General features: G+C 48.3%; 11 protein-coding genes and 4 long non-coding RNA genes across 60 annotated transcripts in view; 7 read left to right on the top strand and 8 right to left on the bottom strand.

Annotated features, from left to right (window-relative positions):
* Positions 1-3,320, top strand: part of tapbp.1 (TAP binding protein (tapasin), tandem duplicate 1) — a 10,819-nt gene extending 7,499 nt beyond the window's left edge. Inside the window, exons 6-9 of one of the 3 annotated variants that reach the window (XM_088631956.1) lie at positions 1,281-1,382; positions 1,748-1,776; positions 1,968-2,007; positions 3,211-3,320. In XM_088631956.1, coding sequence (XP_088488082.1) covers positions 1,281-1,382; positions 1,748-1,776; positions 1,968-1,979 — 143 coding nt within the window. In that variant the 3' untranslated portion in view covers positions 1,980-2,007; positions 3,211-3,320. Of the gene's footprint in view, positions 1-1,280; positions 1,383-1,747; positions 1,777-1,967; positions 2,008-2,478 lie in introns of all 3 variants that reach the window. The other 2 variants (XM_088631955.1, XM_088631953.1) reach the window with 2 other exon arrangements.
* LOC148662296 (uncharacterized) lies at positions 2,065-2,479 on the bottom strand. The gene is made up of 2 exons (XR_015936745.1): positions 2,339-2,479; positions 2,065-2,275 (listed from the first exon to the last, which is right to left on the bottom strand). It is a non-coding gene; the product is annotated as an uncharacterized LOC148662296 (long non-coding RNA).
* Positions 3,321-4,023: 703 nt separating the features above from the next.
* Positions 4,024-16,862, top strand: daxx (death-domain associated protein). The gene is made up of 11 exons (XM_088631849.1): positions 4,024-4,048; positions 5,716-5,937; positions 6,396-6,743; positions 7,019-7,150; positions 8,838-8,954; positions 9,587-9,818; positions 11,690-11,871; positions 13,545-13,737; positions 13,825-14,518; positions 14,917-15,046; positions 16,479-16,862. Exons 2-11 carry the CDS (start codon positions 5,743-5,745, stop codon positions 16,536-16,538), a joined length of 2,283 nt encoding a protein of 760 aa, XP_088487975.1. The 5' UTR covers positions 4,024-4,048; positions 5,716-5,742; the 3' UTR covers positions 16,539-16,862.
* Positions 16,863-18,933: 2,071 nt separating this feature from the next.
* pbx2 (pre-B-cell leukemia homeobox 2) lies at positions 18,934-26,715 on the bottom strand. Of its 3 annotated transcripts, none has more exons than XR_015936734.1 (10): positions 26,269-26,715; positions 24,695-24,768; positions 22,745-22,992; positions 22,465-22,655; positions 21,359-21,494; positions 20,759-20,897; positions 20,500-20,597; positions 20,226-20,291; positions 19,747-20,115; positions 18,934-19,593 (listed from the first exon to the last, which is right to left on the bottom strand). XR_015936734.1 is itself a non-coding variant. In XM_088631969.1 (9 exons), exons 1-9 carry the CDS (start codon positions 26,493-26,495, stop codon positions 20,035-20,037), a joined length of 1,260 nt encoding a protein of 419 aa, XP_088488095.1. In that variant the 5' UTR covers positions 26,496-26,715; the 3' UTR covers positions 18,934-20,034. The 3 variants fall into 3 exon arrangements, 1 of the variants encoding a protein (XP_088488095.1); XR_015936735.1 differs by having other exon boundaries at positions 18,934-19,475; XM_088631969.1 differs by having other exon boundaries at positions 18,934-20,115.
* A 1,168-nt stretch (positions 26,716-27,883) lies between these two features.
* Positions 27,884-35,612, top strand: gpsm3 (G protein signaling modulator 3). 5 transcript variants are annotated; one of them, XM_088631909.1, is made up of 6 exons: positions 27,884-28,010; positions 29,052-29,538; positions 30,826-31,810; positions 32,659-32,809; positions 32,908-33,158; positions 35,072-35,612. In XM_088631909.1, the coding sequence occupies exons 3-6, from the start codon at positions 30,863-30,865 to the stop codon at positions 35,207-35,209; spliced, it is 1,488 nt and encodes a 495-aa protein (XP_088488035.1). In that variant the 5' UTR covers positions 27,884-28,010; positions 29,052-29,538; positions 30,826-30,862; the 3' UTR covers positions 35,210-35,612. The 5 variants fall into 5 exon arrangements, with proteins under 5 accessions (XP_088488035.1, XP_088488036.1, XP_088488037.1 ...); XM_088631910.1 differs by lacking the exon at positions 27,884-28,010 and having other exon boundaries at positions 28,968-29,538; positions 30,826-30,997; positions 31,037-31,810; XM_088631911.1 differs by lacking the exon at positions 27,884-28,010 and having other exon boundaries at positions 28,968-29,538; positions 30,826-31,025; positions 31,065-31,810.
* Positions 35,613-37,464: 1,852 nt separating this feature from the next.
* dnase2 (deoxyribonuclease II, lysosomal) lies at positions 37,465-48,895 on the top strand. 6 transcript variants are annotated; one of them, XM_088631972.1, is made up of 9 exons: positions 37,465-37,597; positions 39,992-40,230; positions 43,112-43,218; positions 43,312-43,480; positions 44,295-44,382; positions 46,187-46,351; positions 47,602-47,808; positions 47,913-48,418; positions 48,469-48,895. In XM_088631972.1, exons 3-8 carry the CDS (start codon positions 43,112-43,114, stop codon positions 48,260-48,262), a joined length of 1,086 nt encoding a protein of 361 aa, XP_088488098.1. In that variant the 5' UTR covers positions 37,465-37,597; positions 39,992-40,230; the 3' UTR covers positions 48,263-48,418; positions 48,469-48,895. The 6 variants fall into 6 exon arrangements, with proteins under 6 accessions (XP_088488098.1, XP_088488097.1, XP_088488096.1 ...); XM_088631971.1 differs by having other exon boundaries at positions 44,292-44,382; positions 47,913-48,408; XM_088631970.1 differs by having other exon boundaries at positions 44,292-44,382.
* Positions 48,896-54,444: 5,549 nt separating this feature from the next.
* LOC148662290 (uncharacterized) lies at positions 54,445-56,010 on the bottom strand. Its single transcript, XR_015936298.1, has 2 exons — positions 55,065-56,010; positions 54,445-54,634 (listed from the first exon to the last, which is right to left on the bottom strand). It is a non-coding gene; the product is annotated as an uncharacterized LOC148662290 (long non-coding RNA).
* Positions 56,011-56,447: 437 nt separating this feature from the next.
* On the bottom strand, positions 56,448-66,396 carry kifc1 (kinesin family member C1). Of its 2 annotated transcripts, none has more exons than XM_088631088.1 (17): positions 66,254-66,396; positions 64,974-65,015; positions 64,054-64,176; positions 63,852-63,960; positions 63,701-63,757; positions 63,329-63,367; positions 62,462-62,669; positions 61,207-61,372; positions 60,957-61,124; positions 59,856-59,972; positions 59,485-59,769; positions 57,885-58,052; positions 57,652-57,790; positions 57,150-57,289; positions 56,992-57,065; positions 56,760-56,835; positions 56,448-56,656 (listed from the first exon to the last, which is right to left on the bottom strand). In XM_088631088.1, exons 2-17 carry the CDS (start codon positions 65,004-65,006, stop codon positions 56,609-56,611), a joined length of 1,950 nt encoding a protein of 649 aa, XP_088487214.1. In that variant the 5' UTR covers positions 65,007-65,015; positions 66,254-66,396; the 3' UTR covers positions 56,448-56,608. The 2 variants fall into 2 exon arrangements, with proteins under 2 accessions (XP_088487214.1, XP_088487215.1); XM_088631089.1 differs by having other exon boundaries at positions 64,995-65,015; positions 66,254-66,394.
* Positions 66,397-66,690: 294 nt separating this feature from the next.
* zbtb22b (zinc finger and BTB domain containing 22b) lies at positions 66,691-78,744 on the top strand. Of its 3 annotated transcripts, XR_015936297.1 has the most exons (5): positions 66,691-67,992; positions 72,815-73,030; positions 74,777-75,655; positions 76,509-77,585; positions 77,639-78,744. XR_015936297.1 is itself a non-coding variant. In XM_088631090.1 (4 exons), exons 2-4 carry the CDS (start codon positions 72,818-72,820, stop codon positions 77,277-77,279), a joined length of 1,863 nt encoding a protein of 620 aa, XP_088487216.1. In that variant the 5' UTR covers positions 66,691-67,992; positions 72,815-72,817; the 3' UTR covers positions 77,280-78,744. The 3 variants fall into 3 exon arrangements, 2 of the variants coding, with proteins under 2 accessions (XP_088487216.1, XP_088487217.1); XM_088631090.1 differs by having other exon boundaries at positions 76,509-78,744; XM_088631091.1 differs by lacking the exon at positions 66,691-67,992 and adding an exon at positions 71,529-71,894 and having other exon boundaries at positions 76,509-78,744.
* Positions 78,745-88,226: 9,482 nt separating this feature from the next.
* rgl2 (ral guanine nucleotide dissociation stimulator-like 2) lies at positions 88,227-100,189 on the bottom strand. Of its 2 annotated transcripts, XM_088631083.1 has the most exons (20): positions 100,050-100,189; positions 99,660-99,820; positions 98,374-98,433; positions 97,934-98,020; positions 97,185-97,351; positions 96,683-96,745; positions 96,111-96,298; positions 95,902-96,017; positions 94,482-94,697; positions 93,814-93,917; positions 93,152-93,236; positions 92,985-93,044; positions 92,014-92,100; positions 91,880-91,912; positions 91,170-91,291; positions 90,990-91,082; positions 90,804-90,897; positions 90,403-90,630; positions 89,223-89,337; positions 88,227-88,951 (listed from the first exon to the last, which is right to left on the bottom strand). In XM_088631083.1, the coding sequence occupies exons 2-20, from the start codon at positions 99,807-99,809 to the stop codon at positions 88,764-88,766; spliced, it is 2,256 nt and encodes a 751-aa protein (XP_088487209.1). In that variant the 5' UTR covers positions 99,810-99,820; positions 100,050-100,189; the 3' UTR covers positions 88,227-88,763. The 2 variants fall into 2 exon arrangements, with proteins under 2 accessions (XP_088487209.1, XP_088487210.1); XM_088631084.1 differs by lacking the exons at positions 97,934-98,020; positions 100,050-100,189 and having other exon boundaries at positions 99,660-99,809.
* A 7,045-nt stretch (positions 100,190-107,234) lies between these two features.
* Positions 107,235-123,351, top strand: phf1 (PHD finger protein 1). 3 transcript variants are annotated; one of them, XR_015936296.1, is made up of 16 exons: positions 107,235-107,525; positions 107,859-107,938; positions 108,710-108,791; positions 111,545-111,631; positions 111,718-111,812; positions 112,342-112,490; positions 113,246-113,341; positions 115,287-115,355; positions 115,716-115,839; positions 116,416-116,483; positions 118,051-118,203; positions 119,121-119,199; positions 120,712-120,827; positions 121,101-121,184; positions 122,500-122,943; positions 122,995-123,351. XR_015936296.1 is itself a non-coding variant. In XM_088631085.1 (15 exons), the coding sequence occupies exons 1-15, from the start codon at positions 107,477-107,479 to the stop codon at positions 122,756-122,758; spliced, it is 1,590 nt and encodes a 529-aa protein (XP_088487211.1). In that variant the 5' UTR covers positions 107,235-107,476; the 3' UTR covers positions 122,759-123,351. The 3 variants fall into 3 exon arrangements, 2 of the variants coding, with proteins under 2 accessions (XP_088487211.1, XP_088487213.1); XM_088631085.1 differs by having other exon boundaries at positions 122,500-123,351; XM_088631087.1 differs by lacking the exon at positions 111,545-111,631 and having other exon boundaries at positions 122,500-123,351.
* Positions 123,352-123,607: 256 nt separating this feature from the next.
* syngap1b (synaptic Ras GTPase activating protein 1b) lies at positions 123,608-213,979 on the bottom strand. Of its 23 annotated transcripts, XR_015936292.1 has the most exons (23): positions 213,567-213,978; positions 199,701-199,834; positions 195,882-195,987; positions 175,587-175,681; positions 174,828-174,949; positions 172,743-172,896; positions 172,524-172,622; positions 170,262-170,501; positions 165,353-165,688; positions 161,823-161,967; positions 161,553-161,697; positions 160,242-160,478; positions 154,656-154,857; positions 151,822-152,024; positions 150,434-150,647; positions 147,604-148,215; positions 144,685-145,182; positions 144,416-144,589; positions 140,452-140,663; positions 138,945-139,017; positions 131,111-132,167; positions 130,997-131,080; positions 123,608-130,939 (listed from the first exon to the last, which is right to left on the bottom strand). XR_015936292.1 is itself a non-coding variant. In XM_088631068.1 (22 exons), exons 1-22 carry the CDS (start codon positions 213,586-213,588, stop codon positions 128,093-128,095), a joined length of 4,203 nt encoding a protein of 1,400 aa, XP_088487194.1. In that variant the 5' UTR covers positions 213,589-213,976; the 3' UTR covers positions 123,608-128,092. The 23 variants fall into 23 exon arrangements, 17 of the variants coding, with proteins under 17 accessions (XP_088487194.1, XP_088487191.1, XP_088487192.1 ...); XR_015936290.1 differs by having other exon boundaries at positions 130,997-132,167; XR_015936291.1 differs by having other exon boundaries at positions 123,608-131,080.
* Positions 213,980-215,836: 1,857 nt separating this feature from the next.
* Positions 215,837-231,867, bottom strand: zbtb22a (zinc finger and BTB domain containing 22a). 2 transcript variants are annotated; one of them, XR_015936289.1, is made up of 5 exons: positions 231,265-231,867; positions 229,129-229,344; positions 227,937-228,618; positions 217,534-218,683; positions 215,837-217,501 (listed from the first exon to the last, which is right to left on the bottom strand). XR_015936289.1 is itself a non-coding variant. In XM_088631063.1 (4 exons), the coding sequence occupies exons 2-4, from the start codon at positions 229,339-229,341 to the stop codon at positions 217,602-217,604; spliced, it is 1,977 nt and encodes a 658-aa protein (XP_088487189.1). In that variant the 5' UTR covers positions 229,342-229,344; positions 231,265-231,867; the 3' UTR covers positions 215,837-217,601. The 2 variants fall into 2 exon arrangements, 1 of the variants encoding a protein (XP_088487189.1); XM_088631063.1 differs by having other exon boundaries at positions 215,837-218,683.
* Positions 231,868-233,660: 1,793 nt separating this feature from the next.
* On the top strand, positions 233,661-445,075 carry LOC148662282 (uncharacterized). Of its 3 annotated transcripts, XR_015936285.1 has the most exons (15): positions 233,661-233,814; positions 236,089-236,274; positions 238,529-238,632; positions 412,367-413,087; positions 425,117-425,235; positions 426,834-426,965; positions 427,080-427,499; positions 429,251-429,391; positions 429,558-429,725; positions 431,963-437,384; positions 437,492-437,594; positions 437,690-437,821; positions 442,601-442,775; positions 443,100-443,141; positions 443,426-445,075. It is a non-coding gene; the product is annotated as an uncharacterized LOC148662282 (long non-coding RNA). The 3 variants fall into 3 exon arrangements; XR_015936284.1 differs by lacking the exons at positions 233,661-233,814; positions 236,089-236,274; positions 238,529-238,632; positions 429,251-429,391; positions 429,558-429,725 and adding an exon at positions 407,596-408,416; XR_015936286.1 differs by lacking the exons at positions 233,661-233,814; positions 236,089-236,274; positions 238,529-238,632; positions 412,367-413,087; positions 425,117-425,235 and adding an exon at positions 426,493-426,591.
* LOC148662283 (uncharacterized) lies at positions 422,063-425,562 on the bottom strand. 2 transcript variants are annotated; one of them, XR_015936287.1, is made up of 5 exons: positions 425,517-425,562; positions 424,149-424,307; positions 423,833-423,959; positions 423,174-423,234; positions 422,063-422,308 (listed from the first exon to the last, which is right to left on the bottom strand). It is a non-coding gene; the product is annotated as an uncharacterized LOC148662283 (long non-coding RNA). The 2 variants fall into 2 exon arrangements; XR_015936288.1 differs by having other exon boundaries at positions 422,064-422,292.
* Positions 445,076-462,500: the final 17,425 nt, after the last annotated feature.

The raw sequence follows: 462,500 nt of genomic DNA, 5'->3' as shown, positions 1-462,500 counted from the left end.
GGTGCGAGGGGCCCTCACAGCGCCCCCTGCCTGTCGGTGTGAGTCAGTGAGTCAGTGTTGGGGTGCGAGGGGCCCTCACAGCGCCCCCTGCCTGTCGGTGTGAGTCAGTGAGTGAGTGTTGGGGTGCGAGGGGCCCTCACAGCGCCCCCTGCCTGTCGGTGTGAGTCAGTGAGTGAGTGTTGGGGTGCGAGGGGCCCTCACAGCGCCCCCTGCCTGTCGGTGTGAGTCAGTGAGTGAGTGTTGGGGTGCGAGGGGCCCTCACAGCGCCCCCTGCCTGTCGGTGTGAGTCAGTGAGTGAGTGTTGGGGTGCGAGGGGCCCTCACAGCGCCCCCTGCCTGTCGGTGTGAGTCAGTGAGTGAGTGTTGGGGTGCGAGGGGCCCTCACAGCGCCCCCTGCCTGTCGGTGTGAGTCAGTGAGTGAGTGTTGGGGTGCGAGGGGCCCTCACAGCGCCCCCTGCCTGTCGGTGTGAGTCAGTGAGTGAGTGTTGGGGTGCGAGGGGCCCTCACAGCGCCCCCTGCCTGTCGGTGTGAGTCAGTGAGTGAGTGTTGGGGTGCGAGGGCCCCTCACAGCGCCCCCTGCCTGTCGGTGTGAGTCAGTGAGTGAGTGTTGGGGTGCGAGGGGCCCTCACAGCGCCCCCTGCCTGTCGGTGTGAGTCAGTGAGTGAGTGTTGGGGTGCGAGGGGCCCTCACAGCGCCCCCTGCCTGTCGGTGTGAGTCAGTGAGTGAGTGTTGGGGTGCGAGAGGCCCTCACAGCGCCCCCTGCCTGTCAGTGTGAGTCAGTGAGTGAGTGTTGGGGTGCGAGAGGCCCTCACAGCGCCCCCTGCCTGTCAGTGTGAGTCAGTGTGAGTCAGTGAGTGAGTGTTGGGGTGCGAGGGGCCCTCACAGCGCCCCCTGCCTGTCAGTGTGAGTCAGTGAGTGAGTGTTGGGGTGCGAGAGGCCCTCACAGCGCCCCCTGCCTGTCAGTGTGAGTCAGTGAGTGAGTGTTGGGGTGCGAGAGGCCCTCACAGCGCCCCCTGCCTGTCAGTGTGAGTCAGTGAGTGAGTGTTGGGGTGCGAGGGGCCCTCACAGCGCCCCCTGCCTGTCAGTGTGAGTCAGTGAGTCAGTGTTGGGGTGCGAGAGGCCCTCACAGCGCCCCCTGCCTGTCAGTGTGAGTCAGTGAGTCAGTGTTGGGGTGCGAGAGGCCCTCACAGCGCCCCCTGCCTGTCAGTGTGAGTCAGTGAGTCAGTGAGTCAGTGTTGGGGTGCGAGAGGCCCTCACAGCGCCCCCTGCCTGTCTCCGCAGGTGTCGGCGGCCCCACAGTGGAGGACTCCATGGCCATGGTGGCTGTGGCCCTGCTGCTGTACGGCCTCATCAAGATCGTCAGCTGGACCCTGAAGACCACAGGTCTTTATCGGCTCGTTATCCATCGCCTTGTCATTCCCAGTGTGTGTGTGACCTCATTCACACTGTCCCAGTGTGTGTGTGTGACCTCATTCACACCGTCCCAGTGTGTGTGTGTGACCTCATTCACAACGTCCCAGTGTGTGTGTGTGACCTCATTCACACCGTCCCAGTGTGTGTGTGTGACCTCATTCACACTGTCCCAGTGTGTGTGACATCATTCACACTGTCCCAGTATGAGTGTGTGTGACATCATTAATACTGTCCCAGTGTGTGTGTGATGTCAGAGGTGTCTGGGCAGTGGTGAGCCTCAGGGCAGCCCTGTGTCTCTGCTGGTGCTGACTGTGTGTCTGTCTGTCTGTCCACAGACTCCAGTGTCCCAGAGGAGCCGGAGAAGGTAAGACTGACCCTCACACGCTCGCTCACTCCCTCTCTCACTCTCCTCTCACCCCTCTGTCTCACCCCTCTCTCCTCTCACCCCTCTGTCTCACCCCTCTCTCTCACTCCCTCTCTCCTCTCACCTCTCTGTCTCACCCTCTCACTCCTGTCCAGCCTCAGTCTCCTCACCTCTGTCTCACTCTCTCTCAGAAGCAGGAGTGATCGCAGGCGGACAGACTCCTCTCTCCAGGTGAGTGAGTCACACACACACTCACACTGCCTTACAACACACACACTCCTCACACACACACTCACACTGCCTTACAACACACACTCCTCACACTGCCTTAAAACACACACTCCTCACACATACACACTGCTTTAAAACACACACACTCCTCACACACACACTGCTTTAAAACACACACACACACACACACTCACACTGCTTTAAAACACACACACTCCTCACACATACACACTGCTTTAAAACACACACACTCCTCACACACACACTGCTTTAAAACACACACACACACACACTCACACTGCTTTAAAACACACACACTCCTCACACATACACACTGCTTTAAAACACACACACTCCTCACACACCTCCTGATCACACGAGCAGAGCCGTCGTCACCATCGTCATCGTCACCCCACAGCTGGCCCGGTGTCCTCTCACCTGCCCCGCCTCTCTCGGTCTCTCTCCTCCCAGACCTTCCAGAGGAGAACGCCAGGCTGGTCTCACTCTCCGGGGAGAGTGTGTCTCACACTGACTGGAGTGCGTCTACAGAGTGTGAGAGAGTGAGAGAGTGTCTACAGAGTGTGAGAGAGTGAGAGTGTATAGTGTGAGAGAGTGAGAGTGTGTCTACAGAGTGTGAGAGAGTGAGAGTGTATAGTGTGAGAGAGTGAGAGAGTGTCTACAGAGTGTGAGAGAGTGAGAGAGTGTCTACAGAGTGTGAGAGAGTGAGAGAGTGAATCGTTTTGTTTCGGTATGACAGTATATGCAGAACGGACTCTTCCATTTCTTGTGTGCGCGGGGGGAGGGAGCTGTACTGTGACAGCAGGCAGGGATGTTCCTGAAAACAATCGCTGTATCTCTCTAGCCTCTCAACATGCGCTCTAGACAGTCAAGGCAAGAGCACGGTTTCACGCTGAGAAACGCCCCTCACCCATACCGCTCCGGTGTTGCACTAGACTGTGAACATCCCTCCTGCTCTGGCGGTCGTGGGCAGGTCCGCCAGCGCGCCTCAGCTCAGCTCAGCTCAGCTCAGCCCAGCTCCGGCCTGTGTCGGTGGTGATCTCCGGCCTACAGCTGTTCCCTCCGATCGAGACCGTGCATCACCAGGGGGGAACTGCTTTCAAGGGGAACTGTAATTCCCGGCGGCCGGTTGTCGGGGGGACAGGGCTGAGGTGACGCACGCTCTCTCTCTCTCTCTCTCATCAGAGGCCCAGTGTAATTAACCCTTCCTGCTGTGTCCTTGGCTTCGCAATGTCACGGGATTTTTTTTGTTTTGCTTGCCGAGCGAGTGGTCTAATAAAGGTTTTATTCTTTGATCCGAGTCCCGCGCCCTCTGTCTGTGCAGTTTGGAGTCCCCTTCACAGTGGCTGTTGCTGCTGTACTGGCGCCGGCCGAGCCCAGATCAATTACACGGGCCTGAAGGACCGACAGGCGTCAAGCGGCCTGCCTGGTTTGGGCCGCCAGGCTCGATTCTGGAACGGGAGACCTTCCCTGTGGAGTCTGCGCGTTCCCCTCGGAGGGTGCCTGACTCACTGGACACGCTGAGTGGGTAAACCTGGTGTCTCCGAACTCGTGCCTGGAATTCAGGAAGATTGAAAAACGGGAACAGATTTAAAAATAAAAAAAATAATTTTAAGATCCACCACGGACCTGAAATCAGACAACTCCTTAAGCTGTACGGCAAAGGGAGCCGCCATGTCCGGTTACGGCACGACGTGACCTCTGACCCGCTCCGGCGACGTTGCTCCTGCGCCGTCATCCTTTGTGCCTCCAGCCTCCGCCTCCCCCCCTCCTGCCCACCAATCAGCGGCGGCGTTACTGCGGCGCGGCCAATGGCATCGCGCCGTGCTGCGGGGCGGCGGAGTTCAGAGGCCGGAGACGAAGCGGGTAAGTAGTTTTCCTGGGAGTCCGGCTGGCTCTGTTTTTATTTTTTATTCTTTATTCTGCCGCGCCCCCCGCCTCCTGCCCCCCCTCCCCCCCCGGGTCTCGCCGCGGCTCGGTTCGGAGAGGAGACGGGAGACGGCGCAGGGGGCGGCCGCTCTGGGTCTCTGCTTTTATAAAATAATAAAACTGAAACTGAGACCCGTGAGCGAGCGAGCGAGAGAGAGGTGTGTTGGGGAAGCGAAGCTCGGGCGTCGGTCTGGTGACCCCGGGTGGGACAGTCCCAGCCCGGTTCTGGCCCGGGGGTCCCCGCCAGGCGCCGATCCATCCCCCGGTCCCGGCCCGGTCCTGCCCGCTCGCCTGTCTCGGGAGTCGCTGGGCCCTCTGCCGGTCCCGGTTCTGCTCCACTGCGCTCCAGGCTGGGGGAGGGAGGGAGGGTGGTGGGTGCGGATGACAGGCGGAACCGGGCCGCTGCCGGAACAGGACTGAGTCCTGGGGTGTCTCTGGGGTCCCCTGTGTGTGTTCTCCCTGTTGGGGGTACACTGTCAGGACCGGACTGCTGCTCCTGGTCCAGGAGAGAGGAGGGCAGATCGGAGGGTGTGATTCTGGGGTGTCTCTGGGGTCCCCTGTGTGTGTTCTCAGTGTCGGGGGGAGAGAGGAGTGTGTGATTCTGGGGTGTCTCTGGGGTCCCCTGTGTGTGTTCTCAGTGTCGGGGGGAGAGAGGAGTGTGTGATTCTGGGGTGTTTCTGGGGTCCCCTGTGTGTGTTCTCAGTGTCAGGGGGGAGAGAGAGGAGGGTGTGATTCTGGGGTGTCTCTGGGGTCCCCTGTGTGTGTTCTCAGTGTTGGGGGGAGAGAGGAGGGTGTGATTCTGGGGTGTCTCTGGGGTCCCCTGTGTGTGTTCTCAGTGTCAGGGGGGAAGAGAGGAGGGTGTGATTCTGGGGTGTCTCTGGGGTCCCCTGTGTGTGTTCTCAGTGTCAGAGGGGAGACAGGAGGGTGTGATTCTGGGGTGTCTCTGGGGTCCCCTGTGTGTGTTCTCAGTGTTGGGGGGAGAGAGGAGGGTGTGATTCTGGGGTGTCTCTGGGGTCCCCTGTGTGTGTTCTCAGTGTTGGGGGGAGAGAGGAGGGTGTGATTCTGGGGTGTTTCTGGGGTCCCCTGTGTGTGTTCTCAGTGTTGGGGGGAGAGAGGAGGGTGTGATTCTGGGGTGTCTCTGGGGTCCCCTGTGTGTGTTCTCAGTGTCAGGGGGGAAGAGAGGAGGGTGTGATTCTGGGGTGTCTCTGGGGTCCCCTGTGTGTGTTCTCAGTGTCAGAGGGGAGACAGGAGGGTGTGATTCTGGGGTGTCTCTGGGGTCCCCTGTGTGTGTTCTCAGTGTTGGGGGGAGAGAGGAGGGTGTGATTCTGGGGTGTCTCTGGGGTCCCCTGTGTGTGTTCTCAGTGTTGGGGGGAGAGAGGAGGGTGTGATTCTGGGGTGTCTCTGGGGTCCCCTGTGTGTGTTCTCAGTGTTGGGGGGAGAGAGGAGGGTGTGATTCTGGGGTGTCTCTGGGGTCCCATGTGTGTGTTCTCAGTGTCAGGGGGGAGACAGGAGGGTGTGATTCTGGGGTGTCTCTGGGGTCCCCTGTGTGTGTTCTCAGTGTCGGGGGGTGAGAGGAGGGTGTGATTCCGGGGTGTCTCTGGGGTCCCATGTGTGTGTTCTCAGTGTTGGGGAGCGGGGGGCTCAGTTAGTGCCCCCAGTCCGGCGCCGGGCTGTACCAGGAGGGCCGGTTCTGATCTCAGCAGTTACTCAGCTCTCCCAGGCGGGGCTCTGACCCGGGACCTGTCTCCTCCCTCTCTCCAGCCCCCGTCCGGACCGGTCCAGATCGCCATGGCGACGGTGGACAGCATCGTGATCCTGGATGACGACGATGAGGAAGAGGAGGAAGAGCAGGAGCGGCCTCAGCGCCCCGCCCCCTCGCCGCCCCTCGAACCCGGGCCCTCCCACATCACACACTCGCCCTTCGACGCCCGAGAGAGAGGAAGCAACACCACACGGCTGGAGAACAACCAGCTCTTCTCTGAGGTCAGAGACTGTCCACCCCCCCTCCCTCTCTCAGTGCAGAGTGTCCAGTCAGTGTGTCTGTATGAACCCCTCTCTCTCTCAGTGCAGTGTTCATGTACTGGAGTGTCCAGTCAGTGTGTGTGTATGAACCCCTCTCTCTCAGTGCAGTGTTCATGTACTGGAGTGTCCAGTCAGTGTGTGTGTATGAACCCCTCTCTCTCTCAGTGCAGTGTTCATGTACTGGAGTGTCCAGTCAGTGTGTCTGTATGAACCCCTCTCTCTCTCAGTGCAGTGTTCATGTACTGGAGTGTCCAGTCAGTGTGTGTGTGTGTGAACCCCTCTCTCTCTCAGTGCAGTGTTCATGTACTGGAGTGTCCAGTCAGTGTGTGTGTATGAACCCCTCTCTCTCTCAGTGCAGTGTTCATGTACTGGAGTGTCCAGTCAGTGTGTGTGTATGAACCCCTCTCTCTCTCTCTCAGTTTGTAGAGTACTGCTCCAGTCTGACCCGAGACAACCCGGAAGTGATCCCCTACCTGTTGTCCAAGCACTCCAAGGCCAGCCCGGACTTCCTGGGCTCGGTCGAGTTCCGGAACCGGCTGGGCCGCTGCCTGACCCGGGTCCAGAGCAAGCGGGCCAAGACCTACGTGTACATCAACGAGCTGTGCACCGTCCTGAAGCAGCACAGCGCCTCCCGCAGGCGCCCGGCCCTGCTGCGGCCCGCGCAGACGCCCGCCGCGCCGGGCGCCGAGGAGCGCGCAGAGGGAGCGCCGCTGGAGCAGCAGGAGCCCCCTGGGCAGCCGGCTCGGCCCAGGGCTTCCAGGAGACAGGTGAGCGCAGAGAGAGGGAGACAGGTGAGCTCAGAGAGGGGGAGACAGGTGAGCTCTGAGAGAGAGACAGGTGAGCGCAGGGAGAGAGGGGGACAGGTGAGCGCAGGGAGAGAGGGAGACAGTTGAGCGCAGAGAGGGGAGAGGGAGACAGGTGAGCTCCGAGAGAGAGAGAGAGGGGAGAGGGAGTCAGGTGAGCCCCGAGAGAGGGAGACAGGTGAGCTCAGAGAGAGAGACGGGTATCTAGAGAACCTGCTCAAGGTGTGACTGTGTTACAGATCAGGTATCTGGAGAACCTGTTGAAGGTGTATGACGAGGAGATCCGACGACTGCAGGAGAAAGACCTGAGTCTGGAGGAGCTGGAGGATGAGGATTCGAGCTACATCCAGGAGCATCGTCTGAAACGCAAGGTGAGAGAGAGGGGTTCATACACACACACTGACTGGACACTCCAGTACATGAACACTGCACTGAGAGAGAGAGGGGTTCATACAGACACACTGACTGGACACTCCAGTACATGAACACTGCACTGAGAGAGAGAGGGGTTCATACACACACACTGACTGGACACTCCAGTACATGAACACTGCACTGAGAGAGAGGGGTTCACACAGACACACTGACTGGACACTCCAGTACATGAACACTGCACTGAGAGAGAGAGGGGTTCATACAGACACACTGACTGGACACTCCAGTACATGAACACTGCACTGAGAGAGAGAGGGGTTCATACACACACACTGACTGGACACTCCAGTACATGAACACTGCACTGAGAGAGAGGGGTTCATACACACACACTGACTGGACACTCCAGTACATGAACACTGCACTGAGAGAGAGAGGGGTTCATACAGACACACTGACTGGACACTCCAGTACATGAACACTGCACTGAGAGAGAGAGGGGTTCATACACACACACTGACTGGACACTCCAGTACATGAACACTGCACTGAGAGAGAGGGGTTCACACAGACACACTGACTGGACACTCCAGTACATGAACACTGCACTGAGAGAGAGAGGGGTTCATACAGACACACTGACTGGACACTCCAGTACATGAACACTGCACTGAGAGAGAGAGGGGTTCATACACACACACTGACTGGACACTCCAGTACATGAACACTGCACTGAGAGAGAGGGGTTCATACACACACACTGACTGGACACTCCAGTACATGAACACTGCACTGAGAGAGAGAGGGGTTCAGACACACACACTGACTGGACACTCCAGTACATGAACACTGCACTGAGAGAGAGAGGGGTTCATACACACACACTGACTGGACACTCCAGTACATGAACACTGCACTGAGAGAGAGAGGGGTTCATACACACACACTGACTGGACACTCCAGTACATGAACACTGCACTGAGAGAGAGGGGTTCATACACACACACTGACTGGACACTCCAGTACATGAACACTGCACTGAGAGAGAGAGGGGTTCATACAGACACACTGACTGGACACTCCAGTACATGAACACTGCACTGAGAGAGAGAGGGGTTCATACAGACACACTGACTGGACACTCCAGTACGTGAACACTGCACTGAGAGAGAGAGGGGTTCATACAGACACACTGACTGGACACTCCAGTACATGAACACTGCACTGAGAGAGAGAGGGGTTCATACAGACACACTGACTGGACACTCCAGTACGTGAACACTGCACTGAGAGAGAGAGGGGTTCATACACACACACTGACTGGACACTCCAGTACATGAACACTGCACTGAGAGAGAGAGGGGTTCATACAGACACACTGACTGGACACTCCAGTACATGAACACTGCACTGAGAGAGAGAGGGGTTCATACAGACACACTGACTGGACACTCCAGTACATGAACACTGCACTGAGAGAGAGAGGGGTTCATACACACACACTGACTGGACACTCCAGTACATTAACACTGCACTGAGAGAGAGGTTGGTTTTATGGCAGTAACTTATTTTTAAGTAGCAGTCTTGATGGCGAGTTGGGTTGTCGTTACTGTGCTTTTTCGGCTCTCCACTGCAGTGTTGTTGTTGAGGGGATGAAGAGGAGAGTGGTCTTGTCTGTTTCAGATGATGAAGATCTACGATAAGCTCTGTGACATTAAGGGCTGCAGCAACCTGACGGGCAGAGTGATTGAGCAGAGGATCCCCTACAACGGCACGCGCTACCCCGAGATCAACCGCAAGGTGACGCCCCAGAATAACTGTTCTATCACCTTAATAAGAAGTACCACTGTACTAGCGCATCACAGCTGCGCCATGGCAACTGACTGTACTACTGTATCACACCGGCACCATGGTAACAGACTATACTACCGCATCACACCAGCGCCATGGTAACAGACTGTACTACCGCATCACACCAGCGCCATGGTAACAGACTGTACTACCGCATCACACCAGCGCCATGGTAACAGACTGTACTACGACATCACACCAGTGCTGTGGTAACAGACTGTACTACCGCATCACACCAGCGCCACGGTAACAGACTGTACTACCGCATCACAACAGCGCCATGGTAGAAGACTGTATTACTGTATCACACCGGCGCCATGGTAACCAACTATACTACCGCATCACACCAGCGCCATGGTAACCGACTGTACTACTGTATCACACTGGTGCCATGTTAAACGACTGTACTGCCTCATCACATGGGCGCCATGGTAACCGACTGTACTACCACATCACATGGGCGTCATGGTAACTGGCTGTACTGCCTCATCACATGGGCGCCATGGTAACCGACGGTACTACCGCATCAAACCGATGCCATGGTAACAGACTCCTCTCTCTCCCCTCTCCCTCCCGCTCAGATCGACAAGTTCATTAACTCCCAGGAGTCCCGGCTGTGCCCCCCGGACTACAGCGACATCCTGCGGGTGGTGAGGCGGGCCGACGAGCGCCACGGCCTGGGCCTGAGCCGGCGCCAGCTGACCCAGATCGCGCAGGACGCCTTCCGCGACACCGGCAACAGCCTGCAGGAGCGCCGCCACCTGGACATGGTCTACAACTTCGGCTCGCACCTGACCGACGGATACCAGCCCGGTGAGGGGCCCCGCCGCGGCCCGGCGGGGGGGGGGGGCGATGTGCGCCCCCTGTGTGCGGGGTCGAGCTGCCGGCACCTGCGCCTCCTCAACCCGGGGACAGGCGCTCGGTTGGCCACCGCTCTGCCCCCAGGGCCTGCTGGGAAGTGTAGTTCAGGAGGCCCTGGGGGCAGGACAGTCCGCAGGCCCGAGGAGGAAGGCGGTACCCCCCCCTCCCTGCGACCCGTACAGCCATCCTGTGTTCCTCCACACGCCTCGGCACACCCTGGAACACCACTGAATACGAGCTGGAGTGGCTCAGCGCTCTAGAACTGGCTTCACCCCGCGGCTCCCAGCTGGCAGACCACTGGAGCCCAGCAGGTGTGGGCCTGGCCAGTGCCTGGAGGGGAGACTCCTGGGAGAGGTGTGAGTGGGGCCAGCAGGGGGCGCTCTCACCCAGCTCACAGCCCACTGGAGCCCAGCAGGAGTTAACCATGGCCAGTGCCTGGAGGGGAGACTCCTGGGAGAGGGGTTAGTGGGCCCAGCAGGGGGCGCTCTCACCCAGCTCACAGCCCACTGGAGCCCAGCAGGGGGAGCCTGGCCAGTACTTGGAGGGGAGACTCCTGGGAGAGGGGTGAGTGGGGCCAGCAGGGGGCGCTCTCACCCAGCTCACAGCCCCACTGGAGCCCAGCAGGGGGAGCTCTCACCCAGCTCACAGCCCACTGGAGCCCAGCAGGGGGAGCCTGGCCAGTACCTGGTGGGGAGACTCCTGGGAGAGGTGTGAGTGGGGCCAGCAGGGGGCGCTCTCACCCAGCTCACAGCCCCCTGGAGCCCAGCAGGGGGAGCCTGGCCAGTGCCTGGAGGGGAGACTCCTGGGAGAGACAGCCCCCTGGAGCCCAGCAGGGGGAGCCTGGCCAGTGCCTGGAGGGGAGACTCCTGGGAGAGGTGTTAGTGGGGCCAGCAGGGGGCGCTCTCACCCAGCTCACAGCCCCCTGGAGCCCAGCAGGGGGAGCCTGGCCAGTACCTGGAGGGGAGACTCCTGGGAGAGGTGTGAGTGGGCCCAGCAGGGGGCGCTCTCACCCAGCTCACAGCCCTACTGGAGCCCAGCAGGGGGAGCCTGGCCAGTACCTGGAGGGGAGACTCCTGGGAGAGGTGTTAGTGGGGCCAGCAGGGGGCGCTCTCACCCAGCTCACAGCCCCACTGGAGCCCAGCAGGGGGCGCTCACCCAGCTCACAGCCCACTGGAGCCCAGCAGGGGGCGCTCTCACCCAGCTCACAGCCCCACTGGAGCCCAGCAGGGGGCGCTCACCCAGCTCACAGCCCACTGGAGCCCAGCAGGGGGCGCTCTCACCCAGCTCACAGCCCCACTGGAGCCCAGCAGCCTGGCCAGTGCCTGGAGGGGAGACTCCTGGGAGAGGTGTGAGTGGGGCCAGCAGGGGGCGCTCTCACCCAGCTCACAGCCCCACTGGAGCCCCGCAGGGGGCGCTCTCACCCAGCTCACAGCCCACTGGAGCCCAGCAGGGGGAGCCCGGCCAGTACCTGGAGGGGAGACTCCTGGGAGAGGGGTGAGTGGGGCCAGCAGGGGGCGCTCTCACCCAGCTCACAGCCCCACTGGAGCCCAGCAGGGGTAGCCTGGCCAGTGCCTGGAGGGGAGACTCCTGGGAGAGGTGTGAGTGGGGCCAGCAGGGGGCGCTCTCACCCAGCTCACAGCCCACTGGAGCCCAGCAGGTGTGGGCCTGGCCAGTACCTGGAGGGGAGACTCCTGGGAGAGGTGTTAGTGGGGCCAGCAGGGGGCGCTCACCCTGCGGTCAGTGTGGGGCCTGATGCCCCAGTATAGCAACGGGGACACTAGACTGTAGGTTTTAAATTTCACCTCTCTCCTCCCCTCGTCCAGCCACCGACCCCGCCCTCGCTGACCCCACCCTGGACCGCCGGCTCCGCACCAACCGGACAGTCGCCCTGATCAGCCTGGACGACGTCATCTCCAAGTACTCCCAGCTGCAGGACGAGGCGGAGGAGGAGGAGCGCAGGAGGCGCCAGGAGAAGGACAAGCAGGCAGAGGAGTCGGGAGCAGAGGTCTGTTCTCACACCGACCCTCACACAGACCCCAGAGGCACCCCTCACACAGAGAGAGGAGTCCAGACCCTCACACAGACCCCAGAGACACTCCTCACACAGAGAGAGGAGTCCAGACCCTCACACAGACCCCAGAGACACTCCTCACACAGAGAGAGGAGTCCAGACCCTCACACTGACCCCAGAGGCACCCCTCACACAGAGAGAGGAGTCCAGACCCTCACACAGACCCCAGAGACACTCCTCATACAGAGAGAGGAGTCCAGACCCTCACACAGACCCCAGAGACGCTCCTCACACAGAGAGAGGAGTCCAGACCCTCACACAGACCCCAGAGGCACTCCTCACACAGAGAGAGGAGTCCAGACCCTCACACAGACCCCAGAGACACTCCTCACACAGAGAGAGGAGTCCAGACCCTCACACAGACCCCAGAGACGCTCCTCACACAGAGAGAGGAGTCCAGACCCTCACACAGACCCCAGAGACACTCCTCACACAGAGAGAGGAGCCCAGACCCTCACACAGACCCCAGAGACACTCCTCACACAGAGAGAGGAGTCCAGACCCTCACACAGACCCCAGAGACACTCCTCACACAGAGAGAGGAGTCCAGACCCTCACACAGACCCCAGAGACACTCCTCACACAGAGAGAGGAGTCCAGACCCTCACACAGACCCCAGAGACACCCCTCACACAGAGAGACGAGTCCAGACCCTCACACAGACCCCAGAGACACTCCTCACACAGAGAGAGGAGTCCAGACCCTCACACAGACCCCAGAGACACCCCTCACACAGAGAGACGAGTCCAGACCCTCACACAGACCCCAGAGCCACTCCTCACACAGAGAGAGGAGTCCAGCCCCTCACACAGAACCCATAGACACTCCTCACACAGAGAGAGGAGTCCAGCCCCTCACACAGACCCCAGAGACACTCCTCACACAGAGAGAGGAGTCCAGACCCTCACACAGACCCCAGAGACACTCCTCACGCAGAGAGAGGAGTCCAGACCCTCACACAGACCCCAGAGACACTCCTCACACAGAGAGAGGAGTCCAGACCCTCACACAGACCCCAGATACACTCCTCACACAGAGAGAGGAGTCCAGCCCCTCACACAGACCCCAGAGACACTCCTCACGCAGAGAGAGGAGTCCAGACCCTCACACAGACCCCAGAGACACTCCTCACGCAGAGAGAGGAGCCCGGACCCTCACACAGACCCCAGAGACACTCCTCACGCAGAGAGAGGAGTCCAGACCCTCACACAGACCCCAGAGACACTCCTCACACAGAGAGAGGAGTCCAGACCCTCACACAGACCCCAGAGACACTCCTCACACAGAGAGAGGAGTCCAGACCCTCACACAGACCCCAGAGGCACTCCTCACACAGAGAGAGGAGTCCAGACCCTCACACAGACCCCAGAGACACTCCTCACACAGAGAGAGGAGTCCAGACCCTCACACAGACCCCAGAGACACTCCTCACACAGAGAGAGGAGTCCAGACCCTCACACAGACCCCAGAGACACTCCTCACGCAGAGAGAGGAGTCCAGACCCTCACACAGACCCCAGAGACACTCCTCACTCAGAGAGAGGAGTCCAGACCCTCACACAGACCCCAGAGACACTCCTCACACTCCTCTCCCTCTCCGTTTTCCAGAATCCGTCTCAGGCAGCGGAAGACTCGGGCCAAGGAAAGGCCAAGGACAGGATTGAGGGAGAGGCCGAGCTGGAGGAGGAGGAGGAGGAGGAAGAAGAGGAGGAGGAGGAGGAGGAGGAGGAAGAAGAAGAGGAGCTATCCTCTGACCCCGACATCGAGGAGGAGCTGCAGGCGAGCGAGCAGCAGGGGGCAGGTGAGAGAGGGAGAGACGGGGGGGGACAGGACAGACACCCTCGCAGGCCTGGCGCCTCCTGGTTAATCCAGCTCTTCTCTGCCCCAGACGACGACGAGGACGAGGAAGACGGCGGTGAGGGGGGCGCGCCTGTGGCCGGGGGCGGGACTTCCTGCTCGGAGCAGGAAGAGGAAGAGGACGGCCAATCGGTGAGCAGCCGGCAGGAAGAGGCCTCGGCGGAGAGCCCGCCCTCCCGGCCCAGGGGGCGGAGCTCCGGCGGCCCCGCCCCCGCCCCCAGCCCGGGCCAATCGGGCCCCGCCGTGCCCTCGGAAGGGGGCGGGTCCCCAGGGAGCGACGGCGCTGAGGTGCCGCCAGCCTCCCCCAGTCGGGGCTCTGCCCCGCCCAGCCCCGCGGCCCTCCGCGGCCGGGCCCGACCGGACCGGCAGCCCACTCCTCCTCGCCCTCCTCGGTCCCCTTCCAGCCCGACCGCAGCCGAGGGCCTCCCGACACTCGTCTGCCCTCAGCCCGACTGCCAGAGCCCGCCCCCATCGCCCCCCTCGGCCAATCGCCCGTCCCCCGAGGGCCCGCCCCCCTCGGCCAATCGCCCGTCCCCCGAGGGCCCGCCCCCGCCGTCCCCCCCGGCCAATCGCCCGTCCCTGGAGAGCCCGCCCCCTTCCCCGCCGGCCAATCGGACGTCCCCGAGCCGCCGGAAGAGGAAGAGGAGGGCCAGCAGCGTCTCCGGGCGGGCGGGGCCGGAGCTGAACGGCGCCGTGAAGGAGGAGGAGGAGGAGGAAGACAGGAGGTCAGTCCGGGCGAAGGGGGGAGTATCGATCCTGTACTGATGGGTACCGCGCGGGTGTTGATCTGATATTCATCTTGTATTGATGGGGTATTTGCCGGATATTAATGGGATAATGGGATATTGCCTGGGTATTGACGGGGTATTGACAGGGTATTGATGAGGTATTGCCCAGGTATTGACGGGGTATTCACAGTGTATTGACAGGGCATGGGCATGGTATTAATGGGGTATTGGCCAGGTATTGATGGAGTATTGATGGGGTATTGCTCTGGTATTGATGAGGTGTTCACAGGGTATCGGGCAGGTATTGACGGGGTATCAGGCAGGTATTGACGGGGTATGGGGCAGGTATTGATGGGGTATCGGTGTGGTATTGACGGGTGCCTGTCGTGTCTCAGCAGTGACATCTCCCTGGACATGGGTGTGTGCAGCAGCAGCCCCCTGCAGGCCGACTCCACCCGAGTCGAGTCCCCCTCCCTGGAGCTGGTGTCCAGCTCCCAGCCCAGCCCCCCGCACAAGCGGAGCAAGGTAGGAGCGTGTCTGTGCGCTGGCTCCCTGTCTGCTTACTCTCTCTGTGTGCTGGCTCCCTGTCTGCTTACTCTCTCTGTGCGCTGGCTCCCTGTCTTCTTACTCTCTCTGTGCGCTGGCTCCCTGTCTTCTTACTCTCTCTGTGCGCTGGCTCCCTGTCTTCTTACTCTCTCTGTGTGCTGGTTCCCTGTCTTCTTACTCAACTCTGTGCGCTGGCTCCCTGTCTCCTTACTCTCTCTGTGCGCTGGCTCCCTGTCTCCTTACTCAACTGTGCGCTGGCTCCCTGTCTGCTTACTCTCTCTGTGCGCTGGCTCCCTGTCTCCTTACTCAACTGTGCGCTGGCTCCCTGTCTGCTTACTCTCTCTGTGTGCTGGCTCCCTGTCTCCTTACTCTCCCTGTGCGCTGGCTCCCTGTCTTCTTACTCTCTCTGTGTGCTGGCTCCCTGTCTTCTTACTCAACTGTGCGCTGGCTCCCTGTCTGCTTACTCTCTCTGTGTGCTGGCTCCCTGTCTCCTTACTCTCCCTGTGCGCTGGCTCCCTGTCTTCTTACTCTCTCTGTGTGCTGGCTCCCTGTCTTCTTACTCAACTCTGTGCGCTGGCTCCCTGTCTCCTTACTCTCTCTGTGTGCTGGCTCCCTGTCTTCTTACTCTCTCTGTGCGCTGGCTCCCTGTCTCCTTACTCTCTCTGTGCGCTGGCTCCCTGTCTCCTTACTCTCTCTGTGCGCTGACTCCCTGTCTCCTTACTCTCTCTGTGTGCTGGCTCCCTGTCTTCTTACTCTCTCTGTGCGCTGACTCCCTGTCTCCTTACTCAACTCTGTGCGCTGGCTCCCTGTCTCCTTACTCTCTCTGTGTGCTGGCTCCCTGTCTCCTTACTCAACTCTGTGTGCTGGCTCCCTGTCTCCTTACTCAACTCTGTGCGCTGGCTCCCTGTCTCCTTACTCTCTCTGTGTGCTGGCTCCCTGTCTCCTTACTCAACTCTGTGTGCTGGCTCCCTGTCTCCTTACTCAACTCTGTGCGCTGGCTCCCTGTCTCCTTACTCTCTCTGTGCGCTGACTCCCTGTCTCCTTACTCAACTCTGTGTGCTGGCTCCCTGTCTCCTTACTCAACTCTGTGCGCTGGCTCCCTGTCTCCTTACTCTCTCTGTGCGCTGGCTCCCTGTCTCCTTACTCTCTCTGTGCGCTGGCTCCCTGTCTCCTTACTCAACTCTGTGTGCTGGCTCCCTGTCTCCTTACTCTCTCTGTGTGCTGGCTCCCTGTCTCCTTACTCAACTCTGTGTGCTGGCTCCCTGTCTCCTTACTCTCTCTGTGTGCTGGCTCCCTGTCTCCTTACTCTCTCTGTGTGCTGGCTCCCTGTCTCCTTACTCTCTCTGTGTGCTGGCTCCCTGTCTGCTTACTCTCCCTCTCATTATGCTCTCGCTGTGCTCTCCCCTCTCAGATCAGCGTGGCGACGCAGTGTGACCCAGAAGAAGTGATCGTCCTCTCAGACTCCGACTGACCTTTGACCCTTTTTGGCGGACGTCAAGCTCGGGGATCCCTGTCCTTCTGCCCCTCCCTCTGGTCCCGTGAAGGGGATCCCGGTATCTCTGCGGCGGCCGGGCAGATATTTCTCTCGTTTCTGCGCTCGTTTGCTTGAGACTTTTCTCGGGGGGGAGATGGGGGGATTTATTTTCAGGTTTCGTTTGCTTTCTGAGTTTTTGGAGTTTAAAAAAAATTTTTTGTATGAATGTTGATGATGTTGAAATGTCTATATTCTGTATTATCAGCTGTGTACAGGCATTTTATAAAAATAATGTTGACTGGAAGTTTTCAAAGCCCAAAATGTGCTTCACATCTTCTTATTTTGATTAGATTAGATTAATTAAAAACAAACAAAAATAAAAGGCAATAAAATCCATCTGTGAGGGAGTCTGACAGCACTGTCACACCTGGAGCAGATCAGACTGCTGCGCACTGGGAGTCTGACTGACTGCACTGTCACACCTGGAGCGGATCAGACTGCTGCACACTGGGAGTCTGACAGCACTGTCACACCTGGAGCGGATCAGACTGCTGCGCACTGGGAGTCTGACTGACAGCACTGTCACACCTGGAGCGGATCAGACTGCTGCGCACTGGGAGTCTGACTGACAGCACTGTCACACCTGGAGCGGATCAGACTGCTGCGCACTGGGAGTCTGACTGACAGCACTGTCACACCTGGAGCGGATCAGACTGCTGCGCACTGGGAGTCTGACTGACTGCACTGTCACACCTGGAGCGGATCAGACTGCTGCGCACTGGGAGTCTGACTGACTGCACTGTCACACCTGGAGCGGATCAGACTGCTGCGCACTGGGAGTCTGACTGACAGCACTGTCACACCTGGAGCGGATCAGAGTGCTGCACACTGGGAGTCTGACAGCACTGTCACACCTGGAGCGGATCAGACTGCTGCGCACTGGGAGTCTGACTGACAGCACTGTCACACCTGGAGCGGATCAGACTGCTGCACACTGGGAGTCTGACAGCACTGTCACACCTGGAGCGGATCAGACTGCTGCGCACTGGGAGTCTGACTGACAGCACTGTCACACCTGGAGCGGATCAGACTGCTGCGCACTGGGAGTCTGACTGACAGCACTGTCACACCTGGAGCGGATCAGACTGCTGCGCACTGGGAGTCTGACTGACAGCACTGTCACACCTGGAGCGGATCAGACTGCTGCGCACTGGGAGTCTGACTGCACTGTCACACCTGGAGTGGATCAGACTGCTGCACACTGGGAGTCTGACTGACAGCACTGTCACACCTGGAGCGGATCAGACTGCTGCGCACTGGGAGTCTGACTGACAGCACTGTCACACCTGGAGCGGATCAGACTGCTGCGCACTGGGAGTCTGACTGACAGCACTGTCACACCTGGAGCGGATCAGACTTCTGCGCACTGGGAGTCTGACTGACAGCACTGTCACACCTGGAGCGGATCAGACTGCTGCACACTGGGAGTCTGTCTGACAGCACTGTCACACCTGGAGCAGATCAGACTGACAGCACTGTCACACCTGGAGCGGATCAGACTGCTGCACACTGGGAGTCTGACTGACAGCACTGTCACACCTGGAGCGGATCAGACTGCTGCGCACTGGGAGTCTGACTGACAGCACTGTCACACCTGGAGCGGATCAGACTGCTGCGCACTGGGAGTCTGACTGACAGCACTGTCACACCTGGAGCGGATCAGACTGCTGCGCACTGGGAGTCTGACTGACAGCACTGTCACACCTGGAGCGGATCAGACTGCTGCGCACTGGGAGTCTGACTGACAGCACTGTCACACCTGGAGCAGATCAGACTGCTGCGCACTGGGAGTCTGACAGCACTGTCACACCTGGAGTGGATCAGACTGCTGCGCACTGGGAGTCTGACTGACAGCACTGTCACACCTGGAGCGGATCAGACTGCTGCGCACTGGGAGTCTGACTGACAGCACTGTCACACCTGGAGCGGATCAGACTGCTGCACTGTCACACCTGGAGCGGATCAGACTTCTGCGCACTGGGACGCTTTGTAACGAGAGGCAGTATAACTCTGATTTTCAAGTGGAAGGTATATAACTTGTATATATTTTACTTGAATTGCAGTTTGGGCGCTCGAGCTGTTTGGTTTGTTTTGGGCCAGAAGGGATTCTGCTGGGAGAATCCAGGAGGATTGTTCCTCGATTTGCCTGGACTGAACAAGGGGACTTCAGATCCACTGGAAAACCGGGTCAGTGATAGTGGGTGTGTGGTGGAGACCTCTCTCTCTCTCTCTGTCCCTCTGTCCCTCTCACAGTCAGAGCTGATGGCGATAGAGAAGTTCGTGTTGATCCCCTGTTCCTGTCTTCTGAGAGAACGGAGGACGGACAAGCAGGTCTTGTACAGACAGACTTTATTGTAAAAGAGGTAGCGATAGAGGTTATTGTACTGTACAGAAACACAGTAGTGTGATCAAACACGCACTCGCTCGCAGGCACGCCCTACCAGAGCCCCTCTCCTGTCTCCTGCAGTAGTCTCACACGTACACAGACAGACTCAGTAGAAAAGTCAATACTTTTTTTTTAACAACAACAACAGAAAAATTCTTTGGATTTTATCAAACGCTTTGCCTCCGTTTCTCTCTCTCTCTCTCTCTGTCGCCATGTCCTCTCTGTCATCTCCTCAACCAAAAATCAGTTAAAAAGAAAAGAGTAATGATCCTATTAGTAAGAGTAATGAGAGAAATTATGACATAAGCAGTAATAGTGTCTATTCCTCTCTGGGGCTCAGAGAGGAAACAGCAGTAACACAGTTAGTCTCCTCCTTCAACAACAGTAACACACCTGTAGCCTCAACACACACAGACACAGGCACACTCACACACTGAGACACACACACTGCTCCTCAGAGAGGAAACAGCAGTAACGCAGTTAGTCTCCTCCTTCAACAACAGTAACACACCTGTAGCCTCAACACACACAGACACAGGCACACTCACACACTGAGACACACACACTGCTCCTCAGAGAGGGAACAGCAGTAACGCAGTTAGTCTCCTCCTTCAACAACAGTAACACACCTGTAGCCTCAACACACACACACAGACACAGGCACACTCACACACTGAGACACACACACTGCTCCTCAGAGAGGAAACAGCAGTAACGCAGTTAAGTCTCCTCCCGTAACAACACGCACACACTCTTCACACAGACCGAGACGGACACTGGAGACGCACGCCCACACTCACGCGCAGGCCCAGCCCGAGCCTGGCAACAGGCACCCCGAAAAACTCCAACCCCCGAAAAATAACACCAGAAGAGAAACAGAAAACACACCTCGCATGACCCTGTCTCACTCAGCCCCTCCCTCCCCCACCCGCCCCAGCCTCCTCTCTGGCTCCGCCTCCACTCCGCTGCAACCTGTCAGCTCTCTCGACGTCACCGCCCCCTCACCCCCCTCTCCAGCCAATCACAGCGCAGGAGAGGGCGGGGCCATCAGTTGGAGTTCTCCGAGTGGTCGCTGCCCGGTGATGTCACCGAGGGGGGCGTGCCTCCCTCTGGCCAGCTGCCGTTTGTCTGAGAGGGAGAGGGAGGGAGAGGGCGGCGGTCAGGGGCGGATAACGACCCAAACCGTGGTTAATTAATCAATCAATTAACTAACGAGCGAACACACGAGCGTGCCTCACCCTGCCTTCTCTGGGGCTGTAGAGCTGGGAGGAGCTGAGTCTCTCCGAGAAGCGTCCCTGAGACTCCTGGGACACAGAGAGAGAGAGAGAGATTCCCCGGATCAGAGCCCCAGTTTGAACCCGAACCCCACATCCCAGACCCGCTCCCTTGCGTGTGTCTGTGCCAGCTCGGTCCCGGTCCAGGCGCACCAGGTGGGGTCTCCACGCGCCCAGGAAGGCGGAGCTTGAGCCCCTCGTTGGCTCACTGAACTCGGGTCAGTCCGGGCCCTCGTACCTGAGTCCCAGGGTGATACGGCTGCTGGTCTCCGTTCAGCGTAGGAGGGACCCCCATGAAGAGATCAGCTGACCCAGAGAGTGAGAACGACCCCGAACCTGAGAGAGAGAGAGAGAGAGAGAGAGAGAGAGAGAGAGAGAGAGAGAGAGAGAGAGAGAGAGAGAGAGAGAGAGAGAGAGGGGTTCATACAGACACACTGACTGGACACTCCAGTACGTGAACACTGCACCGAGAGAGGTGGAGGTTGGGGTCGAGGTACCTGTGGAGGTGGGTGTGTGAGGCGACTCTCCCCCTGTGGCTCCAATGGCTGTCTTCATGGCGTAGAGGTTTGCCTCCTCCTGGAACTTCCCGATATTCTTCTTGTAGCGGATCCGCTTGTTTCCGAACCAGTTGGACACCTGGAAAACCCACAGCGGGACCGTTACTGAACCGGAGTCGGATCCAGAGTGCTCACACTGTCTCTTCCCAATCCAGAGTGACTCCAGTATGGGGACAGCAGGAGAGAGAGTCTGTTACTAAACCGGAGTCAGACCCAGAGTGATCATACTGTTCCCAATCCAGAGTGACTCCAGTATGGGGACAGCAGGAGAGAGAGTCTGTTACTGAACCGGAGTCGGACCCAGAGTGTTCATACTGTTCCCAATCCAGAGTGACTCCAGTATGGGGACAGCAGGAGAGAGAGTCTGTTACTGAACCGGAGTCAGACCCAGAGTGTTCATACTGTTCCCAATCCAGAGTGACTCCAGTATGGCGACAGCAGGAGAGTCTCTTGCTGAGTCGGACCCAGACTGTTCACAGACAGAGGCAGAGAGACAGGCGGCTGGGACAGAGAGACAGGCAGACCGGGGACGTCGGGCACCTGAGAGACGGTGATGCCGCACTGCTTGGCCAGCTCCTCCTTGGCCTCCTCGCTGGGGTACGGGTTCGACAGGTGGGAGTAGAAGTACTCGTTCAAGACCTCCGTCGCCTGCTTGCTGAAGTTCCGGCGTTTTCTCCTGGGAGACGGGGGCGACAGCGGCACGGTCACGACTCCGGCCTCGACAGCGAATCGCCCTGCCCCTCTGGCCCAGCCCCAGCCCCAGATCTGCCCCGCCCCCCCACGATGTACCCCTCCTCCTGCCCTGCCACACACCCATCCCACCTGACCTGACCTGCCCTTCACCCTCCTTGCCCCGACCCCAGCCCTGCCCCCTGACCTGCCCTGCCCAAGTCCTGCCCCCCCAGCGCAGTCCTCTGACTGCCCTGCACAGCCCCGTCCCCTGATCTACCCCTCCTCCTGCTTTGCCATGCCCCATTTCCCACCCACTGACATTCCCCACCCTGTCCCACCCCAACTCCACCCCTGGCTGCCCAACTCCGCCCCCCCCCCAGTCCCGCCCTCTGACTGTTCAACTCCGCCCCCCCCAGTCCCGCCCTCTGACTGTTCAACCCCACCCCCAGTCCTGCCCTCTGACTGCCCAACTCCGCCCCCCCAGTCCCACCCTCTGACTGTTCAACCCCGCCCCCAGTCCCACCCTCTGACTGCCCAACTCCGCCACCCCCCAGCCCCACCCTCTGACTGCCCAACTCCGCCCCCCCCCCCAGTCCCACCCTCTGACTGCCCAACTCCGCCACCCCCCAGCCCCACCCTCTGACTGCCCAACTCCGCCACCCCCCAGCCCCACCCTCTGACTGCCCAACTCCGCCCCCCCCCCAGTCCCACCCTCTGACTGCCCAACTCCGCCCCCCCCCCAGTCCCGCCCTCTGACTGTTCAACCCCGCCCCCAGTCCCACTCTCTGACTACCCAACTCCGCCCCCCTCCCCCCCAGTCCTGCCCTCTGACTGCCCAACCCCGCCCCCCAGTCCTGCCCTCTGACTGTTCAACCCCGCCCCCAGTCCCACCCTCTGACTGTTCAACCCTGCCCCCAGTCCCACTCTCTGACTGCCCAGCCCCGCCCGCCCCGCCCCCTACTCCGCCCCCTGACCTGGCGTCCAGGAAGCGGGAGCGCAGGATCATCACGGCCTCGCAGGTGCTCTGCTTCAGCTGCGTCTGGATGGCGCTGAACTTGCGGTGGATGATGCCCACCATGCGCTCGATCTCCCGGGGCGACACGGGCCGCGTGCGCGACTGCTCCCGCAGCAGGTTCATCACGTGGGTGGTGAACTCGCTGCAGGCCTGGGGGAGACGGGGGGGCGGGGTCAGTACAGGGTCATCGCGTGGGGAGGGGCGGGGGCGGCTCCGCACGGTCCGGACCGGGCCCGTACCTGCTCGTACTTCTCCAGCTCGGTGTGGTAGATGTTTCGGATCTGGCCCAGCTTGCTCTTGTAGTCCGAGTGCTCCAGCGAGCTGTCCGGCGACACCGCGCCCCCCGAGCTGGTCGCCGCGGAGACGGCCGCGGCGGCCCCGCCTCCTTTCTCCGGCCCGGCCACGCCCTCCGCCAGCAGCATGTTGTCCAATCGGACGAGCTGGGGGTCGGGGGGCTCCTCCTCCTGGTTGCTGCGCATGGACAGCCCTGGGAACCCAGAACTGTCAGTCAAGCGGAGCGACGGGGAGAGTAGCCAATCACAGCCAGGATAAGACACCCTGCGGTCACGCCCACCCCTGGACCGGGACTGGACAGCCCTGCTGCAGACACACTGACCCCTCCAGGACTGGACAGCCCTGCTGCAGACACACTGACTGACCCCTCCAGGGCCAGGACTGGACAGCCCTGCTGCAGACACACTGACTGACCCCTCCAGGACCGGACAGCCCTGCTGCAGACACACTGACTGACCCCTCCAGGGCCAGGACTGGACAGCCCTGCTGCAGACACACTGACTGACCCCTCCAGGACCAGGACTGGACAGTCCTGCTGAAGACACACTGACTGACCCCTCCAGGGCCAGGACTGGACAGCCCTGCTGCAGACACACTGACTGACCCCTCCAGGGCCATGACTGGACAGCCCTGCTGCAGACACACTGACTGACCCCTCCAGGACTGGACAGCCCTGCTGCAGACACACTGACTGGCCCCTCCAGGACCAGGACTGGACAGTCCTGCTGAAGACACACTGACTGACCCCTCCAGGACTGGACAGCACTACTGCAGACACACTGACTGACCCCTCCAGGACCAGGACTGGACAGCCTTGCTGCAGACACACACTGACCCCTCCAGGACTGGACAGTCCTGCTGCAGACACACTGACTGACCCCTCCAGGACTGGACAGCCCTGCTCCAGACACACTGACTGACCCCTCCAGGACCAGAAATGGCCAATATCAGCTCTATCAGACCAGTACAACACTTGTCTAAGGTCTTCATAAAATACTTTTAATAATTCCCCAGATACCTCAATTATCTACGATTGCCATGTTGTATATACGGTAAATCACCCTGTGTATTGCATATTGGGACGTAATAACAGCAACAAGGGCATTTAATCTCCGTTTTATTGGGTTGTTTTAATTATTAGTAACTTCAGTCGAAGAAATATTGTTACTATAAGCCTGAATTCCCTCATGTATATATCCGTACAAAGATTTTAAATTTAAAACACGCAAGACTTTTCAATGTACAACTGGAGTCTAATTATCACGTAAAACAGACTGATCAATTACTAAACGACTTTAACGGCACACAACAAAACAGAGGCAGCTGGTAACCGCCTGCTTCAAAGTGAAACGCCCCCGGGAGACATTAATTGAACTTTAAATTAATTAGTCTTTAACTGGGAGGTTTTACAAGACTTCTGTCTCTCGGTCGTCCGAGATACAGAAGGAAAATGGCGGCCGGCCCGGGCCCTTGTAATTTACAAACAAAAACAGCGTCGGTTTTATAACATCAGCGTTTCAGAACCGACCCGATACCGGGGTTCGGACAGTTTCGATAACGTGCTTTTGCGTTTTCTGTGGAAAAGTGGATAAAATGGGCACACTTCAAAACTTACTGTTCTTAAAACAAAAAAGATCTCCGTTGTCAGGAAACTGACACCATTTTGGCTCTGATCCCAAGCGACCGTTTCGGCAGGAAAATCCTATAAGAAATTACCGGGGGCCCTTGAGCCAAGATGGCGACCTACTGGCTCCAGTTTCATGTACACAAAAACCGAAGCCATAGGAGAAGGGGGTGGGGGGGACGTAGTTTGTAGAAATTATATTTTTAATAAAGTTTAAATGATTAAGAAGTGGAGTGTGTGAGTGAATAACTGATAAGAAAGGAAAACTCACCGGTTTTCTCTTTGATTTCGCACAAGACGCTGAAAAGGGCCGGTTTCATGGGGTGGCAGTTCAGGGCGTGTTTTCTGTCGGGCCACAGGCGGTTAAAAAAAAGACAAAATAAATAAAATAACATAAGCGAAAGGGACAACAGTGATCGAAAATAATCAAATTAAAAACCGACAAGTCGTTTAGTAACGTCAGTAGAGTTCCAGTCTCACGACGTTGATGCCCCAACTACAGATTAACAGCGTCTAAATAGGCCTGGGTATATTATTATAACTATTTTTAAAGTTTTATTATGGGATCCCGCCAATTTTAGGGGTTCATTTATTCTGAAAAACGTTTACAGCGAACACTATAGTCTGGGTATATTAAGAACTCCAAAACGATCAACAAAACACATCGACATCTTGTGAATTTCGGGAGAAATATTTTTCAAACGCACCGGAATCCTGTACATTTCGCGAAATTTGTCACCACGCATACCCGTGTTACACTCGCTCGGCGATTAATGTAAAATCTCTTAAATGATATCTCGATCGCAGTTTATTCTTAAGTCTCGGCCCAAGCCCTCAAGCGTCCTCAGAAAAGTGAAATGATCAATTATTTCATAACGACAGAGGTCATTCGTGTCTCTGCCCCTGTTCAAGTTGAACTTCTCCGCGCTTTTAACTCTTTTTAAAGTTTGGCAAAACAGCTCGGGTCGGAAAATAGGGAGTCTAAAACGCCTACAAAGCAACAAAAATATTAAATGCACAAATGTGTTGTAAAAATCTGCAACAATGTGTTGATTTGCATAAAGCCGTCGTGTGGCCTTATTTACAAGATATTCATCTGTTTCTGAGACGATTTACTCGAGTGGGTCTGAACTTTTGAAGAAGTCTCTCAAGATTTCTTTTTAAATCGTCAGGAGACGCGAGCGGATGGGGGTTAACATCCACATCCACAACAACAACAACAACAACAACAACAACAACAACAAAACTTTCGTAACTTTTCCGCCGTCATCGTTACTCAGCCAGTTCAGTTGGGAATTGCACAAAAGATGATCAGATATGAGTGACACACAAACACAAGAAGAAAAGCTCGGCTTGTAGCCTCTGCTCCTTATCGCCATGATTACAACAACCGTGCAGCGCCTTTCATGTCAACAACTTTAAAAACACACGCCTGCAACATAACTACAGTATTACCACCGAGCTACTGCCCTCCCGGTCCGGTTCTGCCATTAATAACAGCCTATTAATATCCTCCTAATTGATCAATTGGCTTCCCAACACGCCAATAAAAGCGCGGACGCCGGTCATGAGGCTCAACTCGCTTCGCCTCCGTCCTCAACAAACTTCGGCCGAAACTTGCCGTGTTCGGATAGAAACATGTCCTTAAATAAAGACGTATATTACAAACCAAGATCTCACGGCTCTAAAAGGCTGCGAACCATAATCTACAGCAGAGCTTCTCCCCGTCCCTTCCTCCCTGAGCCCCACTCTCGCGTGTGTGCATATATATACAAAAAAAAGACATTTTTCTGGCTTTTATTTCTCCACGTCCTTCGCCTTCTCCGTCCCCCTCCTCTCACGCACTTGGCCTGCGCCTCGTCCAGGCTCTGGTCGGTGATGGTCATGATCTGCTGCAGGATGTCTCCGATGTCCCGGCGGCTCTCCGGCCCGCCGCCGTCCTCCCCTGCGCCGCCGGGGCCCCGGTGGCCCGGGTGTCCCGGGTTGCGCGGGTGCAGCGCCGGGTGGGCGCTCAAATTGAGGCCCCGGCCTGCGGGCCCGCTGCCGGTCTGCGGCGGCTGCTGTTGCAACATCCCTGCTACGCGGCGCCCAGAGAGACACAGCAGATGTGGCGGCCGGCCGGCCCACTCTCACTCTCCTCTCTCACACACACACACACTCCCCCACGGCACGGCACGGCACACACACACACACTCAAGCACAGCCGGGGAGGGAGATGGGCGACCACACACACGGTCCCCCTAGCGACTCGGGAGCACGACGAAGGAGGGAAAAGGGGGTTCGTGAGGGTCCCCCGAGTGGGAGCGTGGGTGAGAGAGTGAGACACGCAGCGCTCCTGCAGGACACGGGGCAGGGAGGGTGGTTCCTAGACACCCTCCCCAGGGGAGGGAGAGAGACTGAAGGGGGCAGAATCTCTTCGGTCTGGGGCAGAGAGGACAGAGGGGGGGGCGCAGGATTCAGGGGGGTTCTGAGCCCCCGAAGGCACTGAGGAAAATCAGTGGGCAGAGCGGTGGCTCTGTGGCTCAGGATCTGCGCCTGTGGCTGGAAGGTTGCCGGTTCAAATCTCACAGCAGGCAGAGGAATCCTACTGTGTTGGGCCCCTGAGCGAGGCCCTTACCCCCAGCTGCTCCAGGGGCGCTGTACAATGGCTGACCCTGCGCTCTGACCCCCAGCTTCTCTCTCCCTGTCTGTGTGTCTCACGGAGAGCAAGCTGGGGTCTGTGAAAATATTAATTCCTAATGCAAGAAATCGTGCAGTATATGGCCAATAAAGTGATCTTATCTCTTCTCTTTTAAATCAATCCCAGAGGACACAGAGGGGGGTTGGGAACCAGCTGCCCAGCCCTGTGGTTGAAGCCGATACCCTGGCTTCTCTCCAGACACAGCTGGGTGAGCTCCTCCAGTCAGGACAGGAGGCTCTTCTGTACACAGAGGGGGGTGGGGGTGGGGAACAAGCTGTCCAGCCCTGTGGTTGAAGCCGATACCCTGGCTTCTCTCCAGACACAGCTGGGTGAGCTCCTCCAGTCAGGACAGGAGGCTCTACTGTACACAGAGGGGGGTGGGGGTGGGGAACAGGCTGCCCAGCCCTGTGGTTGAAGCCGATACCCTGGCTTCTCTCCAGACACAGCTGGGTGAGCTCCTCCAGTCAGGACAGGAGGCTCTGCTGTACACAGAGGGGGGTGGGGGTGGGGAACAAGCTGCCCAGCCCTGTGGTTGAAGCCGATACCCTGGCTTCTCTCCAGACACAGCTGGGTGAGCTCCTCCAGTCAGGACAGGAGGCTCTGCTGTACACAGAGGAGGTTGGAACCAACTGGAGTGTATCAGGCTGGCACACTGGGAGTCTGACTGAGCCCTGTTAGATCAGAATGCCATTGGATTGTATTTGTTTTGTGTGGCTCTGACAGGTCTGTTACTACGTCTCAGTAAACTCCTGTATCTCTCCTCCCCTCTCTCCTCACTTCTCTTTCAGCTGAACAACAACAGGAAGTCGGTGAAACCGCAGGCCCTGGTCTCAGCTGTGCGGCAGTGCAGACTGTTAGTCTCGAACCCTGGCCCTGCAGCTGCTCCCGGTCACCATTAAACACCCAGGTCAACGGTGCTTGTGATCATTCCAACGTGACCCGTTAAACTAAATTACACTGTTAAGTACATACTAGCTCTACGGTGTCTATACTGTCTGGTGTGTAGATCCTGTTTCTACAGTGCACACAGTCTATGTAGTGTCTATACTGTCTACAGTGTCTATACTGTCTACAGTGTCTATACTGTGTGTGAAGTGTCTACAGTGTATATACTGTCTCTACAGTGTGTGAAGTGTCTACAGTGTACATGTATATAATGTCTCTACAGTGTCTATACTGTGTGTAAAGTGTCTACAGTGTCTATACTGTGTGTGAAGTGTTTACAATAGTATATACTGTCTATACTGTCTCTACAGTGTCTATACTGTCTACAGTGTCTATACTGTGTGTGAAGTGTCTACAGTGTATATACTGTCTCTACAGTGTGTGAAGTGTCTACAGTGTACATGTATATAATGTCTCTACAGTGTCTATACTGTGTGTAAAGTGTCTATACTGTGTGTGAAGTGTCTACAGTAGTATATACTGTCTATACTGTCTCTACAGTGTCTCTACAGTGTCTATACTGTCTACAGTCTACAGTGTCTATACTGTGTGTGAAGTGTCTACAGTAGTACATACTGTCTATACTGTCTCTACAGTGTGTGAAGTGTCTACAGTGTACATGTATATAATGTCTCTACAGTGTCTATACTGTGTGTAAAGTGTCTATACTGTGTGTGAAGTGTCTACAGTAGTATATACTGTCTATACTGTCTCTACAGTGTCTATACTGTCTACAGTGTCTATACTGTGTGTGAAGTGTCTACAGTAGTATATACTGTCTATACTGTCTCTACAGTGTCTATACTGTGTGTGAAGTGTCTACAGTAGTACATACTGTCTATACTGTCTCTACAGTGTATATACTGTCTATACTGTCTCTAGAGTGTCTATACTGAATACAGTGTATATACTGTGTATAAAATGTTTATAGTGTGTATACTGTCTCTACAATGTCTATACTACCTACAGTGTACAGTATATACAGTGTCCACACTGCCTACAGGGGTGAGATCAGAGAGACAGACTGGGGTCAAAGGGACACACCGGGGTGAGAGACGCTCGTGTCAGAGGGACACACTGGGGTGAGAGACGCTCGTGTCAGAGGGACACACTGGGGTGAGAGACGCTCGTGTCAGAGAGACACACTGGGGTGAGAGACGCTCGTGTCAGAGACACACCGGGTGAGAGACGCTCGTGTCAGAGACACACACCGGGTGAGAGACGTAGACGCTGTGTAAGAGAGACAGAGAGAGAGGCGAGCTGGGCGAGACAGGAACAGAGGAACAGGAAGTCGACGGGGGAGAGAGAGGGCGTTGTTGCTGTGGATTCTAGATCGCTCATCGCCCCGTCTCTTGGTATTTGTGATTATTTCATCGATTGTTTTAGTATTGATTACCGATTACCTGTGGAGTTGTTAGCAATGGCTGCAGGAACGAATTCACAGAGATGATGATTGACACAGAGGAGGAGAAACACCGAGGAAACAAGAGGTGAGAGACTAAGAGACATCTCTGTCTGAGCAGGAAATGACACTGAGACCTTGAGAGAAGAGTCACTAAGACACTGACTGGACACTCCAGTACATGAACACTGCACTGAGAGAGAGAGGGGTTCATACAGACACACTGACTGGACACTCCAGTACATGAACACTGCACTGAGAGAGAGAGGGGTTCATACAGACACACTGACTGGACACTCCAGTACATGAACACTGCACTGAGAGAGAGAGGGGTTCATACAGACACCCTGACTGGACACTCCAGTACATGAACACTGCACTGAGAGAGAGCCGAATATTTGACCAAGATAAGAAACAGCAAAAAGAAACAGACCCTGACGAAGTACAGGCTCAGTGACCACAGCCTGGCCATAGAAACTGGGCGACACAGGCAGACCTGGCTGCCCAGAGAGGACAGGCTCAGTGACCACAGCCTGGACACAGACACTGGACACAGGCAGACCTGGCTGTCCAGAGAGGACAGGCTCAGTGAGCACAGCCTGGACACAGACACTGGACACAGGCAGACCTGGCTGTCCAGAGAGGACAGGCTCAGTGACCACAGCCTGGCCATAGAAACTGGGCGACACAGGCAGACCTGGCTGCCCAGAGAGGACAGGCTGTGCTCCCACTGCCAGCGGGGAGAAACAGAGACAGAGGTGCACTTCCTACTACACTGTGACAGATACTCTGGGATTAGAGAAACATTCTTCCCGAAATTCAGAAATCTAGTCCCAGAGTTCCCACACCTGCCAAAACCACAACAGGTCCCAATCCTACTGGGAGAGGGAGGAGGGAACTCAGTTGAACTGGCAGCCCAGTATGTGATCTCCTGTCACAGCCTGAAGAACAGTGAGTCTGTCTCCCAGTAACGCTCAATATGTTTACAGTATATGTAAATATTTTATGAGATGTCTTTGTTGTAAATGTCTGTAATACGTCTGTAGATTTGATTTGACTTCTATTTTTTGTTTTGTGTTAATTTTATTATTTTTATTTGCTTTGGCAACACTGATTGTACCCATCGGTCATGCTAATAAAGCACCTTGAGTTGAAATTGAAAATTGAGAGAGGTTGGGGAGCTGTATCTGTTGAGTCTTGGGCAGGACCACAGACGATTCCAGGGGGAGTTTCACAGACCCGCCTTCAATCCGGAGTGTGTCAGTTTTCAGGACTGGGAACTGGGCGTGTTTCTGTACACAGAGGGGGGCGGGAGTGTGGAACAGGCGGCCCAGCCTCGTCTCGCTTCTCAAGCGCTGCTGTTTATCCCCGACAGGTCCGTGTGACCACCTGCCACGCCACTGCCCAGGCCAATGGAGGTCAAGGTGGAAAGTTCAGAGGTCACACGGTTCGACCTCTTCATCCATTCAGCCGGTGTAGCAGAGGAAGGACGTTGGGGGGCAGTGAGTCGGGGTGAGGCAGAGGGAGAGAGGAGTCGAGGCAGAGAGGCAGGGAGTCAGGGGGAGGGAGAGAGGAGTCAGGGAGAGGCAGGGAGTCAGGGGGAGGCAGAGGGAGAGAGGAGTCGGGGGGAGGCAGAGGGAGAGAGGAGTCGAGGCAGAGAGGCAGGGAGTCAGGGGGAGGCAGAGGGAGAGAGGAGTCAGGTTGAGGCAGAGGGAGAGAGGAGTCGAGGCAGAGAGGCAGGGAGTCAGGGGGAGGCAGAGGGAGAGAGGAGTCGAGACAGAGAGGCAGGGAGTCAGGGGGAGGCAGAGGGAGAGAGGAGTCGAGACAGAGAGGGAGAAACTCTAAACGCTAATAGGAGCAGTGAGGGAGTGGAAGAGGGGAACTCTGCTGCTGTCGGCACTCAGACACAGGAGCAGGAGGGATGGGGAGAGAGACAGGGAGAGACAGGGACAGGGCAGGACAGACAGGGAGAGAGACAGGAGGGAGAGACAGGGACAGGGCAGGACAGACAGGGAGAGAGACAGGAGGGAGAGACAGGGACACAGCAGGACAGACAGGGAGAGAGACAGGAGGGAGAGACAGGGACACAGCAGGACAGACAGGGAGAGAGACAGGAGGGAGAGACAGGGACACGGCAGCACAGACAGGGAGAGAGACAGGAGGGGGAGACGGGGACACAGCAGGACAGACAGGGAGAGAGACAGGAGGGGGAGACGGGGACACAGCAGGACAGACAGGGGGAGAGAGACAGAGGTTCCACAGACGCACGGAAAGAGCACACAGAGTCAGAAGTAAAACTGCGACCCCCGGCGACCTCAAGCACCAAAGACAGCCTGCAGCCTCAGGATAAGCAGAAACGGGTACCTGATATCTGTCTGACTCTACCTGTCTGTCTGTCTGACTCTACCCGATATCTGTCTGTCTGTCTGACTCTACCTGTCTGTCTCTGTACCTGTCTGTCGCTGTACCTGTCTGTTTCTGCAGCGTGCTGGACTGTACCTGTCTGTCTCTGCACCTGTCTGTCTGCAGGACTGTACCTGTCTGTCTCTGCGCCTGTCTGTCTCTGCACCTGTCTGTCTGCCGGACTGCACCTGTCTGTCTCTGCGCCTGTCTGTCTCTGCACCTGTCTGTCTGCAGGACTGTACCTGTCTGTCTCTGCACCTGTCTGTCTCTGCGCCTGCCTGTCTCTGCACCTGTCTGTCTGCCGGACTGCACCTGTCTGTCTCTGCGCCTGTCTGTCTCTGCGCCTGCCTGTCTGCAGGACTGTGCCTGTCTGTCTCTGCACCTGTCTGTCTCTGCACCTGTCTGTCTCTGCGCCTGTCTGTCTGTCTCTGTACCTGTCTGTCTCTGCGCCTGTCTGTCTCTGCGCCTGTCTGTCTGCAGGACTGCACCTGTCTGTCTCTGTACCTGTCTGTCTCTGCACCTGTCTGTCTCTGCGCCTGCCTGTCTGTCTCTGCACCTGTCTGTCTCTGCGCCTGCCTGTCTGTCTCTGTACCTGTCTGTCTCTGCGCCTGTCTGTCTCTGCACCTGTCTGTCTGCTGGACTGCGCCTGTCTGTCTGTCTCTGCGCCTGTCTGTCTCTGCGCCTGTCTGTCTGCTGGACTGCGCCTGTCTGTCTGTCTCTGCACCTGTCTGTCTCTGCGCCTGTCTGTCTCTGTGCCTGTCTGTCTGCAGGACTGCGCTCACCCCCTCTCTCTCTGTGTGTCCAGGGCCGCAGGCTGACCCCAGACTTCCCAGACTCCCTCTACGAGCTGCTGTGCTCCCTGCAGGAGGGCAGGAGGCTGAACGACCAGCGGTACTCCTTCCACAGGGACAGGGGCTGCCACTCGGAGCCCAGCACGCCCCTGCCCCGGCGCCGCGGTGAGCCGGACCGCCACCCCTGGCGCGCCCGGGCCCGAGCCCGCCCGCCCGCCCGCGCGCCGCGCTCACCACGCCCTCCCTCTCTCCCTGTCGCCCAGTGCTCTTCGCCTCCATGACGTCGCTGCAGCGGGAGGAGTTCTTCGACCTGCTGGCCTGCTCCCAGGCCCGGCGCCTCGACGACCAGCGGGCGGAGCTGCAGGACGCCCCGCCCCCGGCCGGCCCGGAGGGGGCGGGGCCGGCCGGCGCTGCGGGGACGGGGGCGGGGCCGGCCGTCGCCGGGGAGACGGGGGCGGGGCCCGTCAGGCCGGCCCCCAAGGAGGAGCTGTACAGCATGATCCTGCACAGACAGGTGAGGCCGCCGCGGGGGGGGCAGGGCAGGTCAGAGGTCAGGGAAGGGGCCCGGAGACCGCGTGCGCGGGGGTTCTGGGTGATAACCTCTCCCAGCTCCCCTGCGGGGGGGCGGAGACGGAGGTTTTCGGTGCTCCGGTCTCCGGACGCCAGTGCTCTCCAGTGGAGACGCTGGGGAATCCCTCTAGCCCGGAGCAGGGGGGGTCCAGACAGGCGACAGGTCGCGGCTGAGGTCAGCCCCCGCAGGGGGACCCCGAGAGGCCCGGCCGGGGGGGGCCGTCACCTCTGAGAGGGGGAGCAGGAGGTGTGTCCTTGCACAGAGAGCGGTGGGTGACTGGAACAGGAGCGGATTCCCAGTGTCCCCGGGATGATCGGGACCTCAGGACGGGGGAGGAGCTGGCCGATCCAGCGGGAGGAGGCTGCACTACTTCTGTCCTGTTTGTGGTCCTGATCCCAGCCACAGTCACACCTCCGCATAGCCGACGAGACAGTCTCACCCCTCTGCTTCCTGAGAGACTCCAGGATATAAACTTCAGCAACGTGAATACTGGTGTCAGGTCTCTGTTCAGGACTAGAGAGATTCAGTTCCTTCAGACAGGAAAGCCTTCAACCCCTCTCTCTCTCAGTGCAGTGTTCATGTACTGGAGTGTCCAGTCAGTGTGTCTGTATGAACCCCTCTCTCTCTCAGTGCAGTGTTCATGTACTGGAGTGTCCAGTCAGTGTGTGTGTATGAACCCCTCTCTCTCTCAGTGCAGTGTTCATGTACTGGAGTGTCCAGTCAGTGTGTCTGTATGAACCCCTCTCTCTCTCAGTGCAGTGTTCATGTACTGGAGTGTCCAGTCAGTGTGTCTGTGTGAACCCCTCTCTCTCTCAGTGCAGTGTTCATGTACTGGAGTGTCCAGTCAGTGTGTCTGTGTGAACCCCTCTCTCTCTCAGTGCAGTGTTCATGTACTGGAGTGTCCAGTCAGTGTGTGTGTATGAACCCCTCTCTCTCTCAGTGCAGTGTTCATGTACTGGAGTGTCCAGTCAGTGTGTCTGTGTGAACCCCTCTCTCTCAGTGCAGTGTTCATGTACTGGAGTGTCCAGTCAGTGTGTGTGTATGAACCCCTCTCTCTCTCTCTCAGTGCAGTGTTCATGTACTGGAGTGTCCAGTAAGTGTGTGTGTATGAACCCCTCTCTCTCTCAGTGCAGTGTTCATGTACTGGAGTGTCCAGTCAGTGTGTGTGTATGAACCCCTCTCTCTCTCAGTGCAGTGTTCATGTACTGGAGTGTCCAGTCAGTGTGTGTGTATGAACCCCTCTCTCTCTCAGTGCAGTGTTCATGTACTGGAGTGTCCAGTCAGTGTGTCTGTGTGAACCCCTCTCTCTCAGTGCAGTGTTCATGTACTGGAGTGTCCAGTCAGTGTGTCTGTATGAACCCCTCTCTCTCAGTGCAGTGTTCATGTACTGGAGTGTCCAGTCAGTGTGTCTGTATGAACCCCTCTCTCTCTCAGTGCAGTGTTCATGTACTGGAGTGTCCAGTCAGGGTGTCTGTATGAACCCCTCTCTCTCTCAGTGCAGTGTTCATGTACTGGAGTGTCCAGTCAGTGTGTCTGTATGAACCCCTCTCTCTCTCAGTGCAGTGTTCATGTACTGGAGTGTCCAGTCAGTGTGTCTGTATGAACCCCTCTCTCTCTCAGTGCAGTGTTCATGTACTGGAGTGTCCAGTCAGTGTGTCTGTATGAACCCCTCTCTCTCTCAGGTCAGTGTTCATGTACTGGAGTGTCCAGTCAGTGTGTGTGTATGAACCCCTCTCTCTCTCAGTGCAGTGTTCATGTACTGGAGTGTCCAGTCAGTGTGTCTGTATGAACCCCTCTCTCTCTCAGGTCAGTGTTAGTGTACTGGAGTGTATGAACCCCTCTCTCTCTCTGGCCAGGCTCAGGGGCGGCTGGAAGACCAGCGCTGTGCTCCTCCGGGCCCGGTGGACGATGAAGACTTCTTCTCCCTGCTGCTGCGGGTGCAGGGGGGCCGCATGGAGGAGCAGAGGACCGAGCTGCCCCCCTCTCTGCGGTAGGGGGGGCCGGGTCACCCCTCAGTCCACAGGGACGAAGGATGTGTGTCTGTCCAGTCGCGACCTTCGACCGGCCTGTTGCCGGACCACCGCGATCCGGCTCATCGTAGGGACTCGTCCGGTCCTTTCCTGAAAGGAGGCAGGGGGCGGAGACTGGGCAGCTTGTTCCACGCTCCCGCCACTCTGTGTGTAAAGTACAGCGTCCCTGAACCCCTGGATCACGAGGCGGGGACACATTAGCCCCCCAGAGACTCGATTCTGTCCCCGCCCTCCTGTTTGACTCCTGCGTGCCCTGCGTCTGCCTCTTGTCCGGAGCGCGGCGTCCCGGTCAGTGTGTGTGTTTGTCCTACCAGTCACTGTGTCACGCGTGCTGTTGACAAGGGCGAATAAAACCACTGTGAAAGCACAGCCAGCGTGGGGTCAGTGTGAGAGTGTGTGTGTGTGTGAGAGAGTGTGTGAGTGTGTGTGTGTGTATGAGAGTTTGTGTGAGAGTGTGTTTGGTCTGAGTGTGAGAGTGTGTGTGTGTGAGAGTGTGTCTGAGTGTGAGAGTGTGTGAGAGTGTGTGAGAGTGAATCAGTGTGTGTGAGTGTGTGTGAGTGAATCAGTGTGTGTGTGAGTGAATTAAAACTGCTGAATTGTCCTCTGACTCTGGGAGAAGAGGAACACTGTAAATAACTCAAGACTGGAGGAACTGGTCATCCAGGATGGAATAATCTGTTCATCGTCTTTCAAAAATATCTGTACCAAAGGCTCCCAGACACAAATAGATCCGACCAAACCATCGGATTTATGGGAAAAACTTAATCGACAACGTCTCCATAGCGGAATAGTGGGTAAGTGTACAATGTGATTAAGTCAATGTACTCGGAGAGCAAACGTGCAGTGAAAATTGGAAACCCAAAGGGACAGAATTTTTCACCCGGGGTCGTGGAGGGGAGACAGGGCTGCAGCCTGAGCCCAACACTGATCAATATCTCTGTCAGCGAGTCCGCAGGAGTGTGGGAACAGTCTGCAGCCCCTGGTCAGAGATCAACTTCCTGCTCTACTGCTCTGATGACCTGGTCCTGCTGTCGCCCACAGAACAGGGGCTGCAGCAGAGCCTGGCACTGCTGGGGCAGGACTGTCAGACCTGGGCACTGCTGGGGCAGGACTGTCACACCTGGGCACCGCCAGCCCATCTGGACCCAGAACAGCAGAGCCTGGCACTGCTGGGGCAGGACTGTCAGACCTGGGCACTGCTGGAGCAGGACTGTCAGACCTGGGCACTGCTGGAGCAGGACTGTCAGACCTGGGCACTGCTGGGGCAGGACTGTCAGACCTGGACACTGCTGGGGCAGGACTGTCAGACCTGGGCACTGCTGGGGCAGGACTGTCACACCTGGGCACTGCTGGAGCAGGACTGTCAGACCTGGGCACTGCTGGAGCAGGACTGTCAGACCTGGGCACTGCTGGGGCAGGACTGTCAGACCTGGACACTGCTGGGGCAGGACTGTCACACCTGGGCACTGCTGGGGCAGGACTGTCACACCTGGGCACTGCTGGAGCAGGACTGTCACACCTGGGCACTGCTGGGGCAGGACTGTCACACCTGGGCACTGCTGGGGCAGGACTGTCAGACCTGGGCACTGCTGGGGCAGGACTGTCACACCTGGGCACTGCTGGGGCAGGACTGTCACACCTGGGCACTGCCAGCCCATCTGGACCCAGAACAGCAGAGCCTGGCACTGCTGGGGCAGGACTGTCACACCTGGGCACTGCCAGCCCATCTGGACCCAGAACAGCAGAGCCTGGCACTGCTGGGGCAGGACTGTCACACCTGGGCACTGCCAGCCCATCTGGACCCAGAAGAGCAGAGCCTGGCACTGCTGGGGCAGGACTGTCAGACTTGGGCACCGCCAGCCCATCTGGACCCAGAACAGCAGAGCCTGGCACTGCTGGGGCAGGACTGTCAGACCTGGGCACTGCTGGGGCAGGACTGTCACACCTGGGCACTGCCAGCCCATCTGGACCCAGAAGAGCAGAGCCTGGCACTGCTGGGGCAGGACTGTCACACCTGGGCACTGCCAGCCCATCTGGACCCAGAACAGCAGAGCCTGGCACTGCTGGGGCAGGACTGTCAGACCTGGGCACTGCCAGCCCATCTGGACCCAGAACAGGGGCTGACGACACCGGGAGCAGGGGAGGGGCGGTGCCTGTCGGGATCGGGAGTCTGATTGGCTCCGCGAGCAGCCAATCGGGCTGCAGGGTCTCAGGCGCACGTCATAGCAAGGGGACGGAGCGGCAGGCGGTGAGCGTGTGTGTTTTAGACTCCGGGTTCTGCATCTTGGTTGGGTTTTTATTTTTATTTCTGCACCCTTTTCCTGAAGGGGAGCCGCAGTCGCGTTTCGGCAGGTGGGTCCTGACGTCTCGCTAATCCAGAGAGACGCACTGTTGTCGTACCTGAAACCGAGCGATTGGGGTTCGCGGTTTGGCCGGTCCCGGTGGGCGGGGGCCGGGGGCCGGGGGCCGGGGGGCGCTCTTTCCCGCCCGCCCGCTGGCGAGACGGGGATGTGCAGGTGGTGCAGGAGCCGGTTCACCGCAGACGTGGTCCGGCGTGGTCTGTTTGTCGGCGACCCCGGCCGGCCGCGGAGAGCCGTGCGCTGTGCGGCGCTGAGCAGACCCGGAGATCTCCGGCTTGCGATGGGAGGGGCAGGTTTTACGAGTTACTGTGGACGTTGTCTTTCACTGTGCATTGAAATGCTCCCCTCAGTGCTGGTTCTTTCTGTGTACAAATGCAGCTCCCCTTGAGTTTATTGACTTTTTCGCTCTCTTCTGGCGAAACTTGAACTCCCCCCGCCTCTGTTTCGAATAAAATAACTTAAAAAAAAAAGCTAGCCTTACATTAAAGTGGAACTGTACTGTAGTGTCCAGTCAGCGTGTCTGTGTTAACCCTTCTTTCTGCCTGTTCTAGATATACAGAAGGCCCAGGAACTGTCCCACTATAAATGTAAAGGATTGTGAAAATTACTTTAATTAAAACCTTTTTCTTATGTGGTATAGTAATATTCTCCTAATGTTTCATTTTGCAACATTAAAAAAAAAAAACTGTCCATAAGTGTTCTTTGTCCTTTTTGCTTTATACTATAAGTGCAAAACTCTCTTTTGCACAGACTGCCAGCGTGGGAAGGGTTTCAATGTGACTGCTGGGGTTAAGGTCCTGCCAGCTGAGAGGACTCACTCACTGAGAGCTGTGTGCTTCAGGGAGACCTGTGTTCAGTGTTCAGTGAGAGCTCTGTGCTTCAGAGAGACCTGTGTTCAGTGTTCAGTGAGAGCTGTGTGCTTCAGAGAGACCTGGGTTAAGTGTTTGCTGAGAGCTCTGTGCTTCAGGGAGACCTGGGTTCAGTGTTCACTGAGAGCTGTGTTCAGTGTTCGCTGAGAGTTGTGTGCTTCAGAGAGACCTGTGTTCAGTGAGAGCTGTGTGCTTCAGAGAGACCTGTGTGCAGTGTTCACTGAGAGCTGTGTGCTTCAGGGAGACCTGTGTTCAGTGTTCTCTGAGAGCTGTGTGCTTCAGGGAGACCTGTGTTCAGTGTTCACTGAGAGCTCTGTGCTTCAGAGAGACCTGTGTTCAGTGTTCACTGAGAGTTGTGTGCTTCAGAGAGACCTGTGTTCAGTGTTCAGTGAGAGCTGTGTGCTTCAGAGAGACCTGTGTTCAGTGTTCACTGAGAGCTGTGTGCTTCAGGGAGACCTGTGTTCAGTGTTCACTGAGAGTTGTGTGCTTCAGAGAGACCTGTGTTCAGTGTTCAGTGAGAGCTTTGTGCTTCAGAGAGACCTGTGTTCAGTGTTCTCTGAGAGCTGTGTGCTTCAGGGAGACCTGTGTTCAGTGTTCTCTGAGAGTTGTGTGCTTCAGGGAGACCTGTGTTCAGTGTTCACTGAGAGCTCTGTGCTTCAGAGAGACCTGTGTTCAGTGTTCAGTGAGAGCTGTGTGCTTCAGAGAGACCTGGGTTAAGTGTTCACTGAGAGCTCTGTGCTTCAGGGAGACCTGTGTTCAGTGTTCACTGAGAGCTCTGTGCTTCAGGGAGACCTGGGTTCAGTGTTCACTGAGAGCTCTGTGCTTCAGGGAGACCTGGGTTCAGTGTTCAGTGAGAGCTGTGTTCAGTGTTCGCTGAGAGTTGTGTGCTTCAGAGAGACCTGTGTTCAGTGTTCCCTGAGAGCTGTGTGCTTCAGAGAGACCTGTGTTCAGTGTTCCCTGAGAGCTGTGTGCTTCAGAGAGACCTGGGTGTTGTGAGTATTGTGTAGGAATGAAGAGCACGTTCAGCAATAGACTGATTCACCCACGGTGCGACAGGGAGTGCTACAGGAGGTCATTCTTGCCGTCTGCCATAAGACTGTACAACGCATCCACCTTGCGTCTGGGCAGAGGCAACATTGACAGTGACCTGTTTCTGGACTAAACGCATACACACATCTACTGCTACATCTGTTCTCTTTCTTTTTCTTCTTCCCGTCTACAACCACTTTTGTGCAATATATGCCAGGGACCTGTGCAATACATTTACATCTATATTTATATCTATATCTATATTACATCTATATTTATATTCATATGTGTGATACGTTTTTCTGTGTACTGTTCTGTTCTAGTCTGTTCTTTGTGTGTCCGGACTGTGAGTAACTCTTGTATTGTATTGTATGTATTGTACTATTATTATATAATTCGTTACACTGTGGCTGTGTTGTGTGTGTGTGTTAAGCTGCTGTTGCACTGCAATTTCCCTCACGGGATCAATAAAGTATCTATCTATCTAGGAGGGTGTTGAGGGCGCCTGCTGTGCTCCGCTCCGCCGCGCCCCCTGGCGGCCGCTGGGGGGAGAGACCCGGGCGTGTTTCGGGGGCGGGGTCAGCTGACTCAGCCGGGTCACCTGACCGGAGCGGGGCCGTGCGGGAGAGGAGAGGAGAGGAGAGGAGGTGCTCATGCCCGATCCCCACCCAGAACCCGCCGGCCCGGCTCCACAGCAGCTCCGAGACCCAGCGCCTTCCAGTCAGCGGTGAGTCCCGCTCTCCCGCGGCTCGTCTGTCCACGGGTCACGCGTGTTTCTCTCCGCGTCCCGCCCCCCCGTGGAGCTCGTAGTGAGAGGACAGATTCAGTCGAGTTGAACTCGCGCGTTACGAGCAGGGGACGGACAGTTTGGTCCTGTGTTGGCGATAGTCGATGCCAACTGATCGGATTGATTGATCGGCGCTCAGGAGGACAGCGGCAATGCTGAGCTCTCGGACCCGTCCGGACTCCAGCTCTGTCCCCCGGGCTCCAGAGAGGATCGTACTAACGGGTCCCTGGGCATCAACACTGAGCTCTCTCGTCTCTCCTCTAGTTCAGCGCGATTCACACACTATTATTATTATTGAGAGACAGGCTCACTGTCTGTTCCTCAGGCTGGGACAGGAGATCACACACTGTATTATTATTATTGAGAGACAGGCTCACTGTCTGTTCCTCAGGCTGGGACAGGAGATCACACACTGTATTATTATTATTGAGAGACAGGCTCACTGTTCCTCAGGCTGGGACAGGGGATCACACACTGTATTATTATTATTGAGAGACAGGCTCACTGTCTGTTCCTCAGGCTGGGACAGGAGATCACACACTGTATTATTATTATTGAGAGACAGGCTCACTGTTCCTCAGGCTGGGACAGGAGATCACACACTGTATTATTATTATTGAGAGACAGGCTCACTGTCTGTTCCTCAGGCTGGGACAGGAGATCACACACTGTATTATTATTATTGAGAGACAGGCTCACTGTCTGTTCCTCAGGCTGGGACAGGAGATCACACACTGTATTATTATTATTGAGAGACGGGTTCACTGTCTGTTCCTCAGGCTGGGACAGGAGATCACACACTGTATTATTATTATTGAGAGACAGGCTCACTGTCTGTTCCTCAGGCTGGGACAGGAGATCACACACTGTATTAGTATTATTGAGAGACAGGCTCACTGTCTGTTCCTCAGGCTGGGACAGGAGATCACACACTGTATTATTATTATTGAGAGACAGGCTCACTGTCTGTTCCTCAGGCTGGGACAGGAGATCACACACTGTATTATTATTATTGAGAGACAGGCTCACTGTCTGTTCCTCAGGCTGGGACAGGAGATCACACACTGTATTAGTATTATTGAGAGACAGGCTCACTGTCTGTTCCTCAGGCTGGGACAGGAGATCACACACTGTATTATTATTATTGAGAGACAGGCTCACTGTCTGTTCCTCAGGCTGGGACAGGAGATCACACACTGTATTATTATTATTCTTGAGAGACAGGCTCACTGTCTGTTCCTCAGGCTGGGACAGGAGATCACACACTGTATTATTATTATTGAGAGACAGGCTCACTGTCTGTTCCTCAGGCTGGGACAGGAGATCACACACTGTATTATTATTATTCTTGAGAGACAGGCTCACTGTTCCTCAGGCTGGGACAGGAGATCACACACTGTATTATTATTATTGAGAGACAGGCTCACTGTTCCTCAGGCTGGGACAGGAGATCACACACTGTATTATTATTATTGAGAGACAGGCTCACTGTTCCTCAGGCTGGGACAGGAGATCACACACTGTATTATTATTATTATTGAGAGACAGGCTCACTGTCTGTTCCTCAGGCTGGGACAGGAGATCACACACTGTATTATTATTATTCTTGAGAGACAGGCTCACTGTTCCTCGGGCTGGGACAGGAGATCACACACTGTATTATTATTATTGAGAGAGGGGCTCACTGTCTGTTCCTCAGGCTGGGACAGGAGATCACACACTGTATTATTATTATTGAGAGACAGGCTCACTGTCTGTTCCTCAGGCTGGGACTGGAGATCACACACTGTATTATTATTATTGAGAGACAGGCTCACTGTCTGTTCCTCAGGCTGGGACAGGAGGTCACACACTGTATTATTATTATTGAGAGACAGGCTCACTGTCTGTTCCTCAGGCTGGGACAGGAGGTCACACACTGTATTATTATTATTGAGAGACAGGCTCACTGTCTGTCCCTCAGGCTGGGACAGGAGATCACACACTGTATTATTATTATTATAGAGAGACAGGCTCACTGTTCCTCGGGCTGGGACAGGAGATCACACACTGTATTATTATTATTGAGAGACAGGCTCACTGTCTGTTCCTCAGGCTGGGACAGGAGATCACACACTGTATTATTATTATTGAGAGACAGAGGCTCACTGTCTGTTCCTCAGGCTGGGACAGGAGATCACACCTGTATTATTATTATTGAGAGACAGGCTCACTGTCTGTTCCTCAGGCTGGGACAGGAGATCACACACTGTATTATTATTATTGAGAGACAGGCTCACTGTCTGGTCCTCAGGCTGGGACAGGAGATCACACACTGTATTATTATTATTGAGAGACAGGCTCACTGTCTGTTCCTCAGGCTGGGACAGGAGATCACACACTGTATTATTATTATTGAGAGACGGGCTCACTGTCTGTTCCTCAGGCTGGGACAGGAGATCACACACTGTATTATTATTATTGAGAGACAGGCTCACTGTTCCCCAGGCTGGGACAGGAGATCACACACTGTATTATTATTATTCTTGAGAGACAGGCTCACTGTCTGTTCCTCAGGCTGGGACAGGAGATCACACACTGTATTATTATTATTCTTGAGAGACAGGCTCACTGTTCCTCGGGCTGTATTATTATTCCCCTGGAGCTGCAGTTTCGGTGTGCTGGCTCAGCGCCTCATGTGACTGACCGCGTCTGCCCGGGCCCTGCTGACTCCGCGAGAAGCAGCGGGCAGCGGGGAGTCCCGGGGTCACGCAGAGAGCGCCCCGCGCCGGTCGCCCCCGGCAGCGGTGCCCAGTGTTGATTCGTGATTGCTCATTGATAGATGCGGAGCGCCGTGCTGTTCAGCCTGGTGCAGTTCCTCTGCCTGTCAGCAGGGGGAGCCCTGGCCGCAGTGTCCTGCTACAATGACCAGGGGAGTCCTGTGGACTGGTGAGTGCTGGGATCTGGGCAGCTGACACCGTGTCTGTAACAGGTCTCATGTGCTGTAGTGTCTGTATTTACCCCTCTCTCTCTCTCTCTCAGGTTCTATCTGTACAAGCTGCCCCAGCTGTCCCATCATGCCCCTGGCTCGGGGCTGCTCTATCTGCTCCTTCAGCAGGGGAATGACTCGTGGGTGAAGGGGGCGTCGCTGGTGAACAAGAGTGACGGCGCGCTGGGCAGGACCGTGGGGCAGCTGTACAAACTGAGACAGGTCTGTCCCCCTGCCCCCCCTGTCTCCCCTGTCTCCCCCGTCTCCCTGCCCCTCCTGTCTCCCCTGTCTCCCTGCCCCTCCTGCCCTCCTGCCCTTCCTGCCCTCCTGCCCCTCCAGCCCCCCCGTCTCCTCTGTCTCCCCTGTCCTCCTGCCCCCCTGTCTCCCCTGTCTCCCTGCCCCTCCAGCCCCCCCTGTCCTCCCTTGTCTCCCCTGCCCTCCTGCCCTTCCTGCCCTCCTGCCCCTCCAGCCCCCCCGTCTCCTCTGTCTCCCCTGTCCTCCTGCCCCCCTGTCTCCCCTGTCTCCCTGCCCCTCCAGCCCCCCCTGTCCTCCCTTGTCTCCCCTGCCCTCCTGCCCTTCCTGCCCTCCTGCCCCTCCAGCCCCCCCTGTCTCCCTTGTCTCCCCTGCCCTCCTGCCCCTCCAGCCCCCCCTGTCTCCCTTGTCTCCCCTGCCCTTCCTGCCCTCCTGCCCCTCCAGCCCCCCCGTCTCCTCTGTCTCCCCTGTCCTCCTGCCCCCCTGTCTCCCCTGTCTCCCTGCCCCTCCAGCCCCCCCTGTCCTCCCTTGTCTCCCCTGCCCTCCTGCCCTTCCTGCCCTCCTGCCCCTCCAGCCCCCCTGTCTCCTCTGTCTCCCCTGTCCTCCTGCCCCCCTGTCTCCCTTGTCTCCCCTGCCCTCCTGCCCTTCCTGCCCTCCTGCCCCTCCAGCCCCCCCGTCTCCTCTGTCTCCCCTGTCCTCCTGCCCCCCTGTCTCCCTTGTCTCCCTGCCCCCAGTGTCTCTGGACGAGCTGTGTGTCAGAAGCTGGTGTCTCTCTCTGCAGCAGGAGGACCTGGGCTACATCCTCTACAACGACCAGAAGCCCCCTGAGCGAGGAGGAGGAGGGGTTTCGAGTGAGTGTGGACACACCAAGGGTGAGCAGGACGGTTCGCTGCCATCGGGAAGACAGACACCCACTGTACAAACTCACAAACAGGACAGCCATTTCCTTACAACAGACAGCGCACTGAGATCAGAGATCAGAACTGAGGTCACACACTGTATTATTATTATTGAGAGACAGGCTCACTGTCTGTTCCTCAGGCTGGGACAGGAGATCACACACTGTATTATTATTATTGAGAGATGGGCTCACTGTCTGTTCCTCAGGCTGGGACAGGAGATCACACACTGTATTATTATTATTGAGAGACTGGCTCACTGTCTGTTCCTCAGGCTGGGACAGGAGATCACACACTGTAATATTATTATTGAGAGACAGGCTCACTGTCTGTTCCTCAGGCTGGGACAGGGGATCACACACTGTATTATTATTATTGAGAGACAGAGGCTCACTGTCTGTTCCTCAGGCTGGGACAGGGGATCACACACTGTATTATTATTATTGAGAGACAGAGGCTCACTGTCTGTTCCTCAGGCTGGGACAGGGGATCACACACTGTATTATTATTATTGAGAGACAGGCTCACTGTCTGTTCCTCAGGCTGGGACAGGAGATCACACACTGTATTATTATTATTGAGAGACAGGCTCACTGTCTGTTCCTCAGGCTGGGACAGGAGGTCACACACTGTATTATTATTATTGAGAGACAGGCTCACTGTCTGTTCCTCAGGCTGGGACAGGAGATCACACACTGTATTATTATTATTGAGAGACGGGCTCACTGTCTGTTCCTCAGGCTGGGACAGGAGATCACACACTGTATTATTATTATTGAGAGACAGGCTCACTGTCTGTTCCTCAGGCTGGGACAGGAGATCACACACTGTATTATTATTATTGAGAGACAGGCTCACTGTCTGTTCCTCAGGCTGGGACAGGAGATCACACACTGTATTATTATTATTGAGAGACAGGCTCACTGTCTGTTCCTCAGGCTGGGACAGGAGATCACACACTGTCTTATTATTATTGAGAGACAGGCTCACTGTCTGTTCCTCAGGCTGGGACAGGGGATCACACACTGTATTATTATTATTGAGAGACAGAAGCTCACTGTCTGTTCCTCAGGCTGGGACAGGGGATCACACACTGTATTATTATTATTGAGAGACAGAGGCTCACTGTCTGTTCCTCAGGCTGGGACAGGGGATCACACACTGTATTATTATTATTGAGAGACAGGCTCACTGTCTGTTCCTCAGGCTGGGACAGGAGATCACACACTGTATTATTATTATTGAGAGACAGGCTCACTGTCTGTTCCTCAGGCTGGGACAGGAGGTCACACACTGTATTATTATTATTGAGAGACAGGCTCACTGTCTGTTCCTCAGGCTGGGACAGGGGATCACACACTGTATTATTATTATTGAGAGACAGGCTCACTGTCTGTTCCTCAGGCTGGGACAGGAGATCACACACTGTATTATTATTATTGAGAGACAGGCTCACTGTCTGTTCCTCAGGCTGGGACAGGAGGTCACACACTGTATTATTATTATTATAATTGAGAGACAGACTGTTAATCTTTTCTGTTTCTTACCTTGGTCAAAGATTTGACTACTTTGTATTGTCTATTTAGGGTTCTGCAGCATTGCAGGTTATGTTGTGTTTGTGTGTGTGTGTCCCAGTGTGTGAGATATTGCTGTGTGATCTGTGCTGTGATGGGGTTGAGTCTGAGTTGTGGTGCTCTTCCTCTTCTCTGTGTGGGTTGTGTCAGCTGTCTGCCCCTCCCTCTCTGTCCAGACAGTGATCGCTCTCCTCTTCCTCCAGGTGTTGTCCTATTGGATAAGACTCAGGGCTTCTGGCTGGTCCACAGTACGCCTCACTTCCCCCCTAGACAGGAAGTGGGGGAGTTCTCGTACCCGAGCACAGGCGTGGAGAATGGGCAGAACTTCTTGTGCATGACCTTTCCTCTGGAGAGATTCGAGGCCATCGGTGAGACCGTCTCCGCTTTCCGTCTGTGGCCGGAATTCACTTTTTAATCACCAGTCTTCAGTGTTAAGCCGGGTGTGCGTGTCAGACTCCATCAGTGTGGACTGTGTATACTGACGGCTTGTGTGGATTAGTGTGGATGGATTGTGCGGATCAGTGTGCACTGTCTCGATTTGTGTCGATTAGCTCGGACTGGCTGTGTCGATCTGTCTCGATTAGCGCGGACTGGCTGTGTTGATTAGCGCGGACTGGCTGTCTCGATCTGTGTCAATTAGCGCTGACTGGCTGTGTCGATGTGTCTCGATTAGCTCGGACTGGCTGTGTCGATGTGTCTCGATTAGCGTGGACTGGCTGTGTCGATGTGTCTCGATTAGCGCGGACTGGCTGTGTCAATCTGTGTTGATTAGCGCGGACTGGCTGTGTTGATTAGCGCGGACTGGCTGTGTTGATTACTGCGGACTGGCTGTGTTGATCTGTCTCGATTAGTGCAGACTAGCTGTGTTGATTAGCGTGGACTGGCTGTGTTGATCTGTGTCAATTAGCGCGGACTAGCTGTGTTGATCTGTGTCGATTAGCGCGTACTGGCTGTGTCGATCTGTCTCGATTAGCGCGGACTGGCTGTGTTGATCTGTCTCGATTAGTGCAGACTAGCTGTGTCGATTAGCGCGGACTGGCTGTGTTGATCTGTCTCGATTAGTGCAGACTAGCTGTGTCGATTAGCGCGGACTGGCTGTGTCGATCTGTCTCGATTAGTGCAGACTAGCTGTGTCGATTAGCGTGGACTGGCTGTGTTGATCTGTCTCGATTAGCACGGACTAGCTGTGTTGATCTGTGTTGATTAGTGCGGACTGGCTGTGTCGATCTGTGTCGATTAGCGCGGACTGGCTGTGTTGATCTGTCTCGATAAGTGCAGACTAGCTGTGTCGATTAGCGCGGACTGGCTGTGTCGATCTGTCTCGATTAGCGCGGACTGGCTGTGTTGATCTGTCTCGATTAGCGCGGACTGGCTGTGTTGATCTGTCTCGATTAGCGCGGACTGGCTGTGTCGATCTGTCTCGATTAGCGCGGACTGGCTGTGTTGATCTGTCTCGATTAGCGCGGACCGGCTGTGTGGATTAGCGCGGACCGGCAGTGCTGATCTGTCTCGATTAGTGCGGACTGGCTGTGTCGATCTGTCTCGATTAGCGCGGACTGGCTGTGTGGATTAGCGCGGACCGGCTGTGCTGATCTGTCTGGGCCCGTGTGTGATTCAGGTGAGCAGCTGCAGTACAACCAGCCCCTGGTGTTCGACTGCTCGGTGCCCGACGCCCTGGCCTCCCAGGCGCCCTCCCTGCACCAGCTCTGCAGGAGGCCCTACGGAGCCCCTCCGGCCCCCCGCCCTGCGAACCGCAGCGTCTCCCTGCCCTCCCTTGGCGGGACGACCTTCCTCAGTTTCGCCAAGAGCCGCGCCTTCGATGACGGTGAGCCGGCCGGCCGCGCCTCGCCGGGGTCACGGGGTCGCGGGGTCACGGGGTCGCGGGGCCACGGCGCTGACCCCCCACCTCGCTCTCTCCCCCTCCCACAGACCTGTACGTGGCCTGGGTGGCCCCTTCCCTGGGGGCCGACCTGCTGGTGCAGTTCTGGCAGCGCTCCGCGGGGGTCCGGCCCTCCAACTGCTCGCTGGGGTACCGGGTCCTGAACGTGGAGGGGCTGGACCCCGGCGGCGCCGGCCCCTTCCGCTCCACCCTGGACCACTCCAAGTGGGCCGCCAGCGCCGGCGCCGGGCCCGGGGACGAGGAAGGCTGGGTGTGCGTGGGCGACATCAACCGCGACGAGGCGGAGGAGAGGAGGGGCGGCGGCACCGTGTGCCAGCGGGACGGGCGCGTGTGGAGGGCGTACCGCGCGGCGGTCACCGGTGTCCAGGACTGCCCCTAGCCGCGGGCGGCGCTCTGGCCTGCGCGCGGGGGGGGTGTGTGTGTGTGTGCGCGCGCTGGGAGGAACTGGGGAATAAAGGCGTCTCTCCACAGCCGGCTGCCCTGGTCCGCTCTGTCCTGCCCGCAGGTGTGTGTGTGTGTGTGTGTGTGTGTGTGTGTGTGTGTGTGTGTGTGTGTGTGTGTGTGTGTGTGTGTGTGTGCTGGGAGGAACTGGGAAATAAAGGCGTCTCTCCACAGCCGGCTGCCCTGGTCCGCTCTGTCCTGCCCGCAGGTGTGTGTGTGTGTGTGTGTGTGTGTGTGTGCTGGGAGGAACTGGGGAATAAAGGCGTCTCTCCACAGCCGGCTGCCCTGGTCCGCTCTGTCCTGCCCGCAGGTGTGTGTGTGTGTGTGTGTGTGTGTGTGTGTGCTGGGAGGAACTGGGGAATAAAGGCGTCTCTCCACAGCCGGCTGCCCTGGTCCGCTCTGTCCTGCCCGCAGGTGTGTGTGTGTGTGTGTGCTGGGAGGAACTGGGGAATAAAGGCGTCTCTCCACAGCCAGCTGCCCTGGTCCGCTCTGTCCTGCCCGCAGGTGTGTGTGTGTGTGTGTGTGTGTGTGTGTGCTGGGAGGAACTGGGAAATAAAGGCGTCTCTCCACAGCCGGCTGCCCTGGTCCTCTCTGTGCCCCAGGAGCCCTGCCTGCGTGGTGACGCAGTGCCCTGTGCCTGAACGCCGGGTTCGAACCCGCCGCCGCCGCGTGCTGGCAGGGAGAGGGCGATGTCCTCGCTGAATGAGAACTTGTTCAGGTATCCGTCTCGTTCTTCCGACCCCGAGATCCCAGACCTCTTTCCCAAGCAGACAAGGAGACACTTTATTTCCCAGCTGTCTGGGATGGGAGGGGAGCGGCGCTGGGCGCGAGGCGGCGGGAGGCACGGCGCTGGGACGGAGGTGGACGGAGAGAGACGGGAGACCTCGCTGGACTCGCTGCTGCCAGCAGAACCTCCTGCCCGCTGTGGTTTTAACGATCTGCGGTTTGTGCCGTTTGTCCCCGTGATCAGAGTCGCGGTTTCAGTGTGAAACTTCTCGGGAAGGAGAGTCTGCCTGAGGGAGGGAGGAGAGCTGCAGTAACAGCACTTCTCCACCGGAGGGCAGCGTGTGCATCTGTGAGCAGAGGCCTCCTGCACAGATCCTCCCCTCCAGCTTCTCCACCCTGACGACCCCCATTAAATCTGGTTGCAGGGTTGAGTAGTTGAACCCCTCCAGCTTGTGTTCATTTACATGAGATGGTGCGATAAAACAGGGTGACAGTGAGTCAACTGGTCTTGGGGAAAGTTACAGTCTCCAGCCTCAGCCTTTTTCTCACTGGGACTGGCCTGGTGCAGGCCCTCCTGAACTACATTTCCCAGAAGGCCATGGGGGAGAAGGGTGGCCAACTGACTGCCTCCCCTGGGTTGATGAGGGACAGGTGCTGTCAGTTCAAGCCTGCTACCAGAGTGGAGAAGGAGGGGGTGGGGTGTCAGAGCTCAGGGACTGTCAGAGTTCCTCCCTCGGTCCTGCTCTGTGGGTTTGTGTTGGGAGAAGAAACTGAGATTAATACCCCATCTGCACTGTTTTCAATAAGACAGGAGCTGTCCTGAGGGCTCAGGACCTGGTTTTTAAAATAATTTAAAACCTCCGTTAATATACCGCCGTCAGAAGACCTTCGGTTTCTCCTTGAACTTGTACCTTGTCTGCGGTGGATCTCTGCGCCACTTCCTGTCAGGACAGCGCAGGCACAGAGAGAGAGAGAGAGCAGGTGGAGCAGAAGGACCGGTTCAAACCCACAACCTTTCCGTGTCCTCCAGCTCCTCCAGGACACAGTCTTCATGCTCCTCGTGAAGGACAGCAGGAGCAGGAGCACTGTGCGTGTCCTCCGACTGCTCTCGTCTCGCAGTTCACCGCAGGGGGAGGTACCTGCTGCTGCTCTGTCACTCCACACTCCTGCCAGGGGGAGAGGAGTCAGTCAGGAGGATCAGCTGTTCTGAGCCCCAGGCAGCAGAGTCACTAGCTGACCAGAAGCTGAACCCAGCAGTGTTTCAGCTCAGAGAGGACAGCAGGCCTGTCCTGTCCCCGTGTCCAGCAGATCTGGGCCTAGTTGACAACCCCAGCCCTCCTCTGCAGCTCTCAGGACAGACTCACTCACAGCCACAAGGTAAGGAAACACAGGGCTCTTTATTCACAGTGCAGCACACAAGACTCCAGAAACCACAAGACAAACCCCTAGCTCGTACCTGAGCTCTAGCTGGACGTGCAGCCAGCTTCACCAGACCTCCTCCCCCTGACACAGCTCAGCTCTGCAGCTCTTCCCTCCTGCTCTGCTCAGCACAACTGCTCTCTGTCCCCAGCAGCACCAGACTGAAGGCCTCCCCTCCTGCCTTTTAACTGTCTCCCCACCAATCGTCTTCCAGCAGTGAGGCAGGTGATTGTGGGGGCAGACTGTTCCGCTCGGCCTTCTGGGGAATGTAGTTCAGACAAGAGCTGCTGTCTCGCCTGGACCTGCGGCCCTCTTACAGTGTGGACAGGGAGTGGTGCAGGAGAGCTGTGAGACCAGATTGTTGAGCTGTTTTGTGGTCTTTCTGACTTGAGATGAAAAGCAGAGGGGTAATGGATTTATCTTCCTGGATGGCAAGACAAATCAATGTACTTATTGATGAGTGAAGGGATTGGGGCTGTCTGGTCCTGTAGTTCAGAGGTTCTGGCCACAGGCTTGTATGTCTGTGGTTGTGGGTTCAAATCTGAATAAATCAGTAGTTTTGTTTTTGAAGACAGTGTTAGTATCAGTGATAGATTGATCAGTGAAGAACTGGGAGCTGGTTACTGTGTGTCCTGTAGTGTGAAGGTTAATGCTGTGGACTCTGAGCTGTGTGGCTGTGGGTTCAGTTCCTGATGAGAGTGAGACTTTTATTGGACTTCAATGGCAGAGAGAGAGGAGAGATGCATTTGACTTCACTCATCCACAGTAACAGGCTGATAAGTGCAGAGGTGGGATCGGTGTTTGTGTGGCTCTGTAGTGAAGAGGTCAGGGCTGTGGGCTCAGAGCTGTGTGATTGTGGGTTCAAGTCCTGTTGAGACCTACAGCTTGTTTTGGGTTTAATTCTTCCCCACAGTAAGAGGTTGATAAGTACAGAGAGTGGGGCTGTGTCTGTGTGGGTCTATAGAGCAGAGGGCTAAGTCTCTAGACTCATAGGCACCTGGCTGTGGGTTCAAGTCTGAGAGAGACATGTTGCTTATTTAAGTTTAATTCTTCCCCACAGAAACAGGTTGATAAGTACAGAGACTGGGGCTGTGAGGTGTGTGTCCCTGTGGTCTGGAGGCTAAAGCTGAGGGCTCACAGCTCTCTGGTTGTGGGTTCAAATCCCAGTAAGACCTCAGGTTTGTTTTCAGTCTCTTACCCACAGAAACAGGTTGATAAGTGAAGAGATTGAGGCTGCAGTGTGTGTGGCTCTGTGGAGTGGAGCTTAAGGCTGTGGACTCACAGCTGCAGGGCTGCAGGTTCAAGTCCTGCTGAGACTGGCCTGCTTTGTCTTTAATTCTTCTCGACAGAAACGTGTTGATAAGCTGGGGGAGTTGTAAGGGTGGGTGGGAGGCCCAATAGAGGAGAGGGTAAGACACTGGCCTCCTGACTGCAAGGTCCTGGGTTCAAGCCCAGGCAGGAAGGATGCAGGGGGTCAGTGGCAGGGACAAGTAACTAGATGAAGAGAGAGAGGGGGTCTGGGATTTACCTTTTACTGAAAAATCCCAACAGTGTCAAATGTTTCAGTAAAAGGTAAATCCCAGACCCCTCTCTCTCTTCATCTAGTTACTTGTCCCTGCCACTGACCCCCTGCATCTCTCTCTCTCTCTCACACACACCTTCCTGCCTGGGCTTGAACCCAGGACCTTGCAGTCAGGAGGCCAGTGTCTTGCCCTCTCCTCTATTGGGCCTCCCACCCACCCTTACAACTCCCCCAGCTTATCAACACGTTTCTGTCGAGAAGAATTAAAGACAAAGCAGGCCAGTCTCAGCAGGACTTGAACCTGCAACCCTGCAGCTGTGAGTCCACAGCCTTAAGCTCCACTCCACAGAGCCACACACACTGCAGCCTCAATCTCTTCACTTATCAACCTGTTTCTGTGGGTAAGAGACTGAAAACAAACCTGAGGTCTTACTGGGATTTGAACCCACAACCAAAGAGCTGTGAGTCCTCAGCTTTATCCTCCAGACCACAGGGACACACACCTCACAGCCCCAGTCTCTGTACTTATCAACCTCTTACTGTGGGGAAGAATTAAACTTAAATAAGCAACAGGTCTCTCTCAGACTTGAACCCACAGCCAGGTGTCTATGAGTCTAGAGCCTTAGCCCTCTGCTCTATAGACCCACACAAACACAGCCCCAGTCTCTGTACTTATCAACCTCTTACTGTGGGGAAGAATTAAACCCAAAACAAGCTGTAGGTCTCAGCAGGACTTGAACCCACAACCACTCAGCTCTGAGCCCACAGCCCTGACCTCTGCACTACAGAGCCACACAAACACAGACCCCACCTCTGCACTTATCAGCCTGTTACTGTGGATGAGTGAAGTCAAATGCATCTCTCTCTCTCTCTCTCTCTCTCTCTCTCTCTCTCTCTCTCTCTCTCTCTCTCTCTCTCTCTCTCTCTCTCTCTCTCTCTCTGCCATTGAAGTACAATAAAAGTCTCACTCTCATTGGGAACTGAACCCACAGCCACACAGCTCAGAGTCCACAGCATTAACCTTCACACTACAGGACACACAGCAACCAGCTCACAGTTCTTCACTGATCAATCTATCACTGATACTAACACTGTCTTCAAAAACAAAACTACTGATTCATTCAGATTTGAACCCACAACCACAGACAGACAAGCCTGTAGCCAGATCCTCTGAACTTCAGGACCACACAGCCCCAATCCCTTCACTCATCAATAAGTACATTGATTTGTCTTGCCATCCAGGAAGATTAATCCATTACCCCTCTGCTTTTCATCTCAAGTCAGAAAGACCACAAAACAGCTCAACAATCTGGTATCACAGCTCTCCTGCACCACTCCCTGTCCACACTGTAAGAGGGCCGCAGGTCCAGGCGAGACAGCGGCTCTTGTCTGAACTACATTCCCCAGAAGGCCGAGCGGAGCAGTCTGCCACCACAATTCCCTGCCTCACTGCTGGAAGACGATTGGTGGGGAGACAGTTAAAAGGCAGGAGGGGAGGCCTTCAGTCTGGTGCTGCTGGGGACAGAGAGCAGTTGTGCTGAGCAGAGCAGGAGGGAAGAGCTGCAGAGCTGAGCTGTGTCAGGGGGAGGAGGTCTGGTGAAGCTGGCTGCACGTCCAGCTAGAGCTCAGGTACGAACTAGGGGTTTGTCTTGTGGTTTCTGGAGTCTTGTGTGCTGCACTGTGAATAAAGAGCCCTGTGTTTCCTTACCTTGTGGCTGTGAGTGAGTCTGTCCTGAGAGCTGCAGAGGGGGGCTGGGGTTGTCAACTAGGCCCAGATCTGCTGGACACGGGGACAGGACAGGCCTGCTGTCCTCTCTGAGCTGAAACACTGCTGGGTTCAGCTTCTGGTCAGCCAGCGACTCTGCTGCCTGGGGCTCAGAACAGCTGATCCTCCTGACTGACTCCTCTCCCCCTGGCAGGAGTGTGGAGTGACAGAGCAGCAGCAGGTACCTCCCACTGCGGTGAACTGCGAGACGAGAGCAGTCGGAGGACACGCACAGTGTTCCTGCTCCTGCTGTCCTTCATGAGGGGCATGAAGACTGTGTCCTGGAGGACACGGAAAGGTTGTGGGTTTGAACCGGTCCTTCTGCTCCCCCTGCTCTCTCTCTCTGCCTGCGCTGTCCTGACAGGAAGTGGCCTCAGGGGAGCCCAGACTCCGGGCTGGGGGGGGTTCAGCTCTGTCCAGGGTCTGGGCCGAGCGTGGCAGCCGGAGGGTTAATATTCCCTCTCCCGAGGGCTGCCCGACGTCCTGCGGCCCGGTGTCCCGCCGCGCTCCGTGTGGGAGCGAGGCGCTCCTGCGCCGAGACGAGAGAAGGAAGAGACCCCCCCCATCCAGCCGGGGGACGCGGTTTCGACGGAACACCGAGAGTGGGCTTGTAATCTCCCCCCAGGCGGGCTGCGGGGGTCTGCGGGCCGAGAGGCACCGCGCAGGAAGAATAATAACAACGCGTCCGTTCTATAATAATACTTTTATTTCTACAGCACCGTTTTAAAATTAACATCTCAAAGCACTTGACCGTAAAAACAACAAAAAAAGGAGAAGAGGACTGAGGGGCGGAGCCTTACAGGCGAGCAGCTGGAAGCCAGGGCAGGGACACCAGGACAGGAGTGAGGTGATCTCTCGCACGAGACCTGGTCCGGATTCTGATATATAAATAATGAAATTATGGCAGCGACACCGTATGGCTCTATTTTTAGATCTAAATCTAATGTGGAAATCACGACACTGTACAAGTAATTATTACTCATGTTTATAAAGGTTTTTTTCAAGGTTATTTGCAATGTTTCAAAGCGGTCTCAGGAATGTATTCAGTACAGACCACCGCCACTACTCAATCTGCAATAACTATAGGGAAATTACTGTGGTAGCTGCGGTCTCACACCGCAGAGGAGAGACAGCACCTGCAGGTCTCACACAGCAGAGGAGGAGAGATACAGCACCTGCAGGTCTCGCACAGCACAAGAGAGACAGCACCTGCAGGTCTCACACAGCAGCGGAGAGGCGAGATGCAGTCCCTGCAGGTCTCACACAAACGTTTCCATAAGAAGAATGAAAACATGGCGTTGGACTCACCTGCAGCAGTTTCTTTCAGCACGGGAATAAACCTTCACCCGTTCTTGAGGAAAATGTTGCGGATAGCACCTTACCGTTAAAGATATCCGGAAACGAGTGCACAAGTCCAAATAAGTAAAAAATCAAAAACGTTTATCGAATAAAACTCCTACAAACTCCACCGCCGCCTTGCGTGATCACAAGCGCACCTGAGACCCTGCAGCCCAATTGGCTGCCGCCGCGGCCCCGGAACTGCCTATCAACCAATCGGAGTCCCGATCCCGATAGGTCCCTCCCCTTCTACCCGTGTCTCCCAGGTTCAAACTCACAGAACTTTATTGACAAGAGCGGTGTGGAACAGCGACAGAGACACTCATAGATATACCGTACCATCTGGAACAACAAATATAAAGGTTTAGAAATAAAACATTTTAAAAATAAAAAAATGGGTCAAAAGTGGTATAATCAGGATTAAACAATTAATCAATGTTGATGGTGAAATATACAATTACACCGGCTTTGTGAACAGATAATATTTCACTGCAATCGATGCGATCCGTAGGGCCGTATTGACTCTCTTAAGGAATTGTATCAGTAGTCCCTTCGAAACTACAGATGAATGTAAAGTTTGTATCAGACTCCAAGGAAAGGATATTTTGAGTTATGGCTGTAATAAATAAATGAAGATATATTTTGTAATCGCCTTGTTACGCTCGCACATTACTCTGGGAAGAGTCCCGTGTTTGGACAGTTGAAAACCGACGTGAAGATGTGTTTGCAGACTCTTCGGAAATGTAAGAACACGAGAGCTGTGCGGACTTCGTCTTGATCTACTGGTTACGCGTCTCTCAGGAAGTGCAGGAAGTGTTGTAGCGCGCTCCCCCGCCCACGTTATCGATACGGGAACTGTACTCGCGCTCATCTGCTGTCCTTTGGTCGTTCAAAAACAAAATTAGAAAATAAATGTTCCCAGGAGGACCCTGGCTCCCTTGTCTGTTCGAGCGTTTCTCGTCTTCTCCAGGGGGCGTGTGGTTCGGCACCTCGCCGCCTCAGCGTGACCAGCGTGTGCCTTCACCCGGAGACTCTGGCGCTGCTGCAGTCTGGGCGAAACCCTCCCGTTCTGCTCCGTTCTTGGAACAAGAGCTCAAAATGAAGTCTAGCCTCTCACCTGTGTGGCAGACAGTTGTGTGCATGATGGGGTGTCTCGGGGGTCCGCTGCAGGCTGGGGATACAAGCTCCGTGCCTGGCCGTGGTCTGACGCGGTCACCTCAGCCGAGCAGGAGCCCGAGCCCAGCCTGCTCGCTTGGAAAGGGCTGGAGGAGCTTCCGAAGGACACAGGACAGGACAGGACAGGCGGCACCTCCCCCCTCTCTCCCGAGCCCAGAGGAAGAAAACACGGCCGCGTGCGGAAGAGCTTTATTTCACCGGCTCCGGCAGCGACGATTACAAGAAGAGTCGGAAATAAATAGTCCCGTATTCACAGAGGAGGCCGGCGCAGCGCCGGCGCCCCGGTTTAAAAACAGTCTCATCTACAGTATGTACAGCTGTCTCGGCGCGGGCGGGGGTCAGATCTTCTTGTTGGCCGACGCCGTGCCGATCACGCAGTCGTTCACCTGCAGCAGAGAGAGGAAGAGGAAGAGGGGGGCGTTAACGCAGGCCGATGGCAGGGCGGGGCGGAGCTCCGGCCCGGCAGCGCAGCCTCGTGACCCGGCTCACCTTGCTGGCGAACCGCAGGGAGTTCAGGGACTCGCCGAAGCTGTCCAGCTCCGGGGACACGTTGACGAACATCAGCCTGGACCAGCGGGGAGAGAGAGAGACGGGTTAGCGCGGGAGGCGAGGGACGGAGGAGGACTACAGTTCCCAGCAGGCCGCGGGCGCGGGGGCTCCTGGGAGCTGTAGTCTCTGGCGGGGCCCTGGGGGTTGGCGGTCTGGCGGAGGACGGACTCACGTCTTGCTGTTGCCGCCCAGGCTGTTCTGCAGCAGGTAGGTCAGCTTGGAGTTGCGGTAGGGGACGTAGGCGTCCTGCGGGGGGAGGCAGCGCGTGAGAGAGGGCGGGCGGGCGGGCGGGCGGGCGAGAGGGGCGGCCAGCGGGGGGCGCTCCAGTACCTTGTTGGCCAGGGCCGAGATGACGATGCCCAGGTTGGACAGGGAGCTGTTAATGGCCGTCATCTCCTTGAAGCGGTCTCCCTGGGACTGGCTCTTCTGCACCCGCTCGCTGCCCGCGAGGTCCACCAGGCTCAGGGAGGCTGCGGGAGAGACAGAGGGCAGGGTCAGTGCTGGGAGGGACAGGGGGCAAGGTCAGTGCCTGGAGGGACGGGGGGCGGGGTCAGCGCTGGGAGAGAGAGACAGAGGACAAGGTCAGCGCCTGGAGGGACAGGGGGCGGGGGTCAGCTCCTGGAGGGACGGGGGGCGGGGTCAGCGCTGGGAGAGAGAGACAGAGGGCAGGGTCAGCGCCTGGAGGGACAGGTGGCAGGGTCAGCTCCTGGAGGGACAGGGGGCGGGGTCAGCGCTGGGAGGGACAGGGGGCAGGGTCAGCTCCTGGAGGGACAGGTGGCGGGGGTCAGCTCCTGGAGGGACGGGGGGCGGGGGTCGCTGACCCCAGACTCACACTTGCACTTGATCCCCCGGCCCGCGTTCTCCCCCTCGATCTGGAGCTGGAAGACCGAGTGGCTGCGGGAGGAGACGTCGTTCATGTTGGTCCGGGCCGTGGAGCGGTTCTGGCTGGCCACGCCGATCAGCCGGAGCACCTGGGGGAGACACCCGGACACGGGTTCGAACGGGCACCGGGGCTGGGCGGAGCGGAGGCCGGCAGGGACGCTCGAGCCCAGGGGGACAGCCTACCTCGTGCTCAGAGCTCACGGGCTCGTAGGACAGGTTGGTCACCGTCACCTCCCCTGTCGAGGAGGATTTCTTGATCTCATACTCGGGCCTCTTCGTCGATTTCCCTTTGTAGAGCAGGTCTCTCAGTGTCTCATTGTAGATCTCCACAAAGCTCGCTACAAACGTGTACTGAGAGAAAGAGAAAGACGAGCATTAGTACAGAGAGACCAATACGGACTAATACACTCCTCACACTGAGAGAGGAGTCCAGACCCTCACACAGACCCCAGAGACACTCCTCACACAGAGAGAGGAGTCCAGACCCTCACACAGACCCCAGAGGCACTCCTCACACAGAGAGAGGAGTCCAGACCCTCACACAGACCCCAGAGGCACTCCTCACACAGAGAGAGGAGTCCAGACCCTCACACAGACCCCAGAGACACTCCTCACACAGAGAGAGGAGTCCAGACCCTCACACAGACCCCAGAGACACTCCTCACACAGAGAGAGGAGTCCAGACCCTCACACAGACCCCAGAGACACCCCTCACACAGAGAGAGGAGTCCAGACCCTCACACAGACCCCAGAGACACTCCTCACACAGAGAGAGGAGTCCAGACCCTCACACAGACCCCAGAGACACCCCTCACACAGAGAGAGGAGTCCAGACCCTCACACAGACCCCAGAGACACTCCTCACACAGAGAGAGGAGTCCAGACCCTCACACAGACCCCAGAGGCACTCCTCACACAGAGAGAGGAGTCCAGACCCTCACACAGACCCCAGAGGCACTCCTCACACAGAGAGAGGAGTCCAGACCCTCACACAGACCCCAGAGACACTCCTCACACAGAGAGAGGAGTCCAGACCCTCACACAGACCCCAGAGACACTCCTCACACAGAGAGAAGAGTCCAGACCCTCACACAGACCCCAGAGACACTCCTCACACAGAGAGAGGAGTCCAGACCCTCACACAGACCCCAGAGACACTCCTCATACAGAGAGAGGAGTCCAGACCCTCACTCAGACCCCAGAGGCACTCCTCACACAGAGAGAGGAGTCCAGACCCTCACACAGACCCCAGAGACACTCCTCACACAGAGAGAGGAGTCCAGACCCTCACACAGACCCCAGAGACACTCCTCACACAGAGAGAGGAGTCCAGACCCTCACACAGACCCCAGAGACACTCCTCACACAGAGAGAGGAGTCCAGACCCTCACACAGACCCCAGAGGCACTCCTCACACAGAGAGAGGAGTCCAGACCCTCACACAGACCCCAGAGACACCCCTCACACAGAGAGAGGAGTCCAGACCCTCACACAGACCCCAGAGACACTCCTCACACAGAGAGAGGAGTCCAGACCCTCACACAGACCCCAGAGACACTCCTCACACAGAGAGAGGAGTCCAGACCCTCACACAGACCCCAGAGACACTCCTCACACAGAGAGAGGAGTCCAGACCCTCACACAGACCCCAGAGACACTCCTCACACAGAGAGAGGAGTCCAGACCCTCACACAGACCCCAGAGACACTCCTCACACAGAGAGAGGAGTCCAGACCCTCACACAGACCCCAGGGGCACTCCTCACACAGACAGGCTTCAGTACCTCCCAGCCCTCGTCTCTCAGGCCCTCAGCTGTGAGGAAGATCTGCTGGACGGCTCTTGGAATGACCCCCCAGCTGGTCTCCTCCTGCCCCCCCTCCATGGTGTAGGTCTTCCCGGAGCCGGTCTGCCCGTAGGCGAAGCAGCAGACGTTGTAGCCGTCCAGCGCCGACTGGACCAGCAGGGAAATCTCCTCAAACACCTCCTGCTGGGCCGCCGCCGGACCGAACACCCGGTCGAAGCTGAACTTGTAGCGGGTCAGCTGGTCCGCGCCCCGGCCTGTGTGAGACTGGGAGACACAGGGGGCGACAGTCAGCTCACCCAGACACACGCAGGGCAGCAGGGGCAGAGAGGGCCCTGGGAGAGGGGGCGCACCTCTGCGGTCTTGGCCAGAGCCACGGTCTTGGGGTCGTCTGCTGGCAGCTCAATGTGCTCCATGCTGCCGTCTCCAGCCAGCAGGGGGCGCACTCGGCAGAACACCCTGATGTTGCCCTGGAGAGGGAACAGGAAACGCAGGGGGTTACAGATACAGGCTGCTCTCCTCTCACACAACTAGCACAACACACCGCACAGCAGCTGTGAGGTCAGAATCTTAACACCACACTGGACAGCTGGGGTCCCAGGGTGTGGGGTCAAGTATGGGGTCAGTGTGTGTGTGTGTGGGGTCAGTGTGTGTGTGTGGGGTCAGTGGGCAGGGCTGGACTGTACCTTCAGCTCCTGGATGGTGTTGTGCAGTTTCCTGCGCTCCATCTCTCCGCAGTGCGGTCAGTGTGTGTGTGTGGGGTCAGTGTGTGTGTGTGTGTGTGTGGGGTCAGTGTGTGTGTGTGGGGTCAGTGGGCAGGGCTGGACTGTACCTTCAGCTCCTGGATGGTGTTGTGCAGTTTCCTGCGCTCCATCTCTCCGCAGTGCGGTCAGTGTGTGTGTGTGGGGTCAGTGTGTGTGTGTGGGGTCAGTGGGCAGGGCTGGACTGTACCTTCAGCTCCTGGATGGTGTTGTGCAGTTTCCTGCGCTCCATCTCTCCGCAGTGCGGTCAGTGTGTGTGTGTGTGGGGTCAGTGTGTGTGTGTGGGGTCAGTGGGCAGGGCTGGACTGTACCTTCAGCTCCTGGATGGTGTTGTGCAGTTTCCTGCGCTCCATTTCTCCGCAGTGCGGTCAGTGTGTGTGTGTGGGGTCAGTGTGTGTGTGTGGGGTCAGTGGGCAGGGCTGGACTGTACCTTCAGCTCCTGGATGGTGTTGTGCAGTTTCCTGCGCTCCATCTCTCCGCAGTGCGGTCAGTGTGTGTGTGTGTGGGGTCAGTGTGTGTGTGTGGGGTCAGTGGGCAGGGCTGGACTGTACCTTCAGCTCCTGGATGGTGTTGTGCAGTTTCCTGCGCTCCATCTCTCCGCAGTGCGGTCAGTGTGTGTGTGTGGGGTCAGTGTGTGTCAGTGTGGGGTCAGTGTGTGTCAGTGTGGGGTCAGTGGGCAGGGCTGGACTGTACCTTCAGCTCCTGGATGGTGTTGTGCAGTTTCCTGCGCTCCATCTCTCCGCAGTGCAGGCGGTCCGAGAGCTCGGCGACCCGCAGCTCCAGGGAGGAGATGAGCTGGCGACAGTCGGCCAGCTGGGTCTGGGACTGGGCCAGCGCGGAGCTCTGCAGGGCCAGCTGGGCCTGGCCGGGGGAGAGGGCGAGTGAGAGGGGAGAGGGCAGGGGGGCGGGGGGCGCGGCGGCGGCAGGGGGGGGGCGCTCGTACCTGGGCGGTGCTCAGCTCGCCCTGCAGGCTCGTCCTCAGCTCCTGCAGGCAGCGGATCTCCTCCGCCTGCCTGTCTGTCTGCTGCTGCAGCCGGTCCCGGTCCTGAGCGGCACAGCGCAGCTCCTCTCGCACAGAGGACAGCTGGGACAGCTCGGCCCGACACCGCCTGAACACAGGGCACAGAGTGAGACACAGCTCGGCCCGACACTACCTGAACACAGCGCACAGAGTGAGACAGAGCTCGGCCCGACACTGCCTGAACACAGGGCACAGAGTGAGACACAGCTCGGCCCGACACTGCCTGAACACAGGGCACAGAGTGAGACACAGCTCGGCCCGACACTGCCTGAACACAGCGCACAGAGTGAGACACGGCTCGGCCCGACACTGCCTGAACACAGTGACAGCCCGTGAGACAGAGCTCGGCCCAACACTGCCTGAACACAGGGCACAGAGTGTGAGACAGAGCTCGGCCTGACACCGCCTGAACACAGGGCACAGAGTGTGAGACAGAGCTCGGCCCGACACCGCCTGAACACAGGGCACAGAGTGTGAGACAGAGCTCGGCCCGACACTGCCTGAACACAGGGCACAGAGTGTGAGACAGAGCTCGGCCCAACACTGCCTGAACACAGGGCACAGAGTGTGAGACAGAGCTCGGCCCGACACCGCCTGAACACAGGGCACAGAGTGTGAGACAGAGCTCGGCCCGACACTGCCTGAACACACACACTCCTCAGTACCTGAGCTGCTCCTGCAGCCCCTGGCTCTCCTCCTCCAGCTGCCTCTCCCTCTCCTGGCTGAGTCCCAGCTGTATACACACACACACACACTCCTCAGTACCTGAGCTGCTCCTGCAGCCCCTGGCTCTCCTCCTCCAGCTGCCTCTCCCTCTCCTGGCTGAGTCCCAGCTGTATACACACACACACACACACACACTCCTCAGTACCTGAGCTGCTCCTGCAGCCCCTGGCTCTCCTCCTCCAGCTGCCTCTCCCTCTCCTGGCTGAGTCCCAGCTGTATACACACACACACACACTCCTCAGTACCTGAGCTGCTCCTGCAGCCCCTGGCTCTCCTCCTCCAGCTGCCTCTCCCTCTCCTGGCTGAGTCCCAGCTGTATACACACACACACACACACACACTCCTCAGTACCTGAGCTGCTCCTGCAGCCCCTGGCTCTCCTCCTCCAGCTGCCTCTCCCTCTCCTGGCTGAGTCCCAGCTGTATACACACACACACACACTCCTCAGTACCTGAGCTGCTCCTGCAGCCCCTGGCTCTCCTCCTCCAGCTGCCTCTCCCTCTCCTGGCTGTGGCCCAGCTGCTCCCGCAGCTCCTGGCTCTCCTGGGCGGCCGAGCGGACCCGGCTCTGGTACTGGGACACCTTGGTCTGCATGTCGCTCACCTTGCCCTTCAGGTCCCAGGCAGGGCGCCGCGCTGCGCCGGGCCCACCGGGGGGCGCTGCAGAGACAAGCCCAGAGCCCGTGAGCTCAGGGGCGGGACTGCGGGCCGCTGCCAGCGGGGGGCGCTGCAGAGACAAGCCCAGAGCCCGTGAGCTCAGGGGCAGGACTGTGGGCTGCTGCCAGCGGGGGGCGCCGCAGAGACGAGCCCAGAGCCCATGAGCTCAGGGGCGGGACTGCGGGCCGCTGCCAGCGGGGGGCGCTGCAGAGACAAGCCCAGAGCCCGTGAGCTCAGGGGCAGGACTGTGGGCTGCTGCCAGCGGGGGGCGCTGCAGAGACGAGCCCAGAGCCCGTGAGCTCAGGGGCGGGACTGCGGGCTGCTGCCAGCGGGGGGCGCTGCAGAGCCAAGCCCAGAGCCCGTGAGCTCAGGGGCGGGACTGCGGGCCGCTGCCAGCGGGGGGCGCTGCAGAGACGAGCCCAGAGCCCGTGAGCTCAGGGGCGGGACTGCGGGCCGCTGCCAGCGGGGGGCGCCGCAGAGACGAGCCCAGAGCCCGTGAGCTCAGGGGCGGGACTGCGGGCCGCTGCCAGCGGGGGGCGCTGCAGAGCCGAGCCCAGAGCCCGTGAACTCAGGGGCGGGACTGTGGGCTCTGCAGTCCTGGCGGGAGAGCCGAGCTGGGGGATCGGATCGACCAGCCTCAGACAGGACGAGTGGGTACAGACCTGGTTTCGAAACGGAGGCCACTGGTCTCTTCTGAATGGCTGAAAAACACGACAGCGAGTCAGTGGTACCACAGCGAGGGCATGAAACACATCAGACACTGTGAGTGCTGTCAACATGAGCACGTCCTCCAGACACAACAGGCCAGTCCAGCCTGGAGAGTCTCAGACTGCTCTGTCAGTGTCAGTGGAGTCTGATTACAATCCTGTGAAGAACTAATCCAGCTCCCAGTCCAGCCTGGAGAGTCTCAGACAGCTCTGTCAGTGTCAGTGGAGTCTGATTACAATCCCAGTGAAGAACTAATCCAGCTCCCAGTCCAGCCAGTCAGTGGAGTCTGATTATAATCCCAGTGGGCTGATATGAGCTCTGCTCACCTTTCGAGGGTCCGACAGCCACAGTTGCTGCTCCTGCTATCGGCCGGCCTGCTCTGACTGTGGGGGAGAGAGAAGGGAGTTTATCACCAGTAAGTGCCGTCCACAGCGGGCGAGACCCCCCGAGACCGACTGCCCGCTGACCCCCCCTCACCTCCTGCCCTGTGGCTGGACACCAGCGGGCGCGGCCGTGCGGTCACCACGCTGGCTGCCTCCTGCGTCTTGCGGGTCGCTGGGGGCGGCTCGGCGGTGCGCGGCCTCTTCTGTCGGGACACACAAGCACAGCACACGGGGCTCAGGGATGAGCAGCAGGCCGACAGCAGCGCGGGGGCGCCCCGAGAAGGACGACACAGTACCTGGGCAGGCTGGGGGTGTCCTGGGCCGCTGTCCACCCCCGAGGCTGAGATCTGCCTCTTCACTGAGGGCAGAGGCAAACGAGAGGCGGACTTCATCCCATTGACCACCTGCAGGGGAGACCTCTGGAGATACAGAGAGAGAGAGAGGGGTTCATACACAACACTGACCACCTGGACACTCCAGTACATGAACACTGCACTGAGAGAGAGAGGGGTTCATACAGACACACTGACTGGACACTCCAGTACATGAACACTGCACTGAGAGAGAGGGGTTCATACAGACACACTGACTGGACACTCCAGTACATGAACACTGCACTGAGAGAGAGAGGGGTTCATACAGACACACTGACTGGACACTCCAGTACATGAACACTGCACTGAGAGAGAGAGGGGTTCATACACACACACTGACTGGACACTCCAGTACATGAACACTGCACTGAGAGAGAGAGGGGTTCATACACACACACTGACTGGACACTCCAGTACATGAACACTGCACTGAGAGAGAGAGGGGTTCATACACACACTGACTGGACACTCCAGTACATGAACACTGCACTGAGAGAGAGAGGGGTTCATACACACACACTGACTGGACACTCCAGTACATGAACACTGCACTGAGAGAGAGAGGGGTTCATACAGACACACTGACTGGACACTCCAGTACATGAACACTGCACTGAGAGAGAGAGGGGTTCATACACACACACTGACTGGACACTCCAGTACATGAACACTGCACTGAGAGAGAGGGGTTCATACACACACACTGACTGGACACTCCAGTACATGAACACTGCACTGAGAGAGAGAGGGGTTCATACACACACACTGACTGGACACTCCAGTACATGAACACTGCACTGAGAGAGAGAGGGGTTCATACACACACACACTGAGAGACTCACAGGGTCAATACAGAGACTCACGTCTTTCTCCATTTGATTTGTCTGAAAAACAAAATGAAAATAAACGCATTAAAAACAAGCATTTTAAAGTGGAACAACAAGAGCAGAGGATTCGCTTTCACACCAGCAGCCCCAGCCTGGGGAGAAGCAGATTACGGCCCCTTCGTCACCGAGAAACTGCTCACTAAAAGCCCCAGGGCGTCTCTCTTCCTCGAGAAGAGGAGGGGTGTCACCCCACCTCTCTGAACTGGCTTCATCCCTCGGGTCTCCTCCCACTGAGAGCTGGTGCCTCACTCATGTGGGGGTACACCCTGGAGGGGGTACAGCGCTGTGCGGGGAGAGTCCAGACAAGCGCTATATAACGGTAAGGAATTATTATTATTATTATTATTACTAATACACCTCATCCCCATCAGCAGGCAGCGGTCCAGACACAGGCTGCTGGTGCAGCTCCTGGTCTCCGCTCCTAAACGCCTTTCAGGGCGCAGGAGGGCCAGAGAAGCCAGATTATACCACTCAGGGGTGCAGCCCAGGTCTTGGTGTCTGTGGATACACTAGAGACACTGACGGCTGTCACCCTGCCTGCGCCCCCAGAGGCGAACACGGGCCGGGGGGAAGGAGACTACAGCAATTTCCCCTTTTTAATGCTCAGAGCCTCCCCTTCTCGCCCTCGGTCTGTCGATCACACTGCAGCTGCAGCATCAGGGACTCAGACCCCTTCAGACACAACGGGAGGAACTGACGAAACCCCCCCCGGACTGTTACCGATCATATGACTATGATTATTATTGATATTTCTGTTCACCAACATCCGGACCCGGGTATCGAAAGGCTGAGGAGGACAGTTTTAACGTCGACGATTGCCGATTCGCAGGGTTTCCGACTGAACGATGAAGTTTCATGCAGATTATTATCGGATACCCGGGTGTGCGATTGACTAATCGATTTTTACAATTGATTAAGACAGATCAATCGTGTTTTTTTTAGGACAGTACCCAGGTTACGATCGAATAAACCGTCTTTATTATTTAATTATCACAGTTAGGGTTGAATAAACCAGTCTAACCGCGGTTGTTACTGAATAATGTAGGCTAGGATGGAATAAACCGGTCTATTTGCGGTTGTTATTAAATACATGATCTTAATTAAGGCGCTAATATTATTTTCCACGACAGTCAGTACAGCGGAGCGCTTTCGCTCCGAGCCGAACGGGTTGGAAAGTAAAAAGGACGGCGGGTTAGTCAGTAAATTAAATGCTTGATTAATGACCCTCATCCTACCGTTATTGATCACCGGCGTCGATATCGGTTCCGTTATCGGCAATAACTGTCTCGAGACGATCTCCTCAGCTGCTACTGCGGCTCTCGCGCTCCGGCCGTTTGGACCCCTGATTCGAATTGAGGAAAACGGCAACCCGATTGGTTGCTGCCTTCACTTCCTGCCTCCCCGGAAATGCCCTTATGAACCAATCAAGACCGCGATCCGGCCTGGCCCCTCCCTCCCGTCCACTCGGTCTACCAATCCCGCGCAAGAAAAACAGCTCCCCGCTGAGAGGGACCCGCCTTATTTGGGTTTGAAACTACCCAATGGAAAAGGAGGATACCTTTCGGAGATGGTGATTGGCCGTCAGCCCCAGGAAGGCGGGGACATTGGGATCAATCAATCAATGCAATGTTTATGCGGAAGGCGTGGAGTTTTTTTTTTAAAGGCTTTATTTATTGTGTTAACAAAAAACCCATACATCAATAAATAACATCGAACGAAATAATGTGTAAGTCCCAGGGTTGGTCTAGCTCTCCTTAGTTTAATGTTTTGAATGATTTGAACGTGCAAATCCATTTCTGGCCCGAAGCACATTCATATTCGGAGAATAATTCCCCCCAATGTCTCAGTGTGTGTGTGTGATAATAACCCCCCCCCCCTCCATGTCTCAGCACACTGTCGGTTCTCTTCAGCGAGGGGGTGCCGGTAGGGCTCTGGGGACTGGACGAGCCGGGACAGAAACACGGACCGTAGCCAGGAGCTGGACTTGTCCAGCACACGATCACCATCGGCCAGACCCCTCTGTCCGAGATCCAGGAGAGGCTGCGTGGCTTGGATAACAGAGGGCAGCCGCTGGGAGAAGACGTACATCATTGTGAAACAAAGTTTATTGTGTTAGAACAATAAAAAAAACATTGATCCATTCCAGACTGGGGCAAATCGACCCGAGGCGCAGTTCCTTTTTCCCAGCGTGGCGTGGCGTGGCGTGATGTGTCTGCGCCCGTGTTTGTATTTTGTATTGCGACAACAAAAGAACAGACAGTACAATACAACCAAGAGTACGTGTAACCTATCATCACCACCGCCAGGGGCTCACACGGTAATACAGTTACACTTTTCAACAGGGTGAATGCAGAGGAGGTCCGCACACGCTGCCCTGTTCTCCCAGGTAGGGCCAGCCTGCAGATACGCCCTCCCGTCTGTTTCATAAACTGATCAGACGCGGGTCCCCCGCAATACTCCTGCACTGCTCCGGTGCAACCATGAAATTCTTCCTCCCTACCGCGCTGGCCACCATCTTGGCTCCGAGCGGGCTCCCTTCCCTCCCATGCAACGCAATGGGGGCTCAGAGCCAAGATGGCGGGCGCGGCGGGCCCGCAGTTTCCTGCCTGCGTGCGCGCTCGGAGGGGGAGGAGTCGCGCCTGCCCGCGCCGTGTCCGTCCCCTGCGACCGCTGGAGCCGTGTGTGTGTGTTTTTATTTTTAATTTTCCGTCTTCGGTCGGCGAAAACCCACTGCCTTGCCCGCGGCGGGCTGGAAGCGACGCCGGGCGGCCTGCTCCTGTGACAGCGGTACCCGCAATGGCGGCCGGGGGTCGGATCGCCTCTCGCCGCGGCCGCCGCCGCCTACAGTAGCCCGGCCTCCGCCGTGGAGGGGTCGAGGGTCAAGGCAGCGCCCCGCTCCGGCCCCCAACTCCCTCGCCTCACCCCCATCCCCCCCCCTCGCTGAGGACACGTCCGCCGTTGCGTGGGAGAAGCGGTGAGCTCCGCGCCGCTCGTGTCGTCGCCGTGGGTGGGCTGAGGCCACCCGGGTCCGAGCGTGTCTGACGGCGAGCCGGGGTGGCCGCTGATATAGCGCCCTGCGCACGGTCAGCACGCGTGTGTAGTCGTGGGTTGTGGGGTCACGCAGGGACAGCTCGCCGGTTTCGCAGTCTGTGGGCTCAGAGCCCTGTGCTGTAGCTGTGGGGTCAGTCTGTGGGCTCAGAGCCCTGTGCTGTAGCTGTAGCTGTGGGGGTCAGAGCCCTGTGCTGTAGATGTGGGGTCAGAGCCCTGTGCTGGAGCTGTGGGGTCAGTCTGTGGGCTCAGAGCCCTGTGCTGTAGCTGTGGGGTCAGTCTGTTGGCTCAGAGCCCTGTGCTGTAGCTGTAGCTGTGGGGGTCAGAGCCCTGTGCTGGAGCTGTGGGGTCAGTCTGTGGTCTCAGAGCCCTGTGCTGGAGCTGTGGGGTCAGTCTGTGGTCTCAGAGCCCTGTGCTGGAGCTGTGGGGTCAGTCTGTGGGCTCAGAGCCCTGTGCTGTAGCTGTAGCTGTGGGGGTCAGAGCCCTGTGCTGTAGATGTGGGGTCAGAGCCCTGTGCTGGAGCTGTGGGGTCAGTCTGTGGGCTCAGAGCCCTGTGCTGTAGCTGTGGGGTCAGTCTGTTGGCTCAGAGCCCTGTGCTGTAGCTGTAGCTGTGGGGGTCAGAGCCCTGTGCTGGAGCTGTGGGGTCAGTCTGTGGTCTCAGAGCCCTGTGCTGGAGCTGTGGGGTCAGTCTGTGGTCTCAGAGCCCTGTGCTGGAGCTGTGGGGTCAGTCTGTGGGCTCAGAGCCCTGTGCTGGAGCTGTGGGGTCAGAGCCCTGTGCTGGAGCTGTGGGGTCAGTCTGTGGTCTCAGAGCCCTGTGCTGTAGCTGTGGGCTCAGAGCCCTGTGCTGGAGCTGTGGGGTCAGTCTGTGGTCTCAGAGCCCTGTGCTGTAGCTGGAGCTGTTGGCTCAGAGCCCTGTGCTGTAGCTGTGGGGTCAGTCTGTTTTCTCAGAGCCCTGTGCTGTAGCTGTGAGGGTCAGTCTGTGGGCTCAGAGCCCTGTGCTGTAGCTGTAGCTGTGGGGGTCAGAGCCCTGTACTGTGGCTGTGGGGGTCAGTCTGTGGGCTCAGAGCCCTGTGCTGTAGCTGTAGCTGTGGGGGTCAGAGCCCTGTACTGTGGCTGTTGGGGTCAGTCTGTTGGCTCAGAGCCCTGTGCTGTAGCTGTAGCTGTGGGGTCAGAGCCCTGTGATGGAGCTGTGGGGTCAGTCTGTGGTCTCAGAGCCCTGTGCTGTAGCTGTTGGGGTCAGTCTGTGGTCTCAGAGCCCTGTGCTGTAGCTGTTGGGGTCAGTCTGTGGGCTCAGAGCCCTGTGCTGTAGGTGTGGGGTCAGTCTGTGGGCTCAGAGCCCTGTGCTGGAGCTGTGGGGTCAGTCTGTGGGGTCAGAGCCCTGTGCTGGAGCTGTGGGGTCAGTCTGTGGGCTCAGAGCCCTGTGCTGTAGCTGTGGGGTCAGAGCCCTGTGCTGGAGCTGTGGGCTCAGAGCTCTGTGCTGGAGCTGTGGGGTCAGTCTGTGGGCTCAGAGCCCTGTGCTGTAGCTGTGGGCTCAGAGCCCTGTGCTGGAGCTGTGGGGTCAGTCTGTGGGCTCAGAGCCCTGTGCTGGAGCTGTGGGGTCAGTCTGTGGGCTCAGAGCCCTGTGCTGTAGCTGTGGGGTCAGAGCCCTGTGCTGTAGCTGTGGGGTCAGTCTGTTGGCTCAGAGCCCTGTGCTGCAGCTGGAGCTGTGGGCTCAGAGCCCTGTGCTGTAGCTGTTGGGGTCAATCTGTGGGGTCAGAGCCCTGTGCTGGAGCTGTGGGGTCAGAGCCCTGTGCTGGAGCTGTGGGGTCAGTCTGTGGGCTCAGAGCCCTGTGCTGTAGCTGTGGGGGTCAGTCTGTGGGCTCAGAGCCCTGTGCTGTAGCTGTGGGGTCAGAGCCCTGTGCTGGAGCTGTGGGCTCAGAGCTCTGTGCTGGAGCTGTGGGGTCAGTCTGTGGGCTCAGAGCCCTGTGCTGTAGCTGTGGGGTCAGTCTGTGGGCTCAGAGCCCTGTGCTGTAGCTGTGGGGGTCAGTCTGTGGGCTCAGAGCCCTGTGCTGTAGCTGTGGGGTCAGAGCCCTGTGCTGTAGCTGTGGGGTCAGAGCCCTGTGCTGGAGCTGTGGGCTCAGAGCTCTGTGCTGGAGCTGTGGGGTCAGTCTGTGGGCTCAGAGCCCTGTGCTGTAGCTGGAGCTGTGGGCTCAGAGCCCTGTGCTGGAGCTGTGGGGTCAGTCTGTGGGGTCAGAGCCCTGTGATGGAGCTGTGGGGTCAGTCAGTGGTCTCAGAGCCCTGTGCTGTAGCTGTGAGGGTCAGTCTGTGGGCTCAGAGCCCTGTGCTGTAGCTGTTGGCTCAGAGCCCTGTGCTGTAGCTGTGGGCTCAGAGCCCTGTGCTGTAGCTGTGAGGGTCAGTCTGTGGGCTCAGAGCCCTGTGCTGTAGCTGTGGGGTCAGAGCCCTGTGCTGGAGCTGTGGGGTCAGTCTGTGGGCTCAGAGCCCTGTGCTGTAGCTGGAGCTGTGGGCTCAGAGCCCTGTGCTGTAGCTGTTGGGGTCAGTCTGTGGGCTCAGAGCCCTGTGCTGTAGATGTGGGGTCAGAGCCCTGTGCTGGAGCTGTGGGGTCAGTCTGTGGGCTCAGAGCCCTGTGCTGTAGGTGTGGGGTCAGTCTGTGGTCTCAGAGCCCTGTGCTGTAGCTGTGGGGTCAGTCTGTGGGCTCACAACCCTGTGATGGAGCTGTGGGCTCAGAGCCCTGTGCTGTAGCTGTTGGGGTCAGTCTGTGGGCTCAGAGCCCTGTGCTGTAGCTGTGGGGTCAGTCTGTGGTCTCAGAGCCCTGTGATGGAGCTGGAGCTATGGGGTCAGAGCCCTGTGCTGTAGCTGTGGGGTCAGTCTGTGGGCTCAGAGCCCTGTGCTGTAGCTGTGGGGTCAGAGCCCTGTGCTGTAGCTGTTGGGGTCAGTCTGTGGGCTCAGAGCCCTGTGCTGTAGCTGGAGCTGTGGGCTCAGAGCCCTGTGCTGTAGCTGTTGGGGTCAGTCTGTGGGCTCAGAGCCCTGTGCTGTAGATGTGGGGTCAGAGCCCTGTGCTGGAGCTGTGGGGTCAGTCTGTGGGCTCAGAGCCCTGTGCTGTAGGTGTGGGGTCAGTCTGTGGTCTCAGAGCCCTGTGCTGTAGCTGTGGGGTCAGTCTGTGGGCTCACAACCCTGTGATGGAGCTGTGGGCTCAGAGCCCTGTGCTGTAGCTGTTGGGGTCAGTCTGTGGGCTCAGAGCCCTGTGCTGTAGCTGTGGGGTCAGTCTGTGGTCTCAGAGCCCTGTGATGGAGCTGGAGCTATGGGGTCAGAGCCCTGTGCTGTAGCTGTGGGGTCAGTCTGTGGGCTCAGAGCCCTGTGCTGTAGCTGTGGGGTCAGTCTGTGGGCTCAGAGCCCTGCGCTGGAGCTGTGGGGTCAGTCTGTGGGCTCAGAGCCCTGTGCTGGAGCTGTGGCGGGGGGTGTTTATTTTGCCCTTGTTCCCAGACTAGGGTGACCCCGGGCCCGGCGAGGGGGGGTGTTTACTTGCTCTGGCGCTTCGGGGTTGGAATGCCGTCGGTCTGAACGGAGATGCTCCGCGGCTCGGACCCGTGTTCAGGCCGGACAGGGGGAGATGCCGGGGGGGCTGTCGTTCCGTGTCCGGTATTTTCGGGTAATTGGGTTCATGTTGCGGTCCGCTCGGCGGCTGCAGCCCCGCTGAAAGTAAAGCGCAGACCGCCCGTCGCCGCGAGCGGCAGCGGCTAGGCCCATCGCGATCCCCGGGCTCGAGTAGCGCGGCGACGCCGGGCAGCGGAGCTCCGGCGGTGCCCGGGCCGACTGTCAACACACCGCCGGGTAAGGAGGCGAGACACAGACGAGAGATTGTGTTACAACCCCCCAGCTGCAGTTGTGCGTGGGGAGTAGACGCGCATTTAAAATAAATAAATACATAAATAAATAAATCGTATACGAGCAGGTCAATAGAAATAAAAACGATGATGATGATGATGATGTGACGGTCTGTGATACAGGAGTCGTGTTTATGCTTCTAATACTTGGAGAGGAAGAGGCACAGTGGTGAGCCTGGCGCACTGGGTTCGATTCCCATGGCTCTGTCTGTGTGGAGTTTGCGTGTTCTCCCTGTGTTCCTGTGGGCTTCCTCCCACAGCCTGCAGGCCTGCTGGTGCTTTGACTGGAAATCTTAACAGGCAAGCGTTTGACCAGTGTACCCACTGAGCATCGCTGGGGTGCTAACTGGCTTCTGGGAAAGCCGGCTCAGGTGTGTGTGTGGTGTGCACTGTGATGGACTGGTGACCTGTCCACCAGCGCATACTGGGCTGGACTCTAGCTCTCCTGCTGCCCAGTAGTGATAACCCCTCTCTCTCTCAGTGCAGTGTTCATGTACTGGAGTGTCCAGTCAGTGTGTCTGTGTGAACCCCTCTCTCTCTCAGTGCAGTGTTCATGTACTGGAGTGTCCAGTCAGTGTGTCTGTATGAACCCCTCTCTCTCTCAGTGCAGTGTTCATGTATTGGAGTGTCCAGTCAGTGTGTCTGTATGAACCCCTCTCTCTCTCAGTGCAGTGTTCATGTACTGGAGTGTCCAGTCAGTGTGTCTGTATGAACCCCTCTCTCTCTCAGTGCAGTGTTCATGTACTGGAGTGTCCAGTCAGTGTGTGTGTATGAACCCCTCTCTCTCTCAGTGCAGTGTTACTGTCCTGGAGTGTCCAGGTGGTCAGTGTTGTGTGTTAACCCCTCTCTCTCTCTCTTCTCTCTCAGCTCATGGAGTCAGGCTGTAGCAGCAGTGCCTCTAGCGCCCCCGGTGGCGGAGTGGTGCAGGTGTGTTTCCCCTCAGTCCAGGGGGCTCTGCTGGCCAGTCTGAACCGCCAGCGTCTGGAGGGGCAGCTGTGTGATCTGGCCATCGAGGTGCAGGGCCGCGTCTTCAGGGCTCATCGGTGTGTGTTGGCAGCCTCTTCACCCTACTTCCACGATCAGGTCTGTCTCAGAGCAGAGTTACCACACTGGAGTGTCCAGTCAGTGTGTGTGTATGAACCCATCTCTCTCTCAGTGCAGTGTTCATGTACTGGAGTGTCCAGTTAGGGTGTCTGTATGAACCCCTCTCTCTCTCAGTGCAGTGTTCATGTTCTGGAGTGTCCAGTCAGTGTGTCTGTATGAACCCCTCTCTCTCTCAGTGCAGTGTTCATGTACTGGAGTGTCCAGTCAGTGTGTGTGTATGAACCCCTCTCTCTCTCAGTGCAGTGTTCATGTACTGGAGTGTCCAGTCAGGGTGTGTGTGTGAACCCCTCTCTCTCTCAGTGCAGTGTTCATGTACTGGAGTGTCCAGTCAGTGTGTGTGTATGAACCCCTCTCTCTCTCAGTGCAGTGTTCATGTACTGGAGTGTCCAGTCAGTGTGTGTGTATGAACCCCTCTCTCTCTCAGTGCAGTGTTCATGTACTGGAGTGTCCAGTCAGGGTGTCTGTATGAACCCCTCTCTCTCTCAGTGCAGTGTTCATGTACTGGAGTGTCCAGTCAGTGTGTGTGTATGAACCCCTCTCTCTCTCAGTGCAGTGTTCATGTACTGGAGTGTCCAGTCAGTGTGTCTGTATGAACCCCTCTCTCTCTCAGTGCAGTGTTCATGTACTGGAGTGTCCAGTCAGTGTGTGTGTATGAACCCCTCTCTCTCTCAGTGCAGTGTTCATGTACTGGAGTGTCCAGTCAGTGTGTGTGTATGAACCCCTCTCTCTCTCAGTGCAGTGTTCATGTACTGGAGTGTCCAGTCAGGGTGTCTGTATGAACCCCTCTCTCTCTCAGTGCAGTGTTCATGTACTGGAGTGTCCAGTCAGTGTGTGTGTATGAACCCCTCTCTCTCTCAGTGCAGTGTTCATGTACTGGAGTGTCCAGTCAGTGTGTCTGTATGAACCCCTCTCTCTCTCAGTGCAGTGTTCATGTACTGGAGTGTCCAGTCAGTGTGTGTGTATGAACCCCTCTCTCTCTCAGTGCAGTGTTCATGTACTGGAGTGTCCAGTCAGTGTGTGTGTATTAACCCCTCTCTCTCTCAGTGCAGTGTTCATGTACTGGAGTGTCCAGTCAGTGTGTGTGTGTGAACCCCTCTCTCTCTCAGTGCAGTGTTCATGTACTGGAGTGTCCAGTCAGGGTGTCTGTGTGAACCCCTCTCTCTCTCAGTGCAGTGTTCATGTACTGGAGTGTCCAGTCAGTGTGTCTGTATGAACCCCTCTCTCTCAGTGCAGTGTTCATGTACTGGAGTGTCCAGTCAGTGTGTGTGTATGAACCCCTCTCTCTCTCAGTGCAGTGTTCATGTACTGGAGTGTCCAGTCAGTGTGTGTGTATTAACCCCTCTCTCTCTCAGTGCAGTGTTCATGTACTGGAGTGTCCAGTCAGTGTGTGTGTGTGAACCCCTCTCTCTCTCAGTGCAGTGTTCATGTACTGGAGTGTCCAGTCAGGGTGTCTGTGTGAACCCCTCTCTCTCTCAGTGCAGTGTTCATGTACTGGAGTGTCCAGTCAGTGTGTCTGTATGAACCCCTCTCTCTCAGTGCAGTGTTCATGTACTGGAGTGTCCAGTCAGTGTGTCTGTATGAACCCCTCTCTCTCTCAGTGCAGTGTTCATGTACTGGAGTGTCCAGTCAGGGTGTGTGTGTGAACCCCTCTCTCTCTCAGTGCAGTGTTCATGTACTGGAGTGTCCAGTCAGGGTGTGTGTGTGAACCCCTCTCCCTGTGTCCAGGTGCTGTTGAAGAACGTGTCCTCGGTCTCCCTGCCCGCGGTCCTGGACCCGCTGGCGTTCGAGAGTGTGCTGGGCTGCGCCTACACGGGCCGCCTGCGCATGCTGAGCGAGGAGATCGTCAACTACCTGACGGTGGGCAGCGTGCTGCAGATGTGGCACATCGTGGACAAGTGCACGGAGCTGCTGAAGGAGGGGCGCGGGCCGGCGGCGGGGCGGCCGGGGGCGCGGGCGGGCGCGGGGGACCCCCCCGCCGCCCCGGGCCGCCGCCCCTCGCTGGGCTCCAGCCGGGCCAGCGAGAGCCAGTCCCCCAGCAGCACCAACTACTTCAGCCCCCGCGAGGCCGGGGGCGCGGGGTTCGGGGGCGCCCCCACCTCCGGCGCGGCCGCCGGCGAGGACGGGGGCGCGGCCGGCGGCGCCGGCACCTTCCTCATCGAGGAGGAGGGGGACGAGGAGGGGGAGGAGGAGGAGGAAGAGGAGGAGGAGGAGGAGGAGGAGGTGTACCCCCGCAGGAGGGGCACGGACAGGGGGGCCGCCCCCAAGCGCCTCAGGCTGGGGCGCCCCGAGCCGGAGGACCGCGTCAGCGACTGCTTCGGGGTGTCCTCCTACCAGGACGGGGACCCCCCGCCGCCCCCCGCGCCCCCCAGCCTCCTGCCCCGCCGGCACTGGGTGGTGGTGAAGACGGAGCGCCCCCCGCAGGCCGAGGACGAGGAGGAGCTGCTGGTGGTGTCGGGGGGCGCGGGCGAGGACGAGGACGAGCTCGGGGCGCTGGCGCTGGCCGGGGGGCGCCCCCGAGAGCACCCCCTCAGCATCTCGGACGTCAGGACGCTGTCCGGAGCCGCGGAGCTGCCGGGCCGAGGAGCAGGACCACCGGAGGCGCAGGTGTGTGTCCCCCACTCTCTTTAACTCTCTCACTCTCTGCCTCACTCCCCCTCCCGCTCACTCTCACTCTCACTCTCACTCTCTACCTCACTCCCCCTCCCGCTCACTCTCACTCTCACTCTCTACCTCACTCCCCCTCCCCCTCACTCTCCCTCTCACTCTCTACCTCACTCCCCCTCCCCCTCACTCTCACTCTCACTCTCTGCCTCACTCCCTCACACTCTCACTCACACTCACTCTCCCTCTCACTCTCTACCTCACTCACCCTCCCCCTCACTCTCCCTCACTCTCCCTCACTCTCCCTCACACTCTCACTCACACTCACTCTCACTCTCACTCTCCCTCTCACTCTCACTCCCCCTCCCCCTCACTCTCACTCTCACTCTCTACCTCACTCTCTCACCCTCTACCTCACTCTCCCTCACACTCGCTCCCTCACCCTCTCACTCACACTCACTCTCACTCTCTACCTCACTCCCTCACACTCTCACTCCCTCTCCCTCACCCTCTCACTCTCTCTCACTCACTCCCTCACACTCTCACTCCCTCTCACTCACCCTCACTCTCTCGCTCCCTCACACTCACTCTCACTCCCTCACACTCACGCTCTCTCACTCCTTTGCACTCACTCTCTCACTCCCTCACACTCTCCTGCACTGTCTCACCCTCTCTCTCACACTCACTCTCTCACTCCTTCACACTCACTCTCTCTCAATTTTATTAATTTTCAATTCAAGGTGCTTCATTAGCATGACCGATGGGCACAATCAGTGTTGCCAAAGCAAATAGAAATAATAAAATTAACATGGAACAAGAAACAGAAGTAAATGAAAGTGTCCTCTCTCTCTCTCAGGTGGACTTCTGCGAGTCCTCGGGCGACTATGTCCACTTCGACGCCGTCCAGCCCCCCGCGCTGGAGCCCCTCCCCCACCGCGGCGACCGGCCCGCCCTGCCGGCCCCGCGGGCCCTGCTGGGCCCGGTCCCGCCCGGCGCCGGCCCGCCCCGGGCCCAGCTCTTCCCCCTGGACATGCAGGGCAACCCGGTGCTGCTGTACAGCCCGGCCCCGCCCCCGGCCCCGGTCGCCGCGGGCGCCGAGCCGGGGGCGGAGCACGGGCCGGTGGCCCCGGGCGGCGGGGGCGGGGCCGGGGCCGGGGGCGGGGCCGGGGGCGGGGCCAAGGTCTTCATGTGCCACTGCGGCAAGACCTTCACCCACAAGAGCATGCGCGACCGGCACGTCAACATGCACCTGAACCTGCGGCCCTTCGACTGCCCCGTCTGCGCCAAGAAGTTCAAGATGAAGCACCACCTGACGGAGCACATGAAGACGCACACGGGCCTCAAGCCCTACGACTGCCGGGCCTGCGGGAAGAAGTTCATGTGGCGGGACAGCTTCATGCGGCACCGCGCCCACTGCGAGCGCCGCGCGGGCCCCGCCCACCCGCAGGGGGCCGCCGCCGCCGCCGCCGCCGCCGCCGCGCTGGGCCTGGGCGGACCCGGGGCCCTGCTGGCGCCGCCCCCCCGCCCCGGGGGCTTCGGGCCCGCCGGGGCCGAGGAGGAGGAGGAGGAGGAGGAGGAGGAGGAGGAGGTGTGCGAGGTGAGTGTGAGCGAGGGGGACGTCACGTGACCTGGGGGTGAGAGAGGGAGTGTCACTGAGTGTGAGAGAGGGAGTGTCACTGAGTGTCAGAGAGTGAGAGTCACTGAGTGTGAGAGAGTGAGAGTCACTGAGTGTGAGAGAGTGATTGAGTGTGTCAGTGAGTGTGAGAGAGTGTGTCACTGAGTGTGAGAGAGTGTGTCACTGAGTGTGAGAGAGTGAGAGTCAGTGTGTGTGAGTGTTGAGTGGGAGAGAGTGAGTGTGTCAATGAGTGAGAGAAAGTGATTGAGTGTGTCAGTGAGTGTGAGAGAGTGTGTCAGTGAGTGTGAGTGTTGGGGTGTGAGTGAGAGAAAGTGATTGAGTGTATCAGTGAGTGTGAGAGTGTCAGTGAGTGTGAGGGAGTGATTGAGTGTGTCAGTGAGTGTGAGAGAGTGAGTCAGTGTGTGTGAGTGTTGAGTGTGAGAGGGTGTCGGTGAGTGTGTTGTGTAGTTCACTTTTGTGTATTTATGTGTAGAAATAAAGAAATCTGGAGGAGAATGAGCATAGTGTTCAGTACAGTGAGAGGGGACAGCGTTCAGTACAGTGGGGGAGAGGAAAGTCTTCAATACAGAGAGGGGACGGTGTTCAGTACAAGGTGAGAGAGAGGGGACATTGTTCAGTGAGAGGGCACAGTGTTCAGTACAAGGTGAGAGAGATGGGACAGTGTTCAGTACAGTGGGGGAGTGGGGACAGTGTTCAGTACAGTGGGACAGGACAGACTTGGGATGGATGATGATGGTGCTGAGTTGGGCGAGCAGGAGGCAGTGACTGCGGACAGCATTTCCTTCAATTGGCTGAAAGGTTCAGCTGCCTTTCTCATGGACATCCTGCACTGAAAAACTACGCCTCCCACAAGCCACAGCGGGGAGCTCCCTCAGCCCATGTAGAGGAGAAACAAAAACTACGCCTCCCACAAGCCACTGCGGGGAGCTCCCTCAGCCTATGTAGAGGAGAAACAAAAACTACGCCTCCCACAAGCCACTGTGGGGAGCTACCTCACCCCATGTATGGAGGGAAAAATAAAAACTACATCTCCCACAATCCACTGCAGGGCGCTTCCTCAGCCCATGTAGGGGAGAAACAAAAACTACATCTTCCATGAGCCTCTGCTGGAAACGTCCTAAGTCCATGTATAGAGGGAAAAACAAAAACTACATCTCCCACAAGACACTGCAGGGAGCTTCTTCAGCTCATGTAGAGGAGAAACAAAAACTACATCTCCCACAAGGACTTGTGGCACGCAAAACAATTATTTGCGTGCTTGCTGCGTGGGAAATGAATGATGGGTATTGTAGTTCCTTTGCGTGTTAACCACCGCGAGAGAGGTTTTGACTGTGAGTCTTTGTTCTTGAAAGCCGGTTAAATCTGTTGTAAAGTCTGTTGTTCTCCTTCACTTGAATTCTTTTAATTTTTAGGGTTAGTACAGGGAGAAAAATAAAAACTGTAAATATGCTCCAAACTCCTCCCTTTTCTCATTCTCATGTTATCCCCCCACCTCTTCAGCCTGACCACTGACTGACCCCTCCAGGACCAGGACTGGACACACACACTGACCGATCCCTCCTGGACCAGGACTGGACACACTGACTGACCCCTCCAGGACCAGGACTGGACACACTGACTGATCGACCCCTCCAGGACCAGGACTGGACACACTGACTGACCGATCCCTCCAGGACCAGGACTGGACAGCCCTGCTGCAGACACACTGACTGACCGATCCCTCCAGGACCAGGACTGGAAACACACTGACTGACCCCTCCAGGACCAGGACTGGACACACACACTGACTGACCCCTCCAGGACCAGGACTGGACACACACACTGACTGACCCCTCCAGGACCAGGACTGAACACACACACTGACCCCTCCAGGGCCAGCACTGGACACACTGACTGACCCCTCCTGGACCACGACTGGACACACACACTGACTGACCCCTCCAGGACAAGGACTGGATACACACACTGACCCCTCCAGGAGCAGGACTGGACACACACACTGACCCCTCCAGGACCAGGACTGGACACACTGACTGACTGATCCCTCCAGGACCAGGACTGGACAGCCCTGCTGCAGACACACTGACTGACCCCTCCAGGACCAGAACTGGACACACACACTGACCCCTCCAGGACCAGGACTGGACACACACTGACTGACCCCTCCAGGACCAGGACTGGACACACTGACTGACCGATCCCTCCTGGACCAGGACTGGACACACACTGACTGACCCCTCCAGGGCCAGGACTGGACACACTGACTGACCGATCCCTCCTGGACCAGGACTGGACACACACTGACTGACCCCTCCAGGACCAGGACTGGACACACTGACTGACCGATCCCTCCAGGACCAGGACTGGACACACTGACTGACCCCTCCAGGGCCAGGACTGGACACACTGACTGACCGATCCCTCCAGGACCAGGACTGGACACACACACTGACTGATCCCTCCAGGACCAGGACTGGACACACTGACTGACCGATCCCTCCTGGACCAGGACTTGACACACTGACTGACCCCTCCAGAGCCAGGACTGGACACACTGACTGACCAATCCCTCCAGGACCAGGACTGGACACACACTGACTGACCAATCCCTCCAGGACCAGGACTGGACAGCCCTGCTGCAGACACACTGACTGACCCCTCCAGGGCCAGGACTGGACACACTGACTGACCAATCCCTCCAGGACCAGGACTGGACACACACTGACTGACCAATCCCTCCAGGACCAGGACTGGACCCACACACTGACTGACCCCTCCAGGACCAGGACTGGACACACACTGACTGACCCCTCCAGGACCAGGACTGGACACACACACTGACTGACCCCTCCAGGGCCAGGACTGGACACACACACTGACTGACCCCTCCAGGACCAGGACTGGACACACACACTGACTGACCCCTCCAGGGCCAGGACTGGACACACACACTGACTGACCCCTCCAGGGCCAGAACTGGACACACACTGACTGACCCCTCCAGGGCCAGGACTGGACACACACACTGACTGACCCCTCCAGGGCCAGGACTGGACACACACACTGACTGACCCCTCCAGGGCCAGGACTGGACACACTGACTGACCCCTCCAGGGCCAGGACTGGACACACACACTGACTGACCCCTCCAGGGCCAGGACTGGACACACACACTGACTGACCCCTCCAGGGCCAGGACTGGACACACTGACTGACCCCTCCAGGGCCAGGACTGGACAGCCCTGCTGCAGAGACACACAGTGACTGACCCCTCCAGGACCAGGACTGGACACACACACTGACTGACCCCTCCAGGGCCAGAACTGGACACACACTGACTGACCCCTCCAGGGCCAGGACTGGACACACACACTGACTGACCCCTCCAGGGCCAGGACTGGACAGCCCTGCTGCAGAGACACACAGTGACTGACCCCTCCAGGACCAGGACTGGACAGACACACTGACTGACCCCTCCAGGACCAGGACTGGACACACACTGACTGACCCCTCCAGGACCAGGACTGGACAGCCCTGCTGCAGACACACTGACTGACCCCTCCAGGACCAGGACTGGACACACACACTGACTGACCCTTCCAGGACCAGGACTGGACAGCCCTGCTGCAGACACACAGTGACTGACCCCTCCAGGACCAGGACTGGACAGACACACTGACTGACCCCTCCAGGACCAGGACTGGACAGCCCTGCTGCAGACACACTGACTGACCCCTCCAGGACCAGGACTGGACACACACTGACCCCTCCAGGACCCAACAGTGGGTTTCATATCTGCAGCCGAAGGTCATGGAATCAGCCCCCAGCAGCAGCCCCAGTGACTCCTGTGGGGGTGAAGTTCACCCATTCACAGATTATTTCCCCATCAGTCTCCTGTGAGTGGATCAGGACCCCGGAGGGAGCAGTCGACACTGACAGTCTGTCTGTACTGCAGCAGGGTGTCCTGCTGGTCGCCTGCAGTACCCAGGTGTCGCCACAAGAGGGCGCCTCCCCACACACATCTGTTAAACTGGAGTCCCCTGCTGTGTGTTTGTTCCCCGGTGCCTGATGGAGGGAGTCTTCTAATTCGCCTGTTGAGGGAAGCTGGTGTCGGAAGGAGATCAGCAGAGCCCGAGGTTTCGGTCTTCCAGTCTGTCTGTACTGCAGCGGAGTGTCCCACTGGTTGCCTGCAGTACCCAGGAGTCGCCACAAGAGGGCGCCTGGACGAATCGGGGAGGGTCGGTGTTTCCTGTAGTGAAAGTGTCACCAGTAGAGAGGAGGGATTTTGATTCTTTTAGACTTTTTTTAGTTTTGCATTAAGCCACAGGACCTGAAAATGAAGATGGTTTGGGAGTTTTAGGTGAGTAAGACCTGTTTATACCACCTTCATCTATAGAAACCAGAAACGCAGATCGGCAAGGACTCAGCTTGAAGAGACCGCTGACAAAAAACAGACGAGAAGTGGGTTGGTGCATCGTTTATATCTTCAGACACAGGCAGGCAGTTACATCCGGGGGCTGAAGGGAGTGAGGAACTGAGTCTTTTCAGTCTGGAGGGAGAGTCCCACACTGACAGACTGGGGGAACTGAGTCTCTTCAGTCTGAAGGGAGCGTCCCACACTGACAGGCTGAGGGAACTGAGTCTCTTCAGTCTGAAGGGAGTGTCCCACACTGACAGGCTGGAGGAACTGAGTCTCTTCAGTCTGAAGGGAGCGTCCCACACTGACAGGCTGAGGGAACTGAGTCTCTTCAGTCTGAAGGGAGCGTCCCACACTGACAGGCTGAGGGAACTGAGTCTCTTCAGTCTGGAGGGAGTGTCCCACACTGACAGGCTGAGGGAACTGAGTCTCTTCAGTCTGAAGGGAGTGTCCCACACTGACAGGCTGGAGGAACTGAGTCTCTTCAGTCTGAAGGGAATGTCCCACACTGACAGGCTGAGGGAACTGAGTCTCTTCAGTCTGTAGGGAGTGTCCCGCACTGACAGGCTGAGGGAACTGAGTCTCTTCAGTCTGTAGGGAGTGTCCCGCACTGACAGGCTGAGGGAACTGAGTCTCTTCAGTCTGAAGGGAGAGTCCCACACTGACAGATTGCTAGTTAAAGATACTGGGCCAGTGGGTGTGTGTCCCTGCCGAGGGTTAAGAGGCTGTACTTGTGGCCAGGAGGTTGCAGGTTCAGATCCTGGCTGAGACCTGCTGGAGCTGGGAGAGCCAGTGGAAGAAGGAGCAGATGGAGAAGAAAGGTTGTGGGTTTGAATTGGTTTCAAAGTAAAGCCCACCACTCTCCTGCACACAAGGCAAGACCAGCATTTCATCTCCCTCAGAATTGAGCCCAGTTCAGCAGGAGCTGTTTGTTTAGCTTTAGGCATCATTTCAACAGTCTGGAGTAGTTTGTTTGCACTCTAGTTCTTATCCCTAGTGAAACAGAGTGGGAAGAATCTGCTGCTGCTCTGTCACTCCACACTCCTGCCAGGGGGAGAGGAGTCAGTCAGGAGGATCAGCTGTTCTGAGCCCCAGGCAGCAGAGTCGCTGGCTGACCAGAAGCTGAACCCAGCAGTGTTTCAGCTCAGAGAGGACAGCAGGCCTGTCCTGTCCCCGTGTCCAGCAGATCTGGGCCTAGTTGACAACCCCAGCCCCCCTCTGCAGCTCTCAGGACAGACTCACTCACAGCCACAAGGTAAGGAAACACAGGGCTCTTTATTCACAGTGCAGCACACAAGACTCCAGAAACCACAAGACAAACCCCTAGTTCGTACCTGAGCTCTAGCTGGACGTGCAGCCAGCTTCACCAGACCTCCTCCCCCGACACAGCTCAGCTCTGTAGCTCTTCCCTCCTGCTCTGCTCAGCACAACTGCTCTCTGTCCCCAGCAGCACCAGACTGAAGGCCTCCCCTCCTGCCTTTTAACTGTCTCCCCACCAATCGTCTTCCAGCAGTGAGGCAGGTGATTGTGGGGGCAGACTGCGCCGCTCGGCCTTCTGGGGAATGTAGTTCAGACAAGAGCCGCTGTCTCGCCTGGACCTGCGGCCCTCTTACAGTGTGGACAGGGAGTGGTGCAGGAGAGCTGTGAGACCAGATTGTTGAGCTGTTTTGTGGTCTTTCTGACTTGAGATGAAAAGCAGAGGGGTAATGGATTAATCTTCCTGGATGGCAAGACAAATCAATGTACTTATTGATGAGTGAAGGGATTGGGGCTGTGTGGTCCTGTAGTTCAGAGGATCTGGCTACAGGCTTGTCTGTCTGTGGTTGTGGGTTCAAATCTGAATGAATCAGGAGTTTTCTTTTTTTTAAGACAGTGTCACTATCAGTGATAGATTGATCAGTGAAGAACTGGGAGCTGTTTACTGTGTGTCCTGTAGTGTGAAGGTTAATGCTGTGGACTCTGAGCTGTGTGGCTGTGGGTTCAGTTCCCACTGAGAGTGAGACTTTTATTGTACTTCAATGGCAGAGAGAGAGAGAGAGAGAGAGAGAGAGAGAGAGAGAGAGAGAGAGAGAGAGAGAGAGAGAGAGAGAGAGAGAGAGATGCATTTGGCTTCACTCATCCACAGTAACAGGGTGATAAGTGAAGAGGTGGGGTCTGTGTTTGTGTGGCTCTGTAGTGAAGAGGTCAGGGCTGTGGGCTCAGAGCGGTGTGGTTGTGGGTTCAAGTCCTGCTGAGACCTACAGTTTGTTTTGGGTTTAATTCTTCCCCACAGTAAGAGGTTGATAAGTACAGAGACTGAGGCTCTGTCTGTGAAGAATCTCTAGAGCAGAGGGCTAAGTCTCTAGACTCATAGACACCTGGCTGTGGGTTCAAGTCTGAGAGAGACCTGTTGCTTATTTAAGTTTAATTCTTCCCCACAGTAAGAGGTTGATAAGTACAGAGACTGGGGCTGTGAGGTGTGTGTCCCTGTGGGCTGGAGGACAAAGCTGAGGTCTCACAGCTCTCTGGTTGTGGGTTCAAATCCCAGTAAGACCTCAGGTTTGTTTTCAGTCTCTTACCCACAGAAACAGGTTGATAAGTGAAGAGATTGATCCTGCAGTGTGTGTGGCTCTGTGGAGTGGAGCTTAAGGCTGTGGGCTCACAGCTGCAGGGTTGCAGGTTCAAATCCTCCTGAGCCCTACAGCTTGTTTTGGGTTTAAGTCTTCCCCACAGTAAGAGGTTGATAAGTACAGAGACTGGGGCTGTGAGGTGTGTGTCCCTGTGGTCTGGAGGATAGAGCTGAAGACTCACAGCTCTATGGTTGTGGGTTCAAATCCCAGTAAGACCTCAGGTTTGTTTTCAGTCTCTTACCCACAGTAAGAGGTTGATAAGTGAAGAGATTGTGCTTGCAGTGTGTGTGGCTCTGTGGAGTGGAGCTTAAGGCTGTGGACTCACAGCTGCAGGGTTGCAGGTTCAAGTCCTGCTGAGACTGGCCTGCTTTGTCTTTAAGTCTTCTCGACAGAAACGTGTTGATAAGCTGGGGGAGTTGTAAGGGTGGGTGGGAGGCCCAATAGAGGAGAGGGTAAGACACTGGCCTCCCGACTGCAAGGTCCTGGGTTCAAGCCCAGGCAGGAAGGATGCAGGGGGTCAGTGGCAGGGACAAGTAACTAGATGAAGAGAGGGGTCTGGGACTTACCTTTTACTGAAACGTTCGACACTGTTGGAATTTTTCAGTAAAAGGTAAATCCCAGACCCCTCTCTCTTCATCTAGTTACTTGTCCCTGCCACTGACCCCCTGCATCCTTCCTGCCTGGGCTTGAACCCAGGACCTTGCAGTCGGGAGGCCAGTCTTACCCTCTCCTCTATTGGGCCTCCCACCCACCCTTACAACTCCCCCAGCTTATCAACACGTTTCTGTCACAAAGAATTAAAGACAAAGCAGGCCACTCTCAGCAGGACTTGAACCTGCAACCCTGCAGCTGTGAGTCCACAGCCTTAAGCTCCACTCCACAGAGCCACACGCACTGCAGGATCAATCTCTTCACTTATCAACCTGTTTCTGTGGGTAAGAGACTGAAAACAAACCTAAGATCTTACTGGGATTTGAACCCACAACCAGAGAGCTGTGAGTCCTTAGCTTTATCCTCCAGCCCACAGGGACACACACCTCACAGCCCCAGTCTCTGTGCTTATCAACCTGTTTCTGTGGGGAAGAATTAAACCCAAAACAAGCTGTAGGTCTCAGGAGGACTTGAACCTGCAACCCTGTAGCTGTGAGCCCACAGCCTTAAGCTCCACTCCACAGAGCCACACGCACTGCAGGATCAATCTCTTCACTTATCAACCTGTTTTTGTGGGTAAGAGACTGAAAACAAACCTGAGGTCTTACTGGGATTTGAACCCACAACCAGAGAGTTGTGAGTTCTCAGCTTTATCCTACAGCCCACAGGGACACACACCTCACAGCCCCAGTCTCTGTACTTATCACCCTCTTACTGTGGGGAAGAATTAAACTTAAATAAGCAACAGGTCTCTCTCAGACTTGAACCCACAACCAGGTGTCTATGAGTCTAGAGACTTAGCCCTCTGCTCTATAGATCCACACAGACACAACCCCAGTCTCTGTACTTATCAACCTGGAACTGTGGGTAAGAATTGAACCCAAACCAAGCTGTAGGTCTCAAACCCACAACCACTCAGCTCTGAGCCCACAGCCCTGACCTCTTCACTACAGAGCCACACAGACACAAACCCCACCTCTTCACTTATCACCCTGTTACTGTGGATGAGTGAAGCCAAATGCATCTCTCTCTCTCTCTCTCTCTCTCTCTCTCTCTCTCTCTCTCTCTCTCTCTCTCTCTCTCTCTCTCTCTCTCTGCCATTGAAGTACAATAAAAGTCTCACTCTCAGTGGGAACTGAACCCACAGCCACACAGCTCAGAGTCCACAGCATTAACCTTCACACTACAGGACACACAGTAAACAGCTCCCAGTTCTTCACTGATCAATCTATCACTGATACTAACACTGTCTTCAAAAACAAAACTACTGATTCATTCAGATTTGAACCCACAACCACAGACAGACAAGCCTGTAGCCAGATCCTCTGAACTACAGGACCACACAGCCCCAATCCCTTCACTCATCAATAAGTACATTGATTTGTCTTGCCATCCAGGAAGATTAATCCATTACCCCTCTGCTTTTCATCTCAAGTCAGAAAGACCACAAAACAGCTCAACAATCTGGTCTCACAGCTCTCCTGCACCACTCCCTGTCCACACTGTAAGAGGGCCGCAGGTCCAGGCGAGACAGCGGCTCTTGTCTGAACTACATTCCCCAGAAGGCCGAGCGGAGCAGTCTGCCCCCACAATCACCTGCCTCACTGCTGGAAGACGATTGGTGGGGAGACAGTTAAAAGGCAGGAGGGGAGGCCTTCAGTCTGGTGCTGCTGGGGACAGAGAGCAGTTGTGCTGAGCAGAGCAGGAGGGAAGAGCTACAGAGCTGAGCTGTGTCGGGGGAGGAGGTCTGGTGAAGCTGGCTGCACGTCCAGCTAGAGCTCAGGTACGAACTAGGGGTTTGTCTTGTGGTTTCTGGAGTCTTGTGTGCTGCACTGTGAATAAAGAGCCCTGTGTTTCCTTACCTTGTGGCTGTGAGTGAGTCTGTCCTGAGAGCTGCAGAGGGGGGCTGGGGTTGTCAACTAGGCCCAGATCTGCTGGACATGGGGACAGGACAGGCCTGCTGTCCTCTCTGAGCTGAAACACTGCTGGGTTCAGCTTCTGGTCAGCCAGCGACTCTGCTGCCTGGGGCTCAGAACAGCTGATCCTCCTGACTGACTCCTCTCCCCCTGGCAGGAGTGTGGAGTGACAGAGCAGCAGCAGGTACCTCCCACTCTGTTTCACTAGGGATAAGAACTAGAGTGCAAACAAACTACTCCAGACTGTTGAAATGCTGCCTAAAGCTAAACAAACAGCTCCTGCTGAACTGGGCTCAATTCTGAGGGAGATGAAATGCTGGTTTTGCCTTGTGTGCAGGAGAGTGGTGGGCTTTGCTGTGAAACCAGTTCAGACCCACAACCTTTCTTCTCCATCTGCTCCTTCTTCCACTGGCTCTCCCAGCTCCAGCAAGTCTCTGCTCCGTCTGCAGCAACACTGGGAGACTCCACTTCCTGCTTTTTAAATCCCCGCCGACCAATCGCCTTTCTCCACCTGGTCAGCTGCCTGGAGGCAGTGGTCAGTGCCTTCTGGGTAATGTAGTTCTGGCGAACTGCTGTGGAGACGCATCACAGGTACAGAGAGCAAGAGCTGCTGCCTCAAGAGGAATCTGCACCGAGAGCAGCTGCAGAAGGTGAAAAGATACCAGGCCCTGAGACGACAGGCATCCTTCTTAATAAAAACGCAGGATGGCACCTTATTTTCCCCCATTAACAATAACGATCCTTACTATAATTATATACCTTCGTCTCAGCTTCTGGCAGTGCACTGTGAGAATGAATTTTCTTCTCCCAAACAAAGACTGAGCTCTGACACCACCCCCCCTCCTTCTCCACTCTGGTAGCAGGCTTGAACTGACAGCACCTGTCCCTCATCAACCCAGGGGAGCCAGTCCGTTGGCCACCCTTCTCCCCCATGGCCTGCTGGGAAATGTAGTTCAGGAGGGCCTGCACCAGGCCAGTCCCAGCGAGAAAAAGGCTGAGGCTGGAGACTGTAACTTTCCCCAAGACCAGTTGACTCGCTGTCACCCTGTTTTATCGCACCATCTCATGTAAATGAACACAAGCTGGAGGGGTTCACCTACTCAACCCTGCAACCAGATTTAATGGGGGTCGTCAGGGTGGAGAAGCTGGAGGGGAGGATCTGTGCAGGAGGCCTCTGCTCACAGACGCACACGCTGCCCTCCGGCGGAGAAGTGCTGTTACTGCAGCTCCTCTCCCTCCCTCACTCAGACTCTCCTTCCCGAGAAGTTTCACACTGAAACGGCGACTCTGATCACGGGGACAAACGGCACAAACCGCAGATCGTTAAAACCACAGGCGGCAGGAGTTCTCACAGTGAACCTTTAATAAAAATCACTTTTTCAGGAAGGAAATCGGCCGGTTTCTCCTGCCTGCAGCAGCGCAGGCCGGCTGGGGATCCGAGCTCCGCTGCTCCGGGCACGCCGGCGCTCGGCCTCTGCCGTCCGGAGCGCGAAGACTTCGTCCCGTTTCGGGGACAGACACCGGGGGGCGTCGTCGGCGTTTTGGTCGAGCTGCTTGAGGTGGTCGGAGTTTCCCTGCCCAGTAAAATGAAAGTGTTCCTTCAGCCTCACAGCTGCCTGGTCATCGGCCTGGGCCCACCGATTTCCAGCGATCCCGCTGCGGCACGTTCACAGTAGTTAATTGTCCTGAGGAGCTCACCCTGCTCGTTCCCCACCCCCGCCCCCCTCTGTGTACAGTAGTGTGTCCTTTCCTGACTGGAGGAGCTCATCCAGCTGTGTCTGGAGAGAAGCCAGGGTATCGGCTTCAACCACAGGGCTGGCCAGCTTGTTCCCCACCCCCGCCCCCCTCTGTGTACAGAAGCCGGGATGCGCTCGGCGGTCCGTCAGAAGAGGGCGCGCACGAGCTTGCGGCCCTGGGCCCGGATCCGGGGGAAGGTCCCGCCGCCGCCGCCCTCGCTGGCCCCTGGCCGGACCCCCTGGGCCGGCGCCGCGCCGCGTCTCCGCAGCAGGAAGTCGGAGCTGGACGGCGTCATGGCGTAGAAGACATTCCCTGAGGCCGGCATGGTCAGCTCTAGGGACAGAACAGCACGGGTCAGACGGTACTGACCGCTGCGCTGGACACTGCACCAGACAGACTCACTGACACTGACCACACTGGACACTGGACAGGCTCAATGACCACACTGCACCAGACACACTCACTGCCACTGACCACACCAGACACACTCACTGACCACACTGCACTGCACACTGGACAGACTCACAGGGCTGAGTGGTCACTGGACTCCCTACAGAGTCCGAGACCCTGCGAGAGATGTGCTGGGCCCAGTGCCCTCTCTCACCTTTCCCCTCGGCCAGCAGCTGGACCAGCTCGTAGCTGGACGCCTGGCAGGGGTCCTGACCGTGCTTCTCCAGGGCCGTGCTGACAACTGAGGGGGTCTTGTCGTTACTCGTCACCTGAGCCAACAGAGAACCAGCACAGAGCTCATACACAGCACAGTCTGAACCAGATTTGTGCTCCTCTCTCTGTGTGAGGAGTGTCTCTGGGGTCTGTGTGAGGGTCTGGACTCCTCTCTCTGTGTGAGGAGTGCCTCTGGGGTCTGTGTGAGGGTCTGGACTCCTCTCTCTGTGTGAGGAGTGCCTCTGGGGTCTGTGTGAGGGTCTGGACTCCTCTCTCTGTGTGAGGAGTGTCTCTGGGGTCTGTGTGAGGGTCTGGACTCCTCTCTCTGTGTGAGGAGTGTCTCTGGGGTCTGTGTGAGGGTCTGGACTCCTCTCTCTGTGTGAGGAGTGTCTCTGGGGTCTGTGTGAGGGTCTGGACTCCTCTCTCTGTGGGAGGAGTGTCTCTGGGGTCTTTGTGAGGGTTCTGGACTCCTCTCTCTGTGTGAGGAGTGTCTCTGTGGTCTGTGTGAGGGTCTGGACTCGTCTCTCTGTGTGAGGAGTGTCTCTGGGGTCTGTGTGAGGGTCTGGACTCCTCTCTCGGTGTGAGGAGTGTCTCTGGGGTCTGTGTGAGGGTCTGTGCTCCTCTCTCTGTGTGAGGAGTGTCTCTGGGGTCTGTGTGAGGGTCTGGGCTCCTCTCTCTGTGTGAGGAGTGTCTCTGGGGTCTGTGTGAGGGTCTGGACTCCTCTCTCTGTGTGAGGAGTGTCTCTGGGGTCTGTGTGAGGGTCTGGACTCCTCTCTCTGTGTGAGGAGTGTCTCTGGGGTCTGTGTGAGGGTCTGGACTCCTCTCTCTGTGGGAGGAGTGTCTCTGGGGTCTTTGTGAGGGTTCTGGACTCCTCTCTCTGTGTGAGGAGTGTCTCTGGGGTCTGTGTGAGGGTCTGGACTCCTCTCTCTGTGTGAGGAGTGTCTCTGGGGTCTGTGTGAGGGTCTGGGCTCCTCTCTCTGTGGGAGGAGTGTCTCTGGGGTCTGTGTGAGGGTCTGGGCTCCTCTCTCTGTGTGAGGAGTGTCTCTGGGGCCTGTGTGAGGGTCTGGACTCCTCTCTCGGTGTGAGGAGTGTCTCTGGGGTCTGTATTAGTTGCTCTGTACCAGTATACTGCGATACATGTTGCCATCTTGGAGGTCCATTCCGATCCTGATGATCCTTATATCTGGCCCCGCCCCCTTGTCCGTTGTGGGCGGGGTTGTGCCGCAGGAGGCGGAACGTCGGTGCGACTTGATGTTGGCGGGGGGCGGGGTCAACATGGCGGAGGCGGGGCCGACGGGGGGAGGGGAGGAGTCAACATCCAGACAGGACACCGAGGGCGACTTCATGTGCTGCAACACGGAGGACAAGGCCAGCAGGTTACTGAGAAGTCAGGGAGCCGTCTGAACACAAAGCACAGTTCAGACACCCCTGCAGCCTCACGAACTCCAATCGGTCACTCGATCCGTCAATAAATCGGTCAGTCGGTTCGATCAGTCCGGTCAGTCGGTCAACAGGAGGTCACCTTGGCCAGTCGTGTCAGGAGGTGGTTAACAGGAGAACCGAAGTCGAAGGAGCCTTCAGACTCGAACCCAGGACTGGCCACTGAGGAGAGAAGGCTGAGAGAGAGAGAGAGAGAGAGTCCCTGAACACAGTTCCTGAACACTGCAGCGGAGTAGGAGACGCCAGGGAGACAGCGGTCTGTACTCACTCAGCGCAGTGCGTGATCACCAGGGTGGGTTTGAGGACTCGACTTGGGACAGCAGGGTCACTGGAGGACTCAATCTGACAGGACAGCTGGTAGCTGAAAGACAGAGGCTCACGGTCAGGGGTCAGGGGTCAGGGGTCAGGGGTCAGGGGGAGGGTGACCAGGGGTCAGGACACACTGTACCTCCGGTCCTCGGTCAGCTGGGGCACACAGGTGTACCACTGCAGGAAGGGAGGGCTGGGAGTGAAAGAGCAGTTCTTACACGAGGACTGAAGCAGCCGAATCTGAGCCAAAACCTCAAACTCCTGAGAGAGAGAGACAGAGGGGTTAATATACAACACTGCCCACCTGGACACTCCAGTACATGAACACTGCACTGAGAGAGAGAGGGGTTCATACACACACACTGACTGGACACTCCAGTACATGAACACTGCACTGAGAGAGAGAGGGGTTCATACACACACACTGACTGGACACTCCAGGACATGAACACTGCACTGAGAGAGAGAGGGGTTCACACAGACACACTGACTGGACACTCCAGTACATGAACACTGCACTGAGAGAGAGAGGGGTTCACACACACACACTGACTGGACACTCCAGTACATGAACACTGCACTGAGAGAGAGGGGTTCATACACACACACTGACTGGACACTCCAGTACATGAACACTGCACTGAGAGAGAGAGGGGTTCATACAGACACACTGACTGGACACTCCAGTACATGAACACTGCACTGAGAGAGAGGGGTTCATACAGACACACTGACTGGACACTCCAGTACATTAACACTGCACTGAGAGAGAGAGGGGTTCATACAGACACACTGACTGGACACTCCAGGACATGAACACTGCACTGAGAGAGAGATTCTCAGACTCACCCGGCGCCTCTTGTCGAAGTTGATGTATCCATTCTGAAAGAGAAGAGAGCAGAGGGCAGAGCTCGGAGACAGGTAACAGCCATTGGCCACTTTCTGTGTGCTTCTCCACTGGTCTGTCTCGCGGCCTGACTCACCTCCAGCCGGTCCTTGACAGCGGTGTCCAGCATGGTGAGGTCAGTGAGGAAGGTGCCCAGGTAGGGGACAGTCCCCCGAGGTGCTGTCTGAGGGAGAGAGAGACAGGGATTCAGGGAGAGAGAGAGACAGGGAGACAGGCACACAGGGAATCGGGGAGAGACAGACAGGGAGTCGGAGACAGGCACACACACCAGCACTAAGACATACTTGTATATGTCTGTTCAGGGTCCTGTAACATTGCAGTGTGTATTTGTATGTGTGTCCCAGTGTGTGAGATATTGCTGTGTGTATTGTGCTGTGATGTGGTTGAGTCTGGGTTGTGGTGCTCTAGCAGTGCTGTCCTGAGGCTGGTTGTGAGTTGTGTGTATTGTGCTGTGATGTGGTTGAGTCTGGGTTGTGGTGCTCTAGCAGTGCTGTCCTGAGGCTGGTTGTGAGTTGTGTGTATTGTGCTATGATGTGGTTGAGTCTGGGTTGTGGTGCTCTAGCAGTGCTGTCCTGAGGCTGGTTGTGTGTTGTGTGTATTGTGCTGTGATGGGCTTGAGTCTGGGTTGTGGTGCTCTAGCAGTGCTGTCCTGAGGCTGGTTGTGTGTTGTGTGTATTGTGCTGAGATGGGCTTGAGTCTGGGTTGTGGTACTCTAGCAGTGCTGTCCTGAGGCTGGTTAGTGTCGGTGTGGCTCAGGTCAGTGAGCCTCAGGACCAGCTGGCTCAGGGGGCTCTGTTTTGGGCTCAGCTCTGGGCTCAGCAGGGCCTGGTTGTGGTAGGAATTTTGGTTGCTGTTTTTTAGGTGTAGCCAATACTTTAATATTCTTTTCTGTATGTTTATCAATAGTGGGTACTGGCCTAATTCGGCCCTGCACCCGTTGTTAGGAGTTTTTCTCTGCACACGGAGGATGATTCTACAGATCTCCATGTGCAGAGTTTCTGTGGGGTGTGCCCCAGGGGGACCCCACACTGTCCTCCTCTCTCTCACCCCTGTCCGTCTCCTCTGGTGCTTCCTGGTGTCCAGGTTTGCGAACTTCGAAGTTCCTTCCTGAAAGACGCAGCGGAAAGGTGTTTAGGTCATCCTCAGTGCGCTGTGTGCAGCTGTGCTTGAACACGCAGTGGCCCCTCTGACTGCTCAAAGCCAGACGCCCTCACCTCCTTCAGTAATTCCCGACTCTGGGAATAGTTGTCTTTTTCCGAGAAGATGTTGGAGAGCTCCTCATAGCTGCGCACAGCCTCCCTGCACAGAGGAATCGTATCTGTCAGTTTCTTCATTATTATACCTCACAGACCTGTCTGTCTCTCGGCGTGTGCTCTGCCCACAGACCTGTCTGTCTCTCTGCGTGCGCCCTGCTAACAGCCCTGTCTGTCTCTCGGCGTGTGCTCTGCTCACAGCCCTGTCTGTCTCTCGGCGTGTGCTCTGCTCACAGCCCTGTCTGTCTCTCGGCGTGTGCTCTGCTCACAGCCCTGTCTGTCTCTCTGTGTGTGCCCTGCCCACAGCCCTGTCTGTCTCTCGGCGTGTGCTCTGCTCACAGCCCTGTCTGTCTCTCGGCGTGTGCCCTGCCCACAGCCCTGTCTGTCTCTCTGCGTGTGCCCCGCTCACAGCCCTGTCTGTCTCTCGGCGTGTGCTCTGCTCACAGCCCTGTCTGTCTCTCGGCGTGTGCTCTGCTCACAGCCCTGTCTGTCTCTCGGCGTGTGCTCTGCCCACAGCCCTGTCTGTCTCTCTGCGTGTGCCCTGCTCACAGCCCTGTCTGTCTCTCGGCGTGTGCCCCGCTCACAGCCCTGTCTGTCTCTCGGCGTGTGCTCTGCTCACAGACCTGTCTGTCTCTGCCCAGGTCCTCCTCAGGCGGTGAATAGGGCTGCTCTGCAGTGCTGAGATGACGGCGTACAGAGAGGAGAAGTTCTTCCTCGCTCGACACTCCTGCACACGAGACAGTTCAGAACAGTAACAAGAACAGAGCGATCAGTCACACACACACACACACACACACACACACACACACAGAGCGATCAGTCACACACACACACAGAGCGATCAGTCACACACACACAGAGCGATCAGTCACACACACACACACACAGAGCGATCAGTCACACACACACACACACAGAGCGATCAGTCACACACACACACAGAGCGATCAGTCACACACACACACACAGAGCGATCAGTCACACACACAGAGCGATCAGTCACACACACAGAGCGATCAGTCACACACACACACAGAGCGATCAGTCACACACACACACAGAGCGATCAGTCACACACACACACACACACAGAGCGATCAGTCACACACACACAGAGCGATCAGTCACACAACCACACACAGAGCGATCAGTAACACACACACACACACAGAGCGATCAGTAACACACACACACACACAGAGCGATCAGTCACACACACACACAGAGCGATCAGTCACACACACACAGAGCGATCAGTCACACACACACACACACACACACACACAGAGACCTCGGCCACACTGATCCACTTCTCCAGCAGCCTGGCTCTCTGCTGCCCCCGCAGGCTGGTGTTGAGAAGGCAGGAGGCCGTGACGGCGTTGGCCAGCCGGTTGAACTGGCGGACTGTGGCCCGGACTGACGGACACGCCCCCTCCTGGCCCTTCTTATCGCGCTGAGACCACAGCGAGCCCAGGCAGTGATGGGGCACCACCTTGACAAACAGCCCCTGAGAGACAGGAGACACAGCGCTGAGACCACAGCGAGCCCAGGCAGTGATGGGGCACCACCTTGACAAACAGCCCCTGAGAGACAGGAGACACAGCGCTGAGACCACAGCGAGCCCAGGCAGTGATGGGGCACCACCTTGACAAACAGCCCCTGAGAGACAGGAGACACAGCGCTGAGACCACAGCGAGCCCAGGCAGTGATGGGGCACCACCTTGACAAACAGCCCCTGAGAGACAGGAGACACAGCGCTGAGACCACAGCGAGCCCAGGCAGTGATGGGGCACCACCTTGACAAACAGCCCCTGAGAGACAGGAGACACAGCGCTGAGACCACAGCGAGCCCAGGCAGTGATGGGGCACCACCTTGACAAACAGCCCCTGAGAGACAGGAGACACAGCGCTGAGACCACAGCGAGCCCAGGCAGTGATGGGGCACCACCTTGACAAACAGCCCCTGAGAGACAGGAGACACAGCGCTGAGACCACAGCGAGCCCAGGCAGTGATGGGGCACCACCTTGACAAACAGCCCCTGAGAGACAGGAGACACAGCGCTGAGACCACAGCGAGCCCAGGCAGTGATGGGGCACCACCTTGACAAACAGCCCCTGAGAGACAGGAGACACAGCGCTGAGACCACAGCGAGCCCAGGCAGTGATGGGGCACCACCTTGACAAACAGCCCCTGAGAGACAGGAGACAGAGGAGACACAGGAGACACAGCGCTGAGACCACAGCGAGCCCAGGCAGTGATGGGGCACCACCTTGACAAACAGCCCCTGAGAGACAGGAGACAGAGGAGACACAGGAGACACAGCGCTGAGACCACAGCGAGCCCAGGCAGTAATGGGGCACCACCTTGACAAACAGCCCCTGAGAGACAGGAGACAGAGGAGACAAAGGAGACCCAGGAGACACAGGAGACACAGGAGACACAGGAGACACAGCGCTGAGACCACAGCGAGCCCAGGCAGTGATGGGGCACCACCCTGACAAACAGCCCCTGAGAGACAGGAGACAGAGGAGACACAGGAGACCCAGGAGACAGAGGAGACACAGGAGACACAGCGCTGAGACCACAGCGAGCCCATGCAGTGATGGGGCACCACCTTGACAAACAGCCCCTGAGAGACAGGAGACACAGGAGAGACAGGAGACCCAGGAGACACAGGAGAGACAGGAGACACAGGAGAGAGCTCACTCACAGTCTCAATCATGGTCAGCTGCTCAGCGATCAGCTCGGCTGGGAAGCCCAGCACTGTGGTCACGTCGAAGTCGGGGGGCAGGGGGTCAGAGGTCACCGGGAGGGCGCCCTCGCTGCCTGAGGAGGGGAGGACAGAGCCGTGTGAGCGAGGCAGCGAGCCAGGCGGGGCCACTGACCGGCGGGGTGTCAACGAGACGAGGCTGCGCTCACCGGCAGGCGGGGCCCCCCCTCTCCTCCTCAGCTCCTCCGCCAGGTTCACAATGCGACCTTTGACCTCGCATCCCGCGGAGTCGCGGGGCATTAGAAAGGCAAGACGGTCCAGGGGTGAGGGGTCACGCAGGGACAGGAAGTCTTCTGGGTAACCACTGAGCCAGGCACTGAACACTGAGCACACTGCCCTGAGAGAGAGAGGGGTTCATACACACACACTGACTGGACACTCCAGTACATGAACACTGCACTGAGAGAGAGACGGGTTCATACACACACACACTGACTGGACACTCCAGTACATGAACACTGCACTGAGAGAGAGAGGGGTTCATACAGACACACTGACTGGACACTCCAGTACATGAACACTGCACTGAGAGAGAGAGGGGTTCATACAGACACACTGACTGGACACTCCAGGACATGAACACTGCACTGAGAGAGAGAGAGGGGTTCATACAGACACACTGACTGGACACTCCAGTACATGAACACTGCACTGAGAGAGAGAGGGGTTCATACAGACACCCTGACAGAGGGCACATTAACACTGCACTAGAAAGACTCACGTATTAAAATCAAGCTGCTCCTGTCTGCTGGTCTCATGTCTCTCCACAAGGTGGCACTGTAACCTGCAACACAAACAGGAGGTTTGAAACAGGAAATTCGGAACCGCTGATCCCACAATCCCTCAGGCTGGGCATGAGGCCTGCAGCCCTGGCCAGCAGGGGGCGACGAGGCTGCAGATCCCTCGCCTGGCACTGCTAGATTTTATTTTACTTCTATTTTTTGTTTTTTTAATGTAAATATCATTACTTTCATTTGCTTTGGCAAAGCTGATTGTACCCATCGGCCATGCTAATAAAGCACCTTGAATTGAATTGAACTGACTCAGGACAGGAGGCTCTTCTGTACACAGAGGGGGGTGGGGGTGGGGAACAGGCTGCCCAGCCCTGTGGTTGAAGCCAATACCCTGGCTTCTCTCCACACACAGCTGGGTGAGCTCCCCCAGTCAGGACAGGAGGCTCTGCTGTACACAGAGGGGGGTGGGGGTGGGGAACGAGGGGTCACCTCTGCTCCAGGACCTGCAGGACCCTCTGCGCCGTGGTGAAGGTGCGATAGGTGGACAGGAAGATGGGGACGTAGGAGGGGTCTCCCAGGGCGAAGGAGCGCAGGAGGTGCAGGATGAGCTTCTCCTCGGTGCCACCTTTCACACACTGGGAGCGCGAGACTGCGGGCTGGAGAGAGAGAGGGGGGTTAATACACACACACAGAGAGAGAGGGGGGTTAATACACACACACACTGAGAGAGAGAGAGAGGGGGGTTAATACACACACACACTGAGAGAGAGAGAGAGGGGTCAACACACACACACTGAGAGAGAGAGAGGGGTCAACACACACACACACTGAGAGAGAGAGAGGGGTCAACACACCCGCACACTGAGAGAGAGAGAGGGGTCAACACACCCGCACACTGAGAGAGAGAGGGGGGTTAATAAACACACACAGAGAGAGAGGGGTAATACACACACACACTAAGAGAGAGGGGGGTTAATACACACACACACACAGAGGGGTAATACACACACTGAGAGAGAGAGGGGTTAATACACACACACAGAGAGAGAGGGGTATACACAGCGCACACTGAGAGATGCAGTTCTCACATATTTTAATGATCTCTCTGAAGATACTGACGTGTAGGCAGGGCCTGTGTCTCAGATTGTACACAGTCTTACAATGTGGACAGCGCCCTCTGTCCCTGACTATGGGTAACTGCAGATCACTTCACAACAGAAGAGTCATATAAGTCTCACCCCTGTCCCACTGGAGGTACTGGGCTGCTGTTTCACCACCACAGTGTAGATAAGACCTTCCTCCTCTACTTCCGACACAGCTGAGGACTGAGAGAGAGAGGGGTTCATACACACACACTGACTGGACACTCCAGTACATGAACACTGCACTGAGAGAGAGAGGGGTTCATACAGACACACTGACTGGACACTCCAGTACATGAACACTGCACTGAGAGAGAGGGGTTCATACAGACACACTGACTGGACACTCCAGTACATTAACACTGCACTGAGAGAGAGAGGGGTTCATACAGACACACTGACTGGACACTCCAGGACATGAACACTGCACTGAGAGAGAGAGGGGTTCATACAGACACACTGACTGGACACTCCAGTACATGAACACTGCACTGAGAGACAGAGAGAGAGACAGAGACAGAGACAGAGACTCTTACCGGCTCCAGTGGACAGTACCAGGTGGTCTTCATGTGCCCAGGGTCCGGTTTGTGTCCAGTCTGAGAACAGAAGGGAAGATCATGCCTGTGTGTCGGTGCTCTGCTCATATCCAGGAAGAGCGCAGCCCCAGTGACGTCAGCGCGACAGGGCTACCTCGGACAAGACCAGACCTGCACTTCCTGAGCAGCCTGAACCTCAGAACAGCCTGCAGGAATCAGACTGCTCTGCAGGGCCTGGGAGACCCCCTGAGTCTCTGTCTGAACCCCTGAGACTCTGTCTGAACCCCTGAGTCTCTCTGTCTGACCCCTGGGTCTCTCTGTCTGACCCCTGAGTCTCATTGTCTGACCCCTGAGTCTCTCTGTCTGACCCCTGAGTCTCTCTGTCTGAACCCCTGAGTCTCTCTGTCTGAACCCCTGAGTCTCTCTGTCTGAACCCCTGAGTCTCTCTGTCTGAACCCCCGAGTCTCTCTGTCTGAACCCCTGAGTCTCTCTGTCTGACCCCTGAGTCTCTGTCTGAACCCCTGAGACTCTCTGTCTGACCCCTGAGTCTCTGTCTGAACCCCTGAGTCTCTCTGTCTGAACCCCTGAGTCTCTCTGTCTGACCCCTGAGTCTCATTGTCTGACCCCTGAGTCTCTCTGTCTGACCCCTGAGTCTCTCTGTCTGAACCCCTGAGTCTCTCTGTCTGAACCCCTGAGTCTCTGCCTTAACCCCCGAGTCTCTGTCTGAACCCCTGAGTCTCTCTGTCTGAACCCCTGAGTCTCTCTGTCTGACCCCTGAGTGTCTGAACCCCTGAGTCTCTCTGTCTGACCCCTGAGTGTCTGAACCCCTGAGTCTCTATCTGACCCCTGAGACTCTGTCTGACCCCTGAGACTCTGTCTGACCCCTGAGACTCTGTCTGACCCCTGAGACTCTGTCTGACCCCTGAGTCTCTCTGTCTGAACCCCTGAGTCTCTCTGTCTGAACCCCTGAGTCTCTCTGTCTGAACCCCTGAGACTCTCTTTTGGTTCAGAGGGCACTGGGCTGGGATGGAGAGCACTGGACTGGGTTATAAGGTACGGGACTGGGCTGTTTTATACAGGAAGTCTCCCTGCCCGTCTCTCAGTGCTCTGGGTTCAGGAAGTGCCATTGTCAGTGTGGACAATTGCAGGAACTAGCCGTGACCTCACGTCCACCCTCTGACCCCTCCCTCCTCTTCCTCAATCCCTCTCCCTACTTCGGGCTGTGTGTCGTGGGGTAGATCCGGGGAGCTCGGGTCTGACCCCTGGCTGTGAGACGGGGAACTCACCGGGGGCGTGTCCGTCTGCGTCCAGCCACCTGGCTCCGCCCACCTCCCTTCACCCGGCGTCTCCAGGGGGCGGTACCCACTGAGGGTCACGCCCTGAGGCTCCTCCCCTCCCGGGAGGTCCGTACCACCACTCCACAGGCGGGGGAGCATGGCTCATACCACTGTCGGACACAGGGGGAGAGGACAAAGGGAGTTAGCGGACAGACATGACAACACTGACACACTGACACAATCGCACACTCACACACTGACTGACTGACACACTCACACAGACACAATGACTGACTGACACACTAACATACTGATACACTCACACTGACAAACTCACACACTGATTAATGCACTGACTGACACACTGAAACACTGATTAACACACTATCTGAGACTCACACACTGATTGACGCACTGATTGACGCACTGATTGACACTGAGGAATGTTTGTCAGATCCCAGAGTGCTTCTCACAGTGCAGCAGAAAGTCTCTATTTCTCCCCGCTGGCAGTGGGAGCACAGCCTGTCCTCTCTGGACAGCCAGGTCTGCCTGTGTCCAGTGTCTGTGTCCAGGCTGTGGTCACTGAGCCTGTCCTCTCTGGACAGCCAGGTCTGCCTGCGTCCAGTGTCTGTGTCCAGGCTGTGGTCACTGAGCCTGTCCTCTCTGGACAGCCAGGTCTGCCTGTGTTCTGTGTCTGTGTCCAGGCTGTGGTCACTGAGCCTGTCCTCTCTGGGCAGCCAGGTCTGCCTGTGTCCAGTGTCTGTGTCCAGGCTGTGGTCACTGAGCCTGTCCTCTCTGGACAGCCAGGTCTGCCTGTGTCCAGTGTCTGTGGACACTGAGCCTGTCCTCTCTGTGTAGTCAGGTCTGTCTGTGTCCAGGCTGTGGACACTGAGCCTGTCCTCTCTGGACAGCCAGGTCTGTCTGTGTCCAGTGTCTGTGTCCAGGCTGTGGTCACTGAGCCTGTCCTCTCTGTGTAGTGAGGTCTGCCTGTGTCCAGTGTCTATCAGACTATGGTCACTGAGCTTGTCCTCTCTGTGTAGTCAGGTCTGCCTGTGTCCAGTGTCTGTCCAGGCTGTGGTCACTGAGCCTGTCCTTCATCAGGGTCTGTTTCTCCTTGCTCTCTCTCTGCTGAGACACTCAGCCAGTGTGTGTTTATATGTATATTTAGTAGGAGAAACACAAAGAAAACACTCCCTGTCTCTCTCTCTACTTTGCATTAAACCGGTTGACTCTCTCTCTCTCTGCAGTTTCGGCCAACATGCAAATACTAAACAAACACACCTCCAGCTCTTGGAGAAGGAAGAGAAATACACCTTTCTTTGTAACTGATTACAATTCTGATTACAATCCCAGTGAATAACTAATCCAGCTCCCAGTCCAGTCAGTCCAGTCAGTCCAGTCCAGCCTGGAGAGTGTCAGACTGCTCTGTCAGTGTCAGTGGAGTCTGATTACAATCCCAGTGAAGAACTAATCCAGCTCCCAGTCCAGCCAGTCCAGTCCAGCCTGGAGAGTGTCAGACTGCTCTGTCAGTGTCAGTGGAGTCTGATTACAATCCCAGTGAAGAACTAATCCAGCTCCCAGTCCAGTCCAGCCTGGAGAGTGTCAGACTGCTCTGTCAGTGTCAGTGGAGTCTGATTATAATCCCAGTGAAGAACAGTCAGTCAGTCCAGCCTGATGAACATTAATAAAGACATTAGACGAACACACAGACAGGTCTCTCTCTCTCACTCACACACAGACAGGTCTCTCACAATGACAGGTCTGTCTCACACACACTCACACAGACGGGTTTCTCACGGCGGGGCTGCTCTGTCCTCTCAGCCCAGGTCAGTCTCGGCCGCTGCGGGAACAGCTGTTCGCCCGTCAGCCCGCGGAGCCCCGGCGCCGGCCCGCCCTGCGCTCATGCCCCGCTGTCGGTGTGCCAGTCCTGCGTCTCCCCGTCTCTCCGTCTCCACACGGGGCCACTTCCGCCCCGCTGGCCCGCTGGCCGTGCGTGCGTACGTGTGTGTGTGTGTCTCTCTCTCCCCGCCTGCTGGAGCCGGCTCTCTCGCAGGGCTGCGCGGTGTGTGTGGGTGTGGGTGTGGGTGGGGGTGTGTGGCAAAACTCTCTCTCCAAGTCACTGTTCCTGAGCGCGCAGCGTGTGCGTGCGTGTGAGGCTGCGTGCGGGTGCGTGTGAGGCAGCGTGCGGGTGCCCCCCGCTGTCCGACGACCGCAGACGAAGTGTCGGCGGTGCTCCCTGCAACTCTCTCTGCAACTGTAACGGTGTCACTTCCTGAACACCAGACCGGGAAGACCTTTCTTCTTCCGCGAGGAGCTCCATCTGTGTCGCTGGGGTACATAAAAAAACAAAACAAAACAAAACACAGCACAGCAGGCTTCAAACGCGCATACAAACACGCCGCCAGGAACACAGCGTCCCCCATACACGCCCCTCCCCGAGTTTACTGGAGGCGAACCCGGAGAGTCCTCGCAGGCGGGCGGGCGGTGTGTCGCCCCCGGGACCGGGATCCCCGCGGTCCAGAAGAGCAGGCTGCCCAGGCTGACGGTTTTCATCACTAAGAAAGAACAGCGGGGCGTGATGAACACCTGCGTGCTCTCTCGCCCTCTGCTGCACCGCTGGGAGCTGTCCGTCCACAACAATAATCAAACTTCTGCAGCTCTTCTCTGGGCTCTCCCCTCGGAGCTCTGGACAGTAACGGGGATCTCCTCCTGCTCCACCAGTGTGTACCCCACCTGCATGAGGCTCCAGTCCTCTCACACACAGCAGCTCTCAGGGGGAGGAGAGCAGAGGGGTGAGGCCAGTTCAGAGAGGGGGGTGATCAGGAGGCCATGATGGGTCAAGGCCAGGGGGGTTTCAACGTATTGACGCGCAGGTCCTGGAGGTGATCTCTTCTCGGTCAGCAGGGTGACCCCAGTTCAGTACAGTGTGAGGTTCAGTAGTTTCATGTGGTTCAGTACAGTGTGAGTGAGTATAATGTGGTTCAGTACAGTGTGAGGTTCAGTAGTTTAATGTGGTTCAGTACAGTGTGAGGTTCAGTAGTTTAATGTGGTTCAGTACAGTGTGAGTGAGTATAATGTGGTCAGTACAGTGTGAGGTGCAGTAGTTTAATGTGGTTCAGTACAGTGTGAGGTACAGTAGTTTAATGTGGTTCAGTACAGTGTGAGTGAGTATAATGTGGTTCAGTACAGTGTGAGGTACAGTAGTTTAATGTGGTTCAGTACAGAGTGAGGTGCAGTAGTTTAATGTGGTTCAGTACAGTGTGAGTGAGTATAATGTGGTTCAGTACAGTGTGAGGTTCAGTAGTTTAATGTGGTTCAGTACAGAGTGAGGTGCAGTAGTTTAATGTGGTTCAGTACAGTGTGAGGTTCAGTAGTTTAATGTGGTTCAGTACAGTGTGAGTGAGTATAATGTGGTTCAGTACAGTGTGAGGTACAATAGTTTAATGTGGTTCAGTACAGTGTGAGGTTCAGTAGTTTAATGTGGTTCAGTACAGTGTGAGTGAGTATAATGTGGTTCAGTACAGTGTGAGGTTCAGTAGTTTAATGTGGCTCAGTACAGTGTGAGGTGCAGTAGTTTAATGTGGTTCAGTACAGTGTGAGTGAGTATACTGTGGTTCAGTACAGTGTGAGGTTCAGTAGTTTAATGTGGTTCAGTACAGTGTGAGTGAGTATAATGTGGTCAGTACAGTGTGAGGTTCAGTAGTTTAATGTGGTTCAGTACAGTGTGAGGTGCAGTAGTTTAATGTGGTTCAGTACAGTGTGAGGTACAGTAGTTTAATGTGGTTCAGTACAGTGTGAGTGAGTATAATGTGGTTCAGTACAGTGTGAGGTACAGTAGTTTAATGTGGTTCAGTACAGAGTGAGGTGCAGTAGTTTAATGTGGTTCAGTACAGTGTGAGTGAGTATAATGTGGTTCAGTACAGTGTGAGGTTCAGTAGTTTAATGTGGTTCAGTACAGAGTGAGGTGCAGTAGTTTAATGTGGTTCAGTACAGTGTGAGGTTCAGTAGTTTAATGTGGTTCAGTACAGTGTGAGTGAGTATAATGTGGTTCAGTACAGTGTGAGGTACAATAGTTTAATGTGGTTCAGTACAGTGTGAGGTTCAGTAGTTTAATGTGGTTCAGTACAGTGTGAGTGAGTATAATGTGGTTCAGTACAGTGTGAGGTTCAGTAGTTTAATGTGGCTCAGTACAGTGTGAGGTGCAGTAGTTTAATGTGGCTCAGTACAGTGTGAGTGAGTATACTGTGGTTCAGTACAGAGTGAGGTTCAGTAGTTTAATGTGGTTCAGTACAGTGTGAGTGAGTATAATGTGGTTCAGTACAGAGTGAGGTGCAGTAGTTTAATGTGGTTCAGTACAGTGTGAGGTTCAGTAGTTTAATGTGGTTCAGTACAGTGTGAGGTTCAGTAGTTTAATGTGGTTCAGTACAGTGTGAGTGAGTATACTGTGGTTCAGTACAGAGTGAGGTTCAGTAGTTTAATGTGGTTCAGTACAGTGTGAGTGTGGTTTGCTACAGCACACTTCAATCACTGTGCACTGTTCTCTGAGAGCTCGGCCTTTGTTTCTATTTCCAGCTGTGTTTGTATAGAGGGAAGTTGGAGAGGAAGTGACTCAGTGTTGTTCACTGCACACACACACACTTCCTGTGTGAACCTGCTTCAGTCTGTCAGCGTTCATGGCCGTAGTGAGTCTCTCAGTGTCTCAGCCTCTCTCCGTCTGTGTGGTGCTGTCTGCCTGTCTCTCCTCTGCGACCTCTGATGAATTACCTTAACATTAGCGGAATACGTGCCAATAAGTCTTTCCCGATATTAATGACAATTATTAAGCGTTCACTATCACTAAGCGTGGAATAGCTAGAGTCATTATTACTGTTGTTAACTGCAGAACAAGAGTAACTGCTGCCTTTCTCTGAGGACGGAGCTCTCTGTTATCCCTGATGACGAGCCTGTATTCCCTGCAGGGCCTGACGCAGACGAGTGTATCCCCCGCAGGGCCTGACGCAGACGAGCCTGTATGCCCCACAGGGCCTGACGCAGACGAGTCTGTATCCCCGCAGGGCCTGACGCAGACGAGTCTGTATCCTCAGGGGAGCACGGCTGTGCCAGTCCCCGCAGGGCCTGATGCAGACGAGTCTGTATCCTGGCAGGGCCTGACACAGACGAGTCTGTATCCTCAGGGGAGCATGGCTGTGCCAGTCCCCGCAGGGCCTGATGCAGACGAGTCTGTATCCCTGCAGGGCCTGATGCAGACGAGTCTGTATCCCCGCAGGGCCTGACGCAGACGAGTCTGTATCCCGGCAGGGCCTGACGCAGACGAGTCTGTATCCCCGCAGGGCCTGACGCAGACGAGTCTGTATCCCGGCAGGGCCTGACACAGACGAGTCTGTATCCCCGCAGGGCCTGACGCAGACGAGTCTGTATCCTCAGGGGAGCGCGGCTGTGCCAGTCCCCGCAGGGCCTGATGCAGACGAGTCTGTATCCCCGCAGGGCCTGACGCAGACGAGTCTGTATCCCCCGCAGGGCCTGACGCAGACGAGTCTGTATCCTCAGGGGAGCGCGGCTGTGCCAGTCCCCGCAGGGCCTGATGCAGACGAGTCTGTATCCCCGCAGGGCCTGATGCAGACGAGTCTGTATCCCCTCATAGATGGACTGTACTACAGATCTACAGTACTACAGTACATATACTGCAGCATATACCACAGTTTACCACAGTGTGTTGTGGTATACTACAGTATATACCACAGTTTACCACAGTGTGTTACAGTATACTACAGTGTATACCACAGTGTGTTACAGTATATACCACAGTTTACCACAGTGTGTTGTGGTATACCACAGTATATACCACAGTTTACCACAGCGTGTTACAGTATATACCACAGTTTACCACAGTGTGTTGTGGTATACAACAGTTTACCACAGTGTGTTACAGTATATACCACAGTTTACCACAGTGTGTTACAGTATACTACAGTATATACCACAGTGTGTTGTGGTATACTACAGTGTATACCACAGTGTGTTGTGGCATACTACAGTATATACTGCAGTTTACCACAGTGTGTTACAGTATACTACAGTATATACCACAGTGTGTTGTGGTATACTACAGTATATACCACAGTGTGTTACGGTATACTACAGTATATACCACAGTTTACCACAGTGTGTTGTGGTATACTACAGTATATACCACAGTGTGTTACGGTATACTACAGTATATACCACAGTTTACCACAGTGTGTTACAGTATACTACAGTATATACCACAGTTTACCACAGTGTGTTGTGGTATACTACAGTATATACCACAGTGTGTTACGCTATACTACAGTATATACCACAGTTTACCACAGTGTGTTACAGTATACTACGGTATATACCACAGTTTACCACAGTGTGTTGTGGTATACTACAGTATATACCACAGTGTGTTACGGTATACTACAGTATATACCACAGTTTACCACAGTGTGTTACAGTATACTACAGTATATACCACAGTGTGTTACGGTATACTACAGTATATACCACAGTTTACCACAGTGTGTTGTGGTATACTACAGTATATACCACAGTGTGTTACGCTATACTACAGTATATACCACAGTTTACCACAGTGTGTTACAGTATACTACGGTATATACCACAGTTTACCACAGTGTGTTGTGGTATACTACAGTATATACCACAGTGTGTTACGGCATACTACAGTATATACCACAGTTTACCACAGTGTGTTACAGTATACTACAGTGTATACCACAGTTTACCACAGTGTGTTACAGTATACTACAGTATATACCACAGTTTACCACAGTGTGTTGTGGTATACTACAGTATATACCACAGTGTGTTACGGTATACTACAGTATATACCACAGTTTACCACAGTGTGTTGTGGTATACTATAGTATATACCACAGTTTACCACAGTGTGTTACAGTATATACCACAGTTTACCACAGTGTGTTACAGTATACTACAGTTTATACCAGTGTGTTGTGGTATACTACAGTATATACCACAGTGTGTTACGGTATACTACAGTATATACCACAGTTTACCACAGTGTGTTACAGTATACTACAGTGTATACCACAGTGTGTTGTGGTATACTACAGTAAATGCCGTCTCTACAGGGACACAAGGTACAGTATAAGGAGAGCCCGCGGAGTCTCTCTCCGTCTCTCCCCCCCTCTCTCTCTTCATCCCGGTCCCTCTCTCCCTCTCTCTGTTTCTATCCCGATCCCTCTCCCGGTCTCCCTGTTTTTCTCCCTGCGTCACACGCAGCCCAGACAGCGACATGGCGGCTCCGCGCGCTCCCTGATCACCGGCGGAGCCCCATCGTCACTCGCGGATACGGAGCGGCGGCGGCCGGGACGGGCCGGGCCGGGCCGGGGCGGGGCCGAACCGAGCCGAGCCGAGCCGAGCCGAGCCGGGCCGGGCCGGGCCGGGGGAAGAGCCGAGCCCAGCCGAACGGAACCGAGCCGACCCGAGCCGAGCCGAGCCGGAGCATGACGACACGGGCCGGCGGACCGACCGACTGACCGACCGAGACGGAGCGACAGGCGGAGAGGCGAGGAGGGGGTGGGTGGGTGACATTGCTGAGTGACAGACGGACAGAGACACAGAGACGGACAGAAACACGGCGGTACGGAGACGCAGAAACACGGAAACACAGACAGGCTGACGGACAGCGGACGCTGGAGTGAAGTCAGAGACCGAGACCGAGAGCTGGAGGCGAGAGAGAAGAGAGGAGAAGAGGAGAGAGGGAGAGAGAGAGAGAGAAATCACTGTGACGAGAGGTTTCATGTCGAGGTTTTGAAATGAGTGACAGACCCAGACGGACAGACCCGCCAGCTCGCCAGATAGCAGGTAGGCACGGGGTCTGTCCGTCTGGAAATGTCTCTGTCTCTCTGTCTCTAGGCGGACGTGTTTATATTTGTATTCCTCCTGCGTGGGAGCTACGTTGCCCTTATTCTCATCGCCTTTGCGGTCGTTGCGTATTTGTGTTGTTTTTTGTTGTTGTTGTTGTTGTTGCCGTTGTTTTTCGTGCGAGTTTGTGGTCGCCGTGGCCCGAGACGGCAGCTCAGCCCGTGTTTTCGGAGGCGCGTGCGGCTGGGGCGGCGGCGTGGCCGGCGCTGCCCACGCCACGCGTGTGTCCGGCGGGGGTCACTGACCCACTGACCTGTCCCCTCTGTCGCTCAGGAATGTCGAGTCTCGGTGAGGGAGACGACGTGCTGGCGCGCTGGAGCGACGGACTGCTGTACCTGGGCAACGTCAAAAGAGTCAGTGTGTGTGTGTGTGTCAGTCTGACTGTGTGTGTGTCAGTCTGACCGTGTGTGTGTGTCAGTCTAACGGTCTGACTGTGTGTGTGTCAGTCTGACTGTCTGACTGTGTGTCTGTGTGTCAGTCTGACCGTGTGTGTGTGTCAGTTTAACGGTCTGACTGTGTGTGTGTCAGTCTGACTGTCTGACCGTGTGTCTGTGTGTCAGTCTGACTGTCTGACTGTGTGTCTGTGTGTCAGTCTGACTGTGTGTGTGTGTCAGTCTGACGGTCTGACTGTGTGTGTGTGTCACTCTGACTGTGTGTGTGTGTCAGTCTGACGGTCTGACTGTGTGTGTGTGTGTCACTCTGACTGTGTGTGTGTCAGTCTGATTGTCTGACTGTGTGTCTGTGTGTCACTCTCACTGTGTGTGTATGTCTGTGTGTCTTTGTGTCACTCTGACTGTGTGTGTGTCAGTCTGACGGTCTGACTGTGTGTCTGACTGTCTGTGTGTCTGTGTGTCACTCTGTGTGTGGGTGTCTGACTGTCTGACTGTGTGTGTGTCTGACTGACTGCATCTAATTGTGTGTCAGTCTGTATCTGGCTGTGTGTCAGTCTGTGCGTCTGTGTCTAACTGAATCTGTATGTGTCTGTTCCTGATTGTGTTTCTGTGTCTGACAGCATCTGATAGCGTGTCTGTGCTGTGTGTCAGTGGGTGTCAGTTTGTCCGTGCTGGGTGTCAGTGTGTCAGTGCTGGGTGTCAGTGGGTGTCAGTGTCCACTCTCTCTCGCAGGTCGATGAGGTCAGACAGTGCTGTCTTGTGCGATTTGAAGACAACTCCGAGTTCTGGGTCCTGAGGAAAGATATCCACTCCTGTAAGACACAGAGATCTGTTCCATTATTTATTAATAAGAATATTGGAAAATGAGAAAGATGTCCCCTGCTCTCTGGGTCTCTCTCAGTGCAGTGTTCATGTACTGGAGTGTCCAGTCAGTGTGTGTGTATGAACCCCTCTCTCTCTCAGTGCAGTGTTCATGTACTGGAGTGTCCAGTCAGTGTGTGTGTATGAACCCCTCTCTCTCTCAGTGCAGTGTTCATGTACTGGAGTGTCCAGTCAGTGTGTCTGTATGAACCCCTCTCTCTCTCAGTGCAGTGTTCATGTACTGGAGTGTCCAGTCAGTGTGTCTGTATGAACCCCTCTCTCTCTCAGTGCAGTGTTCATGTACTGGAGTGTCCAGTCAGTGTGTGTGTATGAACCCCTCTCTCTCAGTGCAGTGTTCATGTACTGGAGTGTCCAGTCAGTGTGTCTGTATGAACCCCTCTCTCTCTCAGTGCAGTGTTCATGTACTGGAGTGTCCAGTCAGTGTGTCTGTATGAACCCCTCTCTCTCTCAGTGCAGTGTTCATGTACTGGAGTGTCCAGTCAGTGTGTCTGTGTGAACCCCTCTCTCTCTCAGTGCAGTGTTCATGTACTGGAGTGTCCAGTCAGTGTGTCTGTATGAACCCCTCTCTCTCTGTCTCAGTCTCAGCTGCTCTGGAGAGTGTGTGCTGTGTGTGTATTAACCCCTCTCTCTCTCTCTGTGTCTCAGTCTCAGCTGCTCTGGAGGGTGTGTGCTGTGTGTGTATTAACCCCTCTCTCTCTGTGTCTCAGTCTCAGCTGCTCTGGAGGGTATGTGCTGTGTGTGTATTAACCCCTCTCTCTCTCTCTGTGTCTCAGTCTCAGCTGCTCTGGAGGGTGTGTGCTGTGTGTGTATTAACCCCTCTCTCTCTCTCTGTGTCTCAGTCTCAGCTGCTCTGGAGGGTGTGTGCTGTGTGTGTATTAACCCCTCTCTCTCTCTCTGTGTCTCAGTCTCAGCTGCTCTGGAGGGTGTGTGCTGTGTGTGTATTAACCCCTCTCTCTCTCTGTGTCTCAGTCTCAGCTGCTCTGGAGGGTGTGTGCTGTGTGTGTATTAACCCCTCTCTCTCTCTGTGTCTCAGTCTCAGCTGCTCTGGAGGGTGTGTGCTGTGTGTGTATTAACCCCTCTCTCTCTCTCTGTGTCTCAGTCTCAGCTGCTCTGGAGGGTGTGTGCTGTGTGTGTATTAACCCCCCTCTCTCTCTCTCTGTGTCTCAGTCTCAGCTGCTCTGGAGGGTGTGTGCTGTGTGTGTATTAACCCCCCTCTCTCTCTCTCTGTGTCTCAGTCTCAGCTGCTCTGGAGGGTGTGTGCTGTGTGTGTATTAACCCCTCTCTCTCTGTGTCTCAGTCTCAGCTGCTCTGGAGGGTGTGTGCTGTGTGTGTATTAACCCCTCTCTCTCTGTGTCTCAGTCTCAGCTGCTCTGGAGGGTGTGTGCTGTGTGTGTATTAACCCCTCTCTCTCTCTGTGTCTCAGTCTCAGCTGCTCTGGAGGGTGTGTGCTGTGTGTGTATTAACCCCTCTCTCTCTCTCTCTGTGTCTCAGTCTCAGCTGCTCTGGAGGGTGTGTGCTGTGTGTGTATTAACCCCTCTCTCTCTCTCTCTGTGTCTCAGTCTCAGCTGCTCTGGAGGGTGTGTGCTGTGTGTGTATTAACCCCTCTCTCTCTCTCTGTGTCTCAGTCTCAGCTGCTCTGGAGGGTGTGTGCTGTGTGTGTATTAACCCCTCTCTCTCTCTCTGTGTCTCAGTCTCAGCTGCTCTGGAGGGTGTGTGCTGTGTGTGTATTAACCCCCCTCTCTCTCTCTCTGTGTCTCAGTCTCAGCTGCTCTGGAGGGTGTGTGCTGTGTGTGTATTAACCCCTCTCTCTCTGTGTCTCAGTCTCAGCTGCTCTGGAGGGTGTGTGCTGTGTGTGTATTAACCCCTCTCTCTCTCTCTCTCTGTGTCTCAGTCTCAGCTGCTCTGGAGGGTGTGTGCTGTGTGTGTATTAACCCCCCTCTCTCTCTCTCTGTGTCTCAGTCTCAGCTGCTCTGGAGGGTGTGTGCTGTGTGTGTATTAACCCCTCTCTCTCTCTCTATGTCTCAGTCTCAGCTGCTCTGGAGGGTGTGTGCTGTGTGTGTATTAACCCCCCTCTCTCTCTCTCTGTGTCTCAGTCTCAGCTGCTCTGGAGGGTGTGTGCTGTGTGTGTATTAACCCCTCTCTCTCTCTGTGTCTCAGTCTCAGCTGCTCTGGAGGGTGTGTGCTGTGTGTGTATTAACCCCTCTCTCTCTCTCTCTCTGTGTCTCAGTCTCAGCTGCTCTGGAGGGTGTGTGCTGTGTGTGTATTAACCCCCCTCTCTCTCTCTCTGTGTCTCAGTCTCAGCTGCTCTGGAGGGTGTGTGCTGTGTGTGTATTAACCCCTCTCTCTCTCTGTGTGTCTCAGTCTCAGCTGCTCTGGAGGGTGTGTGCTGTGTGTGTATTAACCCCTCTCTCTCTCTCTGTGTCTCAGTCTCAGCTGCTCTGGAGGGTGTGTGCTGTGTGTGTATTAACCTCTCTCTCTCTGTGTCTCAGTCTCAGCTGCTCTGGAGGGTGTGTGCTGTGTGTGTATTAACCCCTCTCTCTCTCTCTCTCTGTGTCTCAGTCTCAGCTGCTCTGGAGGGTGTGTGCTGTGTGTGTATTAACCCCTCTCTCTCTCTGTGTCTCAGTCTCAGCTGCTCTGGAGGGTGTGTGCTGTGTGTGTATTAACCTCTCTCTCTCTGTGTCTCAGTCTCAGCTGCTCTGGAGGGTGTGTGCTGTGTGTGTGAAGCTCCGCCCCACAAAGACCCACTCTTCAACTGCCGCAAGTGTCGCCACGGTAACGTGCCCCCCCGCCGGACAGCCCGTCGCCGTCCTGCCCCCCGGCGAGCAGGGGTAACCAGCCGCTGGCCTCCTGTCTTCCAGGGTACCACCCGCAGTGCCACACCCCCGCCATCGAGCCCGAGGCCGACAGCAGCACCTGGGTGTGCCGACAGTGTGTGTTTGCAGTGGCGACCAAGGTGATTAACTTCCTGCTAATTAACCACTGTTGCACCCTGGGTAGCAACACACAATCACCATCAGACACTCTGACACTCTGACACTGACACTGACACTTTGACACACAAACTGACACATGCACTGACACACAAACACTGACATACTGACATACTGACACTCTGACACTCTGACTCACACTGACACTGACACTGACACTTTGACACACAAACTGACACATGAACTGACACACAAACACTGACATACTGACATACTGACACTCCGACACTCTGACTCACACACACACTGACACTTTGACACACAAGCTGACACACGCACTGACACAAACTGACACACAGACACTGACATGCTGACATACTGACACACAGACACGCACTGACACAAACTGACACACAAACACTGACACAAACTGACACACAGACACTGACATACTGACACACAGACACTGACATGCTGACACACAGACACGCACTGACACACACACGGACACACACACACACACACACTGACTGCTGTTAATCCTCCACACAGAGAGGGGGCGCCATGAAGAGAGGGCGCTTCGCCCGCCTCATGCAGGCCATGAAGGTTCGCCTGCCCTATCAGCTGTCGGCACTGGACTGGGATCCCCAGCACCTGACCAATCAGCAGCAGTGCTACTGCTACTGCGCCGGGCCTGGAGAGTGAGTGACAGCTGCACTGGCCCAATGGCGTGCCTTTTACAATCATTTAACGATGACATCATTTCAAGAGCTGAAGAAGGGTCTGGTTGCTGTAGTCTGTTTTGATTCCTAGTGTCTAACTGGTCTGAGGAGCTCATCCAGCTGTGTCCTGAGAGTATTACCCATCCATTAACCCGGGTATCGGCTTCAACAATATGGCTGGGCAGCTTGTTCCCCACCCCCACCCCCCTCTGTGTACAGAAGAGCCTCCTTTCCTGACTGGAGGAGCTCATCCAGCTTGTTCCCCACCCCCACCCCCCTCTATGTACAGAAGAGCCTCCTGTCCTGTCCCCCCCCGCCCCCGGTTAAGTCCCGTCTCCTATTCTCTGCCTCAGATTTTCTGTCCTGCCTCTACAGGTTGGTCTTTAAATATTGCTGCTGCGTTTTTACAATGATGTCACACTGTTACAGTGCTGCATTGCGTTGTCACTGCACTGTCACACTTACTGCTGCGGCGATGTCACAGTGCTGTTACAGTGATGTTACAGCGAGGTGATGTCGCAGTGCTCAGTTACGGTGTGGTGATGTCACAGGGCTGGGTTACGGTGTGGTGATGTCACAGGGCTGTGTTACGGCGAGGTGATGTCACAGTGCTCAGTAACAGTGATGTGATGTTACAGTGAGGTGATGTCACAGTGCTCAGTTACAGCGAGGTGATGTCACAGTGCTCAGTTACAGTGAGGTGATGTCACAGGCCCATGTCTGTGTTCTTACAGGTGGAATCTCAAGATGCTTCAGTGTCGCAGCTGTGGCCAGTGGTTCCATGAGGCCTGTACTCAGTGTCTGAGCAAACCCCTGCTGTACGGAGACAGGTGAGAGAGAGTGTAGTGTTATACTGTACTGTCCCAGTGGAGAGACGGTGTAGTGTTATACTGTACTGTACTGGAGAGACTGTGTAGTGTTATACTGTACTGTCCCAGTGGAGAGAGAAGGTGTAGTGTTATACTGTACTGTACTGGAGAGACGGTGTAGTGTTACACTGTACTGTACTGGAGAGAGGGTGTAGTGTTACACTGTACTGTCCCAGTGGAGAGAGAGGGTGTAGTGTTATACTGTACTGTACTGGAGAGAAGGTGTAGTGTTATACTGTACTGTACTGGAGAGACTGTGTAGTGTTATACTGTACTGTCCCAGTGGAGAGAGAAGGTGTAGTGTTATACTGTACTGTCCCAGTGGAGAGAGGGTGTAGTGTTATACTGTACTGTACTGGAGAGACTGTGTAGTGTTATACTGTACTGTCCCAGTGGAGAGAGGGTGTAGTGTTATACTGTACTGTCCCAGTGGAGAGAGGGTGTAGTGTTATACTGTACTGTCCCAGTGGGGAGACTGTGTAGTGTTATACTGTACTGTCCCAGTGGAGAGAAGGTGTAGTGTTATACTGTACTGTACTGGAGAGATGGTGTAGTGTTATACTGTACTGTCCCAGTGGAGAGAGAAGGTGTAGTGTTATACTGTACTGTACTGGAGAGAGGGTGTAGTGGTATACTGTACTGTCCCAGTGGAGAGACGGTGTAGTGTTATACTGTACTGTACTGGAGAGACTGTGTAGTGTTATACTGTACTGTCCCAGTGGAGAGAGGGTGTAGTGTTATACTGTACTGTCCCAGTGGGGAGACTGTGTAGTGTTATACTGTACTGTCCCAGTGGAGAGAAGGTGAAGTGTTATACTGTACTGTACTGGAGAGACTGTGTAGTGTTATACTGTACTGTCCCAGTGGAGAGAGGGTGTAGTGTTATACTGTACTGTACTGGAGAGAAGGTGTAGTGTTATACTGTACTGTCCCAGTGGAGAGACGGTGTAGTGTTATACTGTACTGTACTGGAGAGATGGTGTAGTGTTATACTGTACTGTCCCAGTGGAGAGAAGGTGTAGTGTTATACTGTACTGTACTGGAGAGACTGTGTAGTGTTATACTGTACTGTCCCAGTGGAGAGAGGGTGTAGTGTTATACTGTACTGTCCCAGTGGGGAGACTGTGTAGTGTTATACTGTACTGTCCCAGTGGAGAGAAGGTGAAGTGTTATACTGTACTGTACTGGAGAGACTGTGTAGTGTTATACTGTACTGTAGTGGAGAGACGGTGTAGTGTTATACTGTACTGTACTGGAGAGATGGTGTAGTGTTATACTGTACTGTCCCAGTGGAGAGACGGTGTAGTGTTATACTGTACTGTACTGGAGAGACTGTGTAGTGTTATACTGTACTGTACTGGAGAGACTGTGTAGTGTTACACTGTACTGTCCCAGTGGAGAGACGGTGTAGTATTATACTGTACTGTAGTGGAGAGATGGTGTAGTGTTATACTGTACTGTCCCAGTGGAGAGAGAGGGTGTAGTGTTATACTGTACTGTACTGGAGAGAAGGTGTAGTGTTATACTGTACTGTACTGGAGAGACTGTGTAGTGTTACACTGTACTGTCCCAGTGGAGAGACGGTGTAGTGTTACACTGTACTGTCCCAGTGGAGAGACGGTGTAGTGTTATACTGTACTGTACTGGAGAGAAGGTGTAGTGTTATACTGTACTGTCCCAATGGAGAGAAGGTGTAGTGTTATACTGTACTGTACTGGAGAGAAGGTGTAGTGTTATACTGTACTGTCCCAGTGGAGAGACGGGGTTGTGTTATACTGTACTGTACTGGAGAGAGGGTGTAGTGGTATACTGTACTGTCCCAGTGGAGGGGTGCGTTTTGTGCTGGATCCTGCTGTTCTGTGCTGGGCTGGGCTGTACTGGTGCTGTGGCTTCTCTCTCTGTGCAGGTTCTACCACTTCGACTGCTCTGTCTGCACCACGGGGCCAGAGGCTGTGAGCAGACTCCCCATGAGCTGGTGAGAACTCCCTTTTGTGTCTCTGTGTCTCTGTCCCCAGGGGGCAGTCTGGTCTCTGTGTCTCTGTGTCTCTGTCCCCAGGGGGCAGTCTGGTCTGTGTCTCTGTGTCTCTGTCCCCAGAGGGGCAGTCTGGTCTCTGTGTCTCTGTGTCTCTGTCCCCAGGGGGCAGTCTGGTCTCTGTGTCTCTGTGTTTCTGTGTCTCTGTGTCCCTGTGTCCTGTCCCCAGGGGGCAGTCTGGTCTGTGTCTCTGTGTCTCTGTCCCCAGAGGGGGAGTCTGGTCTCTGTGTCCCTGTACCCTGCCCCCAGGGGGCGCTGTTGCTCTTGGGTGCTGACCGCTGCTGCCTATCTGCTGGACCTCAGGGTGGACCTGGCCCACCTGGTGCTGTATCACTTGTCCCTGTGCTGCCGGAGGAAGTACTTCGACTTCGAGAGGGAGATCCTGTCCTTCGCCAACGAGAACTGGGACTCCCTACTGCTGGGGCCGGTAGGACTCGTCACGCTGCCCTCATGAGCCGCCGACCCACCTCGTTAACCAATTACCCTGCCCTAATGACCCGCCGACCCACCTCGTTAACCAATTACCCTGCCCTCAAGACCCGCCGACCCACCTCGTTAACCAATTACCCTGCCCTCACGACCCGCCTCGTTAACCAATTACCCTGCCCTCAAGACCTGCCGACCCGCCTCGTTAACCAATTACCTTGTGGAGTCTTGATCTGAAAGAGCTCGGGGGGGGGGAGACTCTGATATCCTGGGGGGTACAGCTCCAGAGCTCTGGGGCACAGCAGGAGCAGCCCTGTCACCCCCAGAATGCTCCCGAGCTCGGGGGACACAGAGCAGACAAGTCCTCCTGCGGACTGAGCTGTGCTGGCGAGTGCGAACGCCCTGGGCCTGGTTTCTCTCAAGCTCTGGCTGGCTGTGAACTGGTGGTGTCGCCCTCCGGTGGCCACGGGCGGGACTGCGGCACTGGTGCTGGAGTTCACTACCCGAGCCCTGAGTTTCTCTCTGCCTGCCTAACTCTTTCTCTCTCCTCTCCCCTGTCTCCTGTCTCCTCTCTCAGCTCTCAGACACGCCCAAACAGGATCGCTCTCACAACCTTCTGAACGCTCTGACCTCCCATAAAGACAGGTGAGAGACTGGAGACACTGGACTGGACTCGACTGCACTGGACAGACTGCACCGGACTGGACTGCACTACAGTGCCCTGACTGTGTGATTGCTGGACTGGACTGGACTGCACTGCAGTGTCCTGACTGTGTGATTGCTGGACTGGACTGGACTGGACTGCACTGCACTACAGTGTCCTGACTCTGTGATTGCTGGACTGGACTGGACTGCACTACAGTGTCCTGACTGTGTGATTGCTGGACTGGACTGGACTGGACTGGACTACAGTGTCCTGACTGTGTGATTGCTGGACTGGACTACAGTGTCCTGACTGTGTGATTGCTGGACTGGACTACAGTGTCCTGACTGTGTGATTGCTGGACTGGACTGCACTACAGTGTCCTGACTGTGTGATTGCTGGACTGGACTACAGTGTCCTGACTGTGTGATTGCTGGACTGGACTGGACTGCACTACAGTGTCCTGACTGTGTGATTGCTGGACTGGACTGGACTGCACTACAATATCCTGACTGTGTGATTGCTGGACTGGACTGCACTACAGTGTCCTGACTGTGTGATTGCTGGACTGGACTGGACTGCACTACAGTGTCCTGACTGTGTGATTGCTGGACTGGACTGGACTGCACTACAGTGTCCTGACTGTGTGATTGCTGGACTGGACTACAGTGTCCTGACTGTGTGATTGCTGGACTGGACTGGACTGCACTACAGTGTCCTGACTGTGTGATTGCTGGACTGGACTGGACTGGACTACAGTGTCCTGACTGTGTGATTGCTGGACTGGACTGCACTACAGTGTCCTGACTGTGTGATTGCTGGACTGGACTACAGTGTCCTGACTGTGTGATTGCTGGACTGGACTGGACTGCACTACAGTGTCCTGACTGTGTGATTGCTGGACTGGACTGGACTGGACTGGACTACAGTGTCCTGACTGTGTGATTGCTGAACTGGACTGGACTGGACTGCACTACAGTGTCCTGACTGTGTGATTGCTGGACTGGACTGGACTGGACTGGACTACAGTGTCCTGACTGTGTGATTGCTGGACTGGACTGGACTGGACTACAGTGTCCTGACTGTGTGATTGCTGGACTGGACTGGACTACAGTGTCCTGACTGTGTGATTGCTGGACTGGACTGGACTACAGTGTCCTGACTGTGTGATTGCTGGACTGGACTGGACTGGACTGGACTACAGTGTCCTGACTGTGTGATTGCTGGACTGGACTAGACTACAGTGTCCTGACTGTGTGATTGCTGGACTGGACTGGACTACAGTGTCCTGACTGTGTGATTGCTGGACTGGACTAGACTGGACTGGACTACAGTGTCCTGACTGTGTGATTGCTGGACTGGACTAGACTACAGTGTCCTGACTGTGTGATTGCTGGACTGGACTAGACTGGACTGGACTACAGTGTCCTGACTGTGTGATTGCTGGACTGGACTGGACTGGACTACTGCTTTTTTTTAACCCGCGTGTCACTGCTGCTGTGTTACACAGTCGCCGTGATCATGAACACTAAAACTGTCGTTCTTGCTGCTGTTCTGCTTGTATTGGAGGTTTGTTTCTGGGAAGGAGATTAAGAAGAAGAAATGTCTGTTTGGGCTCCAGGTCCGAGCCCCGCCTCCCCTGACCTCCGACCCTTCACCTCTCACCCCCGATCCACCTGCCATCATCTCACACAAGGGTCTAACAACACAGACTCGGAGGAGGTGAGAGAAATGGACACCGACACTGGACACAGGCAGACCTGGCTGTCCAGAGAGGACAGGCTCAGTGACCACAGCCTGGACAGAGACACTGGACACAGGCAGACCTGGCGCTGTCCAGAGAGGACAGGCTCAGTGACCACAGCCTGGACACACACACTGGACACAGGCAGACCTGACTACACAGAGAGGACAGGCTCAGTGTCCACAGCCTGGACACAGACACTGGATACAGGCTGACCTGGCTGTCCAGAGAGGACAGGCTCAGTGTCCACAGCCTGGACACAGACACTGGACACAGGCAGACTTGACTACACAGAGAGGACAGGCTCAGTGTCCACAGCCTGGACACAGACACTGGACACAGGCAGACCTTGCTGTCCAGAGAGGAGAGGCTCAGTGTCCACAGCCTGGACACAGACAGACCTGACTACACAGAGAGGACAGGCTCAGTGTCCACAGCCTGGACACACACACTGGACACAGGCAGACCTGGCTGTCCAGAGAGGACAGGCTCAGTGTCCACAGCCTGGACACAGACAGACCTGACTACACAGAGAGGACAGGCTCAGTGTCCACAGCCTGGACACAGACACTGGATACAGGCTGACCTGGCTGTCCAGACAGGACAAGCTCAGTGTCCACAGCCTGGGCACAGACAGACCTGACTACACAGAGAGGACAGGCTCAGTGTCCACAGCCTGGACACAGACAGACCTGACTACACAGAGAGGACAGGCTCAGTGTCCACAGCCTGGACACAGACACTGGACACAGGCAGACCTGACAACACAGAGAGGACAGGCTCAGTGTCCACAGCCTGGACACACACACTGGACACAGGCGGACCTGTAGTGTCAGTTGTCTAGCTGTCGTCTCTGTGATTCTGCCGTGTGTCTTTAACACCCTCCTGTCTCCAGTCCCCTCTCGGTGCTGAGCCAGAGGAAGAGCGCCGATCCCGACAGTCGGAAATCCAGACGGCGCCTCCAGGACTCCCAGGTGCGACACGTGTCTCCTTTCCTGCTGTGATTCTCTGTGATCTCCTCTCTCTCACTGTGTCTCCTGTCCTGCTGTGTGTGTTTATGACTGAGGGACTCCCTGTGATCTCCTCTCTCTCACTGTGTCTCCTGTCCTGCTGTGTGTGTTTATGACTGAGGGACTCCCTGTGCTCTCCTCTCTCTCTCTCACTGTGTCTCCTGTCCTGCTGTGTGTGTTTATGACTGAGGTACTCTCTGTGATCTCCTCTCTCTCACTGTGTCTCCTGTCCTGCTGTGTGTGTTTATGACTGAGGGGCTCTCTATGATCTCCTCTCTCTCACTGTGTCTCCTGTCCTGCTGTGTGTGTTTATGACTGAGGGACTCCCTGTGCTCTCCTCTCTCTCTCTCACTGTGTCTCCTGTCCTGCTGTGTGTGTTTATGACTGAGGTACTCTCTGTGATCTCCTCTCTCTCACTGTGTCTCCTGTCCTGCTGTGTGTGTTTATGACTAAGGTACTCTCTGTGCTCTCCTCTCTCTCACTGTGTCTCCTGTCCTGCTGTGTGTGTTTATGACTGAGGGGCTCTCTATGATCTCCTCTCTCTCACCGTGTCTCCTGTCCTGCTGTGTGTGTTTATGACTGAGGGACTCCCTGTGCTCTCCTCTCTCTCACTGTGTCTCCTGTCCTGCTGTGTGTGTTTATGACTGAGGTACTCTCTGTGATCTCCTCTCTCTCACTGTGTCTCCTGTCCTGCTGTGTGTGTTTATGACTGAGGTACTCTCTGTGATCTCCTCTCTCTCACCGTGTCTCCTGTCCTGCTGTGTGTGTTTATGACTGAGGGGCTCTCTATGATCTCCTCTCTCTCACCGTGTCTCCTGTCCTGCTGTGTGTGTTTATGACTGAGGGACTCCCTGTGCTCTCCTCTCTCTCACTGTGTCTCCTGTCCTGCTGTGTGTGTTTATGACTGAGGTACTCTCTGTGATCTCCTCTCTCTCACTGTGTCTCCTGTCCTGCTGTGTGTGTTTATGACTGAGGTACTCTCTGTGATCTCCTCTCTCTCACTGTGTCTCCTGTCCTGCTGTGTGTGTTTATGACTGAGGTACTCTCTGTGATCTCCTCTCTCTCACTGTGTCTCCTGTCCTGCTGTGTGTGTTTATGACTGAGGGACTCCCTGTGCTCTCCTCTCTCTCTCTCACTGTGTCTCCTGTCCTGCTGTGTGTGTTTATGACTGAGGTACTCTCTGTGATCTCCTCTCTCTCACTGTCTCCTGTCCTGCTTTTTGTGTTTATGACTGAGGTACTCTCTGTGATCTCCTCTCTCTCACTGTGTCTCCTGTCCTGCTGTGTGTGTTTATGACTGAGGGGCTCCCTGTGATCTCCTCTCTCTCACTGTGTCTCCTGTCCTGTCCTGTTCTGTGTGTTGATTATCAAGGGCTTCTCTGATCTCCTCTCCCTCTCTGTGTCTCCTGTCCTTATGACAGTTTGTCTGTGCTCTGATTGGTCCACGACAACTGTGTCTCTGATTTGCTCCCTAAAGCCACGCCCCCAGGATGTGATGTCCCACCCGGCGCCCCTGAGTCAGTGTTACCAGGGTTACGTGGGCGGGGCCAGCGTCTACAGCTTCAGGAGGCCTGCAGAGCCACTGAGCGCCTGGTCAGTAGGTTTCCATGGCAACGGGTGGCCCAGGACGAATTGGGTCAGACAGTAGGACAGTCAATCGGACAGTCAAACTATCAGACAAACACTCAGACAGTGAGTAAGACAGTCAGTCAGTCAGACAGTCGGTCAGTGAGACAGTCAGAAAGTCAGTCAGACAGTTAGTTTGTCAGACAGTCAGACAGAAACTCAGACAGTCTGAGTTAGACACAGTCAGTTAGACAGTCAGACAGACAGTCAGTCAGTCTCACTGCCTGTCTCTCTTTCCAGTTCTCCTCCGAAGAGGATGTTTGCCTCATGTCACCCCTCGTCCTGCAGAGGACCCCCTGACACAGGTTCTCTGCACCACTACAGGTGAGTGTGTCCACCATCTCACACCCTGTATATCACTGAACACCATCTCACACCCTGTATATCACTGTACACAGTCTGTAACACAGTCTGACACACTGTATTTCACTGTACACCCTGTATATCACTGTATACAGTCTGTAACACAGTCTGACACACTGTATATCACTGTACACAGCCTGTAACACAGTCTGACACACTGTATATCACTGTACACCCTGTATATCACTGTACACAGTCTGTAACACAGTCTGACACACTGTATATCACTGTACACCCTGTATATCACTGTACACAGTCTGTAACAGTCTGACACACTGTATATCACTGTACACCCTGTATATCACTGTACACAGTCTGTAACACAGTCTGACACACTGTATATCACTGTACACCCTGAATATCACTGTACACAGCCTGTAACACAGTCTGACACCCTGTATATCACTGTACACAGTCTGTAACACAGTCTGACACACTGTATATCACTGTACACCCTGTATATCACTGTACACAGTCTGTTACTCAGTCTGACACACTGTATTTCACTGTACACCCTGTATATCACTGTACACAGTCTGTAACACAGTCTGACACACTGTATATCACTGTGCACCCTGTATATCACTGTACACAGTCTGTAACACAGTCTGACACACTGTATATCACTGTACACCCTGTATATCACTGTACACAGCCTGTAACACAGTCTGACACACTGTATATCACTGAACACCCTGTATATCACTGTACACAGTCTGTAACACAGTCTGACACCCTGTATATCACTGTACACAGTCTGTAACACAGTCTGACACACTGTATATCACTGTACACCCTGTATATCACTGTACACAGTCTGTAACACAGTCTGACACACTGTATTTCACTGTACACCCTGTATATCACTGTACACAGCCTGTAACACAGTCTGACACACTGTATATCACTGTACACCCTGTATATCACTGTACACAGCCTGTAACACAGTCTGACACCCTGTATATCACTGTACACCCTGTATATCACTGTACACAGTCTGTAACACAGTCTGACACCCTGTATATCACTGTACACCCTGTATATCACTGTACACAGTCTGTAACACAGTCTGACACACTGTATATCACTGTACACCCTGTATATCACTGTACACAGTCTGTAACACAGTCTGACACACTGTATATCACTGTACACCCTGTATATCACTGTACACAGTCTGTAACACAGTCTGACACACTGTATATCACTGTACACCCTGTATATCACTGTACACAGTCCAGTGTACTGATGCTCCACTCTCCTCTCTCTCCCTCAGTGACGAGGACCCCTGCCAGTTCCAGCAGGAAGTCTTGCCCCTCTCACGGGTGCCTTCTCAGCTGCCTGATCAGAAACAGAAGCAGGAGTCCTGCCCTCCCCTCCTCCTCCTGCCCCCTCCCTGCCCCCGCGGCCCCGGAGCTGCCCTGGGTGATGGCTGTGGGGTGCGGGGAGAGGCGGTGAGGATCCTGGCCCGCAGGGTGATCCCAGACGGCACCGTGCAGTACCTGGTGGAGTGGGGTAACGTGAGAGTGTGCTGAGGCGGCGCTGGGCTTCTGTCGTGTCCCCACGTCTCCCCACAGGGCGGCTTTGCAGTAGCAATAAACAGTGATGTACTATAGAGGCAGTATCGTGCTATAGTCATACTGTGAGACACACAGGCGGCCAATCACAGCAGGGGCCTGGCTCAGCCAATCACAGCAGGGGCCTGGCTCAGCCAATCACAGTTGAGCCTGGCTCGGCCAATCACAGTTGAGCCTGGCTCGGCCAATCCCAGTAGGAGCCTGGCTCAACCAATACCAACAGGAGCCTGGCTCAGCCAATCATTGCAGATCTCTGGCTCGGCCAATCATTGCAGATCTCTGGCTCGGCCAATCCCAGCAGGAGCCTGGCTCAGCCAATCACTGCAGGTCTCTGGCTCGGCCAATCACAGCAGGAGCCTGGCTCGGCCAATCCCAGTGGATGTTGGCTTTTGCAGCCTGTGTCCAGGAGGGCAGTGGGAAGCCAGCCCCTCCCTGTCCCAGGGTGCCTCAAACTCTGAACATTCAGCTTTCGTTTCCCTTCTGATTGTTTCATCCCTGGTTCTTTCTGCGGAGTGACGGAGCGAGACACAAATAAACCATGTCCGAAATGAGACAGCTGAGTGTGTTTTATCTCTCGCTGGTACGTTGCTGAGCGAGACACTGCCCTGCGATACAACCTGGGAGATAGACACCCTGGATCACCTGACACACACCTGGGGTCTGTGTTCACAGACACCCTGGATCACTTTAGATTTCCCTGTGATCTGTGTTCAGAGAGAAAGACACACTGGAATATCAGCCTGTAAAAAGTTCAATACCACAGTACACCAGATTCCCTTATAAATGCATGTACAGTTTTAAGAGATAGCGAAAAAATGTCATTTATTAATTAATTTATTTATGTATTTATATCTTGTAGATTCTCCCACCCCCCCACCCACCCCAAAAATAGAAACTCCCGTTTATTAATCTCACAAAAATAAACAAACAAACAATCAAAAAGGTAAATAAAGAATTCATCAATGACCGGATCAAAGAAGTCGATCAATTAAAATCAGAGAGAACAATGATAATAAACAGAATCGCAATAATAATAATTATAATAATTGTCTTCATCATCGTCATAGTAATGTCAACATTCATAACAAACCCATGTACAGCAGGAATTACACACTTCAATACTCTTCCTGGTAATATTTACAGCCACTCCCACAACTGTACACTGAAAACACAGGTTCCACGAAAGGAGGAAAGGGGCGGGGCTATGGCTCATCGGGGGCGTGGCCAGAAAGCAGCTCTGTACAAATAGAAAGGCATGATGGAGAGCAGGGGCGGGGCTACGTGTACCGAAGCAGGGGCGAGCCAAAGAGGGGCGGGGTTGGAGGGAGCTCTGTACAAATAGAAAGAAGGGTAGGGCGGGGCTAAGGTTGCCAAGGAAGGGGCGGGGTTAAAGGAGATCTGTACAATGTACAGGGCTGGCGGGCGGGGCCAATGGAGCGCCGGGGGGAGGGGTTACAGCAGAGGAGGCGGAGCTTTAGAGCACTTTAGAAAAGTTCATGTAAAAAAGAAAATTTCAGCCCCTGGTAGGAGAATTGTGATACAGCGGAGACCCGAAATGAAATAAACCAGAATAAATATATACATACACACCTTACAGTCATCATGATAGCTCAGTAATAATCATAACAGCAAGAAGAAGAAGAAGAAGAATGAAAATAATCCTAATAATAATCATAAGTGAGGATGACCTTAACCAGCGGAGAAGCTTATATACAGAGTGCTGTCCCTCAGCAGGGGCCGGAGAGAGAGCTGGGAGAGAGGGGAGTGAGTGCAGACCCGCCACAGGGCGGCGCTGGGGTCACTATTGTATATGGCTTCAAGGGTCCAGGGTGTCGGTTCTGTCGGGCTTCTGTCCCCCTGTGTGCAGCTCCAGCGGAGCAGAGGAGCCAGGGGGCATTGTGTGTGTGTGTGTGTGTGTGTGTGTGTGTGTGTGTGTGTGTGTGTGTGTGTGTGTGTGTGTGTGTGTGTGTGTGTGTGTGTGTGTGGGGGGGGGGCTGTGTGTGTGTTAGTGTTTGTGTGTGTGTGTGTGTGTGGGGCTGTGTATGTGTTTGTGGGGGTGGGCTGTGTGTGTGTGGGGCTGTGTGTGTGTGTGTAAATGTGTGTGTGGGGGGGGCTGTGTGTGTGTTAGTGTTTGTGTGTGTGGGGGCTGTGTGTGTATTAGTGTGTGTGTGGGTGTGTGGGGGCTGTGTGTGTGTGGGGCTGTGTATGTGTTTGTGGGGGTGGGCTGTGTGTGTGTGGGGCTGTGTGTGTGTGTGTGTGTAAATGTGTGTGTGGGGGGGGCTGTGTGTGTGTTAGTGTTTGTGTGTGTGGGGGCTGTGTGTGTATTAGTGTGTGTGTGGGTGTGTGGGGGCTGTGTGTGTGTGGGGCTGTGTATGTGTTTGTGGGGGTGGGCTGTGTGTGTGTGTGTGGGGCTGTGTATGTGTTTGTGGGGGTGGGCTGTGTGTGTGTGGGGCTGTGTGTGTGTGTGTGTGTAAATGTGTGTGTGGGGGGGGCTGTGTGTGTGTTTGTGTTTGTGTGTGTGTGGGTGTGTGGGGGATGTGTGTGTGTGTGTGTAAATGTGTGTGTGGGGGGGGCTGTGTGTGTGTTAGTGTTTGTGTGTGTGGGGGCTGTGTGTGTATTAGTGTGTGTGTGGGTGTGTGGGGGCTGTGTGTGTGTGGGGCTGTGTATGTGTTTGTGGGGGTGGGCTGTGTGTGTGGGTGTGTGTGTGTGTGTGTGTGTGTAAATGTGTGTGTGGGGGGGGCTGTGTGTGTGTTAGTGTTTGTGTGTGTGGGGGCTGTGTGTGTATTAGTGTGTGTGTGGGTGTGTGGGGGCTGTGTGTGTGTGGGGCTGTGTATGTGTTTGTGGGGGTGGGCTGTGTGTGTGTGGGGCTGTGTGTGTGTGTGTGTGTGGGGTGTGCGGGGTATGTGTGTGGGGGGGGCTGTGTGTGTGTGTGTGTGTGGGTCTTGCTGTGTCTGTGTTGCGGGTTTGTGTCTGTATCTGTGTGTGTACTCTCTCTCAGTACCCCTGTCTCATTCTGATAGTTTATTTTACCCTGTTGTTCATAAGAAGAGAGAGGGAGGAACGGCAGCACACACTGCACACGCAATACACACGCAATACACACCCACACACAACACACACGCGGCACACACGCACACACATCCTCCCACTGACCAAGGCGAGCTGCGCCCGGTCACTGCGGCGGCACGCGGCCCCCCGCCCCCGGAGCAGGAGGGGGCCAAGGGGTGTCCGAGCGCTGGGGTGGCCGCAGAAATCAATCAATCAATCAATCAATCAAGAGAAGGAGATCGCAGAAGCCCTTTGTGAACAGCGAGCCTCTGTCACACCGATCAGCGGGCCCGAGCAAACGATCGCCGATCAACCAACCAGCAGAGTAATCGATCACCGAGCAATCGATCACCGATCAACCGACTGGCTGAGCAATCGATCACCGAGCGATCGATCGCTGATCAACCGACCGGCTGAGCAATCGATCACCGAGCAATCGATCGCTGATCAACCAACCGGCCGAACAATCGATCGCTGATCAACCGACCGGCCGAGCAATCGATCACCGAGCAATCGATCGCTGATCAACCGACCGGCCGAACAATCGATCGCTGATCAACCGACCGGCCGAGCAATCGATCACCGAGCAATTGATTGCTGATCAACCGACCGGCCGAGCAATCGATCACTGAACAATCGATCGCCGACCAATCACTGTCTGACTGACTGATCGCTGCTCAACCAACCGTTCGACAGGGCGACCGGTCGACCGCTGCCTGACCGACTGACTGACCAGCCGGCCGCCGACTCAACACAGAGGACGGAGCCAAAGGCGTGAGCGCAGGAGGAGGAGGAGGAGGAGGAGGAGGAGGCCGGAAGGCAGGTTTCCGGGCGAAACCGTCCGAGTTCCCAGGAAGGGTCCGGGAGACGGCCGGGCCGGGCCGAGCCGAGCGGCCCGGCGTCTCCGAGCGTCCGCGGGGGGGCGGGGAGCTCCGCGGCGATTGTCGTGAGAAAGCAATCCGAGCCCGAATCCGGCCGCGAGGTCCGGGACGGGAGAGGGCGGCCGGCAGCCAGGCGCAGTGTCCGCCGTTCCCAGGAGGAGCAGGACGTTGGGCCTCTGGTCCGAGCTTGTTTTGTTTGTACGGGAATAAAGCGAAGAAACGGGTCCCAGGCTGTGGTGCTGCTGTCTGGTCGGCTCTCCGGCAGGAAAGCGATTGTCGCACCGCGCCCAGCAGCGCGCTTGTCCAGCGTGTCCACGAGGAGGAGGGACAGAGAAGCTGACCCTCGCTGTCCCGAAGGACAGAGCCCGCAGGCCCAGAGCTCGGGGGGGACACTGCGGTCCCCCCCCTCCGCCGGCCACACGGCCAGGCCTGACCGAGTGACCGGACACAGAGAGAATCCTGGAGGGAGAGAGGAGAGCGAGAGAGGGGAGAGAGAAAGAGGAGAGAGAGGAGAGAGAGGAGAGAGGGGAGAGAGGGGAGAGAGAAAGAGGAGAAAGAGGAGAGAGAGGAGAGAGAAAGAGGAGAGAGGGGAGAGAGAGGAGAGAGGGGAAAGAGAAAGAGGAGAAAGAGGGGAGAGAGAAAGAGGAGAAAGAGGAGAGAGAGGAGAGAGAAAGAGGAGAGAGAGAAAGAGGAGAAAGAGGGGAGAGGGGAGAGAGGGGAGATGGAGAGAGAGAGAGGAGTGAGAGGGGGAGAGAAATAGGAGAGAGAGGAGAGAGACAGGAGAGCAAGAGGAGAAAGAGAGGAGAGAGAGGAGAGAAAGAGGAGAGGGAAGGGAGAGAAATAGGAAAAAGAGAGGAGAGAGAAGTAAGAAAAAGATGGGAGAAAGGAGAGACTGACAAAGGATGGGAGAGGAGGGAAAGGAGGAGAAGTGAGAGAAGAAGATTGAGGAAAAAACTGAAAAACTGAAAAAAAGGCCCCCAAGAATTCTCTGTTTTACTCTTCCCTGGTGTCGTCGTTCCTGTTCTCAGTCCAAACCAGGGAGCGAAGCAGAGACTGGGCTCAACGAGCTGGCTCACTAACAAAGCAGGGAGTCACTTATCGTATCAAGTCCAGTCATGGCTCTTCCAGTGTGATCCAGAAATCAACGCAAAAGGAAAAAAGGAGGTTCTTAGGGCAGCCAATCAGAAAGAACGAGAGAGAGAGAGAGGGAGGGAGGGACTGCCCCTTCTGTGCAAATCCTCCAATAGCAGGAGCCCCTGTGATGTCTTCAGCCAATCGGCGTGCAGGGCGCGGGACGAGGCGGTGACGGGGCCAGCCAATCGGCGACGAGCTTCCTCTTTCCCTTCTCCTTTCTTTCCCTCTGTCAGCCAATCGGATCTCGGGGGAGGGCTCCGGCGTCGAGGCCTGGCCAATCAGAGGGCTGCCTGCCTCGCATGAGCCAATCAGGTTCCAGGCCGGGCTCCATGATGCTGTGTGAGTGGCTGGAGCGAGAGAGACAGACAGGGGAGGAGCTGGGTGAACGCGTGGGGCTGCTGTCACGGCTGGCCTGTCCGCGTCCACGTCAGTCTGTCTGTGACCTGTGACCCCGGGTGTGACCTGTGACCTGTGACCCGGGTGGCTAGAGCCCCAAACATGGGAGCTAGCGGATTCTGGCACCCCGAGATTTTCACTCACTCGCTCACACACACACCCCCCCCCCCACTGAGGGCACAGGCCTGACCCCTGACCTCTGTCTGACCTGCCTGGGAGCACATCTGGGACAAAGGGGAGCCCCACTACAATGGCCATGATCACCAGACTCATCAGCTCACCCCTCCCCCTGCTTCCTCCCGGTGGACACACACACACACACTGACACACACACACGCAGTGAGACACACTGACACACACTGTCACACACACTGACATACCCTGAGACACTGAGACACTGAAAAACTGCCACACACACATTGCCACACACAGATACCCAGGATCACTTAGACACAATTAAATCCTATTGCAGCCTGAGAGAGATTAAATAAGCAAGACAGAGTAACAGAGGGGTAATTTCACAGCCTGAGACACAGGGCTGAGTAACAGAGGGGTAATTTCACAGCCTGAGACACAGGACAGAGTAACAGAGGGGTAATTTCACAGCCTGAGACACAGGACAGAGTAACAGAGGGGTAATTTCACAGCCTGAGACACAGGACAGAGTAACAGAGGGGTAATTTCACAGCCTGAGACACAGGACAGAGTAACAGAGGGGTAATTTCACAGCCTGAGATACAGGACAGAGTAACAGAGGGGTATTTTCACAGCCTGAGACACAGGGCAGAGTAACAGAGGGGTAATTTCACAGCCTGAGACACAGGGCTGAGTAACAGAGGGGTAATTTCACAGCCTGAGACACAGGACAGAGTAACAGAGGGGTAATTTCACAGCCTGAGACACAGGGTAGAGTAACAGAGGGGTAATTTCACAGCCTGAGACACAGGGCAGAGTAACAGAGGGGTAATTTCACAGCCTGAGACACAGGACAGAGTAACAGAGGGGTAATTTCACAGCCTGAGACACAGGACAGAGTAACAGAGGGGTAATTTCACAGCCTGAGATACAGGACAGAGTAACAGAGGGGTATTTTCACAGCCTGAGACACAGGGCAGAGTAACAGAGGGGTAATTTCACAGCCTGAGACACAGGGTAGAGTAAAAGAGGGGTAATTTCACAGCCTGAGACACAGGACAGAGTAACAGGGGGGTAATTTCACAGCCCGAGACACGGGACAGAGTAATAGGGGTAATTTCACAGCCTGAGACACAGGGCTGAGTAACGGGGGTAATTTCACAGCCTGAGACACGGGACAGAGTAACAGGGGTAATTTCACAGCCAGAGACACAGGGCTGAGTAACAGAGGGGTAATTTCACAGCCTGAGACACAGGGCTGAGTAACAGAGGGGTAATTTTACAGCCTGAGACACAGGACAGAGTAACAGAGGGGTAATTTCACAGTCTGAGACACAGGACAGAGTAACAGAGGGGTAATTTCACAGCCTGAGACACAGGGTAGAGTAACAGAGGGGTAATTTCACAGCCTGAGACACAGGGTTGAGTAACAGAGGGGTAATTTCACAGCCCGAGACACAGGACAGAGTAACAGGGGGGTAATTTCACAGCCTGAGACACGGGACAGAGTAACAGAGGGGTAATTTCACAGCCTGAGACACAGGGCAGAGTAACAGGGGGGTAATTTCACAGCCTGAGACACGGGACAGAGTAACAGAGGGGTAATTTCACAGCCTGAGACACAGGGCAGAGTAACAGGGGGGTAATTTCACCGCCTGAGACACGGGACAGAGTAACAGAGGGGTAATTTCACAGCCTGAGATGCAGAACAGAGTAACAGAGGGGTAATTTCACAGCCCGAGACACAGGACAGAGTAACAAAGGGGAAATTTCACAGCCGAAGACACAGGGCTGAGTAACAGAGGGGTAATTTCACAGCCTGAGACACAGGACAGAGTAACAGAGGGGTAATTTCACAGCCTGAGACACAGGGCAGAGTAACAGAGGGGTAATTTCACAGCCTGAGACACAGGGTAGAGTAACATGGGGGTAATTTCACAGCCTGAGACACGGGACAGAGTAACAGAGGGGTAATTTCACAGCCTGAGACACAGGGCAGAGTAACAGAGGGGTAATTTCTAACAGAGAGAGTGAAAGGCTGATTCACAGGGAGGATATGACAGAGAGTGAGAGGGACAGAAGCAGACAGGTTTATTCACATAATATTTTAATGCTGCAGCAGACCTAGTACTGCTTCGTAAGAACATCAGATCAAGGTTCTGAGTGAGGAAAGAACAGTCCATTGGGTCAGGTCGGCCCGGTCCAGTCAAGTCCAGTCCAGTGCAGTTGCATTTTGCTCATAGTTCTGGTCCCATTCCACCAGCGCGAGCAATTTCATGATTGGTAGAAGAATGCCAGAGCCCCCATCAGCCCCCAGCAGCCCCCCCACTGTGGTCACCGTTACCCTGGGGGCATTCGGCAGCCCACTGGATCCTGACTGGCCCAGAGGTCTGAACTCGATGGCACTGCGTCAAACATCACCAGAGCCAACGTTTCTCCTGCTGCAGCACACTGTCAGCTCTGTCACACCACTGTCAGTGCTGTCACACTGTCAGCTCTGTGTCTGTGACCAGGGCTCTGTGTCACTGTCAGCTCTGTCACACCACTGTCACACCACTGTCACACTGTCAGCTCTGTGTCTGTGACCAGGGCTCTGTGTCACTGTCAGCTCTGTGTCACACCACTATCAGTGCTGTCACACTGTCAGCTCTGTGTCTGTGACCAGGGCTCTGTGTCACTGTCAGCTCTGTGTCAAACTGTCAGCTCTGTGTCACACCACTGTCAGTGTTGTCACACTGTCAGCTCTGTGTCTGTGACCAGGGCTCTGTGTCACACTGTCAACACTGTCACACTGTCACCTCTGTGTCTGTGATCAGGGCTCTGTGTCACACTGTCAACACTGTCACACTGTCACCTCTGTGTCTGTGATCAGGGCTCTGTGTCACACTGTCAGCTCTGTCACACTGTCACCTCTGTGTCTGTGATCAGGGCTCTGTGTCACACTGTCACCTCTGTGTCTGTGATCAGGGCTCTGTGTCACACTGTCAACACTGTCACACTGTCACCTCTGTGTCTGTGATCAGGGCTCTGTGTCACACTGTCAGCTCTGTGTCTGTGATCAGGGCTCTGTGTCACACTGTCAACAGTGTCACACTGTCACCTCTGTGTCTGTGATCAGGGCTCTGTCACACTGTCAGCTCTGTGTCTGTGATCAGGGCTCTGTGTCACACTCTCTCTCTCTCTCTTGCTCTGTGCCACGAGTTTGCTGCTCTGGGAAAGAGGAAGCTTAAGAAGACGCAGGAGATATAGAGGGAGAGGACAGACGGAGGAGAAGGTCTTGCTCTTGCACGTCTCCGTTTCTTTGTTTTTTGGTCTTCCCTTCCTCAGAAGAAGGCAGTTCTCTCTCTCTCTCTCTGTCTCTCTCCTTTCATCTGGTCATCCAGGGGTTCTGTGATTGAGTTTGTTTTGTCTCTCTGTCCCAGCTGCTATTGTCCTGCTCCTCCTCCTGCTCCACCCATCAGTCCCGGTCCTGATGCGGTTGCCGTGGCGCCGGCCGCAGTCGCCGCGTTGGAGGGGTTGCCGGGTGGGGCCGCCAAGGCGATGCCGCGGAGCTCTCCGTTGTGCAGACGCGGCGGGGGCAGCGGGGGGGGCGGCAGTGGCGGGGGCGCGGGCCCCGGGACGCCGTTCCAGGGGCCGCTAGAGGACGAGATTCCAGAAATTCCCGAAGAGATGCCGGAGGAGGACAGCCCTAGGCTCCCGGTTCCTCCTCCTCCTCCTCCGGAGAGAGCGCTCACACAGGGGTCTGCAGAACCCAGGGAGGAAAGCTGCTCCTCCTAACACAGAGAGAGAGAGAGGGGAGAGGGGGGGGCGGGGGCAGGGGGAAGGAGGCAGCAGGGGTGCAGGGTAAATAACAGAGAGGGGGCAGAGGAGGGTGGGGGGACAGTGAGAGGACGAGGAGGAAGAGAAAGAGAGAGAGAGAGCGGGAAGGGAGACAGAGAGAAAGGGATGGGGAGGGATTATAAATCTGGGGTTGACACAAACACGCTGGCTGGAGATGCCAGAGAGTCACCTGTCAGCATGAACTGCACAACAAAGTCAAAGCCGTCCTGTCCTGGAGAGTCTCGGGCTGCTCTGTCAGTGTCAGTGGAGTCTGATTATAATCCCAGTGAAGAACTAATCCAGCTCCCAGTCCAGTCAGTCCAGTCCAGCCTGGAGAGTCTCGGGCTGCCCTGTCAGTGTCAGTGGAGTCTGATTATAATCCCAGTGAAGAACTAATCCAGTTCCCAGTCCAGTCAGTCCAGTCCAGCCTGGAGAGTCTCAGACTGCTCTGTCAGTGTCAGAGGAGTCTGATTATAATCCCAGTGAAGAACTAATCCAGTTCCCAGTCCAGTCAGTCCAGTCCAGCCTGGAGATTCTCGGGCTGCTCTGTCAGCGTCAGTGGAGTCTGATTATAATCCCAGTGAAGAACTAATCCAGTTCCCAGTCCAGTCAGTCCAGTCAGTCCAGTCCAGCCTGGAGAGTCTCGGGCTGCTCTGTCAGTGTCAGTGGAGTCTGATTATAATCCCAGTGAAGAACTAATCCAGTTTCCAGTCCAGTCAGTCCAGTCCAGCCTGGAGATTCTTGGGCTGCTCTGTCAGCGTCAGTGGAGTCTGATTATAATCCCAGTGAAGAACTAATCCAGTTCCCAGTCCAGTCAGTCCAGTCCAGCCTGGAGAGTCTCAGACTGCTCTGTCAGTGTCAGTGGTCTGATTATAATCCCATTGAAGAATTAATCCAGCTCCCAGTCCAGCCAGTCCAGTCCAGCCTGGAGAGTCTCAGACTGCTCTGTCAGTGTCAGTGGAGTCTGATTATAATCCCAGTTAGTAAATAATCCAGCTCACAGTAATGTAAGTCCAGTCCATTCCACACCATTCCGGTTCAGTCCAGTTTAGTCCATTCCAGTCCAGTAAAGTCTTGTACATTCTGGAGAGACTCTCTCAGTTCTGTCAATGAAAAACAAAAGTTTAGTTTCACCCAGTTGTACGAATGTAAGTTTGCACCATCAGGAGAGAAAGAGAGAGAGTGAGACAGAGAGTCACAGATAGTACAACCCTCAGTTTGTGCTTTTTTTGCAATCCGTGTTCAGTGGAGATATAGGTCAGTAAATAACAATCCATGTTCTGCAGAGACCTGTGTCAGGAAATGGCAATCCGTATTCAGTAGAGATATATGTCAAGTCAGTAAGTCACAATCCATGTTCAGAAGAGATATAGTCAGTAATTCACAATCCGTGTTCAGTAGAGATATAGGTCAGTAATTCACAATCCAGGGTCAGAAGAGATATAGGTCAGTAATTCACAATCCGTGTTGGTTAGAGATACAGGACAGTAATTCACAATCCAAGTTGGTTAGAGATGTAGGTCATCAATTCACAATCCGTGTTGGTTACAGATATGGGGCGACAGCGTCACCAGCACAGTGTCACAGGTCAGTCAGGACAGTATTTACCCACTCAGAACCTTCCTTTCCCTTCTGATGTTCTTATGCCGACAGTAACAGCCCAGCAATCCAGTTGTCTGCTGTTCCTCTCCTATCAGAACTCTGCTGCCCATCGGAACGGGGCGTAAAGGGAACAGAGGTCACCTCGAACTAATAAACAAGCAATGGCCAACCAACCTGAGCGGTTCAGCGCGGGTCAGAGCCGTCCGGCCGGGTCGGGTCAGAAGACAGAGAGAGAGGAGCACAGGAGACAGACAGAGAGACGGCGTGACGTAGCGGAGAGCAGAGAGGGGTGAGAGACACCAAAGACAGACGGACGAACACGCAGACACACAGACCTCCACCCATCTCTTTCTGTCTCTCCTTCATCTGGTTTTTCTTCCAGATTCAGTTTCCAGCAAAAGCTCCGACCGGGATGATTTCAGGGAATTCGGGACACACAGACTCACACACGCGCTCCAGTCTACCAGTCCGGCCGACACACCGGTCAACACACGCTGACGCACTGACACACTGACACAGAGGTGCCCCCCCAGCCCTGGTGGGAGTGGGACAGATACGGAGATTTCCCAAAATCTAGCTGTGGGGGGGTGGTGGGGAGTTAGCAAGTGAGGTCACTCTTCTGAAAGCGTCTGACTGTTTCAGTGACATCACAGTGTGACCACCTATCGCGTTGTTATCATGGTGTCTGCCTCTCTCGCTGACGTTGTGCTGTGCCACTACACCGATTTTTGATAGTCTTGAAAACTAAATGATATTATAACGTGTGACATTTTTATTGGCACTGTAATGTCTCGCTGATTGATGGATTTTATAGATCTGAAACCCTCCTTGATGGTTTGGTCTGTCCGGCAGAGCTAATCCAATCCAGGACCCAGACAGTAATTTGACTTGGCTTCACTAATCAGCGTGACTGATCACCAGGAGTTCACAGCCAATCCAGTCTGCCAATGTGCTGCTCCTGCACTTGGGAACTGGGCCTCAGTTACTGTGCTTCCCGCGTGCGTGTGCGTGTGCGTGTGCGTGTGCGTGTGCGTGTGCGTGTGCGCGTGTGCGTGTGTGCGTGTGTGCGTGTGTCCTAACGCCCGATGCGCTGGAGATCCCTGCAGAAGGCGTCTGCGGGCTTGGGGTGGCGTGTCCGCAGTGTGGCGAGCGGGCGAGGGGGCGCTGTGTGGTGGTCAGTCTCCGGGGGGTGGGGTTGGGGGTATCAGTCGGCGGGCGCAGTGCTGTCTGGGGGCAGTCCGTCCTGCTGTCCCTGCGTCGTGTCCGGGTGCGGGGGGGGTGCGCGTGTCTGTGTGGCCGGAACGAGGCGTCCGAGCGAACGCACGGGATCGGGACCCGGGGGGACTGGCTGACCGACACACTGGCGACTGACGCACTGGCGGACACACTGACAGACTGGGGGACTGCCTGACACACTGGCTGTGGGCACGCTGTGCTGAACAAGGACACCCCACTGCTTAGCCACGGCAGACGATAATGGGAGATCTCCGTATCTGGCTGTCTGTGTCTGTCTGTGTGTGTGCGTGCGTGTCCGTGTGCCACGGTCAGTGTGCGTCTCTCTATTTCGCCTCTGTGTCTCAGCGCGGGCACAGCGTCAGTGCGTCAGGACAGCGTCAGTGCGTCAGTGTGTGCGAGTGTGTCAGTCCGTCAGTCCGGGGGTCGGCGGGAGGGGTGAGGTGAGAGGTCAGTCGGCGCTGCAGCACCGCGTGGTGTCCAGTCAGTCCGAGGGAGGGACAGTCACTAAGTCTGTGGGTGAGGTGTCCAGTCAGTGGGTGGCCCGTCAGTCCGTGCCTGCACCAGCCAGTAAGTCTGGTAGTCGGTCTGGGGTGTGGTCACCAGTCAGGGTGTGGTCACCAGTCAAGATGTGGTCACCCGTCGGGGGTGTGGTCACCAGTCAAGGTGTGGTCACCCATCGGGGGTGTGGTCACCAGTCAAGGTGTGGTCACCAGTCTGGGGTGTGGTCAGCAGTCGGGGGTGTGGTCACCAGTCAGGGTGTGGTCACCAGTCAGGGGCGTGGTCAGCAATTGGGGTGCGGTCACCAGTTGGGGGCATGGCAGACAGTCGGGGGAGTGGTCACCGGGCAGGGGCGTGGTCACCCATCGGGGGAGTGGTCACCGGTTGGGGGCGTGGTCACCAGTTGGGGGTGTGGCCACCAGTCAGAGACGTGACATTCAGTCGAGGGCGTGGTCACCCGTCGGGGGCGTGGTCACCCGTCGGGGGCGTGGCAGTCCGTGTGTCATATGGCTCAGCGGGTGCCGGAGGAGGTGCTCGGTGTCCGAGTGTCAGGATTATTACCTGTGGACTCGGGGCGGCGCGGGCGCGAAGCGAGGCTGGATTAGGATTGATTGTCGCCTCCCCTGCGGAAATCACCGTATCTCATCAACACAGACAGAGAGGGGGGAGAGAGAGGAGGGGGGGAGAGAGAGGACCCACGCCCACACCCACGCACAGACACGACACGCGGGGCCGCGCCGCCGCACGCATGCACACACGCCACGGGCCCGCGGCCAGCATGCTCCAGTCACCAGCGCCCACGGGGGGGGGCGGGGGCGCCACTGCCAGGCAGGGGGGGAAGCGGGGGGGGGGGCCGAGAGACACGCAAAGCAGCGGCGCGCCGCGGAGGGCGCGCGAACAGCACGCGCACACACACGCGTGCGCGCACACATGCGCTCGGAAGCAGCCTGCCCTGCAGCGGGAGGAGGCCCTGGAGTCCGACGGGCCACGCCACGCCACGCCACGCGCCCAGGAACATGCCAACACGCCACAGAGCCACCACAGCGGCGTGTCTGTCCCCGCACACACACACACCACACGCGTGCAAGCCGCGGAGACGCACGCACACTCGCACACCACACGCGCCACGCGGGGCAAACGGCGGCAGGCGAGCTCACGCTGACGCACGGGAGGACATGCAGAAAACATGCGGCAGGAGACACGCCGAAGACACGAGACACGGAGACGACGGACTGAGACGGACAGGAAACACGCCACCGGACACACACACAGACGCAGACGAGTGTACGCCACACGCTACACACAACACGCAACACGCCACAGGTCAACTCCACACAGGGCTGATAGAGACTACAGCGATGGCACTGAGATTATAGCACAGGGCTGATAGAGACTACGGCGATGGCGCTGAGATTATAGCACAGGGCTGATAGAGATCACAGCGATGGCTCTGAGATGATAGCACAGGGCTGATAGAGATCACAGTGATGGTGCTGAGATTATAGCACAGGGCTGATAGAGACTACGGCGATGGCGCTGAGATAATAGCACAGGGCTGACAGAGATCACAGTGATGGTGCTGAGATTATAGCACAGGGCTGATAGAGACTACGGCGATGGCGCTGAGATAATAGCACAGGGCTGACAGAGATCACAGCGATGGCTCTGAGATGATAGCACAGGGCTGATAGAGATCACAGTGATGGTGCTGAGATTATAGCACAGGGCTGATAGAGACTACGTCGATGGCGCTGAGATTATAGCACAGGGCTGATAGAGATCACAGCGATGGCTCTGAGATGATAGCACAGGGCTGATAGAGATCACAGTGATGGTGCTGAAATTATAGCACAGGGCTGATAGAGACTACGGCGATGGCGCTGAGATTATAGCACAGGGCTGATAGAGATCACAGTGATGGTGCTGAGATTATAGCACAGGGCTGATAGAGATCACAGTGATGGTGGTGAGATTATAGCAGAGGGCTGATAGAGACTACGGCGATGGCGCTGAGATTATAGCACAGGGCTGATAGAGATCACAGTGATGGTGCTGAGATGATAGCACAGGGTTGATACAGCTCACAGCGATGGCACTGAGATGATAGCACAGGGTTGATAGAGACTACAGCCATGAGACACCAAAGGAATCAAAGCTTTTTTCCTCTTGGGGACCTAGAGAGTCAGGAGATCTGACTGCAGGTTTTCAGGGGTTCTGTGCAGCTGTATATATGAGAGACTGAGAGAGAGGGATGGCCTGACTAGGAAAGACCAGACTCACACTGCAATGGTAGGAGACACACAGAGTGCACACAGAGTGTACACACACACACACACACACACACACAGACTGTACACAGAGTCACAGAGTGCACACACAGACTGTACACAGAGTCACAGAGTGCACACACACAGACTGTACACGGAGTCAGAGTTTACACACAGACTGTACACAGAGTGCACACACAGACACACGCAGACTACACAAAGTCACAAAGTGCACACACAGACTGTACACAGAGTCACAGAGTTTACACACAGACACACACACAGACTGTACGCAGAGTGCACACACACACAGACTGTACACAGAGTCACAGAGTTTACACACAGACTGCACACAAAGTGCACACACAGTGCACACACAGTGCACACACACAGAAAGACTGAAGACAGTCACAGAGTTTATACACAAACTTTACACAGACACACACACAGACTACACAGACACACAGAGTGCACACACAGACTGTACACAGAGTGAACACACAGAAACACACACATACACTACACAGAGTGCACACACAGACTGTACACAGAGTGCACACACAGACTGTACACAGAGTTCAGACACAGACACACACATAGACTGTACACAGACACACAGACACATACACACAGACTGTACACTGAGTCACAGCACAGATTGTACATAGTGTACACACAGACACACAACGTGTACACACATACATACAAGGTAACAGGGACTGTACACAGTGTACACACACACTGTACACAGAGTGTACACACAGACACATACACAGACTGTATGCAGAGTGTACACACAGACTGTCCACAGAGTGTACACACAGACACACATCCAGACTGTACACAAAGAGTACACAGAGTGTACACACAGACACACACACAGACTGTACACAGAGTGTACACACAGACTGTACACAGAGTGAATACACATACTGTACACAGAGTGCACACAGACACACACACAGACTGTACACAAAGTGTACACAGAGTGTACACACAGACACACACACAGACTGTACACAGAGTGTACACAAAGACTGTACACAGAGTGCACACACAGACACACACAAACTGTACACAGAGTGTACACACAGACACACACAGACAGTAACAATCTATCTTTTCCACCTGAGCTTCTAGCATTCGTGGCTTCAGATCAGGAACATGATCCCTCCTCAACTCATCTTCCACTGCCATGAGTCTGAGGGAGAGGGAGAGAGAGACGGATCACACACACACACTCCTGCTCCTGTCTCCCTCTCCTGTCTCCTCTCTCCCTCTCCTGTCTCCTGTCTCCCTCTCCTCTCCTCATCTTCCACTGCCATGAGTCTGAGGGAGAGGGAGAGAGAGACGGATCACACACACACACACACACACACACACACACTACTGCTCCTGTCTCCCTCTCCTGTCTCCTCTCTCTCTCTCTCCTGTCTCCCTCTCCTGTCTCATGTCTCCCTCTCCTCTCCTCATCTTCCACTGCCATGAGTCTGAGGGAGAGGGAGAGAGAGACGGATCACACACACACACACTCCTGCTCCTGTCTCCCTCTCCTGTCTCCTCTCTCCCTCTCCTGTCTCCTGTCTCCCTCGCCTCTCCTCATCTTCCACTGCCATGAGTCTGAGGGAGAGGGAGAGAGACGGATCACACACACACACACACACACACACACACACACACACACACACTCCGGACCCTATCTCCCTCTCCCTCTCCTGTCTCCTGTCTTCCTCTCCTGTCCCCTGTCTCCTCTCTCCCTCTCCTCTCCTCAACTCATCTTCCACTGCCATGAGTCTGAGGGAGAGGGAGGGAGAGACGGATCACACTCACACACACTCCTGCTCCTCTCTCCCTCTCCTGTCTCCTCTCTCCCTCTCCTGTCTCCTGTCTCCCTCTCCTCTCCTCATCTTCCACTGCCATGAGTCTGAGGGAGAGGGAGGGAGAGACGGATCACACACACACACTACTGCTCCTGTCTCCCTCTCCTGTCTCCTCTCTCCCTCACCTGTCTCCCTCTCCTGTCTCCTGTCTCCCTCTCCTCTCCTCATCTTCCACTGCCATGAGTCTGAGGGAGAGGGAGGGAGAGACGGATCACACACACACACACACTACTGCTCCTGTCTCCCTCTCCTGTCTCCTCTCTCTCTCTCCTGTCTCCCTCTCCTGTCTCATGTCTCCCTCTCCTCTCCTCAACTCATCTTCCACTCCCATGAGTCTGAGGGAGAGGGAGGGAGAGACGGATCACACACACACACTCCTGCTCCTCTCTCCCTCTCCTGTCTCCTCTCTCCCTCTCCTGTCTCCTGTCTCCCTCTCCTGTCTCCTGTCTCCTGTCTCCTGTCTCCCTCTCCTCTCCTCAACTCATCTTCCACTCCCATGAGTCTGAGGGAGAGGGAGAGAGAGATGGATCACACACACACACTCCTGCTCCTGTCTCCCTCTCCTGTCTCCTCTCTCCCTCACCTGTCTCCCTCTCCTGTCTCCTGTCTCCCTCTCCTCTCCTCATCTTCCACTGCCATGAGTCTGAGGGAGAGGGAGAGAGACGGATCACACACACACACTCCTGCTCCTGCCTCCTGTCTCCTGTCTGCTGTCCCTGCTCCTCTCCCTGCCTCTCCTCTCTCTCCCTCTGTACCTGTTGATGATACCCTTGATCTGTGTGTCCTTCTCCATCTGCTGCTGCCTGAGCCTCCTCTCGCTCTCCTCCAGCCGGCTCTGGTACTGCAGCAGGATCTTGCTGGTCTGCTGCTCCTGGGAGAGGAGTCGGCGCTCGTACTCCTCCAGCTTCCTGTGGGACATCACCAGGCGCTCCTTCAGGGAGTGGATCTCCTCCTCGTACTCCCTCACCTGGCGGAGAGAGGTACTGCAGCTCATTAACACTGCCCTGAGAGAGAGAGGGGTTCATACACACACACTGACTGGACACTCCAGTACATGAACACTGCCCTGAGAGAGAGAGGGGTTCATACACACACACTGACTGGACACTCCAGTACATGAACACTGCACTGAGAGAGAGAGGGGTTCATACACACACACTGACTGGACACTCCAGTACACTGACACTGACCTGAGAGAGAGAGGGGTTCATACAGACACACTGACTGGACACTCCAGTACATGAACACTGCACTGAGAGAGAGAGGGGTTCATACAGACACACTGACTGGACACTCCAGTACATGAACACTGCACTGAGAGAGAGAGGGGTTCATACAGACACACTGACTGGACACTCCAGTACATGAACACTGCACTGAGAGAGAGAGGGGTTCATACAGACACCCTGACTGGACACTCCAGTACATGAACACTGCACTGAGAGAGAGAGGGGTTCATACACACACACTGACTGGACACTCCAGTACATGAACACTGCACTGAGAGAGAGAGGGGTTCATACACACACACTGACTGGACACTCCAGTACATGAACACTGCACTGAGAGAGAGGGGTTCATACACACACACTGACTGGACACTCCAGTACATGAACACTGCACTGAGAGAGAGAGAGGGGTTCATACAGACACACTGACTGGACACTCCAGTACATGAACACTGCACTGAGAGAGAGAGGGGTTCATACACACACCCTGACTGGACACTCCAGTACATGAACACTGCACTGAGAGAGAGAGGGGTTCACACAGACACACTGACTGGACACTCCAGTACATGAACGCTGCACTGAGAGAGAGAGGGGTTAATTTCTTGTTTTTCTTAATGTGTCCACTCAGCAGACAAACATATGAAAAGAAAAAAAAAATAACAGGTGGAAATGTTGTTTTGGTCTTCAGAGGTCAGATTTTTCAATTCCAGGCCTGTCAGGTAGCTGGGAAATGTTTTGAAAACCTTGCTGTAGGTGTCTTCTAGCTTGGATAAAAATCTGGGACAAAGTGATCAATTTGAAAATGAATTCTACATAATGTTCTGTGAAGACTGGACCTGGAATGAAATATTCCCGCATATAATAAATAAATCATAAAAAATATTGAAAGCAATAACGATATAAAACCATTGCAATTGCTATAAAAACCTTTAGACACTGCTAGAGAGCCTTTACCTACTGTTAGGCATTGAACAAAAACCTCAGAGTTGCCTTCTGGTGTGAAAGAAAGGAGCACTGATAAGAAACTGATAAGAAACTGATTGATTACCCCTTCTGAGTCAATGACTGACAGCTAGAAGGCGGGCGGAATGCACCTGAGGCTTCCAGAGGAAGTCTCACCCCCTCAGGGCTCTGAATGGCTGAAAATACAACGAATGATGGCCCTTTTGACCAATCAGATCTCCTTATTTCGGTTGGCCCTGTTCAAATAACTATTACAAAGTCAATAACGTTCAGTGTCCTCCAGGTTTGGTAGTGGGTTAATCTAGCGTTTTGTGGATATATATCATGCTTCAGAATAAGGTAAAAACATGGAATATATATATATATAATTTTTGCTTTTGCGGTCTTGTTTTGCCGGTTTATTGATTGCCTTATCGATGCATTTTGGAAGTTTGAAAGTGCATCATCAGATAAAAAGTGACTTTGTGATCGAATGTCATGTTTAAAAAAAACAACGTTTTTTTAAGCGACGGTTGTCCTTTTTCGATTGATAACATGTTTTTGTGGTTTTGTTGGTAAAGAACGATTAAATATGATGCAGGAATCAAAAATAAATATTGATTTACAGCGTGGACGCTTGCGACTACGCCAAGCACAGGACACGTTTGATTACACGAACGTTTTTTTTTATTTTCGGTTCGGAAAACGGTTTTGTGAAGCTCTAGTTGAACCTTTTTCGACTGATAAAAGGTTTTCTGTAAAGGTTTTGTGGTTTTGGTGTTGTAAAACGATTAAGTGAGATGCTCCTTTTAAGTCAAGTTTCTTAGATAGTAGCCGCATGCTGCCACGTTTAATAAAGGTTTAATAAACACACTGACTGGACACTCCTGTACATGAACACTGCACTGAGAGAGAGAGGGGTTCACACAGACACACTGACTGGACACTCCTGTACATGAACACTGCACTGAGAGAGAGAGGGGTTCACACAGACACACTGACTGGACACTCCAGTACATGAACACTGCACTGAGAGAGAGAGGGGTTCACACACACACACACTGACTGGACACTCCAGTACATTAACACTGCACTGAGAGAGAGAGGGGTTCATACAGACACACTGACTGGACACTCCAGTACATGAACACTGCACTGAGAGAGAGAGGGGTTCATACACACACACTGACTGGACACTCCAGTACATGAACACTGCACTGAGAGAGAGAGGGGTTCATACAGACACCCTGACTGGACACTCCAGGACATGAACACTGCACTGAGAGAGAGAGGGGTTCATACACACACACTGACTGGACACTCCAGTACATGAACACTGCACTGAGAGAGAGAGGGGTTCATACAGACACACTGACTGGACACTCCTGTACATGAACACTGCACTGAGAGAGAGGGGTTCATACAGACACACTGACTGGACACTCCTGTACATGAACACTGCACTGAGAGAGAGAGGGGTTCATACACACACACTGACTGGACACTCCTGTACATGAACACTGCACTGAGAGAGAGAGGGGTTCATACACACACACTGACTGGACACTCCTGTACATGAACACTGCACTGAGAGAGAGGGGTTCACACACACACACTGACTGGACACTCCAGTACATGAACACTGCACTGAGAGAGAGGGGTTCATACAGACACACTGACTGGACACTCCAGTACATGAACACTGCACTGAGAGAGAGAGGGGTTCATACACACACACTGACTGGACACTCCAGTACATGAACACTGCACTGAGAGAGAGGGGTTCATACAGACACACTGACTGGACACTCCAGTACATGAACACTGCACTGAGAGAGAGAGGGGTTCATACAGACACCCTGACTGGACACTCCAGTACATGAACACTGCACTGAGAGAGAGAGGGGTTCATACACACACACTGACTGGACACTCCAGTCCATGAACACTGCACTGAGAGAGAGAGGGGTTCATACACACACACTGACTGGACACTCCAGTCCATGAACACTGCACTGAGAGAGAGAGGGGTTCATACACACACACTGACTGGACACTCCAGTACATGAACACTGCACTGAGAGAGAGAGGGGTTCATACAGACACACTGACTGGACACTCCAGTACATGAACACTGCACTGAGAGAGAGGGGTTCATACAGACACACTGACTGGACACTCCAGTCCATGAACACTGCACTGAGAGAGAGAGGGGTTCATACAGACACACTGACTGGACACTCCAGTACATGAACACTGCACTGAGAGAGAGAGGGGTTCATACAGACACACTGACTGGACACTCCAGGACATGAACACTGCACTGAGAGAGAGAGGGGTTCACACACACACTGACTGGACACTCCAGTACATGAACACTGCACTGAGAGAGAGAGGGGTTCATACAGACACACTGACTGGACACTCCAGTACATGAACACTGCACTGAGAGAGAGAGGGGTTCACACACACACACTGACTGGACACTCCAGTCCATGAACACTGCCCTGAGAGAGAGAGAGGGGTCACACAGTCCAGTACTGACCCTGTCCAGTCGCGACTCGTCCATGCTCTTGCTGTACTCCTTGAGCTTGAAGTCCTCGCGGTCGATGTGCGAGCTCTCGATGTCGGCGGACAGGTGGGGCATGTTGGAGACCCAGGCCACGGTGCGCTCGGACGCCGGGGTGGGGGGGTTCAGGGTGGAGGGGGACTGCGAGCCCTGCGGGGGCGGAGGGGGAGACGTGGTATTGGGGGGGGGGTGGCGGCGCCAGGCTGGGCCCGGCCCGAGCCGCGCCGGCCCCCCGCCCTGCTCACCTGCTTGCTGATCGCCGGCTTCAGCAGGTGCTGCTGCTGCTGCTGCTGCTGCTGCTGCTGCTGCTGCTTCTGCGGCGGCGCCGGCGGGGGGGCCGACTGCCCCTGCCCGGCGCCCGCCCGCTCCGCCGCCTGCCCCGGCGCCCCCTCCCCGCCCCCCGCCTCCCGCCCCGAGCTCTGCTGGTGGGGCAGCCCGGGGGCGGGGCTGTCCTTGACGGACAGCTGCTGGCGGGGGCCGCGGCCCCCGAAGCTCGACTCCGGCGACTGCAGCAGGTTCCCGCTGGGGGGGCGGGCCTTGGGCGGGGCCGGGGGCGGGGCCGCCGCCGCGGCCGCCGCGCTGACGGACAGCTGGTGCGAGGTCTGCGATTTGACGCGCTGCGGGGGGGGAGGGGCGATGGAGCTCTGCCTGACGTGCTGCACGGTGGACGGGGGCGTGGCCAGCGAGGAGGGGGAGGGGCCGGTGGGAGGGGCTACACCCATCATCATCTGCTGCTGCTGCTGCTGTAGTGTGTAGAGAGAGAGGAGGGAGGGAGAGGGGAGAGAGAGAGCAGGGAGGGGAGAGGGGAGAGAGAGCAGGGAGGGGAGAGGGGAGAGAGAGGAGGGAGGGGAGAGGGGAGAGAGGAGGGAGGGGAGAGAGAGGAGGGAGGGGAGAGAGAGCAGGGAGGAGGGAGGAGGGGAGAGAGAGGAGGGAGGAGGGGAGAGAGAGCAGGGAAGGGAGAGAGAGCAGGGAGGAGGGAGGAGGGGAGAGAGAGGAGGGAGGAGGGGAGAGAGAGGGGAGAGAGAGGGGAGAGAGAGCAGGGAGGGGAGAGGGGAGAGAGAGCAGGGAAGGGAGAGGGGAGAGAGAGCAGGGAGGGGAGAGGGGAGAGAGAGCAGGGAGGGGAGAGGGGAGAGAGAGGAGGGAGGGGAGAGGGGAGAGAGGAGGGAGGGGAGAGAGAGCAGAGAGGGGAGAGAGAGGAGGGAGGGGAGGGAGAGGGGAGAGAGAGGAGGGAGGAGAGAGAGGAGGGAGGGGAGAGGGAGCAGGGAGGACAGAGGGGAGAGAGGAGGGAGGGAGAGGAGAGAGAGCAGGGAGGGGAGAGGGGAGAGAGAGCAGGGAAGGGAGAGGGGAGAGAGAGCAGGGAGGGGAGGGAGAGGAGAGAGGAGGGAGGGAGAGGAGAGAGAGCAGGGAGGGGAGAGGGGAGAGAGAGCAGGGAAGGGAGAGGGGAGAGAGAGCAGGGAGGGGAGAGGGGAGAGAGAGCAGGGAAGGGAGAGGGGAGAGAGAGCAGGGAGGGGAGAGGGGAGAGAGAGCAGGGAGGGGAGAGGGGAGAGAGAGGAGGGAGGGGAGAGGGGAGAGAGGAGGGAGGGGAGAGAGAGCAGGGAGGGGAGAGGGGAGAGAGGGGAGAGAGAGGAGGGAGGGGAGGGAGAGGGGAGAGAGAGGAGGGAGAGAGAGAGGAGGGAGGGGAGAGAGAGGAGGGAGGGGAGGGAGAGGGGAGAGAGAGGAGGGAGGAGAGAGAGGAGGGAGGGGAGAGGGAGCAGGGAGGACAGAGGGGAGAGAGGAGGGAGGGAGAGGAGAGAGAGCAGGGAGGGGAGAGGGGAGAGGGAGGAGAGAGCAGAGAGGGGAGAGAGAGCAGAGAGGGGAGAGAGGAGGGGTGAGAGAGGGGAGGGAAGAGAGGAGGGAGGGAGAGGGGAGAGAGAGCAGGGAGGGGAGAGCAGGGAGGGGAGAGAGAGGAGAGAGGAGGGGAGAGAGAGGGGAGGGAAGAGAGGAGGGAGGGAGAGGGGAGAGAGAGCAGGGAGGGGAGAGCAGGGAGGGGAGAGAGAGGAGAGAGGAGGGGAGAGAGAGGGGAGGGAAGAGAGGAGGGAGGGAGAGGGGAGAGAGAGCAGGGAGGAGGGAGGGGAGAGGGGAGGGAGGGGAGAGGGGAGGGAGGGGAGAGAGCAGAGCGGGGAGAGAGAGCAGGGAAGGGAGAGAGAGCAGGGAGGGGAGAGAGAGCAGGGAGAGAGAGGAGGGAGGGGAGAGAGAGCAGGGAGGGGAGAGGGGAGAGGAGAGAGGACATGGGAGAGAGCAGGGAGGGGAGAGGGGAGAGAGAGGAGGGAGGATGGAGGGGAGAGAGAGCAGGGAGGGGAGAGGGGAGAGAGAGCAGGGAGGGGAGAGGGGAGAGAGAGCAGGGAGGGGAGAGGGGAGAGAGAGCAGGGAGGGGAGAGGGGAGAGAGAGCAGGGAGGGGAGAGGGGAGAGAGAGCAGGGAGGGGAGGGAGAGGAGAGAGGAGGGAGGGGAGAGGGGAGAGAGAGCAGAGCGGGGAGGGGAGAGAGGAGAGAGAGCAGGGAGGGGTGAGGGGTGAGGAGAGAGAGGAGAGAGGGGAGGGAGAGGGGAGAGAAGAGGGAGGGAGAGGAGAGGGGAGAGAGAGCAGGGAAGGGAGAGAGAGCAGGGAGGGGAGAGAGAGGAGAGAGGAGGGGAGAGAGAGGGGAGGGAAGAGAGGAGGGAGGGAGAGGGGAGAGAGAGCAGGGAGGAGGGAGGGGAGAGGGGAGGGAGGGGAGAGAGCAGAGCGGGGAGAGAGAGCAGGGAAGGGAGAGAGAGCAGGGAGGGGAGAGAGAGCAGGGAGAGAGAGGAGGGAGGGGAGAGAGAGCAGGGAGGGGAGAGGGGAGAGGAGAGAGGACATGGGAGAGAGCAGGGAGGGGAGAGGGGAGAGAGAGGAGGGAGGAGGGAGGGGAGAGAGAGCAGGGAGGGGAGGGGAGAGAGAGCAGGGGGAGGGGAGAGGACAGAGGGGAGGGGAGAGAGCAGGGAGGGGAGAGAGGGGAGGGGAGAGAGGAGGGAGGGGAGAGGAGAGAGGACACGGGAGAGAAAGGGGTGGGGGAGGAGTACAGAGGGTGAGAAGATGGCGAGAAGCCGGCGCAGCGGGGAGCGGCGGCGTGGGGGACAGTGCCCCCCGCGGGCGGAGCGCGGACACAGTACCTGCACCTGCAGCGAGAGCTGCCGGCGGCCGTAGTCGGCCTGGTTCTGGCGGGTGTAGTCGTCGCTGTAGCTGTGCGAGTGCATGATGGCGGCCTGGGCCGGGCCGCCGGGCCGCAGGGAGGACAGGTCCTCGCTGCGCGAGAAGCCGCCGTGGCCGAACACCGGCAGGTAGGCGGGGTGGGGCGGCTCGCCCGGCGGCTCGGGCGCCAGCAGCAGCGGCGGGGGCGCCCCCCCGCGGCCGGGCGGCGGGTGCAGCTGGGGCCCGTCCGCGGCCAGGTGGAAGAGGGGGTTCTGGAAGGACAGGGGGTACCGCAGGGCGGCCGCCTGCTGCTGCTGCTGCTGGGACAGCGAGTCCGTCGTCGCCCCCATCTGGCTCAGCCGCAGGCCCCCCGACACGCTGGAGCCCCCCGAGCCCGCCGACAGGCGCCCCCCGGCCCGCAGGGGGCCCCCCAGGCCCCCGCCCAGCCCCCCCAGGCCGCCCAGGCCCCCCAGCCCCGCGATCGAGGCCTGCGAGCTGTTGAGCATGTCGCCCACCGACTGCAGGTTCGAGATGCTGTTCATCCGAGAGTCCTGGAGATCCATCATGGACACACTCTTGTTGACACTGAGCACCTGGGAGAGACAAAGAGACGAGTCCAGACCCTCACACAGACCCCAGAGACACTCCTCACACAGAGAGAGGAGTCCAGACCCTCACACAGACCCCAGAGACACTCCTCACACAGAGAGAGGAGTCCAGACCCTCACACAGACCCCAGAGACACTCCTCACACAGAGAGAGGAGTCCAGAAACCCTCACACAGACCCCAGAGACACTCCTCACACAGAGAGAGGAGTCCAGACCCTCACACAGACCCCAGAGACACTCCTCACACAGAGAGAGGAGTCCAGACCCTCACACAGACCCCAGAGACACTCCTCACACAGAGAGAGGAGTCCAGACCCTCACACAGACCCCAGAGACACTCCTCACACAGAGAGAGGAGTCCAGACCCTCACACAGACCCCAGAGACACTCCTCACACAGAGAGAGGAGTCCAGACCCTCACACAGACCCCAGAGACACTCCTCACACAGAGAGAGGAGTCCAGACCCTCACACAGACCCCAGAGACACTCCTCACACAGAGAGAGGAGTCCAGACCCTCCCACAGACCCCAGAGACACTCCTCACACAGAGAGAGGAGTCCAGACCCTCACACAGACCCCAGAGACACTCCTCACACAGAGAGAGGAGTCCAGACCCTCACACAGACCCCAGGGGTACTCCTCACACAGAGAGAGGAGTCCAGACCCTCACACAGACCCCAGAGACACTCCTCACACAGAGAGACGAGTCCGGACCCTCACACAGACCCCAGAGACACTCCTCACACAGAGAGAGGAGTCCAGACCCTCACACAGACCCCAGAGACACTCCTCACACAGAGAGAGGAGTCCAGACCCTCACACAGACCCCAGAGACACTCCTCACACAGAGAGAGGAGTCCAGACCCTCACACAGACCACAGAGACACTCCTCACACAGAGAGAGGAGTCCAGACCCTCACACAGACCCCAGAGACACTCCTCACACAGAGAGAGGAGTCCAGACCCTCACACAGACCCCAGAGGCACTCCTCACACAGAGAGAGGAGTCCAGACCTTCACACTGACCCCAGAGACGCTCCTCACACAGAGAGAGGAGTCCAGACCCTCACACAGACCCCAGGGGTACTCCTCACGCAGAGAGAGGAGTCCAGACCCTCACACAGACCCCAGAGACACTCCTCACACAGAGAGAGGAGTCCAGACCCTCACACAGACCCCAGAGACACTCCTCACACAGAGAGAGGAGTCCAGACCCTCACACAGACCCCAGAGACACTCCTCACACAGAGAGAGGAGTCCAGACCCTCACACAGACCCCAGAGACACTCCTCACACAGAGAGAGGAGTCCAGACCCTCACACAGACCCCAGAGACGCTCCTCACACAGAGAGAGGAGTCCAGACCCTCACACAGACCCCAGAGACGCTCCTCACACAGAGAGAGGAGTCCAGACCCTCACACAGACCCCAGAGACGCTCCTCACACAGAGAGAGGAGTCCAGACCCTCACACAGACCCCAGAGACGCTCCTCACACAGAGAGAGGAGTCCAGACCCTCACACAGACCCCAGAGACACTCCTCACACAGAGAGAGGAGTCCAGACCCTCACACAGACCCCAGAGACACTCCTCACACAGAGAGAGGAGTCCAGACCCTCACACAGACCCCAGAGACACTCCTCACACAGAGAGAGGAGTCCAGACCCTCACACAGACCCCAGAGACACTCCTCACACAGAGAGAGGAGTCCAGACCCTCACACAGACCCCAGAGACACTCCTCACACAGAGAGAGGAGTCCAGACCCTCACACAGACCCCAGAGACACTCCTCACACAGAGAGAGGAGTCCAGACCCTCACACAGACCCCAGAGGCACTCCTCACACAGAGAGAGGAGTCCAGACCCTCACACAGACCCCAGAGACACTCCTCACACAGAGAGAGGAGTCCAGACCCTCACACAGACCCCAGAGGCACTCCTCACACAGAGAGAGGAGTCCAGACCCCCACACAGACCCCAGAGACACTCCTCACACAGAGAGAGGAGTCCAGACCCTCACACAGACCCCAGAGGCACTCCTCACACAGAGAGAGGAGTCCAGACCCTCACACAGACCCCAGAGAAATTCCTCACAGAGAGAGAGGAGTCCAGACCCTCACACAGACCCCAGAGGCACTCCTCACACAGAGAGAGGAGTCCAGACCCTCACACAGACCCCAGAGACTAGAGCCTTTTGGTACCTTCGGGTCCGGCTCGGTGATATCGGAGCTACTGGTGCAGTACGCTGGACTGGATCGGGCCAGGGGCGGCCGGGTGACATAGAAAACGTCCTTGGAGGCCCGGTGCTGGTGGTCCCGGTCCGAAAAGCCCGCCATGCCCACTCGCGAGGAGAGCACGCCGCCCCCTGATGACAGGCCCGAGGTGGGAGAGGGCAGGCGGGTGATGTCGATGGAGCTGTGGGTAGAGAGAGAGACAGGGGAAGATGTCAGCAGCGCTCTCGGGGGTCAGCGGCAGGGGCAGGGTCTGAGGTAGGATTAAAGGGCAGGGGTGGAGTGGGCCGGGAGGGGCGGAGTTAGGGGCAGGATGGGCTGGGGAGGGGTGGAGTTGGGGCGGGATGGGTCGGGGAGGGTGGGGTCTGAGGCGGAGTGGGCCAGGGAAAGACGGAGCAACGGGCGAGGGCAGGGGCAGGATGGGCTGGGGAGGGGCGGAGTTTGGGGTGGGTTTGGGCCAGGAGGGGCGGGGTCTGGGACCGAATGGGCGGAGTCAGGGGGCTGGTGTTGGGCGGAGTCAGGGGCAGGGTGGGTCGGGAGGGGCGGGATCTGGGACAGAATGGGCGGAGTCGGGGGGGCTGGTGTTGGACGGGGAGGGGCGGAGTCATGGGCAGAGTGTGTCAGGGAGGGGTGGGGTCTGGGGCAGGATGGGCGGAGCCGGGGGGCTGGTGTTGGACGGGGAGGGGCGGAGTCATGGGCAGAGTGTGTCAGGGAGGGTGGAGTCTTGGGCAGGGTGGGCGGAGTCGGGGGGCTGGTGTTGGACGGGGAGGGGCGGAGTCATGGGCAGAGTGTGTCAGGGAGGGGTGGGGTCTGGGGCAGGATGGGCGGAGCCGGGGGGCTGGTGTTGGACGGGGAGGGGCGGAGTCATGGGCAGAGTGCGTCAGGGTGGGCGGAGTCGGGGGGCTGGTGTTGGACGGGGAGGGGCGGAGTCATGGGCAGAGTGCGTCAGGGAGGGGTGGGGTCTGGGGCAGGATGGGCGGAGTCGGGGGGCTGGTGTTGGATGGGGAGGGGCGGAGTCATGGGCAGAGTGTGTCAGGGAGGGTGGAGTCTTGGGCAGGGTGGGCGGAGTCGGGGGGCTGGTGTTGGACGGGGAGGGGCGGAGTCATGGGCAGAGTACGTCAGGGAGGGGTGGGGTCTGGGATTGAATGGGCGGAGTCAGGGGCTGGTGTTGGACGGGGAGGGGCGGAGTCATGGGCAGAGTGCGTCAGGGTGGGCGGAGTCGGGGGGCTGGTGTTGGACGGGGAGGGGCGGAGTCATGGGCGGAGTGCGTCAGGGAGGGGTGGAGTCTGGGGCAGGGTGGGCTGGGGTTGGGTGGAGTCGTGGGCGGGGCTGGGCGGAGAGGGCGGGGCCGGGGGCACCTGTTCAGGTCCCTCATCATCAGGCTCTGGAAGTCGGAGGACACGCCGCGGCTGAAGCTGGGCCGCGAGTGCAGCCGGTCCGTGGGCCGGTCCGGAGGGCGGTCCGTCTGGTGGCTGGGCTGGCGCTGGATGTGCGGGTTCCTCAGCGCCACGCTGATGTCGTTCAGTAACCGCGGCAACGGCCCCAGCTTCATGATGGCGTCCTGCCGGGTGAGGGAACACACTGATTACACAGACTCTACAGTGTGTATAGAGACTCTACAGTGTGTATACAGGCTACAGTGTGCACAGTGTGTATAGAGACTACAGTGTGCACAGTGTGTATAGAGACTCTACAGTGTGCACAGTGTGTATACGGACACTACAGTGTGTATAGAGACTCTACAGTGTGTATACAGACTACAGTGTGTACAGTGTGTATAGAGACTCTACAGACTCTACAGTGTGTATACGGACACTACAGTGTGTATAGAGACTCTACAGTGTGTACAGTGTGTATACAGACTACAGTGTCTACAGTGTGTATACGGACACTACAGTGTGTATACAGACTCTACAGTGTGCACAGTGTGTATAGAGACTCTACAGTGTCTACAGTGTGTATACAGACTCTACAGTGTGTACAGTGTGTATACGGACACTACAGTGTGTATACGGACACTACAGTGTGTATAGAGACTCTACAGTGTGTACAGTGTGTATAGAGACTCTACAGTGTGTACAGTGTGCATACAGGCTACAGTGTGCACAGTGTGTATACGGACACTACAGTGTGTATACAGACTCTACAGTGTGCACAGTGTGTATAGAGACTCTACAGTGTCTACAGTGTGTATACAGACTCTACAGTGTGTACAGTGTGTATACGGACACTACAGTGTGTATACGGACACTACAGTGTGTATAGAGACTCTACAGTGTGTACAGTGTGTATAGAGACTCTACAGTGTGTACAGTGTGCATACAGGCTACAGTGTGCACAGTGTGTATACGGACACTACAGTGTGTATAGAGACTCTACAGTGTGTACAGTGTGTATACAGGCTACAGTGTGCACAGTGTGTATACGGACACTACAGTGTGTATAGAGACTCTACAGTGTGTACAGTGTGTATACAGACTCTACAGTGTGTACAGTGTGTATAGAGACTCTACAGTGTGCACAGTGTGTATACAGACTCTACAGTGTGTACAGTGTGTATACGGACACTACAGTGTGTATACGGACACTACAGTGTGTATAGAGACTCTACAGTGTGTACAGTGTGTATAGAGACTCTACAGTGTGTACAGTGTGCATACAGGCTACAGTGTGCACAGTGTGTATACGGACACTACAGTGTGTATAGAGACTCTACAGTGTGTACAGTGTGCATACAGGCTACAGTGTGCACAGTGTGTATACGGACACTACAGTGTGTATAGAGACTCTACAGTGTGTACAGTGTGTATACAGGCTACAGTGTGCACAGTGTGTATACGGACACTACAGTGTGCACAGCGTGTATAGAGACTCTACAGACTTTACAGTGTGTATACGGACACTACAGTGTGCACAGCGTGTATAGAGACTCTACAGTGTGTACAGTGTGTATACAGGCTACAGTGTGCACAGTGTGTATACGGACACTACAGTGTGTATAGAGACTCTACAGTGTGCACAGTGTGTATAGAGACTCTACAGTGTCTACAGTGTGTATACAGACTCTACAGTGTGTACAGTGTGTATACAGACTACAGTGTCTACAGTGTGTATACGGACACTACAGTGTGTATAGAGACTCTACAGTGTGCACAGTGTGTATAGAGACTCTACAGTGTCTACAGTGTGTATACAGACTCTACAGTGTGTACAGTGTGTATAGAGACTCTACAGTGTGTACAGTGTGTATACAGGCTACAGTGTGTACAGTGTGTATACAGGCTACAGTGTGTACAGTGTGTATACGGACACTACAGTGTGCACAGTGTGTATACGGACACTACAGTGTGTATAGAGACTCTACAGTGTGTATACAGACTACAGTGTGTATAGAGACTCTACAGTGTGCACAGTGTGTATAGAGACTCTACAGACTCTACAGTGTGTATACGGACACTACAGTGTGTACAGTGTGTATAGAGACTCTACAGTGTGTACAGTGTGTATACAGGCTACAGTGTGTACAGTGTGTATACAGGCTACAGTGTGTACAGTGTGTATACGGACACTACAGTGTGTATAGAGACTCTACAGACTCTACAGTGTGTATACGGACACTACAGTGTGTACAGTGTGTATAGAGACTCTACAGTGTGTACAGTGTGTATACAGGCTACAGTGTGTACAGTGTGTATACAGGCTACAGTGTGCACAGTGTGTATACGGACACTACAGTGTGTACAGTGTGTATACGGACACTACAGTGTGTATAGAGACTCTACAGACTCTACAGTGTGTATACGGACACTACAGTGTGTACAGTGTGTATAGAGACTCTACAGTGTGTACAGTGTGTATACAGGCTACAGTGTGTACAGTGTGTATACAGGCTACAGTGTGTACAGTGTGTATACGGACACTATAGTGTGTATAGAGACTCTACAGTGTGTACAGTGTGTATACGGACTCTACAGTATGTACAGTGTGTATAGAGACTCTACAGTGTGTACAGTGTGTATACAGACTCTACAGTGTGTATAGAGACTCTACAGACTCTACAGTGTGTATACGGACACTACAGTGTGTATAGAGACTCTACAGTGTGTATACAGGCTACAGTGTGCACAGTGTGTATAGAGACTCTACAGACTCTACAGTGTGTATGCAGACTCTACAGTGTGCACAGTGTCACCTTGCTCAGCTGAGCCATGACCTCCCACAGCAGGCTGTGCAGGGTGGACAGCTCCCTGCCCAGGTCGATGTAGCCCTCGAAGCCGCCCGCGTTGGTCATGCTGTCCAGGTTCGAGATCTCGTAGAGGAACTGCTGCATGGAGCCCCACTCCATCTCCAGGAACTCGTTCATGAAGCACATGTAGTCCTCCTTGCTGCCGAACCTGGACAGCGGACAGCGTGAGCAGTAGGGTGGACAGCGTGGGCAGCAGGGTGGACAGTATGGGCAGTATGGTGGCCACTGTGGGCAGCAGGGTGGACAGTGTGGGCAGCAGGGTGGACAGTATGGGCAGTAGGGTGGACAGCGTGGGCAGCAGGGTGGACAGTATGGGCAGTAGGGTGGACAGCGTGGGCAGCAGGGTGGACAGTGTGAGCAGAAGGATGGACAGTATGGGCAGCAGGGTGGACAGTATGGGCAGTAGGGCGGACAGTGTGAGCAGAAGGATGGACAGTATGGGCAGCAGGGTGGACAGCGTGAGCAGTATGGTGGACAGTATGGGCAGTAGGGTGGACAGCGTGGGCAGCAGGGTGGACAGCGTGGGCAGCAGGGTGGACAGCGTGAGCAGTAGGGTGGACAGTATGGGCAGTAGGGTGGACAGCGTGAGCAGTAGGGTGGACAGTGTGGGCAGAAGGATGGACAGTATGGGCAGCAGGGTGGACAGTATGGGCAGTAGGGCGGACAGTGTGAGCAGAAGGATGGACAGTATGGGCAGCAGGGTGGACAGCGTGAGCAGTTTGGTGGCCACTGTGGGCAGTAGGGTGGACAGTGTGGGCAGCAGGGTGGACAGTGTGAGCAGTAGGATGGTCAGCGTGGGCAGTAGGGTGGACAGTGTGAGCAGAAGGATGGACAGTATGGGCAGTAGGGTGGACAGTGTGAGCAGTATGGTGGCCACTGTGGGCAGCAGGGTGGACAGTGTGAGCAGTAGGGTGGACAGTGTGGGCAGCAGGGTGGACAGTATGGGCAGTAGGGTGGACAGTGTGAGCAGCAGGGTGGACAGCGTGGGCAGTAGGATGGACAGCGTGAGCAGCAGGGTGGACAGTGTGAGCAGTAGGGTGGACAGTATGGGCAGTAGGGTGGACAGTATGAGCAGTAGGGTGGACAGTATGGGCAGCAGGGTGGACAGCGTGAGCAGCAGGGTGGACAGCGTGAGCAGTATGGTGGCCACTGTGGGCAGTAGGGTGGCCAGCGTGGGCAGTAGGGTGGACAGCGTGGGCAGTATGGTGGCCACTGTGGGCAGCAGGGTGGACAGTGTGAGCAGTAGGGTGGACAGTATGGGCAGTAGGATGGACAGCGTGAGCAGTAGGGTGGCCACTGTGGGCAGCAGGGTGGACAGTATGGGCAGTATGGTGGACAGTATGGGCAGTAGGATGGACAGCGTGAGCAGTAGGGTGGCCACTGTGGGCAGCAGGGTGGACAGTATGGGCAGTAGGGTGGACAGCGTGGGCAGTAGGATGGACAGCGTGAGCAGTATGGTGGCCACTGTGGGCAGCAGGGTGGACAGTGTGAGCAGTAGGGTGGACAGTATGGGCAGTAGGGTGGACAGTATGGGCAGTAGGGTGGACAGCGTGGGCAGTAGGGTGGACAGCATGGGCAGTAGGGTGGACAGTATGGGCAGTAGGGTGGACAGCGTGAGCAGCAGGGTGGACAGTATGGGCAGCAGGGTGGACAGCGTGAGCAGTAGGGTGGACAGCATGGGCAGTAGGGTGGACAGTGTGGGCAGCAGGGTGGACAGCGTGAGCAGTAGGGTGGACAGTGTGAGCAGTATGGTGGCCACTGTGGGCAGTATGGTGGACAGTATGGGCAGTAGGGTGGACAGCGTGAGCAGTAGGGTGGACAGTGTGGGCAGCAGGGTGGACAGTATGGGCAGTAGGATGGACAGTGTGAGCAGTAGGGTGGACAGCATGGGCAGTAGGATGGACAGTGTGAGCAGTAGGGTGGACAGCGTGAGCAGTATGGTGGCCACTGTGGGCAGCAGGGTGGACAGTGTGAGCAGTAGGGTGGACAGCGTGAGCAGTATGGTGGCCACTGTGGGCAGCAGGGTGGACAGTGTGAGCAGTAGGGTGGACAGCGTGAGCAGTATGGTGGCCACTGTGGGCAGCAGGGTGGACAGTGTGAGCAGTAGGGTGGACAGCGTGAGCAGTATGGTGGCCACTGTGGGCAGTATGGTGGACAGTGTGGGCAGTAGGATGGACAGTATGGGCAGCAGGGTGGACAGCGTGGGCAGTAGGATGGACAGCGTGAGCAGTATGGTGGCCACTGTGGGCAGCAGGGTGGACAGCGTGAGCAGTATGGTGGACAGTATGGGCAGTAGGGTGGACAGCGTGAGCAGTAGGGTGGACAGTGTGGGCAGAAGGATGGACAGTATGGGCAGCAGGGTGGACAGTATGGGCAGTAGGGCGGACAGTGTGAGCAGAAGGATGGACAGTATGGGCAGCAGGGTGGACAGCGTGAGCAGTTTGGTGGCTACTGTGGGCAGTAGGGTGGACAGTGTGGGCAGCAGGGTGGACAGTGTGAGCAGTAGGATGGTCAGCGTGGGCAGTAGGGTGGACAGTGTGAGCAGAAGGATGGACAGTATGGGCAGTAGGGTGGACAGTGTGAGCAGTATGGTGGCCACTGTGGGCAGCAGGGTGGACAGTGTGAGCAGTAGGGTGGACAGTGTGGGCAGCAGGGTGGACAGTATGGGCAGTAGGGTGGACAGTGTGAGCAGCAGGGTGGACAGCGTGGGCAGTAGGATGGACAGCGTGAGCAGCAGGGTGGACAGTGTGAGCAGTAGGGTGGACAGTATGGGCAGTAGGGTGGACAGTATGAGCAGTAGGGTGGACAGTATGGGCAGCAGGGTGGACAGCGTGAGCAGCAGGGTGGACAGCGTGAGCAGTATGGTGGCCACTGTGGGCAGTAGGGTGGCCAGCGTGGGCAGTAGGGTGGACAGCGTGGGCAGTATGGTGGCCACTGTGGGCAGCAGGGTGGACAGTGTGAGCAGTAGGGTGGACAGTATGGGCAGTAGGATGGACAGCGTGAGCAGTAGGGTGGCCACTGTGGGCAGCAGGGTGGACAGTATGGGCAGTATGGTGGACAGTATGGGCAGTAGGATGGACAGCGTGAGCAGTAGGGTGGCCACTGTGGGCAGCAGGGTGGACAGTATGGGCAGTAGGGTGGACAGCGTGGGCAGTAGGATGGACAGCGTGAGCAGTATGGTGGCCACTGTGGGCAGCAGGGTGGACAGTGTGAGCAGTAGGGTGGACAGTATGGGCAGTAGGGTGGACAGCGTGGGCAGTAGGGTGGACAGCATGGGCAGTAGGGTGGACAGTATGGGCAGTAGGGTGGACAGCGTGAGCAGCAGGATGGACAGTATGGGCAGCAGGGTGGACAGTATGAGCAGTAGGGTGGACAGCGTGAGCAGTAGGGTGGACAGCATGGGCAGTAGGGTGGACAGTGTGGGCAGCAGGGTGGACAGCGTGAGCAGTAGGGTGGACAGTGTGAGCAGTATGGTGGCCACTGTGGGCAGTATGGTGGACAGTATGGGCAGTAGGGTGGACAGCGTGAGCAGTAGGGTGGACAGTGTGGGCAGCAGGGTGGACAGTATGGGCAGTAGGATGGACAGTGTGAGCAGTAGGGTGGACAGCATGGGCAGTAGGATGGACAGTGTGAGCAGTAGGGTGGACAGCGTGAGCAGTATGGTGGCCACTGTGGGCAGCAGGGTGGACAGTGTGAGCAGTAGGGTGGACAGCATGGGCAGTAGGATGGACAGTGTGAGCAGTAGGGTGGACAGTGTGAGCAGTATGGTGGCCACTGTGGGCAGCAGGGTGGACAGTGTGGGCAGTAGGATGGACAGCGTGAGCAGTATGGTGGCCACTGTGGGCAGCAGGGTGGACAGTGTGAGCAGTAGGGTGGACAGCGTGAGCAGTATGGTGGCCACTGTGGGCAGCAGGGTGGACAGTGTGAGCAGTAGGGTGGACAGCGTGAGCAGTATGGTGGCCACTGTGGGCAGCAGGGTGGACAGTGTGAGCAGTAGGGTGGACAGCGTGAGCAGTATGGTGGCCACTGTGGGCAGTATGGTGGACAGTGTGGGCAGTAGGATGGACAGTATGGGCAGCAGGGTGGACAGCGTGGGCAGTAGGATGGACAGTGTGAGCAGTAGGGTGGACAGCATGGGCAGTAGGATGGACAGTGTGAGCAGTAGGGTGGACAGCGTGAGCAGTATGGTGGCCACTGTGGGCAGCAGGGTGGACAGTGTGAGCAGTAGGGTGGACAGCGTGAGCAGTATGGTGGCCACTGTGGGCAGTATGGTGGACAGTGTGGGCAGTAGGATGGACAGTATGGGCAGCAGGGTGGACAGCGTGGGCAGTAGGGTGGACAGCGTGAGCAGTAGGGTGGACAGTATGGGCAGTAGGGTGGCCACTGTGGGCAGTAGGGTGGCCACTGTGGGCAGTAGGGTGGACAGCGAGGGCAGCAGGGTGGACAGCGAGGGCAGCAGGGTGGACAGCGTGGGCAGTAGGGTGGACAGCGTGAGCAGTAGGGTGGACAGCGTGAGCAGTAGGGTGGACAGTATGGGCAGTAGGGTGGCCACTGTGGGCAGTAGGGTGGACAGCGAGGGCAGCAGGGTGGACAGCGAGGGCAGCAGGGTGGACAGCGTGGGCAGTAGGGTGGACAGCGTGAGCAGTAGGGTGGACAGCGTGGGCAGTAGGGTGGACAGTATGGGCAGTAGGGTGGCCACTGTGGGCAGCAGGGTGGACAGTGTGGGCAGCAGGGTGGACAGTGTGGGCAGTAGGATGGACAGTGTGGGCAGCAGGGTGGACAGCGTGAGCAGTATGGTGGCCACTGTGGGCAGCAGGGTGGACAGCGAGGGCAGCAGGGTGGACAGCGTGGGCAGCAGGGTGGACAGCGTGAGCAGTAGGGTGGACAGCGTGGGCAGTAGGGTGGACAGTATGGGCAGTAGGGTGGCCACTGTGGGCAGCAGGGTGGACAGTGTGGGCAGCAGGGTGGACAGTGTGGGCAGTAGGATGGACAGTGTGGGCAGCAGGGTGGACAGCGTGAGCAGTATGGTGGCCACTGTGGGCAGCAGGGTGGACAGCGAGGGCAGCAGGGTGGACAGCGTGGGCAGCAGGGTGGACAGCGTGAGCAGTAGGGTGGCCACTGTGGGCAGCAGGGTGGCCACTGTGGGCAGTAGGGTGGCCACTGTGGGCAGTAGGGTGGCCAGCGTGAGCAGCAGGGTGGCCAGTGTGGGCAGCAGGGTGGCCAGTGTGGGCAGCAGGGTGGACAGCGAGGGCAGCAGGTGGACAGCGAGGGCAGCAGGGTGGCCAGCGTGGGCAGCAGGGTGGACAGTGTGAGCAGTAGGATGGACAGTATGGGCAGCAGGGTGGCCACTGTGGGCAGCAGGGTGGACAGCGTGAGCAGCAGGTGGACAGCGAGGGCAGCAGGGTGGCCACTGTGGGCAGCAGGGTGGCCACTGTGGGCAGTAGGGTGGACAGCGAGGGCAGCAGGGTGGACAGCGAGGGCAGCAGGGTGGACAGCGAGGGCAGGAAGGCGTGCAGCATGCAGGACACTCACTTGGAGAAGTTGGCCAGGTTCTGGATGACCTTGGCGATGAGGGTCAGGGTGCGGGAGGTCTGCTCGTCGGGATACTCCTGCGTCAGGTTGAACAGGCTGGGCGACATGACGGCGGGACACAGGAAGCGCAGGAAGAGCGAGGCGCTGATGAGGCGGTCGGCGATGTCCTCCCGGCCCCGCTCCGCGCAGCGGACGCGCCAGGACGCGAACACCTCCTTCAGCTCCCGGGGGAACACGCTGAGACAGGGGCGGGGGGGAGACACGCACAGCGGGGTGACCATCACCGACCGGGCAGACCTGGCCTCTGAGGGGACGAGCTCAGCCGGCGGCAGCCAATGGGAGCAAGACGTGAGCAGGGGAGGGTCAGCTCTGACCAATGGGAGAGGAGAGGGGGAGGGCTGGGGCTGAGCACTGACCAATGGGTGAGACAGGGGGAGGGCTGGGGCTGAGCACTGACCAATGGGAGAGACGGGGGGGGGTAAGGGCTGGAAACTGACCAATGGGTGAGACGGGGAGGGCTGGGGCTGAGCACTGACCAATGGGAGAGAGAGGGGGAGGGTTAGGGCTGGAAACTGACCAATGGGTGAGACGGGGGAGGGCTGGGGCTGAGCACTGACCAATGGGAGAGACAGGAGGAGGGTTTGCGCTGGAAACTGACCAATGGGAGAGAGAGGGGGAGGGCTGGAGCGGAGCACTGACCAATGGGAGAGACAGGGGGAGGGCTGGGGCTGAGCACTGACCAATGGGAGAGGCAGGGGGAGGATTAGGGCTGGAAACTGACCAATGGGTGAGACAGGGGGAGGGCTGGGGCTGAGCACTGACCAATGGGAGAGACGGGGGGAGGATTAGGGCTGGAAACTGACCAATGGGTGAGACAGGGGGAGGGCTGGGGCTGAGCACTGACCAATGGGAGAGACGGGGGGGTTTACTTAGGAAACTGACCAATGGGAGAGACAGGAGGAGGGTTTGCGCTGTAAACTGACCAATGGGAGAGACAGGAGGAGGGTTAACTCTGGAAACTGACCAATGGGAGAGACAGGAGGAGGGTTTGTGCTGGAAACTGACAAATGGGAGAGACAGGAGGAGGGTTTGCGCTGGAAACTGACCAATGGGAGAGACAGGAGGAGGGTTAACTCTGGAAACTGACCAATGGGAGAGACAGGAGGAGGGTTTGTGCTGGAAACTGACAAATGGGAGAGACAGGAGGAGGGTTTGCGCTGGAAACTGACCAATGGGAGAGACAGGAGGAGGGTTAACTCTGGAAACTGACCAATGGAAGAGACAGGAGGAGGGTTTGCGCTGGAAACTGACCAATGGGAGTTGACAATCTTGCAGAGTGCCAGCTCACAGCACATGCGCAGGTTGGCCTGGTGGTCAGCCAGGACCGAGGGTGGAGTTTTCATGGGGTCGACCTCGCAGTTCTCCTCCGACTCGTAGAGCGCGCGGATGAACTCCCCTGCCACAAGGGGACAAGGCACAGGGTTAAGGAAAGGCTACCAGTCGCGCTGATTCTATCACCATGCAACGCAAGGGTGCCGTAAGCCCCGCCTCCCTTCCCGAGTGACAGGCAGGGTGGCCTACCGATGGCATCCTTGAGATATTTGTGTCCAATCAGCTTGAGGTATTCCTCGATGGCCTTGGTGGCCAGCGTGTTCTCCCGGAAAATGAGGTGTTCCCTGTCCATGAACCTGTCGACTTCACACATGGCCATGTCTGACAGGAAGTCCTAAGAAAGAGAGGGAGGGGTTCATACACACACACTGACTGGACACTCCAGTACATGAACACTGCACTGAGAGAGAGAGGGGTTCATACACACACACTGACTGGACACTCCAGTACATGAACACTGCACTGAGAGAGAGAGGGGTTCATACACACACACTGACTGGACACTCCAGTACATGAACACTGCACTGAGAGAGAGAGGGGTTCATACAGACACACTGACTGGACACTCCAGTACATGAACACTGCACTGAGAGAGAGAGGGGTTCATACAGACACACTGACTGGACACTCCAGTACATGAACACTGCACTGAGAGAGAGGGGTTCATACAGACACACTGACTGGACACTCCAGTACATGAACACTGCACTGAGAGAGAGAGGGGTTCACACAGACACACTGACTGGACACTCCAGTACATGAACACTGCACTGAGAGAGAGAGGGGTTAATACAGACACACTGACTGGACACTCCAGTACATGAACACTGCACTGAGAGAGAGAGGGGTTCATACAGACACACTGACTGGACACTCCAGTACATGAACACTGCACTGAGAGAGAGAGGGGTTCATACAGACACACTGACTGGACACTCCAGTACATGAACACTGCCCTGAGAGAGAGAGGGGTTCATACACACACACTGACTGGACACTCCAGTACATGAACACTGCACTGAGAGAGAGAGGGGTTCACACACACACTGACTGGACACTCCAGTACATGAACACTGCACTGAGAGAGAGAGGGGTTCATACACACACACTGACTGGACACTCCAGTACATGAACACTGCACTGAGAGAGAGAGGGGTTCATACAGACACACTGACTGGACACTCCAGTACATGAACACTGCCCTGAGAGAGAGAGGGGTTCACACAGACACCCTGACTGGACACTCCAGTACATGAACACTGCACTGAGAGAGAGAGGGGTTCACACAGACACACTGACTGGACACTCCAGTACATGAACACTGCACTGAGAGAGAGAGGGGTTCATACAGACACACTGACTGGACACTCCAGTACATGAACACTGCACTGAGAGAGAGAGGGGTTCATACACACACACTGACTGGACACTCCAGTACATGAACACTGCACTGAGAGAGAGAGGGGTTCATACAGACACACTGACTGGACACTCCAGTACATGAACACTGCACTGAGAGAGAGAGGGGTTCATACACACACACTGACTGGACACTCCAGTACATGAACACTGCCCTGAGAGAGAGAGGGGTTCACACAGACACCCTGACTGGACACTCCAGTACATGAACACTGCACTGAGAGAGAGAGGGGTTCACACAGACACACTGACTGGACACTCCAGGACATGAACACTGCACTGAGAGAGAGAGGGGTTCATACACACACACTGACTGGACACTCCAGTACATGAACACTGCACTGAGAGAGAGAGGGGTTCATACAGACACACTGACTGGACACTCCAGTACATGAACACTGCACTGAGAGAGAGAGGGGTTCACACAGACACACTGACTGGACACTCCAGTACATGAACACTGCACTGAGAGAGAGAGGGGTTCATACAGACACACTGACTGGACACTCCAGTACATGAACACTGCACTGAGAGAGAGAGGGGTTCATACAGACACACTGACTGGACACTCCAGTCCATGAACACTGCACTGAGAGAGAGAGGGGTTCATACACACACTGACTGGACACTCCAGTACATGAACACTGCACTGAGAGAGAGAGGGGTTCACACAGACACACTGACTGGACACTCCAGTACATGAACACTGCACTGAGAGAGAGAGGGGTTCATACAGACACACTGACTGGACACTCCAGTACATGAACACTGCACTGAGAGAGAGAGGGGTTCACACACACACACTGACTGGACACTCCAGTACATGAACACTGCACTGAGAGAGAGAGGGGTTCACACAGACACACTGACTGGACACTCCAGTACATGAACACTGCACTGAGAGAGAGAGAGGGGTTCATACACACACCCCGACTGGACACTCCAGTACATGAACACTGCACTGAGAGAGAGAGAGGGGTTCATACACACACCCCGACTGGACACTCCAGTACATGAACACTGCACTGAGAGAGAGAGGGGTTCATACAGACACTGACTGGACACTCCAGTACATGAACACTGCACTGAGAGAGAGAGGGGTTCATACAGACACACTGACTGGACACTCCAGTACATGAACACTGCACTGAGAGAGAGAGGGGTTCACACACACACACTGACTGGACACTCCAGTACATGAACACTGCACTGAGAGAGAGAGGGGTTCATACACACACACTGACTGGACACTCCAGTACATGAACACTGCACTGAGAGAGAGGGGGGTTCACACACACACACTGACTGGACACTCCAGTACATGAACACTGCACTGAGAGAGAGAGGGGTTCATACAGACACACTGACTGGACACTCCAGTACATGAACACTGCACTGAGAGAGAGAGGGGTTCATACACACACACTGACTGGACACTCCAGTACATGAACACTGCACTGAGAGAGAGAGGGGTTCATACAGACACACTGACTGGACACTCCAGTACATGAACACTGCACTGAGAGAGAGAGGGGTTCATACAGACACACTGACTGGACACTCCAGTACATGAACACTGCACTGAGAGAGAGAGGGGTTCATACAGACACACTGACTGGACACTCCAGTACATGAACACTGCACTGAGAGAGAGAGGGGTTCATACACACACACTGACTGGACACTCCAGTACATGAACACTGCACTGAGAGAGAGAGGGGTTCATACAGACACACTGACTGGACACTCCAGTACATGAACACTGCACTGAGAGAGAGAGGGGTTCATACACACACACTGACTGGACACTCCAGTACATGAACACTGCACTGAGAGAGAGAGGGGTTAATACAGACACACTGACTGGACACTCCAGTACATGAACACTGCACTGAGAGAGAGGGGTTCATACAGACACACTGACTGGACACTCCAGTACATGAACACTGCACTGAGAGAGAGAGGGGTTCATACACACACCCTGACTGGACACTCCAGTACATGAACACTGCACTGAGAGAGAGAGGGGTTCACACACACACACTGACTGGACACTCCAGTACATGAACACTGCACTGAGAGAGAGAGGGGTTCATACAGACACACTGACTGGACACTCCAGTACATGAACACTGCACTGAGAGAGAGAGGGGTTCATACAGACACACTGACTGGACACTCCAGTACATGAACACTGCACTGAGAGAGAGAGGGGTTCACACACACACACTGACTGGACACTCCAGTACATGAACACTGCACTGAGAGAGAGAGGGGTTAATACAGTCAGGCAGTATGACCTTGGCCTTGCCGGTGCTCTGCAGGATGTGTACCAGCGCGCAGGCCACCTCCTCCTTGCTCTTCACGCTGAGCACGGGCTCCAGCACGCCACACAGTGTGCGGTAGTTGTTGGTGACGAACTCGGCGAACTCCTTGTATAGCTCCATGGGCAGGATGCTCATGGTCTGGTAGCGAGACTTGAGGCGCAGGGAGGCGTTGAGGGTCTTGCCCCCCCCGACTCCCCCACTCTTGGACAGCACGCTGGGCTGGATGACGGGGTACCACTGCTCCACAAACTGCCGTCCTGTGATGCTGGAGATCGGGATACTGACCAGCCCCAGGTACGTGCTCTTTTCCTGGAGACAGAGAAAGGATTTCTCAGTGTCCAGACACAAGTACGACTATGTAACTGCTGTCTGGTGACAGAGCTGTGAAAGTATTATCACTGCGTGCCTGCAGTGTTACGACACAATTATTACCGTGTTATTACAGTCAGAGCTCTGGTAGTATTCTCACTGTGCCCCTGCAGTGTTACAAAACGATTATTACTATGTTATTCCAGTCGGAGCTGTGTCCATCCTGTGTTAAGACATGATTATTACTGTTTTATTCCAGTCTGTTATTACAGCCAGAACTGTGTCCCTGCAGTTTTATGAGACAATTATTACTGTGTTATTACAGACTGTTATTACAGCCAGAGCTGTGTCCCTGCAGTGTTATGACACGATTATTACAGTGTTATTCCAATCTGTTATTACATTTGGAGCCGTGTCCCTGCAGTGTTATGACATGATTATTACCGTGTTATTCCAGTCTGTTATTCCAGTCAGGGCTGTGTCCATGCTGTGTTATGACATGATTATTACTGTGTTATTACAGTCTGTTATTCCAGTAAGAGCTGTGGCAGTATTATCATGGTTACAACCAATTATTACCATGTTATTCTAGTCAGAGCAGTGTTCCTTCAGTTTTACGATTATTATCGTGTTATTCCAGTCTGTTATTCTAGTCAGAGCTGTGGCATTATTAGCACTGTGTCCCTGCAGTGTTACGACATGATTATTATTGTGTTACTACTGTCTGTTATTCCAGTTAGAGCTGTGGCAGTATAATCACAGTGTCCCTGAAGTGTTACGACATGATTAATACCATGTTATTCCAGTCTTTTATTACAGTCAGAGCTGTGGCAGTATTATCACTATGTCCCTACAGTGTTACGACACGATTATTATGATGTTATTACAGTGAGAGCTGTTTCCCTGCAGTGTGACAACATGATTATTACCTTGTTATTCCAGTAAGAGCTTTGGCAGTATAATCACTCTGTCCCTTAAGTGTTATGACACGATTATTACAGTTTTATTCCATTTTGTAATTACAGGTAGAGCTGTGGCAATATTATCACTGTGTCCCTGCAGTGTTAAGACACGATTATTATTGTGTTATTCCAGTCTGTTATTCCTGTCAGAGCTGTGTCCTTGCAGTGTTACGACACGAATATTATCATGTTATTCCAGTCAGAGCTGTGGCAGTATAATCACAGTGTCCCTGAAGTGTTACGACATGATTAATACCATGTTATTCCAGTCTTTTATTACAGTCAGAGCTGTGGCAGTATTATCACTGTGTCCCTGCAGTTTTACGACACTAATATTATCGTGTTATTCCATTCTGTAATTCTAGTCAGAGCTGTGGTAATATTATCACTATGTCCCTACAGTGTTAAGACACTATTATTACCATGTTTTCCAGTCTCTTATTACAGCTGGAGCTGTGTCCCTGCAGGGTAATGAAACGATTATTACCTTGTTATTCCAGTCTGTTATTCCAGTCAGAGCTGTGTCCCTGCAGTGTTATGACACAATTATTACTGTGTTATTCCAGTCTGTTATTATAGCCAGAGCTCTGTCCCTGCAGTGTTATAACATGATTAATACTGTGTTATTACAGTCTGTTATTACACCCAGAGCTGTGGCAGTATTATCATTGTGTCCCTGCAGTTGTATAATACGATTATTCCAGTCTGTTAGTCCAGTCAGAGCTGTGTTCCTGCAGTGTTACGACACAATTATTACCATGTTATTACAGTCAGAGCTGTGGCAGTATTATCACTGTGTCCCTGCGTCCCTGCAGTGTTACGACATGATTATTATGATGTTATTACAGTGAGAGCTGTTTCCCTGCAGTGTGACAACATTCCAGTAAGAGCTTTGGCAGTATAATCACTGTGTCCCTTAAGTGTTATGACACGATTATTACAGTTTTATTCCATTCTGTAATTACAGGTAGAGCTGTGGCAATTTTATCACTGTGTCCCTGCAGTGTTAAGACACGATTATTATCGTGTTATTCCAGTCTGTTATTCCTGTCAGAGCTGTGTCCTTGCAGTGTTACGACACGAATATTATCATGTTATTCCAGTCAGAGCTGTGGCAGTATTATCACTGCGTCCCTGCATTGTTACGACACGATTATTACCATGTTTTTCCAGTTTGTTATAACAGTTGGAGCTGTGTCCCTGCAGTATTATGAAACAATCATTACCATGTATTTACAGTCTGTTATTCCAGTCAGAGTTGTGATAGTGTTATCACTGTGTCTCTGCTGTTTTACAACATGACTATTAGGGTGTTATTACAGTCTGTTATTCCAATCAGAGCTGTATCCATACTGTGTACGACAAGATTATTACCGTGTTATTACAGTCTGTTCTTACAGCCAGATATGTGGCAGTATTATCACTGTGTCTCTGCAGTGTTAGGACACAATAGTTACTGTGTAATTACAGTCAGAGCTGTGGCAGTATTATCACTGTGTCTCTGAAGTGTCGCAACACGATTATTACTGTGTTTTTCTAATCTGTTATTACAGTTGGAGTTGTGTCCATGCAGTGTTATTAAAATGATCATTACCATGTAATTAGTCTGTTATTCCAGTTAGAGTTGTGGCAGTATTATTATTGTGTCTCTGGGGTGTTATGACACAATTATTACAGTGTTATTACAGTCAGAGCTGTGGCAGTATTATCACTGTGTCTCTGAAGTGTTGCAACACGATTATTACCGTGTTATTCCATTGTGTTATTACAAGCAGAGATTTGGCGGTATTATCATTGTGTCCCTGCACTGTTACGACACGATTATTACGGTGTTATTACAGCCTGTTAGAACAGCCATAGCTGTGTCCCTGCAGTGTTACGACATGATTATTACCGTGTTTTTCCAGTAAGAGTTGTAGCAGTATTATCACCGTGTCCCTACAGTGTTACAACACGATTATTACTGTGTTATTACAGTCTGGTGAAAGAGCTGTGACAGTAAAATCACTGTGTCCATGCAGTGTTATGACACAATTATTACTGTGTTATTACAGTCGGGTGACAGAGCTGTGACAGTAATATCACTGTGTCCCTGCAGTGTTACAACAAGATTATTACTGTGTTATCCCATCCTGTTATTACAGCCGGAGCTGTGGCAGAATTATCACTGTGTCCCTGCAGTGTTACGACACGATTATTACTGTGTTATCCCAGTCTGTTATTACAGTCAGAGCTGTGTCCCTGCAGTGTTAAGACACGATTATTACTGTGTTATTCCAGTCTGTGATTCCAGTCAGAGCTGTGTCCATGATGCATTATGACAAGATTATTACTGTGTTATTCCAGTCTATTATTACAGCCGGAGCTGTGGCAGTATTATCACTGTGTCCATGCGGTGTTATGACACGATTATTACCATGATATTACCGTCTGTTATTACAACCAGAGTTGTGACAGTGTTATCACTGTGTCTCGGCAGTGTTACGACATGATTATTACCGTGTTATTTCATTCTGTTATTACAGCCAGAGCTATGGCAGTATGATCACTGTGTCCCTGCAGTGTTATAACAATTATTACAGTGTTATTACAGTCTGTTATTACAGCCAGTGCTGTGTTATGACACGATTACTATCGTTTTATTCCAGTTTGTTATTACAGCCAGAGGTGTGGCAGTATTATCACTGTCTCCCTGCAGTGTAAAGACACAATTATTACCATGTTGTTCCTGTAAAGTTGTGATAAGATTATTACCATGTTATTACAGTCTGTTATTACAGTCAGTTGAACAGTGTTCTCACTGTGTCCCTGCAGTGATATGGCATGATTATTACAGTGTTCTTACAGTCTGACACAATTGTTATCATGTTGTTGCAGTCTGTTTTTAAAGTCAGAGTTGTGACAGGGTTATCACTGTGTCTCTGCAGTGTTATGACATGATTATTACCGTGTTATTTCATTCTTTTATTACAGCCATAGGTGTGGCAGTATTATCACTGTCTCCTTGCAGTGTTACAACACACTTATTCCCGTTATTCCTGTCTTTTATTCCAGTCAGAGCTTTGTCCCTGAAGTGTTACAACATGATCATTATTATGGTGTTATTACAGCCAGAGCTGTGTTACAGCTATCGTTTTATTACAGCCAGAGGTGGGGCAGTATTATCACTGTGTCCCTAAAGTGTTATGACATGATTATTACCTTGTTATTTCAATCTGTGATTCCTGTGAGAGCTGCGTCCATGATGTATACAACAAGATTATTACTGTGTTATCCCATTCTGTTATTACAGCCAGAGCTGTGGCAGTATTATCACTGTCTCCCTGCAGTGTTACAACACCTCTATTACCATTTTATTTTAGTCAGCGCTGTGACAGTATTATCACTGTTCCTTGCAGTGTTATGACACAATTATTACTGTGTTATTCCAGTCTGTTATTCCAGTCAGAGCTGTGTCCCTGGAGTGTTACGACACGATTATTACAGTGCTATTCCAGTCAGAGCTGTGTCCCTGGAGTGTAACGACACGATTATTACCGTGCTATTCCAGTCAGAGCTGTGTCCGAGCCAGAATGGCAGTATTCCTCTCAGGGCGCCGCCCCCCGCCTCACCTTGCGCCTCTTCTTGTCCGTCTCCTTGTAGAGGTGCAGCCGCAGGTTGCGGACGGCGGGCAGGTTGTTGAACTCGAAGTGCTCGCCCCAGAACACGGTGTCGGTGCGCGGCTTGCTGGTGGTGCGCGCGTACAGCATGTCGTCCAGGCACAGCTCGCAGTAGTAGCGCTTCTTCGGCGGCAGGTCCCGGGCCTCGATGATCCACAGCTTCAGCACGTTGTCCACACGCCGGCTGTTGTCCTGTCGCACGCAGGGGGGCAGGGGGGCAAAGAGAGGGGCAGAGAGGGGGGCAGGGGGGCAAACAGAGGGGCAGAGAGAGAGAGACGGGCAGGGGAGCAGACAGGCAATCAGAGGGTCAGAGGGTCAGACAGGCAAACAGAGGGGCAGAGAGGCAGGCAGGGGGGCGAAGGGGCAGACAGGCAATCAGAGGGGCAGGCAGAGGGGCAGACAGGCAATCAGAGGGTCAGAGAGGCAGATGGGGCAGAGGGGCAGGGAGGCAAACAGAGGGACAGGCAGAGAGGCAGGGGAGCAGACAGGCAATCAGAGGGTCAGAGAGGCAGATGGGGCAGAGGGGCAGGGAGGCAAACAGAGGGACAGGCAGAGAGGCAGGGGGGCAGGCAGGCAATCAGAGGGTCAGAGAGGCAGATGGGGCAGAGGGGCAGGGAGGCAAACAGAGGGACAGGCAGAGAGGCAGGGGGGCAGGCAGGCAATCAGAGGGTCAGAGAGGCAGATGGGGCAGAGGGGCAGGGAGGCAAACAGAGGGACAGGCAGAGAGGCAGGGGGGCAGACAGGCAATCAGAGGGTCAGGGGGGCAAAGAGAGGGGCAGAGAGGCAGGCAGGGGGGCGAAGGGGCAGGGGGGCAAACAGAGGGACAGGCAGAGGGGCAGACAGGCAATCAGAGGGTCAGAGAGGCAGATGGGGCAGAGGGGCAGGGAGGCAAACAGAGGGACAGGCAGAGGGGCAGAGAGAGAGAGACGGGCAGGGGAGCAGACAGGCAATCAGAGGGTCAGAGAGGCAGACGGGGCAGAGGGGCAGACGGGCAGACAGGCAAACAGAGGGGCAGAGAGGCAGGCAGGGGGGCAGAGGGGCAGACAGGCAATCAGAGGGGCAGAGAGGCAGGCAGGGGGGCAGAGGGGCAGACAGGCAATCAGAGGGGCAGGGGGGCAAAGAGAGGGGCAGAGAGGCAGGCAGGGGGACAGAGGGGCAGACAGGCAATCAGAGGGGCAGGCAGAGGGGCAGACAGGCAATCAGAGGGTCAGAGAGGCAGATGGGGCAGAGGGGCAGGGAGGCAAACAGAGGGACAGGCAGAGAGGCAGGGGAGCAGACAGGCAATCAGAGGGTCAGAGGGTCAGACAGGCAAACAGAGGGGCAGAGAGGCAGGCAGGGGGGCGAAGGGGCAGACAGGCAATCAGAGGGGCAGGCAGAGGGGCAGACAGGCAATCAGAGGGTCAGAGAGGCAGATGGGGCAGAGGGGCAGGGAGGCAAACAGAGGGACAGGCAGAGGGGCAGAGAGAGAGAGACGGGCAGGGGAGCAGACAGGCAATCAGAGGGTCAGAGAGGCAGACGGGGCAGAGGGGCAGACGGGCAGACAGGCAAACAGAGGGGCAGAGAGGCAGGCAGGGGGGCAGAGGGGCAGACAGGCAATCAGAGGGGCAGAGAGGCAGGCAGGGGGGCAGAGGGGCAGACAGGCAATCAGAGGGGCAGGGGGGCAAAGAGAGGGGCAGAGAGGCAGGCAGGGGGACAGAGGGGCAGACAGGCAATCAGAGGGGCAGGCAGAGGGGCAGACAGGCAATCAGAGGGTCAGAGAGGCAGATGGGGCAGAGGGGCAGGGAGGCAAACAGAGGGACAGGCAGAGAGGCAGGGGGGCAGGCAGGCAATCAGAGGGTCAGAGAGGCAGATGGGGCAGAGGGGCAGGGAGGCAAACAGAGGGACAGGCAGAGAGGCAGGGGGGCAGACAGGCAATCAGAGGGTCAGGGGGGCAAAGAGAGGGGCAGAGAGGCAGGCAGGGGGGCGAAGGGGCAGGGGGGCAAACAGAGGGACAGGCAGAGGGGCAGACAGGCAATCAGAGGGTCAGAGAGGCAGATGGGGCAGAGGGGCAGGGAGGCAAACAGAGGGACAGGCAGAGAGGCAGGGGGGCAGGCAGGCAATCAGAGGGGCAGAGAGGCAGTGAGACAGCGGGAGACCAGGAGAGAAAGGGGAGGTTAGAAAGCAGTGGGCGCACAGAGCCCGACAGCCAGTCGCCCGCACCCTGCGCTCTCTCACCTTGTTCGGCTTCACGGCCCTCTGCAGGTTCTCGATCCACTTGTCCCTCTCCGCGGCCGAGCGGCAGGCGAAGCACTTCGTCCCAGAGGCCGTGGTCACCTGCGCACAGGAGCGACAGTGAGGACTGCATTCGCAGGGCAACAGCGCCCAACGCAGAGTGTAGGCACTCTCGGCCTCAGGACGGGCTGCCCACAGCTGTCAGAACCAGGGCATACGGACCTCAAAGCAGTACTCCTGGCCCAGAATGCTGGAGTGGACGGGCTTGATGATGGCATCCTCGTCCAGCGTCAGGTCCAGAGCTTCTGCAGCACTGCTCGGAGAGAGCAGAGACTCATGGGAGTGAGACTCCTTAAAGCTCTGCATCAGACGGGTCCTGAAAGAAAGACAAGTTTAAATACTGACTGACTGGACACTCCAGTACATGAACACTGCACTGAGAGAGAGGGGTTCATACAGACACACTGACTGGACACTCCAGTACATGAACACTGCACTGAGAGAGAGAGGGGTTCATACACACACACTGACTGGACACTCCAGTACATGAACACTGCACTGAGAGAGAGAGGGGTTCATACAGACACACTGACTGGACACTCCAGTACATGAACACTGCACTGAGAGAGAGAGGGGTTCATACAGACACACTGACTGGACACTCCAGTACATGAACACTGCACTGAGAGAGAGGGGTTCATACACACACTGACTGGACAGTCCAGTACATGAACACTGCACTGAGAGAGAGAGGGGTTCACACAGACACACTGACTGGACACTCCAGTACATGAACACTGCACTGAGAGAGAGAGGGGTTCACACAGACACACTGACTGGACACTCCAGTACATGAACACTGCACTGAGAGAGAGAGGGGTTCATACAGACACACTGACTGGACACTCCAGTACATGAACACTGCACTGAGAGAGAGAGGGGTTCACACAGACACACTGACTGGACACTCCAGTACATGAACACTGCACTGAGAGAGAGAGGGGTTCACACAGACACACTGACTGGACACTCCAGTACATGAACACTGCACTGAGAGAGAGAGGGGTTCACACACACACACTGACTGGACACTCCAGTACATGAACACTGCACTGAGAGAGAGAGGGGTTCACACAGACACACTGACTGGACACTCCAGTACATGAACACTGCACTGAGAGAGAGAGGGGTTCACACAGACACACTGACTGGACACTCCAGTACATGAACACTGCACTGAGAGAGAGAGGGGTTCACACACACACACTGACTGGACACTCCAGTACATGAACACTGCACTGAGAGAGAGAGGGGTTCACACAGACACACTGACTGGACACTCCAGTACATGAACACTGCACTGAGAGAGAGAGGGGTTCATACAGACACACTGACTGGACACTCCAGTACATGAACACTGCACTGAGAGAGAGAGGGGTTCACACAGACACACTGACTGGACACTCCAGTACATGAACACTGCACTGAGAGAGAGAGGGGTTCATACAGACACACTGACTGGACACTCCAGTACATGAACACTGCACTGAGAGAGAGAGGGGTTAATATCAGGTGAGAGAGAGGAATGATAAGACATGGCCGTGTCTGACCCCTGACCTGTAGGACACACAGCCCCAGGCCTGAGCCGAGACGTGAGCCTGCAGCTCTACTGGGGACAGCGCAACGCAGGAGAGGCGACAGAAGGAGGAGAGATAAAAATAGCAGAGAGGGAATGAGTGAGTCAGAAAGAGGGAGAGAGGGGGGAGGAGGAGGAGGGGGGACAGACCCCCTCTTCAACACAGCGGTTATATCATCTGGGAGCATCACCGTGCACAGGCCTGGCGTGTGAACTCAACACACAGTCCGGACTGCGGGCCTGGCGTGTGAACTCAACACACAGTCCAGACTGCGGGCCTGGCGTGTGAACTCAACACACAGTCCGGACTGCGGGCCTGGCGTGTGAACTCAACACACAGTCCGGACTGCGGGCCTGGCGTGTGAACTCAACACACAGTCCGGACTGCGGGCCTGGCGTGTGAACTCAACACACGGTCCGGACTGCGGGTCTGGCGTGTGAACTCAACACACGGTCCGGACTGCGGGCCTGGCGTGTGAACTCAACACACAGTCCGGACTGCGGGCCTGGCGTGTGAACTCAACACACAGTCCGGACCACGGGTCTGGCGTGTGAACTCAACACACGGTCCGGACTACAGGCTCCAGATGTTACTCAGCTGTTACTCCTCACCTGTCCTGGTCAGCACTGTTCAGATGTTACTCAACAGTTACTCAGCTGTTACTCCTCACCTGTCCTGGTCGGCGCTGCGGAACCGGGGCAGGATCATGTGTCGGAAGCTGCTGGTTCGGTCCAGTTTGGGCTGACTCTTCGCTCTCTTGATCGAGCCTTTCAGGCGCCTACTGAGGAAGCTCTGTGGCGGAGGGAGAGGAGCAGAGCAGAGGGCCGAGTGAGCGAATAAGCCAGGGAAGAGGTGAAGACTCGGAGCAAGAAGGAGAAGGAGACAGCAATGGGAGAGACGAGGAGCAGGAACAGAGAAAAGTACATTTTGCAGAGGCGAAGTGGGTATGCAGCTCCCACATTTGACCACACGAGGGCAGTATTGTAAAACGGATAGAGAAAGTCCTCGGTGAGCAGAATTCACTGCATGGCGCACAACTGACACACTGACTGCGTGACACAATGAGGACACACTCACCGAATGACACACTGTCTGAGCGACACAGTCCTTGACCGACACACTGTCGTGTCTGAGGACACACTGTCTGAGCGAAACACTCAGTACGTGACACGCTCGCTGCGCGACACACCGCGCAATACACTCAGTGTGTGACACACTGTCTGAGGACACACTGTGGTGCCCTGACTGACTTGGGTTCAGGTGTTCTAGATCTCCAATGGGGCTCAGAGACGTTTGTGCAACAGTAATATCGGTCCCCCGGCAAACAGGAAGTGAAGAGAGAGGTCAGGAGAGCAGTGCTGGCAGGAAGGGAGGAGAGAGGGGCGACAGCAGGCCGGAGGGAAGAGTAGGGGAGAAGAGGGGTACTCACGGACTGTCTGAAGGGCTGGGGAGGGGCTGTGGGAGGGGTCTCCATGCTTGGCTGCTTCCCTGTGGCTATACTCTTTCTCCGCGAACGAGCGTACTCTGAGAGAGAGGAGAGAGAGGGAGGGGAGAGGGGAGAGAGACAGATGAAGACAGCGGAGGGTTAATACAGGTGTGCAGTGATATGCTCATTCAGACGGGTAATTGAATTTGCATATTCAAAGAAGGGGAGGGAGGAGAGAGAGGAGGTGGCGCTGTGAAAGAAGCAGACCAGGCAGATTAAGAGTCTCGAGCGCCTGTTAAACAATCTCCTAATTGAGAAACCTGGAGATTCTACTGGGCTCATTAGTCTGTCAGTCAGTGTGTTGATCAGCGTGTCGATCAGTCAGCGTGTTGATCAGCGTGTCGATCACTGTGTCAATCAGTCAGCGTGTCGGTCAGAGTGTCGATCAGTCAGAGTGTCGATCAGTCAGAGTGTCGATCAGCGTGTTGATCAGCGTGTCGATCACCGTGTCAATCAGTCAGCGTGTCGATCAGTCAGCGTGTCGATCAGTCAGCGTGTCGATCAGTCAGCGTGTCGATCAGTCAGCGTGTCGATCAGCGTGTCGATCAGCGTGTCGATCAGCGTGTCGATCAGTCAGCGTGTTGATCAGTGTGTCGATCAGTCAGCGTGTCGATCAGTGTGTCAATCAGTCAGCGTGTCAATCAGTCAGCGTGTCGATCAGTGTGTAGATCAGTCAGATTGTCGATCAGTCAGTGTGTCGATCAGTGTGTAGATCAGTCAGTGTGTCAATCAGCGTGTCGATCAGTCAGCGTGTCGATCAGTCAGCGTGTCGATCAGTCAAGAGTGTCGATCAGTCAGTGTGTCGATCAGAGTATCGATCAGTCAGTTGATCAGTCAGCATGTTGATCGGTCAGTGTGTCAGTATGTTATTGCATCTGGGTGTAAGTCAGGGTCAATATTGATCACTGTCCAGGTGTGTCATTGATATTTTATTAATTGATCACTCATGCTGTATCAATGATAGTGCATTGATTGATCACAGTCCAGCTATATCAATGACACTGTATTGATTGATCGTTGTCCAGCTGTGATTGACATTGTATTCATTGATCACTGTCCAGCTGTGTCATTGAAATCATATTGATTGATCACTGTCCGGCTGTGTCACTGACACTGTATTGCCTGGGGTGAGTCAGGCTGTGACTGATACCCTACCGATTGCTTCTTGACTGCAGAGCAGTAGAGAGTCCTGCTTGCTCACACGAGAAGCAGGATCAATGAAGTGCATGAAGCCCAAAATAAGTTTCACGTCAGCACTGGAGCGTGACGATGCAGAGGAAGAGTCTCTGATGCGCTGGGACACAGCTCCCAGCACTGCACAGAGCAACGCTACATTTCAGGCTCACTGGCGGCAAGTATCATCGGATTCTTTTGTTGATTTCACCTTGCTGTGTATCTGTCTGCCAGTATCTATCTATCAGTCTCTCTCTATCTGGATTTCATCTCTCCCAGTAGAAAATACCACCTGCTTTATTTTCTCCTGCTCTATAAATACTCTCCTCTCCCACGTAACTCGTTTACATAATTCCATTGGTACACTCATTCCTCTGCTGCAGCACAGTGTACTGGAGTGTCCAGTCAGTGTGTGTGTATGAACCCCTCTCTCTCTCAGTGCAGTGTTCATGTACTGGAGTGTCCAGTCAGTGTGTGTGTATGAACCCCTCTCTCTCTCAGGGCAGTGTTCCTGTACTGGAGTGTCCAGTCAGTGTGTGTGTATGAACCCCTCTCTCTCTCAGTGCAGTGTTCATGTACTGGAGTGTCCAGTCAGTGTGTCTGTATGAACCCCTCTCTCTCTCAGTGCAGTGTTCATGTACTGGAGTGTCCAGTCAGTGTGTGTGTATGAACCCCTCTCTCTCTCAGGGCAGTGTTCCTGTACTGGAGTGTCCAGTCAGTGTGTGTGTATGAACCCCTCTCTCTCTCAGTGCAGTGTTCATGTACTGGAGTGTCCAGTCAGTGTGTCTGTATGAACCCCTCTCTCTCTCAGTGCAGTGTTCATGTCCTGGAGTGTCCAGTCAGTGTGTCTGTATGAACCCCTCTCTCTCTCAGTGCAGTGTTCATGTACTGGAGTGTCCAGTCAGTGTGTGTGTATGAACCCCTCTCTCTCTCAGTGCAGTGTTCATGTACTGGAGTGTCCAGTCAGTGTGTCTGTATGAACCCCTCTCTCTCTCTCAGTGCAGTGTTCATGTACTGGAGTGTCCAGTCAGTGTGTCTGTATGAACCCCTCTCTCTCTCAGTGCAGTGTTCATGTACTGGAGTGTCCAGTCAGTGTGTGTGTATGAACCCCTCTCTCTCTCAGTGCAGTGTTCATGTACTGGAGTGTCCAGTCAGTGTGTGTGTATGAACCCCTCTCTCTCTCAGTGCAGTGTTCATGAACTGGAGTGTCCAGTCAGTGTGTGTATGAACCCCTCTCTCTCTCAGTGCAGTGTTCATGTACTGGAGTGTCCAGTCAGTGTGTGTGTATGAACCCCTCTCTCTCTCAGTGCAGTGTTCATGTACTGGAGTGTCCAGTCAGTGTGTCTGTGTGAACCCCTCTCTCTCTCAGTGCAGTGTTCATGTACTGGAGTGTCCAGTCAGTGTGTCTGTATGAACCCCTCTCTCTCTCAGTGCAGTGTTCATGTACTGGAGTGTCCAGTCAGTGTGTCTGTATGAACCCCTCTCTCTCTCAGTGCAGTGTTCATGTACTGGAGTGTCCAGTCAGTGTGTGTGTATGAACCCCTCTCTCTCTCAGTGCAGTGTTCATGTACTGGAGTGTCCAGTCAGTGTGTGTGTATGAACCCCTCTCTCTCTCAGTGCAGTGTTCATGTACTGGAGTGTCCAGTCAGTGTGTCTGTGTGTATGAACCCCTCTCTCTCTCTCAGTGCAGTGTTCATGTACTGGAGTGTCCAGTCAGTGTGTGTATGAACCCCTCTCTCTCTCAGTGCAGTGTTCATGTACTGGAGTGTCCAGTCAGTGTGTGTGTATGAACCCCTCTCTCTCTCAGTGCAGTGTTCATGTACTGGAGTGTCCAGTCAGTGTGTCTGTATGAAAAACCCCTCTCTCTCTCAGTGCAGTGTTCATGTACTGGAGTGTCCAGTCAGTGTGTCTGTATGAACCCCTCTCTCTCTCAGTGCAGTGTTCATGTACTGGAGTGTCCAGTCAGTGTGTCTGTATGAACCCCTCTCTCTCTCAGTGCAGTGTTCATGTACTGGAGTGTCCAGTCAGTGTGTCTGTATGAACCCCTCTCTCTCTCAGTGCAGTGTTCATGTACTGGAGTGTCCAGTCAGTGTGTGTGTATGAACCCCTCTCTCTCAGTGCAGTGTTCATGTACTGGAGTGTCCAGTCAGTGTGTGTGTATGAACCCCTCTCTCTCTCAGTGCAGTGTTCATGTACTGGAGTGTCCAGTCAGTGTGTGTATGAACCCCTCTCTCTCTCAGTGCAGTGTTCATGTACTGGAGTGTCCAGTCAGTGTGTGTGTATGAACCCCTCTCTCTCTCAGTGCAGTGTTCATGTACTGGAGTGTCCAGTCAGTGTGTCTGTGTGAACCCCTCTCTCTCTCAGTGCAGTGTTCATGTACTGGAGTGTCCAGTCAGTGTGTCTGTATGAACCCCTCTCTCTCTCAGTGCAGTGTTCATGTACTGGAGTGTCCAGTCAGTGTGTCTGTATGAACCCCTCTCTCTCTCAGTGCAGTGTTCATGTACTGGAGTGTCCAGTCAGTGTGTGTGTATGAACCCCTCTCTCTCTCAGTGCAGTGTTCATGTACTGGAGTGTCCAGTCAGTGTGTCTGTGTGAACCCCTCTCTCTCTCAGTGCAGTGTTCATGTACTGGAGTGTCCAGTCAGTGTGTGTGTATGAACCCCTCTCTCTCTCAGTGCAGTGTTCATGTACTGGAGTGTCCAGTCAGTGTGTCTGTGTGTATGAACCCCTCTCTCTCTCTCAGTGCAGTGTTCATGTACTGGAGTGTCCAGTCAGTGTGTGTATGAACCCCTCTCTCTCTCAGTGCAGTGTTCATGTACTGGAGTGTCCAGTCAGTGTGTGTGTATGAACCCCTCTCTCTCTCAGTGCAGTGTTCATGTACTGGAGTGTCCAGTCAGTGTGTCTGTATGAAAAACCCCTCCTCTCTCAGTGCAGTGTTCATGTACTGGAGTGTCCAGTCAGTGTGTCTGTATGAACCCCTCTCTCTCTCAGTGCAGTGTTCATGTACTGTAGTGTCCAGTCAGTGTGTCTGTATGAACCCCTCTCTCTCTCAGTGCAGTGTTCATGTACTGGAGTGTCCAGTCAGTGTGTCTGTATGAACCCCTCTCTCTCTCAGTGCAGTGTTCATGTACTGGAGTGTCCAGTCAGTGTGTCTGTATGAACCCCTCTCTCTCAGTGCAGTGTTCATGTACTGGAGTGTCCAGTCAGTGTGTCTGTATGAACCCCTCTCTCTCTCAGTGCAGTGTTCATGTACTGGAGTGTCCAGTCAGTGTGTCTGTATGAACCCCTCTCTCTCTCAGTGCAGTGTTCATGTACTGGAGTGTCCAGTCAGTGTGTGTGTATGAACCCCTCTCTCTCTCAGTGCAGTGTTCATGTACTGGAGTGTCCAGTCAGTGTGTGTATGAACCCCTCTCTCTCTCAGTGCAGTGTTCATGTACTGGAGTGTCCAGTCAGTGTGTGTGTATGAACCCCTCTCTCTCTCAGTGCAGTGTTCATGTACTGGAGTGTCCAGTCAGTGTGTCTGTGTGAACCCCTCTCTCTCTCAGTGCAGTGTTCATGTACTGGAGTGTCCAGTCAGTGTGTCTGTATGAACCCCTCTCTCTCTCAGTGCAGTGTTCATGTACTGGAGTGTCCAGTCAGTGTGTCTGTATGAACCCCTCTCTCTCTCAGTGCAGTGTTCATGTACTGGAGTGTCCAGTCAGTGTGTGTGTATGAACCCCTCTCTCTCTCAGTGCAGTGTTCATGTACTGGAGTGTCCAGTCAGTGTGTCTGTGTGAACCCCTCTCTCTCTCAGTGCAGTGTTCATGTACTGGAGTGTCCAGTCAGTGTGTGTGTATGAACCCCTCTCTCTCTCAGTGCAGTGTTCATGTACTGGAGTGTCCAGTCAGTGTGTCTGTGTGTATGAACCCCTCTCTCTCTCTCAGTGCAGTGTTCATGTACTGGAGTGTCCAGTCAGTGTGTGTATGAACCCCTCTCTCTCTCAGTGCAGTGTTCATGTACTGGAGTGTCCAGTCAGTGTGTGTGTATGAACCCCTCTCTCTCTCAGTGCAGTGTTCATGTACTGGAGTGTCCAGTCAGTGTGTCTGTATGAAAAACCCCTCCTCTCTCAGTGCAGTGTTCATGTACTGGAGTGTCCAGTCAGTGTGTCTGTATGAACCCCTCTCTCTCTCAGTGCAGTGTTCATGTACTGTAGTGTCCAGTCAGTGTGTCTGTATGAACCCCTCTCTCTCTCAGTGCAGTGTTCATGTACTGGAGTGTCCAGTCAGTGTGTCTGTATGAACCCCTCTCTCTCTCAGTGCAGTGTTCATGTACTGGAGTGTCCAGTCAGTGTGTCTGTATGAACCCCTCTCTCTCAGTGCAGTGTTCATGTACTGGAGTGTCCAGTCAGTGTGTCTGTATGAACCCCTCTCTCTCTCAGTGCAGTGTTCATGTACTGGAGTGTCCAGTCAGTGTGTCTGTATGAACCCCTCTCTCTCTCAGTGCAGTGTTCATGTACTGGAGTGTCCAGTCAGTGTGTGTATGAATCCCTCTCTCTCTCAGTGCAGTGTTCATGTACTGCAGTGTCCAGTCAGTGTGTCTGTATGAACCCCTCTCTCTCAGTGCAGTGTTCATGTACTGGAGTGTCCAGTCAGTGTGTGTATGAACCCCTCTCTCTCTCAGTGCAGTGTTCATGTACTGGAGTGTCCAGTCAGTGTGTCTGTATGAACCCCTCTCTCTCTCAGTGCAGTGTTCATGTCCTGGAGTGTCCAGTCAGTGTGTGTGTATGAACCCCTCTCTCTCTCAGTGCAGTGTTCATGTCCTGGAGTGTCCAGTCAGTGTGTCTGTGTGAACCCCTCTCTCTCTCAGTGCAGTGTTCATGTACTGGAGTGTCCAGTCAGTGTGTCTGTATGAACCCCTCTCTCTCTCAGTGCAGTGTTCATGTACTGGAGTGTCCAGTCAGTGTGTGTGTATGAACCCCTCTCTCTCTCAGTGCAGTGTTGATGTACTGGAGTGTCCAGTCAGTGTGTGTGTGTGAACCCCTCTCTCTCTCAGTGCAGTGTTCATGTACTGGAGTGTCCAGTCAGTGTGTGTGTATGAACCCCTCTCTCTCTCAGTGCAGTGTTCATGTACTGGAGTGTCCAGTCAGGGTGTGTGTATGAACCCCTCTCTCAATACAGTGTTACTGTAATGGGGAATGTTCTCGATTGTTAAATTCTCACTTGGTAAAAACAGAGCTCTGATACTCTTGGAAGGTACAAGTGCTGTGTCTCTACTGAAGTAGTTAGCTGGCCTGCAGTGTCAGTTCTGACTCTGTCCTTGATCTCTGCGCCCTGCCTTCCTGTGCCCCACTCCTCCTCACGATCTCTCTTCCTCAGTCTCCTCTCTCTCCTCTCATGGAAACTCTCTTTGTTTGGTTTCCATAGCAACAATTCAGAGAGCTTTCCATTGAGAGCAGCAAACCGGCAGAGACAGTAACACACGAGACACACAATAACACACTGACACTGAAATCAAACACAGTAACACGCCGAGACACAATAACACACTGACACTGAAATCAAACACAGTAACATGTCGAGACACAATAAAACACTGACACTGAAATCAAACACAGTAACACGCAGAGACACACAATAACACACTGACACTGAAATCAAACAGTAACACACGCCGAGACACACAATAACACACTGACACTGAAATCAAACACAGTAACACACGCCGAGACACACAATAACACACTGACACTGAAATCAAACACAGTAACACATGCCGAGACACACAATAACACACTGACACTGAAATCAAACACAGTAACACACGCCGAGACACACAATAACACACTGACACTGAAATCAAACACAGTAACACACGCCGAGACACACAATAACACACTGACACTGAAATCCAACCCAGTAACTCTCTAGAGCTCACAGCAGCACAAGGCCAAGCTATTTACCACAGAGACATGTCTCTGATCCCAGGCACTGGACTGACCTGTTTACTGACTGACACTCCTCATGAGTCCAGATTCACAGTGACCTTTAACCCCTGTCTGAAGACCCCCAGAGCCCCTGAAGGACTGGGGTCTCAGAGACTGAACTGAGCCAGTTACTGTCTTCATGAGTCCAGAGTCACAATGATCATCATGACAAACAACCGCATTAAAATTACTCAGTGAAATCGGCCTGCAAACACAGTGTGTTAATAGTGTGTGTGTGTCTACACTGTGTGATGAGAGTCTGTGTGTGTGTCTACGTGTGTGATGAGAGTGGTGTGTGTGTGTCTACACTGTGTGATGAGAGTGTGGTGTGTGTGTGTCTGTCCTGTGTGATGAGAGTGTGGTGTGTGTGTGTGTCTACGCTGTGTGATGAGAGTCTGTGTGTGTGTCTACGTGTGTGATGAGAGTGGTGTGTGTGTGTCTACACTGTGTGATGAGAGTGTGGTGTGTGTGTGTCTACACTGTGTGATGAGAGTGTGGTGTGTGTGTGTGTCTACACTGTGTGATGAGAGTGTGGTGTGTGTGTGTGTCTACACTGTGTGATGAGAGTGTGGTGTGTGTGTGTGTCTACACTGTGTGATGAGAGTGTGGTGTGTGTCTACACTGTGTGATGAGAGTGTGGTGTGTGTGTCTACGCTGTGTGATGAGAGTGTGGTGTGTGTGTGTGTCTACACTGTGTGATGAGAGTGTGGTGTGTGTGTGTGTCTACACTGTGTGATGAGAGTGTGGTGTGTGTGTGTGTCTACACTGTGTGATGAGAGTGTGGTGTGTGTGTGTCTACGCTGTGTGATGAGAGTGTGGTGTGTGTGTGTCTGTCCTGTGTGATGAGACTGTGGTGTGTGTGTGTGTCTACGCTGTGTGATGAGAGTCTGTGTGTGTGTCTACACTGTGTGATGAGAGTGTGGTGTGTGTGTGTCTACACTGTGTGATGAGAGTGTGGTGTGTGTGTCTACGCTGTGTGATGAGAGTGTGGTGTGTGTGTGTCTACGCTGTGTGATGAGAGTGTGGTGTGTGTGTGTCTACACTGTGTGATGAGAGTGTGGTGTGTGTGTGTCTACGCTGTGTGATGAGAGTGTGGTGTGTGTGTGTCTGTCCTGTGTGATGAGACTGTGGTGTGTGTGTGTGTCTACGCTGTGTGATGAGAGTGTGGTGTGTGTGTGTCTACGCTGTGTGATGAGAGTGTGGTGTGTGTGTGTCTGTCCTGTGTGATGAGAGTCTGTGTGTGTGTCTACGTGTGTGATGAGAGTGGTGTGTGTGTGTCTACACTGTGTGATGAGAGTGTGGTGTGTGTGTGTCTGTCCTGTGTGATGAGAGTGTGGTGTGTGTGTGTCTATCCTGTGTGATGAGAGTCTGTGTGTGTGTCTACGTGTGTGATGAGAGTGGTGTGTGTGTGTCTACACTGTGTGATGAGAGTGTGGTGTGTGTGTGTCTACGCTGTGTGATGAGAGTGTGGTGTGTGTGTGTCTGTCCTGTGTGATGAGAGTCTGTGTGTGTGTCTGTCCTGTGTGATGAGAGTCTGTGTGTGTGTCTACGTGTGTGATGAGAGTGGTGTGTGTGTGTCTGTCCTGTGTGATGAGAGTCTGTGTGTGTGTCTACGTGTGTGATGAGAGTGTGTGTGTGTGTGTGTGTCTGTCCTGTGTGATGAGAGTGTGGTGTGTGTGTCCGTCCTGTGTGATGAGAGTGTGGTGTGTGTGTGTCCGTCCTGTGTGATGAGAGTGTGGTGTGTGTGTGTCCGTCCTGTGTGATGAGAGTGTGTGTGTGTGTGTGTGTGTGTGTCTGTCCTGTGTGATGAGAGTGTGGTGTGTGTGTGTCCGTCCTGTGTGATGAGAGTGTGGTGTGTGTGTGTGTGTCCGTCCTGTGTGATGAGAGTGTGGTGTGTGTGTGTGTGTCCGTCCTGTGTGATGAGAGTGTGGTGTGTGTGTGTCTGTCCTGTGTGATGAGAGTGTGGTGTGTGTGTGTGTGTCTACCCTGTGTGATGAGAGTGTGGTGTGTGTGTGTGTGTCTACCCTGTGTGATGAGAGTGTGGTGTGTGTGTGTGTGTCTACCCTGTGTGATGAGAGTGTGGTGTGTGTGTGTGTGTGTCTACCCTGTGTGATGAGAGTGTGGTGTGTGTGTGTGTGTGTCTACCCTGTGTGATGAGAGTGTGGTGTGTGTGTGTGTGTCTACCCTGTGTGATGAGAGTGTGGTGTGTGTGTGTGTGTGTCTACCCTGTGTGATGAGAGTGTGGTGTGTGTGTGTCTGTCCTGTGTGATGAGAGTGTGGTGTGTGTCTACGCTGTGTTGTGAGAGTGTGGTGTGTGTGTGTCTCCAGTGCTCTTGGTGTGTGTGTCTCTGTACAGTCAGTGACTGTAAATTCCTGTGTGATGTCAGAGGAATGTGTGGGAGTTCGGAGCCTTAAGATAACTCCTCAGGAGACACAGAGAGAGGAGAGAGTGTGTGGGTGTCCAGAGAGGAGCACAGGAGCTCAGGGCTGTGTGTGTCCCACCTGTCGAGCACTTTCATTCAGAGGCTCAAGACCTGGCAATACTGCTCAACTGACTGACACGCTGCCAGACTGACACACTGACTGACTGACACGCTGACACGCTGCCAGACTGACACACTGACTGACACGCTGACTGACTGACACGCTGACTGACACACTGCCAGACTGACACACTGACACACTGACTGACACGCTGCCAGACTGACACACTGACTGACTGACACACTGACACACTGACTGACACGCTGCCAGACCGACACACTGACTGACACGCTGCCAGACTGACACACTGACGCACTGACTGACACGCTGCCAGACTGACACGCTGCCAGACTGACACACTGACTGACACACTGCCAGACTGACACACTGCCAGACTGACACGCTGCCAGACTGACACGCTGACTGACACGCTGCCAGACTGACGCACTGACCGACACGCTGCCAGACTGACACACTGACACACTGACTGACACGCTGCCAGACTGACGCACTGACCGACACGCTGCCAGACTGACACACTGACACGCTGACTGACACGCTGCCAGACTGACGCACTGACCGACACGCTGCCAGACTGACACACTGACCGACACACTGCCAGACTGACACACTGCCAGACTGACACACTCACTGACTGACACACTGACTGACTGACACACTGACTGACACGCTGCCAGACTGACACACTGACTGACACGCTGCCAGACCGACACGCTGCCAGACCGACACACTGACTGACTGACACACTGACTGACACACTGACTGACACGCTGCCAGACTGACACGCTGCCAGACTGACACACTGACTGACACACTGCCAGACTGACACACTGACTGACACGCTGCCAGACTGACACACTGACTGACTGACACACTGACTGACACGCTGCCAGACTGACACACTGACACACTGCCAGACTGACACACTGACTGACACACTGCCAGACCGACACACTGACACACTGACTGACACGCTGCCAGACCGACACACTGACTGACACGCTGCCAGACCGACACACTGACTGACACGCTGCCAGACTGACACACTGACCGACACGCTGCCAGACTGACACACTGACACACTGACTGACACGCTGCCAGACCGACACACTGACTGACACGCTGCCAGACCGACACACTGACTGACACGCTGCCAGACCGACACGCTGCCAGACTGACACACTGACACACTGACTGACACGCTGCCAGACTGACACACTGACTGACACGCTGCCAGACTGACACGCTGACTGACACACTGCCAGACCGACACACTGACTGACACGCTGCCAGACCGACGCACTGACTGACACGCTGCCAGACCGACGCACTGACTGACACGCTGACTGACTGACACGCTGCCAGACTGACGCACTGACTGACACACTGCCAGACTGACACACTGCCAGACTGACGCACTGACACACTGCCAGACTGACACGCTGCCAGACTGACACAGACTGACACGCTGCCAGACTGACACGCTGCCAGACTGACACACTGACACTGACTGACACACTGCCAGACTGACACACTGACACAGACTGACACGCTGCCAGATTGACACACTGACTGACGCAGACAGACTGACACACTGCCAGATTGACACACTGACACACTGACTGACGCAGACTGACTGACACACTGCCAGACTGACACAATGGCTGACACTGCCAGACTGACACACTTCCAGACTGACTGACACACTGCCTGACTGACACACTGACTGACTGACACACTGCCAGACGCAGACTGACACACTTCCAGACTGACTGACACACTGCCAGGCTGACTGACACACTGCCAGGCTGACACACTGAGTGACTGACACACTGCCAGATGCAGACTGACACACTTCCAGACTGACTGACACACTGCCAGACTGACACACTGACTGACTGACACACTGCCAGGCTGACTGACACACTGCCAGACTGACACACTGAGTGACTGACACACTGCCAGGCTGACTGACACACTTCCAGACTGACACGCTGCCAGACGCAGACTGACACACTGCCAGACTGACACACTGCCAGACTGACACAATGACTGACACACTTCCAGACTGACACACTGAGTGACTGACACACTGCCAGACGCAGACTGACACACTGCCAGACGCAGACTGACACACTGCCAGAGTGACACACTGAGTGACTGACACACTGAGTGACTGACACACTGCCAGGCTGACTGACACACTTCCAGAGTGACACACTGAGTGACTGACACACTGCCAGACTGACACACTGAGTGACTGACACAATGACTGACACACTGAGTGACTGACACACTGCCAGGCCGTTACCACAGTGTTGGCAGTACAGCAGTACCAGCTATGATGACCACACCCACACAGCCCAGGGCAGCCTGGGTAACTCTGGAGGCGCTTCCAGAGGGAGTGTGGGAGAGGAGTCCGGACGCCCTGACCCCTGACCCCTGACCACGGCACCGCGGCCCGCAGGTCTCCTACCTACGTCCGCACGAGTCTCCAGTGCAGCTCTGGACACCCGGACCCGAGAGAGCTCTCTACCGCTCCCTGTCCACTCCTGTGGCCGGCCCGGCCCGGGCGAGCTCTCTCCAGACACGAGCAGGGGTGCTGATCCGCGGATCCGAGGCGGCAGGGCTCAGGTCCGTGAGGAGGAAGAGTCTGTGTCCGGGAGAGCCTGTGTGTGTGTGTGTGTGTGTGTGTGTGTGTGTGTGTGTGTGTGTGTGTGTGTGTGTGTGTGTGTGTGTGTGTGTGAGGGAGAGTCTATTCCAGGAGAGCCTGTGTGTGTGTGTGTGTGTGTGTGTGAGGGAGAGTCTATTCCAGGGGAGCCCGTGTGTGTGTGTGTGTGTGTGAGTGAGAGTCTATTCCAGGAGAGCCTGTGTGTGTCGGTGTGTCAGCTCATGGAGGTCTGTCATCGAGGGCCGGTACGGAGTGTGACCGGTACGAAGAGGCGAGACGGTGTCTGACCCGGCGGGCTCAGGGCAGAGCACACAGGAGCGTCCACACGCACGAGGACCAGCTGTCCCCAGGCCGGGCTCTGAGGTACGATCTGGGCCTCCCCGGGGGACCCCAGAAACGAGTCCCTCAACCGTCCGAGAGCGCGGGGCGTCGGGCAGGGGGCTCGGCTCGGGCGAGGTCCGTGCTGGGAGGCTTCGCGTCCAGCCAGGCCCCTCCCGGAGCGCCAGGGGTGCCTCTGACTCACCAGGCAGAGGCTGGGGGCGCCGTCAGGGGGTGTGCGTGACCTCGGGCCCGCGGGTCCCTCTCTCAGTGCCGGCGACACCCCGGCGCCGAAGGACAGGCATGGGGGAGGGGGGGGGGGTGGGGGGATCGGTTCTCCGTCTCTGAGCGGAAACTGGCGCGGTTTTCCTCCAGACCCCGGAGCGGAGCTCCCAGGGCGACACTACTGCTACAGTGCTCCTGCGCTCGGAAACCAGGGCGGGCTGCAGGACTGAGACGGAGATGAATAAATACAGTTCGGAAAATGTCTAAACCTGTACAAGAGCATGAAGAGGCGAAGTCTCCCCGACGGGCTGGCCCGCCGTTACAAGCTGGGGGCCGAACCCCGCCGAGGCGCCGAGGCCCGCGCGTCCCGCCGGCTGAACCCCGAGGCCGAGTGCGGGCCGCCCCGCCTGCCCTGCGCGCCCCTGCCGGCCGCCCGCGCCGCCGCCGCCCCGCTGGTCGCCCGCGTCTCTGGCTGCTGGCTGCCGCCGGGCCGGGGCCACGGTGCCCCCGGGGAAACGCGTCGCGCTGTCGCTGAGCCGCTGGCCTGACCTGGGTTACCTGCACAGCCCGCTGCGAGGCCGAATTCTCTCATGTTTTGCGTGGTATTATTATTATAATTATTATTATTATTATTATAATTATTATTACTTTGGCTATCTGTGCGCTAACAGGACGATGATTTACTGTTCGAAAGTCTGACAGCGGATTCCAGTAATTAATTTAGCTACAACAGTTTTTCTGCAACAACACTACCAATTCGCGTCTATTGCCGCCCGACAGCTCTTACTTAACCCAGCATCCGAGATGTTGTTCGTGCCTGTCCGTGTGCTGTTTAAACTCGTGTAGCGCTGTCCTGCGTGTCCGTGCGCTCTTTAAACTCGTGTAGCGCTGTCCTGCGTGTCCGTGCGCTGTGTACAACCGTGTAGCGCTGTCCTGCGTGTTCGTGCGCTGTGTACACCCGAGAAGCGCTGTCCTGCGTGTTCGTGCGCTGTGTACACCCGTGAAGCGCTGTCCTGCGTGTCCGTGCGCTGTGTACACCCGAGAAGCGCTGTCCTGCGTGTCCGTGCGCTGTGTACACCCGTGAAGCGCTGCCGTGCGTGTCCGTGCGCTGTGTAACCCGAAAGCGCTGTCCTGCGTGTCCGTGCGCTGTGTACACTCGTGAAGCGCTGTCCTGCGTGTCCGTGCGCTGTGTACACTCGTGAAGCGCTGTCCTGCGTGTCCGTGCGCTGTGTAACCCGAGAAGCGCTGTCGTGCGTGTGTCGGGGCGAGGTGACCGGCTCTCCTCTCCGAGCGCCTCGCTCCTCAAGCGGCTCTGGCGACCCTCCTCTCCGTCAGTCCTCCGCTGAGCGCCGCGGGACAGGACTCATCGCGTGTGGAAATGCACGGGGCAGTCCCCTCCTGCACCTGTTCCCCCGCCGCGTCCTTCCGCGGTTCTTAGGGGTTATTGCGGCGGCGAGACGCGACACATCCACATCGCTGTGAGCTGCTGTACTCGCCCAGCGCGGCTGACAGAGCTGTCTCTCTCTCCTCTCTCTCTCTCCCCTCTCCTCTCTCTCCTCTCTCCCCTCTCCTCACTCTCTTTTCCCTCTCTCTCCTCTCTCCCCTCTCCCTCTCTCTCCTCTCCTCACTCTCTTCTCCCTCTCTCTCCTCTCCCCTCTCCCTCTCTCTCCTCTCTCTTCTCTCCCTCTCTCTCCTCTCTCCTCTTCCCTCTCTCCTCTCCCTCTCTCCCCTCCCATCTCCCTCTCCTCTCCTCTCTCTCCTGGGGAGTCAGTGGTAACGACACGCGACAGGCATCGGCGGAGGGGGGGCACGAGGCTGAGAACCGGGGGTCCCCGAGACGTCGGGGGCTGCTGGCGGTTCACACACTCCGACACGGACTGGAATCCCTCGGGAAGCGCCTTCAGCTTCCAGAGAGACATGAGTCACTATTGGAACCGACCCCGATACTCACACTGACACTGGCAGACTGGACTGGCTGGACTGGGAGCTGGATTAGTTCAGATTATAATCAGACTCCACTGACACTGACAGAGCAGTCTGACACACTGCAGGCTGGACTGGACTGGCTGGACTGGGAGCTTGATTAGTTCTTCACTGGGATTATAATCAGACTCCACTGACACTGACAGAGCAGTCTGAGACTCTCCAGGCTGGACTGGACTGACTGGACTGGGAGCCTGATTAGTTCTTCACTGGGATTATAATCAGACTCCACTGACAGACTGGACTGACTGGACTGGGAGCTGGATTAGTTCTTCACTGGGATTATAATCAGACTCCACTGACACTGACAGAGCAGTCTGAGACTCTCCAGGCTGGACTGGGAGCTGGATTAGTTCTTCACTGGGATTGTAATCAGACTCCACTGACCCTGACAGAGCAGTCTGAGACTCTCCAGGCTGGACTGGACTGGCTGGACTGGGAGCTGGATTAGTTCTTCACTGGGATTATAATCAGACTCCACTGACAGACTGGACTGACTGGACTGGGAGCTGGATTAGTTCTTCACTGGGATTATAATCAGACTCCACTGACACTGACAGAGCAGTCTGAGTCTCTCCAGGCTGGACTGGGAGCTGGATTAGTTCTTCACTGGGATTATATTTAGACTCCACTGACCCTGACAGAGCAGTCTGAGACTCTCCAGGCTGGACTGGACTGGCTGGACTGGGAGCTGGATTAGTTCTTCACTGGGATTGTAATCAGACTCCACTGACCCTGACAGAGCAGTCTGAGACTCTCCAGGCTGGACTGGACTGGCTGGACTGGGAACTGGATTAGTTCTGAACTGGGATTATAATCAGACTCACTGACACTGACAGAGCAGTCTGAGACTCTCCAGGCTGGACTGGGAGCTGGATTAGTTCTTCACTGGGATTATAATCAGACTCCACTGACCCTGACAGAGCAGTCTGAGACTCTCCAGGCTGGACTGGGAGCTGGATTAGTTCTTCACTGGGATTATAATCAGACTCCACTGACCTTGACAGAGCAGTCTGAGACTCTCCAGGCTGGACTGGGAGCTGGATTAGTTCTTCACTGGGATTATAATCAGACTCCACTGACACCGACAGAGCAATCTGAGTCTCTCCAGGCTGGACTGGGAGCTGGATTAGTTCTTCACTGGGATTATAATCAGACTCCACTGACACTGACAGAGCAATCTGAGTCTCTCCAGGCTGGACTGGGAGCTGGATTAGTTCTTCACTGGGATTATAATCAGACTCCACTGACACTGACAGAGCAGTCTGAGACTCTCCAGGCTGGACTGGACTGACTGGACTGGGAGCTGGATTAGTTCTTCACTGGGATTATAATCAGACTCTGTATCTCGGACCCTGACTGGGTTGTGCATCACATCACTCCTGTGCTGGAGTCCCTGCACTGGCTCAGGGTGTCTCTTTCCCCTTCTGCTCCTCCTGCGTTGAGTCAGACTGTTCTCAGTGATGGGGCCTCATGCAGCTGCGCCCCAGAGCCCCAGAACAGCACCCCGAAAGAAGTTGGCCTCTCTGGGGGCGCGGAAAAGCGAAGCCTGAAATACTTGTGCAGAACATAACTTTTTTTTTCCTGGGCTCGTCTCCGAGATCTCCCGGGTTTCCCGGCGCGTGGTCACTTTACCGCAATCGGTCGCTGAGAGAGGACGGACTCATTAGCCGTGGTTTCGTTCCAAAGGGAGTGAAATCCCAGCCCCCCCCCACCCCCCCACGCAGATGGTCTGGCCTGGCTGGGCTCATGCCAAGGAGGCCTGTTGGATCCAACCAATCACGGCCCACCCACCGCTGGAGGGGGGAGAGGCAGACAAGAGAGACACACTCACTCATGCGGCTCTCTGGTTTCCACGGCAACAACAAGCCCACGGATTGGACCTTTTAACCCCTGAGAGAGAGGAGAGAGGAGAGGAGGGAGAGAGAGGAGAGAGGAGAGGAGGAAGAGAGAGAGAGAAGAGAGGAGGAAGAGAGAGAGAGGAGAGGAGAGGAGGGAGAGGAGAGAGGGGAAAGGAGAGGGGAGAGAGGGGAAAGGAGAGAGGAGAGGAAGGAGAGAGGAGAGGGAAGAGGAGGGGGGAGGGAGAGGAGAGGGGAGAGGAGAGAGGAGAGAGAGGGAAGAGGAGAGGAAGGAGAGAGAGAGAGAGAGAGAGAGAGGGAAGAGGAGAGGAAGGAGAGAGAGAGAGAGAGGGCACTCCGGGATTTCTACGCAACAAGAAGGAGGCTCTTCAACATCAACCCACCAACAGGAATCTGTCTCTGAATATTTGAAAGTGTAATCCAACCCATCACCCTATACAGCAGTGATGTGTGGGTCCCCTCACAGGCCAGGATTACACTCAATGGGACACACACCCCACAGAAACACCTAACAACACTACAGGGCCGAATTAGGCCAGTACCCACTATTGATAAACATACAGAAAAGAGTATTAAAGTATTGGCTACACCTAAAAAAACAGCGACCAAAACTCCAACCACAACCAGGCCCTGCTGAGCCCAAAACAGAGCCCCCTGAGCCAGCAGGTCCTGAGGCTCACTGACCTGAGCCACACCGACACTAACCAGCCTCAGGACAGCACTGATAGAGCACCACAACCCAGACTCAACCACAATACACACAACACACAACCAGCCTCAGGACAGCACTGCTAGAGCACCACAACCCAGACTCAACCACATCACAGCACAATACACACAACTCACAACCAGCCTCAGGACAGCACTGCTAGAGCACCACAGCTCAGACTCAAGCACATCACACAGCAGTATCTCAAACACTGGGGGACACACACAAACACACTGAACAACACTGCCTCACCCACTGGGACACACACATAAACACAACATAAACTGCAATGATGCAGAACCCTAAATAGACAATACAAACTAGTTGAATCTTTGGCCAAGATAAGAAACAGAAAAGATTAACTGTCTGTCTCTCAATTATAATAATAATAATAATAATAATAATAATAATAATAATAATAATAATATTAATACAGTGTGTGATCTCCTGTCCCAGCCTGAGGAACAGACAGTGAGCCAGTCTCTCAATAATAATAATACAGTGTGTGATCTCCTGTCCCAGCCTGAGGAGCTCATTTGTGAGCCTGTCTGTCACTAATGTTGTATGTGTAGTATGTTGTATGATGTGTTTGTGTTGTAAATGTCTGGAGATGTTGTGTTTATTGTATATGCTTTGGCAGCACTGTAATTCATCAGTGTCTACCTCTCCTGTCCCTCTGTGTCCATCTCCGTCTCTAACCCCACTCCCTCTCGATGCACCACCCCCCCACTCCCTCTCTGCCTCTTTCTATAGGGGCTAAAATCACATCACTGATGGTAACCATGGTGATAATTACACAGCATAGACAGAGTCACTGACAGAGAGGGAGGGAAATGGAGAGGGAGAGAGACAGAGGGGAGAGCAGGGTAAAAACACAGTACAGCCCAGTGAGATCAGGGTTAAAACACAGTACAGTACAGTAGAGCCCCGTGAGATCAGGGTAAAAACACAGTACAGCACAGTACAGCCCAGTGAGATCAGGGTAAAAACACAGTATAGCGCAGTACAGCTCAGTGAGATCAGGGTAAAAACACAGTACAGTACAGTAGAGCCCAGTGAGATCAGGGTAGAAACACAGTACAACGCAGTACAGCCCAGTGAGATCAGAGTAAAAACACAGTACAGCGCAGTACAGCCCAGTGAGATCAGGGTAAAAACACAGTACACCCCAGTGAGATCAAGGTAGAAACACAGTACACCCCAGTGAGATCAAGGTAGAAACACAGTACAGCGCAGTACAGCGCAGTTAGATCAGGGTGAAAACACGGTACAGCCCAGTGAGATCAAGGTAGAAACACAGTCCAGTGCAGTAGAGCCCAGTGAGATCAGGGTAAAAACACAGTATAGCGCAGTAGAGCCCAGTGAGATCAGGGTAAAAACACAGTCCAGTGCAGTAGAGCCCAGTGAGATCAGGGTAAAAACACAGTCCAGCGCAGTAGAGCCCAGTGAGACTGTGGTAAAAACACAGTCCAGCGCAGTAGAGCCCAGGCACTGGGGGATATTGAGGGCATGGGGACAGGAGAGTCGATCACCCTCACTGGGAGGGGTACTCACAGCTCTGTCTCTGACCAGTGTCTGACCCAGTGGGCTCTGCTGTGTTTGAGACACCTCCCTTCCATGCAGGGTGCTGTATCTCAGGCAGGCAGAGGGCGGCAGGGAGCATTTCTCTAAAAACGCTGCTTTCTGGTGCTGTAGTGTAGAGAAACTGAGGGAGAGGAACCGGGTCACACAGAGGGGTGTGTCGCAGCTAAACAATCAGAGCTCTGGCTACAGTCGTCATGTTGGTCATTTAGGTCGAAGCAGTACAACATTTCTGAATGTAAACATGAGGTGGAGAGAGGAGAGGAGAGAGGGGTGACAGGACAGAGGAGAGAGGACAGAGGAGAGGGGAGAGGAGAGAGGAGAGGAGAAAGAGGGGAGAGGGGTGACAGGACAGAGGAGAGAGGAGAGAGGGGAGAGGAGAGAGGGGTGACAGGAGAGAGGAGAGAGGGGAGAGGAGAGAGGGGAGAGGAGAGAGGGGTGACAGGACAGAGGAGAGAGGGGAGAGGAGAGAGGAGAGAGGGGTGACAGGACAGAGGAGAGAGGAGAGAGTGGTGACAGGACAGAGGAGAGAGGAGAGAGGGGTGACAGGACAGAGGAGAGAGGGGAGAGGAGAGAGGAGAGAGGGGTGACAGGACAGAGGAGAGAGGAGAGAGGGGAGAGGGGAGAGGAGAGAGGAGAGGAGAAAGGGGGGAGAGGGGTGACAGGACAGAGGGAGGTTACAGACAAGCTCCAGTCGGGCACACTGCCTGCAGCGGGGGTATCGACTCTCAAGGTCTATATCGACTCTCAGTGTGTATATTGACTGTCAATGTGTATATCGGCTTCCAGGGTAAATATTGACTCTCGGTGTGCATATCAACTCGACTCTCGGTGTGTATACTGACTCCCGGTGTGAATACTGACTCCCGGTGTGAATATTGACTCCCGGTGTGAATATTGACTCCCGGTGTGAATATTGACTCCCGGTGTGTATATTGACTCTGAGGGTGAATATTGACTCTCAGGGTGATTATTGACTCCTGGTGTGTATATCGACTCTCAGGGTGAATATCGACTCTCAGGGTGAATATTGACTCCTGGTGTGTATATCGACTCTCAGGGTGAATATCGACTCTCAGGGTGAATATTGACTCCCGGTGTGTATATCGACTCTCAGGGTGAATATTGACTGTCGGTGTGTATATTGACTCTGAGGGTGAATATTGACTCTCGTTGTGTATATTGACTCCGAGGGTGAATATTGACTCCCGGTGTTTATATCGACTCTCAAGGTCACACACAATGACTCTCACCGATCTCGGGGTGGTGTCTCCCCTCCACAGGCACGCTGACAGTGCGGCGCAGGAGCTTGTTCCGATGAGACTCCGAGCGCCTCTCTCTCATCAACAAAGGGTGAACCTGCAGGTCAGGAGACAGGAGCTGATGTAGAGGCACACACACAGGCGCAGTAACAGGGCAGGACCTGCAGGGGGTGATGTAGAGGCACACACACAGGCGCAGTAACAGGGCAGGACCTGCAGGGGTTGATGTAGAGACAGAGACAGACACACAGGCGCAGTAACAGCGCAGAACCTGCAGGGGGTGATGTAGAGACAGAGACAGACACACAGGCGCAGTAACAGGGCAGGACCTGCAGGGGGTGATGTAGAGACAGAGACAGACACACAGGCGCAGTAACAGGGCAGGACCTGCAGGGGGTGATGTAGAGACAGAGACAGACACACAGGCGCAGTAACAGGGCAGGACCTGCAGGGGGTGATGTAGAGACAGAGACAGACACACAGGCGCAGTAACAGCGCAGGACCTGCAGGGGGTGATGTAGAGACAGAGACAGACACACAGGCGCAGTAACAGGGCAGGACCTGCAGGGGGTGATGTAGAGACAGAGACAGACACACAGGCGCAGTAACAGGGCAGGACCTGCAGGGGGTGATGTAGAGACAGAGACAGACACACAGGCGCAGTAACAGCGCAGGACCTGCAGGGGGTGATGTAGAGACAGACACACAGGCGCAGTAACAGGGCAGGACCTGCAGGGGGTGATGCAGAGACAGAGACAGACACACAGGCGCAGTATCAGGGCAGGACCTGCAGGGGGTGATGTAGAGACAGAGACAGACACACAGGCGCAGTAACCGCGCAGGACCTGCAGGGGGTGATGTAGAGACAGACACACAGGCGCAGTAACAGTGCAGGACCTGCAGGGGGTGATGTAGAGACAGAGACAGACACACAGGCGCAGTAACAGGGCAGGACCTGCAGGGGGTGATGTAGAGACAGAGACAGACACACAGGCGCAGTAACAGGGCAGGACCTGCAGGGGGTGATGTAGAGACAGACACACAGGCGCAGTAACAGTGCAGGACCTGCAGGGGGTGATGTAGAGACAGAGACAGACACACAGGCGCAGTAACAGCGCAGGACCTGCAGGGGGTGATGTAGAGACAGAGACAGACACGCAGGCGCAGTAACAGGGCAGGACCTGCAGGGGGTGATGTAGAGACAGAGACAGACACACAGGCGCAGTAACAGGGCAGGACCTGCAGGGGGTGATGTAGAGACAGAGACAGACACGCAGGCGCAGTAACAGGGCAGGACCTGCAGGGGGTGATGTAGAGACAGAGACAGACACGCAGGCGCAGTATCAGGGCAGGACCTGCAGGGGGTGATGTAGAGACAGAGACAGACACACAGGCGCAGTAACAGCGCAGGACCTGCAGGGGGTGATGTAGAGGCAGACACACAGGCGCAGTAACAGTGCAGGACCTGCAGGGGGTGATGTAGAGACAGACACACAGGCGCAGTAACAGGGCAGGACCTGCAGGGGGTGATGTAGAGACAGAGACAGACACACAGGCGCAGTAACAGGGCAGGACCTGCAGGGGGTGATGTAGAGACAGAGACAGACACACAGGCGCAGTAACAGGGCAGGACCTGCAGGGGGTGATGTAGAGACAGAGACAGACACACAGGCGCAGTAACAGGGCAGGACCTGCAGGGGGTGATGTAGAGACAGAGACAGACACACAGGCGCAGTAACAGGGCAGGACCTGCAGGGGGTGATGTAGAGACAGAGACAGACACACAGGCGCAGTAACAGGGCAGGACCTGCAGGGGGTGATGTAGAGACAGACACACAGGCGCAGTAACAGTGCAGGACCTGCAGGGGGTGATGTAGAGACAGAGACAGACACACAGGCGCAGTAACAGCGCAGGACCTGCAGGGGGTGATGTAGAGACAGAGACAGACACACAGGCGCAGTAACAGGGCAGGACCTGCAGGGGGTGATGTAGAGACAGAGACAGACACACAGGCGCAGTAACAGCGCAGGACCTGCAGGGGGTGATGTAGAGACAGACACACAGGCGCAGTAACAGGGCAGGACCTGCAGGGGGTGATGCAGAGACAAAGACAGACACACAGGCGCAGTAACAGGGCAGGACCTGCAGGGGGTGATGTAGAGACAGAGACAGACACACAGGCGCAGTAACAGTGCAGGACCTGCAGGGGGTGATGTAGAGACAGAGACAGACACACAGGCGCAGTAACAGGGCAGGACCTGCAGGGGGTGATGTAGAGACAGAGACAGACACACAGGCGCAGTAACAGCGCAGGACCTGCAGGGGGTGATGTAGAGACAGAGACAGACACACAGGCGCAGTAACAGGGCAGGACCTGCAGGGGGTGATGTAGAGACAGAGACAGACACACAGGCGCAGTAACAGGGCAGGACCTGCAGGGGGTGATGTAGAGACAGAGACAGACACACAGGCGCAGTAACAGCGCAGGACCTGCAGGGGGTGATGTAGAGACAGAGACAGACACACAGGCGCAGTAACAGGGCAGGACCTGCAGGGGGTGATGTAGAGACAGAGACAGACACACAGGCGCAGTAACAGGGCAGGACCTGCAGGGGGTGATGTAGAGACAGAGACAGACACACAGGCGCAGTAACAGGGCAGGACCTGCAGGGGGTGATGTAGAGACAGACACACAGGCGCAGTAACAGCGCAGGACCTGCAGGGGGTGATGTAGAGACAGAGACAGACACACAGGCGCAGTAACAGGGCAGGACCTGCAGGGGGTGATGTAGAGACAGACACACAGGCACAGTATCAGGGCAGGACCTGCAGGGGGTGATGTAGAGACAGAGACAGACACACAGGCGCAGTAACAGGGCAGGACCTGCAGGGGGTGATGTAGAGACAGAGACAGACACACAGGCGCAGTAACAGGGCAGGACCTGCAGGGGGTGATGTAGAGACAGAGACAGACACACAGGCGCAGTAACAGGGCAGGACCTGCAGGGGGTGATGTAGAGACAGAGACAGACACACAGGCGCAGTATCAGGGCAGGACCTGCAGGGGGTGATGTAGAGACAGACACACAGGCGCAGTAACAGGGCAGGACCTGCAGGGGGTGATGTAGAGACAGAGACAGACACACAGGCGCAGTAACAGGGCAGGACCTGCAGGGGGTGATGTAGAGACAGACACACAGGCGCAGTAACAGGGCAGGACCTGCAGGGGGTGATGTAGAGACAGACACACAGGCGCAGTAACAGCGCAGGACCTGCAGGGGGTGATATAGAGACAGAGACAGACACACAGGCGCAGTAACAGTGCAGGACCTGCAGGGGGTGATGTAGAGACAGAGACAGACACACAGGCGCAGTAACAGGGCAGGACCTGCAGGGGGTGATGTAGAGACAGAGACAGACACACAGGCGCAGTAACGGCGCAGGACCTGCAGGGGGTGATGTAGAGACAGAGACAGACACACAGGCGCAGTAACAGCGCAGGACCTGCAGGGGGTGATATAGAGACAGAGACAGACACACAGGCGCAGTAACAGTGCAGGACCTGCAGGGGGTGATGTAGAGACAGACACACAGGCGCAGTAACAGGGCAGGACCTGCAGGGGGTGATGTAGAGACAGACACACAGGTGCAGTAACAGTGCAGGACCTGCAGGGGGTGATGTAGAGACAGAGACAGACACACAGGCGCAGTAACAGGGCAGGACCTGCAGGGGGTGATGTAGAGACAGAGACAGACACACAGGCGCAGTAACGGCGCGGGACACTGATGTCTGAGGAAGGACGCAGTACCTCCTCCTGGTCTAACATAAAGAGCTGGTTTCCGGAGATCACGCAGAGACGGGGGTTCCAACCGGGCCGGTCGTACGGAGCGAGAGAGGAGGGGGGGCGATAGGCACTTGACAGGGGGGCCGCAAACCTCGCATCTGAGACACAGAGAGAGAGAGAGAGGGGTTAATACACACACAGCACACACCCTCCAGAGCAGCTGAGACTGAGACACAGAGAGAGAGAGAGGGGTTAATACACACACAGCACACACCCTCCAGAGCAGCTGAGACTGAGACACACAGAGAGAGAGAGGGGTTAATACACACACAGCACACACCCTCCAGAGCAGCTGAGACTGAGACACAGAGAGAGGGGTTAATACACACACAGCACACACCCTCCAGAGCAGCTGAGACTGAGACATAGAGAGAGAGAGAGGGGTTAATACACACACAGCACACACCCTCCAGAGCAGCTGAGACTGAGACACAGAGAGAGAGAGAGAGGGGTTAATACACACACAGCACACACCCTCCAGAGCAGCTGAGACTGAGACACAGAGAGAGGGGTTAATACACACACAGCACACACCCTCCAGAGCAGCTGAGACTGAGACATAGAGAGAGAGAGAGGGGTTAATACACACACAGCACACACCCTCCAGAGCAGCTGAGACTGAGACACAGAGAGAGAGAGAGGGGTTAATACACACACAGCACACACCCTCCAGAGCAGCTGAGACTGAGACACAGAGAGAGAGAGAGGGGTTAATACACACACAGCACACACCCTCCAGAGCAGCTGAGACTGAGACACAGAGAGAGAGAGAGGGGTTAATACACACACAGCACACACCCTCCAGAGCAGCTGAGACACAGAGAGAGAGAGGGGGGTTAATACACACACAGCACACACCCTCCAGAGCAGCTGAGACTGAGACACAGAGAGAGAGAGAGGGGTTAATACACACACAGCACACACCCTCCAGAGCAGCTGAGACTGAGACACAGAGAGAGAGGGGTTAATACACACACAGCACACACCCTCCAGAGCAGCTGAGACTGAGACACAGAGAGAGAGAGAGGGGGGTTAATACACACACAGCACACACCCTCCAGAGCAGCTGAGACTGAGACACAGAGAGAGAGAGGGGTTAATACACACACAGCACACACCCTCCAGAGCAGCTGAGACTGAGACACACAGAGAGAGAGAGGGGTTAATACACACACAGCACACACCCTCCAGAGCAGCTGAGACTGAGACACAGAGAAAGAGAGGGGTTAATACACACACCCTCCAGAGCAGCTGAGACTGAGACACAGAGAGAGAGACGGGTTAATACACACACAGCACACACCCTCCAGAGCAGCTTAGACTGAGACACAGAGAGAGAAGGGTTCATACAGACACACTGACTGGACACTCCAGTACATGAACACTGCACTGAGAGAGAGAGGGGTTCACACAGACACACTGACTGGACACTCCAGTACATGAACACTGCACTGAGAGAGAGAGGGGTTCACACAGACACACTGACTGGACACTCCAGTACATGAACACTGCACTGAGAGAGAGAGGGGTTCATACAGACACACTGACTGGACACTCCAGTACATGAACACTGCACTGAGAGAGAGAGGGGTTCATACAGACACACTGACTGGACACTCCAGTACATGAACACTGCACTGAGAGAGAGGGGTTCATACACACACACTGACTGGACACTCCAGTACATGAACACTGCACTGAGAGAGAGAGGGGTTCATACACACACTGACTGGACACTCCAGTACATGAACACTGCACTGAGAGAGAGAGGGGTTCATACAGACACACTGACTGGACACTCCAGTACATTAACACTGCACTGAGACAGAGGGGTTCATACAGACACACTGACTGGACACTCCAATACATGAACACTGCACTGAGAGAGAGGGGTTCATACAGACACACTGACTGGACACTCCAGTACATGAACACTGCACTGAGAGAGAGAGGGGTTCATACAGACACACTGACTGGACACTCCAGTACATGAACACTGCACTGAGAGAGAGAGGGGTTCATACAGACACACTGACTGGACACTCCAGTACATGAACACTGCACTGAGAGAGGGGGGTTCATACAGACACACTGACTGGACACTCCGGTACATGAACACTGCACTGAGAGAGAGAGGGGTTCATACAGACACACTGGATACTCCAGTACATTATCACTGCACTGAGAGAGAGAGGGGTTAATACACACACACACTGACTGGACACTCCAGTACATTAACACTGCACTGAGAGAGAGAGAGAGAGAGAGGGGTTAATACAGACACAATTTTCTTCCAGCTTCAAGGTTGATGATTGTAAGCAATATACTTCCCATCATCCCTTGGAAGATGAAAGAATTGGCACAGATTGTGGGAAATGTAGTTTCTATTTGTGATTTTTCCCCTGGCAAGAAATCAGATGACACCCAGTGCAGTCTAAGCAAAGACTACATTTCCCAGCAACATCTACAGTTGAAAATCTGCTGTCGGCTTCCTTTTGGTGATAGAGGTGTCTTCATGCATCAAAAGGAGTTTTTTTTAATGTTTTGTGCTAAATCTTCAGATTTATTTTAGTATTAGCACAGTGGGTATACAATACTTACATATTTATATTACATATAAAACATAGTGTTTTAAACAATTTAAATAACATAATTACACCACTGTGATATATCAAGGCCTGTTGTTCAAAATCTGTACTATTTACAGCAGGATTATAGGCAGATCTATAGGCAGGATAGAGCAGGACTATAGACAGATCTATAGGCAGGATAGAGCAGGACCATAGGCAGGTAACAGCAGATCTATAGGCAGATCTATAGGCAGGTAACAGCAGGACTATAGACAGATCTATAGGCAGGATAGAGCAGGACTATAGACAGATCTATAGGCAGGATAGAGCAGGACCATAGGCAGGATATAGCAGGGCTATAGGCAGATCTATAGGCAGGTTATAACAGGACTATAGGCATGTAACAGCAAAGCTATAGGCAGGATATAGCAGGGCTATAGGCAGATCTATAGGCAGGTTATAACAGGACTATAGGCAGGTAACAGCAAAGCTATAGGCAGGATATAGCAGGGCTATAGGCAGATCTATAAACATGTATCAGCAGGGCTATAAACAGATCTATAGGCAGGTAACAGCAGGGCTATAGGCAGATCTATAGGCAGGTAACAGCAGGACTATAGGCAGATCTATAGACAGGTAACAGCAGGACTATAGGCAGATCTATAGGCAGGATCTAGCAGGGCTATAAACAGATCTATAGGCAGGATCTAGCAGGGCTATAGACAGATCTATAAACAGGTAACAGCAGGGCTATAAACAGATCTAAAGGCAGGTTATAGCAGGACTACAGGCAGAATTATAGGCAGGTAACAGCAGGACTATAGGCAGATCTATAGGCAGGACAGAGCAGGACTACAGAGAGATCTATAGGCAGGTTATAGCAGGGCTATAGGCATATCTATAGGCAGGATAGAGCAGGACCATAGGCAGGTAACAGCAGGGCTATAGGCAGATCTATAGGCAGGTTATAGCAGGACTATAGGCAGATCTATAGGCAGGATATAGCAGGGCTATAGGCAGATCTATAGGCAGGTTATAGCAGGGATATAGGCAGATCTACAGTATAGGCAGGTAACAGCAGGACTATAGGCAGATCTACAGTATAGCCAGGTAACAGCAGGACTATAGGCAGATCTATAGGCAGGTTATAGCAGGACTATAGGCAGATCTACAGTATAGCCAGGTAACAGCAAGACTATAGGCAGATCTATAGGCAGGTAACAGCAGGACTATAGGCAGAATTATAGACAGGTAACAGCAGGACTATAGACAGATCTACAGTATAGGCAGGTAACAGCAGTACTATAGGCAGATCTATAGGCAGGATCTAGCAGGGCTATAAACAGATCTATAGGCAGGATCTAGCAGGGCTATAGACAGATCTATAGGCAGGTAACAGCAGGGCTATAGACAGATCTATAGGCAGGTAACAGCAGGGCTATAGACAGATCTATAGGCAGGTAACAGCAGGACTATAGGCAGATCTATAGCCAGGTAACAGCAGGACTATAGGCAGATCTATAGGCAGAATCTAGCAGGGCTATAGACAGATCTATAGGCAGGTAACAGCAGGGCTATAGGCAGATCTATTGGCAGGATATAGCAGGACTATGGGCAGGTTATAAAAGGGCTATAGGTCCAGTATTTAAGATCCAGGCTTGTTAGACCACTGAACCAGAACACCACGAGACCCACCGACCGTAATACCCAGGCGGATGTAAGGAGCGTTTAATTCGCTGATACAACGGGTCTCAGTAAGTCCACCTCTCGCCTTCCTCGCTTTCTTTCTCAATCAAACTGAACAGACTCCTTGTCCTAAATAATAAACCGCATGCAGTACTGCCGCTGCCCACAAGAGGGCAGCCGTATCCCACCGCTGGCGGCCCCCTCGCCCGTGCAGCAGGAAATGGGTTCACAGCCCAAGAGATGTCATTTCCGAACCGCCCACTCACTCTCTCTCCCTCTCACGCCCCCATCCCGTCTCCACGGCAACGGCTCGGAGACTAGAGGAGAGTGTGTTAAAGAGAGGGAGAGAGGGACGCAGAGGGAGAGAAAGAGTGATACGCAGGGAGAGAGTGAAACAGAGGGAAAATGACAGTCAAGCCGCTGATACTGAGCGTGAGCTCTGGGAAACTGATGGAGACGGAGAGAGAGAGGAGTGAGAGGAGAGAGGAGGTGAGGGGAGAGAGGAAGGGAGCAGTGAGAGACACTGAGAGACATCATCTTCTGGAGATGGAGCCCAGATCCTGTTCCCATAGTAACACAGCTACACGTGCAGAGCACTGCTGCCTCTCTCCTCCTCTCCCTCCATCTGGTACCCCAGCTCTCTCTCTGTCCCTCCCCCGGTCCCCCCATCTGTCCCTCAATCACCCCCCCCGTGAGAGCTGGGACAGGGTGAACCCCAGGGGTACCCCAGTGCAGAGCTCTGTCAGTGTCAGTGGAGTCTGATTATAATCCCAGTGAAGAACTAATCCAGCTCCCAGTCCAGCCAGTCCCGTCCAGCCTGGAGAGTCTCAGACTGCTCTGTCAGTGTCAGTGGAGTCTGATTACAATCCCAGTGATGAACTAATCCAGCTCCCAGTCCAGCCAGTCCAGTCCAGCCTGGAGAGTCTCAGACTGCTCTGTCAGTGTCAGTGTGAGTCTGATTATAATCAGAGTGAAGAACTAATCCAGTTCCCAGTCCAGCCAGTCCAGTCCAGCCTGGAGAGTCTCAGACTGCTCTGTCAGGGTCAGTGGAGTCTGATTATAATCCCAGTGAAGAACTAATCCAGCTCCCAGTCCAGCCAGTCCAGTCCAGCCTGGAGAGTCTCAGACTGCTCTGTCAGTGTCAGTGGAGTCTGATTATAATCCCAGTGAAGAACCAGTCCAGCCAGTCCAGTCCAGCCTGGAGAGTCTCAGACTGCTCTGTCAGGGTCAGTGGAGTCTGATTACAATCCCAGTGAAGAACTAATCCAGTCAGTCCAGTCCAGCCTGGAGAGTGTCAGACTGCTCTGTCAGTGTCAGTGGAGTCTGATTATAATCCCAGTGAAGAACTAATCCAGTCAGTCCAGTCCAGCCTGGAGAGTGTCAGACTGCTCTGTCAGTGTCAGTGGTCTGATTATAATCCCAGTGAAGAACTAATCCAGCTCCCAGTCCAGCCAGTCCAGTCCAGCCTGGAGAGTCTCAGACTGCTCTGTCAGTGTCAGTGGAGTCTGATTATAATCCCAGTGAAGAACCAGTCCAACTCCCAGTCCAGTCAATCCAGTCCAGCCTGGAGAGTCTCAGACTGCTCTGTCAGTGTCAGTGGAGTCTGATTATAATCCCAGTGAAGAACTAATCCAGCCAGTCCAGTCCAGCCTGGAGAGACTCAGACTGCTCTGTCAGGGTCAGTGTGTGTCTGCATCACCTATACAAAGCCTGTACAGTATAGTCTCAGTTCTAGAGTGCACAGTGTGTGACAGAGTGTTTCAGGCTGAGAGTGGTGTATCTATGGGGGAAGGAGTGTTCTTGAAATGAGAGCAGTGTCCTGGGAGACAGAGTTATAATGGGCAGGTGTCCTGAATCTACAGATACATGGAGAACTAAGACACTGATGAACTGTGCAGACACACTCACACTGCTGTACACTCCTACACACACAGTAAAACACTACTGTACACTCCTACACACACAGTACAGACACTGCTGTACACACTCCTACACACACAGTACAGACACTACTGTACACTCCTACACACACAGTACAGACACTACTGTACACTCCTACACACAGTACAGACACTACTGTACACACTCCTACACACACAGTACAGACACTACTGTACACTCCTACACACAGTACAGACACTACTGTACACACTCCTACACACACAGTAAAACACTACTGTACACCCCTACACACACAGTAAAACACTACTGTACACACTCCTACACACACAGTACAGACACTACTGTACACACTCCTACACACACAGTACAGACACTACTGTACACTCATACACACACAGTAAAACACTACTGTACACTCCTACACACAGTAAAACACTACTGTACACACTCCTACACACACAGTAAAGACACTACTGTACACTCCTACACACAGTAAAGACACTACTGTACACACTCCTACACACACAGTACAGACACAACTGTACACTCATACACACACAGTAAAACACTACTGTACACTCATACACACACAGTACAGACACTACTGTACACTCCTACACACAGTAAAGACACTACTGTACACACTCCTACACACACAGTACAGACACAACTGTACACTCATACACACACAGTAAAACACTACTGTACATACTCCTACACACACAGTACAGACACTACTGTACACTCCTACACACACAGTACAGACACAACTGTACATTCATACACACACAGTAAAGACACTACTGTACACTCCTACACACACAGTAAAACACTACTGTACACTCATACACACACAGTACAGACACTACTGTACACTCCTACACACAGTAAAGACACTACTGTACACTCCTACACACACAGTAAAACACTACTGTACACACTCCTACACACACAGTACAGACACTACTGTACACTCCTACACACACAGTAAAACACTACTGTACACACTCCTACACACACAGTACAGACACTACTGTACACACTCCTACACACACAGTAAAGACACTACTGTACATACTCCTACACACACAGTACGGACACTATTGTACACTCCTACACACAGTACAGACACTACTGTACACACACACCTGGAGTACAGACACTGTATACACGCACACACACACACCTGGAGAAATGATACTGTATCTACACACACACCTGGAGTACAGACACTGTATACACACACACACACCTGGAGAAATGATACTGTATCTATACACACACCTGGAGTACAGACACTGTATACACACAAACACACCTGGAGAAATGATACTGTATCTACACACACACCTGGAGTACAGACACTGTATACACACACACACCTGGAGAAATGATACTGTATCTATACACACACCTGGAGTACAGACACTGTATACACATACACACACCTGGAGAAATGATACTGTATCTACACACACACCTGGAGTACAGACACTGTATACACACACACACACACACACACACACACCTGGAGTACAGACACTGTATCCACACACACACACCTGGAGAAATGATACTGTATCTACACACACACCTGGAGTACAGACACTGTATACACACACACACACCTGGAGAAATGATACTGTATCTACACACACACCTGGAGTACAGACACTGTATACACACACACACACCTGGAGTACAGACTCTGTATATACACACACACCTGGAGTACAGACACTGTATACACAAACCAAACCCCAGCTACCACCCCAACCCCAAGCTGTGCCACACCGAAGTCAAAAACACATGTAGTTCCTACAACCGTTGTGCCAACTGCTGTCCTGGGAAAGTCAGTACTGAACTCACGCATTCAGCACCAGGGAGGGGACGGGAGTGAGAGAGAGGAGTTCCATCACCACATGGTATACAACAAGAACAAAACTACACTTCCCAGGGTGCTGTGTAACCCTGCCTGTCACTGTGGCTGTCAGCATTGTGTGTGGGAGTTGTAGTCCACAGATTGAGTGCCGCTAATGCAGGTCTCCGTGTGTCCTGGTTTCCATCCCAGCATTCCCTCTGTGTGTGTGGGAGCACTGCTCTCTTGACTGCGAGTCACCTCTGACCCTAAGGGGTCCCAGCCTGGCCTCTGACCTTTGACCCCAGTCCAGTGAAGATCAGAGCTTGAACAGTAACCTCTGTGAGCTCTGCACTGCTCAGGCAGACTGCTTTAGTGTACTCACACACTACACACACACTGCTCAGGCAGACTGCTTTAGTGTACTCACACACTACACACACACTGCTCTGGCAGACTGCTTTAGTGTACTCACACACTACACACACACTGCTCAGGCAGACTGCTTTAGTGTACTCACACACTACACACACACTGCTCAGGCAGACTGCTTTAGTGTACTCACACACTACACACACACTACACAAACACTGCACACACTGCTCAGGCAGACTGCTTTAGTGTACTCACACCCTACAAACAATATACACACTGTACACACACTACACACACCACACACACTACACATATTACACATCATACACCCACACTGCACACACCATATCCACTACACACATTGTACACCATACACAAACACTACACACACTGCTCAGGCAGACTTCTTTAGTGTGCTCACACACCATACACTGTACACACTACACACACTATACACACTACACATGCTACACACATTACACATCGTACACACACTAGACAGACTGTGGACACTGCACACACCATACACACCATACCTACTACACAAACTGCACACCATGCACACTACACACACATCATACACACTGCACACACATGGGAGTGCACACATACCATGCACACACTCCACACACACACTCCACACACACTGGACCGACCAGGTGACTGACAGTACAGCTCAGCCCAACGACAGAGGGTCGGGCTCCAGCGAGCTCTATAAATACCATCTCTGCAGGCTGGCGGGGTGTCTGGGGGATCTGACACTGGATTAGGGGTCTTTCTGATCTGCTGGCGCCTCTCATAGCCATCTGTGAGCCGGCTGTGGAGGAGGACTGACTACTAGCACAGTCGGAGTGCGTTTGTTCCTGCCTGTCCCACTCCAGAGTCGGGGTGCGTTTGTTCCTGCCTGTCCCGGTCCAGAGTCGGGGTGCGTTTGTTCCTGCCTCTCCCGGTCCAGAGTCGGGGTGCGTTTGTTCCTGCCTGTCCCGGTCCAGAGTCGGGGTGCGTTTGTTCCTGCCTGTCCCACTCCAGAGTCGGGGTGCGTTTGTTCCTGCCTGTCCCGGTCCAGAGTCGGGGTGTGTTTGTTCCTGCCTGTCCCGGTCCAGAGTCGGGGTGCGTTTGTTCCTGCCTGTCCCACTCCAGAGTCGGGGTGCGTTTGTTCCTGCCTGTCCCGGTCCAGAGTCGGGGTGCGTTTGTTCCTGCCTGTCCCGGTCCAGAGTCGGGGTGCGTTTGTTCCTGCCTGTCCCACTCCAGAGTCGGGGTGCGTTTGTTCCTGCCTGTCCCGGTCCAGAGTCGGGGTGCGTTTGTTCCTGCCTGTCCCGGTCCAGAGTCGGGGTGTGTTTGTTCCTGCCTGTCCCGGTCCAGAGTCGGGGTGCGTTTGTTCCTGCCTGTCCCACTCCAGAGTCGTGGTGCGTTTGTTCCTGCCTGTCCCGGTCCAGAGTCGGGGTGCGTTTGTTCCTGCCTGTCCCGGTCCAGAGTCGGGGTGCGTTTGTTCCTGCCTGTCCCGGTCCAGAGTCGGAGGGGTACAACGTGACCAGTCTGTTCACAAACTTGGAGTCGTAGGGGACAGAAGTCAAGAATGACCTGTGGGTCTGTGTGAATGAAAAGGTAACATTTTCCTAAAACGATGCTGGGGTCTGTGCTGTAATACGGCAGCCAACCGAACCGGCCCAGGGCTCGCGGGCCTCGTTCACAGCATCGGCGAAATCCAGGCCACCTCGTCACCAGAAGGACACGGCTGCCCCAGAATCAGGGCAGGAGAGAACAGCAGAGAGAACAGGTCCAGGCTGGACAAGAGACCTCTCTCACACACACACAAACACACAAACACACACATGCACACAAACATACAGGCACACACACGCACACAAACGCACACACACGCGCACACAAACGCACACAAGCACACAAACACAAGTGTGTCACGCCCCCACGCAAACGCCGTTACATTCCCAAACCCACTGCTTCACAATCTCACTCCTAATTGAACCCATCACATTCCCACATGCACCAGATTCCACAGATTCTCACTCCCGGACCAATTATCCAACCACGGCCCTGTCCCTTCAGTATTTAAAGTTCCCTCCCCACACCAACCCATGCTCACTTTTGAGAAGCCTCCCAGAGTCTTCTCTTGTGTTACTAGGCTTTGTGATTGACCTCCTGCCTCCTGATCTTTGCTCCTGCCTTTTCGATCACGCTCTTTGGGTTTCATTTTTCGGATTGTCTTTCTTGGATTTCCCTGGTTACCGGACTCATTGCTCCTCCGATTGACCAAGCCCCTGGATTACGTGTTTGGGATTGTCCCTGTGCTACGCCCCATTCTGCAGGATTCGAGGTTACGCATGAGGATCCTCCTGCTCTACCGATTGGACACTGTGTAAAGGAACTGAACCTCTTTAGTCTCCGGTAGGAAGAACACAAACTTGCAAAGTCCGGAAGGGTTTTGGACCGAAGCGGTTCTTTTGACTGTAATTTGGGATCGACAGGGAATCGATCACTCAGGATGGAGATCATGAAGAGACAAAACTGGGCCCTTAATGACTCATTAGTCACATTAACGGCATCATTGATCCGCGACCCACTGGTTTGACTTTATTTACCTAAAAGATTACTTAGTTGATTCCCACAGTGGAGAGTCTGGCTCCCAGTGGCTTAATTAGCTCTTGCTGGCTTGACGGTCTATCTGAACTGGTTGCTGTTGCGTCTTTAAGGCCCTGTGTCAGAGGCTGTCAGTGAGACTGAAACAGCGAGACTCCTGTATCCCTCAGGAACACCTGAACGGGAGAGAGGTGAGAAAGGAGAGGAGGCTGTTCTGTCAGGATCCTGCTCAGCAGGTGACTGATCTCGGAATCTCATCCAGTGAATCCCCCCCACCCACCCTTAGAGTAAAGTCATCCTGAAATCACAGCTGACCCTCCTGACACTCGGGGAGATTCAGGAGTTGGGACAAAGGCTGGAGAACTTGTCCCTGGCTTCTAGCTCCTGTTGTCCACGGCAAGGACTCACCTCAGCTGAGCACCTGAGTGCCTGAATCCCTGAGCTCCTGAACAGCTGAGGGCCCAAGTGACTGAGCACCTGAGTGTCTGAAACACCTGAGCTTCTGAACACTGGGCACCTGAGCACCAGGCATAGCTCTCGATCTTTGGGTTTTGTATTTTCTTGTGGACTCAGTCCTCGAGAGTAGCTGAGGTGCCTCCTCGGACTTGAGTTGGGATCAATGTGTCCCTGTCCTGGCCTGAGTGACCCAATCTTGCATGACCCGCTATGACCCAGTTCTGTCTGACCCGGTTCAGTATGACCTGGTATGACCCAGTCCAGACCCATCTGATCTATTTCAATATGATCCATTATGACCCAGTCCAGACCCATTTGATCTAGTTCAATGTGATCCATTATGACCCAGTCCAGTCCTGTCTGACCTGGTTCAGTATGACCCAATCCAGACCCATCTGACCCAGTTCAGTGCTGTCTGACCTGGTTCAGTATGACTCACTATGACCTGGTCTAGTCCTGTCTGACTCAGTTCAGTTTGACCCACTGTGACCCAGTCCAGACCTGTTTGACCCAGTTCAGTGTGACCCACTATGATCCAGTTTAGTAATACCCACTGTGACCCAGTCCAGTCCTGTTTGACCCGATTCAGTATGACCCACTATGACCCAGTTCTGTCTGACCTGGTTCAGTATGACCCACTATGACCCAGTTATGTCTGACTCAGTTCAGTGTGACCCACTATGACCCCATTCAGTATGACCTGCTATGACCCCATCTAGTCCAGTATGACCCACTATGACCCACTTCAGCATGAACCAGTTCAGTATGACCTGCGATGACCCAGTTCTGTATGACCCGTTATGATCTGGACCCGTATGAACCCTAATGACTTGTGGATTGAAATCAGTTATGAATAAATTCTCCCTTTCCAGCGACAAGATGGAGACCCCCTGAAGCAGCAGAACACTGACTCAATCAAGGGTCAGGACCTCAGAACATCAGAACCTCAGGACATCAGGACGTCAGGAGCTCCAAACCTCAGGACCTCAGAACATCAAGGCCTCAGGAGTTCAGGACCTCAGAACCATAAAACCTCAGAACTTCAGGAGTTCAGGACCTCAGTGAGGCCCCAGCTAGGCTTGAACCCACAGTCCCTGACATCCTGCCCCAGACAATTCTGCCGCCACTGGGCCCGGCCCGGCCCGGTCTCTCTCGGCCTGAGCGCAGTCCAGTCCAGACAGGGGCCGGCTGCGCAGACACACTCAGGCTGAAGGACAGGACTCTGATATCCTGCCTTGCCTCTAATGAGGGAGTGTAATAACCGTGTGAATTATTAATACTGAGAACCAACATTCCCACAATGTGAGTCCATCAGTGTCCTGGAGCCCTGAGTAACTCCTGCGGCGCCTGTGTCCAGCAGACTCCCTGGAGCAGTAGGGGCTCTCTTCCACCTGGACACCAGGGGGCGCCAGGCGGCCGAACTGCTGTGTGAGGCTGTCTCCCTCGACACAGCTGCTGGGATCTGGGGCTGTTCACTGCTCTGGGCTGAGATTTCACCTCACAGCTGACTGGATAAGGCAAGTAACTTCGGTAACACCCTTACCGTGCAGTATCTACACACACTGACACACACACTGCTGTAGTGTAACTAAACACACTGACAGTGTATCTACACACACTGACACACACACTGCTGTAGTGTGTCTACACACACTGCTGTAGTGTGTCTACACACACTGCTATAGTGGAGCTACTCACACTAACGCACACACTGCCATAGTGTAACTAAACACACTGACAGTGTATCTACACACACTGACACACACACTGCTGTAGTGTGTCTACACACACTGCTATAGTGTAGCTACTCACACTGACACACACACTACTATAGTGTATCTACACACACTGACACACACACTGCTGTAGTGTATCTACACACACTGCTGTAGTGTAGCTACTCACACTAACACACACACTACTATAGTGTATCTACACACACTGCCATAGTGTAGCTACTCACACTAACACACACACTGCCATAGTGTATCTACACACACTGACACACACTGCCATAGTGTATCTACACACACTGCTATAGTGTATCTACATACACTGACACACACTGCTATAGTGTATCTATACACACTGACACACACACACACACAATCTTACAGTGCAGCTAGACACACTGACACACACACTGCCACAGTCTACACAGACACACACACTGCTACAGTAACACACAGTTTTACACACACACACACACACACACACACACACACACACACAGTGCTGCACGGTGTCGGTATCACACGCCCTGCGGGCAGCAGGAGAGACTGGACCGCCACTCTGCCCGTCTCTCCCGCGCTAGGAGCAGGAGCAGGAGCAGGGAGAGGGAGAGAGAGGGAGGGAGGGAGAGGGAGAGTTAAATGTCTTTCTTACCTTGGAAGGGAGCATATGACATATTCCAACGGCATTGAACGTGGTCTCGTCTTCCCGACAGCCTCCCAGGTGGAAAATGGTCACCGGGCGTACGGTAGTACCGGGGTCGGTCACAGCAGATGAGGAGAGACGGAGAGACCAGAGGCGGACCCAGGAGCGACCATCGCGGTGCTGCTTGTGCTGTTCCGCGCTCCGCTACGGGGGGGGGGGGGGAGATGTGACACGGAGAGGGAGGAGGGGTGGATCTCAGATCTGCGATTCGGGGCTCTCCGGACAATCGCGATATCGGGAGGAAAACGGGAAAAAAAAATTCCCGTCCGCCGCTTTTAAATTTAAAAAAAAAAATGTTTTATTTATTTTTTAAATTCCCCCCCCCTCCCACTCCCCCCGGTTTGAATCCAGCGGCGGAGAGGCTCGCTGTGTAAGTCTCTCACACACACGAGAGCGAGGGAGAGAGGGAGAGAGAGGAGAGAGAGAGCCTGTGATTTTCGCTATATATATAACCCAGAATCGTGTTTCCTCATGTTCCGACACACACCCCTGTACAGAGAGGAGAGAGAGAGAGAGGGGCAGATGGAGGGAGAGAGAGAGAGGGGCAGATAGAGGGGAGGGGGCAGATGGAGGGAGAGAGAGGAGAGGGGGCAGATAGAGGGGAGAGAGAGGGGGCAGATAGAGGGGGCAGATGGAGGGAGAGAGAGGGGGCAGATGGAGGGAGAGAGAGGGGGCAGATGGAGGGGAGGGAGAGGGGGTAGATGGAGGGGAGAGAGAGGAGAGGGGGCAGATGGAGGGGAGAGAGAGGAGAGGGGGCAGATAGAGGGGAGAGAGAGGGGGCAGATAGAGGGGGCAGATGGAGGGAGAGAGAGGGGGCAGATGGAGGGGAGAGAGAGGGGAGGGAGAGGGGGCAGATGGAGGGAGAGAGAGGGGGCAAAGAGAGGGAGCAGAGAGGGGAGAGAGAGGGGGCAGATAGAGGGGGCAGATGGAGGGAGAGAGAGGGGGCAGATGGAGGGGAGAGAGAGGGGAGGGAGAGGGGGCAGATGGAGGGAGAGAGAGGGGGCAAAGAGAGGGAGCAGAGAGGGGAGAGAGGAGAGAGGGGCAGATAGGGGACTGGGGTGAAATCCCGTCACGCTGCCCCCTGCCGCAGCGCCGGGAGCGGCTGGCTGTCGCCTCATTCCCACGGTCACCCTGAACACGCGTGATCTGGAACTGAGACTGAATGAGAGGTCTGACTCCAGTTATTACCAGGACTCGCTCTGAAATCACGCTCCCCCTCGAGCTTTCGCTTCCATCATCCGTGACCAGACGCGCGTGGAAGCGCAGGAGCCTGCTGTCACATCCGCTGTCTCTCTCGGCCCCGTCCCGCACCGACCCCCAGCCGCAGAGCCGGCAAGCGTGAAACTGACGCCACGTTGGCTCCAACGCGCAGGCGGGGCGCCGTAGTGAAACCACGAGACTGTTGAGCCAAGATGGCGGCGAACGGACCGCAGTTTCTCCATTGGCTCCCACGCCGAGCCGGGTGTGGGAATTGTAGGTCACTGCCGCCGCCTGGCGGACACAGGGCGCCGGTGTCCCCGATGTCTGGACTGCCGGCGGGGATACCCAGCGATAGATCTGCGGGCATCCGCCGGGTGAGAAACCCGCGCCTCTGAGCTCCCTGCTCTCCCAGGCGGCGGTGTACACGTGGTCTGACCTGCCATCTCGCAGGGGTGACGCTCCGATCTACCTCTGTAGTAACCCTGGCACGGAAGCAGCTGTCTCTGCACCGTGCAATCGCACCTCTGACATGCACACCGCCCTGGAAGACTCATCGACTCCACTCCAGCTGCGACAAGACTGGCCCATTGACCCTGGGGGCGATATCCTCCCCCTCCGCTGGTCTGACTCTGCTCTCCTGTCTGTCCCCCCCAGCCCCTCTACACTCTGGGGGTGACGGGGCTTCTCCTGCTGCGCCCCAGAGCTCTGGAGCTGCAGCCCCCAGGATCTCAGAGTCTCCCCTCTTTCAGATCCAGACTCTCACACCTTCTTCTCCAGGGCCTGCCAGCTCAGAGATCACGACCCGGACTGTCTGGAGTTCGTATCTGACCTCAGATGCGTCTCCTGGATGTTTCTGCCGCCAGCCCGGAGCCCGGTCCGAGGGCGCCGCGGTGGAGCCCCCTCTGGCGGACACGGCGCGGAACTGCAGGCGAGCGCCGCGCCGCCTTTCCCAGCATTTCAAGACCGAAATACCCCCGACGCGTCCCTCGGAACTACGGCAAGCAATGTAAGCAAGCAGCTCATTTTTTATTGTTTTTATTTTTACAGGAACCCCGAGGACCGCAGCGCTGATTCAGATCATCAGTGAAATAATTACAGCCGCCGGTCGGAAGCCCCGGGGCAGACTGCTCCGGGACACACGGCGCAGGGCAGTCAGGAGCTGGGGGCGACCGGAGATCCGTCAGTCCTGCGCTCCGGCCGCGGTACGGAGCCCAGCGTCGCCTGTCCCTGTCCCGCAGCATCGTGTGGCCGACAGTCACAGCCTCCACACTGTCCGCACTATGTACAGCGACAGACACTACACACTGTACCAGACACTAGATATTTACACTGGACAGCACTTATACAGCACATCACGTATTGTAATATACATATATACGCTGATAGACACAGTACACAGCATATACGGACAGTAAGATACAATACACACTGTAGATACTGTACACAGTATACGCACACTGTACACAGCATTGACATTGTAATAGACCCTGTACATAGTATATACACACACTGAATATACACACTGTAATAGACCCTGTAGACGGTATATACACACTGTAATAGGCACTGTACACGGTATATACACACTGTAATAGGCACTGTACATAGTATATACACACACTAAATATATACACACTGTAATAGGCACTGTACACAGTATATACACAAACTGCACACAGTATATACACACACTAAATATATACACACTGTAACAGGCACTGTACACAGTATATACACAAACTGCACACAGTATATACACACAGTAATAGGCACTGTACACGGTATATACACACTGTAATAGGCACTGTACAGAGTATATACACACACTGTACACAGTATATACACAAACTGCACAGTATATACACACTGTAATAAGCACTGTACACAGTATATACACACTGTAATAGGCACTGTACACAGTATATACACACACAGTATTTACACACAGTGCACACAGTATATACACAGTGTAATAGGCACTGTACACAGTATATACACACAGTGCACACAGTATATACACACAGTGCACACAGTAGTTCCAAGTAGCTGTGTCAGCACGCGTAGGCTGCAAATGAAATGTTTCCTTTCTTCTCTTTTCACCTGGAATAAATCTTTACTTGTTCCTTTACTGAACGCAGTACTGTACACACTGCACACAGCACGTACACACTGGAACACACTGTAATAACACCCTCCCACCTTAAAATGTGAACTAATTTGTATGCAACTACTTTTTATATATCAGAATTTCTATATTCAATATTTTTATTTAAGTTCCATGTAAATGTAAATGGAGCACTGCACACTGAATATAACACTATATGTAGCATACACACTGGAAAGGGTACTGTAAACCATACACTGCACATAGCATATACACACTGTAAATGACACTATACCAAAGTATATACACACTGTACAAAGTATATACACAGTGTACACAGTACACACTGTAATGGACACTGTGCACAGCACACACACTGCACACAGTCTATACACATTGGAAAAGATACTGGAAACAATACACTGTATATGAATACACCCATCGCATTTAGACACTGCCACACAGTAAATACACATACTGTGACCCCGTCCACAGCACAGACGCACTGTAACACAGCACACACACTGTAACACAGCACACACACTGTAACAGCACACACACACTGTAGACAGCACACACACTGTAACAGCACACACACACTGTAGACAGCACACAACACACACACTGAGCTCTCCAGTCGCCACACTCGCAGGCTCGAGGCCCGTCAGACACGCCCCCTCTCAGCTGTAAGCCCCGCCCTCCCCGAACCCGCCCCCTCCCGCCTCCTCCTTTAGCCCGTAGAGCCCCCCCCCGGGGGGCCCCAGCCCTTCCTCGCCCTCCTCCCCCTCCTCCTCGCCCTCCGCGTAACGGCCCAGCCCCGCGCGCTCCACCTTGACCCCGTCGCCGGGCGGGGGCGGCGGGGCGGGGCCGCGGCGGGCCAGGCCGGCGGCCGCCAGCCGCGCGCAGTGCGCCTGGTGCCGCAGGAAGCTGTCGCGCCACACGACCTTTTTCCCGCAGAGGCCGCACTCGTAGGGGCGCAGGGCGCCGTGCGTCTTGAGGTGCTTGGTCAGGTGGTGCTTCATCTTGAAGGTCTTGGCGCAGACGGGGCAGGCGAAGGGCCGCAGGTTCAGGTGCTGCATCTTGACGTGCCGGTCGCGCATGCTCTTCAGCGTGTAGGCCTTGCCGCAGTGGCAGTAGTGCACCTTGCCCGTGTAGGGGGCGCCGGCGAGCGCGGGCGGGGCCGGGAGGGAGGGCGAGGGGGACGGGGGCGAGCCCACGGCGATGGCGGCGGGCGGCGGCGGTGGCGGCGGCGGCAGCGGGGGGGGCGCCTCGCCGGCCAGGAAGAAGTCGCTGTGCTCGAGGGCGGAGGGCAGCAGGGGCCTCTGGGATACCTGCCCCGTGCCGTCCTCGATCTCGTCGTACGTGTCGCCCCCGAACGCCGCCGCCGCCGCCACGGCCGCGTAGCGCCCCGCCTCCCCGAACTCCTCGGCCTCCGCGTCCTCCTCCTCATCCTCCTCCTCCTCCCCGCCGTACTCCTCCTCGGCGCCCCCCTCCTCCTCCTCCTCCTCCTCCTCCTCCCCCGGCCTGCCGCCCGGCTGCAGCCAGGAGCTCACCTGCCACGGCGCCCCGCTGGGCAGGGGCGAGGAGGGGCAGGAGGAGCTGGGCCGCCCCCCGGCCTCGGCCTCTGCCCCCCCCACCAGCTCCATGTCCGCTGCCCCCCCACTGTCCCGCGCCCCGCTGCCTGCCACCGCCAGCTCTTCATCCTCCTCCTCCTCGCCGTACTCCTGCTCCCCCTCCTGGTCACTCGCGCTGGGGTACCGGCCTGGAGGAGACAGGGGCACGTGTGACCACAGAGCCCACAGACACACTCCACACCCACACAGAGCCCACAGACACGCCACACCCACACAGAGCCCACAGGCACACTCCACACCCACACAGAGCCCACAGACACACTCCACACCCACACAGAGCCCACAGACACACTCCACACCCACACAGAGCCCACACACACTCCACACCCACACAGAGCCCACAGACACACTCCACACCCACACTGAGCCCACAGACACACTCCACACCCACACTGAGCCCACACACACACTCCACACCCACACAGAGCCCACACACACACTCCACACCCACACAGAGCCCACACACACTCCACACCCACACAGAGCCCACAGACACTCCACACCCACACAGAGCCCACAGACACACTCCACACCCACACAGAGCCCACAGACACACTCCACACCCACACAGAGCCCACAGACACTCCACACCCACACAGAGACCACAGACACACTCCACACCCACACAGAGCCCACAGACACACTCCACACCCACACAGAGCCCACAGACACTCCACACCCACACAGAGCCCACACACACTCCACACCCACACAGAGACCACGGACACACTCCACACCCACACAGAGCCCACAGACACACTCCACACCCACACAGAGCCCACACACACTCCACACCCACACAGAGCCCACAGACACACTCCACACCCACACTGAGCCCACAGACACACTCCACACCCACACTGAGCCCACAGACACACTCCACACCCACACATAGCCCACAGACACACTCCACACCCACACAGAGCTCACACCCACACATAGCCCACAGACACACTCCACACCCACACAGAGCCCACAGACACACTCCACACCCACACAGAGCCCACGGACACTCCACACCCACACAGAGCCCACAGACACACTCCACACCCACACAGAGCCCACAGACACTCCACACCCACACAGAGCCCACAGACACACTCCACACCCACACAGAGCCCACAGACACTCCACACCCACACAGAGCCCACAGACACACTCCACACCCACACAGAGCTCACACCCACACATAGCCCACAGACACACTCCACACCCACACAGAGCTCACACCCACACAGAGCCCACAGACACACTCCACACCCACACAGAGCCCACACACACTCCACACCCACACAGAGCCCACAGACACGCCACACCCACACAGAGACCACACACACTCCACACCCACACAGAGCCCACAGACACACTCCACACCCACACAGAGCCCACAGACACACTCCACACCCACACAGAGCCCACACACACTCCACACCCACACAGAGCCCACAGACACACTCCACACCCACACAGAGCCCACAGACACTCCACACCCACACAGAGCCCACAGACACACTCCACACCCACACAGAGCCCACAGACACACTCCACACCCACACAGAGCCCACACACACTCCACACCCACAGAGAGCCCACAGACACGCCACACCCACACAGAGCCCACAGACACACTCCACACCCACACAGAGCCCACACACACTCCACACCCACACAGAGCCCACAGACACACTCCACACCCACACAGAGCCCACAGACACTCCACACCCACACAGAGCCCACAGACACTCCACACCCACACAGAGCCCACAGACACACTCCACACCCACACAGAGCCCACAGACACACTCCACACCCACACAGAGACCACAGACACACTCCACACCCACACAGAGCCCACAGACACTCCACACCCACACAGAGCCCACAGACACTCCACACCCACACAGAGCCCACAGACACACTCCACACCCACACAGAGCCCACAGACACACTCCGCACCCACACAGAGCCCACAGACACACTCCGCACCCACACAGAGCCCACAGACACTCCACACCCACACAGAGCCCACAGACACACTCCGCACCCACACAGAGCCCACAGACACACTCCACACCCACACAGAGCCCACACACACTCCACACCCACACAGAGCCCACAGACACACTCCACACCCACACAGAGCCCACAGACACTCCACACCCACACAGAGCTCACACCCACACAGAGCCCACAGACACACTCCACACCCACACAGAGCCCACAGACACACTCCACACCCACACAGAGCCCACACACACTCCACACCCACACTGAGCCCACAGACACACTCCACACCCCCACAGAGCCCACAGACACACTCCACACCCACACAGAGCCCACAGACACACTCCACACCCACACAGAGCCCACACACACTCCACACCCACACAGAGCCCACAGACACACTCCACACCCACACAGAGCCCACAGACACACTCCACACCCACACAGAGACCACACACACTCCACACCCACACAGAGCTCACACCCACACAGAGCCCACGGACACTCCACACCCACACAGAGCCCACACCCACACATAGCCCACAGACACACTCCACACCCACACAGAGCCCACACACACTCCACACCCACACAGAGCCCACAGACTCCACACCCACACAGAGCCCACACACACTCCACACCCACACAGAGCCCACAGACACACTCCACACCCACACAGAGCCCACAGACACACTCCACACCCACACAGAGACCACGGACACTCCACACCCACACAGAGACCACGGACACACTCCACACCCACACAGAGCCCACAGACACACTCCACACCCACACAGAGCCCACACACACTCCACACCCACACAGAGCCCACAGACACACTCCACACCCACACAGAGACCACGGACACACTCCACACCCACGCAGAGACCACGGACACACTCCACACCCACACAGAGCCCACAGACACTCCACACCCACACAGAGCCCACAGACACACTCCACACCCACACAGAGCCCACAGACACTCCACACCCACACAGAGCCCACAGACACACTCCACACCCACACAGAGACCACGGACACACTCCACACCCACACAGAGCCCACAGACACACTCCACACCCACACAGAGCCCACACACACTCCACACCCACACAGAGCCCACAGACACACTCCACACCCCCACAGAGCCCACAGACACACTCCACACCCACACAGAGCCCACAGACACACTCCACACCCACACAGAGACCACGGACACTCCACACCCACACAGAGCCCACAGACACACTCCACACCCACACAGAGCCCACAGACACACTCCACACCCACACAGAGCCCACAGACACTCCACACCCACACAGAGCCCACAGACACACTCCACACCCACACAGAGCCCACAGACACACTCCACACCCACACAGAGCTCACACCCACACATAGCCCACAGACACACTCCACACCCACACAGAACTCACACCCACACAGAGCCCACAGACACACTCCACACCCACACAGAGCTCACACCCACACAGAGCCCACAGACACACTCCACACCCACACAGAGCCCACACACACTCCACACCCACACAGAGCCCACAGACACACTCCACACCCACACAGAGCCCACAGACACTCCACACCCACACAGAGCCCACAGACACACTCCACACCCACACAGAGCCCACAGACACACTCCACACCCACACAGAGCCCACAGACACACTCCACACCCACACAGAGCCCACAGACACACTCCACACCCACACAGAGCCCACAGACACTCCACACCCACACAGAGCCCACAGACACACTCCACACCCACACAGAGCTCACACACACTCCACACCCACACAGAGCCCACAGACACACTCCACACCCACACAGAGCCCACAGACACACTCCACACCCACACAGAGCCCACAGACACACTCCACACCCACACAGAGCCCACACACACTCCACACCCACACAGAGCCCACAGACACACTCCACACCCACACTGAGCCCACAGACACACTCCACACCCACACATAGCCCACAGACACACTCCACACCCACACAGAGCTCACACCCACACATAGCCCACAGACACACTCCACACCCACACAGAGCCCACAGACACACTCCACACCCACACAGAGCCCACGGACACTCCACACCCACACAGAGCCCACAGACACACTCCACACCCACACAGAGCCCACAGACACTCCACACCCACACAGAGCCCACAGACACACTCCACACCCACACAGAGCCCACAGACACTCCACACCCACACAGAGCCCACAGACACACTCCACACCCACACAGAGCTCACACCCACACATAGCCCACAGACACACTCCACACCCACACAGAACTCACACCCACACAGAGCCCACAGACACACTCCACACCCACACAGAGCCCACACACACTCCACACCCACACAGAGCCCACAGACACGCCACACCCACACAGAGACCACACACACTCCACACCCACACAGAGCCCACAGACACACTCCACACCCACACAGAGCCCACAGACACACTCCACACCCACACAGAGCCCACACACACTCCACACCCACACAGAGCCCACAGACACACTCCACACCCACACAGAGCCCACAGACACTCCACACCCACACAGAGCCCACAGACACACTCCACACCCACACAGAGCCCACAGACACACTCCACACCCACACAGAGCCCACACACACTCCACACCCACAGAGAGCCCACAGACACGCCACACCCACACAGAGCCCACAGACACACTCCACACCCACACAGAGCCCACACACACTCCACACCCACAGAGCCCACAGACACACTCCACACCCACACAGAGCCCACAGACACTCCACACCCACACAGAGCCCACAGACACTCCACACCCACACAGAGCCCACAGACACACTCCACACCCACACAGAGCCCACAGACACACTCCACACCCACACAGAGACCACAGACACACTCCACACCCACACAGAGCCCACAGACACTCCACACCCACACAGAGCCCACAGACACTCCACACCCACACAGAGCCCACAGACACACTCCACACCCACACAGAGCCCACAGACACTCCACACCCACACAGAGCCCACAGACACACTCCGCACCCACACAGAGCCCACAGACACACTCCACACCCACACAGAGCCCACACACACTCCACACCCACACAGAGCCCACAGACACACTCCACACCCACACAGAGCCCACAGACACTCCACACCCACACAGAGCCCACAGACACACTCCACACCCACACAGAGCCCACAGACACACTCCACACCCACACAGAGCCCACACACACTCCACACCCACACAGAGCTCACACCCACACAGAGCCCACGGACACTCCACACCCACACAGAGCCCACACCCACACATAGCCCACAGACACACTCCACACCCACACAGAGCCCACACACACTCCACACCCACACAGAGCCCACAGACTCCACACCCACACAGAGCCCACACACACTCCACACCCACACAGAGCCCACAGACACACTCCACACCCACACAGAGCCCACAGACACACTCCACACCCACACAGAGCCCACAGACACTCCACACCCACACAGAGACCACGGACACACTCCACACCCACACAGAGACCACGGACACACTCCACACCCACACAGAGCCCACAGACACTCCACACCCACACAGAGCCCACAGACACACTCCACACCCACACAGAGCCCACAGACACTCCACACCCACACAGAGCCCACAGACACACTCCACACCCACACAGAGACCACGGACACACTCCACACCCACACAGAGCCCACAGACACACTCCACACCCACACAGAGCCCACACACACTCCACACCCACACAGAGCCCACAGACACACTCCACACCCCCACAGAGCCCACAGACACACTCCACACCCACACAGAGCCCACAGACACACTCCACACCCACACAGAGCCCACAGACACTCCACACCCACACAGAGCCCACAGACACACTCCACACCCACACAGAGCTCACACACACTCCACACCCACACAGAGCCCACAGACACACTCCACACCCACACAGAGCCCACAGACACACTCCACACCCACACAGAGCCCACAGACACACTCCACACCCACACAGAGCCCACACACACTCCACACCCACACAGAGCCCACAGACACACTCCACACCCACACTGAGCCCACAGACACACTCCACACCCACACTGAGCCCACAGACACACTCCACACCCACACAGAGCCCACAGACACACTCCACACCCACACAGAGCTCACACCCACACATAGCCCACAGACACACTCCACACCCACACAGAGCCCACAGACACACTCCACACCCACACAGAGCCCACGGACACTCCACACCCACACAGAGCCCACAGACACACTCCACACCCACACAGAGCCCACAGACACTCCACACCCACACAGAGCCCACAGACACACTCCACACCCACACAGAGCCCACAGACACTCCACACCCACACAGAGCCCACAGACACACTCCACACCCACACAGAGCTCACACCCACACATAGCCCACAGACACACTCCACACCCACACAGAGCTCACACCCACACAGAGCCCACAGACACACTCCACACCCACACAGAGCCCACACACACTCCACACCCACACAGAGCCCACAGACACACTCCACACCCACACAGAGCCCACACACACTCCACACCCACACAGAGCCCACAGACACGCCACACCCACACAGAGACCACACACACTCCACACCCACACAGAGCCCACAGACACACTCCACACCCACACAGAGCCCACAGACACACTCCACACCCACACAGAGCCCACACACACTCCACACCCACACAGAGCCCACAGACACACTCCACACCCACACAGAGCCCACAGACACTCCACACCCACACAGAGCCCACAGACACACTCCACACCCACACAGAGCCCACAGACACACTCCACACCCACACAGAGCCCACACACACTCCACACCCACAGAGAGCCCACAGACACGCCACACCCACACAGAGCCCACAGACACACTCCACACCCACACAGAGCCCACACACACTCCACACCCACACAGAGCCCACAGACACACTCCACACCCACACAGAGCCCACAGACACTCCACACCCACACAGAGCCCACAGACACACTCCACACCCACACAGAGCCCACAGACACACTCCACACCCACACAGAGCCCACAGACACACTCCACACCCACACAGAGACCACAGACACACTCCACACCCACACAGAGCCCACAGACACTCCACACCCACACAGAGCCCACAGACACTCCACACCCACACAGAGCCCACAGACACACTCCGCACCCACACAGAGCCCACAGACAATCCACACCCACACAGAGCCCACAGACACACTCCGCACCCACAGAGAGCCCACAGACACACTCCACACCCACACAGAGCCCACACACACTCCACACCCACACAGAGCCCACAGACACACTCCACACCCACACAGAGCCCACAGACACTCCACACCCACACAGAGCTCACACCCACACAGAGCCCACAGACACACTCCACACCCACACAGAGCCCACAGACACACTCCACACCCACACAGAGCCCACACACACTCCACACCCACACTGAGCCCACAGACACACTCCACACCCCCACAGAGCCCACAGACACACTCCACACCCACACAGAGCCCACAGACACACTCCACACCCACACAGAGCCCACACACACTCCACACCCACACAGAGCCCACAGACACACTCCACACCCACACAGAGCCCACAGACACACTCCACACCCACACAGAGACCACACACACTCCACACCCACACAGAGCTCACACCCACACAGAGCCCACGGACACTCCACACCCACACAGAGCCCACACCCACACATAGCCCACAGACACACTCCACACCCACACAGAGCCCACAGACACACTCCACACCCACACAGAGCCCACAGACACACTCCACACCCACACAGAGCCCACACACACTCCACACCCACACAGAGCCCACAGACTCCACACCCACACAGAGCCCACACACACTCCACACCCACACAGAGCCCACAGACACACTCCACACCCACACAGAGCCCACAGACACACTCCACACCCACACAGAGCCCACAGACACTCCACACCCACACAGAGACCACGGACACACTCCACACCCACACAGAGCTCACAGACACACTCCACACCCACACAGAGCCCAGACACACTCCACACCCACACAGAGACCACGGACACACTCCACACCCACACAGAGCCCACAGACACACTCCACACCCACACAGAGACCACGGACACACTCCACACCCACACAGAGCCCACAGACACTCCACACCCACACAGAGCCCACAGACACACTCCACACCCACACAGAGCCCACAGACACTCCACACCCACACAGAGCCCACAGACACACTCCACACCCACACAGAGACCACGGACACACTCCACACCCACACAGAGCCCACAGACACACTCCACACCCACACAGAGCCCACACACACTCCACACCCACACAGAGCCCACAGACACACTCCACACCCCCACAGAGCCCACAGACACACTCCACACCCACACAGAGCCCACAGACACACTCCACACCCACACAGAGACCACGGACACTCCACACCCACACAGAGCCCACAGACACACTCCACACCCACACAGAGCCCACAGACACACTCCACACCCACACAGAGCCCACAGACACTCCACACCCACACAGAGCCCACAGACACACTCCACACCCACACAGAGCCCACAGACACACTCCACACCCACACAGAGACCACGGACACACTCCACACCCACACAGAGACCACGGACACTCCACACCCACACAGAGCCCACAGACACACTCCACACCCACACAGAGCCCACAGACACACTCCACACCCACACAGAGCCCACAGACACTCCACACCCACACAGAGCCCACAGACACACTCCACACCCACACAGAGCCCACAGACACACTCCACACCCACACAGAGCCCACAGACACACTCCACACCCACACAGAGCCCACAGACACTCCACACCCACACAGAGCCCACAGACACACTCCACACCCACACAGAGCCCACAGACACACTCCACACCCACACAGAGCCCACAGACACACTCCACACCCACACAGAGCCCACGGACACACTCCACACCCACACAGAGACCACGGACACTCCACACCCACACAGAGCCCACAGACACACTCCACACCCACACAGAGCCCACAGACACACTCCACACCCACACAGAGCCCACAGACACTCCACACCCACACAGAGCCCACAGACACACTCCACACCCACACAGAGCCCACAGACACACTCCACACCCACACAGAGCCCACAGACACACTCCACACCCACACAGAGCCCACAGACACTCCACACCCACCTGGGCAGACAGAGACTCCCGCCTCTCCTCCAGGCCCGGCTCCTCCTCCCTCCTCGTCCTCCTCCCTCTGGCCTGCGCCCCCACACGCCTGCCCGGCGGCGCCCCCTGCTGCCCGGGTGGAGGAAGCGCGCCTGTGCCGCGGCGGCGCGGGGCCCAGGGCCGGCCGTGCCCTGGGGGCGCCCCCCTTCTCGGCGGCTCTCTGGGGCGCCCCCCAGCCGGGGGCGCTGGTGCTGGAGAGCCAGGCCTCCTCGCAGCTGGAGTAGTCGCCCTCCCCGCTGGGGCGCGAGAGCGCGGAGGAGGAGGAGGAGGGGGGTGTGGCCCGGGGGCGGGGGCGGAGCAGGGCCGGGCGGGGGGGGCAGGGCCGCGCGGGGGGGCCGCCGGGCTCCGCCTCCCCCCCGCCGCCGGCCGGCCCGTACAGGAAGTCCGTGCTGCTGGGGGACTGCTGGCGCGAGGGCGTGGCGGGGGCGGGGGCGGGGGCGGGGCGCCGGCCCCCCCGCAGGAGCTCGGTGATCTTGTCCACGATGTGCCACATCTGCAGGAAGCTGGCCACCGTCACGTAGCTGACCATCTCCGCACGCAGCACCGACAGGCGGCCCGTGTAGGCGCAGCCCAGCACACTGTCGAACGCCAGCGGGTCCAGGACCGCGGGCAGGGAGACCGACGACACGTTCTTCAACAGTACCTGGGCACAGGGAGAGGGGTTCACACACACACCCTGACTGGACACTCCAGTACATGAACACTGCACTGAGAGAGAGAGGGGTTCATACACACACACTGACTGGACACTCCAGTACATTAACACTGCACTGAGAGAGAGAGGGGTTCATACAGACACACTGACTGGACACTCCAGTACATGAACACTGCACTGAGAGAGAGAGGGGTTCATACAGACACACTGACTGGACACTCCAGTACATGAACACTGCACTGAGAGAGAGAGGGGTTCATACAGACACACTGACTGGACACTCCAGTACATGAACACTGCACTGAGAGAGAGAGGGGTTCATACAGACACACTGACTGGACACTCCAGTACATGAACACTGCACTGAGAGAGAGAGGGGTTCATACACACACACTGACTGGACACTCCAGTACATGAACACTGCACTGAGAGAGAGAGGGGTTCATACACACACACTGACTGGACACTCCAGTGTGGTAACTCTGCTCTGAGACAGACCTGATCGTGGAAGTAGGGTGAAGAGGCTGCCAACACACACCGATGAGCCCTGAAGACGCGGCCCTGCACCTCGATGGCCAGATCACACAGCTGCCCCTCCAGACGCTGACGGTTCAGACTGGCCAGCAGAGCCCCCTGGACTGAGGGGAAACACACCTGCACCACTCCGCCACCGGGGGCGCTAGAGGCACTGCTGCTACAGCCTGACTCCATGAGCTGAGAGAGAAGAGAGAGAGAGGGGTTAAAACACAACACTGACCACCTGGACACTCCAGGACAGTAACACTGCACTGAGAGAGAGAGGGGTTCATACAGACACACTGACTGGACACTCCAGTACATGAACACTGCACTGAGAGAGAGAGAGGGGTTCACACAGACACACTGACTGGACACTCCAGTACATGAACACTGCACTGAGAGAGAGAGGGGTTCATACAGACACACTGACTGGACACTCCAGTACATGAACACTGCACTGAGAGAGAGAGGGGTTCATACACACACTGACTGGACACTCCAGTACATGAACACTGCACTGAGAGAGAGAGGGGTTCATACACACACTGACTGGACACTCCAGGACATGAACACTGTACTGAGAGAGAGAGGGGTTCACACAGACACACTGAGAGAGAGAAGGGTTCATACAGACACACTGACTGGACACTCCAGTACATGAACACTGCACTGAGAGAGAGAGGGGTTCATACAGACACACTGACTCGACACTCCAGTACATGAACACTGCACTGAGAGATAGAGGGGTTCATACACACACACTGACTGGACACTCCAGTACATGAACACTGCACTGAGAGAGAGAGGGGTTCATACAGACACACTGACTGGACACTCCAGTACATGAACACTGCACTGAGAGAGAGAGGGGTTCACACACACACACTGACTGGACACTCCAGTACATGAACACTGCACTGAGAGAGAGAGGGGTTCATACACACACACTGACTGGACACTCCAGTACATGAACACTGCACTGAGAGAGAGAGGGGTTCACACAGACACACTGACTGGACACTCCAGTACATGAACACTGCACTGAGAGAGAGAGGGGTTCATACAGACACACTGACTGGACACTCCAGTACATGAACACTGCACTGAGAGAGAGAGGGGTTCATACACACACACTGACTGGACACTCCAGTACATGAACACTGCACTGAGAGAGAGGGGTTCATACACACACACTGACTGGACACTCCAGTACATGAACACTGCACTGAGAGAGAGAGGGGTTCATACACACACACTGACTGGACACTCCAGTACATGAACACTGCACTGAGAGAGAGAGGGGTTCATACAGACACACTGACTGGACACTCCAGTACATGAACACTGCACTGAGAGAGAGAGGGGTTCATACAGACACACTGACTGGACACTCCAGTACATGGACACTGCACTGAGAGAGAGAGGGGTTCATACACACACACTGACTGGACACTCCAGTACATGAACACTGCACTGAGAGAGAGAGGGTAAGAGGTAAGTATTGGTAATAAAGTTTTCTTGACTGGATTCGGGTTCCAGCTCACTCCCAGTGCAGTGTTATCAATAACGGCCTTACATGATGCGCTTCTGTGCAGAGAGTTGGATACGTCTGGTTTTTGGAAGTGTCGGTGGGTTTAATAAGACGACTGCGTTGATGTGTTTTTTTTACAACGGAGAGTCACAATGTCTGGGCTGTGTGTAGCTCAGTTACTCAGAGCAGCACCGTCACGGCGGTGTTAAGCGCGATAAGTGGCCGCACACCGCCGCCGGTCCTCCGGCAGTATGAAAAATCGAGGCCGGGGATCCGGGCCGGCGGCGGCGGAGCGGCTGTGCAAGACAGTCCCATTACAGCAATGAAGCAATGAGGCGGGCATCATGTCCGATCACTAATTACATCCAGAATGAAATTAATTAGTTAATTCAATTCAGCTTGTAATACACACGTCCATATTGCCCAGGTGAAGCTTGTGTTAATTAGAACAGTCCGGGTTTAAGAGGCAGGATCAGAGCAAGAGGGGCAGGACTTGAACTATTTAAAAAGAAAGACAGATCCCATCGCGCCGGCGAGCAGCTTTTTAAAATACCCCCCCCAAACTGAACTTTGAAAGAACATACCTGGTGTAAAACCGACAAAACCTGGTTTTCTGCGTCTCGGTGGTGGTGTTTTTTTTTCTTCTCGCTCCGCGCCCCGGCGTGCCCGTGTTATTTCCACGGCGAGATTCAGGGTTTATTTTTCTTTCAATGAGGATGTGGAAGAGGAGACGCGCAGGGGTGGGCGCACAGCCGGAGCCGCTCTCGCACGGTTTGACCCGCCGCCTCTGCCGTAGTCTGCTCGTTTCTAGATCATGATAATGATGGAGAATAAGTTAGGAAGCGCAAGTGAACTGCAGATTCACAGAGCGCAGATATCTCCCCGAATACAGAGGTTTCTGCCTCTAGGTGTCCTTTCGGCGCCGCCGTGTTGGTGGGGTGACACCTCCTGTGTCTCCTCTGGAGTGAGAGCTGATACTCATATCCTACAATGGCTGGAGCATCTTCTTTTTCGTAAAGGTGTAAAACCGAGGTCCTGGTCATTCAAGTCCCCAGGGCGTTTCTCACTCTGAGTAGGGGTGTTACCCCCGTGTCCTGGTCCAATTTCCCCCTGGTCTTTACCAGTCATGGTCTCCTAATCACCCACATCTCTGAACTGGCTTCATCACTCTCCTCTCCTCCCCACTGAGAGCTGGTGTGTGGGGAGAGTACTGGTGGAGGAGAAGGAGGAGGGGGATCCCCATTATTGTAAAGAGCTGTGAGTGGAGTCTAAAGATTTTAAATGGTTGAATACTTTTATCTAACTCTGAGGGTTTATCTAGGTTGGTTTGTCTCACTTATCTTGTTTGTACCACCTTTCATCATTGGGGGGGAAACTGACTCTGACTCTGAACCTTATTAAATTTATTCAGAGGAATAAACTCCATGACCTTAAAATAGAACTAATATTAACTATTATTTGTGGAACACGGACACAAGAGGGGATTTAGAACATCTAACACTATTATAAAGATGAAATAGATACAGAAGTATTTACAAAATTAAGCAAACTATGTGGGGTATATTTCTTCCATAATGTAATCTTTCAGGAAGCAGAGGGTATAGGGTTTTTACTTTAATGTAATTTGGATGCTGGGAAACCCCTCAGCTTCCATGAAGAAGAGAAATAATTTTGAGAAATAAAACCCTGTTCTGTGAAAACTGGGATAAAAATAGTACGTCCTGGGTAAAAAAAATAACTGATGTTGATGACGAAATGTAAAATTAAGCAGATTTCATTAATAGATATAATGTTTGTGCTAAGTCTGATAATACATTGTAACCAGTACTACCCCTAGAGAGGTATTGATGCTTTTAAGAAACTGTAACAGTAGTCCATCAGAAACTATGGAAGAATTTACAACCTTTATAAGACTACAAGTAAACATATATTGAGTTATACTTGCACTAATAAATATTGAAGATCCCTCTTGCAATCTCACAATATGTAGTCAGACTATTTTGGAGCTGACCCGATAAAGACACATTGTCTGCACAGATTTAAAAGGGATATAGATGATAGCTCTTTTTCAAAAGCAGCCCAGAAACGTAACATTTGTTTCGGTTATGTCCTGTTGATAAATTTATCTGCAAAATTGTGTAAAGAAGGTTTCTAATACTGACATTTCTTTTAGAGAAATAGATGTTATGTTACTTCTTAATACTGCTGAAACAAATATAAAAATATAATTTATCACTGACTTAATCATTATACCTGCTTGTTATTATATGCATAAATAACAAATATAATAAATAATATATTATATATTATAATATATAAATAATATATCTCCTAATTACGAGATTGTACTTCTCGCCCAATTTATGGGGTCGAGCAATACCATAATCGCCATACAATACGTCCGTTACCATGATCTGACTTTCAGGTTAGGCAGTGGAATCGATTCCAGGGCAAACTCGTTCTTGTTAGAGGATCCGTATAAATGCCGTCGCATCATCCAGGTGGATGCTGCACATTGGTGGTGGTGGAGGGGAGTCCCCATTACCTGTAAAGCGCTTTGAGTGGAGTGTCCAGAAAAGCGCTATATAAGTGTAAGCAATTATTATTATTATTATTAAATCATCGCACAATATAACGGACAGCTCATACACTGAAATGACCGTTGATATCTCCTCATCACGATATAATTTTCGAAGATTTTTTTTCCTTGGTAGAAGTAATGCGCTTCCTAAATGTTACAACATGAAAGCTGTGCGTACCTTATCTTTATTTGCCTGTATAATGTACCCCGGGGATCTGTAATGTACGCTTGTGTTTATTAAATTGCATTTTAATTATTGAAATATAAATGTTAAAGAAGACAAAACACAATAAAGTCGAATTTATCAGCAACGTAAGCTGACCGCCAGTAAACAAACACCCCGGCGACGTCTGGAGTTCACTAATAACTCTCTGCCCTGAAATACGGTTTTCCAGGAGCCCGCAGTGATTGACAAGCAGAGAGCGGAACCACAGCATCCCGGACCGCTGCACCACACGGACTTCAGCGACGGACCGGCAGTGCGCCGCCGCGCTCATTATGCGTCAAATCTGGATCCGTCGCAGTTGTTACGCATAACCGCCGTTGGCTGGAGGTAGGCGTGACTTCCTTTTACATCGGAGAGTGACACGGCTTCTGGCCAATCACCGTGGAGTTCCCGCTACTTTTTACATTTTTTGTTTCGCTTCCTTTTTTTTAAAAAAATTGTATTTATGCTTAAAAAAAGAACAAACATTACAATACAAACAAGAGAACATATAACAATTCAAAACAAAAATATCGTCAGGTTTTGTTTTGCTTCCTGCTATAGCCACGGAGTTAACGCCCTAACGTGAGTGACACGGCTCTTTGCCAATCACTGCGGACGTCCGTGTTCTTCCACGGAAATACCGCCCTCATCTTGAGTGACTTGGCTCTGAACCAATCATCGCGGATTTCCGTGTACCGCAGCGAAGTTACCGCCCTCACCGTGAGTGAAGCGGCACTAGGCCAATCACCACGGATTTACTGGTCATCGAGCTGAGCGTCGATGGCTTTGTCCAATCAGCGTCGAGATTTCATCCGAAGGCGGGAGGTATACGGCTCTCGTCCAATCACAATTTAAATTCCGGGACTTTACTGAATTCGGTGACACTTCCGAGAAATGTCCACTGGGCGGCGACAGAGATACACGAGTCTATGGCGGTGTGTCTTAAAGCGCTCTTGTGCAGAGATTGGAAATCAATACAGATGATTTCTGAAAGCAGCCCGGAGACTTAACATGTATTTTGGTTATTTTGTGCTATAAAAACATTCTGGACTGATTTGAGGCTAAAATTAACCGTACTTTAATGAAACAGATGGTATGTTAATTTTTAATCCCATTGAAATTAACATGAAAATATCTTTTTAATCGACTTCATTATCATACGTGCACGTTATTATATATGAAGTGAAATGATCTGGGAAGAGTCCTGTTAGAACATTTTAAATAGATGTAAAAGTGTATTTACAGACTATATCAACCCTTATCTTTATTAATCTGGTTTAATCTTTTTTTCAGAAGTGTAACTATATTATGCTATATTCCCTGGTGATATTATTGATTTGCTATCATTAAATTCCCTTTGGGATCAATAATGTCTTATCTATCTATACTCTTGTTGTATCAATTGTATTGCTACAATAAAAAAAAGTTTAAAAAGAATTGCACTTCCGAGAAAAGTCCACTGGGTGGCGAGAGAGATACACGAGTCTATGGCGGCGAGTCTTGCAGCGCCTCCGTACAGATCCTCGTTGTGCAGATTGAAAATCAATACAGATGATAACTGTGACTTTGTGTCGCCAACTCTGAAAGATAATGTAAAGAAGGAAACTAATAATGACATTACTTTTAAAGAAGTAAAATAATGCTACTTTTAAACCAATTGAAAGTAATATGAAAATATCGTTTGTATTTTTACAATATGATACTTGCACGATATGATAATTAACGAAATGGTGTGGGAGGAGACCCATGTTTAAACACTTTAAAACGGATGTAAATAGGTCTGTACAGACAATTTGAAACATGTACGGACCTTATCTGCTTTTGTTTACTATTTAACAAGATTACTTGTTTAATCTTTTTGCATAAAATGTACATTTATTATTGTATGTACCCCTGACTATACTCTTTGTTATATGTATTCTTGTTTGTATGGCATGTATTGTTGTTATAATTTAAAATAAAAAAGACGCGAATCGATTAGGTCAAAAGGAAGTGGCCCACGGGGCTTATGGGAAATGTAGTCTCTAGTACTCTGGACTGCGCTCCACACGTGTTGCGCAGATTTGATTGAACGTCAGAAATAATTATACAATTTCAGCGTATGTATCGTGTCGCGGATTTCTATGTCTCTCTTACAAGACGGACTCGGCAGGAGCTGTTTCTTGCCTTGGGAAGAAACGAGCAAAGTCTTCAGACTCTTTCTAATTCAGACAACATAACGGCTGTGCCAACCTGCTCTTCATTGACCCGTTGAACCTGTTTGTGTAAAGAGCAGTATTGTGTTCTCTAGCGTGTCTTCAGCGCTCGTCCTGCCCAGCAAAGAAACAAAACCCACTGCCGTCGTGTCCGTGGGTTTCTTCGCTCCCCTGCCTGGTTTGCAAACTTTTCTCCTGTGTTTATTTTACTTTGTTAAATAAAACGTGGTTGCCGGAGCAACCGTACTACAGAAATTGTTGCCGGAGCGGGTCTGACCTCCAGCAGGTCAACAGCCGGCTTTTTTAATCTAATCGGCGAGGAAAACAGGAGCTGTAGCTCAAAACTCGTTGTCAGGAGCATCTTTGCTGATATTACACGAGTGAGGAAGAACCGTTGAGAAGTGGAGCCTATCGTGTGTCGCAGGCTGTGGGACAGGACTGTCGGGGAAACACGCAGCTGGTGGAGAAATATCAGCGCTGGACACCAGCCTCACACCGCTGGGCTCACTGCACCATGAGCGAGTCCGTCGGCGCCTCCTCCTGCTGGGGTGTGTTACTGCAGGAGTGAGGAGTCTCCGGTCTCCGGTCGCGTCATGATCTGCAAGTGGAGGTGAGAGACAGCGGCGCCGTGGGTGGCAGCGCTGGGAGCCTGGATTTAGTTCTTGGGGTGCTGTCTGTGTGGAGTCTGCATGCTCTGCCTGTGTTCTCATGGGTCCTGTTCCTGGGGTGCTGTCTGTGTGGAGTCTGCATGCTCTGCCCCGGTTCTCATGGGTTCAGTTTCCTGGGGTGCTGTCTGTGTGGAGTCTGCATGCTCTGCCCCTGTTCTCATGGGTCTGGTGTCCTGGGGTGCTGTCTGTCTGGAGTCTGCATGCTCTGCCCCTATTCTCATGGGCCCTGTTCCTGGGGTGCTGTCTGTGTGGAGTCTGCATGCTCTGCCCCTGTTCTCATGGGTCCGGTGTCCTGGGGTGCTGTCTGTGTGGAGTCTGCATGCTCTGCCCCTGTTCTCATGGGTCCTGTTCCTGGGGTGCTGTCTGTGTGGAGTCTGCATGCTCTGCCCCTGTTCTCATGGGTCCTGTTCCTGGGGTGCTGTCTGTGTGGAGTCTGCATGCTCTGCCCCTGTTCTCATGGGTCTGGTGTCCTGGGGTGCTGTCTGTGTGGAGTTTGCATGCTCTGCCTGTGTTCTCATGGGTCCTGTTCCTGGGGTGCTGTCTGTGTGGAGTCTGCATGCTCTGCCCCGGTTCTCATGGGTTCAGTTTCCTGGGGTGCTGTCTGTGTGGAGTCTGCATGCTCTGCCCCTGTTCTCATGGGTTCAGTTTCCTGGGGTGCTGTCTGTGTGGAGTCTGCATGCTCTGCCCCTGTTCTCATGGGTCTGGTGTCCTGGGGTGCTGTCTGTCTGGAGTCTGCATGCTCTGCCCCTATTCTCATGGGCCCTGTTCCTGGGGTGCTGTCTGTGTGGAGTCTGCATGCTCTGCCCCTGTTCTCATGGGTCCTGTTCCTGGGGTGCTGTCTGTGTGGAGTCTGCATGCTCTGCCCCTGTTCTCATGGGTCCGGTGTCCTGGGGTGCTGTCTGTGTGGAGTCTGCATGCTCTGCCCCTGTTCTCATGGGTCCTGTTCCTGGGGTGCTGTCTGTGTGGAGTCTGCATGCTCTGCCCCTGTTCTCATGGGTCCGGTGTCCTGGGGTGCTGTCTGTGTGGAGTCTGCATGCTCTGCCCCTGTTCTCATGGGTCTGGTGTCCTGGGGTGCTGTCTGTGTGGAGTCTGCATGCTCTGCCCCTGTTCTCATGGGCCCTGTTCCTGGGGTGCTGTCTGTGTGGAGTCTGCATGCTCTGCCCCGGTTCTCATGGGTTCAGTTTCCTGGGGTGCTGTCTGTGTGGAGTCTGCATGCTCTGCCCCTGTTCTCATGGGTCTGGTGTCCTGCGGTGCTGTCTGTGTGGAGTCTGCATGCTCTGCCCCTGTTCTCATGGGCCCTGTTCCTGGGGTGCTGTCTGTGTGGAGTTTGCATGCTCTGCCTGTGTTCTCATGGGTCTGGTGTCCTGGGTTGCTGTCTGTGTGGAGTCTACATGCTCTGCCCCCTGTTCTCATGGGTCTGGGTTCCTGGGGTGCTGTCTGTGTGGAGTCTGCATGCTCTGCCCCTGTTCTCATGGGTCTGGTGTCCTGGGGTGCTGTCTGTGTGGAGTCTGCATGCTCTGCCCCTGTTCTCATGGGTCTGGTGTCCTGGGGTGCTGTCTGTGTGGAGTCTGCATGCTCTGCCCCTGTTCTCATGGGTCTGGTGTCCTGGGGTGCTGTCTGTGTGGAGTCTGCATGCTCTGCCCCTGTTCTCATGGGTCTGGTGTCCTGGGGTGCTGTCTGTGTGGAGTCTGCATGCTCTGCCCCTGTTCTCATGGGTCTGGTGTCCTGGGGTGCTGTCTGTGTGGAGTCTGCATGCTCTGCCCCTGTTCTCATGGGTTCAGTTTCCTGGGGTGCTGTCTGTGTGGAGTCTGCATGCTCTGCCCCTGTTCTCATGGGTTCAGTTTCCTGGGGTGCTGTCTGTGTGGAGTCTGCATGCTCTGCCCCTGTTCTCATGGGTCTGGTGTCCTGGGGTGCTGTCTGTGTGGAGTCTGCATGCTCTGCCCCTGTTCTCATGGGTTCAGTTTCCTGGGGTGCTGTCTGTGTGGAGTCTGCATGCTCTGCCCCTGTTCTCATGGGTCTGGTGTCCTGGGGTGCTGTCTGTGTGGAGTCTGCATGCTCTGCCCCTGTTCTCATGGGTTCAGTTTCCTGGGGTGCTGTCTGTGTGGAGTCTGCATGCAGGGCTGCAACGCCAACCAGTCCGTCACTCCAGGTGTGCCGACACACGAGTAAAAACCTTTCCTGTTCATCACCTGTCAGGTTTCAAGTCAGAAGGATGGGCGTCTCCAGGCCGGTCTCTGCAGCTGAGGCTCTGAGGAGCTCCCGACAGACACGAGTGGAGCTTCGCTTTCAACACCACTGTGGTCAGTAAAGGTTTAATATTCTTAACCACCGAGAGCTGGAGTTTCTCTGAACGTTATCTGCATCACAGCAGCCATGTTTCATTCACACCAGAACTCACAACACACACAAACAGTGCAAGTTAACGTGACCTTGAATATACGCATCGTATTACATAATATATTTGTAAAGCAACCCGAAGGCGCTGATTTTACACGTGTTTCCCTGATGTGCTGTAGAGTGGGACTGCTGGACGATGGATGGACGAGTCGCCCCTTCCTGCAGATGCATTTGTAGAAAAGTCATTTTCAGATGCGTTGTGTTTTCTTGAGATTCAAAGCTGTCTGGAAGAGGCATTGCACAACCCTTTGGATTTCTGACTATGCATTAACTGGCGATGCTGTTCAGGACAGCTGTATTGTCTGAGAATGTGAAAATGAAGATGCTTTGACTACTGCTTGTACAATCATTTGTATAAAGTGTGAACAGCACTGGAGAGCTCACACAGCCCTGAGGCTATGATCTATGATCTATGAGGGGCACCTGTGCTCATAGATCGTGACGCGAAAAGAGTTTTGTTGAGCCTGACATACTGTGTACGATTTGTTACAAATGAATGGTACCATCGCATAATGTTATGGTTAACAGAGTTAGTGTGTGTTGCGTGTATTGTCTGTTTAGGATTCTGTAGCATTCCAGTTGGGAGGATGTTTTTACAGAACTCTGTGCGTGGAGTATCTACAGGCTGTTGGTCCCATTTAGTGTAATCTTGCTCAGTGAAGGGATCCTACACTTCCCTGCTGCATAGGGCAAAGGGTTTGATTGCACTTTTAATATTCAGAGCCAATTGTATTGGGGGATTGATGTTGTAGAGCCTCCTTTTACTGGCATGGAAAGCCCTGTGTGCCTTCTCCTAAAGTGACTTCACTGCAAGGAAAACTCTCAGATGAACTGATTGTCAGTCAGAGGTATGTGTAGTTGGTTGTGTTCCAAATTGTTGTTGTTCAGTGTGTAGTTGTTACTGTTTTCCTGAGATCTAGATCTCTTCTGGAAAACCAAGACCCTGGAGTCTCCGGTCACGTCATTATCTACAGGTCTGACAGTCCTGCTCCAAAAGTGCCAGCCTCTGCTGTTCTGGGTCCAGATGGGCTGGCAGTGCCCAGGTCTGACAGTCCTGCTCCAGCAGTGCCCAGGTGTGACAGTCCTGCCCCAGCAGTGCCAGGCTCTGCTGTTCTGGGTTCAGGTGGGCTGGCAGTGCCCAGGTCTGACAGTACTGCTCCAGCAGTGCCAGGCTCTGCTGTTCTGGGTCCAGATGGGCTGGCAGTGCCCAGGTGTGACAGTCCTGCTCCAACAGTGCCAGGCTCTGCTGTTCTGGGTCCAGATGGGCTGGCAGTGCCCAGGTCTGACAGTCCTGCTCCAGCAGTGCCCAGGTGTGACAGTCCTGCCCCAGCAGTGCCAGGCTCTGCTGTTCTGGGTTCAGGTGGGCTGGCAGTGCCCAGGTCTGACAGTACTGCTCCAGCAGTGCCAGGCTCTGCTGTTCTGGGTCCAGATGGGCTGGCAGTGCCCAGGTGTGACAGTCCTGCTCCAACAGTGCCAGGCTCTGCTGCTCTGGGCCGAGATGGGCTGTCAGAGCCCAGGTGTAAATGTGATGGAATGTGTGGCGGTGTGGTAGGAAGCCAGTCTGACTCTTATTCAGGACATTGTGCTCAGTAAGGAGGGCTCTTGTAGTCTGAGAGTTATGTTTGTGTATGTATTTTGTAACCGTCGTCAATTACACTGAAGTTTAGCTCAACGTATCATTTTGTCTGGTTTAAAACGTAAAACAGTTCAAAAAGAGATGGTTTAGCATGTTGAAAGTGTGTTTTGAAAATTGAGATTTTTGACCACTTTTCGACAGGCGCGCGGCTTATGAAAAAAAGCAAAATTGGGCCAAATTTAGTTTGCGAGGAAACGGGCACAGAACACTCTTCCTGCATTTCACATGCATCCTGGAGCACAGCAAATGTATCACAAATTGTCTGGGTGTTGTTAAAACCCCAACCCTAACCCTAGCTTGAGCCCTTCGGAACATTTCGAAAACGGCACGTTCAAAAAGTTGCCTCGTGAGATGCACAAATGACTTCCAGATTCCTAAGACACACTGAAAGTAGTTGCACTACAATATTTTAAGTGTATTTAGTGTCAAGCTCATTGTCCTTGCTCAGTATTTCTTATTTTGTAACCTTCTGCTGAAATTGCCCCTGAAAGGCCCTTGATTTGTGCCGTGAGCACTCTAGGATTGTAAATTACACTGAAGTTAAGCTCAACGTATCATTTTGTCTGGTTTAAAACGTAAAACAGTTCAAAAAGAGATTGTTTAGCATGTTGAAAGTGTGTTTTGAAAATTGAGATTTTTGACCACTTTTCGACAGGCGCGCGGCTTATGAAAAAAAGGAAAATTGGGCCAAATTTAGTTTGCGAGGAAACGGGCACAGAACACTCTTCCTGCATTTCACATGCATCCTGGAGCACAGCAAATGTATCACAAATTGTCTGGGTGTTGTTAAAACCCCAACCCTAACCCTAGCTTGAGCCCTTCGGAACATTTCGAAAACGGCACGTTCAAAAAGTTGCCCCGTGAGATGCACAAATGACTTCCAGATTCCTAAGACACACTGAAAGTAGTTGCACTACAATATTTTAAGTGTATTTAGTGTCAAGCTCATTGTCCTTGCTCAGTATTTCTTATTTTGTAACCTTCTGGTGAAATTGCCCCTGAAAGGCCCTTGATTTGTGCCGTGAGCACTCTAGGATTGTAAATTACACTGAAGTTAAGCTCAACGTATCATTTTGTCTGGTTTAAAACGTTAAAACAGTTCAAAAAGAGATGGTTTAGCATGTTGAAAGTGTGTTTTGAAAATTGAGATTTTTGACCACTTTTCGACAGGCGCGCGGCTTATGAAAAAAAGCAAAATTGGGCCAAATTTCGTTTGCGAGGAAACGGGCACAGAACACTTTTCCTGCATTTCACATGCATCCTGGAGCACAGCAAAGGTATCACAAATTGTCTAGGTGTTGTTAAAACCCCAACCCTAACCCTAGCTTGAGCCCTTCGGAACATTTCGAAAACGGCACTTTCAAAAAGTTGCCCTGTGAGATGCGCAAATGACTTCCAGATTCCTAAGACACACTGAAAGTAGTTGCACTACAATATTTTAAGTGTATTTAGTGTCAAGCTCATTGTCCTTGCTCAGTATTTCTTATTTTGTAACCTTCTGCTGAAATGGCCTCTGAAAGGCCTTTGATTTGTGCCGTGAGTACTCTAGGATTATGAATTACACTGAAGTTAAGCTCAACGTATCATTTTGTCTGGTTTAAAACGTTAAAACAGTTCAAAAAGAGATGGTTTAGCATGTTGAAAGTGTGTTTTGAAAATTGAGATTTTTGACCACTTTTCGACAGGCGCGCGGCTTATGAAAAAAAGCAAAATTGGGCCAAATTTCGTTTGCGAGGAAACGGGCACAGAACACTTTTCCTGCATTTCACATGCATCCTGGAGCACAGCAAAGGTATCACAAATTGTCTAGGTGTTGTTAAAACCCCAACCCTAACCCTAGCTTGAGCCCTTCGGAACATTTCGAAAACGGCACTTTCAAAAAGTTGCCCTGTGAGATGCGCAAATGACTTCCAGATTCCTAAGACACACTGAAAGTAGTTGCACTACAATATTTTAAGTGTATTTAGTGTCAAGCTCATTGTCCTTGCTCAGTATTTCTTATTTTGTAACCTTCTGCTGAAATGGCCTCTGAAAGGCCTTTGATTTGTGCCGTGAGTACTCTAGGATTATGAATTACACTGAAGTTAAGCTCAACGTATCATTTTGTCTGGTTTAAAACGTTAAAACAGTTCAAAAAGAGATGGTTTAGCATGTTGAAAGTGTGTTTTGAAAATTGAGATTTTTGACCACTTTTCGACAGGCGCGCGGCTTATGAAAAAAAGCAAAATTGGGCCAAATTTAGTTTGCGAGGAAACGGGCACAGAACACTTTTCCTGCATTTCACATGCATCCTGGAGCACAGCAAATGTATCACAAATTGTCTGGGTGTTGTTAAAACCCTAACCCTAGCTTGAGCCCTTCGGAACATTTCGAAAACGGCACGTTCAAAAAGTTGCCCCGTGAGATGCACAAATGACTTCCAGATTCCTAAGACACACTGAAAGTAGTTGCACTACAATATTTTAAGTGTATTTAGTGTCAAGCTCATTGTCCTTGCTCAGTATTTCTTATTTTGTAACCTTCTGCTGAAATTGCCCCTGAAAGGCCCTTGATTTGTGCCGTGAGCACTCTAGGATTGTAAATTACACTGAAGTTAAGCTCAACGTATCATTTTGTCTGGTTTAAAACGTAAAACAGTTCAAAAAGAGATGGTTTAGCATGTTGAAAGTGTGTTTTGAAAATTGAGATTTTTGACCACTTTTCGACAGGCGCGCGGCTTATGAAAAAAAGCAAAATTGGGCCAAATCTCGTTTGCGAGGAAACGGGCACAGAACACTTTTCCTGCATTTCACATGCATCCTGGAGCACAGCAAATGTATCACAAATTGTCTAGGTGTTGTTAAAACCCCAACCCTAACCCTAGCTTGAGCCCTTCGGAACATTTCGAAAACGGCACGTTCAAAAAGTTGCCCCGTGAGATGCACAAATGACTTCCAGATTCCTAAGACACACTGAAAGTAGTTGCACTACAATATTTTAAGTGTATTTAGTGTCAAGCTCATTGTCCTTGCTCAGTATTTCTTATTTTGTAACCTTCTGCTGAAATTGCCCCTGAAAGGCCCTTGATTTGTGCCGTGAGCACTCTAGGATTGTAAATTACACTGAAGTTAAGCTCAACGTATCATTTTGTCTGGTTTAAAACGTAAAACAGTTCAAAAAGAGATGGTTTAGCATGTTGAAAGTGTGTTTTGAAAATTGAGATTTTTGACCACTTTTCGACAGGCGCGCGGCTTATGAAAAAAAGCAAAATTGGGCCAAATCTCGTTTGCGAGGAAACGGGCACAGAACACTTTTCCTGCATTTCACATGCATCCTGGAGCACAGCAAATGTATCACAAATTGTCTAGGTGTTGTTAAAACCCCAACCCTAACCCTAGCTTGAGCCCTTCGGAACATTTCGAAAACGGCACGTTCAAAAAGTTGCCCCGTGAGATGCACAAATGACTTCCAGATTCCTAAGACACACTGAAAGTAGTTGCACTACAATATTTTAAGTGTATTTAGTGTCAAGCTCATTGTCCTTGCTCAGTATTTCTTATTTTGTAACCTTCTGGTGAAATTGCCCCTGAAAGGCCCTTGATTTGTGCCGTGAGCACTCTAGGATTGTAAATTACACTGAAGTTAAGGTCAACGTATCATCTTGTCTGGTTTAAAACGTAAAACAGTTCAAAAAGAGATGGTTTAGCATGTTGAAAGTGTGTTTTGAAAATTGAGATTTTTGACCACTTTTCGACAGGCGCGCGGCTTATGAAAAAAAGCAAAATTGGGCCAAATTTCGTTTGCGAGGAAACGGGCACAGAACACTCTTCCTGCATTTCACATGCATCCTGGAGCACAGCAAATGTATCACAAATTGTCTAGGTGTTGTTAAAACCCCAACCCTAACCCTAGCTTGAGCCCTTCGGAACATTTCGAAAACGGCACGTTCAAAAAGTTGCCTCGTGAGATGCACAAATGACTTCCAGATTCCTAAGACACACTGAAAGTAGTTGCACTACAATATTTTAAGTGTATTTAGTGTCAAGCTCATTGTCCTTGCTCAGTATTTCTTATTTTGTAACCTTCTGCTGAAATTACCCCTGAAAGGCCCTTGATTTGTGCCGTGAGCACTCTAGGATTGTAAATTACACTGAAGTTAAGCTCAACGTATCATTTTGTCTGGTTTAAAACGTAAAACAGTTCAAAAAGAGATGGTTTAGCATGTTGAAAGTGTGTTTTGAAAATTGAGATTTTTGACCACTTTTCGACAGGCGCGCGGCTTATGAAAAAAAGCAAAATTGGGTCAAATTTCGTTTGCGAGGAAACGGGCACAGAACACTTTTCCTGCGTTTCACATGCATCCTGGAGCACAGCAAATGTATCACAAATTGTCTAGGTGTTGTTAAAACCCCAACCCTAACCCTAGCTTGAGCCCTTCGGAACATTTCGAAAACGGCACGTTCAAAAAGTTGCCCCGTGAGATGCACAAATGACTTCCAGATTCCTAAGACACACTGAAAGTAGTTGCACTACAATATTTTAAGTGTATTTAGTGTCAAGCTCATTGTCCTTGCTCAGTATTTCTTATTTTGTAACCTTCTGGTGAAATTGCCCCTGAAAGGCCCTTGATTTGTGCCGTGAGCACTCTAGGATTGTAAATTACACTGAAGTTAAGCTCAACGTATCATTTTGTCTGGTTTAAAACGTTAAAACAGTTCAAAAAGAGATGGTTTAGCATGTTGAAAGTGTGTTTTGAAAATTGAGATTTTTGACCACTTTTCGACAGGCGCGCGGCTTATGAAAAAAAGCAAAATTGGGCCAAATTTCGTTTGCGAGGAAACGGGCACAGAACACTTTTCCTGCATTTCACATGCATCCTGGAGCACAGCAAAGATATCACAAATTGTCTAGGTGTTGTTAAAACCCCAACCCTAACCCTAGCTTGAGCCCTTCGGAACATTTCGAAAACGGCACGTTCAAAAAGTTGCCCTGTGAGATGCGCAAATGACTTCCAGATTCCTAAGACACACTGAAAGTAGTTGCACTACAATATTTTAAGTGTATTTAGTGTCAAGCTCATTGTCCTTGCTCAGTATTTCTTATTTTGTAACCTTCTGCTGAAATTGCCCCTGAAAGGCCCTTGATTTGTGCCGTGAGCACTCTAGGATTGTAAATTACACTGAAGTTAAGCTCAACGTATCATTTTGACTGGTTTAAAACGTAAAACAGTTCAAAAAGAGATGGTTTAGCATGTTGAAAGTGTGTTTTGAAAATTGAGATTTTTGACCACTTTTCGACAGGCGCGCGGCTTATGAAAAAAAGCAAAATTGGGCCAAATTTAGTTTGCGAGGAAACGGGCACAGAACACTTTTCCTGCATTTCACATGCATCCTGGAGCACAGCAAATGTATCACAAATTGTCTAGGTGTTGTTAAAACCCCAACCCTAACCCTAGCTTGAGCCCTTCGGAACATTTCGAAAACGGCACGTTCAAAAAGTTGCCCCGTGAGATGCACAAATGACTTCCAGATTCCTAAGACACACTGAAAGTAGTTGCACTACAATATTTTGAGTGTATTTAGTGTCAAGCTCATTGTCCTTGCTCAGTATTTCTTATTTTGTAACCTTCTGGTGAAATTGCCTCTGAAAGGCCCTTGATTTGTGCCGTGAGCACTCTAGGATTGTAAATTACACTGAAGTTAAGCTCAATGTATCATCTTGTCTGGTTTAAAACGTAAAACAGTTCAAAAAGAGATGGTTTAGCATGTTGAAAGTGTGTTTTGAAAATTGAGATTTTTGACCACTTTTCGACAGGCGCGCGGCTTATGAAAAAAAGGAAAATTGGGCCAAATTTAGTTTGCGAGGAAACGGGCACAGAACACTCTTCCTGAATTTCACATGCATCCTGGAGCACAGCAAATGTATCACAAATTGTCTGGGTGTTGTTAAAACCCCAACCCTAGCTTGAGCCCTTCGGAACATTTCGAAAACGGCACGTTCAAAAAGTTGCCCCGTGAGATGCACAAATGACTTCCAGATTCCTAAGACACACTGAAAGTAGTTGCACTACAATATTTTAAGTGTATTTAGTGTCAAGCTCATTGTCCTTGCTCAGTATTTCTTATTTTGTAACCTTCTGCTGAAATTGCCCCTGAAAGGCCCTTGATTTGTGCCGTGAGCACTCTAGGATTGTAAATTACACTGAAGTTAAGCTCAACGTATCATTTTGTCTGGTTTAAAACGTAAAACAGTTCAAAAAGAGATGGTTTAGCATGTTGAAAGTGTGTTTTGAAAATTGAGATTTTTGACCACTTTTCGACAGGCGCGCGGCTTATGAAAAAAAGCAAAATTGGGCCAAATCTCGTTTGCGAGGAAACGGGCACAGAACACTTTTCCTGCATTTCACATGCATCCTGGAGCACAGCAAATGTATCACAAATTGTCTAGGTGTTGTTAAAACCACAACCCTAACCCTAGCTTGAGCCCTTCTGAACATTTCGAAAACGGCACGTTCAAAAAGTTGCCCCGTGAGATGCACAAATGACTTCCAGATTCCTAAGACACACTGAAAGTAGTTGCACTACAATATTTTAAGTGTATTTAGTGTCAAGCTCATTGTCCTTGCTCAGTATTTCTTATTTTGTAACCTTCTGCTGAAATTGCCCCTGAAAGGCCCTTGATTTGTGCCGTGAGCACTCTAGGATTGTAAATTACACTGAAGTTAAGCTCAACGTATCATTTTGTCTGGTTTAAAACGTAAAACAGTTCAAAAAGAGATGGTTTAGCATGTTGAAAGTGTGTTTTGAAAATTGAGATTTTTGACCACTTTTCGACAGGCGCGCGGCTTATGAAAAAAAGGAAAATTGGGCCAAATTTAGTTTGCGAGGAAACGGGCACAGAACACTCTTCCTGCATTTCACATGCATCCTGGAGCACAGCAAATGTATCACAAATTGTCTGGGTGTTGTTAAAACCCCAACCCTAGCTTGAGCCCTTCGGAACATTTCGAAAACGGCACGTTCAAAAAGTTGCCCCGTGAGATGCACAAATGACTTCCAGATTCCTAAGACACACTGAAAGTAGTTGCACTACAATATTTTAAGTGTATTTAGTGTCAAGCTCATTGTCCTTGCTCAGTATTTCTTATTTTGTAACCTTCTGCTGAAATTGCCCCTGAAAGGCCCTTGATTTGTGCCGTGAGCACTCTAGGATTGTAAATTACACTGAAGTTAAGCTCAACGTATCATTTTGTCTGGTTTAAAACGTAAAACAGTTCAAAAAGAGATGGTTTAGCATGTTGAAAGTGTGTTTTGAAAATTGAGATTTTTGACCACTTTTCGACAGGCGCGCGGCTTATGAAAAAAAGGAAAATTGGGCCAAATTTAGTTTGCGAGGAAACGGGCACAGAACACTCTTCCTGCATTTCACATGCATCCTGGAGCACAGCAAATGTATCACAAATTGTCTGGGTGTTGTTAAACCCTAACCCTAGCTTGAGCCCTTCGGAACATTTCGAAAACGGCACGTTCAAAAAGTTGCCCCGTGAGATGCACAAATGACTTCCAGATTCCTAAGACACACTGAAAGTAGTTGCACTACAATATTTTAAGTGTATTTAGTGTCAAGCTCATTGTCCTTGCTCAGTATTTCTTATTTTGTAACCTTCTGGTGAAATTGCCCCTGAAAGGCCCTTGATTTGTGCCGTGAGCACTCTAGGATTGTAAATTACACTGAAGTTAAGCTCAACGTATCATCTTGTCTGGTTTAAAACGTAAAACAGTTCAAAAAGAGATGGTTTAGCATGTTGAAAGTGTGTTTTGAAAATTGAGATTTTTGACCACTTTTCGACAGGCGCGCGGCTTATGAAAAAAAGCAAAATTGGGCCAAATTTCGTTTGCGAGGAAACGGGCACAGAACACTCTTCCTGCATTTCACATGCATCCTGGAGCACAGCAAATGTATCACAAATTGTCTAGGTGTTGTTAAAACCCCAACCCTAACCCTAGCTTGAGCCCTTCGGAACATTTCGAAAACGGCACGTTCAAAAAGTTGCCCCGTGAGATGCACAAATGACTTCCAGATTCCTAAGACACACTGAAAGTAGTTGCACTACAATATTTTAAGTGTATTTAGTGTCAAGCTCATTGTCCTTGCTCAGTATTTCTTATTTTGTAACCTTCTGCTGAAATTGCCCCTGAAAGGCCCTTGATTTGTGCCGTGAGCACTCTAGGATTGTAAATTACACTGAAGTTAAGCTCAACGTATCATTTTGTCTGGTTTAAAACGTAAAACAGTTCAAAAAGAGATGGTTTAGCATGTTGAAAGTGTGTTTTGAAAATTGAGATTTTTGACCACTTTTCGACAGGCGCGCGGCTTATGAAAAAAAGCAAAATTGGGCCAAATTTCGTTTGCGAGGAAACGGGCACAGAACACTTTTCCTGCATTTCACATGCATCCTGGAGCACAGCAAATGTATCACAAATTGTCTAGGTGTTGTTAAAACCCCAACCCTAACCCTAGCTTGAGCCCTTCGGAACATTTCGAAAACGGCACGTTCAAAAAGTTGCCCCGTGAGATGCACAAATGACTTCCAGATTCCTAAGACACACTGAAAGTAGTTGCACTACAATATTTTAAGTGTATTTAGTGTCAAGCTCATTGTCCTTGCTCAGTATTTCTTATTTTGTAACCTTCTGCTGAAATGGCCCCTGAAAGGCCCTTGATTTGTGCCGTGAGCACTCTAGGATTGTAAATTACACTGAAGTTAAGCTCAACGTATCATTTTGTCTGGTTTAAAACGTAAAACAGTTCAAAAAGAGATGGTTTAGCATGTTGAAAGTGTGTTTTGAAAATTGAGATTTTTGACCACTTTTCGACAGGCGCGCGGCTTATGAAAAAAAGCAAAATTGGGCCAAATTTAGTTTGCGAGGAAACGGGCACAGAACACTCTTCCTGCATTTCACATGCATCCTGGAGCACAGCAAATGTATCACAAATTGTCTGGGTGTTGTTAAAACCCCAACCCTAACCCTAGCTTGAGCCCTTCGGAACATTTCGAAAACGGCACGTTCAAAAAGTTGCCCCGTGAGATGCACAAATGACTTCCAGATTCCTAAGACACACTGAAAGTAGTTGCACTACAATATTTTAAGTGTATTTAGTGTCAAGCTCATTGTCCTTGCTCAGTATTTCTTATTTTGTAACCTTCTGGTGAAATTGCCTCTGAAAGGCCCTTGATTTGTGCCGTGAGCACTCTAGGATTGTAAATTACACTGAAGTTAAGCTCAATGTATCATCTTGTCTGGTTTAAAACGTAAAACAGTTCAAAAAGAGATGGTTTAGCATGTTGAAAGTGTGTTTTGAAAATTGAGATTTTTGACCACTTTTCGACAGGCGCGCGGCTTATGAAAAAAAGGAAAATTGGGCCAAATTTAGTTTGCGAGGAAACGGGCACAGAACACTCTTCCTGAATTTCACATGCATCCTGGAGCACAGCAAATGTATCACAAATTGTCTGGGTGTTGTTAAAACCCCAACCCTAGCTTGAGCCCTTCGGAACATTTCGAAAACGGCACGTTCAAAAAGTTGCCCCGTGAGATGCACAAATGACTTCCAGATTCCTAAGACACACTGAAAGTAGTTGCACTACAATATTTTAAGTGTATTTAGTGTCAAGCTCATTGTCCTTGCTCAGTATTTCTTATTTTGTAACCTTCTGCTGAAATTGCCCCTGAAAGGCCCTTGATTTGTGCCGTGAGCACTCTAGGATTGTAAATTACACTGAAGTTAAGCTCAACGTATCATTTTGTCTGGTTTAAAACGTAAAACAGTTCAAAAAGAGATGGTTTAGCATGTTGAAAGTGTGTTTTGAAAATTGAGATTTTTGACCACTTTTCGACAGGCGCGCGGCTTATGAAAAAAAGCAAAATTGGGCCAAATCTCGTTTGCGAGGAAACGGGCACAGAACACTTTTCCTGCATTTCACATGCATCCTGGAGCACAGCAAATGTATCACAAATTGTCTAGGTGTTGTTAAAACCACAACCCTAACCCTAGCTTGAGCCCTTCTGAACATTTCGAAAACGGCACGTTCAAAAAGTTGCCCCGTGAGATGCACAAATGACTTCCAGATTCCTAAGACACACTGAAAGTAGTTGCACTACAATATTTTAAGTGTATTTAGTGTCAAGCTCATTGTCCTTGCTCAGTATTTCTTATTTTGTAACCTTCTGCTGAAATTGCCCCTGAAAGGCCCTTGATTTGTGCCGTGAGCACTCTAGGATTGTAAATTACACTGAAGTTAAGCTCAACGTATCATTTTGTCTGGTTTAAAACGTAAAACAGTTCAAAAAGAGATGGTTTAGCATGTTGAAAGTGTGTTTTGAAAATTGAGATTTTTGACCACTTTTCGACAGGCGCGCGGCTTATGAAAAAAAGGAAAATTGGGCCAAATTTAGTTTGCGAGGAAACGGGCACAGAACACTCTTCCTGCATTTCACATGCATCCTGGAGCACAGCAAATGTATCACAAATTGTCTGGGTGTTGTTAAAACCCCAACCCTAGCTTGAGCCCTTCGGAACATTTCGAAAACGGCACGTTCAAAAAGTTGCCCCGTGAGATGCACAAATGACTTCCAGATTCCTAAGACACACTGAAAGTAGTTGCACTACAATATTTTAAGTGTATTTAGTGTCAAGCTCATTGTCCTTGCTCAGTATTTCTTATTTTGTAACCTTCTGCTGAAATTGCCCCTGAAAGGCCCTTGATTTGTGCCGTGAGCACTCTAGGATTGTAAATTACACTGAAGTTAAGCTCAACGTATCATTTTGTCTGGTTTAAAACGTAAAACAGTTCAAAAAGAGATGGTTTAGCATGTTGAAAGTGTGTTTTGAAAATTGAGATTTTTGACCACTTTTCGACAGGCGCGCGGCTTATGAAAAAAAGGAAAATTGGGCCAAATTTAGTTTGCGAGGAAACGGGCACAGAACACTCTTCCTGCATTTCACATGCATCCTGGAGCACAGCAAATGTATCACAAATTGTCTGGGTGTTGTTAAACCCTAACCCTAGCTTGAGCCCTTCGGAACATTTCGAAAACGGCACGTTCAAAAAGTTGCCCCGTGAGATGCACAAATGACTTCCAGATTCCTAAGACACACTGAAAGTAGTTGCACTACAATATTTTAAGTGTATTTAGTGTCAAGCTCATTGTCCTTGCTCAGTATTTCTTATTTTGTAACCTTCTGGTGAAATTGCCCCTGAAAGGCCCTTGATTTGTGCCGTGAGCACTCTAGGATTGTAAATTACACTGAAGTTAAGCTCAACGTATCATCTTGTCTGGTTTAAAACGTAAAACAGTTCAAAAAGAGATGGTTTAGCATGTTGAAAGTGTGTTTTGAAAATTGAGATTTTTGACCACTTTTCGACAGGCGCGCGGCTTATGAAAAAAAGCAAAATTGGGCCAAATTTAGTTTGCGAGGAAACGGGCACAGAACACTCTTCCTGCATTTCACATGCATCCTGGAGCACAGCAAATGTATCACAAATTGTCTAGGTGTTGTTAAAACCCCAACCCTAACCCTAGCTTGAGCCCTTCGGAACATTTCGAAAACGGCACGTTCAAAAAGTTGCCCCGTGAGATGCACAAATGACTTCCAGATTCCTAAGACACACTGAAAGTAGTTGCACTACAATATTTTAAGTGTATTTAGTGTCAAGCTCATTGTCCTTGCTCAGTATTTCTTATTTTGTAACCTTCTGCTGAAATTGCCCCTGAAAGGCCCTTGATTTGTGCCGTGAGCACTCTAGGATTGTAAATTACACTGAAGTTAAGCTCAACGTATCATTTTGTCTGGTTTAAAACGTAAAACAGTTCAAAAAGAGATGGTTTAGCATGTTGAAAGTGTGTTTTGAAAATTGAGATTTTTGACCACTTTTCGACAGGCGCGCGGCTTATGAAAAAAAGCAAAATTGGGCCAAATTTCGTTTGCGAGGAAACGGGCACAGAACACTTTTCCTGCATTTCACATGCATCCTGGAGCACAGCAAATGTATCACAAATTGTCTAGGTGTTGTTAAAACCCCAACCCTAACCCTAGCTTGAGCCCTTCGGAACATTTCGAAAACGGCACGTTCAAAAAGTTGCCCCGTGAGATGCACAAATGACTTCCAGATTCCTAAGACACACTGAAAGTAGTTGCACTACAATATTTTAAGTGTATTTAGTGTCAAGCTCATTGTCCTTGCTCAGTATTTCTTATTTTGTAACCTTCTGCTGAAATGGCCCCTGAAAGGCCCTTGATTTGTGCCGTGAGCACTCTAGGATTGTAAATTACACTGAAGTTAAGCTCAACGTATCATTTTGTCTGGTTTAAAACGTAAAACAGTTCAAAAAGAGATGGTTTAGCATGTTGAAAGTGTGTTTTGAAAATTGAGATTTTTGACCACTTTTCGACAGGCGCGCGGCTTATGAAAAAAAGCAAAATTGGGCCAAATTTAGTTTGCGAGGAAACGGGCACAGAACACTCTTCCTGCATTTCACATGCATCCTGGAGCACAGCAAATGTATCACAAATTGTCTGGGTGTTGTTAAAACCCCAACCCTAACCCTAGCTTGAGCCCTTCGGAACATTTCGAAAACGGCAGGTTCAAAAAGTTGCCCCGTGAGATGCACAAATGACTTCCAGATTCCTAAGACACACTGAAAGTAGTTGCACTACAATATTTTAAGTGTATTTAGTGTCAAGCTCATTGTCCTTGCTCAGTATTTCTTATTTTGTAACCTTCTGCTGAAATGGCCCCTGAAAGGCCCTTGATTTGTGCCGTGAGCACTCTAGGATTGTAAATTACACTGAAGTTAAGCTCAACGTATCATTTTGTCTGGTTTAAAACGTAAAACAGTTCAAAAAGAGATGGTTTAGCATGTTGAAAGTGTGTTTTGAAAATTGAGATTTTTGACCACTTTTCGACAGGCGCGCGGCTTATGAAAAAAAGCAAAATTGGGCCAAATTTAGTTTGCGAGGAAACGGGCACAGAACACTCTTCCTGCATTTCACATGCATCCTGGAGCACAGCAAATGTATCACAAATTGTCTGGGTGTTGTTAAAACCCCAACCCTAACCCTAGCTTGAGCCCTTCGGAACATTTCGAAAACGGCACGTTCAAAAAGTTGCCCCGTGAGATGCACAAATGACTTCCAGATTCCTAAGACACACTGAAAGTAGTTGCACTACAATATTTTAAGTGTATTTAGTGTCAAGCTCATTGTCCTTGCTCAGTATTTCTTATTTTGTAACCTTCTGCTGAAATTGCCCCTGAAAGGCCCTTGATTTGTGCCGTGAGCACTCTAGGATTGTAAATTACACTGAAGTTAAGCTCAACGTATCATTTTGTCTGGTTTAAAACGTAAAACAGTTCAAAAAGAGATGGTTTAGCATGTTGAAAGTGTGTTTTGAAAATTGAGATTTTTGACCACTTTTCGACAGGCGCGCGGCTTATGAAAAAAAGCAAAATTGGGCCAAATTTCATTAGCGAGGAAACGGGCACAGAACACTTTTCCTGCATTTCACATGCATCCTGGAGCACAGCAAATGTATCACAAATTGTCTGGGTGTTGTTAAAACCCCAACCCTAACCCTAGCTTGAGCCCTTCGGAACATTTCGAAAACGGCACGTTCAAAAAGTTGCCCCGTGAGATGCACAAATGACTTCCAGATTACTAAGACACACTGAAAGTAGTTGCACTACAATATTTTGAGTGTATTTAGTGTCAAGCTCATTGTCCTTGCTCAGTATTTCTTATTTTGTAACCATCTGCTGAAATTGCCCCTGAAAGGCCCTTGATTTGTGCCGTGAGCACTCTAGGATTGTAAATTACACTGAAGTTAAGCTCAACGTATCATTTTGTCTGGTTTAAAACGTTAAAACAGTTCAAAAAGAGATGGTTTAGCATGTTGAAAGTGTGTTTTGAAAATTGAGATTTTTGACCACTTTTCGACAGGCGCGCGGCTTATGAAAAAAAGCAAAATTGGGCCAAATTTCGTTAGCGAGGAAACGGGCACAGAACACTTTTCCTGCATTTCACATGCATCCTGGAGCACAGCAAATGTATCACAAATTGTCTAGGTGTTGTTAAAACCCCAACCCTAACCCTAGCTTGAGCCCTTCGGAACATTTCGAAAACGGCACGTTCAAAAAGTTGCCCCGTGAGATGCACAAATGACTTCCAGATTCCTAAGACACACTGAAAGTAGTTGCACTACAATATTTTAAGTGTATTTAGTGTCAAGCTCATTGTCCTTGCTCAGTATTTCTTATTTTGTAACCTTCTGGTGAAATTGCCCCTGAAAGGCCCTTGATTTGTGCCGTGAGCACTCTAGGATTGTAAATTACACTGAAGTTAAGCTCAACGTATCATTTTGTCTGGTTTAAAACGTTAAAACAGTTCAAAAAGAGATGGTTTAGCATGTTGAAAGTGTGTTTTGAAAATTGAGATTTTTGACCACTTTTCGACAGGCGCGCGGCTTATGAAAAAAAGCAAAATTGGGCCAAATTTAGTTTGCGAGGAAACGGGCACAGAACACTTTTCCTGCATTTCACATGCATCCTGGAGCTCAGCAAATGTATCACAAATTGTCTAGGTGTTGTTAAAACCACAACCCTAACCCTAGCTTGAGCCCTTCTGAACATTTCGAAAACGGCACGTTCAAAAAGTTGCCCCGTGAGATGCACAAATGACTTCCAGATTCCTAAGACACACTGAAAGTAGTTGCACTACAATATTTTAAGTGTATTTAGTGTCAAGCTCATTGTCCTTGCTCAGTATTTCTTATTTTGTAACCTTCTGCTGAAATTGCCCCTGAAAGGCCCTTGATTTGTGCCGTGAGCACTCTAGGATTGTAAATTACACTGAAGTTAAGCTCAACGTATCATTTTGTCTGGTTTAAAACGTAAAAGAGTTCAAAAAGAGATGGTTTAGCATGTTGAAAGTGTGTTTTGAAAATTGAGATTTTTGACCACTTTTCGACAGGCGCGCGGCTTATGAAAAAAAGCAAAATTGGGCCAAATTTCGTTTGCGAGGAAACGGGCACAGAACACTTTTCCTGCATTTCACATGCATCCTGGAGCACAGCAAATGTATCACAAATTGTCTGGGTGTTGTTAAAACCCTAACCCTAGCTTGAGCCCTTCGGAACATTTCGAAAACGGCACGTTCAAAAAGTTGCCCCGTGAGATGCACAAATGACTTCCAGATTCCTAAGACACACTGAAAGTAGTTGCACTACAATATTTTAAGTGTATTTAGTGTCAAGCTCATTGTCCTTGCTCAGTATTTCTTATTTTGTAACCTTCTGCTGAAATTGCCCCTGAAAGGCCCTTGATTTGTGCCGTGAGCACTCTAGGATTGTAAATTACACTGAAGTTAAGCTCAACGTATCATTTTGTCTGGTTTAAAACGTAAAACAGTTCAAAAAGAGATGGTTTAGCATGTTGAAAGTGTGTTTTGAAAATTGAGATTTTTGACCACTTTTCGACAGGCGCGCGGCTTATGAAAAAAAGCAAAATTGGGCCAAATTTCGTTTGCGAGGAAACGGGCACAGAACACTTTTCCTGCATTTCACATGCATCCTGGAGCACAGCAAATGTATCACAAATTGTCTGGGTGTTGTTAAAACCCTAACCCTAGCTTGAGCCCTTCGGAACATTTCGAAAACGGCACGTTCAAAAAGTTGCCCCGTGAGATGCGCAAATGACTTCCAGATTCCTAAGACACACTGAAAGTAGTTGCACTACAATATTTTAAGTGTATTTAGTGTCAAGCTCATTGTCCTTGCTCAGTATTTCTTATTTTGTAACCTTCTGCTGAAATTGCCCCTGAAAGGCCCTTGATTTGTGCCGTGAGCACTCTAGGATTGTAAATTACACTGAAGTTAAGCTCAACGTATCATTTTGTCTGGTTTAAAACGTAAAACAGTTCAAAAAGAGATGGTTTAGCATGTTGAAAGTGTGTTTTGAAAATTGAGATTTTTGACCACTTTTCGACAGGCGCGCGGCTTATGAAAAAAAGCAAAATTGGGCCAAATTTCGTTTGCGTGGAAACGGGCTTAGAACACTTTTCCTGCATTTCACATGCATCCTGGAGCGCAGCAAATGTATCACAAATTGTCTAGGTGTTGTTAAAACCCCAACCCTAACCCTAGCTTGAGCCCTTCGGAACATTTCGAAAACGGCACGTTCAAAAAGTTGCCCCGTGAGATGCACAAATGACTTCCAGATTCCTAAGACACACTGAAAGTAGTTGCACTACAATATGTTGAGTGTATTTAGTGTCAAGCTCATTGTCCTTGCTCAGTATTTCTTATTTTGTAACCTTCTGGTGAAATTGCCCCTGAAAGGCCCTTGATTTGTGCCGTGAGCACTCTAGGATTGTAAATTACACTGAAGTTAAGCTCAACGTATCATTTTGTCTGGTTTAAAACGTAAAACAGTTCAAAAAGAGATGGTTTAGCATGTTGAAAGTGTGTTTTGAAAATTGAGATTTTTGACCACTTTTCGACAGGCGCGTGGCTTATGAAAAAAAGCAAAATTGGGCCAAATTTCGTTAGCGAGGAAACGGGCACAGAACACTTTTCCTGCATTTCACATGCATCCTGGAGCACAGCAAATGTATCACAAATTGTCTGGGTGTTGTTAAAACCCCAACTCTAACCCTAGCTTGAGCCCTTCGGAACATTTCGAAAACGGCACGTTCAAAAAGTTGCCCCGTGAGATGCACAAATGACTTCCAGATTCCTAAGACACACTGAAAGTAGTTGCACTACAATATTTTAAGTGTATTTAGTGTCAAGCTCATTGTCCTTGCTCAGTATTTCTTATTTTGTAACCTTCTGCTGAAATTGCCCCTGAAAGGCCCTTGATTTGTGCCGTGAGCACTCTAGGATTATAAATTACACTGAAGTTAAGCTCAACATATCATTTTGTCTGGTTTAAAACGTAAAACAGTTCAAAAAGAGATGGTTTAGCATGTTGAAAGTGTGTTTTGAAAATTGAGATTTTTGACCACTTTTCGACAGGCGCGCGGCTTATGAAAAAAAGCAAAATTGGGCCAAATTTAGTTTGCGAGGAAACGGGCACAGAACACTTTTCCTGCATTTCACATGCATCCTGGAGCACAGCAAATGTATCACAAATTGTCTGGGTGTTGTTAAAACCCTAACCCTAGCTTGAGCCCTTCGGAACATTTCGAAAACGGCACGTTCAAAAAGTTGCCCCGTGAGATGCGCAAATGACTTCCAGATTCCTAAGACACACTGAAAGTAGTTGCACTACAATATTTTAAGTGTATTTAGTGTCAAGCTCATTGTCCTTGCTCAGTATTTCTTATTTTGTAACCTTCTGCTGAAATTGCCCCTGAAAGGCCCTTGATATGTGCCGTGAGCACTCTAGGATTGTAAATTACACTGAAGTTAAGCTCAACGTATCATTTTGTCTGGTTTAAAACGTAAAACAGTTCAAAAAGAGATGGTTTAGCATGTTGAAAGTGTGTTTTGAAAATTGAGATTTTTGACCACTTTTCGACAGGCGCGCGGCTTATGAAAAAAAGCAAAATTGGGCCAAATTTCGTTTGCGAGGAAACGGGCACAGAACACTTTTCCTGCATTTCACATGCATCCTGGAGCACAGCAAATGTATCACAAATTGTCTAGGTGTTGTTAAAACCCCAACCCTAACCCTAGCTTGAGCCCTTCGGAACATTTCGAAAACGGCACGTTCAAAAAGTTGCCCCGTGAGATGCACAAATGACTTCCAGATTCCTAAGACACACTGAAAGTAGTTGCACTACAATATTTTAAGTGTATTTAGTGTCAAGCTCATTGTCCTTGCTCAGTATTTCTTATTTTGTAACCTTCTGGTGAAATTGCCCCTGAAAGGCCCTTGATTTGTGCCGTGAGCACTCTAGGATTGTAAATTACACTGAAGTTAAGCTCAACGTATCATTTTGTCTGGTTTAAAACGTTAAAACAGTTCAAAAAGAGATGGTTTAGCATGTTGAAAGTGTGTTTTGAAAATTGAGATTTTTGACCACTTTTCGACAGGCGCGCGGCTTATGAAAAAAAGGAAAATTGGGCCAAATTTAGTTTGCGAGGAAACGGGCACAGAACACTTTTCCTGCATTTCACATGCATCCTGGAGCACAGCAAATGTATCACAAATTGTCTAGGTGTTGTTAAAACCACAACCCTAACCCTAGCTTGAGCCCTTCGGAACATTTCGAAAACGGCACGTTCAAAAAGTTGCCCCGTGAGATGCACAAATGACTTCCAGATTCCTAAGACACACTGAAAGTAGTTGCACTACAATATTTTAAGTGTATTTAGTGTCAAGCTCATTGTCCTTGCTCAGTATTTCTTATTTTGTAACCTTCTGCTGAAATTGCCCCTGAAAGGCCCTTGATTTGTGCCGTGAGCACTCTAGGATTGTAAATTACACTGAAGTTAAGCTCAACATATCATTTTGTCTGGTTTAAAACGTAAAACAGTTCAAAAAGAGATGGTTTAGCATGTTGAAAGTGTGTTTTGAAAATTGAGATTTTTGACCACTTTTCGACAGGCGCGCGGCTTATGAAAAAAAGCAAAATTGGGCCAAATTTCGTTTGAAAGGAAACGGGCACAGAACACTTTTCCTGCATTTCACATGCATCCTGGAGCACAGCAAATGTATCACAAATTGTCTAGGTGTTGTTAAAACCCCAACCCTAACCCTAGCTTGAGCCCTTCGGAACATTTCGAAAACGGCACGTTCAAAAAGTTGCCCCGTGAGATGCGCAAATGACTTCCAGATTCCTAAGACACACTGAAAGTAGTTGCACTACAATATTTTAAGTGTATTTAGTGTCAAGCTCATTGTCCTTGCTCAGTATTTCTTATTTTGTAACCTTCTGGTGAAATTGCCCCTGAAAGGCCCTTGATTTGTGCCGTGAGCACTCTAGGATTGTAAATTACACTGAAGTTAAGCTCAACGTATCATTTTGTCTGGTTTAAAACGTTAAAACAGTTCAAAAAGAGATGGTTTAGCATGTTGAAAGTGTGTTTTGAAAATTGAGATTTTTGACCACTTTTCGACAGGCGCGCGGCTTATGAAAAAAAGGAAAATTGGGCCAAATTTAGTTTGCGAGGAAACGGGCACAGAACACTCTTCCTGCATTTCACATGCATCCTGGAGCACAGCAAATGTATCACAAATTGTCTGGGTGTTGTTAAAACCCTAACCCTAGCTTGAGCCCTTCGGAACATTTCGAAAACGGCACATTCAAAAAGTTGCCCCGTGAGATGCGCAAATGACTTCCAGATTCCTAAGACACACTGAAAGTAGTTGCACTACAATATTTTAAGTGTATTTAGTGTCAAGCTCATTGTCCTTGCTCAGTATTTCTTATTTTGTAACCTTCTGGTGAAATTGCCCCTGAAAGGCCCTTGATTTGTGCCGTGAGCACTCTAGGATTGTAAATTACACTGAAGTTAAGCTCAACGTATCATTTTGTCTGGTTTAAAACGTAAAACAGTTCAAAAAGAGATGGTTTAGCATGTTGAAAGTGTGTTTTGAAAATTGAGATTTTTGACCACTTTTCGACAGGCACGCGGCTTATGAAAAAAAGGAAAATTGGGCCAAATTTCGTTTGCGAGGAAACGGGCACAGAACACTTTTCCTGCATTTCACATGCATCCTGGAGCACAGCAAATGTATCACAAATTGTCTAGGTGTTGTTAAAACCACAACCCTAACTCTAGCTTGAGCCCTTCGGAACATTTCGAAAACGGCACGTTCAAAATGTTGCCCCGTGAGATGCGCAAATGACTTCCAGATTCTTAAGACACACTGAAAGTAGTTGCACTACAATATTTTAAGTGTATTTAGTGTCAAGCTCATTGTCCTTGCTCAGTATTTCTTATTTTGTAACCTTCTGCTGAAATTGCCCCTGAAAGGCCCTTGATTTGTGCCGTGAGCACTCTAGGATTGTAAATTACACTGAAGTTAAGCTCAACGTATCATTTTGTCTGGTTTAAAACGTAAAACAGTTCAAAAAGAGATGGTTTAGCATGTTGAAAGTGTGTTTTGAAAATTGAGATTTTTGACCACTTTTCGACAGGCGCGCGGCTTATGAAAAAAAGCAAAATTGGGCCAAATTTCGTTTGCGTGGAAACGGGCTTAGAACACTTTTCCTGCATTTCACATGCATCCTGGAGCGCAGCAAATGTATCACAAATTGTCTAGGTGTTGTTAAAACCCCAACCCTAACCCTAGCTTGAGCCCTTCGGAACATTTCGAAAACGGCACGTTCAAAAAGTTGCCCCGTGAGATGCACAAATGACTTCCAGATTCCTAAGACACACTGAAAGTAGTTGCACTACAATATGTTGAGTGTATTTAGTGTCAAGCTCATTGTCCTTGCTCAGTATTTCTTATTTTGTAACCTTCTGGTGAAATTGCCCCTGAAAGGCCCTTGATTTGTGCCGTGAGCACTCTAGGATTGTAAATTACACTGAAGTTAAGCTCAACGTATCATTTTGTCTGGTTTAAAACGTAAAACAGTTCAAAAAGAGATGGTTTAGCATGTTGAAAGTGTGTTTTGAAAATTGAGATTTTTGACCACTTTTCGACAGGCGCGCGGCTTATGAAAAAAAGCAAAATTGGGCCAAATTTCGTTAGCGAGGAAACGGGCACAGAACACGTTTCCTGCATTTCACATGCATCCTGGAGCACAGCAAATGTATCACAAATTGTCTGGGTGTTGTTAAAACCCCAACTCTAACCCTAGCTTGAGCCCTTCGGAACATTTCGAAAACGGCACGTTCAAAAAGTTGCCCCGTGAGATGCACAAATGACTTCCAGATTCCTAAGACACACTGAAAGTAGTTGCACTACAATATTTTAAGTGTATTTAGTGTCAAGCTCATTGTCCTTGCTCAGTATTTCTTATTTTGTAACCTTCTGCTGAAATTGCCCCTGAAAGGCCCTTGATTTGTGCCGTGAGCACTCTAGGATTATAAATTACACTGAAGTTAAGCTCAACATATCATTTTGTCTGGTTTAAAACGTAAAACAGTTCAAAAAGAGATGGTTTAGCATGTTGAAAGTGTGTTTTGAAAATTGAGATTTTTGACCACTTTTCGACAGGCGCGCGCGGCTTATGAAAAAAAGCAAAATTGGACCAAATTTCGTTTGCGTGGAAACGGGCACAGAACACTATTCCTGCATTTCACATGCATCCTGGAGCACAGCAAATGTATCACAAATTGTCTAGGTGTTGTTAAAACCCCAACCCTAACCCTAGCTTGAGCCCTTCGGAACATTTCGAAAACGGCACGTTCAAAAAGTTGCCCCGTGAGATGCGCAAATGACTTCCAGATTCCTAAGACACACTGAAAGTAGTTGCACTACAATATTTTAAGTGTATTTAGTGTCAAGCTCATTGTCCTTGCTCAGTATTTCTTATTTTGTAACCTTCTGGTGAAATTGCCCCTGAAAGGCCCTTGATTTGTGCCGTGAGCACTCTAGGATTGTAAATTACACTGAAGTTAAGCTCAACGTATCATTTTGTCTGGTTTAAAACGTTAAAACAGTTCAAAAAGAGATGGTTTAGCATGTTGAAAGTGTGTTTTGAAAATTGAGATTTTTGACCACTTTTCGACAGGCGCGCGGCTTATGAAAAAAAGCAAAATTGGGCCAAATTTAGTTTGCGAGGAAACGGGCACAGAACACTTTTCCTGCATTTCACATGCATCCTGGAGCACAGCAAATGTATCACAAATTGTCTGGGTGTTGTTAAAACCCTAACCCTAGCTTGAGCCCTTCGGAACATTTCGAAAACGGCACGTTCAAAAAGTTGCCCCGTGAGATGCGCAAATGACTTCCAGATTCCTAAGACACACTGAAAGTAGTTGCACTACAATATTTTAAGTGTATTTAGTGTCAAGCTCATTGTCCTTGCTCAGTATTTCTTATTTTGTAACCTTCTGCTGAAATTGCCCCTGAAAGGCCCTTGATATGTGCCGTGAGCACTCTAGGATTGTAAATTACACTGAAGTTAAGCTCAACGTATCATTTTGTCTGGTTTAAAACGTAAAACAGTTCAAAAAGAGATGGTTTAGCATGTTGAAAGTGTGTTTTGAAAATTGAGATTTTTGACCACTTTTCGACAGGCGCGCGGCTTATGAAAAAAAGCAAAATTGGGCCAAATTTCGTTTGCGAGGAAACGGGCACAGAACACTTTTCCTGCATTTCACATGCATCCTGGAGCACAGCAAATGTATCACAAATTGTCTAGGTGTTGTTAAAACCCCAACCCTAACCCTAGCTTGAGCCCTTCGGAACATTTCGAAAACGGTACGTTCAAAAAGTTGCCCCGTGAGATGCACAAATGACTTCCAGATTCCTAAGACACACTGAAAGTAGTTGCACTACAATATTTTAAGTGTATTTAGTGTCAAGCTCATTGTCCTTGCTCAGTATTTCTTATTTTGTAACCTTCTGGTGAAATTGCCCCTGAAAGGCCCTTGATTTGTGCCGTGAGCACTCTAGGATTGTAAATTATACTGAAGTTAAGCTCAACGTATCATTTTGTCTGGTTTAAAACGTTAAAACAGTTCAAAAAGAGATGGTTTAGCATGTTGAAAGTGTGTTTTGAAAATTGAGATTTTTGACCACTTTTCGACAGGCGCGCGGCTTATGAAAAAAAGGAAAATTGGGCCAAATTTAGTTTGCGAGGAAACGGGCACAGAACACTTTTCCTGCATTTCACATGCATCCTGGAGCACAGCAAATGTATCACAAATTGTCTAGGTGTTGTTAAAACCACAACCCTAACCCTAGCTTGAGCCCTTCGGAACATTTCGAAAACGGCACGTTCAAAAAGTTGCCCCGTGAGATGCACAAATGACTTCCAGATTCCTAAGACACACTGAAAGTAGTTGCACTACAATATTTTAAGTGTATTTAGTGTCAAGCTCATTGTCCTTGCTCAGTATTTCTTATTTTGTAACCTTCTGCTGAAATTGCCCCTGAAAGGCCCTTGATTTGTGCCGTGAGCACTCTAGGATTGTAAATTACACTGAAGTTAAGCTCAACATATCATTTTGTCTGGTTTAAAACGTAAAACAGTTCAAAAAGAGATGGTTTAGCATGTTGAAAGTGTGTTTTGAAAATTGAGATTTTTGACCACTTTTCGACAGGCGCGCGGCTTATGAAAAAAAGCAAAATTGGGCCAAATTTCGTTTGAAAGGAAACGGGCACAGAACACTTTTCCTGCATTTCACATGCATCCTGGAGCACAGCAAATGTATCACAAATTGTCTAGGTGTTGTTAAAACCCCAACCCTAACCCTAGCTTGAGCCCTTCGGAACATTTCGAAAACGGCACGTTCAAAAAGTTGCCCCGTGAGATGCGCAAATGACTTCCAGATTCCCAAGACACACTGAAAGTAGTTGCACTACAATATTTTAAGTGTATTTAGTGTCAAGCTCATTGTCCTTGCTCAGTATTTCTTATTTTGTAACCTTCTGGTGAAATTGCCCCTGAAAGGCCCTTGATTTGTGCCGTGAGCACTCTAGGATTGTAAATTACACTGAAGTTAAGCTCAACGTATCATTTTGTCTGGTTTAAAACGTTAAAACAGTTCAAAAAGAGATGGTTTAGCATGTTGAAAGTGTGTTTTGAAAATTGAGATTTTTGACCACTTTTCGACAGGCGCGCGGCTTATGAAAAAAAGGAAAATTGGGCCAAATTTCGTTTGCGAGGAAACGGGCACAGAACACTCTTCCTGCATTTCACATGCATCCTGGAGCACAGCAAATGTATCACAAATTGTCTGGGTGTTGTTAAAACCCTAACCCTAGCTTGAGCCCTTCGGAACATTTCGAAAACGGCACGTTCAAAAAGTTGCCCCGTGAGATGCGCAAATGACTTCCAGATTCCTAAGACACACTGAAAGTAGTTGCACTACAATATTTTAAGTGTATTTAGTGTCAAGCTCATTGTCCTTGCTCAGTATTTCTTATTTTGTAACCTTCTGGTGAAATTGCCCCTGAAAGGCCCTTGATTTGTGCCGTGAGCACTCTAGGATTGTAAATTACACTGAAGTTAAGCTCAACGTATCATTTTGTCTGGTTTAAAACGTAAAACAGTTCAAAAAGAGATGGTTTAGCATGTTGAAAGTGTGTTTTGAAAATTGAGATTTTTGACCACTTTTCGACAGGCGCGCGGCTTATGAAAAAAAGGAAAATTGGGCCAAATTTCGTTTGCGAGGAAACGGGCACAGAACACTTTTCCTGCATTTCACATGCATCCTGGAGCACAGCAAATGTATCACAAATTGTCTGGGTGTTGTTAAAACCCTAACCCTAGCTTGAGCCCTTCGGAACATTTCGAAAACGGCACGTTCAAAAAGTTGCCCCGTGAGATGCGCAAATGACTTCCAGATTCCTAAGACACACTGAAAGTAGTTGCACTACAATATTTTAAGTGTATTTAGTGTCAAGCTCATTGTCCTTGCTCAGTATTTCTTATTTTGTAACCTTCTGCTGAAATTGCCCCTGAAAGGCCCTTGATATGTGCCGTGAGCACTCTAGGATTGTAAATTACACTGAAGTTAAGCTCAACGTATCATTTTGTCTGGTTTAAAACGTAAAACAGTTCAAAAAGAGATGGTTTAGCATGTTGAAAGTGTGTTTTGAAAATTGAGATTCTTGACCACTTTTCGACAGGCGCGCGGCTTATGAAAAAAAGCAAAATTGGGCCAAATTTCGTTTGCAAGGAAACGGGCACAGAACACTTTTCCTGCATTTCACATGCATCCTGGAGCACAGCAAATGTATCACAATTGTCTAGGTGTTGTTAAAACCCCAACCCTAACCCTAGCTTGAGCCCTTCGGAACATTTCGAAAACGGCACGTTCAAAAAGTTGCCCCGTGAGATGCGCAAATGACTTCCAGATTCCTAAGACACACTGAAAGTAGTTGCACTACAATATTTTAAGTGTATTTAGTGTCAAGCTCATTGTCCTTGCTCAGTATTTCTTATTTTGTAACCTTCTGGTGAAATTGCCCCTGAAAGGCCCTTGATTTGTGCCGTGAGCACTCTAGGATTGTAAATTACACTGAAGTTAAGCTCAACGTATCATTTTGTCTGGTTTAAAACGTTAAAACAGTTCAAAAAGAGATGGTTTAGCATGTTGAAAGTGTGTTTTGAAAATTGAGATTTTTGACCACTTTTCGACAGGCGCGCGGCTTATGAAAAAAAGCAAAATTGGGCCAAATTTAGTTTGCGAGGAAACGGGCACAGAACACTTTTCCTGCATTTCACATGCATCCTGGAGCACAGCAAATGTATCACAAATTGTCTGGGTGTTGTTAAAACCCCAACCCTAACCCTAGCTTGAGCCCTTCGGAACATTTAGAAAACGGCACGTTCAAAAAGTTGCCCCGTGAGATGCGCAAATGACTTCCAGATTCCTAAGACACACTGAAAGTAGTTGCACTACAATATTTTAAGTGTATTTAGTGTCAAGCTCATTGTCCTTGCTCAGTATTTCTTATTTTGTAACCTTCTGCTGAAATTGCCCCTGAAAGGCCCTTGATATGTGCCGTGAGCACTCTAGGATTGTAAATTACACTGAAGTTAAGCTCAACGTATCATTTTGTCTGGTTTAAAACGTAAAACAGTTCAAAAAGAGATGGTTTAGCATGTTGAAAGTGTGTTTTGAAAATTGAGATTTTTGACCACTTTTCGACAGGCGCGCGGCTTATGAAAAAAAGCAAAATTGGGCCAAATTTCGTTTGCAAGGAAACGGGCACAGAACACTTTTCCTGCATTTCACATGCATCCTGGAGCACAGCAAATGTATCACAATTGTCTAGGTGTTGTTAAAACCCCAACCCTAACCCTAGCTTGAGCCCTTCGGAACATTTCGAAAACGGCACGTTCAAAAAGTTGCCCCGTGAGATGCGCAAATGACTTCCAGATTCCTAAGACACACTGAAAGTAGTTGCACTACAATATTTTAAGTGTATTTAGTGTCAAGCTCATTGTCCTTGCTCAGTATTTCTTATTTTGTAACCTTCTGGTGAAATTGCCCCTGAAAGGCCCTTGATTTGTGCCGTGAGCACTCTAGGATTGTAAATTACACTGAAGTTAAGCTCAACGTATCATTTTGTCTGGTTTAAAACGTTAAAACAGTTCAAAAAGAGATGGTTTAGCATGTTGAAAGTGTGTTTTGAAAATTGAGATTTTTGACCACTTTTCGACAGGCGCGCGGCTTATGAAAAAAAGCAAAATTGGGCCAAATTTAGTTTGCGAGGAAACGGGCACAGAACACTTTTCCTGCATTTCACATGCATCCTGGAGCACAGCAAATGTATCACAAATTGTCTGGGTGTTGTTAAAACCCCAACCCTAACCCTAGCTTGAGCCCTTCGGAACATTTCGAAAACGGCACGTTCAAAAAGTTGCCCCGTGAGATGCACAAATGACTTCCAGATTCCTAAGACACACTGAAAGTAGTTGCACTACAATATTTTAAGTGTATTTAGTGTCAAGCTCATTGTCCTTGCTCAGTATTTCTTATTTTGTAACCTTCTGCTGAAATTGCCCCTGAAAGGCCCTTGATTTGTGCCGTGAGCACTCTAGGATTGTAAATTACACTGAAGTTAAGCTCAACGTATCATTTTGTCTGGTTTAAAACGTAAAACAGTTCAAAAAGAGATGGTTTAGCATGTTGAAAGTGTGTTTTGAAAATTGAGATTTTTGACCACTTTTCGACAGGCGCGCGGCTTATGAAAAAAAGCAAAATTGGGCCAAATTTCGTTTGCGAGGAAACGGGCACAGAACACTTTTCCTGCATTTCACATGCATCCTGGAGCACAGCAAATGTATCACAAATTGTCTGGGTGTTGTTAAAACCCTAACCCTAGCTTGAGCCCTTCGGAACATTTCGAAAACGGCACGTTCAAAAAGTTGCCCCGTGAGATGCGCAAATGACTTCCAGATTCCTAAGACACACTGAAAGTAGTTGCACTACAATATTTTAAGTGTATTTAGTGTCAAGCTCATTGTCCTTGCTCAGTATTTCTTATTTTGTAACCTTCTGGTGAAATTGCCCCTGAAAGGCCCTTGATTTGTGCCGTGAGCACTCTAGGATTGTAAATTACACTGAAGTTAAGCTCAACGTATCATTTTGTCTGGTTTAAAACGTTAAAACAGTTCAAAAAGAGATGGTTTAGCATGTTGAAAGTGTGTTTTGAAAATTGAGATTTTTGACCACTTTTCGACAGGCGCGCGGCTTATGAAAAAAAGGAAAATTGGGCCAAATTTAGTTTGCGAGGAAACGGGCACAGAACAATTTTCCTGCATTTCACATGCATCCTGGAGCACAGCAAATGTATCACAAATTGTCTAGGTGTTGTTAAAACCACAACCCTAACCCTAGCTTGAGCCCTTCGGAACATTTCGAAAACGGCACGTTCAAAAAGTTGCCCCGTGAGATGCACAAATGACTTCCAGATTCCTAAGACACACTGAAAGTAGTTGCACTACAATATTTTAAGTGTATTTAGTGTCAAGCTCATTGTCCTTGCTCAGTATTTCTTATTTTGTAACCTTCTGCTGAAATTGCCCCTGAAAGGCCCTTGATTTGTGCCGTGAGCACTCTAGGATTGTAAATTACACTGAAGTTAAGCTCAACGTATCATTTTGTCTGGTTTAAAACGTAAAACAGTTCAAAAAGAGATGGTTTAGCATGTTGAAAGTGTGTTTTGAAAATTGAGATTTTTGACCACTTTTCGACAGGCGCGCGGCTTATGAAAAAAAGCAAAATTGGGCCAAATTTCGTTTGCGTGGAAACGGGCATAGAACACTTTTCCTGCATTTCACATGCATCCTGGAGCGCAGCAAATGTATCACAAATTGTCTAGGTGTTGTTAAAACCCCAACCCTAACCCTAGCTTGAGCCCTTCGGAACATTTCGAAAACGGCACGTTCAAAAAGTTGCCCCGTGAGATGCACAAATGACTTCCAGATTCCTAAGACACACTGAAAGTAGTTGCACTACAATATGTTGAGTGTATTTAGTGTCAAGCTCATTGTCCTTGCTCAGTATTTCTTATTTTGTAACCTTCTGGTGAAATTGCCCCTGAAAGGCCCTTGATTTGTGCCGTGAGCACTCTAGGATTGTAAATTACACTGAAGTTAAGCTCAACGTATCATTTTGTCTGGTTTAAAACGTAAAACAGTTCAAAAAGAGATGGTTTAGCATGTTGAAAGTGTGTTTTGAAAATTGAGATTTTTGACCACTTTTCGACAGGCGCGCGGCTTATGAAAAAAAGCAAAATTGGGCCAAATTTCGTTTGCGAGGAAACGGGCACAGAACACTTTTCCTGCATTTCACATGCATCCTGGAGCACAGCAAATGTATCACAAATTGTCTAGGTGTTGTTAAAACCCCAACCCTAACCCTAGCTTGAGCCCTTCGGAACATTTCGAAAACGGCACGTTCAAAAAGTTGCCCCGTGAGATGCGCAAATGACTTCCAGATTCCTAAGACACACTGAAAGTAGTTGCACTACAATATTTTAAGTGTATTTAGTGTCAAGCTCATTGTCCTTGCTCAGTATTTCTTATTTTGTAACCTTCTGGTGAAATTGCCCCTGAAAGGCCCTTGATTTGTGCCGTGAGCACTCTAGGATTGTAAATTACACTGAAGTTAAGCTCAACGTATCATTTTGTCTGGTTTAAAACGTTAAAACAGTTCAAAAAGAGATGGTTTAGCATGTTGAAAGTGTGTTTTGAAAATTGAGATTTTTGACCACTTTTCGACAGGCGCGCGGCTTATGAAAAAAAGGAAAATTGGGCCAAATTTAGTTTGCGAGGAAACGGGCACAGAACACTCTTCCTGCATTTCACATGCATCCTGGAGCACAGCAAATGTATCACAAATTGTCTAGGTGTTGTTAAAACCACAACCCTAACCCTAGCTTGAGCCCTTCGGAACATTTCGAAAACGGCACGTTCAAAAAGTTGCCCCGTGAGATGCACAAATGACTTCCAGATTCCTAAGACAAACTGAAAGTAGTTGCACTACAATATTTTAAGTGTATTTCGTGTCAAGCTCATTGTCCTTGCTCAGTATTTCTTATTTTGTAACCTTCTGGTGAAATTGCCCCTGAAAGGCCCTTGATTTGTGCCGTGAGCACTCTAGGATTGTAAATTACACTGAAGTTAAGCTCAACGTATCATTTTGTCTGGTTTAAAACGTTAAAACAGTTCAAAAAGAGATGGTTTAGCATGTTGAAAGTGTGTTTTGAAAGTTGAGATTTTTGACCACTTTTCGACAGGCGCGCGGCTTATGAAAAAAAGGAAAATTGGGCCAAATTTAGTTTGCGAGGAAACGGGCACAGAACACTTTTCCTGCATTTCACATGCATCCTGGAGCACAGCAAATGTATCACAAATTGTCTAGGTGTTGTTAAAACCACAACCCTAACCCTAGCTTGAGCCCTTCGGAACATTTCGAAAACGGCACGTTCAAAATGTTGCCCCGTGAGATGCGCAAATGACTTCCAGATTCCTAAGACACACTGAAAGTAGTTGCACTACAATATTTTAAGTGTATTTAGTGTCAAGCTCATTGTCCTTGCTCAGTATTTCTTATTTTGTAACCTTCTGCTGAAATTGCCCCTGAAAGGCCCTTGATTTGTGCCGTGAGCACTCTAGGATTGTAAATTACACTGAAGTTAAGCTCAACGTATCATTTTGTCTGGTTTAAAACGTAAAACAGTTCAAAAAGAGATGGTTTAGCATGTTGAAAGTGTGTTTTGAAAATTGAGATTTTTGACCACTTTTCGACAGGCGCGCGGCTTATGAAAAAAAGCAAAATTGGGCCAAATTTCGTTTGCGTGGAAACGGGCATAGAACACTTTTCCTGCATTTCACATGCATCCTGGAGCGCAGCAAATGTATCACAAATTGTCTAGGTGTTGTTAAAACCCCAACCCTAACCCTAGCTTGAGCCCTTCGGAACATTTCGAAAACGGCACGTTCAAAAAGTTGCCCCGTGAGATGCACAAATGACTTCCAGATTCCTAAGACACACTGAAAGTAGTTGCACTACAATATGTTGAGTGTATTTAGTGTCAAGCTCATTGTCCTTGCTCAGTATTTCTTATTTTGTAACCTTCTGGTGAAATTGCCCCTGAAAGGCCCTTGATTTGTGCCGTGAGCACTCTAGGATTGTAAATTACACTGAAGTTAAGCTCAACGTATCATTTTGTCTGGTTTAAAACGTAAAACAGTTCAAAAAGAGATGGTTTAGCATGTTGAAAGTGTGTTTTGAAAATTGAGATTTTTGACCACTTTTCGACAGGCGCGCGGCTTATGAAAAAAAGCAAAATTGGGCCAAATTTCGTTTTCGAGGAAACGGGCACAGAACACTTTTCCTGCATTTCACATGCATCCTGGAGCACAGCAAATGTATCACAAATTGTCTAGGTGTTGTTAAAACCCCAACCCTAACCCTAGCTTGAGCCCTTCGGAACATTTCGAAAACGGCACGTTCAAAAAGTTGCCCCGTGAGATGCGCAAATGACTTCCAGATTCCTAAGACACACTGAAAGTAGTTGCACTACAATATTTTAAGTGTATTTAGTGTCAAGCTCATTGTCCTTGCTCAGTATTTCTTATTTTGTAACCTTCTGCTGAAATTGCCCCTGAAAGGCCCTTGATTTGTGCCGTGAGCACTCTAGGATTGTAAATTACACTGAAGTTAAGCTCAACGTATCATTTTGTCTGGTTTAAAACGTAAAACAGTTCAAAAAGAGATGGTTTAGCATGTTGAAAGTGTGTTTTGAAAATTGAGATTTTTGACCACTTTTCGACAGGCGCGCGGCTTATGAAAAAAAGCAAAATTGGGCCAAATTTCGTTTGCGTGGAAACGGGCATAGAACACTTTTCCTGCATTTCACATGCATCCTGGAGCGCAGCAAATGTATCACAAATTGTCTAGGTGTTGTTAAAACCCCAACCCTAACCCTAGCTTGAGCCCTTCGGAACATTTCGAAAACGGCACGTTCAAAAAGTTGCCCCGTGAGATGCACAAATGACTTCCAGATTCCTAAGACACACTGAAAGTAGTTGCACTACAATATGTTGAGTGTATTTAGTGTCAAGCTCATTGTCCTTGCTCAGTATTTCTTATTTTGTAACCTTCTGGTGAAATTGCCCCTGAAAGGCCCTTGATTTGTGCCGTGAGCACTCTAGGATTGTAAATTACACTGAAGTTAAGCTCAACGTATCATTTTGTCTGGTTTAAAACGTAAAACAGTTCAAAAAGAGATGGTTTAGCATGTTGAAAGTGTGTTTTGAAAATTGAGATTTTTGACCACTTTTCGACAGGCGCGCGGCTTATGAAAAAAAGCAAAATTGGGCCAAATTTCGTTTGCGAGGAAACGGGCACAGAACACTTTTCCTGCATTTCACATGCATCCTGGAGCACAGCAAATGTATCACAAATTGTCTAGGTGTTGTTAAAACCCCAACCCTAACCCTAGCTTGAGCCCTTCGGAACATTTCGAAAACGGCACGTTCAAAAAGTTGCCCCGTGAGATGCGCAAATGACTTCCAGATTCCTAAGACACACTGAAAGTAGTTGCACTACAATATTTTAAGTGTATTTAGTGTCAAGCTCATTGTCCTTGCTCAGTATTTCTTATTTTGTAACCTTCTGCTGAAATTGCCCCTGAAAGGCCCTTGATTTGTGCCGTGAGCACTCTAGGATTGTAAATTACACTGAAGTTAAGCTCAACGTATCATTTTGTCTGGTTTAAAACGTTAAAACAGTTCAAAAAGAGATGGTTTAGCATGTTGAAAGTGTGTTTTGAAAATTGAGATTTTTGACCACTTTTCGACAGGCGCGCGGCTTATGAAAAAAAGCAAAATTGGGCCAAATTTAGTTTGCGAGGAAACGGGCACAGAACACTCTTCCTGCATTTCACATGCATCCTGGAGCACAGCAAATGTATCACAAATTGTCTGGGTGTTGTTAAAACCCTAACCCTAGCTTGAGCCCTTCGGAACATTTCGAAAACGGCACGTTCAAAAAGTTGCCCCGTGAGATGCACAAATGACTTCCAGATTCCTAAGACACACTGAAAGTAGTTGCACTACAATATTTTAAGTGTATTTAGTGTCAAGCTCATTGTCCTTGCTCAGTATTTCTTATTTTGTAACCTTCTGCTGAAATTGCCCCTGAAAGGCCCTTGATTTGTGCCGTGAGCACTCTAGGATTATAAATTACACTGAAGTTAAGCTCAACATATCATTTTGTCTGGTTTAAAACGTAAAACAGTTCAAAAAGAGATGGTTTAGCATGTTGAAAGTGTGTTTTGAAAATTGAGATTTTTGACCACTTTTCGACAGGCGCGCGCGGCTTATGAAAAAAAGCAAAATTGGACCAAATTTCGTTTGCGTGGAAACGGGCACAGAACACTATTCCTGCATTTCACATGCATCCTGGAGCACAGCAAATGTATCACAAATTGTCTAGGTGTTGTTAAAACCCCAACCCTAACCCTAGCTCGAGCCCTTCGGAACATTTCGAAAACGGCACGTTCAAAAAGTTGCCCCGTGAGATGCACAAATGACTTCCAGATTCCTAAGACACACTGAAAGTAGTTGCACTACAATATTTTAAGTGTATTTAGTGTCAAGCTCATTGTCCTTGCTCAGTATTTCTTATTTTGTAACCTTCTGCTGAAATTGCCCCTGAAAGGCCCTTGATTTGTGCCGTGAGCACTCTAGGATTGTAAATTACACTGAAGTTAAGCTCAACGTATCATTTTGTCTGGTTTAAAACGTAAAACAGTTCAAAAAGAGATGGTTTAGCATGTTGAAAGTGTGTTTTGAAAATTGAGATTTTTGACCACTTTTTGCGCGGCTTATGAAAAAAAGCAAAATTGGGCCAAATTTAGTTTGCGAGGAAACGGGCACAGAACACTTTTCCTGCATTTCACATGCATCCTGGAGCACAGCAAATGTATCACAAATTGTATAGGTGTTGTTAAAACCCCAACCCTAACCCTAGCTTGAGCCCTTCGGAACATTTCGAAAACGGCACGTTCAAAAAGTTGCCCCGTGAGATGCGCAAATGACTTCCAGATTCCTAAGACACACTGAAAGTAGTTGCACTACAATATTTTAAGTGTATTTAGTGTCAAGCTCATTGTCCTTGCTCAGTATTTCTTATTTTGTAACCTTCTGCTGAAATTGTCTCTGAAAGGCCCTTGATTTGTGTCGTGAGCACTCTAGGATTGTAAATTACACTGAAGTTAAGCTCAACGTATCATTTTGTCTGGTTTAAAACGTAAAACAGTTCAAAAAGAGATGGTTTAGCATGTTGAAAGTGTGTTTTGAAAATTGAGATTTTTGACCACTTTTCGACAGGCGCGCGGCTTATGAAAAAAAGCAAAATTGGGCCAAATTTCGTTAGCGAGGAAACGGGCACAGAACACTTTTCCTGCATTTCACATGCATCCTGGAGCACAGCAAATGTATCACAAATTGTCTGGGTGTTGTTAAAACCCCAACCCTAACCCTAGCTTGAGCCCTTCGGAACATTTCGAAAACGGCACGTTCAAAAAGTTGCCCCGTGAGATGCACAAATGACTTCCAGATTCCTAAGACACACTGAAAGTAGTTGCACTACAATATTTTAAGTGTATTTAGTGTCAAGCTCATTGTCCTTGCTCAGTATTTCTTATTTTGTAACCTTCTGCTGAAATGGCCTCTGAAAGGCCTTTGATTTGTGCCGTGAGTACTCTAGGATTATGAATTACACTGAAGTTAAGCTCAACGTATCATTTTGTCTGGTTTAAAACGTTAAAACAGTTCAAGAAGAGATGGTTTAGCATGTTGAAAGTGTGTTTTGAAAATTGAGATTTTTGACCACTTTTCGACAGGCGCGCGGCTTATGAAAAAAAGGAAAATTGGGCCAAATTTAGTTTGCGAGGAAACGGGCACAGAACACTCTTCCTGCATTTCACATGCATCCTGGAGCACAGCAAATGTATCACAAATTGTCTGGGTGTTGTTAAAACCCTAACCCTAGCTTGAGCCCTTCGGAACATTTCGAAAACGGCACGTTCAAAAAGTTGCCCCGTGAGATGCGCAAATGACTTCCAGATTCCTAAGACACACCGAAAGTAGTTGCACTACAATATTTTAAGTGTATTTAGTGTCAAGCTCATTGTCCTTGCTCAGTATTTCTTATTTTGTAACCTTCTGCTGAAATGGCCTCTGAAAGGCCTTTGATTTGTGCCGTGAGTACTCTAGGATTATGAATTACACTGAAGTTAAGCTCAACGTATCATTTTGTCTGGTTTAAAACGTTAAAACAGTTCAAAAAGAGATGGTTTAGCATGTTGAAAGTGTGTTTTGAAAATTGAGATTTTTGACCACTTTTCGACAGGCGCGCGGCTTATGAAAAAAAGCAAAATTGGGCCAAATTTAGTTTGCGAGGAAACGGGCACAGAACACTCTTCCTGCATTTCACATGCATCCTGGAGCACAGCAAATGTATCACAAATTGTCTGGGTGTTGTTAAAACCCCAACCCTAACCCTAGCTTGAGCCCTTCGGAACATTTCGAAAACGGCACGTTCAAAAAGTTGCCCCGTGAGATGCGCAAATGACTTCCAGATTCCTAAGACACACTGAAAGTAGTTGCACTACAATATTTTAAGTGTATTTAGTGTCAAGCTCATTGTCCTTGCTCAGTATTTCTTATTTTGTAACCTTCTGCTGAAATTGCCCCTGAAAGGCCCTTGATTTGTGTCGTGAGCACTCTAGGATTGTAAATTACACTGAAGTTAAGCTCAACGTATCATTTTGTCTGGTTTAAAACGTAAAACAGTTCAAAAAGAGATGGTTTAGCATGTTGAAAGTGTGTTTTGAAAATTGAGATTTTTGACCACTTTTCGACAGGCGCGCGGCTTATGAAAAAAAGCAAAATTGGGCCTAATTTCGTTAGCGAGGAAACGGGCACAGAACACTTTTCCTGCATTTCACATGCATCCTGGAGCACAGCAAATGTATCACAAATTGTCTGGGTGTTGTTAAAACCCCAACTCTAACCCTAGCTTGAGCCCTTCGGAACATTTCGAAAACGGCACGTTCAAAAAGTTGCCCCGTGAGATGCGCAAATGACTTCCAGATTCCTAAGACACACTGAAAGTAGTTGCACTACAATATTTTAAGTGTATTTAGTGTCAAGCTCATTGTCCTTGCTCAGTATTTCTTATTTTGTAACCTTCTGGTGAAATTGCCCCTGAAAGGCCCTTGATTTGTGCCGTGAGCACTCTAGGATTGTAAATTACACTGAAGTTAAGCTCAACGTATCATTTTGTCTGGTTTAAAACGTTAAAACAGTTCAAAAAGAGATGGTTTAGCATGTTGAAAGTGTGTTTTGAAAATTGAGATTTTTGACCACTTTTCGACAGGCGCGCGGCTTATGAAAAAAAGGAAAATTGGGCCAAATTTAGTTTGCGAGGAAACGGGCACAGAACACTTTTCCTGCATTTCACATGCATCCTGGAGCACAGCAAATGTATCACAAATTGTCTAGGTGTTGTTAAAACCACAACCCTAACCCTAGCTTGAGCCCTTCGGAACATTTAGAAAACGGCACGTTCAAAAAGTTGCCCCGTGAGATGCACAAATGACTTCCAGATTCCTAAGACACACTGAAAGTAGTTGCACTACAATATTTTAAGTGTATTTAGTGTCAAGCTCATTGTCCTTGCTCAGTATTTCTTATTTTGTAACCTTCTGCTGAAATTGCCCCTGAAAGGCCCTTGATTTGTGCCGTGAGCACTCTAGGATTATAAATTACACTGAAGTTAAGCTCAACATATCATTTTGTCTGGTTTAAAACGTAAAACAGTTCAAAAAGAGATGGTTTAGCATGTTGAAAGTGTGTTTTGAAAATTGAGATTTTTGACCACTTTTCGACAGGCGCGCGCGGCTTATGAAAAAAAGCAAAATTGGACCAAATTTCGTTTGCGTGGAAACGGGCACAGAACACTATTCCTGCATTTCACATGCATCCTGGAGCACAGCAAATGTATCACAAATTGTCTAGGTGTTGTTAAAACCCCAACCCTAACCCTAGCTCGAGCCCTTCGGAACATTTCGAAAACGGCACGTTCAAAAAGTTGCCCCGTGAGATGCACAAATGACTTCCAGATTCCTAAGACACACTGAAAGTAGTTGCACTACAATATTTTAAGTGTATTTAGTGTCAAGCTCATTGTCCTTGCTCAGTATTTCTTATTTTGTAACCTTCTGGTGAAATTGCCCCTGAAAGGCCCTTGATTTGTGCCGTGAGCACTCTAGGATTGTAAATTACACTGAAGTTAAGCTCAACGTATCATTTTGTCTGGTTTAAAACGTAAAACAGTTCAAAAAGAGATGGTTTAGCATGTTGAAAGTGTGTTTTGAAAATTGAGATTTTTGACCACTTTTCGACAGGCGCGCGGCTTATGAAAAAAAGGAAAATTGGGCCAAATTTAGTTTGCGAGGAAACGGGCACAGAACACTTTTCCTGCATTTCACATGCATCCTGGAGCACAGCAAATGTATCACAAATTGTCTGGGTGTTGTTAAAACCCCAACCCTAACCCTAGCTTGAGCCCTTCGGAACATTTCGAAAACGGCACGTTCAGAAAGTTGCCCCGTGAGATGCACAAATGACTTCCAGATTCCTAAGACACACTGAAAGTAGTTGCACTACAATATTTTGAGTGTATTTAGTGTCAAGCTCATTGTCCTTGCTCAGTATTTCTTATTTTGTAACCTTCTGCTGAAATGGCCTCTGAAAGGCCTTTGATTTGTGCCGTGAGTACTCTAGGATTATGAATTACACTGAAGTTAAGCTCAACGTATCATTTTGTCTCTTTTAAAACGTTAAAACAGTTCAAAAAGAGATGGTTTAGCATGTTGAAAGTGTGTTTTGAAAATTGAGATTTTTGACCACTTTTCGACAGGCGCGCGGCTTATGAAAAAAAGGAAAATTGGGCCAAATTTAGTTTGCGAGGAAACGGGCACAGAACACTCTTCCTGCATTTCACATGCATCCTGGAGCACAGCAAATGTATCACAAATTGTCTGGGTGTTGTTAAAACCCTAACCCTAGCTTGAGCCCTTCGGAACATTTCGAAAACGGCACGTTCAAAAAGTTGCCCTGTGAGATGCGCAAATGACTTCCAGATTCCTAAGACACACCGAAAGTAGTTGCACTACAATATTTTAAGTGTATTTCGTGTCAAGCTCATTGTCCTTGCTCAGTATTTCTTATTTTGTAACCTTCTGCTGAAATGGCCTCTGAAAGGCCTTTGATTTGTGCCGTGAGTACTCTAGGATTATGAATTACACTGAAGTTAAGCTCAACGTATCATTTTGTCTGGTTTAAAACGTTAAAACAGTTCAAAAAGAGATGGTTTAGCATGTTGAAAGTGTGTTTTGAAAATTGAGATTTTTGACCACTTTTCGACAGGCGCGCGGCTTATGAAAAAAAGCAAAATTGGGCCAAATTTAGTTTGCGAGGAAACGGGCACAGAACACTCTTCCTGCATTTCACATGCATCCTGGAGCACAGCAAATGTATCACAAATTGTCTGGGTGTTGTTAAAACCCTAACCCTAGCTTGAGCCCTTCGGAACATTTCGAAAACGGCACGTTCAAAAAGTTGCCCCGTGAGATGCACAAATGACTTCCAGATTCCTAAGACACACTGAAAGTAGTTGCACTACAATATTTTAAGTGTATTTAGTGTCAAGCTCATTGTCCTTGCTCAGTATTTCTTATTTTGTAACCTTCTGGTGAAATTGCCCCTGAAAGGCCCTTGATTTGTGCCGTGAGCACTCTAGGATTGTAAATTACACTGAAGTTAAGCTCAACGTATCATTTTGTCTGGTTTAAAACGTTAAAACAGTTCAAAAAGAGATGGTTTAGCATGTTGAAAGTGTGTTTTGAAAATTGAGATTTTTGACCACTTTTCGACAGGCGCGCGGCTTATGAAAAAAAGGAAAATTGGGCCAAATTTAGTTTGCGAGGAAACGGGCACAGAACAATTTTCCTGCATTTCACATGCATCCTGGAGCACAGCAAATGTATCACAAATTGTCTAGGTGTTGTTAAAACCACAACCCTAACCCTAGCTTGAGCCCTTCGGAACATTTCGAAAACGGCACGTTCAAAAAGTTGCCCCGTGAGATGCACAAATGACTTCCAGATTCCTAAGACAAACTGAAAGTAGTTGCACTACAATATTTTAAGTGTATTTCGTGTCAAGCTCATTGTCCTTGCTCAGTATTTCTTATTTTGTAACCTTCTGGTGAAATTGCCCCTGAAAGGCCCTTGATTTGTGCCGTGAGCACTCTAGGATTGTAAATTACACTGAAGTTAAGCTCAACGTATCATTTTGTCTGGTTTAAAACGTTAAAACAGTTCAAAAAGAGATGGTTTAGCATGTTGAAAGTGTGTTTTGAAAGTTGAGATTTTTGACCACTTTTCGACAGGCGCGCGGCTTATGAAAAAAAGGAAAATTGGGCCAAATTTAGTTTGCGAGGAAACGGGCACAGAACACTTTTCCTGCATTTCACATGCATCCTGGAGCACAGCAAATGTATCACAAATTGTCTAGGTGTTGTTAAAACCACAACCCTAACCCTAGCTTGAGCCCTTCGGAACATTTCGAAAACGGCACGTTCAAAATGTTGCCCCGTGAGATGCGCAAATGACTTCCAGATTCCTAAGACACACTGAAAGTAGTTGCACTACAATATTTTAAGTGTATTTCGTGTCAAGCTCATTGTCCTTGCTCAGTATTTCTTATTTTGTAACCTTCTGCTGAAATTGCCCCTGAAAGGCCCTTGATTTGTGCCGTGAGCACTCTAGGATTGTAAATTACACTGAAGTTAAGCTCAACGTATCATTTTGTCTGGTTTAAAACGTTAAAACAGTTCAAAAAGAGATGGTTTAGCATGTTGAAAGTGTGTTTTGAAAGTTGAGATTTTTGACCACTTTTCGACAGGCGCGCGGCTTATGAAAAAAAGCAAAATTGGGCCAAATTTAGTTTGCGAGGAAACGGGCACAGAACACTTTTCCTGCATTTCACATGCATCCTGGAGCACAGCAAATGTATCACAAATTGTCTAGGTGTTGTTAAAACCACAACCCTAACCCTAGCTTGAGCCCTTCGGAACATTTCGAAAACGGCACGTTCAAAATGTTGCCCCGTGAGATGCGCAAATGACTTCCAGATTCCTAAGACACACTGAAAGTAGTTGCACTACAATATTTTAAGTGTATTTAGTGTCAAGCTCATTGTCCTTGCTCAGTATTTCTTATTTTGTAACCTTCTGCTGAAATTGCCCCTGAAAGGCCCTTGATTTGTGCCGTGAGCACTCTAGGATTGTAAATTACACTGAAGTTAAGCTCAACGTATCATTTTGTCTGGTTTAAAACGTAAAACAGTTCAAAAAGAGATGGTTTAGCATGTTGAAAGTGTGTTTTGAAAATTGAGATTTTTGACCACTTTTCGACAGGCGCGCGGCTTATGAAAAAAAGCAAAATTGGGCCAAATTTCGTTTGCGTGGAAACGTGCATAGAACACTTTTCCTGCATTTCACATGCATCCTGGAGCGCAGCAAATGTATCACAAATTGTCTAGGTGTTGTTAAAACCCCAACCCTAACCCTAGCTTGAGCCCTTCGGAACATTTCGAAAACGGCACGTTCAAAAAGTTGCCCCGTGAGATGCACAAATGACTTCCAGATTCCTAAGACACACTGAAAGTAGTTGCACTACAATATGTTGAGTGTATTTAGTGTCAAGCTCATTGTCCTTGCTCAGTATTTCTTATTTTGTAACCTTCTGCTGAAATTGCCCCTGAAAGGCCCTTGATTTGTGCCGTGAGCACTCTAGGATTGTAAATTACACTGAAGTTAAGCTCAACGTATCATTTTGTCTGGTTTAAAACGTAAAACAGTTCAAAAAGAGATGGTTTAGCATGTTGAAAGTGTGTTTTGAAAATTGAGATTTTTGACCACTTTTCGACAGGCGCGCGGCTTATGAAAAAAAGCAAAATTGGGCCAAATTTCGTTTGCGAGGAAACGGGCACAGAACACTTTTCCTGCATTTCACATGCATCCTGGAGCACAGCAAATGTATCACAAATTGTCTAGGTGTTGTTAAAACCCCAACCCTAACCCTAGCTTGAGCCCTTCGGAACATTTCGAAAACGGCACGTTCAAAAAGTTGCCCCGTGAGATGCGCAAATGACTTCCAGATTCCTAAGACACACTGAAAGTAGTTGCACTACAATATTTTAAGTGTATTTAGTGTCAAGCTCATTGTCCTTGCTCAGTATTTCTTATTTTGTAACCTTCTGCTGAAATTGCCCCTGAAAGGCCCTTGATTTGTGCCGTGAGCACTCTAGGATTGTAAATTACACTGAAGTTAAGCTCAACGTATCATTTTGTCTGGTTTAAAACGTAAAACAGTTCAAAAAGAGATGGTTTAGCATGTTGAAAGTGTGTTTTGAAAATTGAGATTTTTGACCACTTTTCGACAGGCGCGCGGCTTATGAAAAAAAGCAAAATTGGGCCAAATTTCGTTTGCGTGGAAACGGGCATAGAACACTTTTCCTGCATTTCACATGCATCCTGGAGCGCAGCAAATGTATCACAAATTGTCTAGGTGTTGTTAAAACCCCAACCCTAACCCTAGCTTGAGCCCTTCGGAACATTTCGAAAACGGCACGTTCAAAAAGTTGCCCCGTGAGATGCACAAATGACTTCCAGATTCCTAAGACACACTGAAAGTAGTTGCACTACAATATGTTGAGTGTATTTAGTGTCAAGCTCATTGTCCTTGCTCAGTATTTCTTATTTTGTAACCTTCTGGTGAAATTGCCCCTGAAAGGCCCTTGATTTGTGCCGTGAGCACTCTAGGATTGTAAATTACACTGAAGTTAAGCTCAACGTATCATTTTGTCTGGTTTAAAACGTAAAACAGTTCAAAAAGAGATGGTTTAGCATGTTGAAAGTGTGTTTTGAAAATTGAGATTTTTGACCACTTTTCGACAGGCGCGCGGCTTATGAAAAAAAGCAAAATTGGGCCAAATTTCGTTTGCGAGGAAACGGGCACAGAACACTTTTCCTGCATTTCACATGCATCCTGGAGCACAGCAAATGTATCACAAATTGTCTAGGTGTTGTTAAAACCCCAACCCTAACCCTAGCTTGAGCCCTTCGGAACATTTCGAAAACGGCACGTTCAAAAAGTTGCCCCGTGAGATGCGCAAATGACTTCCAGATTCCTAAGACACACTGAAAGTAGTTGCACTACAATATTTTAAGTGTATTTAGTGTCAAGCTCATTGTCCTTGCTCAGTATTTCTTATTTTGTAACCTTCTGCTGAAATTGCCCCTGAAAGGCCCTTGATTTGTGCCGTGAGCACTCTAGGATTGTAAATTACACTGAAGTTAAGCTCAACGTATCATTTTGTCTGGTTTAAAACGTTAAAACAGTTCAAAAAGAGATGGTTTAGCATGTTGAAAGTGTGTTTTGAAAATTGAGATTTTTGACCACTTTTCGACAGGCGCGCGGCTTATGAAAAAAAGGAAAATTGGGCCAAATTTAGTTTGCGAGGAAACGGGCACAGAACACTCTTCCTGCATTTCACATGCATCCTGGAGCACAGCAAATGTATCACAAATTGTCTGGGTGTTGTTAAAACCCTAACCCTAGCTTGAGCCCTTCGGAACATTTCGAAAACGGCACGTTCAAAAAGTTGCCCCGTGAGATGCACAAATGACTTCCAGATTCCTAAGACACACTGAAAGTAGTTGCACTACAATATTTTAAGTGTATTTAGTGTCAAGCTCATTGTCCTTGCTCAGTATTTCTTATTTTGTAACCTTCTGCTGAAATTGCCCCTGAAAGGCCCTTGATTTGTGCCGTGAGCACTCTAGGATTATAAATTACACTGAAGTTAAGCTCAACATATCATTTTGTCTGGTTTAAAACGTAAAACAGTTCAAAAAGAGATGGTTTAGCATGTTGAAAGTGTGTTTTGAAAATTGAGATTTTTGACCACTTTTCGACAGGCGCGCGCGTCTTATGAAAAAAAGCAAAATTGGACCAAATTTCGTTTGCGTGGAAACGGGCACAGAACACTATTCCTGCATTTCACATGCATCCTGGAGCACAGCAAATGTATCACAAATTGTCTAGGTGTTGTTAAAACCCCAACCCTAACCCTAGCTCGAGCCCTTCGGAACATTTCGAAAACGGCACGTTCAAAAAGTTGCCCCGTGAGATGCACAAATGACTTCCAGATTCCTAAGACACACTGAAAGTAGTTGCACTACAATATTTTAAGTGTATTTAGTGTCAAGCTCATTGTCCTTGCTCAGTATTTCTTATTTTGTAACCTTCTGCTGAAATTGCCCCTGAAAGGCCCTTGATTTGTGCCGTGAGCACTCTAGGATTGTAAATTACACTGAAGTTAAGCTCAACGTATCATTTTGTCTGGTTTAAAACGTAAAACAGTTCAAAAAGAGATGGTTTAGCATGTTGAAAGTGTGTTTTGAAAATTGAGATTTTTGACCACTTTTCGACAGGCGCGCGGCTTATGAAAAAAAGCAAAATTGGGCCAAATTTCGTTTGCGTGGAAACGGGCATAGAACACTTTTCCTGCATTTCACATGCATCCTGGAGCGCAGCAAATGTATCACAAATTGTCTAGGTGTTGTTAAAACCCCAACCCTAACCCTAGCTTGAGCCCTTCGGAACATTTCGAAAACGGCACGTTCAAAAAGTTGCCCCGTGAGATGCGCAAATGACTTCCAGATTCCTAAGACACACTGAAAGTAGTTGCACTACAATATTTTAAGTGTATTTAGTGTCAAGCTCATTGTCCTTGCTCAGTATTTCTTATTTTGTAACCTTCTGCTGAAATTGTCTCTGAAAGGCCCTTGATTTGTGTCGTGAGCACTCTAGGATTGTAAATTACACTGAAGTTAAGCTCAACGTATCATTTTGTCTGGTTTAAAACGTAAAACAGTTCAAAAAGAGATGGTTTAGCATGTTGAAAGTGTGTTTTGAAAATTGAGATTTTTGACCACTTTTCGACAGGCGCGCGGCTTATGAAAAAAAGCAAAATTGGGCCAAATTTCGTTAGCGAGGAAACGGGCACAGAACACTTTTCCTGCATTTCACATGCATCCTGGAGCACAGCAAATGTATCACAAATTGTCTGGGTGTTGTTAAAACCCCAACCCTAACCCTAGCTTGAGCCCTTCGGAACATTTCGAAAACGGCACGTTCAAAAAGTTGCCCCGTGAGATGCACAAATGACTTCCAGATTCCTAAGACACACTGAAAGTAGTTGCACTACAATATTTTAAGTGTATTTAGTGTCAAGCTCATTGTCCTTGCTCAGTATTTCTTATTTTGTAACCTTCTGCTGAAATGGCCTCTGAAAGGCCTTTGATTTGTGCCGTGAGTACTCTAGGATTATGAATTACACTGAAGTTAAGCTCAACGTATCATTTTGTCTGGTTTAAAACGTTAAAACAGTTCAAGAAGAGATGGTTTAGCATGTTGAAAGTGTGTTTTGAAAATTGAGATTTTTGACCACTTTTCGACAGGCGCGCGGCTTATGAAAAAAAGGAAAATTGGGCCAAATTTAGTTTGCGAGGAAACGGGCACAGAACACTCTTCCTGCATTTCACATGCATCCTGGAGCACAGCAAATGTATCACAAATTGTCTGGGTGTTGTTAAAACCCTAACCCTAGCTTGAGCCCTTCGGAACATTTCGAAAACGGCACGTTCAAAAAGTTGCCCCGTGAGATGCGCAAATGACTTCCAGATTCCTAAGACACACCGAAAGTAGTTGCACTACAATATTTTAAGTGTATTTAGTGTCAAGCTCATTGTCCTTGCTCAGTATTTCTTATTTTGTAACCTTCTGCTGAAATGGCCTCTGAAAGGCCTTTGATTTGTGCCGTGAGTACTCTAGGATTATGAATTACACTGAAGTTAAGCTCAACGTATCATTTTGTCTGGTTTAAAACGTTAAAACAGTTCAAAAAGAGATGGTTTAGCATGTTGAAAGTGTGTTTTGAAAATTGAGATTTTTGACCACTTTTCGACAGGCGCGCGGCTTATGAAAAAAAGCAAAATTGGGCCAAATTTAGTTTGCGAGGAAACGGGCACAGAACACTCTTCCTGCATTTCACATGCATCCTGGAGCACAGCAAATGTATCACAAATTGTCTGGGTGTTGTTAAAACCCCAACCCTAACCCTAGCTTGAGCCCTTCGGAACATTTCGAAAACGGCACGTTCAAAAAGTTGCCCCGTGAGATGCGCAAATGACTTCCAGATTCCTAAGACACACTGAAAGTAGTTGCACTACAATATTTTAAGTGTATTTAGTGTCAAGCTCATTGTCCTTGCTCAGTATTTCTTATTTTGTAACCTTCTGCTGAAATTGCCCCTGAAAGGCCCTTGATTTGTGTCGTGAGCACTCTAGGATTGTAAATTACACTGAAGTTAAGCTCAACGTATCATTTTGTCTGGTTTAAAACGTAAAACAGTTCAAAAAGAGATGGTTTAGCATGTTGAAAGTGTGTTTTGAAAATTGAGATTTTTGACCACTTTTCGACAGGCGCGCGGCTTATGAAAAAAAGCAAAATTGGGCCTAATTTCGTTAGCGAGGAAACGGGCACAGAACACTTTTCCTGCATTTCACATGCATCCTGGAGCACAGCAAATGTATCACAAATTGTCTGGGTGTTGTTAAAACCCCAACTCTAACCCTAGCTTGAGCCCTTCGGAACATTTCGAAAACGGCACGTTCAAAAAGTTGCCCCGTGAGATGCGCAAATGACTTCCAGATTCCTAAGACACACTGAAAGTAGTTGCACTACAATATTTTAAGTGTATTTAGTGTCAAGCTCATTGTCCTTGCTCAGTATTTCTTATTTTGTAACCTTCTGGTGAAATTGCCCCTGAAAGGCCCTTGATTTGTGCCGTGAGCACTCTAGGATTGTAAATTACACTGAAGTTAAGCTCAACGTATCATTTTGTCTGGTTTAAAACGTTAAAACAGTTCAAAAAGAGATGGTTTAGCATGTTGAAAGTGTGTTTTGAAAATTGAGATTTTTGACCACTTTTCGACAGGCGCGCGGCTTATGAAAAAAAGGAAAATTGGGCCAAATTTAGTTTGCGAGGAAACGGGCACAGAACACTTTTCCTGCATTTCACATGCATCCTGGAGCACAGCAAATGTATCACAAATTGTCTAGGTGTTGTTAAAACCACAACCCTAACCCTAGCTTGAGCCCTTCGGAACATTTAGAAAACGGCACGTTCAAAAAGTTGCCCCGTGAGATGCACAAATGACTTCCAGATTCCTAAGACACACTGAAAGTAGTTGCACTACAATATTTTAAGTGTATTTAGTGTCAAGCTCATTGTCCTTGCTCAGTATTTCTTATTTTGTAACCTTCTGCTGAAATTGCCCCTGAAAGGCCCTTGATTTGTGCCGTGAGCACTCTAGGATTATAAATTACACTGAAGTTAAGCTCAACATATCATTTTGTCTGGTTTAAAACGTAAAACAGTTCAAAAAGAGATGGTTTAGCATGTTGAAAGTGTGTTTTGAAAATTGAGATTTTTGACCACTTTTCGACAGGCGCGCGCGGCTTATGAAAAAAAGCAAAATTGGACCAAATTTCGTTTGCGTGGAAACGGGCACAGAACACTATTCCTGCATTTCACATGCATCCTGGAGCACAGCAAATGTATCACAAATTGTCTAGGTGTTGTTAAAACCCCAACCCTAACCCTAGCTCGAGCCCTTCGGAACATTTCGAAAACGGCACGTTCAAAAAGTTGCCCCGTGAGATGCACAAATGACTTCCAGATTCCTAAGACACACTGAAAGTAGTTGCACTACAATATTTTAAGTGTATTTAGTGTCAAGCTCATTGTCCTTGCTCAGTATTTCTTATTTTGTAACCTTCTGCTGAAATGGCCTCTGAAAGGCCTTTGATTTGTGCCGTGAGTACTCTAGGATTATGAATTACACTGAAGTTAAGCTCAACGTATCATTTTGTCTGGTTTAAAACGTTAAAACAGTTCAAGAAGAGATGGTTTAGCATGTTGAAAGTGTGTTTTGAAAATTGAGATTTTTGACCACTTTTCGACAGGCGCGCGGCTTATGAAAAAAAGGAAAATTGGGCCAAATTTAGTTTGCGAGGAAACGGGCACAGAACACTCTTCCTGCATTTCACATGCATCCTGGAGCACAGCAAATGTATCACAAATTGTCTGGGTGTTGTTAAAACCCTAACCCTAGCTTGAGCCCTTCGGAACATTTCGAAAACGGCACGTTCAAAAAGTTGCCCCGTGAGATGCGCAAATGACTTCCAGATTCCTAAGACACACCGAAAGTAGTTGCACTACAATATTTTAAGTGTATTTAGTGTCAAGCTCATTGTCCTTGCTCAGTATTTCTTATTTTGTAACCTTCTGCTGAAATGGCCTCTGAAAGGCCTTTGATTTGTGCCGTGAGTACTCTAGGATTATGAATTACACTGAAGTTAAGCTCAACGTATCATTTTGTCTGGTTTAAAACGTTAAAACAGTTCAAAAAGAGATGGTTTAGCATGTTGAAAGTGTGTTTTGAAAATTGAGATTTTTGACCACTTTTCGACAGGCGCGCGGCTTATGAAAAAAAGCAAAATTGGGCCAAATTTAGTTTGCGAGGAAACGGGCACAGAACACTCTTCCTGCATTTCACATGCATCCTGGAGCACAGCAAATGTATCACAAATTGTCTGGGTGTTGTTAAAACCCCAACCCTAACCCTAGCTTGAGCCCTTCGGAACATTTCGAAAACGGCACGTTCAAAAAGTTGCCCCGTGAGATGCGCAAATGACTTCCAGATTCCTAAGACACACTGAAAGTAGTTGCACTACAATATTTTAAGTGTATTTAGTGTCAAGCTCATTGTCCTTGCTCAGTATTTCTTATTTTGTAACCTTCTGCTGAAATTGCCCCTGAAAGGCCCTTGATTTGTGTCGTGAGCACTCTAGGATTGTAAATTACACTGAAGTTAAGCTCAACGTATCATTTTGTCTGGTTTAAAACGTAAAACAGTTCAAAAAGAGATGGTTTAGCATGTTGAAAGTGTGTTTTGAAAATTGAGATTTTTGACCACTTTTCGACAGGCGCGCGGCTTATGAAAAAAAGCAAAATTGGGCCTAATTTCGTTAGCGAGGAAACGGGCACAGAACACTTTTCCTGCATTTCACATGCATCCTGGAGCACAGCAAATGTATCACAAATTGTCTGGGTGTTGTTAAAACCCCAACTCTAACCCTAGCTTGAGCCCTTCGGAACATTTCGAAAACGGCACGTTCAAAAAGTTGCCCCGTGAGATGCGCAAATGACTTCCAGATTCCTAAGACACACTGAAAGTAGTTGCACTACAATATTTTAAGTGTATTTAGTGTCAAGCTCATTGTCCTTGCTCAGTATTTCTTATTTTGTAACCTTCTGGTGAAATTGCCCCTGAAAGGCCCTTGATTTGTGCCGTGAGCACTCTAGGATTGTAAATTACACTGAAGTTAAGCTCAACGTATCATTTTGTCTGGTTTAAAACGTTAAAACAGTTCAAAAAGAGATGGTTTAGCATGTTGAAAGTGTGTTTTGAAAATTGAGATTTTTGACCACTTTTCGACAGGCGCGCGGCTTATGAAAAAAAGGAAAATTGGGCCAAATTTAGTTTGCGAGGAAACGGGCACAGAACACTTTTCCTGCATTTCACATGCATCCTGGAGCACAGCAAATGTATCACAAATTGTCTAGGTGTTGTTAAAACCACAACCCTAACCCTAGCTTGAGCCCTTCGGAACATTTAGAAAACGGCACGTTCAAAAAGTTGCCCCGTGAGATGCACAAATGACTTCCAGATTCCTAAGACACACTGAAAGTAGTTGCACTACAATATTTTAAGTGTATTTAGTGTCAAGCTCATTGTCCTTGCTCAGTATTTCTTATTTTGTAACCTTCTGCTGAAATTGCCCCTGAAAGGCCCTTGATTTGTGCCGTGAGCACTCTAGGATTATAAATTACACTGAAGTTAAGCTCAACATATCATTTTGTCTGGTTTAAAACGTAAAACAGTTCAAAAAGAGATGGTTTAGCATGTTGAAAGTGTGTTTTGAAAATTGAGATTTTTGACCACTTTTCGACAGGCGCGCGCGGCTTATGAAAAAAAGCAAAATTGGACCAAATTTCGTTTGCGTGGAAACGGGCACAGAACACTATTCCTGCATTTCACATGCATCCTGGAGCACAGCAAATGTATCACAAATTGTCTAGGTGTTGTTAAAACCCCAACCCTAACCCTAGCTCGAGCCCTTCGGAACATTTCGAAAACGGCACGTTCAAAAAGTTGCCCCGTGAGATGCACAAATGACTTCCAGATTCCTAAGACACACTGAAAGTAGTTGCACTACAATATTTTAAGTGTATTTAGTGTCAAGCTCATTGTCCTTGCTCAGTATTTCTTATTTTGTAACCTTCTGGTGAAATTGCCCCTGAAAGGCCCTTGATTTGTGCCGTGAGCACTCTAGGATTGTAAATTACACTGAAGTTAAGCTCAACGTATCATTTTGTCTGGTTTAAAACGTAAAACAGTTCAAAAAGAGATGGTTTAGCATGTTGAAAGTGTGTTTTGAAAATTGAGATTTTTGACCACTTTTCGACAGGCGCGCGGCTTATGAAAAAAAGGAAAATTGGGCCAAATTTAGTTTGCGAGGAAACGGGCACAGAACACTTTTCCTGCATTTCACATGCATCCTGGAGCACAGCAAATGTATCACAAATTGTCTGGGTGTTGTTAAAACCCCAACCCTAACCCTAGCTTGAGCCCTTCGGAACATTTCGAAAACGGCACGTTCAGAAAGTTGCCCCGTGAGATGCACAAATGACTTCCAGATTCCTAAGACACACTGAAAGTAGTTGCACTACAATATTTTGAGTGTATTTAGTGTCAAGCTCATTGTCCTTGCTCAGTATTTCTTATTTTGTAACCTTCTGCTGAAATGGCCTCTGAAAGGCCTTTGATTTGTGCCGTGAGTACTCTAGGATTATGAATTACACTGAAGTTAAGCTCAACGTATCATTTTGTCTCTTTTAAAACGTTAAAACAGTTCAAAAAGAGATGGTTTAGCATGTTGAAAGTGTGTTTTGAAAATTGAGATTTTTGACCACTTTTCGACAGGCGCGCGGCTTATGAAAAAAAGGAAAATTGGGCCAAATTTAGTTTGCGAGGAAACGGGCACAGAACACTCTTCCTGCATTTCACATGCATCCTGGAGCACAGCAAATGTATCACAAATTGTCTGGGTGTTGTTAAAACCCTAACCCTAGCTTGAGCCCTTCGGAACATTTCGAAAACGGCACGTTCAAAAAGTTGCCCTGTGAGATGCGCAAATGACTTCCAGATTCCTAAGACACACCGAAAGTAGTTGCACTACAATATTTTAAGTGTATTTCGTGTCAAGCTCATTGTCCTTGCTCAGTATTTCTTATTTTGTAACCTTCTGCTGAAATGGCCTCTGAAAGGCCTTTGATTTGTGCCGTGAGTACTCTAGGATTATGAATTACACTGAAGTTAAGCTCAACGTATCATTTTGTCTGGTTTAAAACGTTAAAACAGTTCAAAAAGAGATGGTTTAGCATGTTGAAAGTGTGTTTTGAAAATTGAGATTTTTGACCACTTTTCGACAGGCGCGCGGCTTATGAAAAAAAGCAAAATTGGGCCAAATTTAGTTTGCGAGGAAACGGGCACAGAACACTCTTCCTGCATTTCACATGCATCCTGGAGCACAGCAAATGTATCACAAATTGTCTGGGTGTTGTTAAAACCCTAACCCTAGCTTGAGCCCTTCGGAACATTTCGAAAACGGCACGTTCAAAAAGTTGCCCCGTGAGATGCACAAATGACTTCCAGATTCCTAAGACACACTGAAAGTAGTTGCACTACAATATTTTAAGTGTATTTAGTGTCAAGCTCATTGTCCTTGCTCAGTATTTCATATTTTGTAACCTTCTACTGAAATTGCCCCTGAAAGGCCCTTGATTTGTGCCGTGAGCACTCTAGGATTGTAAATTACACTGAAGTTAAGCTCAACGTATCATTTTGTCTGGTTTAAAACGTAAAACAGTTCAAAAAGAGATGGTTTAGCATGTTGAAAGTGTGTTTTGAAAATTGAGATTTTTGACCACTTTTCGACAGGCGCGCGGCTTATGAAAAAAAGCAAAATTGGGCCAAATTTCGTTTGCGAGGAAACGGGCACAGAACACTTTTCCTACATTTCACATGCATCCTGGAGCACAGCAAATGTATCACAAATTGTCTAGGTGTTGTTAAAACCCCAACCCTAACCCTAGCTTGAGCCCTTCGGAACATTTCGAAAAAGGCACGTTCAAAAAGTTGCCCCGTGAGATGCACAAATGACTTCCAGATTCCTAAGACACACTGAAAGTAGTTGCACTACAATATTTTAAGTGTATTTAGTGTCAAGCTCATTGTCCTTGCTCAGTATTTCTTATTTTGTAACCTTCTGGTGAAATTGCCCCTGAAAGGCCCTTGATTTGTGCCGTGAGCACTCTAGGATTGTAAATTACACTGAAGTTAAGCTCAACGTATCATTTTGTCTGGTTTAAAACGTTAAAACAGTTCAAAAAGAGATGGTTTAGCATGTTGAAAGTGTGTTTTGAAAATTGAGATTTTTGACCACTTTTCGACAGGCGCGCGGCTTATGAAAGAAAGGAAAATTGGGCCAAATTTAGTTTGCGAGGAAACGGGCACAGAACAATTTTCCTGCATTTCACATGCATCCTGGAGCACAGCAAATGTATCACAAATTGTCTAGGTGTTGTTAAAACCACAACCCTAACCCTAGCTTGAGCCCTTCGGAACATTTCGAAAACGGCACGTTCAAAAAGTTGCCCCGTGAGATGCACAAATGACTTCCAGATTCCTAAGACAAACTGAAAGTAGTTGCACTACAATATTTTAAGTGTATTTCGTGTCAAGCTCATTGTCCTTGCTCAGTATTTCTTATTTTGTAACCTTCTGGTGAAATTGCCCCTGAAAGGCCCTTGATTTGTGCCGTGAGCACTCTAGGATTGTAAATTACACTGAAGTTAAGCTCAACGTATCATTTTGTCTGGTTTAAAACGTTAAAACAGTTCAAAAAGAGATGGTTTAGCATGTTGAAAGTGTGTTTTGAAAATTGAGATTTTTGACCACTTTTCGAGAGGCGCGCGGCTTATGAAAAAAAGGAAAATTGGGCCAAATTTAGTTTGCGAGGAAACGGGCATAGAACACTTTTCCTGCATTTCACATGCATCCTGGAGCACAGCAAATGTATCACAAATTGTCTAGGTGTTGTTAAAACCATAACCCTAACCCTAGCTTGAGCCCTTCGGAACATTTCGAAAACGGCACGTTCAAAATGTTGCCCCGTGAGATGCGCAAATGACTTCCAGATTCCTAAGACACACTGAAAGTAGTTGCACTACAATATTTTAAGTGTATTTAGTGTCAAGCTCATTGTCCTTGCTCAGTATTTCTTATTTTGTAACCTTCTGCTGAAATTGCCCCTGAAAGGCCCTTGATTTGTGCCGTGAGCACTCTAGGATTGTAAATTACACTGAAGTTAAGCTCAACGTATCATTTTGTCTGGTTTAAAACGTAAAACAGTTCAAAAAGAGATGGTTTAGCATGTTGAAAGTGTGTTTTGAAAATTGAGATTTTTGACCACTTTTCGACAGGCGCGCGGCTTATGAAAAAAAGCAAAATTGGGCCAAATTTCGTTTGCGTGGAAACGGGCACAGAACACTTTTCCTGCATTTCACATGCATCCTGGAGCGCAGCAAATGTATCACAAATTGTCTAGGTGTTGTTAAAACCCCAACCCTAACCCTAGCTTGAGCCCTTCGGAACATTTCGAAAACGGCACGTTCAAAAAGTTGCCCCGTGAGATGCACAAATGACTTCCAGATTCCTAAGACACACTGAAAGTAGTTGCACTACAATATGTTGAGTGTATTTAGTGTCAAGCTCATTGTCCTTGCTCAGTATTTCTTATTTTGTAACCTTCTGGTGAAATTGCCCCTGAAAGGCCCTTGATTTGTGCCGTGAGCACTCTAGGATTGTAAATTACACTGAAGTTAAGCTCAACGTATCATTTTGTCTGGTTTAAAACGTAAAACAGTTCAAAAAGAGATGGTTTAGCATGTTGAAAGTGTGTTTTGAAAATTGAGATTTTTGACCACTTTTCGACAGGCGCGCGGCTTATGAAAAAAAGCAAAATTGGGCCAAATTTCGTTTGCGAGGAAACGGGCACAGAACACTTTTCCTGCATTTCACATGCATCCTGGAGCACAGCAAATGTATCACAAATTGTCTAGGTGTTGTTAAAACCCCAACCCTAACCCTAGCTTGAGCCCTTCGGAACATTTCGAAAACGGCACGTTCAAAAAGTTGGCCCGTGAGATGCGCAAATGACTTCCAGATTCCTAAGACACACTGAAAGTAGTTGCACTACAATATTTTAAGTGTATTTAGTGTCAAGCTCATTGTCCTTGCTCAGTATTTCTTATTTTGTAACCTTCTGCTGAAATTGCCCCTGAAAGGCCCTTGATTTGTGTCGTGAGCACTCTAGGATTGTAAATTACACTGAAGTTAAGCTCAACGTATCATTTTGTCTGGTTTAAAACGTAAAACAGTTCAAAAAGAGATGGTTTAGCATGTTGAAAGTGTGTTTTGAAAATTGAGATTTTTGACCACTTTTCGACAGGCGCGCGGCTTATGAAAAAAAGCAAAATTGGGCCAAATTTCGTTAGCGAGGAAACGGGCACAGAACACTTTTCCTGCATTTCACATGCATCCTGGAGCACAGCAAACGTATCACAAATTGTCTGGGTGTTGTTAAAACCCCAACTCTAACCCTAGCTTGAGCCCTTCGGAACATTTCGAAAACGGCACGTTCAAAAAGTTGCCCCGTGAGATGCACAAATGACTTCCAGATTCCTAAGACACACTGAAAGTAGTTGCACTACAATATTTTAAGTGTATTTAGTGTCAAGGTCATTGTCCTTGCTCAGTATTTCTTATTTTGTAACCTTCTGGTGAAATTGCCCCTGAAAGGCCCTTGATTTGTGCCGTGAGCACTCTAGGATTGTAAATTACACTGAAGTTAAGCTCAACGTATCATTTTGTCTGGTTTAAAACGTAAAACAGTTCAAAAAGAGATGGTTTAGCATGTTGAAAGTGTGTTTTGAAAATTGAGATTTTTGACCACTTTTCGACAGGCGCGCGGCTTATGAAAAAAAGGAAAATTGGGCCAAATTTAGTTTGCGAGGAAACGGGCACAGAACAATTTTCCTGCATTTCACATGCATCCTGGAGCACAGCAAATGTATCACAAATTGTCTAGGTGTTGTTAAAACCACAACCCTAACCCTAGCTTGAGCCCTTCGAAACATTTCGAAAACGGCACGTTCAAAAAGTTGCCCCGTGAGATGCACAAATGACTTCCAGATTCCTAAGACACACTGAAAGTAGTTGCACTACAATATGTTGAGTGTATTTAGTGTCAAGCTCATTGTCCTTGCTCAGTATTTCTTATTTTGTAACCTTCTGCTGAAATTGCCCCTGAAAGGCCCTTGATTTGTGTCGTGAGCACTCTAGGATTGTAAATTACACTGAAGTTAAGCTCAACGTATCATTTTGTCTGGTTTAAAACGTAAAACAGTTCAAAAAGAGATGGTTTAGCATGTTGAAAGTGTGTTTTGAAAATTGAGATTTTTGACCACTTTTCGACAGGCGCGCGGCTTATGAAAAAAAGCAAAATTGGGCCAAATTTCGTTAGCGAGGAAACGGGCACAGAACACTTTTCCTGCATTTCACATGCATCCTGGAGCACAGCAAACGTATCACAAATTGTCTAGGTGTTGTTAAAACCCCAACCCTAACCCTAGCTTGAGCCCTTCGGAACATTTCGAAAACGGCACGTTCAAAAAGTTGCCCCGTGAGATGCGCAAATGACTTCCAGATTCCTAAGACACACTGAAAGTAGTTGCACTACAATATTTTAAGTGTATTTAGTGTCAAGCTCATTGTCCTTGCTCAGTATTTCTTATTTTGTAACCTTCTGCTGAAATTGCCCCTGAAAGGCCCTTGATTTGTGCCGTGAGCACTCTAGGATTGTAAATTACACTGAAGTTAAGCTCAACGTATCATTTTGTCTGGTTTAAAACGTAAAACAGTTCAAAAAGAGATGGTTTAGCATGTTGAAAGTGTGTTTTGAAAATTGAGATTTTTGACCACTTTTCGACAGGCGCGCGGCTTATGAAAAAAAGCAAAATTGGGCCAAATTTCGTTTGCGAGGAAACGGGCACAGAACACTTTTCCTGCATTTCACATGCATCCTGGAGCACAGCAAATGTATCACAAATTGTCTGGGTGTTGTTAAAACCCCAACCCTAACCCTAGCTTGAGCCCTTCGGAACATTTCGAAAACGGCACGTTCAAAAAGTTGCCCCGTGAGATGCACAAATGACTTCCAGATTCCTAAGACACACTGAAAGTAGTTGCACTACAATATTTTAAGTGTATTTAGTGTCAAGCTCATTGTAATTGCTCAGTATTTCTTATTTTGTAACCTTCTGGTGAAATTGCCCCTGAAAGGCCCTTGATTTGTGCCGTGAGCACTCTAGGATTGTAAATTACACTGAAGTTAAGCTCAACGTATCATTTTGTCTGGTTTAAAACGTAAAACAGTTCAAAAAGAGATGGTTTAGCATGTTGAAAGTGTGTTTTGAAAATTGAGATTTTTGACCACTTTTCGACAGGCGCGCGGCTTATGAAAAAAAGCAAAATTGGGCCAAATTTCGTTTGCGAGGAAACGGGCACAGAACACTTTTCCTGCATTTCACATGCATCCTGGAGCACAGCAAATGTATCACAAATTGTCTAGGTGTTGTTAAAACCCCAACCCTAACCCTAGCTTGAGCCCTTCGGAACATTTCGAAAACGGCACGTTCAAAAAGTTGCCCCGTGAGATGCACAAATGACTTCCAGATTCCTAAGACACACTGAAAGTAGTTGCACTACAATATTTTGAGTGTATTTAGTGTCAAGCTCATTGTCCTTGCTCAGTATTTCTTATTTTGTAACCTTCTGGTGAAATTGCCCCTGAAAGGCCCTTGATTTGTGCCGTGAGCACTCTAGGATTGTAAATTACACTGAAGTTAAGCTCAACGTATCATTTTGTCTGGTTTAAAACGTTAAAACAGTTCAAAAAGAGATGGTTTAGCATGTTGAAAGTGTGTTTTGAAAATTGAGATTTTTGACCACTTTTCGACAGGCGCGCGGCTTATGAAAAAAAGCAAAATTGGGCCAAATTTCGTTTGCGAGGAAACGGGCACAGAACACTTTTCCTGCATTTCACATGCATCCTGGAGCACAGCAAATGTATCACAAATTGTCTAGGTGTTGTTAAAACCCCAACCCTAACCCTAGCTTGAGCCCTTCGGAACATTTCGAAAACGGCACGTTCAAAAAGTTGCCCCGTGAGATGCACAAATGACTTCCAGATTCCTAAGACACACTGAAAGTAGTTGCACTACAATATTTTAAGTGTATTTAGTGTCAAGCTCATTGTCCTTGCTCAGTATTTCTTATTTTGTAACCTTCTGCTGAAATTGCCCCTGAAAGGCCCTTGATTTGTGCCGTGAGCACTCTAGGATTGTAAATTACACTGAAGTTAAGCTCAACGTATCATTTTGTCTGGTTTAAAACGTAAAACAGTTCAAAAAGAGATGGTTTAGCATGTTGAAAGTGTGTTTTGAAAATTGAGATTTTTGACCACTTTTCGACAGGCGCGCGGCTTATGAAAAAAAGCAAAATTGGGCCAAATTTCGTTAGCGAGGAAACGGGCACAGAACACTTTTCCTGCATTTCACATGCATCCTGGAGCACAGCAAATGTATCACAAATTGTCTGGGTGTTGTTAAAACCCCAACCCTAACCCTAGCTTGAGCCCTTCGGAACATTTCGAAAACGGCACGTTCAAAAAGTTGCCCCGTGAGATGCACAAATGACTTCCAGATTCCTAAGACACACTGAAAGTAGTTGCACTACAATATTTTAAGTGTATTTAGTGTCAAGCTCATTGTCCTTGCTCAGTATTTCTTATTTTGTAACCTTCTGCTGAAATTGCCCCTGAAAGGCCCTTGATTTGTGCCGTGAGCACTCTAGGATTGTAAATTACACTGAAGTTAAGCTCAACATATTATTTTGTCTGGTTTAAAACGTAAAACAGTTCAAAAAGAGATGGTTTAGCATGTTGAAAGTGTGTTTTGAAAATTGAGATTTTTGACCACTTTTCGACAGGCGCGCGGCTTATGAAAAAAAGCAAAATTGGGCCAAATTTCGTTTGCGAGGAAACGGGCACAGAACACTTTTCCTGCATTTCACATGCATCCTGGAGCACAGCAAATGTATCACAAATTGTCTAGGTGTTGTTAAAACCCCAACCCTAACCCTAGCTTGAGCCCTTCGGAACATTTCGAAAACGGCACGTTCAAAAAGTTGCCCCGTGAGATGCACAAATGACTTCCAGATTCCTAAGACACACTGAAAGTAGTTGCACTACAATATTTTGAGTGTATTTAGTGTCAAGCTCATTGTCCTTGCTCAGTATTTCTTATTTTGTAACCTTCTGGTGAAATTGCCCCTGAAAGGCCCTTGATTTGTGCCGTGAGCACTCTAGGATTGTAAATTACACTGAAGTTAAGCTCAACGTATCATTTTGTCTGGTTTAAAACGTTAAAACAGTTCAAAAAGAGATGGTTTAGCATGTTGAAAGTGTGTTTTGAAAATTGAGATTTTTGACCACTTTTCGACAGGCGCGCGGCTTATGAAAAAAAGGAAAATTGGGCCAAATTTAGTTTGCGAGGAAACGGGCACAGAACACTTTTCCTGCATTTCACATGCATCCTGGAGCACAGCAAATGTATCACAAATTGTCTAGGTGTTGTTAAAACCACAACCCTAACCCTAGCTTGAGCCCTTCGGAACATTTCGAAAACGGCACGTTCAAAATGTTGCCCCGTGAGATGCGCAAATGACTTCCAGATTCCTAAGACACACTGAAAGTAGTTGCACTACAATATTTTAAGTGTATTTAGTGTCAAGCTCATTGTCCTTGCTCAGTATTTCTTATTTTGTAACCTTCTGCTGAAATTGCCCCTGAAAGGCCCTTGATTTGTGCCGTGAGCACTCTAGGATTGTAAATTACACTGAAGTTAAGCTCAACGTATCATTTTGTCTGGTTTAAAACGTAAAACAGTTCAAAAAGAGATGGTTTAGCATGTTGAAAGTGTGTTTTGAAAATTGAGATTTTTGACCACTTTTCGACAGGCGCGCGGCTTATGAAAAAAAGCAAAATTGGGCCAAATTTCGTTTGCGTGGAAACGGGCACAGAACACTTTTCCTGCATTTCACATGCATCCTGGAGCGCAGCAAATGTATCACAAATTGTCTAGGTGTTGTTAAAACCCCAACCCTAACCCTAGCTTGAGCCCTTCGGAACATTTCGAAAACGGCACGTTCAAAAAGTTGCCCCGTGAGATGCACAAATGACTTCCAGATTCCTAAGACACACTGAAAGTAGTTGCACTACAATATGTTGAGTGTATTTAGTGTCAAGCTCATTGTCCTTGCTCAGTATTTCTTATTTTGTAACCTTCTGGTGAAATTGCCCCTGAAAGGCCCTTGATTTGTGCCGTGAGCACTCTAGGATTGTAAATTACACTGAAGTTAAGCTCAACGTATCATTTTGTCTGGTTTAAAACGTAAAACAGTTCAAAAAGAGATGGTTTAGCATGTTGAAAGTGTGTTTTGAAAATTGAGATTTTTGACCACTTTTCGACAGGCGCGCGGCTTATGAAAAAAAGCAAAATTGGGCCAAATTTCGTTTGCGAGGAAACGGGCACAGAACACTTTTCCTGCATTTCACATGCATCCTGGAGCACAGCAAAGGTATCACAAATTGTCTAGGTGTTGTTAAAACCCCAACCCTTGAGCCCTTCGGAACATTTCGAAAACGGCACGTTCAAAAAGTTGCCCCGTGAGATGCGCAAATGACTTCCAGATTCCTAAGACACACTGAAAGTAGTTGCACTACAATATTTTAAGTGTATTTAGTGTCAAGCTCATTGTCCTTGCTCAGTATTTCTTATTTTGTAACCTTCTGCTGAAATTGCCCCTGAAAGGCCCTTGATTTGTGCCGTGAGCACTCTAGGATTGTAAATTACACTGAAGTTAAGCTCAACGTATCATTTTGTCTGGTTTAAAACGTAAAACAGTTCAAAAAGAGATGGTTTAGCATGTTGAAAGTGTGTTTTGAAAATTGAGATTTTTGACCACTTTTCGACAGGCGCGCGGCTTATGAAAAAAAGCAAAATTGGGCCAAATTTCGTTTGCGAGGAAACGGGCACAGAACACTTTTCCTGCATTTCACATGCATCCTGGAGCACAGCAAATGTATCACAAATTGTCTGGGTGTTGTTAAAACCCCAACCCTAACCCTAGCTTGAGCCCTTCGGAACATTTCGAAAACGGCACGTTCAAAAAGTTGCCCCGTGAGATGCACAAATGACTTCCAGATTCCTAAGACACACTGAAAGTAGTTGCACTACAATATTTTGAGTGTATTTAGTGTCAAGCTCATTGTCCTTGCTCAGTATTTCTTATTTTGTAACCTTCTGGTGAAATTGCCCCTGAAAGGCCCTTGATTTGTGCCGTGAGCACTCTAGGATTGTAAATTACACTGAAGTTAAGCTCAACGTATCATTTTGTCTGGTTTAAAACGTTAAAACAGTTCAAAAAGAGATGGTTTAGCATGTTGAAAGTGTGTTTTGAAAATTGAGATTTTTGACCACTTTTCGACAGGCGCGCGGCTTATGAAAAAAAGGAAAATTGGGCCAAATTTAGTTTGCGAGGAAACGGGCACAGAACACTTTTCCTGCATTTCACATGCATCCTGGAGCACAGCAAATGTATCACAAATTGTCTAGGTGTTGTTAAAACCACAACCCTAACCCTAGCTTGAGCCCTTCGGAACATTTCGAAAACGGCACGTTCAAAATGTTGCCCCGTGAGATGCGCAAATGACTTCCAGATTCCTAAGACACACTGAAAGTAGTTGCACTACAATATTTTAAGTGTATTTAGTGTCAAGCTCATTGTCCTTGCTCAGTATTTCTTATTTTGTAACCTTCTGCTGAAATTGCCCCTGAAAGGCCCTTGATTTGTGCCGTGAGCACTCTAGGATTGTAAATTACACTGAAGTTAAGCTCAACGTATCATTTTGTCTGGTTTAAAACGTAAAACAGTTCAAAAAGAGATGGTTTAGCATGTTGAAAGTGTGTTTTGAAAATTGAGATTTTTGACCACTTTTCGACAGGCGCGCGGCTTATGAAAAAAAGCAAAATTGGGCCAAATTTCGTTTGCGTGGAAACGGGCACAGAACACTTTTCCTGCATTTCACATGCATCCTGGAGCGCAGCAAATGTATCACAAATTGTCTAGGTGTTGTTAAAACCCCAACCCTAACCCTAGCTTGAGCCCTTCGGAACATTTCGAAAACGGCACGTTCAAAAAGTTGCCCCGTGAGATGCACAAATGACTTCCAGATTCCTAAGACACACTGAAAGTAGTTGCACTACAATATGTTGAGTGTATTTAGTGTCAAGCTCATTGTCCTTGCTCAGTATTTCTTATTTTGTAACCTTCTGGTGAAATTGCCCCTGAAAGGCCCTTGATTTGTGCCGTGAGCACTCTAGGATTGTAAATTACACTGAAGTTAAGCTCAACGTATCATTTTGTCTGGTTTAAAACGTAAAACAGTTCAAAAAGAGATGGTTTAGCATGTTGAAAGTGTGTTTTGAAAATTGAGATTTTTGACCACTTTTCGACAGGCGCGCGGCTTATGAAAAAAAGCAAAATTGGGCCAAATTTCGTTTGCGAGGAAACGGGCACAGAACACTTTTCCTGCATTTCACATGCATCCTGGAGCACAGCAAAGGTATCACAAATTGTCTAGGTGTTGTTAAAACCCCAACCCTAACCCTAGCTTGAGCCCTTCGGAACATTTCGAAAACGGCACGTTCAAAAAGTTGCCCCGTGAGATGCGCAAATGACTTCCAGATTCCTAAGACACACTGAAAGTAGTTGCACTACAATATTTTAAGTGTATTTAGTGTCAAGCTCATTGTCCTTGCTCAGTATTTCTTATTTTGTAACCTTCTGCTGAAATTGCCCCTGAAAGGCCCTTGATTTGTGCCGTGAGCACTCTAGGATTGTAAATTACACTGAAGTTAAGCTCAACGTATCATTTTGTCTGGTTTAAAACGTAAAACAGTTCAAAAAGAGATGGTTTAGCATGTTGAAAGTGTGTTTTGAAAATTGAGATTTTTGACCACTTTTCGACAGGCGCGCGGCTTATGAAAAAAAGCAAAATTGGGCCAAATTTCGTTTGCGAGGAAACGGGCACAGAACACTTTTCCTGCATTTCACATGCATCCTGGAGCACAGCAAATGTATCACAAATTGTCTGGGTGTTGTTAAAACCCCAACCCTAACCCTAGCTTGAGCCCTTCGGAACATTTCGAAAACGGCACGTTCAAAAAGTTGCCCCGTGAGATGCACAAATGACTTCCAGATTCCTAAGACACACTGAAAGTAGTTGCACTACAATATTTTGAGTGTATTTAGTGTCAAGCTCATTGTCCTTGCTCAGTATTTCTTATTTTGTAACCTTCTGGTGAAATTGCCCCTGAAAGGCCCTTGATTTGTGCCGTGAGCACTCTAGGATTGTAAATTACACTGAAGTTAAGCTCAACGTATCATTTTGTCTGGTTTAAAACGTTAAAACAGTTCAAAAAGAGATGGTTTAGCATGTTGAAAGTGTGTTTTGAAAATTGAGATTTTTGACCACTTTTCGACAGGCGCGCGGCTTATGAAAAAAAGCAAAATTGGGCCAAATTTCGTTTGCGAGGAAACGGGCACAGAACACTTTTCCTGCATTTCACATGCATCCTGGAGCACAGCAAATGTATCACAAATTGTCTAGGTGTTGTTAAAACCCCAACCCTAACCCTAGCTTGAGCCCTTCGGAACATTTCGAAAACGGCACGTTCAAAAAGTTGCCCCGTGAGATGCACAAATGACTTCCAGATTCCTAAGACACACTGAAAGTAGTTGCACTACAATATTTTAAGTGTATTTAGTGTCAAGCTCATTGTCCTTGCTCAGTATTTCTTATTTTGTAACCTTCTGCTGAAATTGCCCCTGAAAGGCCCTTGATTTGTGCCGTGAGCACTCTAGGATTGTAAATTACACTGAAGTTAAGCTCAACGTATCATTTTGTCTGGTTTAAAACGTAAAACAGTTCAAAAAGAGATGGTTTAGCATGTTGAAAGTGTGTTTTGAAAATTGAGATTTTTGACCACTTTTCGACAGGCGCGCGGCTTATGAAAAAAAGCAAAATTGGGCCAAATTTCGTTTGCGAGGAAACGGGCACAGAACACTTTTCCTGCATTTCACATGCATCCTGGAGCACAGCAAAGGTATCACAAATTGTCTAGGTGTTGTTAAAACCCCAACCCTTGAGCCCTTCGGAACATTTCGAAAACGGCACGTTCAAAAAGTTGCCCCGTGAGATGCGCAAATGACTTCCAGATTCCTAAGACACACTGAAAGTAGTTGCACTACAATATTTTAAGTGTATTTAGTGTCAAGCTCATTGTCCTTGCTCAGTATTTCTTATTTTGTAACCTTCTGCTGAAATTGCCCCTGAAAGGCCCTTGATTTGTGCCGTGAGCACTCTAGGATTGTAAATTACACTGAAGTTAAGCTCAACGTATCATTTTGTCTGGTTTAAAACGTAAAACAGTTCAAAAAGAGATGGTTTAGCATGTTGAAAGTGTGTTTTGAAAATTGAGATTTTTGACCACTTTTCGACAGGCGCGCGGCTTATGAAAAAAAGCAAAATTGGGCCAAATTTCGTTTGCGAGGAAACGGGCACAGAACACTTTTCCTGCATTTCACATGCATCCTGGAGCACAGCAAATGTATCACAAATTGTCTGGGTGTTGTTAAAACCCCAACCCTAACCCTAGCTTGAGCCCTTCGGAACATTTCGAAAACGGCACGTTCAAAAAGTTGCCCCGTGAGATGCACAAATGACTTCCAGATTCCTAAGACACACTGAAAGTAGTTGCACTACAATATTTTGAGTGTATTTAGTGTCAAGCTCATTGTCCTTGCTCAGTATTTCTTATTTTGTAACCTTCTGGTGAAATTGCCCCTGAAAGGCCCTTGATTTGTGCCGTGAGCACTCTAGGATTGTAAATTACACTGAAGTTAAGCTCAACGTATCATTTTGTCTGGTTTAAAACGTTAAAACAGTTCAAAAAGAGATGGTTTAGCATGTTGAAAGTGTGTTTTGAAAATTGAGATTTTTGACCACTTTTCGACAGGCGCGCGGCTTATGAAAAAAAGGAAAATTGGGCCAAATTTAGTTTGCGAGGAAACGGGCACAGAACACTTTTCCTGCATTTCACATGCATCCTGGAGCACAGCAAATGTATCACAAATTGTCTAGGTGTTGTTAAAACCACAACCCTAACCCTAGCTTGAGCCCTTCGGAACATTTCGAAAACGGCACGTTCAAAATGTTGCCCCGTGAGATGCGCAAATGACTTCCAGATTCCTAAGACACACTGAAAGTAGTTGCACTACAATATTTTAAGTGTATTTAGTGTCAAGCTCATTGTCCTTGCTCAGTATTTCTTATTTTGTAACCTTCTGCTGAAATTGCCCCTGAAAGGCCCTTGATTTGTGCCGTGAGCACTCTAGGATTGTAAATTACACTGAAGTTAAGCTCAACGTATCATTTTGTCTGGTTTAAAACGTAAAACAGTTCAAAAAGAGATGGTTTAGCATGTTGAAAGTGTGTTTTGAAAATTGAGATTTTTGACCACTTTTCGACAGGCGCGCGGCTTATGAAAAAAAGCAAAATTGGGCCAAATTTCGTTTGCGTGGAAACGGGCACAGAACACTTTTCCTGCATTTCACATGCATCCTGGAGCGCAGCAAATGTATCACAAATTGTCTAGGTGTTGTTAAAACCCCAACCCTAACCCTAGCTTGAGCCCTTCGGAACATTTCGAAAACGGCACGTTCAAAAAGTTGCCCCGTGAGATGCACAAATGACTTCCAGATTCCTAAGACACACTGAAAGTAGTTGCACTACAATATGTTGAGTGTATTTAGTGTCAAGCTCATTGTCCTTGCTCAGTATTTCTTATTTTGTAACCTTCTGGTGAAATTGCCCCTGAAAGGCCCTTGATTTGTGCCGTGAGCACTCTAGGATTGTAAATTACACTGAAGTTAAGCTCAACGTATCATTTTGTCTGGTTTAAAACGTAAAACAGTTCAAAAAGAGATGGTTTAGCATGTTGAAAGTGTGTTTTGAAAATTGAGATTTTTGACCACTTTTCGACAGGCGCGCGGCTTATGAAAAAAAGCAAAATTGGGCCAAATTTCGTTTGCGAGGAAACGGGCACAGAACACTTTTCCTGCATTTCACATGCATCCTGGAGCACAGCAAAGGTATCACAAATTGTCTAGGTGTTGTTAAAACCCCAACCCTAACCCTAGCTTGAGCCCTTCGGAACATTTCGAAAACGGCACGTTCAAAAAGTTGCCCCGTGAGATGCGCAAATGACTTCCAGATTCCTAAGACACACTGAAAGTAGTTGCACTACAATATTTTAAGTGTATTTAGTGTCAAGCTCATTGTCCTTGCTCAGTATTTCTTATTTTGTAACCTTCTGCTGAAATTGCCCCTGAAAGGCCCTTGATTTGTGCCGTGAGCACTCTAGGATTGTAAATTACACTGAAGTTAAGCTCAACGTATCATTTTGTCTGGTTTAAAACGTAAAACAGTTCAAAAAGAGATGGTTTAGCATGTTGAAAGTGTGTTTTGAAAATTGAGATTTTTTACCACTTTTCGACAGGCGCGCGGCTTATGAAAAAAAGCAAAATTGGGCCAAATTTCGTTTGCGAGGAAACGGGCACAGAACACTTTTCCTGCATTTCACATGCATCCTGGAGCACAGCAAATGTATCACAAATTGTCTGGGTGTTGTTAAAACCCCAACCCTAACCCTAGCTTGAGCCCTTCGGAAGATTTCGAAAACGGCACGTTCAAAAAGTTGCCCCGTGAGATGCACAAATGACTTCCAGATTCCTAAGACACACTGAAAGTAGTTGCACTACAATATTTTGAGTGTATTTAGTGTCAAGCTCATTGTCCTTGCTCAGTATTTCTTATTTTGTAACCTTCTGGTGAAATTGCCCCTGAAAGGCCCTTGATTTGTGCCGTGAGCACTCTAGGATTGTAAATTACACTGAAGTTAAGCTCAACGTATCATTTTGTCTGGTTTAAAACGTTAAAACAGTTCAAAAAGAGATGGTTTAGCATGTTGAAAGTGTGTTTTGAAAATTGAGATTTTTGACCACTTTTCGACAGGCGCGCGGCTTATGAAAAAAAGCAAAATTGGGCCAAATTTCGTTTGCGAGGAAACGGGCACAGAACACTTTTCCTGCATTTCACATGCATCCTGGAGCACAGCAAATGTATCACAATTTGTCTAGGTGTTGTTAAAACCCCAACCCTAACCCTAGCTTGAGCCCTTCGGAACATTTCGAAAACGGCACGTTCAAAAAGTTGCCCCGTGAGATGCACAAATGACTTCCAGATTCCTAAGACACACTGAAAGTAGTTGCACTACAATATTTTAAGTGTATTTAGTGTCAAGCTCATTGTCCTTGCTCAGTATTTCTTATTTTGTAACCTTCTGCTGAAATTGCCCCTGAAAGGCCCTTGATTTGTGCCGTGAGCACTCTAGGATTGTAAATTACACTGAAGTTAAGCTCAACGTATCATTTTGTCTGGTTTAAAACGTAAAACAGTTCAAAAAGAGATGGTTTAGCATGTTGAAAGTGTGTTTTGAAAATTGAGATTTTTGACCACTTTTCGACAGGCGCGCGGCTTATGAAAAAAAGCAAAATTGGGCCAAATTTCGTTAGCGAGGAAACGGGCACAGAACACTTTTCCTGCATTTCACATGCATCCTGGAGCACAGCAAATGTATCACAAATTGTCTGGGTGTTGTTAAAACCCCAACCCTAACCCTAGCTTGAGCCCTTCGGAACATTTCGAAAACGGCACGTTCAAAAAGTTGCCCCGTGAGATGCACAAATGACTTCCAGATTCCTAAGACACACTGAAAGTAGTTGCACTACAATATTTTAAGTGTATTTAGTGTCAAGCTCATTGTCCTTGCTCAGTATTTCTTATTTTGTAACCTTCTGGTGAAATTGCCCCTGAAAGGCCCTTGATTTGTGCCGTGAGCACTCTAGGATTGTAAATTACACTGAAGTTAAGCTCAACGTATCATTTTGTCTGGTTTAAAACGTAAAACAGTTCAAAAAGAGATGGTTTAGCATGTTGAAAGTGTGTTTTGAAAATTGAGATTTTTGACCACTTTTCGACAGGCGCGCGGCTTATGAAAAAAAGCAAAATTGGGCCAAATTTCGTTTGCGAGGAAACGGGCACAGAACACTTTTCCTGCATTTCACATGCATCCTGGAGCACAGCAAAGGTATCACAAATTGTCTAGGTGTTGTTAAAACCCCAACCCTAACCCTAGCTTGAGCCCTTCGGAACATTTCGAAAACGGCACGTTCAAAAAGTTGCCCCGTGAGATGCGCAAATGACTTCCAGATTCCTAAGACACACTGAAAGTAGTTGCACTACAATATTTTAAGTGTATTTAGTGTCAAGCTCATTGTCCTTGCTCAGTATTTCTTATTTTGTAACCTTCTGGTGAAATTGCCCCTGAAAGGCCCTTGATTTGTGCCGTGAGCACTCTAGGATTGTAAATTACACTGAAGTTAAGCTCAACGTATCATTTTGTCTGGTTTAAAACGTTAAAACAGTTCAAAAAGAGATGGTTTAGCATGTTGAAAGTGTGTTTTGAAAATTGAGATTTTTGACCACTTTTCGACAGGCGCGCGGCTTATGAAAAAAAGCAAAATTGGGCCAAATTTCGTTTGCGAGGAAACGGGCACAGAACACTTTTCCTGCATTTCACATGCATCCTGGAGCACAGCAAATGTATCACAAATTGTCTAGGTGTTGTTAAAACCCCAACCCTAACCCTAGCTTGAGCCCTTCGGAACATTTCGAAAACGGCACGTTCAAAAAGTTGCCCCGTGAGATGCACAAATGACTTCCAGATTCCTAAGACACACTGAAAGTAGTTGCACTACAATATTTTAAGTGTATTTAGTGTCAAGCTCATTGTCCTTGCTCAGTATTTCTTATTTTGTAACCTTCTGCTGAAATTGCCCCTGAAAGGCCCTTGATTTGTGCCGTGAGCACTCTAGGATTGTAAATTACACTGAAGTTAAGCTCAACGTATCATTTTGTCTGGTTTAAAACGTAAAACAGTTCAAAAAGAGATGGTTTAGCATGTTGAAAGTGTGTTTTGAAAATTGAGATTTTTGACCACTTTTCGACAGGCGCGCGGCTTATGAAAAAAAGCAAAATTGGGCCAAATTTCGTTAGCGAGGAAACGGGCACAGAACACTTTTCCTGCATTTCACATGCATCCTGGAGCACAGCAAATGTATCACAAATTGTCTGGGTGTTGTTAAAACCCCAACTCTAACCCTAGCTTGAGCCCTTCGGAACATTTCGAAAACGGCACGTTCAAAAAGTTGCCCCGTGAGATGCACAAATGACTTCCAGATTCCTAAGACACACTGAAAGTAGTTGCACTACAATATTTTAAGTGTATTTAGTGTCAAGGTCATTGTCCTTGCTCAGTATTTCTTATTTTGTAACCTTCTGCTGAAATTGCCCCTGAAAGGCCCTTGATTTGTGCCGTGAGCACTCTAGGATTGTAAATTACACTGAAGTTAAGCTCAACGTATCATTTTGTCTGGTTTAAAACGTAAAACAGTTCAAAAAGAGATGGTTTAGCATGTTGAAAGTGTGTTTTGAAAATTGAGATTTTTGAACACTTTTCGACAGGCGCGCGGCTTATGAAAAAAAGCAAAATTGGGCCAAATTTCGTTTGCGAGGAAACGGGCACAGAACACTTTTCCTGCATTTCACATGCATCCTGGAGCACAGCAAAGGTATCACAAATTGTCTAGGTGTTGTTAAAACCCCAACCCTAACCCTAGCTTGAGCCCTTCGGAACATTTCGAAAACGGCACGTTCAAAAAGTTGCCCCGTGAGATGCGCAAATGACTTCCAGATTCCTAAGACACACTGAAAGTAGTTGCACTACAATATTTTAAGTGTATTTAGTGTCAAGCTCATTGTCCTTGCTCAGTATTTCTTATTTTGTAACCTTCTGCTGAAATTGCCCCTGAAAGGCCCTTGATTTGTGCCGTGAGCACTCTAGGATTGTAAATTACACTGAAGTTAAGCTCAACGTATCATTTTGTCTGGTTTAAAACGTAAAACAGTTCAAAAAGAGATGGTTTAGCATGTTGAAAGTGTGTTTTGAAAATTGAGATTTTTGACCACTTTTCGACAGGCGCGCGGCTTATGAAAAAAAGCAAAATTGGGCCAAATTTCGTTTGCGAGGAAACGGGCACAGAACACTTTTCCTGCATTTCACATGCATCCTGGAGCACAGCAAATGTATCACAAATTGTCTGGGTGTTGTTAAAACCCCAACCCTAACCCTAGCTTGAGCCCTTCGGAACATTTCGAAAACGGCACGTTCAAAAAGTTGCCCCGTGAGATGCACAAATGACTTCCAGATTCCTAAGACACACTGAAAGTAGTTGCACTACAATATTTTAAGTGTATTTAGTGTCAAGCTCATTGTCCTTGCTCAGTATTTCTTATTTTGTAACCTTCTGCTGAAATTGCCCCTGAAAGGCCCTTGATTTGTGCCGTGAGCACTCTAGGATTGTAAATTACACTGAAGTTAAGCTCAACGTATCATTTTGTCTGGTTTAAAACGTAAAACAGTTCAAAAAGAGATGGTTTAGCATGTTGAAAGTGTGTTTTGAAAATTGAGATTTTTGACCACTTTTCGACAGGCGCGCGGCTTATGAAAAAAAGCAAAATTGGGCCAAATTTCGTTAGCGAGGAAACGGGCACAGAACACTTTTCCTGCATTTCACATGCATCCTGGAGCACAGCAAATGTATCACAAATTGTCTGGGTGTTGTTAAAACCCCAACCCTAACCCTAGCTTGAGCCCTTCGGAACATTTCGAAAACGGCACGTTCAAAAAGTTGCCCCGTGAGATGCACAAATGACTTCCAGATTCCTAAGACACACTGAAAGTAGTTGCACTACAATATTTTAAGTGTATTTAGTGTCAAGCTCATTGTCCTTGCTCAGTATTTCTTATTTTGTAACCTTCTGCTGAAATTGCCCCTGAAAGGCCCTTGATTTGTGCCGTGAGCACTCTAGGATTGTAAATTACACTGAAGTTAAGCTCAACATATTATTTTGTCTGGTTTAAAACGTAAAACAGTTCAAAAAGAGATGGTTTAGCATGTTGAAAGTGTGTTTTGAAAATTGAGATTTTTGACCACTTTTCGACAGGCGCGCGGCTTATGAAAAAAAGCAAAATTGGGCCAAATTTCGTTAGCGAGGAAACGGGCACAGAACACTTTTCCTGCATTTCACATGCATCCTGGAGCACAGCAAATGTATCACAAATTGTCTAGGTGTTGTTAAAACCCCAACCCTAACCCTAGCTTGAGCCCTTCGGAACATTTCGAAAACGGCACGTTCAATAAGTTGCCCCGTGAGATGCACAAATGACTTCCAGATTCCTAAGACACACTGAAAGTAGTTGCACTACAATATTTTGAGTGTATTTAGTGTCAAGCTCATTGTCCTTGCTCAGTATTTCTTATTTTGTAACCTTCTGGTGAAATTGCCCCTGAAAGGCCCTTGATTTGTGCCGTGAGCACTCTAGGATTGTAAATTACACTGAAGTTAAGCTCAACGTATCATTTTGTCTGGTTTAAAACGTTAAAACAGTTCAAAAAGAGATGGTTTAGCATGTTGAAAGTGTGTTTTGAAAATTGAGATTTTTGACCACTTTTCGACAGGCGCGCGGCTTATGAAAAAAAGCAAAATTGGGCCAAATTTCGTTTGCGTGGAAACGGGCACAGAACACTTTTCCTGCATTTCACATGCATCCTGGAGCGCAGCAAATGTATCACAAATTGTCTAGGTGTTGTTAAAACCCCAACCCTAACCCTAGCTTGAGCCCTTCGGAACATTTCGAAAACGGCACGTTCAAAAAGTTGCCCCGTGAGATGCACAAATGACTTCCAGATTCCTAAGACACACTGAAAGTAGTTGCACTACAATATTTTAAGTGTATTTAGTGTCAAGCTCATTGTCCTTGCTCAGTATTTCTTATTTTGTAACCTTCTGCTGAAATTGCCCCTGAAAGGCCCTTGATTTGTGCCGTGAGCACTCTAGGATTGTAAATTACACTGAAGTTAAGCTCAACGTATCATTTTGTCTGGTTTAAAACGTAAAACAGTTCAAAAAGAGATGGTTTAGCATGTTGAAAGTGTGTTTTGAAAATTGAGATTTTTTACCACTTTTCGACAGGCGCGCGGCTTATGAAAAAAAGCAAAATTGGGCCAAATTTCGTTTGCGAGGAAACGGGCACAGAACACTTTTCCTGCATTTCACATGCATCCTGGAGCACAGCAAATGTATCACAAATTGTCTGGGTGTTGTTAAAACCCCAACCCTAACCCTAGCTTGAGCCCTTCGGAACATTTCGAAAACGGCACGTTCAAAAAGTTGCCCCGTGAGATGCACAAATGACTTCCAGATTCCTAAGACACACTGAAAGTAGTTGCACTACAATATTTTGAGTGTATTTAGTGTCAAGCTCATTGTCCTTGCTCAGTATTTCTTATTTTGTAACCTTCTGGTGAAATTGCCCCTGAAAGGCCCTTGATTTGTGCCGTGAGCACTCTAGGATTGTAAATTACACTGAAGTTAAGCTCAACGTATCATTTTGTCTGGTTTAAAACGTTAAAACAGTTCAAAAAGAGATGGTTTAGCATGTTGAAAGTGTGTTTTGAAAATTGAGATTTTTGACCACTTTTCGACAGGCGCGCGGCTTATGAAAAAAAGCAAAATTGGGCCAAATTTCGTTTGCGAGGAAACGGTTACAGAACACTTTTCCTGCATTTCACATGCATCCTGGAGCACAGCAAATGTATCACAATTTGTCTAGGTGTTGTTAAAACCCCAACCCTAACCCTAGCTTGAGCCCTTCGGAACATTTCGAAAACGGCACGTTCAAAAAGTTGCCCCGTGAGATGCACAAATGACTTCCAGATTCCTAAGACACACTGAAAGTAGTTGCACTACAATATTTTAAGTGTATTTAGTGTCAAGCTCATTGTCCTTGCTCAGTATTTCTTATTTTGTAACCTTCTGCTGAAATTGCCCCTGAAAGGCCCTTGATTTGTGCCGTGAGCACTCTAGGATTGTAAATTACACTGAAGTTAAGCTCAACGTATCATTTTGTCTGGTTTAAAACGTAAAACAGTTCAAAAAGAGATGGTTTAGCATGTTGAAAGTGTGTTTTGAAAATTGAGATTTTTGACCACTTTTCGACAGGCGCGCGGCTTATGAAAAAAAGCAAAATTGGGCCAAATTTCGTTAGCGAGGAAACGGGCACAGAACACTTTTCCTGCATTTCACATGCATCCTGGAGCACAGCAAATGTATCACAAATTGTCTGGGTGTTGTTAAAACCCCAACCCTAACCCTAGCTTGAGCCCTTCGGAACATTTCGAAAACGGCACGTTCAAAAAGTTGCCCCGTGAGATGCACAAATGACTTCCAGATTCCTAAGACACACTGAAAGTAGTTGCACTACAATATTTTAAGTGTATTTAGTGTCAAGCTCATTGTCCTTGCTCAGTATTTCTTATTTTGTAACCTTCTGGTGAAATTGCCCCTGAAAGGCCCTTGATTTGTGCCGTGAGCACTCTAGGATTGTAAATTACACTGAAGTTAAGCTCAACGTATCATTTTGTCTGGTTTAAAACGTAAAACAGTTCAAAAAGAGATGGTTTAGCATGTTGAAAGTGTGTTTTGAAAATTGAGATTTTTGACCACTTTTCGACAGGCGCGCGGCTTATGAAAAAAAGCAAAATTGGGCCAAATTTCGTTTGCGAGGAAACGGGCACAGAACACTTTTCCTGCATTTCACATGCATCCTGGAGCACAGCAAAGGTATCACAAATTGTCTAGGTGTTGTTAAAACCCCAACCCTAACCCTAGCTTGAGCCCTTCGGAACATTTCGAAAACGGCACGTTCAAAAAGTTGCCCCGTGAGATGCGCAAATGACTTCCAGATTCCTAAGACACACTGAAAGTAGTTGCACTACAATATTTTAAGTGTATTTAGTGTCAAGCTCATTGTCCTTGCTCAGTATTTCTTATTTTGTAACCTTCTGGTGAAATTGCCCCTGAAAGGCCCTTGATTTGTGCCGTGAGCACTCTAGGATTGTAAATTACACTGAAGTTAAGCTCAACGTATCATTTTGTCTGGTTTAAAACGTTAAAACAGTTCAAAAAGAGATGGTTTAGCATGTTGAAAGTGTGTTTTGAAAATTGAGATTTTTGACCACTTTTCGACAGGCGCGCGGCTTATGAAAAAAAGCAAAATTGGGCCAAATTTCGTTTGCGAGGAAACGGGCACAGAACACTTTTCCTGCATTTCACATGCATCCTGGAGCACAGCAAATGTATCACAAATTGTCTAGGTGTTGTTAAAACCCCAACCCTAACCCTAGCTTGAGCCCTTCGGAACATTTCGAAAACGGCACGTTCAAAAAGTTGCCCCGTGAGATGCACAAATGACTTCCAGATTCCTAAGACACACTGAAAGTAGTTGCACTACAATATTTTAAGTGTATTTAGTGTCAAGCTCATTGTCCTTGCTCAGTATTTCTTATTTTGTAACCTTCTGCTGAAATTGCCCCTGAAAGGCCCTTGATTTGTGCCGTGAGCACTCTAGGATTGTAAATTACACTGAAGTTAAGCTCAACGTATCATTTTGTCTGGTTTAAAACGTAAAACAGTTCAAAAAGAGATGGTTTAGCATGTTGAAAGTGTGTTTTGAAAATTGAGATTTTTGACCACTTTTCGACAGGCGCGCGGCTTATGAAAAAAAGCAAAATTGGGCCAAATTTCGTTAGCGAGGAAACGGGCACAGAACACTTTTCCTGCATTTCACATGCATCCTGGAGCACAGCAAATGTATCACAAATTGTCTGGGTGTTGTTAAAACCCCAACTCTAACCCTAGCTTGAGCCCTTCGGAACATTTCGAAAACGGCACGTTCAAAAAGTTGCCCCGTGAGATGCACAAATGACTTCCAGATTCCTAAGACACACTGAAAGTAGTTGCACTACAATATTTTAAGTGTATTTAGTGTCAAGGTCATTGTCCTTGCTCAGTATTTCTTATTTTGTAACCTTCTGGTGAAATTGCCCCTGAAAGGCCCTTGATTTGTGCCGTGAGCACTCTAGGATTGTAAATTACACTGAAGTTAAGCTCAACGTATCATTTTGTCTGGTTTAAAACGTAAAACAGTTCAAAAAGAGATGGTTTAGCATGTTGAAAGTGTGTTTTGAAAATTGAGATTTTTGACCACTTTTCGACAGGCGCGCGGCTTATGAAAAAAAGCAAAATTGGGCCAAATTTCGTTTGCGAGGAAACGGGCACAGAACACTTTTCCTGCATTTCACATGCATCCTGGAGCACAGCAAAGGTATCACAAATTGTCTAGGTGTTGTTAAAACCCCAACCCTAACCCTAGCTTGAGCCCTTCGGAACATTTCGAAAACGGCACGTTCAAAAAGTTGCCCCGTGAGATGCGCAAATGACTTCCAGATTCCTAAGACACACTGAAAGTAGTTGCACTACAATATTTTAAGTGTATTTAGTGTCAAGCTCATTGTCCTTGCTCAGTATTTCTTATTTTGTAACCTTCTGCTGAAATTGCCCCTGAAAGGCCCTTGATTTGTGCCGTGAGCACTCTAGGATTGTAAATTACACTGAAGTTAAGCTCAACGTATCATTTTGTCTGGTTTAAAACGTAAAACAGTTCAAAAAGAGATGGTTTAGCATGTTGAAAGTGTGTTTTGAAAATTGAGATTTTTGACCACTTTTCGACAGGCGCGCGGCTTATGAAAAAAAGCAAAATTGGGCCAAATTTCGTTTGCGAGGAAACGGGCACAGAACACTTTTCCTGCATTTCACATGCATCCTGGAGCACAGCAAATGTATCACAAATTGTCTGGGTGTTGTTAAAACCCCAACCCTAACCCTAGCTTGAGCCCTTCGGAACATTTCGAAAACGGCACGTTCAAAAAGTTGCCCCGTGAGATGCACAAATGACTTCCAGATTCCTAAGACACACTGAAAGTAGTTGCACTACAATATTTTAAGTGTATTTAGTGTCAAGCTCATTGTCCTTGCTCAGTATTTCTTATTTTGTAACCTTCTGGTGAAATTGCCCCTGAAAGGCCCTTGATTTGTGCCGTGAGCACTCTAGGATTGTAAATTACACTGAAGTTAAGCTCAACGTATCATTTTGTCTGGTTTAAAACGTAAAACAGTTCAAAAAGAGATGGTTTAGCATGTTGAAAGTGTGTTTTGAAAATTGAGATTTTTGACCACTTTTCGACAGGCGCGCGGCTTATGAAAAAAAGCAAAATTGGGCCAAATTTCGTTTGCGAGGAAACGGGCACAGAACACTTTTCCTGCATTTCACATGCATCCTGGAGCGCAGCAAATGTATCACAAATTGTCTAGGTGTTGTTAAAACCCCAACCCTAACCCTAGCTTGAGCCCTTCGGAACATTTCGAAAACGGCACGTTCAAAAAGTTGCCCCGTGAGATGCACAAATGACTTCCAGATTCCTAAGACACACTGAAAGTAGTTGCACTACAATATGTTGAGTGTATTTAGTGTCAAGCTCATTGTCCTTGCTCAGTATTTCTTATTTTGTAACCTTCTGCTGAAATTGCCCCTGAAAGGCCCTTGATTTGTGCCGTGAGCACTCTAGGATTGTAAATTACACTGAAGTTAAGCTCAACGTATCATTTTGTCTGGTTTAAAACGTAAAACAGTTCAAAAAGAGATGGTTTAGCATGTTGAAAGTGTGTTTTGAAAATTGAGATTTTTGACCACTTTTCGACAGGCGCGCGGCTTATGAAAAAAAGCAAAATTGGGCCAAATTTCGTTTGCGTGGAAACGGGCACAGAACACTTTTCCTGCATTTCACATGCATCCTGGAGCGCAGCAAATGTATCACAAATTGTCTAGGTGTTGTTAAAACCCCAACCCTAACCCTAGCTTGAGCCCTTCGGAACATTTCGAAAACGGCACGTTCAAAAAGTTGCCCCGTGAGATGCACAAATGACTTCCAGATTCCTAAGACACACTGAAAGTAGTTGCACTACAATATGTTGAGTGTATTTAGTGTCAAGCTCATTGTCCTTGCTCAGTATTTCTTATTTTGTAACCTTCTGGTGAAATTGCCCCTGAAAGGCCCTTGATTTGTGCCGTGAGCACTCTAGGATTGTAAATTACACTGAAGTTAAGCTCAACGTATCATTTTGTCTGGTTTAAAACGTAAAACAGTTCAAAAAGAGATGGTTTAGCATGTTGAAAGTGTGTTTTGAAAATTGAGATTTTTGACCACTTTTCGACAGGCGCGCGGCTTATGAAAAAAAGCAAAATTGGGCCAAATTTCGTTTGCGAGGAAACGGGCACAGAACACTTTTCCTGCATTTCACATGCATCCTGGAGCACAGCAAATGTATCACAAATTGTCTAGGTGTTGTTAAAACCCCAACCCTAACCCTAGCTTGAGCCCTTCGGAACATTTCGAAAACGGCACGTTCAAAAAGTTGGCCCGTGAGATGCGCAAATGACTTCCAGATTCCTACGACACAATGAAAGTAGTTGCACTACAATATTTTAAGTGTATTTAGTGTCAAGCTCATTGTCCTTGCTCAGTATTTCTTATTTTGTAACCTTCTGCTGAAATTGCCCCTGAAAGGCCCTTGATTTGTGTCGTGAGCACTCTAGGATTGTAAATTACACTGAAGTTAAGCTCAACGTATCATTTTGTCTGGTTTAAAACGTAAAACAGTTCAAAAAGAGATGGTTTAGCATGTTGAAAGTGTGTTTTGAAAATTGAGATTTTTGACCACTTTTCGACAGGCGCGCGGCTTATGAAAAAAAGCAAAATTGGGCCAAATTTCGTTAGCGAGGAAACGGGCACAGAACACTTTTCCTGCATTTCACATGCATCCTGGAGCACAGCAAATGTATCACAAATTGTCTGGGTGTTGTTAAAACCCCAACTCTAACCCTAGCTTGAGCCCTTCGGAACATTTCGAAAACGGCACGTTCAAAAAGTTGCCCCGTGAGATGCACAAATGACTTCCAGATTCCTAAGACACACTGAAAGTAGTTGCACTACAATATTTTAAGTGTATTTAGTGTCAAGGTCATTGTCCTTGCTCAGTATTTCTTATTTTGTAACCTTCTGGTGAAATTGCCCCTGAAAGGCCCTTGATTTGTGCCGTGAGCACTCTAGGATTGTAAATTACACTGAAGTTAAGCTCAACGTATCATTTTGTCTGGTTTAAAACGTAAAACAGTTCAAAAAGAGATGGTTTAGCATGTTGAAAGTGTGTTTTGAAAATTGAGATTTTTGACCACTTTTCGACAGGCGCGCGGCTTATGAAAAAAAGCAAAATTGGGCCAAATTTCGTTTGCGAGGAAACGGGCACAGAACACTTTTCCTGCATTTCACATGCATCCTGGAGCGCAGCAAATGTATCACAAATTGTCTAGGTGTTGTTAAAACCCCAACCCTAACCCTAGCTTGAGCCCTTCGGAACATTTCGAAAACGGCACGTTCAAAAAGTTGCCCCGTGAGATGCACAAATGACTTCCAGATTCCTAAGACACACTGAAAGTAGTTGCACTACAATATTTTGAGTGTATTTAGTGTCAAGCTCATTGTCCTTGCTCAGTATTTCTTATTTTGTAACCTTCTGGTGAAATTGCCCCTGAAAGGCCCTTGATTTGTGCCGTGAGCACTCTAGGATTGTAAATTACACTGAAGTTAAGCTCAACGTATCATTTTGTCTGGTTTAAAACGTTAAAACAGTTCAAAAAGAGATGGTTTAGCATGTTGAAAGTGTGTTTTGAAAATTGAGATTTTTGACCACTTTTCGACAGGCGCGCGGCTTATGAAAAAAAGCAAAATTGGGCCAAATTTCGTTTGCGTGGAAACGGGCACAGAACACTTTTCCTGCATTTCACATGCATCCTGGAGCGCAGCAAATGTATTACAAATTGTCTAGGTGTTGTTAAAACCCCAACCCTAACCCTAGCTTGAGCCCTTCGGAACATTTCGAAAACGGCACGTTCAAAAAGTTGCCCCGTGAGATGCACAAATGACTTCCAGATTCCTAAGACACACTGAAAGTAGTTGCACTACAATATGTTGAGTGTATTTAGTGTCAAGCTCATTGTCCTTGCTCAGTATTTCTTATTTTGTAACCTTCTGCTGAAATTGCCCCTGAAAGGCCCTTGATTTGTGCCGTGAGCACTCTAGGATTGTAAATTACACTGAAGTTAAGCTCAACGTATCATTTTGTCTGGTTTAAAACGTAAAACAGTTCAAAAAGAGATGGTTTAGCATGTTGAAAGTGTGTTTTGAAAATTGAGATTTTTGACCACTTTTCGACAGGCGCGCGGCTTATGAAAAAAAGCAAAATTGGGCCAAATTTCGTTTGCGAGGAAACGGGCACAGAACACTTTTCCTGCATTTCACATGCATCCTGGAGCGCAGCAAATGTATCACAAATTGTCTAGGTGTTGTTAAAACCCCAACCCTAACCCTAGCTTGAGCCCTTCGGAACATTTCGAAAACGGCACGTTCAAAAAGTTGCCCCGTGAGATGCACAAATGACTTCCAGATTCCTAAGACACACTGAAAGTAGTTGCACTACAATATTTTAAGTGTATTTAGTGTCAAGCTCATTGTCCTTGCTCAGTATTTCTTATTTTGTAACCTTCTGCTGAAATTGCCCCTGAAAGGCCCTTGATTTGTGCCGTGAGCACTCTAGGATTGTAAATTACACTGAAGTTAAGCTCAACGTATCATTTTGTCTGGTTTAAAACGTAAAACAGTTCAAAAAGAGATGGTTTAGCATGTTGAAAGTGTGTTTTGAAAATTGAGATTTTTGACCACTTTTCGACAGGCGCGCGGCTTATGAAAAAAAGCAAAATTGGGCCAAATTTCGTTAGCGAGGAAACGGGCACAGAACACTTTTCCTGCATTTCACATGCATCCTGGAGCACAGCAAATGTATCACAAATTGTCTGGGTGTTGTTAAAACCCCAACTCTAACCCTAGCTTGAGCCCTTCGGAACATTTCGAAAACGGCACGTTCAAAAAGTTGCCCCGTGAGATGCACAAATGACTTCCAGATTCCTAAGACACACTGAAAGTAGTTGCACTACAATATTTTAAGTGTATTTAGTGTCAAGGTCATTGTCCTTGCTCAGTATTTCTTATTTTGTAACCTTCTGCTGAAATTGCCCCTGAAAGGCCCTTGATTTGTGCCGTGAGCACTCTAGGATTGTAAATTACACTGAAGTTAAGCTCAACGTATCATTTTGTCTGGTTTAAAACGTTAAAACAGTTCAAAAAGAGATGGTTTAGCATGTTGAAAGTGTGTTTTGAAAATTGAGATTTTTGACCACTTTTCGACAGGCGCGCGGCTTATGAAAAAAAGCAAAATTGGGCCAAATTTCGTTTGCGAGGAAACGGGCACAGAACACTTTTCCTGCATTTCACATGCATCCTGGAGCACAGCAAATGTATCACAAATTGTCTAGGTGTTGTTAAAACCCCAACCCTAACCCTAGCTTGAGCCCTTCGGAACATTTCGAAAACGGCACGTTCAAAAAGTTGCCCCGTGAGATGCACAAATGACTTCCAGATTCCTAAGACACACTGAAAGTAGTTGCACTACAATATGTTGAGTGTATTTAGTGTCAAGCTCATTGTCCTTGCTCAGTATTTCTTATTTTGTAACCTTCTGGTGAAATTGCCCCTGAAAGGCCCTTGATTTGTGCCGTGAGCACTCTAGGATTGTAAATTACACTGAAGTTAAGCTCAACGTATCATTTTGTCTGGTTTAAAACGTAAAACAGTTCAAAAAGAGATGGTTTAGCATGTTGAAAGTGTGTTTTGAAAATTGAGATTTTTGACCACTTTTCGACAGGCGCGCGGCTCATGAAAAAAAGCAAAATTGGGCCAAATTTCGTTTGCGAGGAAACGGGCACAGAACACTTTTCCTGCATTTCACATGCATCCTGGAGCGCAGCAAATGTATCACAAATTGTCTAGGTGTTGTTAAAACCCCAACCCTAACCCTAGCTTGAGCCCTTCGGAACATTTCGAAAACGGCACGTTCAAAAAGTTGCCCCGTGAGATGCACAAATGACTTCCAGATTCCTAAGACACACTGAAAGTAGTTGCACTACAATATGTTGAGTGTATTTAGTGTCAAGCTCATTGTCCTTGCTCAGTATTTCTTATTTTGTAACCTTCTGCTGAAATTGCTCCTGAAAGGCCCTTGATTTGTGCCGTGAGCACTCTAGGATTGTAAATTACACTGAAGTTAAGCTCAACGTATCATTTTGTCTGGTTTAAAACGTAAAACAGTTCAAAAAGAGATGGTTTAGCATGTTGAAAGTGTGTTTTGAAAATTGAGATTTTTGACCACTTTTCGACAGGCGCGCGGCTTATGAAAAAAAGCAAAATTGGGCCAAATTTCGTTTGCGAGGAAACGGGCACAGAACACTTTTCCTGCATTTCACATGCATCCTGGAGCGCAGCAAATGTATCACAAATTGTCTAGGTGTTGTTAAAACCCCAACCCTAACCCTAGCTTGAGCCCTTCGGAACATTTCGAAAACGGCACGTTCAAAAAGTTGCCCCGTGAGATGCACAAATGACTTCCAGATTCCTAAGACACACTGAAAGTAGTTGCACTACAATATTTTGAGTGTATTTAGTGTCAAGCTCATTGTCCTTGCTCAGTATTTCTTATTTTGTAACCTTCTGCTGAAATTGCCCCTGAAAGGCCCTTGATTTGTGCCGTGAGCACTCTAGGATTGTAAATTACACTGAAGTTAAGCTCAACGTATCATTTTGTCCGGTTTAAAACGTAAAACAGTTCAAAAAGAGATGGTTTAGCATGTTGAAAGTGTGTTTTGAAAATTGAGATTTTTGACCACTTTTCGACAGGCGCGCGGCTTATGAAAAAAAGCAAAATTGGGCCAAATTTCGTTTGCGAGGAAACGGGCACAGAACACTTTTCCTGCATTTCACATGCATCCTGGAGCACAGCAAATGTATCACAAATTGTCTAGGTGTTGTTAAAACCCCAACCCTAACCCTAGCTTGAGCCCTTCGGAACATTTCGAAAACGGCACGTTCAAAAAGTTGCCCCGTGAGATGCACAAATGACTTCCAGATTCCTAAGACACACTGAAAGTAGTTGCACTACAATATTTTAAGTGTATTTAGTGTCAAGCTCATTGTCCTTGCTCAGTATTTCTTATTTTGTAACCTTCTGCTGAAATTGCCCCTGAAAGGCCCTTGATTTGTGCCGTGAGCACTCTAGGATTGTAAATTACACTGAAGTTAAGCTCAACGTATCATTTTGTCTGGTTTAAAACGTAAAACAGTTCAAAAAGAGATGGTTTAGCATGTTGAAAGTGTGTTTTGAAAATTGAGATTTTTGACCACTTTTCGACAGGCGCGCGGCTTATGAAAAAAAGCAAAATTGGGCCAAATTTCGTTAGCGAGGAAACGGGCACAGAACACTTTTCCTGCATTTCACATGCATCCTGGAGCACAGCAAATGTATCACAAATTGTCTGGGTGTTGTTAAAACCCCAACTCTAACCCTAGCTTGAGCCCTTCGGAACATTTCGAAAACGGCACGTTCAAAAAGTTGCCCCGTGAGATGCACAAATGACTTCCAGATTCCTAAGACACACTGAAAGTAGTTGCACTACAATATTTTAAGTGTATTTAGTGTCAAGGTCATTGTCCTTGCTCAGTATTTCTTATTTTGTAACCTTCTGGTGAAATTGCCCCTGAAAGGCCCTTGATTTGTGCCGTGAGCACTCTAGGATTGTAAATTACACTGAAGTTAAGCTCAACGTATCATTTTGTCTGGTTTAAAACGTAAAACAGTTCAAAAAGAGATGGTTTAGCATGTTGAAAGTGTGTTTTGAAAATTGAGATTTTTGACCACTTTTCGACAGGCGCGCGGCTTATGAAAAAAAGCAAAATTGGGCCAAATTTCGTTTGCGAGGAAACGGGCACAGAACACTTTTCCTGCATTTCACATGCATCCTGGAGCACAGCAAAGGTATCACAAATTGTCTAGGTGTTGTTAAAACCCCAACCCTAACCCTAGCTTGAGCCCTTCGGAACATTTCGAAAACGGCACGTTCAAAAAGTTGCCCCGTGAGATGCGCAAATGACTTCCAGATTCCTAAGACACACTGAAAGTAGTTGCACTACAATATTTTAAGTGTATTTAGTGTCAAGCTCATTGTCCTTGCTCAGTATTTCTTATTTTGTAACCTTCTGGTGAAATTGCCCCTGAAAGGCCCTTGATTTGTGCCGTGAGCACTCTAGGATTGTAAATTACACTGAAGTTAAGCTCAACGTATCATTTTGTCTGGTTTAAAACGTAAAACAGTTCAAAAAGAGATGGTTTAGCATGTTGAAAGTGTGTTTTGAAAATTGAGATTTTTGACCACTTTTCGACAGGCGCGCGGCTTATGAAAAAAAGCAAAATTGGGCCAAATTTCGTTTGCGAGGAAACGGGCACAGAACACTTTTCCTGCATTTCACATGCATCCTGGAGCACAGCAAATGTATCACAAATTGTCTGGGTGTTGTTAAAACCCCAACCCTAACCCTAGCTTGAGCCCTTCGGAACATTTCGAAAACGGCACGTTCAAAAAGTTGCCCCGTGAGATGCACAAATGACTTCCAGATTCCTAAGACACACTGAAAGTAGTTGCACTACAATATTTTGAGTGTATTTAGTGTCAAGCTCATTGTCCTTGCTCAGTATTTCTTATTTTGTAACCTTCTGCTGAAATTGCCCCTGAAAGGCCCTTGATTTGTGCCGTGAGCACTCTAGGATTGTAAATTACACTGAAGTTAAGCTCAACGTATCATTTTGTCTGGTTTAAAACGTTAAAACAGTTCAAAAAGAGATGGTTTAGCATGTTGAAAGTGTGTTTTGAAAATTGAGATTTTTGACCACTTTTCGACAGGCGCGCGCGGCTTATGAAAAAAAGCAAAATTGGACCAAATTTCGTTTGCGAGGAAACGGGCACAGAACACTTTTCCTGCATTTCACATGCATCCTGGAGCACAGCAAATGTATCACAAATTGTCTAGGTGTTGTTAAAACCCCAACCCTAACCCTAGCTTGAGCCCTTCGGAACATTTCGAAAACGGCACGTTCAAAAAGTTGCCCCGTGAGATGCACAAATGACTTCCAGATTCCTAAGACACACTGAAAGTAGTTGCACTACAATATTTTGAGTGTATTTAGTGTCAAGCTCATTGTCCTTGCTCAGTATTTCTTATTTTGTAACCTTCTGGTGAAATTGCCCCTGAAAGGCCCTTGATTTGTGCCGTGAGCACTCTAGGATTGTAAATTACACTGAAGTTAAGCTCAACGTATCATTTTGTCTGGTTTAAAACGTTAAAACAGTTCAAAAAGAGATGGTTTAGCATGTTGAAAGTGTGTTTTGAAAATTGAGATTTTTGACCACTTTTCGACAGGCTTATGAAAAAAAGCAAAATTGGGCCAAATTTCGTTTGCGAGGAAACGGGCACAGAACACTTTTCCTGCATTTCACATGCATCCTGGAGCACAGCAAATGTATCACAAATTGTCTGGGTGTTTTTAAAACCCTAACCCTAGCTTGAGCCCTTCGGAACATTTCGAAAACGGCACGTTCAAAAAGTTGCCCCGTGAGATGCGCAAATGACTTCCAGATTCCTAAGACACACTGAAAGTAGTTGCACTACAATATTTTAAGTGTATTTAGTGTCAAGCTCATTGTCCTTGCTCAGTATTTCTTATTTTGTAACCTTCTGGTGAAATTGCCCCTGAAAGGCCCTTGATTTGTGCCGTGAGCACTCTAGGATTGTAAATTACACTGAAGTTAAGCTCAACGTATTATTTTGTCTGGTTTAAAACGTTAAAACAGTTCAAAAAGAGATGGTTTAGCATGTTGAAAGTGTGTTTTGAAAATTGAGATTTTTGACCACTTTTCGACAGGCGCGCGGCTTATGAAAAAAAGCAAAATTGGGCCAAATTTCGTTTGCGAGTAAACGGGCACAGAACACTTTTCCTGCATTTCACATGCATCCTGGAGCACAGCAAATGTATCACAAATTGTCTAGGTGTTGTTAAAACCCCAACCCTAACCCTAGCTTGAGCCCTTCGGAACATTTCGAAAACGGCACGTTCAAAAAGTTGCCCCGTGAGATGCACAAATGACTTCCAGATTCCTAAGACACACTGAAAGTAGTTGCACTACAATATTTTGAGTGTATTTAGTGTCAAGCTCATTGTCCTTGCTCAGTATTTCTTATTTTGTAACCTTCTGGTGAAATTGCCCCTGAAAGGCCCTTGATTTGTGCCGTGAGCACTCTAGGATTGTAAATTACACTGAAGTTAAGCTCAACGTATCATTTTGTCTGGTTTAAAACGTTAAAACAGTTCAAAAAGAGATGGTTTAGCATGTTGAAAGTGTGTTTTGAAAATTGAGATTTTTGACCACTTTTCGACAGGCTTATGAAAAAAAGCAAAATTGGGCCAAATTTCGTTTGCGAGGAAACGGGCACAGAACACTTTTCCTGCATTTCACATGCATCCTGGAGCACAGCAAATGTATCACAAATTGTCTGGGTGTTTTTAAAACCCTAACCCTAGCTTGAGCCCTTCGGAACATTTCGAAAACGGCACGTTCAAAAAGTTGCCCCGTGAGATGCGCAAATGACTTCCAGATTCCTAAGACACACTGAAAGTAGTTGCACTACAATATTTTAAGTGTATTTAGTGTCAAGCTCATTGTCCTTGCTCAGTATTTCTTATTTTGTAACCTTCTGGTGAAATTGCCCCTGAAAGGCCCTTGATTTGTGCCGTGAGCACTCTAGGATTGTAAATTACACTGAAGTTAAGCTCAACGTATTATTTTGTCTGGTTTAAAACGTTAAAACAGTTCAAAAAGAGATGGTTTAGCATGTTGAAAGTGTGTTTTGAAAATTGAGATTTTTGACCACTTTTCGACAGGCGCGCGGCTTATGAAAAAAAGCAAAATTGGGCCAAATTTCGTTTGCGAGTAAACGGGCACAGAACACTTTTCCTGCATTTCACATGCATCCTGGAGCACAGCAAATGTATCGCAAATTGTCTAGGTGTTGTTAAAACCCCAACCCTAACCCTAGCTTGAGCCCTTCGGAACATTTCGAAAACGGCACGTTCAAAAAGTTGCCCCGTGAGATGCACAAATGACTTCCAGATTCCTAAGACACACTGAAAGTAGTTGCACTACAATATTTTAAGTGTATTTAGTGTCAAGCTCATTGTCCTTGCTCAGTATTTCTTATTTTGTAACCTTCTGCTGAAATTGCCCCTGAAAGGCCCTTGATTTGTGCCGTGAGCACTCTAGGATTGTAAATTACACTGAAGTTAAGCTCAACGTATCATTTTGTCTGGTTTAAAACGTAAAACAGTTCAAAAAGAGATGGTTTAGCATGTTGAAAGTGTGTTTTGAAAATTGAGATTTTTGACCACTTTTCGACAGGCGCGCGGCTTATGAAAAAAAGCAAAATTGGGCCAAATTTAGTTTGCGAGGAAACGGGCACAGAACACTTTTCCTGCATTTCACATGCATCCTGGAGCACAGCAAAGGTATCACAAATTGTCTAGGTGTTGTTAAAACCCCAACCCTAACCCTAGCTTGAGCCCTTCGGAACATTTCGAAAACGGCACGTTCAAAAAGTTGCCCCGTGAGATGCGCAAATGACTTCCAGATTCCTAAGACACACTGAAAGTAGTTGCACTACAATATTTTAAGTGTATTTAGTGTCAAGCTCATTGTCCTTGCTCAGTATTTCTTATTTTGTAACCTTCTGCTGAAATTGCCCCTGAAAGGCCCTTGATTTGTGCCGTGAGCACTCTAGGATTGTAAATTACACTGAAGTTAAGCTCAACGTATCATTTTGTCTGGTTTAAAACGTAAAACAGTTCAAAAAGAGATGGTTTAGCATGTTGAAAGTGTGTTTTGAAAATTGAGATTTTTGACCACTTTTCGACAGGCGCGCGGCTTATGAAAAAAAGCAAAATTGGGCCAAATTTCGTTAGCGAGGAAACGGGCACAGAACACTTTTCCTGCATTTCACATGCATCCTGGAGCACAGCAAATGTATCACAAATTGTCTGGGTGTTGTTAAAACCCCAACTCTAACCCTAGCTTGAGCCCTTCGGAACATTTCGAAAACGGCACGTTCAAAAAGTTGCCCCGTGAGATGCACAAATGACTTCCAGATTCCTAAGACACACTGAAAGTAGTTGCACTACAATATTTTAAGTGTATTTAGTGTCAAGCTCATTGTCCTTGCTCAGTATTTCTTATTTTGTAACCTTCTGCTGAAATTGCCCCTGAAAGGCCCTTGATTTGTGCCGTGAGCACTCTAGGATTGTAAATTACACTGAAGTTAAGCTCAACGTATCATTTTGTCTGGTTTAAAACGTAAAACAGTTCAAAAAGAGATGGTTTAGCATGTTGAAAGTGTGTTTTGAAAATTGAGATTTTTGACCACTTTTCGACAGGCGCGCGGCTTATGAAAAAAAGCAAAATTGGGCCAAATTTCGTTTGCGAGGAAACGGGCACAGAACACTTTTCCTGCATTTCACATGCATCCTGGAGCACAGCAAAGGTATCACAAATTGTCTAGGTGTTGTTAAAACCCCAACCCTAACCCTAGCTTGAGCCCTTCGGAACATTTCGAAAACGGCACGTTCAAAAAGTTGCCCCGTGAGATGCGCAAATGACTTCCAGATTCCTAAGACACACTGAAAGTAGTTGCACTACAATATTTTAAGTGTATTTAGTGTCAAGCTCATTGTCCTTGCTCAGTATTTCTTATTTTGTAACCTTCTGCTGAAATTGCCCCTGAAAGGCCCTTGATTTGTGCCGTGAGCACTCTAGGATTGTAAATTACACTGAAGTTAAGCTCAACGTATCATTTTGTCTGGTTTAAAACGTAAAACAGTTCAAAAAGAGATGGTTTAGCATGTTGAAAGTGTGTTTTGAAAATTGATATTTTTGACCACTTTTCGACAGGCGGCTTATGAAAAAAAGCAAAATTGGGCCAAATTTCGTTTGCGAGGAAACGGGCACAGAACACTTTTCCTGCATTTCACATGCATCCTGGAGCACAGCAAATGTATCACAAATTGTCTAGGTGTTGTTAAAACCCCAACCCTAACCCTAGCTTGAGCCCTTCGGAACATTTCGAAAACGGCACGTTCAAAAAGTTGCCCCGTGAGATGCACAAATGACTTCCAGATTCCTAAGACACACTGAAAGTAGTTGCACTACAATATTTTGAGTGTATTTAGTGTCAAGCTCATTGTCCTTGCTCAGTATTTCTTATTTTGTAACCTTCTGGTGAAATTGCCCCTGAAAGGCCCTTGATTTGTGCCGTGAGCACTCTAGGATTGTAAATTACACTGAAGTTAAGCTCAACGTATCATTTTGTCTGGTTTAAAACGTAAAACAGTTCAAAAAGAGATGGTTTAGCATGTTGAAAGTGTGTTTTGAAAATTGATATTTTTGACCACTTTTCGACAGGCGCGCGGCTTATGAAAAAAAGCAAAATTGGGCCAAATTTCGTTTGCGAGGAAACGGGCACAGAACACTTTTCCTGCATTTCACATGCATCCTGGAGCACAGCAAATGTATCACAAATTGTCTAGGTGTTGTTAAAACCCCAACCCTAACCCTAGCTTGAGCCCTTCGGAACATTTCGAAAACGGCACGTTCAAAAAGTTGCCCCGTGAGATGCACAAATGACTTCCAGATTCCTAAGACACACTGAAAGTAGTTGCACTACAATATTTTGAGTGTATTTAGTGTCAAGCTCATTGTCCTTGCTCAGTATTTCTTATTTTGTAACCTTCTGGTGAAATTGCCCCTGAAAGGCCCTTGATTTGTGCCGTGAGCACTCTAGGATTGTAAATTACACTGAAGTTAAGCTCAACGTATCATTTTGTCTGGTTTAAAACGTTAAAACAGTTCAAAAAGAGATGGTTTAGCATGTTGAAAGTGTGTTTTGAAAATTGAGATTTTTGACCACTTTTCGACAGGCGCGCGGCTTATGAAAAAAAGCAAAATTGGGCCAAATTTCGTTTGCGAGGAAACGGGCACAGAACACTTTTCCTGCATTTCACATGCATCCTGGAGCACAGCAAATGTATCACAAATTGTCTAGGTGTTGTTAAAACCCCAACCCTAACCCTAGCTTGAGCCCTTCGGAACATTTCGAAAACGGCACGTTCAAAAAGTTGCCCCGTGAGATGCACAAATGACTTCCAGATTCCTAAGACACACTGAAGTAGTTGCACTACAATATTTTAAGTGTATTTAGTGTCAAGCTCATTGTCCTTGCTCAGTATTTCTTATTTTGTAACCTTCTGCTGAAATTGCCCCTGAAAGGCCCTTGATTTGTGCCGTGAGCACTCTAGGATTGTAAATTACACTGAAGTTAAGCTCAACGTATCATTTTGTCTGGTTTAAAACGTTAAAACAGTTCAAAAAGAGATGGTTTAGCATGTTGAAAGTGTGTTTTGAAAATTGAGATTTTTGACCACTTTTCGACAGGCGCGCGCGCGGCTTATGAAAAAAAGCAAAATTGGGCCAAATTTCGTTAGCGAGGAAACGGGCACAGAACACTTTTCCTGCATTTCACATGCATCCTGGAGCACAGCAAATGTATCACAAATTGTCTGGGTGTTGTTAAAACCCCAACCCTAACCCTAGCTTGAGCCCTTCGGAACATTTCGAAAACGGCACGTTCAAAAAGTTGCCCCGTGAGATGCACAAATGACTTCCAGATTCCTAAGACACACTGAAAGTAGTTGCACTACAATATTTTAAGTGTATTTAGTGTCAAGCTCATTGTCCTTGCTCAGTATTTCTTATTTTGTAACCTTCTGCTGAAATTGCCCCTGAAAGGCCCTTGATTTGTGCCGTGAGTACTCTAGGATTGTAAATTACACTGAAGTTAAGCTCAACGTATCATTTTGTCTGGTTTAAAACGTAAAACAGTTCAAAAAGAGATGGTTTAGCATGTTGAAAGTGTGTTTTGAAAATTGAGATTTTTGACCACTTTTCGACAGGCACGCGGCTTATGAAAAAAAGCAAAATTGGGCCAAATTTCGTTAGCGAGGAAACAGGCACAGAACACTTTTCCTGCATTTCACATGCATCCTGGAGCACAGCAAATGTATCACAAATTGTCTGGGTGTTGTTAAAACCCCAACCCTAACCCTAGCTTGAGCCCTTCGGAACATTTCGAAAACGGCACGTTCAAAAAGTTGCCCCGTGAGATGCACAAATGACTTCCAGATTCCTAAGACACACTGAAAGTAGTTGCACTACAATATTTTAAGTGTATTTAGTGTCAAGCTCATTGTCCTTGCTCAGTATTTCTTATTTTGTAACCTTCTGCTGAAATTGCCCCTGAAAGGCCCTTGATTTGTGCCGTGAGCACTCTAGGATTGTAAATTACACTGAAGTTAAGCTCAACGTATCATTTTGTCTGGTTTAAAACGTAAAACAGTTCAAAAAGAGATGGTTTAGCATGTTGAAAGTGTGTTTTGAAAATTGAGATTTTTGACCACTTTTCGACAGGCGCGGCTTATGAAAAAAAGCAAAATTGGGCCAAATTTCGTTTGCGAGGAAACGGGCACAGAACACTTTTCCTGCATTTCACATGCATCCTGGAGCACAGCAAAGGTATCACAAATTGTCTAGGTGTTGTTAAAACCCCAACCCTAACCCTAGCTTGAGCCCTTCGGAACATTTCGAAAACGGCACGTTCAAAAAGTTGCCCCGTGAGATGCGCAAATGACTTCCAGATTCCTAAGACACACTGAAAGTAGTTGCACTACAATATTTTAAGTGTATTTAGTGTCAAGCTCATTGTCCTTGCTCAGTATTTCTTATTTTGTAACCTTCTGCTGAAATTGCCCCTGAAAGGCCCTTGATTTGTGCCGTGAGCACTCTAGGATTGTAAATTACACTGAAGTTAAGCTCAACGTATCATTTTGTCTGGTTTAAAACGTAAAACAGTTCAAAAAGAGATGGTTTAGCATGTTGAAAGTGTGTTTTGAAAATTGAGATTTTTGACCACTTTTCGACAGGCGCGCGGCTTATGAAAAAAAGCAAAATTGGGCCAAATTTCGTTTGCGAGGAAACGGGCACAGAACACTTTTCCTGCATTTCACATGCATCCTGGAGCACAGCAAATGTATCACAAATTGTCTGGGTGTTGTTAAAACCCCAACCCTAACCCTAGCTTGAGCCCTTCGGAACATTTCGAAAACGGCACGTTCAAAAAGTTGCCCCGTGAGATGCACAAATGACTTCCAGATTCCTAAGACACACTGAAAGTAGTTGCACTACAATATTTTAAGTGTATTTAGTGTCAAGCTCATTGTCCTTGCTCAGTATTTCTTATTTTGTAACCTTCTGCTGAAATTGCCCCTGAAAGGCCCTTGATTTATGCCGTGAGCACTCTAGGATTGTAAATTACACTGAAGTTAAGCTCAACGTATCATTTTGTCTGGTTTAAAACGTAAAACAGTTCAAAAAGAGATGGTTTAGCATGTTGAAAGTGTGTTTTGAAAATTGAGATTTTTGACCACTTTTCGACAGGCGCGCGGCTTATGAAAAAAAGCAAAATTGGGCCAAATTTCGTTTGCGAGGAAACGGGCACAGAACACTTTTCCTGCATTTCACATGCATCCTGGAGCACAGCAAATGTATCACAAATTGTCTAGGTGTTGTTAAAACCCCAACCCTAACCCTAGCTTGAGCCCTTCGGAACATTTCGAAAACGGCACGTTCAAAAAGTTGCCCCGTGAGATGCACAAATGACTTCCAGATTCCTAAGACACACTGAAAGTAGTTGCACTACAATATTTTGAGTGTATTTAGTGTCAAGCTCATTGTCCTTGCTCAGTATTTATTATTTTGTAACCTTCTGGTGAAATTGCCCCTGAAAGGCCCTTGATTTGTGCCGTGAGCACTCTAGGATTGTAAATTACACTGAAGTTAAGCTCAACGTATCATTTTGTCTGGTTTAAAACGTTAAAACAGTTCAAAAAGAGATGGTTTAGCATGTTGAAAGTGTGTTTTGAAAATTGAGATTTTTGACCACTTTTCGACAGGCGCGCGGCTTATGAAAAAAAGCAAAATTGGGCCAAATTTCGTTTGCGAGGAAACGGGCACAGAACACTTTTCCTGCATTTCACATGCATCCTGGAGCACAGCAAATGTATCACAAATTGTCTAGGTGCTGTTAAAACCCCAACCCTAACCCTAGCTTGAGCCCTTCGGAACATTTCGAAAACGGCACGTTCAAAAAGTTGCCCCGTGAGATGCACAAATGACTTCCAGATTCCTAAGACACACTGAAAGTAGTTGCACTACAATATTTTAAGTGTATTTAGTGTCAAGCTCATTGTCCTTGCTCAGTATTTCTTATTTTGTAACCTTCTGCTGAAATTGCCCCTGAAAGGCCCTTGATTTGTGCCGTGAGCACTCTAGGATTGTAAATTACACTGAAGTTAAGCTCAACGTATCATTTTGTCTGGTTTAAAACGTAAAACAGTTCAAAAAGAGATGGTTTAGCATGTTGAAAGTGTGTTTTGAAAATTGAGATTTTTGACCACTTTTCGACAGGCGCGCGGCTTATGATAAAAAGCAAAATTGGGCCAAATTTCGTTTGCGAGGAAACTGGCACAGAACACTTTTCCTGCATTTCACATGCATCCTGGAGCACAGCAAATGTATCACAAATTGTCTGGGTGTTGTTAAAACCCTAACCCTAGCTTGAGCCCTTCGGAACATTTCGAAAACGGCACGTTCAAAAAGTTGCCCCGTGAGATGCGCAAATGACTTCCAGATTCCTAAGACACACTGAAAGTAGTTGCACTACAATATTTTAAGTGTATTTAGTGTCAAGCTCATTGTCCTTGCTCAGTATTTCTTATTTTGTAACCTTCTGGTGAAATTGCCCCTGAAAGGCCCTTGATTTGTGCCGTTAGCACTCTAGGATTGTAAATTACACTGAAGTTAAGCTCAACGTATCATTTTGTCTGGTTTAAAACGTAAAACAGTTCAAAAAGAGATGGGTTAGCATGTTGAAAGTGTGTTTTGAAAATTGAGATTTTTGACCACTTTTCGACAGGCGCGCGCGGCTTATGAAAAAAAGCAAAATTGGACCAAATTTCGTTTGCGTGGAAACGGGCACAGAACACTTTTCCTGCATTTCACATGCATCCTGGAGCACAGCAAATGTATCACAAATTGTCTAGGTGTTGTTAAAACCCTAACCCTAGCTTGAGCCCTTCGGAACATTTCGAAAACGGCACGTTCAAAAAGTTGCCCCGTGAGATGCACAAATGACTTCCAGATTCCTAAGACACACTGAAAGTAGTTGCACTACAATATTTTAAGTGTATTTAGTGTCAAGCTCATTGTCCTTGCTCAGTATTTCTTATTTTGTAACCTTCTGCTGAAATTGCCCCTGAAAGGCCCTTGATTTGTGCCGTGAGCACTCTAGGATTGTAAATTACACTGAAGTTAAGCTCAACGTATCATTTTGTCTGGTTTAAAACGTAAAACAGTTCAAAAAGAGATGGTTTAGCATGTTGAAAGTGTGTTTTGAAAATTGAGATTTTTGACCACTTTTCGACAGGCGCGCGGCTTATGAAAAAAAGCAAAATTGGGCCAAATTTCGTTTGCGAGGAAACGGGCACAGAACACTTTTCCTGCATTTCACATGCATCCTGGAGCACAGCAAATGTATCACAAATTGTCTAGGTGTTGTTAAAACCCCAACCCTAACCCTAGCTTGAGCCCTTCGGAACATTTCGAAAACGGCACGTTCAAAAAGTTGCCCCGTGAGATGCACAAATGACTTCCAGATTCCTAAGACACACTGAAAGTAGTTGCACTACAATATTTTGAGTGTATTTAGTGTCAAGCTCATTGTCCTTGCTCAGTATTTCTTATTTTGTAACCTTCTGGTGAAATTGCCCCTGAAAGGCCCTTGATTTGTGCCGTGAGCACTCTAGGATTGTAAATTACACTGAAGTTAAGCTCAACGTATCATTTTGTCTGGTTTAAAACGTTAAAACAGTTCAAAAAGAGATGGTTTAGCATGTTGAAAGTGTGTTTTGAAAATTGAGATTTTTGACCACTTTTAGACAGGCGCGCGGCTTATGAAAAAAAGCAAAATTGGGCCAAATTTCGTTAGCGAGGAAACGGGCACAGAACACTTTTCCTGCATTTCACATGCATCCTGGAGCACAGCAAATGTATCACAAATTGTCTGGGTGTTGTTAAAACCCCAACCCTAACCCTAGCTTGAGCCCTTCGGAACATTTCGAAAACGGCACGTTCAAAAAGTTGCCCCGTGAGATGCACAAATGACTTCCAGATTCCTAAGACACACTGAAAGTAGTTGCACTACAATATTTTAAGTGTATTTAGTGTCAAGCTCATTGTCCTTGCTCAGTATTTCTTATTTTGTAACCTTCTGCTGAAATGGCCTCTGAAAGGCCTTTGATTTGTGCCGTGAGTACTCTAGGATTATGAATTACACTGAAGTTAAGCTCAACGTATCATTTTGTCTGGTTTAAAACGTTAAAACAGTTCAAAAAGAGATGGTTTAGCATGTTGAAAGTGTGTTTTGAAAATTGAGATTTTTGACCACTTTTCGACAGGCGCGCGGCTTATGAAAAAAAGGAAAATTGGGCCAAATTTAGTTTGCGAGGAAACGGGCAAAGAACACTCTTCCTGCATTTCACATGCATCCTGGAGAACAGCAAATGTATCACAAATTGTCTGGGTGTTGTTAAAACCCTAACCCTAGCTTGAGCCCTTCGGAACATTTCGAAAATGGCACGTTCAAAAAGTTGCCCCGTGAGATGCACAAATGACTTCCAGATTCCTAAGACACACTGAAAGTAGTTGCACTACAATATTTTAAGTGTATTTAGTGTCAAACTCATTGTCCTTGCTCAGTATTTCATATTTTGTAACCTTCTGCTGAAATTGCCCCTGAAAGGCCCTTGATTTGTGCCGTGAGCACTCTAGGATTGTAAATTACACTGAAGTTAAGCTCAACGTATCATTTTGTCTGGTTTAAAACGTTAAAACAGTTCAAAAAGAGATGGTTTAGCATGTTGAAAGTGTGTTTTGAAAATTGAGATTTTTGACCACTTTTCGACAGGCGCGCGGCTTATGAAAAAAAGCAAAATTGGGCCAAATTTCGTTAGCGAGGAAACGGGCACAGAACACTTTTCCTGCATTTCACATGCATCCTGGAGCACAGCAAATGTATCACAAATTGTCTGGGTGTTGTTAAAACCCCAACCCTAACCCTAGCTTGAGCCCTTCGGAACATTTCGAAAACGGCACGTTCAAAAAGTTGCCCCGTGAGATGCACAAATGACTTCCAGATTCCTAAGACACACTGAAAGTAGTTGCACTACAATATTTTAAGTGTATTTAGTGTCAAGCTCATTGTCCTTGCTCAGTATTTCTTATTTTGTAACCTTCTGCTGAAATGGCCTCTGAAAGGCCTTTGATTTGTGCCGTGAGTACTCTAGGATTATGAATTACACTGAAGTTAAGCTCAACGTATCATTTTGTCTGGTTTAAAACGTTAAAACAGTTCAAAAAGAGATGGTTTAGCATGTTGAAAGTGTGTTTTGAAAATTGAGATTTTTGACCACTTTTCGACAGGCGCGCGGCTTATGAAAAAAAGCAAAATTGGGCCAAATTTCGTTTGCGAGGAAACGGGCACAGAACACTTTTCCTGCATTTCACATGCATCCTGGAGCACAGCAAATGTATCACAAATTGTCTAGGTGTTGTTAAAACCCCAACCCTAACCCTAGCTTGAGCCCTTCGGAACATTTCGAAAACGGCACGTTCAAAAAGTTGCCCCGTGAGATGCGCAAATGACTTCCAGATTCCTAAGACACACTGAAAGTAGTTGCACTACAATATTTTAAGTGTATTTAGTGTCAAGCTCATTGTCCTTGCTCAGTATTTCTTATTTTGTAACCTTCTGCTGAAATTGCCCCTGAAAGGCCCTTGATTTGTGCCGTGAGCACTCTAGGATTGTAAATTACACTGAAGTTAAGCTCAACGTATCATTTTGTCTGGTTTAAAACGTAAAACAGTTCAAAAAGAGATGGTTTAGCATGTTGAAAGTGTGTTTTGAAAATTGAGATTTTTGACCACTTTTCGACAGGCGCGCGGCTTATGAAAAAAAGGAAAATTGGGCCAAATTTAGTTTGCGAGGAAACGGGCACAGAACACTTTTCCTGCATTTCACATGCATCCTGGAGCACAGCAAATGTATCACAAATTGTCTAGGTGTTGTTAAAACCACAACCCTAACCCTAGCTTGAGCCCTTCGGAACATTTCGAAAACGGCACGTTCAAAAAGTTGCCCCGTGAGATGCACAAATGACTTCCAGATTCCTAAGACACACTGAAAGTAGTTGCACTACAATATTTTAAGTGTATTTAGTGTCAAGCTCATTGTCCTTGCTCAGTATTTCTTATTTTGTAACCTTCTGCTGAAATTGCCCCTGAAAGGCCCTTGATTTGTGCCGTGAGCACTCTAGGATTGTAAATTACACTGAAGTTAAGCTCAACGTATCATTTTGTCTGGTTTAAAACGTAAAACAGTTCAAAAAGAGATGGTTTAGCATGTTGAAAGTGTGTTTTGAAAATTGAGATTTTTGACCACTTTTCGACAGGCGCGCGGCTTATGAAAAAAAGCAAAATTGGGCCAAATTTCGTTAGCGAGGAAACGGGCACAGAACACTTTTCCTGCATTTCACATGCATCCTGGAGCACAGCAAATGTATCACAAATTGTCTGGGTGTTGTTAAAACCCCAACCCTAACCCTAGCTTGAGCCCTTCGGAACATTTCGAAAACGGCACGTTCAAAAAGTTGCCCCGTGAGATGCACAAATGACTTCCAGATTCCTAAGACACACTGAAAGTAGTTGCACTACAATATTTTAAGTGTATTTAGTGTCAAGCTCATTGTCCTTGCTCAGTATTTCTTATTTTGTAACCTTCTGCTGAAATGGCCTCTGAAAGGCCTTTGATTTGTGCCGTGAGTACTCTAGGATTATGAATTACACTGAAGTTAAGCTCAACGTATCATTTTGTCTGGTTTAAAACGTTAAAACAGTTCAAAAAGAGATGGTTTAGCATGTTGAAAGTGTGTTTTGAAAATTGAGATTTTTGACCACTTTTCGACAGGCGCGCGGCTTATGAAAAAAAGGAAAATTGGGCCAAATTTAGTTTGCGAGGAAACGGGCACAGAACACTCTTCCTGCATTTCACATGCATCCTGGAGCACAGCAAATGTATCACAAATTGTCTGGGTGTTGTTAAAACCCTAACCCTAGCTTGAGCCCTTCGGAACATTTCGAAAACGGCACGTTCAAAAAGTTGCCCCGTGAGATGCACAAATGACTTCCAGATTCCTAAGACACACTGAAAGTAGTTGCACTACAATATTTTAAGTGTATTTAGTGTCAAGCTCATTGTCCTTGCTCAGTATTTCTTATTTTGTAACCTTCTGCTGAAATTGCCCCTGAAAGGCCCTTGATTTGTGCCGTGAGCATTCTAGGATTGTAAATTACACTGAAGTTAAGCTCAACGTATCATTTTGTCTGGTTTAAAACGTAAAACAGTTCAAAAAGAGATGGTTTAGCATGTTGAAAGTGTGTTTTGAAAATTGAGATTTTTGACCACTTTTCGACAGGCGCGCGGCTTATGAAAAAAAGCAAAATTGGGCCAAATTTCGTTTGCGAGGAAACGGGCACAGAACACTTTTCCTGCATTTCACATGCATCCTGGAGCACAGCAAATGTATCACAAATTGTCTAGGTGTTGTTAAAACCCCAACCCTAACCCTAGCTTGAGCCCTTCGGAACATTTCGAAAACGGCACGTTCAAAAAGTTGCCCCGTGAGATGCACAAATGACTTCCAGATTCCTAAGACACACTGAAAGTAGTTGCACTACAATATTTTGAGTGTATTTAGTGTCAAGCTCATTGTCCTTGCTCAGTATTTCTTATTTTGTAACCTTCTGCTGAAATTGCCCCTGAAAGGCCCTTGATTTGTGCCGTGAGCACTCTAGGATTGTAAATTACACTGAAGTTAAGCTCAACGTATCATTTTGTCTGGTTTAAAACGTTAAAACAGTTCAAAAAGAGATGGTTTAGCATGTTGAAAGTGTGTTTTGAAAATTGAGATTTTTGACCACTTTTCGACAGGCGCGCGGCTTATGAAAAAAAGCAAAATTGGGCCAAATTTCGTTTGCGAGGAAACGGGCACAGAACACTTTTCCTGCATTTCACATGCATCCTGGAGCACAGCAAATGTATCACAGATTGTCTGGGTGTTGTTAAAACCCTAACCCTAGCTTGAGCCCTTCGGAACATTTCGAAAACGGCACGTTCAAAAAGTTGCCCCGTGAGATGCGCAAATGACTTCCAGATTCCTAAGACACACTGAAAGTAGTTGCACTACAATATTTTAAGTGTATTTAGTGTCAAGCTCATTGTCCTTGCTCAGTATTTCTTATTTTGTAACCTTCTGGTGAAATTGCCCCTGAAAGGCCCTTGATTTGTGCCGTGAGCACTCTAGGATTGTAAATTACACTGAAGTTAAGCTCAACGTATCATTTTGTCTGGTTTAAAACGTTAAAACAGTTCAAAAAGAGATGGTTTAGCATGTTGAAAGTGTGTTTTGAAAATTGAGATTTTTGACCACTTTTCGACAGGCGCGCGGCTTATGAAAAAAAGGAAAATTGGGCCAAATTTAGTTTGCGAGGAAACGGGCACAGAACACTTTTCCTGCATTTCACATGCATCCTGGAGCACAGCAAATGTATCACAAATTGTCTAGGTGTTGTTAAAACCACAACCCTAACCCTAGCTTGAGCCCTTCGGAACATTTCGAAAACGGCACGTTCAAAAAGTTGCCCCGTGAGATGCAGAAATGACTTCCAGATTCCTAAGACACACTGAAAGTAGTTGCACTACAATATTTTAAGTGTATTTAGTGTCAAGCTCATTGTCCTTGCTCAGTATTTCTTATTTTGTAACCTTCTGCTGAAATTGCCCCTGAAAGGCCCTTGATTTGTGCCGTGAGCACTCTAGGATTATAAATTACACTGAAGTTAAGCTCAACATATCATTTTGTCTGGTTTAAAACGTAAAACAGTTCAAAAAGAGATGGTTTAGCATGTTGAAAGTGTGTTTTGAAAATTGAGATTTTTGACCACTTTTCGACAGGCGCGCGCGGCTTATGAAAAAAAGCAAAATTGGACCAAATTTCGTTTGCGAGGAAACGGGCACAGAACACTTTTCCTGCATTTCACATGCATCCTGGAGCACAGCAAATGTATCACAAATTGTCTAGGTGTTGTTAAAACCCCAACCCTAACCCTAGCTTGAGCCCTTCGGAACATTTCGAAAACGGCACGTTCAAAAAGTTGCCCCGTGAGATGCACAAATGACTTCCAGATTCCTAAGACACACTGAAAGTAGTTGCACTACAATATTTTGAGTGTATTTAGTGTCAAGCTCATTGTCCTTGCTCAGTATTTCTTATTTTGTAACCTTCTGGTGAAATTGCCCCTGAAAGGCCCTTGATTTGTGCCGTGAGCACTCTAGGATTGTAAATTACACTGAAGTTAAGCTCAACGTATCATTTTGTCTGGTTTAAAACGTTAAAACAGTTCAAAAAGAGATGGTTTAGCATGTTGAAAGTGTGTTTTGAAAATTGAGATTTTTGACCACTTTTCGACAGGCTTATGAAAAAAAGCAAAATTGGGCCAAATTTCGTTTGCGAGGAAACGGGCACAGAACACTTTTCCTGCATTTCACATGCATCCTGGAGCACAGCAAATGTATCACAAATTGTCTGGGTGTTTTTAAAACCCTAACCCTAGCTTGAGCCCTTCGGAACATTTCGAAAACGGCACGTTCAAAAAGTTGCCCCGTGAGATGCGCAAATGACTTCCAGATTCCTAAGACACACTGAAAGTAGTTGCACTACAATATTTTAAGTGTATTTAGTGTCAAGCTCATTGTCCTTGCTCAGTATTTCTTATTTTGTAACCTTCTGCTGAAATGGCCTCTGAAAGGCCTTTGATTTGTGCCGTGAGTACTCTAGGATTATGAATTACACTGAAGTTAAGCTCAACGTATCATTTTGTCTGGTTTAAAACGTTAAAACAGTTCAAAAAGAGATGGTTTAGCATGTTGAAAGTGTGTTTTGAAAATTGAGATTTTTGACCACTTTTCGACAGGCGCGCGGCTTATGAAAAAAAGCAAAATTGGACCAAATTTCGTTTGCGTGGAAACGGGCACAGAACACTTTTCCTGCATTTCACATGTATCCTGGAGCACAGCAAATGTATCACAAATTGTCTAGGTGTTGTTAAAACCCCAACCCTAACCCTAGCTTGAGCCCTTCGGAACATTTCGAAAACGGCACGTTCAAAAAGTTGCCCCGTGAGATGCACAAATGACTTCCAGATTCCTAAGACACACTGAAAGTAGTTGCACTACAATATTTTAAGTGTATTTAGTGTCAAGCTCATTGTCCTTGCTCAGTATTTCTTATTTTGTAACCTTCTGCTGAAATTGCCCCTGAAAGGCCCTTGATTTGTGCCGTGAGCACTCTAGGATTGTAAATTACACTGAAGTTAAGCTCAACGTATCATTTTGTCTGGTTTAAAACGTAAAACAGTTCAAAAAGAGATGGTTTAGCATGTTGAAAGTGTGTTTTGAAAATTGAGATTTTTGACCACTTTTCGACAGGCGCGCGGCTTATGAAAAAAAGGAAAATTGGGCCAAATTTAGTTTGCGAGGAAACGGGCACAGAACACTTTTCCCGCATTTCACATGCATCCTGGAGCACAGCAAATGTATCACAAATTGTCTAGGTGTTGTTAAAACCCCAACCCTAACCCTAGCTTGAGCCCTTCGGAACATTTCGAAAACGGCACGTTCAAAAAGTTGCCCCGTGAGATGCGCAAATGACTTCCAGATTCCTAAGACACACTGAAAGTAGTTGCACTACAATATTTTAAGTGTATTTAGTGTCAAGCTCATTGTCCTTGCTCAGTATTTCTTATTTTGTAACCTTCTGCTGAAATTGCCCCTGAAAGGCCCTTGATTTGTGTCGTGAGCACTCTAGGATTGTAAATTACACTGAAGTTAAGCTCAACGTATCATTTTGTCTGGTTTAAAACGTAAAACAGTTCAAAAAGAGATGGTTTAGCATGTTGAAAGTGTGTTTTGAAAATTGAGATTTTTGACCACTTTTCGACAGGCGCGCGGCTTATGAAAAAAAGCAAAATTGGGCCAAATTTCGTTTGCGAGGAAACGGGCACAGAACACTTTTCCTGCATTTCACATGCATCCTGGAGCACAGCAAATGTATCACAAATTGTCTAGGTGTTGTTAAAACCCCAACCCTAACCCTAGCTTGAGCCCTTCGGAACATTTCGAAAACGGCACGTTCAAAAAGTTGCCCCGTGAGATGCACAAATGACTTCCAGATTCCTAAGACACACTGAAAGTAGTTGCACTACAATATTTTGAGTGTATTTAGTGTCAAGCTCATTGTCCTTGCTCAGTATTTCTTATTTTGTAACCTTCTGCTGAAATTGCCCCTGAAAGGCCCTTGATTTGTGCCGTGAGCACTCTAGGATTGTAAATTACACTGAAGTTAAGCTCAACGTATCATTTTGTCTGGTTTAAAACGTTAAAACAGTTCAAAAAGAGATGGTTTAGCATGTTGAAAGTGTGTTTTGAAAATTGAGATTTTTGACCACTTTTCGACAGGCGCGCGGCTTATGAAAAAAAGCAAAATTGGGCCAAATTTCGTTTGCGAGGAAACGGGCACAGAACACTTTTCCTGCATTTCACATGCATCCTGGAGCACAGCAAATGTATCACAAATTGTCTGGGTGTTGTTAAAACCCTAACCCTAGCTTGAGCCCTTCGGAACATTTCGAAAACGGCACGTTCAAAAAGTTGCCCCGTGAGATGCGCAAATGACTTCCAGATTCCTAAGACACACTGAAAGTAGTTGCACTACAATATTTTAAGTGTATTTAGTGTCAAGCTCATTGTCCTTGCTCAGTATTTCTTATTTTGTAACCTTCTGGTGAAATTGCCCCTGAAAGGCCCTTGATTTGTGCCGTGAGCACTCTAGGATTGTAAATTACACTGAAGTTAAGCTCAACGTATCATTTTGTCTGGTTTAAAACGTTAAAACAGTTCAAAAAGAGATGGTTTAGCATGTTGAAAGTGTGTTTTGAAAATTGAGATTTTTGACCACTTTTCGACAGGCGCGCGGCTTATGAAAAAAAGCAAAATTGGGCCAAATTTAGTTTGCGAGGAAACGGGCACAGAACACTTTTCCTGCATTTCACATGCATCCTGGAGCACAGCAAATGTATCACAAATTGTCTAGGTGTTGTTAAAACCACAACCCTAACCCTAGCTTGAGCCCTTCGGAACATTTCGAAAACGGCACGTTCAAAAAGTTGCCCCGTGAGATGCACAAATGACTTCCAGATTCCTAAGACACACTGAAAGTAGTTGCACTACAATATTTTAAGTGTATTTAGTGTCAAGCTCATTGTCCTTGCTCAGTATTTCTTATTTTGTAACCTTCTGCTGAAATTGCCCCTGAAAGGCCCTTGATTTGTGCCGTGAGCACTCTAGGATTATAAATTACACTGAAGTTAAGCTCAACATATCATTTTGTCTGGTTTTAACGTAAAACAGTTCAAAAAGAGATGGTTTAGCATGTTGAAAGTGTGTTTTGAAAATTGAGATTTTTGACCACTTTTCGACAGGCGCGCGCGGCTTATGAAAAAAAGCAAAATTGGACCAAATTTCGTTTGCGAGGAAACGGGCACAGAACACTTTTCCTGCATTTCACATGCATCCTGGAGCACAGCAAATGTATCACAAATTGTCTAGGTGTTGTTAAAACCCCAACCCTAACCCTAGCTTGAGCCCTTCGGAACATTTCGAAAACGGCACGTTCAAAAAGTTGCCCCGTGAGATGCACAAATGACTTCCAGATTCCTAAGACACACTGAAAGTAGTTGCACTACAATATTTTGAGTGTATTTAGTGTCAAGCTCATTGTCCTTGCTCAGTATTTCTTATTTTGTAACCTTCTGGTGAAATTGCCCCTGAAAGGCCCTTGATTTGTGCCGTGAGCACTCTAGGATTGTAAATTACACTGAAGTTAAGCTCAACGTATCATTTTGTCTGGTTTAAAACGTTAAAACAGTTCAAAAAGAGATGGTTTAGCATGTTGAAAGTGTGTTTTGAAAATTGAGATTTTTGACCACTTTTCGACAGGCTTATGAAAAAAAGCAAAATTGGGCCAAATTTCGTTTGCGAGGAAACGGGCACAGAACACTTTTCCTGCATTTCACATGCATCCTGGAGCACAGCAAATGTATCACAAATTGTCTGGGTGTTTTTAAAACCCTAACCCTAGCTTGAGCCCTTCGGAACATTTCGAAAACGGCACGTTCAAAAAGTTGCCCCGTGAGATGCGCAAATGACTTCCAGATTCCTAAGACACACTGAAAGTAGTTGCACTACAATATTTTAAGTGTATTTAGTGTCAAGCTCATTGTCCTTGCTCAGTATTTCTTATTTTGTAACCTTCTGGTGAAATTGCCCCTGAAAGGCCCTTGATTTGTGCCGTGAGCACTCTAGGATTGTAAATTACTCTGAAGTTAAGCTCAACGTATTATTTTGTCTGGTTTAAAACGTTAAAACAGTTCAAAAAGAGATGGTTTAGCATGTTGAAAGTGTGTTTTGAAAATTGAGATTTTTGACCACTTTTCGACAGGCGCGCGGCTTATGAAAAAAAGCAAAATTGGGCCAAATTTCGTTTGCGAGGAAACGGGCACAGAACACTTTTCCTGCATTTCACATGCATCCTGGAGCACAGCAAATGTATAGCAAATTGTCTAGGTGTTGTTAAAACCCCAACCCTAACCCTAGCTTGAGCCCTTCGGAACATTTCGAAAACGGCACGTTCAAAAAGTTGCCCCGTGAGATGCACAAATGACTTCCAGATTCCTAAGACACACTGAAAGTAGTTGCACTACAATATTTTAAGTGTATTTAGTGTCAAGCTCATTGTCCTTGCTCAGTATTTCTTATTTTGTAACCTTCTGCAGAAATTGCCCCTGAAAGGCCCTTGATTTGTGCCGTGAGCACTCTAGGATTGTAAATTACACTGAAGTTAAGCTCAACGTATCATTTTGTCTGGTTTAAAACGTTAAAACAGTTCAAAAAGAGATGGTTTAGCATGTTGAAAGTGTGTTTTGAAAATTGAGATTTTTGACCACTTTTCGACAGGCGCGCGGCTTATGAAAAAAAGCAAAATTGGGCCAAATTTCGTTTGCGAGGAAACGGGCACAGAACACTTTTCCTGCATTTCACATGCATCCTGGAGCACAGCAAATGTATCACAAATTGTCTGGGTGTTGTTAAAACCCTAACCCTAGCTTGAGCCCTTCGGAACATTTCGAAAACGGCACGTTCAAAAAGTTGCCCCGTGAGATGCGCAAGTGACTTCCAGATTCCTAAGACACACTGAAAGTAGTTGCACTACAATATTTTAAGTGTATTTAGTGTCAAGCTCATTGTCCTTGCTCAGTATTTCTTATTTTGTAACCTTCTGCTGAAATTGCCCCTGAAAGGCCTTTGATTTGTGCCGTGAGTACTCTAGGATTATGAATTACACTGAAGTTAAGCTCAACGTATCATTTTGTCTGGTTTAAAACGTTAAAACAGTTCAAAAAGAGATGGTTTAGCATGTTGAAAGTGTGTTTTGAAAATTGAGATTTTTGACCACTTTTCGACAGGCGCGCGGCTTATGAAAAAAAGCAAAATTGGGCCAAATTTAGTTTGCGAGGAAACGGGCACAGAACACTTTTCCTGCATTTCACATGCATCCTGGAGCACAGCAAATGTATCACAAATTGTCTAGGTGTTGTTAAAACCACAACCCTAACCCTAGCTTGAGCCCTTCGGAACATTTCGAAAACGGCACGTTCAAAAAGTTGCCCCGTGAGATGCACAAATGACTTCCAGATTCCTAAGACACACTGAAAGTAGTTGCACTACAATATTTTAAGTGTATTTAGTGTCAAGCTCATTGTCCTTGCTCAGTATTTCTTATTTTGTAACCTTCTGCTGAAATTGCCCCTGAAAGGCCCTTGATTTGTGTCGTGAGCACTCTAGGATTGTAAATTACACTGAAGTTAAGCTCAACGTATCATTTTGTCTGGTTTAAAACGTAAAACAGTTCAAAAAGAGATGGTTTAGCATGTTGAAAGTGTGTTTTGAAAATTGAGATTTTTGACCACTTTTCGACAGGCGCGCGGCTTATGAAAAAAAGCAAAATTGGGCCAAATTTCGTTAGCGAGGAAACGGGCACAGAACACTTTTCCTGCATTTCACATGCATCCTGGAGCACAGCAAATGTATCACAAATTGTCTGGGTGTTGTTAAAACCCCAACTCTAACCCTAGCTTGAGCCCTTCGGAACATTTCGAAAACGGCACGTTCAAAAAGTTGCCCCGTGAGATGCACAAATGACTTCCAGATTCCTAAGACACACTGAAAGTAGTTGCACTACAATATTTTAAGTGTATTTAGTGTCAAGCTCATTGTCCTTGCTCAGTATTTCTTATTTTGTAACCTTCTGGTGAAATTGCCCCTGAAAGGCCCTTGATTTGTGCCGTGAGCACTCTAGGATTGTAAATTACACTGAAGTTAAGCTCAACGTATCATTTTGTCTGGTTTAAAACGTAAAACAGTTCAAAAAGAGATGGTTTAGCATGTTGAAAGTGTGTTTTGAAAATTGAGATTTTTGACCACTTTTCGACAGGCGCGCGGCTTATGAAAAAAAGCAAAATTGGGCCAAATTTCGTTTGCGTGGAAACGGGCACAGAACACTTTTCCTGCATTTCACATGCATCCTGGAGCACAGCAAATGTATCACAAATTGTCTAGGTGTTGTTAAAACCCCAACCCTAACCCTAGCTTGAGCCCTTCGGAACATTTCGAAAACGGCACGTTCAAAAAGTTGCCCCGTGAGATGCGCAAATGACTTCCAGATTCCTAAGACACACTGAAAGTAGTTGCACTACAATATTTTAAGTGTATTTAGTGTCAAGCTCATTGTCCTTGCTCAGTATTTCTTATTTTGTAACCTTCTGCTGAAATTGCCCCTGAAAGGCCCTTGATTTGTGTCGTGAGCACTCTAGGATTGTAAATTACACTGAAGTTAAGCTCAACGTATCATTTTGTCTGGTTTAAAACGTAAAACAGTTCAAAAAGAGATGGTTTAGCATGTTGAAAGTGTGTTTTGAAAATTGAGATTTTTGACCACTTTTCGACAGGCGCGCGGCTTATGAAAAAAAGCAAAATTGGGCCAAATTTCGTTAGCGAGGAAACGGGCACAGAACACTTTTCCTGCATTTCACATGCATCCTGGAGCACAGCAAATGTATCACAAATTGTCTAGGTGTTGTTAAAACCCCAACCCTAACCCTAGCTTGAGCCCTTCGGAACATTTCGAAAACGGCACGTTCAAAAAGTTGCCCCGTGAGATGCGCAAATGACTTCCAGATTCCTAAGACACACTGAAAGTAGTTGCACTACAATATTTTAAGTGTATTTAGTGTCAAGCTCATTGTCCTTGCTCAGTATTTCTTATTTTGTAACCTTCTGCTGAAATTGCCCCTGAAAGGCCCTTGATTTGTGTCGTGAGCACTCTAGGATTGTAAATTACACTGAAGTTAAGCTCAACGTATCATTTTGTCTGGTTTAAAACGTAAAACAGTTCAAAAAGAGATGGTTTAGCATGTTGAAAGTGTGTTTTGAAAATTGAGATTTTTGACCACTTTTCGACAGGCGCGCGGCTTATGAAAAAAAGCAAAATTGGGCCAAATTTCGTTAGCGAGGAAACGGGCACAGAACACTTTTCCTGCATTTCACATGCATCCTGGAGCACAGCAAATGTATCACAAATTGTCTGGGTGTTGTTAAAACCCCAACTCTAACCCTAGCTTGAGCCCTTCGGAACATTTCGAAAACGGCACGTTCAAAAAGTTGCCCCGTGAGATGCACAAATGACTTCCAGATTCCTAAGACACACTGAAAGTAGTTGCACTACAATATTTTAAGTGTATTTAGTGTCAAGCTCATTGTCCTTGCTCAGTATTTCTTATTTTGTAACCTTCTGGTGAAATTGCCCCTGAAAGGCCCTTGATTTGTGCCGTGAGCACTCTAGGATTGTAAATTACACTGAAGTTAAGCTCAACGTATCATTTTGTCTGGTTTAAAACGTAAAACAGTTCAAAAAGAGATGGTTTAGCATGTTGAAAGTGTGTTTTGAAAATTGAGATTTTTGACCACTTTTCGACAGGCGCGCGGCTTATGAAAAAAAGCAAAATTGGGCCAAATTTCGTTTGCGTGGAAACGGGCACAGAACACTTTTCCTGCATTTCACATGCATCCTGGAGCACAGCAAATGTATCACAAATTGTCTAGGTGTTGTTAAAACCCCAACCCTAACCCTAGCTTGAGCCCTTCGGAACATTTCGAAAACGGCACGTTCAAAAAGTTGCCCCGTGAGATGCGCAAATGACTTCCAGATTCCTAAGACACACTGAAAGTAGTTGCACTACAATATTTTAAGTGTATTTAGTGTCAAGCTCATTGTCCTTGCTCAGTATTTCTTATTTTGTAACCTTCTGCTGAAATTGCCCCTGAAAGGCCCTTGATTTGTGTCGTGAGCACTCTAGGATTGTAAATTACACTGAAGTTAAGCTCAACGTATCATTTTGTCTGGTTTAAAACGTAAAACAGTTCAAAAAGAGATGGTTTAGCATGTTGAAAGTGTGTTTTGAAAATTGAGATTTTTGACCACTTTTCGACAGGCGCGCGGCTTATGAAAAAAAGCAAAATTGGGCCAAATTTCGTTAGCGAGGAAACGGGCACAGAACACTTTTCCTGCATTTCACATGCATCCTGGAGCACAGCAAATGTATCACAAATTGTCTAGGTGTTGTTAAAACCCCAACCCTAACCCTAGCTTGAGCCCTTCGGAACATTTCGAAAACGGCACGTTCAAAAAGTTGCCCCGTGAGATGCGCAAATGACTTCCAGATTCCTAAGACACACTGAAAGTAGTTGCACTACAATATTTTAAGTGTATTTAGTGTCAAGCTCATTGTCCTTGCTCAGTATTTCTTATTTTGTAACCTTCTGCTGAAATTGCCCCTGAAAGGCCCTTGATTTGTGTCGTGAGCACTCTAGGATTGTAAATTACACTGAAGTTAAGCTCAACGTATCATTTTGTCTGGTTTAAAACGTAAAACAGTTCAAAAAGAGATGGTTTAGCATGTTGAAAGTGTGTTTTGAAAATTGAGATTTTTGACCACTTTTCGACAGGCGCGCGGCTTATGAAAAAAAGCAAAATTGGGCCAAATTTCGTTAGCGAGGAAACGGGCACAGAACACTTTTCCTGCATTTCACATGCATCCTGGAGCACAGCAAATGTATCACAAATTGTCTGGGTGTTGTTAAAACCCCAACTCTAACCCTAGCTTGAGCCCTTCGGAACATTTCGAAAACGGCACGTTCAAAAAGTTGCCCCGTGAGATGCACAAATGACTTCCAGATTCCTAAGACACACTGAAAGTAGTTGCACTACAATATTTTAAGTGTATTTAGTGTCAAGCTCATTGTCCTTGCTCAGTATTTCTTATTTTGTAACCTTCTGGTGAAATTGCCCCTGAAAGGCCCTTGATTTGTGCCGTGAGCACTCTAGGATTGTAAATTACACTGAAGTTAAGCTCAACTTATCATTTTGTCTGGTTTAAAACGTAAAACAGTTCAAAAAGAGATGGTTTAGCATGTTGAAAGTGTGTTTTGAAAATTGAGATTTTTGACCACTTTTCGACAGGCGCGCGGCTTATGAAAAAAAGCAAAATTGGGCCAAATTTCGTTTGCGTGGAAACGGGCACAGAACACTTTTCCTGCATTTCACATGCATCCTGGAGCACAGCAAATGTATCACAAATTGTCTAGGTGTTGTTAAAACCCCAACCCTAACCCTAGCTTGAGCCCTTCGGAACATTTCGAAAACGGCACGTTCAAAAAGTTGCCCCGTGAGATGCGCAAATGACTTCCAGATTCCTAAGACACACTGAAAGTAGTTGCACTACAATATTTTAAGTGTATTTAGTGTCAAGCTCATTGTCCTTGCTCAGTATTTCTTATTTTGTAACCTTCTGCTGAAATTGCCCCTGAAAGGCCCTTGATTTGTGTCGTGAGCACTCTAGGATTGTAAATTACACTGAAGTTAAGCTCAACGTATCATTTTGTCTGGTTTAAAACGTAAAACAGTTCAAAAAGAGATGGTTTAGCATGTTGAAAGTGTGTTTTGAAAATTGAGATTTTTGACCACTTTTCGACAGGCGCGCGGCTTATGAAAAAAAGCAAAATTGGGCCAAATTTCGTTAGCGAGGAAACGGGCACAGAACACTTTTCCTGCATTTCACATGCATCCTGGAGCACAGCAAATGTATCACAAATTGTCTAGGTGTTGTTAAAACCCCAACCCTAACCCTAGCTTGAGCCCTTCGGAACATTTCGAAAACGGCACGTTCAAAAAGTTGCCCCGTGAGATGCACAAATGACTTCCAGATTCCTAAGACACACTGAAAGTAGTTGCACTACAACATTTTAAGTGTATTTAGTGTCAAGCTCATTGTCCTTGCTCAGTATTTCTTATTTTGTAACCTTCTGGTGAAATTGCCCCTGAAAGGCCCTTGATTTGTGCCGTGAGCACTCTAGGATTGTAAATTACACTGAAGTTAAGCTCAACGTATCATTTTGTCTGGTTTAAAACGTTAAAACAGTTCAAAAAGAGATGGTTTAGCATGTTGAAAGTGTGTTTTGAAAATTGAGATTTTTGACCACTTTTCGACAGGCTTATGAAAAAAAGCAAAATTGGGCCAAATTTCGTTTGCGAGGAAACGGGCACAGAACACTTTTCCTGCATTTCACATGCATCCTGGAGCACAGCAAATGTATCACAAATTGTCTGGGTGTTGTTAAAACCCTAACCCTAGCTTGAGCCCTTCGGAACATTTCGAAAACGGCACGTTCAAAAAGTTGCCCCGTGAGATGCGCAAATGACTTCCAGATTCCTAAGACACACTGAAAGTAGTTGCACTACAATATTTTAAGTGTATTTAGTGTCAAGCTCATTGTCCTTGCTCAGTATTTCTTATTTTGTAACCTTCTGCTGAAATGGCCTCTGAAAGGCCTTTGATTTGTGCCGTGAGTACTCTAGGATTATGAATTACACTGAAGTTAAGCTCAACGTATCATTTTGTCTGGTTTAAAACGTTAAAACAGTTCAAAAAGAGATGGTTTAGCATGTTGAAAGTGTGTTTTGAAAATTGAGATTTTTGACCACTTTTCGACAGGCGCGCGGCTTATGAAAAAAAGCAAAATTGGGCCAAATTTCGTTTGCGAGGAAAGGGGCACAGAACACTTTTCCTGCATTTCACATGCATCCTGGAGCACAGCAAATGTATCACAAATTGTCTAGGTGTTGTTAAAACCCCAACCCTAACCCTAGCTTGAGCCCTTCGGAACATTTCGAAAACGGCACGTTCAAAAAGTTCCCCCTGAGATGCACAAATGACTTCCAGATTACTAAGACACACTGAAAGTAGTTGCACTACAATATTTTAAGTGTATTTAGTGTCAAGCTCATTGTCCTTGCTCAGTATTTCTTATTTTGTAACCTTCTGCTGAAATTGCCCCTGAAAGGCCCTTGATTTGTGCTGTGAGCACTCTAGGATTGTAAATTACACTGAAGTTAAGCTCAACGTATCATTTTGTCTGGTTTAAAACGTAAAACAGTTCAAAAAGAGATGGTTTAGCATGTTGAAAGTGTGTTTTGAAAATTGAGATTTTTTGACCACTTTTCGACAGGCGCGCGGCTTATGAAAAAAAGGAAAATTGGGCCAAATTTAGTTTGCGAGGAAACGGGCACAGAACACTTTTCCTGCATTTCACATGCATCCTGGAGCACAGCAAATGTATCACAAATTGTCTAGGTGTTGTTAAAACCCCAACCCTAACCCTAGCTTGAGCCCTTCGGAACATTTCGAAAACGGCACGTTCAAAAAGTTGCCCCGTGAGATGCGCAAATGACTTCCAGATTCCTAAGACACACTGAAAGTAGTTGCACTACAATATTTTAAGTGCATTTAGTGTCAAGCTCATTGTCCTTGCTCAGTATTTCTTATTTTGTAACCTTCTGCTGAAATTGCCCCTGAAAGGCCCTTGATTTGTGTCGTGAGCACTCTAGGATTGTAAATTACACTGAAGTTAAGCTCAACGTATCATTTTGTCTGGTTTAAAACGTAAAACAGTTCAAAAAGAGATGGTTTAGCATGTTGAAAGTGTGTTTTGAAAATTGAGATTTTTGACCACTTTTCGACAGGCGCGCGGCTTATGAAAAAAAGCAAAATTGGGCCAAATTTCGTTAGCGAGGAAACGGGCACAGAACACTTTTCCTGCATTTCACATGCATCCTGGAGCACAGCAAATGTATCACAAATTGTCTAGGTGTTGTTAAAACCCCAACCCTAACCCTAGCTTGAGCCCTTCGGAACATTTCGAAAACGGCACGTTCAAAAAGTTGCCCCGTGAGATGCGCAAATGACTTCCAGATTCCTAAGACACACTGAAAGTAGTTGCACTACAATATTTTAAGTGTATTTAGTGTCAAGCTCATTGTCCTTGCTCAGTATTTCTTATTTTGTAACCTTCTGCTGAAATTGCCCCTGAAAGGCCCTTGATTTGTGTCGTGAGCACTCTAGGATTGTAAATTACACTGAAGTTAAGCTCAACGTATCATTTTGTCTGGTTTAAAACGTAAAACAGTTCAAAAAGAGATGGTTTAGCATGTTGAAAGTGTGTTTTGAAAATTGAGATTTTTGACCACTTTTCGACAGGCGCGCGGCTTATGAAAAAAAGCAAAATTGGGCCAAATTTCGTTAGCGAGGAAACGGGCACAGAACACTTTTCCTGCATTTCACATGCATCCTGGAGCACAGCAAATGTATCACAAATTGTCTGGGTGTTGTTAAAACCCCAACTCTAACCCTAGCTTGAGCCCTTTGGAACATTTCGAAAACGGCACGTTCAAAAAGTTGCCCCGTGAGATGCGCAAATGACTTCCAGATTCCTAAGACACACTGAAAGTAGTTGCACTACAATATTTTAAGTGTATTTAGTGTCAAGCTCATTGTCCTTGCTCAGTATTTCTTATTTTGTAACCTTCTGGTGAAATTGCCCCTGAAAGGCCCTTGATTTGTGCCGTGAGCACTCTAGGATTGTAAATTACACTGAAGTTAAGCTCAACTTATCATTTTGTCTGGTTTAAAACGTAAAACAGTTCAAAAAGAGATGGTTTAGCATGTTGAAAGTGTGTTTTGAAAATTGAGATTTTTGACCACTTTTCGACAGGCGCGCGGCTTATGAAAAAAAGCAAAATTGGGCCAAATTTCGTTTGCGTGGAAACGGGCACAGAACACTTTTCCTGCATTTCACATGCATCCTGGAGCACAGCAAATGTATCACAAATTGTCTAGGTGTTGTTAAAACCCCAACCCTAACCCTAGCTTGAGCCCTTCGGAACATTTCGAAAACGGCACGTTCAAAAAGTTGCCCCGTGAGATGCGCAAATGACTTCCAGATTCCTAAGACACACTGAAAGTAGTTGCACTACAATATTTTAAGTGTATTTAGTGTCAAGCTCATTGTCCTTGCTCAGTATTTCTTATTTTGTAACCTTCTGCTGAAATTGCCCCTGAAAGGCCCTTGATTTGTGTCGTGAGCACTCTAGGATTGTAAATTACACTGAAGTTAAGCTCAACGTATCATTTTGTCTGGTTTAAAACGTAAAACAGTTCAAAAAGAGATGGTTTAGCATGTTGAAAGTGTGTTTTGAAAATTGAGATTTTTGACCACTTTTCGACAGGCGCGCGGCTTATGAAAAAAAGCAAAATTGGGCCAAATTTCGTTTGCGAGGAAACGGGCACAGAACACTTTTCCTGCATTTCACATGCATCCTGGAGCACAGCAAATGTATCACAAATTGTCTAGGTGTTGTTAAAACCACAACCCTAACCCTAGCTTGAGCCCTTCGGAACATTTCGAAAACGGCACGTTCAAAAAGTTGCCCCGTGAGATGCGCAAATGACTTCCAGATTCCTAAGACACACTGAAAGTAGTTGCACTACAATATTTTAAGTGTATTTAGTGTCAAGCTCATTGTCCTTGCTCAGTATTTCTTATTTTGTAACCTTCTGCTGAAATGGCCTCTGAAAGGCCTTTGATTTGTGCCGTGAGTACTCTAGGATTATGAATTACACTGAAGTTAAGCTCAACGTATCATTTTGTCTGGTTTAAAACGTTAAAACAGTTCAAAAAGAGATGGTTTAGCATGTTGAAAGTGTGTTTTGAAAATTGAGATTTTTGACCACTTTTCGACAGGCGCGCGGCTTATGAAAAAAAGCAAAATTGGGCCAAATTTCGTTTGCGAGGAAAGGGGCACAGAACACTTTTCCTGCATTTCACATGCATCCTGGAGCACAGCAAATGTATCACAAATTGTCTAGGTGTTGTTAAAACCCCAACCCTAACCCTAGCTTGAGCCCTTCGGAACATTTCGAAAACGGCACGTTCAAAAAGTTCCCCCTGAGATGCACAAATGACTTCCAGATTACTAAGACACACTGAAAGTAGTTGCACTACAATATTTTAAGTGTATTTAGTGTCAAGCTCATTGTCCTTGCTCAGTATTTCTTATTTTGTAACCTTCTGCTGAAATTGCCCCTGAAAGGCCCTTGATTTGTGCTGTGAGCACTCTAGGATTGTAAATTACACTGAAGTTAAGCTCAACGTATCATTTTGTCTGGTTTAAAACGTAAAACAGTTCAAAAAGAGATGGTTTAGCATGTTGAAAGTGTGTTTTGAAAATTGAGATTTTTTGACCACTTTTCGACAGGCGCGCGGCTTATGAAAAAAAGGAAAATTGGGCCAAATTTAGTTTGCGAGGAAACGGGCACAGAACACTTTTCCTGCATTTCACATGCATCCTGGAGCACAGCAAATGTATCACAAATTGTCTAGGTGTTGTTAAAACCCCAACCCTAACCCTAGCTTGAGCCCTTCGGAACATTTCGAAAACGGCACGTTCAAAAAGTTGCCCCGTGAGATGCGCAAATGACTTCCAGATTCCTAAGACACACTGAAAGTAGTTGCACTACAATATTTTAAGTGCATTTAGTGTCAAGCTCATTGTCCTTGCTCAGTATTTCTTATTTTGTAACCTTCTGCTGAAATTGCCCCTGAAAGGCCCTTGATTTGTGTCGTGAGCACTCTAGGATTGTAAATTACACTGAAGTTAAGCTCAACGTATCATTTTGTCTGGTTTAAAACGTAAAACAGTTCAATAAGAGATGGTTTAGCATGTTGAAAGTGTGTTTTGAAAATTGAGATTTTTGACCACTTTTCGACAGGCGCGCGGCTTATGAAAAAAAGCAAAATTGGGCCAAATTTCGTTAGCGAGGAAACGGGCACAGAACACTTTTCCTGCATTTCACATGCATCCTGGAGCACAGCAAATGTATCACAAATTGTCTGGGTGTTGTTAAAACCCCAACTCTAACCCTAGCTTGAGCCCTTCGGAACATTTCGAAAACGGCACGTTCAAAAAGTTGCCCCGTGAGATGCACAAATGACTTCCAGATTCCTAAGACACACTGAAAGTAGTTGCACTACAATATTTTAAGTGTATTTATTGTCAAGCTCATTGTCCTTGCTCAGTATTTCTTATTTTGTAACCTTCTGGTGAAATTGCCCCTGAAAGGCCCTTGATTTGTGCCGTGAGCACTCTAGGATTGTAAATTACACTGAAGTTAAGCTCAACGTATCATTTTGTCTGGTTTAAAACGTAAAACAGTTCAAAAAGAGATGGTTTAGCATGTTGAAAGTGTGTTTTGAAAATTGAGATTTTTGACCACTTTTCGACAGGCGCGCGGCTTATGAAAAAAAGCAAAATTGGGCCAAATTTCGTTTGCGTGGAAACGGGCACAGAACACTTTTCCTGCATTTCACATGCATCCTGGAGCACAGCAAATGTATCACAAATTGTCTAGGTGTTGTTAAAACCCCAACCCTAACCCTAGCTTGAGCCCTTCGGAACATTTCGAAAACGGCACGTTCAAAAAGTTGCCCCGTGAGATGCACAAATGACTTCCAGATTCCTAAGACACACTGAAAGTAGTTGCACTACAATATTTTAAGTGTATTTAGTGTCAAGCTCATTGTCCTTGCTCAGTATTTCTTATTTTGTAACCTTCTGCTGAAATTGCCCCTGAAAGGCCCTTGATTTGTGCCGTGAGCACTCTAGGATTGTAAATTACACTGAAGTTAAGCTCAACGTATCATTTTGTCTGGTTTAAAACGTTAAAACAGTTCAAAAAGAGATGGTTTAGCATGTTGAAAGTGTGTTTTGAAAATTGATATTTTTGACCACTTTTCGACAGGCGCGCGGCTTATGAAAAAAAGCAAAATTGGGCCAAATTTCGTTTGCGAGGAAACGGGCACAGAACACTTTTCCTGCATTTCACATGCATCCTGGAGCACAGCAAATGTATCACAAATTGTCTGGGTGTTGTTAAAACCCTAACCCTAGCTTGAGCCCTTCGGAACATTTCGAAAACGGCACGTTCAAAAAGTTGCCCCGTGAGATGCGCAAATGACTTCCAGATTCCTAAGACACACTGAAAGTAGTTGCACTACAATATTTTAAGTGTATTTAGTGTCAAGCTCATTGTCCTTGCTCAGTATTTCTTATTTTGTAACCTTCTGCTGAAATTGCCCCTGAAAGGCCTTTGATTTGTGCTGTGAGTACTCTAGGATTATGAGTTACACTGAAGTTAAGCTCAACGTATCATTTTGTCTGGTTTAAAACGTTAAAACAGTTCAAAAAGAGATGGTTTAGCATGTTGAAAGTGTGTTTTGAAAATTGAGATTTTTGACCACTTTTCGACAGGCGCGCGGCTTATGAAAAAAAGCAAAATTGGACCAAATTTCGTTTGCGTGGAAACGTGCACAGAACACTTTTCCTGCATTTCACATGTATCCTGGAGCACAGCAAATGTATCACAAATTGTCTAGGTGTTGTTAAAACCCCAACCCTAACCCTAGCTTGAGCCCTTCGGAACATTTCGAAAACGGCACGTTCAAAAAGTTGCCCCGTGAGATGCACAAATGACTTCCAGATTCCTAAGACACACTGAAAGTAGTTGCACTACAATATTTTGAGTGTATTTAGTGTCAAGCTCATTGTCCTTGCTCAGTATTTCTTATTTTGTAACCTTCTGGTGAAATTGCCCCTGAAAGGCCCTTGATTTGTGCCGTGAGCACTCTAGGATTGTAAATTACACTGAAGTTAAGCTCAACGTATCATTTTGTCTGGTTTAAAACGTTAAAACAGTTCAAAAAGAGATGGTTTAGCATGTTGAAAGTGTGTTTTGAAAATTGAGATTTTTGACCACTTTTCGACAGGCGCGCGGCTTATGAAAAAAAGGAAAATTGGGCCAAATTTAGTTTGCGAGGAAACGGGCACAGAACACTTTTCCTGCATTTCACATGCATCCTGGAGCACAGCAAATGTATCACAAATTGTCTGGGTGTTGTTAAAACCCTAACCCTAGCTTGAGCCCTTCGGAACATTTCGAAAACGGCACGTTCAAAAAGTTGCCCCGTGAGATGCGCAAATGACTTCCAGATTCCTAAGACACACTGAAAGTAGTTGCACTACAATATTTTAAGTGTATTTAGTGTCAAGCTCATTGTCCTTGCTCAGTATTTCTTATTTTGTAACCTTCTGGTGAAATTGCCCCTGAAAGGCCCTTGATTTGTGCCGTGAGCACTCTAGGATTGTGAATTACACTGAAGTTAAGCTCAACGTATCATTTTGTCTGGTTTAAAACGTAAAACAGTTCAAAAAGAGATGGTTTAGCATGTTGAAAGTGTGTTTTGAAAATTGAGATTTTTGACCACTTTTCGACAGGCGCGCGGCTTATGAAAAAAAGCAAAATTGGGCCAAATTTCGTTTGCGTGGAAACGGGCACAGAACACTTTTCCTGCATTTCACATGCATCCTGGAGCACAGCAAATGTATCACAAATTGTCTAGGTGTTGTTAAAACCCCAACCCTAACCCTAGCTTGAGCCCTTCGGAACATTTCGAAAACGGCACGTTCAAAAAGTTGCCCCGTGAGATGCACAAATGACTTCCAGATTCCTAAGACACACTGAAAGTAGTTGCACTACAATATTTTAAGTGTATTTAGTGTCAAGCTCATTGTCCTTGCTCAGTATTTCTTATTTTGTAACCTTCTGCTGAAATTGCCCCTGAAAGGCCCTTGATTTCTGCCGTGAGCACTCTAGGATTGTAAATTACACTGAAGTTAAGCTCAACGTATCATTTTGTCTGGTTTTAAACGTAAAACAGTTCAAAAAGAGATGGTTTAGCATGTTGAAAGTGTGTTTTGAAAATTGAGATTTTTGACCACTTTTCGACAGGCGCGCGGCTTATGAAAAAAAGCAAAATTGGGCCAAATTTCGTTTGCGAGGAAACGGGCACAGAACACTTTTCCTGCATTTCACATGCATCCTGGAGCGCAGCAAATGTATCACAAATTGTCTAGGTGTTGTTAAAACCCCAACCCTAACCCTAGCTTGAGCCCTTCGGAACATTTCGAAAACGGCACGTTCAAAAAGTTGCCCCGTGAGATGCGCAAATGACTTCCAGATTCCTAAGACACACTGAAAGTAGTTGCACTACAATATTTTAAGTGTATTTAGTGTCAAGCTCATTGTCCTTGCTCAGTATTTCTTATTTTGTAACCTTCTGCTGAAATTGCCCCTGAAAGGCCCTTGATTTGTGTCGTGAGCACTCTAGGATTGTAAATTACACTGAAGTTAAGCTCAACGTATCATTTTGTCTGGTTTAAAACGTAAAACAGTTCAAAAAGAGATGGTTTAGCATGTTGAAAGTGTGTTTTGAAAATTGAGATTTTTGACCACTTTTCGACAGGCGCGCGGCTTATGAAAAAAAGCAAAATTGGGCCAAATTTCGTTAGCGAGGAAACGGGCACAGAACACTTTTCCTGCATTTCACATGCATCCTGGAGCACAGCAAATGTATCACAAATTGTCTGGGTGTTGTTAAAACCCCAACTCTAACCCTAGCTTGAGCCCTTCGGAACATTTCGAAAACGGCACGTTCAAAAAGTTGCCCCGTGAGATGCACAAATGACTTCCAGATTCCTAAGACACACTGAAAGTAGTTGCACTACAATATTTTAAGTGTATTTAGTGTCAAGCTCATTGTCCTTGCTCAGTATTTCTTATTTTGTAACCTTCTGGTGAAATTGCCCCTGAAAGGCCCTTGATTTGTGCCGTGAGCACTCTAGGATTGTAAATTACACTGAAGTTAAGCTCAACGTATCATTTTGTCTGGTTTAAAACGTAAAACAGTTCAAAAAGAGATGGTTTAGCATGTTGAAAGTGTGTTTTGAAAATTGAGATTTTTGACCACTTTTCGACAGGCGCGCGGCTTATGAAAAAAAGCAAAATTGGGCCAAATTTCGTTAGCGAGGAAACGGGCACAGAACACTTTTCCTGCATTTCACATGCATCCTGGAGCACAGCAAATGTATCACAAATTGTCTAGGTGTTGTTAAAACCCCAACCCTAACCCTAGCTTGAGCCCTTCGGAACATTTCGAAAACGGCACGTTCAAAAAGTTGCCCCGTGAGATGCACAAATGACTTCCAGATTCCTAAGACACACTGAAAGTAGTTGCACTACAACATTTTAAGTGTATTTAGTGTCAAGCTCATTGTCCTTGCTCAGTATTTCTTATTTTGTAACCTTCTGGTGAAATTGCCCCTGAAAGGCCCTTGATTTGTGCCGTGAGCACTCTAGGATTGTAAATTACACTGAAGTTAAGCTCAACGTATCATTTTGTCTGGTTTAAAACGTTAAAACAGTTCAAAAAGAGATGGTTTAGCATGTTGAAAGTGTGTTTTGAAAATTGAGATTTTTGACCACTTTTCGACAGGCTTATGAAAAAAAGCAAAATTGGGCCAAATTTCGTTTGCGAGGAAACGGGCACAGAACACTTTTCCTGCATTTCACATGCATCCTGGAGCACAGCAAATGTATCACAAATTGTCTGGGTGTTGTTAAAACCCTAACCCTAGCTTGAGCCCTTCGGAACATTTCGAAAACGGCACGTTCAAAAAGTTGCCCCGTGAGATGCGCAAATGACTTCCAGATTCCTAAGACACACTGAAAGTAGTTGCACTACAATATTTTAAGTGTATTTAGTGTCAAGCTCATTGTCCTTGCTCAGTATTTCTTATTTTGTAACCTTCTGGTGAAATTGCCCCTGAAAGGCCCTTGATTTGTGCCGTGAGCACTCTAGGATTGTAAATTACACTGAAGTTAAGCTCAACGTACCATTTTGTCTGGTTTAAAACGTTAAAACAGTTCAAAAAGAGATGGTTTAGCATGTTGAAAGTGTGTTTTGAAAATTGAGATTTTTGACCACTTTTCGACAGGCGCGCGGCTTATGAAAAAAAGCAAAATTGGGCCAAATTTCGTTTGCGAGGAAACGGGCACAGAACACTTTTCCTGCATTTCACATGCATCCTGGAGCACAGCAAATGTATCACAAATTGTCTAGGTGTTGTTAAAACCCCAACCCTAACCCTAGCTTGAGCCCTTCGGAACATTTCGAAAACGGCACGTTCAAAAAGTTGCCCCGTGAGATGCGCAAATGACTTCCAGATTCCTAAGACACACTGAAAGTAGTTGCACTACAATATTTTAAGTGTATTTAGTGTCAAGCTCATTGTCCTTGCTCAGTATTTCTTATTTTGTAACCTTCTGCTGAAATGGCCTCTGAAAGGCCTTTGATTTGTGCCGTGAGTACTCTAGGATTATGAATTACACTGAAGTTAAGCTCAACGTATCATTTTGTCTGGTTTAAAACGTTAAAACAGTTCAAAAAGAGATGGTTTAGCATGTTGAAAGTGTGTTTTGAAAATTGAGATTTTTGACCACTTTTCGACAGGCGCGCGGCTTATGAAAAAAAGCAAAATTGGGCCAAATTTCGTTTGCGAGGAAACGGGCACAGAACACTTTTCCTGCATTTCACATGCATCCTGGAGCACAGCAAATGTATCACAAATTGTCTAGGTGTTGTTAAAACCCCAACCCTAACCCTAGCTTGAGCCCTTCGGAACATTTCGAAAACGGCACGTTCAAAAAGTTGCCCCGTGAGATGCACAAATGACTTCCAGATTCCTAAGACACACTGAAAGTAGTTGCACTACAATATTTTAAGTGTATTTAGTGTCAAGCTCATTGTCCTTGCTCAGTATTTCTTATTTTGTAACCTTCTGCTGAAATTGCCCCTGAAAGGCCCTTGATTTGTGCCGTGAGCACTCTAGGATTGTAAATTACACTGAAGTTAAGCTCAACGTATCATTTTGTCTGGTTTAAAACGTAAAACAGTTCAAAAAGAGATGGTTTAGCATGTTGAAAGTGTGTTTTGAAAATTGAGATTTTTGACCACTTTTCGACAGGCGCGCGGCTTATGGAAAAAAATCAAAATTGGACCAAATTTCGTTTGCGTGGAAACGGGCACAGAACACTTTTCCTGCATTTCACATGCATCCTGGAGCACAGCAAATGTATCACAAATTGTCTGGGTGTTGTTAAAACCCCAACTCTAACCCTAGCTTGAGCCCTTCGGAACATTTCGAAAACGGCACGTTCAAAAAGTTGCCCCGTGAGATGCACAAATGACTTCCAGATTCCTAAGACACACTGAAAGTAGTTGCACTACAATATTTTAAGTGTATTTAGTGTCAAGCTCATTGTCCTTGCTCAGTATTTCTTATTTTGTAACCTTCTGGTGAAATTGCCCCTGAAAGGCCCTTGATTTGTGCCGTGAGCACTCTAGGATTGTAAATTACACTGAAGTTAAGCTCAACGTATCATTTTGTCTGGTTTAAAACGTAAAACAGTTCAAAAAGAGATGGTTTAGCATGTTGAAAGTGTGTTTTGAAAATTGAGATTTTTGACCACTTTTCGACAGGCGCGCGGCTTATGAAAAAAAGCAAAATTGGGCCAAATTTCGTTTGCGTGGAAACGGGCACAGAACACTTTTCCTGCATTTCACATGCATCCTGGAGCACAGCAAATGTATCACAAATTGTCTAGGTGTTGTTAAAACCCCAAACCTAACCCTAGCTTGAGCCCTTCGGAACATTTCGAAAACGGCACGTTCAAAAAGTTGCCCCGTGAGATGCACAAATGACTTCCAGATTCCTAAGACACACTGAAAGTAGTTGCACTACAATATTTTAAGTGTATTTAGTGTCAAGCTCATTGTCCTTGCTCAGTATTTCTTATTTTGTAACCTTCTGCTGAAATTGCCCCTGAAAGGCCCTTGATTTCTGCCGTGAGCACTCTAGGATTGTAAATTACACTGAAGTTAAGCTCAACGTATCATTTTGTCTGGTTTTAAACGTAAAACAGTTCAAAAAGAGATGGTTTAGCATGTTGAAAGTGTGTTTTGAAAATTGAGATTTTTGACCACTTTTCGACAGGCGCGCGGCTTATGAAAAAAAGCAAAATTGGGCCAAATTTCGTTTGCGAGGAAACGGGCACAGAACACTTTTCCTGCATTTCACATGCATCCTGGAGCACAGCAAATGTATCACAAATTGTCTAGGTGTTGTTAAAACCCCAACCCTAACCCTAGCTTGAGCCCTTCGGAACATTTCGAAAACGGCACGTTCAAAAAGTTCCCCCTGAGATGCACAAATGACTTCCAGATTACTAAGACACACTGAAAGTAGTTGCACTACAATATTTTAAGTGTATTTAGTGTCAAGCTCATTGTCCTTGCTCAGTATTTCTTATTTTGTAACCTTCTGCTGAAATTGCCCCTGAAAGGCCCTTGATTTGTGCTGTGAGCACTCTAGGATTGTAAATTACACTGAAGTTAAGCTCAACGTATCATTTTGTCTGGTTTAAAACGTAAAACAGTTCAAAAAGAGATGGTTTAGCATGTTGAAAGTGTGTTTTGAAAATTGAGATTTTTTGACCACTTTTCGACAGGCGCGCGGCTTATGAAAAAAAGGAAAATTGGGCCAAATTTAGTTTGCGAGGAAACGGGCACAGAACACTTTTCCTGCATTTCACATGCATCCTGGAGCACAGCAAATGTATCACAAATTGTCTAGGTGTTGTTAAAACCCCAACCCTAACCCTAGCTTGAGCCCTTCGGAACATTTCGAAAACGGCACGTTCAAAAAGTTGCCCCGTGAGATGCGCAAATGACTTCCAGATTCCTAAGACACACTGAAAGTAGTTGCACTACAATATTTTAAGTGCATTTAGTGTCAAGCTCATTGTCCTTGCTCAGTATTTCTTATTTTGTAACCTTCTGCTGAAATTGCCCCTGAAAGGCCTTTGATTTGTGTCGTGAGCACTCTAGGATTGTAAATTACACTGAAGTTAAGCTCAACGTATCATTTTGTCTGGTTTAAAACGTAAAACAGTTCAAAAAGAGATGGTTTAGCATGTTGAAAGTGTGTTTTGAAAATTGAGATTTTTGACCACTTTTCGACAGGCGCGCGGCTTATGAAAAAAAGCAAAATTGGGCCAAATTTCGTTAGCGAGGAAACGGGCACAGAACACTTTTCCTGCATTTCACATGCATCCTGGAGCACAGCAAATGTATCACAAATTGTCTGGGTGTTGTTAAAACCCCAACTCTAACCCTAGCTTGAGCCCCTCGGAACATTTCGAAAACGGCACGTTCAAAAAGTTGCCCCGTGAGATGCACAAATGACTTCCAGATTCCTAAGACACACTGAAAGTAGTTGCACTACAATATTTTAAGTGTATTTAGTGTCAAGCTCATTGTCCTTGCTCAGTATTTCTTATTTTGTAACCTTCTGCTGAAATTGCCCCTGAAAGGCCCTTGATTTGTGCCGTGAGCACTCTAGGATTGTAAATTACACTGAAGTTAAGCTCAACGTATCATTTTGTCTGGTTTAAAACGTTAAAACAGTTCAAAAAGAGATGGTTTAGCATGTTGAAAGTGTGTTTTGAAAATTGATATTTTTGACCACTTTTCGACAGGCGCGCGGCTTATGAAAAAAAGCAAAATTGGGCCAAATTTCGTTTGCGAGGAAACGGGCACAGAACACTTTTCCTGCATTTCACATGCATCCTGGAGCACAGCAAATGTATCACTAATTGTCTGGGTGTTGTTAAAACCCTAACCCTAGCTTGAGCCCTTCGGAACATTCGAAAACGGCACGTTCAAAAAGTTGCCCCGTGAGATGCGCAAATGACTTCCAGATTCCTAAGACACACTGAAAGTAGTTGCACTACAATATTTTAAGTGTATTTAGTGTCAAGCTCATTGTCCTTGCTCAGTATTTCTTATTTTGTAACCTTCTGCTGAAATTGCCCCTGAAAGGCCTTTGATTTGTGCCGTGAGTACTCTAGGATTATGAATTACACTGAAGTTAAGCTCAACGTATCATTTTGTCTGGTTTAAAACGTTAAAACAGTTCAAAAAGAGATGGTTTAGCATGTTGAAAGTGTGTTTTGAAAATTGAGATTTTTGACCACTTTTCGACAGGCGCGCGGCTTATGAAAAAAAGCAAAATTGGACCAAATTTCGTTTGCGTGGAAACGGGCACAGAACACTTTTCCTGCATTTCACATGTATCCTGGAGCACAGCAAATGTATCACAAATTGTCTAGGTGTTGTTAAAACCCCAACCCTAACCCTAGCTTGAGCCCTTCGGAACATTTCGAAAACGGCACGTTCAAAAAGTTGCCCCGTGAGATGCACAAATGACTTCCAGATTCCTAAGACACACTGAAAGTAGTTGCACTACAATATTTTGAGTGTATTTAGTGTCAAGCTCATTGTCCTTGCTCAGTATTTCTTATTTTGTAACCTTCTGGTGAAATTGCCCCTGAAAGGCCCTTGATTTGTGCCGTGAGCACTCTAGGATTGTAAATTACACTGAAGTTAAGCTCAACGTATCATTTTGTCTGGTTTAAAACGTTAAAACAGTTCAAAAAGAGATGGTTTAGCATGTTGAAAGTGTGTTTTGAAAATTGAGATTTTTGACCACTTTTCGACAGGCGCGCGGCTTATGAAAAAAAGCAAAATTGGGCCAAATTTCGTTTGCGAGGAAACGGGCACAGAACACTTTTCCTGCATTTCACATGCATCCTGGAGCACAGCAAATGTATCACTAATTGTCTGGGTGTTGTTAAAACCCTAACCCTAGCTTGAGCCCTTCGGAACATTCGAAAACGGCACGTTCAAAAAGTTGCCCCGTGAGATGCGCAAATGACTTCCAGATTCCTAAGACACACTGAAAGTAGTTGCACTACAATATTTTAAGTGTATTTAGTGTCAAGCTCATTGTCCTTGCTCAGTATTTCTTATTTTGTAACCTTCTGCTGAAATTGCCCCTGAAAGGCCTTTGATTTGTGCCGTGAGTACTCTAGGATTATGAATTACACTGAAGTTAAGCTCAACGTATCATTTTGTCTGGTTTAAAACGTTAAAACAGTTCAAAAAGAGATGGTTTAGCATGTTGAAAGTGTGTTTTGAAAATTGAGATTTTTGACCACTTTTCGACAGGCGCGCGGCTTATGAAAAAAAGCAAAATTGGACCAAATTTCGTTTGCGTGGAAACGGGCACAGAACACTTTTCCTGCATTTCACATGTATCCTGGAGCACAGCAAATGTATCACAAATTGTCTAGGTGTTGTTAAAACCCCAACCCTAACCCTAGCTTGAGCCCTTCGGAACATTTCGAAAACGGCACGTTCAAAAAGTTGCCCCGTGAGATGCACAAATGACTTCCAGATTCCTAAGACACACTGAAAGTAGTTGCACTACAATATTTTGAGTGTATTTAGTGTCAAGCTCATTGTCCTTGCTCAGTATTTCTTATTTTGTAACCTTCTGGTGAAATTGCCCCTGAAAGGCCCTTGATTTGTGCCGTGAGCACTCTAGGATTGTAAATTACACTGAAGTTAAGCTCAACGTATCATTTTGTCTGGTTTAAAACGTTAAAACAGTTCAAAAAGAGATGGTTTAGCATGTTGAAAGTGTGTTTTGAAAATTGAGATTTTTGACCACTTTTCGACAGGCGCGCGGCTTATGAAAAAAAGCAAAATTGGGCCAAATTTCGTTTGCGTGGAAACGGGCACAGAACACTTTTCCTGCATTTCACATGCATCCTGGAGCGCAGCAAATGTATCACAAATTGTCTAGGTGTTGTTAAAACCCCAACCCTAACCCTAGCTTGAGCCCTTCGGAACATTTCGAAAACGGCACGTTCAAAAAGTTGCCCCGTGAGATGCGCAAATGACTTCCAGATTCCTAAGACACACTGAAAGTAGTTGCACTACAATATTTTAAGTGTATTTAGTGTCAAGCTCATTGTCCTTGCTCAGTATTTCTTATTTTGTAACCTTCTGCTGAAATTGCCCCTGAAAGGCCCTTGATTTGTGTCGTGAGCACTCTAGGATTGTAAATTACACTGAAGTTAAGCTCAACGTATCATTTTGTCTGGTTTAAAACGTAAAACAGTTCAAAAAGAGATGGTTTAGCATGTTGAAAGTGTGTTTTGAAAATTGAGATTTTTGACCACTTTTCGACAGGCGCGCGGCTTATGAAAAAAAGCAAAATTGGGCCAAATTTCGTTAGCGAGGAAACGGGCACAGAACACTTTTCCTGCATTTCACATGCATCCTGGAGCACAACAAATGTATCACAAATTGTCTAGGTGTTGTTAAAACCCCAACCCTAACCCTAGCTTGAGCCCTTCGGAACATTTCGAAAACGGCACGTTCAAAAAGTTGCCCCGTGAGATGCACAAATGACTTCCAGATTCCTAAGACACACTGAAAGTAGTTGCACTACAATATTTTAAGTGTATTTAGTGTCAAGCTCATTGTCCTTGCTCAGTATTTCTTATTTTGTAACCTTCTGGTGAAATTGCCCCTGAAAGGCCCTTGATTTGTGCCGTGAGCACTCTAGGATTGTAAATTACACTGAAGTTAAGCTCAACGTATCATTTTGTCTGGTTTAAAATGTTAAAACAGTTCAAAAAGAGATGGTTTAGCATGTTGAAAGTGTGTTTTGAAAATTGAGATTTTTGACCACTTTTCGACAGGCGCGCGGCTTATGAAAAAAAGCAAAATTGGGCCAAATTTCGTTTGCGAGGAAACGGGCACAGAACACTTTTCCTGCATTTCACATGCATCCTGGAGCACAGCAAATGTATCACAAATTGTCTGGGTGTTGTTAAAACCCTAACCCTAGCTTGAGCCCTTCGGAACATTTCGAAAACGGCACGTTCAAAAAGTTGCCCCGTGAGATGCGCAAATGACTTCCAGATTCCTAAGACACACTGAAAGTAGTTGCACTACAATATTTTAAGTGTATTTAGTGTCAAGCTCATTGTCCTTGCTCAGTATTTCTTATTTTGTAACCTTCTGCTGAAATTGCCCCTGAAAGGCCCTTGATTTGTGTCGTGAGCACTCTAGGATTGTAAATTACACTGAAGTTAAGCTCAACGTATCATTTTGTCTGGTTTAAAACGTAAAACAGTTCAAAAAGAGATGGTTTAGCATGTTGAAAGTGTGTTTTGAAAATTGAGATTTTTGACCACTTTTCGACAGGCGCGCGGCTTATGAAAAAAAGCAAAATTGGGCCAAATTTCGTTAGCGAGGAAACGGGCACAGAACACTTTTCCTGCATTTCACATGCATCCTGGAGCACAGCAAATGTATCACAAATTGTCTGGGTGTTGTTAAAACCCTAACCCTAGCTTGAGCCCTTCGGAACATTCGAAAACGGCACGTTCAAAAAGTTGCCCCGTGAGATGCGCAAATGACTTCCAGATTCCTAAGACACACTGAAAGTAGTTGCACTACAATATTTTAAGTGTATTTAGTGTCAAGCTCATTGTCCTTGCTCAGTATTTCTTATTTTGTAACCTTCTGCTGAAATTGCCCCTGAAAGGCCTTTGATTTGTGCCGTGAGTACTCTAGGATTATGAATTACACTGAAGTTAAGCTCAACGTATCATTTTGTCTGGTTTAAAACGTTAAAACAGTTCAAAAAGAGATGGTTTAGCATGTTGAAAGTGTGTTTTGAAAATTGAGATTTTTGACCACTTTTCGACAGGCGCGCGGCTTATGAAAAAAAGCAAAATTGGACCAAATTTCGTTTGCGTGGAAACGGGCACAGAACACTTTTCCTGCATTTCACATGTATCCTGGAGCACAGCAAATGTATCACAAATTGTCTAGGTGTTGTTAAAACCCCAACCCTAACCCTAGCTTGAGCCCTTCGGAACATTTCGAAAACGGCACGTTCAAAAAGTTGCCCCGTGAGATGCACAAATGACTTCCAGATTCCTAAGACACACTGAAAGTAGTTGCACTACAATATTTTGAGTGTATTTAGTGTCAAGCTCATTGTCCTTGCTCAGTATTTCTTATTTTGTAACCTTCTGGTGAAATTGCCCCTGAAAGGCCCTTGATTTGTGCCGTGAGCACTCTAGGATTGTAAATTACACTGAAGTTAAGCTCAACGTATCATTTTGTCTGGTTTAAAACGTTAAAACAGTTCAAAAAGAGATGGTTTAGCATGTTGAAAGTGTGTTTTGAAAATTGAGATTTTTGACCACTTTTCGACAGGCGCGCGGCTTATGAAAAAAAGCAAAATTGGGCCAAATTTCGTTTGCGTGGAAACGGGCACAGAACACTTTTCCTGCATTTCACATGCATCCTGGAGCGCAGCAAATGTATCACAAATTGTCTAGGTGTTGTTAAAACCCCAACCCTAACCCTAGCTTGAGCCCTTCGGAACATTTCGAAAACGGCACGTTCAAAAAGTTGCCCCGTGAGATGCGCAAATGACTTCCAGATTCCTAAGACACACTGAAAGTAGTTGCACTACAATATTTTAAGTGTATTTAGTGTCAAGCTCATTGTCCTTGCTCAGTATTTCTTATTTTGTAACCTTCTGCTGAAATTGCCCCTGAAAGGCCCTTGATTTGTGTCGTGAGCACTCTAGGATTGTAAATTACACTGAAGTTAAGCTCAACGTATCATTTTGTCTGGTTTAAAACGTAAAACAGTTCAAAAAGAGATGGTTTAGCATGTTGAAAGTGTGTTTTGAAAATTGAGATTTTTGACCACTTTTCGACAGGCGCGCGGCTTATGAAAAAAAGCAAAATTGGGCCAAATTTCGTTAGCGAGGAAACGGGCACAGAACACTTTTCCTGCATTTCACATGCATCCTGGAGCACAACAAATGTATCACAAATTGTCTAGGTGTTGTTAAAACCCCAACCCTAACCCTAGCTTGAGCCCTTCGGAACATTTCGAAAACGGCACGTTCAAAAAGTTGCCCCGTGAGATGCACAAATGACTTCCAGATTCCTAAGACACACTGAAAGTAGTTGCACTACAATATTTTAAGTGTATTTAGTGTCAAGCTCATTGTCCTTGCTCAGTATTTCTTATTTTGTAACCTTCTGGTGAAATTGCCCCTGAAAGGCCCTTGATTTGTGCCGTGAGCACTCTAGGATTGTAAATTACACTGAAGTTAAGCTCAACGTATCATTTTGTCTGGTTTAAAATGTTAAAACAGTTCAAAAAGAGATGGTTTAGCATGTTGAAAGTGTGTTTTGAAAATTGAGATTTTTGACCACTTTTCGACAGGCGCGCGGCTTATGAAAAAAAGCAAAATTGGGCCAAATTTCGTTTGCGAGGAAACGGGCACAGAACACTTTTCCTGCATTTCACATGCATCCTGGAGCACAGCAAATGTATCACAAATTGTCTGGGTGTTGTTAAAACCCTAACCCTAGCTTGAGCCCTTCGGAACATTTCGAAAACGGCACGTTCAAAAAGTTGCCCCGTGAGATGCGCAAATGACTTCCAGATTCCTAAGACACACTGAAAGTAGTTGCACTACAATATTTTAAGTGTATTTAGTGTCAAGCTCATTGTCCTTGCTCAGTATTTCTTATTTTGTAACCTTCTGCTGAAATTGCCCCTGAAAGGCCCTTGATTTGTGTCGTGAGCACTCTAGGATTGTAAATTACACTGAAGTTAAGCTCAACGTATCATTTTGTCTGGTTTAAAACGTAAAACAGTTCAAAAAGAGATGGTTTAGCATGTTGAAAGTGTGTTTTGAAAATTGAGATTTTTGACCACTTTTCGACAGGCGCGCGGCTTATGAAAAAAAGCAAAATTGGGCCAAATTTCGTTAGCGAGGAAACGGGCACAGAACACTTTTCCTGCATTTCACATGCATCCTGGAGCACAGCAAATGTATCACAAATTGTCTGGGTGTTGTTAAAACCCCAACTCTAACCCTAGCTTGAGCCCTTCGGAACATTTCGAAAACGGCACGTTCAAAAAGTTGCCCCGTGAGATGCACAAATGACTTCCAGATTCCTAAGACACACTGAAAGTAGTTGCACTACAATATTTTAAGTGTATTTAGTGTCAAGCTCATTGTCCTTGCTCAGTATTTCTTATTTTGTAACCTTCTGGTGAAATTGCCCCTGAAAGGCCCTTGATTTGTGCCATGAGCACTCTAGGATTGTAAATTACACTGAAGTTAAGCTCAACGTATCATTTTGTCTGGTTTAAAACGTAAAACAGTTCAAAAAGAGATGGTTTAGCATGTTGAAAGTGTGTTTTGAAAATTGAGATTTTTGACCACTTTTCGACAGGCGCGCGGCTTATGAAAAAAAGCAAAATTGGGCCAAATTTCGTTTGCGTGGAAACGGGCACAGAACACTTTTCCTGCATTTCACATGCATCCTGGAGCACAGCAAATGTATCACAAATTGTCTGGGTGTTGTTAAAACCCTAACCCTAGCTTGAGCCCTTCGGAACATTTCGAAAACGGCACGTTCAAAAAGTTGCCCCGTGAGATGCGCAAATGACTTCCAAATTCCTAAGACACACTGAAAGTAGTTGCACTACAATATTTTAAGTGTATTTAGTGTCAAGCTCATTGTCCTTGCTCAGTATTTCTTATTTTGTAACCTTCTGGTGAAATTGCCCCTGAAAGGCCCTTGATTTGTGCCGTGAGCACTCTAGGATTGTAAATTACACTGAAGTTAAGCTCAACGTATCATTTTGTCTGGTTTAAAACGTTAAAACAGTTCAAAAAGAGATGGTTTAGCATGTTGAAAGTGTGTTTTGAAAATTGAGATTTTTGACCACTTTTCGACAGGCGCGCGGCTTATGAAAAAAAGCAAAATTGGGCCAAATTTAGTTTGCGAGAAACGGGCACAGAACACTTTTCCTGCATTTCACATGCATCCTGGAGCACAGCAAATGTATCACAAATTGTCTAGGTGTTGTTAAAACCACAACCCTAACCCTAGCTTGAGCCCTTCGGAACATTTCGAAAACGGCACGTTCAAAAAGTTGCCCCGTGAGATGCGCAAATGACTTCCAGATTCCTAAGACACACTGAAAGTAGTTGCACTACAATATTTTAAGTGTATTTAGTGTCAAGCTCATTGTCCTTGCTCAGTATTTCTTATTTTGTAACCTTCTGCTGAAATTGCCCCTGAAAGGCCCTTGATTTGTGCCGTGAGCACTCTAGGATTGTAAATTACACTGAAGTTAAGCTCAACGTATCATTTTGTCTGGTTTAAAACGTAAAACAGTTCAAAAAGAGATGGTTTAGCATGTTGAAAGTGTGTTTTGAAAATTGAGATTTTTGACCACTTTTCGACAGGCGCGCGGCTTATGAAAAAAAGCAAAATTGGGCCAAATTTCGTTTGCGTGGAAACGGGCACAGAACACTTTTCCTGCATTTCACATGCATCCTGGAGCGCAGCAAATGTATCACAAATTGTCTAGGTGTTGTTAAAACCCCAACCCTAACCCTAGCTTGAGCCCTTCGGAACATTTCGAAAACGGCACGTTCAAAAAGTTGCCCCGTGAGATGCACAAATGACTTCCAGATTCCTAAGACACACTGAAAGTAGTTGCACTACAATATTTTAAGTGTATTTAGTGTCAAGCTCATTGTCCTTGCTCAGTATTTCTTATTTTGTAACCTTCTGGTGAAATTGCCCCTGAAAGGCCCTTGATTTGTGCCGTGAGCACTCTAGGATTGTAAATTACACTGAAGTTAAGCTCAACGTATCATTTTGTCTGGTTTAAAACGTTAAAACAGTTCAAAAAGAGATGGTTTAGCATGTTGAAAGTGTGTTTTGAAAATTGAGATTTTTGACCACTTTTCGGCAGGCGCGCGGCTTATGAAAAAAAGCAAAATTGGGCCAAATTTCGTTTGCGAGGAAACGGGCACAGAACACTTTTCCTGCATTTCACATGCATCCTGGAGCACAGCAAATGTATCACAAATTGTCTGGGTGTTGTTAAAACCACAACCCTAACCCTAGCTTGAGCCCTTCGGAACATTTCGAAAACGGCACGTTCAAAAAGTTGCCCCGTGAGATGCACAAATGACTTCCAGATTCCTAAGACACACTGAAAGTAGTTGCACTACAATATTTTAAGTGTATTTAGTGTGAAGCTCATTGTCCTTGCTCAGTATTTCTTATTTTGTAACCTTCTGCTGAAATTGCCCCTGAAAGGCCCTTGATTTGTGCCGTGAGCACTCTAGGATTATAAATTACACTGAAGTTAAGCTCAACATATCATTTTGTCTGGTTTAAAACGTAAAACAGTTCAAAAAGAGATGGTTTAGCATGTTGAAAGTGTGTTTTGAAAATTGAGATTTTTGACCACTTTTCGACAGGCGCGCGCGGCTTATGAAAAAAAGCAAAATTGGGCCAAATTTCGTTTGCGAGGAAACGGGCACAGAACACTTTTCCTGCATTTCACATGCATCCTGGAGCACAGCAAATGTATCACAAATTGTCTAGGTGTTGTTAAAACCCCAACCCTAACCCTAGCTTGAGCCCTTCGGAACATTTCGAAAACGGCACGTTCAAAAAGTTGCCCCGTGAGATGCGCAAATGACTTCCAGATTCCTAAGACACACTGAAAGTAGTTGCACTACAATATTTTAAGTGTATTTAGTGTCAAGCTCATTGTCCTTGCTCAGTATTTCTTATTTTGTAACCTTCTGCTGAAATTGCCCCTGAAAGGCCCTTGATTTGTGCCGTGAGCACTCTAGGATTGTAAATTACACTGAAGTTAAGCTCAACGTATCATTTTGTCTGGTTTAAAACGTAAAACAGTTCAAAAAGAGATGGTTTAGCATGTTGAAAGTGTGTTTTGAAAATTGAGATTTTTGACCACTTTTCGACAGGCGCGCGGCTTATGAAAAAAAGCAAAATTGGGCCAAATTTCGTTTGCGAGGAGACGGGCACAGAACACTTTTCCTGCATTTCACATGCATCCTGGAGCACAGCAAATGTATCACAAATTGTCTGGGTGTTGTTAAAACCACAACCCTAACCCTAGCTTGAGCCCTTCGGAACATTTCGAAAACGGCACGTTCAAAAAGTTGCCCCGTGAGATGCGCAAATGACTTCCAGATTCCTAAGACACACTGAAAGTAGTTGCACTACAATATTTTAAGTGTATTTAGTGTCAAGCTCATTGTCCTTGCTCAGTATTTCTTATTTTGTAACCTTCTGCTGAAATTGCCCCTGAAAGGCCCTTGATTTGTGCCGTGAGCACTCTAGGATTGTAAATTACACTGAAGTTAAGCTCAACGTATCATTTTGTCTGGTTTAAAACGTAAAACAGTTCAAAAAGAGATGGTTTAGCATGTTGAAAGTGTGTTTTGAAAATTGAGATTTTTGACCACTTTTCGACAGGCGCGCGGCTTATGAAAAAAAGCAAAATTGGGCCAAATTTCGTTTGCGAGGAAACGGGCACAGAACACTTTTCCTGCATTTCACATGCATCCTGGAGCACAGCAAATGTATCACAAATTGTCTAGGTGTTGTTAAAACCACAACCCTAACCCTAGCTTGAGCCCTTCGGAACATTTCGAAAACGGCACGTTCAAAAAGTTGCCCCGTGAGATGCACAAATGACTTCCAGATTCCTAAGACACTCTGAAAGTAGTTGCACTACAATATTTTGAGTGTATTTAGTGTCAAGCTCATTGTCCTTGCTCAGTATTTCTTATTTTGTAACCTTCTGCTGAAATTGCCCCTGAAAGGCCCTTGATTTGTGCCGTGAGCACTCTAGGATTGTAAATTACACTGAAGTTAAGCTCAACGTATCATTTTGTCTGGTTTAAAACGTAAAACAGTTCAAAAAGAGATGGTTTAGCATGTTGAAAGTGTGTTTTGAAAATTGAGATTTTTGACCACTTTTCGACAGGCGCGCGGCTTATGAAAAAAAGCAAAATTGGGCCAAATTTCGTTTGCGAGGAAACGGGCACAGAACACTTTTCCTGCATTTCACATGCATCCTGGAGCACAGCAAATGTATCACAAATTGTCTGGGTGTTGTTAAAACCCCAACCCTAACCCTAGCTTGAGCCCTTCGGAACATTTCGAAAACGGCACGTTCAAAAAGTTGCCCCGTGAGATGCACAAATGACTTCCAGATTCCTAAGACACACTGAAAGTAGTTGCACTACAATATTTTAAGTGTATTTAGTGTCAAGCTCATTGTCCTTGCTCAGTATTTCTTATTTTGTAACCTTCTGCTGAAATTGCCCCTGAAAGGCCCTTGATTTGTGCCGTGAGCACTCTAGGATTGTAAATTACACTGAAGTTAAGCTCAACGTATCATTTTGTCTGGTTTAAAACGTAAAACAGTTCAAAAAGAGATGGTTTAGCATGTTGAAAGTGTGTTTTGAAAATTGAGATTTTTGACCACTTTTCGACAGGCGCGCGGCTTATGAAAAAAAGCAAAATTGGGCCAAATTTCGTTTGCGAGGAAACGGGCACAGAACACTTTTCCTGCATTTCACATGCATCCTGGAGCACAGCAAATGTATCACAAATTGTCTGGGTGTTGTTAAAACCCTAACCCTAGCTTGAGCCCTTCGGAACATTTCGAAAACGGCACGTTCAAAAAGTTGCCCCGTGAGATGCGCAAATGACTTCCAGATTCCTAAGACACACTGAAAGTAGTTGCACTACAATATTTTAAGTGTATTTAGTGTCAAGCTCATTGTCCTTGCTCAGTATTTCTTATTTTGTAACCTTCTGCTGAAATGGCCTCTGAAAGGCCTTTGATTTGTGCCGTGAGTACTCTAGGATTGTAAATTACACTGAAGTTAAGCTCAACGTATCATTTTGTCTGGTTTAAAACCTTAAAACAGTTCAAAAAGAGATGGTTTAGCATGTTTAAAGTGTGTTTTGAAAATTGAGATTTTTGACCACTTTTCGACAGGCGCGCGGCTTATGAAAAAAAGCAAAATTGGGCCAAATGTAGTTTGCGAGGAAACGGGCACAGAACACTCTTCCTGCATTTCACATGCATCCTGGAGCACAGCAAATGTATCACAAATTGTCTGGGTGTTGTTAAAACCCCAACCCTAACCCTAGGTTGAGCCCTTCGGAACATTTCGAAAACGGCACGTTCAAAAAGTTGCCCCGTGAGATGCGCAAATCACTTCCAGATTCCTAAGACACACTGAAAGTAGCGGCACTATAATATTTTAAGTGCATTTAGTGTCAAGCTCATTGTCCTTGCTCAGTATTTCTTATTTTGTAACCTTCTGCTGAAATGGCCCCTGAAAGGCCCTTGATTTGTGCCGTGAGCACTCTAGGATTGTAAATTACACTGAAGTTAAGCTCAACGTATCATTTTGTCTGGTTTAAAACGTAAAACAGTTCAAAAAGAGATGGTTTAGCATGTTGAAAGTGTGTTTTGAAAATTGAGATTTTTGACCACTTTTCGACAGGCGCGCGGCGCGGCTTATGAAAAAAAGCAGAATTGGGCCAAATTTTGTTTGCGAGGATACGGGCACAGAACACTTTTCCTGCATTTCACATGCATTCTGGAGCACAGCAAATGTATCACAAATTGTCTAGGTGTTGTTAAAACCCCAACCCTAACCCTAGCTTGAGCCCTTCGGAACATTTCGAAAACGGCACGTTCAAAAAGTTGCCCCGTGAGATGCACAAATGACTTCCAGATTCCTAAGACACACTGAAAGTAGTTGCACTAAAATATTTTAAGTGTATTTAGTGTCAAGCTCATTGTCCTTGCTCAGTATTTCTTATTTTGTAACCTTCTGGTGAAATTGCCCCTGAAAGGCCCTTGATTTGTGCCGTGAGCACTCTAGGATTGTAAATTACACTGAAGTTAAGCTCAACGTATCATTTTGTCTGGTTTAAAACGTTAAAACAGTTCAAAAAGAGATGGTTTAGCATGTTGAAAGTGTGTTTTGAAAATTGAGATTTTTGACCACTTTTCGACAGGCGCGCGGCTTATGAAAAAAAGCAAAATTGGGCCAAATTTAGTTTGCGAGAAACGGGCACAGAACACTTTTCCTGCATTTCACATGCATCCTGGAGCACAGCAAATGTATCACAAATTGTCTAGGTGTTGTTAAAACCACAACCCTAACCCTAGCTTGAGCCCTTCGGAACATTTCGAAAACGGCACGTTCAAAAAGTTGCCCCGTGAGATGCGCAAATGACTTCCAGATTCCTAAGACACACTGAAAGTAGTTGCACTACAATATTTTAAGTGTATTTAGTGTCAAGCTCATTGTCCTTGCTCAGTATTTCTTATTTTGTAACCTTCTGCTGAAATTGCCCCTGAAAGGCCCTTGATTTGTGCCGTGAGCACTCTAGGATTGTAAATTACACTGAAGTTAAGCTCAACGTATCATTTTGTCTGGTTTAAAACGTAAAACAGTTCAAAAAGAGATGGTTTAGCATGTTGAAAGTGTGTTTTGAAAATTGAGATTTTTGACCACTTTTCGACAGGCGCGCGGCTTATGAAAAAAAGGAAAATTGGGCCAAATTTAGTTTGCGAGGAAACGGGCACAGAACACTTTTCCTGCATTTCACATGCATCCTGGAGCACAGCAAATGCATCACAAATTGTCTAGGTGTTGTTAAAACCACAACCCTAACCCTAGCTTGAGCCCTTCGGAACATTTCGAAAACGGCACGTTCAAAAAGTTGCCCCGTGAGATGCACAAATGACTTCCAGATTCCTAAGACACACTGAAAGTAGTTGCACTACAATATTTTAAGTGTATTTAGTGTCAAGCTCATTGTCCTTGCTCAGTATTTCTTATTTTGTAACCTTCTGCTGAAATTGCCCCTGAAAGGCCCTTGATTTGTGCCGTGAGCACTCTAGGATTGTAAATTACACTGAAGTTAAGCTCAACGTATCATTTTGTCTGGTTTAAAACGTAAAACAGTTCAAAAAGAGATGGTTTAGCATGTTGAAAGTGTGTTTTGAAAATTGAGATTTTTGACCACTTTTCGACAGGCGCGCGGCTTATGAAAAAAAGCAAAATTGGGCCAAATTTCGTTTGCGAGGAAACGGGCACAGAACATTTTTCCTGCATTTCACATGCATCCTGGAGCACAGCAAATGCATCACAAATTGTCTAGGTGTTGTTAAAACCACAACCCTAACCCTAGCTTGAGCCCTTCGGAACATTTCGAAAACGGCACGTTCAAAAAGTTGCCCCGTGAGATGCACAAATGACTTCCAGATTCCTAAGACACACTGAAAGTAGTTGCACTACAATATTTTAAGTGTATTTAGTGTCAAGCTCATTGTCCTTGCTCAGTATTTCTTATTTTGTAACCTTCTGCTGAAATGGCCTCTGAAAGGCCTTTGATTTGTGCCGTGAGTACTCTAGGATTATGAATTACACTGAAGTTAAGCTCAACGTATCATTTTGTCTGGTTTAAAACGTTAAAACAGTTCAAAAAGAGATGGTTTAGCATGTTGAAAGTGTGTTTTGAAAATTGAGATTTTTGACCACTTTTCGACAGGCGCGCGGCTTATGAAAAAAAGCAAAATTGGGCCAAATTTCGTTTGCGAGGAAACGGGCACAGAACACTTTTCCTGCATTTCACATGCATCCTGGAGCACAGCAAATGTATCACAAATTGTCTAGGTGTTGTTAAAACCCCAACCCTAACCCTAGCTTGAGCCCTTCGGAACATTTCGAAAACGGCACGTTCAAAAAGTTGCCCCGTGAGATGCACAAATGACTTCCAGATTCCTAAGACACACTGAAAGTAGTTGCACTACAATATTTTAAGTGTATTTAGTGTCAAGCTCATTGTCCTTGCTCAGTATTTCTTATTTTGTAACCTTCTGCTGAAATTGCCCCTGAAAGGCCCTTGATTTGTGCCGTGAGCACTCTATGATTGTAAATTACACTGAAGTTAAGCTCAACGTATCATTTTGTCTGGTTTAAAACGTAAAACAGTTCAAAAAGAGATGGTTTAGCATGTTGAAAGTGTGTTTTGAAAATTGAGATTTTTGACCACTTTTCGACAGGCGCGCGGCTTATGGAAAAAAAGCAAAATTGGACCAAATTTCGTTTGCGTGGAAACGGGCACAGAACACTTTTCCTGCATTTCACATGCATCCTGGAGCACAGCAAATGTATCACAAATTGTCTGGGTGTTGTTAAAACCCCAACTCTAACCCTAGCTTGAGCCCTTCGGAACATTTCGAAAACGGCACGTTCAAAAAGTTGCCCCGTGAGATGCACAAATGACTTCCAGATTCCTAAGACACACTGAAAGTAGTTGCACTACAATATTTTAAGTGTATTTAGTGTCAAGCTCATTGTCCTTGCTCAGTATTTCTTATTTTGTAACCTTCTGGTGAAATTGCCCCTGAAAGGCCCTTGATTTGTGCCGTGAGCACTCTAGGATTGTAAATTACACTGAAGTTAAGCTCAACGTATCATTTTGTCTGGTTTAAAACGTAAAACAGTTCAAAAAGAGATGGTTTAGCATGTTGAAAGTGTGTTTTGAAAATTGAGATTTTTGACCACTTTTCGACAGGCGCGCGGCTTATGAAAAAAAGCAAAATTGGGCCAAATTTCGTTTGCGTGGAAACGGGCACAGAACACTTTTCCTGCATTTCACATGCATCCTGGAGCACAGCAAATGTATCACAAATTGTCTAGGTGTTGTTAAAACCCCAAACCTAACCCTAGCTTGAGCCCTTCGGAACATTTCGAAAACGGCACGTTCAAAAAGTTGCCCCGTGAGATGCACAAATGACTTCCAGATTCCTAAGACACACTGAAAGTAGTTGCACTACAATATTTTAAGTGTATTTAGTGTCAAGCTCATTGTCCTTGCTCAGTATTTCTTATTTTGTAACCTTCTGCTGAAATTGCCCCTGAAAGGCCCTTGATTTCTGCCGTGAGCACTCTAGGATTGTAAATTACACTGAAGTTAAGCTCAACGTATCATTTTGTCTGGTTTTAAACGTAAAACAGTTCAAAAAGAGATGGTTTAGCATGTTGAAAGTGTGTTTTGAAAATTGAGATTTTTGACCACTTTTCGACAGGCGCGCGGCTTATGAAAAAAAGCAAAATTGGGCCAAATTTCGTTTGCGAGGAAACGGGCACAGAACACTTTTCCTGCATTTCACATGCATCCTGGAGCACAGCAAATGTATCACAAATTGTCTAGGTGTTGTTAAAACCCCAACCCTAACCCTAGCTTGAGCCCTTCGGAACATTTCGAAAACGGCACGTTCAAAAAGTTCCCCCTGAGATGCACAAATGACTTCCAGATTACTAAGACACACTGAAAGTAGTTGCACTACAATATTTTAAGTGTATTTAGTGTCAAGCTCATTGTCCTTGCTCAGTATTTCTTATTTTGTAACCTTCTGCTGAAATTGCCCCTGAAAGGCCCTTGATTTGTGCTGTGAGCACTCTAGGATTGTAAATTACACTGAAGTTAAGCTCAACGTATCATTTTGTCTGGTTTAAAACGTAAAACAGTTCAAAAAGAGATGGTTTAGCATGTTGAAAGTGTGTTTTGAAAATTGAGATTTTTTGACCACTTTTCGACAGGCGCGCGGCTTATGAAAAAAAGGAAAATTGGGCCAAATTTAGTTTGCGAGGAAACGGGCACAGAACACTTTTCCTGCATTTCACATGCATCCTGGAGCACAGCAAATGTATCACAAATTGTCTAGGTGTTGTTAAAACCCCAACCCTAACCCTAGCTTGAGCCCTTCGGAACATTTCGAAAACGGCACGTTCAAAAAGTTGCCCCGTGAGATGCGCAAATGACTTCCAGATTCCTAAGACACACTGAAAGTAGTTGCACTACAATATTTTAAGTGCATTTAGTGTCAAGCTCATTGTCCTTGCTCAGTATTTCTTATTTTGTAACCTTCTGCTGAAATTGCCCCTGAAAGGCCTTTGATTTGTGTCGTGAGCACTCTAGGATTGTAAATTACACTGAAGTTAAGCTCAACGTATCATTTTGTCTGGTTTAAAACGTAAAACAGTTCAAAAAGAGATGGTTTAGCATGTTGAAAGTGTGTTTTGAAAATTGAGATTTTTGACCACTTTTCGACAGGCGCGCGGCTTATGAAAAAAAGCAAAATTGGGCCAAATTTCGTTAGCGAGGAAACGGGCACAGAACACTTTTCCTGCATTTCACATGCATCCTGGAGCACAGCAAATGTATCACAAATTGTCTGGGTGTTGTTAAAACCCCAACTCTAACCCTAGCTTGAGCCCCTCGGAACATTTCGAAAACGGCACGTTCAAAAAGTTGCCCCGTGAGATGCACAAATGACTTCCAGATTCCTAAGACACACTGAAAGTAGTTGCACTACAATATTTTAAGTGTATTTAGTGTCAAGCTCATTGTCCTTGCTCAGTATTTCTTATTTTGTAACCTTCTGCTGAAATTGCCCCTGAAAGGCCCTTGATTTGTGCCGTGAGCACTCTAGGATTGTAAATTACACTGAAGTTAAGCTCAACGTATCATTTTGTCTGGTTTAAAACGTTAAAACAGTTCAAAAAGAGATGGTTTAGCATGTTGAAAGTGTGTTTTGAAAATTGATATTTTTGACCACTTTTCGACAGGCGCGCGGCTTATGAAAAAAAGCAAAATTGGGCCAAATTTCGTTTGCGAGGAAACGGGCACAGAACACTTTTCCTGCATTTCACATGCATCCTGGAGCACAGCAAATGTATCACTAATTGTCTGGGTGTTGTTAAAACCCTAACCCTAGCTTGAGCCCTTCGGAACATTCGAAAACGGCACGTTCAAAAAGTTGCCCCGTGAGATGCGCAAATGACTTCCAGATTCCTAAGACACACTGAAAGTAGTTGCACTACAATATTTTAAGTGTATTTAGTGTCAAGCTCATTGTCCTTGCTCAGTATTTCTTATTTTGTAACCTTCTGCTGAAATTGCCCCTGAAAGGCCTTTGATTTGTGCCGTGAGTACTCTAGGATTATGAATTACACTGAAGTTAAGCTCAACGTATCATTTTGTCTGGTTTAAAACGTTAAAACAGTTCAAAAAGAGATGGTTTAGCATGTTGAAAGTGTGTTTTGAAAATTGAGATTTTTGACCACTTTTCGACAGGCGCGCGGCTTATGAAAAAAAGCAAAATTGGACCAAATTTCGTTTGCGTGGAAACGGGCACAGAACACTTTTCCTGCATTTCACATGTATCCTGGAGCACAGCAAATGTATCACAAATTGTCTAGGTGTTGTTAAAACCCCAACCCTAACCCTAGCTTGAGCCCTTCGGAACATTTCGAAAACGGCACGTTCAAAAAGTTGCCCCGTGAGATGCACAAATGACTTCCAGATTCCTAAGACACACTGAAAGTAGTTGCACTACAATATTTTGAGTGTATTTAGTGTCAAGCTCATTGTCCTTGCTCAGTATTTCTTATTTTGTAACCTTCTGGTGAAATTGCCCCTGAAAGGCCCTTGATTTGTGCCGTGAGCACTCTAGGATTGTAAATTACACTGAAGTTAAGCTCAACGTATCATTTTGTCTGGTTTAAAACGTTAAAACAGTTCAAAAAGAGATGGTTTAGCATGTTGAAAGTGTGTTTTGAAAATTGAGATTTTTGACCACTTTTCGACAGGCGCGCGGCTTATGAAAAAAAGCAAAATTGGGCCAAATTTCGTTTGCGTGGAAACGGGCACAGAACACTTTTCCTGCATTTCACATGCATCCTGGAGCGCAGCAAATGTATCACAAATTGTCTAGGTGTTGTTAAAACCCCAACCCTAACCCTAGCTTGAGCCCTTCGGAACATTTCGAAAACGGCACGTTCAAAAAGTTGCCCCGTGAGATGCGCAAATGACTTCCAGATTCCTAAGACACACTGAAAGTAGTTGCACTACAATATTTTAAGTGTATTTAGTGTCAAGCTCATTGTCCTTGCTCAGTATTTCTTATTTTGTAACCTTCTGCTGAAATTGCCCCTGAAAGGCCCTTGATTTGTGTCGTGAGCACTCTAGGATTGTAAATTACACTGAAGTTAAGCTCAACGTATCATTTTGTCTGGTTTAAAACGTAAAACAGTTCAAAAAGAGATGGTTTAGCATGTTGAAAGTGTGTTTTGAAAATTGAGATTTTTGACCACTTTTCGACAGGCGCGCGGCTTATGAAAAAAAGCAAAATTGGGCCAAATTTCGTTAGCGAGGAAACGGGCACAGAACACTTTTCCTGCATTTCACATGCATCCTGGAGCACAGCAAATGTATCACAAATTGTCTAGGTGTTGTTAAAACCCCAACCCTAACCCTAGCTTGAGCCCTTCGGAACATTTCGAAAACGGCACGTTCAAAAAGTTGCCCCGTGAGATGCACAAATGACTTCCAGATTCCTAAGACACACTGAAAGTAGTTGCACTACAATATTTTAAGTGTATTTAGTGTCAAGCTCATTGTCCTTGCTCAGTATTTCTTATTTTGTAACCTTCTGGTGAAATTGCCCCTGAAAGGCCCTTGATTTGTGCCGTGAGCACTCTAGGATTGTAAATTACACTGAAGTTAAGCTCAACGTATCATTTTGTCTGGTTTAAAACGTTAAAACAGTTCAAAAAGAGATGGTTTAGCATGTTGAAAGTGTGTTTTGAAAATTGAGATTTTTGACCACTTTTCGACAGGCGCGCGGCTTATGAAAAAAAGCAAAATTGGGCCAAATTTCGTTTGCGAGGAAACGGGCACAGAACACTTTTCCTGCATTTCACATGCATCCTGGAGCACAGCAAATGTATCACAAATTGTCTGGGTGTTGTTAAAACCCTAACCCTAGCTTGAGCCCTTCGGAACATTTCGAAAACGGCACGTTCAAAAAGTTGCCCCGTGAGATGCGCAAATGACTTCCAGATTCCTAAGACACACTGAAAGTAGTTGCACTACAATATTTTAAGTGTATTTAGTGTCAAGCTCATTGTCCTTGCTCAGTATTTCTTATTTTGTAACCTTCTGCTGAAATTGCCCCTGAAAGGCCCTTGATTTGTGTCGTGAGCACTCTAGGATTGTAAATTACACTGAAGTTAAGCTCAACGTATCATTTTGTCTGGTTTAAAACGTAAAACAGTTCAAAAAGAGATGGTTTAGCATGTTGAAAGTGTGTTTTGAAAATTGAGATTTTTGACCACTTTTCGACAGGCGCGCGGCTTATGAAAAAAAGCAAAATTGGGCCAAATTTCGTTAGCGAGGAAACGGGCACAGAACACTTTTCCTGCATTTCACATGCATCCTGGAGCACAGCAAATGTATCACAAATTGTCTGGGTGTTGTTAAAACCCCAACTCTAACCCTAGCTTGAGCCCTTCGGAACATTTCGAAAACGGCACGTTCAAAAAGTTGCCCCGTGAGATGCACAAATGACTTCCAGATTCCTAAGACACACTGAAAGTAGTTGCACTACAATATTTTAAGTGTATTTAGTGTCAAGCTCATTGTCCTTGCTCAGTATTTCTTATTTTGTAACCTTCTGGTGAAATTGCCCCTGAAAGGCCCTTGATTTGTGCCATGAGCACTCTAGGATTGTAAATTACACTGAAGTTAAGCTCAACGTATCATTTTGTCTGGTTTAAAACGTAAAACAGTTCAAAAAGAGATGGTTTAGCATGTTGAAAGTGTGTTTTGAAAATTGAGATTTTTGACCACTTTTCGACAGGCGCGCGGCTTATGAAAAAAAGCAAAATTGGGCCAAATTTCGTTTGCGTGGAAACGGGCACAGAACACTTTTCCTGCATTTCACATGCATCCTGGAGCACAGCAAATGTATCACAAATTGTCTGGGTGTTGTTAAAACCCTAACCCTAGCTTGAGCCCTTCGGAACATTTCGAAAACGGCACGTTCAAAAAGTTGCCCCGTGAGATGCGCAAATGACTTCCAAATTCCTAAGACACACTGAAAGTAGTTGCACTACAATATTTTAAGTGTATTTAGTGTCAAGCTCATTGTCCTTGCTCAGTATTTCTTATTTTGTAACCTTCTGGTGAAATTGCCCCTGAAAGGCCCTTGATTTGTGCCGTGAGCACTCTAGGATTGTAAATTACACTGAAGTTAAGCTCAACGTATCATTTTGTCTGGTTTAAAACGTTAAAACAGTTCAAAAAGAGATGGTTTAGCATGTTGAAAGTGTGTTTTGAAAATTGAGATTTTTGACCACTTTTCGACAGGCGCGCGGCTTATGAAAAAAAGCAAAATTGGGCCAAATTTAGTTTGCGAGAAACGGGCACAGAACACTTTTCCTGCATTTCACATGCATCCTGGAGCACAGCAAATGTATCACAAATTGTCTAGGTGTTGTTAAAACCACAACCCTAACCCTAGCTTGAGCCCTTCGGAACATTTCGAAAACGGCACGTTCAAAAAGTTGCCCCGTGAGATGCGCAAATGACTTCCAGATTCCTAAGACACACTGAAAGTAGTTGCACTACAATATTTTAAGTGTATTTAGTGTCAAGCTCATTGTCCTTGCTCAGTATTTCTTATTTTGTAACCTTCTGCTGAAATTGCCCCTGAAAGGCCCTTGATTTGTGCCGTGAGCACTCTAGGATTGTAAATTACACTGAAGTTAAGCTCAACGTATCATTTTGTCTGGTTTAAAACGTAAAACAGTTCAAAAAGAGATGGTTTAGCATGTTGAAAGTGTGTTTTGAAAATTGAGATTTTTGACCACTTTTCGACAGGCGCGCGGCTTATGAAAAAAAGCAAAATTGGGCCAAATTTCGTTTGCGTGGAAACGGGCACAGAACACTTTTCCTGCATTTCACATGCATCCTGGAGCGCAGCAAATGTATCACAAATTGTCTAGGTGTTGTTAAAACCCCAACCCTAACCCTAGCTTGAGCCCTTCGGAACATTTCGAAAACGGCACGTTCAAAAAGTTGCCCCGTGAGATGCACAAATGACTTCCAGATTCCTAAGACACACTGAAAGTAGTTGCACTACAATATTTTAAGTGTATTTAGTGTCAAGCTCATTGTCCTTGCTCAGTATTTCTTATTTTGTAACCTTCTGGTGAAATTGCCCCTGAAAGGCCCTTGATTTGTGCCGTGAGCACTCTAGGATTGTAAATTACACTGAAGTTAAGCTCAACGTATCATTTTGTCTGGTTTAAAACGTTAAAACAGTTCAAAAAGAGATGGTTTAGCATGTTGAAAGTGTGTTTTGAAAATTGAGATTTTTGACCACTTTTCGGCAGGCGCGCGGCTTATGAAAAAAAGCAAAATTGGGCCAAATTTCGTTTGCGAGGAAACGGGCACAGAACACTTTTCCTGCATTTCACATGCATCCTGGAGCACAGCAAATGTATCACAAATTGTCTGGGTGTTGTTAAAACCACAACCCTAACCCTAGCTTGAGCCCTTCGGAACATTTCGAAAACGGCACGTTCAAAAAGTTGCCCCGTGAGATGCACAAATGACTTCCAGATTCCTAAGACACACTGAAAGTAGTTGCACTACAATATTTTAAGTGTATTTAGTGTGAAGCTCATTGTCCTTGCTCAGTATTTCTTATTTTGTAACCTTCTGCTGAAATTGCCCCTGAAAGGCCCTTGATTTGTGCCGTGAGCACTCTAGGATTATAAATTACACTGAAGTTAAGCTCAACATATCATTTTGTCTGGTTTAAAACGTAAAACAGTTCAAAAAGAGATGGTTTAGCATGTTGAAAGTGTGTTTTGAAAATTGAGATTTTTGACCACTTTTCGACAGGCGCGCGCGGCTTATGAAAAAAAGCAAAATTGGACCAAATTTCGTTTGTGTGGAAACGGGCACAGAACACTTTTCCTGCATTTCACATGCATCCTGGAGCACAGCAAATGTATCACAAATTGTCTAGGTGTTGTTAAAACCCCAACCCTAACCCTAGCTTGAGCCCTTCGGAACATTTCGAAAACGGCACGTTCAAAAAGTTGCCCCGTGAGATGCACAAATGACTTCCAGATTCCTAAGACACACTGAAAGTAGTTGCACTACAATATTTTAAGTGTATTTAGTGTCAAGCTCATTGTCCTTGCTCAGTATTTCTTATTTTGTAACCCTCTGGTGAAATTGCCCCTGAAAGGCCCTTGATTTGTGCCGTGAGCACTCTAGGATTGTAAATTACACTGAAGTTAAGCTCAACGTATCATTTTGTCTGGTTTAAAACATTAAAACAGTTCAAAAAGAGATGGTTTAGCATGTTGAAAGTGTGTTTTGAAAATTGAGATTTTTGACCACTTTTCGACAGGCGCGCGGCTTATGAAAAAAAGCAAAATTGGGCCAAATTTAGTTTGCGAGGAAACGGGCACAGAACACTTTTCCTGCATTTCACATGCATCCTGGAGCACAGCAAATGTATCACAAATTGTCTAGGTGTTGTTAAAACCCCAACCCTAACCCTAGCTTGAGCCCTTCGGAACATTTCGAAAACGGCACGTTCAAAAAGTTGCCCCGTGAGATGCGCAAATGACTTCCAGATTCCTAAGACACACTGAAAGTAGTTGCACTACAATATTTTAAGTGTATTTAGTGTCAAGCTCATTGTCCTTGCTCAGTATTTCTTATTTTGTAACCTTCTGCTGAAATTGCCCCTGAAAGGCCCTTGATTTGTGCCGTGAGCACTCTAGGATTGTAAATTACACTGAAGTTAAGCTCAACGTATCATTTTGTCTGGTTTAAAACGTAAAACAGTTCAAAAAGAGATGGTTTAGCATGTTGAAAGTGTGTTTTGAAAATTGAGATTTTTGACCACTTTTCGACAGGCGCGCGGCTTATGAAAAAAAGCAAAATTGGGCCAAATTTCGTTTGCGAGGAGACGGGCACAGAACACTTTTCCTGCATTTCACATGCATCCTGGAGCACAGCAAATGTATCACAAATTGTCTGGGTGTTGTTAAAACCACAACCCTAACCCTAGCTTGAGCCCTTCGGAACATTTCGAAAACGGCACGTTCAAAAAGTTGCCCCGTGAGATGCGCAAATGACTTCCAGATTCCTAAGACACACTGAAAGTAGTTGCACTACAATATTTTAAGTGTATTTAGTGTCAAGCTCATTGTCCTTGCTCAGTATTTCTTATTTTGTAACCTTCTGCTGAAATTGCCCCTGAAAGGCCCTTGATTTGTGCCGTGAGCACTCTAGGATTGTAAATTACACTGAAGTTAAGCTCAACGTATCATTTTGTCTGGTTTAAAACGTAAAACAGTTCAAAAAGAGATGGTTTAGCATGTTGAAAGTGTGTTTTGAAAATTGAGATTTTTGACCACTTTTCGACAGGCGCGCGGCTTATGAAAAAAAGCAAAATTGGGCCAAATTTCGTTTGCGAGGAAACGGGCACAGAACACTTTTCCTGCATTTCACATGCATCCTGGAGCACAGCAAATGTATCACAAATTGTCTAGGTGTTGTTAAAACCACAACCCTAACCCTAGCTTGAGCCCTTCGGAACATTTCGAAAACGGCACGTTCAAAAAGTTGCCCCGTGAGATGCACAAATGACTTCCAGATTCCTAAGACACTCTGAAAGTAGTTGCACTACAATATTTTGAGTGTATTTAGTGTCAAGCTCATTGTCCTTGCTCAGTATTTCTTATTTTGTAACCTTCTGCTGAAATTGCCCCTGAAAGGCCCTTGATTTGTGCCGTGAGCACTCTAGGATTGTAAATTACACTGAAGTTAAGCTCAACGTATCATTTTGTCTGGTTTAAAACGTAAAACAGTTCAAAAAGAGATGGTTTAGCATGTTGAAAGTGTGTTTTGAAAATTGAGATTTTTGACCACTTTTCGACAGGCGCGCGGCTTATGAAAAAAAGCAAAATTGGGCCAAATTTCGTTTGCGAGGAAACGGGCACAGAACACTTTTCCTGCATTTCACATGCATCCTGGAGCACAGCAAATGTATCACAAATTGTCTGGGTGTTGTTAAAACCCCAACCCTAACCCTAGCTTGAGCCCTTCGGAACATTTCGAAAACGGCACGTTCAAAAAGTTGCCCCGTGAGATGCACAAATGACTTCCAGATTCCTAAGACACACTGAAAGTAGTTGCACTACAATATTTTAAGTGTATTTAGTGTCAAGCTCATTGTCCTTGCTCAGTATTTCTTATTTTGTAACCTTCTGCTGAAATTGCCCCTGAAAGGCCCTTGATTTGTGCCGTGAGCACTCTAGGATTGTAAATTACACTGAAGTTAAGCTCAACGTATCATTTTGTCTGGTTTAAAACGTAAAACAGTTCAAAAAGAGATGGTTTAGCATGTTGAAAGTGTGTTTTGAAAATTGAGATTTTTGACCACTTTTCGACAGGCGCGCGGCTTATGAAAAAAAGCAAAATTGGGCCAAATTTCGTTTGCGAGGAAACGGGCACAGAACACTTTTCCTGCATTTCACATGCATCCTGGAGCACAGCAAATGTATCACAAATTGTCTGGGTGTTGTTAAAACCCTAACCCTAGCTTGAGCCCTTCGGAACATTTCGAAAACGGCACGTTCAAAAAGTTGCCCCGTGAGATGCGCAAATGACTTCCAGATTCCTAAGACACACTGAAAGTAGTTGCACTACAATATTTTAAGTGTATTTAGTGTCAAGCTCATTGTCCTTGCTCAGTATTTCTTATTTTGTAACCTTCTGCTGAAATGGCCTCTGAAAGGCCTTTGATTTGTGCCGTGAGTACTCTAGGATTGTAAATTACACTGAAGTTAAGCTCAACGTATCATTTTGTCTGGTTTAAAACCTTAAAACAGTTCAAAAAGAGATGGTTTAGCATGTTTAAAGTGTGTTTTGAAAATTGAGATTTTTGACCACTTTTCGACAGGCGCGCGGCTTATGAAAAAAAGCAAAATTGGGCCAAATGTAGTTTGCGAGGAAACGGGCACAGAACACTCTTCCTGCATTTCACATGCATCCTGGAGCACAGCAAATGTATCACAAATTGTCTGGGTGTTGTTAAAACCCCAACCCTAACCCTAGGTTGAGCCCTTCGGAACATTTCGAAAACGGCACGTTCAAAAAGTTGCCCCGTGAGATGCGCAAATCACTTCCAGATTCCTAAGACACACTGAAAGTAGCGGCACTATAATATTTTAAGTGCATTTAGTGTCAAGCTCATTGTCCTTGCTCAGTATTTCTTATTTTGTAACCTTCTGCTGAAATGGCCCCTGAAAGGCCCTTGATTTGTGCCGTGAGCACTCTAGGATTGTAAATTACACTGAAGTTAAGCTCAACGTATCATTTTGTCTGGTTTAAAACGTAAAACAGTTCAAAAAGAGATGGTTTAGCATGTTGAAAGTGTGTTTTGAAAATTGAGATTTTTGACCACTTTTCGACAGGCGCGCGGCGCGGCTTATGAAAAAAAGCAAAATTGGGCCAAATTTTGTTTGCGAGGATACGGGCACAGAACACTTTTCCTGCATTTCACATGCATTCTGGAGCACAGCAAATGTATCACAAATTGTCTAGGTGTTGTTAAAACCCCAACCCTAACCCTAGCTTGAGCCCTTCGGAACATTTCGAAAACGGCACGTTCAAAAAGTTGCCCCGTGAGATGCACAAATGACTTCCAGATTCCTAAGACACACTGAAAGTAGTTGCACTAAAATATTTTAAGTGTATTTAGTGTCAAGCTCATTGTCCTTGCTCAGTATTTCTTATTTTGTAACCTTCTGGTGAAATTGCCCCTGAAAGGCCCTTGATTTGTGCCGTGAGCACTCTAGGATTGTAAATTACACTGAAGTTAAGCTCAACGTATCATTTTGTCTGGTTTAAAACGTTAAAACAGTTCAAAAAGAGATGGTTTAGCATGTTGAAAGTGTGTTTTGAAAATTGAGATTTTTGACCACTTTTCGACAGGCGCGCGGCTTATGAAAAAAAGCAAAATTGGGCCAAATTTAGTTTGCGAGAAACGGGCACAGAACACTTTTCCTGCATTTCACATGCATCCTGGAGCACAGCAAATGTATCACAAATTGTCTAGGTGTTGTTAAAACCACAACCCTAACCCTAGCTTGAGCCCTTCGGAACATTTCGAAAACGGCACGTTCAAAAAGTTGCCCCGTGAGATGCGCAAATGACTTCCAGATTCCTAAGACACACTGAAAGTAGTTGCACTACAATATTTTAAGTGTATTTAGTGTCAAGCTCATTGTCCTTGCTCAGTATTTCTTATTTTGTAACCTTCTGCTGAAATTGCCCCTGAAAGGCCCTTGATTTGTGCCGTGAGCACTCTAGGATTGTAAATTACACTGAAGTTAAGCTCAACGTATCATTTTGTCTGGTTTAAAACGTAAAACAGTTCAAAAAGAGATGGTTTAGCATGTTGAAAGTGTGTTTTGAAAATTGAGATTTTTGACCACTTTTCGACAGGCGCGCGGCTTATGAAAAAAAGGAAAATTGGGCCAAATTTAGTTTGCGAGGAAACGGGCACAGAACACTTTTCCTGCATTTCACATGCATCCTGGAGCACAGCAAATGCATCACAAATTGTCTAGGTGTTGTTAAAACCACAACCCTAACCCTAGCTTGAGCCCTTCGGAACATTTCGAAAACGGCACGTTCAAAAAGTTGCCCCGTGAGATGCACAAATGACTTCCAGATTCCTAAGACACACTGAAAGTAGTTGCACTACAATATTTTAAGTGTATTTAGTGTCAAGCTCATTGTCCTTGCTCAGTATTTCTTATTTTGTAACCTTCTGCTGAAATTGCCCCTGAAAGGCCCTTGATTTGTGCCGTGAGCACTCTAGGATTGTAAATTACACTGAAGTTAAGCTCAACGTATCATTTTGTCTGGTTTAAAACGTAAAACAGTTCAAAAAGAGATGGTTTAGCATGTTGAAAGTGTGTTTTGAAAATTGAGATTTTTGACCACTTTTCGACAGGCGCGCGGCTTATGAAAAAAAGCAAAATTGGGCCAAATTTCGTTTGCGAGGAAACGGGCACAGAACACTTTTCCTGCATTTCACATGCATCCTGGAGCACAGCAAATGTATCACAAATTGTCTGGGTGTTGTTAAAACCCCAACCTTAACCCTAGCTTGAGCCCTTCGGAACATTTCGAAAACGGCACGTTCAAAAAGTTGCCCCGTGAGATGCACAAATGACTTCCAGATTCCTAAGACACACTGAAAGTAGTTGCACTACAATATTTTAAGTGTATTTAGTGTCAAGCTCATTGTCCTTGCTCAGTATTTCTTATTTTGTAACCTTCTGCTGAAATTGCCCCTGAAAGGCCCTTGATTTGTGCCGTGAGCACTCTAGGATTGTAAATTACACTGAAGTTAAGCTCAACGTATCATTTTGTCTGGTTTAAAACGTTAAAACAGTTCAAAAAGAGATGGTTTAGCATGTTGAAAGTGTGTTTTGAAAATTGAGATTTTTGACCACTTTTCGACAGGCGCGCGGCTTATGAAAGAAAGCAAAATTGGGCCAAATTTCGTTTGCGTGGAAACGGGCACAGAACACTTTTCCTGCATTTCACATGCATCCTGGAGCGCAGCAAATGTATCACAAATTGTCTAGGTGTTGTTAAAACCCCAACCCTAACCCTAGCTTGAGCCCTTCGGAACATTTCGAAAACGGCACGTTCAAAAAGTTGCCCCGTGAGATGCGCAAATGACTTCCAGATTCCTAAGACACACTGAAAGTAGTTGCACTACAATATTTTAAGTGTATTTAGTGTCAAGCTCATTGTCCTTGCTCAGTATTTCTTATTTTGTAACCTTCTGCTGAAATTGCCCCTGAAAGGCCCTTGATTTGTGTCGTGAGCACTCTAGGATTGTAAATTACACTGAAGTTAAGCTCAACGTATCATTTTGTCTGGTTTAAAACGTAAAACAGTTCAAAAAGAGATGGTTTAGCATGTTGAAAGTGTGTTTTGAAAATTGAGATTTTTGACCACTTTTCGACAGGCGCGCGGCTTATGAAAAAAAGCAAAATTGGGCCAAATTTCGTTAGCGAGGAAACGGGCACAGAACACTTTTCCTGCATTTCACATGCATCCTGGAGCACAGCAAATGTATCACAAATTGTCTAGGTGTTGTTAAAACCCCAACCCTAACCCTAGCTTGAGCCCTTCGGAACATTTCGAAAACGGCACGTTCAAAAAGTTGCCCCGTGAGATGCACAAATGACTTCCAGATTCCTAAGACACACTGAAAGTAGTTGCACTACAATATTTTAAGTGTATTTAGTGTCAAGCTCATTGTCCTTGCTCAGTATTTCTTATTTTGTAACCTTCTGGTGAAATTGCCCCTGAAAGGCCCTTGATTTGTGCCGTGAGCACTCTAGGATTGTAAATTACACTGAAGTTAAGCTCAACGTATCATTTTGTCTGGTTTAAAACGTTAAAACAGTTCAAAAAGAGATGGTTTAGCATGTTGAAAGTGTGTTTTGAAAATTGAGATTTTTGACCACTTTTCGACAGGCGCGCGGCTTATGAAAAAAAGCAAAATTGGGCCAAATTTCGTTTGCGAGGAAACGGGCACAGAACACTTTTCCTGCATTTCACATGCATCCTGGAGCACAGCAAATGTATCACAAATTGTCTGGGTGTTGTTAAAACCCTAACCCTAGCTTGAGCCCTTCGGAACATTTCGAAAACGGCACGTTCAAAAAGTTGCCCCGTGAGATGCGCAAATGACTTCCAGATTCCTAAGACACACTGAAAGTAGTTGCACTACAATATTTTAAGTGTATTTAGTGTCAAGCTCATTGTCCTTGCTCAGTATTTCTTATTTTGTAACCTTCTGCTGAAATTGCCCCTGAAAGGCCCTTGATTTGTGTCGTGAGCACTCTAGGATTGTAAATTACACTGAAGTTAAGCTCAACGTATCATTTTGTCTGGTTTAAAACGTAAAACAGTTCAAAAAGAGATGGTTTAGCATGTTGAAAGTGTGTTTTGAAAATTGAGATTTTTGACCACTTTTCGACAGGCGCGCGGCTTATGAAAAAAAGCAAAATTGGGCCAAATTTCGTTAGCGAGGAAACGGGCACAGAACACTTTTCCTGCATTTCACATGCATCCTGGAGCACAGCAAATGTATCACAAATTGTCTGGGTGTTGTTAAAACCCCAACTCTAACCCTAGCTTGAGCCCTTCGGAACATTTCGAAAACGGCACGTTCAAAAAGTTGCCCCGTGAGATGCACAAATGACTTCCAGATTCCTAAGACACACTGAAAGTAGTTGCACTACAATATTTTAAGTGTATTTAGTGTCAAGCTCATTGTCCTTGCTCAGTATTTCTTATTTTGTAACCTTCTGGTGAAATTGCCCCTGAAAGGCCCTTGATTTGTGCCATGAGCACTCTAGGATTGTAAATTACACTGAAGTTAAGCTCAACGTATCATTTTGTCTGGTTTAAAACGTAAAACAGTTCAAAAAGAGATGGTTTAGCATGTTGAAAGTGTGTTTTGAAAATTGAGATTTTTGACCACTTTTCGACAGGCGCGCGGCTTATGAAAAAAAGCAAAATTGGGCCAAATTTCGTTTGCGTGGAAACGGGCACAGAACACTTTTCCTGCATTTCACATGCATCCTGGAGCACAGCAAATGTATCACAAATTGTCTGGGTGTTGTTAAAACCCTAACCCTAGCTTGAGCCCTTCGGAACATTTCGAAAACGGCACGTTCAAAAAGTTGCCCCGTGAGATGCGCAAATGACTTCCAAATTCCTAAGACACACTGAAAGTAGTTGCACTACAATATTTTAAGTGTATTTAGTGTCAAGCTCATTGTCCTTGCTCAGTATTTCTTATTTTGTAACCTTCTGCTGAAATTGCCCCTGAAAGGCCCTTGATTTGTGCCGTGAGCACTCTAGGATTGTAAATTACACTGAAGTTAAGCTCAACGTATCATTTTGTCTGGTTTAAAACGTTAAAACAGTTCAAAAAGAGATGGTTTAGCATGTTGAAAGTGTGTTTTGAAAATTGAGATTTTTGACCACTTTTCGACAGGCGCGCGGCTTATGAAAAAAAGCAAAATTGGGCCAAATTTAGTTTGCGAGAAACGGGCACAGAACACTTTTCCTGCATTTCACATGCATCCTGGAGCACAGCAAATGTATCACAAATTGTCTAGGTGTTGTTAAAACCACAACCCTAACCCTAGCTTGAGCCCTTCGGAACATTTCGAAAACGGCACGTTCAAAAAGTTGCCCCGTGAGATGCGCAAATGACTTCCAGATTCCTAAGACACACTGAAAGTAGTTGCACTACAATATTTTAAGTGTATTTAGTGTCAAGCTCATTGTCCTTGCTCAGTATTTCTTATTTTGTAACCTTCTGCTGAAATTGCCCCTGAAAGGCCCTTGATTTGTGCCGTGAGCACTCTAGGATTGTAAATTACACTGAAGTTAAGCTCAACGTATCATTTTGTCTGGTTTAAAACGTAAAACAGTTCAAAAAGAGATGGTTTAGCATGTTGAAAGTGTGTTTTGAAAATTGAGATTTTTGACCACTTTTCGACAGGCGCGCGGCTTATGAAAAAAAGCAAAATTGGGCCAAATTTCGTTTGCGTGGAAACGGGCACAGAACACTTTTCCTGCATTTCACATGCATCCTGGAGCGCAGCAAATGTATCACAAATTGTCTAGGTGTTGTTAAAACCCCAACCCTAACCCTAGCTTGAGCCCTTCGGAACATTTCGAAAACGGCACGTTCAAAAAGTTGCCCCGTGAGATGCACAAATGACTTCCAGATTCCTAAGACACACTGAAAGTAGTTGCACTACAATATTTTAAGTGTATTTAGTGTCAAGCTCATTGTCCTTGCTCAGTATTTCTTATTTTGTAACCTTCTGGTGAAATTGCCCCTGAAAGGCCCTTGATTTGTGCCGTGAGCACTCTAGGATTGTAAATTACACTGAAGTTAAGCTCAACGTATCATTTTGTCTGGTTTAAAACGTTAAAACAGTTCAAAAAGAGATGGTTTAGCATGTTGAAAGTGTGTTTTGAAAATTGAGATTTTTGACCACTTTTCGGCAGGCGCGCGGCTTATGAAAAAAAGCAAAATTGGGCCAAATTTCGTTTGCGAGGAAACGGGCACAGAACACTTTTCCTGCATTTCACATGCATCCTGGAGCACAGCAAATGTATCACAAATTGTCTGGGTGTTGTTAAAACCACAACCCTAACCCTAGCTTGAGCCCTTCGGAACATTTCGAAAACGGCACGTTCAAAAAGTTGCCCCGTGAGATGCACAAATGACTTCCAGATTCCTAAGACACACTGAAAGTAGTTGCACTACAATATTTTAAGTGTATTTAGTGTGAAGCTCATTGTCCTTGCTCAGTATTTCTTATTTTGTAACCTTCTGCTGAAATTGCCCCTGAAAGGCCCTTGATTTGTGCCGTGAGCACTCTAGGATTATAAATTACACTGAAGTTAAGCTCAACATATCATTTTGTCTGGTTTAAAACGTAAAACAGTTCAAAAAGAGATGGTTTAGCATGTTGAAAGTGTGTTTTGAAAATTGAGATTTTTGACCACTTTTCGACAGGCGCGCGCGGCTTATGAAAAAAAGCAAAATTGGACCAAATTTCGTTTGTGTGGAAACGGGCACAGAACACTTTTCCTGCATTTCACATGCATCCTGGAGCACAGCAAATGTATCACAAATTGTCTAGGTGTTGTTAAAACCCCAACCCTAACCCTAGCTTGAGCCCTTCGGAACATTTCGAAAACGGCACGTTCAAAAAGTTGCCCCGTGAGATGCACAAATGACTTCCAGATTCCTAAGACACACTGAAAGTAGTTGCACTACAATATTTTAAGTGTATTTAGTGTCAAGCTCATTGTCCTTGCTCAGTATTTCTTATTTTGTAACCCTCTGGTGAAATTGCCCCTGAAAGGCCCTTGATTTGTGCCGTGAGCACTCTAGGATTGTAAATTACACTGAAGTTAAGCTCAACGTATCATTTTGTCTGGTTTAAAACATTAAAACAGTTCAAAAAGAGATGGTTTAGCATGTTGAAAGTGTGTTTTGAAAATTGAGATTTTTGACCACTTTTCGACAGGCGCGCGGCTTATGAAAAAAAGCAAAATTGGGCCAAATTTAGTTTGCGAGGAAACGGGCACAGAACACTTTTCCTGCATTTCACATGCATCCTGGAGCACAGCAAATGTATCACAAATTGTCTAGGTGTTGTTAAAACCCCAACCCTAACCCTAGCTTGAGCCCTTCGGAACATTTCGAAAACGGCACGTTCAAAAAGTTGCCCCGTGAGATGCGCAAATGACTTCCAGATTCCTAAGACACACTGAAAGTAGTTGCACTACAATATTTTAAGTGTATTTAGTGTCAAGCTCATTGTCCTTGCTCAGTATTTCTTATTTTGTAACCTTCTGCTGAAATTGCCCCTGAAAGGCCCTTGATTTGTGCCGTGAGCACTCTAGGATTGTAAATTACACTGAAGTTAAGCTCAACGTATCATTTTGTCTGGTTTAAAACGTAAAACAGTTCAAAAAGAGATGGTTTAGCATGTTGAAAGTGTGTTTTGAAAATTGAGATTTTTGACCACTTTTCGACAGGCGCGCGGCTTATGAAAAAAAGCAAAATTGGGCCAAATTTCGTTTGCGAGGAGACGGGCACAGAACACTTTTCCTGCATTTCACATGCATCCTGGAGCACAGCAAATGTATCACAAATTGTCTGGGTGTTGTTAAAACCACAACCCTAACCCTAGCTTGAGCCCTTCGGAACATTTCGAAAACGGCACGTTCAAAAAGTTGCCCCGTGAGATGCGCAAATGACTTCCAGATTCCTAAGACACACTGAAAGTAGTTGCACTACAATATTTTAAGTGTATTTAGTGTCAAGCTCATTGTCCTTGCTCAGTATTTCTTATTTTGTAACCTTCTGCTGAAATTGCCCCTGAAAGGCCCTTGATTTGTGCCGTGAGCACTCTAGGATTGTAAATTACACTGAAGTTAAGCTCAACGTATCATTTTGTCTGGTTTAAAACGTAAAACAGTTCAAAAAGAGATGGTTTAGCATGTTGAAAGTGTGTTTTGAAAATTGAGATTTTTGACCACTTTTCGACAGGCGCGCGGCTTATGAAAAAAAGCAAAATTGGGCCAAATTTCGTTTGCGAGGAAACGGGCACAGAACACTTTTCCTGCATTTCACATGCATCCTGGAGCACAGCAAATGTATCACAAATTGTCTAGGTGTTGTTAAAACCACAACCCTAACCCTAGCTTGAGCCCTTCGGAACATTTCGAAAACGGCACGTTCAAAAAGTTGCCCCGTGAGATGCACAAATGACTTCCAGATTCCTAAGACACTCTGAAAGTAGTTGCACTACAATATTTTGAGTGTATTTAGTGTCAAGCTCATTGTCCTTGCTCAGTATTTCTTATTTTGTAACCTTCTGCTGAAATTGCCCCTGAAAGGCCCTTGATTTGTGCCGTGAGCACTCTAGGATTGTAAATTACACTGAAGTTAAGCTCAACGTATCATTTTGTCTGGTTTAAAACGTAAAACAGTTCAAAAAGAGATGGTTTAGCATGTTGAAAGTGTGTTTTGAAAATTGAGATTTTTGACCACTTTTCGACAGGCGCGCGGCTTATGAAAAAAAGCAAAATTGGGCCAAATTTCGTTTGCGAGGAAACGGGCACAGAACACTTTTCCTGCATTTCACATGCATCCTGGAGCACAGCAAATGTATCACAAATTGTCTGGGTGTTGTTAAAACCCCAACCCTAACCCTAGCTTGAGCCCTTCGGAACATTTCGAAAACGGCACGTTCAAAAAGTTGCCCCGTGAGATGCACAAATGACTTCCAGATTCCTAAGACACACTGAAAGTAGTTGCACTACAATATTTTAAGTGTATTTAGTGTCAAGCTCATTGTCCTTGCTCAGTATTTCTTATTTTGTAACCTTCTGCTGAAATTGCCCCTGAAAGGCCCTTGATTTGTGCCGTGAGCACTCTAGGATTGTAAATTACACTGAAGTTAAGCTCAACGTATCATTTTGTCTGGTTTAAAACGTAAAACAGTTCAAAAAGAGATGGTTTAGCATGTTGAAAGTGTGTTTTGAAAATTGAGATTTTTGACCACTTTTCGACAGGCGCGCGGCTTATGAAAAAAAGCAAAATTGGGCCAAATTTCGTTTGCGAGGAAACGGGCACAGAACACTTTTCCTGCATTTCACATGCATCCTGGAGCACAGCAAATGTATCACAAATTGTCTGGGTGTTGTTAAAACCCTAACCCTAGCTTGAGCCCTTCGGAACATTTCGAAAACGGCACGTTCAAAAAGTTGCCCCGTGAGATGCGCAAATGACTTCCAGATTCCTAAGACACACTGAAAGTAGTTGCACTACAATATTTTAAGTGTATTTAGTGTCAAGCTCATTGTCCTTGCTCAGTATTTCTTATTTTGTAACCTTCTGCTGAAATGGCCTCTGAAAGGCCTTTGATTTGTGCCGTGAGTACTCTAGGATTGTAAATTACACTGAAGTTAAGCTCAACGTATCATTTTGTCTGGTTTAAAACCTTAAAACAGTTCAAAAAGAGATGGTTTAGCATGTTTAAAGTGTGTTTTGAAAATTGAGATTTTTGACCACTTTTCGACAGGCGCGCGGCTTATGAAAAAAAGCAAAATTGGGCCAAATGTAGTTTGCGAGGAAACGGGCACAGAACACTCTTCCTGCATTTCACATGCATCCTGGAGCACAGCAAATGTATCACAAATTGTCTGGGTGTTGTTAAAACCCCAACCCTAACCCTAGGTTGAGCCCTTCGGAACATTTCGAAAACGGCACGTTCAAAAAGTTGCCCCGTGAGATGCGCAAATCACTTCCAGATTCCTAAGACACACTGAAAGTAGCGGCACTATAATATTTTAAGTGCATTTAGTGTCAAGCTCATTGTCCTTGCTCAGTATTTCTTATTTTGTAACCTTCTGCTGAAATGGCCCCTGAAAGGCCCTTGATTTGTGCCGTGAGCACTCTAGGATTGTAAATTACACTGAAGTTAAGCTCAACGTATCATTTTGTCTGGTTTAAAACGTAAAACAGTTCAAAAAGAGATGGTTTAGCATGTTGAAAGTGTGTTTTGAAAATTGAGATTTTTGACCACTTTTCGACAGGCGCGCGGCGCGGCTTATGAAAAAAAGCAAAATTGGGCCAAATTTTGTTTGCGAGGATACGGGCACAGAACACTTTTCCTGCATTTCACATGCATTCTGGAGCACAGCAAATGTATCACAAATTGTCTAGGTGTTGTTAAAACCCCAACCCTAACCCTAGCTTGAGCCCTTCGGAACATTTCGAAAACGGCACGTTCAAAAAGTTGCCCCGTGAGATGCACAAATGACTTCCAGATTCCTAAGACACACTGAAAGTAGTTGCACTAAAATATTTTAAGTGTATTTAGTGTCAAGCTCATTGTCCTTGCTCAGTATTTCTTATTTTGTAACCTTCTGGTGAAATTGCCCCTGAAAGGCCCTTGATTTGTGCCGTGAGCACTCTAGGATTGTAAATTACACTGAAGTTAAGCTCAACGTATCATTTTGTCTGGTTTAAAACGTTAAAACAGTTCAAAAAGAGATGGTTTAGCATGTTGAAAGTGTGTTTTGAAAATTGAGATTTTTGACCACTTTTCGACAGGCGCGCGGCTTATGAAAAAAAGCAAAATTGGGCCAAATTTAGTTTGCGAGAAACGGGCACAGAACACTTTTCCTGCATTTCACATGCATCCTGGAGCACAGCAAATGTATCACAAATTGTCTAGGTGTTGTTAAAACCACAACCCTAACCCTAGCTTGAGCCCTTCGGAACATTTCGAAAACGGCACGTTCAAAAAGTTGCCCCGTGAGATGCGCAAATGACTTCCAGATTCCTAAGACACACTGAAAGTAGTTGCACTACAATATTTTAAGTGTATTTAGTGTCAAGCTCATTGTCCTTGCTCAGTATTTCTTATTTTGTAACCTTCTGCTGAAATTGCCCCTGAAAGGCCCTTGATTTGTGCCGTGAGCACTCTAGGATTGTAAATTACACTGAAGTTAAGCTCAACGTATCATTTTGTCTGGTTTAAAACGTAAAACAGTTCAAAAAGAGATGGTTTAGCATGTTGAAAGTGTGTTTTGAAAATTGAGATTTTTGACCACTTTTCGACAGGCGCGCGGCTTATGAAAAAAAGGAAAATTGGGCCAAATTTAGTTTGCGAGGAAACGGGCACAGAACACTTTTCCTGCATTTCACATGCATCCTGGAGCACAGCAAATGCATCACAAATTGTCTAGGTGTTGTTAAAACCACAACCCTAACCCTAGCTTGAGCCCTTCGGAACATTTCGAAAACGGCACGTTCAAAAAGTTGCCCCGTGAGATGCACAAATGACTTCCAGATTCCTAAGACACACTGAAAGTAGTTGCACTACAATATTTTAAGTGTATTTAGTGTCAAGCTCATTGTCCTTGCTCAGTATTTCTTATTTTGTAACCTTCTGCTGAAATTGCCCCTGAAAGGCCCTTGATTTGTGCCGTGAGCACTCTAGGATTGTAAATTACACTGAAGTTAAGCTCAACGTATCATTTTGTCTGGTTTAAAACGTAAAACAGTTCAAAAAGAGATGGTTTAGCATGTTGAAAGTGTGTTTTGAAAATTGAGATTTTTGACCACTTTTCGACAGGCGCGCGGCTTATGAAAAAAAGCAAAATTGGGCCAAATTTCGTTTGCGAGGAAACGGGCACAGAACACTTTTCCTGCATTTCACATGCATCCTGGAGCACAGCAAATGTATCACAAATTGTCTGGGTGTTGTTAAAACCCCAACCTTAACCCTAGCTTGAGCCCTTCGGAACATTTCGAAAACGGCACGTTCAAAAAGTTGCCCCGTGAGATGCACAAATGACTTCCAGATTCCTAAGACACACTGAAAGTAGTTGCACTACAATATTTTAAGTGTATTTAGTGTCAAGCTCATTGTCCTTGCTCAGTATTTCTTATTTTGTAACCTTCTGCTGAAATTGCCCCTGAAAGGCCCTTGATTTGTGCCGTGAGCACTCTAGGATTGTAAATTACACTGAAGTTAAGCTCAACGTATCATTTTGTCTGGTTTAAAACGTAAAACAGTTCAAAAAGAGATGGTTTAGCATGTTGAAAGTGTGTTTTGAAAATTGAGATTTTTGACCACTTTTCGACAGGCGCGCGGCTTATGAAAAAAAGCAAAATTGGGCCAAATTTCGTTTGCGAGGAAACGGGCACAGAACACTTTTCCTGCATTTCACATGCATCCTGGAGCACAGCAAATGTATCACAAATTGTCTAGGTGTTGTTAAAACCACAACCCTAACCCTAGCTTGAGCCCTTCGGAACATTTCGAAAACGGCACGTTCAAAAAGTTGCCCCGTGAGATGCACAAATTACTTCCAGATTCCTAAGACACACTGAAAGTAGTTGCACTACAATATTTTGAGTGTATTTAGTGTCAAGCTCATTGTCCTTGCTCAGTATTTCTTATTTTGTAACCTTCTGGTGAAATTGCCCCTGAAAGGCCCTTGATTTGTGCCGTGAGCACTCTAGGATTGTAAATTACACTGAAGTTAAGCTCAACGTATCATTTTGTCTGGTTTAAAACGTTAAAACAGTTCAATAAGAGATGGTTTAGCATGTTGAAAGTGTGTTTTGAAAATTGAGATTTTTGACCACTTTTCGACAGGCGCGCGGCTTATGAAAAAAAGCAAAATTGGGCCAAATTTAGTTTGCGAGGAAACGGGCACAGAACACTTTTCCTGCATTTCACATGCATCCTTGAGCACAGCAAATGTATCACAAATTGTCTGGGTGTTGTTAAAACCCTAACCCTAGCTTGAGCCCTTCGGAACATTTCGAAAACGGCACGTTCAAAAAAGTTGCCCTGTGAGATGCGCAAATGACTTCCAGATTCCTAAGACACACTGAAAGTAGTTGCACTACAATATTTTAAGTGTATTTAGTGTCAAGCTCATTGTCCTTGCTCAGTATTTCTTATTTTGTAACCTTCTGGTGAAATTGCCCCTGAAAGGCCCTTGATTTGTGCCGTGAGCACTCTAGGATTGTAAATTACTCTGAAGTTAAGCTCAACGTATCATTTTGTCTGGTTTAAAACGTTAAAACAGTTCAAAAAGAGATGGTTTAGCATGTTGAAAGTGTGTTTTGAAAATTGAGATTTTTGACCACTTTTCGACAGGCGCGCGGCTTATGAAAAAAAGGAAAATTGGGCCAAATTTAGTTTGCGAGGAAACGGGCACAGAACACTTTTCCTGCATTTCACATGCATCCTGGAGCACAGCAAATGTATCACAAATTGTCTAGGTGTTGTTAAAACCCCAACCCTAACCCTAGCTTGAGCCCTTCGGAACATTTCGAAAACGGCACGTTCAAAAAGTTGCCCCGTGAGATGCACAAATGACTTCCAGATTCCTAAGACACACTGAAAGTAGTTGCACTACAATATTTTCAGTGTATTTAGTGTCAAGCTCATTGTCCTTGCTCAGTATTTCTTATTTTGTAACCTTCTGGTGAAATTGCCCCTGAAAGGCCCTTGATTTGTGCCGTGAGCACTCTAGGATTGTAAATTACACTGAAGTTAAGCTCAACGTATCATTTTGTCTGGTTTAAAACGTTAAAACAGTTCAAAAAGAGATGGTTTAGCATGTTGAAAGTGTGTTTTGAAAATTGAGATTTTTGACCACTTTTCGACAGGCGCGCGGCTTATGAAAAAAAGCAAAATTGGGCCAAATTTCGTTTGCGAGGAAACGGGCACAGAACACTTTTCCTGCATTTCACATGCATCCTGGAGCACAGCAAATGTATCACAAATTGTCTGGGTGTTGTTAAAACCCTAACCCTAGCTTGAGCCCTTCGGAACATTTCGAAAACGGCACGTTCAAAAAGTTGCCCTGTGAGATGCGCAAATGACTTCCAGATTCCTAAGACACACTGAAAGTAGTTGCACTACAATATTTTAAGTGTATTTAGTGTCAAGCTCATTGTCCTTGCTCAGTATTTCTTATTTTGTAACCTTCTGGTGAAATTGCCCCTGAAAGGCCCTTGATTTGTGCCGTGAGCACTCTAGGATTGTAAATTACACTGAAGTTAAGCTCAACGTATCATTTTGTCTGGTTTAAAACGTTAAAACAGTTCAATAAGAGATGGTTTAGCATGTTGAAAGTGTGTTTTGAAAATTGAGATTTTTGACCACTTTTCGACAGGCGCGCGGCTTATGAAAAAAAGCAAAATTGGGCCAAATTTAGTTTGCGAGGAAACGGGCACAGAACACTTTTCCTGCATTTCACATGCATCCTGGAGCACAGCAAATGTATCACAAATTGTCTGGGTGTTGTTAAAACCCCAACCCTAACCCTAGCTTGAGCCCTTCGGAACATTTCGAAAACGGCACGTTCAAAAAGTTGCCCCGTGAGATGCACAAATGACTTCCAGATTCCTAAGACACACTGAAAGTAGTTGCACTACAATATTTTAAGTGTATTTAGTGTCAAGCTCATTGTCCTTGCTCAGTATTTCTTATTTTGTAACCTTCTGCTGAAATTGCCCCTGAAAGGCCCTTGATTTGTGCCGTGAGCACTCTAGGATTGTAAATTACACTGAAGTTAAGCTCAACGTATCATTTTGTCTGGTTTAAAACGTAAAACAGTTCAAAAAGAGATGGTTTAGCATGTTGAAAGTGTGTTTTGAAAATTGAGATTTTTGACCACTTTTCGACAGGCGCGCGGCTTATGAAAAAAAGCAAAATTGGGCCAAATTTCGTTTGCGAGGAAACGGGCACAGAACACTTTTCCTGCATTTCACATGCATCCTGGAGCACAGCAAATGTATCACAAATTGTCTAGGTGTTGTTAAAACCCCAACCCTAACCCTAGCTTGAGCCCTTCGGAACATTTCGAAAACGGCACGTTCAAAAAGTTGCCCCGTGAGATGCACAAATGACTTCCAGATTCCTAAGACACACTGAAAGTAGTTGCACTACAATATTTTCAGTGTATTTAGTGTCAAGCTCATTGTCCTTGCTCAGTATTTCTTATTTTGTAACCTTCTGGTGAAATTGCCCCTGAAAGGCCCTTGATTTGTGCCGTGAGCACTCTAGGATTGTAAATTACACTGAAGTTAAGCTCAACGTATCATTTTGTCTGGTTTAAAACGTTAAAACAGTTCAAAAAGAGATGGTTTAGCATGTTGAAAGTGTGTTTTGAAAATTGAGATTTTTGACCACTTTTCGACAGGCGCGCGGCTTATGAAAAAAAGCAAAATTGGGCCAAATTTCGTTTGCGAGGAAACGGGCACAGAACACTTTTCCTGCATTTCACATGCATCCTGGAGCACAGCAAATGTATCACAAATTGTCTGGGTGTTGTTAAAACCCTAACCCTAGCTTGAGCCCTTCGGAACATTTCGAAAACGGCACGTTCAAAAAGTTGCCCTGTGAGATGCGCAAATGACTTCCAGATTCCTAAGACACACTGAAAGTAGTTGCACTACAATATTTTAAGTGTATTTAGTGTCAAGCTCATTGTCCTTGCTCAGTATTTCTTATTTTGTAACCTTCTGGTGAAATTGCCCCTGAAAGGCCCTTGATTTGTGCCGTGAGCACTCTAGGATTGTAAATTACTCTGAAGTTAAGCTCAACGTATCATTTTGTCTGGTTTAAAACGTTAAAACAGTTCAAAAAGAGATGGTTTAACATGTTGAAAGTGTGTTTTGAAAATTGAGATTTTTGACCACTTTTCGACAGGCGCGCGGCTTATGAAAAAAAGGAAAATTGGGCCAAATTTCGTTTGCGAGGAAACGGGCACAGAACACTTTTCCTGCATTTCACATGCATCCTGGAGCACAGCAAATGTATCACAAATTGTCTAGGTGTTGTTAAAACCACAACCCTAACCCTAGCTTGAGCCCTTCGGAACATTTCGAAAACGGCACGTTCAAAAAGTTGCCCCGTGAGATGCACAAATGACTTCCAGATTCCTAAGACACACTGAAAGTAGTTGCACTACAATATTTTAAGTGTATTTAGTGTCAAGCTCATTGTCCTTGCTCAGTATTTCTTATTTTGTAACCTTCTGCTGAAATGGCCTCTGAAAGGCCTTTGATTTGTGCCGTGAGTACTCTAGGATTGTAAATTACACTGAAGTTAAGCTCAACGTATCATTTTGTCTGGTTTAAAACCTTAAAACAGTTCAAAAAGAGATGGTTTAGCATGTTTAAAGTGTGTTTTGAAAATTGAGATTTTTGACCACTTTTCGACAGGCGCGCGGCTTATGAAAAAAAGCAAAATTGGGCCAAATTTAGTTTGCGAGGAAACGGGCACAGAACACTCTTCCTGCATTTCACATGCATCCTGGAGCACAGCAAATGTATCACAAATTGTCTGGGTGTTGTTAAAACCCCAACCCTAGCTTGAGCCCTTCGGAACATTTCGAAAACGGCACGTTCAAAAAGTTGCCCCGTGAGATGCGCAAATCACTTCCAGATTCCTAAGAAACACTGAAAGTAGCGGCACTATAATATTTTAAGTGCATTTAGTGTCAAGCTCATTGTCCTTGCTCAGTATTTCTTATTTTGTAACCTTCTGCTGAAATGGCCCCTGAAAGGCCCTTGATTTGTGCCGTGAGCACTCTAGGATTGTAAATTACACTGAAGTTAAGCTCAACGTATCATTTTGTCTGGTTTAAAACGTAAAACAGTTCAAAAAGAGATGGTTTAGCATGTTGAAAGTGTGTTTTGAAAATTGAGATTTTTGACCACTTTTCGACAGGCGCGCGGCGCGGCTTATGAAAAAAAGCAAAATTGGGCCAAATTTTGTTTGCGAGGATACGGGCACAGAACACTTTTCCTGCATTTCACATGCATTCTGGAGCACAGCAAATGTATCACAAATTGTCTAGGTGTTGTTAAAACCCCAACCCTAACCCTAGCTTGAGCCCTTCGGAACATTTCGATAACGGCACGTTCAAAAAGTTGCCCCGTGAGATGCACAAATGACTTCCAGATTCCTAAGACACACTGAAAGTAGTTGCACTACAATATTTTAAGTGTATTTAGTGTCAAGCTCTTAGGAATAACACTGAAGTTTAGCTCAAAATATCATTTTGTCTGTTTTAATGGTGGTAGTCTGTGAATTAAAAGTTAAAGCGAGACTGAGCTGTCGATGAGTTTGGTTTTTTAAGTTCTGTTAATTCCTCAACAGAAGCAGTTTTCTTTCAGAGTTGCAACAAGGTAACCTTGCGATTCTTCTGGATCATGTTGGACAACAAGATAGAGCATGATCCATCCCTGTCATTTTTGGCATCTTGGTTCAAATTCTCATAGCGTTTTCAAAGTATTGAGCATCTCCCAGGCAAACTTTTTGCAAATTCGACACACTGCTGTACAGGGGGTATACAGACCCCTGACTGATCTGATTCAGTCTTGTTCAGTCAGTAAGACCCGTGCCAGTGCGTGGATTCTTTTCTAACCCTTCAGTAAGTTAGAGTGTCATGGGTATTGTATTGCTTATTTTAAAAACCAAACATTTCTCTGACTTCCTCACTGAGCAATGGAGTTCTAACAAATGTTTGGAGAGGAGGAAGGCAGCCAAATCGATTAAGCTCAGCTACCACAACTTACAACTAATCCTGATGTACTGTATTTACCTCTCTTTCCCAGTTATACCACACAGCTGCCTCTCCTCTTCCTCGCTCATTTTTGCATCCCTCTTCCAGCCCATTTTCACTTACAGCTACCCCTTGGTTGCCTTTTCACTGAGCTTGGAGGTCCTAGCCTGCTTGTTTTATGGCCGGGAGGATGGGTCTCAGCCAGCCGGTTATGCCAAGTGTCCTCAAACTCAATAAATGTTTAGACTTCCACACAATCTTTGGCTTCCTTGTAATTCTGCAGTTAAAAACACGTTTATGTAAACCATAACACTGTTATATTGTACATCTAGGACCATGACAGTTGCAGTTTTCACAATTAATCAAATGTATCTGTCCTAATTGATTCTGGCACAGCCTACTATAGAAAACCATGACCACTTTGTGCTTTACAATCATTTTGTTATTGCTCTTAATCTACACTAGACAAGCAGTCTAGATGATGTGGACAAGTCTGTTTCATGGCCTAACCTCATCTCTGCCTACTTCTGCCGGTGTTGACCTAGACTTCATTGTCTTTAGGGCAGAGTGCAGGCCAGGCCATCACTATAGATTAACAGCCTGGGTTTCTCTCTCTTGTGCTTTTGATTTTAAAGCCTGCGAATATAATCTTGGCAGATGATTTCCCACAACATGACTATCTTAATTTGACTAGCTAATTGCTAGATTTGTACTGGCATGGATAGCGTAGTTTTGCCTAAAATGTATGTAAAAAACTAGAAACAACATTCCAACTGTTTATAGGCTCTGCAAGGCTTTCCATGTATTTATATGTTCTTCATACAGTACAAAACATTTTTCCTTTGTCAATCACTCTCACAATGAAGTTTGATTGCTTTGACACCATGCTATTTTGTGGATTTTGTGGTCACATCATGGGAGATATATTCTGAAGGTTTTTGTTTCAGAAGTAGGAAGTGCCACTCAGCCAAGCATTATCAGAAAGTGCTGGTAAGAGAGGAGCAGCCCTAGATACTATCCAACAAACACAGTGAGGCAAGACTGGACTACTCTCTGGGTGGGATGCCAGTCCATAACAACACAAGCACACAGGGACAATTTTGGTGACACCAGTAAATACAGCCTGCTTTATTTAGAGTTTGTCCAGGACTCTCTGCTCTGGAATTGTGACACCTGCTGAGTATTAAGTGACCTTCTGTTTCAAGGTTCCCTGGCATTGCATTGGACAAATGTGATTTTGAGGAGATTGAAATGCTGGCACCTTTAACGCTCTTTTTCAGTGCTTGTTGGTGCAAGGAGATCTGACTTTGAAGAGCCTGACATGCTGTAAGAGCAAATCACATTCCTGTATAATAAATACAGGAAATGACCAGGCTCACACCTGAAGCTAAGCAGGTGTGAGCCTGGTCAGTACCTGGATGGGAGACCTCCAGGGAAAAACTAAGGTTGCTGCTGGAAGAGGTGTTAGTGGGGCCAGCAGGGGGCGCTCACCCTGTGGTCCACGTGGGTCCTAATGCCCCAGTATAGTGATGGGGACACTATACTGTAAACAGGTGCCGTCCTTCGGATGAGACGTAAAACCGAGGTCCTGACTCTCTGTGGTCATTAAAAATCCCAGGGCGTTTCTCGAAAAGAGTAGGGGTATAACCCCGATGTCCTGGACAAATTTCCCATTGGCCCTAACCAATCATGGCCTCCTAATCATCCCCATCTATGAATTGGCTTCATTACTCTGCTCTCCTCCCCACTGATAGCTGATGTGTGGTGAGCGTTCTGGCGCACTATGGCTGCCGTCGCATCATCCAGGTGGATGCTGCACATTGGTGGTGGTGGAGGGGAGACCCCATTACCTGTAAAGCGCTTTGAGTGGAGTGTCCAGAAAAGCGCTATATAAGTGTAAGCAATTATTATTATTATTATTATTATTATTATTATTATAAATATAGTATATGAGAATGGATGCATGGTTTATACACAAAGAATCATTCATGCACTCATTTTACTAAAGTGGTGTACATGACCACAAAAGACAAACTTGAATCGCTGGTTACTGACTGTGAACTCTCTTGAGATAAATCCAGGGGCAAATAAAAAAATTCGTGAATTATACATTTTAGACTTTCTTGTTCCATAGATAATAACAATAGGATGGATCTTATGTCTTACCCGAGAGGGCTCTGCACACGACGCATATTAAATCCATTTTACACACTCGCTGCCTTGTGTGTAGACAACGCATGGGGAACTCACCTGTGCAAAACCATCAAGATCACACGAGTGCACGTGGCTCCCCCGATTTCTCTCTCTCCCTCTGACTGCGCTGCAGGGTGCCGAGAGGGTGCCAGGTTTTGGGAAAGCCTGCCTGTGGACACTTTGCTGTTGTTGTTCGGCAGAGCCCCCAGATGTTCGCTGCAGTCCAGATGTGCTGCCGCGTGCTGCAGTCCGCAGAGCTACAGCCCAGCAGGCATGAGCTGAGCTCTGCAGCGGAATGGCTCTGGGCGTCCAAATGCACTTAGATAAAAAAAAACATACATTAGGAAATGGATCAATCGTAATAAAATGAACACACTTCTACTGAACATCCACCACCACAATCTTGTTTCTTTCTTCCCTTTTCGTGAAACGAAGCACAGATTGGCAAACACATACTGTGTACCTCCTGTGCCGTCTTTCATAACTAAACTTAATTGAAAAAATCTATTATGTGTTTCTCTAATGAATTTAAACTTTTATGAATACAAAAGGAATTAGTAGAACATTTTAAGCAAATAACTTTTATTATTATTATTATTATTATTATTATTATTATTATTATTATTATTATTATTATTATTTGAGAGAGTCATTTTCTGTTCCTCAGGCTGTGACAGAAGATCCCAAACTGGGCTGCATCTCTAATGCGTTTTCTCCCTTCTACCCCATTAGGATTGATAGCTGTTGTGGTTTTGGCAGGTGTATATGATTGTGAAGAATGTTTATATGATTCTTGAGCGTTTTGTGCAGTACAGCAGAAAGTGCATCTCTGTGCTTCTCCCTGCTGGCGGTAGGAGCACAGCCTGTCCTCTCTCTTAGCCAGGTTTACCTTTGTTGTCCGGTCTGTGAGCTCTGAGCCTTTCAGGGTCTGTTTCTGCTTGTTGTCTCCCTCCTGGCCCATATATATTCCCTAAGGGCCCCGGAGTATCCCGGTTTGTGCTGTGTTTGTGTGTCCCAGGGGATGAGGCAGACTTGTTTGGTTTGTGCAGCACTTTGGTAGGTTCTGATCCAAGATGTTTTAGCAGGGCTGAAGCTGAGGCAGTGAGAGACTGGAGAGAGAGCTGTCCAAGACCTCAACGCAAACCACACCTATCAGCAAACGTCTTCTACATTTAAACTTAAGAACACCATCACGGAGAGCATACCAACCATGTCACCGAGACACCTTAGGGATTTGATTGACAAGCCTGAGATGGGACACAGACTGCTAAAGAAAAACAAAAACGTGATGTTGCTGTACCAGCAGGTGCTGATCTCTGGTGCAACATTTTCAAAACCAGTGCACGAGTAATTGCATCACATAAACCGTGCCTTTGCACTGGCCCTATGCTGCATCCAAAAGGACAAACGAAAGGAGCTACGACCTTCAGCTAGAAGCTATAGCCTTTTGGCAGAAGTGATGGATCATTGCCATCTAGCATCAGTGGTTGTGTCACACGCTACAGGAGAAGCCCCTCGTCACGTGATCTGAGTCTGGCCACCTGATCCTGCGGGCTGGTAGACGCTTGCAAACAGAAGACGCTCGAAAGTTACGTTTCAGCTGAAATCGTAGAGTTACGGCAAACTTTTAGTTTTGCAAAATGTCTTTTTGCTCTTTCCTAGAAGACGAGATTTATAAAGATCACTTCAAGCCGGGTAAGCGGGTGCATTTTTAAGTATTTTTATCGATAACAGCCTAATATGATATAACTAGTGCCCAGTACATTTTCGTAACAGTGTCAGTGGGTTTAACAGACGAAGTAGCAACAAGAAGACAAAATCAAACTTATTTTAAGCCACATCTATCATTATAGTTATTAATAATAGGCTGCAGATAAAGTAACTGAATATAAACCGTATTAGACCGTCGGTCGGTATACAGGTGAAGCGAATATTTGCAAGACGGATCTCTCTTGCTGTTTTCGAAATTTTTCGTATTTTAATTTTTGGGGGACATTTTAAGAACAGTGCAAACAAGGTAGCCCGAAAAAAGATGTACACGATTTTTTCCACCGATCGTTGTTTCCAAAACTTGTAAAAAAATATTTGTTTATATTAATAAGTTCAAGGGACGATACGCTCAGCTAGTTAAGGGGACGGACCGCCGTGTTTCTCAAAGTGCGGTTCAAAGACAACCCCGCAGCATACAAAACCGCCTGTGCTGTCTAGCGTCTTAATGCCTGCTCCGCGTTTCGTGCTTTTAATCAGCTGTAATGATTGCTCCTTTCTCAAGGTATCTACCTGTGTGCGAAATGTGGCCACAAGCTGTTTTCTAGCAGGTCCAATTACGAGACCTCATCCCCCTGGCCCGCCTTCACCGAGACCTCATCCCACCTGCGAGTCATTCAGGCGAAACGCTCAGCTTGTTCGCTTTAGTCCACACGAAAGAGGTTTTTTTCTGGAAATAAATAAATAAAATTCAGATAATAACCCTATCGTTTAATAAAGAGTACGTGGAATACATGCAGTAATTGTTACATACGGTGCTTTATCGCCTGGCAAGTTTTGCATTATTTCAACAATGTAAAAGGATAACGTAGGAACCCTATTTTATGCTGCAGCAATATTGTTGCGTTTCCCCAGAACAGATTTGCTCTCTGGCAGTGGAGTGGGTGGGACTGCTGGGGCTGTCCCCCCGCTGACCGCAGTGGCTCTGTGTTCTAGGTGTCCTGTGGGAAGTGCGGTCAGCTCGGTCATGATGGTAGTCGTGCAGAGCGCGTCAGCCGCGCCGTCATCCCCACCCACTCGCTTCCAAGTTACACAGCGCTGGGAAACCTTAACATGCGCACAGAAGAACCGTATTCCTGTTTCAACTCTGGGAGGGTTTTATGTACGACAGGCTTTTGCTGAAAATCTTTATCAGTGTCAAAAGTAACTATTGACAAGATCAACATGGCAGCCTGCTTTGGAATGAGAAGTGAATCGTGATCCAGCGCTGGAGGTAATTGGCTACGGCCTCGCGCGTCACGATGCAAAATACCGCGGTACGTGATTGGATGACCGACAGGGGCACTCGTGGTGCGTTGGTCGGTCATAGAAAGATTTAAATGTCTTTACTGTGCCCGTTTTAGTATTGAATATTTATATGGAATTTTACCACTGAAGGGAAATCTTAGTAGCTGAGCATAAAAAGAATAGGAGCATACTGTAACGCGTGTGAAGGCCATAAACTATATTAATTTTGGAACATAAACATACAGTATACGGCTGGTCTCGGTACTTTTAAGAAAAAATACACACCAGTATTCCATTTCTCCATAAACATTTTAAGCATCGAAGTCTTTAACTAACGTGATACCGGAGTCAACAAGCATACTTTTAGAATTTGATTAAAAGGGAATATGGAATATGGAATCGCGTATCTTAAGAAATTAATAACGATATCATTATATTCATGTACCGCAACACAAGCCAGAATCCAGCGGGAGCCATGACTTTTTTTTTAACAAACATTTCTTTGAAAAAATAAAACGTTTCCCTGGGTCAGAGATTAAATAAAACTTCACTCGCACAAAACAAATTTATATTTCTAAATATCACAACATGATCGAATTTAAGTCATTTTAATAACAATGAATAGTCACCGATGCGTTACAATATAAACATTTATACTGATTTAAATCACGTTTAAATCGCCTTTATTTAAAACCCATAAATAAAGCTGATACTGCTTAGACTTTTAATTATTTAAAACTGTATTACAGCAGCACAATGCAACGTAAATAGCTATCTTTGTCTTCTGTGTAATAATGTTCACCTCTCTGTCCAGCAAATTAACAATAGTAATAATAATGAACTTTATTGTATATGGCGCCTTTAAAGGTGGCTCCTCAAAGCGCTTTACAGGATAAAAACAAAAACAACAATACTGTAAGGCTGGGCAAATGACTTTTTTTTTTAAGAAATACAAAATGAGATATAATGATGTGTTCCGGCTTAGACATTAACGAAGAGCATAACACGTGGGCGGCGTAGCGGTCGGCTCTGGCTTTCCCATCTACTGTACACACTGCAAGTACAACCCCCCTCTCTGCGGGAGTGCTGGCTGTGAGGAATTAAACCGGTTTCACAGGTATTTTCAAAGTAGAAGGGGGCGAGATTTCCAGCGAAAGACACCTCCCCCCCTCCAAAACCCAGGAAGTACAGTACTTACTAGTTAAGAAAGCTAGGCTTAATTGACTAGAACCGGGGAGGGGTGTTGGTTTTGCATAAGGGGCGGCTTACTCAACAAGAGTTGGCTTATTCCTTCCCTGGCTCACAGAGGGCAGACCCTGCAGGCCCTCGTCGACACCGGTTCGACCATCACCCTGCTGCGGCCTGGTGTCCTGCCGGGCACCAAGGCAGCTGAACCCCTGGGGCGCTCACCATGCACTTTGGGGCTGCGAGGGTGAAACACCCCTTCTACCTTGCCCCAGTCCGTGAGGACTGTATCCTGGGATTGGACTGGTTGCAGCAGGTGGGTGGTTTCCAAAACCACGCTTTCTGGCAAGAGGAGACCCCCAAATTAATAATGTAACATGCTACTGTTTGTGCATGAACATAGTTACTGTATACTGTTATTTCTTTAGATACGCGATTCCATGTTTTTCTTTAATCCCTGGCGGGACTGGGCATCCATAAGAATCAAGTTATACTGTAGGTTTCATTGCGCTTTGACATAAACCAAATTATATTGTTATTAATTTCTTTAGATACACGATTCCACATTATATTTCCTATTAATCAAATTCTAAAAGTATGTTTGTTGACTCTGGTATCGAGCATATTTGCAGAAAAGCTTAAAACTACCACTTTTTATACACGTTATTTCAGGTTAGTTAAAGACTGCGATGCTTAAAATGTTTAGGGAGAAATGGAATACTGGTGTGCATTTTTTCTTTAAAGTACCGAGACCAGCCATATACAGTTTACATACTGTATGTTTATGTTCCAAAACGAATATCGTTTATGGATTTCACACACGTTATGGTAAAATTCCATATAAATATTCAATACTTAAACGGGCACAGTAAAGACATTAAATATACATATAGATACTGTATACAGTACAGTATACATGTTCCTAAATCAATATCTTCTATGAGCATGTGAAAGGCATGGTGAATGTGGACCAGGGCAATACTTTACAGCTTGTCCAAGGTCATTCATTATTAATACTATTAGTAATATCTTCGGTAAAGACTTTGATGGCGACAGCTCAAACATGAGAGGTTGAGCTTTATTAGCTCCACCTTGCGGAACTTCAGGCTACTATTATTTTACTTGTGGTATCATGCGGCGCTATGCGAGAATATACGGTATTAATACCGTAACTTGCAGTATACTGCGTCAAGCGCACCAGAAAATAATGCGGTATCGCCCGCTTGTTTTGAATGGCTGCATCTGTATGTGGAATGGCATTTCTTTACACAAAGGGTTGTGGGAGTATGGAACAAGTTGCCCCAGCCTTGTTTTTACCCTTCAGGAAACAGCTGGAAGACTTCAGCAGGTCAGTTAGCTACTATCTCCTGAACAGGCTGCATGGGCTGAATGGCCTCTTTCCTATAACGAAAGGTACAGAAGGTGGCCCCTACTCCTGCAGTGACTTGTGCTCTTTTGTTTTCCAGACAAGATGGAGCAGTGAAGGGGCAGTCAGAGTGGACAAGCAGGGGTCTTCAGGAGAGGGCTGAGAGTCCCCTGTGCTTCGCTAGGGTCTGAGCAGATCATGAAGTGCACCGATGGGTAAATGACCATGCAAGACAGCAAGAACTGGGCTTCTGCTTTATTTTTCCACAAGGACACACACACATTTGCTTTTAATTTGTTTTCTTGAGTCCCACTCTCTTTCTGCAACCAGCTCTGCCTAAAGGAAAGCTCATCATGGGGTGAAAGAAGACTCAGAACATAAATCTCCTGAGCTTGACGTCTTAAAGAAGGTGCTGTTTGGTTTCATAGACATGATCAGGGTTTTTCTGATCAAGGACAATGCTGTAGCTGACAGAAATACCGCCCTCAACTTGAGTGACACGTTTCTGGACCAATCACGATGGACTTCCATGTTCTTCCACGGAAATACCGCCATCAACTTGAGTAAGTCGGCTCTCGATCAATCACCGTGGATTTCCGTGTACTACAGCGAAGGTACCGCCCTCATCATGAGTGAAGCGGCACTAGGCCAATCACCATGGATTTACCTGTCTCAATCCGAGCGACGAAGCCTTTGTCCAATCAGCGCCGAGATTTCAGCAGGAGGCGGGAGGGATACGGCACTCGTCCAATCACACAGTTTACATTCCGGGACTTTACTGAATTCCGGCGGGAGGTGACAGAAAAAACGAGTCTATGGAGGTGAGTCTTAAAGCGCCTGCGTAAAGACTCTTCGTTACGCAGTAATTGAAAATCAATATAGATGATAACTGTGACTTTTCTGAAACCAGCCCTGAAATGTAACAGGTATTTTGGTTATGTTGTGTTGTAAAAACATTCTGGAATGATTTGCGAATTTATATAAAGAGGCTAAAATTAACCTTACTTTAATTACACAGATGGTATGTTAATTTTTAATCTCATTGAAAATAGCATGAAAATATATTTTTAATTGACTTAATTATTATACATGCACGCTATTATAGATATATGAAGTGAAATGAAATAGATGTAAAAGTGTATTTTCAGACTATATCAGCCCTTATCTTTATTAACCTGGTTCAATCTTTTTTTCAGAAGTGTAACTATATTATACGATGTACCCCTGATGACATTATTGATATGCTGTATATACTCGTGTTTGTATTGTATCTATTTTTATTGCTACAATAAAAAAAAGTTTAAAAAGAATTGCACTTTCGAGAAACTATAGAGAAAAGTTAGTGACCTTAAAAATACGAATCGTATTACATAATATATCTGTAAAGCAACCGGAAGGCACTGATTTCACAGGTGTCTCCCTGATGTGCTGTAGAGTGGGACTGCTTGACGATGGATGGATGAGCACCCCTTCCTGCAGATGCAGTACTTTGACACCAGAGGGTGAAAACATTTGTAGAAAAGTCATTTTCAGATGCGTTGTTTTCTTGAGAAAGGGAGTCTTCATTATCCCCAAGGTGGACATGTGTTTCATGGCAGCAGGCAATATATAGAAAAGCACACAAGCTGACAATGCACAGGCACATGCCCAAGAGAGTCATCTGTTGAGCAGGGTTGTGGCCGCAGGTCTACATGAGAACTTGACCCTGTTTGTTTTCAGAGGGGGAAAGCTGTATCTGTTTTCAGAGGGCAGGGATTGGAAATCGTTAAAAAAAGGGTGTGGAGGGTCCTCTAGGATGGAACAGGCTTTGCGCAAATGTGTGACGGAGAAGATGTGGGGAAGGGCTGGAAGATCAACAGCAGTGACATTCTGACAGCACTCCTTCCCTCCTCCAATTCAGATTCACACACCAGCAGAGCTGTGCACAAGTTACAGCAGTTTCAATAAGACTGATCAAACAGGATTTACACAGGACATTTACACCTAACATCCAACACAGAACATTACATTATAGAACAGGCTCACTGTACCTCAGGCTGGGACAGGAGATCACACACTGTATTATTATTATTGAGAGACAGGCTCAGTGTCTGTTCCTCAGGCTGGGACAGGAGATCACACACTGTATTATTATTGAGAGACAGGCTCACTGTCTGTTCCTCAGGCTGGGACAGGAGATCACACACTGTATTATTATTATTGAGAAACAGGCTGACTGTTCCTCAGGATGGGACAGGAGATCACAGACTGTATTATTATTATTAAGAGACAGGCTCACTGTCTGTTCCTCAGGCTGGGACAGGAGATCACACACTGTATTATTATTATTGAGAAACAGGCTGACTGTTCCTCAGGATGGGACAGGAGATCACACACTGTATTATTATTATTGAGAGACAGGCTCACTGTCTGTTCCTCAGGCTGGGACAGGAGATCACACACTGTATTATTATTATTGAGAAACAGGCTGACTGTTCCTCAGGATGGGACAGGAGATCACACACTGTATTATTATTATTGAGAAACAGGCTGACTGTTCCTCAGGATGGGAGAGGAGATCACAGACTATTATTTCTCTCCCTGTAGGACTCGACATTGTTCTGATTCTAACAGGATTGGGATACAATCTGTTTTATTGGTGAAGAATGTTTGTCTTGTCCAAGAATATTTCTCACCGTGTGGCAGAAAGTGTATTTTTCTTTGCTTTTGTCTTCAGGCAATGGGAGCACAGCTTGTCCTCTCTGGACATTCGGGTCTTTGTCAGCCCATTGCTATGGCTTGATTGTGGTCTCTGAACCTGTACTTTGTCAGAGTTTGTATCTCTTTGCTGTTTTTTAGCCTGGTCAAATATCCAGCTAGTGTGTATTATGTGTATTGTCTGTTTAGGATTCTGTAGCATTACAGTTTGGAGGATGTTTTTAAAAATGTTTTTACTCTTTTTCATAGAGTATCGACGGGCTGTTTGTCCCATTTGGTGTAATCCTGCTCTGTGAGGGGATCCCACATTTACCTGCTTTATAGGGCAGTGGGTCTGATGTCTGATTGCACTACTTTTGAATATTCACAGCCAAATTTTGTATGGGGGATTGATGTTGTAGAGCCCCCTTTTACTGGCATAGAATGCCCTGTGTGCCGGCTCCTTCAGTGACTTCACTGCCAGGAAAACTCCCAGATGAACTGATTGTCAGTCAGAGGTATGTGTAGTTGGTTGTGTTCCAAAGTGTTGTTCTTCAGTGTGTTGTTCTGTTTTCCTGAGATCTGGATCTCTTCTGGAAAACCAAGACTCTGGTCTCACGCAGAAGGGCTGTCAGTGTCCAGGTCTGACACTCCTGCTCCAGCAGTGCCCAGGTCTGACAGTCCTGCTCCAGCAGTGCCGGGCTCTGCTGTTCTGGGTCCAGATGGGCTGGCAGTCCCCAGGTGTGACAGTCCTGCCCCAGCAGTGCCAGGCTCTGCTGTTCTGGGTCCAGATGGGCTGGCAGTGCCCAGGTGTGACAGTCCTGCTCCAGCAGTGCCAGGCTCTGCTGTTCTGGGTCCAAATGGGCTGGCAGTGCCCAGGTGTAAATGTGATGGGATGTGTGGCGATGTGGTAGGAAACCAGTCTGACTCTTACATTGTGCTCAGTAAGGAGGGCCGGTTATCAGATATTCAAGATACGACAGAGTTCCTTTCCCAGGTTGCTGTTCACACTGAAGCTCTGGTAGCTGTTGGGGTCGAATCTGTCTCCATTCTTACAGACGGGCGTGATCAGTCCTTGATTCCAGGCCTCATTGAAACAGTGAGCTGTCAGGACGAGGTTGAGCAGGCTTTACTTCAGGTCTGAGCTGCAGTTCGAGTCAAACATTGTTGACTGTCTTGGTCTGAGGGCCTGGAGTTTGTGTTCTGGTCTAATGCTTCTGTGTCTGGGATCTGTTGGTAGAGATTTTCACAGTATATTTTTCAGACTTATCCATGTTGGAGGCTAATTCTGCTGGTTTTCATTTATGTCAATGGTTCCATTGTTCCTAGACATACTTTTTGATTTATAGACTCCTATAGTGTACGTGCTGTAGGATATATAAAATTTACACAAATTATTCTCTAGTTGAGAGTTGTCTGTGCTTGTGCTTTTCTTCTTTAGGGTGTGCTTGTGGTGTCTAACCATCTCACAGTATCTGTGGTGCAGATCAGAGTGGTGTGGTTGTGTTTTTGTTTTAGTTCTGGTAGTTTGCTTCAGGTGTTTCTGCACTCTATCTCAAATTGTTTGATTTTGTTTTTGATGGGGTTTCATTTTAAAGTTTGTCATTTTGATTTTAAGGCTAGTTTCTCAAAAACATTAATTATTTAAATGTATGTCCAATTTGTTGGTTTGATACAGAATGTTGTGAAATGTAAAGGAACAAGTACTGGGTTTATTCCCTGCTGAAAAGAGAAGAAAATAATGTTTTAGCTGTAGAGCCTTCTTTGAGTTTTGAAATGCAGTTTATTTTTGTTTGAAGTTTGTCTTTAGGGCTCTTTAGCATTCGTGGCTGTTTGGAGTCCATCTGTGTGCCTGGTGCAGGTCATGCAGCTGGCTGGGCTGTGTCAGTGTGTCCCTGTGCTGCTGTGCTCTCTTGATCTGAGTGGGGCCTGACAGTGAAGGCACTCTTACAGCACAGTCCATCACGCTGATTTCCCGAGCTGAGCTGACAGTGATCTTACTTGCAGTAGTTTTGTTTGCACCAGGTGGCAAAATCTTCTCTAGTTGGCCCATGACCCCACACATCTGCCTGCAAGAAACTAATAACAGTTGTCTGCAAATGTGTCTTACTTGACTGGTAATAACGTACAAATTGTACACTGAACAAAGAGAAAGGAGGACCATACAGATCCTCGGGAAGCACTTGTGCAAGAATGCAGCTTGAGACGAAGTATGGTTGACGCTTAGGCTCTGAGTTCTGTCTGTAAGGAAATCAGCAACCCAACTGACAAGATTAAGAGCAGCACCAAAATTAGACAATAGTGTGGTTGCCAGTAAATATGGTTGCAATACTATGATTTATTTATCTACTTTATAATTTAATTCATCTTTAGTGTCCTGAAGCTAATTTGTTGTTTACATCAAAACCTTAAACATAAAACATACATGACAATAATAAAATACAACAACGGTACATTACCATAATGCATATCATAAGATTAAAATTAAATCAGACAATTAGCTTGTAAAAAGTTTATAACAGTAATTGGATTCCTGCAAGCAATATTTTAATTGTTCAACATCTGAAAGCTTTTAGGTATAAAAGAAGGATCTTCTAATATTTGTTGTGTGAGATTATTAAGATGTCGCTCTGTTGTATATTTTGAGAATATTGCAAATACCACCAGACATGTAACATTTTCTCATAATTCATCCTTCATGAAACTTAAAATAGTTTTCAAATCCACAGTGCACAGGCTTCATTTTCCATAATTCATCACATCTTCCCGTCAAGAAAAGCGCGATATAAGTGAAAGCAATTATGATGAATTCAATAGAAGCAGTAGGAGAAGTGCCCCCTCTGTTGGCCGATCCGTGGAATTAAACTGGAAAAATACATTTTGATTCTTACAGAAATGGTGCAATGGCGCCACCTTGTGGCCATTAGGCAAAATTTCACCTTCAAAACTTTTTAAATTGAAAATACCGTTAACAGAATGTAAGTTTAATAGTTTTTAGTTCTTAAATTTTATTTATTAATAGTTAATTAAAAAAAATGTAAGCATTATCGAACACAATACAAACAAAAGTACAGATAACATTTCAAGACAAAAGCATCACAGGGGTACATATTACAAAATAAATACAAATTATAAAAAGGTGAAACAAATTGAAGTCTGCACCGCTTTCATATTTTTACAATTTGAAACAGTCTGCAGATTCTCCTTTACATCCATATTAAAATGCTCAAACATAGAATTTTTCCCAGACCATTTCATTTTGTGTACATGATAATGTGCCATTCTAATAAAGTTACAAACGATATTTTTGTATCGTTTTCGATGGGGCTGAGATTGAACATGCCATATATTTCTTCAAAGCAAATATAAATATTGGTCTATTTTTTAATATAATTTGCAACTTAGTCTAGAAAGGTTTTACCATGGGACATAACCAAAATAAATATTGAAAAGTTACTGTCACAATAAAACACATTTATCACTTATCTCAATTTTAAATCGCTGGACAACAAGGGTCTCAACTGGGTAAGTATGATTAATTATTTTGTATGAAACCTCCTTAACCTTATTAGTTATACAATATTTATTCGGCAGCATCCACATTTGCTTTTCCAATCAACCCATTTTACAAATGAGGAATTCCAATATACTGTAACAGTGAGGATATTGTCATCTTGCAACAGAGATCTTAATTTATTACATCCACAAATATTCATATAATTGTTTAGTCTCCTAGATTTTTTTCAAGACTAACTATGAGCTGGACTTTAGTTTGTAAAAATACTCTTCACCTAATTGTTAGAATTGAGGAGAAGCTTACGGGGATCTTTAAAACTTAAACATGTAGCCCGTTAACTATGTTGAATTACAAAGTGTCTATTTCTGCTCATCATAAGCGTCTGCAATTTAATTTTCAGCAGAGTGTATTTGATGAAAAATGTAATCAAACAAAAATGGATTTGCAGCTCACAGTGCAGCTCTTAAAACACTCTTCACACTTTAAAAACGTCAGAATCGAGGAGAAGCTCACAGGTCTATTTAAAACTTATACACATGTAGCCTGTCAACTATATTGAATTAACAGGATCTCTGGAGTATCAGCATGTCATGTGATTGAGTTTATCTGGGAGAAGGATCTGGCTGAACAGCGGAATAGGGTCTGGAAAGATGTACTGTACACAGTGTCTATTTCTGTACATCATCAACTTAAGCAATTTAATTTTCTGCACAGAGTGCATTTGATGTGCGGGAAACAGTCTAATGCAGCCATCTGTAACAGACTTGTGCTTGTGCTGGAAAGAGGGGAGCTGTCTGTTTTTCATGTAGGATTTGGAAATGCTCCCGGTTAGTGCAATATCGGTTTATGGTATTAAAAACTTTCAAGTTTAAATGCAGTGGTCACCTCTTAGTATCCCAAGAGCTTTTGATCTCTAACTAGTTTCCAGGAAATTCAAGAAAAGATAATTACCTGAATTTGTGCAAAAAGTGGAAAAATATAAGGAAGAAGGAATATGGGATAAATTAAACTTTAACATCCACTTAGTGATTCATTGTCTCGTGTGGCTGGTATAAGAGACGCACTGAAATTGATTGCAAAAAGGATTTGTAAGTTGGTGATGAAACAGTACAATTATTTTTCAAGTACATACATTTCTGAATTATGTGTAGTAAGATGCTACATATATTCTATCAGTCGGTGGTAGCGAGTGCCATTTTCTACGCAGTGGTGTGCTGGGGCTCTGGGATTAGAGCAGTGGATTCTAAAAGGCTGAACAAGCTCATCAGAAGAGCAAGCTCTGTCATTGGGTCTGACCTGGACCCCTTGGAGGTAGTGGCTGAGAGGAGAACGATGTCCAAAATAGAGGCCATCCATGGACAACTTCTCCCATCCCCTGTATGACAGGCTTGCAGAAATGAAGAGCACGTTCAGCAATAGACTGATTCATCCACGGTGCAACAGGGAGCGCTACAGGAGGTCGTTCTTGCCTTCTGCCATAAGACTGTACAACACATCCACCTTGCATCTGGGCAGAGGCAACATTGACAGCGATCTGTTCGCTTTCTTTTTCCCCGTTTACAACCGTTTTTTGTGCAATATATGCCAGGGACCTGTGCAATACATTTATATCTATATTTACATCTATATTTATATTCATATGTGTGATACGATTTTTCTGTGTACTGTTCTGTTCTAGTTTGTTCTTTCTGTGTCCGGACTGTGAGTAACTCTTGTATTGTATGTATTGTACTATTATTATGTAATTCGTTACACTGTGGCTGTGTTGTCTGTGTTAAGCTGCTGTTGCACTGCAATTTCCCTCACGGGATCAATAAAGTATCTATCTATCTAAAGCCATCTGAGGTTCTCCTGAGGAACACGATTGTGCTGTTCCATTACTGTCCACAGTGTCATATTTATTTTTTTATTGTTCTTCTACACACTTCAGGACTAATTCTGGTTGTACATAGTGCATGATTTAAAGTCCAGAACTTTGTTCATTGGTTGTGCTCTTTTGCATGTGAAACCTGCCTACTTGTGTCCATCTCTAATGAAACAATGATGCACCTTTCAAGAAGGCACAGCCAGGTCTTGACTGAGTTTTTATTGTGCTGATTTGTAGCCTCAGTCCTGCAGAACTAAGTAGAACAGTACAGGGGGAGAGCTGCTTCTTTCGGAATAACCTTCCCAGGATTTTACAGTGGCACAAGTAGGCAAACTTGTTTGAACAGGAAAAATTGTCTTTTTGGGTGGTGCAGGCAGGCCATGATGGTGATTATCTAAGTTACTCTTGGAAATACTATGATGCCTTTTTTCAGACCCTTTGAATGCCTGTTTGTGCCAAAATGCTGACTCATGGAAATGGGTTTCAAGTCAGCACTGGAAAGGGACAAGATAGGAATCCTTGTGAATTATGGAATTGGAATAAGACACCTTATTCAAATTTACAATGGTAATTCCTTATGCACAACAAGTCACATTTGGCTACAAAACGTTTATTCCATTAATAACTCAAATTCCTACAGAAAACACTCCACTAGTCTCTCCAGCTCCACTGTTTCCATATGGAATTTAATGAATTCATTCTCTCCCTTTCAGTACAAAGGTCCACCTGCTAGACATGTCCATGACCAGCTGTGACTGTTTGGGACCTTTTACGTTGAAGTCGACTTGCACAACTTCTGTCACATCCTACTTTTGTTTCAAAATCAACATGTGTAGTACCTGCACAAGGTGTGTGCCGTGTCAAAGATACAGTGGAGCCCTTTGCTTCACAACAGAGTGTTGGGAGAGGGGAGACCCCCCTGCCTGTGTAACAGTACCTTTCTCTGCTTTCCCACTGGTGTGTAGTCCTGATGGTCCCAGGAGGTCAGTGAGCACAGTACCTTCTGTTCCAGAGATGATACTTTCAAGTTTAAAGACAAAACTGCAGTTAAAACTCTTATCTAACTTTCACACTCTTGATAATTCAATTGGACTTGTAAACATATTGTTCTTGTAACCTTGTATAACACACCTTAAGACTGAGTACCACCTACAGTGGTAGCATGTTTATTGCTTTTAAACATGTCTAGGGCATCAAGGCTGAGGAGAAGGAAGAGTTGAGGGGTGGATAAACACCAGATAAACTGGGAGTGTTTGTTACAGATTTCACAGGAATTTTACTGCATTACCTCCAAACAAGGCAAAAATGTCCTACAATATTCTGTCATCTTACTAGTTACAGATCCTTCAGCATGAGCTAATGCCTTCTGGTTTTACCATGGTATAGCAGGATGTGTGAATGAAGCATCCATCTGTATTTTCATGGCTTTGCTCTAAAACCACAGCTACTGCCCAGGGTTCTCAGTAAAGTCTCACCCCAGTCACTTTGAGCAGAAGTGAAGCCTCTGGATCCTCAAATTTTGGACAATCACTTCAATTTTTTTAAATCAGTTTCTACATAGTCCAAATCTAGCAATTATAATTTGGACCTTATTAACAACAGTAATTTTTTTAGCCAGTCCTAGTGCTCATTAAGAGATTTGTCTTATGGTTGAGTAGGCAGTGAGGATTATGATAGCTCACTCAATACTCTTCTTCCACTGTTCATTCTGGTTTACAGATAGTGAGTCTGTTGGTTGAGACCTGCTAATTTTATTGGATGGTTTACATTGACGTAAGAATGAAATGTGCCTGCACTAGAGGAGCCCTGGGGTCCTAGAGGATGAAGGCTGCCTCCCAATGTAGATTGGAAACTCAGGCAAGAGAACCAGCAGAAAAGAGGCCAGAGCTCCAGGGCGAAGGCTAGGAACCCTGGTGCAGACTGGAGTGCAGGTTTGGAACTGGGAGCTGTAGTGCAGAGTGAAGGCCTGGAGAAAGAGCAAACTGGAACGGGAGATGCAGCATAGAGTGATATTGCCAAGTTAAAATTGAACCCAGGCTTGAATACGTGAGGAACTCTGTTGTACCTTAATTTTTACAGTCATCCACTTTTGTATATTTTGTTTGCTTTTTACATAAGCTATCGCACATAATATTTTTAATTAAGCTTTAATGCAAACGCACTCTTTAATTGTATGTTTAAAAATTTACAATATGTATAAATGCATTACTTCTCTCTGAAAAAAGGTAACCTACTTACATCTAACATTTTCAAATTTAATGGTGCAAAACCTACCGCTATCAGAAAACAACTTAAACTTGATAGGTTAGTCTAGTCATGAACATTCTGAGCAAAACCATTTCTCCTGTATTTTAAGGAAGGTTGTGTGGGACTGGGCAAAAGAGAACAGTGGAAGAAGGTACATTTTAATATGTAAATGGAGTTGAGTATTTTTTCCCCAACTGCTTTCTCATACTTTTTTGTACTCTGAAGACAAACATTTGAGGTAAAGCAGTTGCCACATTGTCAACGATTGGTTGAGCTCTGTGGGCTTTGCCCTAGCTTTTGAAATCACTTCCACAAAAATTTCACTTTTCTTCCACCCAATAGGTACAGGAGACCTAAATTAAACTGCAGTAATTAAACTGGGTCTCAATTCCTCCTTACTGATGTCAGCCTTCATTGAAGTGCACATGTGAAGCTGCTACAGATCCAGAAGACAATATTGATCTTGGCCACCTTGTGGATTTTGTAAAGAGTAGTGAGATTCTGCTAAGGTCAGACTGGAAAGGCAATGGAAAAGCTTCATTTCTAAAAACAGTCAGTTAACTGTATAAACAAAACAAACATTTAACCAATGATAGTTACCATTTTAAAGGACTGATGGCTTGTTTCAGCATAGGCAGACAGTTAAACTCCAGATTATATCCTGGAAAGACATGGGTGTGAACTTAATCTCATCTGGCACCGCCACCACATGCTGGTTGTAGTTGCAGGTAGTAGGTATGTATTACTAGTACCACAGCAGCTAAAAAATTCATGTTTTAAACTAGTAAGTGCTTGAGGAGGAAGCTGTCCACATTTTTTGGTTGTAAAGGAACAAGAAAGAGTTAATTGCAAAGTGAACAATAGATTGGTTTCCACTGCTGAGCCTTAAAACCGGAAGATAATTTTAATATTGCCTATAGAGCACTATTCCAGTAGGAATGTGTCCAGCGTTCACCTCCACTTCCCCCCCAGTTTAATTGCAGTACTGTGCCCATGGATTAACACTTGCAGTGTTACATGTTGCACTCAAGTAAGATGGTAAGATTTATAACTTTTATAAACCTAGAATAGTACACTTGCCTATGGAAAAAAAGACAATAGTAACAGATTAAAAAACTACACCATTGATGAATCAATCACTTAAAATGCCATTATAGTTCAAAACTTGGCATAAACTAGTATGTGTTGTAAACAGTATTACACAGTTATAACCTGTGCAGTTGAATCTGTGATTCAGGGAAACTAGTACATTTACTCACCTTTTCCATGCTCTACATGAGATGCAAGTGTTACTAAAGAACAGTTTGCACCAGGAAGAAAGCTCTGCATCACGTTTTGCAAAAATGACAGAAGCACTGAAGATGAACCACCTCCCAGGGTTTGATGCTGTACATGAGGTAAGGAAAATGGATACTATTGATAGGCCATTTGAAGTTTAGTAGTCAAAGCCATAGTCTATCCTTCTCAAGGGTAGAGGTACACCTATATCTGTATTTTATGGTTGTTCAATTAAGGAAAATGACAAATCAGTTATTTTGGTTATATAGCTTTTGTGTAATCACATAAGCATATTACCCAGCCCTTTATTGAAAGAACCCAAGGCGTCTGCCTCCGTGATGTGGCTAAGCACTGTTTGGGACTCCCACAATGGCAGGAGTACAGCACCTCCTGTTCTCAGGATCACACTTCACAGGGGTCCACGGGTCCTCCTTCCCAAACCCTGGTTCATTCCAGCTGGGAAATGAAGGACAAGGACAGCAGCTCTGGTTAACACTGCTCATTAGGTGCCAATTCTTTAAAAACATGGAAAACCTGAAGAGTAAGTTTGTCGGGCCAAGACGGGGTATCTATGCTCTAGAGCAGTAGTTCCAAGTCTTGGTGACCTGCACACCTTTGGGACTTTATTTAACTTACAATATATTACTTTAAATCTCCAACATGAGTAAGAGCAGGGAACAAACCAAAGTCAATGAAGGGTTTGATTGTGTAACTAAGGGCTGAGCTGAAACAAGGTCACCAGGAACAGGATTGGGAACCACTTCTCTAGAGTTAAGAGCTACTGGAATTGTTTCCCAAGATTCAGGAAAAGTTATTTTCAATAAACTGGGAAACCCTCACTTTGGTGGGCAGGTGGAAAGTGTCATAGCTTAACAGAAGGATTCCACATGAAGGAAAATGGACACTGCTACAGTGTACCTACCCAGCTCACAGTATCCTGACCTTTCCATCAGGAACAGGCACTCCAGTCAGTTTACTAGAACCAGCCAAGTGAACGAATCTAAGAGCCCCCACTCATTAAAAAAGTCAACTAGAGAAAAACAGCACTTGACAAAGAGGCTTGTCCCAAAAACAGCCAGATGTCACCACTTTATAAATGCTGAATGAACACAGGAGCAGTGACTTTTTACACCTTAAGCTGGGCTGGCACCTCCACAAGAAACCGGAGTAAAACCAGTTTTCCAAGCAAAAAAAAAAGCCAAAATCAATTGGAAACAAAAAGAAGGCTTCACAGTTGAAATGTGTTTTCTTTCTTCTCTTTTCAGCATGGAATATGCATATTACTTGTTCCTTTGCAGACTGCGCATGCTGATGCAGGTACCCACCTACAATATCAATTAGTCCACCAGAAATGGCTTCATGCAGCTTAGCTGCTTTCTACCAGGTAATCAGGAAAAGTATACTAGTTATATTTTACCTATGAAATATAATTATTATACTATTATAGGAATGCAAACTAAATGGTCATAATCAAGTGTTTGATAAAACAACCTTGTAAAAACTCATTTAAATCAATATTTAGCAACAATACAAACACTTGCTGCTCCAGTCCAGGAGTGGTCGTCCCCTTTAACCCCAGAGAGTGAAAAGCCAACTAGTTCAGCCCTGTAAACTTAAAGCAAATCTCAAGAACATATTCTACCCCACAGAGCAGCCTGTACTCACCCCTGTTCTGAACCACTGAATGGAAACAGGAGCAAAGGGAGTAATCTGTTTTATACCCTGAGCCAGGCTGGCACCTCCCCCTTGGAATGTAGCAAAAACAGAGGAGCAAAGCATCCACAGGTGACAGTCGTAGTGGCTGTGAAACAGGTTTAATGCACAGTTAAAAGGGGTGTTCCTTAATGTCTTTTTATAGGACCATACATGTGAATAAGGATTTAATTGTACTTGTGTATATAACAAATAAACTGAACTGAATAAAAAAACAGCCTTGTAAACACACACATATGTAGGAGAGATGAGTTTCTAGTCATCTGCAGATATAAATGTGAAATTTAAGAGCCCAACCATTACTTATTGTACTCCCACCATGTTCATTTGTCATATAAATTAACTTTTTTAATTAGTTTTTTTTTCCTCAGGAGTGTAGGAGTGTTATTTTTTCTTGTGTTTTTTTTCTGTGTGATTAGTGATGGTTTTGACCAAATAAAATTTTATGTTAAGTTATCAAGGTTGCAGTTATGTTTTGTTACACAACCAAACATGTTGTGTTTATATATGTGATATACAGTGTGGATATATATACACTTTGAACATTTGAAATTATATTAAGGACATTTTAAGGATCTTGAATAATTTGCAGTTTGGCTTCAAGTCACTTTTCACCATTTATGAGTGAAATTTGAAGGGATAAAAAGGTGGTTTAATCACTAAGAAACTGCAACTAATTGAATAACAGGAGCAGGGTGCTATTTAACAAGTGTTCTTGGTAGTAATTTGGAAATTAATTTGGCTTTGGGATGAGAGATCAATAGGTTAGCTGGCTAATGCTTGTTTGGTCGTTGGAAGCAGGTGTGTGTTGTATTAGAAGCGGTGGGGGTTTGGTAGTGGCCCTTTGAGGAGATGCTGGGATTGGCCCCTGGTGAATTAGCCACAGCTGTGAGGTCATCATGAGGCTTATACAAGGCAGCCCAGGAGGGTGGGCATCTGGGCTCTCTTTGTCTCTTACTACAGCAAGTGAAAGAGATTTTGTTATTAGACTGGTGGTTGTTAGTTTTTAATGTAATTATTATATAAGGTAAATTATTTTGCTATGCTTTTTTTAACCAGGAGTTGTTGAAGAATTGTAAAGCTTTTGCAAAGATGTGTTTTTAAAAACTTTAAGAAGTGTCAATACTTGAGAGTATGGAGTGAAGTTAAGATTAGTGTGAAGTCTCTATTTGCTTTTGGTTTAGACAATTTTTAGTTTTCCCCAACACTTATACATTTTGTTTTAGTGTATGAAACTCTTGTTGGTAAATACTGTGATCTCTTCTCTAGAGCTCAAACCGGCAACAGGAAAGGCTTTATATCCTGACTTGACAGTTTCACTGGGACATCAGGGAAGACCCTTCTCTGTCCAACATGCTGGTGTTCCAGTCTCTGCTGGACTGTAGAAAACTGGAGATGCAGGTCAGTGCGGGGTGAGCTCTTAAGGCTGGGAGAAGTCTGTATGGCACTTGTTCTGGTCCCCTCTCTGTGGCAGTGGGGTGGCCATCAGTGTTTTGCTGCCCTTGTCTCCTTCAGGTGCTGTTCTGAGAGGCAGATGGTGACAATGAGCACATTCACTTGAGAGAGGATGCTGGTGGAGTTTCCAGATGAGATTTTGTTGGAACGGTGTGTGGAAACTGCACAGACCAGCTTTTTATAAGGCTGTTCAGCAGTGGTTCTGATTGTCTGTGAGTTAAACTACACTGCAGTACTCAGAGCTTCTCAATCCCTGGCCATCTCAATGCACAGTATGGAGACACTGCTTGGAGAATTGTTCAGAGGAAGCTCACTGGCTGGCTAAAAGGATACCCACTGTGTGACCTGTTGATGCCCACCTGTGCATATTGAAGTCTTGTGGTTTTAACAGTGGAAGGTGAAGAGGTGCTGCAAGCAATCCTTGAATATTCTGGATGCCCATGGATCTTGAGCAGTTGTAAAGGTAGTGTCTAGGAGGAGGTGAGTTTCACTCTTGTATCCTGTTTTTTTTATTTATTTATTTTTACCCTTAAGAATTGGCTTAGTGTTAGTTTTGGAAGACTTCTGGTGATTTTTCTATCATATTTGAGGTGTAGGTTTTCTTATCTTCTGGGTGCTGTACTATATACTGACATGTATAGTACTAAACTGGTACTGGGAGTAAAAATTCTTACTGTTTCAAAGTGAAGAGGATCAAATCTAAATCTCTACTTCAAGTTCTGCTGTTGGAAGGGTTGACCAGGCCTTTGCTCCCAGAGGGATGACCTTTATTTGCCAGGAATGTGCAGATGTGGCACACTGTAGACTGGGTGCTTTCTCTTCAGTGAAGATCTGCTTGAGGAGTTCTTGGTTACTAAACCAAGACAACCGCTGTTAGGGGACCCTGTCAGAGCTGCTCAGTGAGTTCTCTACCACCCAGGAGTAGAGACCGGGGTGACTGTGTGTGGGGCAGCTCTGGGCTTGACATTGCTTGATCCTCCTTCAAAGGTAGGAGTGGCTTTCTGTTCTGACTGCCACTCTGTACACCAGCCTTGGAATGGCTGTTTCTAGGAGCACCTGAGCCACCTGGCTGGTTGAGCTATAACTGACTGTTCCAGGCAGGAGGGGTCCCTGATTTTACAGCCTTTGTTTAGTTGTAGTTGCTGGGGTTCTTTGTGTTTTCTAACTTAAATGAAGTGGTAAATTAGGAATGGAAGTCCAATACTGAAAGTGTTGTGCAAGCACAGGGAAAGATCTGGCTAAATTATTTTGCTAAGGGTACCAGTGGAAAATGGAGATTCACAGTATGTGAGATTTATTTCATGGGTGCACACATGTAAATAAATCTAACATTGACTGAAATTCTGAACTGAATTAAATTAAAAAATGGGGAAACCTATGCTCCAGTCTAGTGTAAGGTGGACTTCCTGATTTAGCCCAGTGAGGCTGTATTTTTCCCCATTATCTGCACTAAAAGCCATGCAGTCAGAGGTTTAGTGCAGAAAGGGGAGGTATGAGTTTCTAGGTGACTGAAGTGGTATGTATTCTCTTGTGAGAAGGGAGAGAGAGCAGTTTGGAAACTTACTTGTGCTGGAGGACTTCATTGTTTGTGCTCCTGTTTAAACTGGTTTTATACTGCATATTTTTCCCTTGGCTCCTGTGTATTGACCTGTGACCATACAAGATGCTATGGTAGTAAACTATTTCTATTTTTACACCTCTTAGAACATTTGAATGACTTGATTAGGGAATGTTAAGCTTAGTTTTACCAATGGCTTGTTCTGCATATGTACAAGCTGTAATCTCCCTAATGGTATAGAGCATGCTGTAGCTGGAAGGCTGAAATCAACTTTAAGTGTTAAAACTCAAACCGTTCACCTCTTATGGAGCTCCAGTCAAGGCTGCTGCTGTTGGTACTGAAGATGGTTAGTGTTTTTGGTTTTGTACTGCTGTGGAACCTAATTATTTTTTTGGAGGTGGGGGGGACTTTCTGCTCTTTTTGTAGTAAATGCAAACTTACTGCACCTCTTTCGTTGTGTGTTGAGGCATTTTCTTAAAGCATTGTCCACCACTATTTGTTTGGGTATACAACTTTGAAATGTCTGTCAATTCTCTGTACTGTAAACTTGTTACTGTTTTTATGTAGAAGTACTGGTAGTTTTATTTAGGTGTACATTAGATGTACTTGTATGTACCCTATGTCCAGATGGGGAAAAATATCTTCCATTAACTATTTTTCCCCTTTACTTTAGGAATGTTAGTCTTCTGTAAATTGACCTAAAGATCTGAGTATTTGTGTGGCACGGGGAAGCAAGTTGAAGAATTCTAATCTCTTGCCTCAGAAGCTTGCAAGCTAATGTCAAGGAAGAGAAGCAAGGGCATCTATGTCCTGGGTGAGCAGGACAAGGATTTGTTTTTTTTTTCTTTCAGCCAGTAAGGATCCAGCATTGAGGGTTAGGATCCGTGATCCATCAGGATTGGGGTGGAGTTGAGTTGGATGCACTGAATTTGATTCATTTTTTTTTGTTGTTGTTGTTTGGTGCTACATGTTTATTCTAGTGAGCTGTTGACAACCATTAATGAATATTGCAAAAGGATCCAGTTTCCCTGGACGTCTGCCGTGTCAAAGGAAGAATGTTGAGGAAGCGGAAGGCTGTGTCTATTTCAGCTATTGCCTGAATCCCTGACCTTGGCTGCTCTGTGATGGGCAGTTTGCAGGAAATACTGGTCAGTAATCCAGTCAGCCAGAGTCTTTAATGCTGATCCAATTATTGCTCTTAACTCAAGTGCACTCTTGTGGCCAAGGTAAAGGTGAGTTTGAAGGTACGTAGAGGGGAGGTGTAGGTCAAGATCTTTTGGTGTGGATTGTTAATTGATTTTAGTACAATGATCAGTGTTCCCCAATCCCTGGCAAGATGAATCCACAGTGTGGAGAAACAAGATTGGTGAATCCTGTTCAGAGGGAGCTCACTGGCTGGCTAAAAGGATACCAGCTTTGTGACCTGTTGTCCATTTGTGAGTATGGAAGTCCTGTGCTTTGAACAGTGGGGAAAGTGAAGAGGTGTAAGCTGTCCTCAAGTTTCCTGGATGCCCATGGATCTTGGAGGAGATGGAAGGGTAGTGTCTAGAAAGACACTGTGCCTGGAGACAAGGTGGGTTTCACTCACCAAACCCCCCCCCCCCCCCTCTTGGATATCTTCTGGTGGCAAATGACATGGTTTTCAATGTGTTAAACCTTTTTGGCTTTCTTTCTGGGTTTGTTCCCTGCTTGGTTGAAGCTCTCCTACACCGTCATGCATTGGACTGGCTGCCATTCTGACTCAAAGACTGAATTACTGCATTGTATGTGATTTTATTTCATGGGTGCACACATGTAAGTAAATCACATTGGATTCACTGCAGTACAACCGTGACTTGGCACACTGCAGACTCCTTACTGGTTGAGGCTCTGAGGAGATGGCATGTCAGCCAGGTTCTCTTGATGGGTGTCGGCACAGGAACTGCTCTCTTCAAGGGAGAGGAACTGCACTGGATCTTTTCCCTGTGGAAAGAGCCCTGGACTGGGGGGTTTTCTCTGCTCTCTACATTGTTTCCCTGTTAGCTTGTCCTGGGCAGGTGCTATACTGAACATTTTGCAAGTTCAGCGCGATCCTGGATTTGGGGTTGAGCTTCCTTAGTATTTCTGAAAAGTGCAGAGGACTTGGACTAAATCCTTCTCTTCCATTTCAGGGTCTCTGCTGTCAGAAGGGACGAGCAGGCCTTGGGTCCAGAAGGACTTAGAGTGTGACAACATGCAGGGGTGTCAGTTGTACTTATCTGTGATGGAGTCTAAGAGTGGAATCTGTTACTCTGTACCCATATAGTGGTAGGAGATGTGAGCTTAAGGCGAATGGACACCTCCTGCTTGAATCTTTTGGTTTTACATGCATTGTATCAGTTTAAAACTGGTTTGAATCAAGTGGGTAGTGCTGTGCTTGCTCCAGATAAGGAATTTTTCAGACTTAAGACCTCTGCCTTAAAGTCTCTTGCTCAGCAGTTTCCATGCTAGTTCTTGGGACCATAAAGTGCTGCATGTAATTAAGTCATATGCAAAGAATTGTCTGTACTGGTTAATATTTCTGCTTTACTTCAAGTATGTTTCAGATATCATACCTTTCTCAAGTCTTCCCAAGCTGAACACATGGTTAAGTAATTTTGTTCCTCCAGTCTTGTCTTATTTTAAATAAAGTTTAATTTCCTTTTTAGTTTGAGATAACTAATGGATTAATAGTGGTGGGAAAGTTCTCTCTGGTTGATTGTAATCCATTAATTATCCAAATCTCATCTGATTAACAGATGAGGTGGTAAGTGCTAGTTTAGTCATTGGAAGCAGTTGTGTTGAATTGGGAACAGTGGGGGTGTGGTGGTGGGACACTGAGCACAGGTTGGGATTGGCTCCTGTTAATCGCCCTGAGGAGTTTTATAAGGCAGCCCTGGAGCCAGTGTGTTCCCAGCTGCAGCAGGTGAAGACGCTCCTGTGATTTGTGGTGGTTTTTTACTTTTAAAATGTTAGTATTACTGTGGTAGGTAAGAGTAATAGCTTCTTTTGAGGTTTTAATTTTTTTCTAGGTTTTTTTTTTTGCAAGCCAGTGTAATCAGATTTACTGCAGCCCTGAGCTTTATTGGATGAAAATCAAGTGTTTTGTTTTAGTGATCATTGATCCTTTTACGTGGTGAATTAACTAATTGTATGGATAAAGCTGAGGTGATGCATCTGCTCAATTTGTTTGTTTTTTTTATCGGCTTAAATTGTTAGGACTCACAGACTGTAAACCAATCATCCCACTGCCTGAAATTCCTGACCCTAACCTATAACCTGCACCTTCAATGCTGACCTGATCATTGATCCTAACCCAATCAGTGCACCCATGTGGCCAAGGTAAAGGTGAGTTGCAAGTCAAACTTTTTGTGCATTTGGTCAGCAGTGATGTGCTTCCCGGTCCCTGGCCAGCTGTATGCACAGTGTGGAGTGACAGGCCTGGAGAATCCTGTTTCGAGGAAGCTCACTGGCTGGCCGAAAAGATGCTAGCTGCGTGACCTGTTGATGCCCTACCGTGAGTATAAAGTGCAGAACTTTAAAACGGGAGAGTGAAGACATGCTGCAAGCTGTCCTTACATTTCCTGGATGCCCATGTATCTCGGAGCAGTTGCACTACCCAGAGCAGAGGTGAGTTTCACTCTTCTCCTGTCTTCCCTAATCCAAACCAAATTTGATGCTCTAACCATTTAGTATTGGTGAGTGAGCTTCTCTTTCAGATATCTTTCATGTTGCTTAGTCCAAATTGATCAAACGACCCCCTCACTTGTAAGAATTTTACAATGGAGGAAAAGGTACTTTTGGTGTAGGCTTAGTGTTAAACTCTTGAACCTCATTGCAACATGCTATCCACTTAGAAATGAGGTGTAATTTTGGATTTGTCTTGTCTCTTTTGGGTGATGTTTGCTCCTTGATTGGGTGAGGCACTGATGTGCACTTGACTGGCTGTCATTCTAGCTCTCAAAGACTAAATTAGTGCTTTGTATGTGATTTATTTCATGGGTGCACACATGTAAATAAATCACTTTGGTTCAATTGTGACCTGATGAATCGGACTCCTGGCTGGTTACAGCTCTGAGGAGACAGTGTGTCAGCCAGGTTCTCTTGATGGGTGTTTGCACAGGAACTGCACTTGCTCCCCTGTGGCACGACAGTGGACTGGGGGGTTTCCTTTGTTTTCTGCAGGGTGTTGTCCTGTTGGTTTGACTTGGACCCTGTTGGTAGTGAAAATGCGGACTTGACTGTTTTCCTAGAAAGTTAGAGGACTTGGGTTAAATCCTTCTCTCCATTTCAAGCCCTCTGCTGCCAGTAGGGATGAGAAGGCTTGTGCTCCTGAGGGAAGACCTTTCATCACCAGGAGTGGAGCGCAGATGGGGCCGGTCTCTTTCTATGAAGGTCTACTGGAGGAGTGGGGAGCTTGTTCCAAGTCTGAATGTCATTGATAACATCAGAGGATTCAGGTTTGACTACAATGTGTACACTAGCTACATGGGGAACATTTTCATTGGGTACAGTACATACACCTGGGTTCACGTACAATTGTGTAGACTGTTGTATGGGGTATATTTATGTGTAATGGGCAGATGGCTTTTGGCATGGGACATAGTGTTGTATGACAAACTCTTGGCTACTTCTAGTTTGTACTTGAAGTTGAAAGACCCTGTAATCAGGGTCAGAGATGCAGGACAATCTGAAAGCCAAGCATTCTTTAGTTTACTGCATGGAAAACTGAATATTTTGAGAATCTTTGATTTTGCAACTAATTTTAACTGTAGCAATCCGTTGGGCATCTTCAGTATTCAAGCCAGTGTTGTGATGCAAGATAGATATGTTGAAATACTTTTTTTACACTGTGTATTCCAATGAGCAGGTGACAGCTGTCAGAACGGGGGAGTAGAAAGCATTACTGCTGGTGAACTTGGGCTGCGCCGAGTGAACAATGTGAGCTGAAGGTAAGCAAAGGAGAGATTCAGGTCAGTGTGAGGAGAGCTTTTAAAGTTGGGAGCAGCCTACACAGCACAACCTGGTCCCCTCTGTGTGGAGGATGGGAGTTGTTAGTTCTGTTTCTTTTACAGTTGGTGCACGTGGCAGTGGTTGAAGACAAGATGCTCCTAGTCTCAAGAAAAGAGTGTCTTGGTCTCTGGAATGTTTCTGTGATTTAGGGTGGAATGCTGTGATTTGTGCTCCCCAGTCCCTGTCCACCTGAATGCAAAGAGTGCTGATGGACGCCTTGTTTGGAGATGAGCTTCCATTGAATAGTATTGGCTGTCTGAAAGGATATCGGGAGTGTTCTGTGAGTATTAAACACGTGGGAAGGTTGTGCAGAACATTGTCTAATCATTGGTGAGTTTTGGCATTTTGCATCTTGTGACTGGTTCTCTACACTTTCCCAAATCAAAGATGACTGAAATATCAAACTATAGTGTTTGATTAAAAGCATCTTCTTTATATGGAGTCAGGTGTGAGTGTCTTGCTAGCAAATTCCAAATGCAATGCCTTTTCACTTTTGTACTAGGCTTAGTTTTGGGATTCACTGGGCAAGTTTAGCTTCCTGTTGAACTGTGGGTTTCTTTATTGTAGGCTTTTGTTTTGATGTTTCTTGCTTAAGCAGTTGTAGCACCAGCAGCCTCCTCCTCTTGGAGACTCCTTGGAGATGTTTTCAAACAGTGAAATACCATGTCTGAGACCCAGTCAGATCAGTGAGTTCCTTACCACTCAAGAGTAGATTGGGGAGGTTGTGTGGGGCAGCTGTGGGCTTGACACCACTTGAGCAGCTTTCTTTTCCGACTGCTGCTCTACACATCAGCCTTTTGATGGTTGTTCCCAGGAGCAGCTGAGCCACCTGGCTGATTGAGCCAAAGTTGACTTTGTTCCAGGTAAGAGGGGACTCTGATTATGTAGCCTGGAGCTGCTGGGTTTCTTTGTTGGTTTTTTAGCCTTAATGGTAAAGTGTCACTGTAGCATAAGTACTGGTTAATCAGGGGACGGAAGTCAAATACTGAAAGTGTTGTGCAAGCACTGGGGAGGATTTGGCAAAATTGTTTATGGTATGACTGGGAAATTAGAGAATTGTCAGTATGTAAGATTTATTTCATGGGTGCACACATGTAACTAAATCTTACATTGAAATTTTAGAAGTGAATTAAGTAAATTAAAAGGGGGAACTAAGAGTATGGTGTCTTCCTGATTACCCAGTGAGACTATTCTGTGAATGTCCAGCACAGTCCTGTCAGAGGTTTAGTGCACAAAGGGGAGTGTTTCCAGCTGATTAGAAGTGGTTGTGTACTGTGCCTTGTGAGGGAGAGAGCTACATGAAGACTGTTGGACTTTCTTATACTGGATGTGTACTTTAACCATGAGCACAAACTGTTATTGGTGTAAAACTGGCTGTGAAACTTGGTTAAGTGGTTCTGCTGATCTTCTAGAAAGCTTTTTTAAAGGTGCTTCTAGTCATTGAGGAATATGAGGCTTAGTTTGACCATGGGTTAATCGGTATGTGTTCAAAGTATTCTCTCCATGATGGTCAAGTGTGTGATGCAGCTCAAAGACCTCAATCCACTTGGTGCCCTATCAATCAGTTTCAAGTACTGTGTGCTTTTGTTTCAATTGTTTAAAATATTTAAGCTCTAAAGCCTTTTCACCTTGGTTAAGGCTGTAGCGGTTTGGTACTGAAGATGGGTAGTGTTTTGATCTCATACTGCTGTGGATCCTTGTTGTTTTGGAATTTTTGTTACTTTTGCAAAATCAGAAGTGGCTTGTCTCAAATTGAGTTTAAGGCAAAAATTCTGCTGCAGTAGGTATGCATTTTTAGGGTCTCTTTAAAAAGATTGAATTTCAATTACTATTTTATTTGGATATGCAGCTTTGCATAATCAGTTCTGTTTTTCAGTAGTGGTGGTTGGATTTTAATGATGGGTAAGTTGTGCTTGAATGTGCAGTACGTCTACATGGTGAACTACTTTAAATGGATTTGGTAACAATCATGTATCTTGGTTATAATATAAGGCTGTTGGTTAAGCTAGAGGTTTTTAATTGGGTGTCTCAAATTTTCTACTTTTTTGCTTTTGCAACTGATTTGACTAGTTTTCATTTCTGGTTTCAGCCAGTATCCAAGCTAATCTCAAGGAAGTGAAGCAACAGCATCTAAGTCCAGGGTGAGAACTGTCCTGGAGTATTGCAACAAGATCCAGAACTGTCAATGTTAGTGGTGTCTGTGTCCATGCTGCATGATGGTCCAGCTCAGAAGAGAGGAGGCTAGCTTTGTCCTGAGTAAGGTGAGGTGATCCACCTGCTTCAAGTTCTCATCTACAAAAACTTCCAAGCCTCTGAATAAAGTGGAAATGGTGGTGGGTAAACCAATCATCCTACTGCCTGACGTTCTTGGGCTGTAACCAGCATCTTTGGTGTGGATATGCATTTGCTCTCGCCCTAATCTTTGCTCTTTTGAGGCCTAAGTACAGGTGGGTTTGAAGGTAAGTAGAGGAAGTGCAAGTGTAGCTGTTTTTCCTGAGATTGGTCAGCAGTGATGCAGATTTGTGATTTTGATTATAGTTCAGTGCTTTGCAGTTCCTGGCCAGCTGAATGCACAGTGCAGTGACAGGCTTGGAGAACCCTGCTCAGAGGAAGCTCACTGAATACCAGCTGTGTGACCGGTTGATGCCCATTGGTAAGTAATGAAGTCTGTGGTTTGAACAGTGGAAAGCAAAGAGGTGCTGCAAGCAGTCCTTGAAATTCCTGGATGCACATGGATCTTGGAGCAGGTGCAAAGGTGGTGTAATAGAGGACATGTCCCTGGAGCAGAGGTGAGTTTCACTTTTCCTGTCTAACCGTATCCATTTCAAACTTGATGCTATATAACCTTCTAGTATTTGCTTGTTAGAACTGTTTACTGAAGCCGAAAAGCTTCTTTTGGAGTAGGCTACATGTTAAGCTCTTGGATCTCTTCTGGTGTATAACGTCACGCTTTAACATGCTGAACACTTAAACTGTTTCTAGAGGTGAAGCTTTTTGGGGCTTTCTTCTGGGTAACTTTTCCTCCCTGCTTGGTTGAGGCATTTGTATACTAATGTGCACTTGACTGGCTCTGTAAGACAATTACTGCTTTGCATCGGATTTATTTCATGGGTGCACACATGTAAATAAATTGGTTTCGATGCACAGCAGTACAATAGCGATTTGGCACACCAACAGCCTCCTCCGTAGACTCCTGCTGGCAGTATCAGCCAGGTACTCGCGATGTGTTGGCACAGGAATTGCTCTCCTCACAGGGGAGGAACTGCACTGGATCCCTCCCCTGTGGCAAGAGCCCTTGACTGGGGGTTTTCTCTTCGCTCTCTGCAGGGTGTCTTCCTGTTTTATCTTGGACAGATGCTGCACCATAAACGTTTTGGAAGTTTAGTACAAAACTGGAGCTGGGAGTAAATGTTCTTACTGTTTTTAAGTGCAGAGGATCATAACAGAATCTGTCTACTAGGTTATCTGCTGCCAGAAGGGTTGACTAGGCCTTTGCTCCCAGATGGATGACCTCTCATCACCAGGAGTGGAGTAAACTGAGTAATCTAATTATCCTACTGCCTGATTAGTTTACTCCTAACCCATCTTGCATTTTTAGTATAGATCATGTTCTGCTTAATCAATTATCCTTATCTTTTTGGCTTTGATGTAAATGACTGTGGGGGGGGGGGTCTGATTTTTTTTTTTCTTTTTTCCACAGGATGCAGTTTTCCCATAGCTGTCTTGGTGGAGAGCAAGGAGTGCTACTGCTTGGGAAGTGGACTTGGGCTCCTCTCCGTGAACAAGGGGAGTTGAAAGTAAGTAGAGGGGAGATGCAGGTCAGTATGAGGGGCACTTTTAAAACTGCATCTGCATGGTGGTAGTGTGGAGGAGGAGAATGGACAGTCCTGTTTTGTCCTTGCAGTTGGTGCACTGAGAGGCAGCTGTCAGATGAGGACTGTCACTGGAGAAAGGATGCTTTTGAAGTTTTCAGCTCCTGGTCTCAAGAGAAGAGTGTTGGTATCTTGGTCAGTTATGTTCACAGAACCGCCTCTCTCAATGAGGCTAGACCACAGTGGTGCTGAGTGGTATGATTGACTCTGGAATATTGTTTGTGATTTAGAGTGGAATGCCATGATGGGTGCTCCCCAGTCCCTGCCCACCTGAATGCAGACAGTGCTGATGACGTCTTGTTTGGAGATGAGCTTCCATGGAACAGACTTGGCTGTCTGAATGGATATTGGGAGTGTGACCTGTGAGTATTGAAGTCCTGCAGGTTGAACACTAGAAAGCAAGGACGGGTTTTAAGCTGCCCTTGGTGAATCTGCTGGGCACCTGTGGATGTTGGAACACATACAAAGGTACAGTAGTCATGCAGGACACTGTCCCTACTGCAGTGGTGAGTTGTGGCCTTTTGCATCTTGTCTTTGATTTGGGAAAGTGTAGAGTTCAAGTTTCATTATACTTATATACAGGTATATGGTATAACGAAATGCTATTTGGCTAGCTCTTGGATGTTAAGCAGTACAAAACAATACTTTTGTATAAGAACATAGGCAATGTGCAAGATCATACTTCAAGTATATGAAATAAAGGATAGAAAATCTTATGGAGAGTGAGCTTCTTGGCAAGTGAGGTAGATTTCAATGTGTGCGTTTTTAGATTTGATTGAGGGTTCAGCTCATGGGTGAGAGGCTGGAAGTTTAATAGTTGTGTAGTGCGTGGGTAAAAACTGTCTGGGCCCAAATACTCCGGTACTGGTTTCCAGATGGTAGAGGCTCAAGCAGTGTTCTTGCTAGGGTGTGTGGGGTCTTTGCTTAGAGCTTTCCTCAAGCACTCTCCATCATAAATGACTTGGATGGGAGAGTAACCCCAGTGATGGACTGGGCAGTTCTCACCACCCGCTGTTGGGCTTTGTGGTCCGCAATACTGCAGTTGCCATACTACACTGATGCAACCTGTGTGCTTTCTGTAGTGCATCTGTAAAAGTTGGTGAGAATCTGGAGACATATCTTAGCTGCCTTCAACCGTCTTGGGGAAATACAGGCTGTGTTGTACTTTCTTAATCAGACAGGTGGACGATGGATTAAGCACACACCCCAGGGGGACTTCTGTGTTCAGTTGGTGCTGGAGGTGCAGTTTCCAAGCTTGACAGCTGGAGGTCTGCCTGTCGGAAAGTCCCAAATCCCATTGCAGAGGGTGGTGTTGTGACCCAGTGCATTGAGTTTCTGGACTAGTTTCTGGAATGATGGTATTAAAAGCTGAGCTGAAGTAGATGAATAGTAATCCTGTGTATGTTTTCTTTTTATCCAGATGTGGATAAAAAGTGTTGCTGGCTTCAAACTGAGCATAAAAGGCATTGAGCTCATTAGGCAGGGAGGCATCATGGACAGATGGTCTGCCTTTTTGTAGTCTGTGAGGGCCTGTATACCTTGCCACATGTGCCTTGAGTCAATAGTGCTGAAGTGTTACTCCAGTTCCTGTTTGAGTGTGATTTTTGCATGTTTAATACCTTTCTTTAGATTGATACTGGCTGACTTCAGTTCTGATTTATTGCCCGATTGAATGTTGCAGACCTCTGTTCATCCATGGTTTCTGTTTAGGAAATGCTCTTATTACTTTTGTCACATAGCCAGCACATGTCTTGATGTAGCTAGTGACTGATGTATATTCCTGTATGTCGATACTGTGTGGATGCCTCTTTTAATAACACCTCAGTCAGTGCCTTCAAAACAGTCCTGCAGGAGTGATTCAGCTCCTTCAGGCCACACTTTCACTGTCCTGACTGCTGGTTTCACTCACCTGTGCAGCTGTCTGTGTGTGGGGAGGAGAAATGGTGATTTGTGGTCTGTTTCCACACTGGGGGAGGGGTATGGCCTTGTAAGCATTCTGAATGTTGGTGTAAACGTGGTCCAGAGTGTTTTCTCCTCTCGTTGGGAAGGAGACTTGCCGATTGGTATTTCAGGAGAATGGGGTTGAGTTTGTAAGACTAAAGTCACCCAAAATGATAAAGGTTGTCGGGATGTGCAGATTCTTTGCCATTAGTCGGGGGTGGATGTAGATGGCAGTCATAAACGGTCTGAACAGTAAACTGCTACATCTGTTTTTGTGCAATATGCCAGGGACTTGTGCAATACAACTTTGTGTACTGTTTTGGTTTATTCTTTGTATGTTCTGGACTGTGAGTAACTACTTGATGCACTTCTCACTGTACTGATTGTATTGTATCATTCATTACAATGCTGTTCACTTTAGCTGCTGTTGAACTGCAATTTCCCTCATGGGATCAAAATATCTACCTATAATAAGTTTTAAATTCCCTCAGCAGATAAAAGGGGTGTTATTTGATCATTAGAAATTCCAGAGTGGGTGAGCAGTGTTTCATGATGGAAGATGTTGCACCATGTGTTAATAAAAATGCGAACTCCCCCACCTCTGGATTTACCAGACTCTGTAGTTCTGTCCATGTTGAAGGCAGAAAACCCATCTAGGTGTATTGCTGAGTCTGTAATACTATGTTAGCTAAGTTTTGGTGAAAACATGAGTCAAGAGTTGTAACTGAAATTGAGAACTAGAGCTTGATTACTAAGGCTCCTGCCTCCTTTAGAACTAGGAAACGAGTCTTGCTAGCTTATACAAAATGTTTAAATGTCTTTTCAGTTTATGAGGCTTAGTTTTGTGATTTCTGGTGGGCAATTTAAGCATCCTATAAGCTTAATCCACACGATTAGTAGAGCTGTTGGTCTATTTCTTGGAAATGCTTGTCGGTCTTGGTTAAGCAGTGTCTCACTTCACTGGCTGTCTTTCTGGCTCTGAAAGCCTGAATTTATTTCATGGGTGCACTTTGAAGTAAATCTCTTTAGATGCACTGCAGCACAAGAATGACTTGGCACACCAGCAGACTCCTGGCTGGTTACAGCTCTGAGGAGATGGCATGTCAGCCAGGTTCTCTTGATGGGTGTTGGCACAGGAACGGCACTTGAACCCTCCCCTGTGGACTGGGAGGTTTCCTCTTTGCTCTCTTCAGGGTGTTTTTGTTTGTTTGTTTTCTCTTGAACAAGGTTTGCTGTGAAAATGTTGAAAGTGGAAATGCTGGCTTGACTGTTTCTAAAAGGTGCAGAGGATCAAGTCTAAATCTGCACCCGAGTTAATTACAGATGTGGTACGCTTTAGACTAGGATTGCAGCTGGGGTTCATTGTAAGGATTAAGATGCCTAAAACCAAAAGTTTAGCACTGAAAGTAATGCTGTCCGTTTTAGTGCAGAAAGGGGAGGGATGAGTTTCCAGCTGTCTGGAAGTGGATGTGTGCTGTGCTTTGTGAAAAGGGGGAGCTGCAATAATATTTATGCTTTTGTTAGAGGACTTTCTTCTTGTGGATGTTTACTTTTTTTAAACAATACTACTACATTAAGTTTTATTGTTCTGTGTATAAGTGTAGTACTGATGTATACTATACAAAATGGTGCATGGTTTTGCCCAGAGTATCTTGTACAGCAGGTCATATAAAGGAGATGTGGCTGTAAAAGTGTCAACTTGTGCAAAGTGGTTGTCAAACCTGAACTTTGAGGAGTTTCTATTCATTGGGGAATGCAAGACTAGGTTTGATCTGTATGTGTGCAGGCTGTAATCACCCTGATGGTAGAATGCATGAAGTGGCTGGAAGGTTTAAATCCATTGGTTGTGACCCATCACTAGGTTTTGAGTGCTGCTGGTGTGCTTTTGAGTTTGTTCTGAATGTTTAAGCTTTAAAACCCTTTCAGTCCAGGCTGCAGCCGTTTAGTACTGAACATGGTCAGTGTTTTGGTCTCGTATTCCTGTGGATCTCAAGATTATTGGGTTGCCCTGAATTTTTCTTTATGTAAAACCAAAAATTTTAATTTTGGTTTTTAAGTCCCATTTCTACAGCCCTAGGTATACATTTTAGTGTGCTTAAAAAAGCCTGAATATCAACCACTATTTAATTGGGTGTAAAACTTTTTGAGATTTTGACTTGTATGAAATCTGTACTGCCTTTTAATAGAAGATGGTTTTATTTAAAATGAGTTTTATTTCCATGTGTTCGGTCTACATAAATAAAAATGTTAATGGACTTGGTCATTCCCTTTTACCTTGGTTATACGATAGTGGAATCTAAGCTTGATGGTTTTAGATAAATTTCTTTCTCTATTTATTGCTTGTGTAACTGGTTTGAACAGTTAATTTTCATAGCCAGTCACCAATCTGTTAATGTCATGGAAGTAAAGTATGAGCATTTTATATGCTGGGTGAGACTTTTAGATTCTTTTGGATGCCTATGGATCTTGGAGCTGTTGCAAAGGAAGTCTAGGAGGACCTTGTTCCTGGAGCGATTGGTGAGTTTCACTTTCCAATAACTTTCATTTCTCTAATCAAGTCTAAATCAAATATAAACACTTAATTTTGTCCTTGCTTGTAAGACGTTTTGTAAAAAGCTCCTTTTGGTTTGGTTAAGCTCTTGTTTATCTTCTGGCAGAGCACATTATGCTTTAATGTGCTAAACATCTAGAGTCATAGTGGTGTAGTTTTTCTTTGACTTTCTTCTGGGTAATTTTTCCTCCCTGCTTGGTTGAGGTATTTGTATACTAATGTGCACTTGACTGGCTGTCATTCTGGCTCTGAAAGATGGAATCAGTGCTTTTGTATGTGATTTTATTTCATGGGTGCACACATGTAAATAAATCACTTAAATACCGAGCAGTACAATGGTGACTTGGCACACCAGCTGCTCCCTTCAGTGATTTCTTGCTGGTTACAGCTCTGTGGAGACCACATGTCAGCCAGGTTCTCTTGATGGGTGTTGGCACAGGACCTGCTCTTCTCCCAGGGGAGGAACTGCACTGGATCCTGTGCCAAGAACCCTTGACTAGGGGGTTTTTCTTGGCTCTCTGCTGGGTGTTTTCTTGTTGGTTTGTCCTGGACAGGTGCTGCACTGTGTTCATGTTGGGAGTGGAAATGCTGGCTTGAATGTTTCTAAGAAGTGCAGAGGACCTGGTCTGAATCCTTCTCTCCATTTCAGGCTCTATGCTGCTAGAGGAGATGAGCAAGCTTGGGCTTCAGAGGGAGGTCCTTTCATCGCCCAGGAGTGGAGCACAGATGGGGCTGGTCTCTGGGGTCTTTCAGTGAAGGTCTGCTAGAGTGGTGTGCTTGTCTGAAGACTGCAAGTTAAAGGCAGCATCAGAGGATCCAGTCAGGTGAGTGAGGCAAGTTCTCATTTTGAGTACACTGGGTACATGGGGTTTCATTTGAGTACTTTGGATATGTTGATTTGTTTAGGTACAGTTGTGGAGATTGCATGTCAAGTTAGATAATTGAGTATATTGGTTAGGCAGCTGTTGGCATGTGCATGGGAGTTGTATAGTACAAACAACTTTTTTTCTTGCCTAAACTTTTTTACACTTTAAATGAACATGAAAGATCCTGTTATCAGAGGAATGTGGAAGAATCTGAAACCCTGCATTTTTAATGAGGAATTGAATATTTGAGAATGTTAACTGTTTTAATTGTCTTGTCTTAAGCTAGCACACCTAGGAGGAGAAGCAAGTGGATTTATGTCCTTGGTAAGTATTCAAGAACAATTTAGTTTCTCAAGGTTGAGGGAAGGGAGAGGTTTAACTGGCTGTTTTTGGGAACTTGTGTGGGAATGTTAAATGCTTTAAACAAGGTATTAGAAATGGACTTGAGTTCTGCACTCTGTTTTTTGCTTTATCACATTTTAGGGTGGTTTTGTTGGTTTGTCCTGAAAAGGTAGTACTGAACATTTATAGTAGTTTAGGTCAAACTGGGTGTTGGAAGTGGAAATGTAGGCTGGACTACTTCTGACTAGTGTTTTTTTTTTCTTCAGGTTCTTTGCTGTCAGGGGGATGACCAGGCCTTTGCTGCCAAGAGAAGACCTTCACCAGGACAGGAGCCCAGATGCAGCAGACTGGGTAGCAGGTTCTGTCTGTGAAGATCTTGATGAATCTGTTCCCATCCCAGAAGCCAATGGGCACATCAGAGGATCATTAAAGCTGCTGTAGAAGTTTCTAATGACAGGCAAAAAATGGGGGGGTCTTTTTTGGGTTAATTGTGGGCTGGAAAGAGGTTCAGGTGCTGTTGATGGTCCAACAGGAGCTGTGAAGCTCTAAGTGAATCTCTGCACACCAGCCTTGTAATGGCTGTTAGGACCTTGGCTTGTAACTCCAGCACCTGAGCCACCTGGCTGGGAGGAGACAGTGACTTTTGGTGCAGGAACAGAGAAAGTTCCAAGTTTTGTAACTTGGTAGCTACTTTGCACATTCTTAGCCATTTTGAAAAGCGTTTGAGAGGCTAAGGTCAAGCAATGATTTATTTGCATGGGTGCACACATGTAGATAAATCTTGCCTTGGCTGTAGAGTAAAAGTGAATTAAACCTATTAAGTAGGGATGAATAAAAGGAAAACTAATCCCATCCACTCATTTAGGAAAAGTTTACCTGAGTTTGGCTCTTTTTTTGGTACCTGCACAGAAAGCTCTTGTCATGGGAGAGGATTTTTGTTTTATGTTGTGGCTTCGTAAATACTTTGCCAGAGAATGTTCTCGTGTATTGAATGTCTTTTTGTCTGTATGGGATGTTAATAAAAAAGTACCATTTTTTTTTTCTTGTACCACCACCGTTAACATAAGTTGCTGTTAATTATATTAAGTACATTGTGCCACTGGATCTGCTTTTTCCTGTAGTTTTTATTTGGACATTTTGCTCCCTAATTGATTGGTTTCACAATTGATTTTTTTTTTTTTACTACTGGGGAGGTTCAGGTCCTACTTTTTGGGTACATTTGATGTAAGTAGAGGATGTTTATTAGCACTCTTTAGGCATCTAAGCTTTGGTATATATCTTTAGGCATTGACAATGTAAAGCACAGAATTTTAATGGTTTGGGTTTATGAAAGTTATTAGATTTTGCCCCTGGGTGGTTTGTGCCTTGTTCAGTTGTGTATAAATGAAAATGTACTTTATTTTCTTTGTAACAGAGGTTTTTAGAATGAAGGTGTCTTTGGTTGTGATTGGCTCAGCTTTGGTTTTCTTCAGTTCTCATGTTTTACTTTGGGTTTTTTTTTGTCTAGCTTTGGCTTCATTTTTTTTGTGTGAACTTTTTTGCAATTACCTTGACCTAACATGTTATCAACCTTTGTGTTCTTTTGTAGTATGTTTTGTCATCTTTTGTTTTTTGCTTTTGGTTGTAGTTCCCTAGTGTATTGAAGTGAATGTAGTTGAAGTTGTCGGGTACATTGGTCTTTGTATTAGAAACACTAGTTTAGGATGGGCAAGTGCCTTTGTTTTATATGGCTGGCTGGGGGTAGTTAAGGTTAGCCAGGGTTTCAGATGCCGAAGACCTGAGTGTTTTGGGTTTTTGTGTGGTTGGCTTTCTCACTATTAGCCAGCCTCATTTTGTTTCTTTTATTTGGCACTGCTCTAGTTCCATGTTATCCTGTTTATGTACCAGTCACTTTAAATAAATCTTTTGCACCAAAACTTGTCATGCTTTCTAAGTTCTTTACCAGAAACCCACCAACATCCAAGACCATCCTAGAAGTTACAACTTTAGACACTTGGGGTTGTAACAGGCATACTGGACACCCTCTGTGACTAGCAGTACCATCCCCTATAGAGGGAGTTTTTACTCCTACAGTCCTGGAGGGGATTGCACCCTTGTAAGGTTTCATTTCCTCCTTGTTTGTCCCTTTATGCCTTTCTCCATGTGTAGGCAAACTCATGCATCTTGGGTAGTAAGGTTTTGCTTTTTACTTTATGCACCCTGCTCAATAGTGTTAGTCCAGTCTGGAGGTAATGTTGGCACTATGGTTTATTTTTTCACTGTTTGTGGTTGCTGCTAATGTCATACTGGTACTTTTCCATCTGGGGTGGTTGACTTTTTTTACTGATGCTCTCTACAGTGCCTCCCATTAGTCACAATGGATACACTTATTTAAGAGTAAACAAGCAGTTCCAGTGCAACTGAAATTACACCAATTAAGTCTTCCATTCCTTTCCATGTGAAAATGTCTTTAAAAGAAAAGTCTACTGGAAGTATTGCCAAGATGAATCCATTTCATACTGTAGTGATTGAGACTGCATTGCAAAGTACTATTTTTGTAACATGTTGGTGTGAAATTGTTATAGCTGCAGTAGTTGTAGATTATAGAATAGACCAAGAGAATATAATAGATTTAAGAAAGGAGTTATCAGAATTGTATGGAGTTGTGTAGAGGTTGCCATTTAGGGCAGAGACAACTGCTAGCATTGGTGGCAGTAAAATTATTTATACATTAGGTTTACAGTCTAGCAAATGTAATTGTTACACAATTTTCATCCTTTTAACTAATTAGATTTTTGGTTAGTGAGGTCTTTTTTTTTATAGAGGGCTTGGTCTGTCTGTGCAATAGATCTGTTGTGGATGTTACTATAAGTGATTTCTGCCAGCAAGGAAGTATAAATCTATTTACAGTGGTTTAACCATACTGCTCACTGCACCAATGAAGATCAGATGGAATGCCATTCCTTTCCTCATCTACTTGTGCCAGAATGCAATTAACCTACCTCCATGTTCTTGGACTGTGGCAGAGAACACATCTCGGAGACAGCCACAAACTGGAGAGCAAATTACATGAGAAGCCCAAATCTGGTTCTGTTCCAGTCGTCCCACAAAGTGTAATGTGTAGAAAAATAAACCGGTGACAAGTACCATGTGTAAGGAGTGTTTATTTTCATGAGTTTATTTTCACAAGCAATGGTATGTATCATTCATAGGATAAATAAGTTTCACATTAGTTATCACATCATAAACTTGAGTTGGTAGTTAAAGCAACCTTTTCTTCATTTTTAGAAGAACCCAAAAAAGTGTGAAAAGGTCAGGTTGTCCAGATCCTGCCTCTTCAAGTTCAACTGCTTGTAGATGTAATTACATTTCATTAATGAAAACACAATGGTGACATACTGAGTTTATAAAATATGCCACTCCAGTATTCATATATGCCATATGAGATTGGTAGTTATCAAGGTTTTGTTGATTTATTACTCTTCTACTTTTGGTACAGTAGCTTAGCTGCTCAATGTATTCTACTAGAGTTTAGGGGTCTTTTTCTCCAATCCCAGAGGTTAGTGTGATTTGGGTCAGTCCAGTACAGAGTGTAATGACCTTTACAATTATAATCTATTTCATTAATTATATCCCAGTTTTTTCAAGTACCATGTTAACCATAAAAATGCCAACTTTGTAGGTTTTGAATTGTAAGTGCATGGTTTAGCTAAAGAGACACCTTAATTTGTGGTTTTGTTTTTAACACTTTTTATTCTTAAAACCTTTAATAATTTATCACATTATGAAATAAATCCTCTTCATTTATATAGACCTGTTTGGAAGTGTCCACCAATTAAGTCAGTAGAAACTTTAACGTGCGAGTAGGTTATTGCAAAAAAGGTAGTAGATTTGGTTAATAAATATAAAATAACAAATACTTTGCTCAACAAAAGGTTTGTAGTAGGAGCCAAGTGTATTTAATCTAAGTACCCCTTTTCTAAAATAAACTTTGTTAGAAAAAAAGATTTACAAAAGTAAGGAAATAGTACTCACCACTTACCACTCTCCTCAGCTCCTGGACTCTTGAATGAAAACAGAGGCACAGGGAGTCTGCTCTTTTATCCTCTGAGCTGGGCTGGCTCCTCCCCCTCAGAATGTACCAAGTCCAGTGAGGGGTGAAACCTTCACAACTGTATATAGTGGCTGGCTGAATTAAATCAACAGTTATACAAACTCCATATAATACATCTATTCATTTGACGATGGATAATGAATTTCTCATTTTGGGGTTAAATAAAGTGCGACTGATTAAATCATATGTGGGAAGCTATTCATTGATGATTATTGTTTGCACTTTTGAGCCTCTTTGTGTTTTTTGATCAAGAGATTTATACAGATGTAGGCATTCAAAGTGCATGTTTAAACCTGGTTAATATGGAATCTTAATATCGAATTTTAAAACAAAAGGGTAATTTTGGTAGCTGAGCATAAAAAAAACAGGAGCATAAATCTTTGAACAGCATATCATCATAAATTATATTGATTTAGTAATATAAACATTATACTTCATGTCTAAGACTGATAGAGGTAGCTTAAATAAAAAGTACACAGAAGGATTGCACTTTACAATCGTTATGCATCAAAGACTCACTTTATGTGGTTAAGTTTTGATGTGCTCTTTCTGACTATGTTAAATTTTAAACATTATTAAGATTAAAATATTATGGATTCTTTTAAAAAGCATATAAATCTTCTCTATGACTCCTTGCATTATTCCAATAAAATACATGTACTTTTTAGAATCCACTGAATGAGGTAAGATTACTTTACTAGCCATATACAATTATAAAAGAGTTTGTATCTCATGGACAGCAAGTTTGGGTTATGTGAAAAAGACAGAGAGGTCTGGGGCCATTATACAGCACCCCTGGAGCAATTGGCCTTGCTTAGGGGCCCAATGGAGAAAAAGCCCTCTGACAGCTGTGGGATTTGAACCAGCAACCTTCCAGCCACAGGTGCAAATCCTTAGCCACAGAGCCACCACACTTTCCTCATGGGATTATGAAATGGAAATATGTAGTAAAAAAAATTAGTAATCACATTAATGGATCAAAATATTAAAGATTTATGTAACTGATTGTATAACTGTAGTCTGTTTTCTTTGAAAATGTTTATTTTGTGACTCATTCAGTCCTGATTACTTTTGGAACAGTTTGACCTGTCTGTTTCAGCAGCAGTTCCAAGTGCTCTGTTGGTGCAGTGGGTTTAGCTGTGTGGTCCTCTCACCCCCTGGGAGATCTGAGTTCCATTTCTGCTTAGGGCTCAAGTTTTTTTTCTAATAAACAAAGTCTACTTTTTAAAAACATGAAATAGTAAATATGTATAGTATATTAAGATTTTTATATAACTATAGACTTTTATATAACTTTTTTATATAACTATCTAGTAAAACAAATCTTTAGGAATGAAAAACAGGTAGAGCACGCTACATTATGAGGTGTGCTGTCGGGTGCTGGATAGCTCAATGGGTTAGAGTATGGTATTAATGAGCTCAAGGTTGTGGGTTCAATTCCTGCATGGGCCATGAAATCCCATTTTCCATGGGGTGGTGTGGTGGCTCTATGGCTAAGGATCTGAGAGTGGCTGGTAGGTTGCTGGTTTGTATCCCACAGCTGGCACAGGAATCCTATTTCATTGGGCTCCTGAGTGAGGCCCTTTACCCCAAATGCTCCAGGGGTGCTGTACAAATAGCTGACCCTGCAGTCTGACCCCAAGCTTCTCTCCCTGTATGTGTCTCATACACGGGGTATGTGGAAAGACAAATTCCTAATATCATAAAAATATATATGGCCAATAAAGTGTTATTATCTGTTGTCCTTTACCTCTATAGGGACACAAAAAGTTTTAAAAGTTAAAAGTCCAAAACATCAATTTGTGATATTTTTGGCTGCTTAGTTACGTGATTCCATATTAATATAATTAAGTGGTATTAATTCAATGCCATTATTTATAACAGCAAGTGGCATTTACTATGTATTCTTTGAAAAGGATAAAAATAATTTCACATGTATATAAACTATAGTGTTAGAAGCAGCATGTTTAAACTTTTGTATATCCCACTGTAATTTACCAATTTAAAGATTGTGATGCCTAAAAAGATGTATGAAGAAGGTGGAATACTGTTGTGTACATTATTTATATATTATGTTTTATTTTTACTTTCTGCTATAAAATTATATATTTGGATTTTCTCTTTGTCGATGTAAACCTGAAAGAGGCACATTATGTTCACACCCTACAGTATAATAATAAACTATTTGTATATATCCAACTAAGCAATCTTGTTTTTATTCTATCTACTTACTTTTAAGTACTTTGATATTTAACATGCTGTCATACACAGTATACAATTCAATTTCTATAACTGGCAAAGATTTGTTCCTTACCTTTGACTTGGATTTAAACTCAGGCGTTTTCTGGTGACTGTCCAAATATTCCACAAAGAAGTGCAGTCCCACAACTGAGTGTTTGTAAAAAGTTGCAGCACCCAGCAGATGCTGAACCTTTTAAGTACTCCTGCATTATCACCTGTGTCTTCTGAATGGCTGGATCTGTAGATGGGCTGGCTAATACTTGTTTAGTCATCGGAATCAGTTGTGTCGCATTATGAACAATAGGGTTTTGCTAATTGACCATTTTGAGGGCATGTGGGGATAGGTTCTTGATGAATTAGCCACACCTCTGAGTTAATGATGAGGGGTTTAATAACACAGCCTTGGAGACTAGTAGTCAGTCTGCTTCTGGCTCCTGGATGGGTAGGAGCTCCTGGCTTGCAGCTGTGTTAGCCCAAAGACTGCTATGGAAGGTGAGTGGTTTTGATGTTTGTTGGGTTTGGGTGGTAATTTGAAGAAGGTTGTAGGTTGAAGTTGTTGACAGTTGAAGTTTTTGAAGGTGTTTAGAATATTTTTGTACTATGAGTTTGGGAAGGGTTTTTGTATGTGATGGGTGGAAAGGTAACATATTTATTTGAAACTTGACTGTCTTCTAAAGACTGTCCAAATGTTCCACAAAGTAGTGCAGTCCCACAACTAAGTGTTTGTAAAAAAAAAAAAAAAAAAAAAAAAACTGTTACCCAGCAGATCCTGAACCTCTAAGTAGCCCCCACATTATCACCGGTGCATTTTGAATGGCTGGATCTGTAGATGGGCTGGCTAACACTTGTTTAGTCATTGGAAACAGGTGTGTGTCACATTATGAACAATAGGGCTTTGAAAATTGACTTTTGAGGACATGTTGTGGTAGGTTCCTGTTGAATTAGCCACACCTCTGAGTTAATGATGAGAGTTTTTAAAACGCAGCCTTGGGTCTAGTAGTCAGTCCGTTTCTGGTTCCTGTAAGGGTAGGAGGTCTTGGCTTGCAGCTGTGTTAGCCGAAAGACTGAGAAAGGTGGGTGTTTTTTATGCTTTTTTGGGGGGGGGGGGATAATTTAAAGTAGGTTGAAGGGTTTTAGAATATTTGTGCAATGTGGGTTTGGGAAGGTTTGTGGTACTTGTTGAGTTTAATGGTACTATAATCAGTTGAAACTAGAGTTTTTTTTTCTGGAGATATAGAAGAAAAGTTACTTTAGTTTATTTTAATGTGTTCTGAAATCTGATGTTTATACTTGTGAGGGTTATGTTCTTTGAATTGAAATGTTTTCAGCCATGGGTTGTGTTTTATAAGGTTCTTTGTAAATGGGTTTTCCAAAGGGTGGTAGGATTTCAAAGGATTTAAACCTGTTTGGACCTGAATTTGTTAATTTTCATTGGTTTTTGTAAGCAGTCAAGGCTATAGGACATTACAGTCTTGGATGATTGTTTTCAAAAAGGTGGCAGGTAAGAGAATGTAAATTGAGTTGGCAAATAGGTAGTATTTTAGATCTGGTTCAGTGTTTAGGCAAGCGTTGAGTTGGGGAAATTGAGATATGTGTTTGTGGTGTGTAATTCCTTTTTGTTGTATACCTAAACTGTTTTGATGGGAAGTTGACATTGTGAATAATTACACAATAGTTATCCCTTTTTAGATGGGAGAAGGAGTTAAAGGGTTAGGGACTAATTTGGTCAAGTGTTTTATGTGTGGTATTTAAAGCTTATTGAATTGTGAAGGTTGTACTGGAGGTTCAGTATGTTGCTGCTGGTGTATTTTGTGGGTCTAATGTTTAAGTGACTGGAATATTGAACGAGAGTCAATTTTGACTTTGTGGCTTTTGGAATGGTGATGGAAATAACCTGGGTGCCAATGTGAAGTTTGTGCATTACACACGATGCTCTACTTGGGCAACTTAAAAAGATAGTATGAATACTATTGATGTGAAAGTGAGAAGGAGCTTCAGGTTGGCTGCACTGAGCTTTTTGGATAATGATGAATGTTTTTTGTTTTTTTTAAAGGTTAGGAGTTATCCTTTTTGTGAATTTGTATGCTTAAATATGAGTATTTTGAAACATGCTTAGATGTTTATGGTTGTTTTGAGCTTTCAGTTTTGTCATTTTAGCTGATGTGGAAATTAGTCTATTTTGCTTTTTTTAATATGAATGTTTTTGGTAACATTGTTTAGATTAGTACTCTGAATTTGTGGAGTAAGGTATGCTGATTTACAGTGAGGGTGGTTGTGAATGATGAGGCCATGTTGGATTCAGAGAAGAGCTTCACTTATTTTCAATGGCTATAATGTTATTGGTTCTAGTGGACATTGAAGATGTTCTGTTATGATTTGGCTGAATGATATCTGAAGTAACTTGTTTTGAACAATTGTTTTCCTGGTGGTAAGCTCTTTGGCTAATTGCACCATTCACACCTTTTTGAGTCATTGAAAGTAAAGCCCTGTATATATTTGGATGTTTAATGATACCCTTATTACACTAACAATTTATGTTGATGTTTGTTATTAGGTGAATGTGCTGGTTATGTTCTTTTTGACTTTTGGAATTAAGTCAAAGTTTTAATTTTCAATGTGAATAGCCTGTTTTGGCTACGTGTTTTGGTTGTGTGTTATGTTGGAACTGCAATTTTCATGTTTTGGAATTTCTATTGCTTTGTATTGTATTTTTTTTGAGAGTCATGCAATACAATGTAGAACTGAAATTGGAGCATTTATTTGCTCTACGATTGTGGAGGTAGTTTGTTTTTTCTTGATGGAAGTGTGCACAATTACATTAGTTTAGCAAGGGGTATTGTGCAGGAAGGGAGGTGTTAGTTTTGGGGGTCGGTTTGTTTCGATTTGTATAGATGCAGCCATTCAAAACGAGCTGGGTATGCTGTGGTACAACGCGGTGGGCGTGTTGCATCAAAACGCGCAATTTCGTGTCATACTGCAATTGACTGTATGCAAATTAGACTGTTAATAGTACCCGGAATCACCTTGTAAAACCACCAGGTGGAGCTCATAAAGCTTAACCTTGCATGTCCAGCATTTGAGCTGTCACCAGAAATTGCCAGTTTTGAATCCCGATCACTGCTGAGGGACAATCTTTATTCAATAAAGAATTTAAGTTGTATATTCTTTAGACTTTAAACTGTGTATTACAGCATGTTAATCATCCAACATTAAAAAGGGTATATTCGATGAAAGCAAGATTGCTCAGTTGGACAAAAGCACACAACCTACCTTTATCATAAATATTTTATGCATCAGTATTTACTGAAGATATTACTAATAGTATTAATGAATGTAGTTTTTTTTCAGTTCTGATATTCTATTCGTGGGATGCTACTCTTGACTTCCGAGCCTGTGAGTGGGTCAGTCTGTCATGCCATCCCGACATACACTTCTGAATACTTGGCTTTCTTCGGGTTGTCTCTCCTGGCTTCCGTGATTGAATGTTGAGCTGGCTTTCCTATTCTTATTGCCGGATATCACTCCGGACATCCGTGTCTGTGAGCGGGCTCCTTGCCTGGCTCTCCTTGGGTTGTTCATTCCGATATCAGTGATAGAATGTTGAACATGTTTTGCCCAGTCTGTGTTTTTTTTTTGCTTGGTGTTGATTTTTCACTTCCCGGTTTCCCCTTCTTTATGGTCTCCCAGGTTTAATTCTGTTGTGGTTTGTGCTTTTTTTTTTTTTGGCAAGTCTCCGGAGCTCTACCTGACCCCCCCCCTTCCTCTACCCAATAAAGTTTTAATACCCTGGAGGAGGGGGCAGCTCTCAGCCGTGGACTCCTGGAGGTTTCCCTTCTGTTAAATGAGGTTTTTCCTCCCCCAAGTGCTATGCAGCTCACTTATTTGTTTGGACGTTAGGAGCCACCCATTAAGGGGGGGGCGTACTGTCCCGCCCCCTGCAGGGTGCTCCTACTGTCTTGTCCCTAGTTTCCTGTGCTTTGCTCTCCTTCCGGTGTCTCTCTCTCGTGGGGGCTATATATTTCTGGGTAACTTATTCTCCTTTGCTCAGCATTTAACTTTGTCCTGGGCTCCCATGCACTCTGATCTCCCTGGCTCCGAGCTCCCACCACCTCTGGTCTGGGTTTCCATGCCCCTATGTGTTAATTGTTTCCCCTGTTCCATTAGGGTTTATTTTTGTTGTTTGATTTTGTCTGTTCTGCCTTTTTTTGTGTTGCTCCTCTGGAGCCCAGTCCAGCCCCCCCTTCCTCTACTCAATAAAGGTTTTTTTTTTTTTTTTTTTACCTGAAGGAGGGGGCAGTTCTCAGCCGTGAACTCCTTTCAGTTAAATGAGGTTTTTCCTCTCCCCAGTGCTGTGCAGCTCACTTATTTGTATGGACGTTAGGAGCTACCCATGAAGGGGGGGGGGGGGGGGGGGGTGTACTGTCACGCCCTCTGCAGGATGCTCCTACTGTCTTGTCCCTAGTTTCCTGTGCTTTGCTCTCCTTCCGTTGTCTCTCTCTCTCGCAGGGGCTATATATTTCTGGGTAACTTCGCTCAGCATTGATGTTCAGATATCTTGAGACCCGCCTAGCACCAGGTCGTTGCTCCGTCCGTGGCCTGAGGACATAGCTGTCACACCCAGTACACCTAGATGGCGCTCTACTTTCCTCCTGTTCCTAGTTCCCTGTGATTATTCTTGTCTTGTTGTGTAGCCCATTTATTTCCTGCTTCTGCTCTGCTACTCACTCAGCATTGACATTTGGATGTCCTGAAATCTGCCTAGCACCAGGTCGCCCCACATCTGCTAACTGAGGGCATAGGTTTCTATACGGCATTTCCTGAACAGCTGAGCCCAGGCTAACCCCCGTCTTGCTCCTACGCATGGGGTCTTTTTGCTCTCCTGCCATTCCATGGTTCGTCCTTTCCGACATCCGTGACAAAAGGTTTCTATATGCCAATCCAGAACTCTTTGCACTGCTGAGCCCGGGCTAACTCCCTGTTCGGCCTCTTTGCATGGGGTCTTTTTCTGCTCTCCTGCTATTTTATGGTTCTAAAAAACTTTTCTAAAAATTTAAAAAAAGATTACATTGGCATGCCTGTAGCTTTTTCACGAAACCTCCTTGAGTTACGAAAACACTGGCTGTGTGTACAAAGTACATTGTGACTGTTTTCACAGCCTTCACTGTCATTTTTAAGCCATTTTTTTTACCACGCTGAATTATTCTTCTGTCCATATCTTTGGAAGGGAAGTGCAGAAAGCCTTCAAACAAATGCATTTTAAAGACCACGACTTGTGAAAGTGTTCACAGCCTCCAGGTAAAACATCAGTGAGCTAATTCTTTTTTTAAAACCTCTGGTTTTTCATTAATGCCTAATTATGCACTAACTGGAACCTGGGGGGCCGCTGTGTACACACATTCACAATGTGAGAAATACTGCTCAATACGGCTTTGTGGAAAAATTCCTATATCGCCATAGGAAGCAGAACAGCGCAGCCTCCAATTACCAAGACTGTAAGCACGGGAATTAAGCTTTGTTTGATTTCTGAAACCCTTTATTTATGTCCTGTTTTCATTCAGGTAAGGGTAAACTATATACACAATACTGCTGACAGCAGGAAAATTCAAATTGTTACTCGGAAGCTTATTAGCAGCTGCACAATGCTGCAAGTAAGTGTTTTATACTTTCCAAGTCATGCTTTGTGTTGTGAAACTTTTTTTTGAAGATGACACTACAGGTAATACTGGAATAGAGGGTCTTCATGACTCAATAGCATTAACACACCAGACAGCCCCCCTCACCTTATACAACCTTGCTTTGGGTTGAGAAACTGTTTTTTTTTTTTTTTTTTTAAGAGAACACTGCAGGTAATACACTGGGATGGGGAGTGCTTCCAGTAATGTCTGGGTTTCCTGTGTCTTATTTCAGTTTCACATTGGTTCTGAAAGTTAACAGTTTTGTAAGACATACTGCGTTTTGGGAGTATTGAAACTGTTACTTGGCTTTCTTTGTGAGGGGAGTTATCCTGAGAAAAGATATACTTTTCATTACTGTTTTCAAATATAGCTATTATGCTGTGCAGTGTGGGGTAGCGGTTTACTTATCAATAGTGCCTGGAATCTAAAACCATTAAAAGGGTTATGAACAACAGGAGGCCATTCACTCAATCTAGCTAATGTAATACTTAATTTTAATCTGAGGACCCTTTTCTGTTTTTTTTTTTTTTTTTAAAGAAGCTCAAGTTAAATGATCAAAAACAGTTGGACAGATGTTGAAGTTGACCCATAACTGGCTAAATGTCACTGAAGTTACTAGGGACTTGTGTGGGGGGGGGGGGGGGGAGATTTTAGGACCTTATGCGGTGCTTAGAGAATAGGTGTCCAGAAATCCATAGGATGAAAGACAGAATACGAGGTCGAATGGGCAGGCTAGGTCGGGTTTCCAGTAGTTAGGTCGGTACGGTGTCCAAATCAAAAAGCTGCGAAACAGAAACGAAGACAAAGCCGGGGACAGAGCAATCGGATATCCAGTAGTCAGGTCTGTGAGGTATCCAAATCCAAAAGCTGTGAGACAAAAATGAAGACGTTGCTGAAGACAAAACGGGGTCGGTATCCAGAAGTCAGTTCAGTAAGGTAAGTGCACAAGAGAAAGGCTAAGACATCTCAACAGTGAGCGAGGGTTTAAATGGGAAAGAGGGTGTGAGCAGTGTTAATTGCTTAACTAGGGTGCAGGTGTTGATGCGGAGAGGTGCACGCGGGAGTGCGGTTCGTGACGGTACCCCCCCCCCCCCGCTCACGGGCGGCTCGGGATGCCGTAGACTGACGGAAGATCCTGATGAGGGACTTATCCAGGATGTCCCGTTCTGGAATCCACGATCTGTCCTCGGGACTGTATCCTTCCCAGTCTATTAGGTACTGGCACTGCCCCCTGTGCCAGCGAGAATCCAGAATCTTATTCACGGTAAAGGTGGAAGTGCCATCGATGAGATGGCCGAGGTTGGGGTCTAGAGAGGGGAGACGGTGATAAGGCTTAAAAAGAGAAACGTGGAAGGTTGGGTGGATTCAAAGGGTAGGGGGGAGAGCAAGACAAAAGCTAACCGGGGTGATCCTGGAAACAACCCAGAAAGGTCCGACAAAATGGGGTCCCAACTTGACAGAGGGTTCGCGTAATGGAATGTTCTTGGTTGATAACCAGACAAGTTGTCCCCTTTGGAGCCTGGGAAAGGGTCTTCTGTGCTTGTTTTCCAGAGTTTTAAGAGAAGACGTATATTGACAGATGGAGGGAATATCCGAGTCAGTCGGGGCTGCTATTCAGGAGGAGTGAGGGTTGATACCCCAAGGAGCAGAGGAAGGGTGAGACGCCGGTGGAGGAGGAGTAGAGGGAGTTATGGGCGTATTCGACCCAAGGTAGCAGAGAGTTCCAGACATCCTGGGATGGGGAAACGTAAGCTCGCAGGTAGGTTAAAAGCTCCTGGCTCAGATGCTCGGTCTGGCCGTTAGCGTCGGGATGATAGCCGGTGGCGAGGGAGTCGGAGGTTCCTAGAGCCTTGCAGAAAGCTTTCCAAAAGTGGAACGTAAACTGAGGGCCTCTGCCAGAGACTATATCAGTCAGTATGCCTTGGAGTCTGAAGACCTGATGAACGAAAACGTCCGCCATCTTCTGGGCAGTGGGTAACGAGGTAAGGGGAACAAACTGGGCGGCTTTGGAAAATCTATCAACAACGACAAGAATGACAGACTTGCCTTTACTTAACAGGAGATCAGCAAGGAAATCCACGGCGACGTGAGACCAGGGATGCTTGGGGATAGGGAGAGGTTGAAGGAGACCAGCTCTTCTGAGACAAGGTGTCTTGATCCTGGCACAAGTGGAACAAGCCTTAACAGTTGGTGACATCGGTCTCGAGGGAGGACCACCAGAAGTGAGAGGAGATGGTGCATCGAACCCCCAGATGACCGGCAACGCGAGAGTCATGGCCCCAGCGGAGAATGTCGGAGCAGACCTGGTCAGCAATGAAAAGCTTATCCGGAGGGCACTGGGGGGGGAGTACGGGCTGGTTGGACAGTGAGCGTCGTACGAGGTTCTCAATGTTGCAGCGGATGGCGTCAATCTTATAAGGAGGGATAATGGGTTTAAGGGGTTTCTCAGTCAGGAAGATCATGCAGGTAGGAAAGGGCGTCAGCCTTGACATTCTAAGAGCCAGCAGTGTAAGTGATGAGAGAGTCAAATCGGGTGAAGAACAGGGACCACCAGGCTTGTCGGGGATTGAGTCGCCTTGCCAACTGGAGGTAGGTCAGATTCTTGTGATGGGTGAGGATGGTGAAGGGATGCAGGGCCCCCTCCAGCCAGTGTCTCCACTCTTTGAGAGCGAGTTTAATGGAGAGTAGCTCCCTGTCACCCAGAGAATTCATCTCGGTGGGAGACAATCTTCGGGAGAAAGGCACAGTGGTGAAGAGTGCCCCTGTCCCCATGACGTTGGGACAGGATAGCTCCGACTCTGTGAGAGGAGGCATCAACTTCCAGGACAAAAGGCAGAGAGGGGTCAGGGTGGTGGAGGAGTGGAGCAGAGGTGAAAAGGTGATGAAAGGTGCTTCAGGAGTCCATTTTGCCATGCTTGGAGCCCTTGCGGTCAAGGAGGTAATGGGGGCTGCGACAGAACTGAAGTGGTGTTAAAAATTGGCAAAACCCAGGAAGTGCTGAATCTGCTTCAAGTTCTTGGGGGTGGGCCAGTCCCTTATGGCTTCCATCTTGGCAGGGTCCATCTGAACACCAAGTGGAGAAATGTCACCTAGGAATTGCACCCTAGACACATGAAAAAGGCAGTTCTCCAACTTGCCAAATAACTTGTCCTCAATGAGGCGACCAGGGACCTCCCGGACATGGGTTGTGTGTTCGTGAAGGGTGCTGGAGAAGACCAAGATATCATCCAGGTAGACCAGGACATACCGATTTTAATAATATCCCGAAAAATGTCATTCGTGAAATTCTGAAAAACAGCCGAAGCGTTGGTGAGACCTAAAGGCATGATCTGGTTTTCGTAGTGGCCGTGAGTGGTAATGAAAGCCGTCTTGCATTCGTTGCCCTCGCAGATGCGGATGAAGGTTGTAGGCTCTACGTAGGTCAAATTTTGAGAAGATGGTGGCGGCCCGGACAGATTCTTTGGCGGCTGGGATAAGAGGCAGATGGTAATGGTTCTGTACGGTAATTGCATTAAGCCTGCGGTAATCCACACATGGTCTTAAGGAGCCATCCTTTTTACCAACAAAAAAAACTCGCACAGGTGGGGGAGGCGGAGGGGTGAATAAATTCTGATTTCAGAGTCCTGGATGTAGGTTTCTAAGGCCTTGGATTCCTGTATAGAGACAGGGTATATACATCCACTGGGAAGTAAGGTACCTGGATTTTGATCGATGGGGCAGTCGTAAGGGCGATGTGGGGTGAGAGACAGTGCTTTCTGTTTACAAAATGCCAGATGAAGATTGGCGTAAGCAGGGGGTATAGTGGATGGGATATCTTGAGAGATGAGGGTGATTGGGAGTTTCTGGGGAAGTTGACGACAATGGGTTGTCACGCCCCACACTCTACCTCGGAAATGCCATTCTGTCCCTGTCACATCCCACACTCTCCCTTGCAAGCGATGTTACATTCCCAGAACCTCTGCTTCACAATCTCATCCCTGATTGAACCCATCACATTCTCACATCATCAGATTCCTCAAATTCCTCAAGTTTCCTAGCCTTTTGACTGATCGCCCATTACAAATCTGCTTCCACCTCTTGACCTCGCCTTCTGGATTTTTACTTTTGGAATCTTTTTGGATATCTCTCGTTACTAACCCTTTGCCTCCCTTATCGACCCAGCCTTTGGATTTTGTCTTTTGGATCGTCCCTTTGCTACTCTGTGTTCTGTGGGATTCCGGTCACGCATAAGGATCCTCCTATTCTCCCTGTAGGTTCCCTGACATGGGTAATGCAGCGAGGGCTCCAGGCAGTGATATCGCGGCAAGCCAGGAAATACGAGGATTGTGTACTTGCAACCAGGGAAAACCAAGATTAAGTGGAAGAGATGGGGAATGGATGAGGAGGAGCTGGATCTGTTCTTGGTGAGTAATACCCATATGCAGAGAGAGGGGGATCGTATGCCATTCCACCAATCCCGGAGAGAGGGAGGAGCTGTCGATGGACTGTATGTGGATGAGAGGGGAGACTGACAGCAGGGGAATCCTTAGAGGTGGCGAGACTGGAGTCTAGAAAGTTGCCCACAGCACCTGAATCAACAAAAGCCAAGATGGGTTCCCGAGAACTGCCCCAGGAAAGAGTAGCACGGAGGGAGAGCCCGGATGTGGAAGGACTGAGAGAATGGATACTGACCTTAGCAGGGGGATGGGTGGTGTGAAGGGGTTGGACTAGAGAGGAGGCTCTGAGGTGATCGGGGCCACACAATAAAGATAGCATCCCTCAGAGTCGGCGGCTCTGTTCTTCAGGAATAAGACTGAAGGGGGAGTAGCCAGAGTAGGAACGGGAGGGGTTTGGCTAGAGCCCTACGCTGCTGCAGGTGGACGTCTAACTCTACGACCAGCGAAACAAAGCTCTCCAGCGTGGGACAGACCCCGGCGGAATTGATGAATGAGGGCCTCCTGATTCCAAGCAAGCTGGGAGGCCAGAACCCGAAAGTCTGTGATGTATTTCTGGAGAGGCTTTGCATCTTGCGATAGGACTAAAAGGCGAGAGGTGGCGAAATAGGATTGGGACTGTCTGAAGTTGGTCAACAGTGCTTGAAACTGTGAGATCTTGGCTTCCGGAGCATTCCTGGTGAGGAGACCTGCAGCTCATTCCAGGGCCTGGCCAGAGAGGTAGGCTACCATAAAATCAATCCTTTCTTTATCTGTAGGAAAGCAGTTTGGACGGAGATTATAAGCCATCCAGCACTGCATCAGGTAAACCTGGCATGTTCGGATTGCCATCGAATCGGTCCGGGGTGGGAGGAGGGATGGGGTTCCGGGGTGGGTGGGAAATGACAGGCTGGGGGGCAGACCCGGAGACAAAGTTAACTAATTGTTGAACGTTAGATCTGAGCTGGTCCAGTGCCCGAGTACTTTGCCAGCAGCGCTGAAGGAAAATTAGAGCCTGCGGGGTCCATCTTAAGGCTCACTGTTCTGTCACTGAAGTCACTAGGGACTTGCTGTAAAAAGGTGTTAGGACCCTATGCGGTGCTGAGAGAATAGGTGTCCAGAAATCCAAAGGGTGAAAGACGGAATATGAGGTGAAGACCTGAAGGACGAAGATGTCAGACATTTCCTGAGCAGTAGGTAATGAGGTAAGGTGCACAAAGTGGGCGGCTTTGGAGAATCTATTGACGATGACCATAATGACAGACTTGCCTTGACTTGGGGGAAGGTCAGTAATGAAGTCCATGGAGACGTGTGACCTGGGACGCCTGGGACTAGGGAGGGGTTGAAGGAGACTGGCTCTCTTGAGGCGAGGAGTCTTGGCGATGGCGCAGGTCGGACAAGCTTTAATATAGTCGGCCACATCGGTCTTGAGAGAGAGGTGTGATGAGATGTCTGGTGAATCGAGAGTCATGAAAAAAAAGTTTATCCGGGGGGCACTGGGGTGGTACAGGCTGGCTGGAGAGAGAGCGGTGCACAAGGTCCTCAATGTCACAGCGGATAGCGGAAATGATCTTATTGGAGGGAACAATGGGTTCAGGGGAATTCTCAGAATCAGGGGGGTTGTGCAGGCAGGATAGGGCGTCTGCCTCGATATTCTTAGAGCTGGGTATATAGGTAATGAAGAAGTCGAATCGGGTGAAGAATAGAGACCATCAAGCTTGATGGGGGGTTAAGTTGCCTTGCTGACTGGAGGTAAGCCAGGTTCTTGTGGTCAGTAAGGATGGTCAAGGGGTGCATAGCCCCCTCCAGCCAGTGTCTCCACTCTTCTAGAGCGAGTTTGATGGAGAGTGGTTCTCTGTCACCCAAGTCATAATTCATTTTGGCAGGAGACAGTCTCTGAGAGAAAAAGGCACAGGGATGCAGAATGCCCCTGTCCCCATGGCACTGGGATAGGATGATGCCAATTCTGTGTGCCGAGGCATCCCCTCTCAAGACAAAAGGTTGAGAGGGTCAGGGTGGTGGAGAAGTGGAGCAGAGGTAAAAAGGTACTTCAAGTGGAGAAAAGCACAGTCAGCTTCAGGAGTCCACTTACCCTGACTGGGACCCTTGCGAATCAAGGAGGTAATGGGCTCAGTGACAGAACTGAAGTCCCTGATGAAGCGATGATAAAAGTTGGTGAATCCCTGGAACTGTTGAATCTGCTTCAAGTTCCTAGGGGTGGGCCAGTCCTTGATGGCTTCTGTCTTGGCAGGGTCCATCTTGATACCCAGTGGAGAAATAATGTAGCCTATAAATTGTACCTTGGAGATGTGAAAAAGGCATTTCTCTGTGTTCGCATACAGTTTGTTGTTGATGAGGCGATGGAGGACCTCCTGGATGCAAGTGATGTGTTCCTGAAGAGAGCTGGAGAAGATCAAGATGTAGACCAGAACAAACTGATTGATAATGTCCCTGAAGATGTAGTTCATAAAATTCTGGAAGACCGCAGGAGCATTCGCGAGGCCGAACGGCATGACTTGATATTCATAGTGACCGTGGGTGGTAATGAAAACAGTTTTCCATTTGTTGCCCTTGCGGATGCGAATGAGGTTGTAGGCACCACGTAGATGGAGTTTAGAGAAGATGGTGGCACCCCTGATGGCTTCTATGGCTGCAGGGATAAGGGGCAGAGGGTAGTGATTCTTGATTGTAATGGCGTTAAGGCTGCGGTAATCAACGCATGGTCTTAAAGAGCTGTCTTTCCTTCCGACGAAAAAAAAAACTTGCACATGCAGGGGATGAGGAGGGGCGACTTGAGCGAGTCCTGTATGTAGCTTTAAAAAAAAAAAAAAAAAACCTGCAATGGTGGCTGTAGGTGTTACACTCTCCTCCACTTAATTCAATGTCCTCAGCGTAGGGCTATCCCATCCTGCAATGTTGT

The sequence above is a fragment of the Lepisosteus platostomus genome, chromosome 5 (assembly GCF_059453375.1).
Source record: "Lepisosteus platostomus isolate fLepPlt1 chromosome 5, fLepPlt1.hap1, whole genome shotgun sequence".
NCBI classification, from domain to species: domain Eukaryota; kingdom Metazoa; phylum Chordata; class Actinopteri; order Semionotiformes; family Lepisosteidae; genus Lepisosteus; species Lepisosteus platostomus.
This window is presented reverse-complemented; position numbering and strand designations above follow the sequence as displayed.

Excerpts from the sequence above, each read along its gene's own strand:
- daxx (XM_088631849.1), top strand. The coding sequence starts at position 5,743 with ATGGCGACGGTGGACAGCATCGTGATCCTGGATGACGACGATGAGGAA. Across the intron at positions 5,938-6,395 it reads ACAACCAGCTCTTCTCTGAG|TTTGTAGAGTACTGCTCCAG; the intron begins GTCAGAGACTGT and ends TCTCTCTCTCAG. Across the intron at positions 7,151-8,837 it reads AGCATCGTCTGAAACGCAAG|ATGATGAAGATCTACGATAA; the intron begins GTGAGAGAGAGG and ends TGTCTGTTTCAG.
- pbx2 (XM_088631969.1), bottom strand. The coding sequence starts at position 26,495 with ATGTTGCAACAGCAGCCGCCGCAGACCGGCAGCGGGCCCGCAGGCCGG. Across the intron at positions 22,656-22,744 it reads AGCTGGAGAAGTACGAGCAG|GCCTGCAGCGAGTTCACCAC; the intron begins GTACGGGCCCGG and ends CGTCTCCCCCAG. Across the intron at positions 20,598-20,758 it reads TCACACACCCACCTCCACAG|GTTCGGGGTCGTTCTCACTC; the intron begins GTACCTCGACCC and ends TCTCTCTCTCAG.
- gpsm3 (XM_088631909.1), top strand. The coding sequence starts at position 30,863 with ATGGAGGTCAAGGTGGAAAGTTCAGAGGTCACACGGTTCGACCTCTTC. Across the intron at positions 31,811-32,658 it reads CTCAGGATAAGCAGAAACGG|GGCCGCAGGCTGACCCCAGA; the intron begins GTACCTGATATC and ends CTGTGTGTCCAG. Across the intron at positions 33,159-35,071 it reads GCATGATCCTGCACAGACAG|GCTCAGGGGCGGCTGGAAGA; the intron begins GTGAGGCCGCCG and ends CTCTCTGGCCAG.
- dnase2 (XM_088631971.1), top strand. The coding sequence starts at position 43,112 with ATGCGGAGCGCCGTGCTGTTCAGCCTGGTGCAGTTCCTCTGCCTGTCA. Across the intron at positions 43,219-43,311 it reads CAGGGGAGTCCTGTGGACTG|GTTCTATCTGTACAAGCTGC; the intron begins GTGAGTGCTGGG and ends TCTCTCTCTCAG. Across the intron at positions 46,352-47,601 it reads GGAGAGATTCGAGGCCATCG|GTGAGCAGCTGCAGTACAAC; the intron begins GTGAGACCGTCT and ends TGTGTGATTCAG.
- kifc1 (XM_088631088.1), bottom strand. The coding sequence starts at position 65,006 with ATGGAGAAAGACGTGAGTCTCTGTATTGACCCT. Across the intron at positions 62,670-63,328 it reads GGCCTCCGTTTCGAAACCAG|CGCCCCCCGGTGGGCCCGGC; the intron begins GTCTGTACCCAC and ends TTGTCTCTGCAG. Across the intron at positions 57,290-57,651 it reads CCGGGGGATCAAGTGCAAGT|CCTCCCTGAGCCTGGTGGAC; the intron begins GTGAGTCTGGGG and ends TCTCTCCCGCAG.
- zbtb22b (XM_088631090.1), top strand. The coding sequence starts at position 72,818 with ATGGAGTCAGGCTGTAGCAGCAGTGCCTCTAGCGCCCCCGGTGGCGGA. Across the intron at positions 73,031-74,776 it reads CACCCTACTTCCACGATCAG|GTGCTGTTGAAGAACGTGTC; the intron begins GTCTGTCTCAGA and ends CCCTGTGTCCAG. Across the intron at positions 75,656-76,508 it reads CAGGACCACCGGAGGCGCAG|GTGGACTTCTGCGAGTCCTC; the intron begins GTGTGTGTCCCC and ends TCTCTCTCTCAG.
- rgl2 (XM_088631083.1), bottom strand. The coding sequence starts at position 99,809 with ATGCTCCCCCGCCTGTGGAGTGGTGGTACGGACCTCCCGGGAGGGGAG. Across the intron at positions 96,018-96,110 it reads AGGGGGGGCCCCGCCTGCCG|GCAGCGAGGGCGCCCTCCCG; the intron begins GTGAGCGCAGCC and ends TCCCCTCCTCAG. Across the intron at positions 90,631-90,803 it reads TCCTGACACGACTGGCCAAG|CACATGAAGTCGCCCTCGGT; the intron begins GTGACCTCCTGT and ends TCCGTGTTGCAG.
- phf1 (XM_088631085.1), top strand. The coding sequence starts at position 107,477 with ATGAGTGACAGACCCAGACGGACAGACCCGCCAGCTCGCCAGATAGCA. Across the intron at positions 113,342-115,286 it reads CCCCTGCTGTACGGAGACAG|GTTCTACCACTTCGACTGCT; the intron begins GTGAGAGAGAGT and ends CTCTCTGTGCAG. Across the intron at positions 118,204-119,120 it reads ACAACACAGACTCGGAGGAG|TCCCCTCTCGGTGCTGAGCC; the intron begins GTGAGAGAAATG and ends TCCTGTCTCCAG.
- syngap1b (XM_088631065.1), bottom strand. The coding sequence starts at position 213,588 with ATGTCATATGCTCCCTTCCAAG. Across the intron at positions 199,835-213,566 it reads GTCATATGCTCCCTTCCAAG|ATGCGAGGTTTGCGGCCCCC; the intron begins GTAAGAAAGACA and ends TCTGTGTCTCAG. Across the intron at positions 161,698-161,822 it reads ATATCTCAAGGATGCCATCG|GGGAGTTCATCCGCGCGCTC; the intron begins GTAGGCCACCCT and ends CCCTTGTGGCAG.
- zbtb22a (XM_088631063.1), bottom strand. The coding sequence starts at position 229,341 with ATGGAGTCAGGCTGTAGCAGCAGTGCCTCTAGCGCCCCCGGTGGCGGA. Across the intron at positions 228,619-229,128 it reads CACCCTACTTCCACGATCAG|GTACTGTTGAAGAACGTGTC; the intron begins GTCTGTCTCAGA and ends CCCTGTGCCCAG. Across the intron at positions 218,684-227,936 it reads GGGAGTCTCTGTCTGCCCAG|GCCGGTACCCCAGCGCGAGT; the intron begins GTGGGTGTGGAG and ends TGTCTCCTCCAG.